The 530,287-nt window shown below is 41.9% G+C and overlaps 3 protein-coding genes across 4 annotated transcripts; 2 read left to right on the top strand and 1 right to left on the bottom strand.

Moving 5' to 3' along the window:
• Positions 1-35,981: 35,981 nt before the first annotated feature.
• On the bottom strand, positions 35,982-54,650 carry LOC134350072 (glutaminyl-peptide cyclotransferase-like). Its single transcript, XM_063054998.1, has 7 exons — positions 54,438-54,650; positions 46,584-46,730; positions 45,042-45,323; positions 44,111-44,284; positions 42,190-42,289; positions 39,599-39,715; positions 35,982-36,604 (listed from the first exon to the last, which is right to left on the bottom strand). The coding sequence occupies exons 1-7, from the start codon at positions 54,552-54,554 to the stop codon at positions 36,459-36,461; spliced, it is 1,083 nt and encodes a 360-aa protein (XP_062911068.1). The 5' UTR covers positions 54,555-54,650; the 3' UTR covers positions 35,982-36,458.
• An 18,128-nt stretch (positions 54,651-72,778) lies between these two features.
• Positions 72,779-131,039, top strand: mocs3 (molybdenum cofactor synthesis 3). The gene is made up of 13 exons (XM_063055575.1): positions 72,779-73,046; positions 80,435-80,570; positions 83,457-83,549; positions 85,154-85,274; positions 97,561-97,635; positions 97,712-97,829; positions 107,168-107,276; positions 116,731-116,793; positions 119,685-119,848; positions 120,921-120,968; positions 121,181-121,277; positions 126,367-126,477; positions 130,424-131,039. The coding sequence occupies exons 1-13, from the start codon at positions 72,954-72,956 to the stop codon at positions 130,579-130,581; spliced, it is 1,386 nt and encodes a 461-aa protein (XP_062911645.1). The 5' UTR covers positions 72,779-72,953; the 3' UTR covers positions 130,582-131,039.
• A 12,462-nt stretch (positions 131,040-143,501) lies between these two features.
• On the top strand, positions 143,502-528,438 carry prkd3 (protein kinase D3). 2 transcript variants are annotated; one of them, XM_063055569.1, is made up of 20 exons: positions 143,502-143,700; positions 147,053-147,645; positions 327,359-327,497; positions 372,079-372,210; positions 397,429-397,580; positions 414,800-414,850; positions 421,005-421,194; positions 425,087-425,164; positions 428,567-428,750; positions 430,005-430,128; positions 436,501-436,578; positions 495,830-496,106; positions 510,610-510,662; positions 516,796-516,868; positions 518,319-518,425; positions 521,582-521,743; positions 524,088-524,186; positions 524,714-524,981; positions 527,406-527,491; positions 528,262-528,438. In XM_063055569.1, the coding sequence occupies exons 2-20, from the start codon at positions 147,340-147,342 to the stop codon at positions 528,433-528,435; spliced, it is 2,733 nt and encodes a 910-aa protein (XP_062911639.1). In that variant the 5' UTR covers positions 143,502-143,700; positions 147,053-147,339; the 3' UTR covers positions 528,436-528,438. The 2 variants fall into 2 exon arrangements, with proteins under 2 accessions (XP_062911639.1, XP_062911640.1); XM_063055570.1 differs by lacking the exon at positions 414,800-414,850.
• Positions 528,439-530,287: the final 1,849 nt, after the last annotated feature.

Here is a 530,287-nt window from a genome sequence, read left to right as displayed (position 1 = left end):
GAAAGGCCCAACCAGCTACATCCACCACCACTTCAATGACCCACACCTGCCAACACTGCAATAGGGCTTGAGGATCATGGATCGGCTACTTCAGTCACCTCAGGGCCCACGAGTGACCAGATCAACCACCAGGACAAGAATCATACTTAACTATAAGTGAGCACTGATGACAGTGATGGTTCTACACATAGTATGGGCATTTCTATGTCAAGTTAAGTCACTTTTTATTGTCATTTCAACAATAGCTGCTGGTACAGTACACAGTAAAAATGAGAATGTTTTTCAGGACCATGGTGCTACATGAAACACCACAAAAACTACACTGAACTGTAAAAACAACAGAAACTAGACTACAGACCTACCCAGGACTGCATAAAGTGCACAAAACAATGCAGGCATTACAATAAATAATAAGACCATAGGCACAGTAGAGGGCAGTAGGTTGGTGTCAGTCCAGGCTCTGGGTATTGAGGCTTGGGGGAAGAAACTGTTACATAGTCTGGGCATGAGAGCCCAAATGCTTTGGTGCATTTTGCCAGATGGCAGGAGGGAGAAGAGTTTGTATGAGGGGTGTGTGGAGTCTTTCATAATGCTGTTTGCTTTATGGATGCAGCATGTGGTGTAAATGTCTGTAATGGTAGGAAGAGAGACCCCAATGACCTTCTCAGCTGACCTCACTATCGGCTGCAGGGTCTTGCGATCCGAGATGGTGCAATTTCCGAACCAGGCAGTGATGCAGCTGCTCAGGATGCTCTCAATACAACCTCTGTAGAATGTGGTGAGGATGGGCGGTGGGAGATGGACTTTTCTCAGCCTTCGCAGAAAGTAGAGATGCTGCTGGGCTTTCTTTGCTATGGAGCTGGTGTTGAAGGACCAGGTGAGATTCTCCACCAGGTGAACACCAAGAAATTTGGTGCTGTTAAAAATCTCTACGGAAGAGTCGTCAACATTCAGCGGAGAGTGGTCACTCCATGTCCTCCTTCACATTCAGAGACAAGTTGTTGGCTCTGCACCAGTCCATTAGCCACTGCACCTCCTCTGTATGCTAACTCATCGTTCTTGCTGATGAGACCCACCACGGTCATGTCATCGGCGAACTTGATGATGTGGTTCGAGCTGTGTGTTGCGGCACAGTCGTGGGTCAGCAGAGTGAGCAGCAGTGGACTGAGCACACAGCCCTGGAGGGGCCCCTGTGCTTAGTATGATGGTGTTGGAGATGCTGCTTCCAATCCAGACTGACTGAGGTCTCCCAGTCAGGAAGTCTAGGATCCAGTTGAAGAGGGAGTTGTTCAGGCCCAGTAGGCTCAGCTTTCCAATCAGCTTCTGAAGAATGATTGTGCTGAATGCTGAACTGAAGTCTATGAACAGCATTTGAACATATGTGTCTTTTCTTTTTGTCCGGGTGGGTTAGGGCCAGGCGGAGGGTGATGCCAATGGTGTTGTCTGTTGAACGGTTGGGACAGTATGCGAACTGCAGGGAGTCCACTGAGGGGGGCAGCAGGGTCTTGATGTGCCTCATGACAAGCCTCTCGAAACACTTCATGATGATGGATGTGAGTGCAATGGGACGGTTGTCGTTGAGGCAGAACACTGAAGACTTCTTCGGCACGGGGACAATGGTAGCAGCCTTGAAGCACGTAGGAATGACGGCACTGCTCAGGGAGATGTTGAAGATGTAAGTGAGAATCTCTGCTAGCTGGTCTGCACATCCTCCAAGCACTGCCAGGAATATTGTCTGGTCCAGCAGCCTTCCGTGGGTTGACCCTGCACAGGGTTCTCCTCACATTGGCCACAGCACCTGGTCATTTGGAGGAGTGGTGGTCTTCCTTGCCACCATGTCATTTTCCCACCTCAAAACGAGCATAGAAGTTTTTCAATGCATCGGGGAGGGAGGCATCACCAGCACAGGCAGGTGGTGTTGGACAACGGGATCCCAGTCTTCCCTTGCCATTGTCTTCAGAACTTGAAAGATGTTATTAAACCATGGCTTTTGATCATTTGACTCATCATAGGACGAAGTCCTCTGCAGACATCTCCACCATTTTTTGTTAATAAATTGATATTTGATATGGATTTCCACACTTGTGTGGAGTTGGTACCAAGGCAATGAGAAAAAGCATTAAAAGGAATTGCTGAATATGTATGAATGGCCCAGAAGGCCTGTAACCTCCTGGCATTCTGAATTAGCCATTTCATAATTTCAGCATCAGCTAGAGGTGTGTGCATACTGCCTAAAAACTCTGAATAGTCAGAGGTCCAAAAACCTGATGAGGTTTGTACTGGGGAAGCTGCAGAAGCTCCTTGTGCAGAAACCTGTCCCTGTATTCTTCTTTTTCTGGCTGTAGTCAATCTTTTTTTGTAATTGTAGTGCATGGTTCCATGTGTCTGTTCTCCAGTCTTCCAGGGTTTACTATTGTGAGCAGTACCTCGTGTGTCTGGAAAAAACACAGGGTACCCATGGATCAGGATTAAGATATGGGTCACCCAGTTCCTCAACAGAGGGTTGTCCCATATTTCAAAGTACAAAGTAAATTTATTAGCAAGGTACATATATGTCACCATATACAAACCTGAGACTTTTCTTGTGGGCATACACAATAAATCCAAAAACCACAATGGAATCAATGAAAAATGGCATCCAACAGGAGGACAAACAACCAATGTGCAAAAACAACAAACTGTGCAAATACCAATGATCTCCATCAGCACAGGTGCACCATAAGGCTGTATGCTTAGCCCCCTGCTCGACTTGCTTTACCCCTATCATTGTGCGGACAAGCACAGCTCCAATATCATATTTCAGTTTGCTGCCAACACCACTCTTGTAAGCCATATCAAAGGTGGTGATGAATCAGCATACAAGAGGTAGATCAAAACTCTTTCCAAGTGGTGCCACACCAGCAACCTCTCACACAATGTCAGCAAGACCAAGAAGCTGATTGACTTCAGGAAGAGAAAACTGGAGGTCCATGAGCTAGTCTCTTGGGCGATCAGAGGTGGAAAGAGTCAGCAACTTTAAATTCCCCAGTGTTACCATTTCAGAGGACCCTGCCCTGGGCCCAGCATGCAAGTGCAATGACCAAGAAAGCACAGCAGCGTCTCTATTTCCTTAAAAGTTTGTGAAGATTTGGCATGACACCTAACATTTTGACAAATTTCCATAGATGTGTGATGAAAATTATATTGACTGGTTGCACCATAGCCTCGTATGGATTCACCAATGCCCTTGAGCAGAAAATCCTACAAAAAGCAGTGGATAAAGCCCAGTCCATCACGGGTAAAGGCTGCCCCACCATTGAGCACATCTACAAGGAGTGCTGTCACGAAAAAAGCATCCATCATCAAGATCCCTCAACATTCAGGTGATGCTCTCTTCTTGCTGCTGCCATCAGGAAGAATGTAGAGGAGCCTCAGGGCCCACATTATGAGGTTCAGGAACAGTTATTACACCTCAACCATCAAGGGGGGATAACTTCACTCAACTTCACTTGTCACTGAACTGTTCCCACAACCCAGGGACTCACTTTCAAGGTCTCTTCATCTCATGTTCTTGATATTTATTGCTTATGTATTTAATACTTTCTTTTGTTCAGGACCTCTGAAGTGATAATACGAAGGACTTTTAAGTTGCTGATATTCTGATGAGGACTGGCCCATGGACCTTTGGTTTCCTTCTCTTGAAAAAAAATAATCAGTTCCTTGGTCTTGCTGACACAGTGAAAGGTTGTTGTAGTGGCACCACTCAGACAGATTTTCAATCTCCCTCCTATATGCTGATTCACTACCATCTTTGATTCATAACATAAGAAATAGGAGCAGGAGTTGGTCATCTGGCCCATCTAGCCTGCCCTGCCATTCAATAAGATCATGGCTGACCTGTCCGTAAATTCAGCTCCATCTACCTGCCTTTTCCCCACAACCCTTAATTCACTTACTACGTAAAAACCTACCTAACTGTTTCTTAAATATTCAGTGAGGAAACCTCAACTGCTTCCCTGGGCAGGGAATTCCACAGATTCACCACTCCCTGCCAAAAACTGTTTCTTCTCATCTCCGTCCTAAATCTTCTCCCCTGAATCTTGAGGCTATGTCCCCTAGTTCTAGTCTCACCTACCAATGGAAACAACTTGCCTACTTCTATCTTATCTAGCCCTTTCAAAATTTTGTATGTTTCTATAAGATGCCCTCTCATTCTTCTGAACTCCAAAGAGTGTAGTCCCAGGTGACTCAATCTCTCCTCATAGGTTAACCCATTCATCTCTGGAGTCAACCTTGTGAAACTCCTCTGCACTGCCTTCAAAGCCAATATATCCTTCTCAAGTATGGAGACCAGAACTGCACACAGTACTCCAGGTGAGGCCTCATCAGTACCCTGTATAGTTGCAGCATGACCTCCCTGCTCTTGAATTCAATCCCTCTCGCAATGAAGGCTAACATTCTGTTTGCCTTCTTAATGACCTGTTGTACCTGCATGCCAACTTTTTGTGATTCATGCACACACACTCCAAAGTCCCTCTGCACAACAGCATGCTGCAATCTTTCACCATTTAAATAATAATCTGCTCTTCTATTATTCCTTCCAAAGTGGATGATCTCACATTTACCAACATTGCATTCCATCTGCCAGACCTCGGCCCACTCACTTAACCTATCAATACCTCTCTGCAGACTCTCCACATAGAAACATAGGATAGTACAGCACAGGCCCTTCGGCCCACAATGTTGTGCTGACCCTCAAACCCTGCCTCTCATATAAGCCCCCAACTTAAATTCCTCCATATACCTGTCCAGTAGTCTCTTAAACTTCACTAATGTATCTGCCTCCACCACTGACTCAGGCAGTGCATTCCACACACCAACCACTGAGTAAAAAAACCTTCCTCTAATATCCCCCTTGAACTTCCCACCCCTTACCTTAAAGCCATGTCCTCTGTATTGAGCAGTGGTGCCCTGGGGAAGAGATGCTGGCTATCCACTCGATCCATTCCTCTTATTATCTTGTACACCTCTATCATGTCTCCTCTCAACCTCCTTCTCTCCAAAGAGAGAAGCCCTAGCTCCTTTAATCTCTGATCATAATGCATACTCACTAAACCAGGCAACATCCTGGTAAATCTCCTCTGTACAGTTTCCAATGCTTCCACATCCTTCCTCTAGTGAGGTGACCAGAACTGGACACAGTACTCCAAGTGTGGCCTAACCAGAGTTTTACAGAGCTGCATCATTACATCGTGACTGTTAAACTCTATCCCTCAACTTGTGAAAGCTAACACTCCGTAAGCTTTCCTAACTACCCTATCCACCTGTGAGGCAACTTTCAGGGATCTGTGGACATGTACCCCGAAATCCCTCTGCTCCTCCACACTACCAAGTATCCTGCCATTTACTTTGTACTCTGCCTTGGAGTTTGTCCTTCCAAAGTCTACCACCTCACACTTCTCCGGGTTGAACTCCACCTGCCACTTCTCAGCCCACTTCTGCATCCTATCAATGTCTCTCTGCAATCTTTGAAAATCCTCTACACTATCTACAACACCACCAACCTTTGTGTCGTCTGCAAACTTGCCAACCCACCCTTCTACCCCCACATCCAGGTCGTTAATAAAAAAAAAATCACAGCAAGTAGAGGTCCCAGAACAGATCCTTGTGGGACACCAATAGTCATAATCCTCTGGTCTGAATGTACTCCCTCCACCACGACCCTCTGCCTTCTGCAGGCAAGCCAATTCTGAATCTACCTGGCTAAACTTCCCTGGATCCCATGCCTTCTGACTTTCTGAACAAACCTACCATGTGGAACCTTGTCAAATGCCTTACTAAAATCCATATAGGTCACATCCACTGTACTACCCTCATCTATATGCCTGGTCACCTCCTCAAAGAACTCTATCAGGCTTGTTAGACACGATCTGCCCTTCACAAAGTGCATCCTCTGTATAATTTGCTTTTCCACTCAGTTTAGTGTCATCCGCAAATTTTGCTACGTTACACTCAGTCCCCTCTTCGAAATCATCAATGTAAATAGTAAACAGCTGCAGGCCCAGCACCAACCCCTATGGCACCCTACTCACCACTGACTGCCAACCAGAGAAACACCCATTTATACCAACTCTGCCTTCTGTCGGTTAACCAATCCACTTCCTCCGACTCAATGCATCCGTATCTTATTTATAAGTCTCTTGTCTGGCACCTTATCAAATGCCTTCTGGAAATCCAAGTATATGACATCCACCTGTTCGCCTCTATCCACTGCACACATTGTCCTCAAAGAACTCCAGTAAGTTTGTCAAACAGGACCTGCCCTTTCTGATTCCATGCTGTGTCTGTCAAATGGAACCACTCCTTTGTAAATGTTTTGCTTTTTCTTCCTTATTGACAGCTTCAAGCATTTTCCCAACTGCAGACACTAAGCTAACTGGCCTATACTTGTTCCTCTTTTGCCTGCATCTTTTTAGAAGTGGCGTGACATTTGCGGTCTTCCAATCTGCCAGGACCAGCCCAGAGTTAAGGGAGTTTTGATCAATGATTACCAACCCATCTACCATAACCTCTGCCAATTCCTTCAGCACCTTGGGATGGATCCCATCAGGACCAGGGGACTTATCTACCTTCAGGCCCTCTAGTTTGCTCATCACCATCTCTTTAGTGACAATGATTTTAATCAAGGTCCTCGCCTCCCATTTTGTCCACAACATCCTTCTTTGGCATGTTAGATGTGTCCTCCGCAGTGAAGACCGACTCAAAATAGTTGTTCAATGCCTCATCCATTTCCTTATCACCCGATATCAATTTCCCCTTATCGTCTTCCATTGGACCTACGTTGACTTTAGCAACACTCTTTCAGTTTATATATTTATAGAAACTTTTGCTATCTGTTTTTATATTTTGTGCTACTTTACTTTCATACTCCATCTTCCCTTTCCTTCTTTCTTGTTTAGGTTCTGTTCTGTTGCTTTTTAAAGTTTTCCCAATCCTCTGGTCTGCCACTACTCTTTGCGACTTTGTACACACGAGCTTTTAATTTGACACTATCTTTTATTTCCTTCGTTATCCAAGGCTGGCTCTCCCCACATTTACTGTTCTTACTTTTGACTAGAGTATACTTTTGTTGAGCACTGAAAAATCTTTGAAAGTATTCCACTGTTCCTCAACTGTCTACCAAATAGCCTGTGCTCCCAATCCACTTTAGCCAACTCCTCCCTCATCCCGTTGTAGTCTCCCTTGTTCAAGCATCATACACTAGTTTTAGATCTAATTATTTCATCCTCCATCTGAATGCAAAATTCAATCATACTATGATCACCCTTTCCAAGAGGATCCCCGACTACAAGATCGTTAATCTTACCTGTCTCATTGCACAGGACTAGATGCAAGATAGTATTTTCCCCTGTAGGTTCACTAACATGCTGCTCAATAAAACCATCACAGATGCATTCTCTGAAGTCCTCCTCAAGACTTCCTTGACCAACCTAATTCACCCAATGTAGAAGCTAAAATCCCCCATGACAATTGCCATTCTCTTACAAGCCTCAGTAATTTCTTGGTTAACTGCCTCTGCCACTACAATATTTTTATTAGGTGACCTATAGACAGCACCCACCAGTGATTTTTTTTTTCCCTTTACTGTTCTTAATCTCTACCCAGGTGCATTCAACATTCTGCTCCGTAGATCCTACATCGTCTCTCACAATCACCCTGATCTCTTCTCTAAGATCACCACCCCACCTCCTCTACCTTCCTGCCTAACTTTCCATATTACCTGATACCCTTGGATATTTAATTCCCAGTCATCTCCACCTTGCAACCAGGTATTGTATATATCGTAAATAGTCATGAGTACTCTCAATAAAACAAGATTATGCAGTAATACCCAATCTTCAAAGACTAGTTCACTTCCTTGTTTATTTTTACAGCACGTTTAGCTGTCAATACCTACTATTTGAGCAGTAGTTCCCCTCTCCCTCCCAAGACGAAGATACTTCCAGCTAATGAGGTAGTTTAAAGCAGTTTATTTATTTTCAGTGACACACAGTTAAACCCAAACAACACTCATAAAACACATTTAAAACTCAGGATCAAACAATCTGTCACAATAGAGTGCTGGGAACAGACCCAAATGCAAGACACAGACACTGAAGTACAAAGAACAGGACTTGACTAGAGTAGGGACGTGACAGGATTCAGGCAAGGAGCAGGGACAAGAACGCAGAGTTGGGCTAGGGAAAGCGGGACCAGGACTAGGAGACAAGGCTTGGACTCAGAACCTCAGTCTTGCCTCAGGCTCGGACCCCAGAACCAGGCAAGGACATGACATGGCTTCAGGACAGGACGTGGCTGGGGTCTAGAGGCCTGAGCTTGGAGACAAGACAAGGCTTGGACTCAGAGCCCAAGACTGGGCGAGGACCCAGAACCTGGGTATTGCCTCGGGTTCAGACCCTGGAACATGACATGGCTTGAGGCCAGGGCTCTGGGGTCCCGAGCTTGGCTGCGGGATCGTCGCGGCCAGGGCTCTGGGGTCCCGAGCTTGGCTGCGGGATCGTCGCGGCCAGGGCTCTGGGGTCCCGAGCTTGGCTGCGGGATCTTTGTCTTAGAATGTGAAGGCTGATAACTCAGAGACTGGAGCTGAGACACAGACTGGGAACTGAACATCAACATAGAGCCCAGACTTATCCTAAGACAAGCCAGGACTCAACTTCTCCACACCAAGGTGGGACAGGTCCATCTGTTGGGTAACAGCAGGATGGCCAGACTTACCCAACAGAGGCAAAGACAAGACAAGACAAGACATGTCCCCCCACAGGGCAACAGCAAGACAGCCTGACTTACTCCACAGAGGCAAGGACAAGAAGAGACAAACACCAAAGAACAACAGACAGTTCCATCTCTGCTCCAGGGTAGCTCCAAGTCTCAGTTCAGCCAGCAACCTCAGCTGGCTGCAGAAACAGCCAGATCCTTACCTAGCTTGGAGTCGCTGGCAGCCACTCAGCTGGCCCAGGAAACAGCCAAATCCATACCACAAAGACCACTCCAACAAGTGGCAACAAGGCTCCATGAAGCAGTGGTCCTCCGACCAGGCCTGGAGATCACAAATGGTTTCACTAGCCTTCCAGCAGCAGGTTGCTCCAAGGAGGACTGACAAGACAAATCCACAGCCCATACTGTCTGCCTGCATCTTGTTTTACGGCGGTTGGCATCCAGCTTAATGGTGCATTACCGCTACCCTCTGCTCCAGAATGTGCACTGGACATACATTCTAAATCCCTTCACCCAATCTCGCGCGAGCGTACACACACACACACACACACAAACCTACACTTCACCCTCCCATCTTTGACCGTCCTAGTATCCTATTCCTGTTTATTCGTCATATTCTATAAAAAACCCCTGTACCCCTTAAAAATGCTAAAAATACCCGGACTTGTGCTCTCTCACCCATGCCCAGCAACCCTTTTAATGTGAATTCCTGCATCCCCAACTCCCTTAATTTATTTCTCATCATCTCTCTCTGTATCCCATACTTCCTGCAACACAAAACTACATGTTCTACTGACTCCTCTTCCTGACATTCCTCACACAATCCTGTCTGGTGTTTCCCTATCATTTTCAATGTTTTGTTTAATGCACAATGCCCCAGCCTTAACCTAGTCCACACAATTTCCTCTCTTCTGTTTCCATTACCTACCCTAGTAACTGCAACACTCTTTTGTATTTGATATAAATGCCTCCGTTTCCCCTCCCTGTCCCATCTTTCTTGCCATATTCGGTTGACTTTTTCCCCAGATTACACACTTAACCTCTGCTTTACTGATACTAATGTGCATTTCCACATTTTCTTTCTTTAACGCCCTCTTTGCCAACTCATCCACCCTCTCATTCCCCTTTACCCCTACATGTGCTGGAACCCATAGAAATTTTACCTGACCTCCCTGATTTGCAATTCTTGTAACTAACTGAAGGACTTCATAAAGTACATCTTGCCAACTGTTTGTGTGAAAAGATCTTAAACTTGCTAGAACTGAGGATGTATCTGAACATATCAATGCTTTGGCTTGTCTGGCTTTCTGCACCCATTGCAACGCAACCAACACTGCTAGCATCTCCACTGTAAACACCCCTAACCGATTAGATGTTCTTCTGCTGATTCCAATTTCTTTTGCTGGTATTGCCACCCCAAACCCTGTCACTCCTGTTTCAGGTTCCTTCACACCATCCGTATAAATGTGAGTATAATCACTATACTTTTCCATCACATGACAGTTAAATGCATTTACCAAATCTGTTTTATATCTTTCTTTTCTTTTTACCTCTAACAAATGCCAGTCTATGTCAAGCCATACAAGCTTCCATGGAGCTACAACCGGATAAACTACTGAAGGACTTATCCTCAGATCAAATACTCCACATTCTTTCGCGATATCATTCCCTACCCGACTAAAGGTATCCCTCTGAAACCTCCCATTTTCCCAGCACTCCTGCAACACTCCTTTAGTAAGGTGAGAATCATTGTGCCCCTGCAAGTTAGCCCAGTTGTTTGCCATCAGTTGCATCCTTCTTAGTTCCAAAGGCATTATTCCTATTCTATCTGTAGGGCTGACACTGGTGACGTTTTAAAAGCCCCACTGCACACTCTCAAGGCCTGAGCCTGAATCACATCCAGTTTCCTTATAAGAGACCTAGCTGCTGATCCATATACTATATTTCCATAATCCAATACAGATCTTACTAAAACCACATACATTCTCTTCAAAGCTGAACAACTTGCTCCCCATTCCCTACCAGTCAAACATCTCATCATATTTATTACTTTTTTACATTTCTCCTCAACTTTCCTGATATGGTCTGCCCATGTTAATCGTGAATCAAATATAACTCCCAGAAATTTAAATGATGCAACCCTTTCTAATTCAACCCCATACATCCTTAACTTCTTCCCTACCTCAACCCTTTTCCTGGTAAAAAAAAATACAGTTTGAGTTTTGTCTACTGAAAATCTACATCCCCAATCATAATCCCACTCCACCACTTCATCAATTGCTTCTTGTAGTTTCCTGATTATATAGTCCATGTTCCTGCCTCTTTTCCACAAGGCCCCATCATCCGCAAATAGTGACCTACCAATGTCCACTGGTACCTTTGTGAAGACATCATTGATCATAATCATGAAAAGTAATGGGCTAATCATACTACCTTGAGGTGTGCCATTTTCCACTATGTACTGTTTTGATAATTCTGATCCAATCCGAACTTGAATTTTTCTACCAAACAAAAAATCTTTAATCCAATTAAAAACTCTCCCACCAACCCCCATCTTGTGCAGTTTAATTAATAATCCTTCCTTCCACATCATATCATATGCTTTTTCAATGTCAAAGAACACTGCCACTACTGACTCTCTATTTGCCTGGGCCTTCCTTATTTCAGTCTCTAACATAATCACTGAGTCCATGGAATTCCTTTCCTTTCTAAAACCACTCTGATAACTTGCCAGCATTCCCCTTTTCTCAAGCTCATATGATAACCTTTCTGTTATCATCCTTTCCATTATCTTACATATACTTGATGTTAATGCAATTGGTCTGTAGCTAGTGGGTTTTAACAGATCCTTGCCAGGCTTCCTTATTGGAATTACTACTGCTTCTTTCCATGCACTTGGTAATCTTCCCTTCTCCCACACTCTGTTATAAAAATGCAGCAACTTCAAGAGCACTCCTTCTAGATTTTTTAGCATCACAGAGCATATCAGATCTTTCCCTGGGAAGGTTGGTCTCGATCTCTTTATTGCTCTCACCATTTCTGCTAATGTAAATGAATAATCAATTATATCATCTGTTCCTTCCCTCCTGCTTAACACACCTGGGTGTTGGCTCATTATTCTTTCCCTTCTTCTTCTCCCTTCTTCAGACAAATTTTCTGAACTGTGTATCAGTACAAATGACTTGGCCATGACCTCAGCCTTATCCCTACTGGAGACTGCAGTTTCCTCCTCAGATATCCATTCCCCATATCTCTCCCACAGGTGTTGTTCTTCCTACCTTGTCGCAAAAACTCCTCCAACTTACTCTTTTAGCTTGACATATAGTTCTTCTCACCACTGCCTGTGCTTTCTTATATTGAACCGAATGCTGCATATTATGGGTTCTTTTAACTAGCCTGAATGCTCTATTTCTGTTTTTTACAGCCTGACAACCTTCCTCTATCCACCATGGTACCAGTTTTCTATTCATCCTATTTTTACTCCTAGGTATAGATCTTTCTGCTGCCATGATAATTGCTGAAGTCACCTGACTGTTTAATTCATCTACATTTCCAGAAATATCAATCTTTGTCAACCCTTCTTCACTCAACTTCTGGAACTTACCCCAATCAGCTTTTTCAAACACCCACTTTGGGGTTCCGCCACCTGTTCCGCCATCTTACTTCAACTCTTTCACCCACTGAACACAAAACTGGGTAGTGATCACTGCCTACTGGTGAAGCAGTCCAAACTCCCCAGTTACTAATGCCAGCCAAGGTACTAGACACTAACGTAATATCTAACACTGACTCAGTTCCTGTTATTATATCTATCCTTGTGCTGCTACCATCATTCATACACACCAAATCCCTTTCTTCCATCAAATCTTCAATTACCTTTCCATTTGGATCTGTAATCTGATCCCCCCCATATTGTGCTATGAGCATTGAAATCTGCACACCACACTACTTTATGTCTGTTTTGTCCTTGCATCTTTAATAGGCTGTCCAAATCCAACCTTTTACATGGATTGTAGTAGTTAATTATAACCACTCCCTCCCCTTTCTCCCACACTTCCACCACTATGTATTCCTGATCATCTCCTTTTTCCAGTACCCTATATGGTATACCTTGCTTGATCAACATAGCACAACCCCCTCCTCCCCCCTAGATTTCTATCTTTCCTTATCATTGTATACCCATATACCACAAAGTCTAAAGTTGGTTTCAACCAAGTTTCCTGAATACACACTACATCCAGTTTTACAACCATTTCTTTAATAAAGTGCTTGAATTCCTGGCTATTGGCCAGTAAGCTCCTTGCATTCCATTGTAAAAGAATCACCATTAGTATTAACCAACACATGACACTTCCTGGCTTGACTGATTACTGAGGTTCTCCCTCACTTCCTCCCATGTCAGTCCTACTAACCCTAAATGGTTTACTGCTGCTTTTACCACCAGCTGAATTTTGTCACTTTTTGACTTTACCTCAGCCGTACTATTAATCACTCCTGCAATGAATGTTACTAGAGCCTTTTTGTCTACATAAATCCTGTCATTTGTTCTTTGTTGCATCTCTCGTATCCCTATTGCTCCCTGTTCATTAGGAGCATTATTCTGTTCTCTTGACATTCTTACAGCTTCTGCATAAGTGATCTTTCTTTTCACTCTTATTTCTTGAATTTTAGTCTCCCATCTGACAACCTCACACCCACTATATGCCACATTAGGAGCTCCTCCACAATTGCAGCATTTTGGTTGAACTCCTGTTCCGCACTTTCCATATTCATGATCACCCCCACATCTAGCACATCTCCTCTGCCTTTTACAGTTTTTAGCCACGTGTCCAAACCTTTGACAATTATAGCATCTCAGTGGCTTTGGCACATACACCCTTACTGGGTAACTCATGAAACCCAGGAACACCTTCCTTGGCACTCTTTCTTCTTCAAATTCAATCAATACTGATTCACTTTCCTTTTTCACTCCCTCCTTTGTTGTTTTCAGTCTTTGAACATTCATTACTTTCCCTCCTTTGATATTCCTCTTTATCTCCTCCATATTTATACTCATTGGTATCCCCATGATCACTCCTTTACAACCACTGATTTGTGCTCCCACCCTCCCAGTGTATTCCACCTTGCATTTTTCTATCTCTTTTAGCTTGAGTGCTTTCTCAAGTTGTTCCTCATTCACACATCTTACCAATAAGTTGCCATCATTAAGGACTTTTGCAAATACTATTTCCTCTATCTTATTTATCAGAGTTGTTGTTAGCACAAACAGGTTAATTTTCTTCATATGTCCCTGAGCCTTCTCATTAAACCTAATTATGACAACACCTCCTCTCTGAGCTTGTTCATCTTCCTCACTTTCAGAGCTTTCTCCACTATCATTTCTTTTTTTTTTATTCCCTTTGTCTTGGTTTTTATTCATCCAACCCCTCACTATCTCCTCATTCCCTTTATTTCTCCCTTCACAATAATCCACCTCTCCCCAGCTGCCTACCTCTGTTCCCAAGTCTCTATCCCTCTCCTTCTCCACTTTCTTTCCCTCAACCCCACCTCTTATCTTGTCCACCATTACCAGACCCACACAACCCCCTCCCAGCAATTTCCATTCCTTCCCCACTCTCTTTCCCTCAACAGGTTCCAAACCACATTCACTCATCAAGCAAAACACAGCCACCCCCTCCAGTCCATCTCCACAGCCCACACTCAGTCCCAAGGCTACTTATATTGCAAGCCCAAAGATGGGAATCAGGTGCCTTTGATTTAGTCAAACAAGGGACAGCTGGAAGATCCGGAGTCCTGAGTCCATGAACCGGAATGTGGACTTCATGGACCAGACCATGACACAATCTCAAATATTTCCAAATTACAAACCATTATCTTAAATATAAAACATTTCTTAAACATAAAGCACAAAGGATAAAGCATAAAGCATCTCTCAAGCTCAAAGGATTTTGAAAACAGGTACAATTCCTTTAAACTGAAACCACATACCTTATCCCACTCCTTCATGTTCCTTGCACCATTCCTAATAAGCCTGAACAGCTCTCTACATTTATACCCTTTTTCTCCCAGTTGAGTGACTTCACACATATGATAATTCCTCGGGTACTCTTAACGCAAATGGTTTAAAAGCTTCTTTTGGAAATGTGGGCCTCAGCTTAATATTCACAATTCACAATGCTGTAAAACTAACTTCATTCAGCATGTAAAACCCTTCCAACTGGAAACACATCAGTTGATATATATGCTCAATGATAATATCCATCTGTTCTGCAAGCTTCCTTGAACTAAGTAACTTAAGAGTCAACTTTCCTGCTCGAAACAACCCAAATTAAACAACCCATTGTCTTATACTACACCTTGAGTAGCAAGAAAAGCAGGTTCAGTGACTCTTTAGAGACAATCTTCAAAGCTGATATACTGACAATACTTTTTAACTTCAGCTGATTACTGCTTTCCATTTACACTTTTAAGAAAAAAAAACTGACTTCTATTTACAACCAGAAGTTTAAAAAAACTGTTAGTTGAAACTTTACCTACAACTGTTTTTGTTTGTACAAGTGGCAGGTGTATTTTGAAAGCAAGGTTAGCAAGCATGAGAAAAAGTGAATATCCACTACAGGCTCACTTAGTTGACATGCAAGGTGATTGTTCTTTCTGTTGTACAATAGGCTGCTTTTACCTGGAAACTTTCATTAAAAAAAGATAGAGCCATACAGTACAGATACAGGCCCTTCAGTCAAATCAATCCAGGTCAACCATGGTACCCACCCAGCTAGTCCTACTTTCCTGCATTTGGTCCATATCCCTCAAAGCTCCACCCATCCATGAAGCACCTGTCCAAATGATAGGTAATAATTATAGCGACCAAATTAAACCAAAACCAAAACCAAATCAAATACTGCAGCTGGCGACACGATAATTATGTTATGCTTGCATGATGTGCCCTCACTCCAATAATGGTTGCTCCAAAAGTAGAGGATATGTATTCCGATCCTTTATTGGCAAATAGTAAATGAACAATAATAAAGCAATGAAAATTAAGCATACCCAAGTGTCAGCTAAGTGTAATTGAGTGTCATTAAGCTTTATTGAGCAGTCAGCAAATGATACAACCTCCGTCAGTCCGAGCTACTGCAAACTGAGGTAAACAAAGCACGGATACATGACTTATTCCCTTCACTTTTACCACACCCCACTCATGTGACAAGTTACCATAATAAATGCGCAACACAGAATATAATGCAGATAGAGAACAGATGCACGAGTCTTACAATAGTATTGTACCTGCCTCAACCCTGATAGATCAAGATGGACTCGGGGAAAGGTATACTGAGCCTATCAAGTAAATATTGGTGCAATAATTAAAATATTGGTTAAAGTGTATTTACAGAGGATCTTAAAATAGATTAGCAAAGTAAAGAGTGAAGGGATTTAGGGGAGGATTCCTGTGTAAATTACAGAGTTTGGAGCAGTGTAAAGGAATTCACAATTATGAGAATTTGAAAGTTGAGAATCAGTACAGATTATTGAAGATAAGAGTGGTGAGTGAATGGAAACTTGTCCAGGAAAAGTTATAGCAGGCACAGTTTTACAAAGGGAGTAAAGTATATCAGGTTAGCCAATGTAGTACTGAATTGAAACCTGGACCTGACCCCAGGGTTTTCAGCAGGAGCTGACTGAGAGGAACTAAAACAAAGCAGTGGGATGTCAGTGCACAAACGTTGTCAGATTATATGGTCATTTTGAGTTTCGATATCATGCAATGGTTTTTAACACCTTGGCTCAGCCTTTGACGACATTGAAGCATTAGAAGAATTCCTAACATTTCATGCTGGAAAATGCATCTTAGCTGAGACTGCCAAAGGAGGTTTGAGTTTGATTTGGAAGTTGTTGACCAATATCATAAGGAGTTGTCATCAAGGAATAGTGTGTGGTTAAGGAAGAGAAAGGGAAAAAAATCCGAGTTATTGTTCAGCACATTAATCTTATTCTTGCTGTTCAGAAAATGTCAGTCATTCACAATATTATACAATATTGTTTTGTGATACATTTTGAATCACTGCTAAAGAATACCAAGAACAAACAATACCCTATCACAACAGATAGTACTCAGAACCTGACAAAACTATCAGAAAGGCAGTAAACTGATGTAAATTGTTCACTTTGCAAAGATAACTGCACAACTGAAGTATTCTTTCATAACCTCAGTTACTATGTAACATACTGAATTACTGTATGTCATTGTGAGTGCACACGTTAATGTAATGTGCTGCTATGTTTCCCCTTGTAAAGTGTCAAGAAATCAACTTATGTTGAAACAATTTCATCTTCCCATCCTCTTGATATCAAAAATCACTTCACAAAGGATTTCTTCCAAAGTATGATCACTATAATTATGTCAAAACTGCACTGCTGAATTTTCCACAGTTAGTCAAATCAAACTTCCAGTGGTTGGGATATTATTGAGTTTGTTCTTCTTCTCATAAAAGACATTTAAGAGACTCTGAAAGTGTTTGGAGGAAAGTCTCGGGGGTGATATCAGAGACAAGAAAATCTGCAGATGCTGGAAATCCAAGCAACACACTCAAAATGCTGGAAGAACTCAGCAAGCCAGGCAGCATCCATGGCAAAGACTAAACAGTCAACATTTCAGGCCAAGACCCTTCATCAGGACTGGAGAAAAAGATGTCAAGTTAGATCAAGAAGTTGGCGGGGGAAAGGGGAGGAAAAAGTACAAGGTGGTAGGTGATAGGTGAAACTGGGAGAGTGGGTGGGATGAAGAAAAGAGCTGGGAAATTGATAAGTGAAAGAGATAAAGGGCTGGAGAAGGGGGAATCTGATAGGAGAGGGTAGAAAGCCATGGAAGAAAGGGAAGGGAGAGGAGCACAAGATGTAGGCGATGGGCAGATAAGGAGATGAGATGAGAGAAGGAATAATGAAGGTGGGGCAATTACCCAAAGTTTGAGAAATCAATGTTCATGCCATCAGGTTGGAATCTACTCAGATGGAATATAAGGTAGTGTGTCTCCAACCTGAGTATGGCCTCATTACAGCAGTAAAGGAGGCCATGGACTGATATGTTGGAATGGGACGTAGAATTGAAGTGGGTGGCCACCGGGAGTTCCCACACTTTTGGGTGGAAAGAGCATAGATGATGGAGGGAAGGGTTAGATTGATCTTAGAATAGAATAAAAGGCCCTATTATTAAGAGGTATTTAAATCATCCTTGGCAATTGGTGAGGTACCAGAGGATTGGATGATAGCCAAAGTTATTTTGCTGTTCAAGAAATGCTCTAAAAATAAACCAGTTAATTATTGGTGCAGAAGTCAAAGGATCTTTCAAGGTGCCAGCGTAGATAGATTAATAAAAGTGGTTAAAACGGTAGATAAGGGACCTTTGATTTTATTATGACAGCTAGGATTAGGACAGGACCAGGACTAGGACAGCTTCTTTTCTGAGCTTTATCAGCTTGTTGTGCTGGAGAGGGTTTTGAGTCCCTGAGACCCAGATGTCGATGCCATCTGGAGTATAGCTACCTAGCACTTAGCTCCAAGTCGGGTCACTGATATTGGTAAAGCCAAGGTGGGGGCTCCAGATAAAAACCAATCCAGCCAAGACCTTGGTTGAGTGAACTTGGCCTTTTCTCCTTGGAGCAGATGAGGATGAAAGGTGACCTGATAGAGGTGTATAATATGTTGAGAGGCATTGATCATGTGGATAGTCAGAGGCCTTTTCCCAGTGCTGAAATAGCTAACACAAGAGGGCACAATTTTAAGGTGCTTAGAAGTAGGTACAGAGGAAATGTCAGGGGTAAGTTTTTTTACCCAGAGAGTGGTGAGTGCATAGAATAGGCTGCTGGTGGCGGTGGTGGAAGTAAATGCAATAGGGTCTTTTAAGAGACTCTTGGATAGGTACATGGAGCTCAGAAAAATAGAGGGCTATGGGTAACTCTAGGTAATTTCTAAAGTAAGTACATGTTTGGCACAGCATTGTGGGCCGAAGGGCCCATAGTATGCTGTAGGTTTTCTATGTTTCTACCTCAGCAGTGGACATGATAGAAGATGATGACACATCAAAACGAGAATGATCCCAGGAATGAAAGGGTTAAAGTATGAAGAGCATTTGATGGCTCTGGGCCTGTACTCACTGGAGTTTAGAAGAATGAGGGGGATCTCATTGAAACCTATCAAATATTGAAATACCTAGATAGAGTGGGCTTGGAGAGGATGTTCCCTTTCATGGTGTCCTCCTTTTTTAAAGAAAGGGGCTTCCCTTCCTCCACTATCAACTCTGCTCTTAAACGCATCTCCCCCATTTCACGTACATCTGCTCTCACTCCATCCTCCCGCCACCCCACTAGGAATAGGGTTCCCCTGGTCCTCACCTATCACCCCATCAGCCTCCAGGTCCAACATATATTCTCCGTAACTTCCGCCACCTCCAACAGGATCCCACCACTAAGCACATCTTTCCCTCCCTCGCTCTGCTTTCCGCAGGGATCGCTCCCTACGCGACTCCCTTGTCCATTCGTCCCCCCCATCCCTCCCCACTGATCTCCCTCCTGACACTTATCCATGTAAGCAGAACAAGTGCTACACATGCCCTTACACTTCCTCCCTTACCACCATTCAGGGCCCCAAACAGTCCTTCCAGGTGAGGCGACACTTCACCTGTGAGTCGGCTGGGGTGATATACTGCGTCCGGTGCTCCCGATGTGGCCTTTTATATATTGGCGAGACCCGACGCAGACTGGGAGACCGCTTTGCTGAACACCTACACTCTGTCCGCCAGAGAAAGCAGGATCTCCCAGTGGCCACACATTTTAATTCCACATCCCATTCCCATTCTGACATGTCTATCCACGGCCTCCTCTACTGTAAAGATGAAGCCACACTCAGGTTGGAGGAACAACACCTTATATTCCGTCTGGGTAGCCTCCAACCTGATGGCATGAACATCGACTTCTCTAACTTCCGCTAATGCCCCACCTCCCCCTCGTACCCCATCTGTTGTTTATTTTTATACACACATTCTTTCTCTCACTCTCCTTTTTCTCCCTCTGTCCCTCTGAATATACCCCTTGCCCATCCTCTGGGTTCCCCCACCCCCCCTTGTCTTTCTTCCCGGACCTCCTGTCCCATGATTCTCTCGTATCCCTTTTGCCAATCACCTGTCCAGCTCTTGGCTCCATCCCTCCCCCTCCTGTCTTCTCCTATCATTTTGGATCTACCCCTCCCCCTCCAACTTTCAAATCTCTTACTAACTCTTCCTTCAGTTAGTCCTGACGAAGGGTCTCGGCCTGAAACGTCGACTGTACCTCTTCCTAGAGATGCTGACTGGCCTGCTGCGTTCACCAGCAACTTTGATGTGTGTTGCAGCAATCTGGATTATCAAGGGCTGCTGAATCGGTGCAACTTCAATATCTGGATTGTCTATGGATTTCTCAACAACAATCTAAACAAATCCTATGAATTGATAGTAACTTCTGAACTAAACTCAGCATAACATTCTCTAAAAATCCTGGACTTGGTTATATGGAGCCAAGGAAGTGTTCATCGGTTTAGTGTCTAGGGAATTTACAAATAATTGCCATATTTCACCATTTTGTTTTTAATAATATTTGGAATTTTGACTTATCTGGCAAGGCTAATGTTGTATCTGTACAGCTAAGTATCAAGTAAATAAAAGCATGCACACTGGAGATGAGATTCGCTGGTGTATTCACATTGCAGAGAGAGGGAACAGATTAAGGTGCATGCATAGGCAACAGATTAGATTATGAGGACACACAGTCCTCTTTTATTGTCATTTAGTAATGCATACATTAAGAAATGATATAATGTTCCTCCAGAATGATGTCACAGAAACACAAGACAAATCAAGTCTGAAAAACTGACAAAAACCGTATAATTATAACATATAGTTACAACAGTGCAAAGCAATACCGTAATTTTATAAAGAACAAATCATGGGCACGGTGAAAAAAAGTCTCAAAGTCTCTCGGAAGTCCCATCATCTCACGCAGACAGTAGAAGGAAGAAAAAAAACTCTCCCTGCCATGAACCTCCAGCACCGCAAACTTGCTGATGCAGCACCCTGGAAGCACCTGACCACAGCCGACTCTTGAGTCTGTCCGAAATCTTTGAGCCTCCGACCAGCCCTCCGACACCGAGCACCATCTCTGCTGAGTGCTTCGATCCCGGCCCTGGCAACAGGTAATAGGCAAAGCCGAGGATTTGGGGCCTTCCCCTCTGGAGATTCTTGATTGCACAGTAGCAGCAGTAGAGAAGCAGGCATTTCAGAGGTTTCTCCAGATGTTCCACCGTGCTTCTCACGTCTGTCTCCATCAAATCAGGATTGTGCACGGCCCCTACTTAACAAATACGATATCATTTCGGAGTGGCCGCCTGCGCTGCATCGCGTCGCCATCTTCTCCTCGACGCACATAGGTAAGTTATCAGTCCGTACATAGTGCCAAGGGGAGTCACTGCTCTAAAAGAAAAAGATCCATCATTCCACTTCCTCCCTCTTTAGATTAATGTCACATAAAACTGTGTATGTAACAAAACATCCAATTTTCCTTGAACAAACCCTATTCAAATAAATATACCTTCACAATAACAGTCTGTAACTAACTTCACTATACTAAAGTTTTAGTCTTTTGAGCTGTGCTCTGTTTCTTTCAGGAATCACTTGATTCTGGCACCATTCTGGAAGAATGGAAGATTGCAAATGTCACTCCACTCTTTAAGAAGGGAGGAATGCAAAAGAAAGGAAACTATAAGCTAGTTAGCCTAACTCAGAGGTTGGGAAAGTGTTGGAGTCTATTATTAAGGATGAGGTTTTGAGGTACTTGGAGACTAATGATAAAATAAGTCAACGTCAGCATGGTTTCTGTCAAGGGAAATTGGATTTTATTCAAAAAACCTTAACTGAACACGATAAACGAATTGAAGAGAATGAAGAAACTCTGACGATTTTGGATGCAAGAATGGATGACCTACAAAAGCTCTGTGAAGAGCAATCTAAATCTAATGAGAAATTAAGACAGAAGATTATCGATTTAGAAAACAGAAGTAGAAGGAATAACATACGAATTCTGGGTCTTGAAGAGTGAACGGAAGGTGATCAGCCTACCGAATTCTTTGCAAACCTTTTGGTATAATTATTTCCTAAAATCTTTCCGTCTGCACCTATGATTAACCAAGCTCACAGATCGCCCGTGCCCAGACCACCTCCGGGAGCCAAACCCAGATCAGTTATAACTTGTTATCATGAATTTCAAACAAAGGAATGTTTAATTTGTGAATCTTGTCGAAGAGGAAGGATTGATTACAAGGATCAGAAGATTAGATTTGTCGAAGGTTTTTCACCCGAGGTCATGAATGAGCGTGTTAAATTCAAAGAGGTTATGTCAGAGCTTTTTAACAAAGGTTTAAAGCCGTGTCTTCATTATCCTGCTCGTCTTAGAATCACTCTGCAAAATGGTTCTAAAGAATGGTTTCGCTCGAGTGAAGAAGTCCAGGAGTTCTTCAAAACAATGGGTTGACTGTTTAGTATCTTGCTATATGAATAATTGCTTCTCTTACTTTTGGTGAACCTTCACAGCTAAACTTCCTTGTGATCTAATTTACTTCACTTAGAGGATAAGATTTTCATGAGTTAATACCGAGTGTGAATATATGTTATGAATTTTGATGTTTTTTTATTATTTTATACACTTTTTTTGAGGTTTTTTAAATCAATATGGCTTGCTTGGGTATTCTCCGTTCTATTGTTTTAAAACATTAATCCATTTGTGTTCTTGTTATGAGGGTTAACTTGTTTTTTGGCCGTTGTTTAGTCTACCTCAGAACACAGTCGACCTTCGAATTAATTAAGAGTCAAATCCAGCGGGTTGTTTTGGGAGCGTGATGTCATTAGCCATAGCTGCCAGCTTTCTTTTGTCATAGTCATAGTCATAGTCATAGTCATGGTCATAACTTTATTGATCCGGGGGAAATTGGTTTTCGTTACAGTTGCACCATAAATAATTAAATAGTAATAAAACCATAAATAATTAAATAGTAATATGTAAATTATGCCAGGAAATAACTCCAGGACCAGCCTATTGGCTCAGGGTGTCTGACCCTCCAAGGGAGTAGTTGTAAAGTTTGATGGCCACAGGCAGGGATGACTTCCTATGACGCTCTGTGTTGCATCTCGGTGGAATGAGTCTCTGGCTGAATGTACTCCTGTGCCCACCCAGTACATTATGTAGTGGATGGGAGACACTGTCCAAGATGGCATGCAACTTGGACAGCATCCTCTTTTCAGACACCACCGTCAGCAAGTCCAGTTCCATCCCCACAACATCACTGGCCTTACGAATGAGTTTGTTGATTCTGTTGGTGTCTGCTACCCTCAGCCTGCTGCCCCAGCACACAACAACAAACATGATCGCACTGGCCACCACAGACTCGTAGAACATCCTCAGCATCGTCCGACAGATGTTAAAGGACCTCAGTCTCTTTGGGAAATAGAGACGGCTCTGACCCTTGTAGACAGCCTCAGTGTTCTTTGACCAGTCCAGTTTATAGTCAATTCGTATCCCCAGGTATTTGTAATCCTCCACCCTGTCCACACTGACCCCCTGGATGGAAACAGGGGGCACCGGTACCTTAGCTCTCCTCTGGTCTACCACCAGCTCCTTAGTCTTTTTCACATTAAGCTGCAGATAATTATGCTCACACCATGTGGCAAAGTTTCCTACCATAGCCCTGTACTCAGCCTCATCTCCCTCGCTGATGCATCCAACTATGGCAGTGTCATCAGAAAACTTCTGAAGATGACAAGACTCTGTGCAGTAATTGAAGTCCGAGGTGTAAATGGTGAAGAGAAAGGGAGACAAGACAGTCCCCTGTGGAGCCCCAGTGCTGCTGATCACTCTGTCGGACACACAGTGTTGCAAGCACATGTACTGTGGTCTGCCAGTCAGGTAATCAAGAATTCATGACACCAGGAAAGCATCCACCTGCATTGCTGTCAGCTTCTCTCCCAGCAGGGCAGAGCGGATGGTGTTGAACGCACTGGAGAAGTCAGAAAACATGACCCTCACAGTGCTCGCTGGCTTGTCCTGGTGGGCGTAGACACCGTTCAGCAGGTAGATGGTGGCATCCTCAATTCTGGCTGGCCTTATGACTTTGGGAGGCGGGAGGTATCTTTTTCTCTGAGCTGTTGTGGGATGTTAGCCAAATCTGTTGCTTGGTTACTCTACTTCAAGGCTTATCGTTTGGATTTAATGTTTATTTTACTGGTTATTACTTTAATTTCTTTATTAAATAGTATTAATAATGGGTTATAATATTAATTTACTCAGTCTTAACATGAAAGGATTCAATCACCCTGTGAAGCGGAATAAGATTTTTGCCTATATTAAAAAAACTTAAGGCACCAATTATTTTTTTACAAGAAACACACGTACGTAAATGTGACAACTTATGTCTTTTCAGTAGATGGAATGGACAACATTTTTACTCCTCATTCCAGGCTAAGTCAAGGGGAGTTTCAATCTTTATGGATAATACAGTTCCCTTTGTCCAACATAAAGTAGTGTCTGATACTAATGGGCGCTTTGTCATAGTGTCAGGGAAATTAGATAATAATTTAATGGTATTTGCTAATCTGCATGCTCTGAATACAGATGATCCAGGATTTTTTGAGCGTTTTTTTTTCGTTGCTGCTAGTTTTGAGTCTTTACTCATTGGTGATGGAAGGAGACTTTAATTGCTGGTTAGATCCAGTTTTAGATAGGTCATCCTTTAAAACAGTGACACCTAATAAATCAGCTTTGTTTATTCAATCATTTTTAATGAAATGTGGTATTGTTGATGTATGGCGTTTTTTATATCCACTAGATAGGGAGAATTCATTTTTTTCTCATGTCCATCATAAGTATTCCAGGATTGATTACTTTTTTATTGATAGTCAAATGATTCCTTTAGTTTGGTCTTGTGAATATAAAGAAATTGCTGTTTCCGATCATGCTCTGGTGCTTTTATCTTTAAATCTCCCTGGTTTTCCTCAAACAAGCAGATCTTGGCGCTTTAATTTAACTTTATTATCTGATAAAGATTTCTTAAAATTTCTGGAGAGACAAATTATTCTTTTTTATGAAGAGAATACTTTGGAAGAGACTTCTAGTCTTATTAGATGGGATGCCTTTAAGGCTTTTATTCGAGGTCAAATTGTTTCCTATACTGCAAGTGTCAAGAAAAATACTAATAAAGAGAGAATTGAGTTAGCTAATCAGTTAAAACAGTTCGACCAAAAATAGGCCTTAACTCCAGATCCTGCTTTATATAAAAGACTTGTTGAAATTCAAACTAAATATGATCTTCTTTTAACATATCCAATTGAAACTCGACTTTTAAAAGATAAATGTCAATTTTATATCCACGGAGACAAAACAGGTAAATTATTGGCTAACCAATTAAAAACATTTATAGCTAAATGGCAAATTAAAGAAATTTGTAAAGCCAACGGTGATAGGACAATGGACCATGTAGAAATAAATGATATTTTTAAAGAATTTTATTCTAAACTTTATAATTCTGACCCTCCCAAAGATAACACTGTAATGAATAATTTTTTAGACCAATTAAATATTCCTACACTTTCTGTTGATAACCAAAAACAGTTGGATCAACCTATTTCGTATGAAGAAATTGCCGAGGCTGTACATTCCTTGCACTCACGGAAGGCTCCGGCTCTTGATGGATTTTCTGCAGAATTTTATAAGGCTTTTTCCTCCTCCAAGCTATCTTCCATGGGAAGATAGCTTGGAGGAGGCCTTTGAAAGGAAGCTCTCCAAGTACGCAGGACTGGTCAGCAACTGTCAGCAGGCTGGATGGAGAGCGAGGTGTCTCCCAGTGGAGGTTGGTTGTAGGAGATTCATAGCCCGTTCTTTAGTTAGAGCCTTCAGCATTTTGGGCATCGAGGGAGAGAGGAAGAGGAGAGCCATCTGCAGTACCACCGATGCGGCAGAGAAGGCCTCAAGATGGCTATGGCTCAAAAGAGGGAAGCCATGGAGTCATAAGTAGCTAGCCATCTGGACACAAGCTGGGGTCTGATCAGCCCCGGCTGGGTCACCTGGAGGAGGTTGTATGATGTTGAAAGACCTGAAACACCCGATGATTCCAGGAACATCACTGAAGATGTGTCCAGAAGCATCAATAGATGTATGTACACAGCCTCACTGCTTATACCTCATTTATGTGTAGTTTTTTTGGAGTCCTTTAAGTTGGGTAGGTTGCCACAATCTTTTTATGAAGCTGCTATTTCACTTATTCTTAAAAAGAGTAAGAACCCAATCGAATACTCTTCATACAGACCAATCTCTTTACTTAATGTTAATACTAAAATGCTATCCAAAGTTCTGGCTCGTAGGATTGAAAATATTTTACCATCTGTCATTTCGGATGATCAGACTGGATTTATTAAAAATCGACATTCCCACTTTAATATTTGTCATCTATTAAACGTTGTTTATTCCCCTTCTAAGGAGATATCGGAATGTGTGATTTCTTTGGACGCTGAGAAGGCTTTTGATCGGGTTGAATGGAATTATTTATTTAAAACTTTAGAAAAATTTAATTTTGGGCCTGATTTTATTCCATGGATCAAATTACTTTATTTATCTCCCTCCGCTAGGGTCCTTACCAATTTTCAGAGTTCCAAACCTTCTAAACTTCAACATGGAACTCAACAAGGTTGTCCCTTGAGCCCTTTGCTCTTTAACTTGGCTTTAGAACCCTTAGCCATTGCTTTCCGAGAATCTAATGATATTACTGGTATTTTAAAGAGAAGGACTGTTCATATGTTAAGATAAACCGGCCTTATATGTTAAGTTAAGTTATACGTTAAGTTAAACTGGCCATATCTCCTTTCTGTGATAGGTCTGATAACGGAGAAGCTTCATTAGTCCACATGTTTTGGACATGTCCGAGCCTTGAAAGATATTGGAAGGAAGTATTCCAAACTTTCTCGGCACTTTTCACGGTAAATTTTAAGCCTAACCATTTGACCGCATTATTTGGTATTGTTGGAGGAAAAGACTTTATTTTGGAGACACCTGATTTGCATATTTTGGCTTTTATTTCTCTTATAGCTAGGAGGGCGCTCTTGCTTAAATGGATGTTTGCTTCTTCACCTACTCATGCTCAATGGTTACGTGATGTTATGTCATGCTTAAATTTAGAGGAGATCCATTGTTCAGTTTTTGAATCTAGCCAAGACTTTTATACATTGTGGGGACCATTTTTGAGTTATGTTCAAAACCTTTGATTTGTTGTAAAAGTACAGATGGTGGCTAATAATACATTTTGCTGTATGATAAAGGTTTTTTTTCCCTTTTTCTTGCTTTTCCTAACAGCTCTGACTTTGATAGTGGGTTTAGTTTTTTTTTTGTATAACAAAATTATTATATTTCAATATTACAATTTAATCTAATTTTTTATGAATACCGGATTTTGTGATTGTAACTGTATTTTTAATATAAGGTATTTGGTACTATTTTGTTTTTTTCTTTTGACTTATATATCTTCTTGGACTCTATATTCCTTTATGCAGTAACTAATAAAAACATTGAGAGAGCATTTATTTCAAGAGGGATAAAATATAAAAGCAAGGAGATAATGCTGAGCCTTTGGACACTAGTCAGGTTGCACTTGGCATATTGCCAACAGTTTTGGGCCCCATATCTCAGAAAGAATGTGTTGTCATTGGAGAGAGTCCAGAGGACGTTCACCAGGATGTTTCCGGGAATAAAGGGGTTATCATATGAGGAGCGTTTGGCAGCTTTGGGCCTGTACTCACTGCGATTTATAAGAAGTTGATTTCATTGAAACCTACCGAATGTTGAAAGGACTAGGTAGGGTGGATGTGAAGAGGATGTTTCCTATAGTGGGGGGTATCCAGAACTAGAAGACACAGCCTCAAAATTGAGGGGCAACCCTTTAGAACAGAGATAAGGAGGAATTGTTTTTGCCAGAGAGTATTAAATCTGTGGAATTCTCTGTCACAGATTGTGATGGATGCCAAGTCTGTGCGTATATTTAATGTGGAAGTTGATCATTTCTTGATCAGTCAGGGCATCAGGGGATACGGTAGACGTGTGGGGTTGAGTGGGATCTGGGATCACCCACGATGGAATGGCATAGCAGACTCGATGGGCTGAATGGCCTAATTCTGTTCCTTTGTCTTATGGTCTTATAACATCTTTGGATCTGTGGAGTGGCATCAGGTTCGGTGGATATCCTGTCAAAGACAACTTTCTCTGCACGTGTCACATAGCTGGTAGTGACATAATCGTCACTGAGAGGTAAGTCCAGTGACTGTAACGTGCCCGTCTTGTTGGATGCAGTTGACTCAGGTGTGTTCTTCAGCTGAGCATCCAGTATCTGGTCTACATGATGTCTCTATATATGATCTCCAACATCAACTGTGTACATCAGTGGTCCAGTTCTTGTAGCTATCCTACCGGATGTCCACTTGTCTTCTCAGTAATCATGCGCTTGGACTTCCTGTCCAACCTCAAAGCTACTTGCTGATTCACTTGACAACTGGCTGAACTGTTTATTCTGCACTACCCTCCATAGATCTGATTTCAAGAGGTCAAAGTGATATCTCAGGTTCCTGCTCAGGAACAGCATGGCAGGTTTTTGAGTTGTCGTTGCATGAACAGAGTTCCGATACACAAAGAGGAAGTAGTCCAAGTTGTGCTGTAGAGAAATGTTCTCCCTGTCCATAGCTTTAATGGTTTTCCTGAATGTTTGGATAAACCTTTCAGCTGACAAATTCATTACTGGGTGGTGGAATCTGACTTGAAATGTTTGATGCTATTTTTCTTCATGAATAATCTGAACTTTTGTGACATGTATTGTGGTCTGTTTGTCACTCACAATTTGTTCAGGTAAGCCATTTCTGGCAAAGATAGTCCTCACAGTGGAGACAGTCTTTGCTGAGATGGTTGACTTCATTAGTAATCATAAAATGGAGACCATGAATAGCCCAATGAAGTCAACCACACATAGCTCCAGGCAAGATTCTTCATTTTGACTGTACCAGGTGTCCTTCATGTAGATTCTCTAACAATCTGGTGTGCAGTTTAGAGGGAACCACAAGACAAGATCCACACATCAGCATTCTTTGACAGACAGATGTCTCACTCATTACTCGGAAACATCGGGTTACCATGAACTGGCCATCCTTGCATTGTGATGTCATAGTCTTTTGACACTGTTGGGTCATTCCTTGTTTTCGTTTGTATTTCATAATGTGTTTCTGGTAACTAGTCCACCAATGCTGTATGAAACAATTCTTCTGCGTCACAGTATGAAGACTTTTCTGTGCATCTTAAGTGGAAGGCATAACAAGTCAGTGTTGCTGTGTTGTTTGGTACCCTTGAACTCTATGTCATAAGAGTGGGCTCCTAGGAATAGTGCCCAACATTGCAACCAGGTAGCAGTTGTCATTGGGATTTCCCTCCTAGGATTAAAAATGGACACAAAGGGCTAGTGATCTGTCACTAGCATAAAATTTTGTCCGTAGAGGTAGTGGTGGAACTTCTTTATTCCCTATACTAGACTAAGGGCCTCTTGGTCGATCTGTGCGTAGTTGCATTCTGCGTTTGTCAGTGATCTTGAAGCAAGCGTAATCAGATGTTTAGATCCATCTTCCATAATGTGTGACAAAACAGCTCTAGTGGGTAAGTTATTGGAAAGTAGTCTAAGGAACAGATATATGAGGATTTGGATAGCCAAGGACTAATTGATAATAGTCAACATGGCTTTGTGCACGGTAGATCATGTCTAACAAATCTTACAGTGTTTTTCAAGGAAGTTACTAGGAAAGTTGATGAAGGCAAGGCAGTGGATGTTGTCTGCATGGATTTTAGCAAGGCCTTTGACAAGGTCCCACATGGGAGGTTGGTCCAGTATGTTCAGTTGCATGGCATTCAAGATGAGGCAGTAAACTGGATTAGATGTTGGTTTTATGGAAAAAGCCAGAATATGTCATAGATGTTTGCTTCTCTGATCAGAGGCCTGTGATTAATGATGTGCCACAAGGATGAGTACTGGGTCCATTGTTGTTTGTCATCTATACCAATGATCTGGATAATAATGTGGCTAATTGGATCAGCAAATTTGTGGATGTTACCAAGACTGGAGGTGTAGGGGACAGCGAGGAAGGCTATCATGGCTTGCAGCGGGATCTAGACCTGCTGGAAAAATATTCTGAAAAATGGCAGATGGAATTTAATTCAGACAAGTACGAGGTGTTGCACTTTGGTAAGACAAACCAGGTAAGGTCTTTCACAGTGAATGGTAAAGCATTGACAAATGTGGTAGAAGAAAGGAATCTGGGAATACAGCTCCATAATTCATTGAAAGTGGCATCACAGATAGGTACGGTTGTAAAGAAAACTTTTGGCACAGTGGTCTTTATAAATCAATGCAGCAGTTGGGATGTTATGTTGAAGCTGTATAAGATGTTGGTGAGGCGTAATTTGGAGTATTGTGTGCAGTTTGGTCACCTACCTACAGGAAAGAGTTGAAAGAGTGCAGAGACAATTAACTAGTATGTTGCTGGGATTTGAGGATCTGGGCTCTCTGGAAAGGCTGAATAGGTCAGAACTTTATTCCCTAGGACACAGAAGATTGAGGGGTAATTTTATAGAGGTATAGAAAATTATGAGGGACATGGATAGGGCAAATGCAAGCAGGTTTTTTCCCACTGTGTGAAACTGCAACGAGAGCTGATGGACTAAGGGTGAAAGGTAAAATATTTGAGCAGAACATGATGGGCAATTCTTCACTCAGAGCATGGTGAGAGTGTGGAACTAGCTGCCAGTGCAAGTGATGGATGTGAGTTTGATTTCAACATTGTAGAGAAATTTGGATAGCTACATGCATGGGAGGGTTATGAAAGGCTATAGTCAGGGAGCAGGTTGATGGGACTAATGGGCTGAAGGGCCTGTTTCTGTTCTCTAGTGTTCTATGACTCTTTTGGGCTGGAAGGGCCTGTTACTGTACCATATCTCTAAGTAAGTGAATACAGTGCCTATAAAAAGTATTCGACCCTTCCTGGAAGTTTTCATGGTTTATTGTTTTAGAACATTGAATGACAGTGGATGGAATTTGGCTTTTATTTTGACACTGATCAACTGAAAAAGAGTCTTTCGTGTCAAAGTGAAAACCGATCTCTACAACATGATCTAAAGCAATTACAAATATAGAACACAAAATAACTGATTGTAAATATTCACCCTCTTTAATATGACACACCAAATCATCACTGTAAGTCTGTGTCCTGGCAAAAACTGCACCATGAAGACAAAACAACACTCCAAGCAACTCCACGAAAAGGTTTTTGAAAAACCGAAGTCAGGAGACAGATACGAGAAACTTTCTAAATCACTTGGATTAGATTAGATTATGAGGACACACAGTCCTCTTTTATTGTCACTTAGTAATACATGCATTAAGAAATGATACAATATTCCTCCGGTGTGATATCACAGAAACACAGGACAGACCAAGACTGAAAAACCAACAAAACCACATATTTATAACATATAGTTACAACAGTGCAACAATACCATAACTTGATGAAGAACAGGCCATGGCACAGTAAAAAAGTTCAAAGTCTCTTGAAAGTCCCACATCTCACGCAGACAGGAGAAGGAAGAAAACTCTCCCTGCCACGCCCAACCACGGTCCGACTCTGAGTCGTCCGAAAACTTCAAGCTCCGATCAGCCCTCCGACACCGAGTACCGAGCACCATCTCTGCCAAACGCTTCAACCCCAGCCTCGGTTGCCAACAGCAGGCAAAGCTGGGGATCTTGGGGCCTTCCCTCCAGAGATTCTTGATCGCACAGTAGCAGCGGCTGCGAACCGGGCATTTCAGAAATTCTCCAGATGTTCCTCTGCTTCTCACGTCTGTCTTTGTCAAATCAGAATTGTGCACGGTACCCTACTTACAAATACGATATCATTTCACTGGAGAGGCTATGTGCGCTGCGTTGCACCGCCATCTTCTCCTCCCACCTTGGAGTATAGTTAAATCGATTATCAAGAAATAGAAAGAATATGGCACAGCTGTAAATCTGGCAATAGCAGGCTGTCCTTAAAAACTGAGTGACCATACAAGAAGGGGACTAACGAGAGAGGCCGCCAAGAGACCTGTGAGAACTCTGGAGAACTTACAAGCTTCAATGGCTGAGATGGAAGAGACTGTGCATGCAACAATTGTTGCCTGGGTGCTTCCCCGGTTGCAGCTTTATGGGAGAGTGGTAAAGAGAAAGCCACTGTTGGAAAAAAACTCACATGAAATCTCAGCAAGAGTTTGCCAGAAGGCACGTGGGAGACTCTGAAGTCAGCTGGAAGATGGTCTGATGAAGCCAAGATTGAGCTTTTTGCTCATAAGACTAAATGCCTTGTTTGGCATAAACCAAACGCTGTACCTCACAAAAACATACCATCCCTTCTGTGAAGCATGGTGGTGGCTGCATCATGCTGTAGAGATGCTTCACTGCAGCAGGCCATGGAAGGCTTGTGAAGGTAGAGGGTAAAATGAATGCAGCAAAACACAGGGAGATCCTGGAGGAAAATCTGATACGGTCTGCAAGAGAACTGAAACTTGGGAGAAAATTCGTTTTCCAGAAAGATAATGACCCCAAGCATAAATCCAAAGCTACATAGGAATGGCTTAAAAACAACAAAGTAAATGTCCTGGAGAGGCCAAAGCAGAGTCCAGACCTCAATCCAATTGAGAATTTGTGGCTGGATTTGAAAAAGACTATTCACTCACAATCTCCATGCAACCTGACAGAGCTTGGGCAGTTTAGTAAAGAAGAATGGGGAAATATTGTCATGTCCAGATGTGCAAAGCTGATAGAGATCTATCCACATAGGCTCAAGATTATAATTGCTCCCAAAGACGCGTCTACTAAATTCTGACTTGAAGGGGGTGAGTAATTATGCAATCAATTATTTCATGTTTAATAATTGTAAAAAATATAGACCAATTTGTAGAGATCTCTTTTCACTTTGATACAAAAGAGTCTTTTAGAAACAGAGAAACAGAGAAAACCTACAGCACACAAAGCTGTGCCGAACGTGTCCTTACCTTAGAAATTACCTGGGGTTACCCATAGCCCTCTATTTTTCTGAGCTCCATGTACCTATACAGGAGTCTCTTAAAACAGGGGTCCCCAACCCTTTTTCCCCACTGCGGACCGGTTTAATATTGACAATATTCTTGAAGACCGGCCGACCCGGTGGGGGGGGCGGGTAGTGTTGCCAACAGTCAAGAGTAGCAGTCAAATGCATTGTGTTTACCATGTTAAGACTAAAATGACCATGAAGCCTTGCGCGGGCACCAGTGCGCATGCGTGTACGTGCCGATTTTTTTTTCTACAAATCGTTTTTGGCGATTCTGTTCAGGTGGGGGGTGGTGTTAATCACCACCGGAATATAGGCGATAAGTGACTAATACACTCAATTTTGTTTCTGAAAGGGTTTATCTAACGAATTTAATATTAAACACACAGCACATATTTTCCTCGCATGAATATAGTGATAAGTCAATTATCAGGGGAGTACAGGGGAGCTTGAAGTAAGTGTTGAACAAACTTCCAGTAGAAGTGGTAGAGGCAGGTAAGATATTATCATTTAACAAAAAATTGGATAGGTATATGGACAGGAAAGGAATGGAGGGTTATGGGCTGAGTGCAGGTCAGTGGGACGAGGTGAGCGTAGCTTTCGGCACGGACTAAAAGGGCAGAGATGGCCTGTTTCCATGTTGTAATTGTTATATGGTTATATAAGTCACTTATAAGTCAATAGCATCATTACATTTTAAGTAACGTTTGGATATTAAACAGACAGCACATATTTTCCCTGTATGAACATATAAAATCATTGTAACACATCAATATCGCTGAATCAGTGGGCGCCCTGGGCTTGTTCTTCTGCAACAAGACAGTGCATCGAGGGGTGATGGGAGACAGCGATACTCGAAGGGGGTTCCTTATGTCCAGTCTATTCCGCAATTTAGTTTCCGTTGCAATCATTACAGGGATATGTTGGAAATGGAAGCAACGTTTTCAGTGCTTTCATGGCTATCTCAGGATATTTAGCCCGGACTTTGATCCGGAATGCCGGCAGAGATGTTATGTCAAACATACTTTTCAGCCCAGCGTCATTTGCAAGCTTGAGGAGTTGATCTCCTTCCCGTGCTGACATGGATGACGCGCGGGTAATGACCTCGCGTGAGTTCAAGTTCAACAGTGGGCATGACAGGGAATGAGGAAAGGTGCAGCTGACTCATATCGCCAAATCATATCATTTCCTCACGGCCCGGTAGCACATGCTTTGTGGCCCAGTACTGGTCCGCGGCCTGGTGGTTGGGGACCGCTGTCTTAAAAGACCTATCATATCCACCTCCACCACCGTCGCCGGCAGCCCATTCCACGCACTCAGCACTCTCTGCGTAAAAAAAAACATACCCCTGACACCTCTTCTGTACCTACTTCCAAGCACCTTAAAATCCTATCATCCTATAATCCTATCGTGCTAGCAATTCCAGCTTGGGAAAAAGCTGGACTAACCACACGATCAATGTCTCTCGTCATAAGAGAACACCTCTATCAGGTCACCTATCATCCTCCATCACTCCAAGGAAAAAAGGCCGAGTTCACTCAACCTGTTCTCATAAGGCATGCTCCCCAATCCTGGCAACATCCTTGTCAATCTCCTCTGCACCCTTTCTATGGTTTCCAAATCCTTCCGAGAGTGAGGCGACCCAGAACTGAGCACAGTACTCCAAGTGGGGTCTGGTCAGTGTCCTATGTAGCTGCAACATTATCTCTCGGCTCCTAAGCTCAGTCCCACAAATGATAAAGGCCAATGCACTGTATGCTTTCTTAACCACAGAGTCAACTTGTGCAGCAGCTTTGAGTGTCCGATGGACTCAGACCCCAAGATCCTTCTGATCTTTTTCTGTTGATCAGTGTCAAAAAAGACAGATTAAATCCATTGTGATACAATGTTGAAAAACAATAAAACATGAAAACTTCTGGCGGGGGGGGGTATAATTCTTATAGGCACTGTAGGTAAGCTGTTTAAATATCAAGTTTCAAATAATTTATAAAGCACTATATTTTCAATAAAAATTAAATATTTCCTCAATTGAAATATGTTAGTTGCAGGTTTGATACTGGATGGAACATTATTTAATCTATCAGCAGCATCCATCTACAGAATGCAATGCATCAAAATCACCAAAATTTCTTTACCAGCACTTCCCAATCCTTCAAACTCGAGCAACCTTAAAGGACAAGTGCAACAGGCGTTTGGGAACACCATCACCTTCAGCTTTCTCCTCAAGTTATACCCTGTCCTGACTTGTAAATATATTGTAAATCCTTGAAACTAGATAATGTGACTGGATTCTCAAATCGCTCTGGGAGTGCTTTCTCCATGCAAACTGCAACTGCTTAAAATCATGGCTCGCTGTCAGCTTTTAAAGGGCTTTGGCTGACTGGTAATAAAACATTTTGGCTTTGCCACTTGACTCCAACATCACAAAATAGAATTTTTAAAAAATGAAACAATTCACAAGTAAGCTGTTCTAGCTCACAGCAAACTGTTAAAATTTGGTTCACAATATTAAAGCAGAGCTCTTCCTCAGTGAAATCTATGTCCATAGTGTTAACTGGGTTTTATGACTCTTAGAAATTCAGTTCAGCATCTATCTTAACGTTTAGCATAATCAACCAAGGATAATTTCCTGTACTGTGCACAGTGTAAAAGACCATCTCATTCATTTGTATTCCCTTCTTCTTAGTGTGATTAGATTGTTAGTGTGTGAACAGCAACACAGAGTTTCACCTCTCCTGGCGACAATCCTGTCAGAGACAGCAAAGCACCGAGACTCACCTTGTTCAAAAAATGCTGTCTATGCTGCTCTATTATTAGAAACACCATACTTATATTATTAATAATGCTTTTTATGCTTGGAAAGATGGACTCCTTCTGCAGTTTTGGTCAGAAGCTTGTCTTTGATCATGCATTAAATGTGTGCCAAAGTGTCAGCTGGTGGTAACTCACTTCAACAGGTTTGATTCTGTTGGATCTAGCCAAATGTCTTGAAGCAGAGGCAAAAGACACAATTGTCATCCACTAAATTCAAAAGTTTATTCACACTATGTATGTTGTAACATTTTAAAGCGAGCACTTGTTTCTGGTACACAACTCAAAACATAATACCTAGAACCGAATACTCTTGTGTTGAAACTTATAGCTTACACAAAATGTGTACCATAACTGTGCTACTTATATTTGTATACTGCATGTGTAGCAATAAGATTCACTGGTAAGGTTTTGAATCTCGATGAGAATATTATCTAAGAAATTACCACAAATATGCGTTGTTTACCAAAATTGCGCAAGACGAAGCAATAATTGATTTGTGACTATCAATATTCATTCATGCAGCACATTAAGTACAATCAGATGTTAATTGGGTAAGTTTGTATGATTGTAATAATGGTTTTTGAATTACATTAAGGCAGCATGAAGGGTCTGCTGTTTGAAATGATTTAATTGGAAGTACTTAACTCTGTCATGACTGTTGTTCACAGTGAACATCAGGGATCATTTATACATTGAGATACTCCAAAACAAACAGTTGCAGTATTTTATTGAGATTTTCAATTGTTGTTGGATCAAGATTAACCTCGTTATCTTCCATGGTGTGCCACACTTGAGGGAAAGGCATCGGTATGATATGCAGAATGGGAACACCTGTGAAACCAAAACAGTGAAGAGTTAATTGACTTCTGCTGGGGTTCATTTCCATCAATACGCAGCACTGGCTTTGTTGCCTTTGTTGACTTTTCGGCAGCAGTACAATTCAATACCTAATAATAGAGAAAAAATGGGATTTACAGTAAGTTTATATATATTAAATAGTTAAATAAAATAAGTAGTGGTAAATCAGAAATAAAAAAGTTGTGAGGTATGCTCATGGGTTTAATGTAAATCCAGAAATTGGATGGCTGATGGGAATAAGCTGTTCCTGAACTGTTAGATGTGTGCCTTCAGGCTCCTGTTCCTCCTCCTTGATGGTATCAATGAGAACCAGCCATGACCTGGGTTATGGACATCCTTAATAACACACACCACCTTTTTGAGACATTTTACATTGTAAAAGTACGAACTTAGACTTAAAAGAATTGTAAATATACCCATGTAGAGGCTCCTTTGAATTTCATCCCTTATTAAAAAGCACTAGTCTTCGTTCTTCATTGAACTCCAGCGGTGAACTTGCCCTGTATGGGATGGGGCTGGGTGAGGGAAGAAGGGTTGGGATGGTGTGTGGCTAGAATTGGGCACAAGCCAGGAGGATACTACACACTATGTTATGCCACTCTTCATTATTTTCAAATATTACTCAGACCTAGAGGGAATAATGGTAAAGCAAAATGCTGTTGACATTTTATCATGTTTTCCCTCAACTGCAGTGCTTTTATGAACTTGATGTAGCAGGAATTGGGCGGGCAATACAAGTTCAAAGTAAATTTATTCTCAAAGTACATGTATGTTACCATATACTACCCTGAGATTCATTTTATTCAATGATTCATTGAGTCCAGCAGGAAGGAGAAATGAGAGAAGGGAGAGAATACCCCAGCAGATATCCCACCCTGCAGGAACTCATTTCAGGGAGTTAGCACCACCACCCCCACCAACCCCATATCCCCCCCGACCCCCGATTGACCTCCAAGGGTGTATGTATGCAGGACATTTGATTATGAAAGAACACAAACATTGATTTGATCACACATTGAAACTATCTACACACACACACACACACACACACACACACACAAAGTATATATATTCCTTGTTGAGTATTTTGTTGGCCGTCTCAATGCTAATTGCTAAATGCTGATGCAAGTAGCTTTTCTATTTCTTTTGAAAACTTTCCTTGTTTGGTGATGTGGCTTGCTTGGCAGATTTGAGCATTTTGCCTGAAGTCTCAACCTCACAGCGTCTGTGTCAATGAATTTGTTAATTTTGCAAGACATCAGATTCATAAGATTCACAATTATTTTATTATATTATATTACCATAGAATAAAAACACGATTCCATTACAACTTTAAGTAAGTCTCTAGGGAGTTTGGCCTCATCACGTGGGACAACAATAGGGCAGTTCCTCAGCAGCTAGCCAGCTAGTTTAAATAACATAAGTGATGCTATTAAATGAATGACACCTGTTCAACTCACCTCAACATGTCTTTTACAATCATTTAACCCACCATGGGCAATAGAAAAATTACTGTTGCAAACAGTGCAGTGAGCAACATTGTCATTATTTCTGACCCCTATTAGGCAAGGGACACTTTAGTGTAGTCTGGAGTGAAGTACGTTTTATATATTTTTTTGGAACACTCTGCCATGGTGCTGCAGGACACTAAACTGAACTGATGGACAATGAAAGAGAGAGAGAGGTCAACTGTAAAGCCCGCCCACAGAGAGAAAACTGATAGGACAGGTGTCAGGGAGCCACTATCAATATGTGGGAGATGCCCAGACCTTCCCGGAGAGGGGGCATGTCTGCACCGGAGAAAGGTGAGAATTGGTGGTCTTGTAGGTATGCTGAATATAGAATAAAATTGTAGAACTTAACTTTCAAAGAACAATTGCACTGAAGTTGTACTAATTGAATAAAAAGTGAAACAAGCCAAAATATATCATTTTAAACTGAAGCTTCTAGGTCTGTATGAAGGCATCTGGCTGTCGAGGAATACTCCACTCATCTCTGCAAGTAGATTCAGGCAAACATTGGATGAACTGGGTGTAGTTATAGATTTGATTGACAGGCTCCAATGAAATGAAGAGTTTCATTATTTGTCACTATTTTAAATGGGATAAATTTCTCATAAGGCAGTAGTAATTTTAACAGAATGCATTAGTATTCTCTCCATGTACCATGAAGAGTACTCTAACTGGCTGCATTGCTGTCTGGTACGGGGTGGGATGGTGTGTTGGGGCACTGCACAGGATTAAAATAAGCAGCAGAAGGTGGTGAACGCAGCCAGCTCCATCATGGGGTACTAAACTCCACAGCATCCTGGACATCTTCAAAGATCAATGCCTCAAAAAGGTGGCATCCATCATGAAGGACCCCCATTACCCAGGAAACACCCTCTTCTCATTGCTACCATCAGGAAAGAGGTTCACGGAGCCTGAAGGCACACACTGAACAACTCAGGAACAGCTTCTTGCCCTCTGCCATCACATTTCTGAATGGACATTGAACCCATGAACACTACCTCACTTTTTTTTTCTCATTGTGTACTATTTATTTAATTTCTTTTTAATATGTATATTTTTTACTGTAATTTACAGCTATTATTATGTATTACAATGTACTGCTGCCGCAAAGACAACACATCTTATGACTCACGCCGGTGTAATTAAACCTGATTCTGGCTCTTTTTTTAAAGTAACGCTGAAGGAGAGCTTTTTTCTTCCAGCAGCTTCTGAACTGATCTTGCATTTAGACAGTTTGCTACATCAGATTTAAGCTCGAAAGCTGCTTTTGGATTTTTTTTCACAAATGTGGCAGTGAGAAAGAGGGCAGGAGGGACATTTGACATATTGTGTCCTGCAGGCTTTATAAAATCTAATCAGTCCCATTTGGTAGCTCTATATTGAGGAGCACAGTATAAAAGCATAAAAGATGTACAAAATGTTAACATATCTATTATGATTCATGATTATTTTCTACCTCGCTGCAGAAATGGTACATGATCATCATCAATGTGTGCAGATCGCATTTTGGTCCAGAAGTATTTGACCTCATTTGGATGGTCACTCAGTAAACCCAGACGATGAAGGCGTCGTTCTGTTGGATAACATTAAACACATGTTAGTTATGTCACTTTTTATAGTTGACTCAGTAACTCCATATCTTTCCAACATCAATGCATTGCCACTGTAACCTATCATAACGCTGAAATACTGATTCTCTTTATCTTTTCTAGAATCATAAATAATCTACACAAACGACAGCAAAATCACAACTATGAGAAAAAGCTTGAAATTTCATAAAGAGCTGAAAATTATCCCTGATAATGCTGAACAAGGGAAATACTACTTCAATATATTCTTCAGTTAAATGATAAGAGGAACAGGCTGTATCCTTTCAAGTATGAAGTAACCGTACCTGAAGATTCACTTTTAAAGTATCACTTTTAATTAATCACCTGTATTTAAAAATATTTAAATAGCATTTTTGGTGATTGTCGTGGCATGCTCTTAAACCTTCCAGCTGATCAACTAAATTGATGATAAGATACTGAAAAAATACTTTGTTTTCTGTAGTGGCCTTCATAACCTTTCCAGAATTCCCTTTATTCCAATAATGTAGTAAATTACCTGTTATAGCAATGATGTATATATATAATGTAGCAACTGTTGTAGTGTCTTTGCTATTGTTGCATAAATCCCATTCTTACTCAATTCTGTGTTATCTATATATTTATGTTGTTTGTACTCCCTCCCTGACCTAATGTTTATCTTCTGTTGAAAGTGATACTGACAACCAAACTTATTAATAACAAGTATTTTATTTTTTGCATGGAAATGCCTTTTGCTTCCAGTGGCTGTAAATCACTTTAAAACATTCTGTGAAGTGCCAGAAAGTAGGATCACAAACTAAAGCCAAAGTAACAAACAGGGAAATCACTTGCACTGTCAGTCTGCCACCGATGAGAAAATTATCCTGTCTTTAGATGCACTTCTTTAGCATTTCCCAGCATGGATGGGAATAAAAGTCTTTTTGCTCTATCTTCTACTCCTTCAGTTTGTATGGGGTTTATATTATTTAATATTGTGAGCCCAAAGTCTAAAAATCTCAAAGTGTAAGGTTCCAAATATTTAGTTTTTCAATGCTTCTCTTATTAATCCTTGGCTCCGCAAGATGACAACCGCACTTACTACTGTCAGTACTCATAGTTTAGATATTTTGCAACAATTAGATATTCTGCAGTTTCATTTGTTTGCAAGTAATAGAGTTCATTGCATAGTGTCTGTATGGAGAAGCAGAAGGAAAAATATTCTTTCTATAGAAAGGCTGACTCATTTCAAAACTTATTCCTGAAGTTTTTTAAAGTATCTCAATCCTACTGCAGCGTCTCAACCCTAAACATCAATAGTTCCTTTCTTCCTCACAACTGTTGCTTGACCTTCTGAGTTCCTCCAGCAATGCCTTGGAATCCCCTCCTAACAGTCCTCTTCTCTCACTGCTGGTCGTCTCCTTCCTCTCTACTCTCTGCCCTAATGTAGGCTTTCAACCTGAAAAGTTGACAATTTCTTTCCTCCTGCAGATGCTGCATTTCCTGCTGAATTCCTCCAGCACATTATTTGTTCATCTGGCAGTTTGCTTCTTGCTCCACATTCCAGCTTCTATCGACTCTGGTGTATTTATGTGGAGGCTTTATAAAGCGCTGGTGAGATTTCACTTGGAGGATTGTGAGCAGTTTTGGCTCCTTATCAAAGAAAGGATGTGCTGACCTTGGAGAGGGTGCAAAGGAGGTTTGCAGAAATGATTCTGGGATTGAAATGCTTATGATATGAGGAGCACCTGACGGCTCTGGGCCTATACTCATTGGAATTCAGAAAATGGCGGGGGGGGGGGAGAGGATCTCATTGACACCTCTCAAGTGGTGAAAGGCCTCAATATAGTGAATGTGGAGAGGATATTTTCTATACCAGGAGAGTCTAAGACCAGAGAACACAACCTCTGAATAGAAGGGTGTCCTTTTAGAATGGAGATGAGGAAGGATTTCTTTAGCCAGGGAGTGGTGAACCTGTGGAATTCGTTGCCACAGGCAGCTGTGGAGGCCAAGTCATTGGGTGTATTTAAGGCAGAGGTTGATAGATTCTTGATTAATCAGTACAGGAAGGGATACGGGGAGAAAGCAGGAGATTGGGGCTGAGAGGGAAAATGGAGCAGCTGTGATGAAATGGCAGAGCAGACTAGATGGGCCAAATGGCCTAATTCTACTCATATCTTCTGGTATTATGGTCCCACTTAAAATTGTTAAGTTAGTCTAAAGTGAATTTTTTAGAACTCTAACAAAAAATTACATTTATTATGGTTATTGAAAAGTATTCCACGTGCAAGGTTTTCCAGTGTCACAGCTGAAGGAGAAAATACAAGAGTATAGCTCATGGAGTCAATAATTAGAGGGTAAATAAAATGCAGAAAAGCAAAAATTGCAAAATGCAAGGGAGGATCCACAACTGTTGTGATACATAAAATCCATCAACTACATAATTATCAATATGTAAGTAATGCTTACGAATTTGAGTTACCTATAAGCTGCAGTCTTTTATGCCACCGAACTGTATTTGGAAAGTAACTTGGAATTCTTGGATTTGGAGAACCGAGGAGATCCAACAGCAAAAATAAATCCTGAAAGAAATGCAAGTAATTTATCAATGAGGATATTTCAACTCCTGTTGACTACCCAAAACGTAGAATTTCCAATCCAGTATTTGTTCATGACTAACATATCTACTGTCGAGTGCTAGTGGTACCTCTGTATCGCATTCCCTCCAAACTGGAGCCCATGAAGCCCCACTCTAGGGATGTCCGCACAATATTCTGGGCTGTAATTCCAGTGGAACAAGTCAGAAATATACTTGATATTAAGTACTAAACTAGAGTCCTATCTGCTTCCTCAAGTGGGGACATTTTGCAGAAGAAAAAGTGAGTATCCATCGCCAAATTTCATGTACAATTCCACATTTTGAAAGTTGCTTATCTGATCATTATCACATGAGACTTTGTGTGAGCTTGCTGGTATCATTTTGGGGGATCTGTCCTGGTTCGAACATACAAGTGCCATTACAAAGAAACCACGGCAGTGCCTCGACGTTGTTAGAAGTTTCCGAAGATTCGGCATGTTATCTAAAGCTCTGACAAATTTGTATAGGTATGCAGTGGAGAGCATATTGACTGATTGCATTGTGGCCTGGTATGGATGCACTGATACCCTGAAATGGAGAAGCCATAAAGAAGTTGTGTTTAAAAACACAGACACGAGGAAATCTGCAGATGCTGGAATTTCAAGCAACACACATAAAAGTTGCTGGTGAATGCAGCAGGCCAACAGTTCAGTCCATCATGGGTGAAGCCCTCCCACAACTGAGCACATCTTCATGGAGTGTTATCGCAAGAAAGCAGGATCCATCGTCAAGGACACCCACCATCCAGGCCATGCTCTCTTCTCACTGCTGCCATCAGGAAGGAGGTACAGGAGCCTCAGGTCCCACACTACCACATTCAGGAACAGTTATTACCTCTCAACCACTGGACTCTTGAACAGTGGGGAATACTTTCATCCCCAAAGAGGCCAAGAGCACAAGAAATTTGGAGCATGAGTAAATAATTTGGGTCTTCAAGCCAACCTTGTCATTTACTATAATCATGGCTAATCAATACTGCCCTTGACTCCTCTTCTGTATCATTTCTCTATGTGTCTTTATTCCTTGATCTACAAATGTCCATCTTTTATATAATTGTATACACTTTTATTGATTGATCTTCTGCCACCCACTGAGCCAGAAATTTCCAGAAATTCACCACCCTCTGGAGAACACATTTCCATGTAATTCAAGTTAATAACTGTCCTGTTACCTTGACACTACGTCCCTTTATTTGAGACTCACACTCCTGAAAGCATCCCAGCCTCTACCCATAAGGTCGCCGGTGAACCAAGTGGTTTATAACTGTATTCTTGTAGACTCAAGGTTACTTTATTAAGATAAACTTTTAAATCAAAACTCTGATTTATTCATTCTGATATTGATGTTAATTCCCCAGCTTCTCTGGTGGCATGGAAAATCATGCATTAGAACTCTAGCTTTTTGTCCAGTAGCTTAACCATGAACACAAAATAATCTGCAGATGCTGGGGTCAAAGCAACACTCACAACACGCTGGAAGAACTCAGCAGGTCGGGCAGCATCCGTGGAAAAGATCGGTCAACGTTTCGGGCCGGTACGTCGACCGATCTTTTCCACGGATGCTGCCCGACCTGCTGAGTTCCTCCAGCGTGTTGTGAGCTTAACCATGATACTGCTGTATCACTTTCCAGAAAGTGAAAACGAAATGATGTTTATTAGATCTTTGTGAACATCGACTTTAGTTTGTGCTTCAAACATTTGAATTGTTATTCTTCAACATGTATTTTCTCAGTTAGGTTCACTTTCTGCACTTAGATGGTACCTACAATTGCATGCAGCATGTTGGTTTCAGTTGTACCAAGTGGATGAGCTGTCCTCTCCATCTTCTGTGCCAAATGTCGAGAACCATACAGCGAGTCAGTGTCTGACCAATACTGAAATGCTTCTTCTCCATCGAAGAAAATGAGCTGCAGTGTAAGATCTGGCCTGCCCGTGGTATTCTAAACAAAAGAAAAATAATTTAAATATAAATTACAAACATATTTGTGTGCAGTTTTGGGCTCCTTATTTTAGAATGGATATACTGACATTGGAGATGGTTCAGAGAAGATTTACGAGAGTGATTCCAGGAATGAGAGAGTTACTGTATGAGGAATGTCTGGCAGTTCTTGGGCTGTTTTCCCTGCAGTTTAGGAGAATGATGGGGGGATCTCATAGAAACATTTGGAATGTTAAAAGGCCTGAACAGATTAGATATGGCAAAGTTTTTTCACATAGTAGGGGAGTCTAGGACAAGACAGATTGAACGACGTCTATTTAGAACTGAGCTCCGGAGAAATTACTTCAGTCAGAACGTGGTAAATCTGTGGAATTTGTTGCCATGAGCGGTTGTGGAGGTCAAGTGACTGGGTACATTTAAGGCAGAAATAGATAGCTTTGTGATTATCCAGGGCATCAAAGGGTATGGGGAGAAGGCAGGGGAGTGGGGATGACTGGAAGAATTGGATCAGCCATGATTGAATGGCAGAGCAGACTTGATGGGCCATATGGCTTACTTCTGCTCCTATACCTTATAGTCTTATGATCTTATAATCCAAAGTCAAAATATCCTCACTAAAAATGGAACATCTAGTAAACTGCAGACTGGAATGAAATTTCTGCTGAGATATTCTCAAACATAAAGTGAAATTGTGTTTTAATTTATCAAGTTACTTATTTAATTTTGCGGTTATTGATATATCATGTATTAAGGAATACCCTTAAATGAAGTAGTGATTTGTCCAGTGACCGAGCCAGTTCCAAAATCATAGCACATGGCACAGCAGAATCTGTGGCACCCACGTAGACTCTGTTGTACCACCACTCATTGTAGTATTTTGAATCATGATGACAGGCGAGCACCAGCCTTCGTTTGGCTGAGGGATCCAGCGTTGCAATGATATTTGAAAATGTAACTGTTCCATAGGGTATTGCCTCCTGGAAAGTGTCCTCTTCAATTACCCAGTTAACCTGGAGTTCACTTAGCTGACTTCTGATATGCTGTGGAAAGAAAAAAAATAATTTTACAAGTGTTAGGGAATCAAAGATAGTTTTTTAAAAAAAGACATTGCTTAACAGACTTTTTATTCTGCTATTTCTGTTAACTTTCTTAACAGAGTCATTATCTAAAATACTGGCAGTCAATGTCCAGGGCAAATGTGATGAAGAGAATATGAAGTGCCCTTGTTGTCAGTTCTGCTTTCTTGCTTCAGTTATCAGCTTTCTACATCCAATAATGCAATTGTAGAAGTCAAGCAAGTTAACACCCGCCTGAGACAGACTGCACACACTGGAAATTTAAATGCTGGAGGAACTCAACAGGTCAGGCAGCAGCTCTGGAAAAGAGTAAACAGGTGACATTTTGGGCCAAGACCTTTCATCAGCACTGGCGAATACCTGACCACACCTCAATTAAATAATAAGAGCATCAGGCTTTATCCTTTTGAAAAAATAGGGCTTTTACCTGAATGTTCACTTTTAATTTATAACATTTAAATAACATTCTTGGTAATTGTTGTAACATGCTTTTAAAGCTTCCAGCTGTTCCCCTGTGATGGAGAAGATACTGAGAAAAAGACTAATTTCCCATTTTGGCTTTCATATCCGTTCCAGAATGTTCTGGAGCCCTTTACAACAATGATGGACATAAATTAGTTGAGGACTGTTGTAATGTAGAGTCTTTCCTGCTCGTTTTTCAAAATTATGTCTGGAAACTGCTATTTGCAATTTTGAGGGGGCAGATGTGGCTCTATTTTATGATCTAAAAAATCAGAACTCATACAGTGCAACAGCCTAGTGGGAATCAGCCCGGATACTTGTGCTCTTGGAATGTGTCTTGAACGCAGCATCATCTGACAGATATGGGACCACTCACCACTGAGCCACAGCTGACAAAGTGTGCACATTGCATTAATTGTTTATTTTTCAAAAAGCTGCAAAACATTAACCAAATTGGATAAGAATTGACATCTGTAGTTTGGAATCAAAATGGCATTCAAGCAAAATAACAGGGGAGCTTCAATATTATTTGAACCTTCATCGCAATAATTTTACCCAACGATTATGGTGAGAAATTTTAACAGCTCTTTTCAAGCAGATGAATCTCAAATGTTTAAAACGGTCGGGTAAGACACTTGCTTCTCATTAGCCTTTTCATTAGTCAAATATGATTCAGTTAAAAAACAGCTTAATTAATGCAGAAACATTCTAAGATAAGTTAAATTTGATTGGGCCATTGTTTTACAGACCCTCTTCACTCACCTGCCGCACTGCAACATTTCCAATAGATCCAGGGTATCTTTCCCGAAGCATTGGTCTCAGGTAATTGTACCACATGATGGAAATGTTGGTCAGTGAAGTCATGTTGCGGACATCATTTGTAGTCAAGTATTTGGGTTTATGAAATAGCTGGAGATGTAAGAACATTTGAGAATGTGAGATAATTGCAGGTCTATATTTTACCCCCACAAGATTACAGCATTTGCTAGGAGATTTGGCAGCACAACCATATATTTTAACACTTTTGAAAGGATAATACATATAAATCTTAAATTAGATTTTAAAATCAGTTCTCCTCAGTGTTGCCAATCAACAAGTCAGGATAAAGTCGACCATAGATTAGGAAAACAGAATACTGCATAATTAGTGCTCTGTACTACTATGGGTGGTGAGGTGGACCAAAGGAGGCATCAGGTGCTGCTTCCGCCCACTCGCCTGCAGGTCACCCTTAGGCAAGGTGTCGCACCTGTGTAGCTCCCTGGATTAGAATCACATGAAGCCATGGGAGCAGGTGGTGGATGATCTTTTGAGCAGCTGGTACATAACACAAGTCCTGGTGATATGACCACTGACACCAGGCAGACAATCTCTAAAGAGTATTGATAGTGGCTGGGGGTCACCTATCTTGTAAAGACACTGCCCGGAAGGTGTCGCTGGCAAACCGCTTCTATAGAAAAATTTGCCAAGAACAATCATGATCACTATCATTGCCTACATCATGTGACAAGGCACATACTGATAAGATGTTATTGCTACAGTGCTAGATGGACAAAATAATCAAGTTTTCAGTGATTTTAAAATGCTTGGATAAACTTAAAAACACAATGCCTACAGCTTTAAAACTGTGAGTTCTGAAATAGGTCAATAAATCCACTGTCTAATCTTGTTTTATTATTGTGACATCATAAATCATGGAATCAGATACTTCCCTCTGTCAGAACAAGACCTTTTATAATGGTTTCATATTTCTAGAGATGCATCTGCTGCCCAATTTTTGAGATATTGTAGAAATGCAAAGAAAACTGAATGAGAGGAATATCACTTGAAGATGCCTCTTGCAACAGACAAATATCTAATTTCCTCATTATGTTCCCATTGTTCAAGTTCTAGTTTATTGTTGTCATAGGCATATATACACAAGGTATAAACGCATGAAAGTTCACTTTTGCAGCAGGAACAGCACAGTAATTACAGGCAAAGCTCAAATTTACTACATTTACATAAACTTACAGTACTGTCCAAGAGTCTTGGGCACATACAGTATATACAGTGCCCATAACAAGTGTTCACTCCCATGGAAGTTTTCATGTTTTATTGTTTAACAACATTGAAACACATTGGATTTAATTTGGCTTTTCTGACACTGATCAACAGAAAAAAGACTTTTGTGTCAAAGTGAAAACTAATCTCTCCAAAGTGATCTGAATTAATTAGATTAGATTAGATTCAACTTTATTGTCATTGTGCCAAGTACAGATACAAAGCCAATGAAATGCAGTTAGCATCTGCCCAGAAATGCAAAGAATAGTATTATTTACAAAATAATTGTGAATAAAAAGTAAGTGCTACAGCACACAAATATAAAAGTACTGAGACAGTACAATACGGATGCAATACTGCTTAGCGCTGTGATGTGAGGTTCAGCAGGGTCACAGCCTCAGGGAAGAAGCTCTTCCTGTGCCTGCTGGTGCGGGAGCGGAGGCTCCTGTAGCGCCTACCAGATGGGAAGAGAGTAAAAAGTCCATGGTTAGGGTGAGATGCATCCCTGATAATGCTTTTCGACCTGCCCAGGCAGCATTTATGGTAGATGTTCCCAATGGAGGGCAATTGGGTGCTGATAATCTGCTGGGCAGTTTTCACCACACACTGGAGTGCTTTGCGGTCCAATATGGGACAATTGCCATACCACACAGATGCAGTTGGTGAGTATGCTCTCAATGGTACATCGGTAAAAATCCATCAGTATCCTGGGACAGAGGTGAGCTTTCTTGATGCTCTGCAAGAAATAAAGGTGCTGTTGTGCCTTTTTGATCAGGATGGAGGAGTTCAGGGACCAGGTAAGAACCTCGGAAATGTGGACAGCAAGGAAATTGAAGCTTGATACACGCTCCACTACAGCTCCATTGATGTAGATGGGGACATGAGTGCAGCTCCTAGCATTATAATTACAAACATAAAACACAAGATAATTGATTGCATAAGTATTACCCCCTTCAAATCAGTATTTAGTAGATGCACCTATGGCAGCAATTACAGCCTTGAGTCTGTGTGGATAGGTCTCTATCAACTTTGCACATCTGAACACTGCAAATTTTACCCATTCTTCTTTACAGAACTGCTCAAGCTCTGTCAAATTGCCCTTTCCAAGTCCAGCCACAAATTCTCAATTGGATTGAGGTCTGGACTCTGACTTGGCCAGGATATTGACTTGTTTTCAAGTAATTCCTGTATAGATTTGGCTTTATGCTTGGGATCATTGCCTTACTGGAAAACAAAATCTTCTCCCAAGACACAGTTCTCTTGGAGACTACATCAGGTTTAACTCCAGGACTTCCCTGTATTTTGCTGCACTCATTTTACCTTTTACCTTCAAAAGCCTTCCATGGCCTGCTGCAGTGAAACATCCCCACAGCTTGATGCAGCTATGACTTGTGCTTTTCAATAACCTTTTTGCAGAGTTAGTTGGAGTGTTCTTTTGTCTTCATGGTATAGTTTTTGTCAGGATACTGATTCACCAGCAGTTGAACCTTCCAGATACAGGTGTATTTTCAGAACAATCAATTGAAACACCTTGACTGCAAACAGTGATCTCCATTTAACTAATTATGTGACTTCTAAAACCAATTGGCTGCACCAGTGATGATTTGCTGTGTCGTATTAAAGGGGATGAATACTTATGCAATCAATTATTTTGTGTTTTTATATTTGTAGTTAATTTCAATCACTTCGTAGAGATCTGTTTTCACTTTGACACAAAAGAGTCTTTTCCTGTTGATTAGTGTCAAAAAAGCCAAATTAGATCTACTGTGATTCAGTGTTGTAAAACAATAAAGCATGAAAACTTCCAAGGGGGATAAATACTTCTTATAGGCACTCTATATATAGGGTACCAAAGAATTTTGCACAGGACTGTATATTGGTTAAAATACAAAGGTGGCTGGGAAACAGAAATAAGAGTACTTAGCTTTGTATTAGCTCAGTGACTGGGCAGCAAGATAATGGAGTGGTCAGCACATCACTGGAGTACAGATTGACCAGGGTTCAATTCCTGCCACTGCCTGTAAGGAGTTTGTTTGTTCTCCCTGTGACTGCTTGGGTTTCCTACAGGTAGGCTAAATTAACTGGTCATTGCAAATTATCCCGTGAATAGGCTAGTGTTAAGTTGGGGGCTTGCTGGCAGTGGGGCTTGCTGGCAGTGTGGCTTGAAGGGCCAATTTAAGTGTTATTTGGTAACTTGAAAGATGTAATATACAGTACTGTGCAAAAGTCCTAGACACTCTAGCTATATATGTGTGCCTAAGAATTTTGCATGGTACTGTATATTAACATAAATTATGTATATATCTTAAAACATGACTTGTTACAGCAGTCATTTTGTAATGAAAGATATGAATGAAAATACTTTAGTATTACATGGGGAAGCAGTGTTTTTTAACTAGCATTTTATTAGCTTCCTAATTCTCAAAGGGAAAATTCTGCATCTAAAATACGTAGTTTACAGTTGCAACTTTAATGCAAATGCACATTTTACAACTGTTGCCATGAAATTCAATGTACAATGTTAAATTACAGATTTTGAAGCCCTGAAATATTACACATTGTCCCAAGCATAAAGTTTATACTATCTAGAGGAGAGTTTCTTGAATCAGTCCTGTTGTATCACAGCCAGTTTGAAAAAGTGCTGAAATAACAATACTCAAGTTTGGAACAAATACAGCCAGCATTCCCAGCTGTTGATTACATTCATTCCAAATAAATTATATTGTGGTTCACACTGGGGTGTACTAAAGATGTTTTGATTCTCAAAAAGTCAGTTACATTAGAAGGGAAAAAATGTAATTTGCATATAGAACATAGAACATAGAAAACTACAGCACAGTACAGGCCCTTCGGCCCACAATGTTGTGCCGACCCTCAAACCCTGCCTCCCATATAAGCCCCCACCTTAAATTCCTCCATATACCTGTCTAGTAGTCTCTAAGACTTCACCAGTGTATCTGCCTCCACCACTGACTCAGGCAGTGCATTCCACGCACCAACAACTCTCTGCGTAAAAAACCTTCCTCTAATATCCCCCTTGAACTTCCCACCCCTTACCTTAAAGCCATGTCCTCTTGTATTGAGCAGTGGTGCCCTGGGGAAGAGGCGCTGGCTATCCACTCTATCTATTCCTCTTATTATCTTGTACACCTCTATCATGTCTCCTCTCATCCTCCCTCTCTCCAAAGAGTAAAACCCTAGCTCCCTTAATCTCTGATCATAATGCATACTTTCTAAACCAGGCAGCATCCTGGTAAATCTCCTCTGTACCCTTTCCAATGCTTCCACATCCTTCCTATAATGAGGTGACCAGAACTGGACACAGTACTCCAAGTGTGGCCTAAACAGAGTTTTATAGAGCTGCGTCATGACATCGCGACTCTTAAACTCTATCCCTCTATCTCTATCTTTAAGGAGAACCTCCTAGCATGGATTCATATCAAAGGACAAAATTACAAACTGCTGGAAAAACTCAACAAGTTGAACAGCAGCTGTCGGGCAGAGGAATTGGAATGTTTCTGTTCAGGACCTGCATCAGATCTGAGAGTAGCGGGGGTAGTGCTAGGGTCAGGCAGGGATGGGTAGTGAGGGATGACCAAACCAGGGAGTCACAGACACTGATCCCCGTGGAGGACGTAAAGGGGTAAGGAGAGAACAATGTGCGTAGTGGTGGAATCTCACTGTTCATTTTTGTTTACTCAAGATTCCATCATCTGCAGTCTCTTGTGTCACCAAAGGGCAAACTTACAGTCCCTTTGAAAGATATCACACCATTTGACCTTGCAGTGTTCACCAAGCTTGGCAATTAGATTTCAGACATTTCATCACCACTCAAGATGACATCCTCAGTACACAGCTGCTGGAATCCATAACAGTGCAAATTTGTGACACGATTTTCACTCTGCTGAGAATTTCACAACATCGGATAGAGTAGTGTGTTTCTTTAGAACAGCATTGTTTGAAGGTACGCCAGGATGTACTTGTGTAAAATTATGATAGATCAAAAGAGACTAACTCAGAAGGGGACGGCCCCAAGACCAATGGGATAGATTTGAAATAATTATAGTAGGGTTTAAAGCAGTTGAGGAAAACATCTCTCAGCTAGAATCTGGAACACTCTTCCTGAAGGAATGATAGAAGCAGCAACCTTACCAAATTTACTTAGATGGGTATGGAAGAGTTTTTATATTTGGGTTAGGTGAAATGGCTTGAACTTATGCTTTGAAATTGCTTTGAATTTATGAAACCATCTCACCATGATGCTTTAGGCACTAAACGAAAACTGTCTTAGGAGTCTGAGTTATTATGTTAGAACATCAGGAGCTTGAGGAGATTTGGAAGACACTAAAGACTCAATGGTTCCATTTTACATCAGAGAAGTATACAGTATACTGTACAACCTGAAATTCTTACCCTCCGCAGACATCCTCAAAACAGAAGGAAAACCCAAAAAACAATGACAGAAAAAGTGTTAGAACTCAAAAGCCCCATCCTCACTCAGAACCAGCAACAGAAGCATTAACCCTCCCCTACCCCCACTAGAGAGCATCAGCCCCTCCCCCCACCCACCATGTAAGCAACGGCAAAGCCCCCAGAGACCACGATCTAGAGCCCATCCCAACACTTTAACATCTCAACAGGCCCTCTCTCTCACTAACGACGGAGAAAGATATCACTCCTGCCTCAGCGAGAGGGAGATCAACACACCTTAAAGATTTCTATGGATCACAACTTTGTATGGAGCCTGCAATACACAGGATCACATGAGGTTGCAGGGAGACATCTCCAGCATGGGTACAACCCTTCCTACCATTGAGGACACCTCCAAGAAGTAGTGCCTCAAGAAAATGACAACCCTCACAATCTGGGACATGACCTCTTCTCATTACTACCATTATGGAGGAGGTAAAGGAGCCTGAAGACCCACATTCAATGACTTAGGAACAGTTTTTTTCCCTCACCCATCAGATTTCTGAACAAGGCCTCAATGTTTCTTTCTTCTTGCATGATTCTTTTTTTTAATTTATAGGACTTAATGTGTTTGAACAGTACGGCTGACGCTAAACCACAAATTTGATGACATTTGAGTCAGTAATAATAAACCTGATTTTGATTACTGTAAGTTAGTTTAATTGCCCAGGAATTTGGCAGCCCTGGCAGCTATTCACTGAAAATGTCAACAGCATTTGAAAGCTGAGTTGAGTGGTACTCATAGATTAGAGACATTATGTCAGGCTTACTACTGGATCTGCTCATGAAGCCTGGTCAAAGGGGGATGAGGTTAATCATAGATCGGGTGAAGTAGCTACACAGATTCAGATGACACAAGGAAGCTTGTTCCTGGATTCTTTATCCCACCACCATGTCTCTGGATGCCCCTTACCACTTGCCATATGTGGCATTCTTTGATGTTTGACATTGATGGATTTCTGTCACCCTTGTGTCCACTAGCCAGGAGACAGATTCCACTGAGAATCCATTCTGTTGTGTTTGCAATGAAACCCAGGACTTAAAATTACCAGAGTTTCATGCCATCCCTGGTTGTGAACCCCATCCCCATCCAGTTTAAAATAGGAGTTTCAAATTTTTTTTACACATTCTTTTGAAGTTAGGTGATAGAAAAAAACTGAATTGCAAATTGGCTGTATGGAAAACATTCTTACTACCAAAATACAGGAGGTGATTTCCTTTTTTCTAGTGATGTTATAAGTCAGCCCTGCTTATCCACAGGGGATTGGTTCCAGGACCAAAAACGCAAATGCTCAAGTCCCTTATTTAACCTGTCTCAGTGCAGGTGGACTTTAGGTTCTGGGCGAGCTCCGGACCCGCCTCCCGCGGCTGCTGCTGCTGAATCCGCAGTGTTTCTGTTCCATTGACGGAAAACGATCATGATTGAAAATAAAGTAGAAATAATAAAGCGATCGGAAAGAGGTGAAACGCCATCGGTCATTGGAAAAGCATTAGGCTACAGTTGGTCAACGATCGGAACAATTTTAAAGGATAAAGTGAGAATAATGGAGCATGTGAAAGGCCCTGCCCTGATGAAAGCTACAATTATTACTAAGCACACAGCGGCTTAATTATTGAAATACATATGTTTCTAAAGTGTTTTATATGCATAGAAAAGTAAAATATATACTATATACTAAGACAAACGTTTGATTAACTTACTCTAAATAATACCGGATGTACCTGTTCTGACTTGCGTACAAATCCAACTTAAAGACTGCCTGTACTTTAAATCATCTCTAGATTACTTATGGTACCTAATACAATGTAAATTCTATGTAAATAGTTGTTATACTGTTTTGTTCAGGGAATAGTGACAAGAAAATAAAAGGCTGTATGTGCTCAAACAACGAGTGCTGAAGAAAGAACTTCCGCGTTTTCCTGATCCGCGGTTGGTTGAATCCATGCATAAGGAGGGCCAACTGCACCTTGTATACTATTAATAAGTGCACTCTGGGAAAGAACAGCTCAGCTGAAAACTCCTACCTTTTTCTCAATTTTAAAATAGAAAGCATAATCTATACACAATATTTGCTTCACAGTGAAACCTCAACCTGTAAAACCTACCTTTTCTTCTGTCCATGGTGCTTTGTATTCTCCTTGTGTTTCCACTTGGCAGAAAATTGCTGGTAAATTAACTAAAATTGCACACAGAAGAAAATTCAAGATATTGTTGCAAGCCATCTCTCACTGTGAGAATAAGCAAACACACGGTTTCTTATTCTCTCTCTCTCTCTCTCTCTCTCACTCCCTCACTCCCTCCCTTTCTCTCGTCACAGATTAGTGTGCAATCTTGTGAGTCAAATCAGAACCTGCAGGGCACTTAAAAAGCTTTGAATTTTCACTTACGTCATTCCAGACTCCATTTGATTGGCAAATAAAGAATGAGATTATCCTTACCGAGATCTGTTCTGTTTATTGGCTATGCTCCTGTGCAGGCTTTTTTTAAAAATATGTATGCAATCCTAACTGAACATACAGAGCTCTTAGACATTTTAAAGCTGCTTCAGTTTCCCCTGGAAAAACAGTTAACTTCAGCAAATTCCATATGGTTTTGTAAACATAGCATTAAATTGAAGTATTTTAATGGAAAATGTTTGGAGGATCACTGAAAAATTATGAATGGCTGCTGCTATTTCAGAATTGAAACAAATAAAGCTATTTTAACAACATTCAGCAACAAGCCACGATGGCACAACATATTTATCGCACGTATTGTGATAAATGATTTTTGTGCCATTTTAAAGGCTAATGTTCTCAGATACTTTTCTAATAACCCCTCATCAAGCTGCTGATGACCTCACTGGGTACTGTCCCCATGGTGAATGGTGAAGGTGACAACATACGTGCCAGTAGATCATAGAAGAATTCACTGCTGAGTCTGATCCTACAGTCACTTCTTCACCACTGGTACTTCTTGAAGGGGCCACAGAGGTGCTGATATTCCCTTCCTAGCACTGGCAATAGATCACATTACTGTGTTTGGGTTTCACACCTGTCTGACAGATGTTGATTCTCTCACTTGGCCATCTAGATGCCCAACACACAGCCTCCAGCGCATTTGGGCTGTCTTTCCTGTTGCAGTGCTGGATCTACATTTCATAGTGCTTCTCAATATAGGCTCAACTGAAGTGTCAGAGGTTACTGAGAAGGAAGCGCGAATACAGGGGGAAATGACTATTTGTGAATCAAGGCTATTCTCATTCTTTGAAGATCCAGAAAATTGTCAGGGAAATGGACTCTTCAAACAGTGTGCTGTCCAAGACAAGCATTCCTCATTCAACCACACATTTATTTAACACCTTTGCTGTGGCAAAAATTCACCAAGCCAGTTGACATAAAGCAAGGAAACAGAAAATAGATATATTTGGTGGCATCAGGTTATGACTGAGCTGAAAGATCCCAGAAGAGAAAAATCCAAGAATCAGCATCTTGAAAGAATTTCAGGGCTACAATTTATGGTTTTTAAGTTCCAGTATGCACATTTCCACTGTAATAATTTTCTGTGCAGAATAATGTTCTGGTGAACAATGGGCTAACATTTTCATCTTCCGTTAGGTCATATTTAAAATATTTGAATCAAAGTTAAGATCATCTGATTGGAAAGTTTAAACTGTGGTTGGAAGGAATCTAATTATTTTCAACAAACAGTAAAGGTACAAAGCCACACCTTTGGTACAAGTTTTAGTTATGTAAATTTTCAACTATGTTGCCCTATTCTAAGATGTTTCATATATTCTGAAAACAAACAGACTTCTACTGTCAAAACTCTCCCATTAGTATGACAATGTGCTGTTAGATGGTGATCTAATCTGACATTAAAAAAAGTAATTTTTGTGGAAGACTACTATGTCAATCTACTTTGTATTTGTTTGCAAGAACACAATGTAGTACAAAATGCATCATCAACTGCGATCTTTTCATGAACAAAATTATTCTTTGTATTCACTCCAGGCAAGGTTGGCATTTATTACTAATCCCCAGCAGGCAAGAGAGGAAGATGGGTCTTGAACTGCAGTGATCTCATTTAAATGTCCTCCAGACAATGTTTCAGAGCCTACAGCATTGGGTGGATCTGGAGCTACAAACAGGAGAGATCCTGAGAGGGCACCTATGGATCATTTGGGGACTTTCAACAATCTGATAGCTTCATGGTCACATCAAGGATACTGCCTGTTCTTTCCTGAATGATTGAAAGTTCAACTTAAAGTTCAGGGCAAACTTGGAACATGCATTTTGTATATCATTAATGCAATCCTTTGGATTACTATTCCAATAACATAACTATTACACTGGTATTCCCCAAAAGGAGACGACTTTTACTATTTTTGCTCATTCCTGAAGAAATGGTCAAACCTCTCCTTTCAGAAGAGTTACTGTCCCTTTAATAAATGCTGCCCTGCTCCGGACTTCCCCGATAATTACAATATTCTGTCCCAACTGTTTACAGTGGACTAGTTTTACAGATGTTGTATGATTGAAACCAGATGTGCATTTTGAACATGTCATCACTGAGCAAACCTTTCATACTCAGGGGACTTTTACAGTTTTAACCAGCTAGTTCTGAAACGACAGTTCTGGCCTGTCCAGGAGTCCATTGGACAAAAGAACGTAAGACATTGGAACAGAGTCGGCTGTCTGGCCTGTTGAGTCTGATCTGATTATGGACTCAGTTCCAACTACTTGCCTTTCTCCTAAACCTCTTAATTCCCTCACTTTTCAAAAATCTATGTAACTGTGTCTTAAATGCGTATATTTAATGAGGTAGCCTCTGCTGTTTCACTGGGCAGAGAATCCCAGATTTACTACTCTCTGGGAAGAACAGTCATTCTTTATCTTCACTCTAAATCTGGCGCACCTCACCCCACCCTGGAATCCTGAGGCTATGTCCCCAAGTTCTAGTCTCCTACCTTTATCCTATCCCTTTCGTAATTTTATATATGTTTCTATGAGATCCATCTCAGTCTTCTAAATGCCAGCAAGTATAGCCCCAGGCAACTCAATCCCTCCTTACAGGTTAATACCCTTTATTTCCGGAATCAAATCAGTAAATCTCTCTGCACTGCCTCTCAAGCCAATATGCCCTTTCTCAAATAAAGAGAACAAAACTGCACATGGTTCTTCAGATTCTGCTCCTATATGTTATGGTTAAAACCAACCTCTCAAAGTTTCAATGTACATGTAATAAATAACCGAATCTGAATCTAACTATTTACTCTCTCTTTTGATATTATATGCAAGCTTGCTTTCATAATCTGTTTTCCTTTTCCTCATTGCTTGCTTATTGGTTCTTTTGGCTTTTTAAAATTTTCCTAGTCTTCCAATTCCCCACTACTTTTTGTGACTTTTTATACTTCAGATTTAATTCAATGCCTTTCTTTATTTTCTTAATCATCCAAAGTTGGCTCTCCTCACTCTTATTGTACTTGCTTTTAATTGGAATATACTATGAAAAATCTCTTTGAATGCCTTCCACCATTCCTCAGCTCTGAAGACTGTAAACATACAGCTGGAAGATAGTCAAAAGTCAAGGTGAGAGATAAAGGAAACTAGAGATTAAAGAAAAGGAGCAACAACCTTAAAGATAAATTATTAAAATTTAATTTAAATGAGTGTGTACTGAAAAAGTGGACCTAAAACACACTTAATATTTGACTTCAAGCCTTGAGTCTATTGTACTTCAAATGCCGACCCAATGTTTTCAGGTAGCTTCCTGTGTGAACATGGTTGAAGAACAGGGAGGGAGGAGAAAATAATCAGGAACTGATATTGAAGCCCTCCTTTATGATCACATCAAATTATAAATAGTGGTGAGCAGTTAAAGGGAGGTGGAGGCTTCCATTTTATCCCCAACTCACATCTGTGCTAAAGACAAGACTGAGGGATCCGAAACCTATGTTTACCAACACGTGCTGAAGGGTTGCTCAGCTTTATTTTATTTTTATATTTAGAGATACAGCACGGTCAACAGCAGATGCCATTTCACTGGTTCTTCGCTCAACCCTGAAACATATGGACAAGAAAAATGCTCTTCATTGGCTACAGCAGTGCATCTAATACTATCACCCCCTCAACACTTATTAATGAGCATCAAGACCTAGGCCTCAATAACTCCTTGTGCAACTGGATCCTCGATTTCCTTTCTTGCAGACCTCAGTCAGTTCGGGATGGCAACAACATCTCCTTCTGGATCTCCATCAGCACAGGAGCACCACAATACTGTGTGCTTAGTCCCCTGCTCTTCTGACTTTGTACATGTGACTGTGATGCTAAGCACAGCTCCAATGCCATATTTAAGTTTGCCAAATCAAAGGTGGTGGTGAGTCAGCATCAAAAAATCAGGCTGAATCATGTAAGATCTATAATCTCTCACAATGTCAGCAAGACCAAGGACCTGATTATTAACTACAGGAGGAGGAAACTGGAGGTTTATGAGCCAGTCCACATCAGGGGATCAGAGATGGAGAGGGTCAGCAACTTTCAACTCCTCAGTTATATCATTTCGGAGGATCTGCCCTGAGTCCAGCATGTAAGTGCATTACAAGGAAAGCACGGCAGCGTCTCTACTTTTCTAGAAGTTTGTGAAGATTTGGCATGTCATCTGAAACATTGACAAAGTTCTATAGATGCATGGTGGATAGTATATTGACTGGTTGCTTCACTGCCTGGTATGAAAACACCAGCGCACTTGAATGGAAAATCCTATAAAAAGTAGTGGATACCACCCAGTCCATCATGAGCAAAGCTCTCCCCATCATTGAGCACATCTACAAGAGGCACTGTCACAGGAAAGCAGCATCCATCATCAACGACCCCCCACCATCCAGACCATGCTCTTCCCTCGCTGCTGCCATCAGGAGGAAATTACGGGAGCCTCACGACCCATACCAGCAGGTTCAGGATCAGTTATTACCCCTCAACCATTAAGCTCTTGAATCAGAGGGTATAACTTTGCTCACTTGTCACTGAACTGTTCCCACAACCTATGGAGTCTGATGTCTCTCCTTTTCCCTTTCAGGGTGGATGTGGTTCTCTCATAGTCCCTGACCTGGAGTTATATCCAGATTTCATTCTTTTGCGGTGCTGGGACCCGCTCCCGGGGTGGGGGGGTGCTCATGACCGGCCACTTTTTGAAAACCGAAGGATGTGATGTAGAAGACGAGCATGCCTTTGGGGCTCCAAGGCTTCGCAGCCCTGTGCACAAGCCACCTCTGTGCCAGTGCCACCAAATGAAGCATTGCAGGAGAAAACAGACATTGGGAACAGCAGATCAGCTGTTGGAGGCTCTGTACTCAGCAAATCATGCACCCGCTCTGTCTCGTTGGTGGGGGAAGAGTTTGTTGTTGATTCTTGAGTCGGAGGACTTGGAAAGTAAACGACACTGCAGATTTCATCATCGCAAATCAGCCAGCTGTTTTGTTTATGTCTCTCCTCTTGCTGAATGACAGCTCTCTGTCCTTTCATTAGGGAGAGAGAGAGCCTGTGGTATGTCAAATTGTCGGGTGAACGATTGGTCTTTGTTGTACTGCAGATCATAGTCTCTCTTGGGGGCCTTGCTATTGCTTGCTTGGTGGGTGGAGAGTGCTGTTGCTTTTTCTGAAGTATGTGGGGGAGCTTTGCTGCTGCTTGTGCGTGAGGGGGGAGTGGGGGGGCTTTGGGGTTCTGAGGTTCACTCATTCTTTGTGACACTCTTCTGCTTTCATGGATGTCTGTGAAGAACAAGAACTTCAGGAAGTATGTTGTATACCTTTCTCTGATATTAAATGGAAGTATTGAAACTATTGAACTATTTTGTATTTGCACAGTTTGTTGTATTTTGCACATTGGTTGTTTGTCTTGTGTGTGGTTTTTTATTGAGTCTATTGTGTATTTTGTATTTATTGTGAATGCCCACAAGAAAATAAATCTCTGGGTTGCATAAGGTGACATATATGTACTTTGATAATAAATTTACTTTGGACTTTGAACTTTCAGCAGGAGTTTCCAGCTCAACAACCCCACGCCACCCAATTACACCCTAGTAACCTGCTAACCCATACGTCTTTGGAATGTGGGAAGAAACCAGAGCATCTGGACGACACTCATGTGGCCATGGGGGGAACATTCAAATTCCTTACAGACAGCAGTGGAATTGAACCTTGTTGTTCGCACTGTAATAACCTTACACTAACCGCTACACTATCGTGCCACCTCCTCTCCTCTGGATCCCCAGCATTAGTTCCTAGCTCAGAGCAAGTGCCCTTGACATTGACTGGGTATGGCATTAATGAGCTCTGATACAATGGGTATCAAAGAGAAAACTCACCAATGATCGGAGCCATACCTTGCAGAAAGATCAATTTTATTCACCATACTCAATAACATGTATTCAGAAAAAAGGAAAATGGTTGTAGTTGACAGAGCCCAATCACCCCAGTCCCTGGACATAACCGCAGGAAAGTGTGAGGCTCAACCATTGTCAGCTGCTTCATCAATAACCTTCTTTCCATCATAAGATCAGAAGTGGTGATGAGTGTGGTTCAAGAAGGCAGGTTATCACCTCTAGAGCAATTGGTGATGGGAATATTTGCTGCTTTGCCAGCAGTATTCAGATTCTGAAAAAATGAACAAAGAAATGACAACATCAAATGGCAGGTCATGGTTTTGAGCAGTCTGGTTGAACAAAGAAAATGCTAGAGTTGATTCCCTGAATTTCACTGCGACTTTCCTACAAATATCGATGTTCCATACAACACTAACCCCAGTTTAACAATGGAAGACTATGAACCACCTCTTGCACTACCATGGACTTGTCCCTAACTGCGGTTGTTCTTTTTTGCACTAAGGTCTTGTTGTACGCAACAACATGTTTTTTTTTTGGTTTTGACTTTTGTATATTGTCTTGCATGATTTATATTACATGTGACGTCTGAAACTGCTTGCCTGTGATGTTTCTGCAAGCAAGTTTTTCATTCTATCTGTACATTACCGTACTTGTACACGTGACAATAAACTCAACTTGACGAAGTAAGTTACTGGTAAAGCAGGATTTGCATGTAAAGCAAGCAATCTGGAAACTACAAGTATTGGAAGAGTTCTGTGAGGTAACTTTTGTTAAGCGTAATGTAACAAGTATTCTTATTGCATTAAGTCTTCTTCTTCTTCTCCTTGGGCCTTTCGCTCCCAGTGGAGCATAGGCCATTGATGACCTTCCCTTGGAGCTCATCAATGTTTCTGTAATCCATTGTATCATCTATACAAGAGATTGGCCTGTGCAGCTTCACCAGAGCTCTGTTGGCTGGCCTTGTCCATTTCCACATCTCACGAGGTCAAAGGTTCATTTATTATCAAAGTATGTTTCCCGTGTACAACTCTGAGATTAGTCTTCTCCAGATAGCTACAAAACAAAGAAAACCATGGAAGTCGTTCAGAGAAAAACTTCAACCACACCCGCCCCCGCACAAAAAAAATCTTGCAAATGGCAAGAACATCAAACCTCAAACTTCTCCCGCACAGAAAAATATCAGTCGCTCCAAACAGAAACAAGGAAGAATGAGCGAAAACGCAGAATATACAAACAATTAAACTGAACACTTACGGGGACTTTGGACTTTGAGAGGCATTTAATTAACTATAGTGGTTGACTCATTTCTTTCACCAAACAGCAATCCTCCTGCACTTAGAATTCCCAAATGGACTCCCATCCAACTATTGACTTGTATGCATCAAGCTGTGGCATCGTGTTTGGGGGGAGGGGAAGGAGAGGTGGCCGTCGCGACTTTTATCACCTGATTGTGATCTTGCGTGTGCTGACTGTGGGTGACTGTTGGTAGTGTGTCTTTGCACCTTGACACCCTCGTAACACTGTCTCGTTTGGCTGTATTCATGTATGGTTAAATGACAATTAAACTTGAATTGAGTTGACTACCTTGGATACAAAGAGGAAGACTGACAAGCTCATCAGGGAGGATAATGGAGGGAGGCAAGTACTTCTGAATCTAAGTATTTGTTGGACAGACTGATCAGGTTCTAGTTCAGAGAAAAGAAATCTGCGAACATGGTCAATGATGTCAGAATGTTATCCATTGTTACTATTTGATCGTGTTTGGGACGTTCTGTCATGGCAAAGAATTCAAGAAAGAAACAGACAATTTCAGTTAAATCTGATAATATTCAGCAACTGTCAAAAGTGGATAAAATAGTCATTATTTGTTCTGCTTTGTTCACGTTACAAAGATAAATGCAAAATAAAAACATTGTCTACAGTTGTGAAGTAATCTTTGCGTGTAATGAGTCTGGAAACAAACCAGTGGTGCTTGTGCTGACCCTGAGTGCTCCAAATGTGGACATTCTAAAATTTATCAAGCCCTTGATTCAGAGTTACTGTTTTAATTTTCACTAGATAAGCATAAATGTATGTTTTAAGTGATGTGCTGCTGTTTCTTTTTGAAATGTGCAAAAAGAGCTTCATAGAAACATAGAAAATAGGTGCAGGAGTAGGCCATTCGGCCCTTCGAGCCTGCACCGCCATTTATTATGATCATGGCTAATCATCCAGCTCAGAACCCCGCCCCAGCCTTCCCTCCATACCCCCTGACCCCCGTAGCCACAAGGGCCATATCTAACTCCCTCTTAAATATAGCCAATGAACTGGCCTCAACTTTTTCCTGTGGCAGAGAATTCCACAGATTCACCACTCTCTGTGTGAAGAAGTTCTTCCTAATCTCGGTCCTAAAAGGCTTCCCCTCTATCCTCAAACTGTGGCCCCTCGTTTTGGACTTTCCCAACATCGGGAACAATCTTCCTGCATCTAGCCTGTCCAATCCCTTTAGGATCTTATACGTTTCAATCAGATCCCCCCTCAATCTTCTAAATTCCAATGAGTACAAGCCCAGTTCATCCAGTCTTTCTTCATATGAAAGTCCTGCCATCCCAGGAATCAATCTGGTGAACCTTCTTTGTACTCCCTCTATGGCAAGGATGACTTTCCTCAGATTAGGGGACCAAAACTGCACACAATACTCCAGGTGTGGTCTCACCAAGGCCTTGTACAACTGCATTAGTACCTCCCTGCTCCTGTACTCGAATCCTCTCACTATAAATGCCAGCATACCATTCGCCTTTTTCACTGCCTGCTGTACCTGCATGCCCACTTTCAATGACTGGTGTATAATGACACCCAGGTCTCGTTGCACCTCCCCTTTTCCTAATCGGCCACCATTCAGATAATAATCTGTTTCCCTATTTTTGAAGATCTTTGAGAGATTTCCAAACCACAGCCAAAAAGATTACTTCTGAAGTTGTTAAATAATTATTACGTGGTTACTTGAACAAATTGTGCTCAGTGTACAAATAACAGAAGAGGTCAGATTATCTTGGTGGCTTGGTTGGCAGGTAAATATTGACCTGGAAGATGTTGTGGTCTCCTATTAAGGATAAGATTTCAGGCACATGACAAAATTGGCCAGAGACAGCATGATCTCTTTGAGGGGGAATCTTGCCTGATATATCTGTTGGAAGTCTTTCAGGAACTAATACGCAGAAGAAACAAAGGAGAGTCAGTGGATGTTGTTCATTTGGATTTTCAAAAGGCTTTTGATAAAGTGCCGCACATAAAGCTGATTAACAACATAAGAGTCCATTGTAGTTTACGAAAGATATTAGCATGGATAGAAGATTGGCTGACTGGCAGGAGACAAAGAGTGGGAATAAAGAGGGCCTTTCCTTGTTGGCTGCCAGTGACAAGTGGTGTCCTGCAGGAGTCGGTATTAGGACTGCTTCTTTTCACACTATACAGTGCCTATAAAAAGTATTCACCACCTCCCCTGGAGGTTTTTATGTTTTATTGTTTTTCAACACTGAATCACAATGGTTTTAATTTGGCTTTTTTGACACTGATCAACAGAAAAAGACTCTTTCGTGTCAAAATGAAAATAGATCTCTGTAAAGTGATCTAAATTAATTACAAATATAAAACACAAAATAATTCATTGCATAAGTACTCACCCCTTTTAACATGACACACCAAATCATCACTGGTGCAACCAATTGGTTTTCTGTCTGTATCTTGTTTTACGGCGGTTGGCATCCAGCTTAATGGTGCATTACCACCACCCTCTGCTCCAGAATGTGCACTAGACATACATTCTAAATCCCTTCACCCAATCTCTCTCTCACACACACACACACACAAACCTACACTTCACCCTCCCATCTTTGACCATCCTAGTATCCTATTCCTGTTTATTCATCATATTCTATAAAAAACCCCTGTACCCCTTAAAAACGCTAAAAATACCCGGACGTGCTCTCTCACCCATGCCCAGCAACCCTTTTAATGTGAATTCCTGCATCCCCAACTCCCTTAATTTATTTCTCATCATCTCTCTCTGTATCCCATACTTGCTGCAACTCAGAACTACATGTTCTACTGACTCCTCTTCCTGACATTCCTCACACAAACCTGTCTGGTGTTTCCCTATCATTTTCAATGTTTTGTTTAATGCACAATGCCCCAGCCTTAACCTAGTCCACACAATTTCCTCTCTTCTGTTTCCATTACCTACCCTAGTAACTGCAACACTCTTTTGTATTTGATATAAATGCCTCCGTTTCCCCTCCCTGTCCCATCTTTCTTGCCACATTCGGTTGACTTTTTCCCAGATTACACACTTAACCTCTGCTTTACTGATACTAATGTGCATTTCCACATTTTCTTTCTTTAACGCCCTCTTTGCCAACTCATCTACCCTCTCATTCCCCTTCACCCCTACATGTGCTGGAACCCATAGAAATTTTACCTGACCTCCCTGATTTGCAATTCTTGTAACTAACTGAAGGACTTCATAAAGTACATCTTGCCGACTGTTTGTGTGAAAAGACCTTAAACTTGCTAGAACTGAGGATGAATCTGAACATATCAATGCTTTGGCTTGTCTGGCTTTCTGCACCCATTGCAACGCAACCAACACTGCCAGCATCTCCACTGTAAACACCCCTAACTTATTAGATGTTCTTCTGCTGATTCCAATTTCTTTTGCTGGTATTACCACCCCAAACCCTGTCACTCCTGTTTCAGGTTCATTCGCACCATCCGTATAAATGTGAGTATAATCACTGTACTTTTCCATCACATGACAGTTAAATGCATTTACCAAATCTGTTTTATATCTTTCTTTCTTTTTTACCTCTAACAAATGCCAGTCTATGTCAGGCCATACAAGCTTCCATGGAGCTACAACCGGATAAACTACTGAAGGACTTATCCTCAGATCAAACACTCCACATTCTTTCGCGATATCATTCCCTACCCGACTAAAGGTATCCCTCTGAAACCTCCCATTTTCCCAGCACTCCTGCAACACTCCTTTAGTAGGGTGAGAATCATTGTGCCCCTGCAAGTTAGCCCAGTAGTTTGCCATCAGTTGCATCCTTCTTAGTTCCAAAGGCATTATTCCCATTTCTATCTGTAGGGCTGACACTGGTGACGTTTTAAAAGCCCCACTGCACACTCTCAAGGCCTGAGCCTGAATCACATCCAGTTTCCTTATAAGAGACCTAGCTGCTGATCCATATACTATATTTCCATAATCCAATACAGATCTTACTAAAGCCACATACATTCTCTTCAAAGCTGAACAACTTGCTCCCCATTCCCTACCAGTCAAACATCTCATCATATTTATTACTTTTTTACATTTCTCCTCAACTTTCCTGATATGGTCTGCCCATGTTAATCGTGAATCAAATATAACTCCCAGAAATTTAAATGATGCGACCCTTTCTAATTCAACCCCATACATCCTTAACTTCTTCCCTACCTCAACCCTTTTCCTGGTAAAAAATACAGTTTGAGTTTTATCTACTGAAAATCTACATCCCCAATCATAACCCCACTCCATCACTTCATCAATTGCTTCTTGTAGTTTCCTGATTATATAGTCCATGTTCCTGCCTCTTTTCCACAAGGCCCCATCATCTGCAAACAGTGACCTACCAATATCCACTGGTACCCTTGTGAAGACATCATTGATCATAATCATGAAAAGTAATGGGCTAATCACACGACCTTGAGGTGTGCCATTTTCCACTATGTACTGTTTTGATAATTTTGATCCAATCCGAACTTGAATTTTTCTACCAAACAAAAAATCTTTAATCCAATTAAAAACTCTCCCACCAACCCCCATCTTGTGCAGTTTAATTAATAATCCTTCCTTCCACATCATATCATATGCTTTTTCAATGTCAAAGAACACTGCCACTACTGACTCTCTATTTGCCTGGGCCTTCCTTATTTCAGTCTCTAACATAATCACTGAGTCCATGGAATTCCTTCCCTTTCTAAAACCACTCTGATAACTTGCCAGCATTCCTCTTTTCTCAAGCTCATATGATAACCTTTCTGTTATCATCCTTTCCATTATCTTACATATACTTGATGTTAATGCAATTGGTCTGTAGCTAGTGGGTTTTGACAGATCCTTGCCAGGCTTCCTTATTAGAATTACTACTGCTTCTTTCCATGCACTTGGTAATCTTCCCTCCTCCCACACTCTGTTATAAAAATGCAGCAACTTCAAGAGCGCTCCTTCTCCTAGATTTTTTAGCATCACAGAGCATATCAGATCTTTCCCTGGGGAGGTTGGTCTCGATCTCTTTATTGCTCTCACCATTTCTGCTAATGTAAATGGATCATCAATTATATCATCTGTTCCTTCCCTCCTGCTTAACACACCTGGGTGTTGGCTCATTATTCTCTCCCTTCTTCAGACAAGTTTTCTGAACTGTGTATCAGTACAAATGACTTGGCCATGACCTCAGCCTTATCCCTACTGGAGACTGCAGTTTCCTCCTCAGATATCATTACTGGATATTCCCATTCCCTTCTATCTCCTCCCATCCTCTTAATCATTCCCCATATCTCTCCCACAGGTGTTGTTCTTCCTACCTTGTCGCAAAAACTCCTCCAACTTGCCCTTTTAGCTTGACGTATAGTTCTTCTCACCACTGCCTGTGCTTTCTTATATTGAACCAAATGCTGCATATTATGGGTTCTTTTAACTAGCCTGAATGCTCTATTTCTGTTTTTTACAGCCTGACAACCTTCCTCTGTCCACCATGGTACCAGTTTTCTATTCATCCTATTTTTACTCCTAGGTATAGATCCTTCTGCTGCCATGATAATTGCTGAAGTCACCTGACTGTTTAATTCATCTACATTTCCAGAAATATCAATCTTTGTCAACCCTTCTTCACTCAACTTCTGGAACTTACCCCAATCAGCTTTTTCAAACACCCACTTTGGGGTTCCGCCACCTGGTCTTACTTCAACTCTTTCACCCACTGAACACAAAACTGGGTAGTGATCACTGCCTACTGTTGAAGCAGTCCAAACTCCCCAGTTACTAATGCCAGCCAAGGTATTAGACACTAACGTAATATCTAACACTGACTCAGTTCCTGTTGTTATATCTATCCTTGTGCCGCTACCATCATTCATACACACCAAATCCCTTTCTTCCATCAAATCTTCAATTACCTTTCCATTTGGATCTGTAATCTGATCCCCCCATATTGTGCTATGAGCATTGAAATCTGCACACCACACTACTTTATGTCTGTTTTGTCCTTGTATCTTTAATAGGCTGTCCAAATCCAACCTTTTACATGGATTGTAGTAGTTAATTATAACCACTCCCTCCCCTTTCTCCCACACTTCCACCACTATGTATTCCTGATCATCTCCTTTTTCCAGTACCCTATATGGTATACCTTGCTTGATTAACATAGCACAACCCCCTCCTCCCCCTAGATTTCTATCTTTCCTTATCATTGTATACCCATATACCACAAAGTCTAAAGTTGGTTTCAACCAAGTTTCCTGAATACACACTACATCCAGTTTTACAACCATTCCTTTAATAAAGTGCTTGAATTCCTGGCTATTGGCCAGTAAGCTCCTTGCATTCCATTGTAAAAGAATCACCATAATTAGTATTAACCAACACATGACACTTCCTGGCTTGACTGATTACTGAGGTTCTCCCTCACTTCCTCCCATGTCAGTCCTACTAACCCTAAATGGTTTACTGCTGCTTTTACCACCAGCTGAATTTTGTCACTTTTTGACTTTACCTCAGCCGTACTATTAATCACTCCTGCAATGAATGTTACTAGAGCCTTTTTGTCTACATAAATCCTGTCATTTGTTCTTTGTTGCATCTCTCGTATCCCTATTGCTCCCTGTTCATTAGGAACATTATTCTGTTCTCTTGACATTCTTACAGCTTCTGCATAAGTGATCTTTCTTTTCACTCTTATTTCTTGAATTTTAGTCTCCCGTCTCACAACCTCACACCCACTATATGCAACATTATGAGCTCCTCCACAATTGCAGCATTTTGGTTGAACTCCTGTTCCACACTTTCCATATTCATGATCACTCCCACATCTAGCACATCTCCTCTGCTTTTTACAGTTTTTAGTCACGTGTCCAAACCTTTGACAATTATAGCACCTCAATGGCTTTGGCACATACACCCTTACTGGGTAACTCATGAAACCCAGGAACACCTTCCTTGGCACTCTTTCTTCTTCAAATTCAATCAATACTGATTCACTTTCCTTTTTCACTCCCTCCTTTGTTGTTTTCAGTCTTTGAACATTCATTACTTTCCCTCCTTTGATGTTCCTCTTTATCTCCTCCATATTTATACTCATTGGTATCCCCGTGATCACTCCTTTACAACCACTGTTTTATGCTCCCACCCTCCCAGTGTATTCCACCTTGCATTTTCCTATCTCTTTTAGCTTGAGTGCTTTCTCAAGTTGTTCCTCATTCGCACATCTTACCAATAAGTTGCCATCATTAAGGACTTTTGCAAATACTATTTCCCCTATCTTATTTGTCAGTGTTGTTGTTAGCACAAACAGGTTAATTTTCTTCATATGTCCCTGAGCCTTCTCATTAAACCTAATTATGACAACACCTCCTCTCTGAGCTTGTTCATCTTCCTCACTTTCAGAGCTTTCTCCACTATCATTTCTTATTCTTTTATTCCCTTTGTCTTGGTTTTTATTCATCCAACCCCTCACTACCTCCTCATTCCCTTTATTTCTCCCTTCACAATAATCCACCTCTCCCCAGCTGCCTACCTCTGGTTCCAAGTCTCTATCCCTCTCCTTCTCCGCTTTCTTTCCCTCAACCCCACCTCTTATCTTGTCCGCCATTACCGGACCCACACGACCCCCTCCCAGCAATTTCCGTTCCTTCCCCACTCTCTTTCCCTCAACAGGTTCCAAAACACACTCACACATCAAGCAAAACACAGCCAGCTTCCAGTCAAACCAACTCAGCCACTCCTCCTGGCGTCTCTGCCAACCAATTGGTTTTGGAAGTCACATAATTAGTTAAATGGAAATCCTGTGCAGTCAAGGTGATTCAATTGATTGTAGTAAAAACACACCTGTATCTGGAAGGTCCAACTGCTGGTGAGTCTGTATCCTGGCAAAAACTACACTATGAAGACAAATTAACTCCAAGCAACTCTGCAAAAAGGTTACTGAAAAGCACAAATCAAGAGATGGATGCAAGAAAATTTCCAAGACACTGAATATCTCTTGGAGTACAGTTAAGTCAAGTTTTTTTTTCCATTATATAAAGAATGAAAGGGAGGTGGGAGTTGATACTGGACAACTGGAAAATGATGCTGGTGTGGTAGTAATAGGGAATAAAGAAATGACAGATGAACTTAATGAGTACTTTGTATCAGTCTTCACGGTGGAAGACACTACCTGCATGCAAGTGATTCGTGAGTGTCAGGGAGCAGGAGTGAGTACCATTGCTATTGCAAAGGAAAAAGTGCCAGGAAAACTGAAAGGTCTTGAGGTGGATAAGTCACGTGGAGCAGATGGACTACATTTCAGAGTCCCGAAAGAGGCTGCTGAAGAGATAATGGATGCATTGGTCATAATCTTTCAAGAATCACTTGATTCTGGCATGGTCCTGTAGGACTGGAAAATTGTAAATGCCACTCCACTCTTTAAGAAAGGAGGAAGAGAAAAGAGGAATTTATAGGCCAGTTCGTCTAACCTCAGTGGTTGGGAAAGTGTTGGAGTCCATTTTTAAGGATGAGGTTTCGAGGTACTTGGAGACTAATAATAAAATAAGTCAAAGTCAGCATGATTTCTGTGAAAGGAAATCTTACCTGACAAATCTGTTAGAATTCTTCGAAGAAGTAACAAGCTTGGTGGACAGAGGCAAGGCAGTAGATGTCATTTACTTAGATTTTCAGAAAGCATTTGATAAGGTGCCTCACGTGAGGCTGCTTAACAAGATAAAATCCTATGGCATTACAGGAAGGATACTGGCATGGATAGAGGAGTGGCTGTCAGGCAGGATGCAGCAGGTGGGAATAAAGGGGGCCTTTTCTGGTTAGCTGCCAGTGACTAGTGGTGTTCCTCAGGGGTCATTATTTTCACATTGCTTGTCATTGATTTAGATAGTGGAATTGATGGTTTTGTGGCAACGTTTGCGGATGAGGAAGATAGGTGGAGGGGTAAGTAGTGCTGAGGAAGTAAAGTGGTTGCAGCAGGACAGACAAATTGGAAGAATGGGCAAAAAATTGGCAGATACAATACAGTTTTTGGAAATGTATGATAATGCATTTTGATAAAAGGAACAATAGTGCAGACTACTAACTTAATGGGGAGAAAATTCAAACATCAGAGGTGCAAATGGACTTGGGAGCCTCCGTGTAAAACTTCCAGAAGGTTAATTCACAGTTTGAGTCTGTGGTAAAAAGGCAAATGCAATGATGGCATTTATGTCAAGGGAAATAGAATTTGAAAATAATGAGATAATGCTGAAGCTTTGTAATTCATGAGTCAGGCGGCACTTGGAGTACTATCGAAGGTTTTGGGCCCCTTATCTCAGAAATGATGTGTTGTCATTGGTGAGAGTTCAGAGGAGGTTCACGAGGATGATTCTGGGAATGAAGAGGTTAACATATGAGGCGCTTTGGGCCTGTACTCACCGGAATTTAGAAGAATGTGTGGGGATTTCATTGAAACCTACTGAATGTTGAAAGGACTAGATAGGGTGGGTGTGGAGAGGATGTTTCTTCTGGTGGGGTATCCAGAACTAGAGGGCTCAAACTTGGGGGGTGGGGGGTGGTGACCTTTTAGAGCAGAAGTAAGGATGATTTTTTTTTTCAGCCAAGGAGTGGTGAATCTGTGGAATGCTCTGCCACAGACTGTGGTTGAGGTCAAGTGCATGGGTATATTTAAAGCAGAAGTTGATAGATTCCTGATTGGTTGGAACATCAAGGGATATAGTGAGAGGGCAGGTGTATGGGGTTGAATGGGTTCTGGGATCAACTATGGTGAAATGGTGGAGCGGAATCGATTGACTGAATGGCCACAGTCTGTTCCTATGTGTTATGCATTTCTGAATCCTGGATGTCTAGAAACCTTTTGTACCTTAACTTAGCAGACCAATCAGCTTCTGTGGAGATGAAAATAAAAGGTTTGGACGAATGGCCTTTATCAGATGTGTATTTTTTAAAATCTATTTCAATGTTCTCCACAGATGCTGCCTGACCAGTTGAGTATTCTCAATATTTTGTCTTCATTTCTGATTTCAAGCATATTCCAGGTTTTTTTTTGCCTCTGTTTTAATAAACAGTACTACTTTTAAAGAAAAGTTATTCTAATCTCCCATAGGACATTAAAGATCAGGAGCCCCAACCGGAAAAGGTACAAGAATGGATACAGGCTCTCTGCCTATTAAATCTCCAGTGTAGTATGTGCCAATTGAAAGCCCTCTCAGAGGTTTTCCAAATGACCTAGTTGTTTCCAAAGGTTACAATCACGTGTCAAAATACCCCACACAACATTGTAATGCCTTTATATGCCAATTAAAATGAAGTACAGTATCTGCTTTCGCATTCCCTTCTCCTGTTAGTCTAAAGGAGACTAACATGCATATTTCAAAAATATCAGTATTTTTCAACAAAGATTTTCGTCTGAAATGCTCACAGCATTATCTGAAGAATTACGTGTTAACTCTTGTAGAACCAGGCGAGAAATTATAATCTGAATTTGCAGCATCCTCGACTGACATCTAGACTGGGAAATTTCCAACGGGAACCTCGCTCTTTCCAGACATGAAGTTTGCAATTTAAGTTCACTTGCAGCGCTGCAATGTAGAACATCAAAGTGCATTGCGCACAAGGATAAAATGAAATTATGCAATTTGAACAGTGATTAAACGATAGATGATGTGGAGAGCGATAAGCCATCCACATCGGTCAGCGATCAAAACGCCGAGAGCAACCATCTTGTGAAGGTGCGGAAGGATCGCCATATTGTGAAGGGACTACGGAAGGTTCCATATTAGTAAAGGATACCGGGCTACTGAGAAGGGGAGGAATGAGTTGTGAGCAGACCGGCTTTCCGCCATCTTCGTAAAGGAGTCCTCCTGGCGAAATTCGGCCATGTTAGCGGAATGTGGAGTGGAGCTGCAGGAGCCCCGCTTTTCTTTTATTTGTTTATTTAGTTGAGCTGACAGCGTGGGTGAAGGGATCGCGGCAGAAGTCGAAAATGGAGGCGGAGGTGGCGAGGCTGAGGGATGAATTGGCTAAGAAGGAGCAGGAGGCGGAGAGGCTGAGGGCAGCGATCGCATGTCTGCATCAGGTATCACGTGGAGTAGTCCCCACTCTCACAGCTTTCACAGCCCCGCTCTCCCTTGGTATGCATCGCAGACATCCCACCTGCAAAAACTCATTTCAGGGAGGTATCACCACCATTTCACCATTTCCCGCCCCCCGCAACCCCATATCCCCCCCCCCCGGTCGACCTCCAAGGATGCATGTATACGGGACATTTGATTATGAAAGAACACAACAATTTGCTTGATCACATATTGAAACTATTTACACACACGCATATATATGACAGATTTTACTTTGGACAGCTTCCCCCAGAACTCATCAACTGGCAAACTTTTGTAGTTTGGCACCACTCCTTTAAGGTTACTTGACACATAATCCAGGACTTCCAAATGGAGCTGTTCTCTTGCATGTGTCTTGATCACATTTGGAAATCTCTCTGCCAAAGTCAAAATCTGGTCTGGATTCACCTCATCTTGGCTCTCTGTATTGACCAGTTTTTCAAGATTTGTTCTCTCTGGGAACTTCTCCAAGATTTTTTGAAAGCGCCTGACATGGAATGCTCTGGCATCTTTGAAGAACTGCTTTGTCTTGTAAGGGGGGATTCTCTTGTGCTTCTGCGCTTAGCAACTGCCTCCTTGCCAGGTACCCAGTAAAAAGCTCTTTGTATTTCAGGGTCGCTCACATCTGTCTCCTGAATGTTCTGTTCTCTCAATACCTTTAGCTCAGTAAATCTGCTTGCTATGTCATGCAGGAGCTGTTGTACACTCTGATCCAACTTGAAGGGGATACGTGCCTTGTTTTGAAAAATCAAATTGAATTTGTCAAAACGTTGTGTGACATTATGGAGAAAGCATGTGTATATTTTCATTTGGGGTCTTTCAGCCTCTTCTGAATATGAGATGACTTCTTATTCTCACTCTTTGACTCAAAATATGAAATAAAGGCTGGCCATTGGTGGAGCAGATGGTCCAAACCTTTTCCTAAAGAAAGCCAGCGTGTAGAACAATACTTTTGTACTCTCTGCAGGGCAACATGGCAGAACTCTTGAAACCATTTTAGGTCTTCTCTTCATTTGGGACTTTTCTCAAAGTAGTAGTAGATGTCAATGAGCAGTTCTTAGGTGACATTGAGAGCTCCTTAGCAGCAGTTTTGGCACAAATGTTGACCAGGTGACTTGGACAGCCAACGCTGTAAATATGAGGGGCCTGTGCTTTCACTTTTGATAAGACAGTTGTTTTTGCCAATCATCACGTTGCAGTTGTCACTGCTAAATCCTACACAATTAGACCATTCAAGGCCTTTGTCATGCATGGATGATGCAATGCAGTTGAATATGTTTTCAGCTTTGGCATCGTTGCACACTGGCATGTCTACAAATCCAACTGTTACCTAATCCTGTGTTTCATTCTAGTACCTGGCTAAAATGGCTCATGATATCGTTGCTTTCATCAACCAAAATACTGTATGGCCTTTTTTCTGTCCGGATGAACTTGTACGGATCCTCTGAACATTCAGGTTCCAGTGCCATGGTCACAATAGCTGCTGTCTTGGTTGATGAGCAGGCACAGTTCTTTGCTATTTCTCTACTTGTATTATATTATCAGTAGACAATAGGTGCAGGAGTAGGCCATTCTGCCCTTCGAGCCAGCACCGCCAGTCACTATGATCATGGCTGATCATCCACAATCAGTACCCCGTTCCTGCCTTCTCCCCATACCCTTTGACTCTGCTATCTTTATCATGAAGTTGTTTTTTTTATTCTATTACAACTTTAAGCAAGTCTACAGGGAGTTTGGCCTCATCACATAGGACATCAATAGAGTGGCTCCTTAGCAGCTAGCCAGCTAGTTTAAATAACGTTAGCTATGCTAATGAATGAATGACACCTGTTAAACTCACCTCAGCATGTCTTTTACAGTCATTTGGGCAATAGAAAAGTCACTGAAAAAGTCACTGTGCAGTCAAACAGTGCAGCGAGCAACACTAAAATTATTTTTGACCCCAATTAGGCAGGGGTGCATTTTAGTGTAGTCTGGTGTGGTACGTTTTATATTTCTTTTTGAAACACTCTGCCATGGTGGTGCAGGACACGAAAGTGAACTGATGGAGAGACAGATGTCGGCTGTAAAGCCTGCCCACAGAGAAAACTGATAGGTCTACTTAGCACAAAGAGAGACCAATCAGGATGCTCGCTCCTGCTCTCACTCTCCCTCTCAAAAAAATCAATTTCTGGGATATTGTATATAATTTGCAGGTGTCAGAGAGCTGCTATCAATATGCGGGAGACTCCCAGAACTTCCAGGAGAGATGGGATGTCTGGCATTGCTCATTCACCGTTCACCCCAATCCACACTCATTTCATCTTTGCTCTCTTCCTCGCTGAAGGATCACAGGCCATACTCTGCAAACAACAGCCTTTTTGGATATTTGGATTTTCAAAAGGCTTTTGACAAGGTCCCACACAGGAGATTAGTGTGCAAACTTAAAGCACACGGTATTGGGGGTAAGGTATTGGTGTGGGTGGAGAATTGGTTAGCAGACAGGAAGCAAAGAGTGGGAATAAACGGGACCTTTTCAGAATGGCAGGCGGTGACTAGTGGGGTACCGCAAGGCTCAGTGCTGGGACCCCAGTTGTTTACAATATATATTAATGACTTGGATGAGGGAATTAAATGCAGCATCTCCAAGTTTGCGGATGACACGAAGCTGGGTGGCAGTGTTAAAAGTGAGGAGGATGCAGGGTGACTTGGATAGGTTGGGTGAGTGGGCAAGTTCATGGCAGATGCAATTTAATGTGGATAAATGTGAAGTTATCCACTTTGGTGGCAAAAATAGGAAAACAGATTATTATCTGAATGGTGGCCGATTAGGAAAAGGGGAGGTGCAACGAGACCTGGGTGTCATTATACACCAGTCATTGAAAGTGGGCATGCAGGTACAGCAGGCGGTGAAAAAGGCAAATGGTATGCTGGCATTTATAGCGAGAGGATTCGAGTACAGGAGCAGGGAGGTACTACTGCAGTTGTACAAGGCCTTGGTGAGACCACACCTGGAGTATTGTGTGCAGTTTTGGTCCCCTAATCTGAGGAAAGACATCTTTGCCATAGAGGGAGTACAAAGAAGGTTCACCAGATTGATTCCTGGGATGGCAGGACTTTCATATGAAGAAAGACTGGATGAATTGGGCTTGTACTCGTTGGAATTTAGAAGATTGAGGGGGGATCTGATTGAAACGTATAAGATCCTAAAGGGATTGGACAGGCTAGATGCAGGAAGATTGTTCCCGATGTTGGGGAAGTCCAGAACGAGGGGTCACAGTTTGAGGACAGAGGGGAAGCCTTTTAGGACCGAGATTAGGAAAAACTTCTTCACACAGAGAGTGGTGAATCTGTGGAATTCTCTGCCACAGGAAACAGTTGAGGCCAGTTCATTGGCTATATTTAAGAGGGAGTTAGATATGGCCCTTGTGGCTACAGGGGTCAGGGGGTATGGAGGGAAGGCTGGGGTGGGGTTCTGAGTTGGATGATCAGCCATGATCATAATAAATGGCGGTGCAGGCTCAAAGGGCCGAATGGCCTACTCCTGCACCTATTTTCTATGTTTCTATGTTTTCTTCACAGTTCAGAAATCCTGGGCTTTTCATGTTTTCTTGATTTCATTTGGGTGTATCAGAGGGTAGTAGAATTGAGTTCTGCGTCACTGCGGCCCCCACCTGGTTCTGTCACTTGCATACTCCCTTCCCTGACTTGCTGCATTTGCCCATCACCCCTTCTCATCTCATTATCACCTTCCTTGTTTATCAGATTACAGCATTTGCAGCCATTTGCGTCTTTATTTATCTCCTTCTTGCATCTGTCTACGCCATCCACTCTTCCCCTCCCCCCCGCCACTCATTCCACCTGCCTTTTCTTTCCTTCTGTATCTGTTTCCACATATCGCCTATTTGCCTCTATCCCATCTCCACTCCTTCCCTTCCATCACCTGGCTCAATTTGCCTGTCATCGTCCTCCTCATCTGGTTCCACTTATCATCTTCCAGCTCCTGTTGCCACTTTATACTGGCTAAAAGTAGTGGATACAGGTCTTCCACCTGATATATCTGCCTTCACAGATACTTTGCAGTTTTTCCAGCAGTTTCATCCCTCCCCCTCCTGTCTTCTCCTATCATTTCGGATCTCCCCTACCCCTTCCCACTTTCAAATCTCTCACTACTGTATCTCTTCTTGCAGTTAGTCCCGATGAAGGGTCTTGGCCTAAAATGTCAACTGTACTTCTTCCTATAGATGCTGACTGGCCTGCTGCATTCCACCAGCATTTTGTGTGTGTTGCTTGAATTTCCAGCATCTGCAGATTTTCTCATGTTTGTGTTTCCAGCAGTTTATTCTTTTTTCTTCTGGAATCAACATGGGTTTTTGTTTTGTGCTCCATTTGCCCAACTTTTATTGCTTCAGATCATCAAGCAAAGCCCCAACTCCTGAAGTGCTGGAGCTATCCACACAGTATTTTCTAGGAGGATTGACTGTTCCAGGCTGACACTGTCACAATGAGATGGCCTACAGAAAGGAGATGGCAAACAAAAATAACTCCTTCCTCGATGTCAGCAAGGCAATGGAGATAGTTATCAACTTTAGAGCTTGTACAGCTTATGCCCCTGTACATCAGCGGCTCAGCAGCAGGAACGGCAAAGTTTCAAACTTCTGGGAGTGCTCGTCTGGCACAAGCTCTCATGGTCTCAGAACACACCCTACACAAACAGGAAAGCTCATCAATGCCTCTACCTTCTAAGGAGGCTGAAGAGAGCTGAACTATGCACAGCTATACTCTCATCATTCTACAGATGGGCAGGAGAGAGCATCGTAACAGGCTGCACGATAAGGAAATTGCAATGCAACGGACAGGAAGGCTCTACAACAGGTAATCAAAACTGCCCAATGCATCATCAACAGCCTGGAGCAGCCTACTTTCCATCAAGGACGTATATACAGAAAGATGCTGGAAAAGGGCCAGTAATATCATGAAGGATCCCACCCACCCTGGCTCCTGGATTGTTTATCCCACTTGTATCAGGGAGGAAGCTCTGCAGCATCCATGCCAGGACCACCAGACTCAGAAACAGGTACTTTCCCCGATCAGTAAGGCTGATCCTCAACTCCACCCACTAACCCAGCCCGCCATGCCACTCATCACCACTACTTTATCATTTCCTATCCATCACCTGATGATACTCCTGTGCCGAGCAGCACTTTATGGACTTAAATCAACATATGTATATGAGTTATCTAGTGCATTTCTATTGTGTGTTTTTATTATTATTTTGTTCTCTATCTTATTTTTTGTGCTGCATCAAATCCAGAGTAACAATTATTTCGTTGTCCTTTACACTTGTGTATTGGATATGACATTAAACAATCTTGAATCTCGACAGGCCAGTCAGGGTCAAGTAAATCTTTGAAGAAGTGCTTTTGAATGGACCCCAGAGATGTATTTGAATGACAAACAAGAGAAAATCTGCAGATGCTGGAGATCCAAGCAGCACACACAGAATGCTGGAGGAACTCAGCAGCCCAGGCAACATCCAGGGACAAGAGTACAGTCGAAGTTTCTGCTTAGTTCCCCCAGCATTTTGTGTGTGTTGCATTTATTTGTTGTATTTAGTTTTAGACATTCTGATGAGGTTAAAAAGGTACTGTTTAAATATGAGGTTAATTTAGGGAAAAGATTAAATCTAAAAAAGAGAGAGACCAAAAATGCCATGTAGATAATCAGGTCTTCTGATTGGTGGCATAATCAGGCCTGTTAGAGAGAGTATGAACAAAGCTATAAAACTATGGCATTTTGAGAGTGAGAATGAAAAAAGGAAAATGAAGGTTGAGGAATGCAGAGCTGAAGGATGTTGCCAGCAGGTCAGGTTGCTCGATGAAGAAAAAACCAAGCCAGTGTCACAGATGGACCAATTCTGATTCTGTTATCACAAGTAGAGTGTACCCTGATAGATTTTATTAAGCGATGCACTGTGGAATAGGCTATTCCGGCCCTTCGAGCTGCGCCACCCAGCAACCCCTGCTTCAACACCAGCCTCATCACAGGACAATTAACGATGACCGATTAACCAACCAACTGGTACGTCTTTGGACTGTGGGAGGAAACCAGAGCAGCCGGGGAGAACCCAAGCATTCCATGGGGAGGACTTGGAGACTGCTTGCAGATGAGGTTGGAATTGAACTCTGATCTCCAACGCCCCAAGCTGTAATAGTGTCGTACTAATTGCAATGCTGCCGTGGTGCCATCATCAGATGCTGTTCTTCAACTTTATAACATGCAGCGCAGCAGTGACAGCTCAGATTGGGAATGGTAACCTGGATTTCAGGATCACTCTGCAGACTGAACTTATTTGATATTCAATTCCAGTATTTACTCTATAGTTGATGCCTGGCCCATTGCTCTATAGTTTCCTGTTTTGGTACATAGTGAGATTGCATGTATTAACCCAGTCTGTGGGAAATGTTCTGTCGTCAACTGAATTTTCAGACTGTCAACAAGTGCATATACTCTACCAGCAGCCATTTTGTTTACAATTTTTGGTTGTCAGGTCCTGAGGATTCATTATCTTTTAAATGTCTAATGGTAATGTAGTGGTTATCACAATGCTTTACAGTTCAGGTGACCTGCTGCTACTTGTAATGAATTTGTACATTCGAGACCGTGTGGGTTCCCTCTGGGTGCTCCAGTTTCCTCCCACAGTCCGAAGAGGTACCAGTTGGTCATCGTAAATTGTCCCATGATTGGTGGGATTGCTGGGCGGCGAGGCTCAAAGGGTCAGGAGGGCATATTCCATGCTGCACCTCAAAAAATATATTAATAAATTTCTCCAGTACACTTTGCTGAGGGTAATTCTGTTATTTGCTTCTTTAACTCTAGACATAATTTACTTTTGGACTTTTGAACTTTGATCATATATCTGTGATTCTCTTTGTGTCTTCCATGAAGCTGGACCCAAATGTAAGGATACTCTGTGCCCTTAAATCTTAAGTGACCCAGTTCTTTCTGGCACCCCTGTCCCCCCTTCTCCCCACCATTACAAAAGTCATGACTACCATTTCCCAAGTGGTCTTGCTGTTCTTTACTTGTACAACTAAATTTTGCTGGGAATTCTAAATTCTTATTTCTATGCTTTAATCTTCTTCTGCTTCGCTCTTGGTTATTGGCAAAATACTGCCAGGGAGTACTTCACTAAAATTTTTATTTTTGTGTGTCCAGATTTTATCATGACAAAAATACATTGGGTCCTGTGCGTTTAGAATTTGTATAGTCACTCATTTTGTTCATTTTATTACGGGTATTATGGATTTCTGTGGAATTTTAAAGACCATTGTATTCATTCTCTCAGCCTGATCATGCTTTTTTTTTCCAGAATTCTCATTCTGGAAATAAGTTCACATTAGTTCAACAAGTTACAGAGATTCCTACACTGGAAGATAAATCACTCTCAAAAGAAGAAATCATGAGGTACAGCAGACAGCTCATCATTCCAGAAATTGGAGTCAAAGGTAATGATAGAAAAAAGTAGAATGCAAATTGTATGATTTTAATTAACAGGTAAAGACTATATTAGTGTGGTGGTCATGGAATTGGGCCACCAACCACAGAGAGCACAAGTTCAACTCCCATAACGGTGAGTTGTGAAATTAAATTCAGTTAAACAAGACTGGACAGCAAATTTGGAGTTCAATTTTGGTGGTACTGCAGGCTTGTGACCTTCACCTAGAAATCTGCAACAGTATATTGATGTTTCTTTCATGAATTATTGTCATTTGTTAACTATTTAAATTCATTGAAATCAACCACGCCAAATTTGTTTCATTACTACTTAGAACAATTGTTTTGTGTTCTGTGAGTCATATTGTAAGAATTCAGTTACCTCCTGCTGAAATTGTTTCAGTTAACTTTCAACAGTGGATAGTGTAGCAAAGTACAGTAGCAAGTCTTAATGAACACAGAATTCTATCAAATCTGTTAGATTATAATTTCTTAGCCTGCTTTCATGTAACTTGTTTGTTCAGAAAGTGTGTTTGAATTTCTGTTTGGGGTTAGATTTCTTGTTTATGCCCAAGCCAGGATTTAGCTGAATGGAAAAACTGACAAATCTGGCATTGCTGCTTTTATTTGTTGTTTACTTTCTGTCAAAACCTAAATATCAAGCTTTTTTCCACAGAGGATGGACTAAAGATTTTGATGAAGCAATGACCAATATCCTTCTGCAGGACTGATTGCTTAGCCATACAGGTGTCCCCCGCTTTATGAACGTTCGCTTTACAAAACCTTGCTGTTACGAAAGACCTGCATTAGTTCCCTGTTTTCGCTAACAGAAGGTGTTTTCACTGTTACGAAAAAAAGCAGCGCGCACACCAAGCAGCCGCTCTTTCCCGGATTCAGAATGGCATTCTCGTCGGCATTGCTTAAACACGTGCCTCTGAGCAGCGGTTTGCAAGATGAGTTCTAAGGTATTGGAAAAGCCTAAAAGAGCTCGTAAGGGTGTTACACTTAGCGTAAAACTAGACATAATTAAGTGTTTCTATCGTGGTGAACGAAGTAAGGACTAAGTGAGTTTGGCTTGTGGAAGTTGACAAAGATGATGTTGAAGAGGTTTTGGCATCCCATGACCAAGAACTGATAGATGAAGAGCTGATGCAATTGGAAGAGGAAAGGATAACAATCGAAACTGAATGTAGTAGCGAATGGACCGAAAGTGAAGTCGCCCAGGAACTGAACATGAAGCAACTGCGTGAGATTTTTGCTGCAATGATAAAGTATGACTTTAATTTTGATCGGTTATGTCGGTTTATGGTGGTGCTTTCAAAAAATTTAAATCGTATCTGGACAAGTGCTTGAACCACCACGACATGGAAGGTTTAGAAGCCAAGTGATAGTAAGTGGGAGTAGTAGAGTTGGTACTTGAGAGTCATAGTTCGTATGGTAGGATGAGGAGTCTGCTCCAATGCTGCGTAACTGCGACTCTGGCACGCTTGAATGGTATTATGACATTTGGAAAATTTGCAATCAAGTAATTCAATATATCTGAGTAAAATATCTAGAAAAAAATGATTAAGGATGATCATGAAAGTATTGGAATTTTGTAGAAGTCATGAGATTGGCTTGTGTCTTCTGTGTATGGGAATGTGATGACCCAATTTAGTTTCTTTATATGCAACTCTTAACTGCATTTCAAATGGCCGAGCAAGCCACTTGGACCAAAAAGGAATGAAAAACCAAATCAAGTGAATGATACCTAATCCTGTAAGAAAACAATTAAACAATTTTTTACCAAAGGCAAAATTCCTTTCATTTTCCTCATACTTTTAGAATAACCAGTATGGATGTCATGCAAAATCAGTTTTTTTTTACCACTATATCTTAATACATGTGACAATAATAACCCAATTATATGGTAGTGATATACTAACTGGCATTTTATTTTAGTTTTATTATTTGAGATACAATGTGGAATCAACCCTTTCAGTCTTTTGAGCTGTTCCCAATTTTAAACCTAGCTTAATCCTGGGACACTTTACAATAACTAATTAACCTTGCATTCGGTCTGTTTTTGGACTGTGGGAGGAAACCAGAGCCCTTGTAGGAAACCCACACGGTCACGGGGAGAACATACAAATTCCTTACAGACACCAAGGTCAGCATTCTGCTAACCACTATGCTACTGTGCCTCCCTTATTTAATATTTGAAATGCAATCTAGTTTTGGGTCTGCATAAACATTTTGCCCATCTGCTTAGAGGTGCAGAAAAGTAATCTGGCTATGTCAAAAAGAGGACAGCTTTAAAGCTTATGTATCATTTTCTTGACACAAAAATCATGTGTTCTAATCTTATCAACACACACAAAATGCTGGTGGAACACAGCAGGCCAGGCAGCATCTATAGGAAGAGGTACAGGCGACGTTTTGGGCCAAGACCCTTTGTTTGTGTTCTAATCTTATGCTCTGTTTTCTCAACAGTTCCACCATGTGGCCAATCTCTGTATTTACACCCAAAGCAATTTGAGAGAGGCATACAAATTGTATGATCACAGGATTTTCAGATATCATGTGATACTATGCTTTACATCTTAGGGAAACCACAGGCATTATAGATGACAATCACAATGAAACACCTAATTCTTTAAATAGAACATTTCAAAATTTTATTACTGTATATAGAAATTGGAACACAAAACAAAGCTATGTGTTGTATCCACACCTTGTTTATTGTTCTATCCTCTATTTGACTGAATTTTCAGTCTCTTCTAGTTATCAGTGTTATTCTTTTCACACATAATGTGTGAAAAGAAGTTGGTTGCTTTGCACAAACCTGTTAACACCATATTCTTCACTGTATAATTTTAGTTAAAATTAATCTTTGTTTTTAAATTTAATGTTAATAGGTCAACTCAACCTCTCCAAGAAAGCTGTTCTAATTGTAGGATGTGGAGGATTGGGCTGCCCCGCTGCGCAATACCTGGCAGCTGCAGGCATTGGTAAGATCATTGTAAATTTTGTTTCCTTTGCCTTTTTTTTTCTCCAAAAGATTTTTCTGAAGATGTCTTAGAGGAAATTGACACAGATTTCCTTTATTTTATACTCAGGATAAATAATGCTTATGTATATTTGATTTCCTGACTAATTGGCTGAGGCAAGTGAAGCTTTGCAGAGACCGGACTAGAATTTCAGTTTTATTTTTAATCACACCTATAATAATTTTAAACACATGAGATTCTGCTGGAAATCCAGAGCAGCACACACAAAATGCTGAAGGAACTCAGCAGGTCAGGCAGCATCCATGGAGAGGAATAAATAGTGTTTCAAGGTGAGCCCCAGGGTGCCCTCCATAGGTACTCCATAGTTCCTCCAGCATTGTGTGTGTGTGTGTGTGTGTGTGTATTGTTGCTTGATATTAATAATTTGTTGTTCCATGCACAAGTTCAAGATGAACAGCTTAGTTCTAAGATATAGTATATTGCATGGATGGAGAAGGAAAGATACGAAACCACATGGATTAATTGAGAGCAAAACTGGTATATCGATTTACTTGTGGGGAAAGAACATCACGTTCTGTGATAGATAAACTAAGAAGTTCAATCAATGATGGGAAAGTGGGAGCAATGATGAGAAGGACACTTTACATGTTGCCTGGTATATTTCTTGTCAATCCAATTATTGTCATAAAATTGCAGGCAATGGTTTTTCTTCCTGCTCCCCATCATTAATTATGCTCTTTCCTAAGGGCTTCCTCCTGGTCTTATGAAAACCTGTATCTGTACTTTCAACAGTGTCACCTGAAACCACATAAAAGTCCGTGTGATGCTCGATGACAGCCAGCTTTACCTCACCTTTGCCTTTCTGGTCCTCTCAAATTGTCTGATATCCACTAGTGGATAAGCAGAAATTTCTCCAACTCAATACTCTTATCTTCAGTCCGTGTCACAGTCTATATTTTCTAGGCACTGACTCCATTCTTCTGCTGGTAACTCTCTAAAATCGACAGAATGTTGAAGTGTTTTGGTGTAATGTTGAGTTTCTGACTAGTTTTCAATGCCATCAGTAAGACCATCTAAATTTCTATCTCTTGACTCTGCCACTGATTGCCTTCTGATACTCTTAAGTTATTTTATCTGGCACTTGGGTAGCCTCCCTGGTAGGAGCTGAGGATGACCATTTTGAATTATAAATTGCAGACTATTTTAATAAATGGGAGCATATTACCTGAGTTGTCACAATGTCTCTTAATAAATTATTCTGGTTTTTTTGCTGACTGCAACAAAAACAAGCAGTTTTTTAATATGCTCAAAACTCCGGTGCTGTGGGGTTGATTCAGAGTTGATTTCACATTTTGTCTCACAGAAAAACATCCGTATTTTCGTAGTTTGTCCAAGTAGTAAATAGTTTATTTCAACAGTGGCAACAGCACCCCTAAAACCTGGTAAAGTTCTGCAGAAACCAGTAATAGGCTGACTCTTGCTTTCCACCTATTGGTTCTGTAAAAAGCTAACTTGTTCAGCAGCATATTTTAATAAATCAGTGTTATAGGAGACAAGATCCAAAGATCTGTGGAATGTATAGTGATATTTGAATGTCAATTTAGGTCGGTTGGGACTTCTTGATTACGATGATGTGGAGCTCAGTAACTTACAGAGACAGGTTCTCCATGCCGAGGATAAGGTGGGCATATCGAAAGCATTGTCTGCGGCAACTGCAATAAATCGGTATGTGAAGTTCTTTAAATGTTATTTTTCTTTGAGAGTTCAAAAGAAAGAGGTTTTCCTTGGGTGCAGTACAATCTCATTAAGACGTCTCAGTGGATTTATGTTGTTGTGGTTTTCTCATGTCAGTCATATCGTTAATTAAATGAATATACAGCCAAGATTATCAATCTTAACAGACTTCAATCGAGCAACTTTAGTATTGAAGTTTGTCCACCAACATAGCCAAAAACAAAATTGCATTTCACGAGTTCTTTCTATTGATCTGCAGTTATTGCTGTTATTACCTTGATTTTATTATGGAAAAAGAGATTTCAAGTCTAAGGGAAAAGGAGAGGGAAATGGACTGTGGAATCCTCTACAAAGAGATGACACAGATGGTATGAGCTGAATGTCTGACTCTTTGCTGTAATGATAAACTGATTTTGTGAATTTATTAAAAATGTAACTTTAAAATACTAAAATTGTGAGTCCTTAAATTTCAATGATTTGATATTAATTAATATGAAATAAATTGTAATTAAAAATAATCTTTTCCAAACATCTTTATGCTGACAAGTATGGAAAGTGTGCGTGCATGATTTCCAAAGAGGATGTCAAGGATGTGATACGTAATTTAGTTCCATCTTATCAGACTGATTACTAACTGAGAACTTGCTCTATATTCAGATATAGTGTTAGCAAAATTATAGACTTTGAAATATTAAATGGATCTGCTTTAAAATCAAACCCCTGACTTGATGGGACTTGCATCTGTTTCTTTGCCAGTTTTCCCCTGACTCCTCTTTCATTTAGTGTTGACTACTTATTGGTTTAGAATTCAGTGGCTACTAATCACCCTTTGGAAACGATGCTTACTTAGGTGTGGTTTTGGAAACACTTGTCCTGGTTTAATGAACAATGGTATCCCTTTATGTGTCCTGATGTGAATCTTCCGACTTTTTTCTTAGGAGACAAACATTCTCTGACCAGATTACCCAGTTTCCCGATTTGTAATCCGTCAGATCAGCAGATACCCAATTTTTTTCAAGACATTTCAATTGCAGCTCTTCAAACATTTGCCTGTGAAAGTGAGATTCCATTTGAGACATCTTTTAAAGGCCCATTGTTTAACTTCTTATATTCGTCATGCTATGCTTTGTATCAGTTTTGTATACATCTTCCCAAACCCCTTTGATGCTAAGAAATTGAAAATTGCAAGTATTACAAATGTAATTTTTTTATTTACAAAAAGTGTTTAGCATCCAACTCTACTCACATAAAAGAATATTACAGCCAGAGATTTTGATTAATTTAACTGAGAATTTTTTATTTGTGAATCACGTGCTCCTTTTATCATGGTAGAGCCCATAATTCTCTGTAATTTCCACCATCTCCAATGGGATCCCACCACCAAGCACATCTGCCTCTCTCCCCCACACTTTCCACTTTCTACAGGGATTGCTACTTACATGACTCCCTTGTCCGTTTGTCCCTCCCCACTGATCTTTCTGCTGTTACTTGTCTTTGCAAGTGGAACAGTTGTCAAACCTGACCCTAACCTTTTTCCTCACTATCATTCAGAGCCGCAAGCAGTCCTTCCAGGTGAGACAACACCTCACCAGTGATGCTGCTGGGGGTCGTCTACTGCAGAGGTCCCCAACCTTTTTTGCACTGCGGACCAGTTTTATATTGACAATATTCTTGCGGACCAGCCACGGGTGGGGGTGGGGTTTACCCCAAAAAGACTACACTACCCATGAAGCCTTGCGCGGGCACCAGTGCGCATGTGTGTACGTGCTGATTTTTTTCTAGAAATCGTTTTTGTCTTTCTTTTTCCTTTTTAAATCTTTTTATTGAATAAGTATACAAAAAGGTAAGCCATATAAGCACTAATACACTGTTAGAATATAATAAAATTACAGAAGATATTAATACAAAAAAATACTACAAACAATGTAATTTAAACATAACGTACCAAGGTAACATAATAGTATACTAATTTTTATATATATATATCAATAGAGAAAAGGAAAAAAAACCCCACTGTGCAACTAACTAAAAGCAAAGCAAAGCAATGGGCTAACTTGAAACCAAACAGAGTTAAAAAACTTAAAATCACGTCCTCAATCCCGACCTCCATTAAAAACAGTAAAAAAAAAACAAGGGTATATATTACATTAAATGAAAATATTGAATAAAAGATCTCCAGGTCTGTTCAAATTTAAATGAGGAGTCATAAAGATTGCTTCTAATTTTCTCCAAATTCAAACATAATATCGTCTGAGAAAACCAAAAAAAGGTAGTTGGAGCATTGAGCTCTTTCCAATGTTGTAAGATACATCTTTTCGCCATTAAAGTAAGAAATGCAATCATTCTACGGGCTGAAGGGGAAAGATTATTGGAAATTTTAGGTAGTCCAAAGATAGCAGTAATAGGGTGAGGAGAGATATCTATATTGAATACCTTGGAGATAATATTAAAAATGTCTCTCCAAAAAGTTTCCAGAGTAGGGCAAGACCAAAACATACGAGTTAAAGAGGCTATCTGCCCCGGACAACTATCACAAAAAGGATTAATATGAGAATAAAAGCGCGCTAATTTATCTTTGGACATATGTGCTCTATGAACAACTTTAAATTGAATTAGGGAATGTTTAGCACAGATAGAGGAAGTATTGACTAATTGTAAAATCTGCCCCCAGTCATCCACGGAAATGATAAACCCCAATTCCTGTTCCCAATCTACCCTAATCTTATCAAATGGAGCTTTCCTAAGTTTCATAATAATATTATAAATCATAGCCGATGCACCTCTCTGACATGGATTAAGGTTAATTATAGTATCTAAAATGTATGTAGGAGGAAGCATTGGAAAGGAAGAAAGTATAGTACTTCAGAAATTTCTAACTGATAGATATCTAAAAAAAATGTATTCTTGATAAGTTATATTTATTAGATAATTGTTCAAAAGACATAAGGGAACCATCTAAAAATAAATCCAAAAACCGTGAAATACCCTTAGTCTTCCAAATTTGAAAAGCACGATCTGTAAAAGAGGGAGGAAAAAATGTTACCTAAAATAGGAATCGCTAACCCAAATTGATTAAGATCAAAACATTTTCTGAATTGAAACCAAATACGTAAGGTATATTTAACTATCGGGTTAGACGCCTGTTTAAGGCGTTCCAAATCAAAAGGAAGAGAGGAACCTAAAATAGAGCCAAGTGTATGACCCTGAACAGATTGTAATTCCAATGCTACCCATTTAGGAATGGATAGTATATCCTGGTCAAGTAACCAGAATTTCATATGTCAAATATTAATTGCCCAATAATAAAATCTAAAGTTAGGTAATGCTAAGCCTCCATCTCTCTTAGCTTTCTGTAAATGTATTTTACCCAGTCTCGGGTTTTTATTTTGCCAAATAAATGAAGAAATTTTAGAGTTGACTTTGTCAAAAAAAGATTTTGGAACAAAGATTGGTAATGCCTGAAATATATATAAAAATTTTGGCAAAGAAAACATCTTAACTGCATTAATACGAGCAATCAAAGTTAAATATAAAGGAAACCATTTAGATGAAAGTTGAATAATATGGTCTATTAATGGTAAAAAGTAGGTCTTAAATAAATCTTTGTATTTACAAGTAATTTTAATCCCAAGATATGAAAAATAATTATTAATCAATTTAAATGGAGAGGTATGATATAAGGGAAGTTGTTTATTAATCGGAAAAAGTTCACTCTTACTAAGATTTAATTTATAACCTGAAAAAAGACCAAATTGTGCTAATAGCTCTAAAACAGCCGGGATGGATTTTTGGGGATTAGAAATATATAAAAGTAAGTCATCAGCATAGAGTGATATCTTATGGGACTTTAAGCCCCGAGTTATCCCAGTAATATTTGGAGATTCTCGAATGGCAATTGCAAGAGGTTCTAATGCAATATCAAATAATAAAGGACTAAGAGGACAACCTTGTCGAGTACCTCGAAAAAGAGGGAAAAAAGGTGAACTTAAAGAGTTAGTGCGGACCGAGGCCATAGGAGAATGATATAACAGTTTGATCCAGGATATAAATTTCGAGCTAAAATTAAACATTTCAAGCACCTTAAATAAATAAGGCCATTCCACTCTATCAAAAACTTTCTCAGCATTTAAAGAGATAACACACTCAGGAACATTTTGTGAGGGAGTATAAACAATATTTAACAGTGTGCGAATATTATAAAAAGAGTAACGACCTTTAATAAAACCCGTTTGGTCTTACGAAATAATAGAAGGAAGTACTTTTTCTAATCTATTTGCTAATAACTTAGAAAAAACTTTAGAATCAACATTTAATAAAGATATTGGTCTACATGATGCACATTGAGCAGGATCTTTATCCTTCTTTAATATTAGAGAGATTGACGCTCTATTGAAAGATTCAGGAAGTTTACCAAGTTTTAATGAAGCCTCAAAAACCCTACAGAACCAAGGGATTAATGAAGGAGCGAAACATTTATAAAATTCTACGGTAAACCCATCAGGGCCAGGAGCTTTCCCCAAATTCATAGAGAAAATAACATTCTTAATCTCATCCGTGGTAATGGGAGTATCTAACATAGAAGACATATCCTGTGAAATCTCAGGGAAGTCTAGATTATCTAAAAAATCATTCATATATTTGGAATCTCGAGGAGACTCTGATTGATATAAGGAAGAATAAAAATCACAGATGGTTTGATTAATCCCCACATGATCAAGTATCAGTCGGTCATTTTGGTTATAAATCTGATTAATTTGAGATTTAGCATAATTAGACTTCAGTTGATTAGCCAACAGTTTGCCAATTTTGTCACTGTGTACATAAAATTCACTTCTTGTTTTCTTTAATTGGTTTACAATCGAGGACGAAAGTAGTAAACTGTGTTCCATTTGAAGTTCAGTTCTTTGTTTATATAACTCCTCAGAAGGAGCTATAACATATTTCTTATCAATTTCCTTAATCTTGTCCACAATTACCAACTCCTCCTGCTTCAGCTTCTTCCTCAAAGCAGCAGAATACGAGATAATCTGACCACGAATATAAGCTTTAAAAGTATCCCAAAGAATGTTCACAGAAATATCCTCTGTATAGTTGATTGTAAAAAAAAAAAATCAATCTATTCATTCACAAAGTTAACAAAGTCCGAGCCCTGAAGCAACAGCGAATTAAAACGCCATTGTCTATTATTTTGTATATTGGCCAGAATTTTAATAGAAAGCTTAAGTGGAGTATGATCCAAAATGGTTATAGAGTCATAATCACATTTAATCACTGAAGAAATAAGACGAGAATCAATAAAGAAATAATCAATTCTTGAATAGGAATGGTGAATATGTGAAAAAAAAAGAAAAATCTTTTTCCTGAGGATGCAAAAAACGCCAAATGTCCGTCGACCCAGAATCAGAAAAGAATGAATTAATCAAACTTGCAGATTTATTAGGTAAAGTCCGTAGAGGAGCCGAACGGTCCAAAGCTGGAGACAAACAGGTATTAAGATCTCCGCCCCAGATCAATGAAAACTCATTCAAATTCGGGAACTGATTAAATAATGATTTATAAAATTCCGGACAGTCCATATTAGGAGCATAGACATTAACCAAAACTACCTTTTTATTAAATAGTAGACCACTAACCAATAGAAATCTACCATTCGGATCAGAAATAATATTATGTTGTATAAAAGTAACTGAGGAGTCTATAAAAATAGAGACGCCTCGAATCTTAGCATTGGAGTTCGAATGAAACTGTTGTTCCTTCCAGAATTTAAAAAAATGTAGTCTGTCCCCCCTCCGCACATGGGTCTCTTGTAAAAATAAAATTTGTGCTTTAAGTCTCCGGAACACTTTAAAAACTTTTTTCCTTTTAATAGGATGATTAAGACCATTAGTATTCCAGGAGACAAAATTAATAATAGACTCCATCAACCCTAAAGTCAACCCGCAACAAGGAGGATTGACGATAGGCTCGACCCACGAACCCGGAAAGGGAACAGAACATACAAGAGATACCGGGAAGAAGAAAGCAACCAATACTTCAATAATGTACATAGCCCAAGAAGAAAGAAACTAAAACGTGAAGCCCCTCCCACCACCCCCACCCCATGACCCCAAGGCTAAATCTAACGCAGACCAGCCCGAAAGAAGCAAGCACTAAAACTACCCCCATGACTTCCGGTATACGCTCCCTAAAAAAAGTGTAAATATAAAAAAGATCAGCTGATTATAAAACAGTAAAAGAATAAAAAAAATAACTCAATTAAAATAAACACATAATATAACGGAATAAAAGCCAGAAAATATAAAAAAAACCACAATAAACTCCAGACTCATGAGTAAACAAAACAAAAAAAAATGAGATTATTAACATAAACTAGTTATAAAAACCTACAAAACAAAATAGATTTAAAAAAACTACAAAATTTAAGGCCACAAAGGAAATACGTAAAATGACGGTGAGGAAATAACCACCCAGAATCCCCTGGGAAAAAGAAGGAAATGACGCAGTTAAAAAGAAAGTTTAGCAACCATATTAAATAAACTTTTCTGCCCATATAGGGCAAAAAAAAATTAAGACCGACAAATTCACAACCTCCGATCAACGGAGATAGTTAAAAAATTACGATTAAGGTGTTGAAGGTGAAAATTGATCCAGATAACTCTGGGCATCCGATGGAGATTCAAAAAAACGGAGGGCTCCATCCAACGTGCGAATCCTTAAACGTGCAGGGTAGAGCAACGCTGGTTTTAAATCCATCTTGTAGAGTTCCGACATCACAGATCTGTAACGAACCCGTTGATCCCGGATTGGTTTACTGAAATCCTCCACGAATCGGAACTTAAGATCCAGAAAATCAATGTAACCTTTAGATCGAACGAAATGAAACAGTGTCTCCTTGTCTTGAAAGTAATGAAAACGTAAAATGACATGTCTAGGTTTATCTGACCTAGGCGAGTATGATGGAACTCTGTGAACACGATCCAATAACGGTTGGTCAGGAAATACAGTAGGAAATGCATCTTTTAAAAGTTGAGAAAAATACTTCATAGGGTTATCGGATTCAACAGCTTTACGCACCCCAATCATTCGAAGATTCTGCCGTCGCATTCTGGATTCTAAGTCAGAGTTTTTAAAGGTCAGAAAGTCGAGTTTCTTCTTCATTACATTAATTGTTTCTTCGATTTTCTCCATCTTGAGTGCACTTTGTTGCGTGGATTTTTGAAGATCAGATATAGCCAACCGATGTTCCGTAATAGATATTTGTATCTTCTCGATTGAATCGGCAATTTTCTGGAAACTAGTTGAAATTTCCTCACGAATTAGCTCCGATATAGCTTTCAAAGTCACCGGTGGTTCAGTCGGAGGGAAATCGGTACCTTTCGGTCTAACCGGAGGTTTGCCGTCCTTCCCGTTTTTTCCATTCTTAGACACAGCAGACCTTAAACGCATCCAATTATCGAAGAGCCCAATTTGTTTCAAAGTATTGTAAAAGTTGATGCCTTAATGGTTAATTAAAATATAGCTGATCATAAGAAGAACTCAGAGGTAATGGAGCGAGTCAAGAACGCGACTTCACTCCATGAGCGCTACCGGAAGTCCTGTTTTTGGTGATTCTGTTCTGGCGGGGGGGGGGGGCGGGGCGTGGCAGTGTTAATCATGACCGGAATATAGGTGATAAGTGGCTAATACACTCAATTTTGTTTCCAAAAGGGTTTGTCTAACAAATTTAATATTAAACACACAACGCATATTTTCCTCGCAAGAATATAGTGATAAGTCCATTATCCAGGGAGGACAGGGGAGCTTGAAGTAACTGTTGAACAAACTTCCAGTAGAAGTGGTAGAGGCAGGTTTGATATTATCATTTAAAGAAATATTGGACAGGTATATGGACAAGGAAGGAATGAAGGGTTATGGGCTGAGTGCAGGTTGGTGGGACTAGGTGAGAGAAGCGTTCGGCACGGACTAGAAGGGCAGAAATGGCCTATTTCCGTGCTGTAATTGTTATATGGTTATATAAGTCAATAGCATCATAACATTTTAAGTAACGTTTGGATATTAAACACACAGCACATATTTTCCCTGTATGAACATATAAAATCATTGCAACACACCAATATTGCTGAATCAGTACAAGCCCTGGGCTTGTTTTCCTGCAACAAGACGGTGCATCGAGGGGTGATGGGAGACAGCGATACTCGAAGGAGGTTCCTTATGTCCAGTCTATTCCGCAATTTAGTTTTCGTTGCATTCATTGCAGAGATATGTTGGAAATGGAAGCAACGTTTTCAGTGCTTTCGTGGCTATCTCAGGATACTTAGCCTTGACTTTGATCCAGACTGCTGACAGAGATGTTATGTCAAACATACTTTTCAGCCCAGCGTCATTTGCAAGCTCGAGGAGTTGATCTCCTTCCCACGCTGGCACAGATGACGCGCGGGTAATGACCTCGCGTGTGTTCAAGCTGATCAGTGGCCGTGACAGGGAATGAGGAAAGGTGCAGCTGACTCATATCGCCAAATCATATCGTTTCCTCGCGGCCCGGTAGCACATGCTCTGCGGCCTGGTGGTTGGGGACCGCTGATCTACTGTATCTGGTGCTCCCAGTATAGCCTCCTATATATCGGTGAGACCCGATGTAGACTGACAGACTGCTTCGCCGAGCACCTAGCCTCACTTGCCAGAAAAAGCCATCTCCCAGTGACTTTAAAAACACAAACACGAGGAAATCTGCAGATGCTGGAAATTGAAGCAACACACACAAAAAATGCTGGTGAACGCAGCAGGCCAGGCCGCATCTAACAGTCAACGTTTTGGGTTGAGACCCTTCGTCAGGACTAACTGAAAGAAGAGATAGTAAGAGATTTAAAAGTGGGAGTGGGAGATCTGAAATGATAGAGGAAGAAAGGAGGGGGAGGGATGGAGCTAAGAGCTGGAAAGTTGATTGGCAAAAGGGATATGAGGCTGGAGAAGGGAGAGGATCATGGGACGGGAGGCCTAGGGAGAAAAAGGGGGAGGGGGGAAACCCAGAGGATGGGCAAGGAGTTATAGTGAGAGGGACAGAGGGAGAAAAAGAGAGGGGGGGAAAGGGGGAAAAGAAAAATTAATAATAATAAATAAGGGATGGGGTACGAAGGGGAGGTGGGGCATTAACGGAAGTTAGAGAAGTTAATGTTCATGCCATCAGGTTGGAGGCTACCCAGACGGAATATACGGTGTTGTTTCTCCAACCTGAGTGTGGCTTCATCTTGACAGTAGAGGAGGCCGTGGATAGACATATCAGAATGGGAATGGGACGTGGAATTAAAATGTGTGACCACTGGGAGATCCTGCTTTCTCTGGCGGACAGAGCGTAGATGTTCAGCAAAGCGGTCTCCCAGTCTGCGTCGGGTCTCGCCAATATATAGAAGGCCACATCAGGAGCACCGGACGCAGTATATCACCCCAGCCGACTGACAGGTGAAGTGTCGCTTCACCAGGAAGGACTCTCTGGGGCCATAGTTCCCTCTAAGCTGTGCGTGTGTGTGCTCGCACACACGTTTTTCAACCAGCGCACAAAGGAAATTAATGTGCGCAGAAATGGTTAGTTACCTAAAATAATGTAGTAGTTAATAATTATACTTAGTGAAAATAATCTTTTATCTAACTGTTAACTAGTTAGTTGGTTTTTCAAATAGCACAATGCACGTAACTAATTTACGTCACCTCACCTTTCCTGTTCCGGTTTGTACAGCTGCATCACAGCGGCAGCCATGTTTGGCGGACAGTGTTCATATCGTAAAGTTTACAAAGACCTGTATCAAATCCTGTAGATAGCTTACTAAGTTTTTATTGGAAAAAATACTGATTCACTATGTCGAATTCAAAAGAAGTGAAGGGTGTGAGCGCCAAAGAACTGCAAATTTGCTTAAAGTTGAATGGCTTAACAAAATAGTGGAAACTGTTACACTGAAAGCTCATGAGGTCATGAACGTTCAGCTACGAGAAATATTTATGATTCGGAAACTGGAGTTATCTGTTTGTATTGTCATTATGCGAAAGTTGCTGGAGAATTTGCTAGTGGAAAGAAGTGGGATGATATTTGGAAATTTGACTTTTTGAGCGTCATTTGGCAAGTAAATCGCATTTGGACGGTGTACAAAAGCTCAGGCAACAGAACCCGTCATTATCCATTACAGGAGTGCTACGCATGTTGCAGTTGCGTGCCGGTGAGCGAGAGCAAAAACGATCAATCTCAGAGGAGATCAAAGTTGAGGAACAAGAATGGTCAGCTTTTGATTTCTCCGCAATTGCAGATTGTGACTTCACATTTGGCGATGAACAAGTTAATGCCTTGTGTCCAAAATAGCATGATTTTCCAGCTGAAACTATTGTAATAGTTAGACAGTTTAATGATTTCAAATTTTCCGTGCAAGAAAAAATTAAATCCAAACCGATTTCAAACTTTGCTCAAATGGTGGCATTTGTACTTCAAAATGAACAGTTTTGCGACCTTGCACAGTTGATGGAATTTGGGGGAACCTTTCTTGTGTCTAGTGCGGACTGTGAGTGAGATTTTAGCCTAATGAATCAACTCAAAGACGAGCTGAGAAATCGCTTTGGTGAATGTCATTTGGATATGTTAATGAGACTCAAAAGCTATCCATGGGATGGAAGGTCTGTTAGTCGAGATAGAGTTTACAAAGAATGGGTAAATGCCAAAGACAGGAGAGAGAGAAAAAAAAACTGAGTGACTTAAATATAAAAATTAAGTATCTCCAACCTGATGGCATGAACAATGACTTCTCTAACTTCTGTTAATACCCATCCTCCCCTTTGTACCCCATCCCTTTGTTTGTTTGTTTGTTTATTTATTTATTAATTATCATTGTTGTGATTTTTTTTTCTTTCTCCTTTTTTTTTCTCTTTTTTTTCCTCCCTCTGTCCCTCTCACTATAACTCCTTGCCCATCCTCTGGGCATTCCCCCCCCCCCACTTTCTTTCTCCGTAGGCTTCCCGTCCCATGATCCTCTCCCTTCTCCGCCTCGTATCCCTTTTGCCAATCAACTTTCCAGCTCTTAGCTCCGTCCCTCCCCCTCCTGTCTTCTCCTATCATTTTGGATCTCCCCCTCCCCCTCCCACTTTCAAATCTCTTACTATCTCTTTTCAGTTAGTCTTGACGAAGGGTCTCGACCTGAAATATTGACTGTACCTTTTCCTATAGATGCTTCCTGGCCTGCTGTGTTCACCAGCATTTCTGCTGTGTGTGACTTAAATATGTACGTTATTTTGTTGTTATTGTGTGCAGTTTTATGTCAAATATTTTGTAAACTTACATAAACTGTCCCATGTGTACATTCAGGACGCACATACTTTTGTCACAGGAAAAAATTTGCACAACATAAGATTTTTGTGCACACTGACTACTAAAGATTAGAGGGATCATTGTCTGGGGCCCTGAAAGGTGGTGAGGGAGGAAGTGTAAGGGCATGTGTGGCACTTGTTCCGCTTACAAGGATAAGTGCCAGGAGGGAGATCAGTGGGGAGGGATGGGGGGAACGAATGGACAAGGGATTTGCGTAGGGAGCGATCCCTGCGGAAAGCAGAGAGAGGGGGGAGGGAAAGATGTGCTTAGTGGTGGGATCCCATTGGAGGTGGCAGAAGTTACAGAGGATTACATGTTGGACCCAGTGACTGCCCATTTCAACCTACTTACCATTCTGACCTGTCTGTCTATGGCTTCCTCTGCTGCTGTGATGAGGCCACACTCAGGTTGGAAGAGCAGCACCCTACGTTCCTTCTTGGGAGCCTCCAACCAGATGGCATGAACACTGATTTCTTGAACTTCTTGTAATTGCCCCCATCCCTCTCCTTCACAGTTCCCGTTTCCCTCTCTTGCCTTATCTCCTTACCTGCCCAACACCTCTCTCTGGTGCTCTGCCCCCTTCCCTTTCTTCCATGGTCTTTTACCCTCTCCTATCAGATTCCCCCTTCTCCAGTCCTTTATCTCTTTCACCAATCAACTTCCTAGCTCTTTACTTCACCTCTGCCCCTCTCCTGATTTAACCTATCAACTACTACCTTGTACTTCTTCCTTCCCTACCCCTACCTTCTTCATCTGACTTCTCATCCTTTTTTCTAATCCCGATGAAGGGTCTTGGCCCAAAATGTCGACTGTTTTCTCTTTTCCACAGATGCTGCCTGGTCTGCTGAGTTCCTCCAGCAAGTTTGGATAGATGTCAGGTCAATGACTTTATTTTTAACCAACATGTTTTAACTTGAAACTCTTTTTGGTCTGCAGGTTAAATTCAAATGTTGAATGTCTACCATATCATTTCCAATTGAATTTCAAGAATGCAAAACAGCTAATTCAACAATATCCTTTTTGTGTTTTTAGTGATTAAGAGTTAAACTATGTTTTGATTATCTACATTTTTCTTAACTAATTTTACGTATGATATTGTAGTGGATTGTTCTGACAATGTTCCCACGCGATACCTTGTCAATGATGCCTGTGTTCTGAATGGGAAGCCACTTGTATCAGCCAGTGCTCTCAGAATGGAGGGTCAGGTAAATAATGAGATACCTCATTCATAAATTTCTCCATTGTAAATCTATATAAGTTCTAAAGTCACTTCTGGCAAATCGCAGAGGTAAAAGGACCCTGATGGCAGTTATTTATAGGCTTCCTAACAGCTGCAGTGATGTGGACTACAAATTACAACAGGAAATTAAAAAAGACTTGTCAGAAGGGCAGTATTATGATAATAGTGGGGGATTTTAACATGCGAGTGGATTGGGAAAATCAGATCGGCGCTGGATCTCGAGAGAGAGAACTTGTAGAATGTCTGTGAGATGGCTTTTTAGAACAGCTTGTTGTTGAGCCCACCAGGGGATAGGCTGTACTGAATTGGCTATTGTGTAATGAACCAGAGGTGATTAGAGAGATTGAGGTGATGAAACCCTTAGGAGACAGTGATCATAACATGATTGAGTTCACTGTGAAATTTGAGAAAGAGAAGCCGAAATCCGATGTGTCGGTATTTCAGTGGAGTAAAGGAAATTACAGTGGCATGAGAGATGAACTGGCCAAAGTTGACTGGAAAGAGACACTGGCGGGAAGGACGGCAGAGCAGCAGTGGCTGGAGTTTATGCGAGAAGTGAGGAAGGTGCAAGACAGATACTTTCCAAAAAAGAAGAAATTTTCGAATGGAAAAAGGATGCAACCGTGGCTGACAAGAGAATTCAAAGCCAAAGTTAAATCAAAGGAGAGGGCATACAAGGAAGCAAAAATTAATGGGAAGACAGAGGATTGGGAAGTTTTTGAAAGCTTACAGAAGGAAACTAAGAAGGTCATTAAGAGGGAGAAGATGAACTATGAAAGGAAGCTAGCAATTAATATCAAAGAGGATATGAAAAACTTTTTCAAGTATATAAAGAGTAAAAGACAGGTGAGAGTAGATATAGGACCGATAGAAAAAGATGCTGGAGAAATTGTAATGGGAGATAAGGAGATGGCGGAGGAACTGAACGAGTATTTTGCATCCGTCTTCACAGAGGAATATATCAACAGTATACCAGACACTCAAGGGTGGCAGGGAAGAGAAGAGTGCGCAGTCACAATTACAATAAAGAAAGTTCTCAGGAAGCTGAATCGTCTGAGGGTAGATAAATCTCCCGGACCAAATGGAATGCACCCTTATGTTCTGAAGGAAGTAGCTGTGGAGATTGCGGAGGCATTAGCGATGATCTTTCAAAAGTCAATAGATTCTGGCATAGTTCCGGAGGACTGGAAGATTGCAAATGTCACTCTGCTATTTAAGAAGGGGGCAAGGAAGCAAAAAGGAAATTATAGACCTGTTAGCTTGACATCGGTGGTTGGGAAGTTGTTGGAGTCGAAGGATGAGGTTACGGAGTACCTGGAGGCATATGACAGGATGGGCAGAACTCAGCATGGTTTCCTTAAAAGAAAATCCTGCCTGACAAACCTATTGCAATTTTTTGAGGAAAATACAAGTAGGCTAGACAAGGGAGATGAAGTGGATGTTGTCTATTTGGATTTTCAGAAGGCCTTTGACAAGGTGCCACACACGAGGCTGCTGAACAAGATGAGAGCCCATGGAATTACGGGAAAGTTACATACGTGGATAGAGCATTGGTTGATTGGCAGAAAACAGAGAGTGGGAATAAAGGGATCCCTTTCTGGTTGGCTGCCGGTTACCAGTGGTGTTCCTCAGGGGTCCGTGTTGGGGCCGCTTCTTTTTACGTTGTACATCAACGATTTGGATTATGAATAGATGGCTTTGTGGCTAAGTTTGCTGATGATACAAAGATAGGTGGAGGGGCCGGTAGTGCTGAGGAAACAGAGTCTGCAGAGAGACTTGGATAGATTGGGAGAATGGTCAAAGAAGTGGCAAATGAAATAGTGTTGGAAAGTGTATGGTTATGCTCTTTGGTAGAAGAAATAAACGGGCAGACTATTGTTTAAATGGGGAGAGAATTCAAAGTTCTGAGATGCAATGGGGCTTGGGAGTCCTCGTACAAGATACCCTTAAGGTTAACCTCCAGGTTGAGTGGGTGGTGAAAAAGGTGAATGCAATGTTGGCATTCATTTCTAGAGGAATAGACTATAGGAACAGGGATGTGATGTTGAGGCTCTATAAGGCACTGGTAAGACCTCACGGAGTGCTGTGTGCAATTTTGGGCTCCTTATTTAAGAAAGGATGTGCTGATGTTGGAGAGAGTTCAGAGAAAATTCATTAGAATGATTCTGGGAATGAGAGGGTTAACATATGAGGAACATTTGACCGCTCTTGGACTGTATTCCTTGGAGTTTAGAAGAATGAGGGGGGACTTCATAGGAACATTTCAAAGGTTGAAAGGCATGGACAGAGTGGATGTGGCAAAGTTGTTTCCCATGGTGGAGGAGTTAAGGGCATGACTTAAGGATTGAAGGGCGCCCATTCAGAACAGAGATGCGAAGAAATTTTTTTTGCCAGAGGGTGGTGAATCTTTGGAACTTGTTGCCACAGGCGGCAGTGGAGGCCAAATCATTGGGTGTATTTAAGGCAGAGATTGATAGGTATCTGAGTAGCCAGGGCATCAATGGTTATGGTGAGAAGGCGGGGAAGTGGGACTAAATGGGAGAATGGATCAGCTCGTGATGAAATGGCGGAGCAGACTCGATGGGCCGAATGGCCGACTTCTGCTCCTTTAACTTATGGTCTAAATGCGACAGTGAATACCAGAGATAAATTATAAAAAGAGATTTTGATTGAGGAATCAAATCATTTTATGTAAAGTTGTATCTGCAAACTAACCTTCAGTGTAAGAGGGAATTGTTTTGTATATAAACTTGTATTTGGGATGTTTATAATACTGCATTTTGTGTACATCTGTCATTGCCTTGAAATTCAGATAGGTCAGAAAACACCAGATATTAGTGATGTAGTTAGATGAGAAGTGCTTGTCATTTGGGAAATAATCCCTCCTTGATGTAGCAGTGAGAGGAAAGAAATACAAAATCTATTAAATTCAGTTGCAGTTAGCCTTTGCAAGGGTTAACTTGTGACCTATGGTAGCCCATCCAGTCTGCTAATCGCTACCTTTGAGTCAATAAAGTCATACAGCCTAGATACAGGCCCTTTAGCTTTACTAATTGTTGGAGCTGAGTTCGTCCCATTTGTCTACGTTTGGCCCAGATCCCTCTAAACCTGTCCAATCCATGTGCCTGTGTAAATGTCTTCTTAACATTGTAATTGTGATGACCTCTACTAACTCCTCTGGAAGTCCTGATGAAGGGTTCTGGCCCGAAATGTCGACCAATCTTTTCCACAGATGCTGCCCGACCTGCTGAGTTCCTCCAGCGTGTTGTGAGTGTTGCTTTGACCCCAGCATCTGCAGATTATTTTGTGTTTATAACTCCTCTGGAAGTTTCTTCCATATATTCACCTCTGCAAAATGTGAACAGTAACGTGGAATGAGTGAGTAACTTGGATAGTTTACATTTAACTAGTATTTTAAAATCAGGAATATGAGTGGAAATAGTTCTGAGATGTGTCAGAACATTTGGCACTTAGAACACTTCAGACTAACAAATGAGGACGGTTGTCCAACAGCCTGACAGATTGACCAGGAAGACTGATGAAAGAGTTTTAGCCCAGTTAGAGTTGAGCGAAATACTTTTAATTTTGTTGTATTTTAATGCAAGTCATCCAGAATTTAATGGCTGCCTGGAATTCCTACAGTAACAGTTGCTAAGAGAGCCATGTAGTTATATGTTTGCAGTGAAACTCTATCATTTTCTCTATACTTAGACCATAAGATATCAGAGCAGAATTAAGCCTTTTGACCCATCGAGTCTGACCCACCATTTCATCATGGCTGATCCAATTCTCCTCTCAGCCCCAGTCTCCTGCCTTCTCCCGGTATACCTTCATGTCCTGACCAATCAAGAATCTTAACAACCTCTGCCTTAAATATACATAAAGACTTGGCCTCCACAGCTGCCTGCGGCAAAGAATTCCACAGATTCGCCACTCTCCAGCTAAAGAAATTTCTCCTCATCTACGTTTTTAATGACGTCCCTCTATTCTGAGGCTGTGTCCTCTGGTCTTAGACTCTCTCACCAGAGGAAACATCCTCTCCACATCCAGTCTATCAAAGACCATTACTATTTGATAGGTTTCAATTCTTCTGAATTCCAGTGAATACAGGCCCAGAGCAATCAGATGCCTTCATATGGTAAGCCATTCAATCCTAGAATCATTTTCGTGAATCACCTGTGAACCCTCTCCAGTTTCAAGCCATCCTTTCTAAGCTAAGGGTCCCAAACTTGCTCACAATACTCCAAGTGAGGCCTCACCAATGCTTTATGAAGTTTCAACATTACATCCTTGCTCTTACATTCTGGTCCTCTTGAAATGAATGCTAACATTGCATTTGCCTTCCTCACCAGACTCGGCCTGCAAGTTAACCTTTAGGGAATCTTTGAGGATACTCTTCTGCTTTCGTGGATGGTTGTGAAGAAAAAGCACTTCAGGGTGTATATTGTATACATTTCCCTGACATCAAATGTACTTTTGAAACCTTTGAAATTTAACTGCCTAATAGAAAATATCTGGAGCATTTTTTCCAGCTGAGAAAGATTTTAGTTTTGATCTGGATTCACAGCTGCCACACCAATTTTGTATTTGGCACAATTCTCCAACTATATTAGGCAAGGTAGCAGTTCAAGAGGCTAAAACTGATGTCTCATAGCAACACACATCAAAGTTGCTGGTGAACGCAGCAGGCCAAGCAGCATCTATAGGAAGAGGCGCAGTCGACGTTTCAGGCCGAGACCCTTCGTCAGGACTAACTGAAGGAAGAGTGAGTAAGGGATTTGAAAGCTGGAGGGGGAGGGGGAGATCCAAAATGATAGGAGAAGACAGGAGGGGGAGGGATGGAGCCGAGAGCTGGACAGGTGATAGGCAAAAGGGGATACGAGAGGATCATGGGACAGGAGGTCCGGGAAGAAAGACGGGGGGGGGGGGTGACCCAGAGGATGGGGAAGAGGTACATTCAGAGGGACAGAGGGAGAAAAAGGAGAGTGAGAGAAAGAATGTGTGCATAAAAATGAGTAACAGATGGGGTACGAGGGGGAGGTGGGGCCTAGCGGAAGTTAGAGAAGTCAATGTTCATGCCATCAGGTTGGAGGCTACCCAGACGGAATATAAGGTGTTGTTCCTCCAACCTGAGTGTGGCTTCATCTTTACAGTAGAGGAGGCCGTGGATAGACATGTCAGAATGGGAATGGGACGTGGAATTAAAATGTGTGGACACTGGGAGATCCTGCTTTCTCTGGCGGACAGAGCGTAGATGTTCAGCAAAGCGGTCTCCCAGTCTGCGTCGGGTCTCACCAATATATAAAAGGCCACATCGGGAGCACCGGACGCAGTATATCACCCCAGTCGACTCACAGGTGAAGTGATGCCTCACCTGGAAGGACTGTTTGGGGCCCTGAATGGTGGTAAGGGAGGAAGTGTAAGGGCATGTGTAGCACTTGTTCCGCTTACACGGATAAGTGCCAGGAGGGAGATCAGTGGGGAGGGATGGGGGGGACGAATGGACAAGGGAGTTGTGCAGGGAGCGATCCCTGCGGAATGCAGAGAGAGGGGGGGAGGGAAAGATGTGCTTAGTGGTGGGATCCTGTTGGAGGTGGCGGAAGTTACGGAGACCCGGAGGCTGGTGGGGTGGTAGGTGAGGACCAGGGGAACCCTATTCCTAGTGGGGTGGTGGGAGGATGGAGTGAGAGCGGATGTACGTGAAATGGGGGAGATGCGTTTAAGAGCAGAGTTGATAGTGGAGGAAGGGAAGCCCCTTTCTTTAAAAAATGAAGACATCTCCCTCGTCCTAGAATGAAAAGCCTCATCCTGAGAGCAGATGCGGCGGAGACGGAGGAATTGCGAGAAGGGGATGGCGTTTTTGCAAGAGACAGGGTGAGAAGAGGAATAGTCCAGATAGCTGTGAGAGTCAGTAGGCTTATAGTAGACATCAGTGGATAAGCTGTCTCCAGAGACAGAGACAGAAAGATCTAGAAAGGGGAGGGAGGTGTCAGAAATGGACCAGGTAAACTTGAGGGCACGGTGAAAGTTGGAGGCAAAGTTAATAAAGTCAACGAGTTCTGCATGCGTGCAGGAAGCAGTGCCAATGCAGTCGTCGATGTAGCGAAGGAAAAGTGGGGAACAGATACCAGAATAGGCACGGAACATAGATTGTTCCACAAACCCAACAAAAAGGCAGGCATAGCTAGGACCCATATGGGTGCCCATAGCTACACCTTTAGTTTGGAGGAAATGGGAGGAGCAAAAGGAGAAATTATTAAGAGCAAGGACTAATTCCGCTAGACGGAGCAGAGTGGTGGTAGAGGGGAACTGGAGACAGCTTATCCACTGATGTCTACTATAAGCCTACTGACCCTCACAGCTATCTGGACTATTCCTCTTCTCACCCTGTCTCTTGCAAAAACGCCATCCCCTTCTCGCAATTCCTTCGTCTCCGCCGCATCTGCTCTCAGGATGAGGCTTTTCATTCTAGGACGAGGGAGATGTCTTCATTTTTTAAAGAAAGGGGCTTCCCTTCCTCCACTATCAACTCTGCTCTTAAACGCATCTCCCCCATTTCACGTACATCCGCTCTCACTCCATCCTCCCACCACCCCACTAGGAATAGGGTTCCCCTGGTCCTCACCTACCACCCCACCAGCCTCCGGGTCCAACATATTATTCTCCGTAACTTCCGCCACCTCCAACGGGATCCCACCACTAAGCACATCTTTCCCTCCCCCCCCTCTCTGCATTCCGCAGGGATCGCTCCCTACACAACTCCCTTGTCCATTCGTCCCCTCCATCCCTCCCCACTGATCTCCCTCCTGGCACTTATCTGTGTAAGCGGAACAAGTGCTACACATGCCCTTACACTTCCTCCCTTACCACCATTCAGGGCCCCAAACAGTCCTTCCAGGTGAGGCATCACTTCACCTGTGAGTCTGGTCCGGTGCTCCCGATGTGGCCTTTTATATATTGGTGAGACCCGACGCAGACTGGGAGACCGCTTTGCTGAACATCTACGCTCTGTCCGCCAGAGAAAGCAGGATCTCCCAGTGTCCACACATTTTAATTCCACATCCCATTCCCATTCTGACATGTCTATCCACGGCCTCCTCTACTGTAAAGATGAAGCCACACTCAGGTTGGAGGAACAACACCTTATATTCCGTCTGGGTAGCCTCCAACCTGATGGCATGAACATTGACTTCTCTAACTTCCGCTAGGCCCCACCTCCCCCTCGTACCCCATCTGTTACTCATTTTTATGCACACATTCTTTCTCTCACTCTCCTTTTTCTCCCTCTGTCCCTCTGAATGTACCTCTTCCCCATCCTCTGGGTCACCCCCCCCACCCTTCTTTCCTCCCGGACCTCCTGTCCCATGATCCTCTCGTATCCCCTTTTGCCTATCACCTGTCCAGCTCTCGGCTCTATCCCTCCCCATCCTGTCTTCTCCTATCATTTTGCATCTCCCCCTCCCCCTCCAGCTTTCAAATCCCTTACTCACTCTTCCTTCAGTTAGTCCTGACGAAGGGTCTCGGCCTGAAACGTCGACTGCGCCTCTTCCTATAGATGCTGCTTGGCCTGCTGCGTTCACCAGCAACTTTGATGTGTGTTGCTTGAATTTCCAGCATCTGCAGAATTCCTGTTGTTTGTGTCTCATAGCAAGATTCATAGAATGATTCTGAGAATTTATAGCTCTGAACTATTTCATTCTCTGAAAATGGTTTAAACTATTCGGCATTGATAAGCACTAGACTGTGGAATTTCTGTTTCATCTGCTGAACTAACTTAACCCTTTGTATGTTAGTCTAATTTGTACACCCATGACTATATTTTTCCTCATGTCAAACTGTTAAATTAAAAAAAAATTTCTCCAGTGCATTCCCTAGTGGTACAAATCAGTTACTAAGCTGCAAAAGAACCAGAGTGGCACTCCTCCACATTCTAAAGAAATACATCAATTTAAAGGGATACCTGATTTTTATTATTGTTCTCTTAACGCTTGCTTACAACTAATATGCAATATAAGTACTAAGTATTTCCTTAGAATTGCACTGCCTATGCTGTTTACCGATGAGCTTGAGTCATTTCAAACAACTTCATGCTACCATTGTGGGGGTCAACGTTTCTTAATTAGTTTAAGTGGGTTAAGGGAGACATTTCCAATGCTGGAAGGGTCAATAAAGAGTGGAGTTAGATTTGATCTAATTGCAGAAGAACAATTTAATTAACTTATTTTATTTAGAGATTCTGCGCAGATCAGGCCTTTCCAGTCCAATGAACCATGCCGCCGAGCAGCCCATCTACTTAACACTAGCCTCATCACAGGACAATTTACAATGACCAATTAACCTTCTAACTGGTACGCCTTTGGATGTGGGAAGAAGCTGTTTCACCTGGAGGCAACCCACACGTTCACAAGAGTGTACAAGCTCCGCACGGACAGCACTGGAATTTAACTCTGAACTCCAATACCCTGCGCTGTAACAGCATCATATTAACAACTCTGCCACTGTAGCACCAACTAATGGTGACATGAGGGAATTTCCTTTTACATATTTAGTCTTATAAAATGTTCTGTCTGAAGCAGATAAACTGTAACTATCATTTGGGAAATGTGTTAACTATTTGAAAGGAAAACAAATTATTACCAGGTTACGGAGATAGTAAAGAAGAGTGAACAATTGGATATATCAAAGTAGCAGGCTTGTGGCCTTCCTCTGCTGTAACATTCTGATCTAGAATATAGGATTTAATCACAGTGTTATCAGTGTATTTTAAGTGCATGTTTTTTTTTCCCTTAAGGACACTGCTGACTGTGTTAACATTTAGTATTAGAAATAAGAGATTGATTTTTTTTGTGGAAAATACTCATATTTGAAGAGGAATCATTTGATAACTTTGGCTGGCTTAGAGATTCTGTTTTCTGTTTTTAATATGGCTTTCATGACCTTCAGAGTAGATTGGACATTCATTTGAAAAAATTCCATGTAATTTGACTAAAGAACAGTTTAAAATATTCTAGTAGTGATTTTGCAGTAGTGCCAAATTTCAAGGGTCCATTGTTGAGTTACATGTTTGTTAACAACTGGAGAGTCTCCAGTTCTTTTAGAGAGAAACCAAGAACCTGTTCAAACAGAAAGTGAGGTTCAGAGCAATCTTGGAAATTAATACAGAACACCACCTTGAAAGAAATGTGTGGGGAAAAGTGACGATACCGTCTATTGGTTGTGGGCATCTGTGGGTATAGTAGGATTAAAAATACTAATTGTTTTTTGCAAAGATGTTTTAAAGTACATTTTTGTTTTGCTTCTCAGCTCACTGTGTATAATTACAATGGTGGACCTTGCTATAGATGTCTCTTTCCAAAACCACCTCCAGCAGAGACCGTAACCAATTGCTCAGATGGAGGAGTGTTGGGTGTAGGTGAGTCTTTTATTAACAGTTGATGTAAGCTACACAAGTTTAATGCTATGTATTCAAAATCATTCCTTGATACTGAGTTTATATATATACTCTCTCTCTCTCTCTCTCTCTCTCTCTCTCTCTCTCTCTCTCTCTCTCTATATATATATATATATATATATATATATATATATATATATATATATATATATATAGAGAGAGAGAGAGAGAGTAAATATATATACACACACACTCTCTCTCTCTATAGTTATATATATATGTGTGTGTGTGTGTGTGTGTATACTGTGAAAGTCTTGCCTATAGTAGTTTCTATCATGACCTGAAGGTTTTCCAAAAGTATCTTCAATACCTCTTTGCAGAAATGCAAGGCATTTTTCCTTGTTATCAGCTTGAATGAAACAGATATCCAATCTCACAGTAACTTTAAATTCCTAGTACCCTTATATTGTTGATGCCTTTAATGATGCAGGTTAGATTTATAAACTTGGATTTTTAGATTCTTTTAAGATTATGCATCTCCAGAAAATTTAAGCTGATCTTTATAGTTTAGGTTGGAATAATTTTGTTGCCTTCTCTAGGACAAATACCTTTACATCTTGAGATACTGAAAGACGAGATATCATCAACAGTGTACAAATCATTCATTAGAAGGATCCCTTTTTGTCCTAGTCAGTCCTGTTTCCCAACTCCCACTCTCAGACAACACACAGAATTTAAGCTTCCATCATTTAATTTAAAGATTGCTCTCGGCTCTCCTTTTTTTCATGTTACCTTTTCTTTCGGCGTAAATGTGTCAAATACAATACCTGAATACTCAGTATTTTTGTATGTGACAATGATGAAGGAGGGAAAAAGTCAATCAACTGCACTGGCCAATGATAAGTTCCAGTCTTTGTTCAATTCCTTTATTTTATTTCTTTTTATTTAAGAGCTACAGTGCAGAGTAGGCTGTTCTGGCCCTTTAAGTCATGATTCAACAATGGCCTAATCATGGGACAATTTACAATGACGATTAACCGCACTGGCATGTCTTTGGAGTGTGGGAGGAAACCGGAGTAGACAGACATGCATTCCACATGAGGATGTACAGACTCGTTACAGAGGATGTGGGAATTGAATTCTGCACTCTGACGCCCCGAGATGTCATAGCGTCGTGTTAACTGTTAAGCTATCGTGACACCCCAGATAAAGAGGGTGTACAGTGCAAATTCACCAGACTGGTTCTTGGGGTGGTAATGTATCATGTGCAAGGTTGAATAGATTTTCTAAAATCTTCAGATTTTAGAAAAATAAGAACTTATCTCTTTGAAAATACAAATACTGAAAGGGCTGAACAGAGTAGATGTGGAGAAGTTTTTTCTTCTGGCTGAAGAATTTAGAATTGGGGAGAGTCAAAATGAAGGGTAGACCATTTCGGACTGAAATACAGAGAAATTCTTTCAGTCGAAAGATGCTAGGATTTGTTTAAAAATTCTCTCGGAAGATTGTGGAAACTCAGTCATAAATTGAATCATTAGATTTTTGGATGCTGGGTATTCGGGAGATATGATGATAAGGCAGAAGTTAATACTGAGGTAAAATATCACCCATGACTGTAAAGGGGTGATGAGAGCAGGACTAAATGGCCCACTCTTGCTCCTATTTTGAATTTATTTCAACTAATTACATAATAACATACTGCTAGATTTGATATTACACAGCAATTTATTTTGGTGCAAATGTGTAGTTCTGTTGCATGCATCCTTCTCCCTCTCCCCCACCATCCCCCTTCCCCCCTCATTCCTTAGAGAATGGAAACTTATTGTACCCTAGTAATGCTACTTGTACTTTTCTTTGCTCATTATTAAACATTGCTCAGAGTGACACACTGAGTTTTTGTTCTAAATAAGAAGCCACCTCTATCATCAAATCCAAGTTTAAAAAGTTCAAAATAAATTTATTATCAAAGTACAACCCTGAGAATTGTTTTCTTGCAGTATGCTCAGTAAATCCAAGAAACAGTAGAACAGTGGTCCCCAACCACCGGGCCGCGGACCGGTACCAGGCCGCAAAGCATGTTCTACCGGACCACGAGGAAACGATATAATTTGGCGATATGAGTCAGCTGCACCTTTCCTCGTTCCCTGTCGTGCCCACTGTTGAACTTTAACGCACGCGAGGTCATCAGTGACCCAAGACGTGCAAAGGAATGCGTCCGTGACCCATTTGTGAATGCTTCCGGTGAATCATCCATGTCAGTGCGGGAAAAAGATCAACTCCTCGAGCTTGCAAATGACGACGGGCTGAAGAGTATGTTTGACATAACATCTCTGCCAGCATTCTGGATCAAAGTCACGGCTGAATATCCTGAGATAGCCACAAAAGCACTGAAAAAGTTGCTTCCATTTCCAACATCATATCACTGCGAAGCGGAGCTTTCTGCAGTGAAAGCAACGAAAACTAAATTGCGGAATAGACAAGATATAAGGAACCCCGTTCAAGTATTGCTGTCTCCCATGACCCCTCGACGGGACTGTCTTGTTGCAGGGAAACAAGCCCAGGGCTCCCACTGATTCACTGATATTGGTGTGTTGCAATGATTTTGTATGTTCATACGAGGAAAATATGTGCTGTGTGTCTAATATCCAAACATTACTTAAAATGTTATGATGTTATTGGCTTACAAGTGACTTATAATTCAGTGGTCCCCAACCTCCGGACCGTGAAGAATACAGTGGTACAGCAGTGGCCAGAAAGCACCCAGCGCATCTTTAAAAAAAAGAAAAAGCCGAAATAAACAAGCTAATTAATTAGGTGCTGCCCAGTACGTAAATGTCGGCCCAGATCAGAGGCGACGGGCAATCACCTCTGATCTGGGCTGACATTTATGTGCCCGGCGGCAACTAATTAATTAGCTTGTTTATTTCGGCTTTTTTTTTTAAGATGCACTGGGTGCGTTCCGGCCACCGCTGTACCACTGCATTCTTCGCGGCAATGTATCGGTCCGTGGCCCAGAGGTTTGGGACCACTGTTATAATTGACTTATCACTATATTCATGCGAGGAAAATATGCACTGTATGTTTAATATTAAATTCGTTACATAAACACCTTTAGAAACAAAATTGAGTGTATAAGCCACTTATAAGTGACTTATAGTTGACTTACAACCAATATTCCGGTCGTGATTTAACCCCCCCACCCCAGTTGGCCGGTCCGCAAGAATATTGTCAATATTAAACCAGTCTGCGGTGCAAAGAAGGTTGGGGACCCCTGTAGTAGAAGACCACATCCACCAGTGGGTGGACAAACGACCAGTGTGCGAAAGACAACACACTGCAAATACAAAATAAATAATAATAAAAATTAAATAAGCAATAACAAGCAAATGAGATGAAGAGTCCTTGAAAGTGGGTCAATATGTTGTGGGAACAGTTCAGTGATGAGGCAAGTGAAGTTATCCCCACTGGTTCAAGAGGCTGGTAGTTGAAGGGTAATAATTGTTCCTGAACCTGGTGGTGAGAGTCCTGAGGCTCCTGTACCACCTTCCTGATGATGGCAGTGAGAAGAGAGGATGTCTTGTGTGGTGGAGTTCCTTGATGATGGGTGTTGCTTTCCTATGACAACAATCCATGTAGGTGTGCTCAATGGCGAGGAGACGTTTACATATTGGCATTGGTCACTGGTGATTCCATACCCGGCCGTGATACAACCGTTCAATATTATCTCCACTACATATCAATAGAAATTCATCAAAGTTTTAGATGTCATGCCAAATCTTCACAAACTTAGGGAAGTCGAGACACTGCCATGGTTTCTTCGTAATTGCACTTGGATGCAGAGCCCAGGGCAGATCCTCTGAAATGTTAACACCAAGGAATCTAAGAGTGCTGACAGTCTCTATCTCTGATTCCACCGATGAGGACTGGCTTATGGATCTCCAGTTTCCTTCTCTTAAAGTCAGTAATCAGCTCCTTGGTCTTGCTGACATTGAGTGAGTGGTTGTTGCTGCTGTGGTACCACTCAGCCAGACATTCTCCCTCCTTGTCCTGATTCATCGGTACAACCTTTGATTTATCCAAAAATGGTGGTGTCATCAGCAAGCTTAAATATGGCATTGGAGCTGTGTTTAGCCTCAATGTCATAAGTATGAAGTGAGAAGAGCAGGAGACTAAGCACATAGCTTGTGGTACACCTGTGCTTATGGAAATTGTGGAAGAAATGTTACCACTCTGAACTGACAGGGGTCTGCAAGTGAGGAAATTGAGGATCCAATTGCATAAGGAGGTATTGAGGCCAAGGTCTTGAAGCTTATTGATTAGTTTTGAGCGGATAATAGTATTCAATGCTGAGCTGAGATCAATAAAGAGCGCTCTGATGTATGCACCTTTGCTGTCCAGATGTTCCAGGGTTGAATGAAGAGCCAATGAAATGGCATCTGCTGTGGACCTGTTGTGCCAGCAGGTAAATTGGATTGGATCCAAGTCACTTGTCAGGCAGTTGTTGATAGGTTTATCACCAACCTCTCAATACATTTCATCACAGTGAATGTCAGTGCTATTGGGTGATAGTCACTGAGGCAGGTTATCACACTGTCCCTTGGCACCAGTGTCTTTGAAACCTTCTTGAAGCAGGTGGCTACCTCAGTCTGCCAAAGCAAGGGATTAAGGATATCAGTGAAGTCTCCAGCCAGTTGATCAGCACAGGTGTTTGGTACTCGAACGGTACTGCATCTGGGCTGATGTTTTCCATGTGTTCACCCTCCTAAAAGATGCTCTCACGAAGGCCTCAGAGACTAAAATCATAACCATAGGGGGCTGTGGCAGTTCATGATAGTTCCTCCATGTTTTGTCTGTCAAAGCAAGAACAGAGTAGGTATTGAGTTCATCTGGGAGCAAAGTCTTGTTGTTACCTATGTCAGTTTGTTTCACCTTGTGAGAGGTAATGGCATTCATGCTCCTCCACAGCTGTCGAGCATTCTTCAGCTGATTCAACTTTAGTCTGGCGTTTCCACTTAGCCTGTGAGATTGCTTTCTAGTGATTGTCCCTGGACCTCTTGTATCTCTCTTGGTTGCCAGACCTGAATGCCTCTGACCTGGCCCTCAGCAGACTGCAGATCTCATGTTTCATCCAGGGCTTCTGGTTGGGGAAGACCAAATGATTTTTGTGGGGCTACACTCGTCTACGACTGTTTTTATGAAGATTGTGACAACTGTGGTGAATTCATTCAGATCTGAGTCTTTAGAGACGGTTCAGTTCTCTGTCTCAAAGCAAAACCCTGCTCTTCTGCCTCCCGTGACTATCTCTTTGTTGTTGTTATCAAGCAGAAAAATGGTAAAAAGTTCAATGTGTACTGACTTTTAGTACAGTATGTGTACTTCACATTCCATTTACTTGCTGAGGTGTACTTAACATACACAGAAACCCTCAGGTCACCATAACAAATGCAGCACTGAGTCAGTATATGCTGGGGTTTTTTTTAAGCAATAGGATTAATCAGCCAAGTGTGACTTGAATGTCAAATGCAGCCGATCTTACATACAAGACCTAATATTTTATAATTGTCTTCTGTTTCTCATCAGAGTAAATTTTTTTTCTGGGCTATTTTGGTGACTAAGAACAGTTTTGTGCATTCATGCATAGTAGTATTTTTCATGCCTCTGTCAATAGTATTTTCCTGGATTTAGGTATCATCAGATCAGCTACCAAGGTAGTAGAATCATTTGCCTTTAATGAATAGGTCGATTTTGGGAGATAGTTGCACTTGCCTCACAGTAATGTATTATAAGACCATAAGACATAGGAGCATAATTAGGCCATCTGGCCCATCGAGTCTGCTCCACCATTCAATCACGGCTGATCCTTTTTTTTTTCTCTCCTCATCAACTCCAGTTCCTGGCCTTCTCCCTGTAACCTTTGATGCCATGTCCAATCAAGAGCCTGTCAATCTCCGCCACAAATATACCCCAACAACCTAGCCTCTACAGCTGCATGTGGCAACAAATTCCACAAATTTCACCACCCTTTGGCTAAAGAAATTTCTCCGCATCTCTGTTTTGAAAGGGACCCCTCTATCCTGAGGCTGTGCCCTCTTGTCATAGACTCTCCCACCATGGAAACATCCTTTCCACATCTACTTCTGTCTAGGCCTTTCAATATTCGAAAGGTTTCAATGAGATCCCCCCTCATTCTTCTGAATTCAGCGAGTACGGACCCAGAGCAATCAAATGCTCCTTGTATGATTACTCTTTCATTCTTGAAATCATCCTTGTTAACCTCCTCTGGACCCTCTCCAATGCCAGCACATCTTTTCTAAGATGAGGGGCCAAAAACTGTTTGCAATACTCAAGGTGAGGCCTCACCAGTGCCTCATAAAGCCTTCGCATCACATCCTTGCTCTTGTATTCTGAACCTCTTGAAATTAATGCTAACATGGCATTTGCCTTCCTCACCACCGACTCAACCTGCAAGTTAACCTTCAGAGTGCTCTGCACAAGGACTCCCAAGTCCCTCTGCATCTCAGATGTTTGGACTTTCTCCCTGTTTAGAAAATAGTCTGCACATTTATTTCTACTACCAAAGTATGATCATGCGTTTTCCAACATTGTATTTCATTTGTCACTTTCTTGCCGGTTCTCCTAATCTGTCCAAGTCCTTCTGCATCCTACCTATTTCCTCAACACTACCTGTCCCTCCATCAATCTTTGTATCATCTGCAAACTTGGCAATAAAGTCACCTATTCCATCATATCTATCATTTACATACAGCATAAAAAGAAGTGGTCCCAACACTGAGCCCTGCGGAGTACCACCAGTCACTGGCAGCCTTTTATCCTTTTATTCCCACTCGCTGCCTCCTACTCCTACCAATCAGCCAATGCTCTAACCATGTTAGTAACTTTCCTTTAATACCATGGGCTCTCAACTTGGTAAGTAGCCTCATGTATGGCACCCTGTCAAAGGCCTTCTGAAAATCCAAATGTATAACATCCACTGCATCCCCTTTATCAATCCTACTTGTAATCTCCAAAAAGAATTCCAACAGGTTCGTCAGACAGGATTTTCCCTGAAGGAAACCATGCTGACTTTGTACTATCTTGTCCTGTGCCACCAAGTACTCCCATCACCTCATCCTTAACAATTGACTCTAACATATTCCCAACCACTGAGGTCAGGCTAACTGGCATATAATTTCTTTTCTGCTGCCTTCCTCCTTTCTTAAAGAGTGGAGTGACATTTGCAATTTTCCAGTCTTCTGGCACCATGCCAGAGTCCAATGATTTCTGAAAGATCATTCCTAATGCCACCACAATCTTTCTACCTCTTTCAGAACCCTTGGGTGCAGTTCATCTCGTCTGGGTGACCTGTGTATCTTTAGATCTTTTGGCTTTTTGAACACCTTCTCTCTTGAAATAGTAACTGCACCCACTTTTCTTCCTTCACACGCTACAATATCAGGCATACTGCTAGTATATATTAGGTTATTACTAGGATGGGAGGTTTTGAAGTTGATTTTGAGTGTTATTTATTACAAATTATATATTGTGTGGGGAAGGTATTTAACCAAAATTTTATTGTGTTGTTCATGGGTTAGAGAAGTTTTGGAGCACTTATTCCATTATAGAAATGTAGAAGTTTAGATGAGCATCAGCCTTAAACTTCAGTTCAAAAATAAATCATTAATTACATGTGCTGTACTCCCAGAAAGCCTTCATAGGTTAAATATTATAGTCCAAGAACAACAATGTTCAAAGTGTCAAAGTTGCACTTTAATACAAGAGCAATTGTTTGGTTACAAAATGAAACTACATTTACTTTTCACACTGTCAAGTTAAGATTTTTAAACAGAACATCCCTATTATTCCCTTCTAATCGTTAGCTCAAGCTGAAAAACTTCCATTACTTTTGCAATAATTTGTTTTTCTTTTAAAATATCTATTAATTTTTTGATGTATTTGAAGAATACATTGAGACAGTGTAACAAAGCAACAGGTTTGTGTTACACCATTCATAATACAATCACATTTTTCTTTTCAGGGTGTACAATCATTTGTGAATTGTTATGCATCTTGTGAAATGGCAATTTAGTAAGACAATATTTGAATTTCTTACCTACCATGTCTATTGAACAATGACTTGTCTTCTAAATATGTTGTGCCTCTACTTGATAGACTTGGGTTTTACCAGGAGGCTGACCCCTCATCTGGATGAATACAGTTCCAAAATATTTAGGAAATTAAACTCCAAGGCATCCATCCTCTCCCTTGAATGTTAGCATCCTTCAACACTTCTAAAATGTGACTGAAGTTTGCTATACTGTGCCTTGTGTAAGATGTTAGAAATTTATAGTGTAGGAGTGTGTCAAGGCTTCAACCTCGCCTTCCAAATCCGTGGTCTCTTTCACTGCAAAAATAGGAACACCATCTCCCATCAAAATCCACTCACATACCATCCTTAACTGGTATTCTTTCATGTTTACTGTGTCAAATCTGTAATTTCTTACCTAATTCCATCTTTATTTGTGGATTACACAGGTCAGGAATATGTCTCACCGCAGCCTATCAAATTTTCAAGTGCATAATGTGAAAGTGCTCCATTGTAGGAGGTGTTTTCCTTCAGCTGGCACACCAGCTTTTGAACTCTGAGCTAAGGATAAAAGATCCCAAGAAACAGTTTTGAAGACTGGAGAAATTATTGGCAATGCTCTGTTCAGTATGTCTCCTTTGACGAGAATCACTGAAATATTATCTGGTCATTTTCACGTTGATGACCAAGTTTTTGTGAAACTCGATGAACAATTTGGTTACTAAGTTTCATATTCAATGATAACTTATCGGCAGTAATTGCTTTAGATCTCTGAATACATTGTAAAGAACCATGTACACTCAGTGGCCACATCATTTGGTACAGGAGTGGAACCCCGTGTGGCCTTCTGCTGTTGTAGCCCATCCACTGCATCCACAAGCTTAGACATGTTTTGCATTCAGAGATGCTCTTTTGCACACCACTGTTGTAATGTATGGTTATGAGTTATTGCTGGAACCAATCTGGTCATTTTCCTCTGACCTGTCATTAATGAGGTGCTTTTGCCCTCAGAACTGCCGCCCACTGGATGTTTTTTGTTATATCACACTATTCTCTATAAACTCTGGAGACTGTTAGGTATGAAAATCCCAGGAAATCAGTAATTTCTGAGATATTCAAACCACCCCATCTGGCAGCAACAATCATTCCATGGTCAAAGTCACTTAGATCACATTTCTTCTCTATTTTGATGTTTGGTCTGAACAACAACGGAACCTCTTGATCATGTTTGAATGTTTTTATGTCTTGAGGTGCTATCATATGATTGGCTGATTAGGTGTTTGCATTTAACAAGCAGGAGTACAGGTTTCCTCAGTAAAATGACTACTGAGTGTATATGTGAGTCTCGCTCTTCCAGGAATAATTAAGTGTAAACTTATTTTTCTTTTTCAGTGCCTGGAATTCTGGGATGCATTCAGGCCCTGGAGGTTTTGAAGATTGCATCAGGAATAGGACGTATCTTTTTATATTATTATTTATCTTTTTGATTTTATTATTGAGAAACTTGCGCCAAATGTTAGCTGCCCAGTTGCAAGTCAAAGTATTTCTGTACATTGGGAGACTCAAGTAAATGACAGCTGGTAAACTGAAAATGCTGTTAGTAGTCTTGATGGATTGCAAATAAATTTTAATTGAGCTTGAAAATTCAGTATTGTAAGTTAAATTGCAGTGAGAATACAAGAGCCGACAAGAGGATGAGCTAGGACAATGTTGTCACCATGTGGCAGTTATCAGCTTTTGGCTGTCACTCTGTTTAGCTTTGGTAATTGGTTTATTATTGTCACATGTATTAAGATGCAGTGAAACGCTTTGATATATGTTATTTAGACAGTTATTGAGTACATCACTACATCGAGGCAGTACAGAGGGAAAAACAATGACAGAATGGCAGAATCCTTAAAGGCTAGATGTAAAGTGGGATGTTATACTCCCGGTCCATAGTTCCCTGAAAGTGATGCACAACTCAATAAGATGGCAGAAGAGCTCTATGGCATGCTTGTCTTTATTCGTTGAAGCACTGAGTTCAAGAGTCAAATATTATGTTGCGGCTTTTTAACATTCTGGTGAGGAAGCATCTCGAGTATTGCATGCAGCTCTGGTTACCCTGTTATAGGAAGGATTTGGAAGCCATGGAGAGTGTGCAGAAGAGATTTGCCAAGATGCTGCCTGCATTAGAGGCTAGGTGCTGTAGGGAGAGGTTGGTCAAACCAGGGTTGTTTTCTCTGGAGTCACGGAGGCTGAGGGGAGACCTGATAACAGTATATCAAATTGTGAGGGCATTGGTGGAGTAGAGAGCCAGTGTTTATTCCCTGGGTCGAAATGTCTAATATGCATGTAAAGCGAGAGGGTTGTGGTGTTTTTTTAATCTCACAGACTTCTGGATGCCTGGAATGTGCTGCTAGGGGTCATGATGGAGACATTGAAAAGGTTCTGGCTATGCAGGGTATGAACTATGTGCAGACAATAGGGATTAGGTGCATTAGCTTAATTAGTTTGGCACTACATGGACCAAAATCCTGTTCTTGTGCTGTAGGATATTGTATTACAGTTACAGAGATACTGCAATACAGATAGTGAAATGATAAGGGCCATAATAGGACCATAAAACAGCAGAATTAGGCCATTTGGCCCATTGAGTCTGCTCTACTATTCCATCGTGGCTGATTTATTATCTCTCTCAACCCCGTTCTCTTCCTTTCTCCCTGTAATGTTTGACATCCCTACTAACCAGAACCTATCGATCTCCACTTTAAATATACCCAGTGACTTGGCCTCCACAGTCATCCGTAACAATGAATTCCACAGATTCACTGTCCTCTGGCTAAAGAAATTCCTTCTCATTTCTGTTCTAAAGGGAAGTCCTTCAATTCTGAGGCTGTGCCCTCTGGTCTTAGATTTCTCCACTACAGGAAACATCCTCTCCATCCACTCGGCCTTTCGATATTCGATAATGAAGTAGATTGAGAGATCAAGGGTTCTTTACCGGAGGTCCATTAAAGTGCTTAAAACACTAATATTTTGAGAAGGAGGATTTAACAACTTACTGATTTTTGTTTCTTAAATTCGTCACTTCTTCCTATTCTCTTTCCAGGGTGAATCTAATCATTTTTTTAAAAAGCTGTCAATCATTAATCTTGTTACATTTGTGTCAAGTCTTTGGAATTGCGATAACAACAAAATATTACAGATGTAAGAAAGATCATGAAAAAGAAACAAAATTATAGAAGTGCTCTTGACATATCAGGCAGTACTGGTGGAGCCAAGAACATAATAGATCTTTCAATTGTGAGCTTGAATGACTCCAAAGGATACTTCAGTCAACAGTAACTTTTTTCATAATCTCTCCTCATTTCTCCTGATTCATTGCTGCCACATAAATATAATCTTTAACCATGTTACCAATTGGCCATTAATGCAAATCGCCCTGTATTCTTTTATAGTTAACTAATAAATGCAAGAAGATGAGGTAAGATCAAGTAAGGCATAAAGGCTAATAAAAAATGCAAGTTCTGCCTCTGATGTTTGAAAGATTTAAATTTCTGTCAACAATTGAGGTATGCAGTATTTTAAAGTGGTTAGCATAGAGAACCCAGGATTTCCTTGAGAATGCAGGATGTCTATGGGTGAATACACTTTGAAAATCTTTCAGTTCCACCTGCTGAGGTCTATTGAGTTAACATTTATGCTTTGTATTTCTCTACTTTTATCCCCTCTTGGGCACAGCCATTGTCTGGCTAAGTGGTTTGGATGCATTGTGAGCCAAATCTATATTCTGCAGATCTCGACTAGCAGCAACTGCACGTGATACTATTCTTGTGTGGATTTGATTAAAATGAAAGATGTTAATGCTAAGGAAGAGAATGCCTTCAAAATTGATAAGCTGTAGGTTAAGAATAGCATATCATGCAGTGAGGCTTTTATCATACAATCGTGTACCATTCCCTTTAGCAGCCACCCCAGAATATCTGAGCCAGATGGTGTATTGATGTAAAATTATACTAAGCTTTGTGATAGTGATCTTTGTTCACTAGCATTGAACTAGAGTGAAATGGCCTAGACAAACCATATCTAGAGTGAAAGGAAATGTCCTAGCTTGTTACCACTGCCTATACACAATGATAAAATCCTGTCGGAGGACAAAAGATTCCCCAGCAGATAAGACTTGATCTCATAAGAGCACGAGTGAATTGCTAAATCAAAATGCTTTCCTGTTTAAAAAGCTGGGAGATGTATTTGATCAGGCACCAGCTGCTTGCACAGCTGGAGCCTTTCATTAGCAATGCTAACCCACTTCCTGTGACAGAAATAAGTTTTCCTGCTATGGTCCTTAATGATAACCTCTTCAGCATCGTACAGCCAGCAGATGTTGGTATTTGATGCTCTGGAATCTCGATTTCGCACCATTAAGCTTCGACAAAAACAGCCGACGTGTGCAGTATGCAGTGAGAATCCAGCAGTGAAGGATTTGATCGATTATGAGATATTCTGTGGCTCAGCAGCCACCGATCAGGTCAAGAGCACTGCTTTGTTAGATCACAGTGAATTGAGTTTAAAAACATTGACTGCAGAAAGGCTCTTTGCCAGAATTATGGTTTGTTTAATAATAAGTTCGCCTGGAGATGTCAGGGGTAAGAGAGTGGTGAGTGCATGGAATGGGCTGCTGGCGAAAACGATAGGGTCTTTTAAGAGACTCCTGGGTGGCTGCATGGAGCTTAGAAACAGAAAACCTACAGCACAATACAGGCCACAAAGCTGTGCCGAACATGTCCCTACCTTAGAACTACCTAGGCTTTACCCATAGCCCTCTATTTTTCTATGAACTGTGATTAGCCACATTAATTAGAAATGATTCCGGTATACACAATGAATACAGTATACCAAATTGAAAGAAAGAGAAGCAGATTGGTATTTACTGTGGAGGGAAAGTTTGGGGCCCTTGGCATGGGCAGTGATGATTATTGTAATGGGCAGTTTCTCCACTTCCGTGTAAAGGCAGCTTGAGAGTAGGTGGTGATGACTGAAAAGCAGGCCACGTGGACGGAACGAAGAAACATAAGATTCTGAAAAGGGAAGCAGGGGTCGGAATACTTAGCAGTGACATCCCTCTGGATGTATCAGGAGTGGGGCAACAGGAACGAATAACTGTGAAAGCTGGCGTGGGGTTCATATCTTAGTTCTCAGATAGATAAGAGATGAGAGCGGGCATAGCTGAAGTTTCTCCCAACTACAGGAGAAAGAAGTCTTCAGTTTATACTGAGAATTAAAGGTGATACTGTCCCAACAGATGAGATGAAGATAAAGTAAGGATCACTTTGGGCACCTTTATCCTAAAGCACAGATATAATACTGGGTCCAGTTCACTGTTACAGCTCAGGTAATACTTTCTGTAGATAGGGCACAACCAAGCCCAGTTTTCATTGTTTCTGTTAATATGCTGTTAATGATTCACAATTAAGTTGCATTCCCTTATAGATAGCAGAGATTAATGGTCATCACTTCATGATTTATACTTAAGATGCCTAATTACTGTTTATTATTCAGATGTCTAATCATTTTCCATCATTTATGCATTGCAATTTTAGTGTAGGAAACTTAATTTGTTAACTGGAGAACAGAGAATAACCGTACAGGTAAGCTGCTTTCTATTTACTTTCATACCAAGGGTAAATTTTGCTTTATGTACACTTAACTGGAAGTGTAGTAGCTCTGTTGAATGCATGTTATATGCCTGAAAATTGAGGGTATTTTGTAATGTTGTAGTTTGTAAATCCAAATTATTCTCAAGACACTTAAGTTTCTTGGAATGCTAACTCTGTAATAATTTTTTTCTCCATGAACTTAGGAATATAAACGTCATTTGGATGAAGATATTCCTCATGTTTTGGTGGATGTTCGTCCACAGGTGGAGGTTGATATATGCCATCTACCTAACTCTATTTGTATCCTTCAATTTGTTTTTCACTTTGACTGTTATTACACTGGAGGGGGAGAATGAGCATAATTTTGTAAGCATATCTGGATCCACTGCATTCATTCTGTATTAAAAGAGGTGTGGTGCTGAGAATTTTCAGTACTGAGTCCCAATAATTCAAATCCTGGAATGAGCTAAGTGGCTGTGTGGAGCAGGAGGAGGTTGGAAGTGGTAAAAGGGTGATTGGACATAGGAGCTTTGAGTGGTGGAGGTGGTATTGGAAGGCTAGTGGTAAGTTTGTGGCTTGTTTTAGGTGGAAAGGTTACGGGTTAATGTGTGGAGTAGGGATATCTGAACGACAAAAGCGGAGGAAAAGACCATAAGACATAGGAGCAGAATTAGGCCATTCAGCTCATTGAATCTGCTGTGCTATTTCATCATGCTCATCCATTTCCTCTTAACCCCACTCTCCCACCTTCTCTCTTTGCACACCCTGACTAATCAAGAACCTGTCAACCTCCACCTTAAATGCACCCACTGACCTGGCTTCCACAGCCACTTGTCCTTCTGTTTTGAGAGTGGTCCTAGGCTCTCCCACCCAAGGAAACATCCTCTTCCCATCCACTCTATCTAGGCCTTTCAGCATTCGATGGGTTTCAATCAGATCCCCTCTCCACCCCCACCACTACCACCACCACCACCATTCTTCTAAATTGTAGCGAGTACATGCCCTGAGCTTTCAACTGCTGCTGGTGTGATAACCTTTCCATTTCTGGAAGCCTTCTCGTGAACCTCCTCTGAACGCTCTCCAATGTACTAAGGGGCCCAAAACTGCTCACAGTACTCCCATTTGATGCGTCACCAGGGTCTTGTCCAGTCTCAGCATTACATCCTTGCTTTGTTATTGAAATGAATGTTAGTGTTGCATTCATCTTCCTCACTGCCAAATTAACCTACAAATTAAGCTTTAGGGCATCCTGCACAGGGACTTCCGCATGATTTGCCCTAGTGCAGTTTCATTACAGCGGTGCACTCTGGAGACCTACTTATTCTAGGTCATTTGCAGGTTAGTAAGATGTCATTTTCTGACCCATGTAAACCTGCAAGTGTCCGGTCAAAATGTCCTGGAAATGTTTCTCATCACATCTTACTCCATGGTGAGTTCATTTTTATTTGAAGGTTATAAACTCATTTCTGCAGACCTAATTCTGAGGCCAGAGTGTTCTCTCTTTGTCATTTTTTTCTCTAGTTTCTGTTGAAAGTAAATATTAACATGACAGAGGAAAAACTGAAAAAAGGCGAAGAAGATCTATTTAATTTGGATTTCACTTCTATAAATCCTTCCAAAACTTTGCTCTCTAGCAGTGCTTTTAGATATTTCTCAGGCTGCTGATTTAAAAAGTGATTAAATAAAATATCCTTTCAGCTTTAAATCTCTGTATTCTGTTTCATCCTGTTATTGCTACTTGCATTAATCCTATATGACAATTTTATATTGCAATTTAGGCTAATTTTTTAAAAATTGTCTGATGTTAGGGATTTTAAGACTTAGGAAACAGGAACTTGTTGGGACAGCAATGCTGTTGTGAACAAGAGATTAGCTATGAGAATTCAATAATTGATGTAATCCATGTTATAAAAGATTCATTTGATTGTACAGGTTAATGCAATTGAAAATAAAAAATAGAAATAGTTATACTGTGCATAATATGCATTTTTGCAACTTTCATATTTTAAAATATAGCTGATATTTCTTTGATCTTGCAGTGATTCTTCAGCTAGTTTTCTAGTTACGCTTGCTATCATAACCAAACATCTTGCAAGCATTCTAATCTTGAAGAAAGAATTTACTGGATCTTGAAACACTAGTCTAATTCATGACTTCAAGTGATCTCAAAGAAAGAGTGTGAAGCAATATCAACTTCTAGTTCAATATTTATTGCTGCTTCCAGTAGCAGATTAAAGAGAACGGGACAATGTACATCTTTGCTGTCTCAAATATTGATCAAACCCATTTCTTCTATTTACAAATCCATTTGAAAAAGGAGTTGTCATGGCTGTTTTCTTTCAGTCTGACAAGTCTCACAGGAATACCTAACACTACTTGCCATATGTTGTCAAAAGTATGCTTAAAATTTATGAAGTTGCTGCATGTTTTTTGTTTTGTGAAATGTGTCTTAACATAAACTGTTTATCTATTATGTTTCATCTTGGCACAAAAGCAACACTATCATCGTGTATTATAAATTCTATGCATTTTTTCCTCCTTTGCAGTGTCTAAGAAAATGCTTTACTGCTGTACTCAGCTGATTCCTTTTTATTTGCTGAATTTGCTCTTGTTTCTTTTGATTGAAGTTTGGTATTATTGCTTTCCCCAGTTGTCATGTACTTGTTTCTCAAATTTCACTTGAGAGCTTTTGCATTACCTTCACAATTGTTTCTCATCTACTTGGATTAGCTAAGCAAGCAGCCCTATCATTTTACAAGCTACTAATAAAATATTTGCCTTATCTTCTAGCAAGTAACTTAAATCCTGGTTAAGCCACCATGTTCAGTGTATGGGGTCTGTCTTCCACCTATCTGAGATACTTTCAGGAGCACTGCATATGCAGGGCTTTTACCATTGTCAAAGATCCCTCCCATCCATCCCACAATCTCTTTGGACCCCCCCCCCCTTCCCTTCACTGTCAGACTGGAAGTACTGTAGCATTGAGTCAAGGACTGTCAGGATGGGGAAAAGCTTCTTCCCCAGGTTGTGAGATGACTGAACACCTTGTCACTACCCAGGTCTCACGATGTGCAGAGCCCTAGTAGCATTATACTGTTTACTTTTTAACTTGTGTCGTAAAGGCACCTGATGCTAAATGTCAATCTTCCTTTTTTTTATTATTTGTGGTATCATTACTCTGTGTATGTGAGTTATGTATTGTGTTGTGCACTTAATCCAAAGGTATGTTGTTTCATTTGGCAGTATACATACATACAGTGTAATGATAATAAAGTTGACTTTTGTTCGGGCATTCAAACTTTTCCTGTGACTTAAAACAGCATACTGGAAAAATTCACATCGGTCAGGCTAAATCTGTGGAAAGAGCAACAGAGTTGGTCTTTTGGGTTGAAGGCCATTTGTCAGAATTGAGGAGGAGAGAAAATAAGTTAGTTTTAAGTTATTGAGAAGGTGGGGATGGGACAGAAGCCATAATGGATTCCAAATTGACTCACTGGGAAGAAAGCAAATAGTTAACAAGAGTTGTAATGATTGGTATGCCATGTGCAGTGTACAGAAGTCAGTAGTCGGACCCTTGGACTTAACCATATAGGAGTTCAAGTTCAGAATGTACAAAATCTGTAAATGCTGTAAATGCTTAGCAAGTCTGCCCATATCACAGAAAAAGAAAAAGCTAGTGTTTCAGGTTCAAAGTAAAGTTTATTTTCGAAGCGCGTATATATCATCAAATACTTCCCTGGGATTCATTTTCTTGCAGGCATTCACAGTAAATACAAAGAAACACAATAGAATCATTGAAAACAGCATATAAGATGGACAAACAGCCAATAGGCAAAAGATGACAAACTATACAAATACAAAAAGAAAAAAGACAAAATAATAAATGTCAAGAACATGAGATGAAGAGATCATGGTACAGTTCAGTGTTGGGGGGGGGGGTGAAGGAACATATCCTCTCTGGTTCAAAATCCTGATAGTTGAGGGGTAATAACTGTTGCTGAATCTGTTGGTGTGAGTCATGAGACTCCTGCACCTTCCTGACGGTAGCAACGAGAAGAGAGCATGGGCTGGATGGTTGGGGTCTTTGGTGATGGATGCTGCTTTCCTGTGACAGCATTGCCGCTTTCCTGTGACAGCATTCTGTGTAAATGCACTCAATGGTAGGTTTTACCTGTGATGAACTGGGTTGTATGCAATACATTTTTGTAGGCTTATCCATTCCATTCCAGGCTGTGATGCAACCAGTCAATATAATCTCCACTGTCCATTTATAGAAGTTCGTCAAAATTTAAGATGAGCCAAATCTTTGTAATCTAAGAAAGGAGTTGTACTGCCTTGCTTTCTTCGTGTGGTGGACCCAGGACAAACCCTCTGAAATGGTAACACAGGATTTTAAAGTTGCTGACCCTCTTCACCTCTGATCCCCTGATGAGGACTGGCTCATGGACCTTTGGTTTCCTTCTCCTGCAGTCAATAATCAGCTCTTTGATTTTGCGGACATTGAATGAGAGGTGGTGGTTGTGGCATCATTCAGCCAGATTTTCATTTGCCCTCCTAAGTGCTGATTCGTCAGCGACCACAGTGGTGTCTCAGCAAACTCAAATATGGCATTGGAGCTGTGCCTAGCCTCACAGTATCAAGTTGATGACCTCTGATCAGAATAGGTAAACAACCCCACTCTGATGAAGAGTCTTTTGACTTGAAACAATAGCACACTTTCTCTTCCACAGCTGAGTATTTCCAGCATTTTCTGTTTTTAGCATCTGCAGTTTTATTGATTTTCAAAATAACATTCCTGCTTTTGTATTTTATGCTTCTGGTAATGAAACATGGGAATCCCACACACTTCAATAAACACTCTGATTATGTCTCAGTGACGTTACGTAGTTATGTAAGTCTTCATGTGGTTGTCTCTGCTCATACACACTCTTTAGAATGCTTCTGTCAAAGTGGGTCACTTTGCTTGGGTTTTTCATGTGTTTTGTCAGTCCATTTTCATTGTTTCCTAGATTATGACTTTCCTCTTCACTGTTTGCAATACCATCCTGCTTCATAGCATCAGCAAATTTGGAAATTTTAATCATGTATGCTCATAACTGAGTCATTAAGTATATATTGAAGAAAGTGGTAGTCCCTGCATTGACCCCCAATTGCTCCATTGTTGTATTTGTCTGGAATAATAACAACTTACCGCTACTGCCTATCCCTCGTGTCCCTAGTCATTAGCCCAGGATTCTGGATTACTGGTTCAGTAAATTAACCACTGTACCACCCTCCCAGCTAGACATCTATGGTATTCTCTTCTTATTTGTAATTATTTTGGTTTAGTGATTCATGATTTTGTTTCAGATTGAAGGCCTTCAGTATTGTTTCTTATCCAGCATGTCAGATATTCCATTGGCTGAATTAGAGGAAAAGCGTGCAGAATACATGAAAGTTTTACAAAATAACATCAACACAAAGAAACCTAAAACAGATGCTGACGAAGACACATTCCCAGGTACATTTTTATCACATGGCTCATATACATTGTTGAAATTGTGATGATCTTTTGCAGCTACTATTTTTTTTTGAAAAAACGATCTTAAAGCACTTTGGCACAGTTCTCTCACAGCTGCAGACACAGATTCAGTCATGACCTCGTGTGCTGTCTGGGTGGCGTTTGCAGGTTCTCACTGTCAGGTGTGATGATTAGTGTAACATTGTTAAAAGTTCAGCAATGGTCTTATTACACGGTATAATAGGCACAGAGGCTGCCTTTATTTCTTAATATTCAAGTCAAGTGAAATGGAAAAATCTGGGGTGTAGACAATATTCTTAAAGGTGAGTTTACGTATTTGGGCAAATGTGATTATAGATTAATACAAAGTCTAGGGTACAGAATATTTTTCAAGGAACTGATTATCCAGTGTTACAATTTTCATTTACAAAATGCCTTTTTGCCAATTAGTTACTACCGATGTGAAGTGACTGTTTTGTAGGTGAATGCATCAGTTTTTTTGTGTGGCAGGCCTCACAAATATGATAGGTAATTTGGTGAAGGGTGGAGAGCAGTGTTGTTACTGAAATAAAATTAACCACTGGGCATTTCAGGGAAAGCAGCTGAAAAACTGTAAAGGATATGGTAAATCTCAATTAGCGTTATTACCAGGATTGGGGTATTATTGCTGTGCGGTTGAAACGTATTGTTAGATGATTTTATAGAAATCTTTAAATCTTAAGTTTTGTGGGGAACTAGTGAAGATTATTTCCAATAATTTGGAAAAAATGTGTTGAAGCACAGTCTTGGAATTTTCATTATTAGGAGAAAGTTGTGATAAATGCATTTACTGCAGTGCAGCAGAAAAGAAATGCTCTGTAATTTGAAATAACATTGCATGTAAAAGCATGATATAAGAACATTTAAAAAGCAAGATTTGTGTATTAGTTACACATCTATTATCACTTTGCAAAGACTAGTAATTAATCTATATTGCGTACTTTTGATATTCACAGTGGTACAAATGCCTATAAAATATTTGTCTTCTGTTAAGTTCCTATCCACTGTTTAAGAATTTGTTTCAAAAAAAACTTTACAGTGACTTGCTGGAGCAGTGACGGGGGACGGCATGACTGACTTGAGAGTGAAAACAGCACTTCAATGGATAAGCCAATAAAAAACTCTCATAGCTTTATGGCAAGAACTACGGAGAATATAAATGGAAAACTGATTTAAAATGTAACACCACAGCACAGTTGTAACACCATGTGCAAGAATGATTTATTTATTTATTAAGCTATAGCACGGAATAGCTTCTTCTGGCCCTTTGAGCCTCACCTCTCAGCAATTCCCCCAATTTAACCCTAGCTTAACCACAGGACAATTTACAATGACCAAGCAACCTACTAACCGGTACGTCTTCGGACTGTGAGAGGAAACCGGAGCACCTGGAGGAAACCCATGTGGTCACAGGGGGAACGTGCAAACTCTTTACAGGCAGTGGTGGGAAATGAACCGGTTTTTAGTCCACTAGATAAGATTTAAATGCTATGTATGCTGCGGCTGATAACAGTAGAACTCCTTTGGGTATGTAGTACCCACTTCAACAATTAATAGCAGAACCATAACAACTTTGAAAGCTTTTTCTCTGAGATGGGTATTTCATTCTATTATACATAGAGGTCAGTGCAATCATTTACAAGCGTTTCAGTGTAAGTGCTCTTTTTGTATAACATTATAGTACAGTGTTTTTTGAATAAACAGAACACTTCTGTTGAGTAACCTATGGGTAACCTGAGCATTAAAATTGATTAAATTAACATTAAACTCTGTGGCTAAATACTTACTTGATCAGAATGAATGGGTTGATAATTTGAATTCTGAAAGAAAGAACTGAGAGAAAGCAAAATTGTAACATGTACTAATTTACTACAGATCCGTCAGTGCCAAAGTTTTATTTTCATAAAATGAAATGCTTTTCTACAACAGGCAAAAATGTCCATGTTAATTTGCAAATATATAGTCAATAGAGTACCACAGCACAGCAATAGAAACTTCAGCCCATCTAGTCTGTGCTAGCCTGATTCCATATCACCATACCTGGAGCAAAGAGTAACATACTTTAAACAGTGCGGGAAACCCATTGTGAAACTGTATTAAACATGGGACTGTATTTGCTACATCTTATTTTACAAAATTGTGTGGAACTACGTAACAGCACAGAAAATATTACAGCAGAGTTTAAATATTTCTGGAATTTGATCATGTCTCAGGGGAAACTACCTCGTTCATCAGAAACATTGTCACATTGGAGCATTGTTTGCCAAGTGATTATTCATTTACCAACCACACATCACCAAATCTCAGTTGTAAGTCATGGAAACATGTAGATACTGAAAGGCTGTTTCCTCTAACCCCGAGACTATAAATCTTGAGGGCCTAGTTTCAGGAAAAAGATCAAAAAATTCACAAGAGATAACTCTTAATGTTGTTCACATATTGCAAATGGAGGGGCTTTGCCTCCATGTAGTGGTGGCACAGCTGTCGGCTCCCTGACCCTCCCCTTGATATTTTGGCGCCTTTTGTCCTTCCCTAATACGAATTTTCCACTTTCTTTGTTGCTTAAGATCTGAGGCTGAACAATTTAAATTTAAAAACTTGGCAGCCTTAATGAGCCTGAGCTGAACACTTTATCTAGTGCCCATTTCATTAGCAAGCCTGGCTACATACAACTCTGAAATATCACCTGTCTCTTTCACTATCAATTCCTTGATCTTCTGGTAATTGCCCACCCCTCCCTTCACGATTTTCCCCCATTCCCGTTTCCCTCTCTCACCTTGTCTCCTCACCAGCCCATCACCTCCCTCAGGTGCTCCTCCCCCTTCCCTTTCTTCCAGCATCTGCCAATTTTCTCCTATCTCTTTCATGACCTTAGTTGCTTAAATGCCAGCTTCACTTTTTCCAATGCTTGTCTTGTTGGCCCACCGCCTACGTTGGCTTTAGCTCATCTAGTACCTTATGCCTATATCCAGAGTACGGTTGCCTAATTATTAAATTATTGGACAAGTAACCACTCCTGCTTTAATTCATTCCTTGAAACCTACCTCTGAGCTTTTTGCCCATGTCCAACTTTCCCTGTGGCCCCACAGAAACGGTTGTCTGATGTTGCTTCACTGAAAGATCTTGGGGTACTAAATAAACATATCTTCTACGGGCTGCTGGTTCATTGCAATTCTGTGGTATTTGTAAGTGTTGCACAGTAGCATAGTGGTTACCATTATACTATTACAGCACCAGCAGTCATTGTCCAATTCCCTCTGCTGTTTTTAAGGAAATTATCTATTTTCCCCATAACCACATGGATTTCCTTCGGGTTCTCAAGTTTCCTCCCACATTTCAAAGACATGTGGGTTAGGATTCTGAAGTTGTGGGCATGCTGTGTTGGTGCCAGAAGCATGGCGATATTTGTGGGCTGCCCCCGCCACACATTCAGATGTTGTTGGTTGTTGATGCATTTCATTGTATGTTTTGGGTTTTTTTGGTGTTCATGTGACAAATAAACTAACCTTTAAATCTTTTTTATCTTGGGTAAATCAGTTTTGAATTTTCATCACCAGAGGGGGCTCTCGACTTATCTTTTAGTTGGATTTTCATCCTGCTGGGAAGGAACACCAGCAGCACAGTAAAACGGAGAAAACATCTATTATTTTCTTAAATACAACATAACATCAATACTATATTTTCAGAAAATTGTTGAAACTTGTTCTTCCCAGAAAGGGTTGCTGGTTCATTGCAAATTCTGTGGTAAATGCAACAGTGCTCAATTTTACTCCTGACGATAATAGAGTGGTTTGTTTCAAATTATGCATCCTAAATCTTGATTAATGACTCGAGTGACTCTAATCATTTGCAAGAATGATACAACAGGTGAAACAGTCTAATTTTTTTTCTTTTTCTCCACCTCTAGTCTATGTTATCTGTAAACAAGGAAATGATTCACAGAAGGCTGTAAAAATCCTGCAGGAGATGTTCAGCAACGAGCTCTGCTCATTGTCAGTGAAGGATATTCAGGGTGGATTAATGGCCTGGTCGCAAATGATTGATCCAGCCTTCCCACAGTATTGATTGCTGGGAAGAGGCGGGGAGGGAGAGAAATCATGTAACTTTGTTTTCAAAATTACTGCCTTAAGTATACTAATTTTTCAATGTGCTGCATATGGTTGTATTTCAATAAATACGTGTGGAAAAGTATACTGTTTGGAAAGCTCTGACTGGAAAGAGAACTTGCACAGTATTTAAGTGCAAATGTTAGCAGTCAAGACCAGGTAATGTGACTTCTAATTTTGTATTGCATACATTTGAACTGCTTCCGAAGGCACAAAACAATTAGTAACTAAATACAAGTACATGGGAACTCTGACTATTGTGCCAATTCATTTTATTAAGTGCCTTTTGTTATGGATACTGTGCTACTAAATTAATAATCATGGTATATTATGAAAACTAAAAGGTTAGCTGTTGAGTGGCAATTGATAATGATATCATGGACAAATGAGACAAATAATCCGTGTGGTAATTCTGGCAAGAGAGATTTGTTATCTGATGCATTTAGCAATCATGAGTAAATGTATGGCAGTTCTGATACTGCGAGAGTTAATGTAACAATCTGTTTTCAGATTTTAGCAATTGGTCATTTTAATGGCTATTTATCTCAGTGAATAATCTAAGTGCTGTTTCTTGTATCCTATAAAATCAAGGTAATTGAATCATTAATGCTAGCAATGACACTATTCACTTAGTATTTTTTCTTTCAAATTTTTTTCAGTGTTTCAATTACCCAGTTACACGGAACGACATTTTTGTTTAAATTTGCACACTTTTAGCATATTTAAATGAAGAAATGATATCTTTTTATCACACTAGCAAAGTCACTTTAAAGGTACATTCAACTCTTTCTGACGGAGGGATCATTTTGAAACCCACTGAAAGTTGAAATACTTTTTACTGCTGACCGTGGATCTCATTCCTGCTATATATGATTGACACCAGATTAATAACATTTGGAAATCAGTTGTAGCATTTTTTCTGGTATGAATGGTGGATGCAGCCTGATGTAATACAATTTATCAAGTTACCTTACAACACCTAATGACTTCCCCACGTACATCTCCAGAAAATGCTATTATTTTGCAGAAAAAATTCCATCTATATTATCTGTATAAAAAAATACATTTTATCACTCAAATCTTTGAGTCTTATCACTAGTGGTTTTGGAAATTAAAATAACATTATAGACATTAACCACAAGATAAAATCAATCTTTGTTTTGCTTTCAGCTTTCTACAAGAAAGTACATGTTAATTTTTAAATTATTTTAATTGAAAAGGATCAAGTTAAGTTTTCAAGCACAGTACTACACAGATCTACTTCAAGTGCCTCTTCCTTCATTTTCCATCCTAAGGTTCTTTCAGTTCTGGGCATCACCCTGAAACAACATCTGTGATATTGACATTATCCACAAACATTGTAGATTTCCAATACATTATTTCAGATTTTGTGTTTGAAATATTTTTGTATTTGCTTGTGTTTAAAAAAAAACAATAGACACTCTATATGGTGCAACCTCACAAACAGTGAATTTTATGAAAAATAGCCACGGTTTTAATTTTGGAGGTAAAGTAAACCAATTCACATCTCCTTGCTTTTCAAAATGTAACCATAATGTGTTATCAGTCTTCAGCAATCAGTCAAAGGATTGTACCTGTTCAGAGCTGTGCTCTGTCAGTCAGAGAAAATCAACATGCTGAAACATGCTTTTTATATTTTCTAATTCTGTAGAATCTTTTTTCCCTATGCTTCCAATTTTCTCGTAAGAGGTTTAATTTCCAAGCAAGAGATAGGAACTTGTTGTTGTTACATTGTCTTGATTACTTATAGTGTTTTAGGTCATAGGTTAAGGGTGAAATTTTTAAGGGGAACCTGAGGGGGAGCTTCCTCACTCTGAGTGTGTTATGGACGTGGAACGAGCTGCCAGTGGAAGGGCGAAATACAACATTAGGAGAAGTTTGGATAAGTACGTGGATGGGAGGGGTATGGAGAACCACGGTTCAGGTGTGAGTTTGACTGCAAAATAACAGTTCAGAGTTGACCAGATGGACAAAGGTTCTGTTTCTGGACTGCAGTGCTCTATGACTGTATTAGGTTAAATTGTACATATTTATGATATCAGTTATTAATATTACATTTTTAAATGCTTCAGACAACTAATCACTGTGTTTCAAATTGGAATGAAGATGATGGATAATGTACAGCTATATTAATCAAGCCGTGACAGTTAACTGGATAATTCATTTATACTTAGATTATTATTGTATGGCCTAAAAGGTCGTTTTATAGAACCGAGATAGCTGTGTACATACATCTATTGATGCTTCTGGACACATCTTCAGTGATGTTCCTGGAATCATTGGGTGTTTCGGGTCTTTCAACATCATACAACCTCCTCCAGGTGACCCAGCCGGGGCTGATCAGACCCCAGCTTGTGTCCAGATGGCTAGCTACTTATGACTCCATGGCTCCCCTCTTTTGAGCCACAGCCATCTTGAGGCCCTCTCTGCCGCATCGGTGGTACTGCGGATGGCTCTCCTCTTCCTCTCTCCCTCGATGCCCAAAATGCTGAAGGCTCTAACTAAGGAACGGGCTACAAATCCCCTACAACCAACCTCTACTGGGAGACACCTCGCTGTCCATCCAGCCTGCTGACAGTTGCTAACCAGTCCTGTGTACTTGGAGAGCTTCCTTTCAAAGGCCTCTTCCAAGCTGTCTTCCCATGGGACTGTCAGCTCCAGCAGCACCACTTGTTTAGTAGACTCAGACACTAGGACAATGTCTGGTCGCAGGGTGGTGGCTGTGATATGGTTGGGGAACTACAGCTGCCCTTCGAGGTCCACCAACAGCTGCCAGTCCCTTGCAGAGGTCAGAATGCCTGCAGAAAGGTTTTATATTTTTAGTGACCTCGGGACTGGTTAAATATTCTGCCATTTGAGACGGAACACAAAGTTATGTGGGAATTTGCATAAGAGAGCAAGATCAGGATCAGAGTGCGGGTGAGGGTAAAGGTTGAGCACAGTTTGTAGAGGTGGTGAGAGGCAAACCCAAAGGTGAATTTATAAGCAAGAATGAGGAGTCTGACAGCAAGCTTGGGGTGTGTGTTGGATCTCAGTACTGCAGAGACTGGACCACATTCATATTTTTTTTTCACTGCAGAAAAAGCAATAATATTTGTAGAAAAGGAAAAGAAATGGTGAATGACTGTGATGAATTATATGTAATTAATATTTAAAGGGAAATAGTGGAAAATATTAAGGGAATTAAAATCTGCTACTTCTAAACTGTAGTCCGCATTCCGAGTCGAACTGGAAAAGTAGCAAATGCTACCTCTCTATTGATGAAATGGAAATCAGACTGACAGCTGTAGATAAAATGTAAAATCAAGATTAAGAACATGGAAAGGACTGGAATCTGCTGGCCTGTGTTTCACAGTCACCCTCATTATCCCTCCCAAGCCTTGGTGCACTAGCCATGTGGCTATACTATCATACTAACATGTGACCTCATAGCTTCCAACAAATGAGGCTCCACCATTGTAATTATAGAGTGGCAGCACCTAGTAACTAGGCCTCAGGGTGTAGTCACGTCTCATGTTCATTGTTCTAATTAAACAACAAATTCAATTAACACAGTCAACTGTTTTAAATTAGTTAAAGTATTAATATTAAAGTAACATTTTATTGAAGGTCAGCAGTCCCCATTTAACATAATAGGACATTTCTAAATGCAATTGAGAGATTGAGTATACAGGGTATCCAGCTTCTCAGCTCAGATAAATCAGTACAATCAATATACTTAATCCAGGACAGAGTGGGGGTTTAGATGCACCTGCATCTGTCCTTTTAGCAAGTCTTTTACTGATGTACTGCAGAGCATAGATCCAGAATCTGCTGACTCACATACACTGCCACAAACCAGAAGTCCTGTATGGATGCTGCTGGCTAGCCATCAGCATGATCCAGCCTAACGTAAGTATGCACAGTTAACTTTGTGGGGGAGAAAATAGAGTTTCATTAAATCTAATAAGAGTTTTCGTTTGTAGAGGTAATGCAGCAGGGTTGATTAAAGGAACCAGTGGATGTAGTATAACTACATAACAAGATACCCAATAAATATGGCGTGCAAGGCTTAGATGGCTTGAAGATAAAGAAACGGGTAAAAACAAACCAGTTATCTTCAGGTTGGCAAAATCTTAATGGTGTTCCACAAAGATCAATATTGGGCCTTGAGCTTGTCACATCTTTACAAATAATTACGGTAAGTAATGTAACATGGTGTCAAGGTAGCCACCTTTTCTTTAATGTCAGCAAAACAAAAAAACGAAACTGGTCATTGACTTCAGAAGAAGGGGTGAGGTTGTGCACATGCTCCTAACTACATCAATGGGCTTCATTGATACTTCTTGCAGCCTTTTGTAAAGCAGCCAGCTGAATCAAGGACCCCAGGACACCTTCTCCCATTGGGCAGAAGATGCAAAAGCCTGGAAGCACATACCGTCAGACTCAAGGACAGCTTCCTTCCTATTGGTACCCCTTGGATGATAAGATGGATCTTTGGCCTCATAATTTACCTCATTCTGATTTTGCACTTTGTTTACCTGCACTGTGCTCTTATTGGTAGCTTTTCCACTTTAATCTACATTACATGATTCCATCTCAATGCTCTGTATAATGATTTGATCTGTTTACAGTTTGCAAGACAAGCTTTTTACTGCTGGGTGTTTACATCATTTTCTCTTTTGATGGAACAGCTGAATGTAGTCGGCCCTGAGACATTGTCCAGAGGACCACTTTTAATGTTCTGGTACTGTGATGACCGATCTCTAACAACTAAAATCATTTTCATTTTTCTAAGGTATGACTCAGTGTCTTTCTTCATGTTAGGACAAAGGCTGTAATAAGCTCCTGCATGCCCCCAATCCCTGTGAATAGTTTGAGTTAAAAAGTACTCATTTCCATGTTGCTTATCACTTTAAATTAAATTGCATCTGCCTGTCAACTTCATTTCATGTTGTTGTTATGTTTATTCATGTTGCAGCTTAGTGTCCTCTGCAAAATTTAAAATTGTACATATGAGAAAGACTGCAGATGCTGCAAATCCAAAAGCAACACGCACAAAATGCTGGAGGAATTCAGCAGATCAGGCAGCATCTATGGAAATTAATGAAGAGTCAACATTTTGTGCTGAGACCCTTCAGGACTGAAAAGGAAGGGGGAACACATCAGAATGAAAAGGTGGGCAGGTAAAGAGACTAGCTGGAAGGGATGGGGGAAGCCAGGTGAAGGGCTGGAAAAGAAGGAATCTGATAGAAGATGGATCATAGGAGAAAGGGAAGGAGGATGAGACCCAGTGGAAGTGATAGCCAGGTGAGAGGAGGTAAAAGGCCAGAATGGGGAATAGAGGATGGGGGGAGGGGGGGTGCAGGGTAATTTTTTTAACCGGGAGAAATCGATGTTCATGCAATCAGGTTGGATTCTTATTATATCCAAGAGTACAGGTAATTTATTAGGTTTGAAAACACGGTCTTAAAATTGACTGTTGGGGGCCCACACTTCCATCTTTGTGGACAAAGATAAAGAGAATGGAGTATAATGTAGTTAAGTGTGAAATTGTTCATTTGTCCGGGCTTGGGGGTGGGGGAACACTCTAAATGGTAGTAAAATGTATTTGCAGAGGAACCTGGGGTCCTGGTACATGATTTGCAAAAGACTAGTACACAGAGACAACAAGTAATTGGGAAACAAACAGTGCTTTCATTGAGACACAGCAGAGACTGCAGATACTAGAAATCTGGATCAACACATACCTACATGTTGGATGAACTCAGCAAGTCAGGCAGCAGATATGAAGGGAAGCGAACGGAGAAGTTTTCAAGCTGAGACCCTTCATCAGGGCTGGATGGAAGGGTCTTGAGCTGAAGGTTGACTGTTCATTTTCCTCCACAGATGCGGTCTGAGCTGCTGAGTTCCTCCAGCATTTAGAGAATCTTTTCATTTTATTGAAAAGGGAACTGAATGGAAATGTCCAGAGGGTGGACATCAGCTGGAGTACTGTAAAGGCAGGATGTAAATGTGTTTGAAGCAATTCAGAGATGTTTCATCAGACTGAAACGTGGAATGGGTAGTTAATTGAGGAATTGTTTGAAATGCTGGGCTTGTAAAGTTTGGTGTTTTAGGATAGTGATTTCATTGAAATAAAGTCCTGATGAGTTTTGGCAGAGTAAACGTGTAGACTTTGCTACCTCTTGTGGGAGTATACAGAACTAAGGGATCATACATGAAAGATTAAAAAAAAAGGGAAAACTTATCCCTTCTCTGCAGGTAGAAATATTTGCAACACCTCCATCAAATTTTGGCAGAAACAGAGTCTGAATATTTTTAAGGCAGAGGTGGATACAGTGAATATATTCTATACAAGACAGTAGATGAAATGTTACCTATACAGGCAGGATTGCAGACTTGAGACTACAGTCAAATCAGACTTGATTTTATTAAACAGTGTCCGGGTACTTCGGGTGCCCAGTCTATCACGGGTAAAGCCCTTCTCATCACTGAGCACATCACTATGGTGGCATAGTGGTTTGTACAGTCTTTATAGTACAGGTGACCCGGGTTGGATTCCTGCTGCTGACTCTAAAGAGTTTTTATGTTCTCCCCATGACTGTACGTGTTTCCTCCCACAGTCCAAAGATGTTCCGGTTGGTAGGTTAATTAGCTATTGTAAATCGTCCCATGATTAGGCTAGGATTAAATCGGGGGAATTGCTGGACGGCATGGCTCATAGGGCCAGACAGGCTTATTCTGTGCTGTATCTCAATAAATAAGTAAAATCTACAGAAAGCGCTGTCACAAGAGAGCAGCATCCATTGTCAAGGACCCACACCATCTCTCTTCTTGCTGCTGCTACCAGGAAGAAGACACAGGAACCTCAGGACCCACACTACCAGATTCAGGAACAGTCATTATCCCTGAGACATCAGGCTCTTGAACCAGAGGGGATAACTTCACTCACCCCAATACTGAACTGTTCCCAAAAGTCTATTTCAATGACTTTTCGTCTTATGTTCTGGTTATTTATTGCTTATTTTTTAAGATTATTATTTCTTTCAAATTTGACTTTTTCACATTGGTGTCCATCTTGTTGGGTGCAGTCTTCATTGATTCTTATTGTTTCTTGTAGTTACTGTAAATGTCCACAAGAAAATGAATCTCAGGGCTCTGTACTGTGGCATATATGTACTTTGATCATTTTTCTTTGAACTTTGGTTGATTCTTGCTTATAACTTGTATATTATGTGTATACATGCACACATTTTCTGAGCAAGTATTTTGAATATAGTGAAATAAAAGTACTCAGCAAATACTTGCTGTTTTCAAACTCTAGTAACATAAATAGCAAAGGGTCACATAATGGTGACAGCACAATAACAAAAATATAAAAGTTTGTTAGTTTATATGGGCTTTCACCATTGGACACTTTCTTCAAATAGGGAAACGTCTTTGCATTTTACTTTTGCTGTGGTGATTTGCTGAAGATATTTATCCCCCCAGGATCAGGTTACACTAACATGGTTTATATTAAATGTCAATCCAAAGGATTGTCATTTAATAAAAGCAGAATATGCTGGAAATAATCAACCATGTTGGCAGGTTCTGTGGAGAGAAAATGGATTGATGTTTTTATTTCAGGCTATTGGCTGCCAGTATAAAAGGAAGAAATATCATTTTTAAAATAGAATGCAAGATGATGTGAGAGATGAAATTGAACTGCAAGCCAGAACAGTTTTGAGAAGGAGTGAGACAGTGTTGCTGAGGACGGAAATTGAGTACAGGCAGAAAATGCTGCAAAGTACAGTATAGTATCTGTTACAGTGGGTGGACCCAAAATGTGAAGGGTGGAATTTCACTGGAACTTGATGTGGAATAAGGCAGATTAAGGAAGTCGCTGAAACTGACAAAGCCAATAGACAATAGGTGCAGGAGTAGGCCATTCAGCCCTTTGAGCCAGCACCACCATTCACTGTGATCATGGCTGATCATCCATAATCAGTACCCTTTTCCTGCCTTCTCCCCATATCCCTTTCTTTAAGAGCTCTTTAAGAGCTCTATCTAACTCTTTCTTGAAAGAATCCAGAGAATTGGCCTCCACTGCCTTCTGAGGCACAGCATTCCACAGAACCACAACCCTCTGTGTGAAAAAGTTTTTCCTGAACTCCGTTCTAAATGGCCTACCCCTTATTCTTAAACTGTGGCCCGTGGTTCTGGACTCCCCCAACATCGGGAACATGTTTCCTGCCTCTAGTGTGTCCAATCCCTTAATAATCTTATATGTTTCAATCAGATCCCCTCTCATCCTTCTAAATTCCAGTGTATACAAGCCCAGTCACTCCAATCTTTCAACATATGACAGTCCTGCCATCCTGGGAATTAACCTCGTGAACCTACACTGCACTCCCTCAATAGCTAGAATATCCTTCCTCAAATTTGGAGACCAAAACAGTACACAATACTCCAGGTGTGGTCTCACCAGGGCCTTGTACAGCTGCAGAAGGACCTCTTTGCTCCTACACTCAACTCCCCTTGTTATGAAGGCCAACGTGCCATTAACTTTCTTCACTGCCTGCTGTACCTGCATGCTTACATTCAGTGACTGACGAACAAGGACACCGAGATCTCGTTGTACTTCCCCTTTTCCTAACTTGACACCATTCAGATAGTAATCTTCCTTCCTGTTCTTGCCACCAAAGTGGATAACCTCACATTTATCCACATTAAATTGCATCTGCCCACTCACCCAACCTGTCCAAGTCACCCTGCATTCTCATAACATCCTCCTCACATTTCACACTGCCACCCAGCTTTGTGTCATCTGCAAATTTGCTAATGTTACTTTTAATCCCTTCATCTAAATCATTAATGTATATTGTAAATAGCTGCAGTCCCAGTACCAAGCCTTGCGGTACCCCACTAGTCACTGCGTGCCATTCTGAAAAGGACCCATTAATCCCTACTCTTTGTTTCCTGTCTGCTAACCAATTTTCTGTCCATGTCGGTACCCTACCCCCAATACCATTTGCTCTAATTTTGCCCACTAACCTCCTATGTGGGACCTTATCAAAGGCTTTCTGAAAGTCCAGGTACACTACGTCCACTGGCTTTCCCATGTCCATACAATGGATACAAGAATCAATCAGAATCGGGTTTAAAATTACAGGCATGTCATGAAATTTGCTGTTTTGCAGCAGCAGTTTGTTGCAATACATAATAATAAAAACAGATTACAATAAGAAATGTACTGTATATAAAAAATTAAGTTAAGTAATACAAAAAGAGAGAATAAGTGAGGTAGTGTTCATAGATTCATTGTCCATTGAGAAATCTGATGGCGGAGGGAAGAATATCTTCCTGAAATGTTGAGTGTGTGTCGTCAGGCTCCTGTACCTCTTCCTTGATGGCGGCAATGAGATGAGGATACATACCGGGTGATGGGGGCCCCTAATGATGGATACCATCATCTGTTGAAGGTGGCCTTGACACTGAGAAGGCCAGTGCAGTGATGTAGCTGGCTGAGTTTACAACTTCTTGCAGCTTTTTCCAATTGTGTGCAGTGACCCCTCCATATCAGACAGCGATGCAACCTGATATAAAACTCTCCGCAGTACATCTGTAGATATTTGCGAGTAACATACCAATTTTCCTTAATCCTAATGAAATATAGCCACTGTAATTGCTGTAATATGTTGAGCCCAGGAAAGATCTGAAGAAATGTTGATACCAAATATTTGAAACTACTCACTCTTGCTACTGATGATCACTTGATAATGTCACGTACCCCGTGACGGGGATAAAGAAACCATCAGAAATAGAAACCACTTTGGAGTCTCGTATTGCTATAAACTACTAACATTTATTAGTAACTATGCAATACAGTAATATCAATGTAAATAAATCACACAGGTTAGCAATGAATATATATAAAAGTACGTAAATCAGTAAGTGTGGAAATGTATGTATGATAACCAAGCTTCTTTAAGTCTAGGGGTAAAAAGCTACAGTCTTACGATGTTGAGTAAAGTTCAGTTCAGTTCAGTTCGTGGTATTTAGTTGAGTAGTGATGGAGAGAGAGAGAGTGAGTTGAGTCTTCAGGTGAGCTGATGCCGTCGATCTTCTCGTCATCCTCCGAAATCCTTTACAAGTCACCGACTATGACTTTAACCAGGGGGACCAGTTTTCCTGTGGTGGAGCTGTCACCCCGGCAAGGGTGGACACATAGACAACTCCCCACCAGTCAACCCCTTCTCCTACGTTGGAATAGCAATTTGGATCGATCCGCCTGATCGATCCTTCAAAACCCACTTTCTTTGCGGGCACAACAATGCTCATTCAGTGTCCAGATCATGTGTCTGAGGTCTGTATCATCTGACCTCCTATTTATCTCACCAGGCTGAGCATCACCTGTCATTCAAGGAGTCCCTCCCTCCTTTGTCTGCAAAGAAAATGCACAAGCAGGCAACAAGTCCTTGAAGAAATATCAACAACCTGCTGAAAATCATAACATCGAGTGTCCATTAAATAACACCGCCTTCGGTCACCATAGCAACTTACGAGCTGCTCGGTGCTGTCTCCACTCCAAACTCAGTAAAAATCCAAAGTTACTTCCAATGCCTTAAAGTGACAATCCAACCGTTAATCTTCGTCTCTCTCTCCTTTCCAAACAAAGCATCAGTGATGAGTGTCTCTCTCTGTCTCTCTTCAAACAGTTCACAGGGGCACTCCTGGATCTTCTCACAATAAGGACTGGTGTGTATTCCATCAACTTGCTCTTGTTAAAGTCATCAACCAATTTCTTGGTCTTACTGACACTGAGTGCAAGGTTGTTGTGAAACCACTCAACCAATTGATCTATCTCACTCCTCTCTGTCGCCTTCTCACCATCTGAAATTCTACCAACAATAGTTGTGTCGTCAGCAAGTTTATTGATGCCGTTTGAGTTGTGCCTGGCCACACTGTCGTGGGTGTGGATAGAGTAGAGCAGTGGGCTAAGCACACAAGCAAGAGGTTTGCCATTCTTGACTGTAGCCAGGAGAGGACATTATTTCTGATCTGCCCAGACTGTGGTCTCCCAATAAGGAAGTCAAGGATTCAGTTACAAAAGCCCAGGTTTTGGAGCTTGTTGATTAGAGCTTAGGGTATACAGTAACTGTATTGAACGCTGAGATTTAATCAATAAGCTGCAGCCTGACATGGGTATTACTGTTGTCCAGGTGACCCAAGTCCAAATGGAGAGCCAGTGAGATTGTATCTGATGTTGACCTATTGTGGCAATGAGCATACTGCTGTGGGTCCAGCCCTAGCTTAGGCAGCAGTTGCTTCTAGCTATGACCAACCTCTCAGAGCACTTCATCACAGTAGATTTGAGTGCCTTTAGGCAATAGTCATTTAGGCAGCTCACCCTGCTCTTCTTGGGACCTGCTGTGATTGTTGCTTTTTTGAAGCAGGTGGGAACCTCTGACTGTGGCAATGAGAGATTGAAGATATCCTTGAACACTTCTGCCAGTTGGTTGGCACAGGTTTTCAGAGCCCTACCTGGTACACTGTCAGGGCTCGACACCTTGTGAGGCTTCACCCTCTGGAAAGATGTTCAGGCATCAGCTTCCAAGACAGATCATAGTATCACCAGATACTGCAGGGAGCTGCACAGGTGTAGTTTTATTCTCTCTTTCAAAAAGGAATTGTTCATCTGGGAGTGAAGTATCACAGCCATTTATGATGATAAGATTTTGCTTTGTCGGAAGTAATGGCCTGCAAACCCTGCTAGAGCTGACGTCTATCTGATTCTGTCTCCAACCTCAATCGGAATTGTTCTTCCCTCTTAAAATAGCCTTCCATAGGTTGTACCTGAATTCCTTGTATAGTTCTGGATCACCGGACTTCAATGCCACAGATATAGTCCTCAGCAGACTATGAACCTTCTGGTTCATCTATGGCTTTTGGTTTAGATATGTCCAGTATGTTCTTGAAGGCACACTCTCATCTGCACAGGTCTTGATGAAGTCAGTGACAACTTTGAAGTATTTATTCAGATTCGAAGATGAATTCCTGAACACAGACTCAAAGCAGTCCTGTGAGTGCTCCTCGGCCTTCCATGACCTTACCTTCTTGGTCCTCACCACCAGTGCTGCAGTCTTTAGTTTCTGCCTATACACCAGGAGTAGAAATACAGCCAGGTGATCACACTTCTCAGGTGGGTGTAGGATGGTGTGATTAAATATGATGTTCCAAGGCAAGTGGATAGGACTTACTAACCCAATATGTCTGTGCACCATGAAGGAAAACTGAGAGCAAGAGAAGGTAAAGAAAAGTCCCACCGTAAAGAGGAGCATTTTTAAAGAGCAAGAGAAGGAGAAATGTATTCGGTAAGGTGTTGCTGGAAATCTAAAACAAGAGCAAAAAGAAATACTCTGCAGGCTCTCTGTAAAGTGAAATTATATTCACATTTCAGGCCTTCAACTCGGAACAACTTTTTTTTACAATATAAAAATTGTATAAGAGACGTCCCGAGGAGAAGTTACTGCATTCCCAGGGCGAGCAATTCGGGCACAACGAGCAGTGATTGACAACCCCACTGGCCGGTTACGTTTCAGTTTCCATGGAAACAGCCTCACTATTGGACCGGAATTGACTCCAATCCCCCTCCCCCTCGGCGATTCATTAGCAACCGTGATTACGAACATGAACGAGCATGATGTGGTGGGATTCGAGCGCTTCAAGTGATGAGCCAGCAGACGCTTAGTTTCACCGCCGAGAGCAGGATCCCGGTCTTAAACCGTTAGAGGTTGCACCTCCCCTTTCCCTCCATCTCCACCGTGGCGGGTCGCTGGTTACGCCCGTCTCCGTGACCGACCGAAAGGGATGCTGGGAGTTGAAGTTTTCCGTGCCTCATTTCCTGCCTGTATGGGAGTGGGTGTTCTTTCTTCCCCTACATTACTACGGGTCCCGGAATTCAATGCGAAACCTACGCCCGCTGCTCCCAAGTCTCCAACAGTCCTGTGGTTACGCAGTTGCAGATGAAATGAACCAGAATTGTAGAGTGCAGAAAGTGGTGCGAGAAAAACTTAAGCAACTCGCATAAAGAGTGAGTATCTGGTATTTGGAAGCTAATTGCAACTGGTAAAATAGATAGGGATAAAGTTTAGAAGTTGGGAAAACTCACTTAGAATAAACGGTGCTTATCGCCCGGCTGATGGGCAATGTTTCAGTATACGGACAATTGAATTTGGCTTTCTCTGTGTAGGTAATGCAAACGTTGGCTCTGTTTTTCTGACTTTTTGTTGCCGCTTATAGCATAGCGTGAAATCAACAGGAGTTTCGCATTATCGTTCGTTGCACTGTATATTTCTGACAGAATCGATCACAGCTTGGTTGTTTTACCAATAATGAACATCTGTAGCAACTTTTCCGCCCGGTGTGTCGTCGAATTAAAAAGGTGTGTGTAAAACGTCCACTAAGCATCACTTCCAGCTTGACGTGGAGAGGGAGGGCGAGTTATATTTAAAAGAACATAATCCCTGTCCCTCACATAACTGAAATGTAGACATCCATTCGTCCTTGCCTTTCATTGAACCAAGTAAACAGCTCAAATTGTAACTTGACTTGCTGCTTTTAGTGTGACGACCCATTTGGGGAAATCCCAGTGGAATAACGGAGTGTTCCATTGGTAAAAGTTGGGAGTGGGCGTCTCCGGGGCACCTATGGCCCTTTCAAGAAAAATAATTGGAATATTTCTCATATCGGTATTTGCAAATTGGCGATGTGAAATGTCATGGTACACTCTTCGTTACAGTTACTGTTTCCTAAAATAATTAACGCCGCTGTGAGACCAAAAGCAATCGTGTCGTCTTGCCCTTATGAGTATTATATAAAGACCACAGTACAGCAATTATATAATGTAAGAAGGAATAACATGGTTCCATAATATTATATGCTAGAAATATTTTAATTAATTTAACCTTTAGATCAACAAAGAAGAATAGTCAGGCACAGTACTGCCAAGAGTGCCATCGTAAATACTTATTATTCACCTTTTTAGATATAGTTGAAAGTTTCTTGACTTAAACAGACCATTACAACAAAGTTACTTGCCTATTGGGATTCTTTACACCACGGTGGGCCAATTTATTCCAAATCTACATGCAAATTCGTTGGTAATTATCTAACTTTTTATATAAACTATTAAAATAAGATGAAGCCACTAGTGGAGAATTATTAGATTGTCAGTAATTAAGTATTTACAATTTTCTCGTGATGATGTTTGCGTCTAATGCAACGATTAATATCCATTGGCTGCGTCTTTGCAAAGAGAAATTTGTAGGACTTTCCAAATTAGGGCTTCCCTAAAGATATGTTCCCTAGATGCTCAGTGAAGTTTTATTTTCTTGCTTTAGTTTTCCAATATGATGAATCTTTTATTCCCTATCAATATTATTCCGGAATGGGTTTTCTTTTTAAAACTTTACCTGTATGAGAAGTGTTGAAGTTATGTAAGCACTGTGTTGTGTAGTTTAGGGTGTGATCCGTAATTCTGCGAAGTGGAGGACGTATTGCACAAGTGACTGCGAAATTCAGGAATCGGCTTAGCAGTGTTGCTTGTAGCCTACCGAGTATCGCGCTAGCAGTCTCACTCCTCTCAGCTTAAGACTGGTGCAATCATTGGGGTTTGTGACCCCTGTTGTGTTGTGGTTCTCTTTCCATCAAATGGGAGAGGCGCATAGAACCCAGTCGATGCTGGTTTTTTACTACTTCTTATCGTCCCGACTCTGATACGTGGTTTATAAAGGAATATGTAGGTAATTGTGGCGTTACAGGGTCAGTAGCCCTACGACATTAAAACAAAGTGTGTCTTCGGTTATCAGTACAGGTACTTCAGAATCAGGTTTAGTATCACCGGCATATGTCGTGAATTTTAACTTTGCGGCAGCAGTACTCGATAATACAGAAAAAAACTGAATTTCAGTAAATGTATATATGTACAGTATATCAAATACTTAAAATTAGTAGTGCAAAAACAAATTAAAAAGAAAAATAGTGAAGTTGTGTTCATGGGTTCAATGTCTAGTTAAAAATCGGATGGCAGAAGGGAAGAAGCTGTTCCTGAACCTCTGCGTGTGTGCCTTCAGGTTTCTGTACCTCCTTCCTGATGGTAACAATGAGAAGAGGGCATGTCCTGGGTGATGGGAGTCCTTTATAATAGACCGCTCCTTGAAGATGTCTTGGGTACTATGGAGGCTAGTGCCCATGATGGAGCGAACCAATTTTACAACTTGTATGGACAACTTGACATTTCTTATTGAAAATACAGTTTCTAAAATCGTTTTGTCAGCAAAATTAGAACAGTTAAACATTTTCTAAATTCTGTTTTCGTGGAATAATGTAACGTGTATTTGTGGAGGTTAAACTATTGGCCACATTGTGCCCATGCCAGTAATAACTGTTTAATTTGAACTAATACAGTAATCCGATTTTCTTGCACTAATTTTACACTCTGCAAGTAACAGGCATTGTGTCTGTATGTGAACATTTTAGTACCTGTTACGCGTGACCACCACTGTACTATAAATTGTTGCTGTCTGCAGGGTACCACCCAGTTTATGAACTTTGAGCAGTTCATTCCTCTCCATAAATGCTGCCTGACCTGCTGCGTTCCTCCAGCATTTTGGAGTAGAGTTCATTTTGGGATTGGAATCGCCTTTAGGATCCCGTTAGTTAAGATGCACCGGTACGTCCCTATGGATGTCAATATTCACTTTTCCGTGCGGGATGCTATCACACACCGTATCAGCGATTGGCACAACTGTGTCCAGCTGGATGGAGATTAAATTCCACTACTGCAGTAACCTCCACTAACCACCCAGTACCGTTATTATGGATCTGCAGTTGAAAGCAGCTGTTTGTGTGTCAGGCGCAACGGGGACCCCTGTGGTTTGCTAACTGATGGTTTGTTTTACGATTGGTGTCATCAGATCCTTGCGCATTTAGCGATAAATGTTTCCGGGCAAACTCGGCGAGCCACCCGAGATCATCGAGCCCTTGGGGGGGGGGGGCCCCCCAATGAGTCGGAAACACAGCAGCACGCCAGTAGTAATGTGAATGGAGATGAACGGATATTAGTGATTTAGGACCGTTTGGCCCAAGGAACACCGTTCGCATTTCCCTTCTCGGGAATAGTGAGGGGCTGCCCGTTTTGTGGCGGTTACCCATCCTACGCAGTTGAAAACAAATGATTTCCAACACCAACTTCTTCCATTAGAAGGGAAACATCAAAATCTCCCAGTCGGTGAATGCAGGCGCCCTAAAATAAATCATATATATTTGCACTTTCTTTTTTTCCCTCCCTTTTGTTGCTGGATGCACATGTCGGAAAGTTGGTAACGTATCTAAAAAGCATCTATTCAACGAGCCGCCCCCTCTCTTTTTTTCCTCTTTTGCAGAGCATTTCCGGTGACGGACTGAGCGTCTGTGACGGCGGATTGAAAGTACAGGGAGAGAAGAGCGGAGAGAGGGGAGGGGGAACATGAGTGAGATATCAGGAGAGTGCTGCCGTTGAACAAACTTGACGGCAAATGGCAGGCCGCCGGAGTGCAAACCCAGTCCCGCCTCAGTAAACCTTCGGGAAAGTGGCTTGCTTGGACCGCTGCCCTGTTTCTTCTTCTGTTTTTGTTTTTGTTGCAACGCTGGAAGTTTCAGAGTGGAAATTCATCGCCGGGGAGCCAGCCAGATGTCAACCAACAGCAACTCGTCTCCTCCCGTGTCCCAGAGATTGCTGCCGTCCGCGTTGCCGCTGCCCTCCTCTTCGCCCACGCCGTCGCTGTCGCCGCCGCCGCCGCCGGCCACCGCTGCGCTCTCGGGCCGGGTTTCCAATGGGAGCCTGAGCGCCCCGAGTCCCACCAATTCCCGGGGATCCTTCAACGGCGTCTCCTTCCTTCTGCAGATCGGCCTGACTCGCGAGCCGGTGACCATCGAAGCACAAGACATCTCTCTCTCTGCCGTCAAGGATCTCGTCTGCTCTATCGTGGACCAAAAGGTACAATTATATATAAAGCACTTAATATTTATAGCTTAACCGGCGAAAACAACTTTGGGGGTGGGGGAGAGTGGAGGGGGACTGAGGAAAGAGCAATGCTGTATAGAGTTAAAAGAACAATCAAAAGTCGTTGCCAAAGTTTCTTATTTCTATTCTGAGCTCCAGAAGCACACTTGTGCAGAGATGTTCCGTTTCGCCTGGCAGATCTAACGGTTCTCTTTGTATAGTTTGAACTGGAGAGGCGCGACCTGTCAAGCCGAGATGCAGTCTTTTTAAATAGTTCCTCGATCAATCTCCTGATCAACAAGGTAGCAACCCACCCCTCCCCCTCCCCACTAATCAAGTACTCAGCTAATGTGTAGACGCAAGACGTTCATCATTGTTACATTCAGATCCAGAAGATGGAATACTGTATACACCTTTTTAAATGGGCAGAAGGGGGGGGGGGATTCTTTAGGTTCCGTCTGTTTTTGTTCTGTTTCATTATCATTTCGATGTCAGAGTTGTTCAAATTAGTAATCCAAAGTGGCTTATTACTTTGCAGACTAGTTATAATGCTGTTTAAATAATTAAGTATCCATGATTTTAACAAACTGCTCAGCTATTATACCTTGGCAGTGGAGGAATTAAGGATTAAAGCAAAAAATTAGAAGTTTTATTCGGTATTAATTTAGCACAGGCTGGAAACTGCGCAACAATCTCTTGCACACTTAACGTTTTCTTCTGGCGGGTTCAACGGCTTCAAGTATGCATAAAATGCTGGATATTATGTAATTGATTTAACTTGTTACAGAATCAGTGTTCTGTACAGAGAATCCATTGTATTTCCTTGATAAAGCAGTAGCTCAAGCTTGCAATGTGCAATTTTCAATTTTACCAGAATATTTAAAAAAAAGGGGCTATTAACTTTGCTACTGTGGATTTTTGGTCCATTCATACCATGACTTACAAGTAAACACAGAGGTGTTAAAGATATCGAATTAAAATTGTATTAAGACATAGATCTGCATATTGCATTCTCTTCAATGACTTTTCAAAATCTTCACATTGGAAAACATCTGAGCCATGAAAGACTGACTCAACAGTTTAATTGCCATTGACTCAAGATTCTACAGATGAAGGAAATCCAGAGAAACACACCCACAAAATGTTGGAGGGACTCTGCAAGACTAAAGAGTTGGTGTTTCCAGCCGAAACTCTTCAGGCCTGAAACATCGACTTGTTATTCCTCTCAGTAGATGCTGCCTAACCTGCTCAGGTCCTCCTGCATTTTGTGTGTTGAACGCCTTCGAACACAAAGGACTTTCAAGGGGCACATTCAGAGATTACTTAATTTTTCATATCACCCCTGATTTAAATTGATTGAATGAAAGATTAGTTAATATTTGTTATTGTTTTATTGCATCATTTTAATGTTAATATATTAGGTTGGGGACACATTGTGCAGTGTTTGCACAGTGAAGACTTTAAACAGAATGAGATGCAACAGGTAGTTTGGCAAAATTGGTCTCTATTGACTTCAATATGTTGCCTTTCCTGTATTTTTGGTTTTTATTTTTCCTCCTGGCACAATGAGTAAATTTTTAGAGAAAATCTAAAGTGTTTAAAAAAAAACCCCCTCATTTCAAGTCCCTTTCAGTACACCAAGGAATTCTTTAACCCAATCTGCTCATTGGGGAATTGACTAGTTTACATGTATTTCTATATTTGTACAGCCACCCTGATTGCACGTCACATACAAATAAATGGAATGGAATTTTGCGTGAGTTGTAAAATCTGCGTTCCATCCAGTCCACCCCTTGAGTTAGGTTATAATTACTAGCAAATCAATTTTAAAAATTAAGGAAGAATTTCTCTACATAATGCTACCAAAGACAAATTTAAACAGAATTAATAGATTTGCTAGCGGCTATTTTAATAATTTCTTCACAATCACCCAGCTTAATCTCTCTTTAATTTACTAAAATATTCCTTATGTCTTTGTTTTGCAGGAAAGACTTTCAATTTTGTAACATTCTTAAGGCTGTTTTCTCCAATATACTACCTTTGTTTTTATATGGAGAGTAGAAATTTTATCAATGCTTTAGTATTATTCTGTGCAAAGTTCTGTTTAAATGTAATTATTGGTTTTGAAATCATGTAAGTTATCTAATGGAAACTTGGTTGTACTCCTGGCCTTGTTTGTTGTGGCAATTATTTGCTGTGATTATGTTTTAATGGAGTTGTGAATTAACTTATAAAATTACAGATGGGTTGCTAATCTAAATATTCATTTTACTGCCTTAAAATTCTGAAGACCCAGAATCTGATAGTTTACCCACTTGGGTGGGCTGGATTACATTTCTGCCAGATGGGATTCGTAAACTTTCACTTGAACTTTTAGGCTCTACTCTCTCTTTCACCTACAGTTTCTTGAAATTAAAGTTGGTTTTCATCTCAAAAATTGCAAAAAGGTAGTCTTTTGCAGGCACACCTACACTTACTGTGCAGGATAGAATTCTCAAATATGACAATTATGCCCTAATTATCAGGGGACCACCCCACCAACATGAAATATGCTGTGTGTTGCTTTTCATGGAAGAAGAGACATACTGGTTTTGGTAAGAGAGTATATTGCCAATCCTTGAATGTGTGTAAAACTTTCTAATCTAGTGGGGAAACATAGTGTGACACTGAATTGCTGGATCAAGCATGCTAGATTAGAAATAAGTTCCCATAAGCATAGTTGTCAAGAGTATTCCTTCATTCATCAGTATACCACCTTTGTTCTTTAACAGTCAGTAACATTGATTTGCATGAGAACATTTTATTAGTTTTGGTAATAGGACCTTCTGAAATGTTCTTGTGACCTAGATAGAGCATATTTGACCCGTTGATTTCACGTCAACTCTTGGAGCAATCCCATCTATCTGATTCCCTCACTTATTTCACTGTAGCCTATTCTCTCTTGTGCCCTTCTGTTTACCCCAATTCTCACCTACCTACTCTTGGGAAACTTGCAGTAGCCAATAAACTGATCCACTGGCCTGTCTTTGGGATATGAGAGAAACCAGGGGAACCTGGGAGGGTTGTTGGTAACTGTTCCAATCACAAGGAGAGCATGTGAACTCTGCTAAGATCAGGCTTGAACCGAGATTGCAGGAATTGTGTGTGGTGCTACTATCCAATGCCATCCATTGTGGGAAAATTGGTACTGGTTTGCTGTTGTCACATGTACTGAGATGAAGCAAGAAGCTTTTTGTTTTACAATCCAAGACACATCATGTCATATGTAATGTCACATGGATTCTTGATTACCTGACTGGCAGACCACAGTATGTGTGCTTGCAACACTGTGTCCAACAGAGTGATCAGCAGCACTGGGGCTCCACAGAGGACTGTCTTGTCTCCCTTTCTCTTCACCATTTACACCTCGGACTTCAACTACTGCACAGAGTCTTGTCATCTTCAGAAGTTTTCGGATGACTCTGCCATAGTTGGATGCATCAGCAAGGGAAATGAGGCTGAGTACAGGGCTACGGTAGGAAACTTTGTCACATGGTGTGAGCAGAATTATCTGCAGCTTAATGTGAAAAAGACTAAGGAGCTGGTGGTAGACCTGAGGAGAGCTAAGGTACCGATGACCCCTGTTTCCATTCAGGGGGTCAGGGTGGACATGGTGGAGGATTACAAATACCTGGGGATACAAATTGACAAAAAACTGGACTGGTCAAAGAACATTGAGGCTGTCTACAAGAAGGGTGAGAGCCATCTCTATTTCCTGAGGAGACTGAGGTCCTTTAAGATCTGGCGGACGATGCTGCAGATGTTCTACGAGTCTGTGGTGGCCATTGCTATCATGTTTGCTGTTGTGTGCTGGGGCAGCAGGCTGAGGGTAGCAGACACCAACAGAATCAACAAACTCATTCGTAAGGCCAGTGATGTTGTGGGGATGGAACTGGACTCTCTGACGGTGGTGTCTGAAAAGAGGATGCTGTCTAAGTTGCATGCCATCTTGGACAATGTCTCCCATCCACTACATAATGTACTGGTTGGGCACAGGAGTACATTCAGCCAGAGACTCATTCCACCGAGATGCAACACAGAGCGTCATAGGAAGTCATTCCTGCCTGTGGCCATCAAACTTTACAACTCCTCCCTTGGAGGGTCAGACACCCTGAGCCGATAGGCTGGTCCTGGACTTATTTCCTGGCATAATTTACATATTACTATTTAACTATTTATGGTGTTACTAATATTTATTGTTTATGGTGCAACTGTAACGAAAACCAATTTCCCTCGGGATCAATAAAGTATGACTATGACTAATCACGTAGAGACAGTGGATAGAATACAATGCAGAGTTGAGTTGCAGAGAAAATGCATTGCAAGTTGACGAGTGCAAGGGCTCTGACGGAGCAGATTGGAAGAGCGCATTCATTTATTGCTCTTTCCTAATTGGAAAAGACAGCGGAAATTATTGGACTTCAGGAAGGTGCAGATGAACCACCCATCCACGAATATATGGCTCCTCCTTGGAGAAAGTTAAATGCACCAAGTTCCTGGGAGTTCATATCACGAATGATCTTGCTTTGTTCCTTAATATCATCTCCCTGAACAAGAAGGCACAGCAGTGCTTCCTAAGGAGATTGGGTAAAGTGAGGCTCCCCCCTCCCCCCACCTCATCTAAACTGAATTTTACAGGAGCATCATTGGGAGTGTCCTGAGCGTCTGGCACGGGAGCAGCTGAATAAGTCCCTACAAATTACTGGGAGGATATCAAAGGGGTCTCTCTTCCATCCATTGGGGGCACTTATTAGAAAAGCTCCCATCCATCCATCCAGCATCCTCTTAAACTTTCAACCATCAGTCACGAGACACTGCATAAAAATAGGAATGGTCAGGATGGGAAACAATTTTTTTTCCCCAAAGGCCGTGAAATTTCTGAACTCGGTGCCTCACAAAGTGTCACTGGTTAATCTGTTCTGTACCTTACAATGTTTAATTTATGCACTTCAGTTTATTTATGTGTACTTCATCTGTAGTTTTCATCCTTGCGTTATTACAGTGCTGTACACTCTTGTTTGGAGAAACATTGTCTTGTTTGGCATACATTTATATAGTTAAATGACAATAAATTTGACTCAGTGGCCTTTGGACAAGTCAAGGTGTCAGATGAGCATAGAAATAAGTTTAATGCCCTGGTTCATATTTTTGCTATTATGCTGTATGTATTTCATTTGTCAGTTCGGTAAGAGCGGTCTGTTCTGCTGTCAGCTTGTTTGGATTATTGTTGAAGTTGAGGGATAAGGAGAAATGTGTCCCATCCAATTCGGATGGTAGAACTGAGGGAAGGTTTCTCTGGTGAGGGACACTAAGGTTGGGCTTGGGGCTTTTGTTGAGAGGGAGATGAAGAGAGAAGACGCTGGGGAGAGCTGGTCGTAGGATAAGACCTGTTTGTTCGAGATGAATTGTGAGCGACGTTTGGAAGGTGGTGTGTGCTTTCATGTTGACCGAGGGCCCAGTGAATGAGTGACTGAGAAGTTCAGGATGAGCTCCAGCTTGTGCACATTTGACTGTTTAAATAAAATGTCCCCTTTTGTTTTTCTTTACTAACCTTTTAGTTAAGATTCATAAATATAATTACTTTAATTGTATGCAGTGTGCTGTCTGTTATTTTGTGGCACTAATTTCATGGTCATACTTTATTGATCCCGGGGGAAATTAGTTACGGGAGCAAATTACGCAGCATCCACACAAACTGGGGTTTGTGGTGGAAGAGCCGTCTCAATCTCTCGAGTTTGGAGAGACCGGAGAGGGTCTTCCCTAGACTTGCACAGCCAAGGAAACCAGGGGGTCTCTGTCAACTTTTGGCCCAAAGGCACACTTTTACAATAATACTGCATTGTCCATTTTACTCTTTCCCACATTACCATCAGATTCCACCACTCATCTATGCATCAGTAATGTACAGTAGTCACCTGACCTACCAACCTGCACATCTGTGAGGTGTGTAATGGAACTGGAAGGAATCCACTCGGTGATGAGGAGAGTATTCAAACTCCGCGCAGGTAACACTGAAACTCGGAGTTAATTAGGGGCACGAGAAGCACCTGCACTACCTGCTGTCCCGCAGTGTGCTGAGTTGCTGCCTTGAACTGCCACCGTCCAAATATGGAGGTGAGTAGTTTGCTCAGCCAGTTCACAGAGGGCGTTTAGATGCATAGATGGATCTGAATTAACATATAGATTAGACTAAATAAGGATGACAGCTTTCTTGAGGGCATAAGTGAACCAAGTGTGTTTTTACAACAGTCTGGTAGTTTTGTTGCCTTTACTCATTTGCTTTCATTAAGTTCCAAATTATTAACTGAATTCAAGTTCAACAGCTGCTGTGATTGGACTTGAACTTTGGTCTACTTAAACACTGCACCATCTCTGTACCCTAAGGACCTGAGAGTGATTTTTTGCTTCTATTCATTTAAGGTTAGTCTGGAGAAAAGTGTACTGGTTGCCTCACAATATCTGCAAACCCCTGTTCAATCTTGACCCTGGCTGTTGGCTGTGTGGAGTTTGCACGTTCTCCATGTGTCCATGCGGTTTCCCTATGGCTTTCTCCAATTTCCTGCCAAAGATGTGGATTGGGAATTTCTTTGGATAACATAAATTGAGCATAGTGTGGTAGAATCTGAAGGGACTTGATGGTATTGTGGATGGGTGCTCGATGGTTGCTGCTACTCTTTGAGTAAAATAGCCTGTTCCCATGCTGTATAACTTTCTGCAGGAAAGGCAGATTTGACTTGCATTCAATCACGCCAACTCTGCCTTGCTAAAAGTAGGCTGTTATAATTACCATTCACGTACATTTCTTTGCAGTTGGAGGCTACTATGAGACGAGTGAGAGGACTGGATGCAAATCAAACCCCTTCACACTCACACTTGCAGTTTGCAACATTCCTTATGGCAAAGAAATGAATTCTGCCGCATTAGTTCATCTAATTTGAATGTCTTGGTGAAAGGTCTAAAAATAGTTAGAGACAATGAAATGAATTACTGATTGCCGCTCTACCCGTCGAGGATTAAACCACAATTTCTCTTTTTTTGGAAATCACTGCTTATTTCGCTAAAGATATTTTCCTTAGCTCATTCCAATAGAACCTAGTTTGGTCGTGATATTCGTAAATAGGTTCAATGTGAATTGCCCCATGGTGAGCTTTTTTTCTACTCCTGGAAATTTTAAAATTTGTTGTTAAGCAGCCTCATTTGAAAATGTATTTAATGTCATTGGCTTATTTGTTGTAGTTTGCTACTGAATTATCAGTGATGTAACAACTAGTTTTGTGTATAATTTTGTTCAAATAGAGATTCATTTCAACATACACTGGCTTTTAAAATAGTGTAGGATAAAACCCTAATCATGTTTGAAAGATAGTTGTATGCATGATGTTTGGAACTGAGACTTGGAAGTGGGACAAACACCTTTTCATTTGGTTGGGCACATTGAACTGAAATGACATGTTTAGTGCTGTAAAATGCTGATTCAGTGATTGCTTGTATTCTGTAATTGCATGGAACCTGATAGGTGATTTTCATTAACTTGTGTAATTTCAATACTTTAAAATGATTAACATGACATCTTTTTGCAAATCATCGTCTGGAAGCATTTTGCTGTTTCTCTTTAAACTCTGGTAAAACTTCTTGCTTAAGTGACGTGTGGTATTTCACGTTCTAAAAATCTGCAGCAGCACCTCTGCCGCTTTAAAACCTTGCACAGATTCTGCATGTCATCTAAAACTTTGACAAACTTCTGCAGATGCCCAATATTCTGACTGGTTACATCGTGCCTGTTGTGGAAACAGCAGTGTCCGAGAATGGAAAAGCCTACAAAAATGGATACAGCCCTGTTCATCACAGGAAAACCTCTTCCCACCACTGAGCACATTTACGAGGAGCGCTGCCGCAAGAAAGCACCATCTTTCATCAAGGGTCCTCATCAATCAAGCTACGCTTTCTTCTTGCTACTACCATTGGGGAGGAGGTAAAGGTGTTTGAGGTCACATACCACCAGGTTCAAGAACAGCTCCTGAACTTGGTAGAACTTCTTGAATCAGCACAACCCTAACATGATCACTGAACACAACCCATGCACCGACTTCAAGGACTCCACATCTCATTCTCTGCATTACTCATTCATTATAATTTTTTTGTATTTGCAGTTTGTCTTTTGCATGTTGATTGCTTGTCAGTCTGAGTGTTATTTTCACTGATTCTTTTTTTTCTGTGAATGCCTGCAAGAAAATGAATCACAGGATAGTATTTGGTGACATACGTATACATGGATAATAAATTTACTTCGAATTTTGAAATCTAGCACTCATTGTAATCTCGTTACAGATTGGAATGAGAATAATGTGTCAGCAGGATATGTAAATTTTTGTTGGCTTTTTACAAAGCTGAAATGTTAACTGCTCTTTCCGTAGACGCTGCCTGAAATTGAGCCACTATTTTTATTTACAGAATTTGCAGTTTTTTTCACTTTTGTTTTAAAGCTTCCTTTTAAAGCATTACAAAGCACGTCACATGTTTTAGTTAGTGCAAGATGCATTGAGCTGGGGAGCTAACTTGTACAGAGGGCATGACAATATGAATCAGATTCATAACACTTCAAAGAATTTTTGATTTTGTATAGGTATCAAAATATGAAAAGCTGTTAGAACTTTAGCTTTCAACTAGAAGTTTGCAAAGAAAGATTGATTTACAAGTGAAATTGCAAAGATAGTCGAATGAACTTAGCTTCTTCCTTGAAATTAATTGAATTTTAATCTGAATATTGATCTTCATTGGCCTGCTTGAAATGTGAATAGATTATAATCAAAGGAAGTTGGAACAAGGGTTTGAAGTCTTGAGAGGAAAGGAAACACATAGCATTTTCACAAGTTTTAGCTGTGAAGTACTTTTGAACATTGAAGTTCTTCTGAATTATTGACATGGTTGTAATGGAACTTTTGGAATTCTATCCTTGAAACTTGGTGGATTTTAGATATCAATGTGGAATTTTTGTTATCAATAGTTTTTGTTGAGGAAGAACATAAAAGAGTGTGAATCATTTGGAGGGTTGGCAGTGCTGGAACCTGCCTGAGAACTTGAATGGCCTCCTCGTTTCACTAGCATCACAGCAAGTCACGCATTTAAAGCCAGCAGTCTTGAGTTCAAGAAGCCTTTGGTCTTGGACTCTCAAGTGAACTAATATAAGTGGCCAAGGTTCTCTTTGACATGTTTATTCATCTGAACTCTAGCATTGTAAAAGGTTATTTCTCAGGAATGTTAAGTTCATGCTGTGAATTTATTACTTTTTATTCGTCTTTGTTGAAAGTGACTTGGACAGATCAGCAGAGTAATCTTGCTTTATTTGGAAATTTAACATACAAATTTGGTGTAGGCCATTCAGCCTCTCAAACATGCTCTACCTGTTAATAGGATTGCGGCTTACGTGATTGCAATTTTGGCCCTGCAGTTTTGTAATCTTGACCCATAGTAACCTTTCACCCCTATTCATCCAGAGTCTGTCTGCCTCTGCCAAAATGTATTCAAGGTCTCTGCTTCCATTGTCATTTGAAGAAGAGAGTTCCAAAGATTATGATCCTCAGACAGGAAATATTCACCTTGTCTGTAAGTGGGTAACTTTGCTTTTTGAAAATTAACCCCTAATTCGAGGTTATTTCACAAGAGGAAAAGTGCACGTCCTTTCTGTTAAAATCATTGAAGATCTGCTAGGGAGCAACTCAGAGCTCCTCGACTCCAATGGATACAAACTCAACTTTCAGATTCACCAATATTAAATGCAACTAATGCTGGGTGAAGTCATTCTTGTGCTAGAGGTTTTCTTCAATAACTGTAAATGTTACTCATTTCTTTATTCAAAGCAGTTATTACTCTATTTGATTACTTGTGGTGTACAATGCCAACTGTTTGATTACGCTGGTGTGTAAGATGTGTATTCAGTATTTGGATTCTTTTGCTTGACTTGTGTCAGCTTCAACACGTAAGCCATGCGCCTTATCACCTAATGTACAAAGTATTTAAGGTGGAGTGCATTTGGCATGAACAGTGCTTTAATTGCTAATAGAGAGTTCATTGTGATATCACATGTTCTGAATCATAGTCATACTGCCCAGAAGTAAACCCATCAGCCCAATTGATCCATGCAGAGCAAGATATCTATTCGGGTTAGTCCCATTTGTCTGCATTTGGCCCATATCCCTTGCAACCCTTTCTGTCATTGCATCTGTCTAAATTTGTGATTGAACCTGTCTCTACAGCTTCCTCCAGCAGCTTACTTCAAAAGACCACATCCTCTGTGTGGAAAGAGTTTCCCCTGGGGTTCTTTTAAAATCTTTCACCTTCGCCTTAAATCTGTCTTCTAATTTTAGACTCCCCTACCTTGGAGGGGAGGGCGGGGGGAACAGTGTGACCGTCTATCTTATCTACTTTGTCCCTCATGATTTTCTATATCTCCAAGGTTGCCATTAAGGCTCTTCTGCTGCAGGAGAATAAGTGCCAGCCTCTCCTTTATAGCTCAAGCCTTCTCATTTTGTAACTACTCATGAATCTTCTCTACACCCTTTCGAAGCACAATAGAAACATAGAAAATAGGTGCGGGAGTAGGCCATTCGGCCCTTTGAGCCTGCACCACCATTCAGTATGATCACGGCTGATCATCCAACTCAGAACCCTGTACCTGCCTTTTCTCCATACCCCCGATCCCTTTAGCCACAAGGGCCATATCTAACTCCCTCTTAAATATAGCCAATGAACTGGCCTCAACTGTTTGCTGTGGCAGAGAATTCCACAGATTCACCACTCTCTGTGTGAAGAAGTTTTGCCTCATCTCGGTCCTAAAAGGCTTCCCCTTTATCCTCAGACTGTGACTCCTCGTTCTGGACTTACCCAACATCGGGAGCAATCTTCCTGCATCTAGCTTGTCCAATCCCTTTAGGATTTTATATGTTTCAGTAAGATCCCCCCTCAATCTTCTAAATTTCAGAGAGTATAAGCCTAGTCGATCCAGTCTTTCATCATATGAAAGTCCTGCCATCCCAGGAATCAATCTGGTGAACCTTCTTTGTACTCCCTCTATGGCAAGGATGCCTTTCCTCAGATTAGGGGACCAAAACTGCACACAATACTCCAGGTGTGGTCTCACCAAGGCCTTGTACAACTGCAGTAGTACCTCCCTGCTCCTGTATTCGAATCCTCTTGCTATGAATGCCAGCATACCATTCGCCTTTTTCACCGCCTGCTGTACCTGCACGCCCACTTTCAATGACTGGTGTATAATGACACCCAGATCTCGGTGCACCTCCCCTTTTCCTAATTGGCCACCATTCAGATAATAATCTGTTTTCCTGTTCTTGCCACCAAAGTGGATAACCTCACATTTATCCACATTAAATTGCATCTGCCATGAATTTGCCCACTCACCTAACCTATCCAAATCACCCTGCATCCTCTTAGCATCCTTCTCACAGCTAACACTGCCGCCTAGCTTCGTGATATCCTTCGTAGAAGTGGGTGGCCTGAATGGTGTATGGTACACCAAGTGTAGTCTCCCCAATGACTTGTAGATTTGTACAGCTCAAACGTGATGTCTGGCGTCCTGTACTCAATCACTTTAGGTGGTGGGTGATACCATTCATAGACTTCTTTTAGTAAAGCTGCCAATGCAATTAGCCTGATGGAGTTTGATTACACCTGGCGGAATGATTATATAAATCTTGATTATATTAAATAAGTGTCCTTAACATGCTAATACTTTGATTGCAGTCATTAAAGGATCAAACTGAATTCAGTCAAAATGTCTGAGCACTTTAAAAAAAATATGCTGACACTTTGCATCTGAGCTGGGTGTGCTGGATGAAGAATAATCTAAAATTAAAAAATGATGGATATCGTGTTCTTGTTCTTCAGTTTCTTAACTTAATTGAGAAGGGTGTGGTAAGGCAGGAACTTGCCAAGGGGCAGTGTTCCATGCATTCCACTCCACTGTGAATTCATCTGCAATTCCCAGCAGGGCAGGTAAATTTCACATTGGATCCCAAATGCATAGACGAATTGTGAATTGAACATTTTAATAGTTTTAAATACTCTAACTGGAATGCAGTTTAAAGTTGTCTTGCGCTATGCTAAAATTAAAAAAAAAGCACTGAACTGAGTATGTACTAATATTCAAGGAAAAGATTGTTTGAAAGTATGCAAACAACAGAATCTGCAGATGCTGGAAATTCAAGCAACCCACATCAAAGTTGCTGGTGAATGCAGCAGGCCAGGCAGCATCTCTAGGAAGAGGTACAGTCGACGTTTCAGGCAGAGACCCTTCGTCACGACTAACTGAAGGAAGAGCTAGTAAGAGATTTGAAAGGGGGAGGGGGAGATCCAAAATGATAGGAGAAGACAGGAGGGGGAGGGATGGAGCCAAGTGCTGGACAGGTGATTGGCAAAGGGGATATGAGAGGATCATGGGACAGGAGGTCCAGGGAGAAAGACAAGGGGGGGACTCAGAGAATGGGCAAGGGGTATAGTGAGAGAGACAAAGGAGAGTGAGAGAATGTGTGTATAAAAATAAATAACGGATGGGGTATAAGGATAAGTCACATCAAAGTTGCTGGTCCCCCCATCCTTCCCCACTGGTTTCCCTCCTGGCACTTATCCCTGTAAGTGGAACAAGTGCTACACATGCCCTTACACTTCCTCCCTTACCACCATTCAGGGCCCCAGACAGTCCTTCCAGGTAAGGCGACACTTCACCTGTGAGTCAGCTGGGGTGATGTACTGCATCCGGTGCTCCCGATGTGGCCTTCTATATATTGGTGAGACCTGACGCAGACTGGGAGACCGCTTTGCTGAACACCTACGCTCTGTCCGCCAGAGAAAGCAGGATCTCTCAGTGGCCACACATTTTAATTCCACATCCCATTCCCATTCTGACATGCCTGTCCACGGCCTCCTCTACAGTAAAGATGAAGCCACACTCAGGTTGGATGAACAACACCTTATATTCCGTCTGGGTAGCCTCCAACCTGATGACATGAACATCGACTTCTCTAACTTTCGCTAATGCCCCACCTCCCCCTCGTACCTCATCCGTTATTTATTTTTATACACACATTCTTTCTCTCACTTTCCTTTTTCTCCCTCTGTCCCTTTCACTATACCCCTTGCCCATCCTCTGGGTTTCCCCTCCCCCCTTGTCTTTCTCCCAGGACCTTCTGTCCCATGATCCTCTCATATCCCCTTTGCCAATCACCTATCCAGCTCTTGGCTCTATCCCTCCCCCTCCTGTCTTCTCCTATCATTTTGGATCTCCCCCTCCCCCTCCCACTTTCAAATCTCTTACTAACTCTTCCTTCAGTTAGTCGTGATGAAGGGTCTCGGCCTGAAACGTCGACTGTACCTCTTCCTAGAGATGCTGCCAGGCCTGCTGCGTTCACCAGCAACTTTGTGTGTTGTATGAAAGTATGGTTGAGGTATCTCCAGCCTCGTCTCTACACATTTGGATTTTTAGATTGAGTGAAACCCAGCACTAAGTGTAAAGCACTCCTTACAACTCCTGCTCATAATATTGTATGTATTATCACAATTTGCTGTCTTTTGCCTGTTGGTTGTCCGTCAGTTCTTGTAAAGTAGCTTCTAAAATTCTATTTTATGTACTTTGATATTAAATTTATTCTGAGAAGTGTGGAAAAGAAGTAAGAAATTTATCATCTGCAGTGGGGAAGACTTAATTTTATAAATTAGTTTCAATAATTGGAGTGCGGTTTTTTCCATAAAATCTGAATATTTGCTGAGAGATGAGAGAAATTCTTAATTCTCTGCTGTGTTTTCCAATTGCCTTGGATGTTACTCTTATGGAGGTGGTTCCGATCCTTGAACTATTCTTTAATCATCACAGAGGAATCAGAACAGATCCAATCCAGTTGCCCTGGAATCACTGGGCTAATAGATAGACTTTTGGCAAATTGTCAAACTAGATGGGCTGAAGGGCCTGTTTCTGTTGCTTTACTTCACTTATGAAGTCATAGTCAGCTCCATCTTGGGCACCAGTATAAAGTACTCAGGACATCTTCAAGGAGAGGTGTCTCAGAAAGGCAGTGTCCATTATTAAGGACCTCCAGCACCCAGCGCATGCCCTTTTCTCGCTGTTACCATCGGGTAGGAGATACAAAAGCCTGAAGGCACACACACAGTGATTTAGGAACAGCTTCTTCCCCTCTGCCATCCGATTCCTAAATGGACATTGAAGCTTTGGACACTACCTCACTTTTTTTTAATATACAGTATTACTGTTTTCGCACATTAAAAAAAAATCTATTCGATATATGTAATTGATTTACTTATCTATTATTATGTTTTATTTATTATTTTTTTCTCTCTGCTAGATTATATATTGCATTGAACAGCTGCTGCAAAGTTAACAAATTTCACGTCACATGCCGGTGACAATAAACCTGATTCTGAAGTCAGACCATAAGTTATATGATAATCAAAGACCCCTCCTGCCTTCCATTGGGTAAAAGATAGAAATCTTAGAACATGTATCTCCAGTCTCAAGGACAGTTTCTATCCCACAGTTAGGAATACACCTGAAGAGATCTCTTCTATCATAAAGCTCTCCCGAACTCTCAATTTACCTCATCCCAGTCCTTGCACCTTATTTTGACTTCCTGCATTGCTCTTACTCTGTAACTGCAGCACCCTCCCAGTATTCTGTTGTTGTTTCTCCTTTTGTACTACCTCAGTGTATTTCTGCCTGGAATGACTTCTCTAAATGGCATGTGAGCAAGACTTTTCACGATATCCTGGTAAATGTGACAATAATAAACCAATTACCAATTATATAATTACGTACTGTAGAAAGATGCTGTGTGACTCATTATGTCAGCATCGCCGCTGGGAAAAATCTAGCCATTTAGTCTCAGCCTGCTGTTCTTTGTTCACAACATTGCAAATACTTTCACTCCTATGTTCAACTCTGTTCCTTTTAAAAGCTGTTATTGAATCTAATCCACTGACGATCCTTTCAGGTAGTGTAATCCAGATCAGAACCCATTGCAGAAGATTTTTTTTGTCACATCTGATTCTTTTGATAGCCACCTTAAAACGATAAGATATCAGAGCCTTTTGCATCTGTTCTGTCATTGAGTTATGACTGATTTTTCTTTTAATTTCACTCTTCTGCCTTCTCCCTGTGACCCCTGACCTGCTTTATTAATCAATTTCTACCAATACGCCCAATGACTTTGGTCTCCACTGCTCTTCTTGGTAATGAACTCTGGATATTCACTGCCTGGCTGAGGGGCGGGGGGTGGGAAGAATCCTCATCTGTTTTTAAAGAGATCTCCCTTTTTTCTGAGATTGTGCCCTCAGATCCTCGATTCTCCTAATTAGAAACATCCTCCCCACATCCAATCTATCCAAGCCTTTCAATATCCAGGAGGTTTCAATGAGATCTCCTTCCCCCGCCCCCCCCCCCCCAGCCCATCATGTTTCTGACAGGCCCAGAGGCTCCTCATTGGTTAGGCCCTTTATTCCTGTAATCATTGTATCCCTGACCTCTGTATTAAATTGGTATCCTTTATTTATATTTCTGACACCGGCAACAGAAACATTCTCATTTAATGTGTCAGAATTCTTTGTGCTTAAAATGGATATTGCTGAGTACCGCCAATCTTAAAAGATTTTTGTTTTGGATTTCTAGCTCTGTGTGCTTTCTGTTTTACTCCGTATGCTGCAATGCATGGCTTGCCTTTTAAGTTAGTTGGTTTTTGGAGAACAATCTCTGTTTTCTATTCTGTCCAAACCAAAGTCTCTCCTGCCTGGAACCACTCCAGTAAATCTTCACTACACCAAGCCCTTTCATCTTCCTGCGAACCGTTGGAAAACGATCGAGTTAGTTCAGGAGAGCCGGCATGGTTTTGTAGAAAGCAGATCATATTTCACTAACCTCAGTGAATTTTTCAATGGAATTCAAAGGAAATCTACTTATTTTTATATATACTTATTGTAATTTATAGTTTTTATTACTATGCATTGTAATATACTGCTGTCGCAAAACAACAAATTTCACTACGTAATGGCAATTTTATGAATTCCGATTCTGGATGCAGTGGATGTTGGATGTGTGGATTTTAAGAGAATTTGACAGAATACCACAAAAGTCTGGCTGATATAATTGAGGTCATGGAACAGGAGAATCATTGTGGACTTGGATTAAGGATAGAAAATAGAGTTAAATGTTTTTTCCTTGTACTGAAAGAGGGGGAGGTTATTTTCACCTATTTGAGAATGAAAATAACTAATAGAGGTATAAATGCAAAGAAAAGCTTTACCTTTTGAAGTGATCCAGCTGTTAGAAGGGCTGTCTTTGTACATATCCTCCTGATTAAGGCTCGCCAACAATATGGTCCTGAGATGAGCTCTCTACTTTAGAGCAACGTGTACAAAATGCTGGAGCAACTCAGCAGGTCATGAAGCATTTTTGGCCAGGAATAAACGGTCGCTGTTGTGGGTCAAGACCTGATGAAGGGTCTCAGCCCAAAATGTCGATTGTTTATTCCTTTCTGTTGATGCTGCCTGACCTCCAGCATTCTGTATGTGTTTTTCTGGATTTCCAGCAGCTGGAGAATCTCTTTTGTTTATGAGCTCGAGCTTTCCAGCTTTTTCCTCCAGTCACCATTTTGCAGGTGTTGTTTTTAACAAAAATTCACACTCAAATAAGATTCAAAGCTTGGTTATAACAGTCCTTCCTGTACGAACCTGATCTTGGGGTAAAGGTTTTATGACACCGTTCGAACAGCTGAAGGGCCCCTCTTTCAACAGGTGAATTCCTATTGTATTGGCATTCTGGACGGTTATCTTTAATTGTTTGATTATTGTTACATGTACTGAGATACAGTGAATAGCTTGTCTTGCATACTGTTCAATACAGCTCAAATCATTATACAATGCAAGGTGAAACAGTAATGTAGAATAAAGGGTAACAGCTACAGAGAGGGTGCAGTCCAGGTCAACAATAAAGTAATGATGCAAGATCATAACAAGGTAGGTTGTATGCCATAGATCGCAAGGGCAAGTGTTGATCTTGTCATACAGGAGAACCATTTAACAGTCTCATAATAGAGTGGTAGAAGCTGTCCTTGATTCTGGTGGTACATGCTTTTGCATCTTCTGCCTGATGGGGGAGAGGAGAAGAGAAGGTGTCTCGGGTGGGTGGGCTCTTTGATTATGCCATCTGTTTTATTGTTACAGTGAGAAGTGTTACACTGAGTTCATAGAGGGGAGGCAGGTTTCTATTATGTGCTGAGCTGTGCGAACAACTCTCTGAAGTTTCTTGTCATGGACAAAGCAGTTGCCATACCATGACTTGATACATCTGCATGGGATGCTTTCTACGATGCATTGATCAAAATTGGTGAGTGTTGGCGGGGACATACCAGATTTCTTCCAGTTCTGTAAAGAAATTGACCCATTAGGGGAATATTGCAGGTTTCTTTTACTGCTTGTGTATAGGGATGAGCTTTGAGAGAAAAACTGATTGTATCTCCATCTGGTATGGAGGGGCCACTGCACAGGACCGGGCAAAAGCTACAGAGCATTGCAAACTCGCCCAGCTCCATCATGGCTTCTGCAGTATTGAGGACACCTTCAAAAGGTAATGTCTCAAAAAGGAAGCATCTGAGATTAAGGACCCCTATCATCTGGGACATGCCCTCTTATTGCTACCATCAGGGAGGAGGTACAGGAACTTGAGAAGACACTGTCGATGATTTAGGAATGGCTGTTCTCCTCTGACATCAGATTTCTGAATGGACAATGGACCAACCCCTGAACACTGCCTCACTGTTTTTTCTCTCCTGTACCAGACAATATACCTCCATATCCCTCCCATCCATGCACCAGTCCAAATTTCTCTTAAATGTTGAAACTGAACCTGTATCCACCACTTGTGCTAACAGCTTATTTCACACTTTGAGTGAAGAAGTTCCCCATCGTGTTCCCCTTAAACATTTCACCTTCCACCCTTACCCCATGACTTGTAGTTGGATTCTCACCCAACCTCAGTGGGCAAAAGCCTTTACCCTATCATTCATCATCATGATGTGATATGTCGTGGGTGATCATGGTCTTTCCCATGACTCTGATTGTTCTTGGAAAATTTTTCTACAGAAGTGGTTTGCCATTGCCTCCAGGCAGTGCCTTTACAAGATGGGTGACCTCAACCATTGTCAGTACTTTTCAGAGATTGCCTGGTGTCAGTGGTCGCATAACCAGGACTTGTAATGTGCATCAGCTGTTCATACGACCATCCACCACCACCTTCCATGCAACTCTAGGGAGTGGGAGGAGGCGAAGCAGGTGCTACACCTTGTCCAAGGGTGACCTGCAGGCTCGCAGAGTGAAGGAGTGCCTGATTACTTCCAAGTCATTGGGTATATTCAAGGTAGAGATAGATAGATTCTTGATTGGTCAGGGCATGAAGGGATGCAGAGAGAAGGCAGGAGATTGGGGCTGAGAGGGAAACGGATCAGCCATGATGAAATGGCAGAGTAGACTTGATGGACCAAATGGCCTAATTGTGCTCCTTTATCTTACGGTCTTTGGAAGAATGTATCTCCACCCCACCATCCAGGCCCTATCTAAACTCATAATTTTGTCTCCCCTCAATCTTCTACATTTAAGGAATAAAAAGTCCTAACTAATTTAACATTTCCTTATAATTCAGATCCTCAAATCCCAGTAACATTCTTGTAGATCTTCTCTGCGCTCTTTCAACATTTACATCTTTTCTGTAGATTGGCGACCAAAGCTGTGCACATTACTCCAAATTAGCCCTCACCAATGTCTTGTAGAATTTTAACATAACATCCCAACTTTTGTGCTCAATACATTGATTTATGAAGGCCAGTGTGCCAAAAGCTTTGTTTGTAACTCCATTTACCTGTGATGCCACTTTCAAGGAATTATGGATCTGTGTTTCCAGATCCCTCTTCTACCACACTCCTCAGTGCCCTACCATGTTTGGTCCTCCCAAAGTGCAACACCTCACTTGTCTGCATTGAATTCCAGAATTCCAACTTGCCTTTTTCAGCCCATTTTTCTAGCTGATCCAGATCCTGCTTTGATAATCTTCCTCACTGTCGATTACACCCCCAATCTTGGTGTCATCCATAAATTTGCAGATCTTTTTTTCCATATTATCATCTTCACCATTGATATAAAGGACACACAACAACAGGTCCCTGTGGCACACCAGAGGTCACAATCCTCCTGTCAGAGATACAAACATCTACAACTACTCTTTGGTGTTGTGGGAAAAGCCAATGTCTAATCCAGTTTACTATATCATGAATGCCAAGCGACTGAAGCAACTGTACCTTCTTGACAAACCTCCGACATGGGACCTTATCAGATGCCTTGCTAAAGTCTTTGTAAGCAACATCTACTTCCCTACCTTCATCAACTTTACTGGTAACTTCCTCAAAAAAACGCTTAAGATCAGTTAAACGTAACTTACCATGCGCCATTGCCAGGTTGACTATCCCTAATCCATCCCTGTCGATCCAAATACATATATATCCGATCTCTTAGAATACCTTCGAATAACTTTCCGACTACTGATGTCAGGCTCACTGGCTATAATTTCCTGGTTTATTCTTGGAGCTGTTCTTAAACACCAGAACAACATGAGCCATCCTCCAATCCTCTGGTATCACACCTGGTCCTAAGGGTGTTTTAAATATCTCTACTAGGGCCCATGCAGTTTCTGCACTGGCCTTCCACAGTCCTGAGGGAGCATCTTGTTGGGCCCTGGGGAATTATCCATCCTAATTTGTCTCAAGACAATAAACACTTCCTCCTCTTTAATCTGTACAGGGTCCATGACCTCACTGCTGCATTTCCTCACATCTGTAGATTCAAGTAAGTACAGATGCAAAAAATCCATTTAAGCTCTCCCCCATCTTTTTGGCTCCACATGTAGATTACCAATCTGATTTTCCAGAGGACCTGTTGTGTCCCCTGCTATCTTTTTGCTCTTAATATAATGTGGAAGCCCTTGGGATTCTCCTTTACCTTGTCTGCTAGAGCAACCTTGTGTCTTTTAGCCCTCTTGAATGCCTTGTGTGTTCTCTTTCATTTCTTGTACTCCTCAAGTACCTCATCTGTCCCTTCCTGCTTACACCTGCTGTGCACCACCCTTTTCTTAACCAGGACCTGAATGTCTCTCCAAAATAAAGGTTCCATAAACCTGTTATCCTTGGCTTTTATTTTGACAGGTACATGCAAACTCTGGCCTCCCACTTACCAAGTACACCTTTGCCAGAAAACAACATTTCCCAATCCACACCAACCAGAACCTTTCTGATGCCATCAAAATTGACCTTTCTCCTATTTAGAATCTCAACCCAAGAACCAGACCTATCCTTTTCCATATTTGCCTTGAAAATAACGGCACTAGATGCAAAGTGTTCCCCTACAATAACTTATGTCATCTGCCCTGTCTCATTCCCTAATATGAGATCTAGTATCACTCTCTCTAGTTGGAATATCTATTATACTGATTAAGGAAACTTCCATGAACCCATTTGACAAACTCTATCCTATCCAGCCCTTTTACAGTATGGGAGTTCCAATCAATATGTGGAAAGTTAAAATCACCTCGTATCGTAACCTTATGTTTCTTGCAGCAGTCTGCAGTCTCTCAACAAATTTTCTTCCTTAAATCCGTGGACTATTTGGTTGTCTATAATATAGCCACATTAACGTGGTCATCCCTTTTGTATTCCACAGTTCTACCGAGATGGCCTCCGTAAACAAGCTCTCCAGCCTGTCCTTTCTGAGCACTGCTGTGACATTTTCCCTGACTAATAATGGCACCCTTCCCCCCTTTTTAATCCCTCTTTTAATCATGTCTAAAACAACGGAACCGTGAAACATTGAGCTGCCAGTCCAACCCCTCCTGTAACCAAGTCTCACTAATTGCTACGATGTCATAATCCATACCCAAAGCTCATCTGACTTTCCGACAATAGTCTTGGTATTGGAATATACACAGATTAGAACATTAGTCCCACCACGTTCAACCTTTTGATTCATGACCTTCAACGCCAGCTTAACAACATCTTTTTCCACAATCACTCCACCCTCTGTTCTGGTGCTTTGGTTCCCATCCTCCTGCAACCCTTGTTTAAACTCCTCTTCCCTCCTTTCTCTCTCCCCGCCTCCCCCCACCATACAGCATTAGCAAACCTTCCTGCTAAAAGATTCATAACAGATTTATTTTTCAATATATTAAGTCTAAATATCAGGACATTTATTTTAGTTTAAGCTTGTATAAAAAAAATTACAACACAAGTTGATAAGTTGAGTTTTCACCATGTTTACCATTTCAATAATAACTTGTACCCTTGAAAGATGTACAGCTTCGGGTGCACTGTACGTTGTGTTCTTTCTCCTGTTTTTGTGAAATAATTGACATGGAGTTGTGTTTCAGAGTTGCTGGTGATGTTGAAGAATAGCAGCAATTTTCGGTTTTGGAGCCAGTCATTTTGAGGTGTCATACTCAGGGCCAATGTTGACAATTTAATTAGACATTTGATTGAAAATGCTTGGGTGTTAGCCAGATTGTTCTTTTGACCTTGGCTTGAGATTATGAAAACTAAATTGTAAAGAATCTGTTCAGTTGATGGCATGTTCACTTCTTTAGAATAATGTGGGTTTCAGCTCTGGTTCCCAATGTGTAAGGAGTATTTCAGCAAAGAGCAACAATATGTATTTTACCATTGTGCTCCACAGCGCCATCAAATTACATGTGACACATGCATTAAGAACCATGCTGGATGGTCAATAAGTCAGTCTGAAAGTAAGAAAGAGATGATGGAGCAGTTGAGAAGGGGCAGTGAGGGCAAGTGTTTCTGTTGTTTAAGTGAACGCAAAAGAAAACCCTGCAGATGCTGGAAATCTGCAGGAAACGCAGGCAGCACCTGGAAAACCAATGAGTTCATGTTTCATTCAATACCCTTTTTATCTGGGGTAAAAAAAAGTCTGAAATCAAGGTTGCAGAGAAGGTAGGAGAGTGGGAGAGAGCAAACTGGGTGGTTGTGATTGGATGGTGTTCAGGAGAGACTGAATGATGTGTTGGTGCTGGCTTGAGAGGGCAGTCATCTGTTAATAGTTTCTATGTTCGGAAGAGGTCAGTGTGGGTGGGGGGAGAGGGTGTGAATACTGGAATTGTGAGCTACTTTCTTGCTACTTGTAAGTTATTGAAGTAATTCTAAGAGTTTTACATTTGCAGGACTATTTTGATAGAAATCTTAAAAACATAAGAGACAAATCATTCTGCTTCTAGATCCTAGCATTCAACTTTATCAGAAGAGAGCTCTCCCCACCCCCCACCCCCATGGCATTGCAAGTTCTCATCTTCATGCACATGTATTGTAGACTGATGGAAGTTGCAGTGCAATCTGTTTTTGCAATCTTGCCAACTTAAACTGTGAAGTATTTTTTTTTCTCCATTCTTGTTCTGCTAGTCACTTGCAGATTATCTTTGATACTGATCAAAGATGGCCAATAAGTATGGACTTTTGGGAAAAAAAAGGGAGTGGATTTTAAAAGAAACATATTTGTATTTTTATAACATAAATGATTTCCTGGATTTTTAGGGGTGCGCATAAATTCCAAATTAGTCAGGTGAGTCACTGAGGTAGTCTTTTCCCTTGAAATGTCATTATCTGGGGAAGAAGAGCAAAAACTTGCGATGATATTGTGGGGCAAATAAAATGGGCAGGGGCGTAAGGATAGTGTCAGTGGATGTTTAATAGTTTGTGGGAACTCGGTGGACAAAAGGGCCTGTTTTTGTACTTTGTGACTCAATCTTTGTGACTGAGAGAGAGAGACAGAAACATGAACAACATCAGAAAAGGCTGCAGGTGGGATCAAGGTGATGCTGAGTAAATATTCTGAGAGAAAAGGGAATACTGTGTGCACAGGTATGGACCACTGCTGGTACCTCTGCACCCTACTCACATTAATCACCCACGATCAAGCCCTGATTTGGCACACAAGCTCTGTGTAGCTTCCCTCAACACTGAAATATTAGGGAGAGAAATAATCAGTTACTGAAGGCAATAAATCCTGAACAGTCAGTGGGTGATTTCGGTCAGTGTCAGCAGATGTGCAATTGCCAGGGTTGACTTGCAGGAAAGTTGTCTTGTCATCTCCAATCTTGATGGGAATCGATTTGCGGTAAGCCAAAACACTCTCAAGTTCTAATTTCCAGCATCTGCAGAATTCCTCGTGTTTACACTCCAAGTTCTCACACTTTATCCAGGAATGCAACTACCTTTTATTATTCAGTATTTTTCTAATTTTTGTTAATTGCTAACTGTTTTAAATTTAAGATTGCAGTTCTGAAATGCAGACCACTCAAACCCTTGGGCTTGGAGATGCAAGGGACTACAGGTACTGGAATCTGGAGCAAAATACAAACTGCTGGAGAAACTCAGTGGGTCAGGTAGCATCTCTTGTGGGAAATGGAGAGCCACCATCCTTCATCCAGGCTCCATGTGCTGCCTGGATCACCGAATCCTCCAGCAGTTTGTCTTTTTGATCATTGGGGATGCTCTGTTATTTAGCAAGATTATCTAATTGTAACTAATCTCCCACTTCTTCACTCTTAGTGCTCTTCCACCTTCTTACATAACAGAAATGCATCTGTCTCTGTGTTTATAATATTCATTGTTTCCACCATTTGAGGAAGTGTTTCAAAGACTTGTGACCACTTGAGAAGAAATGTTGCCTCATTTCTGCCTTTATGTGCAACCATTTATTTTTAAATCGTTACCTCTATTCAAGAGAAGGCACATGTATTCTTCCAAGATTCTTCAGGACCTTGTGTTTCAATTAGCTCCCATTTCTTATAAAATCCAACTGATAAAAATGTAGGCTTGCCAACCTTTTTAGTAGGGTGTCTTGTTCATCCCAGGTAGTTAGTACTCTCATTATTGTGAATGGCTAGTTCTTGAAGGTGAAATTTGCTTCCGAAAAATTACTCCCTCCCACAAATATAGGCATCTGTTAGTCTCATGAGACCGTGGATTTGTGCCTTGGAAAGTTTCCAGAGCGCAGGCCTGGGCAAAGTTGTATGGAAGACCAGCAGTTGCCCATGCTGCAAGACTCCCCTCTCCACGCCACCGATGTTGTCCAAGGGAAGGGCATTAGGACCCATACAGCTTGGCACCGGTGTCTTCGCAGAGCAGCGTGTGGTTAAGTGCCTTGCTCAAGGACACATACGCTGCCTCAGCGAAGGCTCAAACTAGCGACCTTCAAATCACTAGACTGACGCCTTAACCACTTGGCCATGCGCCAACACCCCACAAATATTAGCTTAATAGAATTGCTTTGGAGATTGAGCTGATTGGTCACCTTCTGTGCTGGGATGCTGCAGAAGTGTTTGTTCCTTTTAGAAAAGATGATTTGTGATACACCAAAACTTGAGCATTTGGTGGTGCTGCTTTGCAGAGGCTGGTAAAACAGCAGAAATGTTAACTGCATTGTTGAAAGTGTTTACATTGCTTGCTTTAACTTGCCCTGAAGTGAGTTGACAGAGTCATTAAAAGCTTTCAGAATGATCGAGGAAATATTGCAGTGCTGAATTTAGTGGTGTGCTGGAGTATTTACATAAATGGTAGAAGTATTTTTCTCCTGCAGCATGTCAGCCAGATACAGCTGTGTTGCCAAGCAAAGTATTTTAAAAACTGCTTCCATTATGTTTTTTTTTCTTTCCAAGGTGAAAAATGTAGTCTCGTGTGTTAATTTGTAAGGAATAAGCTCTTGAAGATCTGTGGCAATTAAACTACGTGGGCGTTGTAGCCTGTGGGGTGCATATAGGATTTAGATCGTTAAAAATTTCTTTGGATGATGTACAATTTTAAATGCCTTTCTATAAGCCATGATCCTTGGGTGATGGATGAAATACTGAAGTTCATTTTGGACATTGAACGTGGTACAAAATACAGTGGTCTTGCATGACAACCAGTGTTCATTAAGTGGTGCTTTTAAAGCACAAGTTGATATTTTAATGAATCCAAGGATTCCCAAAAGTGGAATGGAGATTAGAATTTTTCTTGATCACCTTTGTCCGAAGATTAAAGCTGGCAAATTTCTATGGAGGATAACCATGGGGTAAAAATAGAGAAACGCTGTATGTATTTTGGGTGGGGTGTTAAGATGTCCATCTAGCCCTCACTGTGGCCACAGATGCTGTTGAGCAGACTTCCTTAAAATATGAGAGAGAAATCTCTGAACACTTCCTGGGTGACTGTATATAAAGTGCAGTTTTGAGTACTATTAGAGCTCTGTTCTGTGTGGTCTGACTTTGATACATCATAGAATCGGCCACTAGCATTGGTTCAGTACTGAGTACTTTTAGTGATTGTTCTGTGTTGTTGCTCTCGCTGTCTCTGGGATGCTGGTGAATATTGGTAACTTGGGTTGAGGTGTTTGATGTTACGGTTTTCGCCGAGTTTGGCAATTAGCTTATAGACATCTCTCCACCAGTTGAGGTGACATCCTCAGTGGGCAGTTATTAGTGTTCCTCTCTGGGGGTGCTCGCATTTTTATAGGCCCCTGTTCATTTGCCTCTGTCCTGATTGGCTTCCTCTTCAGTTGACCTTTTGAATTTCATTGGCTCATGTTTCTTTGGCTCTTAGTGGTGTCTATTTCCGATGTATGTTCCTGTAAGTGAGTTGAGAGTTTATGCCAGTCTGGCTGACGTAGTTCTTGTTGCAGTCTCCACAGGTGATCCTGTAAACCACATTATTTTTGTCGGTTGTTTTTACTGGTACCTTGGTTCTCTTGACGGTCTCTTTTGATAACTCCGTAAACAAACATACAGGTTTCCCCCGCCATCCGAAGGTAGAGTGTTCCTATGAAATAGTTCGTAAGCCGGAATGTTGTAATGCGAAGAAGCAATTACCATTTGTTTATATGGGGAAAAATTTGTGAGCGTTCGCAGACCCAAAAAATAACCTACCAGTCATGCCAAATAACATACAAAACCTAAAATAACAGTAACATATAACAAAAGCAGGAATGATATGATTAATACACCGCCTATATAAAGTAGAAATACTTTTCTACAATCATTGCCGCAGTATTCTCCGTAGTGAAAATCTCACGCAAGCGCTCTCGGCAGAAACACTCTCTCCAGTAACCTTTAGGCTATGAAGCTGCCAAATCATATGAAATAACGTATAAAAATACACAGCCTATATAAAGTAGAAATAATGTATGTACAGTGTAGTATCACTTACCAGAATTGGGAAGACAGCGCCAAGCACACTGATGATGGTGTGTTAGGCTGAGTCGTCGGAAGTTGGGGTGGTGCAGTGGTCCCCACCCTCCAGGCCGCCGACTGATGCTGATCCACAAAGCATGCAGTGGTGCAGCGGTAGTCGGAACGCCCCCAGCACATCTTTAAGAAAAAAGCCGAAATAAACAAGCTAATTAATTAGGTGCCGCCCGGCACATAAATGTCGGCCCAGATCATAGGCGACACAATCGGCAATACAGTACTTTGTATGCACTCAAACCATCCTGCAAATACGCCCTAAACCGACGTACCCTTTCAAAATGAAGTCGTACTTTTCTGCAATCATTGCAGCGAAAATCTCATGCTTCACGTTCAGTTCCTGGATGACTTCACTTTCGGTCCGTTCGCTACTGCATTCGGTTTCGATTGTTATGCATCAGCTCTTCATCTATCAGTTCTTGGTCATGGGATGCCAAAACCTCTTCAACATCATCTTCGTCAACTTCCACAAGCCAAACTCACTTTGTTCTTAACTTCGTTCACCACGATCGAAACGCCTAATTATGTCTAGTTTTACACTAAGTGTAACACCTTTACGAGCTCTTTTAGGCTTTTCCGATACCTTAGAACTCATCTTGCTAACGGCTGCTCACAGGAACGTGTTTAAGCAATGCTGGCTAGAATGCTGTTCCGGGGAGGAACTTGGCTGCTCGGGGCGCACGCTGCCTTTTTTCGTAACAGTGAAAACACCTTCTGTTAGCGAAAACAGGTAACTAATGTAGGTCTTTCATAACAAGGAGGTTTCATAAAGTGAACATTCGAAAAGCGGGGGACACCTGTATTGAAATAGATACCATCTGTAAGAGCCAAGGAGTCGTAAGCAAATAGAATTCAAAGGTCAGCTGAAGGGGTAGCCAATCAGGACTGAGGCAAATGAACAGAGACCAATATAAACACCTGCACTCCCAGAGAGAAACACCAACAACTGTGCACTGAGGATATCAGCTCGACTGGTGATGAAACGTCTGCAAGCTAATTGCCAAGCTCGGTGAATACTGCAACATCAAATGCTCTAAATCTCTGTGCTGGTGAATACCAATACAAAATAGCCTATGGACAGAACATAAGATTCTGGGTAGAATTGTACTCATGCTGAAGAGTAAAATTTGCAAGTAATTTACCTTAAAATTGTCTTTCATTAACTATACTCTAATTATCATTCCATAGTATTTTCACGTTTTAATTGAAGCAGTTACATCCCAAGTGAGGGTTGTGCAAATGGTCTTTGTGTGGAGCTTTCCCCAATTTGTGTTGGGGACTGGTTCCTTTTGGAAATCAGAAAAGCAAGTGAGCAATGTTCCCTCTAACTTTTTTTTTTAACAGCTGCGCAGACCAACCATTGCTCTAAGCAGGAAATTTTTACAAGGCCTCTAAACTGCATGTCACTTCAGATTTTTCTGTAGTACGCATACCAAGAATATTTAGGATGAAAATTGAAAAATCACAAACTTTAATTGAAGGTTTTAATCAATACAGTACAACAAGGAAAATTTGTGTTTCATAAACTTTTTATCATCTGTCTTTATTCCAGCTGTGCGTCAACGAAGGCGATGTGTGTGGAAGCATTTCAGTTAGTGTGCGGCCATGCACCCACACAGTTTAGAGGGAACTGTGGCTTTAAGCGCGTCCTACTCAAAGCCTAACGCTCTGCTTAATCTGAGTGATTAACTCAGAGATCATGGCTTTTCAAGCATGACCGTTATATGCTTTGCCGTGCACAATCTTTTATGCAGAATAGGTATTCTCCTCTCACACCTACAGGTCAGCAAGCTGAGCGTTCCTAGTTTGCCCTCATTCAGGGAATGAGATCAGTTTATTGTTTCCAGATAGGTGCAGGAACCCCTTTTGGTTATATGAATGTTGTATTAATTCCTTGACCAACAGTTGTTTGAGTGAAGTCACTCCATGCTTTCCTGCTGTAGTTTACTTACTTTTTTGGGCCCTTAACTCCCAGTAGAGCATAGGCCATTGATGACATCTTGTCTCCATTGTCCTCTGAAGTCGATGGTATGGTTGGAGTTCATCAACGCTCTGAAAGCTATTGCATCTAACATGCAGGGGATTGGCTTGTACAGCTTCACAAGAGTCCTGTTGGCTAGTCTTGTCCATTTCCACCTCTTGCGACAGGGGGCATAGGGTTGGACTTTGAGAGGCCTCCTGTGGCATTTGGCTTCAGAAGTAAGGCCAAGAATATTGTATTGATTTATCCAGCTAATGCAAAAAATATTGACCAGCAGTCAATTAAAACCATTGACTGGGTTTGCTTTTGCTGAGGATGGACTATCAGTTACTTAATTTACTTTTTCCTTGCTTCTTACACAGCCTCGTCCTCTATAAGGGTTTACGTTTGGCTGTGGCCCTGTAGTCACTGATGTTTAGAGGAATGAGAAGGGATGAAATACCAAATATTGAAATGCTTAGAGTGGACGTGGTGAGGTTATTTCCAATAGTGGGAGAGTCTGGGACCAGAATGCCCAGGGTCAGAAAAGAAGGATATCTCTTCAGAACAGAGATGTGGAATTTCCTCGGCCAAAAGGTGGTGAGCAGGTGAAATGCATTGCCCAGATGACTGGGGAGGCCAAGTCATTGGGTATATTTAAAGCCAAGGTTGATAGGTTTTTGATTAGTAAGGTGTCAAAGGTTATGGGGAGAAGACAGGAGAATAAGGCTGAGAGAGAGAAAATAAATCAGCCAAGATTCAATGCACAACAGACTCCACCGGCCGAATAACCTAATCCTGCTCCTTGGCCTGAAGGTCTTTTAAGGTTTATGTTGAAGCCTGATTGGCCCTGTTCCAGTCAAAAACGGATCTGTTTGCCTGATTGCAGGACTTTGTGGAAGATTTTGTGTTTGAACTAATCCTAATAAATGAGTGCAAAGCAATGTCTCAGCAAAATTGGGCCAATGTCCAGATCCTTTTGTGGGAACTCCAGGCAATTGTGTTTGGATTTTGCAACTATTTCTAATCATCAAACTGAAATATTTCAGACATCCCACCTCTCTTGGAAGTTCTGGGAGTCTCCCACATATTAATAGTGGCTCTCTGGTGCCCGCAAATTATATACAATATCCCGGAAATCAATTTGTTGAGACCGATCCAAAAAAAGAAAATATGAAAGGTACGTCACCCCAGATTACACTAAAGTGTACCCCTGCCTAATAGGGGTCAAAAGTAATGACAGTGTTGCTCGCTGCACTGTTTGCAACAGTGACTTTTCTATTGCCCATGGTGGGTTAAATGATTGTAAAAGACATGTTGAGGTGAGTTGAACAGGTGTCATTCATTCATTAGCATAGCTAAGGTTATTTAAACTAGCTGGCTAGCTGCTCAGGAGCTACTCTATTGCAGACATCCCACCTCGCCTGGAAGTCTCCCGCAAATTGATGGTGCTACCTCCCTGAAATGAGTTTTTGCAGGGTGGGATGTCTGATATTTGGTTTCCCTCTCTGCTTTTCCTTCTTTCCTTTCTCCTAGAGTGCATTCTCCTCTCCTATTAGATTTATTTTCATCTCCAGCCTTTTCCTTTTCCACCCACCTGGCTTCACCTATCACCTTCTAGCTGGTCTTCCTTCTCTTCTTCCCTCTCCTTCCCCCCCCCCGCCCACCTTCTCCCTCCCTTTTCAGTCCTGAAGAAGGGTCTCGGCCCAAAACTTTGTATTATTTTCCATAGATGTTGCCTGACCTGAGTTTCTGCAGCATTTTGGGTCTGTGTGTCTCTCTGTTTGTCTGGATTATTGGGTTGCAAGCTGGAGGGGATGTTGCAAAGTGGCACAATGTTACTATTCTTGGGTCCTGTTGATTATAGTAGTTCAGATTTTGAAAAAACACTCCAACTGCAATCAAAATTGTTAAGTAATGATTACCAGGGCGTTAGAAGTCCCCTAGGTAAAATCTGTGACTTTGTACCTGCTGTTTGCAAAGGAGATGGCTGTGTAAATGTTCAGCTACTAATAACTGTTTAGTACTGTTGTTTGTTGTAAAGTCATTTTAACTTGAAACCTCAGTTAACGTGTTCATTTTGGAGGAATCTTCTGGTGTTTGTTTGGTTTGCTTTCCTTTGTCGGAACATAGTGTAAACCTCATATTTTAATTAAGTCTCCATTCTCTGTTCCAGCATGGAACTTGCATGCCCATTCACTCTAAGGTTACAGAAAACAGCACAAAATCTGTATCTGTTTTTAAAAGTACATAGTAAAATTTCCATGTTCTTGGCTACTGTTGACTGTGATGTCTCATTGCAAGCGGGAATTTATTTGACACATACTTGTTCCTTTGCATGACTAACAGATGAAATTCATTCGGATCAAACGAAAATGCAAACTCAGAAGACGTGCATTTCAAAAATCTTATTGGGTGCTGGTAAAAGTAATATTCCATGGATCTGAACTCCGGATAAACTAATCCATATGTGGATCAATATTGGCTAAACGTTTGTTGTTCCTCTGAAGACCACACAAGTAGGTGTGAAAAACATCCATGTTCCATTCAAGAGTACGAGAAACCCAACCAACAGGGTGGTCCGCATTAAACTTTGGATACAGATTCTAACTCCAATGTGTGAATTCACTTGAGTTTGAGCTCGCAAAAACACGAGCGCAAATAATTGCGACAGAGTACAGATTGCTTTTCTCGATTAGTTGCTGCTGGAGTACAATGAGATTTCACTTGTGAACACCAGACCTCTGTGTCAGTATTTACTCACAAAGGTGTGATTATTTAATTTTACCTCCTATGTCGATCTAACCCAAGCCAATGTCAGTGGCTGGAAACTGCTTATTTTTGTGACTATAGGGCAGCTTGTACTTGTTGTTGGTGACATGTAGGTTCTTGGCTGATCCAGAAGGAGCCTGAGAGAGTTGCACATCGCAGGCAATTGTAACTGCAGTGAGTGCTGAGTGGTTGAACATGGTGGCCAGCTTTGCTGTGCACACTCCTTGTCGTGTTGGAGAGGCAAGCGACTGCAGATGCTGGAATATTGAGTGATTACTGGAAACACTTGGTCTTGCAGCATCTGTAGTGGGAAATGGACAAATGGATGTTTTGGGTCAAGGCTCTTCATACCGGACTGTCCACATCCCACCATATGTGTCTCACTAAGTTCCTCTACCAACATGGTTTTTGTCCCTATAATTGTTACTCCAAGCAGTTTCTTCCCTGTGCTCCAGTCATTCCATGGTGTAGCCATCCCCATTTACTGCCTTCTCACACTAGTTGGAAAGTAGATAAGTTTGTTAATCATGGTTGATTCTTGGCTGGCAAAAATGGCCTTTCTTCCGCACATATTGTATTTTTTTTTAATGTGGAAGCCCAAGTGCTCTTCTCCTGTATATTGGTAGCAGAATCCTGAAGGATTGTTTTGTGCTCCCGAGAGATGCTGGCACCATCCTGAAGGATTAAAGAGGTGGATTGGATTATGCTGACTTTGCAGGTAGCTTGGATGGGTGCATCTGGCATTCAGCTGTTAAATCCAGAGGTGAAAATAAGCTGGTACATGATGGTATGAAAATGGCTGACACAATTCAGTGCACATAGGTAAAATTGGCAATGTTAGTGATAAGATTGTGTACCATTAAGAAACTTAAGTTATTTTCAACCCTGGCTGAAACTGAAATTTGATTCAAATTACTGTGTAAGGTGTGAAAATCTGGGACTGGATAGTTTGGAAAGGCTAAATTTAAGCTACTCCGCCCCCCCACCCCCCGATTCTTGTGTCTCATAGACACAACAGAGGGTCAAGGAAACTGGAGATGGCTGTGGTGATTGTGGAATTCTGGATTTGGAGACAAATAAGGAGGCAAATTTCTATTTTGCTTTTTTAAGTTTTTGTTTTAGTATTTTGTACTTTAAATTTTTTAATATTTCTGTTTTATGATGTTGCTGACATTCAGAAATTTTAAAAAAAAATTTGTGGTAGATTTCATAGCTGGCAAATGTCTTTCTTTGGCTTTGGGGGTGCAGCCTTCTGATGTATCACATGAGACCATGTTACCCGAGGATTAACTGGAGAAAACCACATGATCTCTCAAACTTGAGCTGTTCAGAAACGTTTTGACTGGTTCTTCATCTGGTCCAATTTTCCTCACATTCTCCGCAACTTGAAAGTCCAAAAAAAAATTCTAAGTATCTTGGCCTTCGGTGTGCACAATGGCCGAGAACCCACAGCCCTGTGGGGTAGATGATTCTGCAGATTTGCAACCTTCTGGTAAAAGGCAAATTTCTGCCCTATCTGTTCCTCTTTAGTGGTATCTGTTTGTTTTTTTTTAACTTCAAAACATTAAACTAATTCAAAGGAAGGCACGGGAGTCCAAAGTGCAGGTCTAACTTCGCGTTCACTTTAAGCGAGGCACACACGTATTACGTGGTAGCGTGATGATGTATGCATTTCATGTATTTTTACATGTAACCTGAATTATTAAAACAAACAATGCTTAATCAAGCAATATATTTACAATATTACACAAATACTACAGAATTATTAAATACACAACGGTATCCTCTTCAGCCAGATGAAGTGACTACTAAGCATCCGTGTCATCAGGCCTTCACAGAACCTCGTGTGTTTCAGTGATCTCACCTTCCATTCTCGGCCTGTTTTGCTCACTCTTTTCTCAAAGAATAGTTAATGAATCCACACTGCACCTTTTCTGAAGCATTTTGTTTTGATGTGTAAGCTAAAAGTGTCGTCTCACCAAAGCCTGTCATAGTTGAAGCAAAGAAGTCCAGTCTCTCTTTCTTTTATAATTGCTTTATTGCACTTGATCTGTGCAGCAATGGACTCTGGTCCTTAACTTTATAGTTTCTAAAGACAGGAAGCTCTGTAGATGCTGGAAATCCAAAGCAGTAAACAGAAAACGCTGGAGGGACTCAGCAGGTGGGGTCGCATCTATGGAAATGAACAAACAGCTGACGTTTCGGACTGAAACCCTTCTTCAGGAGTGAGAAGGAAGAGGGAGGCCCCAGGATAAAACGGTGGAGCGAGGGGATGGAGGCTTACCGGAAGGTGATGGGTGAACCCAGGTGGGTGAGAAATGTGATGTCCTGAAGCAGGTTCTTGACCTGAAGCGTCTGTGGAGGCAGAGAGGTGACTGATGTTGTGTTCTTACAGCAGTGTGTCTGCCTTTTAGATAACAACATTTGCAGTCCCTTGTGCCTCTATCTAGAAAACACAGCTGCTTGTTTTGCAATTTCCTCCGACTTAAACCTTGCATTCTCCATGGTGTAATCCATCTTGCTCACTTCCTAGCCCATCTATGCAACTGTTTGCTGGCTATTTGCAGGCTATTTGCATCCATCTCACAGGGCACTTCCCCATTGTCAGCGTGTCAGAAGTAAGACCGGGCATCACAGTGGATTTAAGAGACTACATGGGGTTAAGGAAGTGCATAAATCTCTAAGTCAGGGGCACCCCTCTCTTGAAGAACTTTGGGATTAAAATTGCTGGCTGCTTGGCAATCCTACAGTGGAAAGCTAACCAAGTGGACTTGATGAGTCACTGCTGTCTAATCATGATGTGAAAACCTTTCCATGAAGTGGGGAGTTTGTATAGCCAGCAAATCATGGAATTTGCTTTTGACTGGATCTGAGGACATGAGGCTGCAGACATGATAATATGAAGTAAGGAGATCATACTGCTGGAGGAACTCGGGGTGAGGTCTTCGAGCAGTGAAGTAGGAGGAAAAGCTGTCACCCTGTTGGGGCATGGGGGAAGAGTTAATGTGGTGGTGGAGTCAATAATTGTTAAGCTTGTGAAGATGCTGTGTGTTTGTGCCTGCTATAGGTGTGTTTAATGTACCCCTCCAGAACACAGCACATTTACAGTCTTATGAACACCAGTGAATCAGGAAAGTATGCAGTTGTTTTAGTTGCAGTGTTCCTTTAGAAATGGAAGTACTTATATGAGAAATTCTGTATTTTTTTTTCCCAAGTGAAATATAGGATGGATAATGTAGCTTGGAAATAGCAGATTTTCTGGAAGCTTTGGGAAAAATTGCCTGAGTGTGGGTCACTTGGGAAGGACGCATATGGGTATATGACATTACAGAATGACAGGATGTGTACGCCATGTTGAAACGAGTCTAGTACAGTTGTGGAAGGAACTTCAAATGTTAAGTTGCAGAAATATCTGGTTTGTGAGTGAAGAAATTCCGGTAGATTAAAAATAGATGCGCAACGCACAAAATGCTGGCGAAACTCGGCAGGTCAGGCAGCGTCTATGGGAAAGAACGAACAGTCAATGTTTTGGGCCAGACCCTTTTTCCCAGGACTGAGAAGGAAGGATGAAGATCCCTGGATAAAAAGATGGGGGGTGGGGAGGGGAAAGAGGCTCGCTGGAAGGTGATAGGTGAAGCCAGGTGGGTGGGGAAGGCAAGGGCTTGTGAAGAAAGAATCTGATAGGAGAAGGAGAGTGGACAATAGGAGAAAAGGAAGGAGGAGAAGACACAGGGAAAGTAATAGGCAGGTGAAGAGTGAAAGGTCAGTGAGGAATAGAGGGGGGGAGGATTTGTGCACTGGAAGGTTAAAAACTGATGGCTCAATGGCTTTTTCATCAGGGAAAACCACTGCTTTATTCTTTCATGACAGCTTTTACAACTGTTGTTGGCACTGATATGCAGTAATAAAAAATAGATGATAGTCTTAATTAAATTCTTAATGCACTTATTTTTGTCATTGGTAATTTCAGTCTGTGCATTCGGTGATTACATTGTATGTTGTTGGCTGGCAAAGGTCTTTCTGGGAGGGAAGTGCTCAATTGTACATTTGAAGTTGGCTTCCTAATTGTTAAGAAGTTCTTTTTTTTTAACATAATTTTTATTGAGTTTTCAAAATGAATACATGAAAAGATAATATCTACCCTCCCCCCTCCCCTTAACCCTTAAAATGAATTTGCTGTTTTAGGCAATGAGATTTGTCTGGTTGCATTTGAAGGCTACCTCATATATAGCATGTGCTAATCTGCAATTGAAACTGATGAAATTGTATTGCATTGGAATATGTTGTGCAACTCATAGAAAATTTGAACGGTTTTAGTTGATTGAACACTTTTCCACTGAACAAAAAAAAGTTGACCAGGTGATGCAACATGGCTTTTGTACGTCACTCTAGTACAAGTTGTGGCAGAATGTTGGTGAAGGTTTAGTAATCTTGTGTTAACAGAATCTACTGAGACATGCACATTTTACTTGAAAGTGTTTAATTCAATGGAAATAGTGCAGACTATAAGTGTTGTGATAAATTGGATGCTTTTCATGTGTCCAATATGTGTTATATTCTGCTACTCTTTCAAAACCTATGGAGTTCTGTACTCCAGAAATGTGTATTCCTGGTATGGAAGCATCAGTACCCAGGTACATTAAAGACTACAGAAAGTGATGATACAGTCCTCCCTCCATTGAGTACACTTACATGGAGCGCTGCCACGAGAAAGCTGCAGCCATCATCGGAAATCACCATGAAAGCCAGGTTCTCCATTTGCCACTTCCATCAAACAGGAAGCCTTGGGTCCTACACCTCTAGGTTCAGAAACAGATGTTACCCGACAATGACCAGATTCCTGAGCCAGTCTGGATAACTTCACTCCCCAGAACTCCAAACTAACTCTGTGACCTATAGATGCAATTTCAAAGACTTATGTTTTCAACTCGTCTTTTCAGTATATGGTTTTTTTTCCTTTGAGCAGTTTGTCATCTTTTGCACATTGGTTGTTTGTCAGTCCTTGTTGTTTTAATAGATTCTATGGTATTTCTTTATTTTTCCTGTAAATGTCTGAAGAAAAATGTATTTGAAGGTAATGTGTGGTAAAATGTGCATCATCATAATAATTTACTTTGAACTCGAGGACCGTGGAAGATCAATGGTCAGGTTCTCCAAAATGCAATGATAGCTCTCTGGATGTTAAGGGAATCAGATGATATGAATTTAACCAATTTCCCCCGGGATCAATAAAGTATGACTATAATATTGTTAAGATATAACGCTAAGGCAGAAACTCAGAGTGATACTGAGGAATGGCAGGGCAGGCTTGATGGGTGGGAAAGCCTGTTCTGTTTTCTTCTTGTTAATAAGATCTTGAAAAACCAGCAAATATTGAATAAAACGGGTTAAAATCATTGGCACATACTAGCATGGTCATGATCTGTTCCTTGAGTATTCTACTTAACGAAGGGACACATGCATTGGTGGCAAGGTCTGCAGTCCTGTCCTTTCCTTTCCTTTGTGATTTTGAGTTGCTTTCTTGAATCACTCAAGTTCTCATGATGAAGATCCTCTCACTTCCATTAGTTAGACCAGGTGGCAATTATATTTCGGCACATAACTTGGAGGTGAACCTGTTAGATGGCATTGTCATGCACCAGCTGATTTTGTACCTGGTTTTGGGAAGTGCTCTTGTGTCTTGCCAGATTTGGTATTTTTTGAAATTGGTACAACTATATTGTATAGGTAGTAGATGGAGTGAACGTTTAGATAGCGGATTGACTGCCATTTGAGAATTTGTTCTGTGCTGATAGTTTTGAGCTGCTTGACTGCTATTCTGGTTCATTATAAGAAAGTGGGGAGCAATCTTTCACAGCCATGACTTGTGTCTTGTGACTAGTGGAAAGATCTTGGGGAGTTGCATACTCAGCATTTCCAGCCGCACTATTGCTGTTGCTGGCTCATAAGCTTCTGGTTCGAGGTGTATCCTATGACATTTATTGTGAACTTGAAACGATTGCTGTTAAGGTCTTTCGTATGAAATATCTCATTTATGCAGAACTTGGGGAGTCACAGGGATATGGAAAATTAATTTCTTTGTTTAGAGATTTAATGACATGGATATAAATGCTGTAGAGCGAGAGTAAATTAGAGAAACACAATCTATCCAAATAATGTTTCGAAGTTCATTGTCTGGTGTGTCTATTAAAATCAGTTTTGTCATGCTTATGAATTGACACTGATGGATTTCAATGTTTAAACCCAAGGTTCCTTTAAAAGTCAAGAACTTGTTGCTTTGTGATTGTTTTATTAAGAGTTAATAGAACAAAGAGAAGTTGAAACAGAGGGACAGAAGTCTACAACTTGAAGAGAAACTAAAGAAAAGATTATGCCTAGCACAAAACAAGCTACTTTTATACCATAAAAATGAGAAAAATTCCATGGATAAGAGACTAACAATTAGAAAATACTTATTCAATACTATAGTAAAAAGTTAACCAATGAGAAAATACTAGCTACTTAATGCAGTACAAAGCTTCCAGAATTATACTTTGTGGTGCTACTAGAGGCATGTTAAACTGTATATAAAGGCCACTTAAAATACAAGCAGAATTATTAAATTGATAATTTAAATAGTCAGACCCAACGATGGGTTTTCTAAATAGACACAAGTGATCTTCTTGCTAGGGTTGCGTTCTGAGAAAACAATCTGAAGTCGGAGTACTACAGCACAGAAGCAGGCCCTCTGGTCCATCTAGTCCATGTTGACCTGATCTGCCTCGTCCCATCAACTGCACACAAACCATATTGCTCCATGTACCTATCCAAACTTAAATATAGCAGTTGAACCAGTGTCTACCACTTCTGATGGCAGCTTGTTCCACACTCCTACTACCCTTTAAGTGAATAAATTTCCCCTTAGATTCCCCTATATTGTGATTTTTTTCCACAACACGAAGCCACACCTGTGCATTCTTCTACAAATCCCTGTTTTGGAGGGGAAAAAAATCAAGTTCAAGTTAATTGTCATCTGACTGTACATATACACAAACAAATGAAACAGTGTTCCTCTGGACCATGGTGCACCAACAAATATATATCGCACACACAGCACGGTAAACAAAATATTACCATAAATAAGTTAATGAAATAAATTCAAAAATGCATGTAGTGTGCAGCAAAGGTAAACAGTACAATAAAATAAATAATTTCTTTGCTCTTTCCCCCATATAAATTTGGTCAGCAAATTTTACTGTGAATTTATTTTTTTGGGCAGTGATTTTTTGAACACCTGAGGGTGAATTTCTGTAAAATGAGCAGCTGTAATGTGGGAATTGTCTGAATTCAAGGGAAGAAATTAAAATTTAACTTTCAGACATACAGCAGAGAACAGCCCAATGAGCGAGGCTGCCCAGGAACCCACCCATTTAACACTAGGATAATATACACCAACCAATTGACCTTTTAATCTTACTACTTTGGACTATGGGAGGAAATGCACGTGCTTCACAGGGAAAATGTACAGACTCCTTACAGAAGGCTCCGGAATTGAGCACGGAATTTCAGAATGCTCTGAGCTGTAATAACATCATGTAAACTGCTGTGCTCCACATTCTCCCAAGATGTGGCAGAAAACCAAGATGATTGGCTCACTTTGAGCCATCAGTATCTGCAGAATGATGGACAATATTGTACCACTGTGCTGAATTTTCAGTAATAAACTATTTTTTTCTGAAACTATTCCTACCTGCTTATCAGCAATATTTATACTTGTGAACAATACTGATGCTATGGGAACTGGGAGGCCAATTTATTCTTTCTCCTCTTCTCCCCTTCACCCCAGTGGCCATACAAGGGGGTGGGGAGGAGGTGAATGTAAACTTTGCTTTCTTGTTGGTATGAGTTTGATAGTGATCTAGTGAAGGTTATTCTTTTCATTATGTTGAAACAGCTTGAACGAAAGGGATATGCTATCTGGCAATCCTTTGGCATAATGCTCTTAATGAGTCTGGAATTTCTTCTGCAGTACAAGTCTCATATACAAGATTTTTAAAAATGTAGTTGAAGTGTGTCTAAGACACTTCGAGTTCAGGAGATGAGTTGAAAGTCAGTAATAGTATCTACAAAATGCTGGATGAACTCGCCAGGCTAGGCAGCATCTGTGGGAGAGATTAAACAGTTGATATTTTGGGTTGAGACCCTTCAATAAAACTACAGTCCTGACCCAATAAAAATAATGGCTGTGTCTCTTCAAGTGTGTAAAGATTTAGTTGAACACAAGTGGAAACAATTTTGTGGCAAGAATTTTTAAAAATTGCTGGACGTCATTTTAGTAAATGATTCTTCAAAATAAGTATATGAAATTTGGAAGTGACAGATTTGACAGGTTAGGTTGAGCAAAACCAAAGACTTATTGCACATTTGTATTCTCTACAAGCAATCTGTAAATTCTGAAATAAGAACAAAAAATGCTGGCAGTCTTCAGCAGGTCAGGCAGTATCTATAGTGAGGGTTGATGTTCCAGTTTGACTTTTCATCAGAAACAGCGCAATTGGAAAACGGGTGAATGGTGGGAAGAACAAAGGAAATGTCGGTGACGGGTGAGACATAGAGAAGTTGAATGAGAGTGGTTGATGCTGACTGAGAGGGTGATGGGAGCTTGTTAATCTCAGCTGATCTACCTGCAGAGGATGCAAATAGAGATGAACAGGTATGGTGGAGGGTTGGAGGAGACAAATTTAAAACTTGAGATATTGAGCACACTGCTACTAATCTAAACTACTTGTAAACATTAGGTCAACGTCCATGGGAATGATCTTGCATCAGAACTAAACTGGTTCTGCCACAAACTCCTTTTGTTTTCATTTTAATTTTTCTTCTCCTTAATACTGAGCTGATGGAAATGGCGTCTTTTCTGAAAGGTGAAACTATATTGCTAATATTTAAATAGTGCTAAGTTTTAGAAGCATGAAATAGCTTCAAAACTTGTTGCTGCAGTACTTAAGACTAATTTCTTTCATGCACTTTAATGTTATACCCCAGTTAACGTTTATGAGTCTGATACTTTATCCCTTCCTGCCTTATTTTAAAATTATAATGTCTTGAACTTTGGTTTTATAGTGACAAGAAAAATGTCAGCATATACTGTTTTTACACTGAGAAACTGACAGCAACTTAGGAGCAGTCAAGTGTAGAAAAAATACTTGGAGTGCTTTGAAGCTTTTGTGGATTGGAATCTTAATGAAATTGCTGAAGTGTTGAAATTTTCAACTTCACCCATATTTTTCTCACCAAAACATACAGAGGAGGGAAATCTTTGCTTTCCTTCATCAGATGTGGCACTGATTCGAGGAATTAGGAATCATATTACATTGTACAAAATTTTTGTTAGACAACACCTGCGTTACTCTGGTGGCTGTGTTATGGGAACGATGTGGTTAAGCTAGAAAGGGTGCAGAAAAGGTTCAAAAGGATGTTGCTTGGAAAAGAGAGTTTTGAGATATAAAGATTGAAATAGGCTTGGACTGTTTTCCCTGGAGTAGAGAAGCTGAGGGGTGTATAAAATTGTGAGGCATAGCTAACATTGAATGGTCAGTAATTTTCCCAACTATGGGAGTCTAAGCTTAGAGGAGGTAGCTTTAAGGTGAGAGGGGAAAGATTTGGAAGGAATCTGAGGAGCAAGCTTTCGACAGACACAGGGGAAGGGTATCTGGATCAAGCTGGTAGAGGTAGGTATAGTTACAATGTTTAAAAGGCAGTTTAGGTAGGTATGTGATTGGGAAAGGGTTGGAGAGCTAGGCAAATTGGACGAGCCCAGATACGCATCTTGGTCAGTAGTATGGATGAGTTGGGCCAAAGGGACTGTAACTCAGCTCTGAATAGAGTGTAACCTAGTCTTTGACTAATATACTGTTGCAGTTACTGCTGTGCAATATCTATTGCCCAGGAAAACACTTCTAAGTTTGTAAGATATACATGGGTCTCTTTTTAAAAAAAAAAATAATAAAGGTTGGAATAAAAATTGTCAGTTCAACCTTTATTTGATGGCACAATCATTTCCATTCTTGGATAGGAATTATTCAGCCCAAGTCCTGATGAAGGGTTTTGTCCCTAAATGTCAACCGTTTATTCCACTCCATAGATGCTGCCTGAGTTTCTCCAGTGTTTTGTGTGCGTTGCTCTGGATTTCCAGCATCTGCAGAATCTCTTGTGTTTATCGTAAAACCACCTGGTTTGCAGATAATGAAGGTTCTTCTGTGTCTTTGGTGTTCCCCCCTGCTTGATTGCATCCTGTGGCTGGATCCGAGAGTGAATTTCGTGTTGTAGATGAGAAATCTGAGCCATCGTAAGGGAACTTCTGAGGCAGCAACAAATGGGGTATCACTTCATGACAAAATCTGATTTTCTTTTCTAAGCTACTTACAGCCTTTTATAATTCTAGCCAATTATCCAGCTATAGCGCACTGGCATCATTCTCTGATTCAGAAGTTTCCTGGTCAAATCTCCTGAGACTTGAGGACAAAATTTAGGCTGACACTAGAACAAAACTGTGGGACTGCATTGTTCAAAGTGCTGTCTTTGCTGGAGAGGTCCAACAGAAGCTCCACCTGCCCCTCAGTTGAATGTCAGTGGTCACTTCAGGCGATCGTAATGAAAAACAGATGTGTTCTTACCAGCGCAAACACGCCTGGCCTGCTGCATTCACCAGCAATTTTTATGTGTGTTCTTACCCGTACGTGTTTCATGCTGACTTCATCTGAATGCTTAACATCATAAATAAAAGCTAACATTTTGTCGCTCCAGTATCACAATCGGGGTTGTTATCACTGGCGTATACGTAGTGTGTTATGAAATTTGTTTCGGCAGCAGGGCACAGAAGAGGAATGATGAAGTGGTGTCAGTTCAGAAATCTAATGGCAGATCTCATTCTGTATCTCCTTCCTGGTGGTCAATTTTCTAAGAACAACGAAAAGTCGGGAATGAAATAGGTTATAAAGAGGAGCTGCTGCACACGACTTGTTCATCTTTAATATGGTCATCACACAACTGTTTTGATGAGGAAGTATATTTTTGCAATATATCGATGCACATTTTGGCCCGATTATGTTCTCTCTCCAGCTGAACTTGCTGCATTAAAATACTTTGATTCTTGTTTCAACCCTTTAAATGTAACTATGAACAGATAAGGATATGGCGGTGTGGTTGTCTTGAGGAAAAGGAGTGAAGTGTCTTAAGTTGACATTTTACCTGCATGTTCCATTCAAGTCTTCTGTGGTTTTGACCATCCTAATTAGGTCCTTTCAAAATGATAACTTTAGATTCACCAGCTGGTACTTTTTGGTTCAAAATAGCCATTCGCAATATTAGAATGTTCTCAATTTTGTGTTATGGCATCATGCAAGTTGTCCCATCTGAACAAATTGACTGTGTACGTATAGCATCAAGTTCAGCCTTGCAATTGAAGATGAATAATTTCTCTCTTTATCCACTGTTAATTTGATAGGGATTTGGAGAGATTTGAGGAAGGGTTGAGAGCCTCCAGTTTCTTTTTTAGGCTGAAAGAGATTTCTCGTTACTTTTAGCGGCTACAGTAATGGCTGAGACGGTGTGAATAAGAACATAAGAAATAGGAGCAATAGTAATCGTCCATCTGTTCAATAAGATCATGGCTGATCTGGCCATGGACTCATCTCTACCTGCCTGCCTTTTCCCCATAACCCTGAATTCCCCTACTTTGCAAAACTCTATCCAACCTTGTCTTAAATATATTTACTCCACTACTTCATTGGGCAGAGAATTCCAGATAATCAAATTGTATTAAATCAAATATGTATATTTTGACAGACGACATTCCATTACTGAAGCCATCTTTTTTGCAGAAGGGAGCTTGTAGCAGAGGTTTGAAAATATTTCTCGATGGTATCTTTGCAAAATTATTTTCTTGTGGCAAATCTCTCCTTCAGGAGAGAACAGATACTTTGAAAGGAAATAGAATTAGTCAGCTACTGGTGCTTTGAGCGAAAAGATTGCCATTGTTGAACTGATGGATCATTTTTCACTCTGAAGGGTAAGTCTCGGGTAGAGAATTTGTTAATCATGTTGATAGTGTAAGTTCAACCAAGACTGGAGCAGTTCAGGTATTGATTGTTTTCAAGGCTGAAATCTTCGTGTCCCAAGGGAATCGTAGAAGTCTGGGATTGGGTGCACTGTGCAAGAAGTGAATGTGGAGAAAACCCCAACCTTGATACTGTCCACCAATTTGTGAGGTTTAATTTGACATTATTCCACAACTCAGTTGCCAATAAAAATAAAGTGAATGTGGGTTGTATTCCAATGTGCCATGGTTGTACACTTAAAATGAAGGATTTCCCCACACAGCCTTGGAGCAATTTTGCTAAACATTACTCATTGTACGATGAGCAGTGCTATCATGTCTTTTTTGCTGTTTAATTTCCTTGCCCCTATTTTGTTGCAGAATTTTGAAGGATTACTTTATTAGATTTTAAATTGCTCTTCAAAGATATCAAATTATTACTGTTCAACACATTCCCAATGAGTCATAATGTTTGCTGCAAGTTCAAATTATGAGTCATTATCTCATGGCCTGGTTCCATTATTTTCTGTGAGGCTTCAAGAGCAACACCTGGCATTTAATCATTCATTGAGATGCAGTGCAGGAGAGGCTCCTCCAGCCTTACGAGCCGCACTGTCCAGCGATCCCTGATGTAATCCGATCCTAATTTACAATGACTCAGATTGATTTACAATGACCAATCAACCTGCCATCTGGCAGGTCTTTGAACTGTGTGTGTGTGTGTGTAGGGGGGAGAACCGGAGCACCCGGAGGAAACCCACGTGGTCACAGGGAGAGCACGCAAACTCCTTACAGACAGTGGTGGGAATCGAACCTGTCTCGCCTGTACTGTAAAGCATTGTGCTAACCACTATGCTCCTGTGCCGCCCAGTTGTATCTCAAGCTTAGTAGACTAAATGCATTGTGATGGAGAGTGGTGCTTTGGTGCATTTGAACCGATCAGTTAAAGTACACCAACACCAAAGGTGTTCAGTTATTGTGAGCGAATGGACCTTGAAGCTCACGGTTGCGGATCCTACGACCCCCGTGGGTCGTAGGGGTGCTGTACAGATAAGCGCTGCACCATCTGCCTCCATCTCTCATGGTCGTGGGCGAGGGCCTGGGTTGCAGCAAAGCTCTCTCCAGTCCACCCTGCAATGTTGTCTGCCCGTTTCTTCCCCTGTATGCCCCTTTTTCTTTTCCACTGCATTGTTCCCTGAAGAATGATCTTTCAGAGTCCACTTGACCTTATGTGGCCATTCCATCTCAGTTTCCTCTTTATTGTGGACAGTAGATTTTTGTCGTGTCTCATGTGCGGGGTGATGGTTCTTCGCCCTAACTGTAACTGTACTGTACTTGACTGCAGGCTTTTATTGATGTTTTGATCTACTGGATGTGTAAGTAGTTACGTTTTTTGAGGATTTTGCTCCCTAGCTTATTTCATGTTGGATGTTAAGTTTTAGTAACGACAGTGCCAATTTCTCAAGCACCTTGCACTCTTAATTAACAACTGCCCCGGAGTTCTGGAATTTATAAAAAGTCTTGACATCACTTGTGGTTCAGTGCAGTGCATGTTTCCGATATAATGGTAAATGCTCATGAAGTATATCGTTTGCTATCTTAATATGTGGCATTATTCAATATCATCATCTGTCATACTGTGAACTGTGATAGAATTTCATGCTGTTTGATTTAATAGGAAAATCAATGGCAGAATTATCATATGCAATCTCTTCAATTGAAATGATTATTTTGCTACTGGGAGTGAATTGGTGTTGGTGCATTAACCAAAAATGAAAATCAAAGTAAATGGAAAAGATGAAAAATGGAATGACAGCAAATGCTGGACGCTGCAGATCAGATGTCATCGTGAAAAGAGCAACGTTTAACATTTCTAGTCCAGGACCCTTCAGAACAATGAGAGATGCAAGTTTGGTCTTGGGAGCTGAGAAGTTGGGGGAGGGGGGGTCAATGGGTGGAACAAAGTGAATTTCTCCAATTACTTGAAGTAATGGGGATGTTGAGATTCAAAGTTAGTCTGTGTAGAGTGCAAATTGGTTTGTTGTTATTTTCAGGTATAGTGAAAAACTTGGTTTTGCCTGCCATCAATGTAGATCATTTCATCAAATCAGAGCATTGAGGTAGTACAGGCAAAACGAGAATGGTTTGCAGAATTAAGGGTTACAATTGCAGACAAAGTGTGGTGGAGGCAGACAGTAAGGTGCAAGGCTATAATGAGGCGGGTTGTGAGGTCAAGTGTCCACTCCTTTTGTACCAAGGGACCATTCAGTAGTCTTACAACAGTTGGATAGCAACTGTCCTCGAGCCTGGTGCTCAGTGTTTTCCTGCTTATCTTTAGCCTGATGGAAGGGAGGAGTTGAGAGGATTTCCTGGGTGGGTGGGGTTTTTGATTATGCTGGTTGTTTTAACGAGGCAGTGAGAAGTATAGTCCCATGGAGGGGAGGCTTGTTTCTGTGACGTGCTGAGCTGTGTCCATAACAATTTCTTGCCTTCTCGGACAGGGAGAGTATTTGCCACACCAGAGCAGGTGCATCAGTCAAAAGGAAATGATGAGGCTCAAAGGGGATGTGCAAAATTTCTTTAGCCTCCTGAGGAAGTAGAGATGTTGGTGAGCTTTCTTGTTTCTCCACTACTGCCAAGTGAAGGCCAGACATAGATACCTTCTACCTGATGGCAGCAGCGAGAACAGAGCATGGCCCAGGTGGTGAGGATCTTTGAAGGATGTTGCTTTCCTCTGACAGTTTCCTGTAGATGTGCTCAGTAGTTGGGAGGTCTTTACCTGTGATGTACTGAGCCGAATCCACTACCTTTTGTAGGGTTTTCTGTTCAAAGGTATTGGTGTGCCCATACCAGGCCATGTTGCAGCCAGTCAATACACACTCCACTGCACATCTATAGATCTGTCAAAGTTTTTGTCATGTTGAATCTCTGCAGACCCTGAAGGAATTAGAGGCGTAGTTGTGCTTTCTTTAACATTTATACGATGGTTCCAGGACAGGTCCTTCGAGATAGCAACACCCAGAAATTTAAAGTTACTGACTGTAAAGGGAGGTGTTGAGTTCCATGTCAAGGTGTTTGGAGATGAATTTGCTTGGAATTGCATCGTATACTGAAGGTGGAGCTGTAGTTAAACAGTGTACTGTCCAGATGCTCCAGAGATGAGTGTGGGGCCAGCAAGGTACCATCTGTCTTGGATCAGTTTTGGTGGTAAGTGATTTATAATGGGTGGAAGTTGTCTGGGCACTGATGTCAGCTGTTTTGGGACGCATATTTACAGAAGGATACGCTGGCATTGGAGTGGGTCCAGCGAGAGTTCATGAGTATGATTCCAGGGGTGAAAGGGTTATTGTATGAATAACATTTGATTGCTCTGGAGTTGTGCCCACTGGAGTTTAGAAGGATAACGGGTAAACCTTCTGAAAGATCTGGAAAGGATTGAGGTGGAGAGTATGTTTCCAGTATTGGGAGAGCCTTGGACCAGAGGGCACAGCGTCAGAATTAGAATCTGTCCCTTCAGAATTGATGATGAATTTCTTTAGTGGAATCTGTGGAATTTGTTGCCACAGATAGCTGTGGAGGCCGTCATTTGGTGGATTTAAAGAGGACATTAGTAGGTTCTTGTTTATCAAGGATATTAAGCATTGCTGGGAGAGGGAATAATATGTTAGCCATGAGCAAATGGGCTGAAAGGCCTAATGTTCTGTAACAGTACATTTCAGTTCTGATGCAAGGTCTCAGACCTGAAGTGTTAATTGCTCCTCTTTCCGCAGATGCTGCTTAACCTGCTGAGTTGCGCCTGAGTTTTCTGTGATCATTATATCATCTGGTTTAAGCAGCTGTAATCCAGAAGAGCATACCAAAAATATCCTGCTATCTGGAAGAGGGCATTTTGTATAAATTGGCATCAAGATTGGCACGTTTGTGGGCTGAATTGGTCTGTCCAATCTGTTAACCGTTTAATGAGGCAAATGATTATAAATTAATTAAATGATTAATTAATTAATGTCTAAGGCTTGGACATTGGAATATGATTTCGAACATTGGCATTGCTTTGGTTCTGTTTTAATCCATGAAGAGCATTTTGCATGCCTTCTCTATAATTTGTGATTTCATTGTTAAAGTGGCATTCTGGTGGGGACACCATTTCAATTTTCCGTTCTTCTTGCATAGTATCAGCAAGAACAAGGAGAAACGGAATCCCTTCCGGTTGGTGTCCATTGATATCCCAGTTTCCCAAGTAAATGTTGCTTGAGGAATTGAATTATAAACTAAATCAGATATTTTATCAACGAAGTGAAGTATTTTGTTTTACGCTGTGTGCAATTTGTCATAGAGATAAGACAGGGGTCCCCGACCTTTTTTGCACCGCGGACTGGTTTAATATTGACAATATTCTTGCGGACCGGCCCGCCAGTGGGGGGTGTCGGTGGGGATGTTAATCACGACTGGAATGTAGGTGATAAGTCAACTAAGTCACTTATAAGTGGCTAATACACTCAATTTCGTTTCTAAAAGGGTTTATTTAACAAATTTAATATTAAACACACAGTGCATAGTTTCCCTGTATGAACATATAAAATCATTGCAACACACCAATATCGCTGAATCAGTGGGAGCCCTGGGCTTGTTTTCCTGCAACAAGATGGTCCCATCGAAGGGTGACGGGAGACAGCAATACTCGAACGGGGTTCCTTATGTCCAGTCTATTCCGCAATTTAGTTTTCGTTGCATTCATCGCAGAGATATGTTGGAAATGGAAGCAATGTTTTCAGTGCTTTCGTGGCTATCTCAGGATATTCAGCCTTGACTTTGATCCAGAATGCCAGCAGAGATGTTACGTCAAGCATACTTTTCAGTCCGTCGTCATTTGCAAGCTCGAGGAGTTGATCATCTTCCCACGCTGACATGGATGATGCGTGGGTCATGACCTTGCATGCGTAATGACCTCACATGCGTTCAAGTTCCAACAGTGGGCGTGGTGGAATGAGAAAAGGTGCAGCTGACTCGTATCGTTTCATATCACCAAATCATATTGTTTCCTCGTGGCCTGGTAGCACATGCTTTGCGGCTCGGTACCAGTCTGGGGCCTGGTGGTTGGTGACCACTGAGATAAGATACTGCAGATGCTGGAATCCTTAAATCAAAATTAATGAGGCTACGTTTGTGGTAAGGTAGGATAAATGTTTTAGGCCAGGGATTCCTTTTTATGCCAATGAGCCTTGTCATTAACTAAGGGGTGCGTGAACTCTGGGTTGGAAGCCCTGTTCAGGCTGACTACATGGACTAGTTTTATTTCGGTGAATGCAATGTTTACCTTCCATCAGACATTGCAGGGATATTGCTTGATCCTACCACCAAAGCTATCTTTCCCACTGCACACCTTTCTCTCTCTCCATCCCCCCCTTGCTTCCGCCCCATTGGGATCCCTCCCTCTGTGATTCCCTTGTCCATTTGTCCCTCCCCACAAATCTCCCTCCCGGTGCTTATTCCTGCAAGCAGCCAAAGTGCTACACCTGCCCATTCACCTCCTTCCTCATTCAGGACCCCAGGTGAGGCAACACTTCTCATGCCTTTCCTACACACTTGGTTTCACCTGTTGCCTTCCAGCGATCCTCCATTCTCTCCCCCCCCAACTTTTTATTCTAGCATATTTCCTCTTCCCCCCCACCCCCAGTCCTGAAGAAGGGTCTCAGAAATGTCAACTGTTTATTAATTTCCATATATCTGCCTGACCTGCCGAGTTCCTCCAGCATTTTGTGTGTGTTGCTTTGGATTTCCAGCATCTGCAGATTCTCTTGTGTTTGAGATGCTGTTCCCTGGTTTTATGTAAACCATTACTGCTTGTCAGCTTGGAAAAATTGATATTTTGTGAAATGTTTTTAAATATCCACATCCATTTTAGATGTTACAGTCTCACTTTATCTAAAACTGGCTACAGTTGTATTGCACATTAAGATTTTCGGTTTGACAGGTATTCCTAATTGTAATAAATATGGAAATGTTCTTAAAATGTGAACAAAGTTATGTATACTAGTATTGAGATTACCATTGCTGCAATGTTGATCACTCAAAGTACATAAATCTATTGGCTTCACCAGATTCTTATTAACCCTCTTTTGTGGGCTAATCCTATTATTCAGATCAAAATCCAAGAGGCCGGGTATTAGAAGTCTTAGTTGACAGAAGTGTTTTCCCCTCCTATACACTGGAAAATAGATGGCAGGAAATGGATTGAGGACTACATATAAAAGTAATGTTTACCTGAAGCTGCCACTGAGGTGAATTTTGTCAGGGTGAGGAAGATTTCAAGGATGAGTGGTCTTGCAGCCTCCGTTTGTCATGTGTGTTGTGTGTGGTTCCAGCTATGTAAGTACACGTTGTGCTTGTATGATTTAACTTCCTCCTACTTCCAGAGTTGTTTATCTCTTTCAAAGTACTGGGATAAAAGTTCCCAAATGTGTGTATCTTACTATAATTTCCACTTAAGACGAGCAGAACAATATTTATAATACAAATCAGATTCTGGTTTAATATTACCAATGTATGTTGTGAAATTTGTTCGCTTAGCGGCAGCAGTACATGACATAGAAAAATGAATTGCAGTAAGTATGCACATCTGTATATTAAATAGTTAAATAAGCAGTGCTAAAGAAATAAAAGGTGAGGTGAGATAGTATTCATGGATTCAATGTCCAGTTAGGAATCATATGGGAGTGGGGAAGAAGCTGTTCCTGAACTGCTGAGTGTGTGCCTTCAGGCTTCTGTACCTCCTTCCAACGGTAACAGTGAGAAGAGGGCTATTCCTGGGTAGTGGGGGTCCTTGATGATGGACGCTGCATTTTTGAGGTTCCTTGATGTCTTGGATACTCTGAAGGCTTGCACCCATGATGGAGCTGACTAATTTTACAATTCTTTGCAGTTTGCTTTGATCCTGAAATCATGAAAATTCAGATATTTTCTGAACAATTGAATGCTTTTTGCAATTTCAAAATGATGGCAGTATTTTAAGCATATTGGCCCTTGGCAGCAGATTGTCTTACAAATGTACGGAGTTATTTTTTGAGAGTAAAGTGGAAGCAAATCTCTATTTCTGACAGCTTGCTTAGGCATTTGTTTTGTGCTGCCTTTTGACCTAATTTTTAAAGTTTTTTTTTCTTGCATAATTCCTTTTACATCCTCTGGACATCCCAAAGGTCTTTACAGACTGGTAATTGTTGGAATGCAGTCACGTTTCCCTATTGGCAACCAGCATAGTTCATTGCACACCACAAGGCCTGGCTTAGAATTAATCTGATTTTGATGGTTGTGGATAAGTAATCAGTGTCAACTTGTGCTTTGGAAGAATATATTTTTAATTGTCCATCTAGCAAGACAACTAGGTATTACTTTGTCTGAAAACAACAAAGGCAAAGTCTCTGCCAGCATTGCCTTATTACTATGTGTTAAACCTTGATTGCCTGCTGAGGTTGTGTCATGGAAGCTGAGCCTGTATCATTCTCATCTGTTTTAATAAGCTGAACACCAGATTAAATAAAAAATAAATTTGCAGTGCACATTCTTTTCATTATTAAGAATGATAAAATCAGGCTCGTAGCATAATGATGCTGTCAAGCAGAGATGTATAGCATCTAAACTCTTAAATCAGTTTGACAGAATAGGATAAGAACTCTAAAAACTGTAAGCGGATAAAGTAGGGGGCAACAGCATTTGTAGGCAGGAAGTGAACTGTTCCTCAGATTAGCCCATTTACAAAAACACTCTTCTGCTTGTCATCAACATGGACTCGATGGGCAAATAGTCACTGAGTGCAAGTCGCACATTTTGTGAAGTCTTTTTGAGGTGTAATGGTGCGCACCAAGAAAAGTTGATGAACAGAAAGACTGATGGGGGTCTGGGAGGAAGGGTAGATGGGGCAGTGAAAAATGCATAGGGCTTGCTTGCCATTGTGGGTCATGCCACGGAATATAAAAGTTCAGCTGTGAATGTGCAAATGTGATTCACAAGGATTGTGTCTCAGCTGGAGAACTTTGGTTGTGGAGAGTGATTGGACAGGCGGTGTTTGTTTTCTTGGGAGCAGAGGAGGTTGGGTTTGGTGTGTGTTCGCCGTGGAGTTCTTTTCCCCCTCCGTGGTACAGGTGTTAACATTAAGAGGTTACAGGCCTAAGGTGAGGGAGGTGTGTTAAAAAGGATCCAAAGGGGAGATTTTTAAAAATGTTGATACCTGGAAGATGTGTTTGAATAGGCAGGCTTTAGAACAGGGGTTCCCAACCTTTTTTGCGCCGTGGACCGGTTTAATATTGACAATATTCTTGCGGACCAACCTACCGGGGTGGGTGTTCAAGTAGGGTTAAACTCACCTCAGCGTGTCTTTTACAGTTAGGGTTGCCAATTTTCTCACTCCCAAGTAAGGGACAAAAGTAGCAGTCAAATCCCGGGACACTTTACCCCAGGAAAGACTGCCATGACCATGAAGCCTTGCGCGGGCACCTGTGTGCGCATGTGATATGCACAAGCATGTACATGCTGATTTTTCTTCCCCACAAATCGCTTTTGCCTTCATCTTCCTGACTATACTGTACATACATTATTTCTACTTTATATAGGCTGTGTATTTATCATACCATTCCTGCTTTTACTATATGTTAGTGTTTTTTATTTTTGGTTTTATGTGTTATTTGGTATGATTTGTTAGGTTATTTTTTGGGTCTGGGAATGCTCAAAATTTTTTTCCCATATAATTTAATGGTAATTGCTTCTTCGCTTCACGCCATTTTGGCACAAACGGTTTCATAGGAACGCTCTAACTCAGCAGGGGAAATACGGGACAAGGGCGGTCCTGTATGGGACAAACCAATTCAGCCCAATATAGGGGATGTCCCGGCAAATACAGGACTGTTGACAACCCTATGTTCAAGTTCAACAGTGGGTGTGATGGAATGAGGAAAGGTGCAGCTGACTCGTATTGTTTCCTTACGGCCTGGTAGCATATTCTTTGCAGCCCGGTACCGGTCCGCGGCCTGGTGGTTGGGGACTGCTGCTTTAGAAGGATGTAATCTAGATGGACACAAAGGTTTGTGTGTATGAGGGCCTGTTTCTGCGCTGCACAGCTCTGTGACAAGTTTGCTTTCATGCGGGTGAAACCACTCTGCGAGAGGGCCACTGGAGTAGGTTAAAAGCTGAAAGGCCTGTTCTGTGCTGTGCTGTATGATCTATCAAAATGAGTCCTTTACAGCAGTGGTCCCCAACCACCGGGCCGCGAGGAAACGATATGATTTGGCGATATGAACCGATGTGTGTCAGCTGTACCTTTCCTCACTCCCTGTCACGCCCACTGTTGAACTTGAACGCACGCGAGGTCCGCAAGAATATTGTCAATAGTAAACCGGTCCGCGGTACGCAAAAGGTTGGGGACCCCTGCTTTACAGGTTGCGATATCAGTTTATTCATTGGCCCTGTTGTAATTTTAACTTCAGTTTTCAGTGGTTTAAATATCATTGGATCAGAGGAATAACTCGAATCAAGCAGCATAGTGGTTGCCTTCATGAGAATCAGTTTTGACGTTCTCTTCTCCCACTGAGCTGAGTGCCTACTCCAGTAACAGCTTTGACGCCGGATTACACTGCAACCTGAAGGCAGGGTTTTGACTGAGACAAGATGTTAGATATCCTGCCCTTTGAAGTTGAGATTCTCGCAATTGAATCATTCCTTCAATAAGCTTAATGATGGTACCAAATGCCCGTGGCGTTGCATGAATATTACATTATCAGGAATGTAAATTTTGGTGTGAATGCAGTGCAATATGTGTTGTGATAGGGTTGGAAATTCAATGCAGTGTGCAGTGACTGTTTATAATTAGTCCTCTCGTTAACCTAGATTTTTTCCTCAAATTTTAAGGTTAAATACTCCAATAAAACAATTACAATTAAAACTTGTGTACAGTATTGGTACGTAAGATGTCCAGAGGTTTAATGGACATTGAAGTATGATGTTTCAGCTATGATTGAAATACAATTTAGAAAGGGAAAACCGTCTGCCTAATATTATTAGTTGGGGTGTTTTCAGCTGAGATAGGGAAGAGGTAATGAGAGAGTTGGTGGTGTCAGTTTTTGTGAAAGCAATTGCATCAGATTGAATCTGCAAGATACAGACTAAACAACCAATAGATTCTGCTGTTGGGAGTGTACTGGAGACTTCCAATAGTAAGAGGGAGGTAGAAGAGCAGATTCATTTGCAGAGTAATGATGTGCGAAAGAACTAGCACAACACTTCTGGAAAAGTTCTGACATTAACTAGGATGCAGTTATTATAAAATTATACTGAGCATGGAATTGCTGAATTACTTAGGGGCTTTTTTTTAAAGTCGGAATGTAGCAACAGCTGAAAGCAGAAAAGTAGCCAATTAGAGACTTGGTTTTAAGGAAGACTTAAGGAAATTGGACAGGTGGAGTTAGTGTCATTGCAAAAACATGTACTGTGAAGAGCATCACTGTCTGGTTTGGGCGGGGTGGGGGCGATGGCACAGGATCAAAAGAAGCTACAGAAAGCTGTAAAATTGGTCAGCTCCATCATGGGCACTTGTAGTGCCTCAGAAAGGTGAAATCTATTATTAAGGATCCACATCACCCAGGACGTGCCCTCTTCTCATTATTACCATCAGGAAAGAGTTACAGAAGCCTGAAGGAACACATTCAGCGATTCAGAAACAGCTTCTTCCCTCTGCCATTTGATTAATAAATGTTCATTGAACCCATGAAAACTACTCATTTTTAAAAATTATTTCTGTTTTAGCACTATTTTAAATTTAACATTTGCTGTAATATGCATTTATATACTGTAATTCTTTAATATTTTTTCTATATTTATCTTTTATTGATGTAGCAAAGTTAACAAACATCATGACGTATGCCGGTGATATTTAACCTGATTCTGATTATGATTATTGTTTCACTGTGCTCAGAAATCTGAGTTTCTGAGGAGCTGAAAAGGTAAACTTCATGTTGAAGTGTTTCAGGTTCTCAGTGAATACTTTGCACAAATGGTGATGAACAGGAGTTAAGTGGGAATGAATGGGAAATATTGAAATGGGTATACACAGTGCAAGAGGAAGCATTAAGAGGTTTAACATCTGTAAATCACAAGGCTCAGATTCAAAGAAACAAGGGAGGAAGTTGCAAAGGCTCTGAATAAAAGTTTTCCATTCTGCTTGGCTACAAAATTGGTGTCAGACGACTGAGGCTGTTAACTTTTATTGCTTAAAAGGAAAGGAAATTAGCTCTGTAGTTAGATGCCAACTTGGTTATTGAAATCAATAGTGAAGGATGGTGTGAAACTTCATTTTAGAAGGAAATGGATTAAACACAGTCCTTGTGAAGGCAAAATGGAAGGTATGTTTGAGTGCTTTTGTGGCAGTAACAAGGAGGGTTGATGTGGGCAATGCCTTTCTAGCCCCTGTACATTAAAGTGTTTGACACTTCTACCTGACAGTCAAAAATATTTAAAGCACGAGGCTTCAATATAGTGACAAGTTGGATCCCAACGTGGGTTAATTAATGGGCCGCAATCACGAAAACACCTAATCTTTACCCTGATGAAGGGCTCGGCCCGAAACGTCGACTGTACCTCTTCGCAGAGATGCTGCCTGGCCTGCTGAGTTCACCAGCAACTTTTATGTGTGTTACTTTAATCTTTACCCACTGTGATTGCCTGATTGGAATGCTCGTACCACTGGGCTTGGAATCAGTCCTTCAGATTTTTAAAAAAAAATCCAGAACTAGTTAGATTTAATGTTGGGGGTGTGGGAGATTTAATGGAGTACACAGATGAAGAAGTTAGATGCACGTTTGATACTAATTTGCAAGAGAGGGAAGTGTAAATGGCCAGAAAGGGTGATTAGTTAGCCAGAAGCATGACAAGTTGAATTTAATCCCATGAAGTGTCAGGAGCTACACTGGGGCAGGGAAAGCAACAACACAAGAAAGAGTATAATGAAATATTTAGTGGCATACAGGATCAAAGGAATCTTGGAGTCTGCACAGTTCTATAAAGTTAACAGGACATCAGGAAAATAGTTTTAAAAAAGGCGCATGGATGATTTCCATTGCTGGCTGTGGCACTGAATACAAGAGCAGGCATGTTATGCTTCAACTGAATACAACACCAGCTTGAGTGTGGAGTCCAATTTTAGTCAGCATAACACAGAAAAAATATGATAGTGAGGCTCCAGGTACTTCTACGAATATTGCCAGAACTGGAAAATGGTGACTGATAGGGAAGATAGAATAAGCTAAGATTCCGTTCTTCAGGGAGACTTTAGATGTAAGTTGATGACTATAAAGATGAAACACTCTTAAATTTCTACATTTGTACTGTGGAGAGCATTCTAACTGGCTGCATCACTGTCTGGTTTGGTGGTGGGTGGGGGGGGTGGGGGTGATGCGCCTGCACAAGATTGAAGTAAGCTGCAGAGGGTTGTAAGCTTTATCAGCACCATCATGGGCACTAGCCTCCATAGTATCCAGGATATTTTCAAAGAGTAATGCCTCAAAAAGTGGTGTCCATCATAAAGGACCTCCATCACCCAGTTCATGCCTTGTTCTCATTGCTACCAGGAGGGAGGAGGTCCAGAAGTATGAAGGCACACACTCAATGATTCAGGAACAGTTTCTTCCCCTCTGCCATCTGATTTTTGAATGGACACTGAACCCGTGAACGCCACTGGAAGAGACTACATTACTGCCTAATTAACATATATATTTATTGCAATTCAGTTATTTTCCTCTTGTTTCCTCCTCATTTCCTCTCAACCAAGCAGTGTAGATTAGATTTGAGGAAAATATTTTTTTCACCCAGTGGATGGTAGGAATGTTGAATTTTATCATCTGAAAGAATGGTAGGAGGTGGGGAAAAAATTACTCCACTCTCAGCGAGAAGTGTCATAACCTACAGAGCAACAGGCCAAGTCGAGTAAGGTTCAATTACTTGTGACTGGTATGAACATGATGGGCCAGATGGCCTTGTGTTATAAATTTACTGTGTCTGCAAATAAAAACCTGGTTAAAAGTTTTTACGCTACAAAAAATTCTTCAGAGAGACCAGGCATATGGATATTTAATAGTGTAGGCCATTAACCAGTTCTGTTGAGGGTTTGATTTTTTTTTTTTTTTTTTAAGGGGTGTTCAGGTAGTAGGACCTGAACACAGACCTGGAAATATCCGTACAGGATGTATCGAATTATAATGCATTGGCATAGCATTAGTCAGCTGAAACCACTTAACTTGGTTGAAACCGGAAGTAATACTCATCAGATATTTTTATAACATGAGATCATCTCTGAGTTACTGAGATGACATGCTTCTGTTAAATTTAACCTGCTGCTCTATAACTGCTTAGAAACCTGACAGAAGATCCAGTGAAAATCAATCGTTCAATGGGAGTAGGGAGTTGATACTTTTGCTGCAAAATCAATTGACTTGTTGATGTTTGTGGTTGAGAACAGACAGACAAAAAAAATTTAACAGGAGGGAATGGAAGTTAAATAAAATCTTTATCCACTGCTTTCTGGAAAAATGGATATCAAAGTAATATAAAGAAAGTTGAACAGAGCTTACAGACAGTGACCTACATAGTACACTATTCACTGTTTCATCAAATGCCTCAGTGCCATTTCCCTTCTCATTAACGTTTTTCTTTCATCACTCATCTTTTGTAGGAATTTATTGTCTTTGCCCACCTCTTTCCCCACCCAGCCCCCAAAAAGACTCGTCAGATCTCCCACACAACTCAATTCTCGACATTAAGTGCTTGTGTGTCACGTCAGTGGAGGAAGACAACAGAAGGTCAATAACCCCTCAAGCTTTTTCCTGCTTTCATTTACTTGATGGCTGATCTCGAGCTTACTGGCATCTACCCACATTAGTTCTGTAATTCTCTTGCCTAACGAAAATCTATCCCTCTGTTTCCCTTCCCTGCAGCTCTCCCCCAACCCCAATCCTCATAATCACCAGCCCTCAGAGCTACAGAAGCAAAGCGAGGAAGAGTGTCAGAGTACTTTCATCCTTTCCAGCATCACCCTAGAAAAGCCTATTCAACTTCCCTATATCCCCATGTTCTGCACTTGAAGAGAATATCGTTAGTCTTTTTTAAAATTTGCTCTCATTTCTGAATAGCTTCAGTATTGCAAGAGTTTAATGAACCAGAAAAGAACAACAATGTGAAGGATGCTACAATTCTGAGATGGAAGTGAAGAACTTCATCACCCTGAAATGTTAACTTTTATGTTCTCTCAAGTGTTTTGACTGACCAGCTGAGTACTTCCAAGTACACAGCTCTTTTCTCACTGCTGCCATCAGGAAGAAGGTACAGGCGCCTCAGGACTCTCATCACCAGGTTCAAGAACTGTTGCTAACCCTCAACCATCAGGCTCTTGAACAAAAGGGAATAACTACACTCATCTATTGAGATTTTCCCACAACCAATGATCACTTTAAGGATTCTTTATTTTGTTATTTCATGCTCTAGCTATTTATTGGTATTTATTTGTATTTGTGCAAATTTTTGTCTTCAATGCTCTATTCAATCTGTTATTCGTCCTGTTATAATTACTATTCTATAGATTTTCCAAGTATGCCCGCAGGAAGAATAATTTCAGGGTCGTATATGATGACATATATGTACTTTGATAATAAAATTTGCTTTGAACTTTGAATCTCATTGAAACCTAATGAATATTGAAAGGCTGAGAAAGAGTGAATGTGGAGGGGATGTTTCCTATGGGGGGTGGGTGGTGATGGAAGTGCAGGACCAGAGGGCACAGCCTCAGAATTGAAGGATGTACCTCTAGAACAGAAATGAGGAGGGATTTCTTCAGCTAGAGAGTGGTGAATATGTAAAATTCATTGCCACTCGTGGCTGTAGAGGCCAAGTCATTGGGTATATTTGAAGCAGAATTTGATAGGTTTTTGATTGCTGTCAAACGTAATAGTGAGAAGACAGGATGGGGAAATGTTAAGATTTGATCGAATGGGGGAGCAGACATGATGGGCCAAATGGCCTAATTCTGCTCCTGTGACTTAAGGAGTTTGTCTAAAATTTTGCTTCTAACAGCAGGTCCCTTTTCCCTGTAATGTATTGCTCATAAAAATAAGGTATTCAAAATAGTGAGTGGATTGGATGCTGTAACTTCATTTGAGAAACTAAGCACAAACCAGGGAACATGGTTTTAAATCAATGAGCTATAAATGTATCCTTTAATTGTAAGAATTTTTTTTTTTACCCTGGAGGTGAATGCGTGCAAATGGTTTCTTTTTCTCATAATTGGGAATGGCAGGATGACTGTGGTAGAACTTTGACTGTTTCTAGACCGTGGTGACTAATGACTGTCCATAACATTGACACTGGAGAGATGTGCATGGACAGATCGGAAAGGTGGGTGCACAAGTTTCTCTGGGTGAATTAGCCTGTAATGGAGAGGAATATCTGTTCTTGATTCATATTATGGAATTAGGGAATTATTTTTCCTATCAAACTGAGCCTTAGTAGGCTAAATAGATCAAAGGGTTCCTTGCTATTGTAAAACTTCGAATAACTAATTACTGTTGCATCCTGGATATAATTCTGCAACTGCATTCTGCTTTTCAAAAGTTCAAAGCAAATGTATCATCAAAGTACATACATGTCACCATATAAAACCCTGAGGTTCATTTTCGTATGGGCATACTCAATAAATCTACAGAGTAATAGCCGTAACAAAATCAGTGGAAGATTGCACCAATTGGGCATTCAGCCAGTGTGCAAAAGACAACTAACTGGGCAAGTACAAAAAGAAACAAACAACAAATAAATAAATAAGCAATAAATGTCAGGAACATGACATGAGTCCTTGAAGGTGGGTCCATTTCAGTGATGAGGCAAGTGAATTTGAGTGAAGTTATCCTATTTGGTTGGAGAGCTCCATGGTCGAGGGGTAATAAAAGTGCCTGGACCTGGTGGTGCGACTCCCGAGGCTCTTGTACCAAATTGATGGCAACAGCAAGAAGAGAGCTTGCCCTGGATGGTGGGGTCTCTGGTGATGGATGCCGCGTTCCTGCGACAGCTTTTCGTGTAGATGTTCTCAATGGACGGGAGAGCTTTACCCCTGATGAACTGGGCCACGTTCCTTACTTTTTTGTAGTATTTTCCGTTCAAGGGCATTGGTGCTACCATTGTGATGCAGTTAGTCAACACACTCTCCACTGCAGATCTATTGACGTTTGTCAGACTTCCAGATGTCATGCCGAATCTTCACAAAGTCCTAAGAATAGAGGCGCTGCTGTGCTTTCTTCATAATTACACTTGTGTGCTGGGCCCAGGACAGGTCCTCCCAAATAATAATACTGAGGAATTTAAAGTTGCTAACCCTCTCCACTTGTAATTGTTTTGACTGTGGATTCATCCAGAGTCAGATTTTGGTGAAGTGAATTGTTCTGACTTGAGTGGACTGGAATTGCCTGATGTTAGTTTACCTATTCAGATAAGTACTGTCTCTTTCCTGACACTTTTCATTTCAAACATTCCAGTAGTGGAGTGGCTTGTATTTAATGACTTGTACCCATTGCTTCAATCTAGCTGATGTAGTTAACTTTGGGTTCCAAAATAAAACTCTTAATTCTCGGTGCTCCTGCTCAGGGAGGTGACTCTGAGCATTCACTCTTAATTCCCTTTTGTGTTTCAACAAAATCACCTTTTGTTCAGTGAGTGGTGCAGCCTGCTTGATCTTTCTTCATATGTCAGCTCCTTAATCCCAGGAATCAACCTGATGAACCTTCTCTGTTATATGTAACGCAAGTACATCAATCCTTAAGTATGGTAATTAAAACTAGATCAGTCAAGTCCTCTATCAAGCCATGCTTCCTTTTATATTCAATGCCACTTAAAGTCGAGGCCAAGTGCAATGAAATTAAAATGCAAAAGTACTTACTGTAGCTGCAATCGACCTTTTTTGCATTTCATGTCTAAAGATTCACAAATTCCCTCAGCACAATATTTTGTAGTCTTGCTTAATCATTCTTCTTGTTGCTGTTTGCATGATCTGCCATTTTTGTGCTGTTTTTCTTTGACTGGCTTCCATGGTTTTCTTTGTTTTGTGGCTGGCTGGAGAAGGTGAATCTCAGAGTTGTATATTGAATACATATTTTGATGATAAGTATATCTTGAACTTTGAACTTTTACTTTTCTCCTAATATTTCTGTATTTGCCATCTGTCTCACTCAGTTAACCTATTCAAATTCCCTTGCAGGCTTTTTGTAGCCTTACAATTTGCTAACCTGCTTATATCATCAAGTTTGGTTACTGTACACTCTGTTCATTCATCTAAATTATTAATACAAGCACTAAACTCTGTGCCTTATCCAGTACATGATTGCCTTTCCAAAAGTGTCCCATTGATGCCAACAGTTTTCTGTTACAGTCAGTCCCCCATCCTTGCCTATGTAGTGCTCTAGTCCTGTCTCTTCACCAATGCAGTTCCATTTTATATGGCATTTCAACAAATTCTTCCTGGAAAAGCAAATGCATCACATGTGCGTGCTATGCTGTTTAACTAAAAGAGTTGGTGGCAGAGTAGTCCTAATTAGATCTTTCAGAGACCCATAGCGCTGTATAACTGTAGTGAAGTTTGGTCAACTTTGTATATATTTAAAGCCTCCCTCCATGTTTTTATAGTTATGAAAAGTGCATGGCGTTACTGATTTTCCTTGATTGTTTGTCAGAGATTTTACTTTTCCCCACAGTCAGTTGATTGAGGACTTTTTTGGGGGAAAAAAATGTGAAGTTGCACATAATCCTGTGGTAGTGCATAACTGGATTTGTGTTGGCTCTGTGGCATATAATGTGTACCAGAGAAGGCAATTTGATGTCAAATAAAAGCCAAATGTGATGTATAGTAGATGAACAGGCCATGGAATGTGTGGAAAAGTTACTTATTTAACAGGTATTTAAAAAAGCTTTTTTCTAAACTATATGTGCTATTGTTTAGATTCTATTTTTGTTACCCTTGAGTAATTACCTTCTAAATAATTGAACGACCAATTTATTGTGATTTCACCAAGAATTCACATTCATGGAACCTGTCATCTGCGAATTAAGTATCACTGGAATGAACTAAATCTTTTTTTAAAAAGAATGCTTGGTCTCATTGGCCTTCATAAATCAGAGTGTGGAGTACTGGAGATGGGTTGGCAACACACAGAGAATGAGATGGGACATTATGCTGAAGTTCCATAAGACGTCGGTGAAGCATTATTGAGTATTGTATGCAGTTTTGGTTATTTACTTCCAGGAAAGAGAACAGAGAAAATTTACAAGGATGTTACTGGGTCTGAAGGACCTGAGTGACAAGGAAAGATTGAGTAAATGTGGACTTTATTCCTTGGAACAGAGAAGCTTGAGTGGAGATTTGATAGAGGTATACAAAATTGAAGGGTCTAGAATGGGGTAAATGCAAGCACTGAGATCGGGTGGGACCACAACGTGACGTCATCGATTAAAGGTGAAAAGTTTAAGGGGAGCATGAGAGGGAACTTCTTCACTCAGAGGGTCTGAAGCATGTGGAACGAGCTGCCAGTGCAAGTGGTGCATGCAAGCTCGATTTCAACGTTTAAGAAAAGTTTGGATAGGCGCATGGATGGTGGGGGTGTGGAAGGGTATGGTCTGGGTGCAGGTTGATAGGACTAGGCAGTTTAAATGGGTCGATGCAGACCAGGTGGACTGGAGGACTTGTTTCTGTGCTGTACTTTGCCATGACTCTGTAATGTCAGAAGTTCAATGGATGAATATTCATTTTATAATTTCTCACAAGTAATCACTTCTGTTTGATGCCTGTGGCCATCAAACTTTACAACTCCTCCCTTGGAGGGTCAGACACCCTGAGCCAATAGGCTGGTCCTGGACTTATTTCCTGGCACTATTTACATATTACTATTTAACCATTTATGGTTTTATTACTATTTATTATTTATGGTGCAACTGTAATGAAAACCAATTTCCCCCGGGATCAATAAAGTATGACTATGACTATTCCTTCGTGCTCATTTAGTTGTAATGTTAGAGCACAGAATAGATAGTCCATCCCACTCTATCCATGTCTATACTCGTCCCATTTTGTCTTCTACACCTTTGCAATTCACATAACCATCTAGATGCTAAAGTATTGTGTGAGTCTGTCTCCACCTGCCTTTTGTGTAGCAAATAAAACAGAACTGGTCTTGAATGAACCACCAAGGGTTTCTGATTCTCTGTCCCACATAGTCCTTGTTGAGGACACTTATTGAAATCCTTTTCTCCTGAAATATGGGAAGGGCATTTTGGTCATCAAAATTGCATGCTCAGGCAAACAAAATGAAGAAATTCATTCCTGGTTTTTGTTAATTTTTCCCCTGGCAATCCAAGAGAAGGTAGTTAAAATTGACCATTTGTTTGAGTTCCTATATTACCATTGCAAAATGTGTGAATTAACCGCATGGAGTAAAATACCTTTAATATGGTATGCACAGAACTTTGTGCCAGGTGGACATATTAGTTATTGCAATGCTTTGAAGTATTCACGGTTGGTTAAGTAAGTGCCCACCATCATTGCTTGATGGTGTCATGAGCTACTTTTTAATGTATTTGACCTTTTAAGGCAATCTTGGGGAACCTTTTGGGTTGGTCAGCTGAAGTGACCATTATATTTTTTTGTGAATTTTCTTGGAAAACAGTCTCAATGTTTTTAAAGCCACACCAATCTTTAATGATTAGCACAGGGGATTCTACAAATTCTGGAAATCTTCAAAGTTCAAAAGTTCGACTTGAATTTTTTCTGTTCTATTCTCAAAAAAAAGTCTTATTTATTACCTTGAAATCGTGTTGCCTATTATACATGTATAATTATATATGTATAATTATTCTGTTCAGGAAAAGGACAATATTTTGCATTTTTACGAGAAAAGAGAGACTTGTGTTCACTCTTACGATCTCCTGAAGTCTCAAAGTATATTACAGCGTATTGAGTAAATTTAAAGTCTAGTTGCAGTTGTAATCTGAAACGGTGGCAGCCAAATTTCACACTTCAAGCTTCCACTGAAAGCAATGTGATAGTGCCGAGCTAATCTGTGTTACTGATGCTGGGTGAGGTTAAATATTGGTCAGGGCTCTGGCAAGACATGGTGTTCTTTGCATTGGGGTTTTGTATGCGTTCCCAAGAGATCCTCCACGTAACTTCGTGGTGCTACCTTCCCACGGCACTGCACTGGCGGTAACGTTCTAGTTTTTGATCTCAACTCCAAACTTCTGACTGTGTTTTATGTTTCCTTTCTGTAGAAAAGTTTGTGTTGCCATGGGACCTAGCACTGAAAATAATATGAAGCGGTCCAGATCATAATAACCTAGCTTTGATTCCTGGCAGAGTCATGTCTGCTTGCCTCAGCTGGATCAGCAGACTCCAACTGAGTTGAAGAATCAAAGCCAAGTGGTAGAAGAACCTGCCAGAACTCCCATTCCTGTTGTTGGGTAGTGACTCTTACTGGAAAGTGCTTGTTTATGCCAAGTGAAAATGGAGTCTGCGATTTGCCTCCATTATTAGACGGACATGTCTCCATTCACTTTTGAGGGTGAGTGGATGGGGAATGTCAGCTTGGGGTATACTGTTCCTCCAGGTTTACTGATGAGAAGGGTAGTGCACAAACCCAAAGGGGGCACTTACAAGTTGACCTTGTTTTCTTGTCCTTCGATCTGCGTTTATCCCAACTAACTAAACTCTCTTTTTGGAAAGAAGTGACTTATTCATCACCCCTGTTTTAGCTGCTTATCAGATGGGCAGTATTTCACGAACTTGGTTAACTTCAGTGAAACGTCCTGGGATTATGCCCATGTTGCGAGCTGTGCAATTGAATGTTTTTATTTGCAAGTTCAATTTGCTGCGAGCTGGACTACTGTTTGTTGCATGGGGAAAAACAACAAAGGGAACTTGTTTGGATAACTGAATATGAAATGCAGTGGAGAAAATCCTCGAACATAATGAATTGAGCTGCTTGGGCTCTCGGTTAAACATTCTGTGGCCCACCATTCAGGAAGTCCAATTCAATTGTTCTAAAATGGTTAGGATATTTCAGAATTCCTCACTTGATTTAATAGTGCTTTAGTTGGCAGCTGATGACTCCAACCAGCAAAGCCATAAATAGATTAACAACCATTTACAATTATGTTGTATGAGAACAGTGGGAAAGGCTTTTATTGTTGTATTGGATACTTTGTTGACTGATACAAATTTATTACTTTTGTCCTTCTATACATCGGGGGAATGGCCTGCAGTGGAGTGGGGTTGAGTGTTTGGAAGTGGGAGAGCTGAGCCAGAGGCCTCAGCTATTTGAAAAATTCCACTGAAGGTAGATTCCATTTAAATGGACTTTTTTTTGCAAGTGTTTACATGTGTGTTTGTCAAACACCTTGAATTATTGAGCCTCTGGTTTTGCAATCGTTCTCTTCCTATCGGGTTCAAAATGGTGCACAGTGCTTTCGTGGTATTTTGAATATCTGAAAATGCAGTTTTTACAACTGTGGTCCAAGTGTTTGGGGGAAGAGGGAGTTGAAGGCAGCAAGTACTGGGATAAAGAAACATCTGTCTTTGCAGCAACTCATATTTAACAAGTAATAGTTCGAGAAATGTATCCACCTGGACTTCTGAGTGAAGCAAGTATATCTTTGGCTTCCAAAGAAATCATAAATTCCCATGGTAAAATCTGATTACAGCTTATAATATTTGTCATGAATTAAATTACATTTGTATAAATTTATAAAAGGCCTTTTGTTCACTTATTTTTCAAAGATGTCATTGATTGAGTCATTGATTGAAAGCTGATTATGATGAAATTCCTGAGGGTGCTTGAACTTAAAGATAATTGGCATTTTTCAGCCTATATATGCTTCTCAGTTGAAGAAGTAGTTCTTTAAAAGCAATTTTATAAAGTGTTGGAGGACAAGTTACACCACAGTTTTGAGCTCTGTGAGTGTGCTAGAGTTAGATGAAGGGAGAATGCAAGTGAACAGTATATACCCTCGGCAAAGTGGGAAAGATTGGTCATATTGATCTTTCAGAAGCTAACATGGCAACTAGCGTATTGATCTTTGATAGTCTACCGTAGGAATTAAGATTTTGCAAGTGAGAACTTAGTATATAAAGAAATGAGCTGCATTGGCAACCTTATACTGCAAATAGTTCAGTGCATAAAGTGTGGGCTAAAAGTTACAGAAGGTATTGATGTGACATTTTTTCTGTTTTTCATTTTAGCTTTTCATTGAAACATTGCAGGAAAAGTTAATTGTGATTAACTTTTAATTGTATTTATACCAGTAGTTCTCACAACACACTGGAGGAACTCAGCAGGTCGGGCAGTATCCGTGGAAAAGATCGGTCGATGTTTCGGGCTGGAATGTCGACTGATCTTTTCCACGGATGCTGCCCGACCTGCTGAGTTCCTCCAGTGTGTTGTGAGTGTTGCTTTGACCCCAGCATCTGCAGATTATTTTGTGTTTACCAGTAGTTATTTTTCCTTGTGTTTTTACCCATCATAATTACTAATTAGTAAATTGGAAATGGCTGGATGTGTCTTTCACTATCTTAAACATCAAGAATCCTTTGTGACTTTAATGTTGCTGCGATGTGCTTGATGTTGAAGAAAGTATGGTTCAGTGCCATGGTTGCAATTTGGTGGCCTGTTTCCCTCCTCCTTCAGATAATATTTATGCCATACATATTTTCAAACATTTTATTTTGATGCCAAGAAGAGTCTGAGTGTTGTTTTGTCGAAAGGAAACTAACAGTTGACGCCAGCAGCTGTTGCTTGTGAGGATGTATTCATGAGGTCTTTTTAATGTGGTTTGCTGCCATGCAGTTAGGATGTTTGCTCTGTCACAACAAGCACTACCGGCTAGAGAATAACATCTTCGTTGATCTGTGATAAAACACACCTGTGTACTTTGCCTTGCTCTAACTTAATTGGGATGGGAGATCCTGAGAATGCTGGGTTTGCGAAACAGTTTATACATTTGGGTCTAATTTGTAATCTGTGGAATCAGATTTCAAAGTAAGTTTATTTTCAAAGCGCGTGTATGTCACCTCTTACAACCCTGAGATTCCCTTCCTTGCGGACAATCACAGCAGAAACAAGAAACACAATCGAATCGATGAAAGTCTGCACCCGACAGGGCAGGCAACAGCCAATGTGCAAAAAGAAACAACAAATAGTGCAAATACAGAGAAAAAAGAAATAATAATAATACATAAATAAGCAATAAATATTAAGAACAAGAGTCCTTGAAAGTCAGAAATGTGGCGAGTGAAGTTCAACTTCACTCCATCAGTGGGAACATTTATTTGTTCCAGATTCACAAGCCAAATGTGCTGCCTCAGCTCAGATCAAATAACTCAGCACAATTTAACAGTTGAACCTGACTCATTTCTTGATTAAAAAGGCTTTTTTTTGAAGAGCTGGCTGCTTAAAAGGTCACAATTTTCTGAATGTTGGTACACCATGCAAGTTCTGCTGCCACAAAGAATTTTTATTCATCAAGTTGGAACTTCATATTAAAATAACTTCTATTGACGGGTTTGTGGTGCCAATCACGAAACAAACTCTACCTAGTAACTAGCTGCCATACAATGTACAGTTAATAGTTCAAAATCTTTGAGAAATACCGTATACCAGTTTGACTTTATCTGCAGTGTTATTTCGTGCATCTAAACGTTGTGAAGTATATCTTCAGTGGATTTTCTCCACCCCCCCCCCCTTCCTGATTGAGAGATTCTTTTACCAAGTATGTGGCTTTGGTGCTGCACTGAATTGGAATAATTAACTTCACTGAGCTTGAAAATCCTGGTTCAGATTTTAACTAAACAAGGTGTGGGAGCTCCTCACAGTGGGAATAATGGTGACCCTGAAAGTCTTTGTGATTTTGTTTGAGATTCCACCTCCTCATTCTCAGTGAATTAATATATTGCTACAAAGTAAAAAGTCCCTTCCCCTTGAATGCTGAATCTCGAGGTAGTGTATAGTGATGTCTAGACACATAGATAATACTTTTTGACTCCAGAATATAAAGTTAGACGAGGTAAAATGGTACTTTGTAGAAACTTGAAGCCAGAAAATGTAGGAAGAGCCTCCCAGTTGCAACATCGAGGAATGTTAGAGAACACATGCAGGCCATTGGCACCCTTGTGACTGCTCCTCATTCAGTGAGGTCAAGGCTGGTCAATTTACTTCAACAGCTGAGCCTTCACTGCCCTATTGGGTACAGAATTTCTAACGTTAACCATTCTCTGAATAGGCCAGGCACTGCTATAAGACTGATGTCCAAAGTCCCCAGCCGGGAGAACATCAACCATCGTATCCACCCTGTCAAACCCTATGTCAATTTTGTATGTTTTATTGAGATCACCTCTCATTCTTCTCCACATAAAAATGTGGGTGCAATCTTCTGCATCTCCTCCTGTTACAACAATCTTGTCTTTTGCCTCTCCAGAAATTACCTATCCAGTAAACTCTTGGTTCAGCCACTTCTGGTAAGCGGGAATCTTTTACCGGGCTTTGCTAAAGTCCCTTTGGACTTGGCTAAAGTCCCTTTGGACTTGGCAAAGGTCACCTGGAGGTCTCTTCGGCTCCTGAGAGCTGTTGGGCGTAGTGGTACTTTAAAAGAGTCTGCTGGAGACTGTTCTGTGCCAGGATGCTATGTAATTGCAGTAAGATGTTTTTACTCTTGTACTCAACCGTTGCTGCATTCCTGAGCAAGTCTGGGAAGTGAACAGTAATGAGGGACATACAGAAAGATCAGTCAGTACTTTGTGGCCTAGCCAGATATTGCAGGTATCATTTCAATCTTCATTGTATCATCTCCCTTCACAACTATGATACTCGTACCTAAGGGAGAAAAGGAGGTATTAATGGACATTTAAAAGGCAGAGATAAAGGCATATTTAAACTAAATAAAAAATACTATGAAGGCCACTGTCCTGTTTGCTTAAAGTTCAGAATGCACAAGGAGTCAGAATTGAAAGACCGCAAATCTGAGCTGGAGGGATGACAGAAAGGGAAATGCAACACCTTGTGGATTGTTTGAAAACTTGCATTTCTAGTTCTGTAAAATGGTCCATTACTTTAAAAAATCAGTATTTAATAATTATTGAGCAGATGATACTTGGCTAAATCCTCTTATCTTTCAAAAGTGAGATTATAGCAGCCCAGCAACGTGCCAGTGGAATATTTGATTAATATTTAATACTTGCTGGGTTAATAAGCTTTGCAGTTCTGACAACAGTTTAATGAGGTGAAATGAGGTCATTGTTGCAATGGAGTGTTGTCCTAGACTTTAGAGCTACACAGGTATTTGAACTCAACTTGTGAAATCCACTGCTGAAACCACAGCTAACATGCATGATATCTTGTTCTTTATACAGTGCAGTACTGTGTTCAGCTCAACAAAGCAAGCAGCATCTGTACTAACACGGTCAACGGAGAAGCGTGCTTGCCATGTGCGGTGGCTTTAGGTAGTTTTTGAAACAACAAGCCAATTGTGCAACTTTTATGCATGTACCACAAATATTACTTGTGCAAGCTAATATGTGCCACCCTGAACTAATTTGTCTCAGATTTAGTGCTGCATGAAAAGTGAAATGCTTCTCCATAGTTAGGGATTTTGAATAATCCTGTTGGCAACAGGTGCCTGATCATTCTAATCCCTGTTAATGATGCTTGAATTGCTTCATAACCCCAGGGGAATGCATTAATCCGATTTGATTAATACTTTTGAGTGCTTGTTGGAGGAAGAGAGTTGAGCATTTTCAGTCCTGAGGTGCACGAGCGCGTTAGTAAAACTGGATGTTTTATTGATAGAATTACTCAAGCCATCGGGGTTGGGGGGGGGGGTGGGGTGGGGTGGGAAGCCTTTCACGGTTTGCAACAAATTTAACTCTTAGGATCGGGTTTTTCTGCCATCCTGTTTGTTTTTTCCCCACTCATTGCTAAAGGTTTTAAAAAAAGGGTAAACTGTTAATGCAGAAGTGAATCCACACAAAAAGCTGAAATGGATTTATCATACCCAACATTCTTGGTACCCAATACTCCACCTGTGAATAACCTAAATTTTAGATTATTGATATTGACAAATATCTAGTCAAGTTAATACCGATGAACACTTTGTTTATAATAAAAACATGAATTTCTCATGTTCTTATTTTAAGCAGTGTTCAAGATGGCACAGTAGTGTAATGGTTTGCACAACGCTTTACAATACCAGCGAACCAGATTCAATTCCTTTTGCTGTCTGTGAGGAGTTCGCAAGTTCTCCCCATGACTGCGCGGGTTTCCTCCAGCTACTCTGCTTTCCACCCATAGTCCAAAGACATACTGGACGGGATGTTAATTGGTGACAGTAAATTGGATTGTCATTAGGCTAGGATTAAATCGGGGATTGCTGGATGGTGTGCAATCAAATAAATAAGATCCGCAGATGCTGGAAATCCAAAGCAGCACACCCAAAACACTGGAGGAACTCAGCAGGTCAGGCAGCATCTATGGACGTGAATAAACAGGTGACGTTTTGGGCCGAGACCCTTCTTCAGAACTGGAAAGGAAGTGGGGAAGACACCAGAATAAAACGGTGGGGGGGGGAGGGGAAGGAGGATAGCTGGAGGGTGATCAGTGAGGCCAGGTGGGTAGGAAAGGTAGAGGGTTGGAGAGGAAGGAATCTGGTAAGAGAGGAGAGTGGATCATAGGGGAAAGGGAAGAAGGGGCAACGGGGGAGGTGACTCGCAGGTGAGAAGAGATAGGAGGCCAGAGTGGGGAATAGAAGAGGGGGTGGGAAGGGAAATTTTTCTGCACCGGACTGAGAAATCAATATTCGTGCCATCAGGTTGGAGGCTGCCCAGATGGAACATAGTGTTGTTCCTCCACCCTGGAGGAGGTCTGATTGTGGCAGTAAAAGGCTATGGACTGACATGTCATAATGGGAATTGGAATTAATTGGCTGTTCCAAACCTAATCCTGCTATGTATTGTAACTCCAAAGCATTGAACTAATTGAAAGGAAAGCAAGAGAGCCAGGAATGTGAGTCTAGCGTCATCTTTATTTTTAAGCAAGGGTTGTGCATAACATGGGGTGTTACAAAAATGTATGCCATTTATGTTTTTTCACAGATGACCCACAATGCATTATGTAAACAACAAAATGCTTAAACCATTTATTTACAAAATTACTGAAAGATTATTGAATTACCAAATACACAACGCTCCTCCCTGCTTAGCTATGAACTCCAGTTCAATATAGAATGCATCTCGACTATATACACAGTATTCTATATGATATAACTACTATGCAGACATCCACAGCATAACACATTTTAAATTGTCCCATTCAGGCCTTGAGATTTAATTGTTACTTTTGTGGGTAACACCTTTCCTGACAGGAGGTCACTCTGCTTGGCAGGTGAGACTTGTAGCAGTAAAAGCAATTGCTGGTTCTGGGGCTGCCTCTATGGTGGTAGAAGAGGAGTTGACTCTGAGACTGCGGGAAATGGTTCTGACAGCTTTGGGCACTTCTTTACTTGGCCTTTCTTTCTCGATCTACTTTGATTCTTGCTTTTCTTCCAGTCCTGGCTTCTTTATCTCTTTTTCCTACTCCTTTTTTCTTTCTCACGTTTATTTTCTTTCATGCATTTCTCTTTCACATCCGTTCTCTTTTATTAGTTCTCTCCTTTTCAGCCTGTATTTTTCTTGCCTCTCATTCTCGGGTGTGCATCTTGATCTTGGGAAGGTACATTGAAAATTTTTGCTCCCTTTATGATCTTAGTTGGTTATCTGCAGACTTCAGTATCTTTGAAATGCTGTTCAAACTAATTTTGTGGAATGACTGAAACAGCTGAACCAGTGTCCAATTCCATTTTAGTTAATTTGCCTTTCACTTCTGGTGAAAGCTATATTGTTGTCTGTTGTTAGTTTTGACATTGAAAACCTCAAGGCTACGCAGTCCTGTGTCATTCTCATCATGATCAAACTTTTCATCAACAGCATGCAGATTAGTGCTCTTTTTAAAGTGCAACTTGAACTTTTTTTTTTATCGTTTTCTCTTCCCTGTGCAGTCTATTTATTTTTGTCTGCCAGCATGCTCTTTGTATGTGTGTGTCCTACTTTGTTGCATTTTCTGCAAGTTTTGCCTTTAAGCCTGCATTGACCTGGTGTATGGGAGCTCCCACAACAACGATCGCCTTTCCTTTAGTGAAGAAAATGTGCTGCTTGGAGGTGAGAAAAAAAACTGTGCTGTACTTTAAAAAAAAATTCATCTGTTTCTTGCTGCGCTTTTTAAAAAAAACCTCGAGTGTCTCACTGCACTTCAACAGGTAGGTAGTTGTTTAAACCCTCCTCATCACCACTTATGTTTTGTAATTCCAAATCCTTAAACTAATTGAAAAGGAAGACAAGGGGAAGCTGAAAATGCAAGTCTGACTTGTTTTTTTTAAACTTCAAGTGAGGCGTGTACGTGTGACGTGGTGGCGTAATGACGTCTGCTATTTACGTACTTTGTGTACTTTTACATATAACCCCCAAAGGCATTATGTAAACAAAGAATGTTTAATCATGCAATATATTTACAATATTGTGGCGAGCATTTGGTCCATAATGACAGACGAGGAAGCTCGTTAACTCAACAACCGTTTTATTGTGATAAACACAAAGCAGACCGGGCACCATGACCTGGAGAGTGAACCCCACCAGTCTCACACACATGGGAGAGATGACCATTACACACCCTGGTTACAGTCAGGGTGACCCACAAATACACAAGTGAATAATTGTATAACCCAAGCTAAAATGTAACAATAAATGAACTGGAACTTCCCACCATAATCCCACAGAAGCATTTTAACACAAGGACAATAAACAGTGCTAGTCATTAGAAATGCAGGGGCGGGCAGTCGACCACGTCCCTCAGAGGGTCACAATATTCTTCAGATATTACTGAAATATTAAATACACAAGAAAAAATCCAAGCACTGGAACTTCTGTTCCTGAAGCAGGGACATTACTGGTAGTGGAAAAGGTCTAAATATGCTGTATGTTTTTTTGGTACTCATCAAGGGTAGTGGGCGCTGGTGATAATCCCAAACAAGTCATGATGATCTTGATAAATAATCTAGTTGGACAGGCAAAAATCATACCAGATCAAAATCTGCATATTCTTTCTGATCTGATTTGAACCCTACATGCATAATGGGTGTTCCATCAGAATCTGTTCAGGTTGTCCTGCTGTTGGTCAAACCAGGTTTTGGAGAGGGGGAGAGAACTCCATGAGGATTTTTTGACTGCAGTATGAGTTGAGAAAGTGTGCTTTTTTTTTGTTCTGGCGCTCCTATCAACAACAGAATCCCAGTTAAATATACCTTTTTGATGAGAGCTTGAGCCCCAGGAATGCTCTTGAAAACAAGTCTGAGCTTGAGGAAAGGCTTTGAAAGTAGGAAGTCTGAGAAATATTTCGTCAACTCCTTCTCTCTCCTCACTGTTGCTTGAGTTGCTGAATGTTCCAAGCTTTCCCCTCCCCACCCCTAATTTTTCAGTTTCTGCTATCTGTAGCCAGGAAGAAGAACCACTAGATGGATACATACTTGAAGTTGGTCTTGAGAATAATAAATGAAGTTTGTGAAGGCAGTTTCAGAAATTTGATCCCATGGGATTGAAGAATTGACTTGCCTATGGTCAGATGAGTGAGATTAAAGCAGGACTCAAGGAAGATAAACAGTGAGGCTTGAAAGAGCTGGAAGAGGATGTGTAAATTTTGTAAATGCTGATAGACTCCTCCACTATTTTGCACCATTGAGCTCCAGATCACTTCTATTTTCTTTTTATTGCAAGTCTTTCCACGTTTCCTTTCATCTTCTATCTATCAGTTTGGATTTGTATCTTCTGGTGCAGATGGAAGGAGCAACCATCTTTTTAAAAGAAACATCAATGTGAAACAATGTGCTAAATAATTGATAATCGTAGATGTAAGTCTCAGATAATGGAGGAAGAGTATTCCTCTTGGATGGCCAAGTTCTAGTTTTAAACACAAAATTCTGCAGATGGTGGGAATCCAGAACAACGCATACAAAATGCTGGAGGAACTTAGCAGGTCAGGCAGCTTCTATAGAGATGAATAAACAGTTGGCATTTCGGGCAGAGACCTTTCATCATGACTGGAAAGGAAGGGGAAGAACCCAGAATAAGAAGTTGGAGGGGAGGGGAAGGAATTTAAGCTGGAAGGTGATGGGTGAAATCAAGTGAGTGAGGTAGGGGGGGAGATGAAGAAAGAAGCTGGGAGGTGATAAGTGGAAAAGGTGAAGGATTGGAGAAGAAGGAATCTGATTCATATCTACTCCCCCTCCTTTCCAATTCCTCCTCCTCCAGTACTTAGCTTTTCCACCTATCCCTTCTCAGTTTAATTCATTCCCCCCCCCCCAAGGGTATTAATATAACAGAAGGTATAAAATTCAGAAGGAAAGCAGATGGTGATTAATATTTTGCTGAGACTTTGCTGTCATTTGTAATAAATAACTTTCGGTTGACTTGACCTTGTGTGCAGCATCTATGAATAGTTTTCTTCTCCTGTCATAAAGCAATGCATCATGGATACGAGCCCTTTGGCTCAATGGATCCATGCTGATCACGGTGCCCACTAGGATCGTCTTAGGCCTATATCCTCTAAACCCTGCTGTTCCTCTACCTGCCTCAAATACTTCCTCTGACAGCCTATTCCATATACTCACCATCTTCGGTGTTTAAAATGTCCCCCCCCCCCGCCCCAGGTCCTTTTTAAGTCTTTTCCCCTTTTAATCTAACCTGTACCTCCTCGCTTTGAACTCCACTACACAGGGGAAAAGTCTGTTGCCATCTGCCATTATCAATGACATCATAATTTTAAACACTTCCTTAAGATTGCTCCTGAGTCTCCAGTGTTCCAGGTAAAGATCTAGCTAGTTCAATTTCCCCCAATAGCTCAGGTGTTCCGACCCTGGCAGCATCCTCATAAATCTTTACTGCACTCCTTCAGGTTGAACCACACCTTTCCGATGACATGGTGGCCAAAGCTGTACACAGTACTCCAGCTGTGCCTTCTCCAATCTTTATCTGAAATAGGCTAATTTATTCCTTGCGCATAGCCTTGCCCAATCTGGCCTCTGTGTGACACCAGACTCGTCTTGTGTGAGTGACCCATGTGCCCTTTGAATTCACCTAACAATCAATTTTACTTTTGCTAGTATATATTAAGGAGGGAGGAAAAAAAGGATTAACGCCTGGCACTGATTTTTTCAGTTGCACTTAAGAAAACCGTGCAAGTCCTTGTCACTGATATCTGGGGATTAGCGTCTAAATTGGGAAAGCTGTGTCACAAAGTGGGCAAGTGACCTGAAGTAGTTGGTATTGCTTACTGAATCAGTTTTGTATACCATGTGCTGGACAACCATATCACAATCCAAGAATGAGCCTTTCCTCATTGGCAATGCAGAGCCAGTAGAGCAGGGGATCCCAGTCTTTTTTAAATGCCATGGACCCCTACCATTAACTGTGGAGTCTGTGGACCCCCAGTTGGGAACCACTGCACTGGAGGTAATAGCACAGTGTGATGTATTGACAGATGAGAAAAGTCCATGGACTCGTCACCCGCAGTGTGAGATCCCGTGAAGTTTTATGCATGGGGCAAGGGAATCCCGCCACCTCAAATTCTGGATTACCTCACCTGATGCCTCAGTGGTTCATGTTTCACAAGGTAAGGACAAAAGAATACAATGAGTTTGTTAATGATATGTGAATGCTGCTTTGCATCACTTCTATCACTTTGATGATTTGAGAGGGATGTTTTGTCAGGCTTCATGAAAGCATGAGGGATAGACCTGGTATTGAATTCCAATGACTCATCATCCATCTGTGGCATTGGCTCTGTTTTATTTGGAGTTTAAGTGTGGAACCGGCCCTTCGAGCTGCGCCATCCAGCAATCTCCGATTTAACCCTGGCCTGATCACGGGAAAACCTACAATGACCAGTGAACCCACACAGTATGTCTCCGGACTGTGGTAGGAAACCGGAGCACCTGGGAAAGCCTGCACGTTCCACGGGGTGGACGTACACGCTCCTTGCAGGTGGCGTCAGAATTGAACTCTGACGTCCTGAGCTGTAATAACGACGCACTAATCGCTACGCTACCGTGGTGTCAGGATCAGCTATTCCCCTCTCTTGGCCAGTTACAAATTTCATAACCTGAATTTGGATTTTGGTTAGTTGGATAGTATCACTCGTTGAATCAGGGTCGATATGGAGAGTAAAGGTACAGGCCAGCCAGGTTTTACGGCAGTCCAGGGTTACTGAGTTGACTGATCCATTCCTGAGTTACTTTTTCTGGTCTAGTTGCTTGCAGACCTGCAAAAAATCTGTGGAATTTTATGGAAGGATATCGTGAAAAGCTATTGGTGTAAATCTGACTTTCTCTGGAAAATAGCTGAAAGTTTAGCTCGAAGTACTGACATTCAAGACGAGCTGTAGGAAAGTCGTCAAGTTGTCAGTACTGATTTGGCATTGTCACCTTTCTAAAAGTGCTTGTTTTCAAACAGATGTGAAAATAGCAGGAGAGGGGACAGCAGAATGGAACAGCTGTTGCAACATGTGCTTAAACCACTTCCTTTCATCTGCTTGGTAAGGAGGGAGTTCGTTCCATATGGGCTGGTTGAGGCATCTGATGCATTTAAGGGAGGGTTAGCATATGAGGGAAAGGACTTGGTTATGTTGGTTGTTGAGTGGAGTCTCAAATATCTGTTAGACGAAACGGCCCATTTTAGTGCTGCAGATGAATGGAAATCCATTTCCCATCTGTTGTGAGCAGATGATAGTTTTGTGCCAGAATATCTAAACAATGACCCAATTTCAAAACCTGAAGATTCGATCATAATTTGTAATCAGATTTTTTGGCTTTAGAATTTTCATTGGCAGTAATATTAAAATTAGTATTAGACTTTTAATGAAATGGATGGCTTAATAATGCAATGAGGTTGTGATACGAACTGCAGAATAAGACATTGGCCTCCTTCCTGGTTGCTACAGAACTTCATTTTCTGGGCAATTTCCGGTAATTGCCCACCCACCTCCTCACCATTCCCCTATTCCTGTTTCTTGGTGTCACCTTATCTCCTCAGCTGCCCATCACCTCTCCTCTGGTGGTACTCCTTCCCTTTCTTCCATGATCTTCTGCCTCCCTCCATCCCTTATCTCTTTGACCAATCAACTCCCCAGCTCTTTACTTCATCTCCTCCCCTTCTCCTGGTTCCACCTATCACCCGCCATCTTGTGCTACTTCCTCTCCTCCCCCCACCTCATTTCTCTGATTCCTTCCTCTTTCCTTTCCAGTTCTGATGAAGGGTCTCGGCCTGAAACATTCATTGCTTACTCTTTTCCATAGATGCTGCATGACCTCCTGGGCTTCTCCAGCATTTTGTGTGTGTTGCTTTGGATTAACAGCATCTGCAGATTTTCTCTTGCTACAGAACTTTACTTTCTGGTGCAAGTCCTTTGGAAATTGGGATGTCATTTCTACTTCCTGAATTGCAGATACTGTAGTTGGAAAGTGAGATGATATAATGCAAACTTGTGTAATACTCGGGTAGACCACAATGCACTGACTGGTCTCTCTGTGTATCTGTCATTGCGGTTCACTTCTCCAGTCTTGTCCAGCAATGATCACCAACAGTTTCCTCTGTGGCAAAACATGGTCTTCATGGTCACATCCAGTAGCAAATGTGTGAGGTGCGTGGTCTTGGACACCAGGATGAAGCCTGCCTCTTCCACTGCTGATCATCCTCATTCCCTAAGCCCACCAGTCAAATTTGCTGTAATCTTTCCCTGTGTCCCAGTCATGAGGTTGCTGCTTTCTTTAGTTTCTCTTTTGCATTTCCACAGAGTGCTTTTTAAAGTCAGAGCTATCTAACAATGTGGCTAGTGAGTGTCATTGAAATTGGATGCTTTGTGACAGCAGTACAGTGCAATACATAAAATAACTAAATTACATTAAGAATTTACATTGAGGTACTGCTCATGGACCATTCAGAAATCTGATGGTGGAAAGGAAGAAACTGTTCCTAACACATTACGTTTAATTGTAAATTAATTAAACTTGATGGTAAAACAATACCTCATTATTCTTTTCTGCACTACTTATTTTGTAATCTATAGTAATTTTATAGTTTTGCACTGTATTCGTACATTGAACAAAGAAATATTGTTTCATCTGTTGTAAAACTCTATATCTTGACCCTGTGATCCCTTGTTTTAGGCAGTGGTTCCATCTTGGTGTCCACAGACCCCTTGTTTAATGGTGAGGGTCCATGGCATTAAAAAAAAAAGTTGAACAAGTTCTACAACCTCCAGAAAGAAGAACCAATCCAGTCTGTCAGAAGTTTGTGTGCTGCAAGTACATTTACCCAAACTCCAGTCAGAACTGGTCCAGTTGATCCAAACTCTGTACACCGTCTTGTCATCGCAGGAAATATTGGTGAACCTTTGTTGCACTCCCTGTATGGCAAATTTTTACCAACGTGGATAACAACATACTTTATATTCTTGTGGCTGCCATCTAGTTGCCAAAACTCTCAATCCCACCCAGTTTCATGTTTTACATTTAGTTCCTCATCCAAATCGTGTGGGATGTTGTGAATAGCTGGGACTTGTACCTGAGCTTCTATGTCCCACCCTACTCTCACCTTTGACTGTCAGACTTCATCAAAGGCTTCTGAAAATTGAAATGCACCTTTTCCAGTGATTATCCCTGATGTATTTGACCAGTCACATCCTTGTTTTAAAAAAAAACTCCAGTAGGTTTGTGAAACGTAATTTCTCTTTCACAAACTTGGTTAATCTGGATTTCATTCTGAGTGAATCAAATCTGGATTCAAATGTAAAGGGGTAACTGGAATGAAAAAAAGACGAACTCAGATGGTGGGTTGATTGAGCAAATGTGTGAAGTTCAGACTGGATGGTTTTCTTGTAGAGAGATGATGTTCCTTGGTAGTCAGTTGTGAAATGATATTGTTCACAGCTAGCCTTGCATTAAACTGATTGTAAACATTCTGTTCTGAGATATGGAGTTCCCTTTCCGATTGTGAATTCCATTCCAGTTTTTGTTTATGACGGCATTAAGTAGGCTAAGTTGTCAGGCACAAGAAAATATTCTCACAGCAACCCAGGACCTGGCGACTAATTTTATCATTGGTTAATTTCAAAAAAACTTAGCAGATGAATTCTGAAATAAACAGAACGTGTTGGAAAATCTCAGTGGATAACTTGGATGTGAGACACTAACTATTTGTCTTTCCATAGATGCTGACTGACCAGATGAGTGTTTTGAAAATTTCCTTTTTTTTGTTAAAGACTGGAATACATACGGCTGGGGTGAAAGCAGAAGTTTAAATACCCGAAATATTTCTCTGGATTTTTCATTACTTTAAAAACACATGAATTTTTCGGATGAAATGGAAAAACATGTTAAAATTACTTTTTTTAAAAAAACGGTCAGAGAGGTTGTTCATTCATGAGTGTTAACCTGTTCAGAAACAAAATCATTGACAAAGGCTTTCCTTAAAGAGTGAAATCTGTGTCTTGCTTTTGGTGACCTTACACCGGAACGGCAAACAAGTTGAGGAGGAGCAAGTTCTTGACTTTACCATTTAAAGCACAGTTGTAGTCACCCGGTCTTGCTGTGTAATAGTGATTAACTCTTGACAGGTTTGCTATGCTATGGGTGCAAGCTTCAAGCCTCATCTTAATTTGGACAATAACTTTTCAGCGTCAAATTAGTACAAGTTACCACTTATCAGCAATGGTCTGTTGTATGAAAGTTAATATTTTACTATTAAATATTAGTCATTCATATTAGGAGAAAGATTGCACTTTCTAGTGCCACAGCTAAGACCTAGAAACAGTTATAATGAAAATAACCCACTTTCTAAAATCATAGCACAATGCTCCATTTTCCTGGCACTCAAAGTCAGCACAATCATATCTTCAATCTGCACAATCCATGTGGAAAATATGCATGTCTAAAATTTGCATTTCTTCATCTTTGTTTAAATTTACTCATATCGTACTTTTCTGGGTAAGGAAGGACTTTTTCCATATTGGTGAAGGTGTCATAATTTCTTGTAACCAGGTTTTGAAGTGTTTCGAAATCTTCCATGGTACATTTTAGTACTTCACCTTGAAATTGAGCTGAAACTAGCTGCATTAATTTAGTCAGCTGATGCGCATCAGATGTGGACTTGCCCGATTGCAGCTGCTCCCTGTCTACTCTCCCTGGCATCTATCCCTACTGTTACAATTAGTCTTTCCTCATTTTAGCACCCACTTCCTCGCCCCCCCCCCCAGTGTCCAGTCTTAGCCAATGCTGTCGAACAATGTAGAGTTGTAATCTGCTCTCCTACTGACTTCCTGATCATCTGGCCATCCTCATTCCCCACACAAAGCCCAAATGCCTGGCTGGACTATCCCTGTACTGTGTCAAGAACCCATCCTGGATGCACTTTTCAAATTCTGCTCCATTTGAGGCTATGTCCACACTAAGCGTTTTTCAAAATATCTCTGTCCACATTAGACGAATATTTGGGTGAATTGCCTCCTACTGGGCATGCGCAGGACACACAGAAAACAAGCGAAGAGGAAACAATATACTTGGTGCGCGTTTGTCCAGTTACGGAGTAGAAAAACTTAAAAGGAATTGCTCTTGGCTCTCCTGCTTAAAACTAAAAAAAACAAATACTGGAGCGTATCGAGGCAACCGACAGGGAGTTCACGGGACAGTATGACCCGGCTGACGACGAACATTGAAAACTGACTAACTATGTTGCATTAATAAAGCACCTTGCTAAATGTATAAAACATGTCTGCATCAGTGTTATCTTGTATTTCCATACAATGTTGCATTAGGCTGTTACACATCTATTGTCAGAGAAGTACTTGCATAAATAGGTAAACCACCTTCATACAAGCAAGGACAGAAAACAGGGCAAAGTGAGAATACTTATTTATTTAGTAAGCTATGGGTCAAAGTATTTGGTAAGTACATTTCTAACTCTTCTGGCTTCAGTCTCATTGCCGTCCGTTCTGAAATTGTTAGGTTCTGCGAAGCGCAGAATCACATATCGCTGTGATGAATGTACGCTCTGGTATCAATTGTTTGGCGACAGTAAAGTAGTAATAATAAGAAGAAGAGGAATAAGAAGAAAACAATGAAATGCCGCGCTGTCGCCATCTGTTCTGGCACGTCATGACAGCGGTTTTAAAAAGCTCCGGTTACCCCGTACACACTGCAATGGATATTCGGCGTTTTCAGATTTATTCACTCTGGAGACCATTTCTGAAAATCTCTGTTTTCGGGGGATGAAAACGCCATTTTAGTGTGGACAGAGGGTCAAAACAAAGAGAAAAAGCTTTGTTTTCAAAATTATCCGGCGTAGTGTGGACGTAGCCTAAGTCTCTAACACTGAGATTGCTTCTCGGCGTTTAGGCTAAGGCCGAGTGTAGTCTGTTTTCATTTTGGGACAGCACAGCAGGACAATGCTTCACAGTGCCAGGGGCCCAGGTTCAATTCCTACTGCTGTCTGTAAGGAGTTTGTATGTTCTCCCCATGACTGCATGAGTTTCCTCCGGGTGCTCCGGTTTCCTCAGTGTCCAAAGACTGGTTGGTAAGTCATTGTAAATTGAATTGTCATTAGGCTAAGATTAAATTAGGGATTGCTGGGCAGCATGGCTGAAAGGGCTGGAAGGGCACATTCTGTGCTGTATCCCAATAAATAAAAATAAATAATAAATTAAAAGACATGCACTATGATAATCATTTTGCTTTCAATCTTTCCATTATCTGACGACATACCCGATCCTTTACCCGCTAGCTGCAGAATAACCCCATCATAGTATTGGTCCCTTTCCAACATCTGAGCTGTAACCTATATTGCCCTCCAGGATATCTTTTTATGTGCCACCGTGACATTTTTGATCATCAGTGGACTTGTGTGGGGATCTCATTGAAACCTACCGAATGTTGAAAGGCCTAGGTAGGGTGGATGTGGAGACGATGTTTCCTATGGTGAGGGTATCCAGAACTAGAGGGCACAGCTTCAAAATTGAGGGTGACCTTTCTGAACAAAGATAAGGAGGAATTTTTTTTTTGCCAGAGAGCAGTGAGTCTTTGGAATGCTCTGCTACAGACTGCGGTGGAGGCCGAGTCCATGCGAAAATTAAGGTGGAAGTTGACAGTTTCCTGATCAGCCAGGACTTCAAAGGATATAGCGAGAGGGCAGGTGTATGGGGTTGACTGGGATCCGGGATCAGCCATGATGAAATGGCGGAGCAGACTCGAAGGGCTGAATGGCCTAATTCTGCTCCTGTGTCTTCGATTTCACCACCTCTTCTACATCTGTCTGTTGCGTGTGAAATAACTGAATCTTGGTACATTGAGCTCACAGTCCTGCCCTTCTCTCTACCAAGTTTCTGTATTGGCTGAAACATCATAGTTCCATATACAAGTCCAGGCGCTAAGTTCGTCTTTATGGTCACGCTCCTTGAAATGAAGTAAGTACCCATCGGCATTGCTATGTTCATTAACCTGGCTGTGCCTGTCTGTCCTTCAGACTTGACGTAACCTCATCCTTCCTGACATTCCCTGTACTTGCTGACCCAGATCTCTGGAGCTGTAAAGTTATGCTAACCATAATGCTACCATGCTGCCCCATTTAATAATATCTTTTATTGTCACCTGCAGTAATATTTTATGCCTCACACTGTACTGACACCAGAAACTGGCAAATTTCATGACTTACGTCAGTAATAATTTTAATTCTGACTTTGAAATTGGGCTTTGGTAGTAACTGTAAGAGCTTTATGCACTGTGTTGAGCCGGATGATGGCATAAACGTTGGGTAGCCCTCAGCTGAATGTCACAGACGTGATGGACTGGCAGGTCACTTAATTTGTTTCTAAGGACAAATTATTCACAGATTTTGGCAGATTTCATTCTTTGAGGTCTGATCTCTTCAGCTCAAAGATCAAGTCCTAAAGTGAGACAGCTTCTTCCAGAGCTCTGTGTTCAGGCTTTCTGTGTATCATTTGCCTTGCTTTGGCATGATTTCACCAGCTAACTTAGGGTTATTGAGTTAAAACCTGCGTCCTATCGGAACTGTGAAGTTTTGGTTTTTAAGTTCAGATTTCGTGCATCTTGCAGTTAATTTTGATTTTTTATTTTCCCTGTATGTTAAGTCCATTCTGATTGCTCCTGTATACATTCCTGAAACCCTGCTTCTGTGGCTAAGCTTTGCTTGCCTCTGATGTTGACATGCTTCAATGTTAAAAGCAAATCATCAGTCCAATTGGTTGTATTAGTAATATTCGGAGATTGACTTGTACCCTCTGTTACCTGCTGTAACATTGAGTGGGTAATTTTGAGAGGGCCATCTCCTGAGAGAAATGTTTCTGTGACAAAAACACGAGAAAATCTGCAGATGCTGGAAATCCAAAGCAAACACACAAAATGTTGGAGGGACTCAGCAGGTCAGGCAGCATCTGTGGAAATAAATAAACAGTCAACGCTTTGGGCCGAGACCCTTCATCAGGCCTGTCCTGCTGAATTCCTCCAGTATTTTGAAATGTTCTGCGTGCTTTCTTGCTGAGCTTGATTCTGACCTTTGTGCATTGAAATCAGGAAGTTTGAGAGGAGCTGCTGGCAGACACTGAATCTGATTGCCATCTCCCTTTCCAGATTTTATGAAAGGGACTCATGTTTGACTAATCTGAGATTGTAATAAACAGAATAGATAAGGTTAACCAGTGGACATGGTTAATTGGACATTGAGAAACCCTTTGACAAACAACTGGCCATTTTAAAAACAGCATTTGGGCAGCATACAAAATGCGGATTGGTTAACATGTGCAGACGGACACTTGGTCATTGTAGACGTGCTCAGTTTCAATGCAGAAAGTATCTTCTGTATAATCTGGTCAATTTTGGTTGACGGGGGGGCTGCAGGAATTGCTGTTGGGGGCCCTAGCTGCTCACTATAATCAGTGATGTGGATGAGATGAAGCAGACTGCATCTAAATCTGCTGATGATACAAAGTTGAGTGGAAGTTTATGCTTCAGGGGTCTCTGGTGCAGGAATGGATGTCGGTAAGCAAATGAGCAAGAATGTGGCAGATGACATGAAATAGTTACCCAAATCTGCAGAAAAGGTAGAGAGCTGCAGAGTAGATCCAGGATGATCTGGTCTTTTCACTGCTTAACCTCCAACATTTCACACTCTTCCTGTGCTCGATGGAGTTCAGAAGGATGAGGGGATGATCTAATTGAAACCTGGTGAATACGGAACGATCTGGATGTGAGAGGATTTTTTGTATTAGTAGGGGAGTCTGGGGTCTGAGGGCATGGCCTTGGAATAAAGATATGCCCCTTTAGAACTGAGATCTGAGTAGGCAGGAGTGCTGTGAAGACCAGGTCATTTGGTGTACTTAAGGCAGAGATGGGTTTTAATGGGAGGAAATTAAAGGCATGATTGAATGGAGAAGTATTGATAGACCGAATAGCCTGGAGTCATTGAACACTCCAGCACAGGCCCTTTGGCCCATCCAGTCTGTGCTGAGCCATTAACCTGTGTAGTCTGAACAACTTGCGCCCAGACCAGAGGCATTCATACCCCTCTCATCCATGTACCTACCCACCTTTCTCTTAAATGTTGAAATCAGCCCCACATCCGATTGAAAGGGACATTCTGTTGGCAGCTTGTTCCACACTCTCACCACCCTCTGAGTGAAGAAACTCTCCCCTTGTGTTCCCCTTAAACATTTCACCTTTCACCCTTAACCTGTGATCTCTAGTTATAGTCTTACTCGACCATGGTGGAAAAAGCCTGCTTGTATTTACCCTATCTATAATCCCTCATAATTTTGTATATGTCTATCAAATCTCACCTCTGTCTTCTAAATTGCAGGGAATAAATCCTAACCTATTCAGTCTTTCCCTATAACTCAGGTTGTCAAGTGCTGGCAACATCCTTTTATGTTTTCTCTATACATTTTCCAGTCTTACTGATATCTTTCCTATAGGAAGGTGACCAAAAATGCACACAAAACTCAAAATTAGGTCTCACCAACTTCTTATACAATTTCAACATAACATCTCAACTTCTGTACTCACTACATTGATTTAGGAAGGCCACTGTGCCAAAAGATTTCTTTACGACCCTACCTATCTGTGAAGCCACTTTCAAGGAATTATGGATCTATACTCCCAGATCCCTCTGTTCTGCCACACTCCTCAGTGCCCTACTGCTCGCCGTGTAACACCTACCCGAGTTGGTCCTCACAGTGCAATACTTTACACTTGTCTGCATCACGTTCCATCTGCCAGCCTGTTTTTTTCCCAGCTGTCCAGATCTCATTGCAAGCTTTGAAAGTCTTTCTCGCTATCCGCTACATGCCTAATCTTGATGTCATTTGCCTATTTGCTAGTCCAGTTTACCACTTTCTCAGAGATGAGCTCCAACTTGTGCACATTTAACTGTTTAAATTATAATGGGCCCTTCTTATTTTTCTTTACTAACCCTTTAGTTAAGATCCATAAATATAATTCCTTTAATCGTGTGCAGTGTGCTGTCTGTTATTTCTTGATACTGAGTTGCAACAGGGTAACAAAATCAAAGCATCCACCCGAACCAGGGGATTGGGGTGGGAGAGCCGTCTCAATCTCGCAGGTTTGGCGGGACTGGCGGGTGTCTTCCCAAGGAAATCGGGGAGGTTTCAGTTATATTTTATGTAATTCTTTAATTGCAATTGGTAAATGTTGTTACTTGTTGCGTGCCATACCCTGACCAATTTGTCACAGCAATTTCCTCATGAAGTGAGAGCTTGAGATCTTGCAAATAAAGTTGATCCTTGATCCTTAGGAGGAAAGTGTTGAGTGAAAGTGGGTAAAGGAAGGATGCTGGGCAAGCGGGAACGGGGGAGGAGGGAAAAATCCAGCTGAATCAAGGCAACAAGGGGAGTTGGCTACCTGAAATGTTAAAATGTAATGCGCATGTTGAGTTGTAGACTATCCAGGCAGGATATGAGGTGCTATTTCTCTCATCTATCTCAACGAAGGGGTTGGTTGAAATCTGCCAGTAGCAATGGAAGCAGAGGCTCTCATAATATTTAAGTATACAGATGAACCTTGAATCAGCAAGGCACAGAAGGACGTGGACCAAGTGAAAGTAAATGGGCTGGTGTTGGATGTTTGATTTGCGTAGAATGGTGGTCTGTTGGACCATTTCTGTAATTGATGACTAAGTAACACTCCAATGGAATTATGGCTAATAACAGATCTCAGGACAAAAAATACTTCAACTCTAGAACTGTTGATTGCTGAAGAACTTGTTGAAAGTAGGTTTATTTGTTGATTTCAACTGATGTGGAATTCTGTTCTAATTGGGTTGAACTCTATTTAGAATATTTGCTGCTGATTAAGTAATTAAGTTGAAGTCTTTCAGAAACACAAGTAACTCTGCTATTCTCAATCTTGTCATGAGTGCCTCACAACTAAAAGAACTTTGTGTGAGACACATAATTGTCCAGTTGCTTCCAGCAATTAGCTGATGAAATGTAGAGTGGAGCTGGCATCAGAAACATCAAAAAAAAATTAAGAACTAAATTTAAAACATCTGGAAAATCGTGCCTTGAGTATATTTTATTGGGAGTTAACATTTGGTCTCTGTGGGGCCAGTGACCTATATCTGATGTGAAGGAGGAAAATGGTTAGAGCAAACAAAAATGAAAGTGAAATGATTTTGTTCTTAATTTGCAGTGTATTTTTATTTTCAGTGACCAGTTGTATTTGTTTGTGGTTTACTTATTAACAATCCATGCATTGTGGTGGATGTCCAGTGAATTAGATTGTAAATCGGTCTATCATTTGGTTTGCTAATTGTAGTGCCTATCAGGAGTAGAATCTTATTTATGCTTTTTTTTAAAAAAAGTTGAGTATTACATGCCAGCTGCCACGTGGGCATCACAGAGTGAGATCTCAATCTCAGATGAGGGGAGTGATTACTTAGTCTTCCTGCTTGGCCAAGCTTTTAACCTTGTGTCCTAAAATTGTTCCGTGGTTCACCATCAAATATCGTTTGGTGACCTTCCTGTGAAGTCGCCTAAAGATATTTTGTGACATTAGAGGCATGATATAAACAGAAATTTTTGTTGAAATTCCTTCTTTCAGAGTTGTTTTTTTTTAAAATGCAGGTAACATTGTAAAATAACTTCTTTGATCCTGGAATAAGGATATTGCATATTCAGAAACAATTGGAAATATTTGGTGAAGAGGCACTCCACAGTACGATGTTACCCCGTCACAGATTTTCCCATGATCCTTTCCATCCTCCCTTTGCTTGGAAACCTAAAACATTTTGGATTTCTAAACTTCAGATGGGATTAAAAGTACTTTAACATAAAATATTTCTTTCATCTCTCTTCAGATTCTGCCTCAGCTTTTGAATGTTTACAACATTTTTCATTTTTAATTTGGCGTTCCAGTATTTGCAGTGCATAGTTTTACTTTTCAAACCTTCACTCTTCCTACTTTTTATGAAGAAGCAAATAATAAGACCTTAAGATATAAGAGCAGAATTAGGCCATTTGGCCTATTGAGTCTAAATAATAGTTCTGTAAGGGAACCTGTCTTGTAGAACCAAATGTGTTTGTGAAAGTAAGTGCAAACACGAGGAATTCTGCAGATGCTGGAAGTTTAAACAACACACATCAAAGTTGCTGGTGAACGCAGCAGGCCAGGCAGCATCTCTAGGAAGAGGTACAGTCGACGTTTCGGAGCCACACTCAGGTTGGAGGAATAACACCGTATATTCCGTCTGGGTAGCCTCCAACCTGATGGCATGAACATTGACTTCTCAAACTTCTGCTAATGCCCCACCTCCCCCTCGTACCCCATCCATTATTTATTTATATACACACATTCTTTCTCTCTGTCTCTCTCTCCCTCTCCTTTTTCTCCCTGTGTCCCTCTCACTTGCCCATCCTCTGGGTTTTTTCCCCCACTCCCCCTTTTCTTTCTCCCTGGGCCTCCTGTCCCATGATCTTCTCATATCCCTTTTGCCAATCACCTCTCCAGCTCTTGGCTCCATCCCTCCCCCTCCTGTCTTCTCCTATCGTTTTGGATCTCCCCCTCCCACTTTCAAATCTCTTACTAGCTTTTCCTTCAGTTAGTCCTGACGAAGGGTCTCGGCCCGAAACATCGACTGTACCTCTTCCTAGAGATGCTGCCTGGCCTGCTGCGTTCACCAGCAACTTTGATGTGTGTTGTTGTGAAAGTAAGTGATGGCTTTGTGCATCAGCAACTATGTTAGGACAACTACATTAGCAAGTCTTGATGAAAGGTCTCGGCTTGAAATATTGACTGTTCATTCCTATCTGTTGAGGCAGCTTGACATGCTGAGATCTTCCAACATTTTGTTTGTGCCTCTGGGTTTCTGGCATCTGCAGAATCTCTTGTATCTATGACTGCAGTAAGGATTTGTTAGTGTCTCAGATCCATCCTTTATGTTTTGCTTCCACATATTTGTACTTTTGCTGTGCATACTTCATTTCCGTGGACTGAGAACTCCTCCTCAATCTCAAAATTTCTCCTTCCTGTTGTCTGGCAGCCCAGAAGCATTTAATGTAAAGTAATACATGAATCATTCCTATCTACAACCATAGTGACCATAAGCAAAGGATAACCCATCCTGTCATGTGTCGATCTATACCTGTGTCTTCGATCGAAGTGTCATCAACTTCCCTACATCTGCCTGGTCTGTCGGCATTTTCAGCATTCTTTGTTTTGTGGTTGGTCGCTTTCTCAGCTTGAAGTTTTCCATTTCTGCCTTTCCAAGCTGTCATCACCCTAAATAGTTATTTTCCCAGTTTCTTCTCCGGTGCAAGCTATACAGTTTGAGTTCTGCCTTGTATGCCCTTTTGGCTCTACCCTTCATTATACCCTCTGGACTGTCGGCTTTGTTCCCATCTTATTCCAAATTGGCCTCCCCCATCCGAGCGAGTATTTCCTACTTCACTGCTGTCAGTTATCGTTCATTCTCTGGCCTGCAGCCACCATCATCAAGAATCAAGCTTCCAGCTGTGATGCCACAGTTGTCAGCGTTAGTTTTCATACACTGTTTCTCTTCCATCTTCTTTAAAGAAAATCATCGGCTGTACATTGAACTTATTCAACTCATCCTTCACATCTCTTATTTCTTACTCTTTTCTCCACAGCCCACCCTTATGCACACCTTTTTGGGGTGTGTGTGCGTGTGCGCTTTGACGTACATTCTGATTAACTGATCAGGGCGCCACAGTAGCGTAGCGGTCAGTGCGACACTCTTCCGGTGTTGGGCTGTAATTCAGTTCCGGCACTGACTGTAAGGAGTTTCTTTGTTCTCCCTGTAACTGCGTGGGTTTCCTCCGGGTGCTCTGATTTCCTCCCACAGTTAAAAGACATATGCGTGCATAGATAATTGGTTATTTTAAATTGTGCTGTGATTGGACCAATGTTAACAGATGGGTTGCTAGGTGGTGCAGCTTGTTGGGCAGGAAGAGTCTGTTGCATGTTGTACCTCTAAATAATAAATAAATAAATCCAAGCCACAAATTAAATTGTAACTTGAAGACTTGTAATACCCTCGCAGGAAGGCTTGTATTTACTGACTCAGCGATATCCATCTCTGCTGAGCAGAAACAAAACATCTTGCTATTGTGCTGTTCTAACTGTCCGAGCATTTTCCCCTCCACTTTCCTAATATATTTTGAGGTTTCCTCATTTTAAGAAAAAAGATTTGTAAACGTAACTTTGCTGGATCAAATTACGACAGCACAAAAAGATCGTTACTTATTTTTTTCTCTGTTTTATTTCTTCGGCTCAGCTGGCGAGTGAACTCGGACCCGACACCAGGGAGAGACCCTTTCTCATCTCCCTGGCGGTTCTACAAGTTCACTGCCCGATGTCAGAATTGTCAGAAGTTATAAGGCCACCGATATAAAAGAACAATCAGTTTGATAACCATTCCGGTCAAGTCAATGGACTATTGATACAGAGAACAATCAGTTTGATAACTATTCCGGTCAAGTCAATGGACTATTGATACAAAAGTACAATCAATTTGTTAGACACTCCAGCCACCTTAATTAAAGAAAAGAATGTCCTACCTGGTTTGCTGGAGCCAAAATTCAATTACAAAGATAAGAACATCCGTCAAATTTATGCTTTAATTAAGAAAGGAATGGTCTGTCTAATTTCCATCAGGTACTGCTTTTTGTCAAAATCAAAAGGTGTGAAAAGCCCAGAGACATCTATGTGGATCTGGGCAAACTTTAATCATCTTGCTCCAAAGAAGGCAGCTGTGAGACATTATTCAAACACATTGCAGTCACAGACACAGTCAGTACTTAATTCATTGTTTACAGGGATCTGAGAATCCCCCATTCCCTTAAACTTTATCAGATTTTTGTTCAAAATAATTTGGTTTAAACAACTTTCGATTCTGTTGCGTGCTTGCTGTGTAGAACAATCCTCAGAGAACATGCAAAAGCATGAGAATGAAAACTGATGGACCCGGCCTTAAAGGAAGATATGAGGAACAGATGTCAAAAGATTAGCTCGTAGTAGTTTTTAAGTAGATTGTTCACTGGAGAAAGCGAACTTATTGGGTGCAGGAAGTTTTTCTTTCCAGAGATTGGACCCAAGGAATGTAAATAAAATATATTGACCAACATAGAGTCAAAGGAATTTGTTTTCAAAAATAGGGGAGTTTAGGACCAGAGGGAACAGCCTCAGAATAGAACAGAGATGAGGAATTTCTTTAGCCAGAGAGTGTTGAATCTGTGGAATTCATTGCCACAGATGGCTGTGGAGGCCAAGTCATTGGTTTTATGGATTCTTGGATGGCTGGTTCTGTGCTTGTGAAGATGAAGAGGGAAGAGGAGGCCAAAGGAGCAACAGCATCATCGGTGACTGCAGAGGCCAATTCTGGATCTATAGACTCTGGAGCAGTAAGGCCATGGGAATAGTTGAGATGGGGGTCCTTTGGTTCTTGAGTAGTATGGGTGTTAAAGGTTACAGGGAGTAGGCAGGAGGAATGGGCTTGAGGGATTAAAAAAAACAATTTAGAATTGTTCTTTGATCTTTTGTATATAAAATGTCATTTCATATTGGGATGAATAGGTCTCTTCCTCCGAAAGGGTCTCAACATGATGCCTGTTGCTTGTTTTTGTTGAATAAACCTCTTCTGTGCCTACTAGCTTCAGTCTGTCTCTCTCCAGAGACTTTGTTCACGCTACAACAAGCAGTATTACTAGGATGAAGCTGGATGAAATCTTTTTATTTAGAAGAGTGTGCTTTTTAAAAAAAAAACACGCACTTAACCTCCTGATGCATACATTGGAGTTCCATGAGCCAGTCCTCATTGGGGGATCAAAGGTGGAGAGGGCCAACATTTTTAAATTCCTCGGTGTTATCATTTCAGAGGACACAGCATGCAAATGCAATTGTGAAAAGGGAACAGCAGCGTCTCCACTTGGAAATCTGCAAAGATGTCATGCTGAGTCTAATAATTTGACAGACTGCTGTAGATATGTGGTGGGGAGTACTGTATATTGACTGGTTGCATCACAGCCTGGTATGGAAACACCAATGCCCTTGAATGGAATATCCTGCAAAACGTAGGAGATATGACCCAGTCCATCATGGGTAATACCTTCCTCTCCATTGAGCACATCTACATTGAGTGCTGTTACAGGAAAGCAGCGTCCATCATCAAGGACCCCCCCCCCCCCACCCAAGTCAATCTCTCTTCTGTTGCTGCCATCAGGAAGGAGCAGCCTCAGGCCTCTTCACCAGGTTCAGGAACAGTTGTTGCACCTCAACCATTAGGCTCATGAACCAGTGGAGATAAGTTCACTCAACTTCTGTCACCATTTCACTGAACTGTTTCTACTACCTACAGACTCAGTTTCAAGGACTCTTCACCTCATGTCCTCGGTATTTATTTATTGCTTACTTATTTATTATTACTATTATTCTCCTTTGTATTTGCTCAGTTTGTCTATTACACATTGATTGTTGGTCATCTCTGCTGGGTGTGGTCTTTCATTCTATTGTGGTTCTTGGATTTACTATGATTGCCTGCAAGAAAAGAAATCCCAGGGTTGTATATGTTGACGTATATGTACTTTGTTAATAAATTTGCTTTGAACATGTTTTTACTTTTGTTTCTCTTGTGCCCTGTATTTATCAGGTAAACCTGTTAACAGTGAAGTTTATAAAATCCTAGAGCTTTCATCTTCCAATGTACCAAAAAAAAAGCTTTATTGAGTCACTCTTGTCCCTTTGTTACCACAATATAATTTTTGTTTCTGTACAGTTTAGTATTATTGCCACAGGAATTGGAACTGGCCCCTGCTTCTCAAACTGCTCATTTTGATTTCCATTTCTGTGCCCCTTGTCCTTATGTAACGCTCAGTTAGATTGGCTCGTATATATCTACGGGAAATCCCACCCAGCACCTGCCTGAGCGCTTCCCACGGAGTCGGTTGCCGCCCGAATCAATCCCAAACATCAATCATCAGCCAGCACACCCAGTACATTTTACCAAGTACACTCTATAGATATTACTAATTCTATGACATTAATATAAATTCGATACAGAAAAGGAAGTAATGGAAAAAAAAGGTGCCAAGACTTATCAAAGGAAGTAATGGGAAAAAAAAGGCGCCAAGTTCTTCGTGCGCAACCGTTGGAGCTCAATCAATTCCTGACAACCACCCGGATCCTGTCGAATCGCGGCCCGGCACCACCTGAAGTGATCGACTGGAGCCTTTCCGCACGTCCGCCGTCCTCCCCATCTCTCCTCCATCTCCCCGCCAAAAACCCCGTCCACCGTCCTCCTCGTCTCTCCTCCGACTCCCCGCCAAAAACCCCGCTCCCAGTCATATGATACAGCATTATATCTGAAAACAAAACGATACATGAACACCCATTGGCTAATAGCACTTGCTGTCTGTATTAACCCAAGCAACTGTCTACCTGGAGACTTTCTCAGCATTTAACATAACATAGAAGCATTCCCAAGTATAACATAACAAAGAAGCCATTTTAAATTTAACATAAAAAAACCCCATACACTTAAATGAAAGTTATTCTGAGAATATAACTATATATAGGTTTTAAGGTGCCCATCAAAAACATTTAATGCACATTTGGGAAAGTTTTATTCCCTATTTTTAAAAAAGAAACCAATATGCTATTGAATCATCGAAGTACAATCTTCATTTGGATCATGGTTGATTCGATATTTGTTCTCTTCTGCTCTTTAATGCATTCTGCACTTAGAAGTTGAACCAACTCCGTAACGATAGCCCCAAGCTTGACCACTGTGGCAGTGAATTGCACCAGTTTAGAATAAAGAAATTCCTTCTCGTATCAAACTTAAACCTCATGTCCTGCAACTTCAGACCTCTTTCTTTCCCTGGTTCAGGTGTCTGGATCATTTCTGTACCAAGGTATTATATTATTGGTGTAATTTTTATATCATTGTGGAGGGGAGGGTGTGATCATGATAGAAACTTTTGAAGTCACTTAAGTTGGAACTCCCTGAGAACTTTGATTTCTATAGTTCTTGGCCGTCTGACCTTGCAATGTCAGTGTGCCTCGAATATTCCTCCCTCATCTTTCTCGAACTAAATTGCTGTACTGTTGACACATATGGCCTCAGATGACAAAATCTTTTGTCAGTCCTTCGCTGTAATTCTCACACCAGTTCACTCATGTCCTTTCAGACTTTTGTTATAGCACTCAAAACTGGATAAAGCTGACTTGTCTCATGTGTGTGTGGGGGGGCATTGTACATTTTCTTGGATAAGGGTTCCTAGATGTTTTACTAAACTAAATGGTGAGTATTTACATAGTTATTTTTGTTAATTTTAAGCCAACTATTTGAGGATGGTCACCTGGTCCCAATGGAATTACCATCAGACATGGGAGCAGGATTTGGCATCCAATGATGGTTGATCCTTTGTTCCCTTTCTCAGCCCCACTCCTTGGCCTTCTCCCTGTAACCTTTGATGCTGTGTTCAGTCAAGGACCTATCAAGCTCTGCCTTAAATACATGCAACGACCTGGCCTCCACAGCTGCCTGTGGTAACTAATTCCACAAATTTGCCACCCTCTGGCTAAAGGAATTTCTCCACACCTCTTTAAATATACGGCCCTCCATTCTGAGGCTGTGCCTTCGTGTCCTAGACTCCCCACCATGGGAAGCATCCTTTCCACATCTACTCCGTCTAGGCCTTTCAGCATTTGAAAGGTTTCAATGAGATCCCCCCTCATCCTTCTCAATTCCAGCAAGTACAGACCCAGAACCATCAAATGTTCCTCATATGATAATCCTTTCATTCCCAGAATCATCTTTGTGAACCTCCTCTGAACCCTTTCCAATGCCAGCACATCTTTTCTTAGATGAAGAGCCCAAAACTGTTCACAATACTCAAGGTGAGGCCTTACCAGTGCCTTATAAAACCTCAGGATCACATCCTTGCTCTTGTATTCTAGACCACTTGAAATGAATGCTAACATATGAGGAGTGATTGATAAGTTTGTGGCCTAAGGTAGAAGGAGTCAATTTTAGAAAACCTAGCACATTTTTTTTTCCTACATTTACACACCTAGTCCAGCGATCGTGGAGCGTACGGATCCCTTCTTTGTAGAAGTCAGCGTCTTGGATCTCCAGAAAGTGGTCCACAGCAGGGGTGGTTGAAAAGTTTGTGGCCTAAGGTAGGAGGAGAATCTTCAAACTTTCTGCGTTTTCACTCAAAGAGTTGAACTACGCATGCATGTAACGAGAGCTGTATAACTCATCTCCTTTTACCTTAGGCCATGAACTTATCAATCACCCCTGCTGTGGACCACCTGGAGGTCCAAGAAGCTCTCGTTACATGCATGTGCAGTTCAAATCTTTGAGTGATAATGCAGAAAGTATGAAGTTAATAACTCATCTCCTTCTACCTTAGGCCACAAACTTATCAATCATCCCTGCTGTGGACCACTCCTGCAAAGAAGGGATCCGTATCCTCCACGACTGCTGGACTAAGTGTTTACATGTAGGAGGGAACGATGTTGAAAAACAAATGTGCTAGGTTTTCTAAAATTGACTCCTCCTACCTTAGGCCACAAACTTATCAATCACCCCTCGTAACATTTGCCTTCCTCACCACCAACTCTACCTGCAAGTGGTTCTGCACAAGGATTCCCAAGTCCCTTTGTATCTCAGATTTTTGGATTTTCTCCCCATTTTGAAAATAGCCTACACATTTGTTTCTACTACCAAAGTGCATGACCATGCATTTTCAACATTGTATTTCATTTGCCACTCTCTTGCCCATTCTCCTAATCGAAGTCCAAGTCCTTCTGCAACCTTCTGTTTCCTCAGAACTTCCTGCTCCTCCACCAATCTTTGGATCATCTGCAAACTTGGCAACAAAGCCATCTATTCCACCATCTAAATCATTGATATATAGCGTGAAAAGAAGCGGTCCCAACACCGACCCCTGAAGAACACCACTAGTCACTGGCAGCCAACTAGAACAGGATCCTTCTACTCCCACTCGAGCATCCTACCAATCAGCCCATGCTCTAACTATGTTAGTAACTTTCCTGTAATACTGTGTGCTTTTAATTTGGTAAGCAGCCTCATGTGTGGCTTCTTGTCAAAGTCCAAATATACACCATCAATCTATCCTGCATGTAATCTCCTCAAAGAATTCCAACAGCTTTGTCAGGCAAGATTTTCCTTTGAGGAAACCAATTTGACTTTGTACTATCTTGTTCTGTGTCACCAAGTACTCCATAACCCTACATTTTCCCAACCACTGAGGTCAGGCTAATTGGCCTATAAGTCCCTTTCTGCTGCCTTCCTTCCTTCCTTAAAGAGTGGAGTGACATTTGCAATTTTCCCGTCCTCTGTCGGCAAACCAGAGTCCAATAATTTTTGAAAGATAATTTCTAAGGCCTCCATAATCTCTACCCCTACCTCTTTCAGAACCTTAGGGTGCTGTTCATCTGGTCCAGGTGACTTGTGTGCCCATAAGTCTTTCAGCTGTTTGGGCACTTACTCCCTTCTGATAGAAACTGCACTCACTTCTCTTCCCTCACGCCCTTCAACATCTGGCATACTGCTCGTGTCTTCCACCAGTGAAGACTGATGCAAAATACTCATTTAGTTCCATCTGCCATCTCCTTGCCCCTGTTATTATTTCTCCAGCCTAATTTTCTAGCGGTCCTATATCCACGCTCATTTCTTTTATTTTTTACATATTTGAAAAAGCTTTTATGATCCACTTTGATATTGTTTGCTTTCATATTCCATCTTTTCCTTCCTGTTGATTCTTTTAGTTGCTCTGTCGGTTTTTAGAGGCTTCCCAATCCTCTATCTTACTGCTAATTTTTGCTTTGTTGTATGCCCTCTCTTTTGCTTTTGCAAAAGCTTTGACTTTCCATCTCTCATGTTGAGAACAATTGTTTTCAAGTTTTGTCATCCACTGAAGCCCTATCCTCACTTTGGGAAGAAATTGCTCATTTCCTTGTGATACTCTTGTGCTCTTGTTTCCAAATTGTAATTGGCTTGAAGAACAGAAATAAGCTATTCTGCTGTCAGTGGTTGGTCATGGCAACCAACTCAGATTTCTGTGACAACAGTTTGAAGAACATTGCCTTAAAATTAGAGAAGAAAAATGAAATTGGTCTGTAATAATACAGGAGAACTCTGTGGTAATGTGGCAAAGGTATTATAAAAATGCATCATATTGAAAAATGAATTGTTTTATCAGAGAAGGCAGCTGAATTGGGAAGACAGTGGCTGAAAATAAAAATAGGGGTGAGTAATCAAGGGTTGAGTGGATGTCGCAGATCAGAAAGGGGTTAAATGTGTATAAGATTAGCTCTTGATTGCAGCTCTAATTTGATTGGTCTGTCTTTATTTGTAAGTCAGCAGATGCCAGAAATGCTTGGGAAACTAATAGTAAGTAAAATGATTGGAAAAAATGCAAAGTAATAAGCAAGTGGTTTGTAAAAGGGAAGAACAGGTACAGAGTTAATTGTAGAGTTTATTTGTTGTTAATAACGTTGCTCTATCAGCTGGTGAATGACACCTTGTTTTATGGGCCTTGTTCTGCTGCTTTTGGAAATGGAGGACAAGGTAAATGTGGGAAATATTTCTTCTTGTACCTTATCCCCAATTGTATTGCTAAGAGCATAATAAAATTGTCAGTAATTATGTATTATGTATATAAATGACCCACATGCTACAGCCATTGAAGTAATTGAAATTCACACGTAAATTGTGATGGGGACTATTGATCACCTTTACAGAACTTTTGTGGAAGATAAAGTAATGAAATAAAAACAATTTTGTTTTCAGTTCCTTATTTCATGATGCATGTCCAAATGATGCAGCTTTGTTAATGAAATGATTTGCTACCAATTTCTTCTTCCCATAAACTATAAATACCCTGTTAAACCTGCCACATCTGGGAAATAGACTGTCGTGATCTACCAGAACTGGATTCATACTCCCTTTATAATGTAAGTTCTTATTGTGTGTTTCATTTAAGTGGAGTCATCAAAAGGCTGAATTGCAATAAGTTGTGATGGAAAACGATGAATGTACTTTAAATATTTATAAAACTATATTCATAATTGTTTTGTTTTTAAAATATATTTAAGCTATAATTTATAAATAAAATATATAAAATTTAAAATAGGCAATTTTTCAGCATTGACCTTTTCACCCCAAGAGAGAATTTTCAGTTGTTACTTGGATCTAAATTGGCAGCACCTAAATAACCTTGAATTTTGATCTTGCAGAGTTTCATCTGCATGTCTGTTAGCTGAAGTTGTGTTCAGAATATCTTGTTGGAAGCCAGCCTGTCACCTTGTCATGTGCGCTGTTTGGAAGTACCCTGTCTCTGATGACCTACATTATGTCGGAGCCTTGAGCAGTTAAGACAGAGAAACTTTGGACGGGGGGGAGCAAAACTACTGCTCGAGGACTTCTAGCCTTTATAACAGATCTCGCAGACCTTCAGCTGGTGGATACTGAGTACCTTGAGCTCGTTTTACAGCTGATGTCAGCACCTTGGGGGAATATCAACTATCTCTGTGTGGGGTTTCTTTTTATCGGAGACTTGAGGATTTTTCTGGCTCAATGCCTGATCTTGTGATCCAATTCAAAATTGTGCACTACTCCAATGACAAATGCAGACCAGATGAATGACAGAGTAGTGTGCAGTGGTTTCACAGATGTGTCACATTGATTCAATTAAATCTAATCCCAACAAGGAGTGGGTTGGGGGCAGTATATGAGAATCATCTTAATCTGCAGGCATTTAATTTGAAGCAAAAGATACACACACTGTGTTTACATGTGTATAAACCTCTCTCGGCTTTGTCTCCACCGTAGTTTAAAGACTGCATCCAGCTCTTGACTATGATCAGGTCTGTATTCACTATCCAGTGGATATGGTCTGTGTCTACTTTAAACTGGCTCGCAGGAATTGCAGGGATATAATTCTTAGTTTTAATTAAATTGTTTAGTTGCCTCAGAGTTTTGTTCTGTCTCTAACTATCTGTGGCTAAAATTTGATTCTGGGCCCAGCTACCAGCACGGGGAAATCTAATACAAGCTGTTTTAGTAGGGTTAGGGTCAGTAGAGCTTCAGTAGAGGTTTTGTGCCGTCCTTTCCTAAATGGACTTGAGGTACAGACGCGGTCTGTCCTGGGTTTGGAGCTTGTTGTGTTGTTGGTGTTGCCTTGCCTTGTTGCTGCTGCGTGTGTTCTGCTGAACTTTATGGGCACGTGTTGGTGTTGGAACAAGTGGCCACACTTGTGGCCTGCCCCAAGCACATCGCTTGGTATGTTGCTTCTTCATGCAAACAACCATTTCACTCTCTGTTTTGATGTACATGACAAAGTGTTGACCACATGGCCAGCTTTTCTTCCACCTAAGCAGGAAATATTTTTTTCTACAAAAAAAGAAAAGCAAGTTTTTGTGAATTCCAACACATTGGAAGTAGTAGAGAAGGGATCAGGATAATCAAAGGAATACACACACACACACACACACACACACACACACACACACACACACACACACACAATGCTGGAGGAACTCAGCAGGCCAAGCAGCATTTATGGAAAAAAAGTACAGTCGACGTTTTGTGCTGAGACCCTTTGGCAGGACTGAGGAAAAAAAGATGAGTCAGAATTAAAAGGTGGCAGAGGGGGAGCATGTTTAACGGATATCCATAATATGAATTGTTTGCTCCCTTGTTGAAAATGGCCCAATAGCGAAACAAAGCATTGGACTGAATTGTAATTTTTGGTCTTTAATCCAAGGTGAGGTTTTATGCGATGCATAAAAAGTTGCAATTTTTCATTTATGAAAAGCAACTGAAAGTTCTGCACAAGGAAGGGTATTTTATATAATGCCTTTTGCAACTTCTGGATATCCTGACAAGCTTCCCAAGTATCTTGAAATGCTGTCATTGGTGTAGGAAACATGATTATCATTTTGCACACCAAAGGCCACGGTTGCCAAGTGAAAAGAGCAAATGATCTGCTTTGTTGGCGGTGTTTGAAGTACATGTATACATACCAGCTGTTTTATCAAGGGTAGATGGGGTTTTGGTTTAGCCTTCAGTTGAAACATGGAGCCTCCAACAAGGTTCCTTTAGTGTTGTGCTAGAGTACAAGGCTATGTTTTATTTATTTAGCCTTACAGCGTGGACGGTCGCGTCAGCAGTTAGTGCAACAGTATTATAGCTCAGGGCATTTCATTTCAGTGCTGGTGCCATTCTGCAAGGAGTTGTTGTACATCTTCCCCATGGCATATGTGGGTTTCCCCTGGGCCTTCCCGATTTCCTCCCACAGTTTAAAGACGTACCAGGTAGGTCCATTGGTTATTGTAAGTTGTCCGGCGATTAGGTTAGGGTTAATCAAGTTTCGAGGGTTGCTGGGGTGACACGGCTCAAAGGGCCGGAAGGGCTTGTATTGCACTGTATTGCTAGATAAAGAAATACTACGTAAAGACAAACTTAAAATGGTCAGAGGAACTCAGTAGATCAGGCAGCATCTCTGGAGGCAAAGGGATAGTTGATGTTTCAGGTCGAGACCAAGCATCAGGACTGAAATGTAACGGAGAGATGGCCAGTATGAAGAGGTGGGGCAGGGGAAATGAGATGGTAAAGGATGGATGGATCCAGTTGAGTGGTTGATGGGCAGATTGAGACAAATTTCAGGATGGATGAAGGAGGCATAGAGGTTGGGAGTTGATTGGTGGAAACAACAGGTTTGCAGCTGGGAATTGCTTGATATTTTGTATCTGAGTCAGTACCCTGATTGAAATGAGATGACTAGGCTTTGGCCGATACAATGCTAGTTTTCGCTGCCCCTTTGGCACCAAGGGATACCATACCACTGCTTAGGGCTGTAACACCTGGTAAATCATAATAGTTGACTGTGAAGTATTTTGTGATCCCCAGGTTTGTGAAGAACACAGTGAAGTGCAAGTCCTTGAAGTTTAATGTTTAAAAATATACATTTGGGGAAAATTGCCCTCTGTGGCTTGTGGGATATTTTCTACCATTCATTGGCAAGATACCTCCTGAAATCTCTCTGTGCAACATGAGCAACTATTGATTTTGAATCTGAGCAGATACCACAAAATTGGAAATCCTTTAGAATGGATTTTTCTGCCTTGAGAGTGCTGAGAGCAGTTTTGGGCCCCTTGCCTGAGAAAGGATGTGCGAGCATTGGAGAGGGCAAAGAGGAGGTTCATGGAAATGATCCTGAGACTGAAAGGGTTAACATATGTGGAGTATTTTGTGGCTTTGGGCCTGTACTTGCTGGAATTTAGAAGAATGAGGGGGATCTCATAAAATCTGTCAGATATTGAAAGGTCTATATAGAGTGGATGTGGAGGAGACTAAGACTTACAAGACAGTGTCTTGGAATAGAAGGATGTCCATATAGAACAGAGGTGAGGAAATTCACCACCTTTAGTCAGAGTGGTAACTCTGTGGAATTCATTGTCACTGACAGATGCGGAGGCCAAGTCATTGGGTACCTTTAAAATGGTAAGGCCATCAAATGTTTTGGTGAGAAGACGGGGGAATTGCATTGAGAGGGATAATAAATCAGTCACGACAGACTCAGTGGGCCAAATAGCCTAATTCTGCTCCTATGCCTTCTGGTCTTGTGTGGCATAGTATTGTTGTTAAGACCTTCATGCCCATTTTATAATGTCTTCCTTTCAGCTTACAACACATTTTAATTGCATTGGCTTATGAAAGAGCAAAACATTTAATTTTGCAGTTACAACACAAACACAAGGAAATCTGCAGATGCTGGAAATTCAAGCAATACACATAAAAAAATGCTGGTGAACGCAGCAGGCCAGACAGCATCTATAGGAAGAAGTACAGTCGACGTTTCAGGCTGAGACCCTTCATCAGGAAAGGTCTCGGCCTGAAACATCGACTTTACCTCTTCCTATAGATGCTCTCTGCCCTGCTGTGATCACCAGCATTTTTTACATAATGTTGCAGTTGATCAATTAAGTATTGTGCTGCTGATAACTCGCTTATGGGCTGTTAGAGTACTCAAAGTGATGAGATCTATTTATTTCCAAGGTAGAAATTCTTATCTCACTCTCAACACAAGCAGCCTTGCCACCAAAAGACTTCCTGTAGTGTTTGCTCAGAGCTTTAGATAAGTAATGAACATGTAAATATATCACTAGAAAGGGTCCAATTGGAATTCATCCTTTAACTACGGTAAATTGTCTCCATACACAGTCTGCCAAAAAGCACATTATTCCTTGGAGTATTTAACAGAGCTATGTACAGTGGGGCTGTGAAGGGATTCTGGGACTATTGTTAACTTGTATTGGAAAAGTCATTTTTAAATTAGTGCCCATGTTTTACTTTGGGATGTACAAACGTTTGTACAACCAGTTAAAAGCAATCACAAGTCACAGGGTGCATACAACACATTTGTTGCAGAATGACCCATGATGTGCGATCACAAAATGTCTGTGGAATTTCCCTTCTCAACTGTCTTTTTGTCTCGTTCTCTGACAGAAATAAAATACAGCAGAAGTTAGAAAGCTGAAATTAAAAGTCGAGAATGTTGAATATCTGAAATAAAAGCAGAAGATGACAAAAATCTGAAATGGAGTAATAAATGATAAATTGGGACAGGCATTGTCATTGGAGAGAGAAGTAGAATTAATATTTTAATCAATGTTCATTTAATCCATAGCACAATTTCAGTATAGTTTTCTCTGGGGGAGAAGTATCTATCCTTGTCATGCATGGTCTATTTTGATTTGCAAAGATGTGCCAGGTGACTTGTAGAATTTATTTATTTGAGTCATGACTTTGAAACTGTGCACTTTCCCTCTTGAACCTTTGCCCAAATGCTGTTCCTGAAATCCTTGGTTGTTGAGCCTTCAGTAGAATGTAGCTTGACCTCTGGATTCCTTCCTGAGAAACACTTCTCACATCCAAATGCATCATTGGCCAACCTTTAGCTAATGTGGTTTAAAATCTTGTTAAGCATCTGGATTGGATAGTCATTGCTATGAGATGCCAAGGATATTCTAGTTCATTAAAGTTGCAATGTGGACACAAGTTGGTTGTTGAGAGCATGAAGTGGTTGAATGATTGGCCACTATATCGTTTTGGCAGAACAATGCAAGATCTCCCAAATGATATCTGAGAACTTGTTTAGGAATGCAAGTAATGCTAGAAAAGACAGTTCTTACTAATTCAAAACACTTATTGTCAAAAAGATTTTTATTGAGAAATATGTTGAGATGACATGAGAAAATAAGTGGATAATAGAAATTTGTGCTTTAGTTATGTGGAGCAAGGGGATGCGGGGGTGGGGAAGGTGAGAAATGCAAATATAGACAGGATCCCTTCTGTGGTCTGGCTCTAGTCTAAACTGCTTCACACGAGACAGCTGCACCACACTGGTGAGATTTACAATAGAATGATTGATTAACAATATTGTAGCAAATTCAGATTGTTCCCTGTGCTGTGAATGAGTGCACATTCATGTTTGCTTTGTAGCAGTGTGCTCAGTGAAAACATGGCATTTGAAAATTGAAACCAGTTTCAATACTACCTGCACGAATATGAAACAACCAGACTTGTGGTATGTTCATCATGATGTATTTCACTGCATGGAATGAGGAGCCATTGGGTCATTCAATTATTCAGATACTGGCAGTGTTTTGAAAAACGGCTTGTAAATATTATCGTGGGAATCAGTGTCATCTTAGATTCAACTTTGCATTGCTGCTGAAGGTGTATTCTTGTGCACCAGTTACATGTGTATGCTTGCCTTGATTTTAAGTTACTGTAGAACTGTATCAGAGTTGTTTCCAGATTGAAGCTTCAGGGCACAGGAGGCTAACAGATTTCTGACATGCCCTGTGTTTACAGCTTGTGCAAAAGTATTTGGCACAAGTATGTAGCTAAGGTGCTGAAGACTTTTCTACAATACTGTAGCAATTTTATGTATTGTACTGATGCTGCAAAATAATAAAAAGTTTAATGGAATATATGGGTGATGATAGACTGATTCTGATATGGGTCTCTATTGTGGATTGTGTGTGGGAATGAGGTAGGGAAGGGGGAATTATGGTTGGGAAAAGAGGAAGGGAGAGGGGAGAGAGCAGGAAACACCAGAGAAACAATGAACCAATTGTTTGGAATCAAATAACCTTGCCTGGTGTCTCTGGGCTAGGTGTGTCGGTGATTTATCTTGGGCTTTTGCACAGTACTGTAGGTATTTAATTGCTAAGATCCACTTTTATTATTCCTGTTAGCAAGGCAGTAATTTTTACATATGTAACTAAAATTAGATCTCCATTGGGAGAACTGTGGGGATTAATTTGCTCTTTATTAGTCCTTCAAAACTCTGCTCCAGTGCCGTATTTAACTTCGCTGACAGCCAGACTGTTGGCTGAATTAAAGGTGGTGTCATTTTAGAGGAAGATTGAAAATCTGTTTGAGTGCTGGCACAAAAACAACCTCTCACTCAGAGTTGATTATCGACTACAGGGGGAGGAAGCCGGAGGTCATTAGGGGAATGGAGGTGGAGAGGGTCAGTAGCTTTAAATTCTTTGGCATAAACATGTTAGAGGATCTGTACTGGATCCAGCACATAAGTGCCAGTAGATAGAAGGCATGATAGTACGTCTACTTCCTTAGAAGTTTCTCTAGGTTCAGCATGTTGCCAAAAAACTTTGACAAACTTCTGTAGATGCACAATAAAGAGTATCCTAATTGATTGCATAACAGCCTGGTATGGAATCACCAGTGCCCAGGAAGGGAAAGGCCGCAGAGAGTGAATACAGCCCAGAATATCACAGTTGAAGCTCTCCCCACCATTGAGCACATTTACATGGAGCGCTGCCACAGGAAAGCAGCATCCATCATCAGAAGCTCCCACCATGGTCGTAATGAGGAGAAGGCCATGCTGTCTTCTCATTACTGCCATCAGGCTGCAGGTTCAGAAGCCTTGGTTCCAAAAAAGAGTTGTTACCTCAGAGCCATCGGGCTTTGGAGCTGTCGTGGACAACTTCATGTACCACGACTCGGAACTTGATTCTGCAGCTGACGAGCTCACGTTCAAGGACTCCTGCAACTCGTGTTCTCAATATTACTTTTTATTTACTCATTAGTTGTTTGTCAGTCTTTATGTATAGTTCATAAAATTCTGTTGTATTTTTTCCTGGAAATGCCTGCAAGAAACTGTATCTCAAGGAAGGAGTATTATGGCAACTTGTATATACTCTAATAAATTTACTTTGAACCCTTTGCATTTAAAAAAAAATTGTGTACATTGAAGTGTACATGTTGACTGTTCGGTTCAATATGGGGTATTGCCTGCAGTGGCTCTCTTGTTGGTGTTCCTGCCTTGGATTCCATGGAACAAGTGTTCTCGTTTCCCTTCAGAGCAGGGGTTCCCAGTTTGGGTCCATGGACCACTAGGTTATGGGTAAGGGTCCGTGGCATTTAAAAAAGGTTAGAAACTCCTCCTTAAGTGTGCTGAATGCCAAAAGCCTTGAGTGTCACTCCAGGACAACATTGAGGCTCTGCCAGTTTGTCATTTGAATAAGGTGTTAAACAAGGCCTAAATACCTAAGGAAATAGAAGTAGGCCATTTGGTTCCACAGACTTGACCCTCCGTTCAACAAGATCATGGTTAAACTGAAGTTAGCACTGGTCAGGAGGTTAATCGGTTCGGCGATACTTTCTGCCACTTTGATTGAACTAGACTGATGGGAACAGTAGTTGACTGGACTGGATTGGTTTGATCATGCTTGTTGTGGACACATCAGATGGATTTTTCATCTGATCTGATATAGATTAGTGTTTTAGCTAGAATGGCAGCAAATGGAGTGTTTCGAGAATTTACCCAGCGTTCCTAGTCATCTTTTCATGTTGCGTAAAGAAAATATATCTTGCATTACTTTGATCATGCTTCAAAAGCATTTAGGCTGCAACATCCCAAGGTTATTTACAACCTATTATATACTGCAGATTTTTTTTCTGTATGTGAGGGACGACATGCCTTTCAGATTGGCTTTTGATGCTGTCAGCCTGCAGATGATTTGCAGACATATTCAGCAGAATTTTTTTTTACATCTTATTAATCACTCATGGTCTTATCATAACCAGCAAAGGTAATGGTGGAAAAAAAAGCTTGGACTTAAAGATCCATCAATGCTGTATTTTGATGGTATAATGCCGTATATTAAATAGTACAATGCGGTGTATTGACAGAGGCAGCACAACGCTTTACAGTATCAGCAGCCTGGGTTCATTTCCTGTTGCTGTTAATAAGGAATTTGTGTGTTCTCCCTTGATCGCATGCCCAAAGATGTACGTTGATAGATTAATTGGTCATTAACCTACCTCAGCAAGTGCATTGATGATGTCACTGTGGCCAAGACTATCACTACATGCGCTAACCAGAAGCCATGGATGACCGTGGGGGTGTGTGCACTGCTGAGGGCATGACCAAGTTCGCTGATGACACGACCGTAGTGGATCTCATGAGCAAGAACGATGAGTCAGCATACAGAGAGGAGGTGCAGTGGCTAATGGACAGGTGCAGAGCCAACAACCTGTCTCTGAATGTAAATAAAAGAGATGGTTGTTGACTTCAGGAGGACACGGAGTGACCACTCTCCGCTGAACGTCGACGACTCCTCTGTAGAGATCGATAAGAGCACCGAATTTCTTGGTGTTCACTTGGCGGAGAAGCTCACTTGGTCCCTCAACACCAGCTCCATAGCAAAGAAAGCCCAGCAGCGTCTCTACTTTCTGCGAAGGCTGAGAAAAGTCCATCTCCCACCCCCCATCCTCACCACATTCTACAAAGGTTGTATTGAGAGCATCCTGAGCAGCTGCATCACTGCCTGGTTCGGAAATTGTACCATCTCGGATCGCAAGACCCTGCAGCGGATAGTGAAGTCAGCTGAGAAGATCATCGGGGTCTCTCTTCCTGCCATTACAGACATTTACACCACACACTGCATCCGTAAAGCAAACAGCATTATGAAGGACCCCACGCACCCCTCATACAAACTCTTCTCCCTCCTGCCATCTGGCAAAAGGCACCGGAGTATTCAGGCTCTCACGACCAGACTATGCAACAGTTTCTTCCCCGAAGCCGTCAGACTCCTCAATTCCCAGAGCCTGGCTTGACACCAGCCTCCTGCCCTCTACTGTGTTTATTGTCTTGTTTATTATTTATTGTAATGCCTGCACTGTTTTGTGCACTTTATGCAGTCCTGGATAGGGCTGTAGTCTTTGTTTTTTTTTCTCTTACGTAGTTCAATGTAGCTTTGGTATTGTTTCATGTAGCACCATGGTCCTGGAAAACATTGTCTCATTTTTACTATGTTCTGTACCAGCAGTTATGGTTGAAATGACAATAAAAAGTGACTTGACTTGATTGTAAATTGTCCCATGATTAGGCTAGCATTAAATTGGGGAATTGCTGGGTGGTGTGGCTTGAAGGGAGCAGCTTGGTGCTGTATCTCAATAAAAGAAGAATAAATGAATAAAATAGATTCCTTTCTGACATTGAGTTGTAGTTGGAAACAACAGTTACTGGAGTAACATACACAAAATGCTGGAGGAGCTCTGTTGTGTATTTAATGTTTGAGTAATCATGTGTGTTTAAGCATTGTTCATTTAAATACGTGTTATATGTAAAAATACATGAATTGCATACGTCATCACGCTATTGTGCAGTACGAGTGGACCTTGCTTAAACAAAACTCAAAGTTAGAAGCATATTTTGGACTCCTGTGTCTTTCTTGGATTGGTTTAACGTTTTGAAGTTAAAACAAATACCACGCAGCGGTTCAGGCAGCATCTGTTACTCCCCTCCGCGCCTCGTGGCGCATTTGGCAGCAACCTTGCGTTTGTACTTTACGAGGCAGAGTCGCTAGCTCAATGCTCAGCGAGAATGGATGGAACGTGTGCAAGGAGCCAGCCGGGTTTGAAACGGGGACCACACGCCTCCAAGTCTGGTGCTGATGCCACGATGCCACTGGCAGGCAAGGCTGTGTTTGTAAGGAGTCAGTGTTTCAGGCTGAGATGTCTTATCGGGACTGGAAAGGAAGGGAGAAGCCATAGTGAGAAGGTGTGGGAGGGGTCAGAGTACAAACTGGAAGGTGATGGGTGAAACCAGGTGAGGGGGAAGGTAGATGGTTGGGTCTTGACCTGAAACATTGGCTCTTTATTCCTCTCCCTAGAACCTGACGAACCTGCTGAGTTCCTTCAGCATTTTGTCTTGTGTGGGTTTCCATATCTGCAGATTCTCCTTGTTTATGAGTTGCCGCAAATTACAGGTGCCAGTCCAAGTAGTTTTTGCAAGCTGTAGCTGAATCCTGAAGCCCGAATAAACTTCTGTTATTTAAAAAAAAACTCTGATGTGGATATTAAACATTAATAAATGGCAAATTTATTTCCTTAAAATTGAGAATTTGTACCCTTTTGTCATACATTATTATTCATAGTCAGCTAAAATTGTGCTTCAGGCTTTTATGAAACAAAGTTATCCATGCCAAAGTCAACATGTGAAGCCTTTGCTAATTTTCTTTCTCTTCCTTCATATTGAAGACAATAAAGGGATGGAATGAACTGGCGGATGCATAGAAGCTGGGATCAAAGAAGCTTGAGCTGCTCATCTATAATAAATTTTTGTTGTCCTTCCAATAAAGACTGCAATGTCGTAAGCCTGATGTTTCGAGTTATCCTCTGTGCCAAATGTTAACTTGATTCAAACGCCGAATGATTCTTCCCTATAACTACTTACTTGACGGAGATGGGGGTGACGTGAAGTGAAGTAGTGGCTTTTGAGGCTTGGATTTATCTGAGTGAATCTTCTGCCTGTCTCCCGTTTTGACCGCGTCTGTTTCACATTCCATCATTTGATCTTTCTCTCTTTTGAATCTGGCCCTCGTACGTTTGCATTCCCTCTACTCTTGCTCGTCCTGGCTTTTGGCACTCCTCCTCCCCTCCCCCCACCCACTTCTGTACCGCTGCTCTCCCCCTACTTCACAGACAGGCAGAGATGCACCACGGACCATATGTGCGTCTGTTCGTATTTGTATCTCTGTATGTGTTATTGCACATCACACCTCTCTCTGGTAATTTCCCCTGCCGCAAGAACCGCTGCCATGCCTGGTATCTTATATTTGCATTGTCTGGTTCATTCGTTTGCTCTCATCTTTGACATTAATTGTTTTCTAATCTCAGGACAGCATCGGACTGTTGCATTGGATCAGATGTTTTGGGGGGAGGCAACAGCTTGCAGGTCTGGTCGTAAAGCACAGTGGCCTACCTGTCAGTCTGTCTGATTTATTTATTTATGGATTGATTGATTGAGCTACAGCATTGAATGGGCCCTTCTGGCAATCCTAGCCTAATCACAGGACTCCGGGAGGAAACTGGAGCACCTGGAGGAAACCCATGTGGTCACGAGGAGAACATACAAACTCCATCGATGGGAATCGAACCCAGGTTGTTGATGCTGCAAAGCATTTTGCTAACCCACTACACTATTACTCAATCCTTTATATTCCAACTTTTGCTGTTGGATGCCAGTTCCACACATCTGTCATCCCTGTCGGAGGTGTGATCAAGCTGGGTGAAGTGCATTTGAAAAATTCTCACCAGCAAAGCCCAAAGTAAAAACAATAAAGTGCAGTTTCAGATTCATGTTTCACAGAATGATAAAGACTGGAGCTTGCACAAGGTCCCAAGAAGTTGAAACAACAAAGACCAAAAATAAAATTAAAAATAATGCACTTTAAACACGAACAAAGGACAAATTGCATTCAATGTGTGTGTGTGTGAACCTGTGGAAACTGGGTAGGTCGAAAAGCAGTTTATTCCCTATTGTTCAGGAGAATGAGAGGAAATCCTAGAGATATACAAAATTGAGGGGTATAGACAGAGTGAATGTATGCAGGCTTTATCCCCTCAGTTTGGGTGAGGCTTGAGCTGGAAGTCATAGGTTTAGGGTGAAAGGAGAAATACTTAAAGGGAGTCTGGAGGGTGGGGGATTTCACTTAGAGGTTGGTGAGTGTGAGGAACAAATTGCCGGCAGGAATGGTGGAGCCTGGTTCAATTGTAACATGTAAGTGGTTTGGGGAAGGGCAAGATGACAAATGTGTGGAGGCCTATGGTCAGCATGCAGATCGATGGGACCAGGCAGAAACCCAGGCTTGTATGGGCTAAATAGACCCTATTCCTGTGCTGCAGTGCTCTCTGACTAGTATTGGCTTAGTGTGCTATCGAAAGCTTGGACAGACAACAAAAAAGAACCATGCTTGGGTGTTGTAGAATGGTGAGTAGTTTGGCGCCTAACTGTCACTTTTTTCCGAAGTTGACTTGAGAAGGTTGCAATACATTGGAACCCTTGCAGAAGCAAGAAATCAGTGGCATATGCGTTCAAATTTAATTGTCATCCAACCATTGACTTGAATACAGTCAAATGAAACGAAGTTCCTCTGTGGCCAAGGTGCAAAATACAGAACCAATGGTCTCACAGGGCACATATCGCTCATATAATTGTGATAACATTAAAAACATAGTTACAAAAAATAATAATCTAGCCCAAGTCCCTGAGTGTCATGCCTGTAGATTGATGGTGCATGGATGTTTCCTTGGAGCCAGGTTTCTGCAGAGCGCATCACGGTTCCTCATATCATGCAGTGTGACTGCAAACAAACACAATCCAGCTTGTCTCCCATCGAGTGAATACGGCAGGACAGCACCTATGGGAGGGGCGGGCAGAATCCAGCTCCAGCATTCCTTTCATTAGTGGCTGCAGTAGGTGATCCCCACGGCACGAATGAGGGCCTAGTCTGTACCACAACAGAGGCTGCCCCATTCCCTTGCTGTCGCTTTTTCCAATGAACCAGTGAATTGGACTCGCAGATTTCTGCATTAACCCTGTCCAGCAGGGTCATACTATTTCAACAAAAATGTCCAAGGCAATCGTCCTCTGTTGGATCACGCACTGCCAGACGCCTTCTATGGGTGGCTGAAGCAGGCTGCCTATATTTATCCACCAACTTGCTAGTGGGATAGACCTGCAATACTTGATAACCAGTGGAGTCTTGCTATTGTGAAAACTATGTAAAGGATGAACAATCACACTTTTGTTCAGACCCAGAGAGGCAGCTTCTCCCTCAGTGCACCATCATCGTACCGCAAGCCATTAAGAGTTATTGTACTTAATAAATTTACTTTGAACTTTGGAATGGAGATATAATATCCAGGGAATTTTTAGCTTTCAAACCCATCACTGTCCCCAATCTTTTTTAAACTAGTAATTTCTTTCAGCCATTCAGTTGCCTTAAACATGTTGTTCACTGTTACCTGTGTAGGCAGGCTCAAAGTAATTATTTAATTTCTCTGCCATTTCCTAATTCCCCAATATAATTTCTCCTGTCTCAGTTTGTAAAGGCACACGTTAACATTTGTTTATCTTTATGCATGTCTATAAAATGAAACAAACTTGCCCATAGTTTTCATTTTTCCAGTGGAAAAAGTAGTGAAATCCTTTGGATTTTTTTGACATTTAAATTTACTGTTCCACAATATATGAAACTATCGGCAAATATCTAAGTTTCTGTCAGGATTAATGATAAAATGTTTTGAATAAAGTGAGTTCAAATAATTTTTAGAAATTGCTGTTTTGTTTTATTTTCATCCTTGCTATTTTATCTTTAGGAATTGTCAAAATTGTTTTTTTTTTGATTATTTGATTAGTAAATAAAACATTTGATACTTTCTACTTCTAAGATTCAATCTGGAATAAGTTTGTATCTTGTGTAATATGAATATTCAGGACAGCTGTGTGAGACTGAATAAATATGTGGGTCAATGTATTTATTTTCTGTGAACAGCTGTATCATTTTAGAAGATGGAATAACCCTGAATGTTCAAAAAAAAACTTGTATGAGTAAATTTTGATAGTAATGGGATTTCTACAGATTGTATTTGACTGTGCAAAAGATGTACAATACAGGTTTGTTACAGGTCTGTTGAGGGTATAGGTTTCTAACATTGGGTAAATGTACTAAATAGCTATAGCGTTATTTACCCTATTTGGGACAGTCTGCCAATTGATGCTGAAAACAATGGTTATTGCAGAGTATTGTTAAGTGTGATCTTTGCTTGAGGCATTATTTGGCTACAGTTAAGTGAATTTTGTTCATTTGACCCTTCCTCATGAGCAGTCTGATGGCTATTTGATCACCAGCGGGAGGGGCAATGAAGCCAAACCTGGTGCTGTCTTCACCCACCACTGGGAACTTTCAGTGCTCAATTCCAACAAAATGGAAAGGTATGGGTGAAAAACACAATATAAAAGCCATAATCTGAAAAAGTCCACAGTCCATAAACATAAATAGTCCAATCCATAACACAGAACCACAGTAACATCCTTCTTCATCATCAAAAGTGAGGGACTTCACATGAATGCAGAGAGGCCTACCTGCCTGCCACAATGAATCACACAGCTATAGGCCCCTCACAGATTTCTTCTCCAGCAGCGATCAAAAGGCAGGCAGTCACCTGCCCCCATTCATCTCAATGTCTCAATTTCCCTTGCTGTTTTAATTGGCGATTCAAGGATCCTTTAAGTAGTGAAATGGAGTCAGACATAGACTTAGATCTTGTCTCAAAGTAGCTTTACCTTGAGGCTGTTTGAGCATGCGCTCACTTCCTGGAATCTTCTGGGAGACAGCAAAATGCTGGATCACTCAATCAATCTCCAGACTGTAAATCGCAGGCTCTAACAGTTCCAAAAACACTTTTAAGATGGAAAAGCAGATGTAAAAGAAGTAAAATAGACATTTTCGAGGGCTATCTGGAAGATGTCGACCAAAGGAGTGTTGTACGCTGGTGCCATCTTGTCTTTATTATGTAAGTTATAGTATCTTATATATTGCACTGTTTTGCTGCAAAACAACAAATTTCACGCCATATGTCAGTGATGTTAAGCCCACTCCCATTGAGTCTTGAAAGAGAATAATCGGAAACAATTGTTACTCAGCTGAACGAGCGAAGGCAGCTCATACGGTACAGCTGATCAGCCCTGGTTTGAGCTGCTGTTCTTCATCTGCACCATTCCAAGCTGGTGGGTTACCAGGGACCCACTGGAGGAGTGCTCTATTTTAATACCACTCCCGCTCATGCTGTGTTAAACTAATTAGAAAATGTGGCATCCATGCAAAGACCGGTTTCAAATAGTGTTTTTTTTAAATAATACTGATCTCATGTCAGTGTTGTAAAGTTTCTGACTGGGGTTAATTACTGTTTTATTTTGAAAAAAAGAATTGAAAGTAAGCTGTAAACCTAAGCTCTGAAAATTTATCAATTTCTGATTTACATTGAGCAAATTATAAACAGATGTTTTTCATGATTTAGAGGAAAAAATAATCAGATTCAAACTGGTTTGAAACATAGCATCAGGTTACCAGTGTTTTCAGTTCCTGAACATCCTTCTGACCAGTTGTTGCTTTGCAATCTCTACTATATTTTGGGATCTTTTTGTGATGATTGAATATGATGCAATATTGACCAAGAATTTTTGGATGAATGTTTGCCATTTCTCTTTTAATTCAGGTGATATCTTACTTGAAGTTGTTGGGCTGTTGTATTGGCTTATTGATTCAGATATGGGTTTGGACCTTGCTGTAGCAGTGAGGAAATTCACAATAATAGAGATCACAAATTGACTGAATTAGCATTAAAAAATGTGATTCACTTTGCTCTTTTGGCATGTAATTTGACCGTCTTAATGTATTCTTTGTGTCCACTGACCTCTCAGTATGGTTGACTCCACTTCCATTTGAAATACTGAAGCAATAGGGGCATTGAGAGAAGTATGGTACACATCAGCCTTGTTGGAGATGACTATCTTGTGAATGGTTAAGTACTAAACCCCTTAGCTTCTGAATCACCCTCGAAAGGCCATTGGATCTTGTGTATAAACTGCAATATTTGGAAATGTCAGAGATTAAATGTGCCATTAAAGCGGGATTTATCAAGTGTTGTAGATTAGTCCTCGAGAGATTTGAGATCTTAATCCATTTTACTTTATTCTGATTCTTGGATAATCAGGATAAGTCCTGTTGAACTCGGTGAAGCAGCTATTTGGTGTTAAGCATTGTAAAATTGAAATTTTAAGTAAAATTAGTTTTCATTTAAAATTAGCTGTATTTGAAAATTGATATTTTGCAGTCACTTTGCTGGTATAGTGAACTGATCTCATTGTTTTCGACTTTAAGTCCTAGAATTTTAACTCATTTCTCCGTAGTGGAATTGAAAGGTGTCTCCCCTGATCAATAGTCAGGGTTCTGGCACAAATCCATTAGTCTAACCGCCATGTTACAAATCAACAGTAATTCTTCATCTTCCTAGCTGCTATTAAATGTTAGCTGTGCATTTTGATCGCTCAGTTCCATCTTCTGTATGATTTTAAGAGTGGTTATGTTTTTTAAAAAAAGTCATCAAATAGAAGTAAATACGAGGAAATCTGCAGATGCTGGAATTTCAAGCAACACAAATAAAAGTTGCTGGGGAACGCAGCAGGCCAGGCAGCATCTCTAGGAAGAGGTACAGTCGATGTTTCAGGCCGAGACCCTTCATCAGGACTAGCTGAAGGAAGAGTTAGTAAGAGATTTGAAAGTGGGAGGGGGAGGGGGAGGGGGAGATGCAAAATGATGGGAGAAGACAGGAAGGGGAGGGACGGAGCCAAGAGCTGGACAGGTGATTGGCAAAAGGGATATGAGCGGATCATGGGACAGAAGATCCAGGGAGAAAGAAAAGGGGGGGGGGGAAAAGCCCAGAGGATGGGCAAGTGGTATAGTGAGGGGGTCAGAGGGAGAAAAAGGAGAAAGAGAAAAAGAATGTGTGTGTATAAATAAATAACGGATGGAGTACGAGGGGGAGGTGGGGCATTAGCAGAAGTTTGAGAAGTCAATGTTCATGCCATTAGGTTGGAGGCTACCCTGACGGAATATAAGGTGTTGTTCCTTCAGCCTGAGTGTGGCTTCATCTTTACAGTAGAGGAGGCCGTGGATAGACATATCAAAATGGGAATGGGACGTGGAATTAAAATGTGCGGCCACTGGGAGATCCTGCTTTCTCTGGTGGACAGAGCGTAGGTGTTCAGCGAAACGATCTCCCAGTCTGCGTCGGGTCTCACCAATATATAGAAGGCCACATCAGGAGCACTGGACGCAGTATATCACCCCAGCCAGTAGAAGGAAATGTTCTGAATTGGGTCAAACCCAATTTTGCTGGATTGGAAGCTGGTTTAGCCAAGTGGTCTTAAATCTTGCAATTTCTATTGGTAGCAATGCACACACAAAATGCTGGAGAAACTCAACAGGCCAGGCAGCATTGATGGATGTGAGCAGTTGACGTTTTGGGCTGAGACCATTCTTCAGGACTCGTGGAAACACAAAACATTGATTATTTAGTTATTTGGCCACTGCCTGACCCATGTTCCTCCTGCATTTTGTATGTGCTGCTTTGGATTTCCAGCATCTGCAGAGAATTTTTCGTATTTATATTGGCATATCAGATTTTGAAATGAATCAGAAGAATGAAAAGTAAAAGTCAGTGTAAACATGTAATCAAAAAAGCCCAAAACTGCACAGTCTAGAAACCCCTGGACTTGCAAGTTCTTTGGAGATTAGCATCAGGCAAAAAAAATAAAGTTCATCATAAACAGCCTTGTACTGAAGAACGCATGGATAAATATTAAAAGCATAAGTGTTAAATTAAAAAGATATTAAGAAACTAAAGAGAGAATATAAAAAAATACTGGCAGGTAGAATCAAAAGTGCTTTGTATACCTGAGGGTAAAGAAAGAAAGAGTGGGGCCTGTTAGGAACCAAAATGGTATGTATGATACGGTAGTGGTAGATGTGGTTAGGATTCATAATAAATACTTCAATGCCAATTTTGTTTTAAGGATCTGCTAAATATTAGATGGGGTAAGCACAGTCAAAGGAACTATTATGCATCTAATATCTCTGAAAATCACCAAATGAAGGTGAGCTTTTTTTTTTAAAAACACCGACCATGTAAATTGTAGACATCTGAACTTTTCAGCATTCCTGGCCCAATAAATGATGCCGGAGGACTGGAAAAATACTAGTATTGTACTATGGTTTCAGAAGAGAGGCTGGCTAAACAGAGCAGAACCAGAACATTTGGTCTAAGGTGAGATTGAATGTGTTATTGAATCAAGACAATTGACGTTGATTTGTTAAAGGATGGTCTTACCTCTACAACTTTATTGAGATACGGTGTGGAATAGGCACTTCGAGCCACACTGCCTATCATCCTTGATTGCCTAATCACAGGGTAATTTACAAGGATCAATTAACCTATAACCGGTATGTCTTTGGACTGTGGGAGGAAACCAGAGCACCTGAACGAAACCTTCAAGGTCACGGGGAGACCTGGTACTGTAAGGTATTGTCCTATCGCTATGCTGCTGTGCTTAATGACAGTATCTGAGATGATTGAAAATTGGTGAAGGGAATAAATTTGATATTGTTCACTGTAAGACATTGGAGAACATGGTGCATGGTAAGGTTTTCAAAAGAAAATGGTGCATGGATTGCACGGCTCCAAGGGAGAGAGCCTTATAGGATCAAGAATTGTCTTAGTGTCAGCACGCTGAGAATAATGGTGTCCGTGTGTTATCGTAACTGGAAAGCTGTTGCCACAACTTCGAAACTAAGATTATGGTGCTCAGACCAAGGTGGGGTCTCTTTGCAAGCTGTCCTCATCACATTTATTATAATCATTCTACTGTTGATGTTATTTTCTATGTCATGATCTCTCTGGAAACGAGGATTTCCCACTGTATCTCTTAACATGTGACAATGATAAACCAATGACACTGGGGTTCCTAAAGGCTCAGTCCTTTGTCCTGTTATTTTTGTATTTATTAATGATTTTGAATTTCATTAAGGCACATAATAAATAATGTTTGAAAATGATAAAATACTTACTATGTTTACGAGGAGAAGGAAAGGTTTTGACTTCAGAAGCGTAGAGTTGGGCCGAGAGAAGGTAAATTGAATTTAATCCTGGGAACTGATGTAATGTATTTCGGGAGGTGCAGGAAGGCAAGGGAATACACAATTAATGGCAGGATATTGTGTGGTGTTAAATATGTCTGTGCCTACATCCTTCAGGGTGTAAAAGTCTTAGGCACATAGAGTATATATAGCTAGGGTGCCTAAGATGTTTGCACATTACTGTAGTAATTTTATGTATTGCACTGTACAGCTGCCACAAAACAAAAACCTATGAGTGATGATAAACCTGACCCTCATTGAGTCTCTATTGTGGACAGAGTGGGAAGGGGCAGGGAGAGAGGAATGATGGTTGGGAAAAGATGAGGGGAAGGGATGGGAAGCAACATTGGGATATTTTATAATGATCAATAAACCAATTGTTTGGAATCCGATGACCTTGCTTGGTGGCTCGGGACTGGGTGTGGCCGCACCTGCGCCATCCCCCTACCCAACACACTTTCTCTGCCACCTGTCCCACGCCCCTCCCGCGGCGCACGACCCTCACCATTCCCAACATCCTTTGCTCTTGCCAGATTTACAAGCACACTCTCACGTTGACAAATACAAAGCCTAGCTGAGCTGTATAGGATGTAAAAGACTTTTGCTCAGTATTGTATACTAAAACTAAATACATCACATGTATACATTGCTTTAAAGTTCAAAGTACATTCTATTAAAGTATGTATAAATTATACAATTTAATATTTGTCTGCTTACAGGCAGCCACAAAGCCAGAAACATGAAAGAATCCAATTTAAAAAAAAGACCAACACCCAATGTGCAGAGAGGAAAAAAAAAACAAATCAAATCATGCAAACAATAAAGCAATTATCAGCATTCAGAACAAAATTGAGTCCATAAACCTACAGCCGGAGTAGGTTCACAGTCTCAGTCCATCACACAGAGATAAATCGCCGTGGAGCATGCAAACGTTAAAACCTAATTTATACTTCTGTGTACGGGCTACGCCGTAGGCTTGATTTATACTTCTGCGTAGCTCTGTGCCGTAGCGAGCATGTGTAGTTGTGTCTGTGTTGCTCTGCAATTCACTGCCAATACACTTGTTGGCGGTGGGGTTTCAATGCTACTGTGTTGAGTTTCTTCGTGAGAGACATGGACGAGGAAATGCATTTCAAATATTTTCGGATGTCGGCAGATAGATATGACAATTTGGTTCATCGTCTCCAACCATTTATTTCACATCAGTGTGCAGACATAGTGGAGAAAAGCAACTGGAAATGCGTATGAGGAAATGCGATGCTACCAAGCGGACCAATCACAGTTGTTGCGGTCTGCGTCGCTGCAACGCGTGAGTTACTTTTTTGAGGAGGTGCACGTCACCCTATGGAGTAGATTTGTTGCAGATGTATAAATTGGCCTTAAGCCTGGAGCAGCCAGGGCACAACACAGCCTCAGTCTCAGTGCTGAGGAGAGCTCTTTCCAACTGTGAGCACTGCATTACGAGGCAGATCTGATTTATGGGGATGTTTCCAGGATGAGGAAGAAGTTTGCTCTGAGGAAAGATTGGAAAAGTTATGGTTGTTTCATTTGGGAACCAAGAAGGGATTGGTGGATCTGACAGGAGACTGAATTGAGGTGTACCAAACTGTGAGATTTTTGAGTTAATAAAGGAGGTCCTATTTTTCATAGCTGAGGGCTGAAAAGCTAGCTGTTAGAGATTTCAGATCAATGGCTGAAGAATCAGGAGTTTTCATCACTTTCTTTCCTCAGGATGATGATTACAATCTGGAACTTGCTGTCTGAGAGGGTAGTGGCTGCAAAATCTCCAGCACATTAAACAAATGCCTGGATGTGTACCCAAGGGGCACTGACCTGTAGGACTACTGACCTAGTGCTACAAGGCAGAATTAGGATGAGTTCTTTTAGGATGAGTTCAACGCAGAATTAGGATATGATGGGTTGACTGGCCGCCATGCTATCAATGTCCTACAATAACAAATGCCTCCAGGGCATCCTGTTTCTCTGGCTTCTTGTTTCCTCTTGATTTGATAGCTCACTTTGGAATGGCTTTCTTCCTATGGCTGAATGCAGTAAGCGCTGGTAGTTGTATTGATGAGGTGTAGTATTCTGTAGCCAGTGATAATTGTATGTGCCTGTAACACCCTGGATAAGATTTTATTGCTCATGTTAGGTATTTCATTTAATGGTCTTCTGTAGAAGCTGTGTGTTCTGCTGCTGGTAGTGTTTGGGATACCGCCAAAGATATGGGGATGCGATGTTCATGCTTAGGAATGTTGGGTCATCCAGTCAGGATGGTGGAATTAGAAGGTTCTAGAGAATGCTGGGTGGAGAGGTTTTGTGACAGACACTGGGGTGGGTCGAGGTCTTTTTGGCAGAAGATGCAGAGAGAAGAGGCGCGAGAGAACCAGCTGTAGGATTTGATCCAATGGGAACGCACAACTTGATGGAGACCAAGAGGAAAATCCTGCTGATGATTAGTGAATAGGAGTTGGCGCCTTGAGTACATTGGACACATCAGCTTTTGTGAAGATTTGAGCTTCAACCTGTGCACATTTGACTGTTTTAATTAGGATGGGCCCTTTTGTTTTCCTTTTTTTTCCTGCTTTAATAATGGTTAGGTTAATTTATAAATATATTTTATAATTGTATGCAGTGAATGATCTGTTATTTCTTGCCGATGGGCAATTGCATGGGGCCAGTATTTACTTAGTATTCACATAGATTATGGTTTGGGTGGGAGAGACATCCCAACTTTCCAGTTTTGTTGGGAACCCAAGTCATATTGACCTGAGACGTATGGACGTCTGGTAAAGAGGGATTTCATGCATTTTTGTGGAAGCTTGTATTGTACCATATTTACAAAGCCAAGGAACGAGCTGTCTGTGCTGCTAATTGAAATGTTGGCTGCAGAAAATTGCACTCTTCTTTTGAAATAAGAGATGAAGTAGAAACACTTTTTTATTGGGCTTACATAAGTATTGAAGTACATTTAACTCTAAGAGCGCTGGGTATTTTTATTTCAAAATTTGTAGGCTTTTTCCTACAATTTTCAGGGGTCATAATTTTAAATTGAAGGGTGGATGTCAGGGTTTGGTTTCTATTTACACAGAGTAGGGAGTGCATGGAGCACCCTGCCAGGAGTAGTGGTGGAGGCAGATATATTATGGACATTTAAGAAACTCTAAGATGGGCACATGGATGACAGAAAGATGGAGGACTATATCGGAAGGAAGCATGAGATTGATCTTAGAGTAGGTTTAAAGGCTGGCGCAACATTGTGGGCAGAAGGGCCTGTACAGTGTTGTGTTCTATCTTCTGTACTTCCAGGTTATACATTTCATTTAAAGTTCTAATTGAGTGTAATGTAAGGAGCTTTTCGGGATATCTCATAATTTTTAATATTCAGCGAATTTTGGTTGTGGCAGCTGCGTGCTGCCAATGACATCTTGTGGTCTTCAGATATAATTGATTTTGTAATTAGAAATTAAGGTCAGTCACGTTATCCTGTTAAATTAGACTTTAAATTACAAGTCAGTTAATTTGTGTTTTAGGTCATTATGATGCTTGCTTGCAAGCTCTCCCCCTTCCATCGCTTGCTTGTGTATCTCCTTTTAAAATGTGTCGACATCCTGGTAAGGTAGCTATTTTTCCGTCGGTGTGTCCAAAGGTGCATGAGAAAGTAAAACTCTGATGAACTTGCAATACATACTAACTTGTTTTGGTGTCATGCTCGCTGTCCTGAATATCCTGCCGATTTTACTGCCTGGTATCTGATTTTGTCACACCGGGATCTTAGCAACCCGAAGTACATCAGCTACTGAAAAATTGCATGCCCACCAGATATATCCTGTTAGCTTCAGGGCAGATAGACGGAACACCAAGTGATTTCTCTTAAAAAACAAAATAATGCCTGCAGATGCTGGAAATCTGAGGTGGAAAGAAACTGCTAGAAATACTTTGCAGTCAGACTGCATCTGTGGGAAGGGGCACGGGGTTAACATTTCATGTTGAAGACCCTTTGTCAGACCTGGGAAAGAGATGACTTCAATTTGCAGGAAGAGGAACACATATCTGATAGGGGAAACCAGGGTGAACATGGAGATAAGGTTGTTTACCGAGTGAATGTGCGACGATGTACGAGTGGTGAAATGCAGAGTAGGGAGATGTGACTAGCGGGCTGGGCTGGACTGGGCTTGTCTTCCACTAACCCCACCCATGCTCTTGAAATCCTTTCCTACTTCAACTGTTAATGCAAGCTAGCTTTGCTTTGTCCATATTGGAGTTCCTGTTGGTCTGCTGGGAATTGGCTCACTTGAATATGAAGAAGAGCAGGAGGAGAACATAAGGAAACAGCCCTTGCATCGGTGCAATTAAAAATATTATGGACCAGGCCTCCAATGACAACAGCTTGCCTGGGTGAAATACCTGCCATTCAAGAGTAGAAGAAAATGTATTTTAAGTCCAGACTTCGTGAATGTTCTTTCAGGAGGTAAAAGTCAACAGGGAAATTGATAAGATTGTAACTACAAATGCTCTTTATACTGTAATTGAAATAGGAATAGCACAGTGCGACTACTGCCATGAGAAAAATTGCTGGCAGCAAGTCTTGTGATTTAACCCTTTACAAGCTGGTTCTGATGTTGCAGGAAGCTTGCAAGCAAGCAGTCCAAAGCAACCCACACAAAATGCTGGAGGAACTCAGCAGGTCAGACAACATCCATGGGGAAAAAAACAAATCGTCGATGTTTTGGGCCGAGACCCTTCTTCAGGACTGAGAAGGAAGAAGGAAGATGCCAGACCAAAATCTGGGGGGGGGGGGGGGCGCTGGTGGAGGGGAAGGAGGCTAGTTGGAAGCTAGAAGATTTAAACTTCAGGGTAGGGATGCCTCAAAGAGACTTCGCAGTGGAGTAGCAAATCATAAACACCAATGTCTAGTTCATGCTTTGCCTCTGAAAATCACGCTGGAAGTGCAGTGTTTTTCATGCAAATTTCTGCACTTCATCCAGGGGTGATCTGGTACAAATTGTCCTTCTACTCAGCGCACCAGTTAGCAGTAAACGTTGATATTTAAAATTTATTTGCGCACGGCAAACATCATAAAATGACACCAACTAAACACTTGGCAGTGCAGCAAACTGGCAGTTATCTAATGCCAAGCTTGGGAGGAAGCTGCTGAAAGAGGCAGCTATTCTCTAAATCTGCATGGGTGGGGTGAAGGAGAGAATATGCAGCTAAAGAAAGTTTGGAGGCCCAAGGCGAAAGGTGAATGCAGTTCCACAGGAGTTTCTCCATTGGTGAGGAGGGTGCAGACTTGATCTCTTTGAAGAGTAAAGTGGGTGGAGGTTGGCCAGAATTGTGTTTAACTTGTGGATACAGGGCTGTAAGCATTGAATAATATTTCATCATGCATGTGGTAGTAAATTCAGAATGGGTATTCGATGAGTTCTGCTGCTAATCCCTCATGAGGTAAAGAGACTTGCCAAGGATCAGTCAATTTGAAGTTCTCTGCTGCATTGCTGGTTATTGATGGTCCTTTACAAACATTCTGTGAACTTTAATTGGTGTCTGCATCAGAGAATGATGTCACCTTCAGTAAGGGTACTGGTTATCATGTGACTATTTAGGCAGCTTAAGAAAGTCTGATTGATCTTCCAACGGAAAATCTGATTCAGGACATAATATTACTTGTTCTCCATCAAGTTGTCCTTTAACTTTTGTTAAGGAAATACTTTTCTCAATGATTATCTAAAATCCTAATAAGACTGTAAAACCTTTTTTTTTAAACCACTTCCCTGGCTAATCTTCGATCTTTCACCTTAAACTTGTGTGTCCAAAGATCAACTAGCAGTGCCTTCTCCTCACTAACTTGAGGAGTCTGCCACCTATGCTTTTTGATCCACATGAGCTGCAAGATGAGCATTGACTCGATTTTAAAATTCTATTTGTTTTTTGAAATACCACCTTTCTTTTGTGACCTCCTTCAGCACCAGGGCAACTGTGCCTCAGGCTGCCAAGAACCTAAACTTCCTCTCTGTATTTCCACCTTCCTCCCCTTGAAACCTAGTAGTTTGGTCAAATTTTCCTCATCTGGCTTCTACTTCTGTGAAATGCTTTGGGATCCTTTCTTGCATGTGCTATATAGAAGGTACTGTTTAGGGTGGCACTGTAGTGAAGCATTTAGTGTAACGCTGTACAGCGCCAGTGACTGGAGTTCAATTCCTGCTGTTGTTTCTGAGGAGCATGTACGGTATATTCTCCCAGTGATTGAGGGTTTCCTCCGGGTGCTCCGATTTCCTCCCTCATTCCAAAGATTTAAGGTTTAGTAAGCGCATGCTGCGTGGCTGTTCGAAGCATCCTAGGTCCGTGTTCATCATTGACGCAAATGGTGCATTTAATTGTTTTTTTTTGATGTGCATGTGACAAATAAATTAACCTTTATCTTTACGCTCTGTTCCTGAATTCTGCATTGTCTAGTTATTGGGATCCGAGGAATTATTTAGCTCATTAAAAGCATACTTCGTTAATGTTAAAAGGTATTTTTGTGTCATCCCTCGTGGTCTACAACGAAAGAGATGTGTAAGCGAGGATCAGTTGTGATAACCGTGGTAAAGAACTGAGCAGCTAGTTTAGGATATTGTTTGGCCCCAGCGATCTATTATTGGCAGATCCTCTCTTGAGATGTACTAGATGGTCATGCATTTAATCAGTCACTGTTACTGCAGTGTGTGACGTTTAGGGCAGCAATGAAGGTCCTCCATCCCGGGAAGTGTTAACAGCTTCCTTCATAGTGCCAGTATCTTCCTTTTAGTTTTCACTTCGGTCAGCCACGCAAGCCCTGGGTGGAATCTCAAGAATACTGTTGCACTCAGATGTAGAAAGATTCTTCATTGCTGTTTCCATAACAGTTTTGTTTTACCAGTCATTTTTGTCGGCTCTGAGTTCAACCTCCGAACCTGGAGGATTGGTGGACCACCCTTTGTCTGGCCTCTACCCTTTGACCTGTTTGGCATAGGTGACCCCACCAAGAGCCAAAGCATAAATCCTTGACTCCAGCCAGTGTAGCACTCCGGGTCATTGAGGAACACAAACTTCCAAACGACAACAAGGGTGTGGTCCTCTCGGAGGAGCTTGTGGATAACAGCATCAAACCTAACAGTGATTCGATATATTTTATTTTGTATAATGTAACACACCTCTACTTCTCCCTGTAAAATGTGTTCTCAAGTATCATCTGTCCTGTAATTAGTGCTTTGTGAAGTACACTAGAGTGGGTTGAGATGGCATTTTCTGGAAAGCTTTGTGTGATTTTTCACCTTTCTAGATTCAGTTAGTTATCCCTGTTGCTGAGGTAACTGCCTTGTTATAGTTATGTAACACTACTTGCTCAGTTTGTCACTTCTTTTCACCTGTGCCCGAGAGATTGCTAATGCATGTGGCCATGCCTCTCTGTGGGTGGATGAGCTGTTGCTGCCACACTCCAGTGTAGATCATGAACTGCTCTGAGCTCTCTCTGCAGTCTTTGCTTGTTACCCGGAGCCTGTGCGTGCACAGTTTGAATCTACAGCGGTGTGTCATGAACTGAGAGAACTTCGACTGCATTAGTGGGCACATTCCATGGAGACCAGTAAGCTCCACCTCCTTGCCCCGTGGATGCCACTGATGCACAGAGGCTGGCTTGTTCCTGCAACATGCTGTTAACCAATTAGGTAGTCAAATCCACAAGTACAATGGGTCCAGTTTAAAGCATTCCTCAGGGGTTGCCAAGAAACAGATCCAGCAGCATTTCAATTATTGCATGAATAACTATGGTTGTTATAACACGATAACTTGCTGGCAAGGCACAATACCGCTGGGTGGCCGCTCATTAGTCAGTTTCTTTCTGGTGTGCATCGCTGTTCTTTCCATTCCTTCATGCTTCCTGTTCAAACTACGAAAGCCCATTAGATTACGCACCTCTAAGCCAGTATGTGACTCCAGTGGTGATAGCGTCCAGTGCCTTGCTGTCCTTTTCCTGTGAAAGCTTGGCTTGTTGATTTTTTGAGGTTGTGGTATATCTATAGCTTAATAAATAAATCACGTAAGTGCATAAACATAGATGGACATTTTGTGAAACTAGACTTGCTTGGAACATCTTGCATCAATATTTCTCAGTGCTCTGTATCTCCTTGAAATTCATAACTGTCTAACCTTGGAAAATATTTTCTTGTGCTTTACTTCCGACTTGTATAGTGCTTATATTGTGCCTTTCTGATCCTGAAGCAACCTCCTGCACTTGAGGGCCAAAAAAATGTCCATGTAGGGAATACTGTTGCCAGTTTACAAGCCCACTGCAGTTATATGATACCAAGCAGATTGTACGGTACCTATAAAAATTATTCACCCTCCCCCCAGATGGTTTCATGTTTTATTGTTTTACAACATTGAATCACAGTAGATTTCACTTGGCTTTTTTGACACTGATCAACAGAAAAGACTCATTTGTGTCAAAGTGAAAACAATTTTCTACAAATTGGTCTACAATTATTACAATTATTAAACACAAAATAATTGGTTGCATAATTACTCTCCCCCCCCCCCCCCCAAAGTCAGTAGTTAGTAGATGCACCTTTGGCAGCAATTACAGCCTTGAGTCTGTGTGGATAGGTCTCGATCAGCTTTGCATATCTGGACTCTGCAATTTTTCCCCATTCTTCTTTACGAAACTGCTACTCTGTCAGATTTCATTGGGAATCGTGAGTGAACAGCCCTTTTCAAGTCCAGCCACAAATTCTAAATTGAATTGAGGTCTGGACTCTGACTTGGCTACTCCAGGTCATTAACTTTGCTGCCTCTAAGCCTTTCCTGTGGCTTAATGATCGAGGTCATTGTCTCCCTGGAAAACAAAGCTTCTTCCAAGTTGCAGTTCTCTTGCAGACTGCATCAGGTTTTCCTCGAGGATTTTCCCTGTATTTTGATGTATTTATTTTACCCTCTAACTTCACAAGCCTTCCAGAGTCTGCTACAGTGAAGCATCCCCACAGCGTGATACAGCCACCACCATGCTTCACAGTAGGGATGGTGTGTTTTTGATGTGCGGTGCCAAACAAGGCATTTAGTCTGATGGCCAAAAAACTCAATTTTGTTTTCATCAGACTATAGAACCTTCTTCCAGCTGACTTCAGAGTCTGCCACAGGCCTTCAGGCAACCTCTATCTGAGATTTTATGTGAGTTTTTGTTTTCAGTAGTGAGTTTCTCTTTGCCATCTCCCATAAAGCTGTGACTGGTGAAGCACCCGGGCAACAGTTGCTGCATGTGCGGTCTCTTCCATCTCAGCCACTGTAACTCCTCCAGAGTTGACGTAGGTTTCTTGGTGGCCTCCCTCAGTAGTCCCCTTCTTGCACGGTCACTCAGTTTTTGAGAATGACCTGCTCGAGGCAGATTTACAGCTGTGGCATATTTGTTCCATTTCTTGATGATTGACTTAACTGTACTCCAAGGGACATTCAGTGACTTGAAAATTTTCTTCTATCTATCTCCTGACCTGTGCTTTTCAGTAATGTTTTTGCAGGGTTGTTTGTTCTTTTGTCTTTCTGGTATATTTTTTTGCCAAGATACTGACTCACCAGCAGTTGGACCTTCCAGATACAGGTGTATTTTCACTACTGTCAGTTGAAACACCTTGACTGCACACAGGTCTCCAAAAACAGATCTCAATTTAACTACAAACAACAGGAATTCTGCAGATGCTGGAAATTCAAGCAACACACATCAAAGTTGCTGGTGAACGCAGCAGGCCAAGCAGCATCTGTAGGAAGAGGTGCAGTCGACGTTTCAGGCCGAGACCCTTCGTCAGGACCTCTTCCTACAGATGCTGCTTGGCCTGCGGCGTTCACCAGCAACTTTGATGTGTGTTGTCTCAATTTAACTAATTATGTGACACCTTAAACCAATTGGCTGAGCCAGTGTTGATTTGGTGTGTCATATTAAAGGGGGTGAATACTCGGGCAATCAATTATTTTGTGTTTTATATTTGTTATTTATATCATGTTGCAGAGATTGATTTTCACTTTGACATGAAAGAGTCTTTTTCTGTTGATCAGTGTCAAAAAAAAAAGCCACATTGAATCCACTGTGATTCAAAGTTGTAAAACAATAAAACATGAAAACAGTCAGGAGAGGGAAAGGCAGGAGTCAGATTTTAGAGAGTACCTCTGTGGCTGTACCCCTTGACAACAACTACTCCTGTTTGAGTACTGTTGGGGGGGGGGACAGCCTTCCTGGGGGAAGCAACAGTGGCCGCGCCTCTGGCACAGGGTCCGGCCCTGTGGCTCAGAAAGGTAGGGGAAGGAAGAGGATGGCAGCAGTGATAGGGGACTCTGTAGTTAGGGTTCAGATAGGTGACTCTGTGGACGCAGGAAAGAAACGCAAATGGTAGGGTCAGGGTCTGGGATGTTTCTGATCGTGTCCACGATATCCTGAAGTGGGAAGGAGAACAACCAGAGGTCGTGGTACATATTGGTACCAACGACATAGGTAGGGAAAGGGAGGAGGTCCTGAAAGCAGACTACAGTGAGTTAGGAAGGAAGTTGAGAAGCGGGACCACAAAGGTAGTAATCTCGGGATTACTGCCTGTGCCACATGACAGTGAGTATAGGAATAGAGTGAGGAGGAGGATGAATGTGTGGCTGAGGGATTGGAGCAGGGGACAGGGATTCAGATTTCTGGTTCATTGGGACCTCTTTTGGGGCAGGTGTGACCTGTACAAAAAGGACAGGTTGCCCTTGAATCCCAGGGGGACCAATATCCTGACGAGAAGGTTTGCTAAAGCTATTGGGGAGAGTTTAAACTAGACTTGCTGGGGGGTGGGAACCAAACTGAAGAGACAGAGGAAGAGGCCGTTGGTTCACAAATAGAGAAAGTTTGGAGGCAGTGAGAGAGGGAGGATAGGCAGGTGATAGAGAAGGGACACGCTCAGACCGATGGTTTGAGATGTATCCATTTTAATGCAAGGAGTATTATGAACAAAGCGGATGAGCTTAGACCGTGGATCAGTACTGGAGCTATGATGTTGTGGCCATTACAGAGACTTGGATGGCTCAGGGGCAGGAATGGCTACTTGGAGTGCCAGGCTTTAGATCTTTCAGAAAAGGCAGGGACAGAGGCAAAAGAGGTGGGGGTGTGGCACTGTTGATCAGAGATACTGTCACGGCTGCAGAACAGGAGGAAGTCATGGAGGGATTATCTACGGAGTCTCTGTGGGTGGAAGTTAGGAACAGGAAGGGGTCAGTAACACTACTGGGTGTTTTTTTTATAGACCACCCAATAGTAACAGGGACATTGAGGAGCAGATAGGGAGACAGATTCTGGAAAGGTGTAATAATCACAGGGTTGTCGTGGTGGGAGATTTTAATCTCCTGTATCGATTGGCATGTTCCAAGAACAAGGAGTTGAGATGGGGTGGAATTTGTTAGGTGTGTCAGGAAGGTTTCTTGACACAATATGTAGATAAGCCTACAAGAGGAGAGGCTGTACTTGATCTGATATTGGGAAGTGTACCTGGTCAGGTGTCAGGTCTCTTAGTGGGAGAGCATTTTGGAGATGGTGATCACAATTCTATCTCCTTTATCATAGCATTAGAGAGGGATAGGAACAGACAAGTTAGGAAGGGGTTTAATTCGATTAAGGGGGAAAATGAAGCTATTGGGCAGGAACTTGGAAGCATAAATTGGGAACAGATGTTCTCGGGAACGTATAGCAGAAATGTGGGAAATGTCCAGGGGATATTTGCATGGTGTTCTGCATGGGTTCATTCCAATGAGACAGGAAAAGGATGGTAGGGTACAGGAATCGTGGTGTACAAAGGCTGTTGTAAATCTAGCCAAGAAGAAAAGAAGGGCTTACAAAAGTTTCAAAAAACTAGGTAATGATAGAGATCTGGAAGATTATAAGGCTAGCAGGAAGGAGCTTAAGAAAAATTAGAGCCAGAAGAGGCCATGAGAAGGCCTTGGCCAACAAGATTAAACAAAACCCCAAGGCATTCTTACAAGTATGTGAAGAGCAAGAGGGTAAGACGTGAGCGAATAGGACCAATCAAGTGTGATAGTGGAAAAGTGTGTATGGAACCGGAGAAGACAGCAGAGGAACTTAATAAGTACTTAGCTTCAGTATTCACTACGGGAAAGGATCTTGGAGATTGTAGGCAACACGCACAAAATGCTGGTGGAACGCAACAGGCCAGCATCTGCAGATTTCCTCGTGTTGGCGATTGTAGGGATGACTTACAGGAGACTGCAAAGCTTGAGCATGTAGATATTAAGAAAGAGGATGTGCTGGAGCTCTTGGTAAGCTTCAAGTTGGATAAGTCACCAGGACCAGACAAGATGTACCCCAGGATACTGTGGGAGGCGAGGGAGGAGATTGCTGAGCCTCTGGCAATGATCCTTGCATCTTTAATGGGGATGGGAGAGGTTCCGGATGATTGCAGGGTTGTGGTTGGAGGGTTGTGGATGTTGTTCCTTTATTCAAGAAAGGGAGTAGAGATAGCCCAGGAAATTGTAGACCAGTGAGACTTACTTCAGTGGTTGGTAAGTTGATGGAGAAGATCCTGAGAGGCAGGATTTATGAGCATTTGGAGAGGCATAATATGATTAGGAATAGTCAGCATGGCTCTGTGAAAGGCAGGTCATGCCTTACGACAGGGGTCCCCAACCTTTTTTTTGCACTGTGGACCAGTTTAATATTGACAATATTCTTGTGGACTGGCCGACCGGGTTGGTGGGGGGGGCGCGGGGGAGGGGTGTGTTCAAGTTCAATAGTGCGTGACAGGGAATGAGGAAAGGTGCAGCTGACTCTCATCATGTCATATCGCCAAATCATATCGTTTCCTCGTGGCCTGGTAGCACATGCTTTGCGGCCCGGTGGTTGGGGACCACTGCCTTATGAGCCTGATTGAATTTTTTGAGGATGTGGCTGAACACATTGATGAAGGTAGAGCCGTAGATCTAGTGTGTATGGATTTCAGCAAGGCATTTGATAAGGTACACCATGCAAGGCTTATTGAGAAAGTATGGGATCTCAGGGGACCTTGCTTTGTGGATTCAGAACTGGCTTGCCCACAGAAGGCAAAGAGTGGTTGTAGATGGGTTATATTCTGCATGGAGGTCAGTGACCAGTGGTGTGCCTCAGGGATCTGTTCTGGGACCCTTACTCTTCGTGATTTTTATAAATGACCTGGATGAGGAAGTGGAGGGATGGGTTAGTAAATTTGCTGATGACACAAATGTTGGAGGTGTTGTGGATGGTGTGGAGGGCTGTCAGAGATTACAGTAGGACATTGATAGGATGCAAAACTGGGCTGAGAAGTTGCAGATGGAGTTCAACCCAGGTAATTGTGAGGTGGTTCATTTTGGTAGGTCAAATATGATGGCAGAATATGGTATTAATGGTAAGTCTCTTTGCAGTGTGGTGGATCAGAGGGATCTTGGGGTCTGAGTCCATAGGACACTCAAACCTGTTACGCAGGTTGATTCTGTGGTTAAGAAAGCATACGGTGCATTGGCTTTCATCAATTGTGAGATTGAGTTCAAGAGCTGAGAGGTAATGTTGCAGCTATGCAGGACTGTGGTCAGACCCCACGGAGTACTGTGCTCAGTTCTGGTCGCCTCACTACAGAAAGGATGTGGAAACCATAGCAAGGGTGCAGAGGAGATTTACAAAGATGTTGCCTGGATTGGGGAGCATTCCTTATGAGAATAGGTTAAGTGAACTCGGCCTTTTCTCCTTGGAGCAACACGGAGGATGAGAGGTGACCTGATAGAGGTGTATAAGATGATGAGAGGCATTGATCATGTAGATAGTCAGAGGCTTTTCCCCCGGGCTAAAATAGCTAGCAGGAAAGGGCACGGTTTTAAGGTGCTTGGAAGTAGGTACAGAGGAGATGTCAGGGGTAAGTTTTTTACGCAGAGAGTGATGAGTACGTGGAATGGGCTGCTGGCGACGGTGTTGGTGGCGGATATGATAGGGTCTTTTAAGAGACTCCTGGACAGGTACATGGAGCTCAGAAAAATAAAGGGCTATGGGTAACCCCAGGTAAATTGTCAGGTTAGGACATGTTTGACACAATTTTGTGGGCCGAAAGGCCTGTATTGTGCTGTAGGTTTTCTATGTTTCTATGTTCTATGTTTCTATGAAATCTTTCCAAAGGCCGGGGGGGGGGCACGGGTGTTGGGGAGCAAATACTTTATATAGGCATTGTATAGCTGAGAGTCATTTAAAGTTAAATTGGACAGCTGTATGGACAGGAAAGGAATGGAGGGTTATGGGCTGAGTGCAGGTCGGTGGGACTAGGTGAGAGTAAGAGTTCGGCATGGACTAGAAGGGCCGAGATGGCCTGTTTCCGTGCTGTAATTGTTATATGGTTATATGCTTATTAGTTAGTTGAAAAGTAAATATTGTCCAGGATATCCAGGGAGAAATGGGTTTGATCTTTAAAACGGTTTAGTAGGATCTGTTCCACCTACCTGAGGGTCTACAGGGCTTCTATTTTATGTCCCAACCAAAGATCATCACTTCCGTCACTGGCCTTCTTGCCAGTTTTATGCTATCGTCTGGAGTGTGAGATGGAAGTTTGCGTGAGGAATACTTGTAGAAATGTTCGGTTGATTGTTGCTTTCTGTAGAAGCCATTATAAACTTTGAGCAATCTGGTTTAGGGTAAACAGGCATTAAAATTAAAAAAAAAACCAAACATTCAGGCTTTACTTAAAAGAAAACTTTGACTGAAGCAGACCCCAAAGATAATCTCCCTGCAAAAGGGCAGTTTTTACCAGTGGAAGTCTCTCCTGATATCGATTGCTAGCACTACATGATTTACCTCTTCTTTGCTCCATTAGGCCTTTGAACTACTCATGTGGACCATTGACCCATTCAGTAGGCAAATTAGTGTACTGAAGGTTGTGGAAAAAGGCCAAAGGAGTGTAATTGCATGGCAGTGTAGTAATTAGCATAATACCATTTGAGTGCCAGTGGCCCAGGTTTAATTCTGGCCACTGTCTGCATGACTGCTTTCCTCTGGGTGCTCTGGTTTCCTCCCACTTTCCAAAGAGGCACAGATTAATTGGTACCACAGGCTCAGTAGGCCCCAAGGGCCTGTTACCATGTTGAATCTCTGAATAAGTAAAATAAAATAAATTTGGCTCGAAGCACGAGATTTTAACGGGAAGGTGCAAGGGAATGAAACCTGTCTTATTCAGTTCTACAGGGTTTGATTCAGTTATGCTGGAATTGACCTGACCTTTACCCTTGTAAGTGGCACATTATCTGAAAGAACAGTCCTTTCATGTCGAGGATCAAGGGTTCACTGCACAAGAGGAGCCCTGTGCTTACTCGTCTGAGTATAGAATTATACTGTGATGGATTAAGCTGATAATTTTGCTGTCACTCCAGGCATTGTGAAGATTACTACATAAATATAAGTGCTAAAGTGTGCCTTTAACATGTTTCTTCATTTTCAATGGTTTGTTGGATTTATTTTGTACTCTTTTTTTTGATAGTAACTACAATGAATGTTCCCACAGCTCTTAAACAGTTTATTTTTGCTCATTTTGAAAGGTTAATTAGTTTGAGGACCTTTTTAATTGACTATATTGCTTCCCTCAAAACACCTGATAGATTGGATTCAAAATTAGCTTTGCCACAGAAGTCCAGGGGTACTATTGTGACGGGAGGTCTGAACCATGATGTTTTGCAGGGATCAGTGCTGAGACCCATGCTTTATGATTAAAATGGTTTGGATCAGAACAGCTGGGCTGATTAGTAAGTTTGCAAGTGACGAAAGGTAGGTAAAGTTGAGACTTGCCTTAAAATTTTAGTTCAGTCGCTTTGGAATACGTATTATGTGCTTTTTAGGTTACAGGAAGAATTTGGAGATTTTGTAGTTGGTGCAGGAGAAGTTAATCAGGATATTGCCTGGTTTGGAGAGTATTAGCCATAAGGCGAGGTTGGACTTCTGCGGTACGTTGACTGCATTGGTGCTGCGTCGTGCACCTGTGCTTATCAATTTCATCAACTTTTACCTCCAGCTTCCATCTGGCTTTCCAATTCACTTAGTCCATTTCTGACCACCTCTCCTCATTATTGATCTTTCCATTTCCATCTTTGGAGACAAACTGTCCACTGACATCTTTTGTTAGCCTACCCCATCGCCTGCCAAAACAAATGCTATTCCCATTTCTCAGTTCCTTCGCTGCTGCATCTGTCCCCTGGTGAAGCTTTCCTTTCGAGGACATCAGAGATATCCTCCTTTAAAGAACTGGGTTTCCCTTCCTGCACCATTGATGCTGCCCTCACTTACATGTTCTCCTTTTCCCAGACATCTGTCATCATCTAGAAGGATTGCTTCTTCTGTGATTCCCTTGTCCATTCATCCCTCCCCACTAATCTCCCTCCTAGTACATCCCTACTTACATCCCTGCAAGTGACAGGAATGCTGCATCTGCCCATTCCCCACCTCCCTCACCTCCATTCAGTGCCTCAAACAGTCATTCCAGGTGAAACAGCACTTCATCTGTGAGTCTGCTGGGGATATCTACGTATCAAAATGTTGGAGGAACTCAGCAGATTGGGCAACATCTATGAAGATGGATAAACAGCCGGTGTTTCAGATCAAGACCTTTCATCAGCACTGAAAAGAGGGTGGGAAGATGCCAGAATAAAAAGATGGAGGGAAGAAGAGGAGTACAAGTTTATATGTGAGGCCTGGTGGGTGGGAGAGGGGGAATGAAGTAAGAAGCTGGGATGTGATACCTGGAAAAGGCAAAGGAATGGAAAACAAGGAATCTGATAGAGGAGAGTGGACCATGAGAGAAAGGGAAGAAGGAAGGGCACCAGGTGAGGAGAAGAGGTAAGACGCAAGTGTAGGGCCTCTTACCTTTACCAGTGCCAGTGTTTTGTGTTAAATTTGAGACTACTTGCATGCTGTTAAGTTTATATGGTTGAAAGCCACACTGACATTACTGGTACATTAGCAACCGGAGCCTGTCTTCATTACATACTTCCAATGGTATGTGGCTGCAAAGTGCATGTTGGGTATCACCTGGTTCAATACTTTATCCAGGTTGCGACGATTTCTCAATATTACCTGTGCTGGGTAAGTATTTGGTACGCTGTTCTCCACAGGTTAGTAGCGTGTCTGAGATTGTTAGAGTTATAGCTAGCCTAGAGCTAGGCTTTAATTTTATACTCACACAGGTCACTAATCCCAATTTTCAGCTGTAGCTTATCACTAGCATTGGGCAGATCATTAACTTCTTAAAACCTTGACTAAAAGTTCGAAGTAAATTTTATTATTGAAGTACATATATGTCACCATATACAACCCTGAGATTTGTTTTCTTGTGGGCATTCTCAATAAGTCTATAGAACAATAAGCTGAACAGGATCAATGAAAGACAATGTTTAACCAGCGGGCAGAAGTCAACAAGCTGTACAAATATAAAAAGAGGAAATAATAATAAATAAGCGATAAATATTGAGAACATGAGATGGAGTCCTTGAAAGTGACTGATAATACCAAGCAGTAAAGCCAGATTTTATAATTATCCAGCAGTAACGCACTAGACAGTGTCACAGCTGACATGTCCAATTGATATTTAATCATGAAATGAAGTGCTTTTTTGATTACCCATGAAACTTGGAGTTTTTTTTTAGTTGCACTGTTTAAGAATATTTTCAGCCTTTTTTTAAACATTACTTTTTTACTTAAGGTCAAAATAAAAGTTAAAGTAAGTATGAAGCAAAACATAGGGTCTTGCTTTTGGTTTTATTGCATGCTTGACTGTCACTGAAATCTAATATACCAACTTAAGATATATTCTACATAATATACACTTTCGAAGACCTAAAAGCTGGATGAATTTGTCTTGTTGCTCTGCACGTGGCAAAGTAAAGAGGTAAACATGTTCCAAATTGCCCTGTCCATTGTCACTAAGCTTGCCGATAATTCTGGAAGAGCAATATACAATTTAAGGATTTTTCTATTTATAAAATTCTGATCATGCACTTCACTAATGCATTCTCTGGTTTTCTTACACATGCAAAAAATTTTCGCTAATATTCTGTGCAGAATCTATACAAGTCTCTAGAAAAGAGATTGTTGGAATAAATGACGCTGCTTGTAATCAATATTGGAAGAAAATACCAAAATATGAATGGAAATGAATGTATGAAAAGTTATAGAGTAATACAACACAGAAACAGGCCCTTCAGCCAAACTTACTGAACTTTGATTGAACTTTTCTATGAGCTCAGTGCATCTTGCATATTTCATGAAAGAAATCTGTTGATGGAAAACGGCTTTTATAAAGTCACTTTGCGCTTGTCCTTTTAATTCATTTTGTCTTTTCTGCTTAATTTCAAATTTTAGTGAAGGGCTGATGTGTTGTGCCTGAAAGTTGATAAAGTCGCTGGAAATTGGCCTGGGTGACAGATTCAGCTTGTTTCATGCCACACTTCCTTGCCAGACTTGCCTTCAGAACGCAGTCCTTTTATTGTGAAAGTGAGACCATTTATGGAAAACAGTGTCATGCATATGAGGGGTGATTGATAAGTTTGTTGTCTAAGGTAGGATTCAATTTCAGAAAACTAGCACATTTATTTTTCAACATAGTCCCCTCCTACATTTACACACTTAGTCCAGCGGTCATGGAGCATATGGATCTTGGTCCTCCAGAAAGTGTCCACAGCATGGGTGATTGATAGGTTCATGGCCTAAGGTAGAAGGGGATGATTTATACAGCTCTCCTTACATGTAGTTCAACTCTTTTAGTGATTATGCAGAAAGTTTGAAGTTAATAACTCATCTCCTTCTACCTTAGGCCACGAACTTATCAATCACCCCTGATGAGTTATTAACTAATGAGTTATTAACTCCAGTCATCATTTCAAGCGGAGAACTCGATCAGTCCTGCAGCATTTTTTTTTTAGCGATACAGTGCTGAGAAGGCCCTTCTGGCCCTCTGAGCTGTGCTGCCCCATAACTTTAACCTGACCACGGGACTGAATCACCTGGGGAAAGCCCGCATATTCCACGAGGAAGACGTACAGACTCCTTACAGATGATGCCAGAATTGAACTTTGAACTCCCATGACATAAGCTGCAATGGTGTTGCGCTAACAGCTACGCTGCCGTGACAACCATTTTGTGTGCGTTTCTGTGGATTTCCGGCATCTCGTGTTTATGATTTACTACCTCAGTATTCCTCTTTTGAATGTTTATTTTTTTAACTTGCAGCTGTTTTGCACTGTACTACCAAGAAACAACACATTTCATGACACAGGTCAGTGATAATAAACCTGATTCCGATTCTGACAATGTTTTGGGGGGAGGTGTTCATGCTTCAGTTGCATATTGCACTGGTGGAATTACATCTGGAGCCCTGTGCACTGTATTCATCTCAGTTAGGCATAGATGTTAATGTGTTGGAAACCGTTTGGAGGAGGTTCACAGGATACACGTGGACTGGGCAATTGTCTCATGAGGAAAGATGGGCAGGTCATTGACTGTTACTCCTGAGGTGGAGCCTAATTGCTGACTTTTGTGGAGGTTGGTAAAATCATGAGGGATATAAATAGGGTTCCAGGTAAAAAGCCATGGGTTTAAAGGGAAAGAACAAAGATTTACAAGGGATCCGATCCGAGGGCCAAGTTTTCCATCACAGGGTGATGGGTAAGTTGGCAGAGGCAGGTACAATCACCGCATTGAGGCAGGCAAATGGAAAGATTTCGAGAGAGCTGGGTCGATCACAAGCAAATGGGATTAGTGTGGATCGGTCAGCACTGACGAGTTGAGGCTGAAGGCCTATTTCAGTGCTCTATGAATCTGTGATGTGTTGAACTGCGGGGGTGGTGGGGGGCATCCCCTGAAGTGAGAGAGGCCTGGAGAATCTTGTCAGTGTGAATGTGAAGACTTCCATTTGCAGGAGAATTCAGAGCTAGGGGGTCAGTATTCTAAAAATAAGGGTTGAAGAAAAGTGAGGTAATTTTTTTTTCCTCTGTCCTTATGTGCTGTAGGACTTTGGAGCTCTCTTCATCAAAGCACAGTTGAATCAGATTCTACTGCCTCAAAAAAAAAATCAAGGGATATGGCTTCTTGAAGAGGGGAGGGGCTGATGGCCAGGAATGCAGAATAGTGATTGCAGTTGGATGAGCCATGGTCTTTGGTCGGACTCAGTGGAGGACAGACCCAGTGCTGAGTGCCCCATTTTTGTTCACATGTTGCCTAGGATAAATACAGTGAAATTGTCCGTAAGTGGCCACCTGGATGCACGTGCACTAACCTCATTCCCAAACAGCTAGACTTCTGTTTTTGGACAACCCTCTTGCACTCCGTTAAATTTGAGATTAATAATTTTTATCTGTCAACGAGAAGAAAGTGGGGGTTATTGAGGGGGAAGAGTGCCGATTAAGGAACTGGGTCACTGTTTAGGCACAGTCGCATTGAAAAGTGCAAGGGGAGTGGAAAACTGCCTGCTCTTTTTCTTCTTCCTGTGTTGCTGAACTGGGGCATTATTTAGGTTACCCCGTTTAGGACGCGAGAGGCAGCTGTCAGAAACACAGTGATAAATTTAGCATTGTTCCACAAAGAATGCATCTCGTGCTCCTGCAGCATGGATACTGGTGGGCATTGCGGCTCAGAGGACCTAAAGGGTCTCTATCTTTGAATTCTAAAAAAAAATTCAAGGCTAGAGATGAGATGGATGTGGTGGCAGACTGAGAGCAGCAATTTTTTTTCCCTTTTCTCTAGCTGATTGAACTGAATGGCGGCAGAAACAGGCTGAGCTCTCAAATAGGAGATCCATGTTTCGCGCTTTGTGAATCTGTGTTGTCCCTGTGCAAATACACACCGAAGTGCAACATAAGTAGAGATGGTGTACCTGTAAATGATCATGATGCAGCAGTCTGCTCCAGAGATTCAAAATGATGCTGTAAATTTTGCAGTGAAGGCGAACCCAGACAAGTTAGAATCAAGAGGCCAAATCCAGTACTGCAAATCCTCGGTATCTGTTTCTTGTTTGCGATTGTACTGGTTCAGTTTGATATCATGGAGGGGTGGAGGCCGGTTTTCAGTGGTTCTGTTGTTAGTGGATTACTGTACACAGCCTTTAATGTGAGGGTTTGTGGTTGTACTGTCATTTCAAAGATTTGTCCCAAAATACTCTGCCATTTATTGAGGAAAAACAACAATTTTGTTGTACAGAACAAAGCAGTTCCAAATACTTGGACGTTGTGACATGACTGAGTGAGTGACGGCCTGTGACTCTTAATGTTTCTCAGTGCAGTTAACTGAGTGGAGCAGAACTGGTTTCATTCAAATGAGCCACTGTGAATGTTTTGCTGCAGGCTGGTCATCTTTTTCAATTGAGATCTGTGTTCAGTTGAAGTGTGTTAAAAGATGGTACGGTGCAAAATTCTTTTTGATTCCCTTTTAAAGGTTACTATCGGATCGCTTTCAATCAACCGTTCAGGCAGAGCATCATTCCAGTAAAGCAGAAGATTGATTTTCTACTTTTGGCGTGGGTTTAAAGCAATGCTCTAGAAATTCCAATTGCAAAGCAGTTTTTAAAAAAAAAAGTTTGCAGAAGATAAAATCAATTGCAAAATGCATTTCCACTTCCCTACAACATGAAAGCAAACTGTCATGCATGTGAAGTCTTTGGTTGGTGATTGTTGACTACACAGTAGTTGTTAAAGGTATGTCTGATGCTGCTGCAGGATTTGTGCTTATCTGCAGAAAATGACGGAGGCTGCTGATTGGAAACGGTCCTTGAGGCTGAAGAATGGAGTGGGAGTGAAAGAGACCATGAATGGCTGCATGGTCTCTCTCACTTGTGTTCAGGTCTTCAGCCTCAAGAACTTCAGTACAGTGAGCACAAGCAAAGGAGACAAGTGTAGTAATTCCGTGAAGCCAGCCTCTACCATGTATCTGACCTCCGTCTTTGTTACCTGTCCAATCTGATGCTCTGCCTACCACTCATTCTCCATGAGGCATTAGATTTGTATGCTGCCCTCTCCCTACCCCTGCCCAAATCTCTGATCATCATCTGCCTGTTAAGACTTTTCAGATAAGGCTCTTTGAGGTAATGATTGCAACCGAGAGTTGTAATGGCAAACAGTACTGTGCTTAGCACTGTGATCTGTGATCACCTTGATGCATGCTCCCTTACTAATGGTCAAGATCAAATTGGTGTCTCATGAGTCTGCATTGCAATGGATGCAGAATATTATGTAGGTTCACAAAGTTAGAGCCAGAATACCAATCATCTTGAGATACAAAAGGAAATGCAGGGGTGTGGATGAATTGTGTGGTTGAGGAGGGCGTTGTCCTTTGCCCCTCAGTCTGGGGAAACCAGATTCATGCTGATTATAGTGGCTGTGAGAGCCTGGAGAATTTATAAGCCAGGAAGATGAATGTACCTGCATCAGATGAGTGTGTGACCACAATGGAAAGGAAATCGTTGAAGCATAACCACAATATAGAGACAACAAATGTGAAGGTAGTGAAGCAAAGTGTTGAATTTATGCACGATATGGACAGGAGATTCTTCTGTAGTTTGTGACACCTCATCCATTTAAGGAAGCAGTGAGGTATTGCATGCAGAATAAGAGGTTACCTTAATCAAGAAATTCTGAAATTTCAGCTATCTTCCGCATGGGTTTTGAAGATTAAAGAGGGTTCACAGGTGCTTTCAAAGATTTTCAGTGGGTAAATGGTGAAGATGTTTTTCCCATGATTTAGTGTATGGCGAATGTGGATAATCCTGAATTACAAGGAGGAATTGAGTGAAAGTCACACATGAGCCTCTTTCATGTGGAAATACTAACCACGATAGTGACTAACTCTTTGGCAACCATCAGTATGGCTTCAAGTCAGTGGCTAGGCCAAGTTGGAGTTGAACTCTGAATGAATGATTGTGGTAAACAGACAAGTGGGTTAAAGCAGTTTCAAAGTGTTTGCTCCTATTTAGCGGGCTCTATTTCACTTTCCCCTTCAAAATTCAGCAGTGACAGCAAAGCAAAAGTCAGTCCAGTGACCTTTAGAACCCCACCCAACAGAAACCCTTTGTTATCTGCAGTTTCCTTTGCCGTCACGAGTTTTTTTGCAGCGTTCATAATTGGAAACCAAATTACCTGATTTTCTGCTTGCCCTGTAATAACTAAAATATATCCTGCAGAAAAGAGGCAAAGTTGACTTGATGTCATGGGTAACCTGTTACCCACATTCGCCACCACACACCCACCACACTCTTCACTCACTTTATGAATTCCAACCACCTTGAGGCCTCTGACACCAACTGTACTAACTCTACCCTTAAAAGCGGTATTTCTTGGTAGAAAATGTGGTTCTTTTATTTTATTCCTGAAATAATTAAAAGCGGAAAGCAAGAACACCTAAATATCAGTTTTAGTTCTGCAGAGTGAAGAGAGTGGATGTGTGTGGTTGTCAGTGGGTCAGTTCACTCTTTTAAAGTGTGGAAGTCAGACTTTTAAAAAGAATTGGACTTTTTAAGATTGATTATTTAAAAAAGAATTAGTTAAATACTGACCTAAATATTATAAATACTAATTTTTGGTTACTTTACAATAAACCTTTTTTTTAACCTCTTTTAATAATTTTTTTTTCAAAAACCAAAGGCAATTCAAATAAGTGACACCATGCTGGAAACTCCTGGTGGAAAGCCAAGGTGCCTGGAACAGTATTTTTCAGACTATTCACTTTGAAAAGTAATGAAGACACTTGGGCCTCTAGCACTGAAGATTTGGGTACATACAGTACTGTGCAAAAGTCTAAGGCACATATATTTAGCTAGGGAGCCCAAGAATTTTTTGCACAGTACTATAGTAATTTTGTGCATTGCACTGTACTACTGCCGTGAACAGAAAACACATTTCATGATATATGAGTGGTGATAAACCTGATTCTTATACGGGTCTCTATTGTGGACTGGGAGCGGGAAGGAGGCAGGGAGAGGGGAATCATGGATGGGAACAGGGGACGGAAGAGAGGAGGGAGTGTGAAGCACCAGAGGCACATTATGTAATGATCAATAAACCAATTGTTTGGAATCAAGTGACCTTGTCTGGTGTCTCGGGGCTGGGTACATCACTGGCACTCCTCTGCGCCTGTCCCACACCCCTGCCGTGGTGCTCCACTCTTGCCATTTCCAACATCTTTTGTACTGGCCAGATGTTTAAAATCACTCTTTGCTTCACGTTGACAAATGCGGTACTGTGCAAAAGTATGTCCCTAAGTTTTGTACAGTGCTGTGCTTCAAAGTACATAAGAGCAAACTCCTAGCACTGATACCATTAACAGTGATAATATGCCAGCAGTTTTTAAAGGAGGCAATGATAATCAGGATCCAATTTATCATTACTTCTACTTTTTTCCACTTGAAGTGCACTCTTTGTTCTGCTAGAAACTATCCTTCGTGACTGTATGGTAAATCCACGCACACTTTTTAAAAGGTTTGCCAGCAACTAAATCCCATGCTTCTAAGAAGATTAAATCTTCTTAAACTTCACTTGGAATCTTGCCACTATCATATCTGTCAGATGAAATGACTTCCTAAGGTGCTCCAGTCAGATAGAAGATCTTAAGAGTTTTATTGCCAGAGTTCTTTGGGAGTGGTGGAAAGTTTTGTCAGTTTTAATGGGGAAAGCTGAAGGCTGTGCCTTTACCAAACAGTCAGATTTCCAGTGGAGGTTCATGGGTATGGTTTGTTCTCATCGGACTACTTGCACGCATCAAATTGTTTGATCTTGATCTTGTTTCCTGTCAGGATCCTGTCATTCAATCTTTGGTCACCTGGGCCAGCAAGATTGTGCATTAGGAGAAGGTAAATTCATGACATCTGTGTACTAGGAATTTGTCAAAATCCAGCGCATTGGTACAGCAGAATGGTTTTTTGATTGTTATGCCTTTGAGATTTTCTTTCACAAAGTTCGACACATTCTGAAGTAATAATGTATCTTGTATAATTCAATGAGAATTTCAGGAAGTATATTTTCAGATAGTACTGACTTCGGTTTAAACCAAATTTACAAGTGTGAAGAAATTCTCAGTTTTGTGAAGAAGCTGTGATGTTTTTCCTTTGAGTGTTCATTGTGCATTTGCTGTGAATCTTGTAACACAAAATTATAGTTTAGGACAGTTTTAGGCCTAACAGAGTGATATGAAATTGTGGATCGATGTTTAATAGCTTGTGGTAAAATTTTTTCACAGGTTTATTTATAATTTAGCTCTGTGCTGCCTCAAACCTGAGTCACCAGATATGTTTCTGTTTCCTGCAATCAGATGGCTATAAAGACTTGGGTCATAACATTTTTAAAAAATTCTTTTCGTCCAAGACTAAAGATCATAGCCAATTTTCAAGCTACAAACAACAGCACAGCTCTGCCTTCCTGTGTTGTTGCCATGACCAGCTGTTTCATATTAGTATTTAAACAAAGGCACCACTCTCAAATTGTCCTGGATGCTTTGCTCTGTATTACTTAATGAGAAGGGAAGTCTTTGTAGTAGTCTCAAACTTCACAAGGGTGATGGCTAAAGAAATGTATTGACTGGGAAAAAAAAATGTTACGTTCCAAAAATTGGCTTGCTGTGGAAGAAAATAATTCTGTGCACGTTTCTGATAGTTTTTCTCACACTTTAATCTATTTAATCTCCCCCTTTTTTTCCAGGCAGGAATTTTGTTCTGCCCAGTTTCTTTTTTTCTCATTGTAAGCTCTCAAATGCTGCCAGTGGTGATGCAATGTGCAAAGTATATCTGCAATAAGATTTTCAGCCTCATGGTATGAAAAATGACATATTTGGTCATAAGGCATCATCCAGATTTTACTGTTGGACCAAATAGTTGCTTTTTTATGTTTTTTTTTAACAAAATACACTTTATTCATAATAAAAATGTTTGCAAGAATAAACCGTGCAACCTTCAGATCAAAAATCAATGCTCTGACTTGTCCAAGTGGTTATGATGTATAAAGCCTTTTTATACTGGCCACTCCCTGTTCTGATGCAGGAATTCCACCTGAAATATCCCCTCACAATTGCTGCTTGGCTTCCTGAGTTCCTCCAACCCATGTTCATTGCTCCAGGTATCAACACCTGTCTTCAGTGTCTCAATTTATTATGTATGGAAGAGAAGGAAATGCTGGCCAGTGACTGGCCACAGTGTGTTCAGGGATGTTCTGGTTCTCCTGTGGTTTGTTTCTCCTCAGTTCAATGGGTTTGCAGTCACTGAAGCAGCTAATGTGGGACTTGACAATTCTCCTTACAGGTAGGATGCTGAGAAAGGGCAAGTGGATAGTTTGCAAAATGGTGCTTTCCTTCTGTTTTCTCTCAGCTTCTGTTGACGAACCTCTTCTGGCAGTGCGGGAAGGATGAGTGTGGAGTAACGACAGGATTTTACCCTGCTGTGATGATCTCAAGAGCAAATGGCTTATTTGCCAAGGTTTACGTAAGAAATGTAGGGTGTCTGTGAGTGAGCTGCTCTGCTCATGAAACATAAATTGGAGGTCCAGTGGCAAAGAGAGAACATGTTTTGATTTGTTGAAATTGGAAATGAGTGGGTTGAGGTTGCATGAGAAAAATAGCATTCTGCAATACAACATTCAAAAAGTCTGTCCAAATTAATTTTACTTTCAAAACGCAGATAAACCTGTACACCAGATTAACAACTGAAACAATTAAATATTCAAGCAACACACATCAAAGTTGCTGGTGAACACAGCAGGCCAGGCAGCATCTCTAGGAAGAGGTACAGTCGACGGTCTAGGAAGAGGTCCGAGACCCTTCGTCAGGACTAACTGAAAGAAGAGCTAGTAAGAGATTTGAGAGGGGGAGGGGGAGATCCGAAATGATAGAAGACAGGAGGGGGAGGGATGGAGCCAAGAGTTGGACAGTTGATTGGCAAAAGGGATATGAGAGGATCATGGGATAGGAGGCCTGGGGAGAAAGTAAAGGGGGAGAGGGCGAAAAGCCTAGAGGATGGGCAAGGGGTATCGTGAGAGGGACAGAGAGGGAAAAAGAATGTGTGTGTATAAATAACTATATACCGGATGGGGTACGAGGGGGAGGTGAGGCATTAGCAGAAGTTTGAGAAGTCAGTGTTCATGCCATCAGGTTGGAGGCTACCCAGACAGAATATAAGGTGTCGTTCCTCCAACCTGAGTGTGGCTTCATCTTGATAGTAGAGGAGGCTGTGGACAGACATATCAGAATGGGAATGGGACGTGGAATTAAAATATGTGGCCACTGGGAGATCCTGCTTTCTCTGGCAGACAGACCTATCCGGTATGTATGTATGTATTCATTCTCTGTCTCTGTGTGTGTGTGTGTGTGTGTCTCTGTCTCTGTCTCTCGTCTGTGTCTCTTTCTCTTCTCTCTCTCTCTCTCTCTCTTTTTCTTTCTTTCTCTCCCCCCCCCCCTTTTCTCCCTCTGTCCCTCTCTCTATACCTCTTGCCCATCCTCTCGGCTTTCCCCCCCTCCCCCTTTTCCTTCTCCTTGGGCCTCCTGTCCCATGATCTTCTCATATCCCTTTTGCCAATCACCTGTCCAGCTCTTGGCTCCATCCCTCCCCCTCCTGTCTTCTATCATTTTGGATCTCCCCCTCCCACTTTCAAATCTCTTACTAGCTCTTCTTTCAGTTAGTCCTGACGAAGGGTCTCGGCCCAAAACGTCGACTGTACCTCTTCCTAGAGATGCTGCCTGGCCTGCTGCGTTCACCAGTAACTTTTATGTGTGTTGCTTGAAATTCCAGCATCTGCAAATTTCCTCGTGTTTGTGCAATTAAATATTCAATAACTTAAACTGTGAGTCTTTAACCCAGTTGACAGTATTATAATTTAATCAAAGCACATTAACAATCTAAGGGTTTTGGCCTGAAACGCTGACTGTACATTTTTGCATAGATGCTGCCTGGCCTGCTGAGTTCCTCCAGCATTTTGAGTGTGTTGCTCAGATTTCCAACATCTGCAGATTTTCTGTTGTTTATGATTTGATTAACAATCTATCTGCATTATTAAATCTCGTTAATCTATCAATTTTAACTATGAAGATAAAGTATATATTAAACTAAGTTCTATTTAACTGATCATTGCAGTAATGCTATTTATTGCTGTGGGATTTCAGTCTGTATTGGGATGGCAGTGATGGGCTACCAAGAATAGAGCCATACCAAGAAGAAGAATTGATATAAAGTGCCTTTCTTGACAAAGATAAGAGTCAAGATGCCTCTGAGTTCCAACATACTGTCAACTGCTAAACTGAATTAGCCAAATGTGTGGTGTGCCTAATTTACCACGACTCAGCAATCAAATCTGGTCTGCTCCACTAAATCTTTTCTCTTAGGCTTACAGCGGTTTCTGTTCTCGTTTTTCAAAACCATTTGACAAATTACGAGAAGGCAATTTGCTTTGAATGACATACTGTACAAACGTTAGAAATGTGTGTGATTTGAACAATGTGCCCCTCTGGTACAGAGGGACCCAAGTGCCAAGTGAGCATGAAAGAAAATGTCTGTGTATTTAATTAAAACAACATTAAAACTGCATCTGGTCTGTATTGAAATTTTGAAGAAGAATGGTTTACACCTGTGGAACAGATATTCCACAGGTATTAGCTAGGGATGATGGAGAGGCAAAAGTCATTAAAAGAAACAATAAGATACCTAAGGTTTCAATTTCATTTTCTTTTGGGTTACATTACAAAAGAGCCTTTGATAGGAATAAATGGCAGAGGAGGGTAATTGTTTCATTGAGACAATTAATCCGGCTGTTCTTTTCACTTGCGAGGGGAATGGATATTGGTCCTTGAGTTAGAATAAATACTCCTTTCTGCTCCATCCAGGACGTGCTGCCTTTCATTACCACCATCCTGAAGGAGTTAAAGGAGCCTGAAGTCCCATGCTCAATTCTTCTCAAACAGCTTTTTCCCTAGTGCCGTCAGATTTCTAAATTGTCCATGAACGCTACCTCATTGTTGCTGTTTGTACATTCGTAACTGCTAGTAACATTTTATGTCTTGCACTGCACGCCTGCCACAAAACAAATTTCATGAAATAAGTCAGTGATAATAAACTTGATTCTAGTTCTTAGATCATGTAAAATGTCAATAATCTGGTACTCTCGTGACTTTGTCTGTGCGAGGAGTGGTGCCCCACATAGACTTCCAATCTGCACCTTGTAAGGCATGAAAATGCCCGACGCAGGCCTCTCATGGTCTGAGTCGACGTTCCCTCCCTCCCCTTGTGACTTTGGTACTAAATTAACAGATTTTCCAGACAATTGGATGTTGCTTCTATGAATCTCCAAACAGGATTTCGATTCACTTTATTTAATCATGTTACACAGTAGTGTAATAAATTTTCTGGTGAGCCCAGTGAACAGAAAGGGAGTGGCAGAAATATAAGCACTCTGGGGCCCAACTCCAGTTGCGGACTTGCCCACATTCCTGACCACCGGTGTCTTAGATCCAACCCTGCCCCGAGCTGCGGAGTTGGCTGATAGCCTGGACACTGGCCCTTGTGGAACTGAGGCTCTCTTATTTGCAGTTTGGACCTTCAGCTTGCATTTCAGACGAATGAGAGACAGATTCCTGACCGTCAGGATTTCCAAACAGTTGAATGCCAGAGTACTGGAATTTTATTGATGCCCTGTGAGCCAAGTCTGAGATTAAATCAATTTCTGTCCTTATCTACAAACAAAAGTAGGACAATGTAAGGGTGGAAGTTTGGCAAATTATAGGTGAGATTGATGGTGTGGCAGAAAGAAGACTGATTGGTGGAAGGTGAAGAGATAGAAGATGTAATGGGAGGGAAGAAATTAATTTTCTCCTGATAATCCCATTACAGAAACAGCAATCTTCTATATCTGCAAAAGGAAGGAAGTAACTGAAAGAGATGAGTAAGCTGATGAATTTATATAATTGGAGGAAGAAAAAAAAGTGGGGACCAGTGAATGGGAGGTTTTTCTCGACTGTACGGTGGAGACAAGTAACAAAGTTGGCGTTTTTGGAGTACTCTGTACGAAGCTGTGGGGATAGTCATAGAGAAGCACAGCACAGGAACAGGCCTCTTGGCCCATCTAGTCTATGTAAAACCATTTAAACTGCCTACTCTTAATGATCTGCACTGGGATCATAGTGCTCCATATCCCTACCTTCCATGTACCTATTCAAACTTCTCTTAAACATTGAAGTCGAGCTCGCATGCACCACTCCTGCTGGCAGCTCGTTCCACAGTCTCACGACTCTGAGTGAAGAGGTTTCCCCTCATGTTCCCCTTAAACTTCTCACCTTTCAACCTCAGCCCATGACCTCATAGTCCCACCAAACCTCAGTGGAAAAACCCTATCTATACCCCTCATAATTTTGTATACCTTGGATCTGCATAATTCTGGATCAGCTAAAAATTATGATGACTAAATCCACTTGATGTTGCATTGTTCTATCTTGCGACAGAGAAGGAAGATGTTTTAACTCGTTGAGACTATGTCAGCTTTTAGGGCAATCCCATTCCCTTAATTACTTCCCAGACCCTTTACATCTCATCTGTCCCTCAGCTGCATCTCCTACCACACTGACACCACAGTGACCAGTTATCTTAAATTCTCAACCACTGCGCATATGGAATGTGTCAAGAAAATAGAGGGAGAGCTACCCAGACATTGAGAGAACATGCAGACTGCACACAAACAGCACCTGGGGGTCAGGGTTGAATCCAGGCTGCTGGAGCTATGAGGTTACATCACTGATCCATAACTCTGCCACCTTTTCTCCATTTAAAACAAGATCGTGTCTGTGTTTGTAATGGTAGTTTCCTAACCTGAGAAAAACAGTGGTTGTTGAGTGCTGTCAAGTCATTGACTCACGGCGACTGTACGGATAGTGTAGTTGTCCATCGGGTTTCTGTGGCAAGATACAGAAATAGATTGCCATGCCTTCAGATACTGCTGCTGCCCAGGTTGTGACCCAGCCGGATTAGAACTTGGGACCATCCGCTTCAAAGTCCAGTGTCGATGCCATTCCACCACTGGCTAGCCCAAAAGCAGTACACTTTCTTAATGGCCACTGCGTGGCGGTTCTGCACCTTCACTGTGAGCATAGAAGCACTTGGTTCATCTAAACCTTCCCGAGGGCAATGAGGAATAAGCATCTTCATGTTCAGAACAAAAACCTGTAATGTTTGGACTTGCAGGCCAATGGAAGTGTTCGGCACGGACTAGAAGGGCCGTGATGGCCTGTTTCCGTGCTGTAATTGTTATATGGTTATATGGAAGTACCTCATCATCGTTAGTGAGATGGTATAATTACAATGTGATGAATTTACTTTGGTGAGTTCATGTATCATACATACTTTGTACTCTGAATCTTATAAGCATGGAAGCTTTACTAAAAATGTGAGGAGCAGGATGCGCTGGAGAATGTCTGGTGATTCAAGTAATTTGTCCTGGTCTATTTATTTTCCTTTTATCACCATTATATCAAAGGACAATACCAGATTTTAACTGAATAGCACAGGCAATTCATTAATAATAGGAGAATGACTGGAATACGTTTGGCAGGGTGAATTATTCTTAAGTCTTTGTTTGTTTGTGTCATGTTTATATGGGCTTACTGAGTTATGTTTGGAACTAAATCAGCCTTTCCCTTCATCAGTAAAGCCAAATGTTAGCGATTTGGAGGAACACAAACGTGACAATCAAAATGATTATCGCAGTAAGATAACAATTTGTTAGTGAAGGGGAAAATGAGGTATAGGAGCCATGCAACCCTATTTTGCATTGTATTCTGTGCTGCGTGTTTATTTTGGTAACCTGAGTGGAGACGTGGTAAAATTGAAGGGAATGAGTTATGTATACCTGCTTTGTTCTGGGCAGTTTGGGCTGGGGAGGGACAAATGTCATATCAGAATCAGGTTTGTTATCACTGGCATGTGACGTGAAATTTGTTAACTTAGCAGCGCAGTTCAATGCAATACATAATCTAGCAGAGAGAGAAAAAAATAAAACATAATAAGTAAACAAGTAAATCAATTATGTATTTTGAATAGATTATTTAAAAATGTGCAAAAACAGAAATATTGTGTATTTTTAAAAAAAGTGAGGTAGTGTCCAAAGCTTCAATGTCCATTTAGGAATCAGATGGCAGAGGGGAAGAAGCTGTTCCTGAATCACTGAGTGTGTGCCTTCAGGCTTCTGTATTTCCTACCTGATGGTAACAGTGAGAAAAGGGCATGCCCTGGGTGTTAGAGGTCCTTAATAATGGACGCTGCCTTTCTGAGACACCGCTCCCTAAAGATGTCCTGGGTACATTGTAGGCTAGTGGCCAAGATGGAGCTGACTAGATTTACAACCTTCTGCAGTTTTTGTTGACTGCTTAATTTACGATTAATTACGCTTAAGTTTCATTGCTTCCAGTTTGTATGCTTTTTTTTGCTAGTTGCTAATAAAGGATTGAATACATTTTTTGAAACATCATTATTAGAGTGATTATCATACAAGTATAACGAATCCTGGGGGTCACCAGCAGCAGCAATTGGCTTGCCAGAGTTGACCGCTACAGAGGGATTGCAATTTCAATTGGCCAAACCATGTGGTGCAAAATTTGATCATGTTTGCCGATTTTGTACCCTTGCCAATTTTTAGAAAAGGGATTGAAGGAGAGTATCAGGTTTCCATATCGTTGCCCAGAATAAAATTTGTACCATATATCCCGTAGAAGCAATGCATCTCTGGATTGAAGTGCTGGTTTATAACTCATTATTCATCCGTGAGATGCACTTACATCAATCAGATTAATAAAACTAGAACCGAACTTCTGATTAGAATTTGACTAATGGAGAACCTGCATATTCCCATTTCCAAATCAGATGCAACTCCAGGTAAGTGAGAGTATCAGCCCGAAGCATCAACTCTTTACTTTCCTTCTGAGATGCTGCCTGACCTGCTGAGTTCCGCCAGCATTTTGGGCGTGTATTTCTTGTTGGATTTGGGGAACTGTGACAGCAAGAAAAAAAATAAAAACACTTAGAGGTTTCAGGTTTGTAATCAGTATTACGTAAGGATTTTTTCTCATTTTTTGACAACGCTGTTGTGGAAGCGCAGATACCAATAAATCTTAATTACTGAGAGTAAGAGCCTATACCCCTGAAGGGTTAAACAGTGGCTCTCTGTGCTTTAAAGTTCTGTTGGAAAGCTATTACTGTTGGACTTGTAACATAAATGAGCACTTGGTATTCTTCGGTTTGCAGTACTGTGGGGAATATGACCCTGATCTGAGGTCTGTCTTAGTACTCATCTTTGGCTAATTTTAAAATATAATTTTCAAATATTAATAAGGATGCAAGCCATTTACTTGTGAATTCAGGGGTGATAAATGAAAGGCACTAACTGTAAAATCCTCACACCAGGAGTAAGTTTCTGGGTGGTGTGGCCGAGGTATGTCACTACCAAAGGAAATGTAAGGGTTGCTGCTTCCCTCTGATTGCTTTGGGCAAGGTGTAGCACTTAGCTCTACTCCACCTGATTAGGGTCATGTGAAGCCGCGAGAGCAGGTAGTGGATGGTTGTATGAGCGGCTGGTGCATATCACAAGTCCTGGTTATGCAACCACTGACACCAGGCAGACAATCTCTCTGAGGAGTATTGCTAATCACTGGAGTCACCCATCTTGTAAAGACAATGCTGACAGGAAGGCAATGGCAAACGACTTCTGTTAAAAAAAAGAATTTGACAAGATCAATCATGGTCATGGAAAGACTATATCCCCCACGTGACATCTTGCTTGTTTACATTTTAGTGGTGCCCAGGATCGAATTCGTCACTAATTTAAGTAAGAAAGACACAAAAGGAATACAAAAAATAAGTGACACACATCAAAGTTGCTGGTGAACGCAGCAGGCCAGGCAGCATCTGTAGGAAGAGGTGCAGTCGACGTTTCAGGCCCGAGACCCTTCGTCAGGATTAACTGAAGGAAGAGTGAGTAAGGGATTTGAAAGTTGGAGGGGGAGGGGGAGATCCAAAATGATAGGAGAAGACAGGAGGGGGAGGGATAGAGCCAAGAGCTGGACAGGTGATAGGCAAAAGGGGATACGAGAGGATCATGGGACAGGAGGTCCGGGAAGAAAGACAAGGGGGGGGACCCAGAGGATGGGCAAGAGGTATATTCAGAGGGACAGAGGGAGAAAAAGGAGAGTGAGAGAAAGAATGTGTGCATAAAAATGAGTAACAGATGGGGTACGAGGGGGAGGTGGGGCCTTAGCCTTTCAAATCCCTTACTCACTCTTCCTTCAGTTAGTCCTGACGAAGGGTCTCGGCCTGAAACGTCGACTGCACCTCTTCCTACAGATGCTGCTTGGCCTGCTGCGTTCACCAGCAACTTTGATGTGTGTTGCTTGAATTTCCAGCATCTGCAGAATTCCTGTTGTTTACAAAAAATAAGTGGCGGAGTTTTGATTTCCCACTTGTTTGCTTGTTTCTAACATGGAAATTGAGACTGAAGGCTTCTCAGAAAAGTAAATGTCTTAAATGCATATATTTTATGAACACATTCCCCAAAAGTTTACATCCATCTACTGGTGATTACTTTGTTAAGATGTTGGTGCCAAATGGTTAAAGTAGAACAATATTTCCTTTGTATTTTGCCTTGTGGCAAAATGCACAGTTTCTCTTTAATTGCTTCATTCTGTTCTTGCTAAAGCTAAGATCTTTATTGTAGAGACTCTACTGTAAAATATAGGAGAACTTAGCAATGAGGATAGAACGTACAGTGCATCTTCGTGTATTTGATACTGTACAACTGTATAATAGCTAGTTTTGCTGAGTAAAGATGACTTTCTTTGTTTCAAACACAAGAAGATCTGCAGATGCTGGAAGTCCAAAGCAACGTACACAGGATGCTGGAGGAACTCAGCAGGTCAGGCAGCATCTTTGGAAAGGACTAAACAATCGACATTTCGGGCCAAGACCCTTCGACGACCCGAAACATCAGCTGTCTGTTCCTTTCCCACAGATGCTGCCTGACCTGCTGAGTTCCTCCGGCATTTTGTGCGTGTTGCTTTCTTTGTTTCAATGTCTGTTTGATTTCCCGCCTTTGGAAAACTCATTTGAAGGTTGGATTTGGAGATGGAGATGTTTACCACTCTTCTGTTTCACCCCTTACTCTTTACTTTTGGTTCTCCCTGTTAACATGCATCAATCATCATAATTTAGCAGTCAGTTTTTATTATAGTATCCCGTTCCGTTTGCCGTTTCAGAAGCGACGTGCATGCAAGGGATAGAGTGACTGCTCATCAGTTGTCACCATCTTGACAAAGCAGACTTCGATGCAATGCCAGGAGATGGAAGATGATGAGTTGTATGAACTTGGCTCACGTGGGAATGCCCTGAGCACAGAAGCTCATTATTTGTCACTGTGACTGTTGAATGTTAGTGAAAGGGGTCATTCATATAAACATTTTGTAAGATTTGTGTTGACTAATTAGCATTACTTAAATTTTCCATTGCATCTGTCTTCTTTCTCCCTGTGGTCCCTGGTTCTGTCATCTGAAGTTGGCTGCGTACTTGGTTTAAGTATATTGTGGCTTTGAACCTGCCATTCGAGTCATTGAATGAGTCAGAATTCCTACTTTAGTTAGTAATTTCTATGGAACCAGATCATGGGTGGATCGTTTGGGATATGGCTGAAACGCAAAATTCTGGCCTAACCTTCTGTGTAAAACGGTTATCTTCCCCTGCCTATGTTTAAAGTGGCTCGTTGTTGAATGTTGCTAGCTGTGCAGTGGTTCTGGTTACAGAATAGAAATGATGACCAAAAAAAATCCTTACTCTGTGATATAATAGTCTTGATATGATGGCTGACTCCCAGAGATCCTTTCTGTCTGTTCCTCAAGATGAATACTGTATAGACTCGTGACGGGTCTGGAAGGCAGTGGGCTGGGACGTGCCTTCCAGTTTCTGAGCAGGCCACAGCTCCTGTCTCAGTGGTTCACCGGCTGACACCTGCTCGTGACCAACTAGGTCATCTTCCCTGAGTGGAATTTCCCTGTTGACTGATCTTCTGCTCTTTTGGGCAAAATCTTGCTGTTACATTCAACAGTTGAAATTCCAGCTTTCCCTTTGATCTAAATCTTGTTCTCCCCTTCATCTTCTGGTGGGAGCGAGAAGCAGTTCTGCTCTTGTGTGTGTCAGCTGTTTGATGGCTTTTAACGTGACAGTTAATAATTCTGAATGACCTTCCAGGTGGTCAAACACAATTCAGCGTTCATCATGCAGTATATAGCTCAATAAGATTTCAGATGAAAAGCCAGCTTTCTTAATGTTGCTATTTGTAAGATGCTTATTTTGTTCTGATGATTCATTTTTGATTTTTAGCACTTCTAAAAGGTTGTAGAATAGAAACTGACAGGTAGCAGTGAAGTAACATCTTTGAAATAGAAGAATTTCAAGCTTGAGAGGTGATCAGGTGATTGTTTTGTTGTCTGCAGATGCAAGCTCTACCTGTGATTCAGTGTCTGTCTGCACCATCACCTGTGAATAAAACAATTCTCATTAATTACAGGATATATTTTTAAAAGCCTTCACAAACCATTTGATTATCATGTTCTGGTACATGGATAGATTTCTTATTGGATTTTAAAAATAAGTTTCTGTTACTGAACTGCCATCAAAAGAATCAACTTAAAAATTTCTGCGAAGACCGCTTATTGAACAAGTTTAGAATACACTTCCTCTGATTGATTTGATCTGGCTTTGCCCTATTTTCAGAAACATGTTTATTATCACTGATAAATAATGAAATTTTGTTTGGTGGCAGCAATGCGAGACATAAAAATTACTATAGGTTACAATAAAAAGAAGTGTGGAAGAATAATAGTGAGGTAGTGTTCATAGATCGTTTCGAAATCTGATGCTAGAGGGGGGAAAAAGCTGTTCTTAAAACACTGAATGTGCTGTTTCCAAAATGTGAGTGCGGGTTTTCAGACTCATGTACCACCTCCCTGATGGTGGTAATGAGAAGAGAGCATGTCTAGTGTGGCGAGGGTCCTGAATGGTGGATGCTGCCTTTAAACGCGTCCTCTGGCTGGGAAAGTTGTGCCTGTGATGGAACTGGCCAAGTTGACAACCCTCTGCAGCCTCTTCTGGTCCTGGGCATGGGAGCCTCCACACCAAGCACTGAAGCAGTCAGTCAGAATGCTTTCCACAGAACATCTGTAGAAATTTTCCAGACTCTCTGGTGACAGACTAAATCTCCTTAAACTTCAAATGAAATATAACTGCTGGCATGCCTTCTTTGTGATTACATCAGTATGCTGGGCACAGGGAAGATCCTAGCAGATGTTGCTGCCCAGGAACTTGAAGCTGCTCACACTTTCCACCACAGACCCCTCACGGAGCAGTGGAGTGTGTTCTGTCATGTGCAAGGCTGTTGTGACACCACTGGACAGCGGATCTATCACTGCTTTGTCACCATCTGAGATTCTGCCAGCAACAATCGGTTGTGTGCAGCTTTTGCAGATCAGTTGAAAATATTGAGGAAACTCTGCATTTGGTATTATTAAAGTTCCTTGATCCTTGGGTTTCGGTGATCTTATGTCAACTTATGCAGAAAACAGCCAATCAGAGATTACAGTTTTTGTACACTGTCTGATTTTTGTTTAAAAAAATGTTGGAAAAAAACTGTATGCGGCTAAAATCACACCACAGTTTCATTTAAACATCTTTCATGAGTAGGTTATGCAGATCAATAACATGGGCATGGTTCATTAAGGTTGTCAAAGCCATGGGAATAGTGGGAATAATCTAACACTGAGTCATGACTGAAAGAAGGTCATAGTTGGGAGTTTGACATCAGAGGATACAGTTTGTATCGAAAGGACAAACAGGAAGGCACAGGCGGTGGTGTGGCTCTGTTGGTAAGAGATGGAATTACGTCTTCGGAAAGAGGTGATATAGAGCCAGAGAATGTTGAATCTTTGTGGGTAGAGTTAAGAAACTGCAAGGGTTTAAAAAAAAAACATGGGAATCGTAAACAACAGGAATTCTGCAGATGCTGGAAATTCAAGCAACACACATCAAAGTTGCTGGTGAACGCAGCAGGCCAAGCAGCATCTGTAGGAAGAGGCGCAGTCGACGTTTCAGGCCGAGACCCTTCGTCAGGACTAACTGAAGGAAGAGTGAGTAAGGGATTTGAAAGCTGGAGGGGGAGGGGGAGATCCAAAATGATAGGAGAAGACAGGAGGGGGAGGGATAGAGCCGAGAGCTGGACAGGTGATAGGCAAAAGGGGATACGAGAGGATCATGGGACAGGAGGTCCGGGAAGAAAGACGGGGGGGGGGGGTGACCCAGAGGATGGGCAAGAGGTATATTCAGAGGGACAGAGGGAGAAAAAGGAGAGTGAGAGAAAGAATGTGTGCATAAAAATGAGTAACAGATGGGGTATGAGGGGGAGGTGGGGCCTAGCGGAAGTTAGAGAAGTCAATGTTCATGCCATCAGGTTGGAGGCTACCCAGACGGAATATAAGGTGTTGTTCCTCCAACCTGAGTGTGGCTTCATCTCCACAGTAGAGGAGGCCGTGGACAGACATGTCAGAACGGGAACGGGATGTGGAATTAAAATGTGTGGCCACTGGGAGATCCTGCTTTCTCTGGCGGACAGAGCGTAGATGTTCAGCAAAGCGGTCTCCCAGTCTGCGTCGGGTCTCACCAATATATAAAAGGCCACATTGGGAGCACCGGACGCAGTATATCACCCCAGTCGACTCACAGGTGAAGTGATGCCTCACCTGGAAGGACTGTTTGGGGCCCTGAATGGTGGTAAGGGAGGAAGTGTAAGGGCATGTGTAGCACTTGTTCCGCTTACACGGACAAGTGCCAGGAGGGAGATCAGTGGGGAGGGATGGGGGGGACGAATGGACAAGGGAGTTGTGTATGGAGCGATCCCTGCGGAATGCAGAGAGGGGGGGAGGGAAAGATGTGCTTAGTGGTGGGATCCCGTTGGAGGTGGCGGAAGTTACGGAGAATAATATGTTGGACCCGGAGGCTGGTGGGGTGGTAGGTGAGGACCAGGGGAACCCTATTCCTAGTGGGGTGGTGGGAGGATGGAGTGAGAGCAGATGTATGTGAAATGGGGGAGATGCGTTTAAGAGCAGAGTTGATAGTGGAGGAAGGGAAGCCCCTTTCTTTAAAAAATGAAGACATCTCCCTCATCCTAGAATGAAAAGCCTCATCCTGAGAGCAGATGCGGCGGAGACGGAGGAATTGCGAGAAGGGGATGGCGTTTTTGCAAGAGACAGGGTGAGAAGAGGAATAGTCCAGATAGCTGTGAGAGTCAGTAGGCTTATAGTAGACATCAGTGGATAAGCTGTCTCCAGAGACAGAGACAGAAAGATCTAGAAAGGGGAGGGAGATGTCAGAAATGGACCAGGTAAACTTGAGGGCAGGGTGAAAGTTGGAGGCAAAGTTAATAAAGTCAACGAGTTCTGCATGCGTGCAGGAAGCAGCGCCAATGCAGTCGTCGATGTAGCGAAGGAAAAGTGGGGGACAGATACCAGAATAGGCACGGAACATAGATTGTTCCACAAACCCAACAAAAAGGCAGGCATAGCTAGGACCCATACGGGTGCCCATAGCTACACCTTTAGTTTGGAGGAAGTGGGAGGAGCCAAAGGAGAAATTATTAAGAGTAAGGACTAATTCCGCTAGACGGAGCAGAGTGGTGGTAGAGGGGAACTGATTAGGTCTGGAATCCAAAAAGAAGTGTAGAGCTTTGAGACCTTCCTGATGGGGGATGGAAGTATATAAGGACTGGACATCCATGGTGAAAATAAAGCGGTGGGGGCCAGGGAACTTAAAATCATCGAAAAGTTTAAGAGCGTGAGAAGTGTCACGAACATAGGTCGGAAGGGATTGAACAAGGGGTGATAAAACAGTGTCGAGGTATGCAGAAACGAGTTCGGTGGGGCAGGAGCAAGCTGAGACAATAGGTCGGCCAGGACAGGCAGGTTTGTGGATCTTGGGTAGGAGGTAGAAACGGCAAGTGCGGGGTGTGGGAACTATAAGGTTGGTAGCAGTGGATGGGAGATCCCCTGAGCGGATAAAGTCGTTGATAGTGTGGGAGACAATGGCCTGGTGCTCCTTGGTGGGGTCACGATCGAGGGGTAAATAAGAGGAGGTATCCGCGAGTTGTCGCTGTGCCTCGGCAAGGTAGAGGTCAGTACGCCAGACTACAACAGCACCCCCTTTATCAGCGGGTTTAATAATAATGTTAGGATTACTGCGGAGGGAGTGGAGAGCAGAGCGTTCCGAAGGAGTGAGGTTGGAATGGGGACAAGGTGCGGTGAAGTCGAGACGGTTGATGTCCCGTTGGCAGTTAGCAATAAAGAGATCCAGAGCAGGCAGAAGACCAGAGTGGGGTGTCCATGAAGAAGAGGAGGGTTGAAGACGAGAGAAGGGGTCATCGGTGGGGGTGGAAGAGTCCTTGCCGAAGAAGTAGGCTCGGAGACGGAGACGGCGGAAGAAAAGTTCCGCATCGTGGCGAACACGGAACTCGCTGAGGTGTGGGCGAAGAGGGACAAACGTGAGGCCCTTACTGAGAACAGAGCGTTCTGCCTCCGACAGTTGAAGGTCGGAGGGGATGGTAAAGACCCGGCACGGATGAAAGCTGGGATCAGAGGCGGGAGGGGGGAGGCTGGGGGTGTCAGTGGAGAGGGGAGGGTTGGGGTGAGAGGAAGATGGAGCCTCTGAGGGCCCAGGAGTTGACGGTGGGATCTGAGGAAGACGGGGCTGCGGAGTGGTGGTGGGGGAAGGGGAGACGGGAGTCACAACAGCAGCACATAAAGACCCGGCCTGGTGTTCAAGGCTGGAGTTGCAGTTGGTGGTTGCGTAATCACTTCGAATGTGTCCATGGTCGTTGCTGGAGTCCGGGTTTTGAATATGTCCTGAGGTGTTGGAGCCGCCGAGATCAATGGCAGGGGCCGCAATTGAAAGTTCATGCCTGCTAGCGTCGGGGCCGGCAGGCTCTGGAGTCCGTAGATGTAAGATGGGAATCGTATATAGGCCTCCAAATAGTAGCTGAGATTGAGATTGCAAATGGAACTGGAAAGAGTAGGTGATTAGGGTAATGACACAATTGTAATAGGAGACTTCAGTATGCAAGGGGATTGGGAAAATCAGGTTGGATCGCAAGAGTGGAAATTTGTTGAATGTCTACAAGATGGCCTTTCAGAGCAGCTTGTTCTCGAGCCTACTTGGAGAAGGGCTATCTTAGGTTGGGTGTTGTGTAATAACCCAGATTTTATTAGTCAGCTTAATGTAAAGGAACCCTTCAAGGACAGTGATCCTAATGTGATTGAATTCATTCTGCAATTTGAGAGGGAGAACATTGTCACATGTATCAGTATCGCAATGGAATAAAGGGAATTAGAGGTATGAGAGAAGAGCTTGCCCAGGTGGATTGGAGTGGGAGACTGGCGGGGATGACAACAGAACAGAGACGGCTGAAGTTTCTGGGGATAGTTCACAAGGCACACGATAGATATAACCCACAGAGGACGAAGTTCTCAAATTGCAGGGGTAGGCAACTGTGGCTGACAAGGGAAGTTAAGGACTGCATAAAAGCGAAGGAAAGGGCATATAAGGTAGCAAAAGTGAGTGGGAAGTTGGATGATTGGGAAGTTTTTAAAATCCAACAAAAGGCAACTAGAAAAGCAATAAGAAGGGAAAAGATGAAATATGAAATCTTCATGATTTTTATAAATGACCTGGATGAGGAAGTGGAGGGATGGATTAGTAAATTTGCTGATGACACAAAGGTTGGGGTGTTGTGGGTCGTGTGGAGGGCTGTCAGAGGTTACAGCGGGGCATTGATAGGATGCAAAACTTGGCTTAGAAGTGGCAGATGGAGTTCAACCCAGATAAATGTGAAGTGGTTCATTTTGGTAGGTCAAATATGATGGCAGAATATAGTATTAATGGTAAGACTCTTGGCAGTGTGGAGGATCAGAGGGATCTTGGGGTCCGAGTCCATAGGACACTCAAAGCTGCTGCACAGGTTGACTCTGTGGTTAAGAAAGCATACAGTGCATTGGCCTTCATCAACCGTGGGACTGAGTTTAGGAGCAGAGAAGCAATGTTGCAGCTATATAGGACCCTGGTCAGACCCCACTGGCAGTACTGTGCTCAGTTCTGGTTGCCTCACTGCAGGAAGGACGTGGAAACCATAACAAGGGTGCAGAGGAGATTTACAAGGATGTTGCCTGGATTGGGGAGTATGCCTTATGAGAATAGGTTGAGTGAACTTGGCCTTTTCTCCTTGGAGTGACGGAAGATGAGAGGTGACCTGACAGAGGTGTACAAGATGATGAGAGGCATTGATTGTGTGGATAGTCAGAGGCTTTTTCCCAGGGCTGAAATGGCTAGCATGAGAGGGCGCAGTTTTAAGGTGCTTGGAAGTAGGTATAGAGGAGATGTCAGAGGTAAGTTTTTTTACACAGAGAGTGGTGAGTGTGTGGAATGGGCTGCCGGTGACGGTGGTGGAGGTGGATACGATAGGGCCTTTTGAGAGACTCCTGGATAGGTACATGAAACTTGGAAAAATAGAGGGCTATGGGTAACCCTAGGTAATTTCTAAGGTAAGGACATGTTTGGCACAGCTTTGTGGGCCAAAGGGTCTGTATTGTGTTGTAGGTTTCCTACGTTTCTGTGTTTCTGAGGGTGAACTAGTCAATAATATGAAATTGATACCAAAAGTTTTTTTCAGTTATATAAAGAGTAAACGGGAGGTGAGAATTGATATTAGACCACAGGAAAATGTTGCTAGTGAGGTAGTAATGGGGGTCAAAAAATAACAAATGAACTTCATGGGTACTTTGCATCAGTCTTCACTGTGAGGATAATAGCTGTATGCCGGAGGTAAGTGAGTGTCAGGGAGCAGGAGTGAGTGCTTTGTTATTACAGAGGAAAAAGTGCAAGGCAAACTGAAAGGTCTTAAGGTGGGTAAGTCACCTAGAGCGGATGGACTACATTCCAGAGCCTGAGGGAGGTTGCAGAAGGGATAATGGATGCTTTGTTTATGATCTTTCAAGAATCACTTGATTCTGGCATGGTTCCAGAGGACTGGAAAATTGTGAATGTCGCTCCACTCTTTAGGAAGGGTGGAAGACAAAAGAAAGGAAATTATAGGCCAGTTAGTTTAATCTCAATGGTTGGGAAAGGTTGGAGTCCAATAGTAAGGACAAGGTTTCAGGGTACTTGGAGACTAATGACAAAATAAGTCAAAGTCAGCATGGCTTCTACAAAGGGAAATCTACGAAGGGACTCCCAGAAGGTTAATTTACAGGTTGAGTCTGTGGTAAAGAAGGCAATTACAATGTTGGTATTTATTTCAAGGGGAATAGAATATAAAAGCAAGGAGATTTTATGCTGAAGCTTTATAAGACACGAGTCAGGCCACATTTGGATTATTATCAACAGTTTTGTTCCCCTTGTCTCAGAAGTGATGTGTTGTCATTGGAGAGAGTTTATGAGGATGATTCCAGGAAAGAAGGGGTTAACATAGGAGTGTTTGGCAGCTTTGGGCCTGTACTCACTGGAATTCAGAAGAATGTGCAGGGATCTCATTGAAACCTACCGAATGTTGAAAGGACTAGATAGGGTGGATATGGAAAGGATGTTTCCTGTGGTGAGGATATCCAGAACTAGAGGGCGCAGCCTCAAAACTGAGGGGTGACCTTTTGGAACAGAAGTAAGGAGGAAATTTATTATCCAAAGAATGATGAATCTGTGGAATGCTCTGCCGCAGGCTGCGGTGGAGGCCAAGTCCATGGGTATATTCAAAGTGGAATTTGGTAAATCCCTGATTAGTTGGAGCATCAAGGGATATGGTGAGAGGGTTGGTGTGTGGAGTTGAATGGGATCCGGGAGCAGCCATGATGAAATTGTGGAGTGGACTCAAGTGTTGAATGGCATAATTCTGCTTCTCTGTCTTATGGTCTTAATCTCCCATGACCTATTAAATGCTCCCAATGGCAAGCCCCTCAAATAGCCTCTGACAACCAAGTGCAGCTCCTGGCCTTCACATGTGACTTAGCCTGGCGGAACCATTTTTCCTGACAGGAGAACAGACAAATGGAGGTTACTGGTGCCTTAAAACCAGTTGCCTTGGGCAGACGGGGCTCGTCAGGCGCAGTTGGCAGCTCATCTCGGAAAAGGAAAACTGATCTCAAACCTTCACTGCCTTGCGGCTATACCCACTCACGGAGAATTTTTCAGGAGTAAATCTTGAGGAAAAATCCAGGGCTGGAGTCCCTAAGGCAGTCTTGCGTTGAGTTCAATGCTGACTGTCAACTCCTGTAATGCGACTGGTGTCAAACTGTATCAGTCTCTATCGTTCCTTTGGATTCATCAGCTGTGTGGAGAAGGGGAGTCTGCTGCATGGGGTTCAACTTGCTCTCCATATCGTACTGCCTTGGCTTGCGTCTGACATATACAGCTAGGACACAATATCAATGACGGACCTCATTTTGGGAGTAATTTTATTCCTGGTTAATGAAAGTTTGTCTTGATGCAACATATAGCTACCTGCTAAATTTCAAAGACAACATCGATAAGTTGATACTGTACCATTCTTTCTTGGCCCCTCAAAATTAATTGAGCAAACTGTGGTTCTCAAATTTAAATACTTTGCAGTCTGACAACGGGCTTCTATTGACAGCCTTGCTAAGCAGTAAAGTTTTGCAAATATGAATGTAACTTTGTCCCTTCCTAAAATGTGTTTTACATAGATTAGCACAGTGATTGAAAGCTGGGCCTTGAGTGAATTGATTTAGAGACGTTGGATGACAACCTGTAATCCATGTGCCATTGAAAGTGCAGTCCTGAAGGGTCCCGGCCCGAAACATTGACTATTTTTTCATTTCCATGGATGCTGCCTAGCCTGTTGAGTTCCTCCAGCATTTTGTATGTGTTGCCTTTAGTATTGATTCTATTCATACTGATTCACAAATCTATGCCACTATTCGAGGGGTGACTGATTAAGTTTGTGGCCCAAGGCAGAAGGCGTAAATTTTAGAAAACCTAGCATATTAATTTTCCCTACATTTACACACTTAGTCCAGCGGTCGTGGAGCATACGGATCCCTTCTTTGTAGAAGTCGACGTCTTGGACCTCCAGAAGTGGTCCTCAACGGGGGTGATTAATAAGTCCGTGGCCTAAAGTAGAAGGAGATGAGTTATTAACTTCAAACTTTCTGCATAATCACTCAGAGTTGAATTGCACGTGCATGTAACCAGAGCTGTATAACTCATCTCCTTTTACCTTAGGCCACGAACTTATCCATTACCCCTGCTGTGGACCACCTGGAGGTCGAAGAGGCTCTCGTTACATGCACGAACAGCTCAACTCTTTGAGTGATAAATGCAGCAAGTTTGAAGTTAACAACTCATGTCCTTCTGCCTTAGGCCACGAACTTATCAATCACCTGTGCTGTGGACCACTTCTACGAAAAAGGGACCCGTATGCTCCACGACCGCTGGACTAAGTGTGTGCATGTAGGAGGGGACTATGTTGAAAAATAAATGTAAACAACAGGAATTCTGCAGATGCTGGAAATTCAAGCAACATACATCAAAGTTGCTGGTGAACGCAGCAGGCCAAGCAGCCTGACGAAGGGTCTCGGCCTGAAACGTCGACTGCGCCTCTTCCTAGAGATGCTGCTTGGCCTGCTGCGTTCACCAGCAACTTTGATGTATGTTGCTTGAAAAATAAATGTGCTAGGTTTTCTAAAATTGACTCCTTCTACCTCAGGCCATGAACTTATCAATCACCCCTCGTATATTGCTCAGCAGAAAATGTTGATTAAAAGATTGCGCAACACACGTAAACATTGCTGGTGAACGCAGCAGGCCAGGCAGCATCTATAGGAAGAGGTACAGTCGATGTTTCGGGCCGAGACCCTGATTGAGCTATCTTCTTCGCCCCACACCTCTTCCCTCCTCAGTCTCTACCCCAGCCATAAATTGACTGCACTTCTGGTGCTTCTGTTGTAGAAGCACTCTGCTGTTTAGGCAAAAGAATTATTTCAGTTTCCTGCTGTAACCTTTAACCTTGCTGCTGTCCTACTCCATGGGAAGATTGCTGACAGTAAGCTTGCATCCACCTAGTGGCTAGTTTCAGAACTACATTGAATAGCCCCAGAGGAAACTTTTCACCAGTCATTACTGACTACTCATTTTCTGCTCACTGGCTGACTAATACTGTACCCAATATAATGAAGCAATAACCTTGCCTCTGTACCCACTCCCATGAATTCATAACTCAGAAAAGGAAGAAAATTAACCTGTCACATTTGAATTTGAGGAGATCTTGCAGATAACCCTATAGGAGGCTGTAATAACTAAAATAAAAAGGAGGTTGCTGGACAGTTCAGTGACAAATGGTTTGGTTGTGTTTTTGCATAACGGAGAATTCTCACAAATTAGCAAGGTGTGTGTTTAAGAATTGTGACTTGAATGTTTATGAAAAACTCGCTAACTAATATTATGCAAATTTACCCGCCACAGCAAATCTTTGCAGCTTGAAGCTTCATGTAGTGCATTTGGATGGGTTTCCTGTGTGTGCCATGATGTTTGGTGCATCAGCAGACTCACTTCCCAGCAGAAAGGGGAAAGTGGAGTGCAAATCTCTGGATTGTTCCTGTCCTCCCAACAGCTGTTTGCTGGGAGAATCAAGAGCCCAGCTGTGGAGGCTGCAGGCAGGAAAAAAAAGTCCCTGAAGAGGAAAGAGCTTTGCTGAATTGAAAATTATGACCAGTCTGTTGATAAAACTTCTGACAAAGATTGAAGTTGAGCAAATACTATGTATTTAAGTCAGTGTTCAGAATTCTGGAATGAATAGAAGGTGAGAACAGGAGTAGGCTATTCAGACCCTTGTCCCAGATCCACAACATTGTTGATTATGGCTGATGTGCACACCTTACCTCTGTACGTGTTTTGTCAAAATGTTTAGCATTTAGGGCAGGATGAACAACAACTTCCTCCAAGTAAACTTGAGAAATCAAAGTCACAAATTCTTCCCCTGGTAGCACTTTTGTTTATCTAGTTCATTTTTGATGTCTTGGGCTGACCAAGACTGTTCACTTTCTTTTTTTTTAACCCAAACTGAGCTCTGGTTTGGATCCATCTTCTACTATATTGACAACAGTTATCTCTGAAAGTACCTTTTCTAAACTTTGAAACTTGTGATACCACTGAATGATGCTTAAGTTTTACCTCATTCAAGAAGTATTGTTTTTAGCCCATTCTTCATCTCTTCCTCTCACTGACACCCAGATCACCAATGCCTGTTTTAAAATTTCTATCCTCCTTCGAGTTCCTCCATGTTACTCTCCATCTATTCACACCTCATTGGGCTGATGACCAAAATGTGAGTACAGCATTCTCCAAAATGTCCCATGCCTCTTGTTCCTTGCCTCTGTCATTGGTAACATTGTCTTAATATGCTAAAATCTTCAGCTTTGGGAATCTCTCCTGACCACCAAGGAATTAAGCTGGAATCTGCCCATTGCCACAAAGGGTCTGCAACATACGCAATCTCACTGGCTCTTCACTTTCCCTTGGATCACCTGGACAATAGCAATACCTTCGTCAGGCTGCTGTTTATTGATTACAGTTCAGTGTTCAACACCATCATACGCTCAGTTCTAATCAACAAGCTCCAACACCTGGGGCTCTGCACCTTCTTCTGCAACTGGATCCTGGATTTCCTTACTGGAGGCCATAGTCTGTGCTGATCAGAAATAACATCTCCTCGCTGATGATCAACAGTGATGCACCTCAAGGATATGTGTTAACCTACACCCTTATCGGTCTGGCTAGGCAGAGCTCAGACACCATCTATAAATTTGCCAATGACACAGCTATTTTGGGTAGAATTTCAGATGGTGGCCTCTCAACCATCAAGCTCTTGAACCAGAGGGGATGACTTCACTCAACTTCAGTTGCCCCATCATTAAAATGTTCCCACAACCCATGGAATCACTTTGTGACTCTTCATCTCATGTAACACTTACTTTTTATTTGCAGTTATTTTGTAAATAACATTATTCTTTGCATTTCTGGTCAGATGCTAACTGCATTTCATTGGCTTTGTGTCTGTACTCAGCACAATGACAAAGTTGAATCTACTCTAATCTGATGTCCTCTATTTATTGCTTGCTTGCTTGTTTATTTTATTTATTTATTTATTTATTTATTTATTATTTCTTTTCGTATTTGCACATTTGTTGTCTTTTGCACACTGGTTGAACATCAAGTTGGTGCAGTCTTTCATTGATTTGTTATTGCTATTATTCTGTTGATTTATTGAGTATGCCTGCAAGATCATATATAGTGTATATGGTGACATGTATGTACTTTGATAATAAATTTACTTTGAACTTTGAGGCATACAGGAGTGAGATAGATCAGCTGCTGGAATGGTGTCACATCAACCTTGCACTCAACGTCAGTAAGAGCAAGGAATTGGTTACGGAATTTAAGGAGGACATAAATAATCTTCCAGAAATAGTAAGGGACAGAGGGTCCAGTGAGATGGAGGAACTGAGCGAAATACATGTTAGTAGGGAAGTGGTGTTAGGTAAATTGAAGGGATTGAAGGCAGATAAATCCCCAGGGCCAGATGGTCTGCATCCCAGAGTGCTTAAGGAAGTAGCCCAAGAAATAGTGGATGCATTAGTGATAATTTTTCAAAACTCGTTAGATTCTGGACTAGTTCCTGAGGATTGGAGGGTGGCTAATGTAACCCCACTTTTTAAAAAAGGAGGGAGAGAGAAACCGGGGAATTATAGGCCGGTTAGCCTAACGTCGGTGGTGGGGAAACTGCTGGAGTCAGTTATCAAGGATGTGATAACAGCACATTTGGAAAGCGGTGCAATGATTGGACAAAGTCAGCATGGATTTGTGAAAGGAAAATCATGTCTGACGAATCTCATAGAATTTTTTGAGGATGTAACTAGTAGAGTGGATAGGGGAGAACCAGTGGATGTGGTATATTTGGATTTTCAAAAGGCTTTTGACAAGGTCCCACACAGGAGATTAGTGTGCAAACTTAAAGCACACGGTATTGGGGGTAAGGTATTGGTGTGGGTGGAGAATTGGTTAGCAGACAGGAAGCAAAGAGTGGGAATAAACGGGACCTTTTCAGAATGGCAGGCGGTGACTCGTGGGGTACCACAAGGCTCAGTGCTGGGACCCCAGTTGTTTACAATATATATTAATGACTTGGATGAGGGAATTAAATGCAGCATCTCCAAGTTTGCGGATGAGACGAAGCTGGGTGGCAGTGTTAGCAGTGAGGAGGATGCTAAGAGGATGCAGGGTGACTTGGATAGGTTGGGTGAGTGGGCAAACTCATGGCAGATGCAATTTAATGTGGATAAATGTGAAGTTATCCACTTTGGTGGCAAAAATAGGAAAACAGATTATTATCTGAATGGTGGCCGATTAGGAAAAGGGGAGGTGCAACGAGACCTGGGTGTCATTATACACCAGTCATTGAAAGTGGGCATGCAGGTACAGCAGGCGGTGAAAAAGGCGAACGGTATGCTGGCATTTATAGCGAGAGGATTCGAGTACAGGAGCAGGGAGGTACTACTGCAGTTGTACAAGGCCTTGGTGAGACCACACCTGGAGTATTGTGTGCAGTTTTGGTCCCCTAATCTGAGGAAAGACATCTTTGCCATAGAGGGATTACAAAGAAGGTTCAGCAGATTGATTCCTGGGATGGCAGGTCTTTCATATGAAGAAAGACTGGATGAACTGGGCTTGTACTCGTTGGAATTTAGAAGATTGAGGGGGGATCTGATTGAAACGTATAAGATCCTAAAGGGATTGGACAGGCTAGATGCGGGAAGATTGTTCCCGATGTTGGGGAGGTCCAGAACGAGGGGTCACAGTTTGAGGATAGAGGGGAAGCCTTTTAGGACCGAGATTAGGAAAAACTTCTTCACACAGAGAGTGGTGAATCTGTGGAATTCTCTGCCACAGCAAACTGTTGAGGCCAGTTCATTAGCTATGTTTAAAAGGAAGTTAGATATGGCCCTTGTGGCTACAGGGGTCAGGGGGTATGGAGGGAAGGCTGGGTTCTGAGTTGGATGATCAGCCATGATCATAATAAATGGCGGTGCAGGCTCGAAGGGCCGAATGGCCTACTCCTGCACCTATTTTCTATGTTTCTATGTTTCTAATTTAGGAAGAAGTCAGGGGAATACACACCAGTTCTCATCAAGGGATCGCCCAATCTGAAATTACTGGGTGTCAACATCCCTGAAGATCTATCCTGGGCCAAGGCTACTGATACAATTACAAACAAGGCACAGCAGCAATTATATTTCAGTAGGAGTTTGAGGAGATTTTGTATTTCACTAAAGGCTCTCACAAATTTCTACAAATGCACTGTGAAGAACATTCTGACTGGTTGCATCACCATCTGGTATGAAGGGAAAAAGCTGCGGAAAGTTGTCATCTCAGTCAGCTCCATCATTGGTATTAGTCTCCCCAGTGTCGCGGACACCTTCAATAGATGATGCCTCCATCCATCATTAAGGACCTCAGTCATCCAGGACATGCCTTCTTCTCATTGCTACTGTCAAGGAGGAGGTACAGGTGACTGAAGACACCCATTCAGTGATTCAGAAACACCATCCCCTCAGCCATCATATTTCTGAATGGACAGTGAATCCATGAACACAACCCAATTTTTTTGCTCTCTTTGCGTTAATTTTAATATTTTTCTTACTGTAAATTATTTTTGTGTTGCAATGTACTGCTGCCAGAAAGCAACACATTTTATGGCACATGCCAGTGACATTAAACCTGATTCTGATTCCTTTGACCTGCCTCTTTGACCATTTCTTGCACGTTCTTCCTTGTCCCTGGGTTTGTTATCTGATTTATGCTCTCCCAATCCATAACAGCTTATTCTGTGTTATTAATTCATTATAAAACAAATTGTGTTGTTTGGATGTACTTCAGAAAGGCTTTTTGACAAGGCCCTGCATGGTAGACTGTTCAGAAAGGTGATTAACTCTGGGGGGAACCCAAAGTTACAACGATCAGACATTGTCTGTGTAGCCCCTCTGCACTTGGATTAGCTGCCACATAACTGTTGGACCTGGGGCAGTACTAACCGTTTGTTGTCTGCACGGGTCCACAGGGATCTTTCAAGGTGCTGTGATTTCCTCTGTATCCCTTGAGTGTGTTGGTAAACTTAACTGGGTCCTGTAAGTTTATCCTTATTGAGGCAAGTTAAACAAGTGTGAAAGGGGAACTGCTGGGGATCTGTGAGGAAGTGTTGCAGGGATTACTTAGTTGGATTCAGTGTAGACTTCATGTGTGAAATGACCCCTGATAATAAGTAAAGGATCTTCCCAAATTTATGTTCAAAGTTCAAAGTAAATTTATTATCAGAGTACATGTATGTCACCACATACACCTCTGAGATTCATTTTCCTGCGGGCATACTCAGCAAACCTCTGCAACTTCAAGTATAAATCAATAGCAATATATAATGACAGCATGAAATAACAAGATAGAGAGTCCTTAAAGTGAGATACTCAAAATGTTTGAGGAACTCAGCAGCCAGGCAGCATCTATGGAAAAAAAGTACAGTCGACATTTCGGGCCGAGACCCTTCATCAGGACTCGGCGTGAGACCATTGGTTGTGGGAACATCTCAATGGATGAGCAAGTGAGTGTAGTTATCTCCTTTTGATGAAGAGTCTGATGGTTGAGGGGTAGTAACTGTTCTTGAGCCTGGTGGTGAGAGTCCTGAGGCACCTGTACCTTTGAACTGAGAAGGGTAACACCTGGGTGGTAATGATCCTTGGTGTTGCTTTCCTATGGCAGCGTTTCATATAGATGTGCAATGATTAGGAGGGCTCTACTAGTGACGTTCTTAGCTGAATCCACTACCTTTTTGTAGGATTTTCTGTTCAAAGGCATTGGTGTTCCCCTAACAGGCTGCAATGCAGCTCGTCGATACACTTTCCACTACACATCTATCACCTGCCTGATTAGATCTGGCAGGCTATCTGTGATGGATTGGGGTGGTTTTATTGGTTCATGCCCCATAAAATATACACATTTTTCATTATATGAGGCATGAACTATTGAAACCACCTCACCCACTCTAAGAAAACCCAAAATAACTGCCTAATTTGCATTGCTCTGCAATTATGGCAAAGAAACTGAGTAAACCGTCTCCCCTTTCATGAAATCTTAGAAAGTTTAGTGGAATTTTAATCCATTCTATACACCACATCTGTAGTGATAGTGCATGGAGATGTATTATGTGGTCTTCCTGTGGACTGTATTATATACATGGTTCCTTGTTTTTAAAGAGATATTGTTTGGAATATTACTATGGCAACAGCTGCAGCAGAATTGACCCAACTGAGGTCAGAATTGTTTGTCAAATGCTATTTTGCAGTGTTAAGCAGGGAAGCCTTGGTACTGCTGCAGGATAGGAAGTGACAAGTTAGGAAGTGCTTGTCATATCCTTAAAAACATGGGCTTTTTGTCGATATTTACAATTTTTTCTTCACCAGCAGGAAGTTATGTCCAGTCATGTAGCAATAAAGTTAAATGGAGTTCAGACCATTTAACAGGGTGAACTATTTGTTTAATTGATTGAGTCTGCTGGGGAAGTCAAAGGCCCAATGTTTACGAATGCTTGAGCCCCCTGGTGTGGCTGGAGGCTGAAAGGGGCCTGTCCTGGGTCTGGAGGACAGTGTGTGGGGGCATGTGTGCATGGCTGGATGGGAGGGAAGAACAGGACTTGGTTTGCTTTTGTTTCTTCGTCGCTTGCTATGTTCTGCTTAGCAAGGCGGGTACACTGTGGTGGCGACACTTGCGAGCTGCTCCCTATACAGCCTTGGGTGTGGTTGTTAACACAAATGACAACATTTCACTGTATGTTTCAATGTACGTGCAATAAATAAATCTAGATCTGAAATCTGTACTTTTCAGTATCTGCACTGCTCTCCTCCTCAAGGAAACCGAAGATCTGTTAGGTGGAACTCCCCGGAATTCTCCAATTATAGTTGACAGGACTGGATTGGTAGGAGAGGCAGAGTTTATCCCATGAGGAGAGATGAAGCAAACTAGGCCTTTCTTCTTCAGAACAAGAATGAGAATGATTTCACTGAAGCAATGCAAATTCTTACCAGTCAACAAGATTAATGCAAAGAGGAAAACTTATTTTAAATATTTATAGCAGTCTGGGGCTTTAGTTTCTGAGATGAGCAGGAGTCTTGGTGGGCATTGCCACACAGGCTTATTTATGGAGTTTAAATTATACCATTGAAACAATAGGACTAGCTGCAGTTCTGAGATGCCCCTCGGTTATAACATCTCATCAGAGGTGGGAAAGCCACAGGAGAGGATTCTGACAGACAGGATCTGTCTGCATTTGGAATGACAAGGGTTGATTAGAGATGGTCAGTATTGCCTTATGCATGGGAAATTGTTTTCACAAATTTGATTGAGTTTTTTTTTTGAAGAGGTAACCAAGAGGATTGATGAGGGCAAGGTAATAGATTTGATCTACAAGGACTTCATCAGAGCTTTTGGCACAATCCTGTATGGTTGACTGTTCTGAAGGGTGAGATCGCATGGGATTAAGGGTGAACTAGATAAGTGGGTTGAAAATGGACTTTGTGGAAAGAGTCAGAGATAGGTGATGGAATTGTATTTCTCAGATTGAGAACCTCTGACTATGGCACGAGTATTGGTTCTCCTGCAGGTTGTCAGAGATGTTAACGATTTGGATAAGAATGTAGCTGACATGAATAGTAAGTTTATGGAGGACCCTAAAATTATTTGTGTGGTGGACAGTGAAGATAGGTTACAACTGTACGGCACTGACAACCATCCTCGCTCTTGTACTCAATGTCTTTAATGATGAAGGCTAGTGTATTATATACCACCTTCACCACCTTGTCCAAGGTTATAACAGAATCTAGATTGACTGGGAAAGTGGGCCAAGGAATGGCAGATGGAACTTAACTCAATGTGCGAAGGGATGCATTTTGACAGGTTTAACCAGGGCAGACTTAGAGTCAAGGCTAAGGGCCTGGGAAGTGTCGTAGAAATAAGGTACTTAGAACATAGAAAACATACAGCACAATACAGGCCCTTCAGCCCATGATCAGTTGGATGCATCAGCAAGGGAGATGAGGCTGAGTACAGGGCTACAGTAGGAAACTTTGTCACATGGTGTGAGCAGAATTATCTGCAGCTTAATGTGAAAAAGACTAAGGAGCTGGTGGTAGATCTGAGGAGAGCTAAGGTACCGGTGACCCCTGTTTCCATCCAGGGGGTCAGTGTGGACATGGTGGAGGATTACAAATACCTGGGGATACGAATTGACAATAAGCTGGACTGGTCAAAGAACACTGAGGCTGTCTACAAGAAGGGTCAGAGCCATCTCTATTTCCTGAGGAGACTGAGGTCCTTTAACATCTGCTGGACGATGCTGAGGATGTTCTACGAGTCTGTGGTGGCCAGTGCTATCATGTTTGCTGTTGTGTGCTGGGGCAGCAGGCTGAGGGTAGCGGACACCAACAGAATCAACAAACTCATTCGTAAGGCCAGTGGCGATGTGGGGATGGAACTGGACTCTTTGACGGTGGTGTCTGAAAAGAAGATGCTGGCCAAGTTGCATGTCATCTTGGACAATGTCTCCCATCCACTACATAATGTACTGGTTGGGAACAGGAGTACATTCAGCCAGAGACTCATTCCACCGAGATGCAACACAGAGCGTCATAGGAAGTTATCCCTGCCTGTGGCCATCAAACTTTACAACTCCTCCCTTGGAGGGTCAGACACCCTGAGCCAATAGGCTGGTCCTGGACTTATTTCCTGGCATAATTTACATATTACTATTTAACTATCTATGGTTTTGTTACTATTTAATTATTTATGGTGCAACTGTAACGAAAACCAATTTCCCCTGGGATCAATAAAGTATGACTATGAAGTTGTGCTGAACATGTCCCTACCTTAGAAATTACCAGGCTTACCTATTGGCCTCTACTTTACTAAGCTCCATGTACCTATCTAAATGTCTCGTAAAAGACCCTATCGTATCTTCCTCCACCACCGTTGCCGGCACCCCATTCCACACACTCATTACTCTCTGAGTAAAGAAAACTTACCCCTGATGTCTCCTCTGCACCTACTCCCCAGCACCTTAAACCTGTGTCCTCTTGTGGCAACCATTTCAGCCCTGGGGAAAAGCCTCTGAAGTACATAACCTTAGTTTCCTGAAAGTGGTGTCATGGGTAGACAAGATGGTGAAGGTCGTATATGATACACTAGCCTTTATCAATCAGGACATTGAGAACAAGAGTGAGGGTGATATGTTCCAATTGTACAAGACACTGACAATGCTATTGGAAAGGATATGACTAAGCAAGAGAGGGTGCAAAAGATTTTCAAGCATGCTACTGGATGGATGAGTAATAAGAGGCTGATTAGGCTGGGACTCTCTTCCTTATGGTGAAGAAGGCCAAAGGTGTCCGATTGGAGGTACTTACTATAACGAGGGATATAGATAAGGTGTATGGTCGTGAACTTTTGCCTCGTGTAGTCAGTCTAAACTGAGACCACGTAGGTTTTATGTGCAAGGGGGAAAGGTTTAAAGGTAACCTGAGGGACAAGGTTTTAAGAGGCTGTTGACAACAAATAAAAGGCATTTGGGCAGGCACATAGATAAGAAAGGTTTGGAGGGATATGGGCCCAACACAGGGAAGTAGGATCAGCTCAGGAAGGCACTTGGGTTGGTAGGGACAAGTTGAGCCGAATAGCCTGTAAAGGTGCAGTATAATTATGACTATGATGAGAACTAAATTAATTTCAGTCAATTCAGAGTTGCTGCTTTCAACTTGGACATTAGACCATCAGCCTTTGGAGCTTGCTTGTTTGGTCCTCGTGGTTGATGAACGCAAAGCAAAATTGATTATATCAAGTTTTAAATGTACGCTGTGAAAGATTCATTTCACAAGTAATGAGATAAATATTTTATTTACTCATGAGATTTGGATGTTATGGGCATTGCTGATGCTTGTAATCTATCCTTAATTTCTCGAAGCTGAGGGGAAGCCATAACCATGGGGCTGGAGTTGCTCACTGGCATGTAAACGTTCCCACCCCTGAAGGATATTGGTGAACCAGATGAACATTTGTACCGATCCTCTAGAGCAGGGGTTCCCTACATGGGGTCTCTGGACCCTGGACCCCTCGGTTAATGGTAAGACTCCATAGTATAAAACAGGTTGCGACCCCTGCTTACCACGGCCGTAACAAGCTTTTGATTCCAGATATATTCAATTAACTGCATTATCTGGTGGTAGAATTCAAGCTTGTCCATCTTGATCAATAGTCCAGGCCTCCGTGGCTGTTAGTCCAGTAGTTTATGCACTGTAGATGTTTGTTTGCGATCAGATTGCTAGCTTTTGATTTGCAAGTTGAATACTTAAGCCATCACCCCTACTTGGGCATCAGCCACCGATAGCAGCTTGCCAAACTCCTCTATCCAGAGTCACTTTTTCAGGTTGTCCCCAGGTGTGGCCTGTTTTCGAAGAACCTTCCTCTCCCAGAGTTTGAGGTCTTGGGGCTTCTATTGGTCTTTCTCTCGCTCTTGGTTGCTACGGGATGGGGTTGCTAGCCTCAAGCCCAACCCCCCTCCTCTAACATCCAGACTGGGACTGTCCATGGTGGAGTTGCAAGTTGACGAGCAGAGCTTAATTTGAGGCTTTTACCAATGCCGCTGGGAGTTTGGCAGTCAAGAGCGCTGGAATAATAATTCAAACAACTTGAGGGAAATCTGTTTAGTGGGCCAGAGTTGATTATCATTAAGTGATAAACTTAAACCCCAGAGAATTCTTTGAAGAGCCAACATGATGAGTAAACGGTTCCTGTAATGTCCATGGTAATCGTTGTCAGGCTATGGATTTCTATTCTTGCGGTATCAACAAATGTATAACAGTCATCTGTGCGCACAAATAGGAAGCCCTGGGTAGTTTGCAGACCTTGGCTGGTAATAGTCAGGCAATATTTACACCATCATGTATGTATGTCTACTAAATGATGACCCTCCTTAATAAAAGGGAAGCTAAATACCCCTTCTTGATATTTAATAGCAGTGTCATTGTTGAATTCCTTATCAACCAGAAAATTAATAAGCAATTGGCTTATCTCATGATCCTCTCAATCATTACATCCAGTTGAAAGACTCAAACCCAGGATGAGTGCGGGATCAACAACAGTTTAAAGCCAAAAGGAGCTTTTAAAAAGGACTGAAGAATCGACTTTTCAATTACGCTGCCTTGACATTCAGTGCTTTCCTCCGGGCTTGATGAAGCTTCAGTATGTACGCTTTGTCAGTTGCAGTGTTGGAACTCACCAGAATTTCAGAATCAGGTTTATTATCACTGACATAGTGTGTTGTGAAACATGTTTTGTGACAGCAGTACAGACATAAAAATTACTGCAAGTTCTAAATAAATAAATATCGCAAAAGAGGAATAGCGAGATGGTGTTCATGGGCTGTTCAGAAATCTGCTGGCAGAATGGAAGAAGCTGTTCCTGAAATGTGGCGTGTGAATCTGTAGAGGTGCGGACACAGATGAGCACGCCGGGCAAACTAGCCTCCCCTTAGTGGGCACAGGACACTTCCTGCTCCCTCTGTTAAGAAGCCAGCACATAATCAAAGACCTCACTCAACATGGTTATTCTCAACTCTCATCTCTCCCCAACCCCCACCCCCATTGGGTAGAAGATGCAAAAGAACGTGTCACCAGACTCAAGGATGGAGCTTCTATCCCACTGTGATAAGCCCACTGAGCAGTTCCATAGTATGACAAGGCGGACTTTTGACATCAAACTGTCTTGTAATGACTTTGCACTTTATTTTCTACCTAAAATATATTTTCTCTGTAACTGTAACCCTTTATTATTGTTTTATCTCGTTCTGCCATGATGCACTGTTGTAATAAACTATATGAATGTCATGCAAGACGTGTTTTTCACCGTACCTGGGCACGTAAGATATCGGAGCAGAAGTAGGCCACTTTGCTGTTGAACTTTCTCCGCCGTGTCATAGTGATTTGTGAATGTTGATTACTACAGCCCCCAGCACCACTTCCTCAGCCACTAACTGATCTGTACTATCAGCCTATTCCTGCCCTGACTAGCGTATAGTACTGGGAGTAATCTAGGGGTTATTATCTTTGAGGTCCTGTTCTTCAACCTCTTCCCTAACTCCCTACACTCAGTGCACAGGACCTCTTCCCCTTTTCTGCCTATGTCATTGGTGCCAGTGTGCATCACGTGTCCAATGTATACACGTCACATTTATGAAACTCCCTGCCAGTTCCAGCATCTCTCTATCACACTCCTGACGTGCTTTGTAGATGGCAGCAAATCCTTTGGATATTGAAAGATGAATAACTTGCTGCAGATTATCCAGATGCTGGCATACTTTTGTCACCACAGTGTTTCTGATTGGTACAATTAGTTTTATGGTTATTTCTGACCTCCAAGATGTTAACAATGAGAGGACTTGGCAATGGCAATTTAATTCAATGTCAAGGGTAGGTTGTTAGATTCTTCTGTTGGAGATGATGATGGTGTGGCTCTTCTCAGCTCACGTCTAAGTGCTGTAATGCACGTCAGCATGGACTGATCCATTTGATGACTTGGGAAAGGAATGGAACTTTGTCCAATAATCCAAGGTGGAAGAAAGGTCACTGATGCTTTTGGGCTGAGATGATTAACCTCCAACAATGAGAGTCATCTTCCTTTGTGCAAAATAGGATTATTGTCACTGGAGCCTTCTTGATGTCCACTCACTTCCATTTTACTGGAGCTGCTTGCTGTTCCACTTGATCAAATACTTGATGGCAAGGGCAATCATTATCACCTTGCCTCAGATTCAGATTTTGGATCCATGTTTCGACTGTGGCTGTGATAAGCTCGAGAGATCAGTGGGCTTAGTGAAATCCAAAGCTGGCCAGTGGTGAGCAAGGTACACTAGTACTGATGATGGCTTCCATTATTTTGCTGACTGGAGTAGACTAATTTGGTTGTATTTGTATGATCTGTTCACAAAATGACATTGTTGGTACCTTACTAGTGCTTTGTGGAGGCTGTAATGTGCTGTCTGTATTTTTATAGCATGTGGCAGGTGCTTCTGCTAACTCTGTTGATTTTGATTTGTATGCCACAATTGCGAGTACGTCAGTATAAATCAGTGCTGTCCTTTTTCCATTGTTGCTGGACTTTGTGGTGTAGCTTAAACAACGCACACAAAATGCTGGAGGAACTCAGCAGGTCAGTCAGCATCTATGGAAAGGAATAAGCTTAGTGTTTTGGGCCAAGACCCTTCAGGACTGGAAAGGAAAGGGGAAGAAGGCCGAAAACGTTGGGGGTGGGGAGGAATACAAGCAACAAGGTGATGGGTGAATCCAGGTGAGTGGGAGGGGGGATGAAGTGAGAAGCTGGGAGATGATAGTTAGAAAGGGTGAAGGGCTGAAGAAGGAGGATTCTGATAGGAGAGGAGAATGGATCATGGGAGAAAGAGAAGATGGAGAGTACTTGGAGGTAATAGGCAGGTGAGAAGAGGTAAGAGGGAAGCCAGAGTGGGGAATGGAAGGGGGAGGGGGAGAAATTACTGTAAGTTTGGAGAAATCAGTTTTCGTCACTTCAGGTCAGAGGCTACCCAGGTGGAATATGAGGTGTCGCTCCTCCAACCTGAGAGTGGCCTTATCATGGCAGTAGAGGAGGCCGTGGACTGATATGTTGGAATGGTAATAGGGATTGGAATTTAAATGGTTGGCCGCAGGGAAATCCTGCTTGTTACAGTAGTAGTTTAAACTGTTTACCACTAAAATCCTTTCGCCCTTCTGTCATTTTCATTGACTATTTCACTTTATTTTGTATTGTAGTATGTCTTCTGCTTTCTAATTTGCTTATCTATGCTTGACACTTCAACCTCCGTTCAGTCCCCAAATTTACAAATAGCACCATTCAATTGGTCTTTCCCTCCACTTACCATCATTATGTGCTGTGTCATATTGACGTGGGTGATCATGGTCTATCCATGACCATGATTTTTGTCGACTTTTTCTACAGAAGTGGTTTGCCATTGCCTTCTTCTGGGGCCACGCATCGTTACAATTCACCACCTGCTCCCATGGTTTCATGTGACCCTGATTTGGGGGTGAAGCAGGTTGCCCTAGAAGGGTGACCTGCAGACTAGCAGAGAGACGGAGCACCTTGCACCCCCTTGGCAGAGACGTATCTCCATCCCACCACCCATTCTCTCCACTATACCTCCCGATTTGGTATCAGTTGCAGATTAGTTGCTCCCTTGTGCTCTCAATCAATCTTTTACCACAAATCTGGAAAAAAAAGATTGCTGCATTATCCTGTATCACTTCTTTTCTATAAACAAGCCATTTTTCTGTTAAAGTAACGTGTGCATTTTGGTAAAAATTCTCCGTGTTTTTTTACCTGTCCACAAACAAGAGAAAATCTGCTGATGCTGGAAATCAGAGCAATATACACAAAATGCTGGAGGAACTCAGCAAGCCAGGCAGCATCTATGGGAAAGAGTACAGTCAACGTTTCGGGCTGAAACCCTTCGCCAGGACTGGAGAGAAAAAGCTGATGATGCGTAGGTTTAAAAAGGGGGTGGGGGGAGAGAGAGAACCACCCTTTTCCCTGTCCTCCTACTTGATGCTTTCTGCATTGTGAAGTCATCTGCAAACTATTTTTATGAAACCTAGTGACACAAGAAGTTGCTTCCTGGCAGTAACTAACTTATAACATTTCGGTAACTTCATTAAAGCGGTGTCGAACATTGTAAATGCTGAGTTTAATGTTTTTGGAGCCTTCATGTCCAATCTGCCTTGCATGTGATTGGGTGTTTTCTGAATAAGTCTTGGGACTTAACTGGGAATGTTCTCAGAAGTTGATGAAACAGCAGTATAAGTGTGGTTTTGGATTTATTTGCGTTGTTTCTACATTTATGATGCCTTATAAGTTACACTACCTTTTGGGGAATAATATACTTTCTAACCAGTTCCTTGTTGCTGTACATTTGTACCCTGCATTGCCAGGACTTGACCATGGCATCTGGGATTTGTTTTGGTTTAGTAGGTGTTGCAGTTTTGAAATGAAGGAATTTCTTTGTTGCTTATTCAGTTACGTGTGATGTTTCACAAGAAGGCAAGGGAAAATAAGCTGTGGAGCACATGGAAACTATATTGGTTTATAAGGTGCTACGTGAAAGCAATCTATTTAGAGCTTGGACGTGGCACAGCAAATGCTGCTGCAGTGTTCAAGGAGTTAAGGTGTTTAATTTATTCCACAAACAATTTAAACATCAGGGCTGAAAGAAGTAGCAAGTTTATAGCTTGCCACGTAAAGGCGCTTGTCAGGAGCTGGAACTGGACCCTCTGTACAGTTGCCATTAGTTTAATGTTCCAAAAATCTTCTCCCAGCAACAGCCTTTCAGCAGATGCAGAATTAATTTCATACAGTGGTAAATCTAATTTGAATGTGAAACCAAAAAGAAAATATTATGGTTGATGGTGGTAATTATTTAATGATGGTCACTGTGACTGCGTTTGTCAGATATAGAAGCTCCGTGTGAGATCACTGTTGGAAGGTCTCCCTTAATTGAGAAATTGGAAAATGTTGAAATTTATATCAGGTAAATAAAAGTAGGGGTGTATGGAGAAGTGCAAAGCTGTTCAGAGCCTCGGTAAAGATAAATGTGTTTAACAATTAATATTCTACACTATGCAGGTAGAAGAATGAGCAAGAAAGGTGTTACCAAGGTTTCAGTATTGGTTTCTTGGCATTCTTCATTGACGTACAATGTTTTGGCAGCGTTCCTATAGGCAGAGTATCAGCTTCCAAATGCAATGTGATATTGTACATTTCCTTCCCAGCTCCAGTCTTGTTCATTAACTGTAAGCTTTTTCCAATTTAACAGCAGCATTTGGATTTGTCGCAAGCTCCATGCTCACGCACCCGGTTCCAGCTCTCTTCTTTCCTCAGTTGCTTGCTGCTGTTGAAGCTTGCGGGAGGGTTGCATTGACATAATGTCCTGTTTTGGTCTCAGTTCAGTACTGTAACCAGCATTCTGTACTCTATACCCCAGGTAGTAATACCTCTGAAGATCCAGTACACATTATTTATGACAACACCAGTAGTATTATACAGTTGTATATTTAACTGTTTGTTGTATATACACCTTATGTCAATTTGTACACCTACAATATATTAGCTGTTACATTAGTGTGATAATATTATTTAATATGCTGTAGGTGATACATGTACTGTTTTACACCTTGGTCCCGAGGAACAGTGTTTTGTTTAGCTGTGTGAGTTTCAATGATGATAAACTTGAACTTTAACACATTTCTATCTCTATCATTCTCCATGTCTACTTTCAGCAACCCTCAGTTACCTCTAACCCTTTATTCATTTGCACTCAGCACCTTCAGTCGCGTCTCCCATAACTACTTGAACTCTTCACAAACATCTGCTCACCAGTTGTACCTTCTCCACCTCCTGTTGATTCCATCCCCACTGCCTTGAGTTTGAAATGTTTGTGTCAAGGTGGCCTCATTCCAGCCTTACTCTGCAAACCACTGCAGAAACTCCAATATCTGATCCTGATATCAAATCACTGATCCAATTCTGGATTCCCTGCTTCACCACCACCTCACTTAAGAAAAGAGCTCTTGGTCGTCTCTTCTGTGCAGTGGAAATCTCTCTCTCAATCCTTCTGTTGCCTTCCAACTCCAGAAGTTGGTTTAAATTCTTGCCAGTACATGCTGGGTCCAGATCCCCTCATTACAATTTTGCTCAACACTGGTTTCTCTTGAGATGATTCAGAATATTCACTGAAAAGGAAAAATCATTAAGCATGTTCAAGAACAAGATCCAGAATTTTAGGAGTTGGTTTGAAAAGAACTGAGGCGAAGGTAGGATTTGCCAGGACAGAGCTGTTTTTTATTTGTCTTGTGCTCTTCTGTAAGTACATTTTATAAAATCATGTGTTTAGCATGTGAACATGCAGAAATAATGCATTCATGAGCTCAATATATTCAAAGTTAACTGAGTGAGGCATCATTACTTTTCCTAATTCTATGCCATTAATAAAGTAAAATATCCAGTCATTTTCTTTTTAATAACAGATTGCTGGTGGTAAAGAGGACTATTTGTTTATTTTTCATTTGGCGCAGTTAAGGATCTGTTGCACATGGTTTTGTGATCACTTAGAACTGGACTGTAATTTGTGGAAAAAGCATAATTACATTGGAAAGATTTAATGGAAAGCCTAGTGTTTACATTGTATTGTGATATTAATAGATATCTGTAAGTGTAATGATATTGACAAGTATCTGTAATTTTTAAAAATACAAACTAACAAATTTTTAAAAGTTGATTGGAACAGTAAAAATGAGGTTATTCGTCATGTTTGGATTCTTTTGGAGAAAATACTGCATTTTAAGTGTTGAGTTGTAGTGAAGACAAGTTGTTAAATCTCTGGAATTTAGCATTTGTAATTCTTATTTAATATGTTTTTATTGTAGTTCCCAGAATGTGGCTTTTTTGGAATGTATGACAAGATCTTACTCTTCCGCCACGACCTCAATTCTGAGAACATCTTACAGAGGCTGATATCAGCAGAAGAAATTCATGAAGGGGACTTGATTGAGGTTGTTCTTTCTGGTAAGTGGTCTCATTAGCTTACGATTTGCTCATTAGTTATGGACTTAAAAGATGTGGATTTACCTTTTTCTTGTACTTGTATATAGTGTTTTAAAACCTGACAGCTGTTGTGCATGTTAACATTACCCTTGTCTCAAGGTATTTTAATAATGGATTCTCTCCTTGGATCTCAGCACTGAGGGAACTCTTCTGGTATTCGGAATGTTATTTGAAAAGTTTCCTTTTTCATAGTCTTCGTTATAGATATTTTTGTAGTCAGATATGCTCCTTATGTGGAGGGCCATTGAGCATTTGCAATCTTACATAAAGTTTCAAAGCAAGTTATGAATAAGTGTTGCACATTTCCATTATAAAAGTAGTTAGTTTTCTGAAAAAGGATCTCGCGCTTTCCCGGTGTATATCGTGAATAAGCTCTTCTTGGGCTTCCAGCCAGGTACAGGTATCGATTTTAACGCTTTCGATGACAAACTCTGCCATCTTCATCAGGAATGATGCTTGGGCATGTCCAGTCCAATGGTATTTATAACCCTGTTGTCCATCCCTCCTGATTGGATAGTCCTCATCCAATCAGGTTTCTGCGGTCCCACCTTGTTTACAATTGAATTCCAGTTCTTACTTGGAGTGAGACCTTTGTCTTTGTTAAAATCCCTTTCCTCTAGTTTTATTTCAAAGGCTTCCTTCACCAGGCAGTTGCAAAAGCCATTGGCATGGCACAGTAGTTCTCACAGAACAGCTACAAGGTGAAAGAAATCAACCGGGCCCTTAAAAGGCTCAACAGAAAAACCAGGAAACCTATCAAAGAGGAGGAACCTGTCGCTACCACTTGTCTTCCCTGCATTTCCATGGTTTCTGGAAAGATCACCAGGATCTTGAAGAAATACCGGATTAATACCATCCACAAAGCAGTAAGGAAGCTCAGATCATAGCTTACGTGAGTCAAAGATGACCTGGACTCACCACGGCTAGCTTTTACAGGATGTCCTGTGAATGTGGAACAGTGTATATCAGCCAGATGGAACACATGGTGGAAACCTGAAGCTAGGAGCACAGAAGGTATATCCATTTGGGTTACCCAGAGCAATTGGCAGTAACAGAACATTGCATTTGCAATGGCCATAGGATTGACTTCAGTTCAAAAATACTATGCCCTACCCATGGCTTTTGGGGGCCACCTGGTAAAGGAAGCCATTGAAATAAAACTTGAGGAAAAGAGTTTTAACAAAGATGAAGATCTTGCTTGAAGTAAGATCTGGAATGGGACAGCAGAAACCTGATTGGATGAGTACTATCCAATCAGGAGGGACATCCAACACCAGACTAGGCATTGCCAGGCATCATCCCTGATGAAGAAGGGAGAGTTTGTCATCAAAATATCAGTTAAAATCGATACCCTTACTTAGCTGGAAGCCTGAGAAGAGTTTATTTGCACTTCTGTGAAAGTTTCTTGCTGTAATGCAAGTTGTTAAGCTTAACATAGGTGCTTCAATAATAGCTGTATTTGTTATATTATAATAGCTGTATAAAAAATGAGGTTTAACATGTGATTTCCAATCCTAAGTTGGAGAGAGGAATTGTGTGAATTTATTACAGCAATTTGTAATTCAGCCTTCAAGGTACCTTAAACAAAAGATCATAAGAAAATAGGACCAGGAATAGGCAGCCGAACTTCCCAAGCCTGCCTCTCTGTTAAATATGATCAGAGCTGATCTGCCAGAGACGTAGTGTCTTGTGTGCAGCTCCCCATAGCCCTCATTCCCTGATCCATCAACAGCACACCTACTTCTACAGTGAAAGCCAGCATTCATCTCTGCTTCACAACCTCCTGGGGTAGAGGTAGAAGTCAAATTCTGACAATTTGACATTCTCTATGAGAGCTCCCTATGCATTGCTGTTTGATAGACTGTCCATTTGTAATTATTTACCCATTTTAGTGAACCCGCACCCCCTCTGGTGGAAACATTTTCAACAGCCAATTTGTTGTGCTCCATGGGGATCTAGCATGAAAAAAGACGGCCTCTGGTCTTCTAAACTTCAAAGAATGCATATCTACTGCATTTAGCTTTTTGTGATGGGAGAGCCTTTTCATCTCAATAATTAGCCAAGTGATTGTTTCCAATGCTTATACATACTTCTTTAAAGGAGTGGATCAAAACTATGCCACTGACTCTAGGTGTGCCTTGTGCAAGTACAATTCCTGACTACTTGAAAACTTCAGTCCCCTTAAAGTAAAAATCAATATGCCTTTGCTTTCTGAGCCAGCTGCAACAGTCCACTAACATTTTGTGATTTGTGCACAAGAGCATCTAAATTTCTCTATTCCACTCATTTGCATTCTTTTTCCATTTGGACAACAATCTGCCTTTTAATTTCTCCTTAAACCACATGACCTTGTTTCTTGCTACACTAAACTCCATTTTCAATTTTTTTTTTATCCATTCACTCAACTAATCTGTACTTCTGTCGAGTCCAATTATTTTCATCATAACACATCCTCTCGTTTAGCTTGGAGAAAGTTGCATTCTTCTCCCTCCTTCCAAAAAAGTGAATAATTGAAGGCCAAGGACTGATCCCTGAGGCACTCCAGTACTTGCATGCTTTCGGTCTCAGAAAGGCCTATTTATCCTGACTCCCAGAATTCAGAAATCAGTTTTCAGTCCATGCTCACACATTGCCCATACAACGTAGAACGTTACAGACCTTTTAGCCAATGATGAGCTGACCCTTTAAACTACTCTGAGATCAATCTTTCTCTCCCACATAGCTCTACATTTTTCAGATTCGTGTTTAATATTCCTGGCATATATTGTGAAATGTGTTGTTCTGCTGCAGCAATCCATAATAAGAACGAAGAAGAGTCTCCCAAATTTCCCTAATGTATCACTCCCACCACTTCTGGCATGGCTTTCCATGCACCCACCATTAAAAAAACACACAATTTGCTTCTGACACCTCCCTATACTTTCCTCCACTCACATGGAGGTTATGCTCTCTCATATTAGTCATTACCGCCCTGGGGGAAAAGATCTGTGCTCTCTCTCTGATCTATGCTCTTATCAGCTTGTCTACCTCCTTTCCTCCATTCCAAAGAGAAAAGCTGTAGCTTGCTCAACCCATCCACATAAGGTTTGCTCTGTAATCCAACATGAGCCCTTGTACTTTTGGGTGAAATTTCTGCAAGGATCTCCCTTTTGAGAAAGCATGTTTAATTTGTCTTGTAGATGCAAACTTACCTTTAACAATGTGCATTAATTATCAATCAGTAATGGCATCTGCTGAAGCTGTGATCTTCAAATGACTTAAAATACCTAGAACTTCCACACAGTTTCAGTTATTGTGTACTGATGGAAGGCACATCAAGATCAAGTGTGTTCTTCATTGAGACTTGATTGGAGTTCTGAGGATTGCTGATGAAGCAAGTTAATCTGCTGGTGAGCAGATGGTGATGTGTTTTTTGAATTAATGCTAAACAGTGTATTTAAGAGTAATCTTTATTCTGTGACGGGGTCCTGAATTATCCCTATGAACTGTGCTTTTAAAGGAGAGAGTGGCGAAGATTGGAGATGGTGTTATGGTTTCTCGGCAGCATGTTTACACTTCTGCAAGGACACTGGTAGCTTCTAAGTTCATACAGAGAGAGAAGGGAGGAGCTACTTGATGGACAGCTGGTGTTCAACATGGTGAGATAAATAGAAGGTCATCTGATAGACACACAGACACATGGTTTTGGACACTGGATGAGCTTTGTTGTGCCCACAGAAAGGTGGGTTTTCAGAGGATCGATCAGTGGCTCTCGCTGTGGGGGAAAGGTGTGACTGGTGGGAAGTTATCCGTGTGTCCAACCCTCGCTTGGGTTGATAACTTCATCACAGAAAATGGCCCCTTTGTTGTGGTCACATTCGGTGACTTTAAAGGAAGAGAAGAGGGAAGAGGAAGGTTTGAAACAGAAGAAATCTAGTGACAAGGGGTTACTGTTTGGACTCTCTCTCTCTCTCTAAGCCTGTAAGGGTGAGTTTGAGTTTCATTCGAATACGAAGGTGTGACTGTCACGTAGTTAATCCACAAGAGTGGGTTCTCTGGTGAGGGGAGTACCTTTGTGAATACCACTTGTGTGTTGCCCTTGTTTGGGTGTGGTAGTTCACTCAAGAAAGGCACCTCTGTGGCAAATCACTGTTGGAGTTATTTCGTGTATCGTGCAACTGGGTAAGTGGCTATCAGGTTGTGTGTTCGGGGTTGGTTCCCTTGAAGAGGGTCCACTTAGTGATAAGGTACTGTTGGTGATAATCTATATGTGGATTCTGTTGGAGTATCCTGTGGCCACCACTTTGGAATGACCTGTAGCTGAATTTGGGTGTGGTACCACTTGTGTTGCAAGGATATTCACTGAAGGTCACTGTCGGTGATATTTCGTGTGTGGAGTGAAACAACTTCGGAGATAAAACCTACTACTATTGTTATTTTGTATTGCTGTTGTGGAATATCAACGTAATTGTCTTCTCTCAACATTTACCCTGCATTACAAATATCTCTCTCTCATCCCCTATTCTGTGGATGAACTGAACTTTCATACTTTACCATCTCAAGACTCTAAGCCTTGTTTCCCCCAGACTCAATAGTTTGGGAGTTATATTTGCACACATATATACATGTAATACTGCTAACTTGTTTAATGTATCTGGTTATATATGACTGTATAATGTAGTTACTAATAAAATAGCTTGTGTTAATACCAATACCAAACTCTAGCTGTTTCCTATTTCTGTTGGTTCTTTAATCCGTCACAGGGCACGTGACTATTCCCAAGGATAATATCAGAAGATATTAACTCTTCCCTGAAGTGTTAATACAGCTTGAGTACCCCTTATCCAAAATCCTTCAAAATCTGATCTTTTTTGATTGCTGATATGATGTCACAGATGGAAAATTCCACAAGAACTGTGTTGCTTTTCTTACCCTGCACACATATTATATTAATGGTATGTAATAATTTTTACTGTTCAGTACATGTGCAATGAACAAGTGTAAGAGGAAACTGCTTTCCAGTAGCACGTAAATTCAGAGTTGGAAATGATGGTGATCCCAAACTATCTCATAATTTATTCCAAGATCCAAAAAAAAATCCAAAAGACTTCCAGTCCCAGGCATTTTGGATAAGGGGTAAATCAACCTATAGTGCTAATGATAACTATCTACAATATTGGAAAATTCCCTGAATGTTGATGAAACATGAGTTTGTGTCTCATGAGAGATGTGACATATCATCAACAGTGTTATATCACTGTGATGCGTGCAACTTCTAAATGTCCACACAATGGTTGTGTGAAACAGGCTGAAAAAATAATTTGTTGATTGATTTATTCACTTATTTTCTGTAAACAAGTTCTGAATTTTCTTCCAAATCTCAAAATGTTTGTGTAATAATTTGTGAATTCTGTCAGGGCAAATTTCTGTAACCTGGAACTCACCTGTATTCTTGCGGAACTCCTTTGGATATACAGTACAGTACCTGCCAATGATTTCTTGCAACCCGTCTTTGTCTTCTTGATTTCCTTTTGTAAGCACCTCCCAGCGCTCCTTATTAATCTGCTTCCACTCTGGATTTAGTGGGAATATATTTTTTACATCAGATGTTTCTGTGCTTATGTAGTTTTGATTGGTAAATGTAGCTTTTCAGTTTCAGGTCATTCTTTTGCACTTGTCTCTTGTGCGTTCAAATTCTTATGATGCAGAACAGGCATGATGAAAGATCTGAATTTCATCAGTTCTGTATCTGAGGTACTATTTCCTGTTCGTGTGCACTGACCACTGTTGTACTTCGGTGAGTTCAATTGGCAGTTGACCACAGGCGATAATTGTCAACAAATCGCTTTTTAGCTGTTGGTCATTATAGCTGCCCACATGTCTGCAAAGCTTCCTCATTTTTAATCCCTTACAGAACATTGAATATTATGGATGGCAAGCAGATAACTCAGTTCAGCAAAAAAAACATTCTAACTTGTACTGAAATTTTGCTTGTGTTGTTTCCAGACTACTGCCCTGTCTGATGTGCACTGGAAAATAAATGATATTAATGATTTGTGTAATGATAATATTGGCTTTAACATAAAATTTATTCTGTGTTGGATACAGAGGGGATATGCAATCTAATAAAATGTCATTAAAATGATGGACGAGACTTTAGTTACATGGTTTCGTACTTACTGATATCAGTTCTGTAGCATGCACAGAGCCCAGGCTTGGCAGATAGTGGTTCAGTTAGGAAGAATCACTGTTCATAAATTGTGTAATTAAACATAATTTTGACTGGAATATGGCTCAAAGATGTACTGTGGAAAGTAGATGATATTCACTGTTGGGAAGTAAAGGATTGCATTTGGAATGTCATACATTCCAAATTTTGTCCTCAAAGGAGTAGGGAATTATGTTGTATGGATAGATTCAGATGTGGGTTTTGTTTTGTTGAAGTTAACAAAGAAAAAAGCATTAAGCTCTGCAAGTCCAACTGCTCAGACATAATTGTGATAATAACTGATTAGCACTTTGACTCACAGAAGTTGCAATTCAATGTTATTAGCAGACAGATCGAGAGTTAAAGGAGTGGAAAGAGTCTCTTTGCTGAAAATCATGGCTGATCTTTAAAACAGCTCCATTGTGAGTGATTTCTCTTTTGTAGTAATGTGCTTGTCTGCTCAAACTGTGGGCCTTTATGTCCTTTTCTCGGTAATTGGGCTGAGCACAAAATTTATCGTCGTAGAAGACTTGGTACTTCCAGGAATTCAATATTTGTTTTAACCCTGATCCTCTCCAGAAAGGGGTTTTAAAAAACACACACACACACACACACGACTGTTGGTAATGCTGGTCCTTTATTTTAGATACCAGTTTGATATCAATACTTATACTGTTGGTGTGTGGGGGGCAAGTGGTTAAGGCATTGGACTAGCGATCTGAAGGTCATGAGTTCGAGCCCCAGCCAAGGCAGCGTGTTGTGTCTTTGAGCAAGGCACATAACCACACATTGCTCTGCGACGACACTGGTGCCAAGCTGTATGGGTCCTAATGCCCTTCCCTTGGACAACGTCAGTGTTGTGGAGAGCAGAGACTTGCAGCATGGGCAACTGCTGGTCTTTCATACAACCTTGCCCAGGCCTGCGCCCTGGAGAGTGAAAACATTCCAGGCGCAGATCCATAGTCTCGCAAGACTAATGGATGCCTTTATTTATTTATTGTTGGTGAACAAAAAGATTTGTATATCTTTTTGATTTACATTGTTAAATCTGTCAGAAATGATTCATATGTAATGAGAAAATGTGAGAAATTTTGCACATCATAAATGAGTGAATACGTTTTCAGTGGTGGTAGAAATGACTTGGACCCACTTCAGTTAGCCTACTAGAGCAACAGGTCCACAGCAGATGCCATCTCATTGGCTCTTTGCTCAACCCTGAAACATCTGGAGAGCAAAGATGCATACATCTGGGTGTTTTAAATGGACTGCAGCTGGGCATTCAATACAATCATCCCCTCAAAACTAATCAATAAGCACCAAGATCTCGGCTTCAATACTTCCTGTGGAGTTGGATCCTGAATATCCTCACTTGTTTACCCCAGTAAGATTAGATTGGCAACAACATCTCTTCCACGATCTCCGTCAGCACTGCTGCACCAGAAGACTGTATGCTTTGTCCCCTGCTCTGCTCACGTTACACTTATGACTGTTTAGCTAAGCACAGCTCCATTGCCATATTCAGGTTTGCTGACTACACCGCTGTTAAAGGCCAAATCAAGAGTGGTGAGAATCGGTATACAGGAGAGTGACTGAAAATCTGGTTGAGTGATATCATTAACAACCTGTAACTCAATGTCAGCACAACCAAGGAGCTGATTATTGACTTCAGGAGGAGGAAACCAGAGGTCCATGAAGCAAGTCCTCATCAGGCATCAGTGTTGAGAGGGTTAGCAACTTTAAATTCCTCAGTGTTATCATTTCAGAGGACCTGTCCTGAACTCAGCATGCAAGTGCAGTTATGAAGAAAGCACAGCAGCACCTCTACTTGGTAACCAGCCTCAATGACTATCGCCCAGCGGCACTTGCATCCACAGTGATGAAGTGTTTTGAGAGGCTGGTGTTGAAACATATCAGCTCCTGTCTGAGTGATGACTTGGATTTGTTTCACTTTGTCTACCAAAGCAACTGGTCTACAGCAGATGCCATCTCATTGGCTCTTCGCACAACCCTAGGCACACCTACACCTGGGCAGCGAAGGTGCATACATCACGATGCACTTTATGGATTATAGCTCAGCATTTAATGTCATTATCTCCTTAAAACTAATCAGTAAAGTCGAAGACCTGGCCTCAATATTTCCTTGTGCAATTGGATCCTAGATTTCCTTACTTGTAGACCCCAGTCAGTTCGGATTGGCAAAAATATCTCCTCCACAATCTACATCAGCACAGGAGCACCACAGGGCTGTGTGCTTAGGCCCTTGCTCTACTCACTTTACACCTGCGACTGTGTCGCTAAGTACAGCTCCAACACCATAAACAAGTTTGCTGATGACACCACTGTAGTGGGCTGTATCAAAAGTGGGGATGAATCAGTATACAGGAAGGAGATTGAAACTTTGGCTGAGTGGTGTAATTACAACAACCTCTCACTCAAATGTCATTGAGGCCGAGGAACTGATTGTGGAGAGGGAAACCAGAGATCCAGGAGCCAGTCATCATTGAAGGATCAGAGATGGAGAGAGTCAGTAACTTTAAATTCCTGGGTGTCTTCTCAAATAGTAGTGTCGGACTTTAGAATTTGAACCTTCAGTTTGGTGCTTAAGAGAAAGATTAGCTTTACTTGTCACTTGAAGGTCGAAACGTACAGGAAAATGCGTTGTTTGCATCAATGACCAACACAGTCTGAGGATGTGCTGGGGGCAGCCTGCAAGTGTTGCCATGCTTCTGGCACCTACAACTGACTAACCCTAACCCATATGGCTTTGGAAAGAGTGAAGAAACCGAAGCACTCATCGAATCATCGAGGAACCCCACGCGGTCATGGGGAGAATGCACAATCACTTCATAGAGAGCAGCGGGCATTGAACCGGGGTTGGTAGCGCTGTGACAGCATTACGCTAAACACTACACCAGCGTGCCACCCTACAAAGAGGAGTAGTGAGGTAATATTCTTGGGGTCATAAGCATTCAGAAATCAGATGGGAAAAGTGCAAGCTCGGTATAGGCTGCACTGAGGTCAGGATTGAGCCTATGTCTGGGGCTGTGAGATCACAGCCTCTACTCACTGTGTCACTCATTGTTTCCACCTTCTCCCTGCAACAATCTTGTAGTCTGAAGTTGAAAGTGTAAAAATAACTCCCCTAGGCAGCCTTGAATCTCTGAATAATTTTGGTGCAAATCTGATGTAGGTCAGAATTTTTGGCCTTCTCTGCTTGTGCTAGTTAGTGTAACAGTTGGCACTATACTCCTCTCTCACCTCATAACCATGCAATTTTTTTTTACCCTTTCCAAATCATCCAATCTTTGTAAAATTGGTTGAAATTCCTCAGCAAAGTTCCCTCCCCACCAAAAAAATGTTTGGCCTTTTAATGTAAATTGAGTTGAAGCTGTTGGAAAGGCAAATCCAAAATAAAAGTGAAATGGACAAAGCCAAGTTTTTCCATCCAATGCATTTTTAATGTTTTTTTGCGGAATCTTCCTTCCAAGTATTACAAATAACCAAGGGAATTACAGATCATTTGTACTAGCTTCTGGTTTCTGACCCTCAAATTTTTTGGCAAGGGTCCTAAATTGTTCTCGTAAAAGATAGTTTTGAGGTGTTTCACTCAGTTTCTAGGGTTTCCTGAAAACCCTAGGGATATTTTGCAGCTATTAGCAAATCACATTTTAGTCCACATGAATACAGAGTGGGTTGAGGGGCCAACCTGTAGAGATGGACAAAGTTAGGAAGGGTTTAGATAGGGTAGATAATTCCCTTAAATAAAGCTTCCTAAAACTGGAGGGTATAATTTAGGATAAAGAGTAAGTGGTTTAGGGGAGTTCCAAAGGAAGATTTTTATTTCCTTCTAGATGGTGATGGGATCTGGAACATCTTCACTGGGTGGGTGATGGAGGAGCATCATCATTATCATTGCACGCCATGTAATATGACATGGGCAATCGTGGTCTTTCCATGACCGTAACTGTTCTTGGGAAATTCTTCTACGGAAGTGGCTTGCCATTGCATTCTTCTGGACAGTGTCTTTATAATACGGGTGATCCCAGTCATCATCAGTACTCTTCAGTGATTGCCTGGCGTCAGTGGTCGCAATACCAGGACCTAACCACCTGCTCTCATGGTTTCACGTGACCCTGATTTGGGGGGAGGCAGGGGAGAGTGGGGTGCAGGTCGAAGCAGCCACTGCACCTTGCTCAAGAGTGACCTGCAGGCTAGCGGAGTGAAGGAGTACCTTGGACATCCTTGGGTAGAGACACCACCTCGCCACCTATTCTCAACATTTAGCAAGTGTCTAGATTGAGTACCAACGCATCTAATATTGGGGAGAAAGTGGTGTTAAGTGCATGAATGTAGGTAATAATTGACTGCTGACATGGACATGCTGGATTGAAGGCCGAATGACACTATGCCTCTCATAACACTTAAATCAAAATTCCTATTTACATCGGTGACGGAAGTTATGAACTGTGTGCTCAGTCAGTTAAAATTATCTCTTAAATCTTTTAAAGTGAGAATTTGACCACTATCCAGTTAGTATTTATGTTGGCTACTCCTCGTTAATATATACAATGCATGATAAAAGTCTGCATTAAAATTAATATCCCAGTATATGCCCCACTAACATGATTTATTTGGCGTTTCTTGTAAATTCTGGGTGGCCTCTCTGTTCTAGTTTCATTCCAGACAGCTGTTGATTTCATCTGCAGTTTTGATTATGTTTCTGAATCTATATTATTAGCCTTAATTAGAAATAAGTGGTCCCAACTGGATATTGTCCTGAGATTTTGCTTACCCCTTTGTTTTGTAGTTTTATTTTTGAACTGTTAATCCATAAATCCTCACTAATCTCAATTTCTAGCCTTGCATCAGGGCCATTATTTGATGCCTTTTGGAAATCTGTGCTTTTCTCTCAAGTGCTAGTTGGCTGAATGAAGATGGCCGCCAGCTTTCATTTCACCCCCAGATGTACTGCTGTACTCCTTCCTTGATTACATCAGTTTTCTCATCAGTACTTATCCTTCAGTATTCCCTCTGTGGTTCCAGTCAGATGAGATGTTACACGAAGGGCTTTATTCTGCTTTTCCCGTGGGATGTTTCAGTTAAAGAGGGCTTCTCTTGTTTCTCATCTAACAAGTTTCCCTTCATCAACGCTATCGGATGCGGTTTAGCAGGTCAGAGTTCATTTGTGCTTGGTGGGATCTGTATAACTTGGCTGCTGTGGTTTCTTATCTGCAAACTGTGGCCACACATAAAGCAAACCATTAGATGTTTAACCCTTTAGGGCTTCACAAAACAGTAGATACCTTATTATTTTGTGATGATAAATCACCTTGTATTGCATCATGACTGAAGCCAAATGATGCTGCAGCATCCTGTGAGAATAGTCAATATAATTTTTACTTTTGAGTGTGACCTCACTAAATAAATTACTTGTTGGACTCATCCCTGCACCTTTTAATGAAGCAAAATGCAGCATAATTAAAGTTCAGACTAAAAATAAGTATCTGTTACCATATTCTACTCTGAGGTACAAACACCTATGTCAGGATGCTGTTCATTGACTATAGCTCAGCGGTTAACACCATCATTTCCACAGTCCTTATTGATAAACTGCAGAATCTGGGCCTCTGTACCTCTGCATTTGGATCCTTGCCTTCCTAGCTGAAAGACCGCAATCTGTGCGATTTGGTAATAATATTTCCTCCACGCTGATGATCAACATTGTTGCACCTCAGGGGTGTGTGCTTAGCCCACTGCTCTACTCCCTCTATACCCATGACTGTGTGCTTGGTATAGATCAAATGCCATCTATAAAATTGCTGATGATGCAACCATTGTTGGTGAATCTCAGTGAAGATGAGAGGGAACCTCATAGAGCAATTAGAAGTGGAGAGAGTGAGCAGTTTCAAATTCCTGAGTGTCAAGATCCCTGAGGATCTAACCTGGTCCCAACGTATCAATGCAGAAACACAGAAGGCAAGACAGCAGCTATAGTTCATTAGGAATTTGAGGAGATTTGGTTTGTGTTACATGCTGAAGAAGATCTGTGTTTTTTTTGTGAGAATGGTGTAATGGTCTTTTGGAGGTCACCTGATGTGATTTTCCTGCCGATGTGAGGTCATGTGATGACATGTGACTCATGACCCAGGTGATGCAGTGGGTTTTTTTTTAGTTTGTAGATTTCCAGGTAGAATGTGTTGTGTCTCCGTTTCTGTTGCGTGTTTGTTTTTGTGACGCAGTTTCATGTTTAAAACGGAGTATTGCGTTCTATAGAAAAATACTGTATTATTGGACTGGAATTTTTGGTAGATGTGTTGATTTACCCAATTCCAGCAGTAGAAAGGAGAGTGAAGAATTTATCGAAGTACAGAATCGAAGGATCGAGAGAAGTTGGCATCGTTTGGCAGTTTAATAAAGGATTGACCTTATTGAGTCTTCGTTGGAGGAGTACGACCTGCATCTTGCCAAAAAGAGCAAGGAGTTCATGCAAAAAGGTGCTCTCTCTCTCTAAAGGAATTTAAAGTCAGTTGATTTAAACTTGTTTATTTTCGGCATCGTGAATCCTGTGGACAGAACCAGCAGGAAAGTTGTGTCTGTGAAGAAATCCTTCTCCAGAGAAGTCTCTCCCAATTGAACGTGTAAATCTGTTGGACTTTCCAAGTTATCACTTTAAGAACTATATCTGACTGTATCGCTTTAAGAACTGTTTTCACCTTTAATGCTTTAAGAACCAGAGCCGAGTGGCGATTTGGTGAACGGCTGCATATCTGTTAACTTCCGGTTAAAGTTTTCGTTTTTTTTCCCGCCTTATCGTTTATCCGTATTTAATAAATGTTTGGTTGTTTTTATATAACCTGTCTTGATTGATATTCATTGGTGCCGGTTACGTTACAGTTTGTCAACTAAAACACTCAAACTTCTACAAATGTACTGTGGGGAGCATTCTGACAGACTGATTCATTTTCTGGTGTCGGGGTGGGATGGGGTGGCTACTGCACAGGACTGAAAGAAGCAACAGAAAGCTGTAAAATTTGTCAGGTCCATCTTGGGTACTAGCCTCTGTAGTATCGAAGACATCTTCAAGGAGCGGTGCCTCAGAAAGGCGGCGTCCATTAATAAGTACCCTCTGCACCAAGAACATGCCCTCTTCTTATTGTTACTGTCAGGAAAGAGGTACAGAAGTCTGAAGGCACACACTCAGTGATTCAGGAACAGTTTCCTTCCCTCTGCCATCCGATTCGTAAATGGACATTGAACTGATGAACCCTACCTCACTTTTTAAAAATATAAACAGTATATTACTCCTGTTTGCACTATTTTTTAATCTGTTTAATATATATGTAATTGATTTATTTATTTTTCCTTCTATATTATGTGTTGCATTGAACTGCTGCTGCTAAGTTAACAAATTCCACGACACATGCCAGTGATGATAAACCTGATTCTGAATCCGTTTCTTGCAGGCATTCCCAATAAATACAAAGAACCACAATAGAATCAGTGGAAAAACTTCACACGAACTGCTGTGCAAAAGACAAATTGTTCAGTCACAGAAAGAAAAGCATAATAATAAATTAATAGATAATAAATACAGAGAACGTGACCAAGATAGAGCTGGCGATACACAACTTTTTAACAAGGATTCATATTCAAATAATTGAAAGCAGGTGATATTCATTCCTGCTTAAGAGATTTCATTGAGTGTTGTCCGTAAATTTTGTCAAAAAGTATTTTGAATTGTCTGCTCTGTGGGTGGTGAAAGAGATTTGCTTGAAAGAGAAGGCTGCCAGGAGTATTGGATTGTGTTTGGAGGAACTGGCGCAGGACTAGGGAATGAAACGGTGCCACGAGGACCAAGGAAAACTGAACAAAACGCTGGATTATATTTCCTTTATGCTGTTCCTTTACTGCTTAGCTCTGACTTTCTGCATTGGTGCTTTTGTGAGGAGAGGGTCTGTGCTACTTGCTGGTGGTCTTCCATTAAGGGTGATGAATCTTTTTCAAACTGAAGTAACTAATGTGCATAAAACTTAGAGCAGCAATGTTAATCATAAACAGAACTTCCAGTGTTTCTTCGTTTCCAAGAAACATTGAAACATCTGTTTATAATTAACATATTATCCATACGTGTCATACAGTTCAACATGAATAAGCGTACTGAAAATTCAGCTGGGTATGAGAAGAACATGGATAATATTCAGGATTCCTGGCTTATCAGGAAATTTCTTCCACTTCTTTCTCCGTCATTGTCAGGATGAAAGATCATATATACTCTAGTGGTGATTTTATGACCTGAAGGTGTCATGTGGGGATTATCTGAAATATAAGCATGTTCCTGCTGGATATTCAAGCAACATGCACAAAAAATGCTGGTGAACGCAGCAGGCCAGGCAGCATCTATAGGAAGAGGTACAGTCGATGTTTTGGACCGAGGTCCTGACGAAGGTTCTCTGCCCGAAACTTTGACTGTACCTCTTCCTATAGATGCTGCCTGGCCTGCTGCGTTGACCAGCATTTTTTATGTGAGTTGCTTGAACTGCCAGCATCTGCAGATTTCCTCATACCCTGCTGGATATTATTGTCTGATCTGGAGTTTATGAACATCTTTTAATGGCCAGTGGCAGCAATCATGTCAATTTTTTAGCCTTCCTCACAGGAGAATGGGGTGAGATTTAAAACTTACTTAAAGTAAGTTTTAGCTTAAACTTTCAGCTTTTAAAATGTTTTGATAGCAGACAGGTATGTATCAGCTTTATATTCTCCTGAGGTAAAAACGTTACTGGAAGCCAGAGTGTTCATCATAAGTGTTTTCTCCACTCTAATGGAGAATAACATTAAACATGTGTCAGTCTTCTTTAATATTATCCCTTGTGAGAGCAATTGTTTAGTTATTAACAAGCATACAAGGAATTGAGTATTAAGTTTTGGGTAATTCATATCCTTATGAAGAAGTTGGTTCCTTATGAAGAAGGTAGTTAGCCTCGGAGGGAGGAATCATGGCTTAAGTTGAGTGAATGATGTAATATTTTCCACAGTCTCTTAAATTGGAAGGGATAGTTTTGATGACAATGCAATATTGAGGTAGTTCCTGCTCTAGTGGTTCAGACCAAGTGGAGATTGAGTAAAAGTTTTAAGATTGATTGGTATTAATACAAAGTTTGTATGGCTATAACTACTGGATTCCGCAGCGAAAACTCACCTTTCTCCAGCTTCATATGTCTCAGGAGTATGTGACTTTGGTCCTGCCAAATCCATGAGATTGGGATGTCTTGCCCACCCAAATCCCAGTTTGTGTGAGTGCTGTGTGATTTACTACCCTTGCAATAGCCTGTCGGCATGAAGTAATAGATCACACACTGCATACAATTATAAAGAAGTATATTTACATTATGAAGACATGCAGTCCTCTTTTATTGTCATTTAGTAATGCATGCATTAAGAAATGATAACAGTATTTATGAACATTAATTTAACCAAAAAGTTCATAAAGAGAAGAAAAAAGCAGAAATGACCCATTATAATTAAATAGTCAAATGTGCACGGGTTGGAGCTCAAATCCTCCAGCAGCCATATTTGTCGATCCTTGGTATACCTTCGCACCTTGGCTCTATCAATTCTCGTTTTCCCACCAGATCGAATCCTACAGCCAGTTCTCTCCATTTCCTGCAGAATAACAACCAAGACCACCTTAGTGTCTCTCACAAAACCTCTCCCCCCAGTGTTCTCTAGAACCTTCTCCCAGTTCCACCATCCCAATCGGATAACACACTTACCTTCAACGATAAGCCAAACAGGCTGAAAGCAGAACAGACTGCTCTTTTGGAACTGCTAAAATGAAATGCCGGCAGCATAGCAGTAAAAATGCGGACCAGGGCATTACACTCATGTTGTGCCTTTGGTGTACCTAAACATTTTCCAAGTAGTCATAGAAAGGTCTTTGGATTTATGGCTTGGTTGGAGAGCTAGGTTTGAAGGATTGCATTAGACCAGAGGCAGATAAGGTTAGGAAGAGATGAGACTTGGATTAGGGGATGTTAATGGTCCAGGCAGCTGAAGTCAGTTGACTGTGGTGGAGTGATTAAGATCAGAGATGGGTGAAGCAGGTTCCAGAGATGAAGTGGAGGTGTTAAAGGGTATATATAGATGAGAATGAAAATTTAAAAACTCAGTGGTTGACAGAACATGTGGAAATCCAGGGTACTAAAGAGTTAGGATCATGGGAGGACAGTATGGCTACAAAGGCTGCACAATGGCTGCACTTTGGCACATTGAAATTGGAGTTTTGCACATGTTTCTTGCAGCAAGTTTATCAGCAAAGGTAGAGAAAGAATTAGGGAACAACACACAAAGGGATGGGGTTTATCAGAGAGGCATCTGTTAAATGTGAATTGAATGTATTTGGGAAAGTAAATTGGGAAATTAAAGATTTTTTTCTTGCAATGGAGTAAGTTCATCTCGATTTGGACCATAAACTTCCTTAAGCCTACATGAGCACATCCTTGCAAAGTACCTGTCCTAACTGTCAGATTACATTATCTCTCTGACCTTTTAATGGATTCTATCCCTAGATACCACCACTCGTTGTGGCAGTCCATTATAGCTATTATTCACCATCTTTCAAAAGAAGTACTTTGTTCTGTAGGTAATGTAATTGGGAGAAATGTACATAATTCACAACCACGGGCATTGAGCTGGGGTATCACTTTAAGAGGCTGGTCTGACGTGCTGACATTCTTATGCAAAGTTTTTTTAGCGGCTTTTGCTTTATGGGTTTTGCAGTTTAATAAAAATGTGTTATGGGTTTCATTAAACATAAAATTCCTCAGTTTGTTTTATTTGTGAAAACCTACGGTTCTTCACTTCAACCCAGCTGCATGTATCCTTGAACCTGTGTCCTGTTGGAATGCTGCCTGTATAAATCTGAGAATATTCTTGCAGCTTTTCTTTCCCAATCCTGTTGGCTATCAGCTGGATTGTGAGTTGAATAAGATGTTCTCTGAGATAGAATTGTTTTTCAATATTTGTGGAACTTTACTTGGTGAGCAATTCTTTACACCCAAAGCCTTTCATATCAGGAGTCAGTTTAATTCCTGTTTACTTTGCAGTCTCTTTGAGGATGTACAGTGCAATGCTCTAGTGCTGGAGCAATATGAACTATAGCCATTGTGATGGTGCATTTTGGCCAGAGCATTACTGTTTCATGATATCTGGGGCTCCAGTGCATCACTCCAGGTCTTGAATCTTCCCTTTGAAGATGATTATCTCCGTCTAAGTCCATCAAGATAAAAATGCTTCTCTAACTCATCCAGTCCATTAAAAACAGCAAACCTGTTGACAGTTAAAGAACTGAAGTAATTAACCCTAATAGTAGTTCAGCTGTTAATATTCGTCTTCCCGATATCATTGCTCAGTTTAAAACAAACAATGCAAAATTAATCAAAACATTCTCGCACACAAGATGATTTTTATTTCTTTTTGCAGTTGCTATCTCTGTTTTGTTGCATGACTTGGCTCTGGGTGGTGTGGTCTTGTGTGCCGTATTGATAGATGGATATGTAGTTTTTGCTTAGTACAGTAAAATTTGGCATAGTGTCTCAGTTTGTCTGGCAGAAGTGGTCCTGTACACCATTTGCATTGTAACATCACCAGGAGAGCTCCTACGCTATGTTCTACAGTGGAGGAGGACAGATTTATTACATACATTTATGCCAAAACGGAATGGTGCATATACTTCTTAATGTTTAACACAGGAATCAGTCTAAATGCAGTAAATTACATGTGTGCAAGATTTAATACACCTCTGGCACTAACGGCGAACAGGGTTGGAGAATAAGGATGGAGATTTTATTAACGTCACACATGGAAAGTTACTAACCCAGTTGTGTGTTCAGGCCAGCAAAGCTCAGCATTACAGCCACTCCATCGGGAATGGAAGAAGCTTGACATGGGATGAGTCTTTCTGCTGCCTATCCATACTGTACTAAAATAAGAATGTGCCTTCATAAACCTGCACATTATTTAAAGTACATGTCACTGTAAAAGGACTACAGTGATTCAAGAGGTTAAAGAGCCATCCTATCTTTGGTCAGCTGCCTTGACTGGGCAAAAATGGACCAGTATCAATTACTGATAACCAAAAAAATTAAGTTGAATCAAAATCTGGAACTTGCAGCATTAACCCTTCTATTCATAGCCTCTTGATCTGAAATATTTCTCTCCCCATTGACGCTGCTTGTCCTGCAGACTGCTATAAATTTTCTATTAAAGCTGGGTTGAAGAAGAATTTCTTCAGCCAGAAAGTGGTGAATTTTTGGAATTCATTACCTCAGACAGCTGTGGAGGCTAAGTCACTGGGTTTATTTAACTTGATACGTTATTGATTGTTATTCATTTCTGGTAGGGGTTGGGGGTAAGGTTGAGAAAAGGGGAAAAAAATAGCCATGAATACATGGTAGAGCAACCTTGATGGGCTGAATGGACCAACTCTACTCCTATATCTTAAAGTCTTATAGAATAAAGGGGATAGCTTAGTGTTGAGATTTGTGTAATGACTTGGTTCTCCAGCTTGACTCCTGAAGATGCGAGACTACACTGAACATTGTTAGGCTGTTGAACGCAATGCAGCCGAGCCCAATCCTCGAACAGCAAGCACTCGTGCAAGATGTTGTGGGGAATATCTCTGAGGGTCAAACCTGCACTCACCATCTCGAGGCAGCTACATAGGAGGCACAACGGTGGCTATATTTCATTAGGAGTTTGAGAGAAGGTTTGGTATTTCTGCAAAAAAAAACCTCAACCTTCTACAGGTATACCTTAGAGAGCATTCTCACTTGCTGCTTTGCCGTCTGGTGTGGGGTGATGGTGACTGCACAGCATTGAAGTAGGCTGCAGAGAGTTGTAGACTTCGCTCCATTGTGGGCACTAGCCTCCTGACATCTACAAGGAGCAATGCCTCAAAAAGCCCGCATCCATCTTTGAGGACCTCCGTCACCCAGGCCATGCCTTGTTCTCTTATGAGAAAGGAGGTACAGGAGCCTGAAGGAACACACTCAACGATGCAGGAACAGCTTCTTTCCCTCCGGTATCTGATTTCTGAATGGACATTGAACCCATGAACACTACCTTACTACATTAAAATTTCAATATTTGCACAACTTAGTTTAACGATTTAATATATGTGCACTTACTGTAATTCAATTTTTTTTCTCTCTATTATGCATTGCATTGTGCTACTGCAGCAAAGTCAACAAATTTCACGACATATGCTGGTGAAATTAAACCTGATTCTGATTTCTGAATGGAAAGAGAAAGGATCAGCTTTCTAGTTTACTGATGGGAAGCTTCTTGATATCATCCTCACTTTGAGGAGATCTGGAATTGGAATGTAACTATTTTTAATTACCATATACCACCACTCTGCTCAATGCTTTGCTTGCTCTAGTCTACCCAGTGGTAGTGTGCTCTTACTGAACCTAATACAATCATAGTAGATACCATTCCCAGGAAGCCAGAAGGATTATCCGTGGAGCACTTGAGACTTATCTCGCTGCTTGGTTCTCTGGCTTGCTTCCTGAAGGTGTGAATCCAAACAATGAACATCTCGAGTGGCTTCCTGTGCTAGCTCTCAATGAACCTGATCTCTGCAAGGAAAACATCCTCCTTAAAGGCCAGCAGTGGCTGACAGCCAGCAAAGCCTTTCCCACAGGCAAAGGACCTGAGATCCAATCCTCTGCACGTGCGTGAAAAGTAGCCGTCACACCGGAGCAGATTGCAAATTCTGCAAAAGTAATTTCAGGACTAGCTCTTGATACAGCACTTCACGCTATGGGCTGCAAACATCATCTGTCATCTTGTGACCCAGCTGACCAGTGAATCCCCAGACTAAGTGGCACAATAGCATAGTAGTTAGCACAATGCTTTACAGTACTAGCAACCTAGGTTCAATTACTGCCACTGGCTGTAAGGAGTTTGTATGTTCTTGCCGTGAGCACCTGGGTTGCCTCTGGGTGCTCCAGTTTTGTCCCACCATCTAAAGACGTACCAGTTGGTAGGTTCATTGGTATAGTTGTAATTTGTCCCGTGAGTAGGCGGGGATTAAATCTGGGGACTGCTGGGCGGTATGGCTCGAAGGACCTTAAGGGGCCTATTCCACGCTGTATCTCCATAACTAAACTAGCTTCTACCTTGTATAGAAAGCCTGGGTAATCCTCATCTATGTAAAGCCAAAATGTGGCTTCCCGGTCCACAAGTGGAATATGAGGAACGGCTCAGCTTGTCACTCAGGCGTCCAAGGCAGAACATCGCCTGCAAACTGAAGTCCAAGCCTGTGAGATACATTTCTGGTAGTGTCACAAGCATTTTTGCTGCCTGAAGACATTGAATGGAGCACTAACCTTGCCATCAATCTGGTAACTTCACTGGGCACGTTTAGATCACCATACTACAGGGTCATTGCATATCCTTTTAAATGTGACAGACTCTGTGTTAGTAGGATTTGGAACAAACAAGATATTGCAGAACGGGAAATTAACATTGTTGTTCAATGTTATCCTTGTGCATTCTTACAAAATGAATCTGAACGAGATTTTCCACAAAACAATGAACAAAAATGCAATGCATCTTCTGTGCCAAAATTCCTCTTTCTTCCAATGACGATCTTAGAAGAATGAATTTCTGGCTTTGTCTTTTGGTATTCATGTAAGGATATTTTCCAGTCCTTGTATTTTAAACACTGATATAAACGGCCTTAAACCAGAGTCAAAACATGAACCATCTCGGAAACCTGACTAACTTATAATTTCCCATTCAATACATCTGGCTGCATTTATTGGATATGAGTAGGAAATGAGAAGAACATTCTGTTGGGTGCATATGACTTTATGTTAACATTTTGAAGTTAGGTTTCTTGACTCTTTCAAACAAGGACATTGAAGGAGAATGTACATAACACAGTTTGGAAAATTTTAAAATATTTGTTAAAATATCTGGTTTCCTCCTTTGCAAATTGCTGTAGTTTTTTTGGAAGTGTGGTGACTTCCATGATTGTTTCCACACTAAATACAGGCGAGGAATAACCATACAAGACTCTGCCCTTGTCCTGTGGCTCCATGCATATACAACCATGTTGATCCTGAAGGGACACTATTCTCTCGCCAGTTACCCTTTCGTTCTGAACATGCTTAGAGAATTCCTTAGATTCTCCTTTACCTTATCTGCCAAATCTACATCATGTTCTTTCCCCCGATTTCCCTTTAAAGTACTCCCACATTCCTTGTGCTTCTCAAGAGATTTGCTTGATCCCAGCTGCCTCATCTTTATTTTCCTGCCCAGAGCCTCAATATCTCTTCTCAGCCGGAGTTCCTACTCCTGCCAGGCTTCCCTTTTACTCCATCAGGAACTTGCCAGCACTGAACTATCCCAGTTACATTTCTGAAAGCTGCTGTGTAATCCCTGTAGAGTCAAGAAGGCAGATCTCTTTTCCTGGAGGGCAGAAGTGAATCAGATGAGTTTTTACCAAAAACAGCTGGCTGCTTCATCTTACTGAAAAGATTTTTTGTAGTTCCACATTTTAAAGGAATTGTTACTTGAGTTTAAATTTTCACAGCTGCAGATGACACTTGAGCTTTGGGATCAACAATCTGAATTCTAGGAACTTATATCTCTGCTATCATATTCTCAACTTGGCAGAGGTCTTTCAAGTTTTATGGCTATGACTGTAAGGGGTGTGCAGATCATGTCTATCCACAAGTATAGTGCAATTTTTCACACAGTGACACCTCTGAGAAGTGTTGCGAACACATCAACTACATGGCTTCTTAACTTGACTAAAGACTTGGCTCTTGTCAGTTGGGACAAATTCAGAGTTCAAAGTAATTTTATTATCAACGTACAGGTATGTCACCGTATACAATCGTGAGATTCATTTTTTGTGGCCGTACTCAAAAAAAAATCAGAGAATAATAACCATAATAAAATCAATGAAAAACTGCACCAACTTGGGCATTCAGCCAGTGTGCATAAGACAGCAAGCTGTGCAAACAGAACAAGAAGTAATAAATAAAAATTTAAAAAATAAATAAGCAATAAATATCGAGAGCATGAGATGCAGAGTCCTTGAAAATGGGTGCACAAATTATGGGAACATTTTAATGATGGGGCAAGAGAAGTTATCCCCTTTGGTTCAAAGGTCTGCTGGTTGAGGGGTAGTAACTGTTCCTGAACTCAGTGGTGGAATCCTGAGGGTCCTGTACCACCTTACTGATGGCAACAGTGAGAAGAGGGCATGAGATGGGTGATGGCGGGGCCCCTGATAATGGATGCTGCTTTCTTGCGACAATGCTTCATGTGGATATGCTCAGCGGTGGAGAGGGCTTTACCTGTGATGCACTGAGATTGAGAACAACCCAAAGAAAATTGACTTCATCTCATGGTGGCTGGCAAGCTATGATCCTCATCAGAGGGCCCAATGACAGATCCAGTCTCAGTGCTGACGAGTGTCAAGTAATTGCCCCACAACTCTTTCAATCTTTCTCACCACGGTATTGCACTTCTCTGGTGAGCTGATCAGCAGGACTAATGGACTGTGGTTCGATCTGTGTCACATTCATTCCAGAATCATGGTCACCCCAGCCCTCCCTAGTTGAGATGTCGTGCACAGATGATGCTTGCATCCATATGCATGCAGAGACCAAATTCTAAATAATTTCTGATTTATTTTTTAAAGCAGAAGAGGATGTGGATGAGGAACATCAGTGGTTCCTCTGTAGTAGAATTATAGAAAAGTACAGCACAGAAATAGGCCCAGAAATACCAAACCATTTAACCTGCCTACTCCCATTCACTGCACAAGACCGTAGCCCTCCATATCCCTTCCATCCATGTACCTGTTCAAACATCTCTTAAGTGTTGAGATCGAGTTTGCATGCACCACTTGTGCGGCAGCTCATTTTTAAATCTTTTTATTATTATTGAAAATCAACAACAAAAAATACATTAAAATAATCAAGTCAACATATCAATATGTATAATAAGAGTTAAACTATCAACCAAGCTAAACAATATATCAATAATAATAATAAAAAAAAGTTAACACTTTTTTTTAGAGGAAAAAGAAAGAAGGAAAAAAGAACCCCTACTAACTAAAACGGAAAAAAACCCCTACTGACAAAAAAAACCGAGAGGGAAAAAAGAACCCATTTGGAGCACAAACCCGGAGCTATACGCCATACAAGCTTCCATTTAAAAAAAAGACATCAATCCGCCAACCAAATCTATTTACCCAAGAATCAGAAGGGGACCATCTTAATTAACTCAAATCAAATGATAGTAGCGGGCAAAAGAACCCCACATTTTCTCAAAGTCAAATCGAGGATCAAAAGTTCGACTTCTGATTTTCTCCAAACTAAGACATAACATCACCTGAGAGAACCCTTGTATCAAAGTGGGAGCAGAGGCATCTTTCCATTTTAATAAAATAGCCCTTCTAGCCAATAACGTGACAAATGCAATTATGTGTTGGTCTGATATAGAAATACCATGAATATTTTCAGGAATTATACCAAACAAAACTGTCAATTTATTAGGTTGTAAATTAATTTTTAAAGCTTTAGATACTTATGCTGCAGCTCGTCGCACACTCTCACAGCCCTCTGAGTGAAGAAGTTCCGCTCATGTTCCCCTTAACCTTAACCCACCCAACCATAGTGGAAAAAGTCTGCTGGCATTTACCCTGTCTATACCCCACATAATTTTGTATCCCTCTGTCAAATCTCCTCTCTTATCTTCTACGTTCCAAGGATGAAAGTTCTAACCTCTTCAATCTTTTGTTATAACTCATGTCCTTTGGACCCAGCAACATCCTTGTGAATTTTCTTGGTACTCTTTCAGCCTTCTTTACATCTTTCCTGTAGACTTCAGGCAGCTGCAGGCTAGCCACTCCCTGCTGCACGTCAACCACTGAGGAGGGAACAGGTACACCAAGTTTCTTGGCGTGCGCATCACGGATGATCTTAAACACCACCTCTTTAGTCAAGAGAGCGTAGCAGCATTTCCACTTCCGGAGGAGAGGGATACGAGTGAGTCTCCCCACCCCCATTCTAACCACATTCTACTTTTGGGATTAGACAAGGACTAGGGAATGCAGAGCATGAATTTTTCACCCTATCTGAGCCGTAATAACCAGACAATATGTGCTACAGTTAAAAGTAGGTATGTAGGTGGTATGGAGAGAAGGGAGAGTGGGTGTTTGGGTAAATTCAACTTTAATCTGTGTGGAAGTATTATCATAGTGAGAGGAAGGTCAGTCTGTGGAAGATTATTAATCTTAGTAGGTGGGGACTTTCCATATGCGAGTTGGATGGGCCTTGAAAATTTAATCGTTAATTTGTGCCGGAACTTTCATTGTAAAACGGAAGTAATTTGGAAAAACCACATGGCAAATTTAAAAGCTGCACTTCACGAAGAGAATGCAAAACTAAACATTACAGTGTCGAAGCAAAAATCAAGAGACTTGACTTATGTGTTACCTTAAGGATTTGTGGTTGTTGTGAAGGAAAAATAATTCATGTTCGCTCCTCTTACCATATCAAATGTCCACAGCTTCCGGCATTGACACATGAGCAGTCAGTTTTGGAAATTCAGAAGTCATCAGTACTACCCTGTACTTCAATAGTTAAATAAAATTTGTTTTACTTCCTTGATTCCTTGCCCCTGTGGACTATTTAATCTAATTGAATGGCACAGAACCACCACCTTGGGTGCTATCCAGCAAATGGAAGAGAGGAAATCCACACCGTTCAGCCCACTGAATCAGTGTGAACCTATTTCCGCTTTGCCACTGGTGAGCATCCTACTTGCTGAGGGTGGGGAAGACAAATAATTCCAGCTTTGTGCCTTAATAGGAAGTAGTTGTCACTTGAGTCCCTACCAGAATTGGACAGTACCTCCAGTGATGCACCTATATCCATGGGGGATATACTCTCTTTTCAAATGGGATTCTCAATTAGGAGTTGGGCAGCATCATACATGGGGAAACCCTGTTTATATAGGGGAATGAAATGAGCTGACTGCAGAGTAGTTGTTTTATTTCCCGTCAGTGGCCACTGTTCAGTGTAACGTGCTTTGATGTCACGTATGATATATATATATATATATATATATATGTACGTAGATCTTCCTATTCACCTACTCTTTTGGTTTCATTCTATTTAATCTTTATTGTAATGTTTTGAGAATACTAGACAAATCCTTTTCAGCCATTTGAAAGCATCTGTAGTACCGTGCAAAAGCTTTAAGCACATTTTTATAGCTAGGGTGACAACAACTTTTGCACAGTACTGTATTTGTCAACGTGGAGCGGAGTGTGAGTTTGCAAATTTGGCGGGAGCTAAGGGTGTTGGGAAAGGTGAGGGTGGAGTGCTGCGGGAGGTGTGCAGAACAGGTGGCAGAGACGGATTGCCAGGGATGGAGGGTGCGGGTGCAGACACAGTCTGCCCTCAAACACTGGGCAAGGTCATTTGATTTCAAACAATTGGTTTACTGATCATTACAGAATGTCTTTCCGGTGCTTCCTGCTCCCTCCTCTTTCCCTTCCCTTTTTCCCAACCATGATTCCCCTCTCACTGCTTCCTTCCCACTCTCAGTCCACAGTAGAGACTCATATCATCACTCATATATGTCGTCAAATTAGTGCTTTTGCAGTAGCAGTTCAGTGCAATACGTAAAATTACTACAGTACTGTGCAAAAGTCTTAGGCACCCTAGCTGTATATCTGTGCCTAAGACTTTTGATAACGTCAATGGGCAACCCAAGGGCTGTGGCTTCAAGTTCCTTTGCAAGCATGCACTTATCAATACTTATAACCAAATGCAGTGTGGAAGGAATGCTTCAATTTGTCCCTCAACCAACATTGGCTAAACAGGTGATCTATTATTTATCAAGTCACTGGTGGTTGGGCAAATTTTTGTCTGTGTTTCCTTTCTTATAACCTTGGGCACCTTAAAAATATTCCAGTGGTGTTAAAGCACTTTAGAATGAATGTCCTGTCACCTTGAAAGTTAATGTTTAAAAGAAAGTCTTCCTATATTCCGGATTCATTATGACATTTGCTACCTATCCGACAGAAGTAGTTTTAAAATTTGTTTTCATTTAAGTCCTGCCAGAAGAATCTAAATCTAAGTAAATGTTCGGCCCCAAGAGACCTTTACTCACACTGCGTGGACTTCCATAGCATAACAACGACGCTCTTTGAGCCTTTGTGTTTCTCCTTGCACTTTAAAAGAGTTTTTAAACTTCTCAATTAGAGCCACTTTGTTACTTTTTCAAGGAACCAGTGGAGGTTTTGCCTCTCGATCAGTATTTATCTGATTCGCTTTTGAAAGTAACTTGTTATATCTGCTTCCAAAAACCTTTCAGGAAGTCCATGCCAGATAATAGTAACCTCTGCATGGGCTGTGGATGGGGTGAATGAAACTGCATTTTGCTTTGAAAGAACTAAGTAGGAACATAGAAGTATTGGGGTAGAACAGGTGTCTGCAATGTTTTTTCATACTACGTGCTCTGTTAGCCCCCTCAGGGGCTCTGTGGTTAGTTATGGTGATGTACCAGGTGTTGCACAGTAAGTTGGTACTCAAACAGCAATACGTTGTTTGCTATCTTCTAGCTCTAAAGTTTCCTGTGTCAGACCACAGCTCTGGGTTGCTCAACCCACCTCTTTAGGCTGCAGCTGATTCTGTTTTTCTCTCTCTAAAGTTTATTTGAATGAGGAAGTCATGTGATTGTGCAACTGATCAGTTGTGCCCAGTGAGATTTTAAAGTGTGTTTTCCCCCAAATAGATTATTAGATTTGATCATGAAGACACGCAGTCCTCTTTTATTGTCATTTAGTAATGCATGCATTAAGAAATGATACAATATTTCCTCTGGTGTGATATCACAAAACACAGGACAGACCAAGATTGAAAAAACTAACAAAACCACATAGTTATAACATATAGTTACAACAATGCAACAATACCATAACTTGATGGAGGAGTCCATGAGCACAGTAAAAGTTCAAAGTCTCTCAAATGTCCCACATCTCACGCAGACGGGAGAAGGAAGAAAAACTCTCCCTGCCATGCCCGACCACAGTCGGACTCTGAGTCATCTGAAAAGTTTGAGCCGCCGATCAGCTCTCTGAAACCAAGTACTGAGCGCCATCTCTGTCCAAACGATTCGACCTCAATCCCCGCAAAGCCAGGGATTTTGAGGCCTTCCCTCCTGAAGATTCCTGACCACGCAGTAACAACAGCAGCGAACTGGCGTTGCAGAAATTTCTCCAGATATTCCTCTGTGCTTTCACGTCCGTCTCCATCAAATCAGAATTGTCCATGGCCCTTATTTAACGGATACGATATCATTTTTCACTGGAGGGCTGCGCACTCGCGGTGCGCTGCTCTCTCTCCTCCCGCCAATTATTGCAGGTTACTTGGTATTTATATTTACCTCAGCTGCTTAAAGTTTCAAGTTATATTTGATGTACCCCATTAAAATGTATGTTTTGTTTTAAAGCCCTCCCACCCCTCTCAGTGTCCATGAAATATATTTCTTTCTGTGATCTTCGGTCCCAGTTCGAGACTTCGTAAGCCAAACACGATTCTGTCTCTTCGATCTTGAGGAGCACTTGTCCGATCGGATCTTATTTTCTGTGATATTTTGGTGGGGTGAGGAGGAGGAAGAGTGGAGATTTACTTCTGACAACATTGTACCCACTGAAGTGGGCGATGTCCTTGTTTATCAGAATGCAACACATTTCCACCATCGCAATCTACACAGGGTCCAGAACTATAATTTCAGTTTTGAGTTAAAGCAGTAATAGGGGTCTTGCCTCATACTGGAGAAAATCAGTGCTCTGCCTTGGAAAATGGAGTGTCTGGACATCTGTTACACCTGTTTGTGGGGCTACGTTTGCTTTACGCAGTGAATGAACTTGGGTGGCATCATGTAGGTGAGGTGCATATAAGTAGGATGCAGTGAGTGTTACAGTAATAGCAATCAGAAGCACTACTGGTGAGAATCCTCTGTGGACTGCAGTTACTTTAACTCAGAAAATAAATGGTGAAAAAAAAAGGAATAATGTAGTATTCATGGGTTCATGGGCTGATCGGAAATCTGATGAAGGGGAAGAAGCTTTCCATGCTGGGTTGTGTGTGGGTCATTAGGCTCCTCACTGGTGGTGATGAGGGAAAGGCATGTCCTCGATGTCGAGGGACCTCCTTGAGGCATTTTCTTTTGAAGATGATGGGAAGGATTGTGCCTGTGATGGAGCTGGTTGAGCTGACAAATGTGGCTCTCTTGCAGTCCCGTGCATTGGAGCCTGCAGTGCTGTGATGCACCCTGTCGACGTGCTCATGGGCAACTTCAGTGGTCTTATTAGACAAGAAGAAGCCAACACAGTACTCAAAGTATATAATTCCATGTGCCCGGGGTAGAGGATATCTTTGCAAACCTTTTTGGTGGAAAACACTTCAGTGAAGTGGGCACATGGAGATGGGAGAAAAGTCCAAAGTGTGCAGACATCCAGCCCCTCCCGGAAGTTCCGTGATTCTCCTGCATATTGATGGCGGCTCCCAGACAGCCGCAAATTATGTACAATATCCCGGAAATCAATTTTTTTTTGAGAGGGAAAGGAAGAGGACGAGCACGAGGGAGCATCCTGATTTGTCTCTCTTTGTGCTAAGTAGACCTATCAATTTCAATTTTCTCCGTGGGCGGGCTTTATAGTCGACCTCAAAAATAATGATAGTGTTGCTCGCTGCACTGTTTGCAACAGTGACTTTTCTATTGCCCATGGTGCGTTAAAATGTAAAAGACATGTTGAGGTGAGTTTAACAGGTGTCATTCGTTCATTAGCATAGCTAATGTTATTCAAACTAGCTGGATAGCTGCTAAGGAGCTACTCTATTGATGACCTACGTGATGAAGCCAAACTCCCTGTAGACTTGCTTAAAGTTGTCATAGAATAAAAAAAACTCCATTATAATACAACATAAGTACATATTTTAATGTCATATTTTCTGCATATACCCAACTTGGTTTACAGATTAGACAAAATCACTAAACAAAGTACTACATACACCCTTGGAGGTCCACCGGGTCAGGGGGGGGGAGGGTGCTACCCCCCTGAAATGAGTTTGTACAGGATGGGATGTCTGAGTGAGTCTTACCACATACACTCACAAAGGGCTTTATTGTTATATTAGGTTTATTTTTGTTGTAGCATCTGCACCTACACTCTGGCAGAAAGCTATGGACCAGATCTGCAAGGCTGTCCAGACACCCAGTGATACCTGGATGTCATTGTTGTTACCAGGAAGGATGACAGGAAACAACTCCAAATTCTCAAGACAGTGACGAAATGATTAGAAGATTATGGGCTCAGGGCATGGTTGTGGAGGATTTTGGCCAGCTGGGTTGGGTAAATAACCTTTGCAAGACTATAGAATTGTGTGCCTGTATTGCTTAATGACTGGGTCAGCAGAAAATCATAGTGCTGCCCTCTATACGACAAGGTTGTCTTCAGTGTTGTCCTTTAGCCTACTGCTGCAAGATTATGTGATGTTGCCCTCTGCTGTACGCCATGAGGCTATGTGACTTAGGTGTTTTTCCCTCTCGTTGCAGAGGCGCAGCGACAACTCGCGGACCTACTTCTTCGGCAAGGACTCTTCCATCCCCACCGATGACCCCTTCTCCCGTCTTCAACCCTCCTCTTCTTCATGGACACCCCGCTCTGGTCTTCTGCCTGCTCTGGATCTCTTTATTGCTAACTGCCGACGGGACATCAACCGTCTCGACTTCACCGCACCTTGTCCCCATTCCAACCTCACTCCTTCGGAACGCCCTGCTCTCCACTCCCTCCGCACTAATCCTAACCTTATTATTAAACCCGCTGATAAGGGGGGTGCTGTTGTAGTCTGGCGTACTGACCTCTACCTTGCCGAGGCACAGCGACAACTCGCGGATACCTCCTCTTATTTACCCCTCGATCGTGACCCCACGAAGGAGCACCAGGCCATTGTCTCCCACACCATCACCGACTTTATCCGCTCAGGGGATCTTCCATCCACTGCTACCAACCTTATAGTTCCCACACCCCGCACTTCCCGTTTCTACCTCCTACCCAAGATCCACAAACCTGCCTGTCCTGGCCGACCTGTTGTCTCAGCTTGCTCCTGCCCCACCGAACTCATTTCTGCATACCTCGACACTGTTTTATCACCCCTTGTTCAATCCCTTCCGACCTATGTTCGTGACACTTCTCACGCTCTTAAACTTTTCGATGATTTTAAGTTCCCTGGCCCCCACCGCTTTATTTTCACCATGGATGTCCAGTCCTTATATACTTCCATCCCCCATCAGGAAGGTCTCAAAGCTCTACGCTTCTTTTTGGATTCCAGACCTAATCAGTTCCCCTCTACCACAACTCTGCTCCGTCTAGCGGAATTAGTCCTTACTCTTAATAATTTCTCCTTTGGCTCCTCCCATTTCCTCCAAAGTAAAGGTGTAGCTATGGGCACCCGTATGGGTCCTAGCTATGCCTGCCTTTTTGTTGGGTTTGTGGAACAATCTATGTTCCGTGCCTATTCTGGTATCTGTCCCCCACTTTTCCTTCGCTACATCGACGACTGCATTGGCGCTGCTTCCTGCACGCATGCAGAACTCGTTGACTTTATTAACTTTGCCTCCAACTTTCACCCTGCCCTCAAGTTTACCTGGTCCATTTCCGACACCTCCCTCCCCTTTCTAGATCTTTCTGTCTCTGTCTCTGGAGACAGCTTATCCACTGATGTCTACTATAAGCCTACTGACTCTCACAGCTATCTGGACTATTCCTCTTCTCACCCCTTCTCGCAAATTCCTCCGTCTCCGCTGCATCTGCTCTCAGGATGAGGCTTTTCATTCTAGGACGAGGGAGATGTCTTCCTTTTTTAAAGAAAGGGGCTTCCCTTCCTTCACTATCAACTCTGCTCTTAAACGCATCTCCCCCATTTCACGTACATCTGCTCTCACTCCATCCTCCCACCACCCCACTAGGAATAGGGTTCCCCTGGTCCTCACCTACCACCCCACCAGCCTCCGGGTCCAACATATTATTCTCCGTAACTTCCACCACCTCCAACGGGATCCCACCACTAAGCACATCTTCCCCCCCCCCCCACCTCTCTGCATTCCGCAGGGATCGCTCCCTACACAACTCCCTTGTCCATTCGTCCCCCCCATCCCTCCCCACTGATCTCCCTCCTGGCACTTATCCATGTAAGCGGAACAAGTGCTACACATGCCCTTACACTTCCTCCCTTACCACCATTCAGGGCCCCAAACAGTCCTTCCAGGTGAGGCATCACTTCACCTGTGAGTCGACTGGGGTGATATACTGCGTCCGGTGCTCCCGATGTGGCCTTTTATATATTGGTGAGACCCGACGCAGACTGGGAGACCGCTTTGCTGAACATCTACGCTCTGTCCGCCAGAGAAAGCAGGATCTCCCAGTGGCCACACATTTTAATTCCACATCCCATTCCCATTCCCATTCTGACATGTCTATCCACGGCCTCCTCTACTGTAAAGATGAAGCCACACTCAGGTTGGAGGAACAACACCTTATATTCCATCGAGTAGCCTCCAACCTGATAGCATGAACATCGACTTCTCTAACTTCCGCTGAGGCCTCACCTCCCCCTCGTACCCCATTTGTTACTCATTTTTATGCACACATTCTTTCTCTCACTGTCCTTTTTCTCCCTCTGTCCCTCTGAATATACCTCTTGCCCATCCTCTGGGTCACCCCCTGCTCCTTGTCTTTCTTCCTGGACCTCCTGTCCCATGATCCTCTCGAATCCCCTTTTGCCTATCACCTGTCCAGCTCTCGGCTCTATCCCTCCCCCTCCTGTCTTCTCCTATCATTTTGGATCTCCCCCTCCCCCTCCAACTTTCAAATCCCTTACTCACTCTTCCTTCAGTTAGTCCTGACGAAGGGTCTCGGCCTGAGACGTCGACTGCACCTCTTCCTATAGATGCTGCCTGGCCTGCTGCGTTCACCAGCAACTTTGATGTATGTTGCTTGAATTTCCAGCATCTGCAGAATTCCTGTTGTTTTTGTTTTTCCCTCTAGCCTGCTTTGAACAATACCAAATATGGAAATGTTGAACAAACCGTAACCCGTTAGAATCAACTATAAAGAGGATGTGTGTACTTATTGTAAGCAGAGTCAGAGGGATGACTCTCCGTGTCACTTAAATAAAGAGTCTCCTAACGAATACCTGGGACTGAGTCTTGTGTGGAAAAGGAAATTCCCTAACAATGATGCAATAAGTGTGAATTCTTTAAACCAAGCATCACTTACTGTGGTCACACCTTTGATGCACAAGGATCACAAGTGTACTGAGAAAATGCAAGTAATGGTGGATTCCCCAAGGCCAAATGACTTGTCATATATGAGGTTGGTTTTAGGATTTGTCAATTGCTCTGACAGGTTCCTGCCGAACATTGCAACATCCTTTGAATTTATTACTACAGATCAGAAAGAAATGGCAATGGACAAAGCAGTGTGAGGTGGCTTGCAAAAAGGCATAGGAAATAGTGAAGTCAGACACTGTACTCACAGATTATGGTCCACATCGTCCAGTGAAGCTTGCCAGTGATGCCTTACCTTTTGATATAGGTGCAGTCATGTCACATGTTATGAGTGATGGTAGTGGATTGTCACCTTGTTGTGGTGCAGAAGCTTGTGTGGTCCTGTGATCCCGAGAGTGATGCCGTCTGGAGCTATGCTCCTGGTCGGGTCACCTATGGCGGTAAGGTCGAGGGTGAGGTCCCTGACAAAGAACGATCCAACCAAGACCTCAACGGTGGAACAGGCGGACGAAGTTACTTCAAACTCAACGGCTGTGAAGGCGGATGAAGGCTGTAACAAATCCATCAGCTTCAATCGTTGTGGTTTCCATTCCATTGGAATCAGTTGGTTGATTTGTGAAATATCATGTGCTTCTTGGAGTGCAACATCAAGTACACGTTAAACAGATACACACACAGGCGTCTTAGCTCTGTGGGCCACTTCTTCAGAATGAAGACCATCATCCTCGATCTCGAGGGATAGCCATGACGACGACGAGTGAACACCCCATAGCTGTTGCATCACTTTCAAGTACTGCTGCAGAGAGAAATTATGCCGGTCATTTAGGTGTGGTCAAAATGATAGTGTTGACTCAAAGCTTTGTCTGGTGGCCTGAGATAGATCAGCAGAATGAGTAGCTTGCCAGGAGCTGATCAGGATGCCAACACATCTGGAAGAAAGGTATCCAGAGCTGTCAGATCCACTTCCTGCAGTCCCAGTGTCAACTTCTGCAGCCACCACAGAGGAGGCCGCAGAACCTGAGATTGTTTCACATCCACAATGCTCACATCACAAACAGAGTGATCTCTCTTGTCAGGAAAGGTGTTATCCCACAAGAGTGAGAAATCTGCCATGGTGATTAAATTGTCAAGCCTGAATGGGACAATTTAAAATGTACTGTGCTGTGGATGTCTGTATAGTAGTTGTATTATATAATATACTGTGTTGCATTCTATATTGAGTTAGAGTTCATAATTGAGTGTTATGTATTTAATATTTCAGTATTTAATATTTGAGTAATATTGTAAATGTATTGTTTGATTAAGCATTCATAATTCATTGTTTTCACAATTCATTGCAGGTTATATGTAAAAGTATGTGAATGGCATAGACATTATGCCATTTTGTCATATGCACGTGTCTTGCTGAAAGTAGAACTAAGGACATACATGAGTTTATTCTCGACTCCTTACTTTCGAGTAGTTTTATGTTTTGGAGTGACAAAACACAACTTTCTGCATTGCATATCTGTAGAAGTTTGCAGGAGTCCTTGGTGACATACTAAATCTCAAACTCTCATGGGTGTGCCTGTTTCATGATTGCATCAATGTCTTGGGCCCAGGGCAGACCTACTGAGATGTTGGCACTCAGGAGCTTAGAGCTGGTCACCCTTTGCACTTCTACATGAGGACGAGTGTGTCCTCTCCCAAATTCCCCTTCCTGAACTCCACAGTCAATTTCTTGGTCTTGCTGGTGTTGAGAGCAAGGTTGAACTCTATAAATCCTTAAATTATGCCAAATTATTGGTAACTGCAAAGCTATGATAATGTGGTAGTAAAAAAGATCTTTGTTCTGCCTGCAGAGATTCTTTCTGACATTTAGCAGAAAGAATCATGCCAAGGGCTTTGATAAAAGATGGGTTAGAGCATCTGAAGGTATAATTTTACATTGAGAGAAAGAGGTTGCCAGAAATACTTTAGTATCTTGGCTATGATTTTAAAGGCAGGTATTAGTGGCATTCTAGAAGGATGTGCAAAGGAAATGGGAAGAAAAGTACTGAAGATAAATATAGATAAGTTTTTATTTCCAAGGTAATGGGTTTAAAATTAGAAAAATCAACAGACCCAAATGGTACGTGGCCCAGAATACTGACAGAGCTTGAGGAGGTGATTGCAAAGGCAAGCTATAATTTTCAATGTGAATCTTCAGGGAAGTGGAACTGTGCCATCATATTGCAAACTACTAAATTCTTCAGCCGTGTTTGAGAGAGGCTGGGCAAAGTCAGGAAAACAGGCCATTAACCTGGATGGAAAACTTCAAATTAAAATTTGTAGTCTGCAGGTGTTGATAGTGTGAACTTGTAGACGATGAAATTAATGAACAATTTGTACCATGGTGTACAGTATTCATAAAAATAGCATTTATTTTAGTAAATTGAAGATGTATGGTAATGGACATCAATTATTTAAGGAAAAAGATCTGATGTCGTCTCTGTATTCTACATTCAAAACTTTCCACTCGTATTAAATATAGCCTTGTGGCTAGAAGGCAACCAGAGCACAGAAATGCAATACTGAGACTGTTCTCGGCAGGTATGAGCTGTGACTTGTTTTGACTAATGACTTGAAAATGGTGAATTATCCTTATTCATGGCAAATTAGATGCTATACACAACCAGGTGAAATAGAGCAGATTGGGGAAATATGGATACAGTTTATACAAACAGTAAAAAGATGTCTGCTCGTTGCTGCTGCTGACTCGGGCAGCACTTTGGGCTCAACAATGACTCGCTTTGACTCTGGTCCTATTCATTCTGAGGTAGCTTAAGAGATACAAGAAGGATGCACAGTCTCCTCAACAAGGAGGCTGGGTAGTTGAATTGTCTGAGGCAATGTACTCTCCTTCCACTACTGTATTTACGGATGGCCTCCGTGTGCTCCTTACAATAGGAAATGTGCAATCATGGAGAAATGTCACTGATCATAAACACAAGAGATTCCACAGATGATGCAAATCCAAAGCAACACACACACAAAATGCTGGAGGAGTTCAGCATGTCAGGCAGCATCCATGGAAGTGAATTAGCAGTTGATGGGACCATAGGAGAAAGTGAAGGAGGAGAGGACCTGGGGAAGGTAATAAGCAGCTGAGAAGAGATAAGAGGCCAGATTGAGGAATAGAAAAAGAGGATAGGGGGAGGATTTTTTTTTCCTGGAAGGTGAAATTAATATTCATGCCATCAGGCTGGAGGCTACCCAGACTGATTATAAGGTGTTGCACCTCCAGCCTGGGGTTGGGTTCATGGTAGCACAAGAGGAGGCCATGGACCAACATGTCAGAATGGGAATTGGATTTAAAATGTTTGACCGTTGGGAAGTTTTGCTTTTGGTGGGAGGAACAGAGGTGATCAACGAAACGGTCCCTCAACTTATGAGGGGTCTCACCAGTGTAGAGGAGGCTGGATTGGGAGCACTGGACACAATGTACTACCCAAGTGGATTTGCAGGTGAGGTGTTGCCTCACCTGTAAGGACTGTGCTGTGTTCACACAATCCTTCAGATACACAGGTCGGATGGGATCCAGTGATAGTGTCCTCTCCCAGGCCAATATCCCCAAGCAAGATGCCAATCTCTGCTGCTCCCATTTCCCCATGTTGCTCTCTACCCTTCTTATCCAGGTACCTGTCCAGATACTTTTTAAATGATGTTATTGTACTTGGCTCTACCACTACCTCTGGCAGTTCGACAACTACCTAACATCCTCTGTGAGCAAAATTGTCCCTTCATTTTCCTGTAAGTATTTCCTCTCACCTGAAACCCGAGCCCTCTAGTTTTAGATTTCTTTCTGTCCCAGGAGAAAGCCTCCCTTACTTTAGATCCTTCATGATTTTATAATCCTCTCAGGTCACCCTCAGCCTCCTAAGCTCCAGTAAGAACCATCCCAGCCTATCCAATCTCACTTTGCCATTCCAATCAACACCCTGGTGAATCTCTTCTGCATTTGTTTTGGTGCTACGACCACACAAATAATATTCTGAGTGTGGTTTAACTAACATGGGGTGCGTGGTTGTGTAGTGGTTAGCACAATGCTTTACAGTACCAGCGACCTTGGCAAATCTCTTCTGCATTTGTTTTGGTGTAGACTATTATATAAATGGGGAGAAAATTCAAACATCAGAGGTGCAAAGAGACTTAGGAGTCCTCGTGCAAGACTCCCAAAAGGTTAGCTCACAGATTGAGTCTGTGGTAAAAAAGGAAAATGCAATGTTGCCAATTATTTCAAGGGGAATAGAATATAAAAACAAGGAGATAATGCTGAAACTTTATAAAACACTAGTCCTCTGATGGAGCTATCCAGAGCAAGAGGGCACAGCCTCAAAATTGAGGGGCAGCCTTTTCAAACAGAAGTAAGGAGGATTTTTTTCTTAGCCAAAGAGTGGTGAATCTGTGGAATGATCTGCCACAGACCGCGAGTGAGGCAATTCCGTGGGTGTATTTAAAGCCGAAGTTGATAGATTCCTAATTGGTTGGGGCATCAAAGGATATGGTGAGAGGGCAGGTGTACGGGGTTGAATGGGCCCCAGGATCAGCCATGATAAATTGGCGGAATGGACTTGTTGGACTGAATGGCCTAATTCTGCTCCTGCGTCTTACGGACTTTGTACATTCTCCCTGTTACCATGTGAGTTTCTTCCAGATGCTCTGGTTTCCTCCCACAGTCCAAAGATATACTGATTGGTATGTTAATTGGTCGTTGTGAATTTTCTTGTGATTAGGCTAGGATTAAATCGGGGGATTGCTAGGCAGCATAGCGCAAAGGACCGGAAAGACTTATTTTGGGCTGTATCTCAATAAGTAAATGGTAAGTAAAGAGACATAATGTTCCAAATCTTGTACTCAATGTTTTTCCTCTGAATTCAAGCAATATAAATATCTTCTATACTATCCTATTGACCTGTGTCACCTTTTTCAGGGAGGTGTAAACGTGCACCCCGAAGTCCCTTGGTGCATCATTGGTTCTAATACCCCTATTGTTTACTGTATATACCCGAGCAGAATTAGACATGTCAGATGCTTTGCCTGGATTAAATTTCATCTCCCACTGCTCCACCCAATTTTCCAGTTGATCTGTGTTTTTCTGCATCCTTGGGCAATCATCCCTCGTATCTACAGCTCCACCAATCTTCCTGTTATTAGCTGACTTAGTAATCAGACCACAGACATTCTTGTCCAAGTCACACAGAGAGAGCACTTCACTGCTACTTTCGTAAGCCAGTTGATGATCCAGCTTATGTTTCTTTTGTGCTGGGCAGCAAAATTCCATCACCTGCTTTTCTTTTGGTTTATTATTGTCACATGTACCAACATACAGTGAAAAGCTTGTCTTGCATACAGATCAAATCATTACGTAGTGCATTGAACTAGATAAGGCAAAGCAATACCAATGCAGAATTAAGTGTAAAAGCTACCCAACAAAGTGCAAAATCATGATTAGGTAGATTGTGAGGCAAGGATTCATTCTTATTGTACAAGGGGTCCATTCAAAACTTTGATAACAGCAGGATAGAATAGAATAGAACTTTGTCATTTCTCAAGACAACAAGATTGCAGTGCGACTCCAGTCCATGTAAAATAGATATTTACAGTGCACATGGCTTTTTTAAAAAAAGAATCCCATATTTACATGCAGCAAGTGACTTCGAGCCCATAGCACTCAAAGGCCATTGGCAAGCCAATTTGTAGTCTTATTCAGCTGTACAGCAGCTCTCAGGAAGAAGCTGTTCTAAGGTGTTGTGTATCTCCCACCAGATAACAGGAGATTGAATAGACAGTGTCTGGGATGGAATGGATCTTTAATAATGTTATGAGGCATCCAGAGTTATAGTTTATCTCCAGGTCCAGTAGAAGCTGTCCTTGAACCTGGTGATATGTGCTTTCAGGATTTTGTATCTTCTGTCCGATGGGAGAGGGGAGAAGAGAGAATGTCCAAAAAGGGCAGCGTCTTTGATGATGTTGGTTGCTTTTCGGAGGCACCGAGGAGTTTGACAGAGCCCGTAAAGTTGAGGATGGTTCCTGTGATGTGCTGAGCTGCATCTACAACTCTCTGCAGTTAGTTGCAGTCACATGCAGAGCAGTTACCATAGCAAGCTGTTAGACATCCAGACAGAATACTTTCTATGGTGCATCAAAAAAAAAATTGGTTAAAGTCATCGAGGGCATGCTGAATTTCTTTAGCCTCCTGTGGAAGTAGAGGCGTTGGTGAGCTTTTTTGGCTATTGACGATGTTCACACTTGAGGTACTTGAAGCTCTCGACCTTCTCAACCTCAGCAGCTTTGATATAGACAGACAGGGGTGTCTGAAGTCAACCACCAGCTCTTCTGTTTTATTGACATTGAGGGAAAGGTTATTGTCACAACACCATGTTACTAAGCTCTCTATCTACCTTCCTGTACTCTGAGTCATAATCATATGAAATCCAGAGATCTATGCACAATACAACTGTCCTTGCACTGAATCTTTTGTCTACTGAATCTTTTGTCTACTGAATCATAGATCATGTGGTTAGCAAATGACATCAGCTGGATCACTGTGGAAAGAGCTGAGTGAAGAAAGAACTAAGGGAGTTGGGAACATTGGAAATTGTTATTCTCACTCGGCAGGCTGAGCTGCATCCTGGACAGCACTGAGTAACAAGAGAAACTGCTTCATTGGCAAGCTGAAAAATGGAAATGTGGCTTCTATCATCCAGGCGTTAACCTGAAAAAGAATAAAGAAGTTTGGCACATAAAATGTTCATCCGATGAAATTACAGATGATAGCCATTTCATCAACATATTTACAATGTGTAAACATTAACAAATGAATCTGGTATAAATAGATTCCACCATCTTGGGGTGGCACAGGAATGTAGCGGTTGGCGTAATGCTCTGCAGTGCCAACGACCCGGGTTCAATTTTTCCTGCTGTCTGTAAGGGGTTTGTGTATTCTCCCCGTAATGAATATCATTTTCTTCTGGGTGTTCTGGTTTCCTCCCACATTCGAAAGCCGTGCAAGTTTGCAGGTTAATCGTCAGATGGGTAGAATTGGGTGGTGTGGGCTTGTTGGGCCAGAAGGGCCTGTTAACTATGCCCGACTGTTCGTTCATTTCCATGGATGTTGCCTGACCTGCTGAGTACCTCCAGTATTTTGTGTACGTTCCTCAAAAACCTCAATCCTGTTTATGCACTGCTGACAAAACTGAGCAGGCACAGCATGGCTCTTTATGGGGTAATAGATTGTCGACTTTGCTGCCCTTGACTGTTCTGCAGGAGCCTCTCAATATCCTGTGTCCTCTGTACAAAAGGTTGGAGAAGGCATTGGCAGCTGAGCTCTGGAAGAAAGGTCCGTGGTGAAATCGCAGTAGTAAGATTGAATGAAGACAGGATATGGTTGGCAGAAGTCATTCCCCGATCTGACCTTTGGATTGGCTGGTTGCTTTATGGCTAATGTTAAGCTGCATTTCACTGTACACTTCTGAGCTTTCTAGTCACTGCATGATTTCTTCTCAATGTTTAGCTGTTAGCAAGCTCAGTTTTCTGTTGTGTGGCATAATGAATGTAATTAGTAGTCCTCAGTGCCCTTGTTCAAGGCTGTGTTCAGGGGAACATAGTGTTCTATTTCTGGTACTTGTACTGATGCCACTGATTTGATTTGAAATTAGTCCTTGCATCTGGAAGAGCTGAACTGTCACTGAGCCAGAGGCAGGGGCTGGACCATTGGAGCAAGAGCTTGAACAAGATGCAGGCAGTGCTGGAGACCAGGGGTAATGGAGCAAGTCAGTGGATGGATTTGCATGCTGACAGATTGGGCATATACATTTTTTCTTTCTGGGGTATTGTTAAGTATGTGGTACCACGGGACACCAGAGGAGGCTTAAGTTTATTGATGGTACATTGAGGGTGGAGATGCAGCAGTTGTTAGGCAGGATCAGCAAATCCATGCTGGTAACACATTGAAAAACCAAGGCTGAATTTTGCACTCCCAGTCAGCTGTACCGATTACAGATTCTGTGCTATATCATGTGTAAATTAACACGTTTTGAAAATGACAGGGAAGCACTTGTGCAATTAGCCTCAACATTCAGCACATCATTCTCCGCAACTTCCTCCATCTTCAACAGGATCCTCGCACCAAGCATGTCTTTACCTGACTCCCATTCTCTGCCTTCTGCAGGGATCGCACCCTCAATGATTCCCTTGTCCATTTGTCCGTCCCCCAGTAATCTCCCTCCTGCAAGTGGCAAAAGTGCTGTATCTGCCCATTCACTTCCTGCCTCACCTCCATTCAGCCCCTTCAGCTGAGGTAAGATTTCACCTGTCGGGGTCATCTGTTGTGTTTGGTGCTCTCGATGTGGCTTCCTCCACATTGGTGAGACCTGACGTGAATCGGGGAACTGTTTTGTTGAGCAACTCTGCTTGATCTGTAAAAGGTGGAATTTGCCAGTTTGCAGTCGGTTCTATTCCTCTCCCTATTCCTGTTCTGACATGTCGGTCCATGGTCTCCTCTTGTGCCATGATGAGACCACACTCAGGTTGGAGGAGCAACACCTCATATTCCATCTGGGTAGCCTCCAACCTGATGGCATGGACATTAATTTCAACAACTTCCAGTAATTTTTTTTTTCCTTTCTCCCTTCCCTGGTCTTCATTCCTGGCCTCTCACCTCTTCTCCTCACCTGGGTGGCCCTCCTCCTCTTTATCCTGTGATCCACTCTCCTGTCCTATCACATTCCTTCTTCTCTAGCCCTTTGCCTTTTCCACCTATGACCTCCCAGCTTCTTACTTCATCACCCACCTGGCCTCACCTATCACCTTCTAGCTTTTCCTCCTCCCTCACTCTCCTTCCCCTGCCTTCTGATTCTAACATCTTCCTCCTTTCTTTCAAACCATGATGAAGGCTCTCGACCCAAAACATTGACTATAGATGCTTCCTGACCTGTTGAGTTCCTCCAGCATTTTGTGTTGTTGACATTTAAAATACCGAGGACAAAGGGCTACAAGGTGAGATTCTAAAGTTCATTTGGTTTTGTCACAATGGTCTGAATAGATTCCTCCTGTGTTTAAATTGCTGGTAATGAATATTTGTGGTTCACCCCAGCTTTTCAATTCTGAGTTTTCCAGCGGTCCATTTCAGGAGATCTTTTATTAGGTAGTGGATTTTGCCGTGAGCAGTGTTTATGTTGGAACTGTGTATGTTAGCAGCACTGGTTACTGTTTGATTACTCTGCAGTTCTGTGTGTTTACTAGGTCGGTTAATCAGTGATTTGTTTATGTTGCAGCCCATTCTTCCAGTATTCCAGCTCTTTTATTTAATATTTCAATGTCATTATGTCTGATAGGTGGTAACTAAATATACTGTGTTTATCTTGTTTCTTGGTGGTTTGTGAAGCAGAAAGCAGTTGAGAGAGACTGGTTGATAGTTACTTTTCCTTTGGTTTATTGAGATGCAGTGCAGAATAGGCTCTTCTGGCCCTTCAAGCTGTGCTGCCTAGCAACCTGAGCCTAGAATGACCAAATAACCTTCCAATATCTTTAGACTGTGGGAGGAAACTGGAGCACCTGGAGGAAACCCTCGTGGTCACGGGGATAACATACAAACTCCTTGCAGACAGTGGCGGGAATTGAACCCGATTATACAGTATAGCATTGTGCTAATCACCATGGTACCGTTACGTCTTTCTCTCTCACAATTATTTGGAAGTATTTGTTACATTGAAGTTAATAATCCACTTCATGGCTCCCACCATGTTAAATGAGTGGCATATAGGTATAGCAATTAATACTGCTGCATCTCTGCTCCTGTGTTCAGGATTGATCCTGACCTTGTGTGCTGACTGTGAGAAGTTTGCACCTTCTACCTGTAACCACATCGATTCTCCAGTTTCCTTCTGTATCTCAGTGCTGTACCATCAGAGTACAGTACAACTCCTCGAGTGAAGGTGAGTGAGAGTCAGAAGCAAGGGAGTTGGTAGCGTGAGAGAGAGAGTGAATATATGACAAGGAAATATTTGAGGAATGGACTTATATGAACTCGGTGGAATAATCTCCTGTGTCATGAGAAAATATGAGAATGTCGAGAAACTTAGGTTGTTTTTTTCTGAAGCATCAGAGGCTAAGGAGAGGCTTGTGTATTTAGTCCCCTGCGCTACATGCTTTACACTTACGACTGTGTGGCTAAGCACAGCTCCAACCCCCTATTCAGGTTTGCTGATGACACCACCATCGTGGGCCGACTCAAAGGTGATCAGTATACAGGAGGCTGCTTGAAAATCTGGCTGAGTGGTATCTTAACAACAACTTCTCACTCAATGTCAGCAAGGCCAAGATTATAGACTTCAGGAGAGGGAAACCAGAGGTCCATGAGCCAGTCCTCATTGGAGGATCAGAGGTAGAAATTCCTGGGTGTTACTATTTCAGAGGACGTGTCCTGGGCCTTGATAGGAAGGAAGCACGGAAGCACATCTACGTCCTTTGGAGTTTGCAGGATTCAGCATGATATCTGAAACTTTGACAAGCTTCGACTGATGTGTAGTGCAGAGTATATTGACTGGCTGCATCACTGCCTGGTTTGGAAACACCAATGCCTTTGAACGGAAAATCCCACTAAAGGTAGTGGATTCAGGCAAAGCCCTCCCAACATCAACATGAAAGGCTGTAAAAGGAAAGCATCCATCATCAGGAATCCCCACTCCTCTGGACATGCTGTCTTCTTGCTGCTGCCGCCATCAGGAGGAAGGTACGGGAACCTCAGAATTCAGACCACCAGGTTGAAGAATAGTTACTTGCCCTCAACCATCAGGCTCTTGAACAAAAGGGATAACTACACTCAACTTCACTGGTCCCATTATTGAAATGTTTCTCCAACCATTGATCTCATTTTAAGGACTCTTTATCTTATGTCATTACTCATTGCCATTTATTTATATTTGCATTTGTACAGTTCTCTTCTGCACTCTGGTTGATCTTTCACTGATCCTGTTATAGTCACTATTCTGTAGATTGGTTGAGTATACCCACCAGAAAATGAACCTCAGAAATGTATATGGTGGCAAATAAGCACTTGGGTAATAAACTTCATTTTGAACTTTAATAAAGTTTTTATTTGAGAGAGACATGGATGGGGTGGGTGGACGCTCAGGATCTTTTCCCCGGGGTTGGAATGTTTAAATACTAGAGGAGGTGCATTCAAGGTGAACGGGAGAATGTTTAATGGAGGCAAGATTTTTACAAAAATAGCAATAGGTTCTTCGAATGGGCTGCCGGGGTATGGTGGAGGTAGATACAATAGAGGCATACAACATAGAAGAGTACAGTACAGGAACAGGCCATTCGGCCCACAGTGTTGTGCTTGATCCAGCTAAAAAGCAAATCAAAAAGTATCCAAACACTCATCCCTTCTACCTGTACCATTTCTATAGTTCTCCTACCTGTACCATTTCCATATCCCTCAATTTTCCTTACATCCATGTGCCTATCCATAGGTCTCTTAAAAGCTTCTGATGTTTTTGCCTCTACCACCATACCAGATAGCACATTCCAGGCATCCATGACTCTTATGAGTAACAAAACTTAACTCTGATATCCCCCTTGAACCACCACCTCTCACCTTCAACGCATGCCCTTTTGCAGGCGTTTTAAGAGGCCGTTGGATGCATGAACATTCAAGGACTGGAAGGATGCAGATCATGTGCAGGCAGAAGGAGATTCAGTATAATTTAGTATCCTGTTCAGCACAGACTTAGTTCATCAGAGTCCTGTTCCTGCGCTGAACCATTTTCTATGTAGGACAAAGTGGGGAATGTTCTTAATTAGAAATTGTTGAAGGGCCAGATGTTACTAATTTAGTTTTACATAAGTACGTCTTGCGATTGAAAATGAAGTTCAAATATATTTTAGTAGTGAAAGACATTTCTGCAGAAGGATTAATTTTCTTTTACTTTTTACCAGCACTAGCTACTGTTGAAGATTTCCAGATCCGACCGCATACTCTTTATGTGCACTCCTATAAAGCTCCAACCTTCTGTGACTACTGTGGAGAGATGTTATGGGGATTAGTACGTCAAGGCTTAAAATGTGAAGGTGAGAGTCCATTTATACAATGCTTCACAGAAGCTGCTTGTAAGTACATAATAATGTCTCATCTCGTATGTGAAAGTCTAAATTTGACATTCAGCAGAGAAGAGGAGAGCATCTCCCCAATGCTAAATGCTTCCTCCCTTGCGAAGGAAGAAGTGTGTGTTCAAAAACTGTACTCGTTCACCCTGAGCTGTGACGGAGATGAGACCTCTCAATGTATAAAAGAATTCTCTGATTTGCTGATCCATGCTAAACAATGTCTGTACAGATTTCAAGAGTTGATGAAAGTTGATGCGAGGATAGAAAAGTAGAAAGAAAGATCCATAGAGTTGTAGAATGAGGGGAGAAAATAATCCTCTGGTTGTAACTGAGCAGTAGACTTCAGCACAGGAACAGGCCATTCGGCCCACAATGTTGTGCTGAATCAGCTAAAAAGCAAATCAAAAAGATGGGGCTGTGGGTTTGCTGCTGTTGTGTTTTTTCTTAATGCCAGTAGCCATTGCAGGGCTCATGAATGCATCCCAAAATATTTGTGGTACACAGAAGTATAGAATGAATAAACAGCCAACTTTAAACTGCTGTTGATTCCCCGTTTCTCAAATTTGTTTTCAACGGTGACTGGGTTATGCAAATTTTGTGGTCAACAATAATACTATGCATTCATTACAGGAGTGTGTAACAGCCCTCCAACCATATAACCACACATCAGCAATCTTTCTGAGTTACAGCTGATGTCCCTTGTTGTGCCCTAATATCTACATTACAACCCCTGCCCCACCCCCCCCACTTCCACTTTGACAATGTGAATGCACCAGTCTGTGTGGTAAAATATTTGTTAAATTCAGCTTCACTTAGTTGGTCGAGCACTTTGCGGTTTTGTGTTTCAGAGAACCAGTCCACAGGTGCCTCCAAAACAAGCTGACAGGACCAAGAAAGTGATCCGGATTTCCAGGCCTACGCATTTGCCTCCCACCCCACCTGGCTAAACTTGTTTCTTATCTGGTCTTTTGTCTCATCATTTTTATCAGACCTTGTGGTACATTCCAAGATGGTACAGCAAAGAATAGATATGGAGCAATCTCAGATTGTTTAAAGTGTGAAATTTCATATATTCTGAAGTAATCCCAAAGTGCAAGTGTATGTGTATATAATTATTTATTTTAAAATTTAATTTAGTGATACAGCAGGGAGCATTTCCTTCTGGCCCTTCAAGCCACGTGTTCCAGCAAACCCACAACCCTGATTTTACCCTAATCTAATCACCGGACAATTTGCAGTGAGCAATTAACCTACCTGAAAATGCCTTTGGACTGTGTGAGGAAACCAGGGTATTACACAGGGAAGGTGTACATGATACAAAGATAGGTGGAGGGGCAGGTAGTTTTGAGGATGCAGAGGGGCTACAGGAGGACTGAGACAGATTAGGAGAATGGGCAAAGAAGTGGCAGATGGAATACAGTGTCGGGAAGTGTATGGCCATGCACTTTGTTAGAAGAAGTGAACGGGTTGGCTATTTTCTAAATGGAGAGAAAATATAAAAATCTGATGCACAAAGGGATTTGGGAGTTCCTGTGCAGGATTCCCTGAAGGTTGATTTGCAGGTTGAATCTGTGGTTGGGGGGCGGGGGTGGAAGGCAAATGTGATGTTAGCGTTCATTTCAAGAGGACTAGGAAACAAAAGCAAGGATGTAATGTTGAGACTTTATAAAGCACTGGTGAGGCTTCACTTGAGTATTGCGAGCAGGTTTGGGTCCCTTATCTTCGAAAGGATGTGCGGAAACTGGAGAGGGTTCAAAGGAGGTTCACAAAAATGATCCCAGGATTGAGCAGCTTGTCATACACTGGCATGCAAAAGTTTGGGCACCCCGGACAAAATTTCTGTTACTGTGAATAGCTAAGCGAGTGAAAGATGAACTGATTTCCAAAAGGCATAAAGTTAAAGACGGCACATTTCTTTAATATTTTAAGCAAGAAAACTTTTTTATTTCTACTTGGTAACACCCCCTTTGGCAAGTATCACAGCTTGTAAACGCTAAAAAGTTCTATTTTAACTTCATCAGTCCACAGGACTTGTTTCCAAAATGCATCAGGCTTGTTTAGATGTTCCTTTTGAATAGAACTGTTTGGCTGCAATGAGCAAAGGTATGTTTGGAGAAAAAAAGGTGCAGAATTTCATGAAAAGAACCCCTCTCCGACTGTTAAGCACGGGAGTGGATCGATCATGCTTTGGGCTTGTGTTGCAGCCAGTGGCACAGGGAACATTTACTGGTAGAGGGAAGAATGAATTCAATTAAATACCAGCAAATTCTGGAAGCAAACATCACGTCTTCTGTAAAAAAAAAGCTGAAGATGAAAAGAGGATGGCTTCTACAACAGGGTAATGAACCTAAACACACCTCAAAATCCACAATGGACTACCTCAAGAGGTGCAAGCTGAAGGTTTTGCCATAGCCCTCACAGTCCCCTGACCTAAACATCATCGAGAATCTGTGGATAGACCTCAAAAGGGCAGTGCATGCAAGACGGCCCAAGAATCTCACAGAAGTAGAAGCCTTTTGCAAGGAAGAATAGGTGAAAATCCCCCAAACAAGAATTGAAAGACTCTTAGCTGGGGTGTTACTAAGTTCTGCCGTGCAGGGTGCCCAAACCTTTGCTTCGGGCCCTTTTCCTTTTTAGTTATTTTGAAACTGTAAAAGATGAAAATAAAAAAAGTTTTCTTAAAATACCAAAGAAATGTGTCATCTTTAACTTTATGCCTTTTGGAAATCAGTTCATCTTTTACTCTCTTAGCTATTCACAGTAACAGAAATTTTGACCAGGGGTGCCCTGGCTCTGGATCTGTACTCACTAGAATTCAGAAGATTGAAGGGTGACCTCATTGAAACCTATTGAATGGCAAAGGGCCTTGATAGAATGGATGTGGAAAGGATGTTTCCTGTGGTGGGAGAGTCTAAGACCAGAGGGCACATCCTCAGAATAGCGGGACATCCTTTTAGAACAGGGATGAGGAATTTCTTCAGCCAGAGAGCGGTGAATCTATGGAATTCATTGCCATAGGCAGCTGTGGAGGCCAAGTTTTTTTTTGTGATTTTAAGGCAGAGGTAGATAGATTCTTGATTGGTTAAGGCATGAAGGGATACAGGGAGAAGGGAGGAGATCGGGGCTGAGAGGAAAAACAGATCAGCCATGTTGAAACGGCAGAGCAGACTTGATAGGCCAAATAGCCTAATTCCACTCCTATATCTTCTGATTTTTATACTTTACTTCATACTTTGTACTTTATTGTTGCCATACAATTGATACTAGAACGTACAATCATCACAGCGATATTTGATTCTGCGCTTCCCGCTCCCTGGATTACAAATCGATAGTAAATATTAAAAATTTAAATTATAAATCATAAATAGAAAATAGAAAAATGGAAAGTAAGGTAGTGCAAAAAAACTGAGAGGCAGGTCCAGATATTTGGAGGGTACGGCCCAGATCCAGGTCAGGATCCGTTCAGCAGTCTTATCACAGTTGGAAAGAAGCTGTTCTCAAATCTGGCCGTACGAGTCTTCAAGCTCCTGAGCCTTCTCCTGGAGGGAAGTGGGACGAAAAGTGTGTTGGCTGAGTGGGTCGTGTCCTTGATTATCCTGGCAGCACTGCTCCGACAGCGTGCGGTGTAAAGTGAGTCCAAGGATGGAAGAATGGTTTGGTACAGAGACTCCTTACAGAACAGATCCGGAATTGAACTCTGAATTGGTCCAAGCTGTAATAATGGTAGATAGCCGTCAATTCCAGGGGATCGTAGGTTTGCGCCTCTGGTGGACTGTGTCCTCTCCAGGGCGCAAGCCTGGGTGGGAAGATTTGAAGAACCGGCTGTCACCCATGCAGCAGGTTTCCCCTCTCCACGTCACTGATGTAGTCCAAGGGAAGGGATGCTTGGCACCAGTGTCATCACAGAGGCTGCCAGAGTAAAGGTGTAAACAACATCAAACTGCCTTAGGGACCTCAGCTCCAGATTTCTTCCTCAGGGTTTACTCCCAAAGCCCTTCCCATGGGTGGGTATGGCCACAAGGCAGCGGAGGTTTAAAATCAGAGTTTTCTTACCCCTAGGCGGGCTGCTGTCCAAGGCTGACAAGCCCCACCTACCCGAAGGGAGTTATAATAACTGTAATAGCATCATGCTAACTGCTACACTACAATGGTGTCCAAATAGCAAAGAGTAAAGGAAATATGAATTATCGATCAATGGGGAAACATGTTTTACAAGTGTCCTAAATTAACCTTTAAAACAGATCCATTATCCTTGCCAAATAAGTTTAGAACTTGAGTTTCACTTCAATTGAAGTAACTATTTCCCTCTTGTGAGATCTGTACATGTTTATTTGGCCAATTGTGAATCGAGTACAGTGAGAGGAGTTTTAAACAATACTATTGCTTGGGTAGAAAATGTTCTCGTATACAGACTTCAGGCATCAGTGTGCTCACCGTCTGATTTGCCAGAAATCTGTCTGCTGTTGCAACACACTGAGTGGGGAGCATGAAAACAGGAGCAACGTGATTCGCCATGGCACACATCTGCCAAACCAGAAAACTATTCAAAGTTAGGCGGTTTCGGGGAAAAAATACATTGCAATTTTTTGATAAATGAAAATATATATTTTCATGGACTATTTTTATTTAAAAAAAAAATGCGTGTCATCTTTTTTAAAAATAAATTCAGGTACAGAGGAGATGTCAGGGGTAAGTTTTTTTACACAGAGTGGTCAGTGTGTGGAATGGGCTGCCAGCGGCGGTAGTGGAGGCAGAAACAATCGGGTCTTTGAAGAGACTCCTGGATGGATACATGGAGCTTAGAAAAATAGAGGGGTATGGGTAAGCCTAGGTAGTTCTAAGGTAAGGACATGTTCGGCACAGCTTTGTGGGCCAAAGGGCCTGTATTGTGCTGTAGGTTTTCTATGTTTCTACCTGCAAAGGTATTCACTTTCAAAGGAAGCATTGCAGAAGCTAACTTGACTTGTCAGAACTGTGGAGGATTAATATTCCAGATCACTCTCCAAATATGGCTTTGGGAAGAGAATGATTTAATGGTGAATGATTCACTTGCTCTTTGAACATCTGCAGAGACCCAGTAGTGCCACCTACTGGTGGTGGTCAAAGTATCAATCTTTGCAGATGTAGAAGACCTTAAAAGTTCAAAGTCAATTTATACACTCAAGAAAGTCTGCAAGTGCTGGAAATCCAAAGCAACACACACAAAATGCTGGAGGAACTGAGCACATCAGGCAGCATCAATGGATATGAAAAAAACATTTTGTGTTTCATTCAGAGAGCTTTCTTATGTCGCCATATACAAGACTGAGATTCACTTTCTTACAGGTATGCTCAGTAAGTCCAATAATCATAATAAGATCAGTGAAAGACTGCACCCAGCAGGGTGGACAATGAGTATGGAAGAGACGACCATCTGTGCAAATATTAAGAAAAAAAATAATAATCATAAAAAATAAATAAGCAGTAAATAATGAGAACATGAGATGAAGACTCCTTGAAAGTGAGGAAGTAACATTCTTTAGAAATACTTGCAGTGAATTGGGGAAAAAAAAGGAAGAATTAAGAAATTGCCTTTTTTATCATTCACGGACGACTTAACTCATTCCAAACGTGAAGAACTTTGACATGTATGTGAACAAGGCATTGTTGGTGTGTCAGTGTATGAAGGAAAACACGACTAATTTTTCATTCACAAAGAAGAGAAAATCTGCAGATGATGGAAATCCAAGCCACACAAAAAAAATGAAGGAACTCAGCAGGCCAGGCAGCTTCTATGGAAAAAAGTACAGTTGACGTGTCAGGCCGAAACCCTTTGGCGGAACTGGAGAAGAAAATATGAGCAGATTTTAAAGGTGTGGGTAGGGGAGAGAGAAACACAAGGTGATAGGTGAAACCAGGAGGGGGGAGGGATGAAGTAAAGAGCTGGGAAGTAGTTTGGTGAAAGAGATACAGGGCTGGAGAAGGGAGAGTCTGATAGGAGAGGACAGAAGGCCATGGAAGAAGGAAAATGGGGGAGGAGCACCAGAGGGAGATGAGATAAGGTGAGGGGGGAAAAGGGGAATAGTGAAGGAGGGGGGCGGGGGCATTACTGGAAGTTTGAGAAATCGACGTTCATGCTATCAGGTTGGAGGCTACCCAGAAGGAATAGGAGGTATTTTCCTCCAACCTGAGTGCTGCCTCATCGCGACAGTAAAAGAGGCCATGGATTGACATTTCATTTCAATGATTTCAAGTTCCCTGGCCCCCTTCATCTTATTTTCACTATGGATGTCCAGTCCCCATACACCTCCATCCCCCACCAGGGAGGCCTCAAAGCTCTCCATTTCTTTCTGGACACCAGAGCCAACCAGCTCCCCTTCACCACCACTCTCCTCTGCCTAGCGGAACGTCCTGACTCTTAATAATTTCCCCTTTGGCTCCTCCCACTTCCTTCGAACAAAAGGTGTCGCCATGGGCACTCACATGGGTCCCAGCTCTGCCTGCCTTTTGATTGGCTACTTGGAGCAGTCAATGTTCCAAGCTTACACTGGTGTCTGTCCCCAATTTTTCCCACTCCACATCGACAACTACATTGATGCTACTTCCTGCACCCACGTGGAGCTCGTCAACTTCATCAACTTTGCCTCCAACTTCCATCCTGCCTTCATATTTACCTGGTCCATTTCCGGCACCTCCCTTCCTCTTGATCTCTCTGTCTCTATCTCTGGAGATAGCTTATATGCTGATGACTATTATAAACCAACGGCCTCTCACAGCTACCTGGACTATACCTCTTCCCACCCCGCTACTTGTGTGTTTGTGTGTGTATATGTGTGTTTTTTATATATATATATATATATATATATATATATATATATATATCTGTCTATCTATCTGTCTGTCTGTCTATCTATCTGTCTGTCTGTCTGTCTGTCTGTCTATTTTTAAAAAAAATCCCCTTCTCTCAATTCCTCCATCTCTGCCACAACTGCTCTCAGGATGAGGCTTTTTATTCTAGAACGAAGGAGATGTCCTCCTTCTTCAAAGAAAGGGACTTTCTTTCCTCCACATTCAATGGTGCTCTCAGCTGCATCTCTTCCATTTCATGCACGCCTGCTCTTATCCCATCTTCTTGCAACCTTACCAGGGATAGGGTTCCTCTTATCCTCACCTACCCCCCACTAGCCTCCGCATCTAGCACGTAATTCTCTGGAACCTCCACCATCTCCAACAGGATCCCACCACCAAGCACATCTTTCCCTCTCCCCCCATTTTTGCTTTCCACAGGGATCACTCCCGACACGGCTCCCTTGTCTATTTTTCCCTTCTGGCACTTAACCTTACAAGTGGAACAAGTGTTACACTTGCCCCGACATCTCCTCCTTCACTACCATTCAGGGCCCCAAACAGTCATTCCAGGTGAGGCAACACTTCACCAGTGAGTCTGTTGGGATCATATACTGTGTCCGGTCATCCCGGTGTGGCCTCCTGTATATTGGTAAGACCCGACATTAATTGGGAGACTGCTTCACTGAGCACCTGCACTCTGTCCGCCAGAAGAAGCAGAATCTCCAGTGGCCACACATTTTAATTCCAATTCTCATTCCCATTCGGATATGTCAATCCATGGCGTCCACTGCTGTTGCAATGAGGCCTCACTCCGGTTGGAGGAACAACAGCTGGATAGCCTCCAATCTGATGGTATGAACATCAATTTCTCAAACTTCTGGTAATGCCCCCCCCCCACCTCTCCTTCATTCGTCATCTCCCTTTCCCTCTCTCACATTGCCTGCTCAATGCTTCCCTCTGGTGTTCCTCCCCCCCTTTTCTTTCTTCCATGGCCTCCTGTCCTCTCCTATCAGAACCCCCCCCCCTTCTCCAGCCCTGTATCTTCTTCACCAATCAACCTCCCAGCTCTTTACCTCATTCCTCCCCCCTCCCAGTTTCACCTTTCACCTCGTGTTTCTCTCTCCCCTCCCCCCAGCTTTAAAATCTACTCATCTTTTCTTCTCCAGCCCTGCCGAAGGCTCTTGGCCCAAAATGTCATCTGTACTGAGTTCCTCCAGCATTCCGTGTGTGTTGCTGAGGGAATTTCCAGCATCTGTAGATTTTCTCTTGTTTGTGATTGGATTAATCAAGGATCAAGTTTAGTGGCCATGTGTGTTCGGAAATTGCTGTGATGTGTTGGTCAGAGTGCAACCTGCAACACTAAAGAGCAACATCCAACAATGATGAAGAAATATATAGTGAATAATGTTAGTTAAAATATGGATATGGAATAAAATGTGCATCACACATAAATTACCAGCATGCATTTACAATGTAGTTTCAAGCATATAGTGATCTTGTCCCTTGTTTTAAAATGCCTCTTGCTGCTTATATAGACACAGTTGAGCAAGAACTCCTGTTCTGTCATTAACCTCAGATCCTGGCGATGAAAATAACCTGTTGTCTATGCAAGCCTGTTGGCCAGCGAGGGAAGCTATAGCTGAACGAGTGGTGTTGCTTGTTCATGGGAGATCTGCCTTATTGGGTACAACAGAGGGAGGCCTCTCCATCAGTAAGAGAACAGCGTTGGATTCTGGTGTTTAAAACCAAGGTTCTTTTAGAAGTCGGGGAGGAGGCACAAAGCCTGTCGCTTCATGGTAATTTTATTTGGGGTTGATAGAACAGGAACAGAACAGTGGCAGATATCTACTAACCAGAGAGAGAGAAAGCAACAAAGATGGCGCCTAGCATCAAAAAACTCTTTATACCACAGAGATAAAAAAAATATGGTGTTCAAATCTATAGATAAGAGATAACCAGTTAGAAAGTACTTAATACTGCAGTGGGTTGTACAGTAGTGTAATGGTTAGCATCATGTTTTACACCACCAGTGACCGAGTTCATTTCCCACCGCTGCCTGTAAGAAGTTTGTACGTTCTCCCCCGTGACCGTGTGGGTTTCCTCGGGGTGCTCCAGTTTCCTCCCACAGTCTAATGACATACCGGTTTGTTTGGTTAATTGGTCCCATGATTAGGGGAGGATTAAATCGGGGGATTGCTGGGTGGTGCAGCTCAAAGGGCCAGAAGGGCCTACTCCTCACTGTATCTCAGTAAATAAGTAGAAAGAACTTATTCAAGTAGGGCAGAACAAAGAAACTTCCAGAGCTTTCCAGAATTATACTTCGTATAGCCACTGGTGGCATATTAAAATGTTATATGCAGATAATAGCTACTAAGAATACAAGCAGTTAATTAATTGTTAAACTGCAAAGTAAGTAACAATTAAACAGTCCTATCTAAGAATTAAACAGTTGGATCCAACACAGCAATAGGATTTTAATTTGTTCGTGCACTCATGCTGGACGCTTTTGAACTTTGAAGTTTATTTTCAACTTGGCTGTCTTAACTTTCATGACTGTTCCTTGACCTGTTACATTTTCAAGGATTACTTTGGTGATGGATTTGGCGTGCTGCTGTTCTGAGATTGCATTTTAATAATACGGGGTGGTTGCCTTTGGAATCCAAGAGTTGTTCCAACCCAGATTTAAAAGATTAAAGTCTCTTCTCTTTGACAGTAAGGGTTCTTATTAAAAGGAATTGGCTAAGGCCACAGCCTTAGATTGCCTATAAATCTGCACAATTGGGAATATTCCGGCAGTAACTTTCTTTGCGGGGATACAAGGACAAACTGGCTTAGAAGTTTAAAAATTCACGCTGCTGTGCCAGGCATGCGTGGCATCCAAGAAACAGAACAAAGGTTGGCCAAATGGTGAACAATCCTTTTATTTAAAAAAAAGTTTGAAACTTTTAAAAGCAAAAACACTAAATTTGATCATGGTCATGAAAGTGCAATGTGCTAGTGGCTTGGTGGCAGCTTTTAAATTGAAGTTGTGGAGCACCAAGTATTTGATCCCACATCTAACTAAACAGACCAATGGTTGCTATTAGTAAATCGAGGAATTACTGAAGGAAGCTTTGAGCAGTGAAGCCATAAGACTGGAATGCTGGAAGTGCAATGGACTTCACAGTAACTGGAGAAGTGATGAACTTGGCTGATAAAGATCAGACAACTCGATGGAATTCGTTGCCATAGGCAGCTGTGGAGGTCAATTCATTGGGTGTTTTTAAGGCAAAGGTTGATGGATTGGTCAGGGCATGAAAGGATACGGGGAGAAGGCAGGAGATTGGGGCTGAGAGGAAATATGGATCAGCTGTGACGAAATGGTGGAGCAAACTCAAAGGCCCAAATGGCCTAATTCTGCTCCTATATCTTATTGTCTTCTGAGGGAAGAAATGATGTAAGAATGCTCTCTTCAGGTGAAAAATGAAGCTTATTTACAGACTCGTGGGAATCCTTGACCCATGATTGAGCTAAATAGAAATGTACTATTTGGGAGGGCTCGGCTTTGTTGAGGACACAATGTTGTAAACAACCCACCCACCTGCTCAGTCAAGCATCACTTGCCCCCATCGATGGTGTGAGGCCTTTGGATCTTGCATGGTTCTGTTCAGCTACATTGAGAAGCCACAGTTCTGCAATGCAGCAAACAATTTTCTCTTTTGTGAAACTGCTGAAAAAGGATGAAGAGTGGGAGGAAAGTTTGACACACAGAAATCTGGAAGAAAATCTGTTGGCTTTTGGAAAAATTTAGGTTAATTAAATAAAGGCCATACTATGTTTGATTAATGTCTGTATTTTCAAGTATCGCTGAGGGTGGTTAAGAGTCAGGAAGTGCAAGTTATTTGTGCTGAGTTTCAAAGAATCTTGTCTTTTTTCCTCAAACACAGGACTATGTAATTGTGACAGAATTCAGAAGCCATATTCAGTTCTACATTATGTGTTTAGTCCTTGCAGCAAAAGAAAATAGACAGCTACTCGATAATCTTTAAATGATGTTATTTGGCATTTGGAATCAAGAAGGAATGAGGAAGGTAGATTTGTGAGAAAATTGCATGAGTTGTTACAACCGTGTAGCTGCAGGTGTCCCACAGGAGGAGACACTGCACATGCTGTTTTCTGATCTTTATTTAAGAGTCCTGTTGTTGTTTCTCCACACCGTATGTAATTTATTTATTTATGAAACTAGTAATTTAGGATCTGTGTTCTTATTCGTCGTCACTGTGTAAAGTGACCTTGTTTCGGCCTGTTTGAGTAGTAGTTATCCATTTTGTGGTCAGTAGATTGGTTTCACTGTTCATTTGAGGGAAGTGCTTGGGATCTTTTTGACTTGAGGTGTAGTAGTTTTGCTGTGGGTAGCTGTGGTGGATTATTGGAATGGATAAGCTATCCCTTGAGATGTTGTGTTTCTGTTATTTTTTTTGTCACTTGGCATTGAAAGCACAGGGTCCTCTGTTTTATCAGCTTTTATCCTCCACAGTCTCCATCATCACTGGTGCCCTCTGTTCTGCTCGCTTCATGCTTGTGACTGTGAGGCTAAGCACAGCTCCAATGACATATTCAAGTTTGCTGATGACACCACTGTTGTGGGCTGGGTCAAGGGATTTGGCGGAGATTGAAAATCTGGCCGAGTGGTGCCACAACAACCTCTTACTTGGTGTCAGCAAAATCAGGGAGCTGATGGTTAGCTTCAGGAGTGGAGGGGGTCCATGAGCCGGTCCTCTTGGGAGGATCAGTGGTGGACACGGTCAGCAGCTTTAAATTCCTCAGTGTTACCATTTCAGAGCAACTGTGCTGGGCCCAGCGCGCAAATACAATTGCGAGGAAGGCACAGCAGTGTTGGCACTTCCTTAGGATTTTGCAGGGATTCAAAGTTCAAAGTAAGTGTATTATCAAAGTACATATATGTCACCATATATAACCTGCAGATTCATTTTCTTGTGGGCATTCAAAGTAAATCCATAACGGAATAATGGAATCAATGAAGGAAAGACTGAACCAAATTGGGCATTCAACCAGTGTGCAAAAGACAACAAACTGCAAACACAAAGTGAAAGAATAATAAGCAATAAATATCAGGAGCATGAGATGAATTGTCCTTGAAAGAGAGTCCATAGGTTGTGGGAACATTTCAAGTGGAGTTGAGTGAAGTTATCCCCTTTGGTTCAAGAGCCTGATGGTTGAGTGGTAATAAGTGTTCCTGAACTTGGTGGTGTGAAGTTGTGTACCTTCTTCCTGATTGCAGTAGTGAGAAGAGAGCATCTGCTTGGGTGGTGGGGCTCTCTGCTGATGGATGCCACTGTTCTGTGACAGTACTTCGTGTGGATGTGCTCAATGGTGAGGAGGGCTTCACCTGTGATGGACCGGGCCCCACACACTACCACCTGTGGGATTCTGTGCCCAAGGACATTGTAGCCTCCTCCAGCTGATATACTGTCCACCACACATCTTTAGCCAGGGGATGTTAAATCTGTGGAATTAATTGGCAGGTGACTGTCGAGGCCATGTCGTTGGGTATAGGTTCATGATTAATAGGGATGTCAAAGGGGGTGCCAGTAATCTTTGTTTCTTCTCTTATCAGTAGAAATGGTTCCACCGGGCCGAGTAACTAAGCCACATGTGAGGCCCGGAGCTGGACTTGGCTGTCTGAGGCTATTTGAGACGCACACCATTGGGAGCATTTAAGTGTTAATTGGAGCTTATCCCACTACCCCCACCCGGCCATAACAATCTTCAGGAACCTTGATCAAATAATTCAGTACAAATCAGACGTCGAACAATTCAGTGTCTTGATAACACTGGCAAATGTGTTTTGTGGTCAAGTCACTGAGATGTCGGCAGGCAGATTTCCAATCTGTGTCCTCAATATCTGGACACTGACCACTATCAGGATCGTGTTTCTGAGTAGCTTGGTACAAATTTTACCTTTGATTTTATACAGTCAAATATCCATGATTATTTGCATCAGCACAAATGCTTTATTAATGACACTGCCTAGTTTCTAAGTCCTCTACAAAGTCATTGCACCCCTTATTAAAACTTGCAAAGAAATTTGGAATCTCAAGTCAACTTGGCAAGACTGAACACCAGTGGACCTTGGAACAGTTTGGCCATCTAAGTCTTGAAGTCTATCCCACCACTGTTCATCACCAAAAACTAGCTTAATGCTGCCTCTGTAAGTTCTCCAGCAACATTGATGTGGGCTGGCAGATCACTGGGGAAGTGCAAGGGGAACTGCAATGATGTCTTCTGGAGCAGGTAGCCAAGAACATGTCAGGCTCACAACTCCCCCCAAAAGCAGCCTAATTATTGATCTTTCTGTTTGCATAGGGGATTAGTGTCATTTTATAATAAAGCACTTTTAAACCTATCAAAGCTTAAAATCATTATCACAGTGTATTTAATACAATCATAACCAAATTGTCTTCAGCCGTGTCAGTGGCCCATGCTTTCTATGCAGCCTCCAAATCTGCGATGCCCCTGGTGGTCTCCGTGTTGTGAATGAAGAAACCGCATTGGTATAGTGACAGTGGATTGTCAATATAAATGATGATAAAGGGAAGGCTGGCAGTGTCTGTTTTTGCACTGGACTGAGAAGGATAATTTATCAGATGCTCTGTGGAAAATAGTTGGATCGTTGTAACTCGAAGAGCAATTTGTAACAGCGTGGGTTCGTTGTCGGTGTGTCTCTTTGTTAATGTTAGCACTTCTTAAAATCGATATGTGAACTCTCATAAATTCTTCCATGTGGCAGGTTGATGCTCCATGGTCAGAATTAGTATCTGTTGAACTCCCCATTTGTTTGTGTGCTTGGTTATCTGCTCCAGAAGACACAAGTTCCCTTGTGCTGTCCCCAGTGGTCTGTCCGCCCACATCACTGAAGCTCTTCTGAATCTTTCATTTTGTTCCAAAATTTGCAGATTCCCCAGACGGGTGGACTTGATGGGTAGACGTTTGCTGACTGTATCTATTTAAATTGAATTGTGTAGCAGCATCAGAGTCAGGTTTAATATCACTGGCATATGTTGTGAAGCTGTTTCTGAAATGTGGAGCATTTGTGCTCGGGTTCCTGTACCTCCCCCTCGATGGTAGCGATGAGAAGAGGGCATGGCCTGGGTGATGGATAGTGTCTTTTTGTGGCATGGTCTTTTGAAGGTATCCTTGAAACTGGAGGAGACTGCTGCTGTGGAGCTAGCTGAGTTTACAACTTTCAGCAGCTTTTTCCAATCTGTGCAGTGGCCCCTGATGCAGCCAGTTAAACTACTCTCCACGGTACATCTGTAATAATTTGCTAGAGTCTTTGATGACATACCAAGTATCTTCAAACTCCTAATGAAATATAACTGCTGTCATGCCTTCCTCGTAATTGCATCAATGTGTTAGGCCCAGGATAGATCTGGTGCACTGGAAATATAGGGGTGATGATCACGCAACTTAGCTTGTAATGCATTTTCCATGTGCTATTACCCCATTTGAAAATTTTACCAGCAATGTGGCAACAGTAAATGAGGAAAATACTTGAAAACCTCTGTTTTTAAATGCAGTCTCCTCAGGTTATAAGGTAACGCGTGATCTTGTGCCTGACTCAGTATCTGGTGCCCCCTAGTGGCCAAATATTCTGAGAGGCAGGAGCACTCTTGCACTTGGTCTGAAGATAAAGGTCTTCCACCTTGCTTTGGTGCAGACATAATTGAGTTTTTGTGTTGCTGTTTACCCAGCCACAGTGTTTCCATTTGATTTGGCCCGTGCTGTGGTACATTTGAGGTTTGTATCCATATCAAATCTGCTCTGCATGTGTTGGGACACTGCTTCAACATTGCAAACAAAAGTCAAATAGAACTCCTTGGCACTCATTCAGTTTCAGCAATGCAGGTGCCAACAAGGAGCCGCCCACCACTTAGTTTATGGTGTTTCGCCTCTTTGTGATTTTTCGATGATGCCACGTGGATGCAGTCGTTACTGGGTCGAATTGCACAGAGCCTGGTGAGAGGTTACATATGTGGAGCAGTGTTTAATTTCAAGGTGTTGATGCTCAACTATTAAGACTGGAGATCTAAGCTGTTAGGAAATCTTCAAAATCTTATGTGTGTGTATATATATATATGTGTGTGTGTGTGTGTGTGTGTATATATGTGTGTGTATAAATATATATGTGTGTGTGTGTGTACATATATATGTGTGTGTATAAATATATATATGTGTGTGTGTGTGTGTGTGTGTGTGTGTGTGTTACACCTCTCCTGTCCATGAGAAATTCTCATCCTTACTTTTATAATGTCAGTTGTTAATGTAAGCTTGTCTAAATATTAACATACTCATCTTGCCAGTGCAGGTTCTACGGCTCCACTATTTATGGAGGAGTGTTATTACAATACGGAAAGTAATATGCTCCTGTGATTATACTTGTTAAGCTAAAAGCAGATAATCTAAATCTTTTCATGAACGTAGTGAGTGACATTAAAGTTTCCAGTAAGATGGTGGTGGGTTTAGACGCAGCGGCCTCTCCTGGGCCAACCAAAGCTGTTTTTATCTTTTAAAAACTTCTTATTTTACAATTGCAAGTCAGTGCTGGACGTTAAGCGCTTCCAAGTACTGCAAGTCTATCCCGTCAGTGAGCTGCTCGTTGGCGGAGGAGCTGGACTTTGTGCAAACGGTATTGCTGTCTGCTGGACAACATTGGGGGCAGTGTACTATGGCACCCATTGTGGATGGGAGGCTGGCCCTCCTGTCAGTGCTGCCCTCCAGTGTTCAATTAGTGGAACAACAAGCTGGATTGCATACTTTCATCTGTGGAATGTGGAGGAATGCTTGTTGTTGCCCATGACACCCATGCACCATCAATTTACAGGACATGGACTATATTTTTTTTTGTGTGACTGTTTACTTGCTCTCTTGTATGTGCTGAAGGAGTGGTGTCTCAGAAAGGCAGCGTCCATTATTAAGGACCTCCAGTACACAGGGCATGCCCTTCTCTCACTGTTACCATCAAGTAGAAGATACAGAAGCCTGAAGGCACACACTCAGTGATTCAGGAACAGCTTCTTCCCCTCTGCCATCCTAGTCCTAAATGGACATTGAACCCTTGGACACTACCTCACTGTTTTTTAACATATAGTATTTCTGTTTTTGTAAGATTTTTAATCTATTCAACATATGTATACTGTAATTGATTTACTAATTTATTTATTATTATTTATTTTTCTATGTTATGTATTGCATTGAACTGCTGCTGCTAAGTTAACAAATCAGAATCAGGTTTATTATCACCGGCATGTGATGTGAAATTTATTAACTTAGCAGCAGCAGTTCAACGCAATACATAATCTAGCAGAGAAAAAAAAGTGGTGAAGAAAGCTTTTGGTATGCTGGCCTTTATAAATCAGAGCATTGAGTATAGGAGTTGGGATGTAATGTTGAAATTGTACAAGGCTTGTACAATTGTACAAGTAAATCAATTACATATATTGAATAGATTAAAAATATGTAAAAACAGAAATACTGTATATTTTTTAAAGAAGTGAGGAAGTGACACCAAGTGACTTGAAGCTGCTCACTCTCTCCACTTCTGATCCCTCTATGAGGATTGGTGTGTGCTTCTTCGTCTTACCCTTCCTGAAGTCCACAATCAGCTCTTTCGTCATTTCATGTTACGTGCCAGTGATAATAAACCTGATTCTGATTTTGTGGTGTATGACTGTTGGTTCAGTGTTTTGCACCTTGGTGCTGAAGTAATGCTGTTTGGCTTGGCTGTTTTCATGGGTGTTCATGTATGGTTGAATGACAATTAAACTTGAACTTGAACTTAAAATGCTAATTAATGAAGTTTGGCCAGGTGGATTCAGAATTGGCTTGCCTGCAGAAGGCAGAGGGTGGTGGTGGAGGGAGTACATTCAGATTGGAGGATTGTGACTAGTGGTGCCCCACAAGGATCTGTTCTGGGACCTCTACTTTTCGTGATTTTTATTAACGACCTGGATGTGGGGGTAGAAGGGTGGGTTGGCAAGTTTGCAGACGACACAAAGGTTGATGGTGTTGTAGGTAGTGTAGAGGTTTGTCAAAGATTGCAGAGAGACATTGATAGGATGCAGAAGTGGGCTGAGAAGTGGCAGATGGAGTTCAACCCGGAGAAGTGTGAGGTGGTACACTTTGGAAGGACAAACTCCAAGGCAGAGTACAAAGTAAATGGCAGGATACTTGGTAGTGTGGAGGAGCAAAGGGATCTGGAGGTACATGTCCACAGATCCCTGAAAGTTGCCTCACAGGTAGATAGGGTAGTTAAGAAAGCTTATGGGGTGTTAGCTTTCATAAGTCGAGGGATAGAGTTTAAGAGTCGCGATGTAATGATGCAGCTCTATAAAACTCTGGTTAGGCCACACTTGGAGTACTGTGTCCAGTTCTGGTCACCTCACTATAGGAAGGATGTGGAAGCATTGGAAAGGGTACAGAGGAGATTTACCAGGATGCTGCCTGGTTTAGAAAGTATGCATTATGATCAGAGATTAAGAGAGCTAGGGCTTTGCTCTTTGGAGAGAAGGAGGATGAGAGGAGACATGATAGAGGTATACAAGATAATAAGAGGAATAGATCTATCTATGAGTGGATAGCCAGCGCCTCTTCCCCAGGGCACCACTGCTCAATACAAGAGGACATGGCTTTAAGGTAAGGGGTGGGAAGTTCAAGGGGGATATTAGAGGAAGGTTTTTTACTCAGAGAGTGGTTGGTGCGTGGAATACATTGCCTGAGTCAGTGGTGGAGGCAGATACACTAGTGAAGTTTAAGAGACTACTAGACAGGTATATGGAGGAACCTAAGGTGAGGGCTTATATGGGAGGCAGGGTTTGAGGGTCGGCACAACATTGTGGGCCGAAGGGCCTGCACTGTGCTGTACTATTCTATGTTCTATATTCTATGATATCTAGATGCCTTGATTTTCCTACCATGATCCCTGAAACTCAACTGCTTTGTTTATTTTGTAAACATGTACTGTATGAGAAGAGTATAAGTAATGTAAGAAAACTTGACCTGAGTTATCGGGAAAGGTTGAACAGGTTCGAACTTTATTCCCTAGAGTGAGGGAGAATGAGAGGAGATTTGATGGGGGTATAGATAGGGTAAATGTAAGCAGTCTTTTTCCACTGAGGTTAGTTGAGGCTGGAACTCGGGGTCATAGGTTAAGGGTGAAAGGTGAACAGTTTAAGAGGAACATGAGGGGGAACTTCTTCAGTTAGTGGGTGGTGAGTTGTTGAACGAGCTGCCAGCACAAGTGATGGATTCGGGTTCAATTTTTCAGCATTTCAGAGAAGTTTGACTGATGGGCCAAACAGTCCGTTTGTCTGACTCAGCGTGCAGTACCTGGAAACGTGCAGTGTAACGCATTGGTTGTGACAAAACAAATCAGCAAGAACTCTGCAGGCAACTTGCAAGCATCGTGGTGCTTCCTGCGCCAGCATACCGTACCCCTCAACTCACAAGTACTAACTGTGTGTCTTCGGAATGTGGGAGGAAACCGGAGCGCCCAGGGGAAACCCACAGGGTCACAGGAAGAATTCTGTCTTCATATTCACCAATGTTAATTTCTTTTGGAAACAGTAGGAGAATGATATTAATATTCACAGAATGGATGCATCTAATTGAATACAATAAAATTTAGCTAATCAGAGTGTTGGTAGCCTGTTAAATCCAGAGCATAAACCTCTAAATAATTAAAACAGCTCTGTGAACTCTTAAATATGCAGCACATCTGGTTTTAAGTTCACAGTGGCTTCGCAGTTGGTGCTACAGAGACTTGTGTTTGACCCTGATCTCTGGAAATGCCTGTGTGGATTTTCCCGTCAGTGCTCATGGGCTCCTCTATGACACAAAGTGAGGTTGATTGAGAGGTTAATTGGGCACTGTATGTAGGTATGAAAGACAGATGAGGGTAAAGATTAACTTTATTTGTCACATGTACATGAAACATTGGTGGTGTAAACATCCTTCCAAGTTGTATTACTGCATGGTATCGAAACTGCACTGTAGCAGACCGGAAGGCTCCACAACGGGTAATAGAAGTTGCCCAAAATGCATTACCGGCGCCAACCAACTTAACATCGTGAAAGATCCCACCCACCCTGCTCATGGACCGTTTGTCCCACTCCCATGAGGGAATTGTATTGAATTGACTTCATTTCTTACATTCTTCACATACATGAGAAAAATCTTTACGTTTGCATCTCTGTCTGAATGTGCAATGTGCAATCGTAGTAATTTATAATAAATAGAACAGTCAATGTAACATAGAAATGCATTCAAATCAGCATGAGTTAATCAGTCTGATGGCCTGGTGGAAGAAGCTGTCCTGGAGCCTGTTGGTCCTGGCTTTTATGCTGCAGTACCGTTTCCCAGATGGTTGCAGCTGGAATAGACCGTGGTTGGGGTGACTCAGGTCCCCAATGATCCTACAGGCCCTTTATACACACCTGTCTTTGTAACTGTCCTGAATCATAGGAAGTTCACAACTACAGATGCGCTGGGCTGTCCACACCACTCTCTGCAGAGTCCTGCGATTAAGGGAGGTACAGTTCCCGTACCAGGCAGTGATGCAGCCAGTCGGGATGCTCTCAATTGTACCTCTGTAGAAAGTTCTTAAGATTTGGGGGCCCATACTAAATTTCCTCAAATGTCTGAGATGAAAGAGGCGCCATTGTGCCTTTTCATCACACATCTGGTGTGTACAGACCACGTGAGGTCTTTGGTGATGTGGATGCCGAGGAACTTAAAGCCTCTCAACTCCAGGTCCATTGATGTCAATAGGGGTTAGCCTGTCTCCATTCCTCCTGTAGGCCCCAACCAGCTTCTTTCTTTGCGACATTGAGGGAGAGGTTGTTTTCTTGATACCACCGTGTCAGGGTGATGACTTCTTCCCTGTAAGCCACCTCGTTATTTTTTGCGATAAGGCCAATCAATGTAGTGTCATCGGCAAATTTAATTAGCAGATTGGAGCTGTGATTGGTGACACAGTCATGGGTATACAGGGAGTAAAGGAGAGGACTTAGTACACAGCCCTGAGGGGCACTTATATTGAGAGTCAGAGGGGTGGAGGTGACGGAGCCCACTCTTACCACCTGCCAGCGATCTGACAGGATCCAGCTGCACAAGGCATGGTCAAGGCTGAGGTCTCTTGAGCTTCCTGTCGAGCCTGGATGGATTTATGGTGTTGAATGCTGAACTGTAGTTCAAGAACAGCATTCTCACATAAGCATCCTTCTCCAGATGTGTATGGAAGCTGTGTAGAGCAGTGACTAATGCATTGTCTGTCAATTGGTTGTGTCTGTAGGTGAACTGTCAGGGGTTCAGTTTGGGTGGTAGCAAGCTGCAGATGTAGTCCTTGCCCAACCTCTCTTAGCATTTGCTTATTATTGAGGTGAGAGCGACAAGACGCCAGTCGTTCAGGCATGTTACCTTGGTCTCTTTTGGTACAGGGACAATGGTGGATGTTTTGAAGCAGGAGGGCACTCTACACTGGGAGAGGGAGAGACTAAAAATGTCAGTAAACACACCTGCCAGTTGTGCTACGCACAGCCTGAGTACCCGCCCTAGGATGCTGTCTGGTCCCGCAGCCTTGCGACTGTCTACCTGTTGGAAACATCTGTGTACCTCAGCCTCAGGGATGACCAGGTTGCAAATTGTAGCGGTGGCTTTCCTCGGAGGCTCAGAGTTAGCGACATTGAACCAAGCTTAAAAGCGATTGAGCTCATCTGGGAGAGAGGACGCGATGTTGGCGACACCACTACGTTTGTCTTCGAAGACCGCGATGGTATGCAGCCCTTGCCACAAGTCACATGTGCATTTCGTAGTGAATCCTGAATCAATCTTATCCCTGTATTGTTGTTTCGCAGCCTTGATAGCTTTGCATAGATCGCAGCTACTTTCCTTGAGCTCTAGCTGATTACCGGCAGCGTAAGCTCGATGTCGTGCAGTAAGTGCTGCTTGCATGGAACTATTGACCCAGGGTTTCTGGTTTGGGAAGACCCTGACCAACTTTTTGGGGACAACATCGTTGATGCACTTCCGGATGAAGCACGTGACTCCATCAGTGAACTTGGAGACATCCCCAACATGGAAGACATTCCAGTCAACATTATCGAAGCAGTCCTGCAGCATGGAGGCCGATCGGTCAGACTTACAGTGGACGATTTTTACTATGGCTGCCTCTTGCTTCAGCTTCTGTAATTTAATAAGAAACTAAATTTAAAAGGGAAACAAAAATATTTAAAAAAAACAGAAAGAAAAGCAATTGGCCATTTTAAGTAATCAAATTGAGTCTGAAGAAATCACAATGGCAAGGAGACTTCCGATAAATTTCTAAACTTATTATACCAGAAATAAACCATTTTCAATAATTTAAAAATTTAGTTTAAAAGGAAAATAAAAAAGTAAAAAAAAACCAAGGAGAGAAAAAAAAAATAGTAATCAGCCATTTTAAATAATCAAATCGAGTCTGAAGAAGTCGTAATGGCGGGGAGACTTTCAATGAATTCCTGAGCTTCTGTAACAGAGGTGAACCATTTTTTGTCCCCAGCGCTAAGTGTTATTCGAAGATGGGTGGGGTAATGTAGTGAGGGCCTTAGTCCACGATTGTAAAACTCTTTCATTACACCTTTATATTCCGCACGCAGCCTCAAAACTTGAGAAGCATAATTTTCAACAATATGAATGGGATGGCCCTGATAATGCAATTTCCCCCTGCGACGTGCTTCCATAATCAAAAGGTTTTTCACCTGATAGCGATGAAAGCAAAGCATAACTGGCCGTGGCCGGGAGCCCAATTCAGGTTTAGAACGAAATATCTTTATACGGTGGGCTCTGTCTAACTCAGGTAAATTCGGAAGAGAATCTTTCCCAAAAACCTCAGAAAGTAAAGAGGAAAAGAATTCAACAGGAGCTCTGCTTTCGAAAGCCTCTGGCAGACCGAGGATACGTAGATTGTGCCTTCTGCTCCGACCTTTGAGATCAGCTATTTTTGATGATAACTTGGTGTTATTCTCACTCAGATCAGAACAAACGGCTTCCACCTGCTGAACGCGACCTTTTAAATCTCCGGTTTCTAAGTCAAGATGAGAGAGACGAACGGCATGTTCCTCCACTTTGGAATTGATTTGATCCAATTTTGACTCCAACGAACTGAAGGAAGACTTAAATTCAGATATAATCTCTTGGCGGTCCTGGTCCAGAATGGCGATAATATCGACAGAGGAACCGGAGACAGTCGCAGAGACTTCTTTTTTCCCAGCTTTAGAGGGCTTGTAAGCCATTGTAGGACAGACGTATCGCAGGCAGGTAGGAGAACAAAAAAAAAGCAGTCTGGAGTAGAAAAAAGAAGATAAGTGCGGAGGTAAGAAATGAAACGGAGCGACAATTTTAAGCGATTAACCTATCACCATCTTACCGGAAGTCCCCTTGTTTCAGCTTCTGCCTGTACATCGGCAAAAGCAGAATGGAAGAGCGATCTGATTTTCCAAAAGCTAGGCGAAGGAGAGCTTTGTAAGCGTTGTGGAAGGGAGTGTAGGTGTGGTCAAGTGTGTTATCTCCATGAGTGCTCACCTGGATGTGCTGACTAAACTTCAGAGAGACTTTCGTCAGCGCACTCGATCAAAGTCACTGGCGATGATGAAGGCAACCTCTGGTTGTGCAGTCTCCAGCGTGTTGATGGTCTCGTACAGTTCCTTGAGAGCCAGGTCAGTATCAGCCTGTGGCGGAATGTACACTGCTGTGATGATAACAGCCATGAACTCCCTAGGAGCCAGTGGGGTCTGCACAGCAGCACCAGGTATTCCAGGTCTGGGGATCAAAAAAATTTGAGGGCATGCACGTTCCGGGGGTCGCACCAAGCGTTGTTGACCATGAAACACACCCATCCTCATTTACTCTTCCCAGTGAGGTTTTTACACCTGTCCACCTGGAACAGGGAGAGCCCAGAGGGCTCGATAGCGTGGTCCAGTGTCTCCTCGGTCAGCCAGGTCTCCATGAAGCACAAAATTCTACATTCCTTTGTTTCCCGCTGATAGGAGATTCTGGCTGTCAATTCGCACAGCTTGTTGTCCAGCGGCTGAACGTTAACCAGGAGTATGCTAGGGAGTGGCAGCCGATTTGCACGTGGTCTCAACCTCACCAGTCTGCTGGCCCTTTCCCTCACCTCTGGCGCTTCTTCCGAGGTAGTGGCGATGTGGGAGTTGAGTCTCCCGTGGATTGCGCAAGCAAGGGATCCCAGTGTAGGAAAGGCGGCACATAGTGGGCAAACCAATTGTACCAGTTGTACAATTTAACCAATTTCCCTCGGGATCAGTAAAGTTATGACTATGACTGTGCCGTCTTTCCAGTGTTCGGAAGGGTTAGTCTCTCATATCTGATGTGACTTTCAGCTACTTGAACAGAAAATGCTAAGAAAATTGTAGAAATTAAGCTTTGTAGCAGCTGTCAGACAGTTACTTTCACCAAGCCGTAAGGTTGATCGACACCCCCACCCACTAACTCCACCACTACTTTATTATCCCCTGTACAGCCTAGTGTCACTTTATGGGACATACAATCAGTCTAGGTATATAAGCTATCTTATGCATTTATATATTTGTGTTGTTTATCTTTTGTGTGTTGTTTTTATGCTGCATTGGATCCAGAGTAACAATTATTTTGTTCTCCCTTACACTTGTGTACAGGAAATGACATCAAGCAATTCAGAATCTTGAAAAGTATCACTTTTCATCAAGTCAAATCAGTGAGAATTGTGCGGGGCAGCCTGCACGTCTCTTTGCATTTCTGGCACCAACATAACATGCCTATAACTTGTTAAACTTAACCTGTACATCTTTAGAGTGTACTAGGAAACTGGGGCACCCAAAGGAAACCCACATAGTCATGGCGAGAACGTAAAAATCCTTTCAGCAAGTGGTGGGAGTTTTACCCCAATCAGTTTTGTGTGGCAGGGGGATTTGGGGGCCAATGTGTCTGCTCTGTTTTGTTCTGTTTTTCTGCAGGGGAGTGATTTGGGGGTCAACGTGCCTGATCTGGTTTGCTCAGTTTTTGTGCGGGAGGAGGGGTGATCTGGGGTTGATGTGCCTGTTCCAGTTTGGTTCCTCTTTTTTTTTTTGCGGGTAGGTGGGATTTGTGGGTCGATGACCGTGCTGCCTTTCCTTTCTTTCTCTTTCTTGATTTCATGGCTATCTGGAGAATCGAAGAATTTCAGAATTTTGTACTTCGATAATAAATGAATCTTTGATCAGCGATCTCTGGTGCTGTAAAGCGATTGCACTAGCAGCTGTGTGAACCAAAGGGAATTGGTGGTATGTGAGATAATGACTTGTTAGGCAATCAGCGGGAGAACAGAATTGATGAGATTACTCTGAGATCTGGTGCAGATTTGATAGACCAGGTAATCTCCTTTCCTTTGTGGAAATGTGATTCATTTTTAAAAAAGCAAAAACCTGAATATCTAAAAAAAACAGAAATTAGAAATAATCAGCGGATCAGGTCGTTTTATACATAAGCAGAGTTGATATATGAGGCTCTCATCACATGCAGACTCTGTTATGGGAGTTCCCTGTTCAATTTTTTTTCCCCTTGTAAAAATTCTGTCTTATGCTCAAGAATGTGACAGGAACATTATTTACAGTGTAAGACACCCAGTGAAGAATGGTTGGAAGTAGGATCTGATGCTAAAAAGTTCAGAGCATTCAAGTTCTCTGAAGTTGTAACTGTGACCTTAATAGTATGATAGAGCTTCTGTCTGTGAACTGTGCACAGTTAGCGGACTGTGTGGTGCATGACAGTATGTTTATAAACTCAGATTGCGGCGAAGTTGGCCACAAAGGATCTCTGGGCATCTGTTTGGATGATACTGACAGCTCATTTTTAATACATTCTATGCAATGGTTGAAGAGTTTCCAGGCAATCTGCTGGACCATCTGTGCATCAGTATATCTGAAATTGTAGTGCAGTCAGTATGCATTCCAAACCGGGTATGACTGCTTCCAAGATGATCTCAAATCCAATGATTCCAATCAGTTTGGTGTTTGGCCCATCCTGCTATATTCAACTCCCATGAGCACCTGCAAGCCACCCGACCTTCAAGAAAACCTTGACAAAATAACTCTGGCATACATGGTGCCTGAACAAGCTACCTCAATCTTCTGTCCATTGGCACCCCAGCAATATATTGTCGAGGCATGCTCATTCTGAGGTGTTGCAATTTTATCTTGAGGTAACGCAGCTAATTTCATGAACTATATTTTTCATGGATGAACTAACCAGATTTCTTTTCTTCTCTACCCCAAATCTGATCAGGTTGTGGTCTGAATTATCACAAACGATGTGCCTTCAAAATTCCAAACAACTGTAGCGGTGTGAGAAAAAGGCGCCTGTCCAATGTTTCCCTGCCAGGCCTCTCTGTTCCAAGACCTGCGCCAGTGGACTGCACGGGAGTGGTGTCAGAGGAGGTAAGATTGACTGACGCAGAGAGTGTGGTATTTACAATATCAACAGCTTCAAATGTGGAGTAAGATGTGTGAGAAAAAGTTAGCTTGGAGGTATGAATAGAATTCACCAGGAATTTTCAGGCATTGCATGAACGTATGAGGCTGATCTGGGAGCATTACGTTGTAACCTCATGTGACAGTTGTACCCTTCTGTAATCCTGCTTGCCCACAAATTTCTTCAGTAATTTCAGTTAAAGATTTAAAGATTAACTTTATTTAATGTTCCAAGTAAATTTGTTACCCTGAGATTCGTTTTCTAGCGGGCATACACAGTAAATACGAAGAAACATAATAGAATTGACAAACTGCGCACAAGACAAAAAAAAACTGTGCGTAGGACGACAAACTGTGGAAGTACAAAAAGAAAAGAAAGCAACAATAAGTAAGTAAGCAATAAACATGAAGTGAAGAGTCCTTGAAAGTGTGTCCATAGGATGTGGGAACAGTTCAGTTTTGGGTTGAGTGAACTTATCCCCTCAAGAGCCGGATGGCTGAGGGGTAATAAATGTTCCTGAACATGGCACACATACAGTGCAGTGCATCATTTGCATCAAATCAAATGAGCGAGGATTGTGCTAGGGACAGCCCAAAGTGTTGCCATGCTTCCTGCGCCAACACAGCATGCCCACACTTACTAACCGTACACCTTTGGAATGTGTGAGGAAACCGGAGCAACTGCAGGAAACCTGCACGGCCACAGGGAGAACGTACAAACTCCTTACTGACTGTGGTAGGAATCGAAACCCCAGCACTGGCGCTGTAAAGCAATTGCGTCAACGCTGTGCCACCCCTTGTACCGTGAGGAAGCTTCAGATTACTGTCAAGTGAAAGTGGGAGTGCAAGGATTGGTGAGGAGGTTGGTTGTGGGTGGCGATGAAGAATCATCTTCAAAATGTATATAAGTATGTGGGAAGAAGCCGCCCGCTAGGGGAAGTGGTTCAGGAAAGCAGAGCAGGCAAGGTTAGGCTGGAACTGCTTCCCCTGTAAATAACATTCAACAGAATTTAGGTGGGAAAGCAACTGGAAGGTGTTTTTTCGTGATTGGAAGTCCATGACCAAGTGGTACACTGCAGGGATTGGTGATGGGATTCCTACTATTTGTCTTATACAGTATGTTAATAGTTTAGGTCTGGTGATTACAAAAATTGGTAGTGTTGATCGTGAGGAGGGCAGACGCACTCCAGGGTAGTTATGAGTTGAGTTAAGTGGACAGTATAATGGCATACAGAATTTAGTGTGACATGGTGTGCCTTGGGAGGATGAATGAGACTTGACATATAGTATGAATGGTGGAACCAGAGGGACCTTGATGGACATGACAAAGAGTTCTTGAAGGTGGCAATGAGGTGGTTTATATGGCTTGAGTGCCTTTGTCCGCAGGAGCGTTGAATGGAAAAGCGGAGAAATTGTGCAACTATATAAAACACCAGTTAAGTCACAGCTGGAGAACTGTGTGAATTTCCAGCATCTGCAGAATTCCTTGTGTGAACTGTGTGCATTTCTGGCTACACTACAGGAGAGTTGTGATTTAAAGTGTGCAATCAGGTGCTGGAATGGGTGATTCTCCAGATACTACCTAGATTGGAGAACTTCGTTTTTAAGGGTAGACTGGATTGATTGGGTTTGTTTTGTAGCTGAGGATGTGAAAGAGGGGAATTTGGTTATTGGAAAATGCATGGATTTAAAATTTAAAGAAAAAATGTCACTCAGCAAGGTGTTACCTGGATTGGAGGTCTTCAGTTCTGGGGGATGTTTGGTTAACTGGCCTTGATTTCCCCTGGAGGTGATGAGAAGCATAGATGAGTAGATGATCATTTTCCTTTCCTCTCGTGAAGGGTATGGGTTTAAGCTGCAAAGAATAAGTTTTTGGAAGGGTCCTAGGGAGTAAATTTTGTGAGCAGGGAGTGGTTGATCAGGCAACCAGAGGAGGTGGTAGAATTGCGTGCAGTTATTACATTGAAGAGGCATTTGGACACACAGGGGATTAGGCAAGATAATGCAAATGGGATAGAATGGGTGGGCAAGGAAATCAGCATGAACCTAATGTATTAAAGAAATTTGGCAACCAGAGTTTGAAACTATAATTTCCAACAGCAGATAGCAGTTCAGCTTTGCTGAGGTTCTCTGTTTCTGTCTAAGGAAGGGCGTGATTCCATTATGAATTGCCCTGCAGAATTTCTTTGAGAGAATGTGGTAAAGTTCTTTATTTTAATTTGCCGCCTTCAAATTAATTAAGTATCTTAAATTTACATACTGCTGAGTTTACCATCTGTTGGCTGGTTAATCAATGCAAACCCATTGGTATCCCTCCTGTTGTGAGGAAATTGATTCCGAATTGCCAGCTAGTGGGAGGTGAGTTTCTCTGGATAAAATTCTGTTGCAAGTTGCCGTGCGGTTCTGATCAGTGCAAGGTACAAGGTGCACTTTTCGTGTCAATCCTTTGTAGCTCAATGTCTGAAATGACTTCAACATAACATCCCGACTTCTGCACTCAGTGCTCTGATTTGTGAAGGCCAATGTGCTGAAGGCTTTCTACCCGCAATGCCACTTTCAAGGAATTAAGGATTTGTATTTCCAGATCCCTTTGCTTTACTGCACTCCTCAGTGTCCGACTATTCACTGAGTCACTTCTTCGCGATTTGTCCTTCCTCAGTTGCGATGCCTCACACTTGTCTGCATTAAATTCCATCTGTCATTTCTTCAGGACATTTTTTCCTGCTGGCCCAGATTCTGCTGCAAGCTTTGATAGTCTTCCTCGCTACCCACTACACCCCTAGTCTTGGTGTCATCTACAAATTTGCTGTAGTGCTGTATGATTCTGAAACACTTAGAAACTATTGAAATCTTGCAATCTTGTTTTATATAAATGTAAATTGGCGATTGATGATTTTTCTTCTTTATATATGTATGTGTATATGTGTGTGTGTGTGTGTGTGTGTGTGTATATAATATATGATTGTAAAACATATTGCTCCGGGAGTTGGTTCCTAATGGTTTTTTTTCTTTTTCTTTCTCTTGTAGTTAGTGGTTTTTTTTTTCTTTTAGTTAGTTGGGGTGCTCTTTTTTTTCTTCTTTATAAAAAAATTATTTTTTTACATTATCCTATGTTATTTTTTTTTGCTAAGTTTATTTTCAGCTTTATTAACTGTATATATATCAATTTATTGAAGTCTTATATCATTTTTTAGCTGTGGAAGATTATGTATCAATATAAAGACTTAAAAAAAGGAAAGAAACTATTGAAATGGAGGTAACTGAACTAGGCCCCCTGCTGGACCCCCTGCAGTTTGCTTATCGGGCAAATAGGTCAGTGGATGATGCAGTCAACATGGGACTGCATTACATACTACAACACCTCGACAACCCAGGAACTTCTGCGAGGGTCCTGTTTGTTGACTTCAGCTCGGCGTTCAACACCATCGTCCCAGAAATCCTCCAGTCCAAACTCACCCAGCTCACTGTCTCCCCCACCATCTGTCAGTGGATCACAAGCTTCCTGACTGACAGGGTGCAGCAAGTGAGGCTGGGGAGCATCATTTCTAGCACCTGGACAATCAGTACTGGTGCACCCCAGGGATGTGTGCTCTCCCCACTGCTCTTCTCCCTTTATACTAATGACTGCACCTCACAGGATCCGTCTGTTAAAGTCCTGAAGTTTGCAGATGGCACAACTGTCATTGGCCTTATCCAAGACGGTGATGAGTCTGCATACAGACGGGTGGTGGAACGGCTGGCCCTCTGGTGTGGTCAGAACAATCTGGAGCTAAATACGCTCAAGACTGGAGATGACAGTGGACTTCAGGAGGAGCCCCCCCAATACTCCCCCCACTCACTATACTCAACAGTATTGTGTCTGCTGTGGAGACCTTCAGGTTTCTGGGTGCCACAATCTCCCAGGACCTGAAGTGGACACCCAACGCAGACACTCTTATCAAAAAGGCTCAGCAGAGGTTGTATTTCCTACGTCAACTCAGGAAGTACAACTTGCCTCAGGAGCTGCTGATTCAATTCTATTCAGGAATAATCCAGTCTGTTCTCTGTTCGTCCATCACTGTGTGGTTTGGATCAGCTACCAAACAAGACAAGAATAGACTCCAAAGAACCGTCAGGGCTGCGGAAAGGATTATTGGTGTGAAGCTGCCCTCGATCCAAGACTTGTTTGCATCTAGAGACAGGAAGCGAGCAAGCAGCATTGTTGTAGACCCATCACACCCTGGACATCACCTGTTCCAACTCCTTCCTTCTGGTAGGCACTTTAGATCACTGTATGCCAGGACAAATTAGGTACAAGAACAGTTTCTTTCCATATGCCATCAGTCTTATGAACACTTGAATTTTAGTCTATTATAAACCAAGTCCACCTGTACATACACAGGTATACCTCAATGTATATAGTTCACGATTATTTGCATTATTGTTTTGTTTGCTTTTTGATTCTGTACAGCGAGAGCTCAGGGAAATCGGCATCAAATTCCCTGTATGTGTCCACATACTTGGCGATGATAAAGGATTCTGATTTTTCTAACTGAACTAAAGATGCAAACGTGCATAAACAATATTTTTAAAAAATTTTAATGAATTATGCCTTTTCTTTGCCTCCTGAGTCTTTGCTCCATAATCGTCGCTGAAATCAACAGCATCTTGGCCTGTGACATCTGACCTGACAGAGGATCAAAGAAGTGACTCCCCATAGCACAGCTGGGGAATCTCGGAAACAATGGGCTCTGTTGAAAGTCCAGTGTTGATGTGAACTGTCAGATTCTGCTTGCTAGTCTGTCGATGGGCTTCCACAGCAAGTCCATGACGTTCTGTAATTTTACCATCTGAACACGGTTGGTATGCATCTGAGCCGCCCAGAGGAATATAAATGATCCAGGCCACAGCTTCAGACGGTTCCAATATGAAATTGTTATGCCTTGCCAACTGAATTTAATTAATCAAAAACCTAGGAACTATTAGAACTGTCGACTAATGACCAGATAGGGTGAAAGATGAGCTTTTAGTTTAACTTCAGCACAAGAAGCACGAGGGACCACCGTTCAGGCCAGAGTCTGGTCCTTGTTGCTCTCGGAGCAAGAAGGTTGCTGGACTATATCAGAAGGCGGTTAGGAGTCAACTATGTTGTATCACTTATCCGAACAACACATCTTCTGAATTAATTCCAACATGCTATGTGTCAGTAGACATAAACTGACCAGAGTGAGTAAGAGCAGTAGATGTCCCACTTTTCACATAGGTAGGTTTTGCATTGCAGATACTCACTTCAAAATCTCGATATGTGTAACGGATTGAAGGTAAATTCCCCAGCTCCTCTGCTCCTGATAGATTAGTTCATCCCTTCCAACTGCTACCCACTGCCATTGATCTCTTAACGACGCTTGTCCAGCCGTCTTGCATTCCATGCCATTGGTCCGTAACCCTGATCTACCAAGGACCATGTGTTAGCAGCCCATGTATCGGCCACCCAACGTTAAACAAAGTCCCAAACAGGCATTCTCCATTTTGGGAATCGGGAGTCAACCCCTCCGGAGAGCATCATATTCAACTTGTGTGATCGCACAGCTACTATTTGTCCAGCGGTGCATCAATAATGAGGGTGGTGTCCTTGAGCTTGGTGCGCTGAGGGTAGGGAGCATCATTGTGATGGGCTGGTCCCACAGTTAATGCTGCAGCCACACACTTAGAGCGACCCCAGTGAGTAATGATTCTGCTACTGTGTCTTTGTGGAGTTTCCCTGTAACCACTTGAGTTTCCAGCGGACTCTCCGATTTTCTCTTGCATTCAGAGACCTGCAGGTTGTTGTTAATTGCTCATTATCAATTACCCCCATTGTAGTTGGGTGGCTGGAGAATTGGGAGGGGGAGGGAGTTGGCAGACATTTGCACGATTCAAAGTGCGTTTAGTATCAAATTATGTATGCAGTATACAACCCTGAGATTCGTCTTCATGCAGGCAGCCACGAAACAAACAAATGCCATGGAACCCATTCAAGAAAACATCGCACACTCAATGTGCAAAATAAGAAAAAAGTGTGCAAAATGCAAAAAAACGTGCAAATAACACAGAATATTAAACACCAAACCACAGAGTCTTTGAAACAGTCCAGGAATGTTCAGCTCAGTTCAATTTAGTATTGCGTCTTTCGTTGCCTGCTGGCCGCAGAGCCAGTCCGCCCTGATCAAAATTGCGCGAAAATGGCAATAAAAAGGGAGGAGCCACAAAGCCAGAGACGCACACAACATCAATTGCAGTCCTCTAAAAATGAATCCATTCCTCAAACTGCACCAATCAAACCTTGCCCAAGACCCAAGATTCTTGCACCTTCCTCCAGCAGCTGAGGGCGACAAGGAGACAGGTCAAATGCAGGCAGATGACGCTGAACACCCGCTCGCCTTCTGCTCTCGCCTGCGTTGATTTCAATCTTGCTTGATACTTTAAACGGTGAGTTGGTCCAGAATCGGAGCTGATCGTGTGTTTGCGCTCCACCATCAGGGCATGCTCCATTCTCAATGTCGCTCCCAACCAAGCCGAATTCCCTCGGAGACTGCAAAAGCACAAGGTCGCTCTGTTGGCCCAGAAACACAATCAAAATGTAAATTACAGGCTCCGATCACACACAGATTAGTAGTAGAAATATATTTAAAAGAAGGAGAAGTGGTGCTTGTTTCGTAAACTGCAGGACATCACATTAGTCATATTGGTCGCCGGTATCTTCTCACTAGAGAAGAGATGGTAAGTAAATTAGTGGCTGAGTGTGATCATTTGGGCTGCTGAGTGGTTGAGTAGTAGTTCTAACACCTCAGTGAATGGTGCAGCAGGGAGCAGTTCTTGATTTGACCCTTTTGTGAGTTCCTTGCACGTTCCTACGGCTCATCCTTTTGAGTTCACTGTTAGCATTTCCACTGGGATTTAGTTGATTGTCTTTTGGAGATCCGGCCTGCTGTTCAGCATTTTCCATATTTCAGCTCAGTTTAAAGAGAGTGATTTTTGTTTGATGCAAATCGTCCAGTTTCAACACTAATAAAACCGGAAACTTCCATAGGAACTCCTTTTCCCTCTCCACAAATGCAGTCTGATCTGCTGAGTGTTTCCAGCATTTTCTGTTTTTGTTTCAGATCTATGGGTTCTTTTCTTTTGTCACCTTATGTTATCTGTTTGTTTTCACCTGGGGATTGTACGAGGGGATGGTGAGGAGGTGCCAGTGCGTTGGGGGAAATCAGGTTAAATTCTGAAGCCAGATAATCATGTTGCTTTGCCATACCAGATCATAATCCATAGGAGCAGAATTAGGCCGGGTCAGCCGTGGAGCCTGTTCTGCATTCAGTCAGAGCAGATTTAACGTCCCTCCCAACCCTTAAACTCTGTACAGACAGCAACAGGATTTGAACCTTGATCACGGCACTACAAAGTGTTCCACTTGCTGCTACATGACCATGCCAAAGTTCTTCTTGCTTTTGCTCCTAGTGTCTATGGGACAAGAGTTTCAGCACTAAACCAATGTGGGAAATATTTCATCTTACAAGAGGGACCATTTTAAACCATCTGAACATTTAGTTCAATGGGTGCACTTGCAATCTCCAGAAAATTTGGCACAAAATCAAAACTGGTAGTGAAGAATGTTGTACTGATTTGGAATGGCATCCTCTGTTTGCAGTATGAAACTGGTGCCTTATCACACTTCATGAGCAAACAGATAGGATCTTGGAGCGCCTCTCAAACTAAGGGTTCTCCTGATAGCCTGTTCATTGTGTTTTATTCTTCAAGTAAAACTGGGTTCGCCTGATACTGGAAATCTGAACAACACACACAATGCTGGAGGAACTCAGCAGTCCTGCCGAAGAGTTTTGGCCCGAAATGTTGACAGTACCCTTTTCCTAGATGCTGCCTGGCCTCCTGAATTCCTGCAGCGTTTTGTGTGTGTTGCTGACCTGATTATTTTCATACTGTGTGCTGCTATCTGTGGCAGTGGTGTGGATGACTTAGTTTACGTGACAATCATGTCAACACTTTGAATAATGTACTATATTTGGGTTGATTCTAAACAGTGCTGTTGAACATTGGATTGTGCTAACTGTTAGAGTCACTCATTGTTAATCACATAAACCTTCATGACAGATTCTAGTATCTAATAGCCAGAGGGCATGCATATAAATGGGGAAAAGGACGCAAGTGGTTATTTTCAATTTCTTTTTCATAAAGCTTGCTTTGAAATGTAGGACATTAGATTTGAGGCAGAAAGGAATCTTAGGAGTAAAAGGTTGCGGAGTAGTGCAGTGTTCAATGTTTCCTCCGAGTCTTGTGGTTACATCCCACATCACAAAAATACGCTGGTAGGTTAACTTACGCACAGTACAGTTGGGTGACAGGTGGGTTAGGAAAGAGATGATGAGAGAGGACAGGGCAGAAGGAAGTAAGTATGGGAATGGAATAAGTATAAAGATGTAATGTTGACTCTCTATAAAACACTGGTGAGGCCTCACTTGGAGTATTGTGAGCAGATATGGGCCCCTTATCTAAAAAAGGATATGTTGACATTGGAGAGCGTTCAAAGGAGGTTCATGAAAATGTTTCAGGGATTGATAGGCTTGTCAAATGAAGACTATTTGGTGGCTCTGGGCCTGTACTGACTGGAATTCAGAAGAATGAGGGGGTGATCTCATTGAAACGTTCTGAATGTTGAAAGGCCTGGATAGAATGGATGTGGAGAGAGTGTTTCCTGTGAAGGAGTCGTCTCTGGTCAGAGGACAGAGCCTCAGTAGAGGGACGTCCATTTAGAACGGAGGTGATGAGGAATTTCTTTAGTTGGAGAGTGGTGAATCTGTGGAATTTTGTTGCCACAGGCAGCTGTGGAGGTCAAGTCGTAGATATATTGAAGGCAGAGGTTGACAGATTCTTGATTAGTCAGGGCATGAAGGGATACGGGGAGAAGGCAGGAGATTGGGGCTGAGAGGGAAAATGGATCGGCATGATGAAATGGAGGAGGAGACTCGATGGGGCAAATTGCCTAACTCTGCTCCTATATCTTATGGTCTCGTGGAATGCAACCGATGAGTATGTTGGGAAGGTCAGCATACACTCAGCCGGCAGAAATTGGTTCATGAGTTTTTAAACCACTTCTTTGGTTGGTAGGTGGGAAGATTCAATGTGGTGATGGAGCACGTGGGGATAACACCAACGTGAGTAGAAGCCTTGGTGATTAAAATGTTTGCATTAAAAGTAGCAGCAATTACAGTACTGTGGCTGTTATTGGATTAATTTAGTATTGTACCGGACGGTGCAGTAGCATAGCGGTTCGCATCACACTATTACAATGCCAGCGACACGGGTTCGATTCCCAGCACCGACTTAAGGAGTTCATCCATTCTCCCTGTGACCGTGGCAACGTGGGTTTGATTCCCAGCACCGCTGTAAACGTAACTTTGCTGGATCAAATTATGACAGCACAAAAAAGATCGTTACTTATCTTTTCACCCGTTTATTTCTTTGGCTCAGCCGGCGAGTGAACTCGGACCTGACGTCAGGGAGAGACCCTTTCTCATCTCCCCGGTGATTCTACAAGTTCACTGCCCGATGTCAGAATTGTCAGAAGTTATAAGGCCACCGATACAAAAGAACAATCAGTGTGATAACCATTCCCGTCAAGTCAATGGACTATTGATACAGAGAACCATCAGTTTGATAACCATTCCGGTCAAGTCAATGGACTATTGATACAAAAGAACAATCAGTTTGATAACCATTCCGGTCAAGTCAATGGACTATTGATACAAAAGAACAATCAGTTTGATAACCATTCCGGTCAAGTCAATGGACTATTGATACAAAAGAACAATCAGTTTGATAACCATTCCGGTCAAGTCAATGGACTATTGATACAAAAGTACAATCAATTTGTTAGACACTCCAGCCATCTTAATTAAAGAAAAGAATGTCCTACCTGGTTTGCTGGAGCCACAACTTAATGACAAAGATAAGAACATCTGTCAAATTTGTGCTTTAATTAAGAAAGGAATGTTCTGTCTAATTTCCATCAGGTACTGCTTTTTGTCAAAATCAAAAGGTGTGAAAAGCCCAGAGACATCTATGTGGATCTGGGCGAACTTTAATCATCTTGCTCCAAAGCTATGAGACGTTATTCAAACACACTTCAGTCACAGACGTGGTCAGTACTTAATTCATTGTTTACAGGGATCTGAGAATCCCCCATTCCCTTAAACTTTATCACCGTCTGTAAGGAGTTTGTACATTCTCCCTGTGACCGTGGCAACATGGGTTTGATTCCCAGCACCGTCTGTAAGGAGACTGTATGTTCTCCCTCTGACCGTGTAGCTTTCCTCCAGGTGCTCCAATGTCCTCCCACATTCCAAACACATGTGGATTAGTAGGTTAATTGGTCACATTGGTGTAATTGGGCTCGTTGGGACAGTTGGGCCTGTTACTGTACTGGATCTCTAAATAAAATAAATAAATAATCCAGAGCTAAATCTTCAGATCAGGGAATTTAAATTCACTTAAATAATATCTTGAAAATAAATACTGGTGTTTGTAGTGGTCATGTGCGGATATGGTCATATCCATCTCATTCAGTGGTGTCATTCAGCCAAGGAAATGTAGTTTCCCTCGCCTGGTCTTGCCTCTATTTGACTCCAGTCCCATGGTAATGAAGCTGACTTTTAACTCAGAAAAGGCCAAGTCATCCATTTCAGTCATTGACAATATCGGTTGAACAATAAATGCAGCAGCAATGCCTGTGTTCTGTAGAAAATAATTGGAAATGCAAACCCGGATGAGGAGGTGATTTGGGTCAATTAATAGTCAGTGGTGAGAGGATGAATTGAACAGATGTCAGTGTTAACAGGAAAGCATGGGCATTTCTCATGGGGGGGCAGCATGGGGAGTGATTTTCTCTCTAATCCCCCAACACCTCCACCCAATATTTGGACTTCAGCCTTTGATGACCCTTCCTTGTTGCACATTTTACAAATTCCTCACCTTCAGAAGGTGGAAATGACAAAGTGAGAGAAGAGGAGAAAATATGACATACATGTCATTGAAGTAAGTGAGAGACAATAACCTCAGGACTCACTTTTTACAAATCTGCCGAATATCAGCAAGCATTTTGTATTGTTGATTCAAAGTTATGCTTTGTCGCTCCTCCTTCCCTTTCTCCTCTGGTCCACTCTCCTCTCCCAGCAGATTCCTCCTTCTCCATCTTTCCTACACACCTAGCTTCACCTATCACCTCTTTTCCCTCACCCCCCCCCCTTTCTTATTCTGGTGTCTTCCCCCTTTTTTCCCAGTTCTAAAGAAAGGTCTCAGCCTGAAACATCGATTGTTTATTCATTTTCATAGACACTGCCTGATCTGCTGAACTCCTCCAGCGTTTTGTGTGTGTTGCTTTGGATTTCCAGCATCAAACACCCAACATGCAGAAGAGATAAAACAGATTGTGCAAACAATAAAATTAAGCAAATAGTATTCAGAACTGAAATTCGCTGAAACTGCTGATTTAGAAGCTTGTTAGATGCTGGCCACAGCCTCAGTTCAGTGCAGAGTCGAGTAAACCTCGTGGAGCAGCAAGCTGAACCAGCCTGTCGATTGATCAATTAAATATGCTTCTTCCTCAGACTGTTAAGTAATCTATCCTATTGGAGATTCAGTCTTTGATAACTTGAGGGAGATTTTTGTATGGTTAATTTTTGATGGAAAATCTGTATCATTAGATCATCTGTCCATTTAGAACCCAATCCAAATTTACTTGCTTTGAAGTCAAAGACAAATAAGTTTAATTGGATATAAAAAGGGAGCTGATCTGATTCCCCATCATGACCTCGCTCTTTAATTTATGCATTTCTAGGAAGAAATTGTTTACTATCTGATTTTTTTTTTGATGTTCTGTGCTGAAAGTTGAATGCATTCCAAGATCCACATTGCTTTCAAGGAATCCCAAATTTTCATCTCACTGTGGTTAAATTGTCTCCAGAAATCTGTTTAGATGGAGTTTGAGGTAATGAGGTTCCCAATCTTTGTTGCAGTTTGAGTTTTCTAGGTATTTGATAATCTGAAATAAGCAGGTGAACTTAAGGAGGGAAGAGAGGAATTGAAAGTCACCTTATTGTCTAGTGGGAGTCTGGCTTTGTGCACGTGTGGGTCTAGTCATAACAAAAAACTGAAGTGGAAGGTGAAAAACAGAAAAGATTCTAGAAATCCAGGTAATCCGGGGTAATTCAGCAGGTCAGAAAGCATCAATGGAGAGGAATAAGGTGTCGACATTCCAGGCTGAGACCCTTCACCTGAATGGAAGATTAAATATGTGCAAGTTGTTTAAACTTTTCAATTTGGAACTACAAGAGTAACGTTAGAGTGGTTGAGAATTATGACTATGTAATGGAGTTATGAGCAAAGTACACAAGGTGAAATTGTTTTAGCAGATGTGTAGGAGTTGATGGCATGGTCATGATTGATGTTGAATGACAGTTTTATTAATGAAAAGGGACTCGGAGCACACCCTGACAGGGATAAGCAAACACTGTTGTATCAGAGGTCTGCGATGTCTGTGAAGACACTTAGATTAATTTATTGTGTGGTGCATGGCCAAGTGGTTAGGGCGTTGGACTAGCGATCTAAAGGTTGTAGGTTCGAGCCTTGGCCGAGGCAGCGTGTGTGTCCTTGAGCAAGGCACTTAACCACACAATGCTCCAGTCTACCCAGCTGAGAATGGGTACCAGCAAAAATGCTGGGGGTTAACCTCACGATAGACTGGCGTCCTATCCAATGGGGAGTCTCATACTCTCAGTCACATCATGCCACAGAAACCAGCATAAGCACCAGCCTAATGGGCCACGAGGCTTGTGACAGACTTTAATTTAACTGTCATTAACACTGGAGTACAATGAAATTCTTGTTTGCATGAGGCTCACAGAGTAACAGTCTAATAAATACAGTGACACGAGAGATTGTACAGACGCTGGAAATCTTGAGCAAATCTGACAGCATTAGTGAAGGCGAATAAACAGAAGGTGTTTTGGGCCGAGACCCATCATCAGAACCCGTAGTACAGTCACTGAATCATGAATACAGTGATAAGGACAAAACAACTGAATGGTGCAAAATACTGTCGTGCAAAAAGAAGTGCTGAAGGGATAGTAACAGAAGAGGTTGAATTAAAGGTTGGACAATATCAGCAGACTCAATGGGTTGAATGGCCTAATTCTGCTCCTATCATTTATGGTCTAACATGGCAGCAGCCACTCATAAGAGAATGTTGAAGGGGTATTTGGTTCGGAAATCTGACAGCAATGGGAATGTTGAAGGGGTAATTGGTTCAGTCTGATAGCAGTGGGAATGTTGAAGGGGTAATTGGTTCAAATGTCGGATAGCAGTGGGAATGTTGAAGGGGTAATTGGTTCAGATGTCGGATAGCAGTGGGAATGTTGAAGAGGTAATTGGTTCAGAAGTTGGACAGCAGTAGGAAAGTTGAAGGGTAATTGGTTCAGCAGGGAATGTTGAAGAGGTAATTGGTTCAGTAGTCTGTGACAGCAGTGGGAATGTTGAAGAGGTAATTGGTTCAGTAGTCTGTGACAGCAGTGGGAATGTTGAAGAGGTAATTGGTTCTATCGGACAACTATAGAGAGCCTCCTGATGTATTGCTGTGCAGTGTGATTTGCCAGCTGCACAGAACAGAACAGGAAGGACTTGCAGCGGGTGGTGAGGGTAGCAGAGTGGGTTATTGGCACAACATTACCCTCCCTCAGAGACATTTATACTGGCAGACTTCAAAAGAAGGCTACTTGTATTTCAAAGGATCCCACTCATCCTGGACATCACCTGTTTTCCCCTCTACCTTCTGGGAAGAGATACGGAGCATTAAGGACGAAAACAAAGAGACTCCTTAACAGCTTCTACTCACAAGCAGTGAAATGTATAACACCCGCTTCCCTTCTCCTGCCCCCCTCCTAAGACAGCGGCAGCTAAATGCATCACACTTCCAGGAATGGCAGGTGTGCAATAGTCCTACCCCCCCATCCATATATTATTAATTTTGGACTGCACTCCTGAGGTTTTAGAGTTTATTTTATGTATATATTCTTTGTCGTGCTGTAAAACATTGAGCTGCTAAACTGTGTTTCATTGCTCCACAACAATGACAATAAAGATCTCATCCTCATCCTCATCCTCATCATCCTCATCATCCCTGTGACAGCAGTGGGAATGTTGAAGGGGTAATTGGTTCAGTAGTCTGTGACAGCAGTGGGAATGTTGAAGGGGTATTTGGTTCAGTAGTCTGTGACAGCAGTGGGAATGTTGAAGGGGTATTTGGTTCAGTAGTCTGTGACAGCAGTGGGAATGTTGAAGGGGTAATTGGTTCAGTAGTCTGTGACAGCAGTGGGAATGTTGAAGGGGTATTTGGTTCAGTAGTCTGTGACAGCAGTGGGAATGTTGAAGGGGTAATTGGTTCAGTAGTCTGTGACAGCAGTGGGAATGTTGAAGGGGTAATTGGTTCAGTAGTCTGTGACAGCAGTGGGGATGTTGAAGGGGTATTTGGTTCAGTAGTCTGTGACAGCAGTGGGAATGTTGAAGGGGTATTTGGTTCAGTAGTCTGTGACAGCAGTGGGAATGTTGAAGGGGTAATTGGTTCAGTAGTCTGTGACAGCAGTGGGGATGTTGAAGGGGTATTTGGTTCAGTAGTCTGTGACAGCAGTGGGAATGTTGAAGGGGTATTTGGTTCAGTAGTCTGTGACAGCAGCGGGGATGTTGAGTGTGGAATTACAAACTGGAAGGAGGTAACTGCTGTTCAAGGATCCATGTATTTATAGTAAATTGATTTTTATCTTTTTATCTAATGATTCAGTGAGGAGCAAACCCTTCCAGCTCTTTGAGCCACACTGCCCCAGTAACCCTACAACATTGATTAACCCTAACCTAACCACGGGGCAATTTACAATGACCAATTAACCTACCCCAGTGCATCTTTGGACTGGGAGGAAACAGGAGTGCTCGGGGGTGACCCATATGTTCCATGAGGAGGCACGTAAAACGGTGCCGGAATCAAGTCTGAATTCCAGAATGCTTTGAGCCGTAATAGTGTCGCACTAACTACTCCTCTATTGTGGCAAACAGTAGGTTTATATAAGCAGAGATGTGTATGATGCTTAAAAAGACAGCACAAAGGTGCTCATCTACAATGAGTGATGGTGTGTAGAGTTAGGTGTTACACCCGCTATTGTATTCTGTCAGGACCAATTCAGATGCTCAAAAGGACCTACGAAGATGGTTGTAAGGAGGAGATACCAGTGGCAGTTGAAGGGAGAAATAGTACAGAATTAGATGCAGCTGTGGAGATTATGCAGCTACTTTCCGAAGACCAGATGTGGACCAGAGGAGGATGCTTCGAAAATTTACCAGCTTGGTAAGCTGGAGAACGAGCTTGAAGTTATAGAGGCTGGCATCGAAATCAAGTGGTAATGAAAGGCAACTAAACCATAATGCTGGAGAAGACGAGATGATTAGATGTGGCTTTACTCCTTGTAACTTTGGTTTCTTACCAGCAAAGCAAAGTAAACCCACAACTGTTTCAAATTTGTTCATTTTCATTTTGGATACCGTCCATTTTTTTCTAGTCAAGGCTTCTCGTGGTTAGGATGCATGAACTGTGAGCTTAGTTCAAAGATTACAGTTTCTCAGAATTGCACCCTGCTTTCTCTCGATCATGCCTTTCGTCGTTGGTACATTGATTGGGATGAGTTTAAACTTGCTTGATGGATTATTGGAATATCTTGTTGGGAAATATTTTAAGCAAGGTTTCCAGTGCAGTTTTGTTTTATTTGTATAAGATAGTTATTTCAATTAACTGACTCTCATGGAATTCCAGTTATAGCTTTTTGGTGGAGAGAGGGGAAAAGGAAACATTGAGTAACAACTCGCCAACTTCATTCAACACCATCATTCCCTCAAAACTAATCAATAAGAATCGCGAGCTAGACCTCAATATCTCCTTGTGCAATTGGATCCTCGATTTTGTGCAGTTGGTCACTTGCAGACCTCGGTCAGTTCGGATTAGCAGCAACATCTCCACGATCTCCATCAGCACAGGTGCAGCACAATACTGTGTGCTTAGTCCACTTCTCTGGTCGCTTTACACTTATGACTGAGTGGCTAAGCACATCTGTCATGCCATATTCAGGTTTGCTGATGAATCTAAGGTGGTGATGAATCAGCATAAAGGAGGGAGATTAAAAATCTGCTGAGTAGAGCCATGACAACGACATCTGACTCAACGACAGCAAGACCATGAAGCTGATTATTGACTTCAGGAGGAGGAAACCAGTCCTCACCAGAGGTGGAGAGGGTCAGCAAATTAAAATTCCCGGCTGTTATTATGTCAGAGGACCTGTGCTGAGCCCAGCATGTTAGTGTAATTATGAAGAAAGCATGGCAGCACCTCTACTTCCTTAGGAGTTTGCAAAGGTCTGGCTTGACATCTAAAACTCTCAACAAACTTTTATAGATGTGAGGTGGAGAATATATCAACTGGCTCCAAGGTATGGAAACACCAATGCCCTTGAATGGAAAATCCTACAAAAAGTAGTGGATACAGCCCCAGCAATCGTGGGTAAAGTCCCTCACACTATTGAGCACATCTTCATGAAACGTTGTTGCTGGAAAGCACCATTCAACATCAGGGAGCCCTACCACCCAGGACATGACCTCTTCTCACTGATACCATCAGGAAGAAGATGCAGGAGCCTCAGGACTCTCACCACCAGGTTCAGCAGTAGTTTCAACCCCGCGACCATCAGGCTCTAGAACCAAAGGAGATAACTTCATTGACTTCACTTTCCCCATCATTGAACCGTCCCCACAACCTATGGACTCACTTTCAAGGACTCTTCTCATGTTTTCAATATTTATTGCTTATTTATTATTATTTCTTAGTACTTGCACAGCTTTTGTCTTTTGCACACTGATTGAACACCCAAGTTGGTGCGATCTTTCATTGATTCTGTTATGGTTATTATTCACTAGTGGATGTATTGAGTATGCCTGCAAGGAAATTAATCTCAGGGTTGTATATGGTGACGTACAGTATATGCGTTTTGATAATGTACTCTGAACTTGAACCTTGTGAAGGTAGTTTGTACGCTTTTCCCCTTCTGATGTCGAAATCTTCATCTCTGCAGGGGCTTCATTCAGCAATCCAGCCAAAAAGTGATGAAGTACGTTTAATCAAGGTAAATGAGTTAGAAAGATGAGAAAGCAAATAAATTTGTTTCCTGGTGGAATTAAATGCTTATTTATTGCTGTTCTCTTTGAGTTCTCCAATTTGGTTGATAGAGGGAATTTCAGGTTTGCACTTAGTTTATCCCTCCCTGCAGTTCACCTTCCCGTTGCGTTTTCAATTATTTCAGAAGAACTTAGCAATGTATTTAAATGCCCAGTCACTAAATCGATTGCCTCAATATGTACAGTTACACTTCAAGATACAATGTAAGCTGATAACAGTATAAGAGGAAATTCTAAGCTAGTGATTACCAATTATTTTAAAAGATGGCTACTTTGGTGATGCAGTCTTTATTGGCCAAAATATGTGGTTAAAAATTGCTCATCGAAAACTAGAATGGAGACTCAACCATGTCACGTTTGTAGTTGTACCTGAAAATCACCAGATAAACTCATGCAATTTTCTTCAAAACCTGGACTATTTCCTTTGCTGCTTCTCCATGTCTGCCCTTGAAAACATCCCTCATTGACCAAGGTTCTGGTCACCCAACATCTACTCATGAGGCTTAAGGTGCTTAAAAGTTGTACTTAAATGAAAAATCCTTGAGGCAGTCAGAGATATTTTGCATCATGAAATCTATTCTTCTTTGTATGAAGTAAGATCTATTCCAAGCCAGGAATTGTGGGTATTGACATTTGATATGTTAGAACATGAAACGTTACAGCACAAAAACAGGCCCTTCGGCCCACAATGTTGTGCTGAACCAAATAAATTAATAATTAAATGGCTAACTAAACGAATCCCTTCTGCCTACACAATGTTCCTGTACTTCATTTTCCTCACATCCATGTGCCTATCAAAATGTCTCTTGAAAGTCCCTGATGTATCTGCCTCTACCACCTCTCCAGGCAGCACATTCAAGGCACCCACAGCTCTCTGTGTAAAACAATTTGCCCCTTGCAGCTCCCTTGAAATTGCCCCCTCTTACCATTAATTCCATATCCTCTGGTATTAGACATTTCAACCCTGTGAAAAACTTACTATCTACTCTGTCAATGCCTCTCATAATCTTATAAACCTCCCTCAGCCTTTGCCTCTCCAGAGAAAGCAACCCAGGTTTGTCCAAACTCTTGTTATAGCACATGCCCTCTAATCCTAGCAATGTCCTAGTAAACTTCTGCACCCTCTCCAAAGTCTCAATATCTATCAAATAATGCGGCGACCAGAACCGTATGCAATACTCCAGATGCGGCCAAGCTAGAGTTTTATAAAGCTGCAACATAACTTCCTGACTTTTGAACTCAGTACCCCAGCTTATGAAGACAAGCATTCCATATGCTGCCTTAACCACCCAATCAACCTGTAAAGCCACTTTCAGGGAGCTGTGAATTTGGACCCCGGGATTGCTGTACTCATCATTGTTAAGGGTCTTGACCTTCACAGTGCACTGTCTCTTGACATTTGACCTGCGAAGGTGCAACACTTCACATTTGGCCGGGTTAAAATCCATCTGCCATTTCTCTACCCATATCTGTAGCTGATTTATATCTCACTGTATTCTTCACAAGTCATCTACACTATTCACAGCATTGCCTATCTACATATCATCTGCAAACTTAATAACCCACTCATCCACATTTACATCAGGTCATTTATATACATCACAAACAGCAGAGGTCCCAGTACAAATCCTTGCGGAACACCATTAATCTCAGACCTCTAGTTAGAATAAGTCCCTTTGACCACTGGCCTTTGTCTTCTGTGGGAGAGCCAGTTCTGAATACAAATGGCCAGCTCACCATGGATCCCATGCATCTTAATCTTCTGGATAGGCCTCCCATAAGGGATCTTGTCAAAATCTCTGTAGAAAACACCGTCACCTCGCCAAAAAGCTCAATCAAGATACAACATGACTTGCCCCGCACAAAGCCATCCCAGTTCTCCCTAATTAAGGCCAGGTTTTCCAAATGCTCATAAATCGTATCCCTCAGAATTCTCTCCAGTAACTTCCCTCCGGCTGATGTGAGATTCACCAATCTGTCATATGCAGAATTGTCCCTGGTTCCCTTCTTGAATAATGGAACAATGTTACCTACATGCCAACCCTCTTGAACCTCGCCTATGGCCAGCGAAGACGCAAGGCTATTTGTCAAGGCCTTAGTAATCTTTTCACTTCCCTCTCTCAATAACCTGGCTATATCCCATCAGGCCTGGGGACTTATAGAAACAGAAAACCTACAGTACGATACAGGCCCTTCGGCTCACAAAGCGGTGTCGAACACGTCCTTGCCTTAGAACTACCTAGACTTATCCATAGCCCTCTATTTTTCTAAGCTCCATGTATCCATCCAGGAGTCTCTTAAAAGACCCTGTCATTTCTGCCTCCACATTGCCACCGGCAGCCCATTCCACACACTCACCACTCTCTGCGTAAAAAACTTACCTCTGACATCTCCTCTGTACCTAATTCGAAGCACCTTAAAACTGTGTCCTCTCATGCTAGCCATTTCAGCCCTGGGAAAAAGCCTCTGACTATCCACACGATCAATGCCTCTCATTATCTTGTACACCTCTATCAGGTCACCTCTCATCCTCCGTAGCTCCAAGGAGAAAAGGCCGAGTTCGCACAACCTATTCTCATAAGGCGTGTTCTCCAATCCAGGCAACATCCTTGTAAATCTGCTCTGCACCCTTTCTATGGTTTCCACGTCCTTCCTGTAGTGAGGCAACCAGAATTGAGCACAGTTCCCCAAGTGGGGTCTGGCCAGGTCCTATATAGCTGCAACATTACCTCTCGCCTCTTAAACTCAGTCCCACAATTGATGAAGGCCAATGCACCGTATGCCTCTTAACCACAGTCAACCTACGTAGCAGCTTTGAGTGTCCTACGGACTTGGGTCCGAAGATCCCTCTGCTCCTCCGCACTGCCAAGAATCTTGCCATTAATGCTATATTCTGCCATCATAATTGACCTGCCAAGATGAATCTCCTCACACTTATCTATGTTGAACTCCATCTGCCACTTCTCAGTCCAGTTTTGCATCCTATTGATGTCCCACTGTAATCTCTGACAGCCCTCTACACTATCCACAACACCCCAACCTTTGTGTCATCAGCAAATTTACTAACCCATCCCTCCACTTCCTCGTCCAGGTCATTTATAAAAATCACAAAGAGTAGGGGTCCCAGAACAGATCCCTGAGGCACACCACTGGTCACTGGCCTCCATGCAGAATATGACCCATCTACAACCACTTTTTTGCCTTCTGTGGGCAAGCCAGTTCTGGATCCACAAAGCAATGTCCCCTTGGATCCCATGCCTCCTTACTTTCTCAATGGGGTACCTTATCAAATGCCTTGCTAAAATCCATATACACTACATCTACTGCTGTACCTTCATCAATGTGTTTAGTCACATCTTCAAAAAATTCAATCAGGCTCATAAGGCACGACCTGTCTTTGACAAAGCCATGGTGACTATTCCTAATCATATTATGCCTCTCCAAGTGTTCATAAATCCTGCCTCTCAGGATCTTCTCCATCAGCTTACCAACCACTGAAGTAAGACTCACTGGTCTATAATTTCCTTGGCTGTCTCTACTCCCTTTCTTGAATAAGGGAATAACATCCACAACCCTCCAATCCTCCGGAACCTCTCCTGTCCTCATTGATGATGCAAAGATCATCGCCAGAGGCTCAGAAATCTCCTCCCCAAAGTAGCCTGGGTGCATCCTGTCGGGTCCCGGTGACTTATCCAACTTGATGCTTTCCAAAAGCTCCAGCACATCCTCTTCCTTAATATCTACATGTCAAGCTTTTCAGTCCACTGCAAGTCATCCCTACAATCGCCAAGATCCTTTTCCGTAGTGAACACTGAAGCAAAGTATTCATTAAGTACCTCTGCCATCTCCTTTGGTTCCATTCACACGTTTCCACTGTCACACTTGATTGGTCCTATTCTCTCATGTTTTATCCTCTTGCGCTTCACATACTTATCCACCTTAAGAGATCCAACTCTTTTACCTCAAAATGTCCTAGCATATTAATACTCTCGACGCTAATCTCCCTGTCTTCCACATCCTTTTCCTTGGCAAATACTGATGTAAGACAGTCATTACAGTCTTCACCCACATCCTCCACAACCGTGCAAATGTTCTCCCCTTTATCTTTGAATGGTCCCATCTGAGTTATCCTCTTGTATCTGATGTATGTTAGAATGCCTTGGGATTCTCTTTAATCCTCACTATGAAGGCTTTACATGGCCCCTCCTGACTTTCCTAGTTCCCTTCTTGCATTCTTTTCTGGTTTTTTTATAATCCTCAGGAGTTTTGTTTTATTCTAACTTCCTAAGCTTTACATACCTTTCCCTTTTCTTCTTGACGAATTTAACCCTTCGACACCTTGCCAGAACATACCTGTCCCGTACTCTGTGCAGTTGGTCTTTAAACGCCCTCCACATGTGAGATGTGGACTTGCCCAAAAACAGTTGTTCTCAATTAACTCTCCCTAGTTCCTGCCTAATTTTCCATGCTCCAGTTTGATACTCTATCACAAAGTTCATACTTAATCTTATCTGAAGAGTTGTGGTCACTGTTCCCTAACTGCTCTCCGACTGAAAAGTCTGTCATCTGGCCCAGCTCTTTACCCAACACCAGCCCTCCCTGTTGTTGAACTAGGTACATATTAATTTAAGAAGCCATCCTGCAGGCAACAGCAAATTCTGCCCAGGCTAAAGCTCTTGGAACTAAGAAGATCCCGGTTTATCTTTGGGAAGTTGAAGTCCCCCATGACTACAGCCTTATTGATTTTACACCTTTCCTTAATCTGCCTACATATCTGTTCCTCCAGCAGCTCACACCAGATATTCACCACACACTGTGGAAACACTTACTCTTCCAATCTCCTTTAAATTTCTCACCTCTCACTTTAAACTTGTTCCAGGCACTCCTGCCCATCAAATCTTTTCCGCCGTTCCATCATGGCTGATCCCAAGTCCCACTCAACCCCATACACCTGCCTTCTCACCATATCCTTTGATGCCATGACTGATCAGGAAACTATCAACTTCTTCCTTAAATATACCCGCGGACTTGGCTTCCACCGCAGTCTGTGGCAGAGCATTCCACAGATTTACTACTCTCTGGCTAAAAAAAAAAAATCCTCGGTACCTCTGTTTTAAAGGGTCGCCCCTCAATTTGAGGCTGTGTCCTATAATTTCGGATTCCTCCACCATAGGAAACATCCTCTCCACATCCACCCTATCTCGTACTTTCAATATTTGGTAGGTTTCAATGAGATCCCTCACCTGTAGACTTCTAAATTCCAGTGACTACAGGCCCAACCCTGCCAAATGCTTCTCGTGTATTAACCCCTTCGTTCCCGGTATCATCCTCATGATCCTCCTCTGGACTATCTCCAATGAAAACGCGACTTTTCTGAAATATGGGGCCCAAAACTGTTGAGGATATTTCAAGTGCAGCCTGACCAGTGTCTTATAAAGTCTCAGCATTATCTCCTTGTTTTTATACTCTATTCCTCTGGAAATAAATGCCAACAAGCCCCTCATAATTTTAAAGCCCTCCAGAACAGGCATTCCCAAACTGGAGTCCATAGACCTCTTGGTTAATGGTAAGGCTCCACGGCGTTAAAAAAGATTGGAAACACCACCCCCCCCCCCCAATCCTACTGGAAAGTAGAGACTTAAATCCTAGCTCTCCAGTCTCTCCTTATTACTGCAGCTCTCTCTTCCGAGCAATATTTCTGATGAATATCTTCTACACTCCCTCCATTGCCACCACATCCTTCCTGTAGTTACCAGACCTGCAAATGATATTCCAGATGCAGACTAACTTGTGTTTTGTCAAACCACAATGTGACAACCCAGTTTGTATACTTAATACCTTGGCCCATGAAAGCAAACATACCATATGCTTGATTCCTTGCCTTTCCACCCATCTCACCATTTCTAGAGAGCTGTGAAGTTGCTGTGGGCTCAGTACACAAACACAATTAAATGATTTTTTAAAAAAAATAAGGATGCCCTGACACTTTGTGCTGAGATTACCAATGAATCTCCTCGGTTTGGAGGTTAAATTATTGCTTCCTGAACATGTTACTGCTTCAATGTTGTCGTCTGAATTTGTGGCTTGTGATTGTTGTTGCAGCGTTGCCACCAGGAGACCAGCAAGAGAATCCCTTCATGGAGTGGGCGCCCAATTTGGATGGAAAAGATGGTGCTGGGCAGGGTAAAAGTACCGCATACCTTTGTCATACATTCCTATACACGGCCCACTATTTGTCAGTATTGCAAGCGGCTTTTAAAAGGTCTATTTCGACAAGGAATGCAGTGCAGAGGTAAGGGTCGTACATGTACAAATGACATTCATTCTGGCTGAAGTAATGTGTTAGAAATTTTGAGTGAAGGAAATCAGCGTAATATTTAGTCAAGAACAGAAACAGGCCCCTCAGCCCATCTAATCCTTGCTGGCCTGGTTTTCTGCATAGTCCCATAACTGGTACTCAGTCCACAGCCCTCAGCATCTCTCTCGTCTATGTACCTATCCAAACTTCTCTTAAATGTTACATTTGAACCCACATCTGCCACCTCTGCTGTCAGCTCGCTCCACACTTGCACCACCATCTGAGTGAAGAAGTCGCCCCTCAGATTCCCCTTCAGTGTTTCACCTTTCACCCTAAACCTGTGACATCTAGTTTTGGTCTTACCCAATCTGAGGGGAAAAGCTTGCATGTAATCACCCTATCTACCAAATACCCCTCATAATTTTGTATACCTCTATGAGATCTCCACTTTTTCTCCTGCATTCCAGTGAGTAAATTCCTAACCTACTCAACCTATTCTTGTAACTCTGAACCTTGGGTCCTGGCAACATCTGTGTAAATTTTCTCCATTCTCAGTATTTGTGTGAATTCTGAACATTTGTTATCCAAACTTTTTATCCTGTGAACTATCTGTGTGTAGTAACTTCACATGAAAGACCTATACATCCAAATGCTAATAATGTGAATTATAAGCAAACAAGCATTATTATTTCTGGATGCTTTTTAAGTATTGATTTCCATTTATTTGCATTTTGCCAATTCACTATTGACTACTTTCTTGTATCATTTCCTGTCTCCAACTTGGAAATTTGGAGAATTTATGAAGATAAATTTTAGAATTTGAAGTGCAAAGTAAATTTGTTATACTGTATATGTCATCACTTACAACCCTGAAATTCTTGCGGGCATACTCAATAAGTCGATAATAGAACAAAAACAGAATCAATGAAAGACTACACCATCTTGGGTGTTCAACCATTTGCAAAAGACAACAAACTGTGCGAAGGCAAAATGAAATTAATAATAATAATAATAAATAAGCAATGCATTTTAAGAACATGAGATGAAGAGTCCTTGAAAGTGAGTCCATAGGTTGTGGGAAAATTTCAATGATGGGGTGAGTGAAGTTATAATTTCATGTCTCTGATATGTCATGCATTGAATTTTGTACTACATGCCAAGCTCTTTTCATTTTCCAATGCTTTTTGTAAACACTGCAGCACTGAAATATAGTTATATTTGTCAGTATACAGTGCCTATAAAAAGTATTCCACTGCCCCCCCCCAGATGTTTTCATGTTTTATTGTTTAACAACATTGAATCACAGTGAATTTAATTTGGCTTTTTCTGACACTGATCAACAGAAAAATACTCTGTGTCAAAGTGAAAACCGATCTCTACAAAGTGATCTAAATTAATTAGAAATATAAAACACAAAATAATTGATTGCACAAGTATTCACCCCCTTTAATATGACACACCATAGCATCACTGGTGCAACTAATTGGTTTTAGAAGTCACATAATTAGTTAAATGGAGATCGCCTGTGTGCAGTCAAGGTGTTTCAGTTGATTATAATAAAAATCCACCTGTATATGGAGGGTCCAACTGCCGGTGAGACTGTATCCTGGCAAGAACTACACCAGCAAGACAACACTCCAAGCAACTCCGTGAACAAGTTGTTGAAAAGCGCAAGTCAGGAGATGGATACAAGTCACTGACTATCCCTTGGAGTACAGTTAAGTCAATCATCAAGAAATGGAAAGAATATGGCACAGCTGTAAATCTGCCTGGAGCAAGTCATCCTCAAAAGCTAAGTGACTGAGCAAGAGATCTACGACAACTCTGGAGGAGATACAAGTGTCAGTGGCTGAGATTGAAGAGAATGCACAACCAGCTGTTGTCTGGGTGCTTCAATAGTTGCAGCTTTATGTGAGAGTGGCAAAGAGAAAGCCACTATTGAAAATAAAATCTCACATGAAATCTCAGTTAGAGTTTGCCAGAAGGCATCTGGGAAGAAGGTTCTATGATCTGATGAAACCAAAATAGAACTTTTTAGCATCAGACTCAACACTATGTTTGGCATAAGCCAAACACCGCACATCATCAAAACACAACCTCCCTACTGTGAAGCATGGTGGTGGCTGCATCATGTCGTGGAGATGCTTCACTGTAGCAGGCCCTGTGAGGCTTGTGCAGGTAGAGGGTAAAATGATTGCAGCAAAATACAGGGAAATCCTGGAGGACAACCTGATGCACTCTGCAAGAGAACTGACACTAGGGAGATCTGTTTTCCGGCAGGACAGTGACCCCAAGCATAAAGCCAAAGCTGCACAGGAATGGCTTAAAAACAACAAAGTTAATACCCTGATTGGCCAAGTCAGAGTCCAGACCTCAATCCAATTGAGAATTTGTGGCTGGACTTGAAAAGGGCTGTTCACTCATGATTCCCAATGTAATCTGACAGAGCTTGAGCAATTTTGTAAAGAAGAACGGGGAAATATTGCAGTGTTCTGATGTGCAAAACTGATAGAGACCTATCCACGCAGACTCAAGGCTGTAATTGCTGCCATAGGTGCATCTACTAAATACTGACTTAAAGGGGGTGTATAATTATACAATCATATTTTGTGTTTATTAACTGTAATAAATTTAACCAATAGATTTTGACAGGTACATTTAATGTCAGAGAAATGTGTGCAATATACATCCTGAAATTCTTTTCTTCGCAAACATCCACGAAAACAGAGCGGTGCTCCAAAGGATGAATGACAGTTGAATGTTAGAACCCCAAAGACCTCCCCCCTCTCCTCCCCCCTCCCTCCCCCCTCCACACTCACAAAAAGAGGTGTCACCATTTCGCAGCGAGAGGGGAGACATAACAAGCAGCTTGCTGATTTATGATGTTAAAAGTTGTTGTGTCGCTTTTACCGAGCTTTGCGCCGAGAGAGTCGTCCCCAAGGCTCGGATCTCTGGATACACAGCCCACGGCAGCGAACCCACTGCCCCCAATGTTCCGTGTTCTCCAGCGATGCCTCAGTCAGGGGCACCAACTTTGAACCAGCCCGTCTCCAGACCCACAAAAATCCAGCACCCTGAAGGTGCACTAGTCTTTCAGGCTGCATCCTTGGGAAATCAAAAAGCGGCCAGTCGTGAGACCTTGAGAGCAGGTCCCATTCCCACAAAGAACTGAAGTCAGAGTGTAACTCCAGGACAGGGTTTTCAAAAGAACATTGAACAGGAAAAAAAAGAGACATCAAAGATATAAGTAGAGTTGTTTCTGAAGTTACAAGCAAAGGAGGTGCCATTTATCGCCAAATTTAGACCATATTGTAGAAATTTGTGTTCACTTTGACTGGAAAGACTAATTCATATTCCATCCCCAGTGGTATTATTTTCTGAGTAATCAACATCTGAAAGTATTGGGTGCAATGTGAAATTTGTTGAAGGCAGATAGAATGTGAGTAGGCAAAGATATATTTGGTGGAATATGAAGTGAAAAGTATAAGATTGTCCATCTTAGCAATAACGTGGCATATTCTTTGCAAAGCTGCACATTTGCCCGGTCAATTTTATATGGAGCTAATCTTCTGAAGGAATGGGAACCCGTTTAACCAGACAACTATACTTGAGAACCAAGATCACTCTAAATTCAATGGCTAGGCTACAGAATATGGGGGGTCTTGCTGCTGTGCATACTCAGAGACCAATTTCCCAAATCATTGTCAAATTGTTCACTGAAGTATATGAGTGAACCTTGCACTCATCTTCCCCAAGACAATGGCTTTTGTTGTATAATAGCATCCTACGACTTAAGGGGTTGGGTGATCTGCTTTGACTCCTAAATGTTATGTTTGTACATCTGAGGCACTTTCACATCACATAAGCCTTTCATGTAACTTTACAGATTGCAGGTTTAATTGCCACAAGCGATGTGCACCCAAAGTACCCAGGGACTGTCTCGGCGAAGTTGTTTTTAATGGAGGTAAGACATGCCCATAAACCAGTGATGAGTTATTCCGTGCAAGTGTTCGATGTAAGAATAAAAACAGAAAATATTGGAAGTACTTAGCAGGTCAGCCAGCATCTGTGTAGAGGGAAACCGATTTAATGTTAATATCTTAAATTAGTCTTGCATCAGAACAGAGAAAAATAATATAATTCAAATATTTTTTTCTTTTAAGATTTGTGTAATTTTTAACCATTGTTGTGTAGAACTAAATGTTATGGAATTCTAATTGAAATTACTTGTTCAAATGTACACTTAGTGGCCATTTTATTTGGTGCTTCCTGCATCTAATTAAGTGGCCACTGACTGTACATTCATGGTCTTCTGCTGTAGCCCAATGACTTAAGGGTTTGATGCCTAATACATTCAGAGATGCTCTTCTGCACGCCACTGTTGTAATGTGTGATCATTTGAGTTAGTGTCATCTTCCTGAGAGCTTGAACTAGTCTGGCCATTCTCTTGTTTCTCTCATTAATTAGCTGTTTTCTCTCACAGAGCGCTCACAAGATATTTTTGTGTTTTATTTTTGCACCACTCTCTGTAAACTCTACAGATGTCGGGCGTGAAAATCCCAAGAGATCAGCAGTTTCTGCGATACTCAAACTGCCCCGTCATTGAGTTTCTGAGATACTCAAATCACCAACAATCGTTCCACGGTCAAAGTCAGGTCAACGTCGTCCCTATTCTGATATTTGGTGTGAACGGCAACAGACCTTCTTGACCATGTCTGCATGTTTTTATGCATTGAGTTGCTGCCACGTGATAGGCTGATTAGGTATTTGCATTAACGAGCAGATGTACCTGATAAAGTGGTCACTCAGTGTAGAGTGTTTCTGCTGCAGAGTGATTAGACTTGCTTGGGTGTTAAAGGCAGCACCTCATATCAAAAATAATGCAGAAAATGCAAACCTAATTCTAGGTGTCATCAGAGGATGTGAAGTTCTGGATGTAAAATTCAACATGTAATCATGAGCCTGCTGAAGTCATATTCCAGTGTCGAGAACACAGAACAGCACAGGCCCTTCAGCCCACAAGATTGTGCTGACCTTTTATTCTACTCTATGATTAATCTAATGCTTCTCTCCCTTACAGCTCTCCAATTTCACCCGTGTGCCTAAGAGTCTCTTAAATCTCCCTAATGCATCTGCCTGTACTACCATCCCTGGCAGTGTTCTCTATGCATTTACCACACTCTGTGTGTGTGTGTGTGTGTGTGTGTGTGTGTGGATGTGTGTATATATATATATATATATATATATATATATATATAAACAAACCTTGCCTCTAACATTCCCCCCCTTCATTCTCTATTTCTATCACCTTAAAATGTTGTCCTCTCTCAGTAGCCATTCTGCCCTGGGGAAAAAGGCTGGCCACCTTATTGATACCTTTTATACCTCCTTGAAGTCAAGTCAACCTGATGGCATGAGCATTAATTTCTCCTTCTGATATTTTTTCTCTTCCCCATCTCTTTTTGTCTCTTCCCACTCTATCTTTCTGGCTCTTCTCCTCATCGACTTCTCACCTCCCCATGGTGCCCCTCCTTCTTCCCTTTCTCCAATGTTCCACTCTCCTCTCCTATCAGTTTCCTCCTTCTCCAGCCTTTTACCTTTTCCACCCACCTGGCTTCACCAGTCACCTTCTCGCTTGTAGTCCTTCCCTTCCTCTGCCTTTTTATTCTGGCTCCTTTCCCCTTCCTTTTCAGTCCTGAAGGAGGGTCTCAGCCGGAAACGTTGACTGCTTAATCACTTCCATAGATACTGCCTGACCTGCTAAGTTCCTCCAGCATAGTGTAGGGGTTGCATTGTAAAGGTGGAACAGGTGTTTGTCAGTTCCACGAGGATATTTTAATTTGTGTAAAACAAGACAACTATTAGGTGCTCTTGGTGAGTCAACTCATACACCCTACCCCCTGCTGCCACTCTCCCCCCCTCCCCTGCCTATTTCATCAAGAAAGCGTCAGTGCCCACCACCCACCCAGCAACAAAACTCAGGGAGAGACCATTATCTGCAGTCAACAAAAAAAAACTATTGTTTACCCGACAGTTCGACATGCCACACTGTCTCTCTCACTGATACGGATAAATTATTGGCAAAAATATATTTGCAGAAAGCTTACTTGTGTTTAATATTGTGTTTATTATTTAAGGTTGAATAGGTTAGGACTTTATTCCCTGGAGCGTAGAAGAATGAGGGGAGATTTGATAGAGGTGTATAAAATTATGATGGGTATAGATAGAGTGAATGCAAGCAGGCTTTTTCCACTGAGGCAAGGGGAGAAAAAAACCAGAGGACATGGGTTAAGGGTGAGGGGGGAAAAGTTTAAAGGGAACATTAGGGGGGGCTTCTTCACACAGAGAGTGGTGGGAGTGTGGAATGAGCTGCCAGACGAGGTGGTAAATGCGTGTTCTTTTGTAACGTTTAAGAATAAATTGGACAGATACATGGATGGGAGGTGTATGGAGGGATATGGTCCGTGTGTAGGTCAGTGGGACTAGGCAGAAAATGGTTCAGCACAGCCAAGAAGGGCCAAAAGGCCTGTTTCTATGCTGTAGTTTCTATGGTTTCTATGGTTAATATCTTTAAAAAGAAATGGAGCTATAACCACCTAATAAGTAGCTTTTTTAATTGCTTGTTATGGCTCTGTTGAAATTTATCTTAGCCTTCAGCCATAGGGGGAGTCAATGTCTGATTAATCTTCGTGTGAACTTGTGCTAGGTTTACCAGATCTTGTAAAAGATCTCTCTTTAACATGGGCGTTGGACTAGTTGTAGTAAGATCAGTGACTTATTTCAAGTTACTTAACACTCACCCAGAATTGAAGACTACTTGGCTTGCGTGTCTTCTGAATTGAAATGGACATTTTTTAAAAACCTGCAGATGCTGCAAATCCTGCTATAAAAAATAGAAAATGCTGCAAATGCTAAGTAGTTCAGGCAGCGTTAGTGAGGAAGAACTCAGGGAAGTATATGTCAGGATGCTCATCTTCGTTCATGAATTCCCTGAGTGGAATTGTTATGCCTTTGGCAGAATTTGAGCTGGTATCTCTGACATGCCACCTCATGCCTTGTGTGGTAGGTTTGATTTGCAGTCTCAGCTCTGACACTGGGGTTCAATTCCTGCCACTGTCTGTAAGGATTTTCTATGTTCTCCCCATGACCTCTGGTTTCCTCCCACAGTCCAAAGATGTACAGGTTAGTAAGTTGTGGACATGCTTTGATGGGGCTGGAAGCATGGCGGTACTTGCAGACTGCCCCCCGCACATCCGCAGACTACGTTGTGCTCATTGAAACAAGTAAGGCATTTCAGTGTATGTTCTGAGGTTTCGATGTATGTGTGATGATTAAACTGGTCTTGAACTTTAACTACCGCTTGCAGAGCCAGCCAGCCCGGGGCCTGATTCCGATATGCCCATGGAGGTCGACAGCAGTGACATGAACAGTGAAGGCAGCAGGATGTTGGACGACACAGAGGAGCCGTCGACATCAGAAGAGAAGTTGTATTTTATGGATTCCTCTGATTTGGATGGAGAGAAAGATGAAGAACCTGTCCGAACAATCAGGTAATCTTTTCCTCCAGCATTTTGTGTGTGTTGCTTGGGTTCAGCCTCAGCAGATTTTCTCTTGTTTGTAATCTTTTCATTGTCTGGTTTGTTCACTATCCATGTGACAATGAAATCTGCCTTATTTGACAATGTCCAATGTATTGTTGCTGGACTTCCTGGAATGTTGCTCTGTGGCTGCTTCGTAGAATCTGATACTTTGGAAGCAGACTTGGTCACTATATTGTTATAATCAATACCCAAGTATGTTCATTTTTGGATCTGCTAGAAAGAATGACCCAGCTGTTGGCTATCAGAATATTCAGCTGAATGTGAAATCCATTTCAGCGAAGTTAATGTGGTTTCGGTATCTAGTTGTGCTCTTTGGAGAGCTTATCCAAGATTACTTAGAAATCTCCCTTCAATCCCAGATATTTATTTCATGTTTTAGTTACGTTAGCTCCTTTTAACATGCATACACATTTACAAGGCTAGGAATTTTTAATCTTTGCTCTCACTGGTGGTCTTGAGAAGCTGACCAGGTCAGCATGCCTTTCAGAACACCTTTCTGAAGTTCTGATCTTCCACGACTTTTATGAAAGTGTGGTAATGTTTTTAAATTGCAAGCTCATTGCTGGTCATTTCTTGTCCATTACATTTTATTGCAATCAGACTGAACTTACTGCCCGTTACGTCGTTAGCGTTTAGGTTAGTAATGGAGGTCCTCCATCTCTGGCGATGTTCAGGGTTTCCTTCATCGTGTCAGTAGCTCAGTTTTCACTACCTTCGGTCTTACAAATCCTGGGTGGATACTCGGGAATACCGTTGCACTCAGATGTAGAAGGATTCTTCATTGTTATTTCTGTAACAGTTTTGTTTTACCAGTCAGGATTGTGAGCCATGAGCTGAACCCCCAAACCTGGGAGACTGGTGGACCACTCTACCCTTTGATCTGATTGCTATGGATAATCCTACCAAGACCCAAAGCATAAAAGCCCTAACTCCAGCCAGCATAGCTCTCTGGGTCATTGAGGTACACAAGACCCCAAACCACAACAAGGTAGTGGTCCTCTTGGAGGTATCAGACTAAAGCTATTCCTATAAATACAATTATTCAGTGGTCTTCTGTTGTGTTACTGTATTTGGTCAAAATAATTCATGTTAGGCAGGTTTGGAAAGCACAAAATCCATTATGATACGCTTGCATTCGCAATTCACAATCTGAATCCTGTATAGGTTTTTTTATGTTCAGTAACTTGGAACATTTTGTTCCAGTCCTTCAACAAGCAACAATATTCCTCTCATGAGAGTTGTACAGTCTGTTAAGCACACGAAAAGGAAGAGCAGCACAATGGTGAGAGAAGGTTGGATGGTCCACTACACCAGCAAAGACAATCTGGTAAGCATATTTATTTTGAAACAATTTGTGATTGTAGAACTGATTGTGAATCTAACCTGTGGAGATCTGCTTCTTAGCTTTAAAAGCAAACAGATATTTGACTTGACTCCCCCCCGCCCCCCATACTGAAGGGTGGCTCAGTGAGATCACACATTCATTCTGAGGATTGGATTGTGCACAGAAAGAATGTTGGGCATGCAACTGCGAGTGGGAATGTTTGCTCGTTACAAGGTAATGGGTCATTAGTGTCCAAGTGAATCCTCATAAAACATTGTGAAATTATGTATTGAAAATGGGGCAGCACGGTAGCATAGTGGTTAGCACAACGCTTTACAGTGCAGGCGACCCGGGTTCAATTCCCGCTGCTGCCTATAAGTAGTTTGTCCGTTCTCCATGTGACCACGTGGCTTTCCTCCGGGTACTCGAGTTTGCCCTCCCACAGTCCAAAGTCGTACCAGTTGGCAGGTTAATTGGTCTTTGTAAATTGTCCTGTGATTAGGCTAGAGTGAAATCGGGGGATTGCTGGGCGGCATGGCTCAAAGGGCTGGAAGGGGATACCCCATGCTGTATCATAATAAATAAATAATAATTTTTAAAAGCCTCTACATTGCCTGGTCACTTTGTTTTCCGAATCATATGATGAATACTTCCTCTGTTTGCTTTAGATTTCAGATTTAACTAACTTTCTCCCTAATGTCACAGTAGAAAGACAGATTTCATTCAGTAAAGGCCACCACAATAGGACTTGATGTAAACTGAAGTCTGTTTTTGGGGCAGAGTGGATATTGACTTTTAATGTTTAGCCAGATCTGGCTGAAAGCCCACTTGGTATTGGAGGGAATGTAATGAATCCCATTTCCATCACAAATATCTACAATGAAACTAAAATTGAATTAATTGCTCTTTCTTGCATGTTATCTCATCTGTAGCATTCCATAGTTCAGAAAAAAAGGGTCATATATAAAAAAAATAGAATTGTACCAAATATTTCTCTAGGATTTCCAGCAATTCTGCTTATTGTTGAGGATTTGATATAACAAATGTTTCCTTTGAATAGGTTATGCTCTGATGGACATAGTCAAACAGTATGTCAGAAATTGCCAGTGAACATCTTAGAAACTTGTGTTGTATGTTTTTAAAATTTATTTTAACATACTGTTAAAGAGGGTGGAGAAATGTCTATGAATGCACCAAGTATTTCTCCATGGAGATGACAGATATGATATAACCAGCATGATTCATTTTGACATGACCCATGAATGGAAAGAAGGACACAGGAAATGAGTTGGTTTAAGTAATTGTTTGTTGCCCTGGTGCCTACATTCGGATCTATGTGTGACTTATAGTAAACATTTTAACATCGATAAAATAGCTATCTCAAATAGGGCTAATTTAAGATACTTTCAATCTAGTTACCAGTGGGTTTGTGTTCTGAGTGCAGAGGAGGAGATGGAAATGGTATTGAAGTAGAAACAGCTTGTTTTACAGTATTCTTTTGTGAATGTGTCCTCCTTTCCAATATATGTGAAGATAGAATTATCACTCTCTCAAAGATAGATGGTTAGGAAATAGAAATGCATATCAGAAATTTAAATTTGGTATTCTTGTGATTGAGTCTGATATTGTTATTGTGTTATATCTCTGATCTGCAACTGGATGCTGTCTGGGTTTTCTCCCCATTTCCTAACTCTAACATCCTTTACCTCTGAGCAATTTCATCCAAAAAAAATTTGGAATGAGTTTTTGAGGGAGCTAATCTGGCAGGTTTGTTACTTTGGTCATATGACCAATATAGAGATTCAGCTTTTTCAGCTTTCTTAATAGATGTATGTTCTATTGGTGTTTTGGAAAATATCAACATGTTCCTAGCTATCTAGGGCACCCTTAATTTGTGGAAGGCCCCTGCCCTGCCATTTTTGCTTGCAATGGCCTCACTTATAAATTCTGGAAGCTTTCTCAAATGCATGAACTGTTTTAAATAGATCTCCTTTCCTTTGTCATACAGCATACACACAGGCCCTTCAACCCAAATTTTCCATGCTGACCAAGGTATCTATCTGAGGTTTGCCTGCATTTGGTCCATATACCCCTAAGCCAGGGGTTCCCAACCTCTGGTTCACTCCATTGATGGCATAACGAAGATTGAGAAACCCTAGCTCGTAACTTTTCCTATCTGTTTGCTTACTTAGGCCCTTAGCTCCCATCGATGACCTCCTGTTGCCGTCGTCCTCTGAAGTCGATGGTAGGATTAGAATTTATCAACACTTCTGGAATCCATTGCGCCCTCTTACACGGGATAGGCCTGTTGGCCAGCCTTATTCATTTCCAGCTCTCACAATGGGGACATGGGACTGGACTTTGAGAGTCCATGTTTAAGTATAATTGTACCACTTCCTCTCGCAGTTCATTCCTGATCCTGTGAGATTAAGTTGCCAATCGTTTAAGTCTTTCCCCTCTTACCGAAACTTATGTCCTCCAGTTTTCGGTTCTCCCACCCTGGGAGAAAGGACTGATCGTCCACCTTCTCTATGTCGGCGTGACGTTATGAACCTTTATAAAGTCACTCTCTCAGTCTGCGTCTAACTCCAAGGAAAACAATTCCAGTCTCTCACAACTCAAGCCCTGCAGTCCCAACAACGTACTTCTGAATTTTTTCTGCACTTTCTCAAGTTTAATCACATACTTGCTATAGTGTTGCACGTAGTTGTGGGCTTACTAATGTCTGGTACATCTGTACCATGATGTCCCAGCTTCTGTACTTAATGCCCTGAATGATGAAGGCAAGCAAAGCACATGCTTTTTTTTCCGCCACCCTGCTTAAATGTGCTGTGAACTGGGGGTTACTTTCTCTTCCATAAATATCTGCGTTTTACAGCATTGGCAAATCTCAAAGTGTAAACCCGAGGGATTTCACAGATGCTGGAAATCCAGAGCAACGCACACAAAATGCTGGAGGGACTCAGCAGGCCAGACAGCGTCTGTGGAAAGGAATAAATAGTGATGCTTCGGGCCAAGGCTCTTCTTCAGGACTGGAAAGGGAGGGGAAGGGCACCAGAATAAAAAGGTGGAGGACGGGAAGGAGGATCGCTAGAAGGTGATAGCTGGAGCCAGGTGGGTGGGAAAGATAAAGGGCTGGAGAGGAAGAGATCTGATCTGAGAGGAGAGTGGACCACAGGAGAAAGAGGAGGAGGAGGAGGAGGAGGAGGGGACCAAGGTGGAGGTGATAGGTTAGAAAAGGTAAGAGGCCACAGCAGGGAACTGAAGAAGAGGGGAGGTTTTTTTTAATGGACAGAACCTAAGATGTTACTTCTCCACCCTGAGGGTGGCTTCATCTTGACACAAGAGGAGGCCCTGGACTGACAGGTCGGAATGGGAATTAAAATATTTGGCCACTGGGTAGTTCTACTTTTCGCAGATAGACTGGAGGTGCTCGATGAAGCAGTCCCCCAACTTACGACGGGTCTCACCAATGTAGAGGAGGCCACTTCAGGAGCGCTAGACACAATAGACAACCCCAGCAGATTCACATGTGAAGTGTTACCTCACCTGGAAGGACTGCCTTTGGACCCTGAATGGAGGTGAATGGGACTTAGTTCCCAATTCACTGCTAGCCTCTGTATCAACTCTCTCTCCTCCCTCCTCCACTTCCATCAATTCATCATTCACCACTCCCACCCCCTCATACGCCCTCATTTGTTTCCAACTCTCACCTTCCAGCCTCTATCTCACTCCTCCTTCAATAGAATGGCCATCTTCTTCCTACACTTTCAGTCTTGGTGCAAGGTCTCAACCTCAAAATGCCTGCTACCCCTTTGCCTCTATAGGTGATGCTTGACCTGCTGAACAACGTGCACAAGGCCCAGGCAGCATCTATGGAAAGAAGCCCGGCCCACTGAGTTCCTCCAGCATTCGTGTATGTTGCTTGGATTCCCAGCCTTTGCAGATTTTCTCTTGTTTGTGATTGAGATTTTCCAGCAGTTTTTTCTTTGAGTAACTGTTTAACTTCAGTGTTCTGAATCTCTGCTGGGTTCTCTATTCATTTCTGATTAACGTTCTTCCCAAGGTTACAGCACATTCTGCATAGTTTTCAATTATGATTGGTACTTATGAATCCCAGCCTCGTCCCTAAGCAGATATTTATCTAAATTTTTTGTTCTTGCTTTTAATTGAGACAACACTGGCTGCTGTGACAAGAATCCAAAGTTTGAGTTGAAGGGAACAATTAAAACAAACAATTAGCATCTATTAAACAACTCGCCCAGGATTGATTGTTTTTGTACTTCTCCACAATCTGTATCAGATAACCTTGTTACCTCTGCATTACAAATTGCATCCTGCATGTTTAAAGCCCAGTTTACTCTGCAAGGTATCACAGCCTCTGCATTCTGCCTTAATGTGTCATCTCCAACAAGATTGCATAACCACCTTTCACTTGCTACTCACTTTTACCCTGCCTTTTTGTTTAATTAGAAAAGTCCATTCTGGGTCTCTTCAACTTTAGATTCCAGTTGCTCTAATACACTTCCTGAACAGTTTCCATCTTGTTCTCAAAGTGAGTTTCATGCTCATTTCCAACTTCTCAGAACCATCTCATTTTTCACTGAATTCAATTTGTTATCTATCCATATTGGTCTTAAATTTAAACCTTTGTACTGAATACCACGCTGCCCTTTTTTTACTCTAAAGTTCAAAGTGCATTTATTATCAAACCATGTACAATCTTGAGTTTCATCCTGTAGTCAGCCACAAAACAAGGAAACACAATAGAATCCATAAGAAATTCCTCATGACAAAGATTGTTTAGGCATACAATGTGTGGAAAAAGAACAAATCATGCAGACGGTAAAAAAAAAGTAAACAAATAATAGAGAAATTGAACAACAGAGTCTGTGCAAGTGAGCCCATAGCTCCAGAGCTGGTTCAGTGCTGAGGCAACACAGAAACCTGATGGCTGCAGGCCACAGCTACAGAGTTAGTTCAGTGCTGAGGTGAGTGAAGCCTCACAGAGTTATGAGCTAGATACCGGTTCATCCTTCACCCTCGGCATTGACACCTTAAACCATTTAATCTGGTTTGGCGCTTAAATTGGCTAAACAGCAGTTCGTCTTTCACTCTTGGGCTCAGGCCCAGCCCCTGTTGCTTCAATTAGGCCCCAAGTCTGCTCCAGCAGTGGCTGCTGTGACCGTCCCTGCATTCACGAGAGCCCAGTTTGCCGAATCTTTCAGGATACCGCAAAAACACTAGGTCATTCAGATGGTTCAGAAGCACAACTTCCAAAGGGAAAGTACAACCTGTGGATTACAGTGTTCCTAGTCCAGGAAAAGTATATTTAGTACAATAGTAGTTTTGTTAGCTGCCCACAAAACGTCACTGTACATCGGCCGCCAATATCTCCAATCTTTTGAAAACTAATCTTTTTCAAGCAAGTTTTGTGACCTGAACTAATGTTAACTTTTTTGGCATGTTCTGGATAGAAAGGATATATATTAGTCGAAGTTTCAGGTTCTTTTCACAGCCAGTGTGCAGTATGTGTGTCACAACATTCTCTCTCAAACTTCCTTCCACGTTGTTCAACGCATTGCTACCGTTGGATTTGAATGCAAGATGTTCAACAGTGTACACATTAGTGTCACTGCTGTGAAAATCACCTGCTTTCCCTTCATGAAATACCTGTGAGATGCATCCTAGATCATAACTGGTCATCTTTATAACTGCTTTGCCTTTGACTGCAACTTGCTATGACAAGTGTTTCAGATAACAGCCTCTAAAGGACTGGCAAACATTCTCCCTGCTACTTTATATTTTCCATTCCATTTCTCAGGTGCATATTCATTCTTTTTACGAATGCTGTTTAACCTGCACTGTCCTCTAGTCCTCAGGTACAACTCTTGTATTTCTGGATCCCCTCTATAAATGGAGCATATATTGGTTCAAACGCGTGAAGGGCTTGCAGAGGTAACATGATTTATTGAGAGTGTTGCTCTATAAAATTGGTGTTGGGCATTTCCCCCTTAATATACAGCGGAGTTGCAAGAAATCTATGGGAGATTCAAAGCACCTTTTTCAAGACTAAATGTTCATAATGCCCTGTCCTCTTTCTTTTTAATTCAGAAATTGATGATTATTTTCACAATATTTAAAATCTGGTGATGGAAAAGGCTTTAAGTTTGCAGGCTTTGATCTTTGGGAAGCTTATTTTCACTAACATGCATTGCTCCAGGTATCAAAGTGCAATATTTGTGTCTAAGGAGACTTGCGTGTGATCAGGCTTGATGCCTAAAACAGGCTCATTTTTCCAATTTGAAAGAAATCTTAATGTGTTCTTCAAATTAAATAAGAAACTAATTCACAATGATTTGTCTGTTTTAATAGAGGAAAAGACATTACTGGAGGTTGGACAGCAAGTGCCTTACACTCTTTCAAAATGACACTGGAAGCAAATATTACAAGGTAAGAACACATTTAATTCTGTATGGCGTTACAATATTTCAATAGTATGAAGAATATTTTCATCGTGTTACTTATCTGTTCAATTAAAAATTCACTTACTACCTTACCACTTAGTGCTTGATGCTCTGACATTTTGATTCATAGTTTTGTAATACATTCTGAACTGAGAATCAGGAGTGATTAATTGTACTCGCTAGATTTTAATAAAATCACGCAGAACCTGGTTTAATGCCTGGATGTCCTGAAGGAGCTGTTTTGGTGGTTTGGGATCCATAGTTGCCATCAATTGCCATTTGTTTAAGGTCGCCCCCTGCTGGAATATGTGTGCGTGTGCTTTGGGTCTTTATGCTTGTGCTTTTGGGTCTTTATGCGTGGGGTGAAGTGTGGAAACTGAGAGCAGATTTGGTTTGCTTGTTGAGCCTACACTCAAATATTCACGAGTTTTCTGGCCTTTTGGGTACATGAATTAGAAGCCGTCTGTAAGATGATCTGCAAGTGTTGGCGAACACTGAGTCAAACCGCAAATTGAGTCATGCTGTCGGGAAAGTGGGGGGAGAAACCGTTTTGTGGAGGCTGGAGATAAATGGACAATGAAATGTAATCTGCTTGTCAAATTGTTTGTCTGACTGTAGTTATGACAAGACATCAGGAAATACTGAAACACTAGTGACCTTCTTGAGAAACTCAGTGGGTTTAGTTGAGATGGTTCAATTGAGCCCGTCTTGGGTCATGTTGATCTTAAGATATCCTTGAGTGGGCTGCGTTGTATAGCATAGTTGCATGTTAGTACGACCTTTTTGTAAATTCAGCTACTTCAGTGAATGGCCAGGATTGTGTGAATTTTTCTGAGTAGTCCGTGTGGGTGCAGCTTATCTTTGGTCAGGCTGTTAGTCACAGTTTACCCCTTCGGAATTTTATTGGTCTGCATCTTCTCATTAGAAACTCCTGGTCTTAATTGACCTTTGAAGTTGATAAAATCTGTGCACTATACATAATGCGATTTTCTATCGGTGTTACTGAGATTCTTGTCAAATCGGCCATGCTGGTTGGATCATCTGTTTCCCCATGCAGTGAGCCTGCTGCACATGATGTCTCTCAGTCGCCTCCGATCCATTCACTGGCCGGGGTTGAGTCTGCTTTGAGAGGTTGGTGACGAAACATATCAAACTCTGTCTAAGAAGTGATTTGGATCCGCTTCAATTAGCCTACCTTCGTGACAGGTCCACAACAGATGCCATTTTATTAGTTCTTCAGTCAGCCCTGGGACATCTGAACAGCAAAGATGCATACATCTGGATGCTCTTCATCGATTACAGCTTGGATTTCAATACTATCGTCCCCTCCAAACTAACCAATAAGCTTCAACACTGAGGCTTCAGTACCTCCTTATGTAATTGGATCCTTAATTTCCTTATTTGCAGACACCAGTCAGTTCAGATTGGCAAAAACATCTCCTCCACAATATCCATCAGCACAGGTGCACCACAAGGCTGTGTGCTTAACTCCTGCTCTATCTATTTTTGTACTGTGAAGCGAAGCTCCAATGCCAATTTTAAGTTTGCTGATGACACCAGTGTTGTTGGCCAAATCAAAGGTGGCAACAAATCAGCATATAGGAGGGGGATTGAAAATCTGGCTGAGTGGTGTCACAGCAGTGACCTCTCGCTCAACATCAGCAAGGCTAAGGAGCTGATTATTGACTTCAGGAGGATGAAACTGGGAGTTTGTGAGACAGACATCAGGGGATCAGGGATGGAAATAGAACATAGAACAGTACAGCACATTACAGGCCCTTCAGCCCACAATGTTGTCCCGACCCTCAAACCCTGCCTCCCATATAACACCCCACCTTAAATTCCTCCATATACCTGTCTAGTATTCTCTTAAACTTCACTAGTATATCTGCCTCCACCACTGACTCAGGCAGTGCATTCCACGCACCAACCACTCTCTGAGTAAAAAACCTTCCTCTAATATCCCCCTTGAACTTCCCACCCCTTACCTTAAAACCATGTCTTCTTGTATTGAGCAGTGGTGCCCTGGGGAAGAGGTGCTGGCTATCCACTCTATCTATTCCTTTTAATATCTTGTACACCTCTATCATGTCTCTTATCCTCATCCTCTCCAAAGAGTAAAGCCCTAGCTCCCTTAACATCTGGTTAGCGTCTTTAAATTCCTCTCCATTATCATTTCAGAGGAAATGTCCTGGGTGCAGCATGTACTGTAAGTGCCATTTCAAAGAAGACTTGGTGATGCCTCCACTTTCTTAGAAGTTTGTTCATCAGAACAGTGTAGAAGATCGGGGTGGAATGCAGAATGTTCCTTCTCGTATATTTTTTTATCATGAATGAAGTCTATTTTTGAAATTTGGAAAAAAATGGAGAATGAACATTTGGAAGCTCAGGGTCAGCCTTGTGGACTGTACGGAGGTAATACTACAAAGCAGCAATCCAAACAGTTGCTCCAATATGTAGGAGAGTACATGGAGAACAAGTGCAGTCCACTCAGTTGATCAAAGTGCAAGCAAATCAATGCTTCTCACAGTTTTTCAGCTTTTTTGTTGGTTTTGATTTCAGATTTCCATCATCTGCTGTTTTTCTTTTTGAATTTTCGTTTCATTGTAGAACGTCAGTGCGATTAAATGGGTGCTGCCACAAATGAGGCCCCATTAGTAAACTGAAATGGTTTGTTCTCTTGATTTCATTGTGGCTCTGTTGCAGACTTGGAGATGTCACTGTGCTCCAACGCAGTCTCTAATTATTTAAATTGCAGCATTTACGGGTTGCAGTGCTGAGTCACATAGACCAACAATGTTACTTGTTCCCAATCCTTGATCATCTTGGGTAGCAAGGCTTCTCTGGGACATCAGCTGAGACAATTTGCGGACAGAATCAGTGGGTCAAGGATGAGTAATTGTCTTGGATTCCGATTCATCATCATTCTTTAATACCTTTGCTTAATGCTGTACGTGGATGGACACTGTATGAGGGAGAGATGGGTTGAACTCCGGTTGTTCCTTTGGCAAAGTCAGATTATTTCACACAGAAGGGCGTGGGGTGTGTGTTAGGGTATTAAGCTTTCTGAACCTGAGGAGCGCTTTTTGAAGAAATACTTCAGTTAGTGCCTTACTATGTTATTCTGCATTTGTTTTTCCTTCAAGTGCATTCCTAATTCCTTTTTGAAAACCTTAATTAACTCTGTTCCAGCATCCTTTCTGATGCTGTATTGCAGATCACTTGCTTTTTAACAGAGTTATTCTTCCTGTCTTGTCTTCTTTTGCATGTCCTGACTCTTCCATCAAAGGAAGCAACTTCAAAGAATGGCTTCTGATTGAAAGTAGGCTGTTTGGCCAATTGACCATTTCTTGGCAAGACCACTCCAGCTGGTCTCATTCTCCTGCCTTCCAAATAGCTCTGCAAGTTCTTTCTTTTCTTATCCAGCTTCTTCCTGAATTCCAGATTTGAATCTCAGGGTTGTATATGGTGACATATATGTACCTTCACAATAAAATTTGAACTTTGGACTTTGAATCTGTCTCTGCGACCATACCAGGCATTCAAATCAAGACTCTTTCAGATATTTCCTCAATCTGTCAATAATCTGGGATGTATCCTGTCTGGACCAGGTGATTTATCCACTTTTCTGCCCAGCTAGCCTCTCTTGGTATTTACTCCATCAATATCTTGTCTGTTCATTATCTCAATTATATCTTCTCGAGCTAAAACTCCAGACAATTGCAGCTTCCTCGTTAAAGTCCAGTGCAATTAATTTAGTACCACATCCACATCCCATTCTCAATGAGTAAGATTGGACTTGTATACTTTTGGACTTGTATCAGCCGTGCCTTTCCTCCCTCGATTTTCTTGTTCACATACTGATAGCGTATTTTTGGATTCCTTTTTGTTTGGTGTCAGGCTTTTACTTCCTTTTTTACTTCCCTTCAGAACTTTCTGTGAACTGCCTGCTTCTCACTTGTGATAACCCGGCATCTGCTCTGCACTTCTATCTCTGTTCAGGTTCACCCTGTCGATTTCCTGCTACTCACTTTGCACAAATCTTATGGCCCTGAGCACGTGCATCAAGTCACCTCTCAATTTTCTCTGCTCTAAGTAGAGCAGCCCGAGCTTTTCCAGTCAAGACGAAAACTGTACTGAACTGAAAATGGAAAGGTTCTTGAGGATGATTCCGGGAACGAAGGGGTTAACATATGAGGAGTGTTTGGCAGCTTTGGGCCTGTACTCACCGGAAATTAGAAGGATGGGCGGGGATCACATTGAAACCTACCGCATGTTGAAAGGACTAGATAGGGTGGATGTGGAAAGGATGTTTCCTGTGGTGGGAGTATCCAGAATTAGAGGGCACAGCCTCAAAATTAAGGGGGGACCCTTCAGAACAGAGTTGAGAAGGAATTTTTTTTTTTTTTAGCTAGAGAGTAGTAAATCTGTAGAATGCTGTGCCACAAACTGGAGGCCAAGTCTGTGGGTATATTTAAGGCAGAAGTTGATCGTTTCCCGATCGGTCAGGGCATCAAAGGATATGGCGAGAAGTCAGATGTATGGGGTTGATTGGGATCTGGGATCAGCCATGATGGAATGGCAGAGCACACTCGATGGACTGAATGGCCTAAATCTGCTCCTATGTCTTAATGGTCTTCTTTATGGTCTAACTCCTGTTTTCTTGCAGTCGTTCTTTTGGTATACTTGCTGAAAATCTTCACATTCTTCCCTAAGTGTGTGGTCTGGATTTATCATGTGTGGATGCATGTGACCAAATCAGTGCTTTTTGCTTTGGAAATTAAGCACCACTTCCATGTGGTTGTCATTGTATCTGGTCAATTGATTAGATTTTAAACAAACTAAAGAATATAGTTTGTTTAATATGGTTTTACCATACAACCAGGGCGAACCAAAAGGGTCAGACCAGTTACACTCACAGATCTCGATTTTGCAGATGACATAGTCCTGCTCTCTGACCAGATGGAGGAAGCACAGCAGCTTCAAAAGTGGAAATAGAATGCAGTAAAGTTGGACTTCACCTAAACGCTAAAAAGACAGATTACATGGCGTTTAACTGTGACGAAGGTACTCTCAAGACCGTAGAGAATGATACCATTAAGAAAGTCTTTGACTACAAGTACCTCGGGTCAAGAATGATGAGTTCGGAGAAGGACGTAAAGATACGGAAGGCGCTGGTGTGGAGGGCTATGAAGGGCACGAAGGCAATCTGGAAGTTGAACCTGACCAGAGGGCTTAAAAAGAGGATTTTCATAGCAGTCATAGAGTCCATTCTCACGTACCGATGCGAGACGTGGACAGTTACCAAGACTATGCGAAAGTCTCTAGATCAGGGGTCCTCAACCTTTTTTGCACTGCGGACCGGTTTAATATTGACAATACTCTGGCGGACCGGCCGATCCGGGGGGTGGGTGGGGGGGCGTGGGTAGGGTTGCCGACAGACAAGAGTAGCAGTCAAATACGTTGGGTTTACCCCAAGGAAGACTACAATAACCATGAGGCCATGCGCGTGCACCGGTGCGCATGCACGTACATGTAACGTGCAGAATTTTCTCTACAAATAGTTTTTAGCGATTCTGTAGTGGTGGGGGGGTGGTAATCACGACCGGAATATAGGTGATACACTCAATTTCCTTTCTAAAAGGGTTTATCTAACGAATTTAATATTAAACACACAGCGCATATTTTCCCCGCATGAATATAGTGATAAGTCACTTATCAAGGGAGGACAGGAGAGCTTGAAGTAAGTGTTGAACAAACTTCCATTAGAAGTGGTAGAGGCAGGTTCGATATTATCATTTAACGAAAAATTGGATAGCTATATGGACAGGAAAGGAATGGAGGGTTATGGGCTGAGTGCAGGTCGGTGGGACTAGGTGAGAGTAGCGTTCGGCACGGACTAGAAGGGCAGAAATGGCCTATTTCCGTGCTGTAATTGTTAGATGGTTATATAAGTAAGTCAATAGCATTGTAACATTTTAAGTAACGTTTGGATAGTAAGCAGACAGCACATATTTTCCCCGTATGAACATATAAAATCATTGCAACACACCAATATCACTGAATCAGTTGGAGCCCTGGGCTTGTTTTCCTGCAACAAGATGGTCCTATCGAGGGGTGATGGGAGATAGAGATACTCTAAGGGGGTTCCTTATGTCCAGTCTATTTCGCAATTTAGTTTCCGTTGCATTCATTGCAGAGATATGTTGGAAATGGAAGCAACGTTTTCAGTGCTTTCGTGGCTATCTCAGGATATTTAGCCTTGACTTTGATCCAGAATGCCGGCAGAGATGTTATGTCAAACATACTTTTCAGCCCGTCGTCATTTGCAAGCTCGAGGAATTGATCTCCTTCCCGCGCTGGCATGGATGACGCGCGGGTAATGACCTCGCGTGCGTTTAAGCTCAACAGTGGGCGTGACAGGGAATGAGGAAAGGTGCAGCTGACTCATATCCCCAAATCATATCATTTCCTCACGGCCCGGTAGCACATGCTTTGCAGCCTGGTACCGGTCCGTGGCCCGGTGGTTGGGGACCGCTGCTCTAGGTGGTTGCTATATACGAATGCTCCGGATGGCTCTTGATGTGAGTTGGCAATAGCACATGATGAACATTGAGCTCTATAACAACCTGCCGCTGCTCTCCACTAAAATTGAGGGGAGAAGACTGCAACTAGCGGGGCGCTGTCTACGCCACCCCGAGCTACCTGCCAGCCTAGTCATCATATGGGAGCCTAAGCATGGGAGGATGAACCCTGGGCACCCTCCCAAGACTATGGTCAACATGCTCCTAGAAGACAGTGGCGCGGCTAATGTAGATGAACTGAACACACTGATGAGGGAGAGGGAGAAGTGGAGAGTCCGTCATCGTGCCCGAAGCGGGCCCCCTAGGCCTGAGTCAATGTAGTAGTAAAGATTATAGGGGATAGTCCAGTCCTGAGGTAAAAGATCTGCCATGATCTCATTGTGGGCTGGGGTCTTGGAGAGGCAAGATGGTTGCAACATCTTTGGGCTGGAGCTGACTTGAAGGTAATTTGATGTGGCCGAGCTGAGGCGAGGCGAAGTGGAGGAAAGATCCGAGGTTTAATCTATTTAAGAGCCGTGATGAACTGGAAAGGTCGGGTACTGGGCGAATCGAAGCTGTGGAGCCCAAGGGCATATTGAAGGGCCAGAAAGTGGCTAATGACCCGAGGTTTGGACAGTTTATGCACTGGACCAGATTGAAATGGTAAGGGCATCTGGGTCGGAGGCGAGGGATGACCAGGTTCAGCTCACCGCTCTCTGAGGTTTGCTGATCTCTGTACCTACTTCCAAGCACCTTAAAACTGTGCCCTCCTGTGTTAGCCATTTCAGCCTTGGAAAACGCCTCTGACTGTCATCATCTTATACACCTCTATCAGGTCACCTCTCATCCCCTGTCGCTGCATGGAGAAAAGCCCAAGTTCACTCATCCTATTCTCATAAGGCATGCTTCCCAATCCAGGCATCATCCTTGTAAATCTCCTCTGCACGCTTTCTATGGTTTCAACACCCTTCCTGTAGTGAGGCAACCAGAACTGAGCACAGTACTCCCAAGTTGGGTCTGACCAGGGTCCTATATAGTTGTAACATTATCTCTTGGTTCTTGAACTCAATCCCATGATTGATGAAGGCCAATGCACCATATGCCTTCTTAACCACACAGTCAACCTGTGCAGCAGCTTTGAGTGTCCCGTGGACTCAGACCCCCAAGATCCCTCTGATCCTCCACACTGCCAAGAGTCTTACCATTAATACTATGTTCTGCCGTCATATTTGACTAACCAAAATGAACCACCTCATACTTATCTGGGTTGAACTCCATCTGCCACTTCTCAGCCCAGTTTTGCATCCTATCGATCTCCCGCTGTAACCTTTGATTCACCCTCTACACTATCCACAACACCCCCCAACCTTTGTGTCATCAGCAAATTTACTAACCCATCCCTCCACTTCCTCATCCAGGTCATTTATAAACATCAAGAAGAGAAGGGATCCCAGAACATATCCCTGAGGCACACCACTGGTCACCAGCCTCCATGCAGAATATGACTCACCTACAACCACTCTTTGCCTTCTGTGGGCAAGCCAGTTCTGGATCCACAAAGCAATGTCCCCTTGGATCCCATGCCTCTTTACTTTCTCAATAAGCCTTGCATGGGATACCTTCTCAAATGCCTTGCTGAAATCCATATACACTACATCTACTGCTCTACCTTCATCAATGTGTTTCGTCACATCCTCAAAAAGTTCAATCAGGCTCGAAAGGCATGACCTGCCTTTCACAAAGCCATGCTGACGATCATATTATGCCTCTCCAAATGTTCATAAATCCTGCCTCTCAGGATCTTCTCCATCAATTTACCAACCACTGAAGTAAGAGTCACTGGCCTATAATTTCCTGGGCTATCTCTATTCCCTTTCTTGATAAAGGGAACAACATCTGCAACCCTCCAATCCTCCGGAACCTCCCCCATCCCCATTGATGATGCAGAGATCATTGCCGGAGGCTCCGCAATCTCCTCCCTCGCCTCCCACCTGAGGTACATCTCGTCTGGTCCCGGTGACTTATCCAACTTGATGCTTTTCAAAAGCTCCAGCAAATCCTCTTCCTTAATGTCTATATGCTCAAGCTTTTCAGTCCACTCTAAGTGTTCCTTACAATTGCTAATTTCCTTTTCTGTAGTAAATACTGAAGCAAAGTGTTCATTAAGTACCCCCACTACCTCCTCCAGTTCCATACACACTTTTCCACTGTCACACTTGATTGGTCCTATTCTCTCATGTCTTATCCTCTTGCTCTTCATATACTTGTAGAATCCCTTGGGGTTTTCCTTAATCCTGCTCACCAAGGCCCTCTCATGGCCCCTTCTGGCTCTCCTAATTTCCTTCTTAAGTTCCTTCCTATTAGCCTTATAATCTTGTAGATCTCTAACATTACCTAGTTCTCTGAACCTTTTGTAAGCTTTTCTTTTCTTCTTGAGTAGATTTATTACAGCCTTTGTACATCACAGTTCCTGTACCCTACCATAACTTCCCTGTCTCATTGGAATGTACCTGTGGAGAACTCCACACAAATGTCCCCTGAACATTTGCCACATTTCTTCCGTACTTTTCCCCGAGAACATCTGTTCCCAATTTAAGCTTCCAATTTCCTGCCTGATAGCCTCATAATTCCCCTTACTCCAATTAAATGCTTTTCTAACTTGTCTGTTCCTATCTTTCTCTAATGCTATTGTAAAGGAGATAGAATTATGATTGCTATCTCCAAAATGCTCTCCCACTGAGAGATCTGACACCTGAACAGGTTCATTTCCCAATACCAGATTAAGTACAGCCTTTCCTCTTGTAAGCTTATTTGCATATTTTGTCAGGAAACCTTCCTGAACACACCTGACAAACTCCACCCCATCTAAACCCCTCACTCTAGGGAGATGCCAATCCGTATTGGGGAAATTAAAATCTCCCATCACGACAACCCTGTTATTATTACTCCCTTCCAGAATCTGTCTCGCTATCTCCTCCTCGACCTCCCTGTTACTATTGGGTGGTCTATAAAAAAAAAACACCCAGTAGTGTTATTGACCCCTTCCTGTTTCTGACTTCCACCCACAAAGACTCAGTAGACAATCTCTCTATGACTTCCTCCTTTTCTGCAGTAGTGACACTCCATCTCTGAACAGCAGTGCCACACCCCCACCTCTTCTGCCTCCCTCCCTGTCCTTTCTGAAACATCTAAAGCCTGACACTCAAAGAAACTATTCCTATCCCTGAGCCATCTAAGTACCTGTAATGGCCACAACATCACAGCTCCAAGTACTGATCCACGCTCTGAGCTCATCTGCTTTGTTTATGGTACTACTTGCATCAAAATAGACACAACTCAAGCCATCGGACTGAGCACATTCCTTCTCTATCACCTATCTTCCCTCTTGCACTGTCTCCAAACTTTCTCTATTTGTGAGCCAACCGCCCCTTCCTCCGACTCTTCAGTTTGGCTCCCGCCCCCCAGCAAGCCTAGTTTAAACTCTCCCCAATAGCCTTAGCAAACCTCCCTGCCAGGATATTGGTCCTCCTGGGATTCAAGTGCAACCCGTCCTTTTTGTGAGGTCACGCCTGCCCCAAAAGAGGTCCCAATGATCCAGAAATCTGAATCCCTGCCCCCTGCTCTAATCCGTCAGCCATGCATTTATCCTCCACCTTATTCTATTCCTATACTCACTGTCAAGTGGCACAGGCAGTAATCCCAAGATTACTACCTTTGAGGTCCTGCTTCTCAGCTTCTTTCCTAATTCCCTGTGTTCTGTTTTCAGGACCACCTCCTCCCTTTTCCTACCTATGTCATTGGTACCAATACGTACCACGACCTCTGGCTGTTCACCTTCCTACTTCAGAATATCGTGGACACAATCAGAAAAATCCTGGACCCTGGCATCTGGGAGGCAAACTACCATCCGCATTTCTTTTCTGCGTCCTGTTACGTACCCCGTAACTGGGTTGCCAAACCAGCAGAAATGGATCACTCAGTTGGAGTCTGGAGTACTAGAACTAAGAAAGTTTTATTAAAGAAACAAGCAACACAGTCATCGAAAGGATAATAAATGCAACAGTTCAACAATGATAACCACACATGTGCACAGAATTAAGATAACAGCATCAATCAAGCTCGATCGTTGTCTAGGGGTAAATGACCAAATTTCAAAATGACTCAAAGTTCAGTCCAGTTCAGTTCGCAGTAATCGTTGCCATGGCGATGGACAAGGTGGGGGAAGAGAGAGATAGAACAGGAACAACTGATCATTCAGAACACTGCTTCACTCACAGACCGGCGAGATGGCTCACAAGCAGCTTTTGGGCGGGTCCTTGGTGATGTCACCTGAGGTCACCGACTGTGACCCCTCCTCCAGATGCAGTCGATCCTCTGCAGTGAACCCGGCACCCAGGCAAGGGCGGACACACACCGGGTTCCCGCTGATCGTACCTTTCCACCCTGGTCGTTGTCTGGTACTTCTCACCCACTCGTGAGAGGCGCACCGCTTCCAGGGTCTCGTTACCTCGGATGGTGTGTGTGTGTCCTGCCTTAGCGAACCGGTCCCTTTTTATCCCCCTGCTGGGGTATCGCCTGTCCATCACTTCAAACAGTTCAGGGTTCAAAGGGGGGAGCCGCTCCAGACAGCTCTCTCTCTCCCACGTCCCTTCATTACACATCTCCAGACGCTGCTCCATTGTTCCTTATCTCTCCTTCCCCTGAGGGCAGGTGGCAGACCACTTGCTGATGTCACTGATGCTAACCTAGGCCAGCAAACATCTTAATTTTATGTGTATTCTCGTCACACTTCCCCCCTTTAAAGGATTTTTACCGGGAGGTAAAAATTACAAACATGACTACATTATTTGATACACACACAAATATGCATCTTTATCAGTTATTTGGCTAATACAGAGAATTTGAAGCTGTCAATACCTTGACAGACAGTCATCACATTTTCTGTTCCTTTTACACGTGTTATTAATAATCCCTTAGACCAGGCTCCAACTCAGCAAACTTCATAGTGGCCACAAACACTGATGAATTGCGACCAATGTAACCTCTCATTTGGTTTTGTCCCGGACCACAACAACAAGGGTCGTCCCATTCCGACTCAATTTTCTCTCGCAAGGGCTTAGTAGGAGGGGGACGGGTATTGACCGCAGAGTTATTGCAAAACTTCCTGCAGTACCCCACCATCTCCAAAAGCCTTCTGAGGGCCCTCTTGTCTGTCGGGGTTGGGAGGTCAGCGATAGCCTGCACTGTAGCTTGCAACGCTGCCAGCTGCCCCTGTGTCACCACAATTCCCAGGTAAGTGACCCTCGTGTGGCCGAATTCATTTTTTTCAAGGTTCACTATCAAGCTGGCTTCAGACAGCCGTATTAAATTGCCAATACACACCTCTGTGTTCATCAGCCCTTTAGTCACTGAATTACTCAATATATATGAGTGTTCTTTACTAGGCTGCCCTATTGTAACAGACATAACCCAACGTCCCAGTTCTTTGCATTTCCTCGGGACAATCAAACCCACAGGTGCGAGTCGTTTAATTACTTCTTCTGAAGATTCGCTTTGTTCGGGGATTAAGGGAGAGACCTTATCAGTAGACCTGGCCAAAACAATAGCCTTCTCCCATCTGATCGATCCCATACTAATCTGTTCAAAATGGTTTTTTCCTCTTATCAGGGGGCCCCTAGCTTCATTGATTTTCACGCTAACACCGACTAGGTTTGTTAGCATATCAAAAGCCGGTGACCGTCTCAGTTCGCGTCGGTCATGATCAATAACATTTTTCCCCCTGGGCAGCCGGTAAATCTCTTTTATGATTCCACCAACTGTTTCCTCCAGCACCGCAAAATGTCCACTGGGGGGTACATCGTGGGCCATGTTAAAAACCTCATCCCCATAACTCTTTTGCACCACCCCCCACTCCTCATCTGCGGATACTGTCCTTGATTTCCCTTTCTTCCTTAGCACTTCCTCCGCTACACAATAGCCTACTAGTTCCCTTGTCAAGGCTGTGTCAGAGAGAGCTATCTTGGCAAAAACCATCAGCCCCTCGCCTCGCTCCTGCGTCTGCACAAATTCTTTCCTGGCTACTGCTACGTCCATCCCAGCTCCCTCACTACCACTTGTCTCACTACCCTCTTTCTTTCCATTTTCTACCCCCTTCTCGTACAAGGTTGGCAGAAACGTTTCAGCCAAATTCACCATCGCGGGCCCGCGATGAACCCGCGAGTCCATGGGCGGGGCCTCAATGCTGGCAGGCTGACCCGTCAATCTCACGACTGGGAACACGATTCCTCCGGCGATGTCATTACCGAGCAAGACTTCCACGTCTTTCATCGGTAATTCGGACCTCACCCCGATCGTGACTAGTCCAGAGACCAGGTTGCTCTGTAAGTGTATCTGGTGCAAAGGGACTGACTCTGTCCCTTCCCCAACACCTTTGACCTCTACCGCCCCAGTCTGGGTTTCTGAGCTAAACTCTAATACACTCTTCAGTATTAGTGACTGACACGCTCCCGTGTCTCTCCAGATCCGCACTGGAACTGGTTTTAACCTCTCCTTCACTGACACCAGTCCGGCCGAGATAAACCTCTTGCGCCCTTCCTGGACTTTTTCAGACCTGTCCTTCCCTAGCGGTTCGCTTAACAGCTCGATACAGCCATTCCAAATTTCCGCTTTTCCTTTCCCCGTCTCCTTCCTTGGGGCAAAGCACCTGGACGCAAAGTGTCTGGCTTTCCCACAATTATAACAGACGACCCCAGGAGACTTCCTACCAGACTGCTCCCGGTCTACCTTATCCTTTTCACTAGTCCCCGGCTTACTTTCTGACTTTTCCGGTGGACTCTCCCCGCCGTCCTGACTACCCTTCTGGTAGCCTTTACTCGGGGCAAACTTCATTTTATGCGTCAACGCATACTCATCCGCTAACTTAGCAGTTGCGGCTAACGTGGCTGCCTCTTTCTCATCGAGGTAGGGTCTCATACCCTCAGGGACACAACCTTTAAACTGCTCAATCAGAATCAGCTGCAGCAGTCTGTCATAATCCCCCTCTACCCCCTTCGAGGCGCACCAACGCTCACAATATGTTTGCATCTCACGAGCAAACTCCAAATACGTGCGGTCCCACTGCTTCCTTGCATTCCGGAACCTCTGCCGGTATGCCTCCGGGACCAACTCATAAATCCTGAGGATGGCCTCTTTCACCACCTCATACCTCTGGGCATCTTCCGCGGACAAAGCTGAGTAAGCTTCTTGGGCCTTCCCTTTCAGTACACTCTGAAGTAAGACAACCCACTTATCCCTCGGCCAGTCCTGACTTATAGCCACTTTTTCGAAGTGGAGGAAGTACCGATCCACGTCGGTATCGTCAAATGGGGGAACCAGCCTAACCTCCTGGGTCGCCCGGAACCCTCCACCTTGGTTCGGCACGAGCCCCTGCTCGGCCCTTATCTTTAACTTCTCCAGCTCAAATTCCCTTTCCCTCTGTTTCCCTCTCTCTTCTCGCTCCCATTGCCTCTCTTTCTCCTCTCTCTCTAACTGTCTGTCCCTCTCTTTCTCTTCTCTCTCTAACTGTCGTACCCGGAACTCGTGCTCGAGTCTCAGTTTTTCAAGCTGTACCTGTACCGCGTCTCCAGCAGGTTTTTCAATAGACACCATCCCCAGCTCACCTTGGGGAAACACACCTTTAGATACATAGTGCTCTACAATAGCTCTGTGTATCTCCTCTCTCCTCATTGTCGACTTCACCCTAGCAAGATTCAGCCGTTTGGCCACAGCTATCAATTCCGATTTCCTGGCATCCTCCAATGCCTCCAAGGTCGGCGCCTTTATAAATTCCTCAGCCTCCATTTCTGCTGTTTGTCTTTTCTTTCTTTCGGGAATTTTAACCCAATCAATTTACTCCGTCCCAAATTTAGCGTTCAAAATCGCGGACGAGAACCCCACTTATGTTACGTACCCCGTAACTGGGTTGCCAAACCAGCAGAAATGGATCACTCAGTTGGAGTCTGGAGTACTAGAACTAAGAAAGTTTTATTAAAGAAACAAGCAACACAGTAATTGAAAGGATACTAAATGCAACAGTTCAGCAATGATAACCACACATGTGCACAGAATTAAGATAACAGCATCAATCAAGCTCGATCGTTGTCTAGGGGTAAATGACCAAATTTCAAAATGACTCAAAGTTCAGTCCAGTTCAGTTCGCAGTAATCGTTGCCATGGCGATGGACAACGTGGGGGAAGAGAGAGATAGAACAGGAACAACTGATCATTCAGACACGGCTTCACTCACAGACCGGCGAGATGGCTCACAAGCAGCTTTTGGGCGGGTCCTTGGTGATGTCACCTGAGGTCACCGACTGTGACCCCTCCTCCAGATGCGGTCGATCCTCTGCAGTGAACCCGGCACCCAGGCAAGGGCGGACACACACCGGGTTCCTGCTGATCGTACCTTTCCACCCTGGTCATTGTCTGGTACTTCTCACCCACTCGTGAGAGGCGCACCGCTTCCAGGGTCTCGTTACCTCGGATGGTGTGTGTGTGTCCTGCCTTAGCGAACCGGTCCCTTTTTATCCCCCTGCTGGGGTATCGCCTGTCCATCACTTCAAACAGTTCAGGGTTCAAAGGGGGGAGCCGCTCCAGACAGCTCTCTCTCTCCCACGTCCCTTCATTACACATCTCCAGACGCTGCTCCATTGTTCCTTATCTCTCCTTCCCCTGCGGGCAGGTGGCAGACCACTTGCTGATGTCGCTGATGTCACTGATGCTAACCTAGGCCAGCAAACATCTTAATTTTATGTGTATTCTCGTCACAGTCCACAGAATCACCTGTCTGACCACTAACTATAGAGTCTCCTATCACTGCTGCCATCCTCTTCCTTTCTGTACCCTTCTGAGCCACATCTCCATATTCTGTGCTATGGGCACGGATAAACATCACCGAGGATCTCGTGGTCTGTACATACCATCTGTGTGGTGAAAAAACCTCAAGACGGCTGAGGAAGTTTGGTATGGGTCCCCAAATTTTAAGAACTTTCTATAGGGGCACGATTGAGAGCATCCTGACTGGCTGCATCACTGCCTGGTATGGGATCTGTGCTTCGCTCAATCGCAGGACTCTGCAGAGAGTGGTGCGGACAGCCCAGCGCATCTGTAGATGTGAACTTCCCACTATTCAGGACATTTACAAAGACAGGTGTGTAAAAAGGGCCCGAAGGATCATTGAAGAGCCGAGTCATCCCAACCACAAACTTTTCCAGCTGCTACCATCCGGGAAACGGTACCACAGCATTAACTCCCAGACCAACAGGCTTTGGGACAGTTTCTTCCACCGGCTATCAGACTGCATTATGCATGCTGACGGACCTATATTTCTATGTTATATTGAATATATACGTAGGCATCCATTAGTCTTGAGAGACCATGGGCGCAGGCCTGGACAAGGTTCTATGGAAGACCGGCAGTTGCCCATGCTGCAAGTCTCCCCTCTCCACGCCACCGATGTTGTCCAAGGGAAGGGCATTAGGACCCATACAGCTTGGCACCGGTGGCGTCGCAGAGCACTGTGTGGTTAAGTGCCTTGCTCAAGGACACAACATGCTGTCGCAGCCAAGGCTCGAACTAGCGACCTTCAGATCACCAGACAAATGCCTTAACCACTTGGCCACGCACCAACACATTGAATATATTGAATATACTGTTGTACATAATTATTATAAATTACTATAATGGCACATTGCACATTTGAAAGCAGACGTAACATAAAGATTTTTACTTCTCATGTATGTGAAGGATGTAAGTAATAAAAATTCAAAATTCAAATTCAAGGTAAAACATGTCACTTTGATAATAAATTTCCTTTTGAGACTTCCTCAACCACTTGGAAAAATTTGTCATTTTTGTAAACCCTCAGGCTGCCTGTTGCTTCGCCTTATTTCGAATTGGACGCCTGCTTCTTCCTAATAAAATGTATCACGTTGCTGTCATTTATCTGTTGTATAGCTGACCGGGGCACCAAGTTAGCACAACGCTTTACAGTACCAGGGATCTGAGTTCAATTCCCGCCACTGGTTTGAACGTTCTCCCCGTGACCACACAGGTTGCCTCTGGGTGCTCTGGTTTCCTCCCACAGACCTAAGACGTACTGGTTGGTAGGTTAATTGAGCACTGTAAATTGTCCCGTGACTAGGCTAGGATTAAGTTAAGGCACTGCTGTGTGGCATGGTCTATTCTGTGCTGTATCTCAGTAAATAAATAAGTTCCACTAACCTGTTTTTGCTTGCAAGCTGTCAGTGTCCCCATCACTGTTTACTACTGTTCTGTGATTTGAAGGGTCAAAAAATCTTGATATCCCAGACTAATTCAGTCATGGTTATTATAGAAAACGATGATCCCCATAGTAAATCTTCCTCCCAGCTGAGAAGTAGCCGGTCAAACACCAGTCTTTTTTTGAGTTCAGGAAATTTCTTAAGAAATTTATGCGCTTCCACTTACCTGATAATGTATTGTACCTTTTGAAAATTGAAATGCATCCCATCCCCCTCGCTGACTTCTCTATCGCCCCTTCTGGGTGATATTGAGCCACTGCCTGACAGATCCAGTGACTCCAGTTCAATCCAGACCTAAGTTGCTGTCCCCGTGGGATTTACACATTTTCCCAGGTTTATCCCCCCCAAGTCCCAAAGATGTGTGGGCTGGCCACAGTAAATGGCTGCTAGCCTGCAGGTGAATTTGTCAGTCGTTGATGAGAATGAGGGGAGAATTTAAAATGTATTAGTGTAAATGGGTGCGCGATGATTGGACTGAAGTCAGTATGACTCTAACTCTGAACATTTCTATCTGAACCATGGAAGATAAACCATGGACAACATAGATAAATGTGAATTAGGAACAGAGTTGGCCAGTTGACACCTCAAACCTATGCCATTTGATAAATTCATGACTAACCTGACTACATTCCTCTGTATAAGGATGTAATGCTGATGTTTTATGAGGCATTGGTTAGTCTGCAGTTGGCGTACTGTAAGCAGTTTTGGGCCTCTTATCTAAGAAAAGATATGTTGTCATTGGAGAGGGTACAGAGGATGTTCACGAGAATGATTCCACGAATGAAAGGGTTAAAGAATGAGGAGTGTTTAACGGCTCAGGGCCTTTACTCACTGGAGTTTAGAAGATTGAGAGGAGGATCTGATTGAAACCTATCGAATATTGGAAGGCTTAGATAGAGTGGATGTCGAGAGGATGCTCGGACCAGAGGTCACAGTCTCTGAACAGAGGGATAACCATTTGGAACTGAGATGAGGAGGGGTTTTCTTAACCAGAAGGTGGTGAATCTGTGATATTCATTGCCGGAGATGGTTGTGGAGGCCAAGTCATTGGATATATTTAGAATGGATGTTGATAGGTTATTGATTAAGTCAGGTCATCAAGGGTTATGGGGAGAAGGAAGGAGAATGGGGTTGAGATGATGAGATGGCAGAGCAAACTTGGTAGACCAAATGGCCCAACTCTGCTCCTTTGTCTCTTGGTCTTATGGTCTAACTTAATTAGCTTTTCAACCTCGTTCTTCTTAAGAATCTCAATACTTTTGCCTTAAAAACTGTTAATTCTGTTTCCATATCACCATTTGAAGAGAGTCCCAAAGACATGCAGTCCTGAAAATGTTTTGTTTCAAATCTGTCTTTAATAGGCAACTTTTTGTTAAAACAGTAGCACTTCATTCTAAGTTCTCCCTTAAGTGGACACATCTGGTTTAAGAAGGTACTGGTGAATCTCAGCGACTTCTGGCTGGTGGCCGATGAAACAAGGAAAACAAATAAACCCTCTTCCTTCAGTTAGTCCTGACGAAGGGTCTCGGCCTGAAACGTCGACTGTGCCTCTTCCTATAGATGCTGCTTGGCCTGCTGCGTTCACCAGCAACTTTGATGTGTGTTGCTTGAATTTCCAGCATCTGCAGAATTCCTGTTGTTTGCAAACAAATAAACGGTTTGTTCATCTCTCTTTTTCTGGTAAATGATCATTGCAAACGGTAGCCTGTAACCTTCCCTTGGGCTTTGCAATTTGATGTGGCAGAGCTGAGGCAAGGCAGCAGACCCATTGCCGAGAGCGAGGAAGACCTGAGGTTCGATCGATTTAAGCACCAGCCCAAGTTGGAAAGGTCAGGTGCAGGCCGAATTGAGACGGCAGGGCCCCGGTCCCAGAGCGGATTGAAGCGACTGAACCCGATGTTTGGACAATGAGTTATGCGGTGGGCCATTGCGGAAAGGTCGGGTACAGGTCGTATTGAGGTGACGTGGTCCAGGCCTAGAGCATATCAAAGCGATTGAACCCGATGTTTGCCCGGTGATTTAGGCACCAGGTCAGGGTGTCGGGGCCCAAGGACAAGCCAGTTCAGACCGCTATTCCGCTCCACACAGAACTAAGTGTCTCTTGATGAACTGTCTTTGTGGACTTCAGTTCAGAGCATATTTGCCTGCACTTATTATTTGCATGTTTTTTTCCTGCACATTGGGTGTTTGCCATTCTCCTTTGTGTTTTTTTGGGTTTCTTTATTTTGTGGCTGCCTGTTAGCAGACGAATCTCAAGATTGTATAATGTATAATCTGCTGACTGCTGAATGGTCTAGGTAAGGTGGATGTTGAGAGGACGTTTCCTACGGTGGGGGTATCCAGAACTAGAGGGCACAGCCTCAAAATTGAGGGGCAGCCCCTTAGAACAGAGGTAAAGAGTTTTTTTTTTAGCCAGAGAGCAGTAAATGTGTGGAATGCTCTGCCACAGACTTCAGTGGAGGCCAAGTCCGTGTGTATATTTAAGGCGAAAGTTCATCATTTCCTGATCGGTCAGGGCATCGAAAGATATGGAGAGAAGGCAGGTCTATGAGGTTGAGCGGGATCGGGGATCAGCCATGATGGAATGGCAGAGCAGACTCGATGGGCTGAATGGCCTAATTCTTCTCCTGTGTCTTATGGTATATATACTTTGATAATAAATGTACTTTGAACTTTTCTCATATATACTGTCAGATTGTTTAATCGTGTTTTGAACAAGTCATCACTTCTACCTACTAATTTCCAGCAGGTACAAGACTGGTCCGTACAATGTTTCCAAAGAAGATCCACCTGTTCCAGGTGTTAGCTGGCAAACTTTTTCCAGTATGTTACGTACCCCGTAACTGGGTTGCCAAACCAGCAGAAATGGATCACTCAGTTGGAGTCTGGATTACTAGAACTAAGAAAGTTTTATTAAAGAAACAAGCAACACAGTAATCGAAAGGATAATAAATGCAACAGTTCAGCAATGATAAACACACATGTGCACAGAATTAAGATAACAGCATCAATCAAGCTCTATCGTTGTCTAGGGATAAATGACCAACTTCAAAGTGACACAAAGTTCAGTCCAATTTAGTAGTTCAGTTCGCAGTAATCGTTGCCATGGCGATGGACAATGTGGCGAGAGAGAGAGAGAGAACGACTGATCATTCAGAAACGGCTTCCACTCACAGACCGGCGATAATTGCTCACAAGCAGCTTTTGGGCAGGTCCTTGGTGATGTCACCTGAGGTCACCGACTGTGACCCCTCCTCCAGATGCGGTCGATCCTCTGCAGTGAACCTGGCACCCAAGCAAGGGCGGACACACACCGGGTTCCCGCTGATCGTACCTTTCCACCCTGTGCGTTGTCTGGTACTTCCCACCGACTCGTGAGAGGCGCACCGCTTCCAGGGTCTCGTTTCCTCGGGTGTCGTGTGTGTCCTGCCTTAGCGAACCTGTACCTTTTTATCCCCCTGCTGGGGTATCGCCTGTCCATCACTTCAAACAGTTCAGGGTTCAAAGGGGGAGCCGCTCCAGACAGCTCTCTCACCCGTCCCTTCATTACACATCTCCAGATCGCCTGTCCATCACTTCAAACAGTTCAGGGCTCAAAGGGGGAGCCGCTCCAGACAGCTCTCTCTCCCGTCCCTTCATTACACATCTCCAAACGCTGCTCCATTGTTCCTTATCTCTCCTTCCCCTGAGGACAGGTGGCAGACCACTTGCTGATACCATTGATGCTAACCCAGGCCAACAAACATCTTAATTTTATGTGTATTCTCGTCACAAGTATCATTTTCCATGTGTTAACAAGAGATCAGCATTTTACTTCTGAATTCTCTTTCTACAGCAATAAGCAGCAATATACTTGCTAAAATTGACCGGTTCACTTTTTACCCACCGCATCTTGCTTGGTACTTGCCCACTTATTTCAGGTGTCTGTATCCTGTTGTGGCCCCCCCCCCCCCACCCTCCCTGCTTTCCTACTGGTGTTTGTCTTCAGCAAAGTTAGAAACCATGTGTTCATTCTAATTGTTAACAGAAATTGTGCAAAAGTGAAGTCCTGACACTGATCCCTACATTTTGCTGAGTTGCTACTTCAAAGAATTCTCTCACTATGCTAAACTAATTGATCTGTTGTTACCTTGCTTTCTGATTCCCTCACTTTCCGATTAGGAGTTATATTGGCTGGTTTGCACAGAGCCATAGCATTCCCTGAAACTAAGATGCTTTGAACAATTAAACCCATTGTGTGAATGATCTCATTAGGTGGTTGATGGCCAGCACAGACTCGGTGGGTTGAAGGGCTGCTTCCGTACCATCTCATGTCATGCCACTCTGAGCTCTGCCAGAGTCATCCAAGACAAATCGCCTTAACCATCCCTTTTCAAACTTGCATGTGATAACTGAACTTCACGCTCAAAAGTCGTATTCCTGATTGTGTTGCTCCTGTCAAAAATTTGTACACTATGAATTTATTTGAAAGACACACCCTTTATCTATTCCCTGTCCTACCCCTTCTCTTCTCACCTGCCCATACCTCCCTCTAGTGCCCCTCCTCTTTCCCTTTCCTCCATGGTCTACTCTTGTCTCATATTTCTCCTTCTTCAGCTTTTTCCTTTTCTACTTATCGCCTCCCAGCTTCTCACTTCATCCCCCCCTCAGTCACTCACCTGGCTTCACCTATCACCTTCTAGTTTGCACTCCTTCCTCTCCCCCACCTTATTCTGGCTTCTTCCCCCTTCTTTTCCAGAGTCTCGGCCCGAAACGTCAACTGCTAATTTATTTCCGTAGATGCTGCCTGACTTTCTGAGTTTCTCCAGCATTTTGTGTGTGTGACTCTGAACTTGAGGGTAGTTTGAGAGGGAAATATTAGGGGGGTGATAATTGCTGAAAGTAATGGGATTTAAACGATTGACAAAAACTATAGCTGTTCATCATAGTTAAAGGCTGGAGAATATTTCTGTCATTTTACTATTTAGATGGGAATCTTGGTTGACAAGTTCTTGTTGGGCCATAGGGTCTGTTTCTACGCTGTATGACTCTAGCTAAAAGGTCATAGTTCTGTAACTTGTAGTAAAATTGAATTTTTGCTGATGCACAGGGTTCAGATGGCACTCAGTCATACCAGGCCTGAGGTTGAAACAGATTGATAAAAAGGGAAGTGTGAAGGCAACAATTGTGCTGACAGATCCTTTGGGGTGTATTTGTTGGTTTAATTCCAGCTTTGAAAGTGGTTGTTCAGACTTTGTCTATTATGAATATAACCGTGGAATAACCATTTCTAGTGATACCACTTCCATCATTCCAACAAAAACTTCAGATTTCTACTTCTGTTTAATGCTAGGTTTAATATTTCTTCTCTGATGCTCCTACTTTCTTGAAATTGTGCCAAGCTTTCAACTTCCTTGTTGGTTATAACCCTTTTCCCTTTCGCCCTCTACCACAAGGTCTAACCCACTGTCTGAGTTAGCTTCCCTGAATGCATGTGGTCCATTAACAGTCATGATAGGGTCATGGCATTAATTGTTCCTCTACCCTCTCTCGTGCGGCTTTGTGGCTGTGGTGGAGCAGGTGAAGATTGTCTTGACGTTGCGTGTTTTATTACTTCGCTTCCCACTAATCAATCAGATCTCTCTGCAACATTTTAAACTTTGTTTGGAACCTTGTTAGCTTTGAGATGAATGTGGCACTTCTCTCCGTGCTCTTGGATTGAAAATACGGCATGCACTTTGACTCGAGTGCAAAGAGGAGCAGTTTAGCAATACTATCTTGTCTTGGTGTACTTCTGGGATGCTGGCCGCACGCTGCTTTCTGCAGATGTACGTCTGAATTCGGTTGAAGCAGGTTAACACTGGTTTGGAACCAGTTTGTCACGATGAATTTTGGGTTCATTTACCAAAGTGCAAATACAAATAAAACTTGGGAGAGTTATCCGCAGACACAGACTTATTCCAGACAAAGAGTCTCAACACAAGACAGTGACTATCATTTCCTTTCCCAGATGCTCCCTCATCTGCTGAGTTCCTCCAGCAGTATGTAGTGTCATGCTGAAGGGTTTCGGCCCGAAACGTTGACTGTACTTTTTTCCATAATAACTGCCTGGTCTGTTGAGTTCCTCCGGTATTTTGTGTGTGTTTTGAACAGTTTTTTTGTTGGAGGAATAGTGGAAGTTCAAAACTGAATCTAGGAGGCTTAAAGCATAGTGTTTCATTCAGTGGTCTTCTGTCTAAACTGGGAAATATGAGAGATGCAACAAGATCGCAGGGATCTATGGCACTGAAGTTGGCACTTCTGCTTAACACATCTGTGTCAACCAAGTTGCCTGCCTGAGCTCGTCCCAAGTAAAGACCGAAAGGGAAGGATTATGACAGGGGTTAACGTTGTGCATATAATATTTTAATTGTATCTGAGTAATCTTGAATGTACTGTTTATTGTGTGATTAAGCATTCTTGTTCATTTAAATAATTAATTAGGGTCATGTAAAAATGCATTAATTGTATCTGTCATCACGTTACCATGTGATACATGTGTGCCTCGCTTAAAGTAAAGATGAAGCCAGACCCACATTCCCAGACTCTGTGTCTTCCTTGAATTAATTTCATGTTTTGAAATTATAAAACATAAGGTACCAACCTTTTTTATGCTATGAGGCAATACCACTAAGCAAGGGGTTGTGGACCCCAGGCTGGGAACCCCTAGATGATAATAAAGTGAAGAAAGAAGGGATTAAATGACAAAAGAGATGGTTAATAGGCAAGAAATTGGTGGTCATGAGTTGGGAAACAAAAGGAAGGCCAGCAGAAGTTTAAACAGCAGCAACAGAATTGTTGACAATAATGCTGGCCCAAAAAATGCATGCTACAGTGTACAATTTTAAACTTGGTGTTATGACCATCAATTTGTGAAGTCTCTAATTACTGTTCCTGGAGCCACCATTGAGTTGAACTCGATTTTTATAAGAAGGTGAATCTGAAATAACTCGGTAATGAAGGTAGTGTCAAAAAGATTGGGGCTCTGCTTAGAAACTGAACTGACATGTTCTGTACTGATTTCTCCATTATTGATTTCCTAACTGAAGAAGGTAGCTGTTGTCATGGAGTGTATGTAGGACAGCAATTACTGAAGGCAATCTCTGCCTTGATGCTCCATTTAATCGTGAAAGCAACTCACTTGTCTGGTAGCTGGCTGAAGAATTCAACTCTTTAGTGACCATGCTTGCAAAGCGGATGCAAAATTAATTAATCAGACCATGGTACGGTGTTTGAATCATGGTGTGTACTCCTCTGTCTTCCACTTCAACAATGGTGCTTCTGTGTGCTGAAGCTGTGGTTAAAGGGGGAAGATAATGCCCAGATGCATCATCATCATCAGTGTGAATGAACTTTTGACTGTCCTGAACATATTTTTCCTCCCGGCACTGACAGGAACACGGATGATGAGTTTGTCAGGGAAGGATTGTTCAACAGATAATGAACTGTTGAATCCTACGAGCAAAATTCATGACCTTTTGGGGCTAACTTTTTTTTTATTCACTGGCTTCTTAGAGGGTTCAGTAAAATGTTCATCTAGAATGAGTGTGAACTTGCAGACGTTTAATATGCACCAGATAGAATTGTGTTGGCAGTTTGAACAGGAGTTCAAGCATGTGTGTTTGAATTGGTAGCGGGGAAGCGGATGTGTGTAGGATGTGGACACTCACCAGAAATATAAGCATGTATCTTATAACTTAAAATTGAATGAGTAACCTAGACTAAACCCAGTGTTCCTCATCTGGGAGACTCTTGAGTCCATTTTTACCACTGGTTTGAGGACCGTAATAAGCATCTGTGAAGGATGAAAAATTGTGGTAATTGTGCTTGCCAAATGTATTTGGTATGGTGAAAGAATGCTGTGTGGGTATTGATTACTGGTTGCAATATTGTGGTGTGGTCATGTGCTGTCGCTACTCCGTGCTTGTTACTATGGTGATGAGTAGGCGTGGTTGTTGTGATTGTTTGCACTGATACCATACCAGTTCAAAGATTGCTGGTACTGTCTGCTTGCTGTCTGGGCTGATGTCTTGAGTTAATAGCAGTGTAAAGTAATGCTAATGTTTATTAAAAAAAAAGTATATTTATCCAGAGACCAGAGTATGAGCTGTAAAAAAAAAAGTAGTAGTATAATCCATTTTGGTTCAGTATGATTTTAGGCCTTTAATTAAATATCTTCACAGATATTGCTAGTAAGGCTAGTACTTACTATCCATGGCCACCTCCTACCCACGATGTCTCATTCCAGGCAACAATATCAGTGTCAATGGCTCTGGGCTCCTGAGCAACGATAAGCCGAGCAACATCCTAGTGTGTTGTTGTTGAGGCTTTCCATAAGGGTCCGGTTGCTCAAGGTCCCAAATTTGAGAGAACAGTGGAAATGGTCTGTGGGTACTTGCTTTTAATTTGACCTACTGCATGACTGACAAATGCAGTTGTGAGGAATGGTCCCTGACCCTAAGCTTGTGGCTTCTCTTTCTACAGATGCTGCTTGACTTTTTTTTGGTATTTATTCATTTATGGGATGTGGGTGTCGCCAGCTAAGCCAGCATTTACTGCCCATCCGTAGTTGTCCTTGAGAAGGTGGTACTGAGCTGCCTTCTTGAACTGCTGCAGTCCTTGAGGTATAGGTACACCCACAGTGCTGTGAGGGAGGGGATTCCATGATTTTGACCCAGCAACAATGAATGAATGGCGATATGTTTCCAAGTCAGGACAGTGAGCGACTTGGAGGAGGATTTCCAAGAGGTGGTGTTCCCAGGTATCTGCTGTTGTCGTCCTTCTAGATGGTAGTGATCGTGGGTCTGGAAGGAGCTGCCTTAGGAACTTTGTTGCAGTGCATCTTGTAGATAGTACACACTTCTGCAACTGTTTGTTAACTGGCTGAGTTCTTCCGGCATGTCTGTGTTGGTTTCAGATCCCAGCATCTACAGTTTTTATTTGTTTTCCATCTAAGTTCAGCCTTGAGCCGGTGATTGGGCAGGGGGTGTCTAATGTGACTTGAGTTGGGGGTGGGAGAAAGCCCACTTAACTACAATACACCATGTAGTGTTATCTTTTCAATCAAAGATGGCGACTTCAGTCACATGAATGGGGTCATGCCTCAGCCACAACTTTCATCAGGTCTTTGCTCAGCAATAGAGCACTGGAGTTCATTGGGGTTTAATTTGAGCTTGGTTCATTGGGCATGAACTGACTCCTGTATTGCAGCTGGTTGACAGTTCTCTATAGAATAACTGGCAAGGAAATGGCACGATCCAGCTCATTGATTGCTTAGGTGGGTGGCAGCTAAATTTGGAATGAGACAAAGACAACCAAAGGTGCATACTTTAATTTAACTGCTATTCCGACTGTTGCATTAACTTATTTGATTTTGCTCTACATAAAAAAAAAAGTTCCTTTGTAATATCCATCCATGCTCCAACTTCTCTGCTGCTCTTCTCTGGAGGACTTCAGACCTGAAATATTAACTGTTCCTCTTTCTACGTTTGCTGCATGACCAAAAAGTTTAAATGTATTATCAAAGTGCACGTATGTGACCATATACAACCCTGAGATTCGTTTTCTTGCGGGCAAACACAGCAAATACAAGAAACACAATAGAATCAATCAAAGACTGCACTCAAAAGGATGGACAAACAACCAGTGTGCAAAAGACATCAAACTGTGCAAATACAAAAGAAAAAAAAACTAATAATAAGTAAATAAACAATAAATATTGAGAACATGAGATGAGTCTTTGAAAGTGAGTCTGTGTGTTGTGGGAGCAGTTCATTGATGGGGCGGGTGAAATTATCTCCATTTGCTTCAAAAACCTAATAGTTGAGGGGTAATAACTGTTCCTGAGCATGGTGGTGCAAGTCCTGACGTTCCTGTACCATCCTCCTGATGGCAACAGTGAGAAGAGAGCATGCCTGGATGGTGTGGTCCTTGATGATGGATGCTGCTTTCCTGCGACATCGCTCCTTGTCGGTGGATGGACTGGGCCGTATCCATTACTTTTTGTAGGTTTTTCCGTCCAAGGGCATTGGTGGATCCAGTAAATATACTGTCCACCACCCATCTATAGAAGTCTGCCAAAGTGTTAGAGTCTTCGCATACTTCTAAGAAAGTCAGTGTGTTGCCATGCTTACTTCGTAATTGCCCTTGTGTGCTGAAACCAGGATAGATTCACAGAAATTATAATACCCAGCAACTTTAATTTGCTGACCCTCTCCACCTCTAATCCCCTGATGAGGACTAGCTCATGGACATCTGGTTTCCTCTCCTAAGGTCAATAATAAGCTCCTTTGTCTTGCTGACATTGAGTAGGAGATTGTTGTTGTGACACCACTCAACCAAAGTTTCAATCTCCCTCTTAGGTACTGATCCCTTACCATCTTTGATTTGGCGAACGACAGTGATGTCATCAGCAAACTTAAGGATGGCATTGGAGCTGTGCTTGGCCTCATAGTATAAAATGAACAGAGCAAGGGGCTAAGCTCACAGCCTTGTGGGGCACCTGTGCTGATGGAGATTGTGGAGGAGATGCTTTTGCCAATCCAACCTGACTGGCATCTGCAAGTGAGGAAATCCAGGATCTAGTTGCACAAGGGGAGGTACTGAGATCAAGATCTTGAGGCTTATTGATTAGTTTTGAAGGGATGATGGTTGTGAATGCTGAGTTGTAGTTGTTGTATGCATATTTGTTGCCTAGATGTACCAGGGTTGAGCAAAGAACCAATGAAATGGCATCTGCTGAGGACCTATTGTGACAGTAGGCAAATTGTGTGGATGTAAGTCGTTTCTCAGATCTGATTTGATATGTTTCATCCTCAACCGCTCAAAACACTTCATCACAATGGGTTTAAGTGTGACTGGACAATAGTCATTGAAGCAGGTCACCACATTCTTCTTTGGCACTGGTATAATTGAAGCCTGCTTGAAGCATTTGGGTACTTCGAGAGGTTAAAGATATTGGCAAACACTACAGTCAGTTGAACAGCACAGGCCTTTAGTATCCAGCCATGTACCCATCTGTGCTGGATGCTTTCTTTGGGTTTACCCTCCTGAAAATTGTCTCATGTCGGCCTCAGATACTGAAATCATGGGTTGATCAAGGGTTGTGGGAATTTATGAATGTGCCTCCATGTTTTGATGGTCAAAGTAAGCATAGAAGGCATTGAGCTCAACTAGGATCAAAGCCTTGTTGACACCTATGTCACTTGGTTTCACTTTGCAGGAGATGATAACATTCAAACCCTTCCACAGCTGTTGAACATCTTTCAGTGATTCAACTTTTGACTGGAATTGCCACTTCAGATATACCTGGACCTCTTGTATCTTTCTTGGTTCCCAGACCTGAATATCACAGATCTGGCCCTCAGCAGATTGTGGATCTCATCGTTCATCCAGGACTTCTGGTTTGGGAAATCTCTGAACGATTTTGTGGGGACTCATATGACTTTTTATGAAGTCCGTGACAACCATGGTGAATTCATTCAGATCGTCTGATTCCTTGAACATGACCCAGACCACCAACTCAAAGCAATCCTGGAGGTCATCTCTGTGTTGTCCTTACTTCTGGAGCCTTGCTCTTTAGCCTCTGCTGTATATAGGTGGGAGGACAGCCGAGTGATCAGATTTCCTGAAGTGCGATCTAGGTATGGAACGGTAGGGATTACTAATCCTAGTATAGCAGGAGTCAAGTGCGTTAGGACCCCTGGTGCTGCAGGTTATATGCTGATGATAAGTGGGCAGAACTTTCTTCAAACGAGTCTGATGGAAGTCCCTGACAATGATTTGAAAGGCATCGGGTTTCTTGTTTGCTGATGGCAGCATTCGGAATCTCAAGTACTTGCTTAACGTTGGCCTTTGGCAGTATGTAAACTGTGGTCAAGATCATGGAGACTCTTTTAGTAAGTGGAACGGACAGCAGTTATTCATTTGATGTTCCAGGTCATGGGGAACAAAAATGCGACAAGACTGCTGTACCTGAGCACCACAAAGGGTTTGTCATGAAACACAGACCCCTACCTTTTGCCTTCTCGAAATCAGCAAATTGCTCCATCCAACGTATCGAGATGTCCTTCAGGTATCTAGCATGTCTGGAGGGAGCCATGTATCCTTGAAACACAGAATGCAGCAATTTCTCATTTTCTTCCAATACTGCAATCTTGCCCGTAGGCCCTTAATCTTGTTTTCTTGTGACTGTACATTTGTTAACAAGATGCTGGGTAGGGGAAGTTTCATTCCCCTGTGTTTCAGTCTGGCTTGGAGTCTTCCTCCCTGCCTCTCTTACAGCCACGGCAATGTACCTTCATAGGCTTAAAGCTACCATACCTGTATGCTTGAGAGTTAAGTCCGTTGAGTTCTTCAGAAGATCATGAAAATGTTAGTTCATTTAGATGGTTCAAAAGTACATTGCTTAAAGGGAAATTACAGGCTGCAGATTGCAGTGAGAGGAGTTCGGAAGAAGTATATTTAGAAGTTTTGTAAGCAGCCCGCAATGTGTCACCATGGTTCAGCAGCGCATCCTGCCAAACTCAGCAGAGTTTTCCAGAAATGTGCTGAGTGCTTCCTGCATTTTTTACATAAAATTCTCCTGGATCATGCAATAACTGTTGTCGCTCAAAACTTAAATAGATTTTCATCGTTGTGTTTCATTTATGGGGGGCTTCAGGAGCAGATGCTCTGTTGTCCCAAAGTAACTGCCCATCTATAGTTGGATCACAATGTTCGTTCTTGTCTCGTCTCCCAAGCCAAGCGGAAATACATCTGCAATACTGGGCATTCAGCATTGCTTCACTCAGTTTATTTCTGGGGCTGCTGTGTGGGGGATTACCCCATGAAAAGGATTAAACAGACCCTGTCTGTACTCTGTAGATCTTTGAAGTGTATAAGATTCTGCTGGGTTTTACAGGATAGATGGAGAGTTGATATTTCTTCTGGTTGTGATATCTAGAACCATAGGGCACTGTCTCACTTAATTGAAGACTGAAATGAGAAGGAGTTCTGAACTCAAAGGGTATTGAACCTTTGGAACCAATGATTCATGGTTACTGAGAATATTCAAGTAGAAATCTGATAATGATTGGGATTAGGAGGCTGAGGTTCAGCTAGGAGCTTATTGAATGGATGAGCAGGGATGGGGTGGATGGTCTGATCTTGCATCAAGTTCTCATGGTCCATTGTGGTTGTGGGCATAGTCATCCAGCCAGTCTCTCACTCAGATAAATGGAGTCATTCTACGTCAATCAGAGTTCTGTGGCATACCCATTGTCAAAGCTGTCATGTCATTCCATGGTACCACATGGGAACAGGCTCTTCACCCAATGGCGCCAGTGCTGACCAGCAAACACCCAGTTCCCAACCCCTGTTGTTTGGCTCTCACACCTTATCATATGAATCAAGCTGTGCAAGGTGCCCCAGTTTATAGCTGGCTTGAAGCTGAGGGAACAGAGCAGAGGGGAATGCAGCCCTTGTGTTTTGTACTTCACAAGCATGACCCTGGACATTGAAGTGATTTGCCTCCAATGCATTGCATAGATGCAGAACTGTAACATGGATAATACTATGTCTGCAACAAGCCACCAGCTATCTGCTTCGTCAACCAAGCTACCCAAGTCTCTTTCAATTTTAACCTGAGCCAGTTCATTACAAATTGTGAAACATCTGTATCATCCATTTTCTTTTTGCTGAGTTGCCAACCACAGAAGCCTCCCATTCCAGTGGTAGGATGAGTGAACCGTCATTCACATCTTCTCTAAGGCCAAAATGTCCGGCAAAGAACTTCTGGTTGCTCTTAACGTCCATTTGGAATGGAGATGAGGAAGGATTTCTTTAGACAGGGTGCTGAATATGTGGAATGCGTTGCCACAGGTGGCTGTGGAGGCCAAGTCATTGGGTATATTTAAAACAGAGGTTGGTAGATTCTTGATTAATCAGGGAATGAAGGTATATAGGGAGGAGACAGGAGATTGGGGTTGAGAGGGAAAATGGATAAGCCATGAAGAAATGGCGGAGCAGATTTGGTGGGCCAAATGACCTAATTCCACTCCTATATCTTTCGGAATTGAGTGTCCTTGGTCGCTTCGGGAGCATACAGAGCACTGAGTAGCTGGTGGAACAAGTGCATCTCCTTGCAAACTACATAGTGGCTTGACCCATCAAGCACTCTCTGGCTCACCTCAGGCAGACTGTGTAGATCCCACCCTAAACTCATCTAACTCACGAAAATAGAATGGAAGCAAGAAGCCAATAATCAGATTCTCGGTTGCCGACCACAAAATGTCCAATTTAGATGCAAAAGGAAGTTCCCAAATATTATTACATCATTATCTTCCTGGAATTTAGTTATTTCTGGAGTTTTGATGATTGTTGCATAATTACATTTTGATGGTTTTCCCTCTTTATTTACTTAAGTGTTCTTCACCCTTATCACTGCATAGAACTGAGGTGATTTATTCAGACAGGCCCCTCTGGCCAACGAGCTGTATTGCACAGCAACCACCGATTTCACCCTCACCTAATCACAGCTCAGTTTACAATGGCCAATTAACCTACTAACTGGTATGGCCTTTGGACTGTGGGAGAAAACCCATACGGTCACACAAAGGAAGTGCAGACTCCTTCCAGACAGCACTTGAATTGAACTCTGAACTCCGATGCCCCGAGCTGTAATAGAATTGTGCTAACCGTTACGCCACCATACCGAGTAATTTGTTTCAAGCCCCTGGAACTCACTTTAAGATATCCCATGCCTTAGATTCTATGCAGGATTGGATAGTCATGTACAGTGGTATTACAACTCATATAATGTTGGTCTTCATGCGAAGAATAGATTGACTCCATTGTTGCTTTCTTTCTTCCTAACCTCAAATCATTCCCTGCTTCAGTTATTCAGTATTAAATTTGAAGAATCAGTTTTCCACTCATACTGCAGATTTCCAGCTTAGCTAAATCACATTTCCACCTGCACTTTTGAGGACTTTGTGATGAAAAAAGAAATGCTAATATCTGGAATGAGCATTTTCCTGCAAGTCCTGATCTGTTATTTAAACTTTGTGCCAAAGTTTAGGATTTAATTGTACAAAATGGAACTACAGTGAAAGCTCAGTAAGATTCCAAGGGACACCTCATGGGATAGAAGTAGACAGAATTATCCCTGGACCTCTTGTATGGCTGACTGCTGTAAATCAATGAACATTGTTGGCCTTTTGGATCAAAAAATGGTGAATTGGAGAAAATGTTCTCTTTTTCCCCCTTCTTTCCCCCCCAATATGTTACTTCCTTAACATTAGCAGCCTTGCTTTCATTTGTTAAGATGCAGCAATTTGGAAATCCCTTCAACTTATTCTCCCCCTTTTTTTTCAACTCTTACTTTTTATCTTCACGTCTCTAAACATTTTCTTTGGTACGTTTGTATTGATTTTGCCTTTATGTAGCATGATATTTATCTTCTGATAAAAGCACTTTATGAATGCATGCCATTGTGGGGTATGTGGATATTTTAGATATTGATTGTTTGATGTTGTGGTGTTTGCCGAGCTTGGCATTTAGTTTGCAGACATTTCATCATCAGTCGAGGGAACATCCTCTGTGCGCCGTTGTTTGTGTTTCTCTCTCGGAGTGCTCGCGTTTATACAGGCCCCTGTTCCCTTGCCTCGATCATGATTGGCTATCCCTTCAATTGACCTTTGAATTCTATTGGCTCACGTTTCTTTGGCTGTTTGGGGATTGTAGACGGCGTCTATTTCAATATGTTTGCTTACATCTCCTTTGGAAAATGAAATGCTTACATTTCCTTGTGAAAAAGACTAAGGAGCTGGTGGTAGACCTGAGGAGAACTAAGGTACCGGTGACCTCTGTTTCCATCCAGGGTGTCAGTGTGGACATGGTGGAGGATTACAAATACCTGGGGATACGAATTGACAATAAACTAGACTGGTCAAAGAACACTGAGGCTGTCTACAAGAAGGGTCAGAGCCGTCTCTATTTCCTGTGGAGACTGAGGTCCTTTAACATCTGCCGGACAATGCTGAGGATGTTCTACGAGTCTGTGGTGGCCAGTGCTATCATGTTTGCTGTTCTGTGCTGGGGCAGCAGGCTGAGGGTAGCAGGCACTAACAGAATCAACAAACTCATTCGTAAGGCCAGTGATGTTGTGGGGATGGAACTGGACTCTCTCACGGTGGTGTCTGAAAAGAGGATGCTGTCCAAGTTGCATGCCATCCTGGTCAATGTCTCCCATCCACTACATAGTGTACTGGGTGGGCACAGGAGTACATTCAGCCAGAGACTCATTCCACCGAGATGCAGCACAGAGCGTCATAGGAAGTTATTCCTGCCTGTGGCCATAAAACTTTACAACTCCTCCCTTGGAGGGTCAGACACCCTGAGCCAATAGGCTGGTCCTGGACTTATTTCATAATTTACTGGCATAATTTACATATTACTATTTAACTATTTATGGTTCTATTACTATCTATTATTTATGGTGCAACTGTAATGAAAACCAATTTCCCCTGGGATCAATAAAGTATGATTATGAAAAGAACGACACTTCTAGAAATTCTTGTGCCACCTTCATGTTTGCCTGTGCCCAAACCTCAGTGATGTTCCAGTTAAACTGGTGCCCTTCTCGGTTCTCGGGTACGATGTCTCCATACCAGCAGTTTGTGATCCCGTAAACAAGCTGAGAGTTTACGTCTTGGCCTGACCGTCAGCTGTTTACTCTTTTCCATAGATGCCACCTGGCCTGCTGAGTTCCTCCAGCATTTTGTGTGTGTTGAGAGCTTACATCCTGTCTGGCCGACGTGGTTCTTGTTGCAGTCTCTACAGATGTCGGTTGTATTCTTTAAGCAAAAAAATAAGCTGAGTATTGGGCTGCTCTTTTTTTTTAATATATATGTAACAGATTAAAGTTTTCTCCTGAGTAAATGGAACACTGTCTTACTGAATGCTATATGTCTATTGTGTCAGGCAATACTTTACCTGGAGAAACCATGTAGCGTGATAAACTGTCTATGCTATGTAGTGTATAATTCACCTGCGGAAAAATGGCGAATTTCTATGTGAATGCAAGAGATAAGCAACAAATCTGTCTCATTGAAAATTTTATGTTCTCATCCTTTGAATCTTTTTGCAATCAGCAGCAGAGCAGTGTGATTTCCACTCTGCGCCCTGACACGAGAATATTGTTACAAAGCTTGCTGTCTGTTGTGAGAGAGGAATCCCTTTCCTGAAGCAACAGAAGAGAAAGGGCGGTGAGCTGAAAGCTAATGTAAAATAGAATAAGTTTGAATTTCCTATTCCGCATTTCACGGTTGGGGGGGGGGGGTATCTCCTGAAAGCTTGTGCCTGATGAATCTTCTGCTCTTGTGATAAGTTCTCTTTCCTGCTGAGTACTTTATATTGTAACATGAAACTTTATTTGACTACACTGCTTGTGCAGATGGACGCTGCGTCCAGATGCAAGTAATTCTTAGAGCAGGGGTTCCCACCCTGGGGTCCACAACCCCCTCAATTAATGATAAGGCTCCATGGTATAAAAAAGGATGGAACCCCTGTCTTAAAGGGTGGTGAATCTCTGGAACTCCTTGCCCTTGAGGGTGATGGAGGCCAGATTGTTAGATATATTTAAGGTGGAGATAGATAATTATGGAGTCACAGAGTCGTACAGTACGGAAACAGGCCTTTCGGCCCTTCTGATCCCTGCCAGGCAAGATGTCTCATCCAAGGTAGTCCCATTTGCCAATGTTTGTCCCATAATTTTTTAAACATTTCCAATCCATGCACCTATCCAACTGTCTTTTAAAAGTTATTGTACCCGCTTCTAGCACTTCCTCTGCTAGCTGATTCTACATAGATACCACCCTTTATTTAAAATAGTGTTGTTCCTTAAATTCAGCTGAAGTCTCCCCCTCTCGCCTTAAGTCCTCTAGTTCTTGATACCCCAACTCTGGGGAAAAGACTGAGAGCATTCACCCTTTGTTTGCCCCTCATGATTTCATGCACCTCTATAATATCACCTCTCAGTCTCTAACACTCTCAGGTGTAAAATCCTAGCCTGTCCAATGTTTCCTTGTAACTCAGTGCCTCAATTCCTGGAAGCTCCTCGTAAATCTTTTCAGTTTAATAAAACCTGTTCTGTTGCAGGGTGAGTAAAATAGAATGCAATATTCCACGAATCTCTGGAGAGCCATCAAACATGTGAAGTGGGAATTCTGAACCAAACTTGAATCACTGAAGGATGCTCGACAAGCGTAGCAGGATTTTTTTCTGCTATTACTTCTTACAAAGTGAAACCAAGTGACGTAGGTGACAACAGGGCTGCGCTCCAAGATTAGCTCAAAGCCTTCTATGCTCACTTTGACCATTAAAACACAGAGGTTCTTCCCGAGCCCCCACAGCCCTTGGCGACCCTGTAAATTCAGTCTCTGAGGCCCACAAGATAGCATCTTTCAGGAGGGTGAATCCCTGGAAAGCATCTGGTCCAGATGGGGTACCTGGCCGATTATTGGAGACCTGTGCTGATCAACTGGTTGCAGTGTCCACTGAAAGTTTTCACCGCTGACTTTAGCAGTCTGAGGTGCTCCCCTGCTTCAAGCAGGCTTCAATTATACCAGTGCCAAAGAAGAACATGGTAACCTGCTTCAAGGACTATTGTTCAGTGACACTTACATCCACTGTGATGAAGTGCTTTGAGAGGTTGGTGACGAATCAGCATATAAGAGGGAGATTGAAAATCTGGCTGAGTGGTGCCAAAACGACCTCTTACTCAATGTCTGCAAGACGAAGGAGCTGATTATTGACTTCATAAGGAGGAAACCACAGGTCTATGAGCCAGTCCTTATAGGGAAACACCAATGCCCTTGAATGGAAAGTCCAACTAAAAGAGTGGATATGGTCTATTACATCATGGGTAAAGCCCTCCCCACCATTGAGCACGTTTGTACAGAGCACTATGGCTGGAAAGCAGCATCCATCATCATGGAACCCCCTGCCAGCCAAGACATGCCCTCTTCTCACTGCTGCCGTCAGGGAGAAGGCACAGGAGTCTCAGAACTCACATCACCAGGTCCAGGAACAGATGGGTTAACTTCACTCACCCCATCACTGAATCGTTTACATAGCCTGTGCACGCACTCTCAAGGAGTCTTCAGCTCACATTCTTGATATTTATTGCCTATTTATTTATTTGTTTACTTTTTCTTTTGTATTTACACAGCTTGTCTCTTGCACGTTGGTTGTTTGTCCTCTTGGGTCCAGTCTTTCAATGATTTTAATGTGTTTCTTGGATTTACTGTGTATGCCTGAAAGAAAATGAATCTCAGAGTTGTATGTAGTGACATATATGTATTTTGAGAATATACTTCCTTTGACTTCTGAAATGTGATGTGCAACCTCATTGCACTATGCATTCACAGCTTTAATACTCAATACCTGGACTTCTGAAAGCCAGCGTGCCAAAAGCCGCCTTCACCATGGTGTCTAACTGTGACTCCAATTTCAGAGAATTATGTGCTTGTACTCTGCGGTCCTTCTGCTGTGCAACGCTCCCCATGTCCCTGCCTTTCACTGTGAAAGTTCTGGATCTGACTTTTGGAAATGCAACACCTTACACTTATCCGAATTAAATTTCCTTGGCCCACTCAGGTAGTCAAGATCCTCTATAACTTTTGATAGCTTTATTCATTGTCCACTGTGCCACCTTATTTAGTGTCATCTGCAAACTTGCTAGCCATTTCTTGCATATTCATAGTCATAGTCATACTTTATTCATCCCGGGGGAAATTGGTTTTTGTTACAGTTGCACCATAAATAATAAATAGTAATAAAACCATGAATAGTTAAATAGTAATATGTAAATTATGCCAGGAAATAAGTCCAGGACCAGCCTATTGGTTCAGGGTGTCTGACCCTCCAAGGGAAGAGTTGTAAATTTGATGGCCACGGCAGGAATGACTTTCTATGACGCTCTGTGTTGCATCTCGGTGGAATGAGTCTCTGGCTGAATGTACTCCTGTGCCCACCCAGTACATTATGTAGTGGGTGGGAGACATTGTCCAAGATGGCATGCAACTTAGACAGCATCCTCTTTTCAGACACCACCGTGAGAGAGTTCAGTTCCATCCCCACAACATCACTGGCGTTACGAATGAGTTTGTTGATTCTGTTGGTGTCTGCTACCCTCAGCCTGCTGCCCCAGCACACAACAGCAAACATGATAGCACTGGCCACCACAGACTCGTAGAACACCCTCAGCATTGTCCGGCAGATATTAAAGGACCTCAGTCTCCTCAGGAAATAGAGACGGCTCTGACCCTTCTTGTAGACAGTCTCAGTGTTCTTTGACCAGTCCAGTTTATTGTCAATTCTTATCCCCAGGTATTTGTAATCCTCCACCATGTCCACACTGACTCCCTGGATGGAAACAGGGGTCACAGGTACCTTAGCTCTCCTCAGGTCTACCACCAGCTCCTTAGTCTTTTTCACATTAAGCTGCAGATAATTCTGCTCACACCATGTAACAAAGTTTCTTACTGTAGCCCTGTACTCAGCCTCATCTCCCTTGCTGATGAATCCAACTACGACAGAGTCATCCGAAAACTTCTGAAGATGACAAGACTCTGTGCAGCAGTTGAAGTCCGAGGTGTAAATGGTGAAGAGAAAGGGAGACAAGACAGTCCCCTGTGGAGCCCCAGTGCTGCTGATCACTCTGTCAGACACACAGTGTTGTAAGCACATGTACTGTGGTCTGCCAATCAGGTAATCAAGAATGCATGACACCAGGGAAGCATCCACCTGCATCGCTGTCAGCTTCTCCCCCAGCAGAGCAAGGCAGATGGTGTTGAACGCACTGGAGAAGCCAAAAAACATGACCTGCACAGTGCTTGCTGGCTTGTCCAGGTGGGCGTAGACACGGTTCAGCAGGTAGACGATGGCACCTCAACTCCTAGTCGGGGCTGGTAGGCGAACTGGAGGGGATCTAGGTGTGGCCTGACCATAGGCTGGAGCAGCTCCAGAACAAGTTTCTCCAGGGTCTTCATGATGTGGGAGGTCAATGCCACCGGTCTGTAGTCATTGAGGCCGCTGGGGCGTGGCGTCTTCGGCACAGGGACGAGGCAGGGCGTCTTCCACAGTACAGGAACCCTCCGGAGCCTCAGGCTCAGGTTGAATACATGGCGAAGTACTCCACATAGCTGAGGGGCACAGGCTTTGAGCACCCTGGTACTGACACCATCCGGTCTTGCAGCCTTGCTTGGGTTGAGACGTTTCAGCTGTCTTCTCACCTGTAGAGCTGTGAAGCTCACCGTGGTGGTTTCGTGTGGGGAAGGGGTATAGTCATGAGAGCAGAATGGGGGACTGTGAGGAGGGGTAGGAGGGGAGAGTGGAGTATGTGTTGGTTGGGGGCCGACAACAGATGGCTCATGTGGGGGATGGGCAGGGGCCACACTGTCATATCTGTTAAAGAACAGGTTAAGTTCATTGGCCCTGTCCACACTGCCTTCCGCTCCTCTGTTGCTAGTTTGCCGGAACCCAGTGATGGTCCTTATCCCCCTCCAGACCTCTCTCATGTTGTTCTGCTGGAGTTTCCACTCAAGCTTCCTCCTGTACCTGTCTTTAGCCTCCCTGATCCTGGCTTTCAGGTCCCTCTGTATTGCCCTCAGCTCCTCCCTATTTCCATCTCTAAATGCCCTCTTACTAGCGTTCAGGATGTCCTTAATGTCCTTTGTCACCCATGGTTGTGATTTGAATAACAAAGGACAGTTCTTGTCGGAGCACTGCAGTCCACACAGAAGTTGATGTAATCAGTGATGCACTCTGTGAGCCCATCAATATTCTCTCCATGTGGCTCATAGAGTGCCTGCCAGTCTGTCACCTCAAGACAACCCTGGAGCGCCTCATAAGCCTCCTCCGACCATTTCCTCACTGTCCTCGAGGTTGCAGGTTTACTCTTCACCAGAGGCATGTAGTAGGGTTTTAGGTGCACCAGGTTGTGATCTGACCTTCCCAGTGGGGGGAGGGGAGAGGATCCTTAACGTTAGCGTACATCAAATCCAAAGTCCTCTCTGGTTGTACAGCTCACGTACTGCATATTCTTATCCAAATTGCTGATCTAGATGACAAACAACAATATCCTGAGCATTTACGCATGAGGCCTATCACAAATTACAGGCTTCCAGTCTGAGAACCATGCTTCTGCTATGGCCTCTGCTTTCTATCATCTGGCCAATTGTGTATCCAATTAGCTCACCCTCGTTGGATTCTATACGAACTCACCTTCTAGAGTAGCCTATTACATGGAACTGTATCAGATGCCTTACTGACGTCCATATAAACCACATCTACCTTCCTGCCCTCATCAATGTTTTTAGTCACCTAGTCGAACAGCTCAGTGAAGTTCAGAGAACATAATCTGCCCTGCACATACCTGCATTGATTACCCCTAATTATCCTCTCTTTCTAGATGTATGAATATCTTATCCCTCAGAATCCTCTCCAGTAACTTCCTAGCCATAGATGTTAGATTTACTAGTTTATACTTCTCAGGTTTTTCTTTGCTGCCCCTCAAATAAAGGCACACCATTCACTATTTTCCAGTGTACTGGTGAACAATCAAGTAAGTATTTCAGCTAGGGCTTCTACAATTTCTTCTTTCGTCTCTCACAGAGCTCTTGGATATTCCTGGTCTGGGCTTCGAGATTAGGACATTCACCAACTGCTCTGCTGTAATGCGGGCTATCCCCAAGACCTCTCCATTTTAGTTCCAAGGTGTTTATGCTTTCTCCATGATGAGCGTAAAGGAAAACTATTCATTGAGGCCTTTGCCCATTTCCTCTTGGGCATTCTCTCTAATATTCTCTCTCGTTACTCTTTTTCACTTGATATACAGGTTTCCCCCGCTATCCGAAGGTAAAGTGTTCCTGTGAAACGGTTCGTAAGCTGGAATGTCGTAAAGTGAATAAGCAATTACCATTTATTAATATGGGAAAGATTTTTGAGCGTTCCTAGACCCCAAAAATAACCTACAAAATCATGCCAAATAACATACAAAACCTAAAATAACAGTGACATATAGTAAAAGCATGAATGATATGATAAATATAGCCTATCTAAAGTAGAAATTCTTTTCTGCAAATTGCAGCACTGTCTAGCGCAGTGAAAATCTCACAGCAGCACTCCCGGCGGAAGTGCTCTCGGCAGAAACACTCTCTCCAGTAACCTTTAAGCTATGAAGCTGCCAAATCATACCAAATAACACAAAAATACACAGCCTATATAAAGTAGAAATAATGTATGTACAGTGTAGTTTCACTTACTGGAATCGGGAAGACATAGTTTCCTCCAAATGCCACTTCTCATTGACACTGTTAACCTATCGAGAGCATCTCCAGTGTTGGCGAATGCCAATTTTATATTGTATTCTGTCCAGATCCCTCGCAAAGACGCTTCGGAGTTGCCCTCTCTGTCAATGGTACTTACAATAAAACGCATCACATTTTGCGTATAGTAAGCCTTAATTGTGGCTATTAGGCTTTGGTCGCATGGCTGCAGCAACGATGTGGTATTTGGCGGTAAGAACGCAACACGAATCTTACCGCCATACTTGATAATGCCAGGTGGATGAGCAGCACCATCATCGGCAATCAGAAGGCACCTATTATTGAGGTTATTTTCTCTACGGTATTTTTCAACAAAAGGACTAACGTATCATAGAAACATAGAAACATAGAAAATAGGTGCAGGAGTAGGCCATTTGGCCCTTCGAGCCTGCACCGCCATTTATTATGATCATGGCTGATCATCCAACTCAGAACCCCGCCCCAGCCTTCCCTCCATACCCCCTGACCCCCGTAGCCACAAGGGCCATATCTAACTATAGCCAATGAACTGGCCTCAACTGTTTCCTGTGGCAGAGAATTCCACAGATTCACCACTCTCTGTGTGAAGAAGTTTTTCCTCATCTCGGTCCTAAAAGGCTTCCCCTTTATCCTCAAACTGTGACCCCTTGTTCTGGACTTCCCCAACATTGGGAACAATCTTCCTGCATCTAGCCTGTCCAATCCCTTTAGGATTTTATACGTTTCAATCAGATCCCCCCTCAATCTTCTAAATTCCAACGAGTACAAGCCCAGTTCATCCAGTCTTTCTTCATATGAAAGTCCTGCCATCCCAGGAATCAATCTGGTGAACCTTCTTTGTACTCCCTCTATGGCAAGGATGTCTTTCCTCAGATTAGGGGACCAAAACTGCACACAATACTCCACTCATGTACTCAGAAAAAAGCACTTGGGTATTCCAACCACTTGGATGTGAATGGAACACAACGGGAAGTGTTTTCTTATCGACGCCTTTAAGTGCCCTCGAATTTTCTGGAAGGTACACTGGTAGAGGCTTAAGGACAGCAACACTAGTGGCGTTAATAATAGGCATTAGGGTAAACTTGTCCTTCGATGCCTTGTGTCCTTTAGCCTGTTTTTCTTCTATTGAAATAAATGTCTTGCTCAGCAATTTTTTCCAATAAATGTCAGTTTCATCACAGTTAAACATTTGCTTATATGAATAACCACCACCTGTAATTATTTTCGTCAGTTCTGCTGGGAACTTTTCGGCAGCTTCAGTATCAGCTGAAGCACTCTCTCTGGTAAACGTTAAACTATGAAGCTGCCCTCGCCTCAGAAACCGATCAAACCACCCATGACTACCTTTAAATTCCACTCTCGCAACACTTTCATCACCATCGTCCAGTGCTTTCTGTTTCAGCTTATTAAAAAGACTGACTGATTTCTCCTTAAGTATAAGAAAACTTAAACAGAGCACCACGCTTTGTACACCCATCAATCCACTCAAGCAATAGACTTTCCATTTATCTATTATTGGTTGCCGGCTAAGAGAGACCACTTTGCTACGAGCAGAACCAACAGTAACATCGGCAGCTTTCAAAGTTCTTTCTCTCTGCGTAAAGATAGTGTGAATGGTGGACGCAGGCAAGTTCAATGTGCGGGCAATGTCCTTACTTCGTTCACCACGATCAAAACGCTTAATTGTGTCTAGTTTTACGCTAAGTGTAACACCCTTACGAGCTCTTTCAGGCTTTTCCAATACCTTAGAACTCATCTTGCTAACGGATGCACAAAATAAATTGAGATAAAGCACGTGTTTAAGCAATGGTGGCTAGAATGCAGTTCCGGGGGAGGAACTTGGCTGTTCGGGTCTTTTTTCATACGCTGCCTTTTTTCGTAACAGTGAAAACACCTTCTGTTAGCGAAAACAGGTAACTAATGAAGGTCTTTCATAACAGCGAGGTGTCGTAAAGCGAACGTTCGGAAAATGGGGCCACCTGTACTTATAAAATCTCTGCATTCTCCTTTATCTTCTCTGCTGAAGTTATCTTAAGCCTCTTTTTTGCCCTCCTGATTTTATTAATTAGTGCAGTTATACATCCCGTGTGCTCCTTCAGAAAATCACTTGATCTCAGCTGCCTGCACCTGACCTGTGCTTCCTTTTCCTGGCTAGGGCCTCAATATCCTTTGACACCCATTGTTCTCTACTCCGACTAGTCTTGCCCTTGATTTTAATAGAAACACGCTGACATTGAGCTCTCCTGATTTCACCTTTAAAAGCCTCCTGCTTGTCCCTTTGTGTTCAAACAATCTACTCCATTCAACCTATGCAAGCTCCTGTGGCATATGTCAAAATTCGTCTTGGGCCAGTTTAGAACCTGAACCAGTTCTGTTTGCAATATAAACCAATTGAACCGTGGTCGCTGGTCTCAAAGGCTTCCCTAATGTCACCTCAGTCACCTAACCCACCTGAGTACCCAAGAGTAGGTTTTGAAATTTTCCCTCTCTCTAGTAAGGACTTCTATATAATACAAGGAAACTTTATTCAATGCATTTAACAAATTCTAATCCATCCACGACCTAAACAATATGGCAGTGTCAGTCTCTGTGAATTCCCTTACTAAAACAACCCGGTTATTCTTGCAACTCAGTACAATCTCCCTGCTTATTTGTTCTTCTAGTCCTTGTTGGAGGCTTATAGTACAATCACAGCAATGTAATCACCCCCTTCTTATTTCTCATCACCACCAATAAAGCCTCCCTGGGTGATTCTTCATAAAATTCATCTCTTACCACGACTGTGGCATTCCCCATCATCAAAAATCAAATTTATTTGAAAGATTACTGTCATGGGGAAATGGGACAGGGTTTGAGGCCAGTGTAGATCAGTCATGATCACATTAGGTGATGGGGAAAGTTTAAGGGGTCTGGTGCCCAACTCGTGTTCTGATTTTTCTTGTGTTTTGGTTTGATGTGGCACAGCATTATACTGCCTTATCTGAAGGAGATATTTCAGCTGTTGAGGTTACTAGGAAAGTTGACGAGAGTAAAGCAGTGGATGTTGTATATATGGACTTCAGTAAGGCCTTTGACAAGGTTCCACACGGAAGGTTAGTTAGGAAGGTTCAATCGTTAGGTACTAATATTGAAGTAGTAAAATGGATTCAGCAGTGGCTGGATGGGAGATGCCAGAGAGTAGTGGTGGATAACTGTTTGTCAGATTGGAGGTCGGTGACTAGTGGTGTGCCTCAGGGATCTGTACTGGGTCCAATACAATATTGTTCCCTCGGGATTAATAAAGCTTGACTATAATGTTGTTTGTCATATATATTAATGATCTGGATGATGGGGTTGTAAATTGGATGAGTAAGTATGCAGATGATACTAAGATAGGTGGAGTTGTGGATAATGAAGCAGGTTTTCAAAGCATGCAGAGAGATTTAGGCCAGCTAGAAGAGTGGGCTGAAAGATGGCAGATGGAGATTAATGCTGATAAATGTGAGCTGCTACATTTTGGTAGGACTAATCAAAATAGGACATACATGGTAAATGGTAGGGCATTGAAGAATGCAGTAGAACAGAGGGATCTAGGAATAATGGTGCATAGTTCCCTGAAGGTGGAATCTCATGTGGATAGGGTGGTGAAGAAAGCTTTTGGTATGCTGGCCTTCATAAATCAGAGCATTGAGTATAGGAGTTGGGATGTAACGTTGAAATTGTACAAGGCATTGGTGAGGCCAAAATTGGAGTATTGTGTATAGTTCTGGTCACCGAATTATAGGAAAGATGTGAATAAAATTGAGAGTGTACAGAGGAGATTTACTAGAGTGTTACCTGGGTTTCATCACCTAAATTAGAGAGAAAGGTTGAACAAGTTAGATCTTTATTCTTTGGAGCATAGAAGGTTGAGGGGGGACTTGATAGAGGTATTTAAAATTGAGGGGGATAGATAGAGTTGACGTGGATAGGCTTTTTCCATTGAGAGTGGGGGAGATTCAAATAAGAGGATGAGTTGAGTGTTAAAGGGCAAAAGTTTAGGGGTAGCATGAGGGGGAACTACTTTACTCAGAGAGTGGTAGCTGTGTGGAACGAGCTTCCAGCAGAAGTGGTTGAGGCAGGTTTGATGTTGTCATTTAAAGTTAAGTTGGACAGCTATATGGACAGGAAAGGAATGGAGGGTTATGGGCTGAGTGCAGGTCGGTGGGACTAGGTGAGAGTAAGAGTTCGGCACGGACTAGAAGGGCCGAGATGTGCTGTTTCCATGCTGTAATGGTTATATGGACAGCTTACAATGTCTGATGTGATTGGATGCTCCAGTTGGAAAGGTGCAATGTTTGGAAGTGTATTTGCAACTTAATAAGGTGGCACGGTATGGTAAGAGGGTGGAGTAATGCTTTTACAGTGCCTATGACCCGGGTTCAGTTCTGCCACTGTTTGTAAGGAGATTGGATGTTCTCTTCGTGACCATGCACATGGGCTTCCTCTGGGCTCTGTGCTTTCCTCCCACACTCCAAAGATGTATGGGTTTGTTGCTTAGTCGCGTGGGTGTAATTGAGCAGCATAGGCTCGTTGGTTTAGAAGGGCCTGTTACCATGATGTGTCTCTAAATAAATAAAAATAAACTGCCACCTTTGTTGTTGTATCCATGAAGGCCAAAATGATAGGGTGTCCTCACCAACTTAAATGTTCATTCTCTGTAAAGCAGGCAGAATGACTGGGGTTAGAGGCCCAGAGGCAGCCTGGCCTGGGGTTGAATTGAATTGACTTTATTTCTTAGATCCTTCACATACATGAGGAGTAAAAATCTTTACGTTAAGTCTCCCTCTAAATGTGCAATCATAGTAATTTATAATAAATAGAACGGTCAATGTAACATAGAAATACACTCAAATCAGCGTGAGTTAATCAGTCTGATGGCCTGGTGGAAGAAGCTGTCCCAGAGCCTGTTGGTCCTGGCTTTAATGCTGCGGTACCGTTTCCCGGATGGTAGCGGCTGGAACAGATTGTGGTTGGGGTGACTCAGGCCCCCAAGGATCCTTCAGGCCCTTTTTACATGCCTGTCTTTGTAAATGTCCTGAAACATGGGAAGTTCACAACTACAGATGTGCTGGGCTGTCTGCACCACTCTCTGCAGAATCCTGCAATAAGGGAGGTACAGTTCCCATACCAGGCAGTGATGCAGCCAATCAAGATGCTCTCAATTGTGCCCCTGTAGAAAGTCTTTAGGATTTGGGGGCTTATACCAAACTTCCTCGACTGTCTGAGGTGAAAGAGGCGCTGTTATGCCTTTTTCACCACACAGCCGGTGTGTACAGACCATGTGAGGTCTTCGGTGATGTGGATGCCAAGGAACTTGAAGCTGTTTACCCTCTCAACCCCAGATCCATTGATGTCAATAGGGATTAGCCTGTGTAATCCCCAACCAGCTCCTTTGTTTCTGCGACATTGAGGGGGAGGTTGCTTTCTTGACGCCACTGTGTCAGAGAGATGACTTCTCCCTGTAGGCCACCTTGTTATTGTTTGAGATTAGGCCAATCAATGTAGTGTTGCTGGCAAATTGAATTAGCAGATTAGAGCTGTGAGTCATGAGTATACCGGGAGTAAAGGAGGGGACTTAGTACACAGCCCTGAGGGGCTCCTGTATTGAGAGTCAGAGGGGTGGAGGTGAGGGAGCCCACTCTTACCACCTGCTGGCGATCTGACAGGAGGTCCAGGATCCAGCTGCACAAGGCAGGGTGAAGGCCGAGGTCTCTGAGCTTCTTGTTGAGCCTGGATGGAAGTCTGGTGTTGAATGCTGAACTGTAGTCGGAGAACAGCATTCTCACCTAAACAGCCTTCTCCTCTCGGTGTATAAGAACGGTATGTATAAGAGCAGTGGCTATTGCGTTGGAGGCATGGAGGCAGCCTGCCCGCAGCCTATCTCGGGATTGGAGGAACCTGTCTGTTTGTGTATATGAGTGGGTGGAAGGTTGGGAAAGGGGCTTGTTTTACTGTTGCCTTATTGTTGTTACTGCTTGGCTTGTTCTGCTGAACATTGTGGGCAGGCTCTGTTGCCACCAGGCTGCCCCCAGTACATCCTTGGCTGTGTTGGTTGTTAACGCAAATGACATATTTCACTGGACGTTTTGACATACCTGTGATAAATAATTCTGAATCTGAACAGTACTGTGGGAGCAGAGAGTTCAGGGGGTAGCTCAGTGCATCTTCTTGGGACGAGCAATCAATTTTGCTTTACCAGAAGCACCAAAACTCCAAAAAGAGAATCAACAATAAAAATTGGTCTGGAGACACTGCTTTATCCATGTATCAGGGTCTGCCTTTTGACTTGGCTGGTTTGGTTCAAAGGAATATGAGAGTTTATAAACTGGGGTGAGTTTGGCCTAATCCTGCTCCTTTGTCTTATGGTCTCGCCAGGTACGCTGCAGGAGTTGTAGTTGCAGGTGATCTTCCTACGGTCAGCTTTCGGGTGCTCCGCTCCCTGATCGGTTGCCACCTCAGAGCCAAATGTTCTCTTTGTGAATAATGGGGAAAAAAAATCATTAAGTAATGGGGCTTATTGGTCTTCTGATGGAATTAACTTCAGTTGGGATTCCTGTAGTCTCCCCATCCTGATCAAGGCAAACTGACCTCTACCCAACACTCTGAACTAAAGCAGATTGTGTTGTCTGTGATCACGGCAGAAGCAGCTTTTTGACCTGGACTTGCTGTGCATCTTCTATTAATTTGTGCTGCAGTGCAGTATATAATATTGCTTTCGCTTGGAGTACCTGTGTATGGTTTCTTTCCGTATCCCTCGTCTAACTGGACATTGCTTGATGCTTTCAGAACCCCCTTTATCGGTACTCACTTTATCAATCAGTATTGGCTTTAGAGGAATCTCTGATTCCATGTAAAGCATTCTTCACTGAGCTCTCTGCTTTAGGCTGATTGAGACAGGATTGCCCAGTTGATAGATCACACTGCTCTGTTGACAGAGATTAACTGTGGTCTTCCCACAAATCTGTTACGTCAAATTGCATTGAATTTGTAGCTCCCTCTGATTATGTTGAAACTGCATTGGAGGCTCCTCTCAACAGCTTTTGCCTCCACTGTCCCCTTCAAACTAAAATGGCGGTTTCTTCGAACTCTGCTCGTGCGTCCACTGTCCGTATCTACCTCCCTCTTAAATAGATCAGCTCATGTAGCTAATGGGGGAGATACAACTTACAGAGAAGGTGAAAACATCAATTTCCAGTCCCACTTCCACAAAAGTCAAGGCCTTCATTCTATCCCTGATAACACAAAGCAGCTCAAGTAGGCACTCAGAGACCACTTTGTTAGGTACCTCCTGTGCCTAATAAAGTGGCCGCTTAGTGTATATTTGTGGTCTTCTGCTGTACTCCATCCACTTCAAAGTTTGACTTGTGCATTCAGAGATGCTCTTCTGTGCACCACTGTTGTAATGTGTGGTTACTTGAGTTGCTGTCACTTTCCTGACAGCTCGAACCAGTCTGGCCATTCTCCTCTGACCTCTCTCATTAATACAAACACGAGGAATTCTGCAGATGCTGGAAGTTCAAGCCACACACATCAAAGTTGCTGGTGAACGCAGCAGGCCAGGCAGCATCTCTAGAGGTACAGTTGACGTTTCAGGTCTCGGCCCGAAACGTCGACTGTACCTCTTCCTAGAAATGCTGCCTAGCCTGCTGCGTTCACCAGCACCTTTGATGTGTGTTGCCTGTCTCTCACTAACAAGGCATTTTTGCCCACAGAACTGCCACTCACTAGACGTTTTTTGCCCTGCACCATTCACTGTAAACTCTAAATACTGTTGTGCATGAAAATCTCAGATGATCAGCAGTTTCTGAGATACTCAAACTACCCCATCTGTTACAAATGATCAATCTATGGTCAAAGTCACTTAGATCACATTTTTTCCCAATTCTCGTGTTTGGGCTGAACAACAACTGAAACTCTTGACTATTTCTGCATGCTTTTGCTGCCTCATGCTTGACTGATCAGATATTTGCATTAATGAGCAGGTGTATCTAATAAAGTGGCCACTGAGTATATTGCTGAGTGCCAAATGTGATCATACAGTGGTAGATGCCAGTTGTGTGGCTTTCTCTCCATACATTCTATGATACTAAGAAACTATCTGTAAAGAGTAAAGTTCTGCTTGGTGAATCTTCAACTTTATAATCAAGCCGAAGTATAAGATGATGAGAGGCATTGATCGTGTGGATAGCTAGAGGCTTTTTCCCAGGGCTGAAATGGCTAACATGAGGGGGCATAGATTTAAGGTGCTTGGAAGTAGGTACAGAGGGGATGTCAGGGGTAAGTTTATCACACACAGAGTGGTGGGTGCATGGAATACACTGCTGGCGAAGGTGGTAGAGGCAGATACAATGGGGTCTTTTAAGAGACTCTTAGATAGGTACACAGAGCTCAGAAAAATAGAGGGCTGTGAAGTAGGGAAACTCTAGGCAGGTTCTAGAGTAGGTTACATGGTCGGCACAACATTGTGAGCTGAAAGGCCTGTAATGTGCTGTAGATTTCCTATGTTTCTGTGGTTCTGAATATTGGTCCACGTGTTGCTGGAAGTCCCAGACACCCACCGAATTAACATCCTCAGAAATTTGAGAGTCTCTTCTGATACAAGTCACTATTTGCTCTTTGTGGTGGAGCATGGTCAGGATGGCTGATTGAAGCCAATTGATACTGAGTTTAACGGTGATGAAACATATCGAATCTGGCCTGAGAAGCAACTTGGATCTGCTCCAATTTGCCTATCAGAGCAACAGGTCCACAGCTGGTACCATCTCATCGGCTCTTTCCTCAACCCTAGAACATCTGGACAGTGAAGATGCATACATCAGGATGCTTCTTATCGACTGCTGCTCATCCCCTCAAAACGAATGAATAAACCATGATATTGCTCTCAACACTTCCTTTCGCAATTGGATCCTCGGTTCCCAGTCATTTTGGATTGGCAACCACATCTCCTCCATGATCTACATCAGCACAGGAGCACCACGAGGCTGTGTGCTTAGGCCCTGCCCTACTTGCTTTACACTGATGACTGTGTAGCTAAGCACAGCTCCAATGCCATATTCAGGTTTGCTGATGACACCACTGTCGCAAACTGAATCAAAGGTGGTGGTGAATCAGCGTAAAGGAGGGAGATGAAGAATCTGTCTGAGTGGTGCCACGACAACAACCTCTTACTCAATGTCAGCAAGACCAAGGAGCTGATTATTGACTTCAGGAGGAGGAAACCAGAAGACCATGAGCCAGTCCTCATTAGGGGATTGGTGGTGGAGAGGGTGTGGTAAACTATGTATATAGGTTGTAACTGGGTTACCTGTCTGCATGTGTCTGGACACGTCCCTCTGCTGACTACTCCTGTGGCTGCTCCCACAGACCCCTGAATAAAGGAGATTGTGTCACTGTTCCTCCCTCAGTCCAGGACAGATACTCAGCATGGACGTTGGTCCATTTACTGTTAATAAAAGCCTTTCAGTATTTACTCTACTTCCAGTCTTTTGGAGTAATTGATAGTGCATCAGAGAGTCAGCAACTTCAAATTCCTCGGTGTTATTACTTTGGAGGACCTGTCCTCGGCCCAACAGGTAAGTACAATTATGATTAAAGCATGTCAGCACCTCTACTTCCTTAGGAGTTCACATGACATCTAAAATTTTGACAAACTTCTATAGATATGTAATGGAGAGTATATTGTCTGACTGCATCATAGCCTGGTATGGAAATACCAATGCCCTTGGAACAGAAAATCCTACAAAACATAGTGGGCACGGCCCAGTCCATCACGGGTAAAGCCCTCCTAACCATGGAGCACATCTACACGAAGTGATGTCGCAGGAAAGCAGCAGCAATCATCAGGTACCTCCAGCACCCAGGACATAATCTCTTCTCGTTGCTGCCATTAGGAAGAAGTACAGGAGCTTCAGGATTCACATCGCTAGGTTCAGAAACAGTTATTACACTTTTTGGACGTTTAAGTTGGTGTGGTCTTTCATTAATTCCACTATGATGATTATTCTGGATGTTTTGAGTATGCCACAAGAAAATAACTCTCAATTTGAATATGACATATCTACTTAGATTGTAAACTTGCTTTGAACTTTGAACTTAAATGACATAAAATTTGAGATTTGCTTTGCTAGTAGGCAGTGAATAACGTTCAGATGCTTTAACGCATGCATCATTCTGTGGGAGATTTAAATAGTTCCTATCTTTGTCTTGGTATATTTTTTAATGTCCCCAGCCATTTTTCAAGTATCGTGAATATATTGGAATATTTAAGTAATTGCTTTGTCAACTTAACTCCTTTTCTGATTGAGTAAATGAAGTGACGTAAGTAAACTAAATCAGAACTGTAGAAATTTAGCCAGTTACGAGCATTTATAGGGACTATATATTTTGCAATGACAATGATGCAACTTCCAAGCATTCAGACCAGATGATTTTTGCAGCATTTATATTTCCTTAAGCAGCATTGTGTCATAATTCACAATGAAAGATATGCTGCTGCCTACAACTCACTATTGTTCCGTGCCTTAAAGGGAGGAAATCTCATTCAAGCTGAAATACAACGTTAATAATGCGAAGAAAAGTAAGTAAACTAAAGGTTTCACAAAGGTGGAGGGAAATGTAAAGCTGGACAACAGAAAATCTGTATATCTTGTACTTTTTGAAGTAACAAAAACTGAGTAAAAGAGAAAGTAGAGGGGTATAAGGAGAGGGGGGAAAGCGGGGTGTTTTGGATTACTTCTGTTTTTTTCCCTGGTTCCTCTTTTAAGCTTTTCCCAGTCACACATGTAATGTGGTTGAGAGAGTGAGAGAGAAACCTGCTCTCAGTTCAGCACGAATGTCATTCTTACCAATTTGCTCAGAGACATATTTAAGTGGCCAGTTGGTCCACATGCCATTCAGATTAGACTTTCTTGTTTACCCACTTAGTTGATACCCACTGCTGCTTTCAAGTGTGTTCACATAAGGGGCTGATAATACAGTTTTACTCTATTGAGATGTACTGATCTCTCCCAGAGCATTTCTGGTAAGTCTTTTTAACCTTGTTTTGCAGTAGGCATTGCTCTTACAAGTGTCAATGATAATAATTGGAGATGAGTGACTGCCAGTTAAAATCAAGTGAAGATCTAAGAGACTTGAATATTCCATGGAGTTGAAATGAAATGGGTGGAATTCATAGAAGTGATATCACATACTCAAATCATCAAAACTGTTTTTCCGTAACACATGCAAAAAAAATTCTGTCATAATCACTTTTTCTGCCTTGGATTAAGTTGGAAGCATCCACAAAGAATTGTTTCCCATTAACCCCATTTTATTCACCATTTTGATTATATACCAGATGAAGTTAAATGGAGCACAAAAGCAGATGAGTTTTAGATCCAGCATATTCCTTCAATGTCTTTTTATTGAGTTACAGTGATATGTGGCTGCATATTAAGGCAATTGAGGTATATCAAAGGATATCAGTAATAAGTGGAAATAAGGTAGATTATCAATCATGAACTGGTTCATCCTTCCTCATAATTCTTTTGTTCTTATCATGCCGTGGTGACTGATCTTAGGATAGTTCATTTTCCGTTTTTAAAACTTATTTTTAAACTGTATAAATCAATGTGAGTTTTATTTACCTGAACTTTGGCTGTAAATGCTCTTTCAATCCTTTGTTCCAATTACATTTTACCTTTGCTGTAATATTTTTACAGAATTGTATACTAATTGGATGCATACAATTTCTTTGCTTTTGCCGCTCTTTACCTCAGATCACCCTTGCAGGCTGGATGTAGCCATAAAAATGCCCTGCGCCACGTCATCTGTGTCAAATGTTGGAGCTGTTGCTACTTGTATAACAAATGCTGCCTGCACATCAGACCACAGAGTCTCTGAGTGTGCACTGTAGATGCTTCTTTGCAGCTAAATTTCTCCTTTCAGTCCAGGCTGAAAACAACAAATTGAAGTCAAAAGTAACTGCAAATACATTCTCAGTCCTCCTGTCCCATACCAAGACCTCACATTTCACTTGTCATACAAATACTGTACATTTAAGAATGTATATCTCATCATATACTACCTTGAGATCTTCCTGCAGGCAAGAAGTACAATAGAGTTTGCAAAAAGCTATACAGTAACAAAGATTGGTAAACAATCAATGTGTAGAAGAAGACGAAATGTGGAAATAATAAAGAGTAAATAAATAATACTGAGAATGTGAGCTGTAGAGATCTTGAAAGTGAGTCTGTAGGTGGTAAAATCAGCTCACAGTAGTGGTGATTGATTGAAGTTATCCCCGTTAGTTCAGGAGCCTGATGGGTGTAGGGTAATATCTGTTCCTGAACACAATGGTGCGGGGCCTTAAGGCTCCTGTATCTTCTGCCTGATGGTTGTCATGAGAAGAGATATGGTCAGGATGGTGGGGGTCCTTGATAATGGATGCTGCCATCTTGTGGTGGCACTTCGTGGAGATGCACTCAATGATGGGGAGGGATTTGCCTGTGATGGACTGGGCTGTATCCAGTACTTCTCAGCAACACGCACAAAATGCTTTAGGAACTCGGCAGGGGGCATCTACGGAAAAAAGTACAGTTGACGATTAGAAATGTCGACTGTACTTTTTTTCCATAGATGCTGCTAGGCCTGTTGAGTTCCCCCAAGATTTTGTGTGCGTTGCTTGAATTTCCAGCATCTGCAGATTTTCTCTTGTTTATGATTTGTCCACTACTTCTCTCCTGCTTGCGCATTCTAGCCAGTCCTGTCTCTACTACCTGTTTGACACGATGTACTTTCATCCTTCTGCTCCCTAAATGCAGCACTTTACTTCCAATGTCCCCTTCCCTTTCCCCCAATTCTTTCTTGATCTTCTGCCCAACCTAATCTCGCACCCAGTCTCCCTCACCTGATCCCATCCAGTTCTTCTCCAAGGCCGCTCGCTGTTTGATCTGGCACCTTTATGTCGCTGCAACTGTCCTCACACTACACCCCACCCCTCACTGTCTCTCAACACACCTCATAGGTTCACTTTCAAGTTGCATTGAACTGAAAGTAAAAGTGAGTTAAAGATTTTAAATCAAGTCACTTTATGGAAGGTATAGTTTTTGAATTTGAACTTACAGTAAAGTGTGTTGGGGGTGGTGACATTCTTTCCCCCGGCTCTCACACAAATTACTCAGTCATGAATTTTACTCATAGTTTTACATTATTGCTTTCTTATCTCTTAGATGAGTGCACAGTTCAGAAGTGAATCACCACCTTAAGCAGCAACTTTGATATATTTTTCAAATTCTGCCCACATGAACATGAATGGTCATGGGATCAAACATTGTTTGCACTGAGATGGTTTTTTTGTAAACCACAGAAAATTTACTTCTAAAATACTTCTGCAGCACTGGGTGCTGGTATATGTTGGCATGATTGTGCAGTGGTTAGCACTGCTATCTCACCGTTTCACCGTCCCGAGTTCGATCCTGCCTGAGTGGGGTTTGGATATTCTCCCCATTCCTGCATTCAAAAGATGTGCTTGTGGATTAATTACTAATACTAAATTGCTCCTAACTTGGGTTAGTGGCAGAAAGAATCAGAAGTGGAGTCAATGCCCATGTAAGAGGGTATCAGTCATCGTCATAATCATCATCATTATCATTATGTGCCCTGTCGTATGACATGGGCGATAATGGTCTTTCACCACGGTTGTTCATGGCAAATTTTTATACAGGAGTGGTTTTCTGTTGCTTTCTTCTAGGCAGTGTCTTTACAAGACAGGTGACTCCAGCCATCGTCAATATCTTTCAGAGATTGCCTGGGGCAGTGGTCGCATCACCAGCACCAGCTGCTCATACAGCCATCCACCACCTGCTCCCGTGGCCTTGTGTGACCCTAATCGGATGGGGTAGGGCGAAGCGGGTGCTACACCTTGCCCAAGGGCGATCTGCAGGCTAGCAGAGGGAAGGAGCGCCTTACACCTCCTTCGGTAGGGACATATCGCCACCCCGCCACCCGGATTCATAGTCATAGGGCACAGAATTGGGCCTTACTGCCCACTGTGTCCACGCCAACCTATTAACCCATCTCTACTCAGCTGCAAAGTTACAGGGGAAGAAGGAGAGGAGTCAATGCTGTCGTTAGCAACTTGATGGGCAAGCCATCTGTGTTGTAGTAAGTAGTTAGGTTGTGACTGGATGGAACCTGGACTAACTGCTAGTTTGTATTCTTGGATCACCAGTTGAAAGGACCATCTGACTGAATCCCAAGGAAGAAACAATCATGTGTTGACAGATAATCGTGGATGCGGAAGTACCATATTATGGTTAAATATTATCAGGACATAACAGAGATTAGACTCTATTCATTTTTAATACATGCATTTAGCCCCCAAGGGACACTTATCAGCCGTCACCTTCAGGGTAACCTTTCATTGAGAGCATGCATCACTTGTTTTGTATCAAGTGAATAACAGGCAGAAGGGAAGCCAACAAGTAAATTTTGTTCTCTTTCTGACCTTGGTGAATACAGAATCAGAGCACGGGAGAAGAGCATTCAGCCCATCGTGTCCAAGCCAGTTCTCGACCACAGCAACTCGTTTTCCACCCCAGCAATTTCTTGCAGTTTTTTTTTCTTCCCCTTATTTATTCACTTCCCTCCCAAAAGCACTGCCAGCATCTCTTCTGTAGGCAGCGCCTTCCATATCACAGTGCGCGCTGCATGAAAGCTTTTCCTCATTCGACCATTGTTGTCCCCCTTATTCATGTGATCCTCAACCCCTTCAGTACTAGGAGTGGCATCCTACTCTGCACAGACACTGTCCAGACCCAGTCCCGATCACTTTACTACAAACCTTCCCCCAAACCTTTTGAAAGGAAGCATTCTCTGCCCCTTTAATTGGGCCTTGCAACCGTACTCCCTCATTCCAGGATGTTCTCTGCATCCTCGCAAATGGTTTCATGCCCTTCCTATCATGAGGCAAGCGGAACTGAACACAATGCTCCGTATGAGGCTAGACTGGAGTTTAATAAAGCTATTGAATTTCCCTGCTTTTATATACCGAGCCACTATTGATGAAGCCCAGAATTGTTTACACCTTATTTGTGGCATTCTTACCCCACCCTCTGGTTACTCTGCTCCCGCTTCCTCTTTATTGTTCGTTCTCGATTGCCGCTCTTTATTCCCGCAAGTAAAACTTACCACCTCATCTTTTTCTGCATTAAATGTTGTCTGCCCATTTCACCAGACTGTGCCCTCCTGCCTGTGGTTTATCAGTCTCTATTGCAGGCTGAACGTTCGTGGCCTGTAGCCCCAGTCTAGGTCAAGAAGCTATACCAGTCACGCATTTAGGTCAATCTTTGCACCGACACTCCTACACAATATAAACTGCTGAAGACGATTGAAGTTGGATTCTTCCTTAAGTGCAAATTATTTTGGTTAAGACATGTAAGATGATTTTGCTTTTGCTGGAATAATTGTACTGAGTTAGACTTCAGGGTTACACATTTAGATAGGATAAATGCACGCAGTGTTTTAAACCAGAATCAGAATTGTGTTTGTTATCACTGAAATATGACACATTGTGTCATGTGGATGAAAGAACATTGGAGGACTCTGAGGGCGGGAAGGGTTAAGTTGATCTTGGAGGTTAAAGGTTTGGCACAACATTTTAGGCCGAAGGGCCTAGACTGTGCCATGTTCTGTGCATTTTTGTTTTGTGGCAACTGTATAATGTAAGATATAAAAAATGAACAGATTCTGTGCAAAGCAACTGTCTGGACCTCAAATATTTGAGAGTTTGTTTGAGGTGAATTAATGAACAATTCAGCCATGCATGAAGTCTGACATGTTGCATTTCCTCAAATCATATGTGCCTTCTTGTGGGTCTTGGATAATGATGTTTGGATGATCTTCCTGTTCTTGTCACTGGACAAGGGGATTGCTACATCATACGCTGGTACACCACGTTGCAGTGAGTGAAGATCAGACTCCAGTGGCCAGCCTGTTGAACTATTTAGATTAGATTAGATTATGAGGACATGCAGTCCTCTTTTATTGTCATTTAGTAATGCATGCATTAAGAAATGATACAATATAGCACTCGTAGCACAATGTAGCAATGTAGTATTATAGCTTTCACTTGAAGTGTAGCTACTTGACAAAGATTCGGGTGCTAAGTGGCAGAAGAGTTTAGAATGTTTGAATCAGAGATGCTGTTTCCAGCTTGGTTCTTTTTTTTTTAAAAAAAAGGAGAGGGGATGAAGTTGAGTTCCACAGGATGAGTCCATGTTGATGGTGATCCTCTGGAAGCCAGGGCCAGAGGATCAGGTTTGTTGGGGATGCTGAACTTCATGCTAGAGCAGGTTCTTAAGTTGAGCAATGGAGGAAATGAATGAGATGGGCAGAGTGTTGGAGGCATTCACAAATAAGATGATGGACTTTGGTCTTGATGGTAATAAATTGGGAGTATTTAATGCTCAGTTGATTTGATGAGTGAATTAGATGGAGCAGCAACAGTTAGGGGGAATTGTGAACAAGCTAAAATTTATGATTGTGCTTTGGAGGGCTGAAAGGGCTCAGGTTAAGAAACTGTGTGTCAACTATTCAGCTCTTCTAAGGAGCGGTTTAAACTGGCTCCATGGTAGTGTAGTTTTAGTGTGATGTCATTACAGCTCAGGGCTTTCCAAAGTTCAGAGATCAATTCCTGTGCTGTTCTGTAAGGAGTTCTCCAGACCCTCCATAGTCCAACGATGTACCAGGTGAGTTAATTGATCATTGTAGATTGTCACGTGATCAGGTCAGGGTAAAAACAGGTTTGTCGGATGCTGGGGCAATGTGACTCAAAGAGCTGGAAAGGCCTCTGTGCTGTGTTGCTAAATAAATAATCTTTAATTCAAAGCATTTGGTAGAACAACAGTGGGTTGTGACAAAAAAAACTTTCCGAACTATCTGTTGCCCTCTCTCTGCAGAGCAGCCAGGGGCCACTGAAATGAGTTCTGCTGCGGTACTCTCTTGTACCATAACCTCAATCTTAGAGCGATTTTTATGCTAGCTTGTCAAGTCCAACACATGATTTCCAGCATCTGCAGAATCTCGCGTCTCTCTTTTATCAAGTAAATACTGTCAAATCCAGCTGGCTTTCCCAGTTAAAGCAGTTCTGTCAACATGGAGGGAGCTGAGAGTTGTTCACAAATTTTGATCTTCACTGCGTTGGTGTTAAGCCTGTCCTTTTGCTGTCACAATCTCCAGTTAAATTGTCAATATCAGTAGCTTGTTTCATCTGATGTATCCATGTAAAAATGCATACTTGACATTTTAAGAAGATACCTTGCTGTTGAATTTGACATTTAAATATCTTTGAACAGTAAACATAAGAACATAAGAAATAGGAGCAGGAGTAGGCCATCCGGCCCATCAAGCCTGTCCCACCATTCAATAAGATCATGGCTGATCTGTCTGTAAACTCAGCTCCATCCACCTGCCTTTTCCCCATAACCCTTAATTCCCTTACTTATGTAAAAACCTATCTAACTGATTCTTAAATATATTTAATGAGGAAGCCTCAACTGCTTCCCTGGGCAGAGAATTCCACAGTTTCACCACTCTCTGGGAATCCTCATCTCTTCATCTCCATCCTAAATCTTCTCCCCTGAATCTTGAGGCAATGTCCCCAAGTTCTAGTCTCACCTACCAACATATATTCAACATGGTGTCTAATTGCAAATGTTATATTTTGTAACTCCAAAGCATAAAACTAATGAAAAGACAAAGACAGGAGTCCAGAATGCGTGTATATTAGTTTAGTTTTTACTTTAAGCGAGGCACGTACTAATGACATGGCGACGTGATGATGTATGCCATTTACGTACTTTTACATATAACCTGCAATGCATTGTGTAGACAACAAAGAATACTTAATCAAACAATATATTTACAATATTACTGAAATACTAAATAGACAACAATAAGGAAACAATTTATTATACTCAAGTGAGATGGGCTGCTGGGAAAGCTACACTTAATTTTGCACTTGTTGTCCTTTGTGCTTGTATTGCCCAGACCTGATGACCCTTGATCTGAGGCTTATGAGGCAATTTGTTTCCTGTCACCCCACATTAGTTTGAGTCTGCAGTAACATAACGGATTACATTCCCTGAGGGAAGTCTGTGGGTTCTTAAAACAATCTTGTAGTTTGCTGGTTGGTAGCCAACCTTGTGTTCCAGGTAAATTAACTGAATTCAGATTCATCAACTGGTTTGATGAGATTCCAACTGGGTTTTCAGTATTATTATTCCAGGCTCCTGGATTACTATCTTGTGACTTAACCACAATACTGCACTTGTGTATAAATGGAAAAGATTGCTGCTTACAGCAGTTTTGTAAAGCGCTGTTAGATTTACTTTTTCTGGACTTCTGCATGTGATTTGGCAACATTTATCTGAGAAAGTAACTGAAATTGCTGCATTATTATTCTTGTGTTTTGAGCATTTCCTTTCAGTTGGTTACAATTGCGATATTCTAAAATACTAACCCCCTTTGCATGGGATTTTACCATCTTTTATCACCATCTGTGTAGGGATTTCCCCCTTATTTAATTTAGGGGATCTGTACATTCAGCGTGAGTCCATAGATTCTGCTGCTGAACTGAAAAGATTTAGCCTGGCCTCACGTTATAAAGTTTATGCATTGTGTTAGCTCTCGCTGCCTCTAATTATAACAAAGTGCTAGTATCTTTGATCTATCTGTCTCTAGTTTAACCACCACTGCCTTCAGTAAGAGTTGTAAACTCGGAGACTGCTCAGGAAGTTGAGAAATGATTCAATCTTATTGGCTCAACGTTTTGGGGTTGGCTCTGCATAACTGGCAGATACTCAAAGGACAGAATACATTTCTGGTCTTATTTATGTTGCCCTTCAAAGTAGCATGCGGCAGGTTTTGAAAACGGCCTCATGATGGTTTCAGACTCTTTCTAAGACATGTATTTGCTCTCTGTCACTCAGGAAATCCCACTGTCAGAAATCCTGCAGTTGGATCCGCCTCGGGACTTTACAAATCTGGCTCAAGGCAGCAACCCTCATTGTTTTGAGATAATAACGGACACCATGGTGTATTACGTTGGAGAGAATCTTGGAGGCAACTACCAGAATCACGCCCTGGCTGCCACAGGAGTAGGTTTAGATGTTGCTCAAAGCTGGGAAAAGGCTATCCGCCAAGCTCTGATGCCAGTAACCCCACAAGCCAGTGTCTGTACCACAGCAGGTCAAGGCAAAGAACACAGTAAGTGATTCTCATCCTTCTAACTTGTTGAGCCAATAAAAGGATTTTAAAAAGTGCCACGTAAAGACACGGTGAATTGGCAAATGATACTACATAATGTAGTTATGCTTTTCTTTTGAAGATAGCAATATTTTATTTTCTAATGCAGTTCGATTGAGATTAATAATGTATTTTAACTGGATGGTCCTGTGAATATAGACACTTGTTATATGAGAAAACCTTGGTAAATTGATAAAGGCAGACCTGAGACTGTTGTTCCATCTGTTTGATTTCCTGGGATAAATATAAGACCATAAGAGATGGGAGCAAAATTAGGCCATTCAGCCCATCAAGTCTGTTCTGCCATCTCGTGGCTGGGTTATATTCCCCCTCAACCCATTCTTCTGCTGCCTTGTACCATTTCATGTCCTGACTAATCCAGAACCAAGCAGCCTTCACTTTAAATATACCCAATGACCTGCCCTCCACTTTTTCTCTGTCTATAATCTTTTCTCTTCACCCCCACACATGCTTTTTCCCACCACTCTGCCACGCTCTGCTGCACCAGACAATAAATATCTTAGATTTGGACTTGTACTTAAGTTTACATTTGGTTAATGCATCAGTAAATTTCAGTACGACCACCGTGAATTCTGGCATGTTACCATTGCTTACTGCTGGGTCAGCATAGTGTTCAAAATTAACATGATTTTCTAAGAAACTCTAGTTACAAATTCACTATCATTATTAACACCTACTAAGTTTGCTTATCTTCTCTTTCCCAGCAGATTAGAGCTTCAATAGTGTGAAAATTAGTGTAGAAGTGTGAATTCAATCTTGTTTTGTTGATTCATTTTCTAAAACAGACTCATAACAGTTTTTGAGCCAGTTGAGGCTCCTTATCCACAGAGTGGCATTGGGTGTCATCAGACTTCACGATGGTGATAAAATTTGGATACCCTTTAATCTTCTCTCTGTTTCCTGATCTCCCTTTTAATAAGAGTCCAGTGAGGATTCGCTAGTCAGAATACTGGCTGATTTCCCATGTCGCTGCCCTCTAGGTAACCAGTTAAATGATTGTACACTGATAACCTGCAATGGAGAATAAATTATCCTCACACTAGTCTCTTCTTCCCCTCAGCTCCTGACGCATTGCCGGGTGCTATTTGGGCGAAACCCCTGGTGGTTTTTTCACTAGCAAATTTGCAGTTGCATTGATAGCCTGAACCTCACAATTGAGTGATTAGGATGTTGGATTTGTTAGTATTCTACATCATTGGAAAGTCAGATGTTGAAAATTACCAGGAAAGACACGCAAAAATGCATTTCACAACAGAACTTTGCCCTGTTGATCTGTATTTGGTTCAGAATCTTTATAATGCATCTTCTGAATTGTCAGCTTGTACAGTGATCAGTTGATTCTGTGTTGTTTGATAAATCTGGAACTAAAGTCCAGATCATGAATTTGCCATCCATGCCCTCTCTGGCCTATTGGCACTTCAACAATAATGGCACTGATTACAAACTCTCCCTTGAAATGAAATAATCCTGTGAATGAACATAAAGTTTTTAGTTTAGTTATGCTCCTTAAGAGGAGCATCTATGAAAAGAAAATTAAATTAATGGGGGTTTAAAGGACTTGTAAGAAAAATTATGCACTTCTCTGCAATTTCTCCCGCACTTTCCAGTAACCTGGTGGTGTTGCCCTTCGTCCTCATTATAGCTTAACAATTCTGACCGAGTCCAGATGAAGGATCTGGACCGAAACATTTTCCTTTGTCAATGCTGCCGGACTCCCTGAATTCCTTTGGTATTTCTCCAGATTCCAGCATCTGCAGTCTGTTGTTTCTCCTGTAACAACTCTTATTAGGTCCCCACATGCGCACATCCAAAGTGAACAAGGAGTGCTCCTATCCCTGTCTTTCACATTGAGAAGGAGATCCTAAAGTTAATTACAACTCAGAAAAATACAGTCTGAAAACTAACCTTCAGAGATGGGAGGAACTGCCTAGACTCAAGTTTGTGGGAAACAAGTTGCAGTCTATTTTACCAGAGTATCTGCGATCTTGCTCTGTAAATACCAATTTAGGTTTTAAATTTTAAATATGTTCTTTATATATTGTTTAAACCTTCCTTTATCTACCTGCCATTTATTACTGTTTTGATTTTTTCTATAGTCCATAGACAACAGTTGTGCAATCCTATTACACTGAATTTTTTTTGTAATTTTAAAAAGGAGAAAGATAGACCCATGGCAACAAAGCCACTATATCAATTTTGATGTACTATGTATTAATACTGTGCGTACCAAGTAAGGTTTACTAGATTATCTGGAAATCTGAAGTAAAGTAGCTGCCTGAAATTCTCATTGTTCAGGCAGCACGTGCAGAGAGGAGGAATGTTTCAGGTAAATCACCTTTTACCAGAAGGAAGTTCTTGTTCATCATTTCTGATGGAAGGTCATTGAACTGTAATACTGTAATGTTCCTCTCCACGTGCTGCCTGACCTGATGATTTTCTGGCATCTACCTCACCTTCTCAGAGTTTCCAGCACTTTTGCCGTATTTGAAATCAGTGTTGCTACTGCTCTTCTTCATGCAAACTGTTTCTAAGGCACCCGGGCGAAGTACAATTGTATGATATTTTTGGAAAACGAAATCTTTTTGAACAGTTTTGCTGATTCCACGTGTCCCTGGGTCTACTCAGATGGCTATGTGTTCTACATCTTACCAATAGGGACACCTAAGCAACTATTCATGTCAGAGCCTCCTGTATATCGGTGAGACCCGATGTACATTGGGAGACTGCTTCGCTGAGGACCTATGCTCCGTCCACCAGAAGAAGCAGGATCTCCCAGTGGCCACCCATTTTAATTCCACTTCCCATTCCCATTTTGATATGTCTATACACGGTCTCCTCCACTGCCGTGATGAGGCCACGCTTAGGTTGGAGGAGCAATACCTTATATTCCGTCTCGGTAGCTTCCAACCTGATGGTATGAACATCGATTTCTCTTAACTTCTGGTAATGCCCCCCCCCCCACCTTCATCATTCCCCACCCTCTTTTCCCTCTCTCACCTTATCTCAGTGTCTACCCATCACCTCCCTCTGGTGCTCCTCCCCCCCCCTTTCTTTCTTCCATGGCCTTCTGTCCTCTTCTATCAGACTACCCCTTTCTATGTTTCTATGTTTCTCCAGCCCTGTATCTCTTTCACCAATCAACTTCCCAGCTCTTTACTTCACCCCTCCCCCTTCAGGTTTCACCTATCACCTTGTGTTTCTCTTTCCCCTCCCCCAGTCTTTTAAATCCACTGATCAGCTTTTTTTCTCCAGTCCTGCTGACGGGTCTCAGCCTGAAACGTTGATTGTACTCTTCTCTGTAGGTGCTGCCTGGCCTGCTGAGTTCCTCCAGCATTTTGTGTGTTTTGCTTGGATTTTCAGCATCTGCAGATTTTCTCTTGTTTGTTCATATCAGATCACTCTTAAATCTGCTTGCCAAACAGGAAAAGCATTTGGTCCAATTAACAGATTTGCATTCCATGCATAACGTCATAAGAAATAAATGAAGAGAAGAACCCTTAAAGGCAATTTAGCATTGAAATTCAATCCTAGCTCACATGCATCAAACTTGTGATATAATAATGTACGATGCATTTTGTCCCTTGCAAAATTCAATCCTGCTGAGCTTGTGATGTTATTGTATTTCAGAAGCAGAGTACAGCATGTATCTACATACTACATACTGAGTGTTTGCAACTAAGGGCAAATATCTGCCCTTGTGTTTTTTTTACCCTATTCATTGTTTTCCCAATGCAGTATTGTTCTAAATAATTAGAAGAAAGCATGTGGGCTTTATCTTGAATAATTTGTATTCACAGAACCAAAAACCAATCTTTTTAACTGGAATGGTATGGAAGTTGTAGGATCTGCAAAAATACCATGGAGTGAGCTGGTTGGTGGGGCAGGGTGAATCAAAGAGAGAGCAGGTTGGGTAGCTGAAGATTCTGGAAACAAAATATCTTGGGAGCTGGTGCAATTCTGGTTTTAATTTAGCCAGTTGCTTTTAGTTTAACTAGACGTTGAGGAAATGTAATGACTGAACTGAATAACGGTGGATCTGGGCTCGCAAAAGATGCTGTTGAAGGAGACGCACGAGATTGCAGATGTTGGAATCTGGAACAAAAAGAATGCTGGAGGAAGTAATTGAAGGATAATTGGTGCTTTTCCAGAAGAGGTGGTAAATCTGAGGGAGAGAAATTAGAATTTGACTGATTTTGTGTGCTCATTTTGTCAAGTTATTTTGATCTGGAATGCTTTGCTTGAAAGCATGTTCAGAAGGAAAATATTACAATGCAGCCGGGAGAGAAAAATAGAGGGGGGACTAACAGTTCAGGGTTGATTCAGTGATTGTCTTCAGTGCTGTGAGATTCTGTAATCTACTTCCTGCACCTTCCTTGAGGACTGATAATTGTAGGAATTGTGAGCAGTGTGTGATTGTTGTATGAGTGCGTGGCTCCTTAAGGGAAAATGAGATCTTCTGCCTTGTATCCAACTGTGGATCTAGCTAATGCTGGGCACTCAGCGTGCCGAGATGCATTTCTGGCTTTAGCACGTTCAGGTCACTGGCTCACAATGTTGGTCGTGATTGGTGGGACTTGATGTTGCTGACGCTTTGCTGCATCAGGCTGAACTGAACCAGGCAAAATTGTCCAACAGCCTTAATTGTAACAGGTTAACATCAGATCTGAGATCGTGGAAATTAGCATAAACTCCTCCAGAAGCCTTTCAACCTTTTAAAGTGTTCTGTTTTTATTTACTGCTGCCTCCATTTACAATACTTTACATTTTATGCTTCGCATTTATCATAGCCCATTTCTAGAGAGTAGCACGGAACACTGGGAAGCGTTTTAATGCTTTATCATTTTTCTGCATTATTCTCCTCTGCTTTGCACTCATCAGCTAACTGAAAGAGCATAGAAATGCAGTGCGATCATTTGACTTTCTTTAATCAAGAGAGCTGCCAGGTTTCTACAGTGCCTCCGTTTGGCAGAACTGCTAAGACCAATAACTTGTTCTTTAAGAAATAGTAGGTGAGAAGTTGTGCTGTAACGACACTGGCTTTGTACTTGGAATCAAATGTTTGTGAAGTTTACCAAATAAAAGGCTTAGCGAAGGTCGAACTTTGGTCCATTGGGGAGACACACACTTATCAAGCATTAATTCAGTTGTGCAGCAGGAAATAACTTTGAAGATGATATCCAAACATGATGATAGCATGGCCCAACTTCCAGCCGAATGCTGAAGCAGGTCTCCAGGCCAGTTGATTCGGACGGTTGAATGGAAACAAGCACACTTTACAATGTACAGAAATGTCTATTGTTTAATACGTTTCAGTGAAATGGCAGCTGTTCTCACTTCTTCACTTGATATTGTTTTGTTTATCTCTCTTCCATCAGCTGCCACCTCCAATTTTTATTATTTTTTCTTGGTTTACGTCCACACACACCACTTCCTCCACCCGAGAAAATGAGCATTAAATATTTTTTCTTCCAGAGCTCTGTCAAAGCCACAAAAGAAGCATGTAGAGGAAGGAAGCAAGAGCAAACAAATTTGACCTTTATTTGCATAGTGCAGTAGAATTCACTAGAATCTGGTAATCTGAACGTTCTCCAACCCCAAAGCTCTTTAATGATGGATGCAGAGCTCGGGCTGAACTCCATGCTTCCAGAGATGAAGTAAGGAGCAACCCAAGTAATTACAAGCCAAAGAATTTAATGTCAGTGACTGGGAATTTGCTTGAATCCATTCAAAGGCTGAATATTTGGAGAACTATGTTAATTAGAGGGAATAAAAATGTTTGTGGAGTACATTTATGTCAGCCCAATCCACAGAAGTTTTTTGATGGTTGACGGAGGTTGGGTGGGGGGCAGTTGGTGGCATCATCAGTTGATTCCATGGACTTGAATTTTCACGAATTCAACAAGATTCGATATGGATTTGTCAGAAAAATTCACGATCATGAATTTGGAATAAGAGCAGGAAAATTAGTTTAAAATTGGAGGGAGCTAAACATTCTATGTGCCAATTTGTTGTACAGTTAATTGTTAATTTTAAATCATAGTGTCTGAAAAACTTTCATTGACTAAGACATGAATGGATATAGGACAAGGCAGACAGTTTGAGTTATGTCAGACAGAATCTTATTGAATGACAAAACAGGCCTCAGGCACTACTGTTATTCCATTACCTTTTTGCTTAGAGTAGAGGGTGATTTTTTTCAGTCAATGGCAACAATGCCCCACAGCAATCATTTAGGCTCTGGTTTTCCAGTTGTATATGTTTGATATGAATTAGAAGGATGGTAAATTTTGAAGAGAGTGCAAAATTGGGACAGAATGTTGAATGTAGAAGTGACTCATTTCACCCAACTTCATTTCGCTTAGGTTAATGCTTGCTGATCTCATCAGCTTTTCCTTTTCTTCTCTAGCAGCTCGCCTCTGCTCGGCCCTTCAGTGATCTCACCACACCCCTCCCCCATCCATTAATATGTTCAATTCATTAAAATCTTTCCATCTCTGTATGAAAAATGACAACTGATATTAACAGAATTTACAGACTTGTTAATGTCCCCACCTTTAAACATCAAAATACTGTCGTTGGTCATTTTCCATTTTATACTCCTCCTCTAAATTGTTTCAATCCTTATACCTGTGAGTCAACGCCCAAAAACTTCGTTCCTCTCTATAGAGTCCTGGAGTTCATCACATGGTAATTTTGTTATAACTTTTCTAATTATTCATTTATGGGAGCTTCTTTTTAATCCTTAACTTGTTTGAACTCGCTTTAAATGCACACTGTGACCCATGCCTCTTGGAGCTATGTGGCCAAACATACCAGATGCTGAGGTTTCAAAATCCTGATGCAGGGCTTCAACCTGAAACATCGGCAGTTCTGTTCTCCCCACAAATGCTGTTCAACCCACTGAGTTGCTTTACCACATTGGTTTGTTGCTCCTATATTTCAGCATCTGCAGGCCTCCTTCGTCACCTTTGAAATTTCTCTCTGCTTCCAAGTTGACTAAACACATCTGATTGAATTTTTTGAGGATGTGACTAAAGACATTGATGAAGGTAGAGCTGTAGATGTAGTGTATATGGATTTCAGCAAGGCATTTGATAAGGTACCCCATGCAAGGCTTATTGAGAAAGTAGGGAGGCATGGGATCCAAGGGGACGTTGCTTTGTGGCTGCCCAAACTGGCTTGCCCACAGAAGGCAAAGAATGGTTGTAGATGGGTCATATTCTGCATGGAGGCCGATGACCAGTGGTGTGCCTCAGGGATCTGTTCTCGGGACTCTTACTGTTTGTGATTTTTATAAATGACCTGAATGAGGAAGTGGAGGGATGGGTTAGTAAATTTGCTGATGACACAAAGGTTGGGGGTGTTATGGATAGAGTAGAGGGCTGTCAGAAGTTACAGCGAGACATTGATAGGATGCAAAACTGGGCTGAGACGTGGCAGATGGAGTTCAACCCAGATAAGTGTGAGGTGGTTCATTTTGGTAGGTCAAATATGATAGCAGAATATAGCATTAATGATAAGACTCTTGGCAGTGTGGACGATCAGAGGGATCTTGGGGTCCGAGTGCATTGGACGCTCAAAGCTGCTACGCAGGTTGAATCTATGGTTAAGAAGGCATACGGTGCATGACCTCCTTCCTCTTCTGCTTCATCTTTGCTGTTTTGTTATTTTTTTTTGGGATGTGTGTGTCACTGGCGAGGTCAGGTTCTGTTGCCCAATTCTCGGCATCCTTGAGAAGGGGACAGTCAGTCCCTGCTTTGGATCATTGCCTTCTGTATGGTGAAGGTACCCTCAGTGTTGTTGGGCCTTCCAGGATTCTCACTCAGTGACAATGAAAGAATGGCCACGGTACATGATGTGAAGGTGAATTCTTAGTTGGTAATGTTTTTAAGGGCCCACTTATCACATTGTCATAGAGGATTGACAGGTCCAGACAAGAATTGTTGTTATGACTTGCAACATAATACTGAGTTAATGGATATGACCATGGTATTCGGGCTGAACTGTAGCCAGGTTAAACAATAATAAATATTTTTAGCCAAAGGCTACTTTCTTCAACTTCATTCCATTCTTCCACCTTACCTGTCTCTTTCCTGTCTTCTCATGATTGACATTTTCTAGACCGTTACACTTGAAGATGTCTTTCATTTTTTATTAGCTGTGGCTTCCACTCTACCATCGTTGACAGTATCTTCTCTATTTCTTATACTTCTGCTCCCAGCAAGATTAAGGACAGGGTTTCCCTTGTACTTGCCTCCACTTCAACATCCCCCAATCCTCCATAAGTTGTACACCGTTCAACATGATTTCACTACCGGACTCTCTATTCTCCACACCTCTTTAAGCATTCCCTCGGCACCATTCCCTCATCAATTCCCCGGTCTGCTCTTCCAATTCCAGTTCACACGGTCCTTACCCAGAGAGCTGCAGTAACACCAGTTTCCTTTCTATATCTTTCCTTCCCATCATTCCAGAGTCTCAAACACACTCTTCAGGTGAGGCAGTAATCCCACTTTGACTGCATTGGGAGAAACCAATCATCTCCATTCAGTCCACAAGAGTGCCCCTGAATTTTCAACCTTCTGCAACCTTAAATTTCCATCCAACTTTTGGTCTAACTTCTACCTTGGCCTCTGAAAGTTTGAGGAACACCACGTCATTGCAGCCCTTCAGACATAATGCCAAGCATAAGAGTTTCAGGTGATCACCCTTGCTCTCCCTCATGCTCTGTCTTGCCTACTCTTCTCCCCACTCTACCTGCCAACAGATGTGTGGAATTTATCAATTTCATTTTGTCTTTTAGAACATTCAGTACAAGCCCTTTGGCCCTTGGTGTTATGCTGACCTTTTGACCCTTCCCATCCACAGAGCCTCCCGCCCCCCCCCCCCGTACTTCTATCATCCATGTGCCTATCTAAGAGTCTCTTAAATATCCCAAATGTATCTGCCTCTTCCACCACCCCGGCAGTGTTTCACACACCCACCATTCTCTGTGTATAAAAACAAAACTTGCCTTTGACATCCTCCCTATACTTTCCTGCAGAGACCTTTTTCTACCTGTTCTGTCTCTGCTTGCAAGATTTATTTTTAAATTCCTACCTTTACACCAGGATCCCATCTCAGACATAGAACATAGGACGGGCCCTTCTGCCATAATGTTGTGCTGTAATAATTAAATTTGTAATCAAGTAGCTAAATTTATTTTTTCCGCCTACACAATGTCCATATCTTTCCATTTTCCTTTCACTCATTTGCCTATCTAAACATCTCTTAAAAGTCCCTAATGTTTCTGCCTGTACCGGGCAGTGCGTTCTTCTGTGTGTATAAAAAAAATCTTGTCCCTCACATTTCCTTGGAAATTACACCCTTCACCTTAATTGCCTGCCCTCAGCTATTAGACATCTCAACCTTGGGAAAAAGATGCTGTCTGTCTACTCTATCTCTGCCTCTCATAATCTTATCAACCTCTATCAGATCTCCCATCACCTTAATACGAGCGAACTATTTCCCCTAAATATGCAGGTTCCAATTTATGGTTGTTTACCATTTAAATTGGTTACTGACTTTTTTACATATTTAGGGGTTAAAATTACAAAAAAGCGTACGGGTCTATTTAAGGCTAATTTTTTACCTTTAATTGATCAGATTAAACTTTTGTTTACTAAGTGGTCACCAATGTCTCTGTCATTGATTGGTCGGATCAGTGCTATCAAGATGATTATTTTGCCTAAATTTTTATATTTATTTCAAGCGGTGCCAATTTTTATTCCGTAATCCTTTTTTGATAATGTTGATTCCAAAATTTTTTCATATATATGGTAGAACAAAAATCCTAGGTTAGGTAAAAGACGTTTACAGAAATCTAAAAAGGAGTGTGGTTTGGCTTTGCCAAATTTTAGATTTTACTATTGGGCAATTAATATTTGATATTTAAAATTTTGGTTATGGGACTTGGACGTAACATCAAGTCCACATTGGGTAAATCTTGAATGTGATTCTTTACAAGGGTTTACACTGGGTTCTATTTCAGGGACTTCACTTCCCTTTACTCTTTCTAAATTGTATAAACAAATGGATAACCCAATAGTTAAACATACTTTATGTATATAGTTTCAATTTTGAAAATTTTTCTTGGGTTGAATCAATTTATTTTAGCAAGTCCTATTATATCTAATTTCTTCTTTCAACCCTCTATTATGGATCAAACATATCTGGCTTCGAAAACTAAAGGTATAGTATGTTTTTATGATCTATTTTTGGATAATTGTTTCATGTCCTTTGAACAATTATCTAATAAATATAACTTGCCTAGATCCCATTTTTTAAAAAAATATTTACAGATTAGAAACTTTTTAAAGACTGTCTTTCCTACCTTCCCAAATTTATATTCAGTGGATATTTTGGAGGAAATTTTAGATTTAAATCCTTTTCAGAAAGGTGTAATAGCAATTATTTATAATATAATTATGAAAATACATCCAGACGTATTTAACAAAGTTAAGACTGATTGGGAAAGGGAACTTAAGATTACTTTACTGATTGAAAAATGGGAAAAAAATTCTTCAATTAGTTAACTCATCCTCTATATGTGTGAAACATGCGTTGATACAGTTTAAAGTTGTGCATAGGGCTCATATGTCTCAGGATAAATTAGCTCGTTATTGTTCTCATATAAATCCTGTATGTGATAAATGTCACTTTGAGATAGCTTCTTTAACTCGTATGTTTTGGTCATGTCCTTTTTTGAAAAAATATTGGAAAGATATTTTTGATTATTATTTCAACTGTTCTAAATCTTACAACCTCACCCAATTACTGCAATTTTTGGGTTACCAATGATAGAATCAAGTCATTTAACCTCTTCAGCTCGTCGAATGATTGCATTTCTTACATTAATGGCTAGAAGATCCATTTTGCTGAATTGGAAAGAGATTAATCCTCCCACCACAGTTCATTGGTTTTCTCAAACTATGTTATGTTTAAACTTAGAAAAAATTAGAAGTGTTATTTATGATCCCTCTATTAAATTCAAAAAGACTTGGAGGCCATTTATTCAACACTTCCATATGATGTAATTTGATCTTTTCCAAAGTTATTCTATTTCATTTTAATATATCTTGAGAGGAGCAGAGTTGACGACACTAATGGTTCTTTTCTTTTTGATGTTACATAACAGCCCATGTCTTTTTTTTTAGTTTAGTTGGTTAACATTGTTTAGGTTAGTTTTTCTTTTGGGGTATATTTTTATATATTTTTCCTTTTTCATACTTTTTTCTATTTTTTAATGTATATTTGTATCCTGTACGATTGCGAGGTTTAATACCCGTGTGTCAAATGGGTTTGTAATTAAATATGTTAATTATAACAATGTAATCCCAATAACTTTGTATCAATATTATGTTATGTTTACCATTATGAAACCAATAAAAAATTGGGGGAAAAAAAGATCTCCCGTCAGCCTCCACCACTCCAGAGAAAACAACCCAAGTTTGTCCAACCTCTCATCACAGAACATGCCCTCTAATCTTGGCATCATCCTAATGAACCTCTTCTGCACCCTCTCCAAAGCCGCTATATCCTTTCTATAATAGGGACATCAGAACTGTATGCAATACTCCAGATGTGGCTTAACTAGAGTTTTACAAAGCAGCAGAATAACTTTATGACTTTTGAACTCAGTGCCTCAACTACTAAAGGCAAGCATTCCATATTCCTCCTTAACCACCCGATTAACCTGTGTTGCCCTTTTCAGCGAGCTATGAACTTGAACCCCATGATTCTTCTGCTTATCAACACCGTTGAAGATCTTGTCCTTAACAGTGTGCTGTCTCTTTAAATTTCACCGACCAAGGTGCAAATCTTCATATTTGTTCGGGTTAAACTCCATCTACCATTTCTCCGCCCATATCTGCAACTGAACAATATCATGCTTTATTCTTTGCCAGTCTTCTGTGCTCTCCTCAAGCTATCTCGTAAACCTTATCCCGAATAATCCTCTCCAGTAATTTTCCTACCAGTGGTGAAACTCACTGGTCTGTCGTTTCCAGGATTAGCCCTGGTTCCCTGTTTGAATAATGAAACACATTAACTATTTGCCAGTCCACCGGAACCTTGACGGTGGCTAGAGAGAACATGAAGATATTGGTCAAAGCCACAGCATTCTCTTATCTTGCCTCTCTCAATAACCTGGGGTAAATCCCATCGGGCCCTGGAGATTTATCCACTTTAATGCTCTTTAACAGACCCAGAACACTACCTTCTCCCTTACCTCGAAATCCCCTAGCATATTGATAGGCTCGGCACTGATCACCCTATCTTCCCCGTCCTTCTTGGTAAATACTGATGTAAAGTTCTCAATAAGGACTTCACCCATGTCCTCCGCATCCAAGCAAATTCTCCCCCCTAATGGGTCTTACCCTCCCTGGTTTTCCTCTTGCTCTTGATGTTTGTATAGAATGCCTTGTGATTCTTGAATCCTTCTTGCCAAGGACCTTTCATGGCCCTTCCTGGTTTTCCTAATTCCCTTAAGTTCTTTTCTGGTTTCTTTATAATCCTCGAGCTTTGTTTGATTCCAGCTTCCTAAGCCTTGCATACTTCTCCTTTTCCTTCTTGACTAAATTCATCACCTCCCTTGACATCCATGGTTCTCATACCTTGCCTTCCTTGTTCTTCCTTCTGACCGGAGCATACCTATCCTGCACTGTTTTTAAATACCCTCCACATATTGGATTGGACTTGCCCAAAAACAGGTGTTCCCAATGAACTCCCCCTGGTCCCTGCCTCAGGCCCTCACTGTGCCTTGCTCCAGCTTAATACTCTCCTGCAAGGTACATCCTTAGCTTATCTGTAGCTATTTTAAAACTCAGAGTCGTGGTCACTGTCTGCTAACTTTTCACCCACTGAAAGGTCAGTCACTTGGCCAGGTTCATTACCCAACACCAGGTCCAGACATTCTGCCATTCACTTGATGATTACTGATATTATCTCTTTCTTTTGCAATTATTCCCCAGTTCACTAAAATTAAATTTATCAGATGCTCTGGTGGGAATTGAACTCCATACTGCTGAGTATTAGTCAAGGCCTTTGGATTCTTTGACTGCCAGAATAATTGAACCACTTCAGCAGTTGAATAACATGTCTTTGTTTCCAGGTGCCATTACTCCCAGTTATTTCTGCCAAGTTCCTGCCCTTGGCAGACTTTCATATTGTACTAATTTTAACTTCCTCCATATTATTATCTGCATTGTTCTGTCATTCCTCTTTCTTTATTTACTGAATCGCATATGGCCATACAATTGCATTTTAATTCAATCTTCCAGTCTACTTGTTCACAGTTAATACTTACAGATGTAACTGCCATGATTCGGCCTTTAAGTAGTCTACAGATATTGTAGATCTGAAATACAAGTTCCTGTTTTCAGAGTTACAGGCTTAAAATCATTGGCATTCTGAAATGCTTTGATGTTTTACTACATAAAAGGTGCTTGTAATTATGTTACTATTTTAGTTGCTCTTTCTAGTGATAGGAACTTGAGGAGACATCACCCACCAGCCCCCAAGAGATAATTTCTGTAAGAAAGCAAATTAATTTGTCAGGAGAAAAAATATGGGTTCCAGTTCTATGTAGTTTGTAATTTTAAAAATAATAATTATTTCAGTGTCACTCAGGAGTAATTAGTAATAACAGAAAATGCTGGAAACACTGAGCAGGTCAAGAAACTGTGTACTGCGCGGTAGTATAGTGGTTAGCACAACACTTGACAGCACCAGTTGCTCAGGTTGAATTCCCGCCGTTGCCTGTAAGGACTTCGTACGTTCTCTCCGTGACTGCGTGGATTTCCTCCGAGCGGTCCGGTTTCGTTCTACAGTCCAGAGATGCACTATTCTCCCGTGATTAGGCTGGGGTTAAATCGGGAGTTGTTGGGCGGTGTGGTTCAAAGGGCTGGATTGGCCTATTCCGTGCTGTATCTCAGTTAAAAAAAAAGAAGTCAGCGAAGAGTTAAACGTTTCCTATTCAAGGGTCTTTGACAGAACCTAAGGTCTCAGAAAAGCTGATTCCGTGTCTCTTCCCACTGATGCTGTTTGATTTGCTGGGTGTTAACAGCATTTCCAGTTGCCACTATAGATCTTGAGCATCCCAAAGCACTTTTCTATATTTTTAAGATGAATTATTAAAAGTAATTAGTTGCTGCATTTGAGAGGAAGTTAGATTAATGCAAACAAAAGGAGCTGAAAGATATGCTGATGGGGTTAGATTGCTGGATGGGAGGAGGCTTGTGTGAAATATTTTTAAAAAAACATAAACAGATTGGCAGAGTGACCTACATATGTGGGTATGGGAGAAGTTTATCTTGAGTAATTCAAATGATATTTATGCTGCTGAATAATAATTTCAATTCCAACATTCCATGAATTACATCCTCTCTCTCTATTATTTCCACAGAAGACCTGTCTCTCAGCATTTCTGTATCTAACTGTCAAGTCCAGGAGAACGTGGTAAGTTGGATGTTATTCTTCCTCAAGGGCTTCAATAATATACTAAACTTTAAACTGGGAAATTAGCAGCCAGATAATCTAAAGCCAGGATTCTCACCCTAGGGGCCACAGACCCCCTTGGTTAATGGTAGAGATCTATAGCATAAAAAAGATTGGGAACACTGGTCGAAAGCACAATAAGTAGCTTGAATCTACAGTAAAGGACATAACAACAAAGGATTAATAGCCCGTGGATCGTCCTAAGGTCCTTTTTTAAAATTTTGTTTTACATACTTATTTTTCTATATGTTCAAAGAAGTGTATGCCTTTATATAGAATTCAGGAAGTCCCCCCCCCCCCAGATGATCACTGATCAATAAGAATGATCTGGTTATATGAATTTACTGAAATCAGCGTTCTAATCTGCTCTAAAGCAAATAAAAACAGGCTACATCTGCTTCTCTCTCCATGGACGCTGCCTGACCTGCTTGGTACTTCTGGTGTTGTCTACTTTTCAGACTTCCAGCATCTGCAGCTGTTTTGTGTTTCCATTCACATAAAACCAAATGTGGGGACATGACAAGTTGCAGTTGGTAACAGTTTGGGTAGATGAGTGACTTGAGGATGGGCAAATGTGAAGTGATGTTTAAATAAATTGGAAAAGAAGAATGTTTGAAATGTAAAAATCTGGAAGAAAAGATTGTGTATATATACACTGATAAATAATGATAGCATTGTAAAGTCATGTCCACAAAAGCAAGAGATATAAATCAAAAAATACCTCAAACTGAAGGAGAAAACTCCAGCTGAAGTAGTGCTTGCCATTCTCAGCACTCCTTGAATTAAAAAGGTGGTTTCCAGCAAATTGAGAATGTGGAACTTCATGACGTTAAAAAAATATGTTTAAAAATTAAAGCAGTGGTGAACAAGTAAGAGAGGAGGATGAGAGGTGAAGCAACTTACTGTGCATCATTGAAATATTCTGTCAAACTAAAACATCTATATACATATAGTATTGGGAAAAAGTCGTACACACACAGACACACAATGACACACACTTGCACAGTACTGTAGTAATTTCGTGTGTTGCACTGTATTGCTGCTACTGCAAAAGAAAAACTAATTTCATGACACATGTGAATGATGATATACCAGATTCTGTTGCTTACTGAGAGGGGGAAGGGGACAGAAAAACGAGAATCATGATCCGGGGGGGGGGGGATAAAGGGGCAGGGAGAGGGAGGGAGAGGGAAGCACCAGAGAGACATTCTGTAATGATCGATAAACCAGTAGTTTGGAATCAAATGATATTGCCTGGCGGTGTCTGCACCTACGCCATCCTCTGCCACCTGCTTCACACCCCTCCTACACCGATCTTCCCTTGCTATTCCCAACACTGCCTCGGGTCTGAGTGACTTCCGTCCAGTTGCACTCGCCCCCATCACTGCAAAGTGCTTCGTGAGACTGGTTCCATCACATCTGAAATCCTATCTGCCCACTACCCTGGACCCCCATCAATTTGCTTATCGCACCAACAGGTCAACAGAGGACGCCATCTCCACGGCACTTCACTCTGCCCTGACCCACCTGGACAGCCCCAACTCTTACGTCAGAATGCTGTTCATTGACTTTAGCTCGGCATTCAATACTGTGATCCCCTCCAAGCTGATCGCCAAACTTCGCCAGCTTGGTATCAGCTCATCCCTCTGCAATTGGACCTTGGACTTTCTGACTAACAGAATCCAATCAGTTAAATTAGACAACATCTCCTCCTCCACTCTCACCCTGAATACCAGCGTGCCTCAAGGCTGTGTGCTGAGCCCTCTTCTGTACTCTCTTTTCACCTATGACTGCGTTCCTGTACATGGTTCTAACTCCATAATCAAGTTCACAGACGACACCTGATCAGAGGGGATGACGAGACGGCCTACAGGGACGAGGTCCAGCACCTGGCCATATGGTGTCCCGACAACAACCTGGCCCTTAACACCCAGAAGACCAAGGAGATCATTATGGACTTCAGGCATGCTAGGAGCCACACTCACGTCCCCATCTACATCAATGGAGCTGTAGCGGAGCATGTATCAAGCATCAAATTCCTTGGTGTCCACATTTCCAAGGATCTCACCTCGTCCCTGAACTCCACCATCCTGATCAAAAAGGTGCAACAGCACCTTTATTTCCTGTGGAGCATCAAGAAAACTCTGTCCCAGGATACAGACGGATTTTTACCGCTGTACCATTGAGAGCATACTCACCAACTGCATCTCAGTGTGGTATGGCAATTGTCCTGTATCGGACCGCAAAGCACTCCAGCGTGTGGTGAAAACTGCCCAGCGGATTATCGGCACCCAGTTGCCCACCATTGAGAACATCTACCGTAAATGCTGCCTGGGCAGGGCGAAAAGCATTATTAAGGATGCATCTCACCCTAACCATGGACTTTTTACTCTCCTCCCATCCGGTAGGCGCTACAGGAGCCTCTGCTCCCGCACCAGCAGGCACAGGAAGAGCTTCTTCCCTGAGGCTGTGACACTGCTGAACCTCACATCACAGCGCTAAGCAGTATTGCACCCATATTGTACTGTCTCAGTACTTTTATATTTGTGTGCTGTAGCACTGACTTTTTATTCGCAGTTATTTTGTAAATAACACTATTCTTTGCATTTCTGGTCAGATGCTAACCGTATTTCATTGGCTTTGTATCTGTACTCAGCATAATGACAATAAAGTTGAATCTAATCTAATCTAACATCTTTTGCTCCCGCCAAATTTAAAACTTGCTCTCCACTCCATATTGCCAAATACAGTCTTAGGTGTGTGTGTGTGTGTGTGTGTGTGTGTGTGTGTATGTGCGTGCGTGCGTGCATGATCAGGGGAATCAAGTCGTGAGTTCACAAGGTCTGATGTCCTTTACCCCGATTGCTGACCTGCCTCGCTTTTGTAACTCCAAGGTGAGGAAGTAGGCTTGTGGTCTCACAACTTTTAAGGAAATTGTGGGCCAAGAGGCTAGGTCAGCAAAACTTCTACCAATGTTTACACTGATCTTGTCGACTGCTAATTTGCTGAAGTTCAGGGCTTGAGAAAAGTTCAGAACTACTCCCTTATCTTTTCAGTGGCCCATTGTTGTGCCTAAAGTTTATAAAGTCATCGGCATATTATGGATTTACATGTTTAACAGGGAAATTATCAGAAATGTAAAAATACACTCATGCAGCTGAACTATGATTGTGGGCCTTGTGCCTGACATTTTGTGCTAAATTTACATTTTCAGAACCGTCCTATGTATAAGTTACCAGTATTTTCCAAACTTTCACTGGGAGTTGGCTTGTCAAGAGAGAGCTGAGTGTTGCTCTGCAAAGGGAGGGGGGGAGGGGGACACAGAAACACCAGTATGTTCATGAATGATGGAGTAGATTTGCAGAGGTTGTGCCTAATTCGAAGCACGTGGCTGAGGAAACTGGAGTGCAGAGTCAAAGCTGCATCAATCGAGGAGCAAATTTCTGTGACTGTTTATGCTGAAAATCAAAATCAAGCCTGCATAAAATAATTTGTCAGAGGGGTAACCAGCATTGTTGCATGCTCATCTACAACTCCATTCATAGAACTTGGATCATGTGTTTTTGTTGCTTAGTGCCTGCCATAGGCAACGTCTGGCAACTTCTGCATTTAATTGAGCAGAACTCTTTAGACCACATGTTGCAATATTGGAATTGGTTCATTATTGTCACGTGTACTGAGATACAGTGGAAAAACTTTGCATATTGTTCATACAGATCAAATCATCACACAGTGCATTGAACTAGAAGAAGGTAAACCCATAACAATGCAGAATAAAATGTAACAGCTGGAGAGAAGGAAAACAGTTAAGTGCCAGATACTAACAAGGTAGATTATGAAGCCGAGTCAATCTTGTCGTACTAGAGAACCATTTAAATAGCCTTATAACCACAGGGTTGATACTGTCCCTCAACCTGTACAAACTTTTCAGGCTTTTGTATCTTCTGCTCTGAAGAAGAAGGCAAAGCATTAATTTATCCAGGACCTTTACAACTAAGAGAATGCACATGTATTCTGAGCAATGTCTTACGAGCAGAAGCTGGTGAATATTAGAGCCACTTCTTGCAGCTCCTCCCCATAAAGGCTGTTGATTGCTTCACGCATGATAACTTCCATTTTGCATTGGAAATTTTATAGCCAAGATGTTCGTTCGTTATGCGCCATGTCATATGATGTGGGCGATCATGGTCTTTCCATGACCATGATTGTTCTTGGCAAATTTTTCTGCAGAAGTGGTTTGTCATTGCCGCCTTCTGGACAGGGACTTTACAAGATGGATGACCCCAGTCATTATCAATACTGTTCAGAGATTGTCTGTCTGATGTCAGTGGTCGCATAGACAGAACTTGTGATATGCACCAGCTGCTCATATGACCATCCACCACCTGCTCCCGTGGCTTCATGTGACCCTTGCCCGAGGACGATCTGCAAGCTAGCGGAGGGAAGGAGTGCCTTAAGGATAACAGTGAAATTTGTCCTCAGTTGCCGGAACATTGACCACTGTTTATTGCCCTCCATAGACGCTGCCTGACCAGCTGAGTTTCTCCAGGATTTTTGTGTGCTGCTCAAGATTTCCATCATCTGCAGAATCTTTTATGTCACTGATTGTATCCATCTTGCCTCGGTGCATTCCCATCTTACCATATTTAAAAATTAGCAAGTATTTTGTTTTAATTGGTGAGGGATAAGTAATAGCTACAGTAAAACTCTGATAGTCTGCTGAGTGAAAGTTCTGAAATCCTGATGATTCATTGTGTGCCTCACTGGACAATGTTTCCAACATTCCAATGCTCTGTTTCCCTACATCTTCGAAGTTCCACAGTCCTTAGAAACTCACTGAAGCCCCATTCCTACCTCCTTCAAATACACTGAGACCCAGTCTTTTGCATTTCCTTTACAATCACTTTGTTCACTGAAAAAATTTTGAAGAAAATAATAAAAGTATTGACAGTCCAGCGATAGGTTCAAATTCTACTGTGTCGGCTGTGAAAGTCACAATTCTCTTTTCCAAATTATATGGAGTGCTATGAACAACTCGTCTGGGTTATGGCGATTACAAATGGGAAGAGCATTGGTGTAAAATTCATCTGCTTCACTGATGTGCTAGCAAGACATGCAGATCAATCATAATTACTAATTTACTTCGCATTAGCTCACCATCGTCTTTTTGAGGGGAATTAGTGGCTGGGAAAGAACGCTGGCCTCACTACCATCCTGATAAGTGAAAAAATATGTTTTATGGGATTTCCTTCCCTTGTCCCCTGTGAATTTGCGTTCCTAAATGAGCTAATGTACAGCCTGTCTAAACTGAAAGTGCTCACCAGTTCCCTTGTGGGCCTTCATGGCTTTGAGAGAAGAGTGATGGGTAACCATGGAAATGCCAGTCCTGGGATTCAGTGGAACCCCTCAAAGCCCTGGCAGTCTTTGTGAATTGCCTGAGGCTCCAGGTCATATCCACAAGTTCCAGGTACAGCATTTACGAATTCCATCTATTCCCGTCCTGCCTGGTTTAATCTTCATTAATTTTATCTAAAATAGTTACTTGGCCCAGTGGGTAACATCCACTTACAAAGCCCTCTAAATATATCTCCACAGTGCAAAAGCTGGAACCCTCTGTAATACAGATTTGAACTGTTAAACAAACGTGGGTTTTCACGTGAGCCTAGCAGTTCTCAATCTTTTGTTTCCTTCCCCATCAGTTTCTTCCGTGTACCCGTATTGGATCTTTCAACACTGCGGCCAAAGTTTGATGAGTAATATTGAAATCAACATCCAAAGCACTTTCAACGCTGAGGTCACTGTCAAGTTTTAGTTTTTCAGTGAATCAATTCAGTGAATATCCTCTCTAAGACAGTAGCTTCCTGTATAGTAACCTTGAGAAGCCACCTGGTTATCATGTCATGAGGGTGATAAATGTGTTGTGGATGTTTAGTCTTGGTATTCGTGTTGCCTTATATTGGTGTGTTTGACTGTTGGCAGAAACCCACATGTCATGCATCAACAGCCACATATGTTTGGGAGGGGGACGGTACAGATGATCACATAAATGCACTGCAGTGTGTTTGGTTTTAATCTCATGCTATTTTTATTGCAGGATATCAGTTCTGTATACCAGATCTTTGCTGACGAGGTGCTGGGCTCTGGACAGTTTGGAATAGTGTACGGGGGTAAGTCACTCTGCACTCCTGGTCAGTACTGTAGTCTTTTTCCCAAGCAGTGCTTTTATTTGGAACCATCTCAGCTACAGTAACTTGATATGCCTCAGTGCCCAGTGAACTTAACCATAACTCAGAGCTTAAGTGAAACTTAAATTTGGAGTACTTCCAGTTGCTACTTCCCTGTTTGAGCATTTACTGACAAAGCTGTACCCATATTAGTCTTTTTGCTGGAAGTTAACCATGCACGCCTCCTTAGAGTTGACAGGACCCGACCAATTTAACATTATTTGGGATGAGAATAAATTCTGGGTAAGAAAGGACAACGTGGCTTAGTTGGATTTTATAGATGACTTATAGCAGGGCACTTAATCGCTCTGCTAAGAACTTCTCCAGTCAGTGACTATGTTGTTGGTTGACTTTGAGAAAATATACAGTAGAATAGAATCAAGGAAGCACAAAGCCAGGGTGAGTTTAAATCTGGTCACAGCTACATACCTAAAGAAAGCTTGGTGCTTGGAAGTAGGTACAGAGGAAATGTCAGGGGTAAGATTTTTTTTTTACGTAGAGAGTGGTGAGTGCGTGGAATGGGCTGCCAGCGGCGGTGGTGGAGGTGGAAACGATAGGGTCTTTTAAGAGACTTTTGGATGGCTACATGGAGCTTAGAAAAATAGAGGGCTGTGGGTAAAGGCTAGGTAGTTCTAAGGTAGGGACATGTTTGGCACAGCTTTGTGGGTCAAAGGGCCTGTACTGTGCTGTATGTTTTCTATGTTTCTAAAGCAATTAGTGAAGGTTTCACCTATCATATTGGGTGCTCTTTTTGTTACATGAATAAACAATATAAGTTATATTTGACCAACAAAATCAATTGTTGCAAGCGGCCCTTACTAAAAGTTCTCTTACTAGTTTGGAAGGATATGATTATTAAAGTCACATCATTAAAGTTGTAACACACATCCCAGACTTTTCATTTGAGTCCAATTAAATGATTCCTCTGAAATCTTTAAAATTGGCTCCAACCAGTCGTTCTCCTTGATCAATTGATGAAGAATGTAATCCTAAAAGTAGTTGGGTTGCAACCATAGCAACCCACAATTGATTCAAGGAACTTGGGGAAACCTCTAGATTGGATGTTAGACTTGAATTTGATTGTTCCACTTTTGACTGCATAGGGTGATGTGGAAAAAGTTGCATCACATATCATTTCTACATGTGATGGAGTATAAATGTACATTTATATGTTTATGTTCCTTCGCTTGCTGAAGTGTGTCACGAGCACATAGAGTATTTGTGACTCCCCCTTGCAGATATCCTCAGTCTTGAATCTGTTAGTGTGCAGAATGATCCAAAAACCAACAATTCAAATGTGTGAGTAGAAATTAATCCACTAAGACTTGTTTTTTTGGTGGCGATGATAAATATTCTCTGAATAAAGGTTTGAATTTTTGTTTTATGTTTGCAGGGAAGCACAGGAAGACTGGGAGAGATATGGCAATTAAAGTGATTGATAAAATGAGATTCCCCACAAAGCAGGAGAGCCAACTTCGCAACGAGGTTGCTATCCTTCAGGTAGGCAAAGCAATGTCTCTTACAGCACGAATTCAGAGATAACCACCAGTGTTTCCTATGCAAATTAAGTGCCTTCAACATTTTTACAGTTTGCTTTTTTATCTTAGCATGGTTGATTGATTAGATAACCATTTTCTGCCTGTGTTGATGGGATGAAAATTATTTGTTGACTGAAAAGGACATATTTAACATGAATTTGTGTGGCTATATTCTACCTGTAAAAAAAAGTTGCACACACATGGTTTAAGACTGCTTATTACTGAACAGTGTAGTTGTCGGTCTCTCACAAAAGATGTTGTGGGAAATTAAACTGTTGGAAGTTGAGGGTGTTTGGTTTACTTGGTAGCACCCCATTAAGAGCAAGCTCCATTCAGCAACAAACTATAGCTGACCATCTGTGCAGTGTTCTGTTGCTGGAGGTATTAGGCTGAGAACTAGATGCAGGCTGCAGTGTATGAGATGGGCCTACACACATGTAGAGTCAAAGCATGGGACTGGTGAATGGTGTTGGTGGTCAGATATTGGTGCATTTGTCTTCTTCCTCTGGCCCTGGACCCACCATAACACTCCACATTGTCCCAAGGGTCCAGGTACACATCTTTCTGGTCCCACCAACCTTGTTTAAGTCATCCCTTGCTGACCTCAAGCAAAAGAGATTTTTCTCTCCATCTTATTTAATACTATCACCTTTACTTTCTAAAAGCAATTTTATCATCTTTATATGTTTTTGAGTGTTCATTAAATGTTTTTCTGCTCTTTCTCTGAATATCTCTGATCATTGGAGACATTCAGTGAGAGTGGAAAAGGCATTTGATGGCTCGATATATTAGAAGACCATCAGTGTGGTGTAAGGCAGTACGTCAGTTCCCACCACTTATGGACAGCTTCACTTCGGAGAAGCACACACACATTGTCCTATGAGTATGACCTTGAGGCATGAGCTAGGTCCGATGCAATCAAGTCTCTTATCTTTAGGACATAACATGAAACAGATACTGCCTGTTGTACCACCATTCAGTCTCTTTGGTTAGACCAACTATAGCTTTTCAAATGTCACCATTAACAAAAAAAAGCTAGTCATTTACTTAATTGAAGCTCTTTCGTGCAGCAGATAATTACCTACCATGTTTGTCTACATAGCCATAGTGACTCATAACTATAGACTGCCTACATTTCAAAATGCAACTTAAGGACTACAAAGCACTTAAGAGGTCTCAGAATGTGGGAAGGCACCATTTTCTTTGCTTTAGTGGGGTGGGGACCAACGAACATGTTGGGACAATTCTGTGCATCTGTCATACTTTATCTGGAAAATTAGGTGTTAGTAAAAGCCGATAAATTCATTTTACTTAGATGTTTCAGTGGTAAGTACAACCCATTTGAGATTAAAATTTCAGATGTGATTGCCATTAATTACCAGAGCTAAATCTTGCTATAAATATTTTAAAAGATCCTATCTGAATAAATAACACCTTGAGCTAATTTAATGTAGTAAACATGTACTGTATATAAAGTTCTCATTGAGATCCTACTATTTGATATTTTTCCTTATTATTGTAACTCGTTAGCATTTCCATTGACATTACATTCATTTCCAATAAAGAAAATACTCTGTGCTAATTTTCACAATGAGAGGTGAAGCTGCTCAGTTATCTGCCTGCGTTGTATTAGTTTCCATACAGCCTTCTCCTCCCACGAAGCCTACATAACCACTAGAAATGGCATCATGATCTAATACATTGCTAAAGCGTGACTACCAGCCCACAGCCTACCACACTATGGTGGGATGTTTCACTGTTACACCAGCCCACTCCTATTTCAGCCCTTCATCTCCCTTTCCCTCCTCCACTTTCCACCCCTCGAATTGTGAATGTGGTGACTCATGAAGCTGGCTACCTACTCAGGAGGTGAGGGCACAGAATATCGCCACCTACCGTTAGATCAATGCACTGCAGAAAATTCCCCGATTAGTTAATTAGGCTGGTATCATCATGTGTTACCAGGACATTTCTGGTAGCTGTCATAATCAAACCAGTAATCCGTAGATGAGAAAAGCAGACCTGCTTTGACTTACTGATTTATAGTGGGAATTGTTATGACCCAGCTATTACTGGAATAAATACAGTGCTAGGCTGTGCATGTAGTTAAGGACCCCTTTCACCAAGCTTCCTCACCCCTGCCTGTCCCTGACACTGAACTCAGCTATGAATTTTGCGTGAATATGCAATCAACAATTCATGGTGTTTTTCAAGCGTGTCCTTTTGAGTTTATTCTCTGTAGAAGCAAGCTGTAAAGTTGCAGCATTATTCCAGGGAATCTGTAACTTGTGAAATGGGGTTGCCATTTATTTGGATAGAGAGGAACTGCTATGAAGAACACTGGTAAATTTCAGAAATGTTGCATTTCCTCATTAATTTTATTGTATTAAGTAGATGTAGAACTTCAATTTATATTTTTTCCTGTTTCAAAGAAATGTTTGCTCTATTTTCAACTTTTATTACCTAATGGTTTGTGTACTTTTAGCAATTTCAAGTTACTTTTGAATGAATGTTCATGTGTTATCTGGCTGACAAAATTGATGTTCAGCTGAACCGTGACCAAATCTTGTAATGGCCTCCTCTGTGTGGCAGCAGCCTGGATGCACTGAGCATCACGTTAGCAGAGGACTGCGCCTTAATCCCAGGGAATGTGCATTAAGTAAATGCAGGCTTCACTCATGCTTCAGTGGAATGGGGGAGAGCTTCAAAATCCAGGCCAGTGATATGTAGTGTCTGTAAAAGCTCATTAAGCACTTTCCCCAGCTTTAGACATGCACCATCACAGCCCACATTAAACTGAGTCAGGGCACTGAAGAAGATTCTCGGATTGGTAAATTAGGCTGGTATTCCATCGTGTGTTTCCAGGGAATTCCATAAATGGGAAAAACAGACCTGCTTGGGTTTATTGACTTCCAGTGAGGATGATTATGACTATTTCTCACACTGTGTGAAGATTGGTGCTGCTCTCTGCTGCTGCTTTGTGTTGGCACCAAACTAGAGTTAATGGGACCTGCAACATTCATTAATAAGCCTTAATTTTGTGTAGAAATATGAAGATATTATAACTGACATTTTACACACGTTATTTTAAAATAACAAAATAATTCTCCATGTTCAGAACCTTCATCATCCAGGAATCGTAAATCTCGAATGCATGTTTGAAACTCCTGAAAGAGTCTTCGTTGTCATGGAGAAACTCCACGGAGACATGCTGGAAATGATTCTGTCCAGTGAGAAAAGCCGCTTGCCGGAACGAGTCACCAAATTTTTAGTCACACAGGTAATTTTTGTTTAATTCTCTTTGTGTACTAAACCTCGTCTTTCTTCCAATGGCAGCAAGTTTCAGTTATTTGCGTCATATTTCAACAATGCCTGTTACTCCTTTTTAACTCCTAAATGCGTGGGGAAAATTTAAGGACTGTTGTGTCTGAAATTATGTTGCCCTCTCTTAACTGAGTCAGTGTAGGCTACAGGGTCTTGTAACTTGTGTTATAAACGACCAATATGGTACCATGGTGTTTTAATTGACATCATGGAAGACAGAATTTAGATAGGCCACAGATAGCTGTGGAGGCTGTGATTGAGCCTATTTAAAGTACAGGTTGATAGGTTCTTGATTAGTTAAGGTGTCAAAGGTTATGGGGGGAAGGCAGGGAATTTGGGTTGAGAAGGATTATAAATCAGCCATGATGGAGCAGACTCAATGGGTCGAATGGCCTCATTCTGCTCCTATGTCTTAAGGTTCTATGGATCTGACTTGGCAACCCAAGTTCTCTCAGTGCAACATTTATGTAAGCAGGATGGACACTGAAGAAAGGAATAGAATTGATTTGCTTTGGTTTGATTTTTTTTGTTAAAGATAGTCATCACTGCATGAGTATCTCTTAATCTCTTATATTTAACCCAGATTAGCAATTGTTTTCCTGTGTGCATTGCTGTTTGACATCTCCATGCCATTAGGGGCATAACTAACTATTCATTGGAGATATCCCTATAGCAGTGATCAGCACATTGAAGCTCACCCCAGCAATGGTAGACTTGAGCACATGGGAAACATAGTAGAGTGGAAATGTTGGCATGTTCTGTTCTCTCTGACCCTTGAACATGTGTCAATGGAGCAGCCTTTAGGAGAACTTTCATAGATTTTCCTAATCTGCCATAACAAGTTCCGTTAAAGAGCAACAATGAATCTAATAGCCACTCCTCCTATAGAGATCCTAACTTTATTAGAAATTGGAGAAAACTTACAGATAACCTTTTGTGTCCATTCTAACCGTAGGTTAGAGACCTTGCTTGAAGTTACAAAGTTACCACAAGATGTGCCCCCTCCCCCAAATGAGATGCCAGTGTTCATATTGGTTCCTTAAGAAATGGTTACAGCAACTCCGATTGAGAAGGAGCAAGCAGATAGAAATCTGTTTTTTATCTGAGGAAATTGTGATTTGTTGATTTTTATTTTTCTCTTTCTCTTCTCTATCACTGAACACAAGTTGGTTATTGAATTGAATTGATTTTATTTCGTACATCCTTCATATAAATCTTTACACTACATCTCTGAATGTGCAATGTGTAATTTATAGTAATTTATAACAAATAGTATGTACAACAGGACAGTCAATATAACATAGAATTGTATCAGCATGAACTAATCAGTCTGATGGCCTAGTGGAAGAAGCTGTCCCGGAGTAAGCTGGTCCTGACATTTATGCTGTGGTACCATTTCCCGGATGGTAGCAGCTGATAGACTTTGTGGTGGGGGTGATTCAGGTCCCCAATGATCCTTCTTACACACCTGTCTTTGTAAATGTCCTGAATAGGGGAAGTTCACATCTACAGATGTGCTGGGCTGTCCACACCACTCTCTGCAGAGTCCTGCGATAGATGAAAGTACAGTTCCCGTCCCAGGCAGTGATGTAGCCAGTCAGGATACTCTCAATTGTGCCCCTGTAAAAAGATGACCAGTCTCAGGCCATTCACCAAGAAGTATATACAGGAAATACTCTACTCACGTGCACCACTTCATAGTGTCATCTGTCGTAATTAACACTGCTGATTTTCTGGATCCAAGTTTGCATTTGTGGCCTTGCGCACTTAACTGAAGCCAACACAGTGCTGGAGATTTGTCATTGGTTTGTTGCTGCTTATTTGCCAGGGTGGCTTTGTAGCGTAGTGGTTAGCAAAGTGCTTTACAGAACAGGCGACCTTGGGTTCAATTCCCGCTGGTGCCTGTTAGGAGTTTGTACGTTCTCCCCGTGACCGCGTAGTTTTCCTCCAGGTGCTACGGTTTCCTCCCACAGTCCCAAAACGTACCAGTTGGTCGGTTAATTGGTCATTGTAAACGGTCTCGCGATTAAATCGGGGATTGCGGGGTGGCGTGGCTTGAATGGCTGTGCTGTATCTCAATGAATAAAAAGAAACTATAGATGCAAGAGTACAAACACGCTGGGCAGAACTGCGTTTGCTTCAAATTAACAATGCAGCAGAATACCGAACCACTCACATTTATAATTTCATCTTGCCGAAACTTATCTCTCCTCACATATCATGGAATGAAAACACATATTTCAGAAATTTTATAACTTAATCAGTACATTCCTTTTAGTGAATTTATCTTTTTTTTTAAGATCCTGGTGGCTTTAAGACACTTACACTTTAAGAACATCGTACACTGTGACCTGAAGCCTGAGAATGTACTGCTTGCTTCAGCGGATCCTTTTCCTCAGGTGTGTTTATGTTACCAATGAGTTTTTATTTTATTGTAAACTCTTTACTATTGTTTAAAGTAAATCTCAGAAGTAACCACTTTACCTCGTTGCACTTAATAACTGTTCCTTATAGTTAGCTATAATGGGTGTTATGGTATACCTTTGATCCATCTGTCCAACTAACTCAATTGTAACTTTTGGAGAAAGTTTCCCATTTTGATGCTATACACCACTTACTGAGCAATACATCAGGGGTATTGGTTTGAATGCGTTACTGAATACATACACGATCAAAACAAAATCATTTTGTGTTCAGGACCACTATTTGCATTAACTTTAAAACAATGCTCTTCCATTGGCTCAGAATCTCCTCCAAGCCAGTGGCAGCCCTTCACCGTGCAATTATAAACGTTCAACATGAATATGGAACCAGTGTGTGACTTGGAGGACAGCTTGCAGATAGAGATGCCCATATGTCGATTGTCTTTTAAAGCTGTCTTGAATAAGTGCTGAATTTTGTCTTCTTTCTATTGACCTTCACCTAGGTAAAGCTCTGCGACTTTGGCTTTGCTCGTATTATTGGCGAGAAATCATTCCGACGGTCTGTGGTGGGAACCCCGGCCTACCTTGCTCCAGAGGTCCTCCGGAGCAAAGGATACAACCGGTCTCTTGACATGTGGTCAGTGGGTGTAATAATCTACGTGAGCCTCAGTGGCACTTTCCCATTCAACGAAGATGAAGATATCAATGACCAGATCCAAAATGCAGCATTCATGTACCCACCAAACCCATGGAAAGAAACTTCCAGTGAAGGTAGAAATCAACCATAAGCTCATACTTCTATAACAACAAATTAATGTGCTAAGAATATTCGATAACTTGCAGCTTTAGATACTGTTAGTGCTGAAATCAAGTTCACTGTTTATGAGGGTGCCCGGTCTCGGAATGTGAAACTGAGTTAAAATATTATAGCACTCAACAAAGCTGTAATTAAACATTAGTAACAATGGTAAAACATTATATCCTTCCAGTTACATTCTCATCTGCATAATTACCCTGGTACCCTATCTTACCTATATATGTCAATGACAGCCATCTGCCAGTCTCCCCCTGACGTAGTGTATGGCAAGAGATCTAATCTTGGATGAACCTTGGTTTTCTTCAGCTAAATAAAATTGCATACTGTTAAATTTATGTCCTGATGAAGGGCCTCGGCCCAAAACATCAACTGTTTACTCTTTTCCATCGATGCTACCTGACCTGCTGAGTTCCTGCAGCATTCTGTGTGTTTTGCTTTGGATTTCCAGTATCTGCAGACTTTCTCATGTTTATTGCTAAATCTGTTTATTATCATCACGTGTACTGAGGTACAGTGAAAGACTTGTGTATTGTTCATACAGATCAATTCATTACAACAGTGCATTGAGGTAGCCCAGGGTAAAACAATGATCTCTCTGGCTATCCATCCCATAGGATGATGGTTCCTTTCAGTCAGTTAATGGGGTTTACGCCCCACTCCTCAGAAAGGAACGGCATATGTGTGAATGGATTTTAGGTGAGTAGGGGGTTGCACAGGTCCAGACTCACCCTCCCGACATCCCCTCCCGGATCCAGCAGCATGGTGGGGTCCAAGACGGCTGGGGGAGGTTCTGTTGCAGTGAATGGCCAGACCAAGCTTCGATGCAAGGGATGCCCTTTCCGCGCTTCACAGCACGTGTTTGCCAGCTGGCCGTTGACCCTACAAGAGGGTTCATCCGCCCTTTGACAGGTCTTGTTTTTTGTCCCAGTCACCCTCCTCACCAAGCAAGCCTGGTGGGGGAGTCAGTTTAGTCGCCGACCACCCGACCATGCGACAGGTAGTACAGAGAAAGTACAGTGTAGGTAGACAATAAGGTGCAAGGTCTTAATGACATAGATTGTGAGGCCAAGAGCCCATTTTACCATTCCAGGAAACCATTGAATTGTCTTATAACAGTGGGATAGCAGCTGTCCTTGAGCATACTTTTCAGGCTTTTGTATCTTCTGCTCAAAGGGAGGGGGTAGAAAAGAGAGAATGTCCTGAATAGCTGGGGTTGCTGGCTACTCGACTGAGGCTGCAGAGGCCACGGAGGGGAGGTTGTTTTCTGAGCTTGTGTCCACAACTTGCTGTGGTTCTTGTGGATGTGGTCAGAGCAGCTACCATACCAATCTGTCATAAACCCGGATGAGACGGTGCATCACTAAAAATTCGTAAGGGCCAAATTTCTTTCTGCCTCCTGAGGAAGTAGGGTGTTGCTGCGCTTTCTTAGCTGTGGTTGAGTAATTTTGGGCAGACCATGTGTTGTCTTCAGTTCCTGTCACAAACTTTGTTCTCATGCCACTGAGTTGATGCCTTTTCTCTGCATTAATGTATAATGAGCTAGACAGCTCATGATCTTGCCATCCAACCTGGAACTGATCTTTTCTTCCTTCCTCCTTTTGGGTTACTTCCCCCTGAGTAAATGGCTCGCCCTCTCTTGGCTTTTGCCATTAACCATTTCAAGTTGAAACCAGAAAGTATTGGAAATACTCAGCAGGTTAGGCAACATTAGTGGAGAGTGGAACAAAGTTACGGTGTCAGGGTGAATAAACCTTCACAAGTACTGTTCAAGAACCATCCAAAATGTTTTTTTTCTTGTCTCTGAATGTACCTCATTTAATGGATGGGCCTAGTATTTTCTGTTTCAGTAGTTCATATTCACAGCATCTATAATACTTTGCTTTTGCTTCATAGTTCCAGCACTCCCTAGTTAGTATCCAATTCTTGACCACCATTCCCAGTTCCATTGTACTCTGACCATCAATTATTCAAATTTAAAATCTAATGTTCAAATTTACATTCACTATCTCTTCAGCCCGGTGGTGCTCACCTGAATGCACACTTAATTTCATATGCAATTTGGTTACCAGCTTTACCCACACATCAAGGAGATCCTTGCTTTGAATACCATTGCAATTTTTTTCTGTTTCATAACACATGGCAGAAAAGAACAAGGAAGAAAACTGTCTTTTGTGACATCTGACTGCCACAAAGTACTGAGAAGACTTCAGAAAAAATTATTATAACGTTGCCATTTTAATCCCAATCTGTTTGCTCACTCTGTAACTGAATGTAGTCAACTTGATATGTTTGTCTCCTGTTATGACACACGATATCTTGGAATATTGCTGCTATTTCTAAGTACTACTAACTCAATGATTTTCTTTCTCTTGGGCTAGCCATCGATCTAATTAACAACCTGTTGCAAGTGAAGATGAGAAAACGTTTCAGTGTGGACAAGTCACTCAGTCACCCTTGGCTACAGGTAAATTTATGTGACTTACAGTAAATCCTGTTAAGTGGAGCACCAATATAATTTTGCAAATATTGTTTTATTAATTTTGCCACTGCCTGTGTTGTCTTCAACGGCCCTTTTAAATGGCAGTTTCATTCAGTGAGAACTTGCTTTTACTCGAACAACTAAATTGGGATTATACTGAAATCCAAAACTTCCAGTTTTCCAAGTATATTCCCTTGGGTTTCATTAGTTTTCTGAAGTAGTAGAGACTACACACTCAAGATTAGAGATACAATATAGCGTTGAGAGTTTTGTGCACCTTTCATATTCCACCATTGATTCCAATACTGAAGTTGTGCAGCTTTGAAGTATACTGGTAGAACAGTACATGAGTGTATCTGAGACTTGCTGGCTAGTTAAAAATGAATTATTAATTTTAATTTAAGGTCTTAACATGATCATTTAAGGTAAATGAACTTCAGCCTTTGGAGTTTAATAGTCTAATGCTTGAATAAAGTGAATAATTTGTTCAACTGTTTGTTTTACAATTATCTTTGCTTCACTTAGAAGGTTGTTGCAAAAATATACAATTTTGTTTTAGTATGCTTAAGTATTCAAAGTAAATTTATTATCAAGGTATGTACTACCCTGAGATTCATTTTCTTGTGAGCATTCACAGTAGAACAAAGAAATAAAATGGAACCAATGAGAAACTACATACACACAGAAAAGAAGACTGACCAATGTGTAGAAGTTCTGAAGTTAGTTTCCTTAAATGTTTTCTTGCTGTTTTGCAGGATTACCAGACATGGCTAGATCTTCGAGAATTTGAAACCAGGAAAGGAGAGCGTTACATCACACATGAAAGTGATGATGCACGTTGGGAAGAATATTCCAAAATACACAATCTCCAGTATCCCAAACACTTCATCATGGCGCCCAATCTTGACGATATGGAGGAAGATCCTTAATGTATCAAACTGGGCAAATTGCCAGGAGCGAATAATGTTACAGCAAAGATGTGGAAAACACTGCCACTGGGTAAAAGGAAGCTAAGACTTGTTGCTGTTCGATGTACAACAGGGCCAAAGTGGATTGGATGCTGCCTAGCTCGTTACATCAGCCCACGTGACATTGAAGGGATCTGGTGTAAATGGAGACTGCAAACCTATAGCACAGCTGGAGACTTAGTGACTAATGTATGAGGAGAAAGAGGACATGTATATGCTGTGAGCTATAGACTTTAAACCAAACATTCCTTTTTTCTAGTATTTAGCTGGTTTAATACTATCCACCCAAGTACCTTTTTGGTACCAAGCCATAAATTTACTTGTTTACTAAATGCAAAGCTAGATCAGACAATCTCTTTTTCACAAGTGTTTTGAACGTAAAGTGTAGTTATTGAGAATAAATGTCCATTGTAGGACAAGGGCTATTGCTTGGACCAAATTTTGTTTAAATAGGGATCTTTGGTTATATAAAAGTTGGATGGCAGGTTTGAAAGTAAATAATCAATTTGTTCACACAACTGTTTTGTTATTTTTGTACATCCTGTTCTCTCCATCTTGTGGTTGACAGTTCTAGGTTATTGCAACAGTATTACACTATTATATGTGAAGGCCTCGGAGGATGACAGTAAATGCTTTCATTGACTCCTGCAAAAAATATAAAAAGTAAATTTGCAGCATCTCTCCCTTGATAGTGGAGACAAAATTCAATTATGTGTGTTCAAAAGTGTAAATTTCTGCAATAAAGTAACATGAATTGGTGTAGAATGAAGAAAAAGCGCCGAAGGAAAATACCATTCTCTAGTGCTATAGAGTACTCTGTAGACCAGATTAAGCTGTGAACTCAATGTGGAACGGATGCAGTTGGAGTGAACACATTTCCTTGGGTCCATCCTGTTATTTCAGGCTCTAGTCACTGGAGGGCACTGCAGAGAGGCTTTGATTTGCCAGTGCCAGAAGCGTGTTTGACTCTCTGGTGTGTAACCAATCGCCACATCATTTCTTGCTGCATAGCCCAAGTACAAATTTCATTTTCATAAAACTCAATCACTTTAAACTTTTAACTATTTAAATCTACATTATAATGCTGCTAGCTAGCATTCCTGTGGCAGGCAACTGTCCTGTCAGACGTTGTTGTTCAACATTAGTGGCAACAGCAAGATGGTGTGCACGTTTGAATATGCATCAGAGTGTCACAAGTGGAGGTTGTATGATGGACCAAATATACCTTTCAGTGTTCTGTATATCATGACTTCAACTGCTCTTGGATCAGTATTTGCTATACTGTAGTTCAGACTTCAGTTATTTGTTTTGTCAAGCTCGAGGCAGCACAGCCCATGTGTAGCTTAAAGCCTCTTGCCTTAAAGTATGGAGCTGACTATGCATTAAGTCTCTGAAGCAATGAGTGGGGAAAAAGGACTGCTAATCCCTACCCACTCGTGAGATCTATTTTAACACAACAAGGACCTCATTGGCCAAGACAGGCATGAGATTAAATAAGGATAATGTTCTTTACCAACTATCATGCAGCCCAGTCAGTTCTATTCAGCTTGAAGACTTCAGAGCCCAGACACCACAAAATAGATAACTTGCACAAAGCAGTCTAAGTAACTTAAAAAGTATCATGAAAGATGTTGGCTATTATTGGCCACACCCCTGCAAAAAATAACCCCTCATTTTCACTGTGATATGTATATAAACCACTCCACAGTATGAGCTGTGATGTGAATATTAACCAATCCATGGTCTGCAGACTGACATAACATTTTCCACTTGCAATTTTATTCAAAGGTAAAATTTTTCATTAAATAAAAAA

This window comes from Mobula hypostoma, chromosome 8 (genome assembly GCF_963921235.1).
Source record: "Mobula hypostoma chromosome 8, sMobHyp1.1, whole genome shotgun sequence".
Lineage (NCBI taxonomy): Eukaryota > Metazoa > Chordata > Chondrichthyes > Myliobatiformes > Myliobatidae > Mobula > Mobula hypostoma.
The sequence above is the reverse complement of the archived record's forward strand: the minus strand, read 5'-3'. Positions and strand labels throughout refer to the sequence as shown.

What these genes read in the sequence shown, in the direction of transcription:
- mocs3 (XM_063055575.1), top strand. Translation starts at nt 72,954, where the DNA reads ATGGAGGCGGAGGTGGCGAGGCTGAGGGATGAATTGGCTAAGAAGGAG. An exon ending in TCCAGAAATTGGAGTCAAAG is followed by an intron (nt 80,571 to 83,456) that starts GTAATGATAGAA and finishes TAATGTTAATAG; the next exon opens with GTCAACTCAACCTCTCCAAG. An exon ending in CCATCTACCTAACTCTATTT is followed by an intron (nt 121,278 to 126,366) that starts GTATCCTTCAAT and finishes CCAGCATGTCAG; the next exon opens with ATATTCCATTGGCTGAATTA.
- LOC134350072 (XM_063054998.1), bottom strand. Translation starts at nt 54,554, where the DNA reads ATGGCTTGCAACAATATCTTGAATTTTCTTCTGTGTGCAATTTTAGTT. An exon ending in GAAATGTTGCAGTGCGGCAG is followed by an intron (nt 45,324 to 46,583) that starts GTGAGTGAAGAG and finishes TTCTTTCCACAG; the next exon opens with CATATCAGAAGTCAGCTAAG. An exon ending in TAAAAGACTGCAGCTTATAG is followed by an intron (nt 39,716 to 42,189) that starts GTAACTCAAATT and finishes GTTATCCAACAG; the next exon opens with AACGACGCCTTCATCGTCTG.
- prkd3 (XM_063055569.1), top strand. Translation starts at nt 147,340, where the DNA reads ATGTCAACCAACAGCAACTCGTCTCCTCCCGTGTCCCAGAGATTGCTG. An exon ending in CGGGAGTGGTGTCAGAGGAG is followed by an intron (nt 397,581 to 414,799) that starts GTAAGATTGACT and finishes TCATCTCTGCAG; the next exon opens with GGGCTTCATTCAGCAATCCA. An exon ending in ACAAGGAATGCAGTGCAGAG is followed by an intron (nt 421,195 to 425,086) that starts GTAAGGGTCGTA and finishes GTAACTTTACAG; the next exon opens with ATTGCAGGTTTAATTGCCAC.